At 39.9% G+C, this 576,716-nt stretch overlaps 5 protein-coding genes, 4 long non-coding RNA genes, 4 other non-coding genes and 1 pseudogene across 22 annotated transcripts; 7 read left to right on the top strand and 7 right to left on the bottom strand.

The window, feature by feature from the left end:
- Positions 1–973: 973 nt before the first annotated feature.
- Positions 974–4,725, bottom strand: LOC102082218 (uncharacterized). The gene is made up of 7 exons (XR_002057852.2): positions 4,300–4,725; positions 3,711–3,754; positions 3,519–3,565; positions 3,162–3,206; positions 1,783–1,851; positions 1,504–1,575; positions 974–1,108 (listed from the first exon to the last, which is right to left on the bottom strand). It is a non-coding gene; the product is annotated as an uncharacterized LOC102082218 (long non-coding RNA).
- Positions 4,726–11,604: 6,879 nt separating this feature from the next.
- Positions 11,605–13,147, bottom strand: LOC112843592 (uncharacterized). The gene is made up of 2 exons (XR_003216025.1): positions 13,095–13,147; positions 11,605–12,991 (listed from the first exon to the last, which is right to left on the bottom strand). It is a non-coding gene; the product is annotated as an uncharacterized LOC112843592 (long non-coding RNA).
- Positions 13,148–31,148: 18,001 nt separating this feature from the next.
- Positions 31,149–40,862, top strand: ctps1a (CTP synthase 1a). 2 transcript variants are annotated; one of them, XM_005450694.4, is made up of 18 exons: positions 31,149–31,340; positions 33,484–33,666; positions 33,745–33,915; positions 34,007–34,107; positions 35,986–36,102; positions 36,261–36,344; positions 37,326–37,406; positions 37,490–37,641; positions 37,741–37,873; positions 38,220–38,308; positions 38,412–38,506; positions 38,619–38,681; positions 39,707–39,750; positions 39,836–39,932; positions 40,012–40,067; positions 40,295–40,391; positions 40,492–40,636; positions 40,715–40,862. In XM_005450694.4, exons 2-18 carry the CDS (start codon positions 33,498–33,500, stop codon positions 40,797–40,799), a joined length of 1,779 nt encoding a protein of 592 aa, XP_005450751.1. In that variant the 5' UTR covers positions 31,149–31,340; positions 33,484–33,497; the 3' UTR covers positions 40,800–40,862. The 2 variants fall into 2 exon arrangements, with proteins under 2 accessions (XP_005450751.1, XP_005450752.1); XM_005450695.4 differs by lacking the exon at positions 31,149–31,340 and adding an exon at positions 33,247–33,398.
- Positions 40,863–41,500: 638 nt separating this feature from the next.
- LOC102078821 (uncharacterized) lies at positions 41,501–43,680 on the bottom strand. Of its 2 annotated transcripts, XR_266012.4 has the most exons (6): positions 43,536–43,671; positions 42,757–42,807; positions 42,451–42,509; positions 42,232–42,278; positions 41,899–41,969; positions 41,501–41,729 (listed from the first exon to the last, which is right to left on the bottom strand). It is a non-coding gene; the product is annotated as an uncharacterized LOC102078821 (long non-coding RNA). The 2 variants fall into 2 exon arrangements; XR_003215880.1 differs by lacking the exons at positions 41,501–41,729; positions 41,899–41,969 and having other exon boundaries at positions 42,231–42,278; positions 43,536–43,680.
- LOC112843664 (small nucleolar RNA SNORD99) lies at positions 41,792–41,861 on the bottom strand. The gene has a single exon (XR_003216132.1). It is a non-coding gene; the product is annotated as a small nucleolar RNA SNORD99 (small nucleolar RNA).
- On the bottom strand, positions 42,037–42,167 carry LOC112843656 (small nucleolar RNA SNORA44). Its single transcript, XR_003216124.1, has one exon. It is a non-coding gene; the product is annotated as a small nucleolar RNA SNORA44 (small nucleolar RNA).
- LOC112843649 (small nucleolar RNA SNORA16B/SNORA16A family) lies at positions 42,582–42,719 on the bottom strand. Its single transcript, XR_003216117.1, has one exon. It is a non-coding gene; the product is annotated as a small nucleolar RNA SNORA16B/SNORA16A family (small nucleolar RNA).
- A 356-nt stretch (positions 43,681–44,036) lies between the features above and the next one.
- Positions 44,037–50,365, top strand: rab42a (RAB42, member RAS oncogene family a). Its single transcript, XM_003443746.4, has 2 exons — positions 44,037–44,537; positions 46,324–50,365. The coding sequence occupies exons 1-2, from the start codon at positions 44,179–44,181 to the stop codon at positions 46,763–46,765; spliced, it is 801 nt and encodes a 266-aa protein (XP_003443794.2). The 5' UTR covers positions 44,037–44,178; the 3' UTR covers positions 46,766–50,365.
- Positions 50,366–52,505: 2,140 nt separating this feature from the next.
- On the top strand, positions 52,506–52,638 carry LOC112843662 (U11 spliceosomal RNA). The gene has a single exon (XR_003216130.1). It is a non-coding gene; the product is annotated as a U11 spliceosomal RNA (small nuclear RNA).
- A 255-nt stretch (positions 52,639–52,893) lies between these two features.
- Positions 52,894–68,563, top strand: gmeb1 (glucocorticoid modulatory element binding protein 1). Of its 2 annotated transcripts, none has more exons than XM_003443784.5 (10): positions 52,894–53,032; positions 55,291–55,490; positions 55,630–55,682; positions 55,798–55,913; positions 56,652–56,755; positions 59,553–59,701; positions 60,798–60,923; positions 61,029–61,166; positions 61,429–61,551; positions 66,044–68,563. In XM_003443784.5, the coding sequence occupies exons 2-10, from the start codon at positions 55,351–55,353 to the stop codon at positions 66,898–66,900; spliced, it is 1,806 nt and encodes a 601-aa protein (XP_003443832.2). In that variant the 5' UTR covers positions 52,894–53,032; positions 55,291–55,350; the 3' UTR covers positions 66,901–68,563. The 2 variants fall into 2 exon arrangements, with proteins under 2 accessions (XP_003443832.2, XP_005450753.1); XM_005450696.4 differs by having other exon boundaries at positions 61,414–61,551.
- A 44,651-nt stretch (positions 68,564–113,214) lies between these two features.
- LOC100696522 (receptor-type tyrosine-protein phosphatase U) lies at positions 113,215–378,150 on the top strand. 7 transcript variants are annotated; one of them, XM_025902283.1, is made up of 31 exons: positions 113,215–113,520; positions 191,728–191,856; positions 246,798–247,069; positions 262,937–263,018; positions 268,511–268,626; positions 273,889–274,060; positions 277,596–277,889; positions 290,578–290,898; positions 295,208–295,317; positions 299,773–299,974; positions 304,134–304,236; positions 307,651–307,930; positions 312,483–312,519; positions 320,299–320,437; positions 322,622–322,651; positions 323,109–323,266; positions 323,601–323,788; positions 328,376–328,448; positions 330,208–330,284; positions 332,805–332,822; positions 335,928–335,964; positions 356,198–356,295; positions 358,641–358,757; positions 358,919–359,073; positions 362,095–362,230; positions 364,262–364,411; positions 365,611–365,925; positions 368,926–369,051; positions 374,557–374,714; positions 375,924–376,065; positions 377,067–378,150. In XM_025902283.1, the coding sequence occupies exons 1-31, from the start codon at positions 113,451–113,453 to the stop codon at positions 377,127–377,129; spliced, it is 4,368 nt and encodes a 1,455-aa protein (XP_025758068.1). In that variant the 5' UTR covers positions 113,215–113,450; the 3' UTR covers positions 377,130–378,150. The 7 variants fall into 7 exon arrangements, with proteins under 7 accessions (XP_025758068.1, XP_025758070.1, XP_025758069.1 ...); XM_025902282.1 differs by having other exon boundaries at positions 113,216–113,520; positions 323,106–323,266; XM_005450698.4 differs by having other exon boundaries at positions 113,218–113,520; positions 323,106–323,266; positions 375,930–376,065; positions 377,067–378,149.
- Positions 378,151–419,216: 41,066 nt separating this feature from the next.
- LOC112843477 (uncharacterized protein K02A2.6-like) lies at positions 419,217–422,150 on the top strand. Its single transcript, XM_025902181.1, has 2 exons — positions 419,217–421,223; positions 421,284–422,150. Exons 1-2 carry the CDS (start codon positions 419,217–419,219, stop codon positions 421,728–421,730), a joined length of 2,454 nt encoding a protein of 817 aa, XP_025757966.1. The 3' UTR covers positions 421,731–422,150.
- A 43,853-nt stretch (positions 422,151–466,003) lies between these two features.
- LOC112843472 (uncharacterized) lies at positions 466,004–467,264 on the top strand. The gene is made up of 3 exons (XR_003215830.1): positions 466,004–466,125; positions 466,216–466,336; positions 466,696–467,264. It is a non-coding gene; the product is annotated as an uncharacterized LOC112843472 (long non-coding RNA).
- A 66,106-nt stretch (positions 467,265–533,370) lies between these two features.
- Positions 533,371–541,831, bottom strand: LOC102076825 (piggyBac transposable element-derived protein 4-like; annotated as a pseudogene).
- Positions 541,832–576,716: the final 34,885 nt, after the last annotated feature.

The raw sequence follows: 576,716 nt of genomic DNA, 5'->3' as shown, positions 1-576,716 counted from the left end.
CACTTCACAGGCCAGGTAGCCAGGTGGAAGAAGGCTTCCACTTCAGGGAAAATGTGGAGTGCCTACTCCGGGTCAGGCACGAGTTGACGAAGTTTATATATCTTGAAGTCTGTACATGAGTGAGGAGAGAAGGAAGGAGCTGCATCAGTCCATTGTGGTAAAAGGAGAGCTGAGCATTAAAGCAAAGCTTTCAATTTACTGGTTGATCTATGTTCCTACCCTGACCTATGGTCACAAGATCTGGAATAACCTTGTGTTTTTAACTGATGTGAAGTTACAGTCGGTTGTATAATGGTAAGATTTGATATGTTATAATCAGTATCATTATTCTATTCATCTTGCTGTGGATAAACAAGTACAATATTTCAATTAATATTAGCATTTTGCTATTTTTATATCATTTCCACATTCCCATACGGTAAAAAAAATATATTTTAAAATACATTTTGAAATATATTTCAAAATATACAAAAAATGGCCAAAAAATATATGTGCTAAAATACATTTTAAAATATATTTATATATTTTGAAATATATTTTAGCACATATATTTTTTGGCCATTTTTTGTATATTTTAAAATATATTTAAAAAATATATTTATAATATATTTTGAAATGTGTTTAACACATATATTTTTTGGCTGTTTTTTATATTTTGAAATATATTTATAAAATATATTTCAAAATACAATTTAAACTTATTTAAAATCATACAAAAATATATAAATTTAACCCTTCATATATTTCTAAGAAAACACATTCACATGTAACAGCTGAAAGAAATCTTTATTTGATGTTTAAAACATACATATAGCATATCAATCAAGCAAGAAATATTCATTTTATAATTTTATTCTCATTACATACTTAAACATTCTAAAAGAAACACACACACACATACACATATATGTGTGTGTGTGTATATATATATATATATACATATACATATGTGTGTGTATGTGTATATGTGTGTGTGATTGTATGAACATAAGTCAACATACTTAAAATGTAATTTCTTTTCCTTTTCCAGCAGTCTCAGTTCCCCCAACTTTCACTGCAATCCTCAAAGCCCCTCTGGACACATTGGGAAACCTCTTCCTTACCGCCACTTTAACAAACAAAAGTCACAGTTCTGTTACTTTTATCAGAGTTAAAATAAAAATATGATTTATGTTAGCTGGCTTCATTTAGCAAACAGATATTTCTGTTTATATAGATACAGATATTAATACAGATATATTTTACGCATAATTTTACCCCTTTTTTTTCCTAGATGGAAAGTCTATCCAGTTCACATTATAGTAATGCTAACACCCCTTTTGGTCGTCTCTCCTTACCCTCCAGCATTCATAAATCTGTTGACCTTCTTTGTCTGAGACCAACCACTACAATGCATCATCACCTATTTGTATTGGTAACTTACTTTGCAACCTATTTTAATGGTTGCAAAGTAAGTTACTTGTGCTGTATGCAATTTTAGATACACAGAAAGTCTTCACTTACTATATATGGCTGTCATAGTGTCCTTATGAAGGGCAGTTCTTCACTCTGCGCCGATGTCCGTTTTGCTCTGTCCTATAAAAAGAATGAACATTTGAGTGTTTGACTAGTTTTAGATTTCCTAAAATCTGATATTTGTACAACTAAACATTTGAACTACAATGATATGCTATTGAGAGATACTTTTATGGGTACTTTTTGGTAAAGAAACTGGTGACAGAGTTGTAGGCTTTTTAGAATACTATTAGCTAACCATTTGAACTGACTTTCAAAGCTGTTTACCTTTTAAATTGCTGTGGATCAAAACCTCCAGTGGGAAGGCGGCCATTAGAAGAACACGCACCATTGAACCTGAAAATAACAAAATCAAACAAAAAACAGAACATATATCAATATATAAGAGTCAGGTAGGGTAATAAATCTCTTCTGAAGCAATATAGTTCATTTTGGGTGAAAAACAAAACATTCCTCTAAAATATATATACTGACATCAGCAATCAACATCATGATTGTAATTATTTCCTTTTTAGTACATCTACTGCTCTGTGCATGTGTCAAGCACTACGACTGTATCTATGCATATAAATTCACCATATATATCCTGCAAAAATGTTTTTGTTATAGTCAAAAAAGGCAAACAAACAAAGGCATTCAATCAGAGGTGAGAAATTAATTGGGAATATCAATTATAGGTGAACTATTCTTTACCTACTAGCAATCATATTTGAATGTAAAATAAAATAAATAAATAATAATAAAAATAACATGATGTAATTAAAATGCACAACTTGCATTAAGGAAATCTGCATTTGTATCCACAGGCTAAAAGTAAAACAGTAAATGTGTTAGTAATAGTACAGGTATTTGTAAAAAAAAAAAAAAAGAGGCAGTAACTGTGACTCTTCTAGTCGGATGCTAAATGCAGAGATTTATATTTACAGTATAATACTGCATGTACAGGTAGCTGTGTTGTGAACTGTAACTGAATATTAGAGAATCTCAGAGAAATTAAATGTATTTATTTTTTGAATTTATCAATCATAAAACCGTCTGTTTTGAAGGCCTGTTACGATAACAACTTTTTGTTGGTCGGTATATTGCCCCATAAACAATTGCGACAAGTTATCTCATTGTCATTTTAAGACCATTTTATGTCTTTGAATGTATAATCATAATATAACACCATAATAATGCAAGATCTACACACTTTCAATTGACAAACCAACATCTAATTCTTAAAATATTTAGATCATGGAAATTAGGTATCAAAATATTAGATACCATAAAAACTTGAATAAATAGTAAATTTTATAACAAATAGAAAACAATGTTATTTAATGTTATTGTGTTGTTATTATTATATTTTATTTTTGTAAATATAATGGCAGATAAATTGCATCATCAACAATTATTGACGTCATGTACATGTATTGTGTGTTAAGTCGATATATCGATTATTGTGATAGGCCTACTGTTTTGGTATCATAACAAGCTTGTCAAACATGCATGACCACTAAGCAATGTCTAAGCAGTAGTATTGGTCTGAATGACAACAAACATAACTAGTGTTTTGGAAAATCTGTTAGAAAACAGTTATTTCAATAATTATGATTAGCATGTGACACAGACACTGCATAAAAACTACAACAACAAATACTTACTTTAGGAGGATGGGGGAGGGCAGCATGAGGTTGAGACTTCGACATCTGTAAGAAACAAATTCATGTATTACAAACAAGTCACTTAAAAATACATTAATGTGGCAGACTGTTCCCTGTTCAGATGCAGTGTATAAGGACAATCAGGGCTGTCACAACAATGGGGTGGGGCCAAGTGGCGGCAACCCTAGGTACAATGTGCAGGTATATATAATTACATATAATATATGTGAATAAAGCAAGAATCAGTTTAGGTTAGTCACTGTGCTGACTGATGCTTGCTAGGTTTATATGATTGCAAACTGCACAAAAACAACAACAGCAACAACATTAATGACAATGACAAACAAAATTACTTACATTTATGTAAATCTCACATCAGGAAGATCTGCATTCGATTTCATGGGCTGAAATAAATAGGCAGAAACATTACTGCTAAAAAAACAAAAAACAAAAACTCTAAAAAGCCTAAAAATGACTTAAAAAGCAAGGAAATGTGGAACATTGTAATTAGCGAACATTAATAAAGCATAACTGTGCTTTGTTTCTAACCTTGGTAAGTAAGTGCTCTGTAGCCAGAAGGACAGGTGGGATTTCTGTGAAAGCCAAATTAAATGTGAATAGGTTTTGATAGTTATTGTATATAACAAGTGTAAACAGTTTTATTTGTATTTTTTTCCCTTTCTGAGAAGGCAGAATAATAAGAAAAGGCAAAAGTACGTCACAATATAATTAATTAAGTTACATATTTTGATTACCAAATTATGGAAGCGTGGAGCTGCCACCCAGGCAAAAGAAAAATAGAGCTATATCACGTTATAACATGAAATGTTTATTGTTCTAACATTATGCCTTTCATGTTTGTATAATATAATATCACGTTATTACAATATACATAATTATCACGTTCGCACAATATTGTACGGACGTGATAATTATGTACATTGTTCGTACAATGTTGTTCAAACATGTTGTTCAAACATGAAAAGTATATTGTATAAACATGATAGTATATTGTTAGAACGATAAAGTTTTCACATTATAACGTGATATACTTATATTTCTCTTTTGCCTGGGTGGCAGCTCTACGCTTCCGTGCCAAATAAGCGAGAATAAAGTAATATTATATGAGAAAAGGCACCTGCTAGCTTGATGATGGAGGCTTCATAGACCGGCCACCCGCCTTTTGGCTTCTTGTCGCCACTCCACCAAATAAAGGTCCGTTTCCTCCATGCCGGCTAATTATTCATCCTCATCTCGTATATGTTCAGTTGGCAGAATTGAGAATTTTACATCTTCCAAACACTTAATTAACGCGAACATAATCGGCTTGTTTCTTCCCGTCTCCTGTATCCGGCCGTTCCTCTCACTGTCGGAATTCGCGCCTCAGAGACGTCGTTATTTTTCAAAAAAAAGAAAGAAAGAAAGAAAGAAAGAAAGAAACAGCAACGACTAATAAAGAGAGTTTTTGCACGTTCATTGCATATTTGTGGGAATGTTTAAATATTTAATTTTTATTAATTACTTTTCATTATATCTTTATTTTTTCAACCACCATGGCAATGCGCATGCGCATACTCTCCTGCACGCAAAGGGCTTTGGAGTTGACGTAATGCCGCAATGCATTGTGGGAGCGCAGTACCATCTTGGCAGGCCACGAATCAAAACAAGATTGCTACGAACCATTCTGAAACTAGCTCAAAAGAAAAATGACGGTATAGAGACAGATTGTGTCCAGATGCAAAGAGACGGTACTTGATTGTTGAAATGTGAACCCGTATGAAATATAGCCGTGGAGTAGAAACCCTGAAGACCAAACCGCTATTGACTTAGCATGATCTACTCTCATACCTTGTCTGTGGAGTCAGCGCATACACAGCGCACCAATTTCGCAGTTATAAATCTCTGGAGGCGCACATCCAATTCACCAAGGACTGGGTACAAGATTTGGCTATTTTTAAGCCTCCACGTTGTGAGTACGCCGTCATTCAAGCAAAGGTAAGTCAGCTCGAGTACTGCGAGTAAAATGCGTTTGATTCCCCCCGAACATTCAAATTAGTGCAAGCATAAATTCATTCATGAGGGGGAAATTACAGTGAGAACATGTAGAGGCTCTGTTAGAGGGATAACATAGTGAGTTCAGTGCATTGATGTGACATTGTCCTGAAGGATTTAGTTGTTCTTTATGGTTAAAGAAATTGCCCTAATTAATTCATATTTATTATAAATAATCCTAATTACACATCTTGCTTCCTTGTTTGTGTCCTGTGTCCTAAAAATACATTCTGTTTTAGTTTTATACATTGATTAATGACCTGCAGAATCTCCTTATCATATTAGGTGTCCATAATTGTCACTTAAAGTCGAACATTATGTTTTCTCCCTCTTGAAAGTGATTACATCCTTGCATTACATACTTTAGGTTCATTTTTTGCTGATAGGTTTCTAAAAAGAAACAGGCAGATTTAGAATATAACATGCAGCGTTCTATACATGGATACATAAAAACACTTTATTTGTTACATTTATGATAAATGGATTTGAAAGTAGATAAAACACATTTGTGTCGGCCTTGGCTTATTAAAGTTCTTGTCTTTGAATGAACTTTGTCTGTGTGTGTTTCAGGTTATGCACTCTTAAAGACTGAATTGCAGCATTGCAGCCACAGGTCATTGTGAGCATCACAGGGAAGGTTGAAGCCGCCCACTGCACGGCTGGAGTCCTGCAGCCATGTCGCTGCTCTTCTGTTTAATGTAGAAGCAACAGTGCGGATCTGTGGCACAAGGACTGTTACAGATGAACCTGCATACTGGGTTTTGCCTGGTAATATGACCAAGATGGTAAATGGACTGATTCTTATATAGCGCTTTTCTCCCGGAGTACTCAAAGCGCTCTATACAACATGCCTCATTCACCCATTCACACCCACTCATAAACTCAAGTGTAATTTACATTCACACACATTCATACTCCGATGAATGCATCGGAGGGCAACTTGGGGTTATTATCTTGCCCAAGGATATTTGGCATGCAGACTGGGGAAGCCAAGGATTGAACCACCAACCTTCCGATCAGTAAATGATCTGCTCTACCACCTGAGCCACAGCCACCGCCATTTGGTCAGATACAGCCAGAGGTTGGCCATAAGATAGACTTCTCCTCTTCAGCTGCCCAAAAAAAGGTTCTTGATCAAAACATAAACAGACCATTCGTTGTGACAGGTAAAAGAAGCCATCCTCAAAAAAGAAAAGTTCCACCTGCTACTGTGGAGGAGTTGGATCAACTGATGGGACAATATTTTTCCAAGCATAGTTCTGTTCTGAATAACCCATAATGTTTTAATTTAGGGGGCCATGTAAATACTTTGCATTTACTGAATATGTACTTACTAAGTACCACTGTTCAAAAGTTGAATAAAGAAACAAAGAAATGTTTGCCTATTTTTAATTAAAAGCACTTTGTAGAACATCAAATCAGTTACAATGTAGAATCAATGTCATGTATAGTTTACAAATGACAAAATGTTTACATAAAATCATGACAGCATTTAAATAATATCACCCACTACTAGCATTCTGTAATTTAATGTCTCTTTTGAAAACTTATCACTACATAAACAGCACAAGACTTAAGAGTATTTAACAAGAGCATTTTTCCCTGGTTTTACTACCACACTGGGGCACATGTTCACCAAAACGCAGCAAACCTTTGCCATCTTATCCAGGAGGGTCACCTTTTTACCCACACATGGAAGAAGTAATCTGATTGGCATGGTGGTGTGTAGCATGTAGTTTGAAGCAGGGATTTCGTAGTGCCCCATGTGTAGTGTTGGAACCCAGTCAGGATTTGTTTCATTCATTTCATAGGCTGGTTTGCTGCAATAATGCCAAATAATTAGCAACTCTATAAATAGAAGGTAGTTCTGCATGTTTGTTCTAAGTTTGTGGTATGATCTCAGAACGCATTGAAAATAAAACTAACAGGCTATAAAGAATAATATGAACTTATTTAGAACTTACCTGAATGAAAATACTGGAGCACACCAACAGATATCTGGGGATGGTAGAGAACTGAATATCAGCTCATCTCGCAGCTGCTATCCAGGCTAGACGCCTTGTTTTGGTAACATCCAACACATAAGCTCCCTCATGATGCTTCCAGGTGAGGAAACAATGAAAAGAGAGCCTGTTTTCAAGCTTATTCCTTTGCCGGTAGTGCAATCTAACATTACAACCGGCCACACAGCAAGCATTTGTTTGGCCTGCTAATATGGCGCCTCGACCAAAAATCTTGGCTACGCCCCATCCCGTAAGATCACGCTCCAGAGCCCTATTATCGTACGGATCTAGAAAGAAGACACTGCATTTTTAACTCTGAGGGAGAATGAGCCTATTTCCAAAAAAGTGGAGTGTGTTCCTTTAAGTACTATATTGTATATATTGTCAAAAACTAAAGTGTACATAGCAGTTGTTGTATCTTGTTTACTGTATCACTGACAGATAATTTCAAAGTCAATGAACGCTACATTATATTGAGATATTGTGTAATGTGAAATACTGTAAGCAAATGAATAAACAACCTAATTCGTGATAGGCCTTTGACTCTGTTTTGTTTGAATCCAACTGTTTTTTGCAGATGTGCATAAAACATGTTACTTTTAGTATTATTATCATCATCATTATTGCACTAAATACATTTTAAATAAAGGATACTTTGATATACATTCTACTGTAAGGTTGGAAATGTATTTTCTTCACCCTAAAATATGTTTTGAAATGTATTTTGGTTTGAAAGAAATATATTTTCAATTTCAAAAATATATTTTTTTGGAGCATCACAAATACAAAATATATTTGCCATATATTTGAAATATATTTTGGCCAGGAAAAATGTATTTTTTTACCGTATGGGTTGTTTCAATATTAACCAAGGGTTAACAAATAATTAAGAATCAATGTCAGGGTTTATCACTGATTCATTGATGTTCTACAAACAGTTGAAAGTATAAGTAAAATCCTGTTGATCATCACTTGCACTTGGTGTAAAAGTGACTAAAATGAGTGTCATAATTCAATGTTTTAACATTCATTAATCCACTGTCTTCTGCTTATCACAGGTCAAGAGGCAGGATACATACAGGACACCAATATCTTAAAGGCTAACACATGGAGTCAGATAATCTCTAATTCAGCTATCCATTCACATTGACAGCTAGATTTTATTTCAGTTTTGAGCATAAACGCTGTTTATTTTGCAATATGTATGAATCTCACAAAAGAACAACAACACTAATAACATATGATCTTAGAGAATATAATTGTAGATTAAACATAATATATAGTATTTTAAATGAGCTCAACCTTAAACACCTACAGCAGTAATAATCCTTTTAACAATGGCAGAGAACATTTTTTTCATAATAATTACTTTTCATTTTATTGATTTATGTAAAATTAGTGGGGTCTTTTCAAAATGACTTACTGGCACTTTTCCTAAAGCATTATTTTAAAAAATCCTCTACTACTCATCATAGTCAGGAAGGAGTAGGGATGGGTACCGGTGTCCGGTGTCATGATGGCACCGGTTCTGACATAAACGGTAGTAACCAGACCGAAAAGCAGCGCACATTTCGGTGCTTTAGTTCGGTGCTTTTTTTTTCCTGAGCCAATTCTAGCCAATCATTTTACGTTTCCGAGGATAGTAGGCGGGGCCAGGTACGTACGTTCTTTTAGAGCAGAGCTACAGATTAAAAATGCTCAAGGCGAAGCGGTCAAAAGTCTGGCTGTACTTCACAGCAAAAGATGCAAACTCAGCAGCCTGCAACAAGTGCTTTAAGCTGATACTGTGATACTGTCAAAGGAGGTAACACCTCAAATCTGATGAGACACCTGGCGACGCATAGCGTTTTTTTTTTAAAGCCGAGAAATGCGCCGTGTTTGATAGCTTGCTGCGAGACCTCACACCGTGCACATCTACTGCGAGTGTGGTGCCTGTTATCGGACCCGGAGTTAGCAACATCCCCCAAAAACCCGAAGAGGAGAGTCCTGGCCCCTAGCCCTGTCAGCGTAGCAGAAATGATGACGGATGATGATGGCAGCAGCAGCCGTTCTTCTCTGCGTGAGTAGCTTCATGTTGTTCGTGTGTAATTAACGTTGAGTAGGCTAACCACATTATTACATTAATGCATGTAAGGTGAACTAGCAAACACCGTCGTAGTTACATGCGGCTGTCTTCTTGTTTGATGGCAGATACTCCCTTCACCCTGGCCAAAAAGGCTAAAATGACCAAAGAAAAAGTGGAAAACAGTTAAACATGAGAGGTTTTTGGACAAAGTTTGTGTTTTTTCCATTGATTAAGCACTGCTTCCAGCCAAGAGTGATACCATATATGCCCTATAGCTGCAGAAAAGGCTAACATTGTTATCTTTTTACAAAAAAAACAGCTGAACATGAGAGGTTTTTGGACCAATTTTGTGTTCTCCATTCTTTAAGCACCGGTTTGAGCACCGTTTAAGCACCGGCACCGTTTCAAAAGTACTGGTTTGGCACCGGTATCGGATAAAACCTAAACGATACCCATCCCTAGGAAGGAGTTTAGAAAGGTGTAGAAGATATATATAAAAGACTAACACACAAGCAGCACAAAATGGTATGTTTTAATCTGGTCCAAACTGTCTTGAACACATCTAAGATTATTTTTAGGATGGCTTTAGATTGGAACAGGTAGTTTTGCATTTATCAGCCCTGATTCCTGTTATTACACTGGAACCACAACTTGTGTTTCCAGATAATCATCACATTACTTGAAGTTTGCTGTAATAGGTTATTAGCATCGAGCATGACTTTGATGTAGTTTTCACTTGTATATTTCTAAAGTAATATGGTCTCAAATTATATATATTTTAATCAATTTCTTAGCCACCCCCAAAACCCCATAACTCAGAGTATGAGTGTAAAATTTTGCATGACTTTGCATGTCTTCATTAACTATGCTAAACTCTGTTCATTCTTAGCAGACAGTAAACATATCATCAGTAAGTCAAAGACAATACAGTATATTAGCAAGACACATATCCATATTAAATGTTGCTGCATTGGCGGCTTATTTTTAAGCATAGTGAGAAGTTCAGCAACATTATCCATTTCTTTTCAGTCTCAGCTTAACTGAGCTCCTCTCCTTTATTCTAATGGCTATGTGCTTCCTGCTGCTCATCCACAACAGAGCCGAACATTCCATGTGATTTTCCCCTCTGCTTCCCTGCTGCGATCTCTCAAACCACCAAGCTATGTGACCACAGGGCTATTTCTTCCAGGGAAAATATCACAAATATGCACTTAGGTGGTCTGCAGCAGCAGGAAGAACAACTCAGTGTGCTAAATAAGGGCCCGATTATACCTGCAGCATTGGTCACTTGTGATGTCAGCAGGAACCTGCTGCACTTTTCTCCTGAATGATAGGAGTTGGCACCCAGACAAAACCTCCACATCAGCCGTGGTGCAGGAGGAAAAGAAGAAGTCCAGAAGCAAAGAATTTTATTCAACAAAGTCTTTGTAAACTGTTGTAACGTCTCTCTGTCTGTATGATCTGTGAATTTCTGAGCTTCTGTATTGATACACAGCGATCAGACATTTATAACCACTTAGAGGTGATGTGAATGATTATGTCTTCATCATGGCACCTGTTAGTGGGTGCAGTATATTAGAGAGCAAGTAAACATTTTTTTCTCAAAGTTGATGTGTTAGAAGCAGGAAAAATGGGTGCGTGTGCATCACTTACCTGGAGAACACACTGTTAAAAAAAACATCCTAAAAAAACAGTAATATTCCGGCAGCTGGGGCGCCAAAATAATACCGTAAAATAACAGAAAATAACTTTCCCATAAAAATACGGTTATTTTCAGTAATGAAAATACAGTTTGTTGCCCTAATGGATTTTGCCTTTTGCAAATGCTTTTAAACATTAACATTTTAATGCAATTTAGCAATATGAATAATAACACTTAAATTTACAGAAATATACAGTTAGTTATTTACACCAACTGTTATTTGATGTAAAAAAGTTGTTTATCCAATTATATTTGATGTAATACTACAGTATACAGCAATAAATAATTTGATTTCTCTTTCAAAACGTGTCAATAACTTGCCAAAAACTAGATATTGGATTTAAAATTACAATTTACTGTTGATTCTAGAAAATATCACATATAAATTTAGTTTCTAAGTGTAATCTAACATAGATTTCGTGAATATGTACTGGACTTCCAATTTGAATTAAGTGTGCTCCCTGTAAGATTGTTGGTTTTATCTGTAACAAAACATCCAAAGAACCCCTATTAAACAAAACCCCTGATTATAATTACATCAAGATTATGTTAATTCTTGATTATATGTTGTGTATGAACAGTTTTTACATGTTTATTTTACTTATAAGACATAAGACATGGTTTCAATCATTAACATGGATTTTATTGACAAAAAGATAACCCTTCCTGGAACAATCCAAGAACAACTAACACTTATGCATGAACAAAGGCACATAGAAAAAAAAAATCCAATTCAAACGCACATTTGAGCACAAAAGAAGGGGACACTGCCACCTCAAATGTTCATCTGCCTCACCACATCTGGAACAACGAAAAGGGGAATATTTGAGGCACATAACCTGCAGGTTTAGAAGTAGCTCTAGCTTTCTGAAAGTCTCACATTTAGGGCTGCTGCTGGCCATTTGCGTTCCCTTGGAGAAATTTGCAATGTAATTATATGCAAAGAACAACTAGAGTAAAACAAAAGCCTCATTGTTATGCTGATTATACTTAACTGACAAGTTAAGTCAGTCTATTACAATGAACTGAGATGAAGATAATACTTAAGACAATGCTACACCTATCGCAGGACAGAGTGACAGAGAAGCCTGTCAGCAGACAGTAACATACTAACTGGCTAGCACTAACGCTAGCTAAATGTGAATAGGATTTGCAGCCTATATTTCACTTTTCCCATATCAAGTGGGCCACCAGTGCTACTGAACAGCAGATTATGTTATCCTCTGGATAAAAATAAGAACTTTTTATGCTCTCCACTCGTAGTCTGCAATTTTGGTGATCAGTGTCAGAACCTTTGGATTGACTGCAAGGTTTTTCTTAGATGTGTTCCGCTCCACTTTGGGTTTATCTTAAGGCATCTGTCGAATGAAAAACAACAACTTCATTAAGAAACTGAGGACTGGACTGTATGTTTTTTTTACATTTGCAATGAATCTAAGTGTAGATTGAGCTTGCTTTTGAGTGCATGTTTGGACATACAGGTCATTGTGGAACAGAGAGGTGATGCAAAGATGTTTGGTTAACCTGTGAGTCTTGCAAATACTGTTTCAGGGTAGTGAAACATCTGTGAACACCTACTTCTCAAAGGTCTCTTTCTATAACTTGACATGAGCATGAATCAAGGATATTTCAGAGACAGCCATCTGAAACTCAAATATTAATTATTTGTTGATTTATCAATCTACAAATCATCTCAACACTCAAGCATTGCTCAGTCTTATGCGTTTTAGCTGCAAATGAAAGGAGATCTGATGATTTGATTTGGATTGCATTACTTTAGATTTCACTGTCTCATCATTCTTATGTTTCAATGCATAAAATTGACTGGTGCCACCTTACCGTTGCAAGAATTCCAAAGTTGCTGCTTGGGTTACTGGATAAGAAATGTTCATGCAGTAGTAAGAGCCAAACATCAGGATAAGTGCGTTGTTGAAGATAGTGATATGGCCATTCACAATGGCCTGATCCACAGATAACATGAAGTGCTCGGCTGTCAAAGTAGAGTTTCCTGTTGTGTACATGAACAAGAGACAAGGGGACAAAAAAACAAGTCCACACATGACTCAAACAACTAACTGCAATGTTACAACTGATGTATATCAGTTACATACACTGGCATGCAGTTTGGGCCCCCCGGTCAACTGCAAGGTGTCCAAACTTTTGCTGTGGGCCCTTTCCTTTTCTGTTTAAAAAAAATTTAAAAATATGAAAATGATTTTGTTTAAAATTAAATGTCATCTGTAACTTTATGCCCTTTGGAAATTATTTCATCTTCCACTTGCTTAACTGTTCATATGAACTAAAATCTTGACCATGGGTGCCCAAACATTTACATTAAAGCACCACAACTGCGATAGCCGTAATCTTTTGACATCCTTAAATGCAGCACAATACTCACCTTTACAGCTTACTGAATAAATTTAAGAACTCACGCCACTAATCTGCAGAGGAAGAAAAAAAACCTTATAAATCATGAAACCTGCCAAAATCCAAATACATGTCTGCAATGTACGTTTATATGTAGTCAAATAATTCGCCTCAGCTGCTTTAGTCTACTTCCACTCCACAAAATAAAATACTTGGCTTAGCCTTTATATGTCCGTTACATTTTACAGGGCAAAGCTAGCACAGTGGGCTACTTCCATTTCCCTCACTTCATCACGCAGCACATCTTGGTGCACACGAACACAGATCGCCTATTAGCAGGGGCGGATCTAGAGAAATTTTCTTAGGGTGGCATGAGGGTGGCAAAGAAATCAAATGGGGTGGCAAAATCAAAGCCTTTTTTTTTTCAAACACATATGCAGGTGGTTACATATAGTTATAATGATTCAAATGCAGTAAGTATACACGTTTTTCATATGAATATAGTCTATAACTTAATTATCGTCTGTAGCCCACATAATTACACACTTTAGCTACATAAAACATGTGAGTTTTGATGTTATGTACTGTATAGCCTGTATAATAAATAAATATGTAGCCCAATAAGTATAAAATCCAGAAAGCTACACAACATGGGGCGGTACATTTACAAACACAAGTCTAATTTAAGTTTCACACTGTTTTTTGTTAGAAAACAATCACGTTGTTACAGCTTAAATTACACAAAATGTCAGAAATCTGCACTGTCATGAACAAAAATTTAAACCTAATTTTTCATAATTTGTTGGATTAACCCACTGAGGTCCAAAATACAACCGGCCATTTTTGACTCCTTTTGAGTTTACGTTTGTATTTCACCCTCAAATTGTTTCATTTTATCTTTTTTCCACCTTGCCTTGTTTGGTGTCATTCTTTTCAGCTCAACTGAATTTAGTTGTTTTTTTCACTGACATACTGCATTAGTATTACTGATCTGAAGTCACACAAAGAACTTAAAATCCTAGTAGTATTTTTTTACTGTAAAAAAAACCACAGACATGTTGAGTAAATTTTTATAACTTGAAATGCAAATATAAAATGTACATTTTGTAAACATATACAACTATTTATCTAAAAATGCAGCCAATACACCTGCCATTTTTTTTTCATTTTGTACAACCATTTAAAAATATTACTAAAACTAAAATGAGAGAACAATCAGGTGTTGCAATAAGATGCCCCACAAATGATGTGTGGCAGTAAAAAAAAAAGTTTGTCCACCAAAAGACAGAGGAGAACAGCACAGGGATAAACCTGCAGGCCTGACAACAGGAGGTGTATCACTCCGCTGGTTTTCTACTTAGTGACAGTGTTTACGTTGCAAATGTGCTTTTGTGACATTCATTAGTCACAAAAGCACAACACACACAAAACAAAACGACTACACAACAGAACAACTACACAAGACAACACAACACACTAAGTATACACTCCACACTAAACGTCACAAATCTCCCACATCTAAAAACTCTCTCTCTCTCTCCCTCTGTCACTCACTCACTCGCTCTGTCTTGCTGCCATTACCGTCGCTCCCAAAACTTTCCCTCTTCCTAAACAACCAAATCCCACGTGTTGACTTTTTTTTTTTAAATTGGTCGACATGGTACATTTTTCCACCAATAGGAAAGAGGTGGCTTTCTTTCCTTTCTTTACTGTTTTCGCGCTTTCCTTAGAAAACGCTTAAAACACACACACACAAAAACGTGACGACAGTATTTAGAAAAAAGCATGGCTTATATATATTATCATAACTCTGGATTTACTGGCCTGTAATTAAAATCTAAAAACTTTTAAGTCCGAACTTTCAATGTGGGCTGAAATAGAGACTCAGCGTGGCTGCAGCTTGTTGCTATGTCAGCTTACATCAGTCATGTGATTTGGAGGTGCAGCGTGTCCGTGGACCACAGAGGGTTAGTAACACTCACCTTCCTTCCATTTCCAGAGTGTAACATCCAACCACCTGTGTAAAATCCGAAATTCCCATGGTGTTGTTCAAAATGTGCTCTGGCACAATCATAGGCATTGCTTGTTACTGAAAACAAGAAAAAAGCCCTATGGGCTGAACCATTTGTTAATGGTGGAGGGGGGAAACACTATGCAGCATTTATATTCAGTGTTCACTGTAGCTGGTCTCAAAGTGTTAATGCTATCTTATTTTAATAAACAACACTGTCATATGCAAAACTAGGGTGGCAAGGGATCATTTTAGGGTGGCACTTGCCACCCCATGCCACCCTTCTAGATCTGCCCCTGCCTATTAGCTCTTAAGTTGCATACTTAATTTCACATTAAGACAAATGCATCAGTGGCTGCTGTCGTCGCGGGCCCCCTAACGGGTATTAGCAGTGTAGAAACTATCCGCGTTGCAACTGCTGTGTTTACACGGTCACAGAAAGCTGGCAGCTAACAAATTAGCAAACAACAACTCTGCTAGCCAGCGAGCTAGCGGCTGGTCTAACTACACCTTATACTGACAGAGGACGTGCTTTGCCTGCATAGCTAGGGATTCCATGCCTTTTACCTTCTCAGTAAACTACAAGCCATAGTGGTCAAGCAATGCCAAGTTAATTCTACTAAGCTGAGTTTGATATACTTGCCTTGCACTAGTGCATGGATGATCTTTCACCAACCTCTCTCTTCCACCGCGCTTTCCACAGCCACACGCGCGACCTTGTGGTTGTTAGTTCAAATTCCTCATGTCGTTATGTGTCCCAACATCCAATGGCATGTCACATTGTTTTCATGACCGCGCCCTCACCCCAGGTGCAGAGGCCTATTTCTGTTCAGGAATGTTGTGAATACTTTGAGATTTATATTAATTGCAATTCCTACCTCTACATTTATTTTTTTAAATATATAATTAGCACAGCGTGGCCGACATTTGACATTTTCAGCAAAATTAATTAATTAATTAATTATTAATTGTTCTCATTAATTTTTAGATCATTTTATATATTTTTCCATAGTTTTACATTTGAATTTAACAGTTCAATCTTTCAAATAACGGACAAATATTTGTGAAAGTATGATACATTTGTGAATGTATTTTCTAAATATCTATCATTTAAATATGCATATGTACAGAAAAATATATTTAAAAAACAAGAATTTTTATTCTTTTTATTCTTTATTTGATTTTATGTTATTTTACATTTGACATGTAAAATCACATTCTATTTATGTAAATTTAATGATATTGTAGAAAAACATGTAAAATACACAGTAAAATACTTTGATATTACAATTTTTTTTACAGTGCACCTGTACCTGACACCTGGATCACTTTATAGACTCCGGGCTTACTCATGTGCAAGTTTATGCTCTGAAGTGTAAATATTTTCTCAACATCCAGAGTCCCAAGTGAAGTTTGACTTTGCCAAGAAGAAAGTGTTTCCTTTAAAACAATACAGTTTATTCTGAACCAGTAAAAAAACTCAACACCTTCTCCAACTTGCCTTTTTATTACATGGAAGACCTGTGTGTGCTGTGTTACGGGTTCGAAATTGAGGATGAGAGTAAAACAATGATAGTCCAGAAAAGGTCGTTCAAACAATTGATTTTAATGCACGCAGCGTGGAGAGGTGCAAACTGCAAAACAGTTGTACATCTCTACCCAAAATACACTCTAGATTGCTTTTATAACATCAGGGTATTGTAACGCCCCTTCTTGCGTTTACAAGCACATAATTTGCATGTACAGAACATTCATGTATTTTAAGAATTAAATGCAAACACAGAAGTTCCTCCTTGTGGCATACTCTTAAGAATATGGTGATGATCTAAGGCCTTTGAGGTCACCGTGGACTGGACATCCTTCCGTCACCTGTAACTAAGCAAACTCAAATACCACAAGAAGCTGAATACATTCAGGCCTTTGCTCAGCTACTATTTTACTGTAACCATGTACTCAGCCTATGAGTTATGATACATATATTTAACTCAATCATTTTAAAGTAGTTATAACTGCACCTGTAATAAACATGTTAATATTTGATTATGATAACCCCTATAATATAAATTATAACATAATGCCAGCAGCTTCAATAAACACTTTGATGAAATGATAATTACTGCAATGATAAGATGATGGTTATGTAAAATAATCCCTGTAATTCCACAGCTGCTACATACATGAAAGCTCTGTTTTTCCGTAAATGACTTGGGTTGCGTTAATAAACAGTGGTTTATGGAATATGGCTTCATAATTTCTGGCTGTTGCTTTTTAATGGTCAATAATGCTGACACTGAACACTACACTGAGTATCTTCCCGTTGCTTTCTCAGCACGCTATGATGCTAACAAGTGGGAACATAGCTCAACAGCTCAAATGGTAATGATCGTATTCTCATTGGCATGCCATGGTCATCCTCATTCCTGTCCTCATAACTATAATACTTGAGGACAAAATTCCTAAACTTTCCTTTTGTCGGTTATGTATAAGCCATGTGTACGAGTGTGTACATGCTCAATTCATGCACTGGCCACTAAAAAAGTCATAAGGGTAGTTCATAGAATAAAGACTCTGCTGGTTTTCTGGCCAAGCATTGTGTAGAAAGATATAAATGGCACGATTTATACCACAAAACTTTATTGTAATTGATGAACAGGACTGATCCAATTTTGTGAGACAAATGAATAAGTCCGCATTCATAAGTAAATAACTGTTCTTGTCAGGTGTTGTCAGGGCTGGACTAGGACAAACAATCCACCAAACAGACAAGCAAACAGGTTTTAATCAGGTTGGTAGTTGCTGTTGGGTTAATCCTTAGTTGCACTGTAGCATGTGACAAATATTAAAAGCTAAACTTTTGCTATTAGCACTGGCTCATAGTCAAAGCAGCGATTCATTTAACCTGAATCCTTGAATTTCTGCCTTCCTGATTACTTCCCCCTATCTATTTTCTTACCAAGTGAATTTCCCCTTCCTAGTTTCTTCCTCTCTTCTCCGGAGCTGGTGCCAGCAGCAACAGCCTCCTGTGACTGGGAGGCCCAAAATGAAGTTGATTAATAGACACTAACCCTTCTCTAAGCCAAGTTCAAAAAAGTAATAACAGAATCAAGAACAGCATGTATGATATTTTAATTCTTCTCCCAGTTTCTTTGATGTCCTAAAATATAAGAAAAGATAACAAGAGAAGTGCTCACTCTTCCCTTCCCTGGATCTAAGTTGATGGCAGCAGGAGAGGTTTTGATTTATAATTCCTAGGATTGGTACTCTAGGAACAACCCCAGCTGTTTCGTTGACACAGCTGAGGCCAGGAGAGAGATGAGTAATGTAATTAACAAGTGAATGAACGGAGGAAGATGGAGAAAGATCAGTCTGCGTGAGAGGGGGGTATCGCTGCCCACTGATGTTCCCACACGACAGAGCTATATCTCAGTGTGTACTAATGTCCCACTCTGATGTCATCCTCTCAGCATAATTAAATGAGATAAATGTGAAAGAGGAGCAATAAGCCTTAAAGGGCAACAACTACATTAGTGTGGTGCTGCTCTGCCTGGGCTTGTGTTTCGTGGTACAAATATATTCTGTTACATCTCTGCTAGAGCAGCTCCACAGATTATGCGTATACTAAAGACAGGGATGGAGGAAGAAGAACATCTATATCTCCTTTTACCATGACTCTGGGTCACCATTTCATTCACAGTACTTTTATAAATTAAAGCTGACACAAACATGAAGGTGCTAGCTATAAACATTTGAGATGGACACTGCAAGCCCACGTGTAGCTACACCAGAAAATATCATAAATAAATCTAGTGGAATGACTGAATTTTATTCTCATACTCAGTATAGAATTATTGTGTCTTTAAAGCTCGACATGTCTAGGTTTAATTTTCACACTAGTTTAGATATAACAGTGGATTGTCTTCCAATTTGAAATAACCAGAATGAATAAACTCTGAGAACTTTAACAGCTGATAAATGTAATCACAACTGTTTCTTTACATAGCAATGAAACACTGATTTGCGAATTTATATATATATGTATATATATATATATATATATATATATATATATATATATATATACATATATATATATATATGTATTTATTTATTTATTTTTTTCAATTCAGTTTAGTTTCATTTCCAGAGTGGGTTTCATCAGAGTGTTTAGCTCTTTCAGTCTACGTATGACAGCTACTGAACAAACAAAAACGTACTGAGCATGTGAGAAAGACTGAGCCTTTAAGCCTCAGCTCAAGGTAAATGAACCCTTGACTTACAGACAAATCTCCCCACACAAGTACAAATCACTGCATGAATCTGGTGAGAGAGAAATGCAGGAAAAGTCACATGTTTAAAAAACAACAACAACAAAAACAGCCAAATGAAAATCTGGGTGACTTGTAACTGATGAAATGGGTGTGTCAACTTAAGGAAAACAGTGGTTGTTGAGCTTCTTGCCTTTGAAATTTTTACCTTAAAGACTTGGACCAGGTCTACAACCACTTGCACTAAGTTGCCTTCGAAGTAACTTTGGTATGCCAGGATGGTGATGAATTGGCAATAAAACGGACTCGGTCACTTCTATCAGTTTGTGATTGAACAGGAGCAAGTATCAATTCCATGCAGTTGTGATAATAATCACCATATTACAGGTATCTCACAAAAATGAATACACCCCTAACGTTTTTGTATCATGTTGGAATACTGCCTTGCAGCCCAGTTTCCAAAGGGAGGGGATCATGCTCTGCTACAGTATGTCACAGTGCATGTTGCCATTCATGGTTCCCTCCATGAACTGTAGTTCCCCAGTTGGTCCCCATGACACTCCCACCACCATGCTTGATTGTAGGCAAGACACATCTGTCTTTGTACTCCTCACCTGGTTGCCAACACACAGGCTTGACACCATCTGAACCAAATAAGTTTATCTTGGTCTCATCAGACCACAGGATGTGGTTCCAGTAATCCATGTCCTTAGTCTGCTTGTGTTAAGCAAACTGTTTGCAGACTTTCTTGTGCACCATCTTTAGAAGAGCCTTTCTTCTGGAATGAAAGCGATAAAGACCAAGTTCATGCAATGTGTGGTCTGAGCACTGACAGGCTGACCCCTCAACCCTTCAACTTCTGCAGCAATGCTGGCACTCACATGTCTTTTTTTCAGAAAACAACCTCTGGACATGACACTGAGCACTTGCACTCAACGTCTTTGGTCCACCATGGCGAGGTTTGTTCTGAGTGGAACCTGTCCTGTTAAACTGCTGCTGTCTTGGCCATGCTGCAGCTCAGTTTCAGGGTGTTGGAAATCTTCTTATAGCCTAGGCCATCTTTATGTTAGACCAACAATTCTTTTTTCAGATTTCTTTGCCACGAGGTGCCGTGTTGAACTTTTAGCGACCATTATGAGAGTGTGAGAGCAATAACACTAAATTTAACACACCTGCTCCCCATTGACACCTGAGACCATGTAAAACAAATGGGTCACATGACAACGGGGAGGAAAAATGGCTAATTGGGCACAATTTGGACATTTTCCCTTAGGGGTGTACTCACTTTTGTTGCCAACGGTTCAGACATTAATGGCTGTCTATTGAATTATTTTGAGGGGACATCAAATTTACACCGTTATAGCTTATAGCCACGGATTACTTTACATTGTACCAGAGTGTCATAGCTTCAGTGTTGTCCCTTGAAAATATATAACAAAATATTTACAAAAATGTGAGGGGTGTACTAATTTTTGTGAGATACTGTATCAGATTGATTGTACATATATAAATTAGAAATCAGTTATGTGCAAACCCTAATAATCGAAGAGAAAAGTGTAGGACCAACAAGGAAAATTATTGATAGTATGTTAAAATCTACACAATGAGTATTAAAAAATATGCAGACAAAATGTTTTACATCAAAGTCTTTGTTAAATTGACTTACAGTAACTGGGTAATAGCTAAATATCATGAATTAACTGGTCTGAAATTACAAGCTGTAAATGCAACCAAGACAGAACAACCACAGAAAACTGCTTAACCACTGCAAATAGCAGAATAGAAAGGTTGGTCTCCATAGATAATTCAGAGACACTCTACAATATAACAAAGTACAACACACAAAAACATGTGATCAGTATTTTAAATTGGCTGTAAATATCTGATTAAATGTTATTGATTTTAGTATGAAAAAAATGTTATGTTATTTGTGCCTCAGTGGACAATGCCTGGGAAACAAGTCAGCAATCAATATACAGTTTAAAATTCAGTGTATTCTAATTGGCAACATGTCTTTGCAACCAATTCAAAACAGTACAATGCAACATCGATCTCTGCAGTGTACACAAACTGGCTTGAAAACAGCTTCCACAGCAAGTCTCTGCTGCACATAAAGCAGTAAATTATTTCGATAATTAATGTTTACTCAATGTGATGCTGACAAATCGCATTAAATAAGTAAAGACTGCAAATTTACTAACAGTCTTGTTAACCTTAATAAATCACTTTTTAAGTATACACTCACTTCATGGGCACACGTTGCTAGTGCTGCATTGGCCCCTATTTTGCCTTGAGAACTCACTTAATTCCTCATGGCATAGTTTTGACAAGGTGCTGGAAAGATTCCTCAGAGACGCAGGTCCATATTGATATCATAGCAAATTGCTGTAGTTATGTTGGCTGCAAATGATGTGACTCTACTGTTCCACCATAAACTCAAAGGTGTTCTGATGGATTGAGAACTGGTGATTTCAGAGGCCATTTAAATGCAATGAAGTTATTTTTGTTATGTTCAAGAAGCCAGTTTAAGATGACTGGAACTTTGTGACAAGGTACATTATTACCCTGGAAGCACCCATCAGAAGATGTGTACGCTGTAATCACAAAGGGATGGACATGGTCAGCAACAATACTGAGGTAGGTTGTGGTATTTAAAAGATGCTTAAAGCCTCGATTATACTAAAGCTTTGATTATACTCCACTGCAGACATAGAAAGCTGGACTTACCTGATGACCAAATAATCATTCCTGTTAGACTGCCATCTGGAATGAATGCTTAGTTAGTACACTGCAATGTAAATTCTTGGTGGACAAGTCTGGTCTGTGCAGTCAAAAAATAAATGGCCAGGTACATGGACATCCGCACAGATTGTCACACTCACTGTCTGACGACAAAATTTAAGCCACTCGAACATGAGCATATCCAAGCAGAGTTATGGATGCTGAAAGTATAGTTGAGTCTTAAGAGGTTCAAAATGTCCCAAGAAAATATTTCCCACACCATTACACCATCACTACCAGCTTGAACCATTGATACAAGGCGGGATCAATCCATGTTTTCATGTTACCAAATTCTAACCCAACCATCCGAATGTTGCAGCAGAAATTTATCAGGACTGGCAACATTTTACAATTTCCTGTTATCTAATTTGATGAGGATGTGTGAATTATGGCCAATGTTTCCTGTTTTAGATGACTGTTGCTGTAGCCCATATGGTTTAATGTTCAATGTGTTTTGCATCATTAAATACTTTTCTACATACTTTGTAACAAGTAGTTATTGGAGTTATTGTTGTCATTCTATCAGGTTGAAGTAGTTTGACCATTCTCCTCTGACTGCTGACATCAACAATGTATTTTTTCCCAATTAACTGCTGTTCACTGGATATTTTCACTTTTTTGAACCACTCTCTGTAAACCCTAAAGATGGTTGTGCAGGAAAAACCCAATAGATCAGCAGTTTCTCAAATATTCAATCCAGTCCATCTGACATCACAAAACAAGTCACTTAAATAACCATTTTCCATCATTCTGAGGCTTGGTTTGAACTTCAGCAGCTCATCTTGACCATGTCTATATGTCTAAATGCTTGGAGTTGCTGCCATGTGACTGGCTGATCAGATATTTGCATTAACACGCAAATGATCTGGTGTACCCAATAAAGTGACCTGTAATTGGATATATTTGAGGTAATAATCTATTACACACAAGTGTTTTTTATCTGTTATATCAGATTTTTTCCCCATTGTTAAACTAGTCTTAGAATGTTTTTTTAATTAGCATTTTAACTAATGATTCTTCTTTACTGAAGCAAAACTGGTTGGAAGGCTCTTAAGATGCTCATGAGTTTCTTAAGCAAAGCAGAGCAGCAGGAAGATATGAAGTAGGAGAAATATTCTTGTGTGCCGAAAAGCAGTAAGTTAATAAAACATGACAGATTTTGAAAGGATAATGATTACAGCTGACCTTATTTGAGACACCCGGTAATATTGCTATATGGAAGAAATGAAAGTGGACATGGAAAAATTCAGCAGTGCAGCAAAAATGAAGGTGTGTCAACCTTCTATGAAACAAAGTAGTAGAGATCTTTATTTTTTTTTCACCACAGACCCTAGTTTACAGCAGATTCAGTATGACTGAATACTTTTGGTGAAGAAATTTTGTCTAATATTCCCACACTCAAACTTACTCAAACACACAGCTGAAGTAATACCCCTCTGAGGTATAAATACACAGTTCTAGGAATCACAACTTTAAAATTAAAGGTCATACATAGCCACATAGTTTTGATTAGACATCTGTTTAGGTTACACATGAAAGTTAAGCAAAGAAAACACACGGTAATTAGTGATCTTCAGTGTGATATACATTTTCACTTTGCACAGAGCAAGGTTGCTTGCCCCTTCTTCTACTCTTTATGTTATGTAATTACTGCTTGCATAACATAAAAATATATATCGCTCCAAGAACGGATGGAAGTCACAAAAATAGCAAACTAAACCTTGATATCCACCATCACAGAATAAGTGTGACTATATACATGGAGCACTAAAGAGAGTACAGAGTTGGAGTTTGCGTTGAGGCTAGCCTAGAGAAATGTGAACAGCTAGTCTGACTATGTTGGACTACAAAATACAACTGAAAACACATTTTAAATGCGATGCTTTTAGCTATGTTTTAAAACCCTCTGGACATTTGAAATGCAGAATTGCTAAATAAGCTAACTGGTTGGTTGAAGACATGTTAATAAAATAAATAAGAGATTGATGAGATATAAAATCAATAATTCCAATAAATAATAAATTTAAACAATAAAAACAATAAATTTACAATGTTTTCACTTTGGGCAAATCAGAGTAGCTGTTAGACATTAAGAATGTGATACAAGAAGACACAGGTCAGCTCTCTTTCAGTAGAAATATGACCTCCTGGTCTTGGAGAAAAAAATCTAAATGGTTTTAAAATCTATGTATCTGTTCTTCTCTATTATGGTACTGGTTGTATTTACTTTATTTCAACCACATTTAATTGTACCTGAGAGCAATAACATGACAATGAAGCTAATTCTGGTTAAGCTAACCTGGGCTAACCTGGGCAATATATTGACTGAAGTTCAGTGATACGTGTGGGGGGAACTAAATATTACAGCACTGTGCAAAACTCTTTGGCTATCTCTCATTTTGAGGTCTGGAGTCTTGAGGAGGCCAGTACATGACTGATAGTCTCCCATTGTGTGTTATGCTAGCTAGGTGTGGTTTTACTACATTTTTTTTCTCTTTATTGGACAAATATATCATGTATAGCAAATATGGCAATCTTAACAAAGATTTTTTTTCCCAACTTGAAATAGTACCAGAACAGGCTGGATTTCAACATATAGAAGATAGATAATGAACAGGAAGTACAAACAACAAAACAAAAAAAAAAAACGACAAAAAATAAATAAATAAATATAAGTAAAACAAAGAAACCCAAAACAAAAGCAAAAAAAACCCAAACAAACAAAAAACCAAAAGATAATTAAGAGACAAAAAAAAGTTATACCTTAGGGGGGTTTTTTTTTAACAGATTTAGTTCATTAATCATATGATACAGATCCACAGCCTGTTTTTTGTCCATAAAGTTTATAGATGAGAAGCAGAGGCATAGTTCTTTGTGAAGAGTGAAAAAGGACGGCTTTGTTTTCAGAAAACGACATTTGTGAATGAAGAATTTACCCATAATAATTATTACATTTAAAACATTTTCAAGCTTCTTTTCTTTTCTTAGAGAAGAAAATCTCTAAGAAGAAAATATTTTCTAATTTTCTAAAAATGAAGAAAGTATCATTTTTAGAAAATCTGAAAAGTTTGGAATCTTTGGGAAAAGCCAGTAGTGCACATCGTTCCAGAGGGCTTTACAGAATATACAATCATAAAATAAATGTTCTGTCGATTCAATATGCCCATCACAAAAAGAGCAAGAATTATTATCAATAGCAAAGCGACGTCTGAGAAATTCTTTGGGAAGGGTAAACACCAGAGAGGATTTTGTACTGGACCTCCTTAGCTTTGGGAGGAATGGGAAGTTTTAGGCAATTTTTTCTGATCTCTTTCTTTTGATCACCGGAGAACAGATGTGAGATGGAGTTTGGATTGGATCTATATGGGAAAAAAGCATTAGTAAATAATTCCCTAATTTGGGAGGTTTTTTAGACTGTTAGCTGTAATGTAGTGCCCATTTACTAAGAGTTCAGGGAGGTCAGGGGATCTATAGTCAGGGTTTTGAAAAAGATTATATGCTGTACATAAAATGTTTTGAGGGATAGCCTTAGTTTATATTAGATTATAATAGATTATAATCGGCAGTGAAATCATCAAATAAAATTTTACCTCTATCATTTAACAAATGCATCACTGACCAGATGCCCTTTTCGTACCAGTTTTGCATAAAGATTGATTTGTTTCTAACTTTTATGTAACGACAGTTCCATAGGGGAGTATTGTGTGGGCTATGATTATGTTTGTATATTAATTTCCAGTATAATAAAACTTGCTGGTGAAAGGAAGAGAGCTTCATGGGGAGTTTTTTATGTCAAAATCACATCTAAGAAAAAGATTAATTCCGCCTAGAACTGAGAATATTTTGCTTGGAATGTGAAACCAAAGGCTATTTTGATTTCTTAAAAATGAGCTAAGCCAATTTATTTTTAGGGTGTCATTTAAGCTGTCAAATTCAATAGCTTGCAAACCTCCATCTTCAAATTGTTTGACTAAATTACCTTGCCTAATATAGTGGGTTTTACGCTTCCATATAAAATCAAAGTTTAGCTGGTTAATAGATTTGATTGCTGATTTAGGTACTCCTACCGTATATGCAGGGTATACTAGCCTGGAAATACTTTCCATTTTGGAGAGAAATATTCTACCCAGAATCGGTAAGTCTCTCTGTGCCCAATTATTTAAATGAGCTCTACAGTTTTGGATTTTCTCCCAAATATTAAGGTTATCTAAATCAGTCTTATTTTTGGTCATATACTTGACATTGGATAATTGACATTGGTAATTGACACAAATAATTGACATTGGATTTTACAGGAATATTAAAGGTGTTAGAAACAGTACAATCTTTTAAGGGTAAGATCTCACATTGGTTTAAATTCAGATTTAACCCCGAAGCTTTTGAGAAATTTTCAATAATCTTTAGAATTTGGGGGATTTCATTCAGGTCATTTAGGAAAATGGTTGTGTCATCGGCTAATTGGCTGATAGAGAGCTCTTTACCCACAACAGATAACTTACCAAAGTCAGCATTTTTAATCAATATGGAAAGCATTTCTGTTGCTGCGATAAACAGCAATGGCGAGATTGGACATTGTTTTATTCCTTTGCAGATCCCAAATCTTTGTGAGGTGCCATGTGGAAGACACACTGAACTGTTTGTATCTCTATACAGTAATTTGATTACATTAATGAAGTTTTTTCCAAAACCGAACAGATCTAGGGCTTGGAACATAAATTCATCCTCTATCATGTCGAAAGCTTTGTAAAAATCTAAAAATAGTACAAAACCTTTGTTTTCAATTAGGTAGTTGTAGTCAATCAAGTCCAAAATAAGGCGGATATTATTATGGATTGAGCGGCCTTTTATAAAACCAGACTGAGTGTCAGAAATAATCTGAGTTATGCCTGATTTTAACCTGTTTGCAAAAATATGTGTTAGAAGTTTATAATCATTATTTAAGAGTGCTATTGGTCTTAAATTATCAAGAAGAGTCGGATCTTTCCCAGTTTTTGGTATGAGTGTAATTACCATGTTTCATAGTGTGTGTGAGAGAACCATTTTCTAATATTTCTGTGAGCATTCCAAACACAAGGGTTCTAATATGAACCCCCCAAAATTTGTAAAAGTTACTTGTCAGACCATCACAACCTGGGGATTTATCTTTGGGTAGAGCACCTAATGCTTTATCTAACTCTTCAATGGTAATTTTGGCCTCACAAGTCTTCTTAAAATGTCCATCAATTTTAGGAATCAGGTGTTTAATAGATTGAAAAAATGCCTCAGCCAATGGTCTAGAGTATGAAGAGTACAGATTACTGTAAAAGGTAAAGATTTCTTTAGATATTGAGGGTCAGTGCATAGCCGATTATCAATTTGTAGACTATTTATGGCATTTCTCTCTTGTCTTATCTTTTCTAATCTACAGAAATATGCTGTACTTTTTTCACCATCCTCAGATTCAGGTGCGCGACAGCTTTCAGTCAGTTGTGATTAGTGCACGACAGCTTAAAAGAGGTTGCCTGTCTGGACAGCCATCTTGCCGGCCCCTCCGGATCCCCCCCTTTTATTACATTTCCAGTGAGTTTTGGATCATTTTCATGCTGACAACTTAAGTTGTTGCCCATCACATTCTTTCCAGATGGTTTTGCGTGGTGAATCAAACTCTGATGGTACTTCTCTGTGCTCATAATTCCATCAGTTTTGGAAAGATGTTTGGAAAGGCACAACTGACTGAAATACACCTCCAAACCATGCTAAGACATGCCAGGTTTTCGGCTAATAGTGTCACGGCCGGCGGGCCAAGCCGTTTGTAAATTATTAAAGCACCCAAATGCAAGCACTGCTTCTGATGAGACTGAGCTTTATTGAAGAGGATGACAAACAACGAAAAAAGGCGAGGGTGGCGAGAACAGAACTGACAAACCTAAACTGGGAAAACTAACAAAACTAACCTGAAACCAGAACAGAGATGCGGGGAGACGCCACAGACCAGAGAACAAAACACCATATAACGCAGACAAACTGTTACGTTCCCCCCGAAGGTCTAGGCATGCGAGTGAGGGGGACCAGTAACAAATGAGTCCGGAAACAGAATGAAAAGGAAAACAGACAGAGTTGTTCTGTATTAATATAGTTTTATTACAAATGATATAGGTTTATTACAAACGACATTAACTTAAAGAGCCGGCAACACCGTTTTACCTTTAATGCCAAAGAAACAAAGGAAACACTCGCAGCAACAAAAGACAAGAAAACTACTAAACAATAAAGGGAGGAACTTCCCACACTTCCTACTTTACTCCTCACCACGGGGAGACAGTCTCAGGGCCCACAAGCCCGTCTACTCACTAGTCAGAAGGAGGCTGTCTGTCCAAGACCTAGCACAAAACCATGTCGAGCCACAGAGGGAAAAACCACCCTGCTCACAGCTCATCCCCAGCTTAAATAGCCTCAGAAGTGATTGCTGACAGGAGTCAGGTGGCAAACGAGGCTAATCAAGAGCAGCTGTGTCCTGGGGAGAGAGGAGAGTGAGAGAGACAGAGGGGGTAGGAGTGGCAAGAGAGGAGGAGGCGGGGAGAACGGGCAAACACCCCACCCACAGCTGGGAGACATGATGGGACAGGGGAAACAAAAACTGAACACACTGACATCAGACACGGATCTTCAAAGTAAAACAGGAAACACACACACGCAAAGACACAGACTCAGAGACGCGGGCTTAACACAGAGACCTGACTACACTAGAAGGGATATACCGGCAGGGATGACACAAAACAGAGCGAGCACAGAATAAACACTGGGAAACCAAAACACAAACAGTCATAATTCATAATAAAATCAAAAGTAAAAGTTCAAAACCAAAAACACTGGGTCACCGACCCAGAACTGTGACAAATAGCTCTTTGACAGTAACCTTGTTGGTACAAAAATATTATTTTATGCCTGTAAAAGAGTATAATGCTTGGCATTTTTGTGATTTGAAATAAAAATTTAAAGGCATATTGAGAAAATAGTAAAAGCTCAAAAAAGAGGGAAAAAATTAAAATATTTCATCTTTAAAAATTACAAGATTAAAGATTAAAAGACCTTTAGAAAGCCCAGAGAACTATTGCTATTGCCAAACATAAAGACATGAGAGGTGGTTTTAGACTTTTGGACAGTACTGTAGTACAGTGTTTTTAGCTAATATTTGTGATGAAAACATTGGTCATTTCTTTTCCCGCATAATGAAAAGGTTCTTTAAAGACGTACAACAGAACACCATGCAGCTGCATCAACACATTAGTAGACCACAAGGTGCAGCTAGCAGCCGACACGTAAACCCTGTTATATGTTTCCATAAAACATCACCCCCCAAAAAATACAGTCATATCAGACTGACCTGCCTCCCTGCCTGCTGCTTCTGTTACATCTCTAATAGGAGGAAATGGCTTGTGGTGAGGAGAGGATCCAGCCCTTCTGTGGGAGTTTAATTCAATCACAGTGCTGGTCAAAAATGAATTAAAACTCTCATTAAGCCCCCCTCCTGTGTTCCAGAGACTAAGCTGGCTGCTAAGGCTCACAAGTATGATTTGGGTGTTACACAGAAGCATCAGTCAGCTCTGGAGCTATCTGTCTGTGAGTCAGCCATCAGTCACTAAATCCATCATTTTTGTTATTTTAATTTGCAGCACTCACCCACACAGTGCACCCAATGAACCTAGTTGTGGATGATCCAAACAAGCTGTGGACATCTGTTGTTCAACCTGAGTGAGTCACAGTGTGGCAAAATTGAGACTTCATATCTCACTGAGCACAATGAAGATTATACACCACGATTCACACCACAAGATCGTTGACCTTTCCGCAACACACTGTAACTAACCACTTTGCACTCTGGTCATTTACTGTATAAAGTCTCGTTGTGCTCGTGTGCTGTAACCTCAACTCTGCCTCGAGCCATTTATGTGTTTCTGCTCCAGGACCAATTGAGCTTTTTTCTGTGAAACATCCATTATCACTGGATTCACACTGATACACTGTTACATCTATTGTCAGGACACTATAGCTTATTCTATTATTGAACAATGATTGTGCTGTACTTATTCTGGTGCAGTGTGCACTTAAAAAAATTAATGCGGTGTGAACAAATTTGTTTTCACATAAATTGTGCAAGACATTGAGATTCTCAGCCACTTAAAATATGCACAATGCAAGGGGGCTCCAAGCAAGATGATATAAGGCAGATAGATGCCTGGTGTGTGTGAGGGGGGTGGGGGGTGCCATCTTTTCCCTCTCCGCCCATTAACCATGAAACATGAGCTCCCCCTGCTGATCCAAAAATACAAACGGTGTTGCCTTCAAGGGCCAATGATTTAAAACAACAACAGAAAGAACAAAAAGGTCTTTGTAAATCTGAGGAATTGGACTTAATAAACATAAATACATTTTTTTAAACGCACAAAAAAGTGGTTCTAGAGACAAAGTGATTAAAAATTATTCTGACTGGCCTCTCAGAAATAAAGTCTCCATTTTATTAATTAATTTGCATCAGGTAGGTTTTTTTTTGCTTATTTTTCTTTTTTATTTAAGTATCAGCATTTTTCTATGATAATACGTGTTTGTCTTTTGTCAGCTACTCAGATTCCTCTGTGCTAAACTGCATACAGGGATGCATACAGGCTTTTACTTGGTCAACCTCGTGGAAACCAAACATTCCCCCGAAGGCCGCAGTAGTTTCCGAGGCGTACCTGAAGGTAACATATCATTGTCGTAAGTGTGTTGAATGACGTAGAACAGCCCTCAGTCGTGCTTCATACACGTGTGGGGCTAGTTTGTGGATAGATGGGATTTTAGGGAATCACAGTACCAAAAAGAGTCAATATTTGGATCGAAATTTCGAAAGGTCCTGCTAACTGTTTGCGTCGTTGACGTTCCTTTTAAAGAGGAGTCTTTGGTTGCGGAACATTTCGGTGAGTTGAAATCTGATAGAGATACAGAGGTTGTTGTTGGCTAGGTAGAAAATTATGTCAAGGTAAACGAATACGTCTCGCTTCCGGTAAGAATAAAACAAAATAAAATTCTACTCGGAATATCTTCTTAATATTATTGTAGAAATGATTTGTTATATTACGGCTCACATACTCTCGCTCACATTTAGACTTGGATGGCAACGTTTAGAAATTTGAGTGTATAAACTGTTATGTGCGCGATTTTAAATACCCAACTTCGCTTTTATTTTGAAAGCCGTGTTGGGGATCGTAACAATTTGGCAGGCTTGATAGAAATGGAACATTAGCCACCCTTTGTAGTTAAAGAAACTAATGAAATTGGTACCTTGTTTAGCAAATCTTAAGCATCCCCTTTGTGTGTTGTAGATACTAATGACCGCCTTGGTCTGGTGTAGCTGAAAATAACTCCCGTAACGATGTTGACCATTAGCTAAAAGCTAGCTGTGCCGGCTGGTTTTGTTCACTTTGCAACTGTGGCGCGCGGTCTACTCGTGCTTCCCGAGAGCCATGCTTCATGTATAAAAAACCCCCCAAGTTTTTCAGGGTCGTAATACGACACAGTATGTTTTTAGACGTACTTTGAAACACATTTAGTTGTCGACCTTCGAGCCTATGTAACGTTACTTTTATTTTTATTTAAGTTCTATTTACCTGAAAACAACAAAATTAATGTGGGGGTCCATTGTTTTTGTACAAGGAGGAGGACATACGTGGTCTGGTCTGTTAACTTTACTGAGTCTTTCTTTGCTGAATACTTATCTGTTCATATTTAGCTTTCCTGTTAAACATCTGAACATCATATGTATATTGCAATGTAACCCAGCTCAATAGGCAGCATGATAATGTACTTAATCATCATAAGGAGGGGGGGCAAAACTTTCTAACGCGAGGTTCACCAAATTCCAAAGCTTTTAACTACTTCATTCTTTAGCAAGTTGGTCTTTTCTTCATTCCAGTATTATTTTAATACACGATCAAGTTGAGTCTGCTATGAAAATGAAGAAAATGTTTTAAAAAAAGTTCTTATTTTTAGTAATGTATCTTGTTTTGACCAGCCACATGTCCCACGTGGTTAAAGTTGACCTAAAAAGACAAAAGCTTTTTTTCCACTCAATTATTAGAACACAGACACACAACTGGTCTTTTACATCAAAAACATTAAAATGGTGCCATTAGACTATTCACTGTCATATATCCCACTGTATTAAGACTCAAGTTGAGGCCGTTAACTTGCAATATGGAAGTAACATCAGTTATTTCCATCCATTTTGCTCTGCATGTGGTATGTAATGTAACAAGTGCTCCAGCGACTCCCAGTGGAGTCATTTGTTTACAATGGGGTTACAATTATAATACACCAGCTACTAGCATCCCAGACTTTGCTGCCTGGTTGCACTCTGTGTGTGATTGATGATTTTGCTATACCAATAATTTTTCAATACAACATTGTTATATAGCATAAAAATTTGTACTGGTGTCATCGCCGACAATATGATACAACACAGCCCTAGGATGACGGTAGCAATTTGCTTCACTTTATTTGATGTGCTGAAGTTATTCTACAAAGAAGCCACACAGACATGCGCGCACACAAGTGAAGACACTCAGTGATTATTTTTTGTTGTTTTTGGTCATAGACTGAACAAAGTGGAGTTTGGCCTGGTCACATGATAACTGTTTGAGGGAAACAAGATTGTAGTCACTCATGCTCAAAAGTAATGGCTAACCACAACTAGAGGTTGAAGCCAATATATGCTAATACACTACATTGTTATAATCATATCTTATCTTTGTTTTTGTCCGGCAATTCTGGTATTTCATCTTATCGCATGATATTATAATAGCCTATCTAGGAACCTTTACTTTGATAAGGTCTTAAGAGGAAAAATGGTCAGTGAATGCATCAGTAAGACCAAAGTGCCTGGAGAAAATTGAACAGCAACAACAACTGAACAAAGATGTTATCACAAACAAAGAATTATTAATTCACATGTAATGTGGGCCAATAAGTTACTGCGGGTAAGCTTCTGAAAATGACTATTTTAAATGTCTAACTAGTTATTAGTGGTGTACTGTTGCTTTCTAATCACTCATTTACCTCCAGGTACCAGAGCAACAATGATGAAGTACATCCTAGTAACTGGAGGAGTCATCTCAGGTATCGGCAAGGGCATCATTGCAAGCAGTGTGGGCACGATCCTCAAGTCATGTGGCCTGCATGTGACTGCAATCAAGATTGACCCTTACATCAACATAGATGCGGGCACTTTTTCGCCCTACGAGCACGGTACGTCAGCGGAGATATTCAGTATAAATGAACATGTGCAGGCATGTCATCTAATTGTTTACCCCTCACTCTGTCCAGGTGAAGTATTTGTGCTGGATGATGGGGGTGAGGTTGATTTGGATCTGGGGAACTATGAACGCTTCCTCGACATCCGGCTGACAAGAGACAACAACCTAACCACGGGCAAGATCTACCAGTCAGTCATCAACAAGGAGAGGAGGGGAGACTACTTGGGCAAGACTGTGCAGGGTATGCAACGGTCGGGTCATTTAGAGAAGGATGGTAATGTCAAAGATGAGTCATTAACCGAACACGCATTTTATGCTTTGCTCTTTTCCAGTGGTGCCACACATCACAGATGCAATCCAGGAATGGGTTATGAAACAGGCACAAGTGCCAGTTGATGATGACGATATAGAACCTCAAGTGTGTGTGATTGAGGTAGGCTGGCTGCTTGAATGAAGTAAGATTACATGAAAAAAGCATTTTTTTTATGCTGATTTGATTTCTCAATCCTAAAAACTGGTTTCTTTTCAATAACATGTATTATTACATTTGCATAATTACACATTAGATTGGCGTGGTGGGTAATGCTAGCTAGCCAGGTAAGATAACCCATGAAATATGCACAATCTGATATCTCCATGTTACAACGGGGCGATCGTGGCTCAAGAGTTGGGAGTTCGCCTTGTAATCGGAAGGTTGCCGGTTCGAGCCCCGGCTTGGACAGTCTCAGTCGTTGTGTCCTTGGGCAAGACACTTCACCCGTTGCCTACTGGTGGTGGTCAGAGGGCCCGGTGGCGCCAGTGTTCGGCAGCCTCGCCTCTGTCAGTGCGCCCCAGGGTGGCTGTGGCTACTATGTAGCTTGCCATCACCAGTGTGTGAATGGGTGGATGTCTGGATGTGTAAAGCGCTTTGGGGTCCTTAGGGACTAGAAAGCGCTATATAAATACAGGCCATTTACCATTTACCATTTTACAAGAAGTTACCTGATATTGCTATTATAAAAATCACAATCAGACCAACATGAGTAACCTAAATTTGGCTAGCAGCAAATCTGACGTCTTAATATATTTGTTATATTGCATAAATTTGTTCTAGAAGAGTTTTATATAAACAAAGGCTTTTTTCCCCACCACATTCCAAAGGTATGACCTCACTGCAACATGATTGGTCAGTTGCAGTGTTGTTCCTGGACCAACATCATTGTCATAATGCAGGAACAACACCTAAATGAGGGTATCAGATACACCCTGAAATACACTGGCTGTATTTCTGCAACATCATGTCTCCAGCACAGTTGCGTTCTTTCCTCGGTCTGGCTTTAAAATGACTCCCAAGAATCTTTCAGAAGAAGCTCTGTCTTACTCTGCACGTGGTCTTTTATTTTAAAAATGACTGGATTTTCTGTACTGTTGTGCCTGACTTCCTGCCCTATTTACTTGCTCCGTGCAGCTTGAGGTGGCATCTGTTTAAAAAGACAAAACAAGAAAACCTATTTTAAATTATGCTGAGTGGTAAGCCTCTTCTGGGACGCCGCTGTAGATCTGGTGGAGTCACAACCGCTGTTTTGAGTGTGTGCGCAATCATTTCTGGACCACTTCTGAGTAGAAAACCACCACAACAACATCCAGTGTATTTTAGGGTTAACAGTTGGGAAGACCTCGTCTGCTACAGAACGTCCAAGAAGAGAAAATGGTAGCCGTGACGCATCAATCAGACTTTATGGTGCTTCATGTTTGTTTACATAACTGTTTGGCTACACAGAGGGATGGATTGTGGGAATAGGACTTGCTCGGATGGTTGGGGGTTTTTCCACAAAGTTTTTCAAATAGTTACGCAATCTCCCTCTGTATATCTCTGAGCTTCTGTGCTGGAATGTCATTAAAATAGCAGTAAAAACCGACATGATAATACATCCGTGTCTTCAGCCCAGCTACGACAGCTCCAGCCAAATGTGCCAGGTGGTGGAGGTGCATGACATGTGCGTCAGGGGGCACTCTGTGAACATAAAAAAACACCCTTACTATTCAGTATTGAAAGCCAATTATAGTCAACACCATCGGTCTGCAGGAGGGAAAACTCATAGTTGAACCTGTGGTAGGATAATCTGCTCTGTTATAGTGACTCACTTGGTACATTTTCAGCAGTGTGGTATGCCATAAAGTGTAATATCAATAGGCTGTTAAGGGCTGGAAAACTGTCATAGATTACCAAAGATTCCCTGTATTTTGATCAAATGTCATTAGGATCTACCTTTAATATTGTGTAAAACCCCCCCTGCCTTGATGGTCACTGCCAGTGTTTGTGTGTTTGTAGCTGGGAGGGACTGTCGGAGACATAGAGAGCATGCCATTCATCGAGGCCTTCAGGCAGTTCCAGTTTAAAGTGAAGAGGGAGAATTTCTGTAACATTCATGTCAGTTTGATACCACAGGTAAGACAGCCATAATTAAAAAGTTGTGCCCAGATTTTTGTTCTGCTTTAATGAGGTGTTGCTTAGATACCTCTAGGAAATGAAACTAGCTTCTAGAAGGTGATTGTTGTAGACTGTCTCATTATGTACCGGTTTGTTGTTTGCATGGTTGTGTCCAGCCCAGCGCAACAGGAGAGCAAAAGACCAAACCAACACAGAACAGTGTGAGAGAGCTGAGAGGCCTGGGCTTGTCTCCTGATCTGGTGAGTGAGTTGCTATTACATAAACATGTTTGATGCCTCATTTGCATTTAAATTACATTTCTGAATTAAAATGTATTTTTGAGTGGCACATTTTACATGTTGAAACCCAGATGTTTTATGTGCAAAACATTCTTTGATTCTTAATCCATAATTTCACTGTAGGCAACCAGGGATTGCAGTGCCATGAAAGTACTTGCCCTCTTTCCTGATTAAATATTTGTTTTGTTTTGTTTTTTGCATATTTGACACACTTAAACGTTTAAGATCATGGATATATCCTATAACCCCATTAATCATTTTCTGTATGCATATATGTTGTCACACGAGGTGCCTGAACTGTAAATGCTGCTCCATTCTGCTTCTTCAAATGAAAAACGGATTAACCATTTGTTACCGCTGTATGGAAAAATTGTGCAAACTCTTTGTACAGTCACCATCAACCAACCACGGACCCTTAACTGTGATTAGTAATTAGTGTGCTAACATTCTGATAATATTGCAAGCAGTTTTGTATTCATACATGATGTAATTGTACTAAAGCATGACCCCTTTAAATTTTAAAGCAAGACTTTATTAGATCACTGGTATAGTGGGGTGATGCGTTCATGCTGATGCTCTGCATTGTTGATATGATGGTTTTAACCTTCTGGGAAGCTTTTCTAAAACTGAATGGACATGATCCTGCTGAAAAATTAAATCAAGGAAAAATTAAAGCCTCCTCGTCACAGTACAAAAAAAAGAGAAATTTAGTCAGAATGGAGTTGGAGGCCTTTGCCAGTTTGCACATAATCAGGACTGTAAGATGAAGAAAGGTGCTCACACAGATTTCTATAAAGTTAAAAAGACAAGTCATGCAAGAGGACACACATTTTCTTACTTGAACCCAGCCTCATGTGTGCGACATGTGGCAAAGTTCAACTTTGGACAAACTTGGAATCTGATCTTTAAAGGTTTTTCTGTTTGTTTGTTTTTCACTGGCAGATCATGTGCCGCTGTACAACTGCTCTGGAGAACTCTGTCAAGGAAAAGATCTCAATGTTCTGCCACGTGGAGCCTCAGCAGGTAGGTGAAGCACCTGACAGGCTTGATGAAGCCATAACGCTCTCTCCGTACACATCTAAAATGGATGACCTGTCTTCTTCCAGGTCATCTGTGTGCACGATGTGTCATCTATCTACAGAGTGCCATTACTGCTGGAAGATCAGGGTGTGGTGAGCTACTTGAGCAGGAGATTGAATATGCCAATAGAGACCAGACCAAGGAAGATGCTGACTAAATGGAAGGAGATGTCTGACAGGTGAGTGAGCACCTTTGTGGGTTGAACCTTTCCCATGAGAAGTCATTGTCCTCCAGAGAAGACAGAGTAATAAATGGATGCCCATATTTTTCCTCACAGGTCGGACAGACTGCTAGAACACTGCTCTATCGCACTGGTGGGGAAGTACACAAAGTTCTCAGACTCCTATGCTTCTGTTATAAAGGCTCTCGAACACTCTGCACTTGCCATCAGCCACAAGTTGGAGGTTAAGGTATGTACACAGAGTCATAGTCTTAGCTCAAATGATCTAGACATGGTTCAAAGTGAAGCCAGCTCCTCCTAGATTTGGTGCTTCCTTATTGTATTACATGGATTAAATATGACAGTCTTTACAGTACCCTGAAGTTTAAAGGTATTACTGCTCTAGGGTAGGGGAAAGTGTTGATAGTTATATTTTTAGTTATGATTAGTGGTTAAATAGTTGATTTTAGTTTGGGGGTTTTTTTGTTTTTTGTTTTTGTCTGTTTGTTTGTTTTGGGAGGGGGACTTTTGTTTTAAACAACTTGACTTGTGCCTCTAGACCAACCATGTAAACTGTGTACATCTCTTCATCTCAGTATATAGACTCTGCTAATTTGGAGCCAAGCACTCTGCAGGAGGACCCAGTGAAATACCATGAGGCATGGCAAAAACTCTGCAGCTCTGAGTGAGTGCCCTGTAGGAGCACAGTGTCTTGTCTCACTAGATAATCCAGCCTGAATATTAAAATGGAACTTTTATCAACATGACAATGTTTCCACTGTCCTCAGTGGCATCCTGGTTCCTGGAGGTTTTGGTGTGAGGGGAACTGAAGGAAAGATTCATGCCATCAACTGGGCCAGGAAACAGAAAAAACCCTTCCTCGGTACAAGAGTTTCTGTGGATCACATTACATGTTTTATTATCTTACTCCATATTTAATGTCAGTAAGTAGCAGCATCAGAAACACTACTTGACTGGTGTTCGTATTTCTGCAGGTGTGTGTCTTGGAATGCAGCTGGCTGTATGTGAGTTTGCCAGGAACGTGCTCGGCTGGACAGGTAATGTTTTTGATATTATTTTTACAGTAAAGAAGAAACAAAGCAGGAAGACATTGCATTGTACTAAATGTTATTCACATTACTTTAAAATTTTGATGTTGAGTGATGTAGATAATTAATAAATGATTGAAATTTCATAGATGAAAAGTGTATATTGTTCCATGTATACAATAATTTGGGATGGATAGGTAATGAACATAGGATCTATATCTATGTCAAGTTTAATCATTGAGAATGTTTGTGGGTACATAAAGGTAGATCCAAAGAGGACCATCATAATCTGATTGTGTGTCCTTGTGTGTAGAGGAATAAAAAAAAAGAACCACATTGCCTACTTCGTATTTCAGTCAAAAGTCCATATTTTCCCACAATATCCTCGATCTCAATTGTTAAGGTTCGACTGGAGAGGAGCAAATTTTTTTCTTATGGCATACTATTTTTGTGGGAAATTGCAGCGTCAGTTGTGACTGAAAATGTATTTGGGGGGGGACAAGTACTTGTTTCTTTAGCAACTTAACTAGCAAAGGTTCAGATGTCTGTTCCTGCTGTGCATCAGTCAAGTTCTTGTACTTTTCTGCGTGTTTAGTTTTGTAAAGGCGGTTCCTATAATACTTAAACGTAGCCTTCTGATCTTCAAAAACTTAGAAATTTTTAAAAGTTTTTTTTTTTTTTTTTTAACTTCAATAAATTAATACTGGCTTTATTTTTCTTTTTTGGGTCAGCCGATGTCTTTCAGAGCTAGCAAACTCAGGCCAAAAACACTGGTTCCAGCCAGTGTCTGCCCTCTTGTCAACTTGGCAGCTGCCGTAATGCTAACATTGAACCCTGAAACTACAGAAGATAGTCCGTCAAAATAACGTGTTTGTTACAGCACAGTTATTTGAGAGAGGTGTGGGAATGGGAGCTTTCTTCAAAGAATAGTCAGTTTTCAGCTTGAAATGCTTCTCCTACTTACAAAAGGTGGGCACTGGTGGCTGACTGTTGATTGAAATAACTAATGGCATGTTGTTCTGTTTCATTCTTAGATGCCAACTCAACTGAATTCGATCCAGAAACGAAGCATCCTGTGGTAAGTTTTATGCATTGCACAAACAACCTGACTCCTGCATGCACTGTAACTGTATATTAAAATCCTTTCATTTTAATCTTTGCAGGTGATTGATATGCCAGAACACAACCCCGGACAGATGGGTGGCACCATGCGGCTTGGGAAGAGACGGACCATTTTCAAAACCACCAACAGCACACTGCGTAAGAAAAGCTTTTAGTTTAACCTAGACCAGCCGGTGAAGCACTGTTGCTCTGTGCTTATAGCTCTTCTGTGTTCCAGGAAAGCTCTATGGAGATGCAGAATATGTGGATGAAAGGCACAGACATCGATTTGAGGTAATGCTGAACTCATAGTTCATCATCATTAAAAAAAGAAAAAAGCTGCAGACAGCTTTTTTTAAGTTATTTTTGTCTTTATTAAAAAGTGCAGTGAAGAAACAGGAAAGCAGGAGAGAGAGTGAGTGGGGGACAGACGTATAAGCATCCGGGGTCGAACCCAAGGAGCTGCAAATGGTCAACTGCTCAACTTGTGATCCAAATGTATACCTTGTTTTTGTGAACAGGTCAACCCTGAGCTTAAGAGCCACTTTGATGAGAAGGGTTTCCGCTTCGTAGGTCAGGATGTGGAAGGAGAGAGGATGGAGGTCATTGAGCTTGACGGTACAGAAAAGCAAACAGAATTATTTTCAGTTTTAATATATCAACCTTTTCTGTCAAACCTTCAACAGACTCTGTTTAAAATTGTTTTCTCCACTTCCAGATCACCCATATTTTGTTGGTGTGCAGTATCATCCCGAGTTCACTTCACGCCCCATCAAGCCGTCACCCCCCTACCTTGGTTTGTTGCTCGCTGCTGCTGGGAAGCTGCAGAGTTACTTACAGAAAGGCTGTCGTCTATCTCCACGGTAAATAGATTGCATGTCTCAGTTTACTCATGTTCTAAAGGTATGCATACTAATTGAGACTGCTTCTGTGCCACACAGGGACACATACAGCGATCGGAGCGGCAGCAGCACACCAGACTCTGAGATATCAGAACTGAAACTTCCTTCACTCTCCAATGAATGACCCATCTGTGGAAGATATTTTAACACATTTCTTAATTAAGTGTCCTACCATCAGTTGTCTCAAGTGTTGGAAAAAACTGTACTGTTCACACAGATAGGGCTGGGATTTCCTACAGTACAGAAGTGACTACAGGCAGCTGCAGATTAAGTTATGGGACTTTCAGCTCTAGAGTAAACTATGCTCATGAAACTTAAACACCAGTTTTTAAATAAAATTTAAACTGTTAATATTCCTTTTTTCCTCTTCCTATAAATGTTACAGAACACACTGAAAACTAAATTGGAGTGTTAACTTCAGTTGTCACTCATTTCTACAACAGCACTTTAGAAACAGGTTAAGCATGGGAGTTATGGGTTTCCAGATTACCCATCTTGTAAGTTTAATTCATCATATTTGAAGTTTAACTTAACCTCTTGATATATATTGCAACAAGTAGGCAATACAATTGTGACTAGATATTCAAGTCTTGAGCTCTAGGTCATCTACTGCAGGCATACAACATGGTGTGTGATTAGTTTTCCACTCCCCTACCTTCCTCTGACTTCCACAGGGTTCATTTCACCCATGTCATACTGTTGTAAAGAAACTGTTACTTTTGTTTCTGATGCCAATCTACCACTACAGTACTGTTGTGGCCTTAATGTAAATAAATGTGCTACAAACTTCAATGTCTCCATTCTTTAGATCATGTTACAGACAAGTTTCCAGAGGTAGTCAAGTCAGTTTTATTACAATCTGCAATTGTCACACATACAAGGTTAATTTTCTTAGGTTCAGCCTTCTTAAAAGAGCCAGGTCAACAGGTGTATGCATTTCACAGCTGCAAGAAAGCTCCGTTCCAAGTTTCTCTTCAGTAGTGTCTGTACCTGGCCGGAAAGTCAGCAGCAATTCTCATGGAATTGTCACGTCACTCCCAACGTAGCACCATACCTGAAAAATAAACACCTCAGTTTAACCAAATTCAGAAGCTTTTTGTAAACATATTCGTTATGCACTGATCTCAGTCCCATATCCGCAAGCTTCATCCAGAAGTCAACAATGTATTAAGGTCATCATAGATCTTTAATAGCCATTGTGACCAATTTCAGCATCAATATACCTGTAAATTACAGATGTGAATGCACTTCGTTACACCTCTGCAACACCAGGAGGTCACAAGCGGATAGATGCCTAAAATAAATAAGGAAGAAGTGAGATCACAAGTTGCATGTTAGCTTTGTCTATTTTTCAAGCAGATGTCTGTAGGACAGCTGAGTGGCTGCTGATGGCACAGAGTGGCCACAGCAGTCAAAGACCACCCTGTTTTCTTGCATGCACTTGGAGAGCCAGGAGCTACAAACAAGCACCGACCCTTAGGATAGCATGCCGGAACAGGGACACAAGTGGTCTTTTTGAAAAAAAGAAAAAAAAAAAAATTAAGTCAATTCCTTACCTGAATGAGCAGCAGTTTTCATTCACAAATGACAGGTCTCCATTCACCTAACAAGAAAATTTGGTTAGCCGTTTTGCCCCAACAAACATTGATTAAAGTCAGTCAATACTATCAATTTGTAATAAATGTGGCTCAGGTAGAATAAGTCTCAATCAAGACTAGATCAGTGAGGGCAAGTTTGTCATCACAGCCAGGATTGTCTGAAATATTTTGAGTTACCTGCATGTTTTCTTCTCATTTGATGGTTTTGGCCTTGCACCTTTGGTGTCACCCAGTACCTGTTGGAAGACAAGGCAAATCACTTACATTTCTTTGAAAGTGTGCATTTAATCCTGGGATAAGTCACTGATCAATGTCCTTCCCCTAAATGTTGCTGTAACAGTTATTTTCAAAACTGAACAGCGACCGTCGGTGAAAGTCTTCATGTTGGCTTCCTTTTGACCGTTCACTGCTACATGGGAGCATGAACGGCTTCGATAGGAGCCTTTTCATGATGGGACAACTAATTTTAGTTTAAAGACTCACCTGCATTCTGCATGGTGGGAAGCAAGGTTGAACTGCCATTTCAAATAGACCCTAGAGTCAAAATAAAGAAGATTAAAGATTAGTTATGTTGAAAAAATGTTGCCTGTGCCACCATCTTTAATAACAAACTGCATCTAGTCTAATTTTGATTCTAAAGGTAGTTGTTACAATGACATCAATGCTATTAACGTCAGAGGCCTTAATGTTTATTAAAATGAGCTAGCATTCACATGTTGAGCCAAGCTACAATTATTAAACAAATCCCTAAAACAATATACTGCATAATGACATATATAATACATATTTAAGTATGTAACAACTGCATGTGTTTAAAGAAATGGCTTTGATTTTACCACCTAATCTGATTTCCATGCCACTCTAAGAAAATTTCTCCAGATCCGCCCCTGGCCACGTGGTACAAACCCATTAGCATCCAAGCTAAGCTATCACCAAGCTAAGCTATAGCTAACCCTTAGCATGGTCACTAAAGCCTAGGTATATCTACTGTCGAGTTGCCAGGTCTATGACAAGTCAGCAAGAAGTGTTGATTATAAAAACAGCACTATACTACATATCCCAAAGTGTTAACTAGTCAAGCATTATGGCTGTAGACACAAGCTAACGTAAAGTCGTTCACTCACTTACGCTAAAAGCGGTACATTAATGTTATAACTAAATGAGTTCAGTGTCGAGATGGGCTGATTTAAAAGTTACGCACAATTAATGTAAATACCTGGAGACATGACCTTACTAATCGACAACACCAGCATAAAACTTACCATAGATCTTTCTTGGGGACTTGCGCTCGCACGGAAGACTACACGAGGAAGAGAGCAAGTAGCAGGGCCCGCTGTTCTTATATACTCACGCTGATGTCCAGCGGCTGTGCGCTGATTGGCGCGCATTACTCACGCGGACTGGTTGAATAGTGGGATATGTAGTATCACACTCCTTTTTTTTTCTTTCTTTCTTTCTTTCTTTTTTTGTAAGCAACGCCTGCTGTATTTTTTGAAGTTTACTGACACTCAGGCAACAGAGTTTTACACTTAACTAGCCACGCGTTTTTCACAGAGTACGGCGGCACAGATAAGAATAAACTGTGTGCAATTAGAGAAATATCCTGTTAATTCCAGACCATCGTCGGAATTGAATATAGGCTACTTCAGAACCACGGACAGCAACACACTGTGTGTTTTAGGTTTTGTGATCTCAATAGTGCACGATATATTAAATAAATGGGGGTGATTAAGGAAACTAGGTGCAAAACATACCCAAGACAGACCTCATATACATATATTGTTCTGTTTTTGCTGCTTTTAACCCCCCCTGTAAGATTCTTTTACAACACACACAGGCCAGATGAGGTTGTAACGGGTTTATTGGAGTGATATTCGACTAGTAGAGCATAGGTAAATCTATCACATGATTGCTGCGGCCGCTCTGTGCTCCGTGTCTCTTCCTGAACAGAAGGCAGTAGCAGCAGCTGGGGCTCCATGTAAACACGCCGCGCGCAGGGCTTTGTTTCACACACACTCACTCCGCAGGTATCTTCCCTCTAGTCATGCCATGGATATTTTGTGGCAATACCAGTTCCGAATCATTCTACTCGGGGATTCCACAGTGGGCAAGTCCTCGCTGTTGAAGCGTTTCACGGATGGAATTTACAGCGATGTGGCGGACCCGACGGTCGGGGTTGATTTTTATGCCCGCTCGCTTGACATCGAACCCGGGGTGAAAATAAAGCTCCAGCTCTGGGACACGGCTGGCCAGGAACGATTCAGGTATAGTGAGGTGAAATGTATCTTAAATAGAATATATCTGAGCTGAATATGTATACAGCCATCGTCCTTCAAAGAGATTTTTAAATAAATAATTGTGAGGCCTCGGTTTAATGTCGTCTTTGGCTACTATTCTCAGACCCTTTAAATTGAATATGGGCCATTTTCCGGTCTCGTTAGCATGTAATGAAATGAGTTTAGACAGCGGAGAAAGGAGGCCAATAGAAGATATTACGATGTCCTGACCTGTATAACAACAGGACACGGCGACTTACATCATGCTTTCATGGATGATGGGCAGCCTCCTCATATTTAGGCCCCAGTATGATTCCCTCATATACAATTTCCAGGCCATCGCGGGGATGTCCCGAAGTCCCGATCCAAATCTAGTTGTTGTTTTCATTCATCTATCCTGTTGCTTGCTCTGCTTTTCATGCCCACTGTCATGGATCATTTCCTTTAAAGAACTCCTGTGTCTGGAGAAGCTCTTAGATCTGCTTTCCCTTTTGAAGCCTCTGAGGGTGTTTTCCTCCAGGCTTCACTTCACTTGTCTTTCACTTCTGCCTATCTGGCTGTAGAATCTGTGGTTTTTAAAGCATCAAATGCAGAGATCAGAGTCTGTATGTGCATATATTTTCATAAATAGGATAGTATCATGCACCTGCTGTTATGACCCAAAGGATCCTTTGTGTTTTTGTTTTTTATTTCACTTGTTTAGTTTCCATTTAATTAGGCACTTTAATGTATGAAACTTAAAAAAAACATTCACATTGCAAGTTTTGACTTCATAAAATTACAGAAATTGTTTTAAGAGGCCAAGAGAGACAAACCTTCCATAGCAATATGACTTGGGTATATTTATTAGACCTCTACGTTTCACGGACTTGACCACAAAAAAGTCCCAAATGTTGGGTGAGGTCCAAATTTATTGTCAAATTATGTATTATGCCATTCAGTGCCATTCACATTATTTATTAAGTATGTTTCAGTTTTAACATATTTAACTCCCCTCATATTGTGCCCACTGTCTCAATAAGTAGTTTCATCTGAATGGCAAGGCCAGTTAAATCACACATTTAACTCCAGGAGTCTTACTAATGTAAAACACTAGTAACACAGCTTTGAAAGGAAATTCTTGTGTCATTTAAGTGGTTAGCTTGCAAATAAGTTGAAATACTTAAAAGACAGCATGCAAACACATTCCTTGACTGACTTGGAAAACAGTGTGTGAGAACTGATTTGGGATTGTATCGAATGGGACTTGATCTTATCTTAGTTTCCGCTGTCCTGACATTTGAGCTCCACTTTGGCCAGAATATTTAAGTTTGTTTTCTATAAACTGAGTAACTGGTACTATGACTCCTTTTCTATTGTAACTGAGCACTCAAAGTGCTTTTTTCTACATGTCTGATTCACCTACACACACTGAAAAACGCATCAGGCAAGTTGGGTACAGTATCTTGCTCATCGATACTTTGACATGGAGACTGGAAGACCTGCTCTACCTCCTGAGCCACAGCCACCCCTTTTCTTCAAAGACTTGATTTGACTCAGGATTTGACTTGACTTGCTTTGGCGATTCTTAAGAGAGGACTTGGACTTACCTCAAGTGATATGAATTTTCCACCACAAAAATTAAACTCATATTATGATGTTACACACAGCAGTATAAGGGTAGTAAACTGGTAGGAACCATCAGAGTTCATAGAGCTGTCCAAGACATTTAGAAGTTATAAGTCTAGAGATGTTTGTCTTATTTTCTAACACCAGTAATGTGTCTTTCCACCAGGTCTATCACAACATCATATTACCGCAACTCTGTAGGTGGCCTGCTTGTCTTTGATCTCACCAATCGTAAAACCTTCGACCATGTGAGGGAATGGCACAAGGAGGTGAGTGAGCACATCCTGCCTCACCACATGGTCTACATCCTCATCGGCCATAAGAGTGACCTCAACAAGGACCGGAAGGTGAGCAGGGATGAGGCAGAGCAGCTGGCCGCTGAGCTGGGCATTCGCTATGTGGAGACATCGGCCAAATGCAACAGCAATGTGGACCGGGCCTTTGAGCTGCTGACCAGGGACATCTACGAGCTGATGAAGATGGGGGAGATCGTCACCCGTGATGGGTGGGATGGCGTGAAGAGTGGCCTCACTGCCAAGGTTCTCTACTCTGCAGAGGATGAAGAGGAGCTGGCCCCTCCATCAGCTGAAAAAAGCTGCCACTGCTGACTGAGAAGTCTTTGTGTTCCAACACTATCCTGTCACACAGCCGATCATCAAAACCAAATCACTGAGGCTTAGCACCCTGTGATATCACCATTCATCACTTCCTCACCTTGTGCTTTGTGCCCTCTCTGTGTTGATTTTTCGGACCACTGGGATTATTTTCAATCAGGATGCTAGAGTAAATACCGATGTGTACCTGTTGGGAAAGTATTGTATTGTTAATTTGATATGATGTAGCATGAGTCGAGCTGTTTTGAGCCTCATCTTGCTCAAGAAAAAAAAACAAAACAGAAAGCATGCCAATGTGATCAGGTCTTGTTGCTTAAAGTGTAGCCAGTACTCCTTTTTTATAACAATGGAGCTAAATGACTACTGAGCATAAGAAAGTACATGTGGACTATTATGGTCTGGTATCATCCACATTTCATACGGTACTATTATGGGTTTCTACTTGTCAAAAGTTTGTGCAATGCTTTGCCTGCAGTCTTAAGTGGCTGTAACATTGTAAATAATAGTTAAATCTATAAAGATGAGAGCTAAAGGTGACTGAAAGCTATTTAATTCATAGTGTGAACAGACACAGTGCACTCTGCAATAAGTGTCACTATATTAAATCAATGTGCTCCTCCTGCTACTGTAAGCTGTGTGTGCACTTATGCCAAATTGACCTTTGACCATTCTGTGAATAGATTAATAATGTTTTTTTTGTAAAAAGGTAGAGATTATTTGTAGTAAAAGTGTATACATAAACATAGATTATTGTAATTAGACTAAGTGTAATATACGACATCCACAATAGCAGTAAGTGGCAATGCGAGAAAAGGGAGTTTAAGGTCTAAATATGCCCCATTGATATAGACATAGACGATATACACAGCAAAAGCTAATGAGCTTTGATATGTTTATTGCAGGCCTCTTAACTGGCTTTAATTCAGCTTATCTAGGCCATCAGCTCAGCAAATGTCATATCATGAAACCATGACATAGGATTTAACTGTCATTTTGCGTCTTTTTTTTTTTCATTTTCTTTTTGCTGTACAAATGAACCTGATAAAATTCTTTGTAGGGCCTTAAAAGTGCGTAGAGAATTAGAGAAAAGCTCTAGCCTAGCTTAGCATAAAGAATTGAGAGTAATAACATGTTTAAGCAAATTAATTTTATGTTTAAATTCATGGTTGCCAAAGTGTGGCCTGTGGGACAGTGGTGGCCGCTGGTAACGTTCTGTGGCTGGGTCAAAACAGAATGAAACAAAGCGACCATTTGTTGTTGATTTTTGTTCTGGACAGCTATATAAAACAAAGTTACAGTTGTTGTCAAGACATGTAACAGCCACAATTTCAATTACCATCTTATAACTCCTCCCTCTGAACACCAACTTAAAGGGTTTGTGTGCATTTTTCCTGTACCTGTATCACTTGTCTGCTGGTTCCCTAAATTGGCACTTTCTTGTTTAAACCATGTCTGAAAAGCCACTAAAACCTGTAGTTACCAAGTTTATCTATTACTCTTCAACAGCTGGAGGCACTCAACCAGTTAAGTTGTTAATACACAACTGTTTTCCAAACACTTTCCGAATATAAGTGTTTTGTTTTTATTGTTTTTATGATGTTTTTAGACCTGTTATGTAAATGTGACAAAGGAATTTTTCATTATCAATTTTCAAAAGATAATTTTAGGCACATAAATATAATTCTAAACAACAGTTCAGAGCTGCACTACACCTACACCCAAAGTCATTGAAATTCCTTGTTAGCTAACAAATGTCATCAAATTTTTGTTGTGACTTTAGTTTCTCTTTGCTGGCTGGAAACACTCAACAACTCCCTCCAGAATCACTGCTGAATTATTAATAAGAAAAATGAGTTAGATTTTTTTAAAGCACAAATTTAACAAGGAAGATAAGCTGTGCACTTTAGAGGTGCTAGTATTGCTAGCTATTGCAATAGCTGTCACTCCTGCTTCCAGTCTTCATGCTGAGTTTGCCTAGTTTGCCTCTTTGGTCTCCACATATCAGAATCCATCTTTTCAGGAAAATCCTAAAAGAAAGTTAAATGTATTTTTTTAAAGGGCTACAGTAGTAGGCTATTTTATTTTAGACCTGTTATGTGAGTATAACAAAGGAAATCCCTTTTATCAATGTTCAAAAGCAGAATTTTTACCAAACTAAATATAATTAAAAAGTGCAACGCTATGCCCTGCAGTTAATCTTTTGCAGTTAAGCTCACATTCTTTGTTAACTAACTAATGTATTGTAGATTTTATTCAGCTGTATTGGAGAGTGAGTGGGTGTCTGCACACATGACTTCCAAAACCTGCAGTGAATACCTTTAACAAAGAGGATCACAAATTCCTTTAAGGCTCTAGAGGCTAATAATTTGCTGCTTGCAAGCCTGGACCTTGTTGCCAGTTACAGTTTGCTTTCCCTGGGACTTCTACAACACACACTACACTGTAAATGGCAAGAAAATATGCATTCTAATGTTTTTACTTAGCATTCATGTGACCAGTCTGACACTTCTTTTTCATTTGTCTGAACCAGTTAATAAAGTGTACATCACGTGGTTGCAGCTTAGTATTTGACAAGGAATGTATTCTAAAGCATTTCTACTCCCTTTTCATTTTTTATTTATTGTTTTGCACTAATTCAAACTGCATTTTTTTTCTTGGTGAAAGTCTGCGTTTGTTTGACAATCAAATGTTATCATTTTGAGTTCTTGGTATAAGTGAGGAATACAGTGTTGGGGTGGCAAGCCTTAAAATCGTGCTGAATGAAAACCAACCAGTCTGTACAACTACCTGTCTCACTTTTGCCTCTAATCTAAACAGGGTTACATTGCATTGTATAATACTGTGTGTTAGCACTGTGGTGTAAGCATTACTGATGACTGCAGGCTCATGTAGGCGGGAGGAAAACACTGGAAAGACAGGAAGAAGTATTATTTTGAAAGATTGAATCTATGGGACAAAAAGACCAATTGAAAACTATATACCCAACAGCACAAAAAAATATGAAACATTTCCATCTTATTTGTAATCTTATAAGCTATACCAATACATCTGCAGTGACTGTAAGTTGTAATATTACTACAATGAAGGTGAATAACTAACTTTCAGTCCAACTCTAGCTTCTCTCTGTGTTCTTTGAAGACAATTTGTGGAAACATTCTTATTTGTTTTCTTTCCAATCTCTTTTTTCCAGTGAGATGACAAGACTGATACAACACTATCTTCTAGTGTTCTAAGCTATGCTAACGGCAGTTAGCATAATGGCTGTCTGCATCTGACTTATTTCAACAAATGAACTGCAAAAACACCAAGCAGCGAACACTTCTGAGCAAACAGTGCTCATAGTTTGAAGGCTTTTAGGTGAATCGTGTAACAGACACGCACTTAGTTTACAAAATCTTAATTTTTGTCACTAACTTTTTCCAAACCCCCCAAAAATGATTTAAATATTGGACTTTTGGTGCCAACCTAACGTGTTGCAGGGGATACACATAGAGACAAATAATTTTTACTTATTCTATCTTCAAATAGATATATTTCATTCTGCCATTTTAGTTGAAAGTATGATTTAGATGTAGCTTTGCTATAAAAAAAAAATACTTCCTATCATTCTTTAAGCATCACTAGTTTATTGGTTTAGTATCACATTTTACTATATTACACTTGGATTCAGCTTCAGCATAATTTGTATGGTATAATAAACTAATAAACCAAAGCTATTCTAGCATCTTTTTTAATGCAAAAAGGAAAACGGCAGCTCCATTCAGTTTATCAAAGCCTGTGTTACTAGTTTGTCTTGCTTTACAAACTGTGTAATACCCTTGGCTGTGCTGTTTAACTCTTGATTACTTTTCACAAGTTATGTTTATGTTTTAAACATATCACCAAAATTCTATTTAATTTTTCTAGATAGGAACATAAATAGTAAAAGATCAGATTGATTTTTTTTTCAATCCTGGCCCAACAATTTGACTTCATAAAGTTCACCAATATGTAAATGTTTCACTTTGTATATGTAGGTGGAGTTATCATTTTTTGCTCAATTAAGCCAAAACCTAGCATTTTTATATTTTAGTTTGTGAGCAGTTATATGGAATAAAATATACAGAGTAACTTTTTGAGCTAACAGCATGGCGGTTCTATCTCTGTACTGACCACAGAGGATGTGTATATCTGTGCTTTAGACTTTAACACCTGTAGAAAGAAAAGGAGAAAGAAAATAAATGTTTTTTTTCCTCCAGTACACATTTTTCTTCTAACTGAACTTAGAATCAGTAACCAACTATTTATGTGGAACATATTAAACAAACATCTATTGCCAGGAGGAGCCAGAGGTAACTAACAGCGTGAAATGCTCCAAATATTCTATTTGACCAATCAGAAATGTCCTGCTCTAAAAGCCTCACCCCCTAGTAGCCCACTGAAACTTTGAAAAGTACCACCAAAGCTTTTTACATACCTCTGTAAATGGACTTTTTGGTGGGTAAAACAATTCTTCCCTTTTCCTTACTTTGACAACATAGTGAGTCCATCCAAAGGTCATAGTCACTGTTGTTCCTATTGTGGAAAAGCAGCTATTGATACCAATCACCTCTTGTCAGTCTTAGAAAGAAAACAGATAAGAACGTTTAAAAAAAGAAAAGAAAAGAAACAAGAAACAAATCACCCATGTAATTAATAGTGTCATATCCAGTGAACTGATCAAAATAATCACAGCTAGGGTTTCTCTACCATGTAACATCAACAGTACAGCTTCTGATCCCCCGATGGTCATGTTCCACAGTATTACTGAATAAATGTTATTTATTTTTATGTTGTGTATAAGGGATATTGGTTATTAAATGAATAAATAGATGTCCGTTGAATAATGTTTGGACTGGATGGTCTTCTTAACAAAGATTTGGCGCCCTCTTCTGACAGATTTAAGAACCATCATCATTGTCTGGATTGGTTATTTTGCTCATTTATGGTAGTTAGGGTAGAAATTTGGACAAATGTTGTTAGTGAGGTCGATCCAAACCAAGTATTAGAATATTACCGATCCCTCAGCAGATGTATTTTCTTCAGCTATGAGAACATCATAAAAGATCATTGCAATACTTAAATGTGTATAATCGTATAAGCTACTATTCAGATAACTTAATGTCCTCAATGTTGTGCCTGGGAATCTAGGCAACAGAGAACACGAACACCGCACACACACACACACCACATAATTAGGATCTTTCTATTCCCGTGTAATTCACTTTTAATTCAGTGTAAACGGTATAATAAAATTATATATATATATAAAAAAAGTGTTATTTTTCAATTAAATTCGATAATGTATGTAAGGCTCAGGGAGAGGTGGAAAAACTGTCGAGATTTTGTAATCGATTTTGAAAGAATCTCACATATTACGATTGTAATCATGCGATCGACTTTCCCACATTGCCTGTATGCAACATTAATTCCAGTGCATGTAGCGCCCAATGGCAGCATTCAATGTTAAATTGCCCCGCCCTCTTTACCCATCATGCTTTTCGGTGTCCAAAACTAAATAGCTAAATACGGTCAAGTTTTGATTCCCGTCGGCTATATAAATATATAAATGAAAGATAAAGGGCTGATTTTCCGTGTTTTTCTATACAAAGTATTGTGAAATCTTTCTGCGCCGACTTGAGGTTTATACATCATGAACCCTGAATGAGGAACAGGTTACCTGTGGTCAGGTCGCAGGATGCCCTACGTGGTTGTTAAAAAGGGCTTCTGCTATGTTTGGCACAGGAGAGGTGGGGTGTCTATCTCTCTTGCGGAATCGCCATCAAGAGATTTCGGAAGCATAATTTTTACCTTTGGGGCTGCCGATGATCACATATCTTGGCGCCCCTATGTTTATTGTTAACGAAAAATTCAATGTTTACGTTCCATTGCTAGCTGCACATGACATAACTCCCGTGTTGCAGAAATAAGCACTTGACTTCTAAAATTTAATGCAAATGTTAAGTATGATCTATGTAGAGAACACTATTATAAATGAACATACAAGTCTTTGAGCTATGACCAGATAAAACCTATCAAGGTATTACCCACTTATTCTCGCCTGCATATATAGATTCGCTAATAATGAGTCACAGTGGTGGTAAAAACCCGCGGTTTACACAGGGTTTACAAGAGAGTGAAAACAGGGCGAGCGCTGTTCAGCAGGAAGTCGAACTATATCTACTGTGTGCGCATGCTCCACAGCTCTCCTCTATCTAGGGATGCGTTTGTCTTCTTAAAACGGTAAGAACGAGCTATTTTTTTACTGTGTGTTTTTAAATATATATGACTGTAAAATAGCGATCGCTCTCACCACACAAGCTGTAGTTTTAGCGGGGTGGTTTGGGTACATTGCGGAGGGGGTTCAGTGAGCCAGGCTCGTACTGAATGGAGGGGCAACGCCGTCGCCGTGCCGTTGTTTGCTGTACGTGCCGCCGCACAGGGAGACGTCATTTTGAGGGGGAGCGGAGAGTTAAAATGCAGAGTTACGAAGGGACGTACGGTTCATAGACAAGCGGCACGTAACCGTCACACTGTAAATGCAAAGCTTTACCCGTCTCGGACAGTGGAGTTGACGCTATTGTTTGGATTCCCACACATCAAGTTACGCCCTTGTGTTAGCAGTAATGGCTACCGCCGAGCCCTAGTCTGAGGAGCTCCGACAGCGAAAAGTAGTCAGCTGGCTACGGCGGTAGCGATAACCAAGCCAACTTAATAAAAGTAATTTATTTGCAGCAAAAGAGTGTAGTTTTAACTGAGCTGTGAATGGTTTAGTAACCACTTGTTGGTTAGTAGCCCCCAAAACACGTAAAACTGTGGTTTCTAATGCCCAATGCGCGTGGGAAAAACCCACACTTGCTGTATTCTACTAAGAAAATGTGTCAGTTTAAAAAAGTAGCTTGCTTTTCTGGCTATCGTGGTTTCACATTTCGACAAAACACAGCTTCTGAAAATTTCATAGCCTATTACAATATCGCGTGTAAACCTTACGTGCACACTAGCAAACCGTTACGTAAAAATGTATTATATTAATCCAGTTAATATTAGTCTCAAACAAGTGGACCAGTCAGGCCATTTACAAAACTCTGCATGCTTTGGTTTGAATTAGCTAAGTTCACCTTACTTGGAAACAGAAGGTCAACATTTCAATCCACGTTAAAGTAACATGAGTTTAACTAATGTCAATAGCAGCGTTTCCCAAAGTGTGGGCCATGAAGCGAGGAGCTTTATTTCAGCGAGTGGTCTCTAAGAAGTCACTAATTATAAAGTAAAAGGAAACTAGTAGTTTTGTGTAAATTAGTTTTTAAATTGCACCAAATATTTACATTTAAACAAAGAATTAGTAATAGTAATAATAACAGGATTTGAAAATTTCACATTCTTCATCTTATGAGTTATTATTGGGGCACAATTGTTAGGTTTTGAAGCAGGCTACAACTGTCTGAATAATATATACAGGGTGAAATAATTAGTGTTAGGTTGTTTTTGTTGTTGTTGTTGTTGTTTTTAAATCAGCTTGTATATAGCTGCATAAATATTTGAAACTTACCAGGATTTCTTTTATCTAAGCCACTATAATACACAAACACAGATGAAAGTGATGACTCACAAAAGTTTATTAGGATCTGGCCTTGTACAGTAGTCAGTAAAGAAGTCGATTGTACTAACTAAGAAAAATTCTTTTAGTAGGGTCAAACTTCATCAGGCACTTTCTCTTCTCCAAGCACAGTGGTAACATTTTATGGAAAGAACAATGAAGGCCCCACAGTTCCTGTCAAAATAAATAAAGGTAGACCAAATGAACATTTCTCTTGAGGTCCAACTTCTGCTGTTTTAGCCAATACAGCTGACTAAATCTGAGCAAATACAGCTGATGCCGATAAATGTCACATAACTAGTCTTTATTTGTAGGCATGTGCGCACTTACGTTCTCACCTTAGCATTAATGCCTCAATGAATTGAAGACAAAGGAGGAGCCTGAATATTTAGTGAGCCTCTGCACTAATTACAGTGCAGAGGGTCACTAAATATTCAGGCTCCTCCTTTGTCCTTTGAGGATTAAGTTCACTAACTCATCAGTCATCTTGGCATTCCTGGAGATGCTTCAAGATGGGTCATCAAAGCTTTCTGACTTTAGTTCAAAAAGGCTTTAAAAATATTTTCTCCCCCTGAGGTTATTCTGCTCCCACCCTCTTTGAGCTTGTTTGGAATTCTGCTATAAATTACATCTTAGTATTTTTGGAGTGTCATGTCTCTTTCTTATAATGTTATACAAGTCAGTTAGCCGACCCGATGTTAGCTAGCAGAAGTTAACTAACAATACCTATGGTGGGCTTTTAAAGATGAGTTAAGGGCTTGGATATTCAGCTTTTTGTAGGTAGGTAGGTGAAGCATCTTTTTCTTAATTTCAGTTTTGAACTGAAATGCAAAAAATCAGAAAAATGTACAGCCTTTTATTACCATCATCTGCTTTTCTTTTTAATATATTTATGGCTTTTCAGATGAACAAACCCCTAGGTAGCTGTTGCACAGAAGTGGTCCCCTCCCTCTAGTCTACTCCAATGAGTGTGATGGCGACCACTGATGAGGTCACTGTATCTATGGGGGAAGTGGTGATGGTAAAGGATGACAGTGGTGAAGGTGACCCCGATGACCCCAGTAAGACTCAGGTCATCCTCCAGCTCCAGCCAATCACCGCTGGGTATGTACTGAGATACTACAATTCACTTCAAAATTGTATAACACCACAATCAGAGATACTGGGATTCCAGATGGTCAGTCATTTTCCATGTTTACTCTGTGGTACCAAGAAAAAATGTACCAACTATCTATCTTTTCAGAGACGAATCTGCAGAAACAGATGCGGCTGTCATGGCTGTTGAATCTCATCCAGGTAAGAGGTTGTCACAATGATTCAGACAACTTGAGGGATGTAATGATCCATGAGTTTTGCAGATTCCATTACATAAAGCTTGTTGGTAAATGTTGCATACATTTATTCCCTGTAGAGCAAACTGAGGGAGACGACGTTGAAATTGGCTGTCCTATAACGTGTGGTGACTGTAAAGCTGTGTTGCTAGTGAAAAAGTTTGTGTGCCCAGGAATCAATGTGAAATGTGTGAAGGTTAGTATCCTTTTTTTCTTTTGGCTCACATGGAGTACAATGACAAATCATTAAAACATCGCCAAATATAGCAACGTGACAACTAGGTCATTCAATAGTCTCTGAGCAGGAAATAAACATGTAGAGCTGACAAGTGTCCCACTATATCTACAGAGTCATCCAGTTCATTTCTTCTCACTGCAAGTAGCAGGTTTCAAATAACCATGCTCCATGCTCTAAATGTGAGCGAAGAAACTGCAGTGATAATGAAACAATGAGCAAGGCCAGAGGCTGGGGTTTGGGTGCCAATCTCACTGAGATCCCAGGCCTGGGAGAGCTCTCTGGTATATTTGAGAGAGGATGACAAACAGAAAAAAGGAAGCAAATGTGGGCCATGTTGCATTAATGTGATACATTGTTTAAGTAGGAAGTGTAGCACTGAAAAAACAGAATTCAGTACACCACAGTAATGTATTATTTAAAGTTGAGAAAACTTAAGCATATCTTATATTTTTTCCTCCTGATATAAAACAGTGAAAACATTATTTCGCTACTCCAGCTGCCACAATTGCTCATACTTTGCAGTGTCATAAGTCTACCATCATTCTAGAACCACAGCATATCTATTACATTTTCATATTAAAGGCCAAAATCAAAGAGAAGACGTCTGATATTGTAATGTGTTGCTTTTAGTTATTTCTGTTGTTTCATCATTGCACTTATTGAACATATTTACTAAAATGGCAATCTCTCCACTAGTATGAAGACCAGTTGATCAGTCCCAAGCAGTTTGTGCACATTTCTGGAAAAGCTACTCTGAAAGACTGGAAGAGAGCCATCAGGATGGGGGGAGTCATGCTGAGGTGAGGGGATTTATTTTTGAGACAGAACACTGACATACTATGGCCTTTAGATGAGCAAGTGCTGGTTAGTTGCACTGCACCACATGGTAATGAGTTGAGCTGTGACTCATCCATCTAGAATAAATATTCAAATGTTCTTCTGTGGCTTTGTGACAGGAAACTAACAAGCCACTATTGCCTCATTTCTGAGTGTGAGTGAGATGATAACGTTAACCCACGGGCCTTCCTGTCTCTTTGACTGTTCGAAATAGATTTTTCTATATCACGTTTAAGCTGCGCTAATCAGTGTTACAATGAAATAATTGTGTAAGATGTTGCCTGTAGTGGAAAACCTGACTGTGATTCTGCAGTTCCCCTCTACAGATTTGCCTCAATGATCTACGGCATTGTGTCTTGTAGATAAATTAATGGATAATTATTTAGTTTTAGGGTTACACTACTACCCTATAGTTTGGATGTGTAAAGTAGACTTATTTTATTAATTTAAAAACCCCTCTGTGTGTGCTGTGACTTAGCCGTATATTGCTTCAGTGATCACATAGCTTTTGGAAGACTGCACTGCAAGTAATACAGCTTACTTTATTATACAGTCTTTTCAGTTTCTTGGATTTCTTTGAGATCATTTGACAACAATAGTTGACTATGCTTTACATCTTGTGTAGAGATCAACTCAGTTTCACAGATATTGGATAGTTTTCATGCCTTTGAAATTTGTGTCTGGACTTCAAATAAAAATTAGGCTTTTGGTTTCTAGCAGTGAAATGATAAGCAAATAATTTTTTCTTTCACATAAAGTTTTCCATTTCAAATTGATGAATTGTGTCACAGTTATTATCAATCTCTGTTGCAGTCTAAAGGTTATTAGTCTGTCACCAACAAAGTGCAGGGTTAAGATCTTCTTTACTGTGTAGAACATTTGTATTTGCCCCTCTGATTAAAAGCACAGGAGAAGCAGAGGATTTTGACTATGAAAGAAACTGTACAGCTTTACATAGATGCAACAGTGTCTCCTTCTGACCAGTGACTCTTATATGGTTACTGACAACGGCACAGCATCTCCTGTCATGTGGAGCCATGCGCTGCAGGCAGCCAGAGCCAGAAGGTAGTAGCACAGGGTGATCCTGAGTCTCAAAAGCAAGAAAGCAGTGAGCAAACAAATTCTTTTTTTTCTAGCTTCAAAGTGTTTGAGAAGTAATATAGCTTCTATAATATAGTTAATAATAAATTGTTTACTAAAAATAATTACTCTTACTTAAAGCCCTGTACACATCTCAGGGGACCTGTTGTTTTCTGATCCAAATGAACTATTCGTCTCAACCTTGTTTCCAGAAATAGCAGATGTAGATGTTCGAAGCTAAAGCTCTACATTATCTGCTGTATGTGAGAAGGCTAACTCTGAAGAACGTCTTGAACATTTAGGAGTGAAGATATTTTTCCTCGTGTACGGGAGGAGAGCAGAAACAGATAAATGTTTCTACCTACATCACAACAACAGCTTAGGCTAAAGTAACACATGCCAGACGCTGAAGTGTATATGTACTTTATAAGGATTTTACATTTGACCTTTCACCTCTGCTTCAAGAGCAAAATATTAATCTGAAGGTCAAAGTGATAGTTACACTACATAGAGCTATTTAAAATCATTCTTACTGCCATTGTGTGTACTGACAAGATATATGTATATAGGAAATATAGATATATGATATATAAATCGCACATTATTTTATTATGAACATTACAGTAACAGGTTATATAACCATTGAAACATAGAAGACGTGTATAATATTCCTTATTGAGTATTGTTTTTTGGGAAAACCAAAATAAACTTGTGATCAAAAGCTTTTTTTATTTGGGTTTGGGTTTTGTTATTTACTAAACAATGAAATTAATGCTACACATTCAAAATAATGCTAAACAAGATTTCATTAGTAAATACTGGCCAGAGAGTGAGCTGCCTTGGTAGAGGGTTGTGCTCTCAGAGCACTTGGTGTTTTACAACTGTTTTGGCTGTAGATCAGTGGTATAATGCAGTCTAGCAAATTGGCAATAAGCAACACTAAAACACAGCATTAAATTAACATGTGGAATAGCCCTACAACAGTGTTAAAATAAGAAAGTGGAAATAAATGCAGGAATATGCGCACACTTAAACCAAGACCAACATTTTTCATGTTCTTATCTCATGTCAAGGACATGAGACAAAATAGTTGAGACAGATTTTATGAAGTGTCTTAAAGCAGTGGACATAGAACTGTTGTAGTTCAACCAGGAAATACTTTTGAGAGATACACAAAGACAGAGAGACTGTCCCACTAAAAATAGCAGCAGCTTTCAAACATGGACCTTCTAAAGCTTCGTATAAGCTTCACAGTAACTCTAGAGTACAGATTTGCACAGACCTCCAACTGTGGATTTTGTCCTGCCAGTATGGAAAGGACTGCTGCAAGCAAAACTTGATTTAAATGCATACAGATATTGCATGTATTGCAGATGCACCGCTTGAGTCTGTTGCACATTTTATGTAAACGTCTAATATTCTCTCCAGGATATCTGTGTGGGCAACTCTCAGACACCACTTAGTTGTTGCACTTTACACAGTTGCTCCTGTTGTTAATAGTTCCAAACAGAATAAGTGTACTGAAATATAGGCACTGAACTGTCAATCAGAAAATGCTGGTCTGTAATGGATCTTCACTTCTAAAAGATGCAAATGTTTTTGACAACACTGGCCACACATTTCTGGTCAAACAAACGTTTTTTCCCCTTTTTTATATATTTCCTAATTTCTACTCTCCAGAAAAATGATGGATTCCGGTCAGCTGGACTTCTACCAGCATAGTACTCTGTGCACTAACACATGTCGCAGCACCAAGTTTGACCTTTTAATAAACAACACACGCTTCCCTCCAGATGGCACCGGACTTACCACACCTACATCCTCTCAAGGTAAAAATCAGAATATAGAGTATTATTGTGCCTTACAATATAAAGCGCCTTGAGGCAACTGTTGTTGTGATTTCGTGCTGTATAAATAAAATTGAATTGAACTGAATAGAAGGTGCAATGAATCCAGATTTGCTCATTTAAACAGCAGTGATGTTATAATCCACAAGTGAGTATTTTGTTATTTTTGTTGTGTTTTTCAATCAAAAGATAGGGTTAACATAAGGGCCACTGACTGTTTCTACTAGGCACAGTTATGAATTTACTTCTAAACCCTTATTTAAAAGTCTTTTACGCGGTCAGTGTTTTTACAGAAAAGAAACATATGAGCCTGCTGAAAGAATGTGGAGGTTTGTTCGTGTCATGGAAAACACAGCAGATGGGTGATGCTGGTGGTGGAGCTCTCCACAATACAAGCGTTCCTCTAGTCTGAAAATAAATGTGTGCAAACTGCAAAATGTGTTTAGGTGCACTTGTGCGCATGGAAACTTATATGAGCCAACCCAAGCAGCTTCTGTTTTTCTAAACAAAAGTTTGATAACACAACAACAGTGACAGCAACGGGGCTCATTGCTGTTACCTTCATGGCTACAGAGCCAACAGGAGTATTATCAAACCACCTGTTCAACAAGCTTAGCGGCGAAGAAAAGCAATCTTTTCACCTGCTCTCATCCAACACTGATATGTTTTATAGTGACAGCGTAGCTGAATGAAGTAATAATCTAAAACAAAAGCTGTCTGTGTGCAGACAAATTGCTTGTTGATCTTTAAAGTTTTTGTAATTTCCTGCAAACTACTGTTGGGTGTGAACTCTGTGATCAGTTTTTAATACACTGCATATCATTTAATGCTTAAGTGATAATTATTTAGCCCAGATAGAGAAATTATACGATATAGAAAAATGCTAATTAAGTGTGAGATATGATGAAAGCTGCCCAGCAGGATATAAGGTAAAATTGACAACAACAACAAAAAGATCACTAAAGATAAAGAAGTGTGGTGGGGGAAAGTGACACTGAAGTTTGGCTCCCTCTTAAATCCAGAATTGCATTTAAAATCTTTCTCCTCAGTCATGTCTGTTGTCTTGTACAAATTACAGCTCAGGTGGTCCTGGGTAATGGTGGGGCAGCCGCAGAAGACCGAGCAAAGGTCCTGAGTGGGAAGTCGGACTGGAGTTCAAGTTCATTGGAGTCTGCAGACAAAAAGGGATCAGCTGAGATCTCAGGTAACACTGAGCACACATCCAAACACAGATCATTAAGAGTATAAAAGAGTATAAAAACAGCACACTAGTGAGTAAGATTGCTCTTTGTTGTCTGTTTGTCTCCAGAGGACACACTGAACTTTTGGAAGGGCATTGCAGATGTGGGTTTGTTGGGTGAAGTGGTGACCAACATCAACACGGAGCTTGTGGAGCTGTTAAACAGCGTGCAGCAGCGCATGGATCCGGCCAGCCTACAGGACACAGGTACAGAACGAGGCCAACATGCACTGGGAAACTGCACCTGACCTATGTGAATAAGAAATGCATTGAAAGAAAGAGTAAATTGAGCTGCTGTTGGAAACCGAAAATGACTGTCCAACAGCAGAAAGCTTTTTAGAATAGTTTATGTTAGAGTAATGCCAAACTGATTTACTGTGCAAACAGCTGAATCTGTTCCTCCTTTCTGACTGACCAAGTAATTTTTTTTGATTGATTGCCACACTGATCCCAGATTCCTGTCTGGTAGAGGTGGCCGTGCTCAGTAACCTCGCCCAGGTCTTCGATCTGCTTGACGTGGTCAAGAAGATTGTGGAGAGAAGGAAGCAGCAGACGGATCCTGGTCAGGAGCAGGTGCTCAGCATGCTTAACAGTGAGTACAGAACACAAACAAGGCTCTACTTTAGGAGCTGCCACACAGAGCCGCTAAATTCAGAAGATTTTTATTTAAAAACAATATTTCTTAAAAAGAATCATGGCTTTACGTAATAAAGTAAAGGTAAATTGAATTAAACTGCAATAATCAGGTGAGACTCAGTTACCAAGCACTTTTGCAAGAGTGGGGAGGAAGATTTCTCTTTTAATAGGAAAGGAGGGGCAACCTTCTGCTGATGGGGTTTGAGGAGATGAACAAGGCAAAAAAAAAAAAATAAAAATAAAAAGAGCACAGAGAGAGACCCTGAATAGGTTATAGAAGACATGCTTAGTGGATTCTAGGAAATCCCCTAGCAGCCTGAGCCCAAAGTAACATAACTAAGTGATGGTTAAGTGACAGTTGAGATTTGAGGGTAAATTCAAAACTATCAAAAGATTTGAATTGAATTTATCTCCTGAATCCAAACTGGGAGCTGGTTTCACAGGGAGGGGCTTAACAGCTGAAGGCTCTGCCTTTCTTTATACTTTTGGAAATTAGGAAGTGTAAGTGTGGTACTGGGATAAATTGGTACTGTGAGGTCTTCTGGATATTTAGGGACAATCTTTTTGGACTTTGCATGTGCCAATGAGAATGATCTTGAATTAATTTCTGGTAGGAAGACATGTGGTCATATGGTACACTGGCGCTGGTGTCCTGAGTGAATTGCAGCCTTTTCAGGGACCTTTTAGAACACCCTGATAATCAGTAGTTATAGTAGTCCAACTTCTATGTAACAACTGTATGAAGTAGCATCACTCTGAGTCAGGATGTTGTCATATTGCAGAGATAAGTGAAGGTAATCCTAGATGTCTGTTTAATGTGCGAGTTAAAGAAAAACCCAGTCAAAGATGACTCCAAGGCACCTGATAGTGCTATTGAAGGTCAAGATAATGCCACTCATACAGGGAGTGCAGAATTATTAGGCAAATGAGTATTTTGTCCACATCATCCTCTTCATGCATGTTGTCTTACTCCAAGCTGTATAGGCTCGAAAGCCTACTACCAATTAAGCATATTAGGTGATGTGCATCTCTGTAATGAGAAGGAGTGTGGTCTAATGACATCAACACCCTATATCAGGTGTGCATAATTATTAGGCAACTTCCGTTCTTTTGGCAAAATGGGTCAAAAGAAGGACTTGACAGGCTCAGAAAAGTCAAAAATAGTGAGATATCTTGCAGAGGGATGCAGCAGTCTTAAAATTGCAAAGCTTCTGAAGCGTGATCATCGAACAATCAAGCGTTTCATTCAAAATAGTCAACAGGGTTGCAAGAAGCGTGTGGAAAAACCAAGGCGCAAAATAACTGCCCATGAACTGAGAGAAGTCAAGCATGCAGCTGCCAAGATGCCACTTGCCACCAGTTTGGCCATATTTCAGAGCTGCAACATCACTGGAGCGCCCAAAAGCACAAGGTGTGCAATACTCAGAGACATGGCCAAGGTAAGAAAGGCTGAAAGACGACCACCACTGAACAAGACACACAAGCTGAAACGTCAAGACTGGGCCAAGAAATATCTCAAGACTGATTTTTCTAAGGTTTTATGGACTGATGAAATGAGAGTGAGTCTTGATGGGCCAGATGGATGGGCCCGTGGCTGGATTGGTAAAGGGCAGAGAGCTCCAGTCCGACTCAACGCCAGCAAGGTGGAGGTGGAGTACTGGTTTGGGCTGGTATCATCAAAGATGAGCTTGTGGGGCCTTTTCGGGTTGAGGATGGAGTCAAGCTCAACTCCCAGTCCTACTGCCAGTTTCTGGAAGACACCTTCTTCAAGCAGTGGTACAGGCAGAAGTCTGCGTCCTTGGTAAATGGTAAATGGCCTGTATTTGTATAGCGCTTTTACTAGCCCCACCTAAGGACCCCAAAGCGCTTTACATACCCAGTCATCCACCCATTCACACACTGGTGGAGGCAAGCTACAGTTGTAGCCACAGCTGCCCTGGGGCAGGCTGACAGAAGCGAGGCTGCCATATCGCGCCATTGGCCCTTCTGGCCAACACCAGTAGGCGGTAGGTGAAGTGTCTTGCCCAAGGACACAACGACCAAGACTGTCCGAGCCGGGGCTCGAACCGGCAACCTTCCGATTGCAAGGCGGACTCCAAACTCTTGAGCCACGATCGCCCCACCTTCAAGAAAAACATGATTTTCATGCAGGACAATGCTCCATCACACGCGTCCAAGTACTCCACAGCGTGGCTGGCAAGAAATGGTATAAAAGAAGAAAAACTAATGACATGGCCTCCTTGTTCACCTGATCTGAACCCCATTGAGAACCTGTGGTCCATCATCAAATGTGAGATTTACAAGGAGGGAAAACAGTACACCTCTCTGAACAGTGTCTGGGAGGCTGTGGTTGCTGCTGCACGCAATGTTGATGGTGAACAGATCAAAACACTGACAGAATCCATGGATGGCAGGCTTTTGAGTGTCCTTGCAAAGAAAGGTGGCTATATTGGTCGCTGATTTGTTTTTGTTTTGTTTTTGAATGTCAGAAATGTATATTTGTGAATGTGGAGATGTTATATTGGTTTCACTGGTAAAAATAAATAATTGAAATGGGTATATATTTGTTTTTTGTTAAGTTGCCTAATAATTATGCACAGTAATAGTCACCTGCACACACAGATATCCCCCTAAAATAGCTCAAACTAAAAACAAACTAAAAACTACTTCCAAAAACATTCAGCTTTGATATTAATGAGTTTTTTGGGTTCATTGAGAACATGGTTGTTGTTCAATAATAAAATTATTCCTCAAAAATACAACTTGCCTAATAATTCTGCACTCCCTGTAGTAAATAGTTGTTAGGCATCATGTTTCATGTTTCAAATTTAGCAGCTCAGGTTTGAGTCTGACCTGCAGCCCCTTGCTGCATGTCTTCTCGTGCTCACTCTCTCCATTTTTTCTGTCTACTCCTCAAAAAGGCAAAAAGCCCAAAGTCAATGGCTTTATTGTTACACATATGCGGGAAAAAAGTTATTTTTGTTTGTTATTAGTGAGAGACATGAGGTTTAAAAGAAAAAGGCTAAAATTGAGAAGCAAAATTTGGTTTCAGTCCATCTTGAGTTCCACTCTTTGATTAAGCAAAATTCTTTAGACAGTTGTTCTAATTTGCAATCAGTTCCTGATTGTGAGGCTGTTGCTCCCAAATGCACTACGCCATTACCCAGCAATAATTAAAAGGTCATGTGCTGCAGATCATTATCATCACTACATCATTTTAAAAAATAAAATGCAGCCACATTCACACTATAACTGTTCTCTTTATACATTTTTCTGATAAAATGAGCAGTGACACAGGTCAGTGGCAGCAGCTGTGCTGTGAGTCTGACTATATTGATAATGAAGAAGAGTGATGACTCCCACTGCTCCCATCCGAGGTAATAACAGTCAAGATCATTTTCCCAGATGGTGTACAGTCTTGCTTCCTCCATGACTGGATATCATTTTTGGGTTCTTATTTTTTATTTATTTACCTCTGTGTCCAACCTCCCTCCAAGTCATTTCTTATTTGTCATTTATGGACTAAGTTTAGGGAGAAATTAGGGGTATTTGTTTTAGTATGTTTTTTTACAAACAAGGTAGGATCATCGCTGTATAGAAATTAAATTAGATTTATCATTTGCCTGAACCAAGACAGCGATGGTCTCGGTTGGCCCTCCTTGAACCCAGAGGGAAGCAAATGGAAGCTTTGCTTTTATGCTGAACACTGATGGAGAGTTAACTGGCTACATAGCAAATAAGGAAAAAATAATTAAGTGAATGCAGAAAGACGCAGACGCAGTTTGCATAAAGGATCCAGAGAACACATAAGAAGTTTGGATATCTGGTTAACATGAGTCACTTTAGAATCACCAGTTAACCCAACCCCATGTGTTCTCTTTGGACTGCTTGAGGAAGCCAAAGTCCCAGGAGAGAGCCCAGCAGACACGGAGGGAACATGCACACAGAAACTCTGCGACTAGCTGGTGAATTAGAACCCAGTACCTTCATGCTGTGAGGCAACAGTGTTAACCACTACACCACTGTTCAGTTCACGTTCACACTAAATACTTTCTGTTCCCAGTCAAAGTTAACAAATAACAGCTCTGGTGGGTAACATCATGAATCAATTCAGAATCCTAACAGATAGTTCATGACTTTTGACTCCTAACAGAGTCAAAATTCCTGAATATATTTTTTTATCTCACTCACATCTGTCATGTTACTCAAAACTGTTTTTGAATACTTAAAATGAAGAATGACGTTTTTATTGAGTTAGGGTTTATGTTGTGAAATTAGATTTGACATTTGCTGGATTATACATGCCTAGCGTGTCTGATGAATATTGATATTAGAGATCAATATAAGAACGTGCACGTTGTAATCTTGTAAAAATCTGCCTGGCTGAAAATAAATGTATTCTTGTGGTTGACTCAGCCCTCACTGTCAGTCCTGTCATGTCTCTGCAGACCTGGAGGTGCAGCTGGAAGAACAGAAGAAGCAGCAGCAAGTACGAGCTCTTCTCACCTGCCCCCAGCCTGCCAAAAACAAAACTCCCACTAAACGCCCGACCAAGCGGCCTCGACTCCAGAGACCTGCCTCCACCACCACCCTCCTGACCACCCCTATAAACCAGCAAGCCACTCTGCAGCCTCAGCAGTTCACCGTTCTTTCACCCATCTCGCTGTCCTCAGTGGGGCAGCCATTCACCGTGGCAGGCCTGCCTATTGCCTCGCTGTCCCAGTCCTCCAACACAGTCACATTACTCCCTGCCGGCTCGCAGGTCTTCACCCGCTACATGGTGGCTGGAGATGGCAAGACAGAAACCATCACCCTGCATCCGTCCTCAGGTTTGACACTGGTTGGCACGACTGCTTTGCAGGACTCCAGCCAACTGGGCACAGTAATGAGCCCCATGGAACTGGTGCAGCTAAGCCAGCAGGCCAGCGGTGCAGAGGTGGTGCCCATAGAAGGCCAAGTGGTAGACGGCACCATGCTAGTGCAACAGGAGGTGATGCAGGGGGAGGTGGAGGGCAGCCAGGAACACACGGTCATTGAGATCAATCCAACTCCTGTGGAGCAGGCAGTGGGAGTGATGGAGCTCCAGCTGACCGGGGAGTCAGGCAGAGAAGGGGCCACCATGGTGGTCCAGAGTGGAGTGGAGATGACCATGTCAGCGGAGACAGAGGAGGAGACTCAGCACCAGCTGCAGGAGGCACACACTGAAAGGGTTCAGGAGGTGCAACTGGATGCTAGCGGGCAGCTGTCGCACGTACAGATAGTGGTGATAGGAGAAAACACTCAGGAAGAAAACAAGGTCAAATAAGACACAACCATCTTTATCCAGCACAGCAGGTATGAACTCATGGACTGAGTCATCACGGACTCGACAAACTGTAAATACACAGGATTTCCAAATCCACGAATTGCCTTGGCCTAAGACCAAGCTCTAGGGTAGCCATTTTTCCTTTTTGTGTCTTTGTACATGCGCCGCTCAGCTTGTTCATTTTTATTGAAGCAAAGAGGGATCTGCAATATATGAAATGCTTCTGTTTGTTTTCCAGTTGAAGGTTCGAACATATAATGACTTGGCTCTAAAATTTGTAGTTTTGGCCATTATTTCTGTTCTTTTTTTATTTCAACCCTGTACTCACCAAAGTAACTGCTACTGAAATCTGGGAACACTGGGACTGTGACTTCAAAGAAACTCGTACGCTTTAAAATCCACATATTTTTGATGTGATAATTATGAAGTTAAAGATAAATGTATTTAAAGGCTTAACACACAGTAAAACATGACGCCTGCATGTGTTAGACGATGTTGAAGTGAAGCAAATGCTGTGCCAAATTCCCGCTTTTACTTTGATTACAGTGTCTACATAGAGTTTGGGACAGCACATACTTTGATGTGAACTGGGCTGATGGTGTGGAACAGCTCATAAACAAAATATGTGCACCGTTTTAAGATCAAACTGTTTCACACAATTTCTTTATGTCTCTTTTTTCCCGATTAACCAGGCAGACACAGTCAAATATCCATCAAACATTGTTTTTCCTCAGTGAAAAAAAAAGTTAAATATTTCATATCCTGCCAGATAAGAGAATACTTGGATGTTTTACTTGAAAATGACCTGAATTATAAATATATTTATTCCATTTTCTGCTGATGGACTGGTGGTCCCTGGGGGTCTAATAATAAGGAAAATAATGGCCAAAAGTATAAAAATGGGATCATGTCTTTATGAACTATAATTTTACTTTAAGCCTCTATGAACAACCTGAGGTCAGGAGAAAGCACTGTAACAGTAAAGTCAGCATGCAGGGCTTTAGAAAAGGTGCTGATGATCAGTCAGACTGGGCAGCGGCAGGCTGCAAGTCCCTTCTGTTCATCAGACTCGTTACCAGTAACAGTGTTGGTGTTACCTGAGGCTAGGAGGAATTGCACTCTGTTTTGCGTGGTAGTTTTGCAAACTGTTTTTGTTTTTGCACTGTGTAACGTCCTCGTGGGACTATAGGAGGATGTTGGCAGTGATGCCTGCTCTCGCTCTCAACACTTCAGTGGAAACAGACTGAACTCCTTACCGGAGCAGTATCATTTATCCACATACTGTATTCTCACCAGTTTCATACTGCCTGATAAATCTTCTCCACTCTTCATTTATTGTGAACACCTGTTGCTTTTTCTCCGTATCTTGGATAGTGTGAGCTACTGGACTGATTGTTCAACTGAGGATATAAAGAACATAATATACTCAATGTCAGACTTGCCTGTATTTTACACTTGTCAAGTAGTATTTTATTTATTAGCTTTCAAAACTGAAGTTTAAGGAGCAGATATGGGTTCATTTGAGCTCTTGGTTAAAGCTCACATCAACAAAGACCTGTTCATGACTTGTGGTTTTTCCAGTAATTTAATTTAAAAAGGTGAGAGTGTTTGCATACTGACTTTGTAATGTGTTTTAATATCAGATTAAAACAAGCCAAAAAAAGATAAGTAGTATTTATTTTTTAATTTCACCACCAGAGAGCGCTGTTTGATCACCCCACTACGGGCTTTAGACGATCTGCATTAGTAGATGGTGGAAATGGTCTGCTGCTGTAATCTCCGACTGCTCCATGTGTCAGACTTATTGTGGAGCATGACTTAATCTGGGCTGCTGTGGACTGATGTGCAGGCCTTTCTGGAGGATGAGTCGTGCTGACAGGGCACAGGGCTTCACTGGTTATTACATTTCGCTGCTCTTGTAGCCCTTAACGCTCTCCGACAGGCTACATAAGGGGAAGGCGTGAGGGTTTTGGTTGAGTGGAAAGACAGACAAATACACAACCACAAGGCTGAGAAAGACATAGACGAACTTATTATATGTGGAGTACAAAAAGGGAAAAGGCATCAGGCATCAGTGGTTTAATTGTCGAGCAGCTGGGGGGCCCAGTTAATGCTAAAAGGCTGAGAAACTGAAACAGAATAAACACTGTGTGGTGTGGAAAAGGAATAATCATGAAGTGTTCAACAGACTGTGTCGCATGTTTTGCACAAGACAAAGAAATCAGGCTGAGCGCAGGCATCAGTTGCATGTCTGAAATGTCTTAAAGTCTCTGGAGGCGATAAAAGGTTGTTAAAAGAGAGGTTACCACGGCTGACATGTTGTCGGTATCACCTCGGCCTTAACAGCTTTAGGTGAGAATAAATCCTTGAACTTAACATCTGGTAGTCAGTGTGCCCTACAGGCAAGGTGGCTTCAAGCTATATCTATAACACCAGGGGAGGAAAAAAACTGCCAGAATTAACATATCGGACTTGGAATTTTTAAAAAATGTATTTATATGTGTTCTTAGTCATGAACAGGAATTTGTAACAAATATGTAACTGATGTATTTCTAGCAACATATTTCACACCATCAGCACATATTTTGACCAGAAAAGGGGAAAGATGTCTCTCTACACTTGAAATAAAAATACATTAATTGGTAAAGTATTGAAAAAGTGACTGAACTAAAGTGTGACATGTATGATTCAAAGCTGGGTCTCTGGGTTGAGTGGCAAATTGAATATCTCCACCACTAAACCGTCCTTCAGACCTCCAAATGTCAGCTTTCTTGCCCTGAAGAAAAATCTGAAGTACATGGACAAAAATCAGTACGCATGAGACCAGAGAGATGAAAAATCATGTTCCAGGATATGAATCAGTAGATCAGAGGTCATTACTGCCTTGTATGAAAATGAAAATGAGAATCAGTTATTCTGGAAAAGTACACTAAAGCCATAATAGCCCCTCAAAATCTGTAAGATTCTCACCAGAAAGCCTGTTTAAAAAAAGCATTTTAAATGATTTTTTAGGAGAGTCCACAGAGTCAACAAAGTGCTAGTACTGTTTTGTAAGAAGCTAAAGCCTGTCCATTTAGTGTTCCGTATGTTAATACAACAATTTTAAAACTAAAATCTATTGGGAAAAATTGTAAAAAGTATAGAATAGAAGTGATTTGAGCTCACTTGCTAGAATGTTTTAATTGTCTGGCTGCAGCGTTTTCTATAGCTTAGAGGCATGAAAGAGATGATTTGTCCAACACAGTAAATACAGCACTGCAATAATCTAGACAAAATGACACAAATGCATGAGTAATTTTTTTCCAGTTCAGTTGAGGAGACAATATGTCACAATTTAGAAATGTTCCTTTAATAAAAGTAACACAAGTGAGACCCAGAGAAATATCAAATATTACACCAAGTAACAATAGGTATTGCTAGAGAGCCAGTTGCTAACTTGGGTGAAAATGGTGGGTTAGGGCAGATAACCTATCCACCTGAGGCTTAAAAGACATATACAGCTGAATGTCATAGAGATGATAAAAAAAAAAATGCCATTCAAAGAATGAATGATGCCAACTAAAGGAAGCATATAGAAAGAAAATAATAATGAACCCAAGACGGAACCTTGTGGAAGCCCACAGGTTAAAGGGGTAACTTGCTTGTTCTAACAGATAAAATCCTACCAGATAAGTAAGAAGAAAGCCAATCTAATGTAGAGCCAGTGATACCAGCTAAAACCTTAAGACTGTTAAGCACAATGTTATGTTCAATGGTATCAAAGGCTCCACTGAGATCAAGTATTTACCTTTTTATTTACAGGTGTGAAACAAGTTTAATAGGCTGTAATTGTATCTAAACTTCTCTGTCTTCTAGATCTTTCTCCATTTCTGAGTGGACAGGACAGAAGGATAGCAGATTCTTTTCCAACGAGAGTTATTTTGTTCCACAAGCAAAACTTGACAAACTAGAAATTTAAAGCTTATAGGAAGTGTTTCCATTTCTCTTTCCACTGAATCTTTTCATAGTGTTGAAGTTATCTGGTCATTTTTGAAAAGCATCTATCCATCCATCCATTTTCTTCTGCTTATCTGGGGCCGGGTCACGGGGGCAGCCACCCAAGCAGAGAAGCTCAGACCTCCCTCTCCCCAGCCACCTCCTCCAGCTTATCCGGGGGAACACCAAGGCATTCCCAGGCCAGCTGAGAGAGATAATCTCTCCAGCATGTCCTGGGTCTGCCCCAGGCCTCCTCCCGGTGGCACATGCCCAGAAAACCTCGCCCAGGAGGCGCCCAGGGGGCATCCTTGTCAGATGCCCGAACCACCTCAACTGGCTCCTTTCGATGTGGAGGAGCAGTGGCTCTACTCTGAGCGCCTCCCGAATGGCCGAATTTCTCACCCTATCTCTAAGGGAGAGGCCAGCCACCCTTTAGAAGAAGCCCATTTCCACCACTTGTATTTGCGATCTCTTTCTTTCGGTCACTACCCACAGCTCGTGACCATAGGTGAGGGTAGGTACGTAGATCGACCGGTAAATTGAGAGCTTCTCTTTTACACACAGCTCTCTCTTCACCACAACAGACCGGTACAGCGTCAGCATCACTGCAGCCGCTGCACCAATCCGTCTGTCGATCTCCCGCTCCCTTCTCCCGTCACTCATGAACAAGACCCCGAGATACTTAAACTCCTCCACTTGGGGCAGGGTCTCGTCCGAGACCCGGAGTGGGCACTCCACCCTTTTCCGGCTGAGGACCATGGCCTCAGATTTGGAGGTGCTGATTCTCATTCCCACCGCTTCACACTTGGCTGCTAACCGTTCCAAGGAAAACTGGAGGCCATCACCTGATGAAGCCAACAGGACCACATCATCTGCAAAAAGCAGAGATGAGATCCTGAGACCACCGAAGTGAAAGCCTTCTGCCACTAGGCTACGCCTAGAAATTCTGTCCATAAAAATTATCAACAGAATTGGTGACAAAAGGAAGCCCTGGCAGAGCCCATCACCCACCAGGAACAAGTCCAACTTATTGCTGGCTATGCGGACCATTCGGACTCAATGTCCCCAGTCTCCCTTTTGAAAAGCAAATTTCTGTTATTCCAAGGTTATGTGGGATTACTGGACAGCAAGTGCAGGCTAAACTGTGTTGCTAGCAGTACTGTAGTAAAGTTCACAGCAATGGGGTCTGCTGTACTGGTGTAGGACAAGCTGCAGTGATAATGGTCTCTAGTCTCACTTGCTATATTTATCATTGTACTAGCTTACTAGCTACAGCAGGTTAACATACAGTAGAATGTAGTTGGCTAAACCCACAAAGAGAAGTCAACCTCAGAGCCAGCAACAGCAAATCTCAACAAAATATCTAACAGACAATCATTTGTCATTATTTCCAAAAGTATATTGTGACTTATTTCTATATTAGTAATTTTCCCACACTGCATTGCTAGACAGGATCTTAGAACCACCAAATTAGTAATTACCACTTTAACTATTGCTTACAAGTGACAAACATTTGTAGTCAATCCAGATCTGAACCAGAAATATTTGTTCATTACCTTAATGAGATATGTTATATCTTGATTAAAACAAAACACATCACATTGGAAAAAGAACAAATGGGAGGCACTTGCTTGAATAATCCAAATGCAAATATTGTTTTGCATTCAGGCACTAATTTCATGTCTGAAACCAATTTTCAGCATTTACAGAGGTATTCTGAGCCTTGTACTATCCCTGAGTGTCAAGATCCTCTGTTGGGTTGCTGTGATTTATATTTTATTGAATGCTATTTTATTTATCATACTTTATTGATTATTGTTTATTTAGACAAAGAAGAAATAAGAAGACATCACCTAGGTCTGTGCGAACTTTCTGTGGGTATTTTTGCAGTTTCCTAATGTTTTAAAGAAAAACATTTAAATGATTAATTGAAAACTAATCTTCAAACTGAGAATTTAACAAAAATAATTAGTTGCAGCTCTCATTTAAAGCCTACAAAATGAGCATTGTGGCTTGCTGCCTCGGCCTTCTTAAGCAGCACTTTAAAGCTTAACTAAGCAGGATTTAAACCTCCCTTATCAGCCTCAAGTGGCAATTATGCAGAGGAAGTGATGGCTGTTGCTGCTGCCAAAAGACTTGACAGAGCATCTTCACCCCTACTTTTGGTGCTTGTAGTATACAATTTAATAATGTCACATTAGCTCTATGTTTTCTGAGTGACATATTTAAAAAAAAAAATCCTCATGAGGATCGGCCTTTCGGGACAGCCAGGTACAGCTCTAGAGATAAGGTGAGGCGAGTGTCACAAGAATCTCAAGAGTTAAAAATTCATATCTGAACCCAGCTTTAGATGATGAAATGCTCTGTATTCTAAAATGAATCCTGATCAAGCATGCTGTACCCAAAATCTCCTTGCTATTGTCTTGGTTGATGCAAATTGCTGCAGTGTCTTGTAAATGCATTGCTTACACCAACCTGTTTTTGCAAACGCTCATCATTTACTTTTCAAGCTGTCATGAAACTTGAAAAATACGGTGCAAACCAGAAATGGACATTGACATGAACATTCACCATCAATGTAACAGTTGCACCTTACTGATGTGGCTGCAACCAACTCTTTTCAAAAGGTGCAACTTTTATTTGAAGGTAAACAGTCTCCATTTCCGGTTTGTGTCACACTTTTTGTAGTACTATTTAGCAAGTCGTCTATTTGCAAACAGATCTGTGTCTTCCAAGCCAGCCTAGTGATTCTGGCAACCTGCTACCGACCAAAGCAGCAAAAATCAAAGAGCATCAAAGTGTATGTCTTTGTAACCAATTTCATGGTAGCAACTACCAGCAAGCTCCAGCAACCAATTGCTAACTTGTCGCAGAATGCAATAAAAGATGATGTGTCTTTTATTGCTTAAGTCCACTGCTCTGCTAAAATTAGCCCATAGGCAACACAGCAGACTCCCTCTATCCATTTCCATTTGCTTATCCAATTCAGGGCAGTGGAGCCTATCCCAGCTGTCATAGGGCAAGAGACAGGCTGGACAGTCTGGTGTGAATCAGATTGGAGATGTAAATGTGAGTGAATGGTTGTCTGTGTGTATGTGCTGGCCCAGTGACCAGATTGGTAACCTGTCCAGGGTTTGAGTCTTGAATCTCCAGTCTAGTCCAGCAAATACAGCCAGACAACCATTCACACTCATGATCAAGTTATAATCACCAATTAACCTAACCCATGCACGTTTTTGAACTGTGGGAAGAAACCAGAGTACCCAGAGAGAACCCACATGTAGACACAGGAGGAACCCAGGCTATGTCCACACGTACACGGGTATTTTTGAAAACGGAGATTTTCCGTTTTCGTTTTAAAAAATAATCCCGTCCACACGTAAAGGCAGAAATGAAGGAAAACGCTGCTAGGAACATGCCAAAGCAGCAGGTGGCGCTATATTCCTAACCGTGTAGAAATGTTGGCCAATCAGAAGTCTAGAAGCCTCGGTGGGAAATAGTAAACAAAGCTGGGCCATAGAAGCAGAACCGAGTCGTATGTGTGGAGGGACAGTAACTGTGTGTGTATATGTAAGCATTTAAACACTGCAGAGAGGACAATTAACAGTAACAGTATTGTAGAAATTCATTTCATCGAAACAACAACGTGGCGCACACTGTGACGTCAAAAAAGGCGCACACCTTTGACGCTGCGTTTTCTCCGTTTTTCTCGTCCACACGTAAATGCAAAAACGGAGTTTTAGAAAATATCCACCCTGGCCAGAGTTTTTAGAAATCTCCGTTTTCACTGACCGAAAACGCCGTTTACGTGTGGACGAAAGGTGCAAACGCATAGAAAAATCTGCGTTTTCAAAAATACCCGGGTACGTGTGGACATAGCCCCAGACTAGATTCAAACCTAAAGCCTTCTTGTTTTGAGGCATGAGTGCCAACATTCATTAGAAACATTCCTGATGAATACTAATTAATATGCCTGACTGGATAAGCCCTATGCAATGATATCTAACGTATCATCAGTTAAACATGAAATTAAATAATGTTTGAAACTTTATTGGCTACTTTGCAGTAAGTGCTGTGGCAACTAACATAGATAAAATTAGCATCACAAGAATGTAACCTGCCTTAGGAGAAAACAAAAGTAGCTTAAAGGTACAGTCAGTCAGTTTTTGTTGTACTCACAAATGTACATTGATTAGTGTGTAATTATGTCGTCCAAGAAACTGATGCATTCTCATAAACTTAGATTAAATTTTTTAGAAATACATAGGAGTGGGTGCGGGTTTGTGAAACCTGCCATCATAAATATATTGTGGCCAAGATGGACATCATCGCTCCGCCGAATTGCGTTTTATGTATATGACCAGTGACCAGTCTAGCTAGTGTTTACATGCCATAGAGGCAAATTTAATCGAGTGTTCTAAAAATCTGATAAACAGTTTGATTAGTCTCACATCTTATGAAAGTTTATTTACTAAGCGTCCAAGTCCTCCACTTCAAAGAAAATTTCACTAACAGTGACTAACAGCAGCAAAAATAGCAGCACTTACTGAAGGTTTAAGGCATCCACAACCACCTAACCCCCCCCCAAAAAATATCCAAGTCCTGACTTAGGTCTTAAGCAGGTTTTTTACAGCTGGGATTTAAGTTTCAGCTGCGTTTCAGCTGTAGCTGCTCTGCCATGAATAAAATTGAAAAGTGTGAGAGGTTTTTTTTGTTGTTTTTTTTTAAATTGAGTAGGTTCTTTGCTCCCATTGTCACTCGACTGTCTTTGGCTACAGTGTTAACATCATCAGCGTTCTCTTGTGTTCTGGGGGCCTCTGGATGTCTGGAGTTTTGATCTCCTCCATACCTGCTTCATGCCCTGGAGGACGGGGCAGTGGCCCCCCACACCCTCTAGCAGAGCATTACATGAAGGAACCTTTTAAAAACAAGCGCGTTCATGCTCACAGGTGCACACACGGGTGATCACACACACAAACTACACCCTTTTTGGCTCCTACCTCAAAGCACACTGTGCGCTGTCGATCTCACGTGCTGCACAATAATGTTTAATATTTAGTATTTACTGTCATATTCCCATATATCATTGTGATGTTGTTTATTACTCTCGTTTTCTTCTGCTTGCTTTCTTTTTTTCTTTCTCAACAGGTGATCCAGGTGATCGATATATGTATTTTTTGTCTGCTTATTCTGTTGGTTTTTGGTTTTTGCCCTTCTCCCCCGTCCCTCTTCTCAGCTGTTTTTCTTTCCCTCTTTCTTTCTCCCCTTTCTTTCCACCAGTCAAGTCTGTCCCGTATTCAGCAAGTGAAAATAAAATAAACAATAAAAGGTGAATCAAATGGACCATTACGGCAAGGCTGGGATGGTCCATTTGGTAAAGTAAATCCGTTGGGCATCTTTCTTCGCCTTTAGACAATAATTCTGATGGCAAAAGAACCAAACGGGACAGGTTAAAAAAAGAAAAAAAAAAAAAAAAAAAAAAAAATAACATCATCAGCGTTGGATAACTGAAGATACTGAAATAGACATTTTTAGTGTATTACTTTGGAAGGTAAGTTGAAAATACTGTAATACCATGTATTCACAATATTGTAAAACATTGTTCATTCTTTTCATCTGATAAGACTTCAGACTCAGAATTCTCTTTATGTGTTACTGGAACATAAGAAACCTCGTCTGAATCTTTTTTTGGAGTCGGGGGAACTAATAAAACTGTGGCAGCCTGTTCTGCCACATCGTTTCACTCTGGTTGGCACACGCCTTGAGCACAGGGTGTGACTTCTCTTCTCTCGACGAGCAGACGGGTGAGACGGGAGGGCCCCGGTGAGCGATGATGGGTGCCCGGCTGATGGACAGAGGTGTTAACCCCGTGGTCAGGCAGGGAGAGATAGTGGCGTTCTTGTTTACACAAACTGAGGCCGGATTGTCACTTTGTCTGTCAGTGAAAGAGCCTATCTGCCTCTTCTTATCTCGCTGTGAGACAGCCAGCAACTCAGCTGCAGAGACCTGATGTAGCTTCATCACCATAAATTATTTCCCTTAGCCATACCATTGCTGTTTTTCCTGTTATTTTTCTGTCCAGTCCGCTCAGCTTCCTTCAACTCATGGGTTGTTTTCACATGTGGTTCACTACCACATGTTTTAGCCGACCATGACCCTTTGTTCCCGTGCGCCCATAAAAACTGCAATGTGAGATTACAAAAATAATCAACAGCAACGACATGAACGACAAAACTTGTGGGATCGCAGATATTTGTCTGATTCAAAAATTTTATGGAGAATTTATTTCAATGTTGAACAGCGCTAAACATCAGCAAAAGTGAAAGGACATTGACTGTATGCGTTTCTTGTCCAATTAACACATACAGCTATTTGTCAGATTCAACATGGCCACTCAGAGAGCGGGATATCAGCTGCAAGAAGTACGCTGGGCAGGTTAAAACGAATGACAAATAAAGCTCTACAGGAAGGAAGCACACAAGAGTAATGAAGCGCACACTACATGAGAAGAAATCAAAAAGCCTGAGGACATGAAGAGGCTGTGCGGATGTGCCGTTTTAGTGATGGACAGCTACTCTGGATATAAATTTCAAGGACTGAGGGGGCGAGAGCAGCAGAGAGAGGAGAGAAGAGTAGTCCCAGGAGGTGAACATTTTCATAAATTGATGACTGCTATTGTAGGAAGCAAAACGTAGAGGAGGAAAGTGATGAGTAGAGAAAGATGAGGATTTTGCAAAATTTCAGAGGATTTTCTCTCTTATTTTTCCATTAAAAGAAACACAAGAAAAAATGTTGTCAACCACAGAGTGGGACTTCCCATTTGAAATTGAAAAGCTGTGTGTGTGTTTGTGTGCACATAGTGTCAAAAAATAAGACAGCAACACAATGCAGAAAGCAGAGAACAAGAAGAGTGTGCATGAGAGCTTTTTGTTTGTTTGTTCAGTTTTGTTTGCATTTCACAGGTGCTGGTTAGTCACTATGAAACTACTCAAACAAACATCGCAGCACGCCTGTATATCACTAACAGCATACACCTGTTATTTCGCTGTCACTTAAAAAGAATTAAAAAAAACAGAAGCAAAGACTGAGTTAGATACATACCGTCGTATGTCTCGCCAAATGACTAAAACTCAGTAAAAAAAAAAAAAAAAAATCAATTTTATGTCTTTTTCAAACTATGAAGAGAAGCTGTATTGATTCTTGTTAGGAAAGCGGGACACGAAGAGCAAATCGTTCAGCATGCTGCATTCTGACAGATTCAGCAAAGCAGACAAATGTAATGTGCCAAACTCCAGGTGTTCAAACTCTAGAGACACCAACGCTTGCACCTCTGAGATTGTACATGTGGCTTGGATCTAATGCAAACAACAGCATGGTAAAACAAATTTGTTAAAAATGCTAACATGTGATTTCTGGAGCCACATTAATGTTCAGTTGTGTAGATCTTTGAGAGGGAAAATGTGGGAATTTAACCAATGCAGAGGTTATGGAGACATGTGCAGGCCTCAAAGGAGGGTAATAGAATTTTCTCTCGGTTTCATCTCAATGCAAAGAAATTCTTTGTTTATTATAACTCCCATCATATCCATGGATACGACGCTAAGCACAGACATATACAGTAGATAAAACCAAATACTGGTTTTTGACTCATTTTTGAACCCTCAATCCATATTTTGCCAGAGCTAATAATTTTTTGACCCAGAAGTTACAATATTTGGATGATAGGATAGAGTGACAGGCTAAAGCTAGCAAGCAATGAACTGGCTATTGGAGCAAAAGAGGCCAAAAAAGGAATTGCAGTTTTTGGCACTACAATTGTGTCATTTTACTGCCCCAGAGGTTCCTGCTTGGGGCTAAGCTAAAGGAGAGAGGAAAGAGAACAAAGCAGACAGACGGGACAAAAAGCGAACTGTGGAAGAGAGAGCCAGAGATGAGTCAAGAGGAAATCCTCAATGCATCATTTAGAAGTCACTAAGCCTATTTCGGTATGACTAGGGGATCATTCAGGGTCACCTGATCCGGGTCTACTATGGGTCAACTATGAGCTTTATCAGAAAGTAGAGAAAGTATCTATCTTCCAAATCCAAACTTGGAACTGGTTCCATAGTAGTGGGGCCTGATAGCTAAAGGCTATTCCTCCTATTTTACTTACAGAAACTCGAAGAACCAGAGTCTACAAGCTTTTAAGGAATATCTCAATTCTAAACTGAAACAATACAGTACAGGCAGTAGAGGCACGCAGTTTCAGATGTGAGGGTAAATGAGAAACAGTTACTAAAGAACAGTCTGTCACTGTTTCTACAAAAACTGAAATAGAAAGAAACAAATGTTTACATTAGCTATCATAGCAGCTAGTCAGCTGTTAAGAAGATAAAGCGTTTGTATGTCTAAGAAAGAAATGATGTGAGACGGTCACTTATGTATCAGTTTCTGACAAAACTGTTCTAATGAAATTCAGTATTGTCTAAGGCTTGTAAAAGGGACAGACATAGTTGTTTACCGCGTAATCAAAAAACAGTATTATGCTGTTTTGTGCATGAACTTATCTCCTTTCTTATAGCCGCTTAAAAAATTGTTAGAAAACATGTTATGTGAAAGACTGGTTGTTTGAAGTTTGTTAATTTGTCCACAGTGGCGGTCCTAGCCTGTTTGGTGCCCTGGGCGAACACTCCCTCTGGCTACATAATTTATTTCTACTGGACATGGATTTAGAGTCTGAGTCAACAAAAAAGATGTATGCCTTTACTACTTGTACTCATTTACTGATAGAGTTTTCATTTTGCCCTCCTACTAATATTTGGTGTTTCACAAACGACGCTGTAACAGGAATGGAACAAAAGGAAAGTTGATTTTGAGAAGGGAAACTGAGATTGTGAAGAACAATGGTCACACGGGTTGGATGCTTCTCTACCGCTCATCCATGTTTCCAAAAACTTCCACAGTGACTTTGAGCATGTCAGGTCTAAACCAGGTGCATCCATCAAAACCAACGTCAATGTCAGTCATTTGTCAGATACGTGAAATATAAAATGATGTGCTGTTTCAAGTGGAAAAGATATGATTTACTGCCTGACACCCTGATGTGCTGCCTGATGTTTGAGCACAATGAATGTAGTTGGGCCTGAAATAGAAAATCCCATCCACTTTCATTTAGTGAAACTTTGGTGTATGGTGATCAGTGGGAAACGCTGTCCTCACACAGAACATGACAGCATAAAACTTGAATGGAATTCCAGCTGTGGCTGACAATACACACTACGAACCAGCTTCCTACTGCTAAAGTAAAGAAGTCTACCTTCCCAAACAATTAAAGTCAAATAAAACAGTGCCACTAGCTTAGAGGTAGGTATAATGTTAAAAGTCTGCCCCCACCCCCCACAGATATAAACCTGTGCTGGTGGTAGTTTAAAATCTTCAAAGTGCAAGTGGATGTACCATAATTTCAGTATGGCATTTCAAAGCATGAATTGATCTAGCCTCAACTCAAGATTGAACTTTGACATGTAAAATATAAAAAACTGTTAATGTCTGGCTGACTTTAGAACAAGGATGTGACCTGTTGTTCAAGAACTATTGATTGTTGAGAATGTAGGGAAGTTACAGGGAGTTAACAATATGCTTGTATAGGAGAAGAAAAACGCTATAGTGGAGCTTACCAGGTACAGTATTGTCTGTATCAGCTTCTTTTCACAACTAGTAGAAGTAGAATTCACATTGCCAATTTCTCCCTAAAGGTGCTTTCAGTTACTATTACATTTGCCACCTGGTCAGTCAGTGTTCTCAATTTAAAATGGGTCTATAAAAATCCAGTCATGTGATCACGTTTTAAATGTGACATTTAGAATATTTTTGCTCAGAATGATACAAAATGCTATGTGGGAGTAAACAGCACAATAGACTGCAGACTACGCAAAATGTGATGGTGGTAAAAAGCTTGATTGGCCTCTAGTAGTCACTATAAATGCTGTAATTTGGCTCTTTTACAAACTAATTTACAAATACGTATAAAGTTGCTTTCGATGTTCCCAAGGCCCTCAGAATGTAGCAACTCTGCTTTTTAACTCTGCAGCCTGAGTCTTGCTACATAACTGAATACAGTAGGCCTATTATAGGAATTAGCTAATGGTTTAGCTAATTCAAATATTATGTAATTATATGGGCCAGATCATATAGATCCGAGTTTGTAAAGATGTGAAAAGTTTTGATCTGAAATATTGCGTGAGCAGAAAGTAACCTATCAAATAAGTAGGTATTACAGTTTGAGATGAATATAAATTATAGAAGTACAAGCTTAAACCTTACATTAGTTTGATAAAAAAAAAAAACAAGATAGGGATAATCAAAGTTATGAGAAATTAAATGGAAGGCATTCTAAATAAAAAATAGAATGTGTTAGAATAGTGTGTCATATTAGAAAGGAGTAAAGCATCATAGGTCTGAAACCAAACATAGGATTCAAATGCAAACCTCACTCAGTCAAGTGCTTTTATTTACAGTGCAAAACACTTCAAACAGAAGATCAACACTAGTGAAGGTCCTGGGATTTCTGCATGATAGGGTCATCCACAAATCCACACAGATCCAAAGGTTCACTCCCAAGAACACAAAACAACTCAGTGTTCTTTGGTCAGGGTCTCTTCAGCAGAATCTGCTCACAAGGAAACAACATGTAAGGCAAGAAGCACATACACAGAGATAAAAGAGCCACGCTTCACTGTTTTTAACCACAATGATCCAGGGAAGAATGAAGCTCTGCCTGTAGTTACCACAAACGAGAATATCAGGAACAGGTGTGTGATTACACAAAGTGCGTGGAAGCAGAAGATGGGAACCAGTGGAAGGCCCTGCTTCTGAACCAAAACCAACACACACACACAAACACACACACACATGGTAGAGGAGAGAGAGAGAGTGCTAAGAGGAGTGAAACAAACAGAAAATGGTGAGCCAGCATGCCGAGGACAGAGGGATGATGACAGGCTGCCTGAATGACTGGAGAACCAATTAGTTAGAAGAGAGGTTTTTGAGGGGAAACTAAAATGAGTGTTTTTGCACATTGTCTTCCAGAAAGTTTTTTTTGGTCCATGGCTATGTCAAAATAAACCTCTCTCCTCTTGACCACTGCCCTGTCTCTCTACAGCCTAGCTGTGAACAGTCCAACACTCCAAAACACACACAGATACTGTTTTTACCTGTGAGCCAATGTGCATCATATTTTAGCTGAGATGGCATTTACCCAGGTCCAGAGGGTACTCGTGTTCTTGTTGCATGCTTCATGCCATCTCCATCGCAAAACACAAATGGGAGTTCTTCCCTGCTGCACACCTGGACACAACACTGGCCAACAAATACTTTCTGTCTTCATCGACACTGCCTAACTTGCCCACTAGATGCCCAGTTAGACTCACCTTTTCCCAGCTGAGTGTTATAGTTTTAATATTCCTGGAATAATGAAGGATAGGCTTACAAATACAAATACCCGAAACTCTGAAAGAAATTTTCTGCATCAACTTCAGTTCTAAGCTGAATTAAGCTCAAAATGGCACTCTTCAGTGTGAGAGTGATCTTTAATAAGACTTTTATACTAAATAACTTATTGTGGATAAAATGTTTTGTTCTCAACCAAATCTTAAAATGGACCAGTGGTTGAGGTGGCTGTTTATACATATGCCTCAAATGCCACCTAGTATTTGATGTATTATAGCTCTTACTTTTAATCTTCACAGTCTCCATCCAGTCCTTTTTTTGTTATTGTTTATTGCCCACAAACTTCCTGGCAGTTTAATAGCAGCATTTTTATCTACTCTTCTTTAAAATTATGACAGAATTATACTTTGTGATTTTAGCATTCAAACTGTGATTTACCCTTTAAAAACACTGTCAAAGTCAGCCCAAAATGTCTCAAAATTCTATGCAATATATGACAGGAAATATCATATGTATCTGATTTTTATCAGATCATTTTATCATTTCAATAACCTGGCCAATTATTTCAACAAAGTCTGCTTTTCTGCACTGAATATTATTGCTCTGCCAACAGAAGGGAGCTCCAGATAACTCATGATATTATCCACCCATGCTATTTTAAAAGTCAATACATTACATCCCCATAAAATAGTTTTTGTTTGAATACAGCAATATGATAATTAATGCCAGATCACAGTATTTTTCTCCCATCTTATTTTATCTCAAAAGCATAACCTTACATTTTTATTTATGAATTATTTCTATCATCGATGCCTCAGTTAAAACTCTAAGTGTGACACATTTCAGTGTTTCTCATTCATTACTGGGTAGTGTGAAACAGTTTCACCTGGTTACATTGGTTACTTAGAAACTGTTTGACATAAGTCAGTTTCCTTTAGCCTCTTGATGTACTACCTATAGATTTTTAGTTATGAATTGGGCTCAGCCAACTTCATATCTTTAACGGTTATATGTTACGTCAGTGTGTTCTTGATTATTTCAGAAATTCCTATATGAGTCCACCTCCAAAAAACCTTCAGACTCTCCTGACAGACTTTTCAACATTGCTTTGTGATGATCACATTGTTACATATATGTATATTTATATATTGTAATTTCTAAATTTCCTTTTATATGAAACATTTTAGAACTTTTTTTCTGGCAAGATAACTACTGTGTGCGCTTGAAAGGATCAACATTTTTGAGAAATTCTAATCAGGGTTCTATAAGTTCTACAGCTCTGAGACTTGCAGAAAGTCACCAATGACCTTCTAATGGCTGTTGAAGATGGCACGTGCTCAGTCTTGGTGCTGTTTGGACCTTAGCGCTGCCTTTGGTTTAGTCAAGCAGAAGATATTCCAGATATTTCCACCAAGATTTTCAGGTGGAAATATCTGGTATAGCTTTATCATGGTTTCAGTAATATTTGGCAAATTTGATCTGACCCTGGTACGCTGAGTTCTTTATCAATTCAAGACTCTCCACTGTGGAAAGATGGTCTCTTACTCAGAGAACCAAGGTTACAAAGTAACCACATGTTTGTCCCTCTTTCATGACCAAATAGATTAGGTGATCAGCTAGTTGATAGTAATGTAAGGACCATATCACTAAAGTACCACAACTATATTTTTTATCATTAAAGATAGATCTATCTTAACATTTAAAGACACAGACTTTTTCACATGCTTTTGTTTCTTCACCATAGATTATTATAACAGGCTTTTTATTTGCTTAGGCAAAAAAACTGATTACACAGAACTCATCTGTGAGCTCGTTAGTTCAAATGGCCTGGTTTAGAACTAAAAGGGACAGAGCATTTGTTCTCAGGCCCCCAAGGCTCTGGATTGACTTGACAGAGGAGTCGTTGACTTCCTGTACATCACGCCATAAATCATGCTTTTAAGAGAAAGCGTTCTCTAATTGTATTTGAGATATTAATTTGATTTGAAATGTATTTTATTTCTTATATTTGCTTGTTATATGTTTTATTTTGTTGTGCTTATAGAGCACGTTGTAACACAGATTTTGAAAAATGCTGTGTGAATAAAAAGTTATCATCACAGTGCTGTGTACAGTCATTTTGGGGCAGCACAGTGATGCAGCAGTAAGCACTGTCACCTCACAGCAAGAAGGTTGTCTCTCTCCATGTGTTAGCTGTATTTCTTATCCTGTGACAGCTGGGATAGGCTCCAGCAACCCCCTACAATCCTGAATTGAGTAAGTGGAAAGAAGATGGATGGATGGATACACTCATTTTAGCTGGCATTACATGAAAGGATATAATTACAGCAGGTGCTGTAATTTAAGTTGATTTGAGATTTGTAGATTGCAGCTGTATAAGTTGCAAATGTGAAACTCTGAACCTGCTTAAACAAGATTTTTTACATACAGCATCTGTTACAAAGTGAACGTACACCACAAGATAAAAGAGAACATTTTTTATCAGTAAGGCACTTGATGCTCTTGAACTGAGATGTGTTTCCCACAGACTAAAAGTTAGCTCTTTGATTCAGAAAATGAATCCAAGCTGTTAGATGAAGAAATCGTACAGGGTATTAATTTGGTTGCCGCCTACCTTTTCAGGACTGCTTTCACTGTGTCATCGTGTGTACATTAGAAATATCTGCCAGTACCTTGAAACATTAACTCTGGGATTACACCAGACACAGAGCAGGAGATCTTTTGTATTGAAAATATCGGTGAATCGGTGTGTAACTTTGCCAAAACAACGTCGGACTCTGTAGTTTTCTCTGGTCCCCTCCCCAATCAGACCAGGAGTGACATGTTTAGCCGCATGTTCTCCTTAAATTGCTGGCTGTCTGAGTGGTGTCCCAGAAACGATGTGGGCTTCATAGATAATTGGCAAACCTTCTGGAGGAAACCTGGTCTTGTTAGGAGAGACGGCATCCATCCCACTTTGGATGGAGCAGCTCTCATTTCTAGAAATATGGACAAATTTATTAAACCCCCCAAAATATGACTATCCAGAGTTGGGACCAGGAAGCAGAGTTGCAGTCTTACACGCCTCTCTGCAGCTTCTCTCCTCCTGCTACCCCCCCAAAAACCCATCTCCATAGAGACTGTGTCAGCCCCCAAACAGACAAAAAACAAACCAAAAACCAGCAATAAACAACTTAAACATAAAAAATCACAAAGAAAGAACAATACAGTATCCACATCTGAACCAAAGAGTAAAACAGTGAAATGTGGATTATTAAACATTAGGTCTCTCTCCTCCAAGTCTCTGTTAGTACATGACTTAATAATTGATCAACAAATCGATTTACTCTGCCTTACAGAAACCTGGTTGCAGCCGGATGATTATGTTAGTTTAAATGAATCAACACCCCCGAGTCATTCTAACTACCAGAAATCTCGAAGCACAGGCCGAGGGGCGGTGTGGCAGCAATTTTTCACACCAGCCTATTAATTAATGAAAGACCAAGACAGACTTTTAATTCATTTGAAAGCCTGATGCTTAGCCTCGGCCACCCCAGCTGTAAAACTCAGAAACCAGTCTTACTTGTTATCATCTATCGTCCACCTGGGCCTTACACAGAGTTTCTCTCTGATTTCTCAGACTTTTTATCTGATTTAGTGCTCAGCTCAGATAAAATAATTATTGTGGGTGATTTTAACATCCATGTAGATGCTAAAAATGACAGCCTCAACATGGCATTTAATCTGTTATTAGACTCAATTGGCTACTCTCAAAATGTAAAAGAACCCACCCACCACTTTAACCACACTCTAGATCTTGTTTTAACATATGGCATAGAAACTGAACATTTAACAGTGTTTCCTGAAAACCCTCTGCTGTCTGATCATTTCCTGATAACATTTACATTTACAATAATTGATTACACAGCAGTGGAGAGTAGACTTTATCACAGTAGATGTCTTTCTGAAAGTGCTGTAACTAAGTTTAAGAATATAATCCACCCACTGTTATCATCTTCAATGCCCTGTACCAACATAGAGCAGAGCAGCTATCTGAACGCTACTCCAACAGAGGTCGATTATCTTGTTAATAATTTTACCTCCTCACTACGTACGACTCTGGATACTGTAGCTCCTGTGAAAACTAAGGTCTCAAATCCGAAGTACCTGACTCCGTGGTATAATTCTCAAACACGTAGCCTAAAACAGATGACTCGTAAGCTGGAGAGGAAATGGCGTGTCACAAATTTAGAGGATCATCATCTAGCCTGGAGAAATAGTTTGCAACCATCCCTTTAACATTAACTAGTAATGACTTCATGAACTTCTTCACAAATAAAATTCTTATCATTAGAGAAAAAATTACCAATAATCATCCCACAGATGTAACATCGTCTACAGCTACTCTTAGTACCATCGATGTTAAGTTAGACTCTTTTTCTCCAATTGATCTTTCTGAGTTAACTTCAATAATTACTTCCTCCAAACCATCAACGTGTCTTTTAGACCCCATTCCTACAAAACTGCTCAAAGAAGTCCTGCCATTAATTAATGCTTCAATCTTAAATATGATCAACCTATCTCTAATAATCGGCTATGTACCACAGGCCTTCAAGCTGGCTGTAGTTAAACCTTTACTCAAAAAGCCATCTCTAGACCCAGCAGTCTTAGCTAATTATAGGCCAATCTCCAACCTTCCTTTCATATCAAAAATCCTTGAAAGAGTAGTTGTCAAACAGCTAACAGATCATCTGCAGAGGAATGGCTTCTTTGAAGCGTTTCAGTCAGGTTTCAGAGCTCATCACAGCACAGAAACAGCTTTAGTGAAGGTTACAAATGATCTTCTTATGGCCTCTGACAGTGGACTCATCTCTGTGCTTGTCCTGCTAGACCTCAGCGCTGCGTTCGATACTGTTGACCATAATATCCTATTAGAGCGATTAGAACATGCTGTAGGTATTACAGGTACTGTACTGCAGTGGTTTGTATCATATCTATCTAATAGACTCCAATTTGTACATGTAAATGGAGAGTCCTCTTCACACACTAAGGTCAATTATGGTGTTCCACAGGGTTCAGTGCTAGGACCAGTTCTGTTTACATTATACGTGCTTCCCTTAGGCAGTTTCATTAGAAGACATAGCATAAATTTTCACTGCTATGCAGATGACACGCAGCTCTATCTATCCATAAAGCCAGGTAACACACACCAATTAGTTAAACTGCAGGAATGTCTTAAAGACATAAAGAGCTGGATGGCCGCTAACTTTCTGCTTCTTAATTCAGATAAAACTGAGGTTATTGTACTCGGCCCTGAAAATCTTAGAAATATGGTATCTAACCAGATTCTTACTCTGGATGGCATTACCTTGGCCTCCAGTAACACTGTGAGGAACCTTGGAGTCATTTTTGACCAGGACATGTCAACGCACATATTAAACAAATATGTAAGACTGCTTTCTTCCATTTGCGCAACATCTCTAAAGTTAGAAATATCTTGTCTCTTAGTGACACTGAAAAACTAGTTCATGCATTTATTACTTCCAGGCTGGACTACTGTAATTCATTATTATCAGGATGTTCTAAAAACTCGCTGAAAAGTCTTCAGCTAATCCAAAATGCTGCAGCAAGAGTACTGACAGGGACTAGAAAGAGAGAGGATATTTCTCCTGTTTTGGCTTCCCTTCATTGGCTTCCTGTTAAATCCAGAATTGAATTCAAAATCCTGCTCCTCACATACAAGGTCTTAAATAATCAGGCCCCATCTTATCTTAATAACCTTGTAGTACCATATCACCCTATTAGAGCACTTCGCTCTCGCTCTGCAGGCCTACTTGCTGTCTCTAGAGTATTTAAAAGTAGAATGGGAGGGAGAGCCTTCAGTTTTCAGGCCCCTCTTCTGTGGAACCAGCTTCCAGTTTGGATTCAGGAGACAGACACTATCTCTACTTTCAAGATTAGGCTTAAAACTTTCCTTTTTGCTAAAGCATATAGTTAGGGCTGGACCAGGTGACCCTGAATCCTCCCTTAGTTATGCTGCAATAGACGTAGGCTGCCGGGGATTCCCATGATGCATTGAGTTTTTCCTTTCCAGTCACCTTTCTCACTCAGTATGTGTTAATAGACCTCTCTGCATTGAATCATATGTGTTACTAACCTCTGTCTCTCTTCCACAGCATGTCTTTCATCCTGTCTTCCATCTCTCACCCCAACCAGTCGCAGCAGATGGCCCCGCCCCTCCCTGAGCCTGATTCTGCTGGAGGTTTCTTCCTGTTAAAAGGGAGTTTTTCCTTCCCACTGTCGCCAAAGTGCTTGCTCTCTGTACCTATGAAGCGCCTTGAGGCAACTTTTGTTGTGATTTGGCGCTATATAAATAAAACTGAATTGAATTGAAAATCGACCTGATTCTCAATAGTGCCCCTTTTCGTTTGCTCTATAAAATCTGGTGTGGCTTCCACAAAAATTTAACCCTGAGACATTTTAACAACATGAAATGCACAGACAATTCTGTGATGTATCTGTAAAAACCATGTGATGCATGCAGTTTTATGCCAGCTCCAGTTCTGCACTGGCATCTGAGGACAGCACAGCTATGTTTGGTGTATTCCTAAGAGAAGCATATTTAAGTCACATTATATGATTTGTGGGTATTGAAGTCCGTGACTGACACATGGACCACAAGCTGCAGCTTTAATAGTACTGCAGACTTAAAGGGTCTGCAGTAATTGTGATCTTGTTTTATATTTACCCGGAAAGTGTCAAACACTTAATCTTAACATGAAAAATTGACAGAGATTTAAGGTAGAGGTGAAATTAAACAAATCACTTCAACTCCACAATATAATCCACACCTGTGTATTATGAATGATTAATCGTGTACTATGTGAGAAAGACATACACTTGGTGTTCCCTCCACACATACACGTACACTGCCACAAGGAATTGATATTTTTAGTCATGCTATTCGATCAGCTTGGCTGGCCAGTATAATGAGGCGAGGGAGATGGAGACTGATTCCTTTCATAGGTCAGCAGACTGACAAAACCCAGTGTCCCGGTCTGGAACTGGGGAACTGTCTGCTTGCTGTGGCTTGTGTGGGCTGCCTCTGCCTGTCTGGAAGTTATCTGTATTCACCTCGACATTGCTGTGGCCGCTTCTGTTTAATATGGGCCTGCTGTAGTCTCCCCACCATCACCTGGCATTGTAGAGTTCATTCTCAGCGTGTGTTTTTATCAGCACCCCTAGGGGCACACGTAATTGCTCAGTGCTGATGAGAACAGCCCCCGCTCAGAGAACCATCTCATACCACAATTATGCCCATGGAAGTGCAGCTAAAAAAAACAAAAAACAGTGAATATAAAGAAACTACCAGTGCGACATGGTGGGAGAAAGACTATTGCCTTACCTCCTCCTGCTGAGCTGAGCCATGGCTGAAAGACGACAAAGTCAGCCATCTCCTTGGGGATAAAGAGTTTTTAAGCTGTTAATCCTCTGTCTGTGGATGACTGAGGTGAATATCTGACATTTGAAGCCTTTTATGTTAAAGTTACCAAAGCTTACAGTTGTATGTGCATGTGTTCTGTGGCAGTGTAGCATTACCAAGACAATAAAGGTAGCAAACTTTCAAAGTGGAACTTCCTGTGTCCCGTGTGTTTGTGTGAGAGCTTTACACACATAAGGAGAAATGTCAGTGGCGCTCTCGCCAGGACGGTGACAGCTTGCCGCTCCTCCGCTTATGAAAATAAATGCTGACGAGTGTTGAACTGGCTGAGGCACTGGGGTGTCGGGCAGGGAAGAGAGATAGCTCTCTGGGCTGACAGGCCGATGCGTCTGGTTTGCATTGAGATGCATGACACAGCCCTTTGTCTCAGCCCTCCTATTCAGCTTCAGTGTCCCCCCCCCAAAGTTGCTCCCTCCTGGGGGGAGGTGACTGGTTCTTGGATCAGAGCTGAGGCCAGGGCAGCCGAGGCTCAGAGCCAAGGCAACATGTCCCCAGTATTCCACTTTGACAACTGCTGATTTTCGCCCTCACAGTGGCTTTGCCTCCCTGTGAAGCTCCAGTCCATCTTTGTTTTGGTCAGTAATAGCACTTTCATCTGACATCTGTCGCTTTTGCTTTAAGGCTGTCTTTGCATGAGAGTGATGTTTCTTTCTATGTGACCTCAGCATTTGAATATTGTGGAATATTTTAAGTGGCACACTGTCTGCTAGCTTCCTTAACATTTCCTTGAAATTTTGTTGACCTATGGTAGTATTTATGTAAAACATAAAGTTATGCTACTAATTCATAATCAAATTCTGCTGTTAACCAGTGATACAGTAAATATCACATTTAAAAACAAGAATACATGCAGGACTGTTTAGCCTTTGTATCAGCAGAAACTGAACTATTTTAACAAAATGCATTCTCTTATGAAGTCAGATACAGAGAAGCACTATACTTTACTTTTGATTTGTATTTTGCTTGTATTTATTTATGGTTTATCAAGTTTGTTTCATCGAAAGTACGCTGACTTAGTTATTTGCAGTTTGTGTTAGTACATACACATGGGTGAATGAATATGTAGGTCAGTGGATTGCTTTAACAGTATCATTATGATTATTATGATTATTGATGATTATTTTTATTACTACTTGCCAATTAATTTCCGATCAAAAGACACAGTTTCATAGTTTGCTTTTTTTTAGACTTCTTTAAAGTAGATGTTTTATCACGATTGTGTTTATGTGGTTAATCATTCAAAGAGAGATCAAATTGACTTAGGTAGAGAAAATAGTGGGTTTAAAGTTACTGGTCACTACAAGATCCTTTTCTTTGACACCACTGCACTTCTGCCAGGACTCATGCTATCTTTGGATTGCTACCTGGTGCATTCCAGTATCTGTAATGAGTGCTGAATGTCAAAAAACTCCCAAACAAAATTTCCAGTATCTAAAATTGTGACGTAGGCATAACAAAAATGTATGTTTTATCATGTCTCATTATGAATCCTGGTTGGAAAATTTGCATTCTTCTTTGCAGTCTCTCCTGCTCATTGCTAATGCAGTTAAATTGGACTGCTGAAGGGTATTATGCTGATTTTACTGCATATTGTGCTTAAATGTATCCTGACAATTGTTGCCAATTCCTCACTGCAATATGGTAAAACTTTTATCATACTTTAGTGCATGTATGATTGTATCTTTTTCCAATACCCCTGGTTTAACCTTTGCTTTTCTGTTACTGGTTTTGTTGGTTTAGCATCTAGAAATATTTGTTCGGGGTTTAAATGTCATAATTACTAGAAGAAGAAGACTGAAAATCAGGAAAATAGAGCCTGGGATTTAGGTAAGTATAAGCTGTAAGGTTTTTCAGTAAAGACACTGAGCACTGGGGCACCAGAGGACTGGTTGGTGCAGTTTCACTTATGTACTTGGCCACATATAAGGCACCTAATTACCACCACGAGGGTGACAACAACCTGCCAAAGAATGGGGCTTTTAAATCCTGAGAGGTGTTGAGCTAATGGAAAACAGGTGAGCTGGCTGGACCAGGAGGCAAGAGCGACGCCACCTGTGGGCGGGCCAGAGAGCCAGAGTCCTGCCTAGACTCCATCTGACAGCAAAGGTAAATTAGAGAGACAGGGGAAGAAGACAAAGGAGACAATCACATTAAATGGTTTGTGCCAAACTACATGCTTCCAAGATATTAACCACATGCATCCCACGACAGTGAAAACATCAAACATCAATTTTTAATTGTGGTCTTGTGAAATATTTCAGATGTTGGACTCTGCCAGCTGTGCTCATTGAAAAATGGCCTCACATATGTTTGGACGTGGCAGTGAGTGTTTCTTTACAAATTTATGATTTTGTTTTTATCATTAAAATCTAACACTTTATTCATAGATTTGCTAAAGAAACTAGTTAACCCATCCTCCCTACTGTGGGAGTGTACAAATGCAGCCAACAGAAAACCATGTGGGAACAGGGAAAAGCTTCTTAGTGTGATGCAACAATGCACCACATTTTTCACCACTGATTCAGCAACATTTAGAAACCAGGATAGCGCACCCATGAGCTAACTGCAGAGATTAGGATAACAATTGTGCATGCAGTAAATATTTTATTCACTGGTTTTGTTTATTCTTTCAAAATGTGTCACTCAAATCACCCCTATACAGCCTGATATGTGCAACGTCTGCTGCCTGCTTTACTTAAGCACCAATAAGCATCAGTACTCTTCTCACAGTCACGGCCTTTAACGCGTCATACCCACCCACGTTTGTTTCCCTAGCACACCAGTTCCATTTTTTTTCTTGACACAGAATAAATTCCCCCTCAAATCTCTGTCAGGTTAATTGGAAAATTGATGTGTGGGAATAAAAACGTTGTCCACCAAATGCTGCATAATTACAGTGTTGGATCAATACAACAGAGTAATGAGAGGGGTTTTTTTTATTTCTCACTAACTGAACTACACTACAAAAGGTTGGAATTGTGCCACACTCAAAAAAACCTCTACTACTTACTTTTTAAATGTACTCTTGACTTGGCCGTGATCTGAACTGAAGGCTGAGGGAAAGGTCAGCTCAGAGATGTCAGTTGTGTTTGGAACTTTAAGAGCTTTGCTGGAGAAAAATCAAACTTTACATTTTCGGTGTAAAAGATCAAACTACAGCATGTATTCTGAGGGCTACAGTAGACTATGTTGAGTATGATAACACAGCTTTAGTGCAACAGCTTTTGAAAATACTCACTCTGCTACTATAAAAACATAAAAAACCAAAAATTATCTATATAACATATTTCAGATTCTAACCAATGGATGTGACTTTGACTTGTATAGAGTTTATGTAGGCCCGTTTACATCCGGACTCATGTGGTCATTTGCTATGACTTATATACACAATGAGGCTTGACAGTTCACCAGACTGTTTATCCATAGTGACTTTGTACTGTTTAAAGAGTTTTGAGTCACCACATCCATTTGTAATATGTAATTTGTGTATTTGTACTACCTGTATTCAAACATATAGTGAGTGCAATCACTGTCATACAGATTGACTAATGTTTGTAGGTAATTAGCATCTAATTTATAAATGCGGAGAGATTGCCAATACATTGCAATCGATGCCACTATGCGCAGATGATCCCAACTCATCAGCAGGGCCTCTGTTTGCCATCACTAATTGTGTAAGTAGTAACTGTAAGTAGTTGCAGACCTTGTCCTGCAAAGCAACCATTTCAGAGGCAATGAGACTGAGACTGCTACTTTTTTGCACATAGCTGCAATAATTTTGGTCTTGCCAAAATCTGCAACCATTGTTTTTCCGTAGTGTGACTGTTGCAAAGCTAGCAAGGCAAAAGAGTATGATAGCAAAGCGCAGAATTTTTTTCTTAAATCAATACTAACTTGGATTTATTCATCTGAATTATTTTATCAGCAAACAAGCCTTTGACAACAAAAGAAAACCAAAGAACAAGCTGACTACCTTTAAAATGTAGCAGGTAAATCACTTTAAGCATGTTATGTTTTACTGTATCATTAGGATGATAATAGCATATAGTATATAGATACATGTATCTATGACATGTATGAGACATTTTGCAATTGGGTTCCATGGAAAATTCAACACATAAGAAACACTTTCACTGTTGTCTTTTTCAGGCACTGCAGGCTGATGCTGATATAGCTGAAGGCCATGCTGCACAACATGACAAAGAAATAAGCTGTTTATATGCAGGAAATCATGTGGGTCTTTTGACTGGTGGCTGTTGTGCAGCTGGAGAAATGGAGGAACCAGGTGACGCAGTGGCCATGAAAATGGAAAAAAGATTATACTGTTTAATATCAAGCGCTAAACTCTATCACCCCTTATTATTTATTTTTGGGTAAGTGCTACATGCAAAATAAATAAGTGGACCACTGTATTTTAAGGTTTTTTTGTTTTGTTTTGTTTTTTTACTGCAGGGAATATTAGGATTTTAAAGGAATGTAAATTTGGCCTTGGAAACTGCTGCTTTTATTACAAAAGATAAATTGTGTCTGTCTGACACTAACTTGATGAAATTGTCAGAATGCTTGTAGTGATGAAAATGAATTCACTAGGACCAGTTTGTGGTTATTGACCTGCCTGAAGTGGGAAATTGTGAAACAGCTTTTGAAACTGTTTTGGCATTTTTATGTTTTGTTTTGTTTTTAATTCTTATTTTTATGTTTTACTTCTTTACCGTTGCCTTTTGATAGGCTCAACAATTATTGTCATTGTGTTTATAGGTTTGTCTGCTGCCTTCATGTGGCCAAAGCTAATACTGCAAAACTAAGACTACACCTTTGAGGTTTCCTTTTCTTTTCCTTAAGAAAAAAAGATTTTGGAAACTGTTTTCAAAACTCAGTTTTTAAACCACCTCAGTTTTTACAGCATGGAACTCTCTTCCCAACCTCTCTTTCTTTCTCTCCCCTGTCGGTTCTGACTGAAAAATAAAAAATAAAATTGGGGAAAATAATAATTGGGGAAACTAAATTGCCCATAAGTGTGAATGTGAGTGTGAATGGTTGTCTGTGTCTGTGTTAGCCCTGCGATACACTGGTGACCTGTCCAGCTATACTCTGCCTCTCGCCCTAAGACAGTGCCCCCCCCCCCCACACACACACACTCCCCACTCCCCCCACTCCCCACTCTCCTCTGCAGCCACTCACGCTTCCACACACTCGTTTGCGGGGTTTTCAGGTTTGCAGGGACAGATCAAGGAAAGATGCAAATTGCTCAACGATCCAGCAATGAGTAGCGTAGGACCGCTGTCTTAAGTAGGACTCAGGAGCACTGGGGATCAGGGGCAGGTGTAGTGACTGAACACAGGGGCTTGGGCCATGTAATGAGCACCGCCCCGGCAGAGGAGAAAGAGAGAGGGAGCAGAAAACAAAACATGTCGCCTAGCGTGGGGTCAGCCGGCGAGGCACAGGGACCATGACACTCTTTCTCTTTCTCTCTCTCTCTTTTTTTTATTGAGCACATTAACCAATGCGTAGAGAGTATTGCATACATGTTTTGTAACAGCTGCAGGTGTTGCTTACATTCCATTAGCAGAACAGCGGTTAAAATGTCACACCACTATAGACACTGTGATGTGACTGCAGTTAACGCTCCAAACTTTACTTCCCTGCATACGACCCCAGGTATTTGCATTGGTATTTCCCGCCCACCCACATTACTCGCTAAAAACAGGTGCATGCACAACTGTGCTGAATACCCAGTGCTTACATAACTGAGCCTATAATTTGTCACCATGCACTATAATAAGTGTAAAAAAAATAAGTGGTCAAACTTTTTAAATGCATGAAACTAAGTACTGTTTTTGTGGTGTGCTCTGTACCAATTCAGAATTGTCAAGCAGGCCCCTCTAAATAAAAAATCTGTTGGCTGTGGAGGAAAGCACAATCTGGTGTGAATATTTGACCACATGGCTGATTAAAAATAGGCCACCCTAACATTAAAAACAGGCTGTTTATACTAAAATGTTAGATGTGATTTATTCAAGGCTATTCATCAGTAACAAGGGGAAACACAGGCTATCTGCTCTGCTGCCCAGATAAATTATGAAACAGCCGAGACCTTATGTTGACCAGTGACTTATATCTACTGAGCTACTTGTATACAGAACATATTGTGAATAATAAGACCTCAACTAAAGGTCTGACTCAGGAAGCGTGTGATAAAAAGTGCTACCGCAGCAGCTTGGCATCCGCTTGCTCAAAAGCTTCCTCTGCAACCCTTCGTTTACCTTTCCACTCATATTAAATCACTTCAAATGTAACACAAACACCACAACAACAGCAGCAGTGCATTCCTGGTAGGCTGTCCTTAGCTTTGTGCACCCAAACTAGAACACCATACACCAGGAGTGCACTGGTCTCAATGTATGATAGGATTGAATCTGTGTAATATAGTCCAGTGTTTAAGTAAAATTGTAGGAAAATTGGCCAAGAATTCAGTATATACAGATGATCCTTGGTGTTTGTTTTGATTACTTATTATTTAGAACTAATTGATATAAAACAGGATTTTAAAAGAATATTTTGTTCTGGCATATGTAAGTGTTCTCCTGGCAGAATTTTCTATATCAACTTAAAAAAAATATTGCCATGATAACCAAAGTAGTAAATTCACATGCACACATGTTGCTTTGTGGTATTAAAGTCACCTTCCTTTTATCTCACAAATTCTTAGAGTAGTCACAAAACAACTGCATGATCATCTGCAGAGAAATGGCTTATCTGAAGAGTTTCTGACAGGTTTCAGAGCTCGTCACAGAACAAAAACAGCACTAATGAAGGTTAGAAATGATCTTCTTATGGCCCCTGACAGTAGACTTATCTCTGTGCTTGTCCGTCTTAATCTCAGTGCAGCCTTCAGTACTGTTGACCACCTGTGATCAGTGCATGTTGTAGGTGTTAGGTCTAATTGTTGAATGTTGCCATTGTGTTTCTTAAATTTGTACAGTCTTAGTTCAAGCAGTATTATCAAAGCCATTCCTTTGATCCTGAGCACCTCTAACCACTTTGTGTTGGGGGAGGTTTTATTGTAGATACATCCTATCTGAAAGATCTGTTTCTTGTGTTGTAAGCTTCCTGCTTTTACGACCCTTTGGTCAGCAGGAGGTCTCACACACACACACACACACACACACACACACACACACACACACACACACATTCCTACTTACATATAAAGGTTCACACACATATACATACAATGCCTTAGAACCATGTGGGCGTTGCTTTGCTGTGTTTTGTGTGAACTGTCTCTCAATAAAAGGCAGCGAGAGGAGGCCGGATTTGGGGTCATTTCCATGCTGGACATAGATGAGGCCTCCCTTGCGCAAGTAATCGATCGATCGCTGACTGTCTTGTTTTCTTTCATGATGAATAAGTCTCTAGAATTAGCGGGGTTTGTGGGAACAGACCCAACAGTAGGTATTAAAGGTACTGCGCTGCAGTGGTTTGGATCATATCTATCTGATAGACTCCAATTTGTTCATGTAAATGGAGAGTTCCACAGGGTTCCATGCCAGGACCAATTCTCTTTACATTATACATGCTTGCCTTAGTATCATTAGAAGGCATGGCATACATTTTCACTTCTTTACAGATGATACCCAACTTTATCTATCCATGAAGCCAGTTATCTTAGTTATGCTGCAATAGGCCTAGGCTTCTGGGGGCTTCTCATGACGGACTGAGTGTTTCTTCCTTATTCACCGTTTTTCACTCACTATTTGTTCATTCACCACTCTGCATTTAATCATTGGTTATTATTAATTTCTGGCTCTCTTCCACAGCAGGTCTTTGTCCTGTCACCCCCCCTCCTCCACAAGCCTGGTCCTGCCAGAGGTTTCCGTCCTGTTTAAAGAGAGTATTTCTTTCCCACTATTGCCACAGCGCTTGCTCATATTGGATCATCTGATTGTTAGGGTTTTCTCTGTATTACTGGTGGGTCTTTACCTAACAATATAAAGCACCTTGAGGTAACTGATGCTGTGATTTGGTGCAAGAGAAATAAAATTGTATTATTAAATACTTTATTTATTAAATAATGAAATTGTAAAATGTAATTGAATTGAAATTAAAGTTTCCCTTCACCAACTAACCCATTAAAGCTTGCACCTGTAAGAGTGTATATATACCTAAAAAGAAACTCCTGAAATGTGTAGCCTGAGCATGTCAGGTACAAACAGTGTTCCTAGCTGTCCCTAATGGCTCTCCATAAAAAATTAAAATGAATATCTTACGTGGACCAACCCATAGTTACATTGCATTAAGTGGTCTCTACTGGTCTTAGGAGACATCATCAGTTATTTCACAAATTGCCTCAAAAATATGTTTGCCTTCAAGAAGGTCAGGGTCAGTGGATAGGTCAATAAAATGTTGATGTAGAGGAAGAAAAATGTTCATGTTGATCATTAGTTTTATGTCTTAATTATGACTTATGATTATTAGTCCACCACCTCTGAAAATGTTCTTCTGTATTGAAAGCATCCCTCTGAGGTTTTCAAATGATCTAATGATGATTTAATGCCTTCTGATTCTGGTGTTCAGTCAGGTCTGCTTTTGGCACAGATGATCATCACAGTAAAATATTTAAATGTTATATAACAGATGCTTTCCATCTCTACTGAAGACATTCTCACTGTTTTGGTTCTGGAACCAAACCTTTATCCCTTTTATATTTGCCATGACAGCCAGCTATATTTTTCCTAATGAGGCCTATAGGCTAAGCTTGACTGCCTTAGTGCTATTAGAAGAATTTCTCATTGCCCATTGCGGGTAAAACAGTGGTTTTGATTGAAAAAAAAAAACAGAAAATGTCACCCCTTTGATCAGGAATATCTTTTGGCAATGTCTTCTTCTGCTTATATCAGCACGGTTCCTTTTTTATCCATCCTGATCTGCTGTTACTCAGCTGTGTTCCTCGGCTGATAACCATTTAACGTCCTCACTCAGGACACAGAACTTAAACTTTGTGTCTGTCCCACACTCCTGCCTGAAGACCTTTGGAGACTGAGGACTTGAAGCCACCTTTACTTTTGAAATGCTCCACCTACACCTGTGAGATGAGTCTATGACAAACCTCCACCCAATGACATGCAGCCCACAAGTAACTTCCATGTGTCCCTGCACATGGTCATGCCAAACAGAGTAAAATAAAGTTAAACAGATTTCACAAGCCTTCAGATTCCAACAGAATTTTCTACAGTATAGTGTAAACAGTGAACGGAACACTCCTGGTAGCTCAGCAATATTTAAGCCACAGTGTAGCATGTTGTTGTAAACAAAAAGTGACACAAGTAGTCTATGATGCAACAATATTACCTTATAAACCATAAAGTGTAAAACTGAAAGTGAAAACCGTCAGTTTGACACTGCCCAGACTCACTATGGCAAAGCTTTGCACTAACCGACCTGCTGACTTGTTTTGGACCAATGCCAACATACACCAGTTCTCAAACATCAAGAAAGTAGCTAAAGCAAGCACAGGCCCACCGCTGGAACGAGACAATTTAACTACACCGCAAAAGCACTGAACACCAAAGTTCGGTGGGCTACTCATGCATGAGGGAAGCCTGCCCAGAGCCAAGTGCCGTTCCACCCACTTGACCTCCGTCAGACTCTCAGCCAGGTTCCCCATAGCACTCCTTTTATTGTGGTTACATAAATATGCATAGGTTCATTAACATATGACATATACATACACACAAAGAGTACCTTGCCTGTGCTTTTGTAACTATGTGTGTGTGTGTGTGTGTGTGTGTGTGTGTGTGTGTGAGAATGTGAACCTGTGAAGACTCCTCAAAGCTGGTGCCAGGAGTCTAGCGGTCCATCTAAACAAAAGGCTCTTATACTTAACCAGATACAGAGTGGGTGTCCTCCCATACCATAAATCAGTAAGAGCAAGATATAACCTCTCCTGACCTTAAGTTGTGTGTGCATGCCAGAGCACTCTGGAATGCACACAAAGTTTGCAGACTATTAAGGATCAAACCTCTACAACTAATTATAAAACTCTAAGCATATATACGTAGATATTTCTAAGCATAAATGACAATCACAAATCCAACAGTTCTCTTTTGATTTACGCTTTAGTTGACTTGAAAACTGCAAAAATAATATCAAAAGCACAAAATATTCCCCTTCCAAACTCTATTCAGAGGTTTAGTAAAAAACAGTAATAAACTAAACCAAAGTGTAGGTAAGGACTGGAAACATATTATGTACTTTGTTGGGTCTGTTCCCACAAACCCCGCTAATTCTAGAGACTTATTCATCATGAATGACAACAAGACAGTCAGCGATCGATCGATTACTTGCGCAAGGGAGGCCTCGTCTATGTCCAGCATGGAAGTGACCCCGATGAGGGCCTCCTCTCGCTGGCTTTTATTGACAAACTTCAAACAATAGTTTACAAAACACCTCCCCTCGCAACCCCCTTTGGTTACAAAGACAAGGCACTGTATGTATATGCATGCAGGTGTGTGTGTGTGTGTGTGTCCTCCTGCTGACCAAAGGGTCGTAAACGCAGGAAGCTTACATCAAAGGAAGTAGATCTTCCAGATAGGATGTATCTGCTATAAAACCTCCCCCAACACAAAGTGGTTAGAGGTGCTCAGGATCAAAGGAATAGCTTTGATAATACTGCTTGAACTAAGACTGTACAAATTTAAGAAACACAATGGCAACATTCAACAATTAGACCTAACATTTCCCCCCTTTTTGTCATTGTATATACTTAAATTTCAACTTATGCACCCTTTGTTTGGACAGTGACAGTGTAGATTTCATTCATACACAACTCCTCTTCATTCACCTTCTATCGATGCAAAAGTTCACAGTTAATACATGTAAGCAGTTAACCTGCTTCTCATTGATCTCATACACAGTAAACTACATCCTATACGTAAGCAAATCAGTATCAACAGTCCAAAAACAGGAATTAATATTTTCAAAAGAAGATGCCACCAAGGACCAGACATTCACCAAGTTATCCAGCCTTGTGGTGCATCTACTCCTGTCGTGCAATTCATTATGTATTCCTGCAAGTAAACAACTGAATGTAACAGTCAAACAAGAAGAATCAACATTCTCAAAAATCATATGTCACTACAATACAACTGTATACAGACATAGACATTCAAACACATCAGTTGACTTTATTGTTTGTCCATGTGGCTCTCAGCTAACTTCAAAGCTGTAGCCTGGTCAACACCCTTCTTTATGACTCCTATCAACCCCCAAATCTTCTCACTGTAGGCATCCTGTGGGGGTTAGAGTCAACTGGTAAATTATCCGCATTTACAACTTCTCCTGTCATGTTGTCACCACAGGAAAACCTTTGTAAAGGAAATTGGATCAAGGTGTTTTGATCTTCTTGGCTCAAAACCTCAGCCAGCTTGATGTAGATGTAGATGATGTAGATGTAGACAAAGGGCTTCTCTGTTTGCATCCTTCTTGCAGAGGACACAAGAATAGGTGACGTTGCTCAGATTTCATGGTAAATCTCCAACTTGGACTAATCCATTGCCCTTCATACACATAGGCAACTGGCCTGTTTCCAGTTCATTTAGCTGTTCAATGTCCTGCAGCAAGTCAGATAGTTGGAGTCGGACTAGCAGGTCTGTCTTACCAGAGCAGTTCACCTTCCCAGCTACTGGTGAATCAACCGTCAGGTTCAGAAGTTGAAAAGTTGGCAGTGTTCCAAGTATGTTTACTCCTGGATGTGTTGCTACGGCAACCAAACAAACTGTCTCGCTCTCAGTGATGCTATATGGCCACAGTCCAGAAGAATGTGTAGACAGTGGCTTCACAAGCATAACCATTGGTCTCGTTCTTTATGTGAGCGGTTGTGTTCACAAACTGCCACCAATAGTTGGTTGAAAACCCCATGCAGGCACTGGGTGTGGTTTGCTCTGTCCCAGTGCGCTCCTGTCATCCCACTCTGGGTCCACAGGCAAAAGAAGGCGCACAGCACATTCCCAGCCATCTGATGAGTACCTGTGGCTCAGTTGGTTTCTTCACCGGATTGAGACGAGGGGCCCTGGAGGCTTTCCCCCCCCTTTGTACCCGGTCTTCCTGCCACTTACTCCGAGCTGGCCTGGATGTGTGTCACCTTCTTGCAGTGCGCTTGATGTATCCAAGTGTCCTTTCAGCAATCTTCACTGCTGTGGTCGTCGTCAGCAGCACCCGATATGGACCTTCCCACCGTGGACTGGACCAGCACTTCCTCTCCATGGCCTTGTCCACATCCAATCTCCAGACTTCAGACTCTGCTCCTGTGGAGAACAGAATCATCTGGCAGATCATTTGTTCTCAAGACTTTTTTACTTTTAAACACTTTAAGCATCTAACCTGCTAATATGCTCTCTCTTCTGCTCTCCTATCATCACTACAGAAGACTAGAACTCTAAATGCTCTAACATATATAATCTCAAAGAATCAGACCATTCTCTGTTGGAGTAATCCTCATGTACATTCATATACATCTTAACTAATTCTACACAGTCTAACCATGTCCTGCGTGTCTCTTCCAAAGTCTTCCTAAGTTTTAACTTTACTGTTCCATTAGGTCTCTCTACCAACCCTGCACTTTGTGGGTGATATAAACAATTATGTTGTTAATGTTATCCCTAGATGTTGTGCCATTAATCTAATCACTTTATTTACAAATTGTGGACCATTATCACTATAAATGGTCTCGGGAATCCCATGTTCCAAATATTTGCAGCATATCATACATGACCTGCAAAATTTTTTTTTAAGGGTATTTAATCTTAAAGTATAAACTACTCATTATCTCCCTCCTGTTGCGACATGGCAAAGCCCATGGCGCAAAATAGCAACAGTTTTATACCAATTCTAAGGCAGTATTGGTTTATCACACAGATAACAAACACCATCCTGCAAGCTCGCTCCTACTGTAAGTCACAACTGTTTCCCTGCAGTAGATGAGTGGCCCTGCATGTCTGCCAGTGCATCCCGCATAATAGCCAACGTCTGCTGGCGGTGCACTGCTAAAACGTTAACACCATGTTCTCCTAAAGTTGCCTCTTTCGCGATCTTATCTGCAAAAGCATTCTCTAATGCATCTGGATCTTTCCCTCACATGTGTGCTACACATTTACAAACGGCAATTCTACTGGGTAATAACACTGCCTCCAGCAGATTTTGCAAGAGTTTGGCATGTTCTACAGGTTCCCTGTAGAGGCTGTCACACCTCAGCTCACCCACTGTACCACGAAGAAATGTAATGTAGCAAATGCATACTGGCTATCAGTGTATATCGTCACATCTTATTTCTCTGCAGAATTAGACACTTCCGTTAAAGCTAGCATCTCTGCTACTCAAGCAAATATAAAACATGCTAGTTGTCCTGCATAAATAACTTTCTCACTATCTACTACAGTAAACCCGTTTTAGTTTGTCCCTCTACTGTTGTAGAACTCAACCACCAACAAACCAAACCTTTCCCTCACCAAGTGGCACATCTGTTAAGTCATCCCTCGGCTTATACTCCTCTCTACGCGCTGTCTACACTCATGAGAAGTGCCCTCTTCTTTCGTTGGCAAAAGGTTTGATGGATTCAGAATTGTGCATCACTTTATGGTTATATGTGGTTGTGAGAGTAACAGTAACATTAAAGACAAGTGTCTTGTAGGTGACAGAAATGTAATTTTAGTCTGCAGTAGTAGACATCTACCTCGTGTGAAACTAACAATGTCAAAAGGTGAAATAAACTATTTCCTGAAACATTGTACAGCTTAGGCTGCTGCACATACTGATCTCACGCATGGAGGTAAAGCACAAGCAACTAGAGCTAATCTTTTAGGATAGTAAGTTACTGGCTTCACTTGTGGAAAAAAAAAGTGCTGTTAGTTATTTCACAGTCACCTGGCATTTATGCTGTTCACAGAACCACAAGTCCATCGCTGGACCTCCTCTGCGCTGTCACTTATGGAGCCTGGCACGCTCCCTCAAATCCTCATGATTCAACGTTGCTGAAGATTTTAAAGGCAGAGCACGTCGTACACCTTAGTTGTCTTCCTCAACGTCAACGTCGAAACTCTTTCATTTTATTTTAAGATTTTGCTGTGCAGAGTCTCCTCATGACGATCTCCTGGAAGCTCAGTAGCACAGCTCTCTGTGCTGAAGGCGATCTCTGATCCTCCTGAAGACTCTCTCCAGGCCTCAGCTCCCATCTTGTGGACGATCCTCTCAGTCACTTCTCTCGTCATGGCATCTCACGACATCTGCAAATTAAAATGACACTCCTCTTGCCACATGGCTTCCGCCATGTGTCAACTCCCCAATGAGACATGTACAAGAATGTTGCACATTCTCCCTAAAACAATCTCCAGGGTTTGTCCCTTGGAGCAGCTTCACTCCAACCTGTAACCCTGTGTAAAACATTAGTCAGCAATTAAATGTTTAGCTTGTCTAACTCTCAGCTCCACCTGGAGCCTGTATCCTGGAAGACAAATCCGTTAAATCAAACTTCACATTTTCAACCGACTATAGATCAAAGGAATAATAAAGTATTCAGCATAAAAGACAAATATCATGTGTAGGTTTTCCCCAATCATTAAATCACTATTATTATCACAATTTGTCCCAAATCATGAATCATCCCAATTTATTCCACAATTTAATCGGTGACTTTCCTTAAGCAATGTCACTCCACTCATTTTATCACTATGAGCTCAGTAGTGGCCAGCTAATGAGCCCCATATTCAACTATTCTGTAACCACTGCACATTTGTTCAATTGTCACTTCTCTGTCTGTGCTGAATCCTTTACAAGCACTCTTAAAGAAAAACAAACATTAGCCAAACACAGTTCATCCTGGTTATCAGGTGTCGGCCATTCAGATTCCAGAGAAGCTGTGAGATGTCATAAAGTTAACACTCGCTGTAGAAAAAGTAACAATAGTTTCATCACAGTATGTCTCAAACTGTATTCACTTCTCCCCTGTAACATTCATATTTTCTCCACAACACAGTGTAATTTCATCATCAACACACAGCCTGTAACCACAGTTTTCTTCACACAAAATCTCAGTAATCCTGTGGTAGAAAAAACACATTAAGTTGTGTCCTGCTATAAATCACATGATCAAATCACATGATTAACCATCTGCTGTAAAAAGAAATGTTAATGTTAGCGCTGCGCAGGTGTATACACTCTTTCTCACAGTGATCTCTGTGAGCAACACAAAGTAGTTAATAACACACCCATGGTGAATTCACAGACACAGAAAATTTTAAACCAAAAGGTTAAATTTGCAGAGTTCACATAGTCATGTGACCCAAGTTTCCTCCTGTGGTCTCCTTCTGTTCCTGCAACAGAGACACACACAGAGATACATCCACACCTTTGTCAGGTGGGGGTTAACTTCACACAATGGTGTTAAGTCAGTCAGTCTTGTCAGCTTTTGTCAGTCAGTTAGTTAGTTCCCCATTTATTTTAAAATTCTCACTCATTCACACAGTCATCCATTCTTTCTTTTTGCTGATTGTGGAATTTTATCGTCGCATTTTCATTTTCACCCACAGCAAAATAACGTCATTTCAAAAGGAAAAAGAAAAACTCCAAATTGGATTCCCTCTCTGAATCCTTTTTGACAGGGACTTGTTTTCTGATTGTCCCAAATAAGTGGCTTTCTCCTGAGCTCGTTTTAATTTTTTGGAGAAACTCACTTTTGCAACAGTTTTCTCGACGATGAGTCGTATAGCTCTTTTATTCTAATCGTGGATATCTGCTCAAACAGAGATCATCAACCGAAACCTTCAGTGCACCATGAAAGTAACAAAATAAAAAAGAAAGGAAAGCAAAGGAAAGAAAGGCCTTGTTTAAGTCATGACACGTGTTCTTCATGCCAGGGGGATAAATCGTAACAACCCATTTGGCAGGCTCAACTTGGTAACAAAAGACAAATCAACAGCCAGTTTAACCTCAAACATTCATCCAATCAGTCACACACACAACATACAGCATAACCCTGTTGTCTCATCACATAATAAGTTTCTTCTCATGTAACCAAAAAAATGTTTGCCGTGGTAAAACTTCTTCATACACCAGAAACTCACAATCAGCTCACTCAGTTAAAACCCCTCATCAGCATTCTGTTTTCCTCTATGATGCAGTCATCTCTCCTCCTATAATATTCAGTCCACTAGTCTATGTATCACTTTCATCTTACTAGTGACTTGGACAAGATGACAAACAGAATCTCATGCTTAAGATGCTGTCTGGTCTTCATGAGTATCATTTATTGTGTATATGCATGTAGGGTTAGTATGGTTGATGTATTTTCTGTATGTTTTTGTGTTCCTCTCATCACATTTCATTAATCTCATCACTGCTTAAAACCACACACATCTCTCTCTCTCTCTCTCTCTCTTTTAAACTATCCTTCTCTCATAAACAGAAAGTAGCATTATAGCTGTTTCAGGCTGAGAAACACCAAACACTCTTCGTGCTATCATTCACCACACAAATTATGTTATTTCTTTGTCCGCTGGGCAGGTGACCTGCAGAATCACGTCTGCCCCAGCTGGATGCCTTTTCACACACACCGTGACGTCAGACACACTCACACTCGCTTCTGCTTAGAGCACAATTTCACTTCATTCATCAACGATCCACACACCACGTGCTGCCCAATAAAACTTTGCAGTGTATTTCATCCTCTTTCAAGGCAGACTTAAACACCATATGGTTTTTTTTCTGTTGTATCAGGGATGGATATGTGGTTGCAACGTTTATGTTCACTTTCTTTCCTTTCTGTCTCCTCTCCTGCCTAGTCTGTTTTGGACTCAACGCTGCTCCTAATGCCTCTCCATACTCAGCCTTTAGTCTCTCCTCCACCTCTGCCTCTTACGCTCTTCTCTGGCTCTTTTTTTTCTGCTAACATTCTTGCTCTTTCTAATGCTTTTCCACGGTGTTGTTCCACAACTTAGCGACTGCTAACTGCAATTCCTTCCTCTGCTTAGCTGTCCCTGTTTTACCTGCTGCACTTAGAGTTATTCTTTCTACAAGCATTTTACACTGAACTTCCACTAATATCCCTTCAAATACACCAACAACCTACATACTGCATGCTGCCCGGTGAATATTTCTCCATAAATTTTACATCCCCTTCTAAGGCAGACTTACACATTTTATTCTCACACAAGACAACAATCAGCCACACTCACGCAGACCACGTCTGGCCCGCACACACACAACATAGGCCTATCGCTTGCGTCTACACGCACAGCTAGCGCGCTCTGTTGAAAACTCTCAAACGCCCCATATGGCGGAGAATTCAACCGTCGGACACTCTCCAAACGCCCCAAATGGCGGAGATTCCAACCTTCGGACACTCTCCAAACGCCCCAAATGGCGGAGATTCCGAACACTCCTCACGGCGGAGCTACCGAACCTAGGTTATCTCCACGCCCCACACGGCGGAGAAGCCTGCGTCTCTCTCACGCGGCTAGCGCGCTCCCGTACCTGCGATCAACGCAGGGTCACGTAGCCGCTCTCTAAGGCCTTCTGTACTTACTGTTCGTGTTGTTTCCGTTCATGGGAAGAGTCTCTGTATCCCGTCAATCGCCATCCATCCCGAGGGGAGTTCAGACGCAAACTTCCCGGCCTGGTGACAAGCATCAAGGCACCAGGGCTTTCCGTCAATCATCCCAGACGTTGCGGTGGCGTCCTCTCCCTCTCCTCGCGATGGAGGCAATGTGTTGGGCTCCGGCTCGAAGGACCAAATAAATGTTGGGTCTGTTCCCACAAACCCCGCTAATTCTAGAGACTTATTCATCATGAATGAAAACAAGACAGTCAGCGATCGATCGATTACTTGCGCAAGGGAGGCCTCGTCTATGTCCAGCATGGAAGTGACCCCGATGAGGGCCTCCTCTCGCTGGCTTTTATTGACAAACTTCAAACAATAGTTTACAAAACACCTCCCCTCGCAACCCCTTTGGTTACAAAGACAAGGCACTGTATGTATATGCATGCAGGTGTGTGTGTGTGTGTGTGTCCTCCTGCTGACCAAAGGGTCGTAAACGCAGGAAGCTTACATCAAAGGAAGTAGATCTTCCAGATAGGATGTATCTGCTATAAAACCTCCCCCAACACAAAGTGGTTAGAGGTGCTCAGGATCAAAGGAATAGCTTTGATAATACTGCTTGAACTAAGACTGTACAAATTTAAGAAACACAATGGCAACATTCAACAATTAGACCTAACATACTTATATGTAAAACCTTAGAATTAAGAGAAGGTGTAGTCAAGCACCAACTCAAGGTGTTCATGCATATTCAAAGATGTCTTGATGCATTCTCAATCATCCAGGAAAGTAAATCTCCAAAAGTTGAATCTGTTCATCTGGACGTAGCGTTTTGTGGGAGAAACGTTTCGTCAGTGATTGCAGCCATTCCCCTCTCTGTGAATGGTACTCATGGCCATTGATCAGTGTTCTTTGATCAGTGGGTTTTGGTCAGTGATTGTTGATCAATGGTCATGGGAATTTGCATAATTATGATTAAGGAACTGACCTCACAGCCCATTGTTCCTTCAGTGGGCTAGTTTCAGTCATTATGCAAATGTACTGTTTACAAGGTTTGGGGAAAACCTGCAGTCAGCTGAGACTGAAGAAGTCACTTGGATGAGTGACGAAACGTTTCTCCCACAAAACGCTACGTCCAGATGAACAGATTCAACTTTTGGAGATATTCAAAGATGGTTTTACCCACTCTTTGAAAATCAAATATCATGCACAAAAATGCTGCAGAGTCACAGAAACTGTTTTCAAAAATCGGCCCTTAGAATCCATCTACTTTACTGAGTTGAATAGTTTGTCTAAAAACAATACCCAAGTCCAGCGAGTACCGTAGGAAGACAAACAATTAGCTAGTCAACACCATGTTTGGGACCAACAGTGTCATCAAGTTGTTTACAAGCTTTAGTCACTGGTTAGGGGAAATCACATACTCTTCCCCACAGAAATTAAGGCAGAGACAATGTCTGGGAATGACTGGGAATACTCTGTAATAAGTAGACAATTTTCTCTGATAGAAGAAAAGTTCAAATTAAAATCAATTCATGTTTAATCCCGACATGAGACTGCAACAGGCCGGAAGAAAGAAACTGATGTAAATCCTAAAAATAGGTACTTTGGGCCATGTAAGAAGAATAACTCTGTGCTTCTCTGCAGATGTAACAGATTGCTATTTCTGCTGGTGGGTGTTTGCCTAATCATGATCACCAGCTGGGGCTCTGAGCTTACCGCCTTTATAGTTTCCAAGCTACAATACAGGTGACACAGCTGACATGAAATATAGCAGAATTACTGTGAGCAAATTAACTGGTTATATAACATGTAATATAAGCACTTTATTGGCGAGCTGTTAACATGAACATGGAGGAAGTTATTAGACTTGAAGGGCATGTGGACCACTATATCACTCACACCAATATATCAATCTCTCCCAATAGTATAAAAAATTGCATTGAATTATTACAGCCTAGCAAATGAAGCAGCTCCCCCGTCCTCCCTTCTCCTACTCTCGTCTTAAAATAAATATCTCCCAGACACAAGTTAAAAGCCTTGAGGCCACAAAATCAATTTTTCATAGGCAGGGGGTAATAAAAAGTCTTGATCCTGCTTTTCCTGTCTTTGGAGCAGCCAGTAGTCCAGCAGTGAGCAGCAACATGGCTCGCTACCATCTGAAGCTACAGCCAAGTGGATATGGGCCAGTGCACAAATCTAACAGGTATAGGGAAGAGTTGGCTGCACTTCGCCCTGCAGTTGGTTGATAATTTTTCAAAATAAAAGGCTGAGTGACCATCACAGAGTGTACATGGCTATTTATCCACCGACTCCCAAACTATAGCCCTGTCACTTTGGAATGGTCCTGCAGAGAATCAAAGACCAGAGGATAAAAGTACCTTTCACAGTCTGGGTCATTGCATTACTACTCAGCCTTTCTAGCTGCAAGGGCTTAGGACTAATTTACCTGAGCTCAAATCAATAACAGGACCAACAGTCCATTCCACTTTCAGACCAAAAGATGTGAAGACAAGCAGGTACTATCTTGTATGCTGTATATATTGGGATCATTTTCTTGATGTTGCTACAAGGGTGGTACAACACCAGGTAATGCGAGTGTTTTTTCTAACTCATTTGTGTGGTTCTACTTAACACTGTTGGTAAATCTCCATGCTGGCTTTATTGGCAATCCACAATGCTCCTGTGAGCAGGTTTTCAGAGTTTGTCTCAGAGACTTATGGACTGTGATGTGCTGAATTAAAATAGCAAGTTGTGGTTTCCAAGCTATTATATTATTCACATTTTACACCTATGTATACACTTTAGATTTTTTAATCATAGTTTGTGTTCTATTTTTTAAACAATTTATAAAGCAGAAAAGTTCTATATAGAAAAACTTAATATTAAACATTATTTTGGAAATCATAGTGGGATTATGCACAATAACATAACTGTAGTGAACTGATTTTGAGAGCAGCCTTCAGAGCCATGTGTCTGTTTTTAGCTTTGTGGCCTCTAAATGCTAGCTTCAGCTTGTAGACCTCTAGGGCTGCAAGAAAGTTCTACAAACGCTTCCAGTACACCTGTTGGTCTTTCCTCCTGAACTACAGTGAAAAAAGGGAGAAGTTTTCATGTACAGTACTTGGTAACTAAATGACAGGATTATGGTCTGACACACTTCAGGAACTGAATCCTCCGTGTACATCAAAAAAGAAAAGGAAAAAAAACCCCAAACAACCTATAGGCTAAAACAGCATGTCAGCTATCACCATTGGGTCTTAAGGCAGCATTTTTTTTTCCAGGTGCATCTAAAGCTCCATCTCACAGAGTGACCCTGCCTCAAAATCTGATTTTAATCTGGGTATTATTTCAGCTGATATTACGTCTACTTCAGTAGTTTTCACCTGTTTTGTTCTGTTGGTTTACAGAGCATAAAAGCCTGTCTGATTTTTTCCCCACCCAATGGAAAGGATCACAGGCAGTTCAGCAGTTAGATAAATTACTTATCTTGACGTGAATTCCTGTTTTAAATCTGATTGTACAAATCGTATATCAAGCTTTTGCATGTTGCTTGCTGAAAGCTATATGCACTAAATATTGGAATGAGTGTCCCCTCTCTGCCACTGGATACTTGTAAAAACATGAATTCTTGAACTTGGAAAACTAAAATCAATAAAAATACAGAGAAAATCTCATCAGTTTTAGCCTTTGTTAGTTTTGTTAAATTTATATCACAACTTGCATGATGGACATGTTCGCTGAGACTTTTGATGTCTATAAAGTTTTGAGTCACTGCTTTCAATAAAGTTCTTCAGTGCATTTTCATTGCCATACCTCTACTTCTTCTTCTTTTTCTGACAGGCCCCTTTAAGTATCGCCACAGCTGATCATCCATCTACCTAGCATCCTCCTCTGTCACATCAAGCCCCTACACGTCCTCATTCACTACATCCATTCACCTTCTAAGTGGTCTTCCTCTTTTCCTCCCTCCTGGCAGCTTCATAGTCACCATTTTTTCACCTCTGCACACAAATCATCTCAACTTTTCCTGAAAACTGCTCAACCTGAGCTGCCCACCTGATATACTTGTTTCTAATCCTGGTCATTCCGAGTGAAAATCATACCTTCTTTAAATCTGTACCTCCAGCTCTTCCTATCTTAAAAGTCATAATGTAGATGAATGACAGTTTCAAGAAAAAAGGTGTCAGAACATTTTCAGTACACATCTTTCTACAAGACTCTAAAATGCTGCTGAAGGCGATAATCATTTGCTCTCCAAAAGACAATCCCTCATTTAGTGTTTTGCTGATGGCAGTGGTTTAAATCTCACTTGTCAACACTGTCAAGATCTGATTACTGTGAGAGCACTATCATCCTCCAATGGTTCATTCCAAACTGGGTAGAAATGTTGCTTTATAGGACAAACCTCATAACTCCTGGCCTAATTTCCAGTGACCCTTGCCATCAAATGGCACAAGTGGACCAAAACCATACCACAAAAATGCTTCTCAAAAACAGAGGAACAATTTGGTGAAACTCTTAGAGTTAAGAGTTGTTGTTTCTGACTTAAACTGACTTAAATCTGAAAAGTGAGATTGGATCAAATCATCAAGACCAAAAACACAAGAAACAGAATGCATTCATAAAGAATGATCATTTATTTGTATGTAATATTTCAAAAAATATTTCAAACAAGAAGCCGGTGATATCTGCTAAGCACACATTAATTAAAACAAACCCAAGAGGCAAAGTCAGAGATCACCTGCAGAATGGCACTGCTGGAGCTGGAAAATGAGAATCAGCAGCTGACTTTGCCACCGGCTTTTCATCTGTGGCTTGAACCCAAGCTGTCCAGGTACAACACACTCTCACTTCATCACATCGCCACCCTGCTGCCACAAAGCAGCATGCTAGATATTGACAGAGAGAGCAGCTACTTCCACATCATATTAATACACAATATATACAACCGCAGAGAGCGGACAGTGCTCGGGCAGCCTTTGGCAAGGTGTTAGTGCTTAAATATCTCACCACAAGTGAGTCAGAATTTAATCTGTCGCTTTTTAGCATAATAATGGAGAGCAAGGGCCAAGCTGGAATAAAGCTGCTTGGAAGCCAAAAATGCACTTAAAGGGAAGACCGAGGAAAAATATCCCCCTGAAATGTATGTTTAATATTGTGCTGATACAGCTCGCCCCGCAAACTTTGGAGGCTATGCTTTAAAAAAAAGAAAAGAAAGTCATATTCAAAACTGCAGTAGGAGCTGGAATTATGAGAATTATTATTTAATATTTTGTATAATATAAAACTGTTTTTATATTTTTAAACTTGGACACCTGGACCTGGACCTGGACCAACCCTGACTCATACTGAGCTATCCCTTGACCAGCTGTTCTCTCCTGTTTGACTAAATGGCCATTATAGCTTCAGATTTCATTTCACTTTTTAATCTCAAATAACAGTTTTCACTTACCTGAATATGTTTCTTACTCAGAATTCAGATTTAATCGAAAATTGAAGTTTATTTTCATTTACACTAGCTCATGACTTTGACTTTTAAATCTGGTATTTCTAATATTTATCTTATAATTTCATCAGCTGGAATTCCTAAAAGTGAATTCTGCCTTTTATAATAAATATATATGTAAACATTATGACTTTATTTTGTTTGTTTTCTTCATGGCTTATCTCCTCATTTTTGCATCCTTTTATTGGGTTAAACGTGTTTCTTGAAGAAACTGGCTCCGCGCAATTAAAACCAAGCGCTTGGCTTCGTGTGGCTCTCCGACCGTGAGCTCCCCTTCCTCGCCACATGGAGGCGCCGCAGACCCGCATTCCTGCGTCCCGCTTGCTCACAGTGCACACAGAAAAAAAAGAAAAAGTAGCGGAGCCGTTACAGGAAAGGGGGGCTCTTTTGAACGCTTTAGCTTGAAATCAGATGCTCCCTGTGCGGGATGTGGAGGGATCAGTGCAGGCGGCGATGAATGGAGCTGAGCGCGCAACTTCTCTCCAGTCCTGCCGCTGTTGTTGCTCCTGCTGCTGGAGTTTCCTCTAGGATTTGCTTCTTGTGACGAGCTGGACTTTACTTCTTCTGCCAACATGTATTCAGCATCATTGCTACTGATGCTGGCCATCAGGATCTACGCAGATAGCATGGAGGGACCAACAGGTAAAAGAAGAGAAAAGAGAAATACTTAGTTTGGGTATGGAGAGGCATAGTCCAAAAGCAAGAGTTACAGTCTTAAAGTTGACTGTGAGGGGTTAAAACCGCCATGTCCCTGCAATTTACAGATTTATGCTGAAGTCAAATTGTCTTCTGCTCCGATTGTGGTTCCCTAACTTGAAAAAAAGTTGCCTCTGAGTGCGCGTTCAACTGTTTAAATGCGCTCCTGGCTCGCTTTCGGTGCTGTGAACTTTCTCCTTTGTGCAAACAGTGGCACGTTAATATTTCACTGGACATTAAACGTGACATTGCCTGCATCATTTTATGACAGTGCTCAGTGGTGTGTGTAGCCTATGTGTGTTTGTGTCGGGGGGGGTGTTTCAGAGGATGTTCCCGGTTTTCAATATCAGATATAAAAAGTCAAAAAGCTCGAAAACGAAAGAGGATTCAGCATTGTCTGCCTGCGTTCACTCCTCTCAGCATCTTTTTTTCTAAACCAATATGTCATCTCACAGAAAGTAAATCTCCTCTCAGTAATAAGTCATCCCTCATTGGATCTTCTATTGCAGATGTATAACTTGCTTGTGTGTTAATAGCTCTGATGGAACATCTTGCATGATTATGTTGCGGATGCATCGGATGATTTGTTCACTTTGTAACACAGTCAGCCCTCAGAGCTGTTTTGGAGTGTGTTGCCTGCTGCTACAAAGCAGCAACCATGGAGATGAATTAGTAATGTCAGTGTTTGTGCTCGGAATAACCGCACTGACAGCTGGTCCAGATATTCTCTGTGTGGATCAGTCAAACTCTTGATAGACAGTTTTGAAGTGTTCTCAGAGAGGAAAACTGATTTTGAAGCTATATTACCTGAAAACCACAGAGCCTGTCTGAGCTGGGAGTTCAAATCCTTTTCATTTTGCCTGTGGCTAGTTTAACATTTAAATGGCTGAAGTAGTGTGTGAAGACTCCGAAAGGCCGTGGGACGTTATCTTCTAAAGAATTTTGTGGAATACGATTAGAAAGAGGAAAAAAAAAAAACAGCCCCCAGTCACACCCTTATCAAGTTTGTCTCATGAGAAAGTGCAAGTTGACTTTTCTCAAATGCTTTTCAGCTTGTGTGAATGTTGGCAGTGCGATATAAATACTTTGGTACGTAGGTATCAGTTACACGATCACCAGAGCCAGTTGCTGAACAGCCGTGCACCGAGCCACTCCCTGCTCTCTAGGATCAAGTGGATTCTGTGGGAAAGATTTATTGTAACAAGCCACCTGTCTTCTGATCTCGCATGAAATAACAGACAAAATGTTTCAACACCACTGAATCACATTCTTTTTTATTTATATCACCAAGAATAGACGAACTGAAGGCTGTTGTCACACAGTAGGAGTGAAAAAGTATGTAAAGTCACATTTAAATCATATTCTGCTAAGTGCATTTTCACCTGCTGCGCCTCTTTTAAGTATATCCGTCAAAGAACACTGTCATTGCAAAACTGCAATGCAGTATAGATGAATTTGTGAATTTTTATGGTGTGACTTCGTCATAAAATTGCAAAAAATGTCCAACGTGATTTTCTAAAGCTCAAGACATTTTCTTCAAATGTCAGTTCAGTTCCAAACCCCAAAGATAATTGGACCCATATATCGAACAATATCAGTTATTTGCCGATCTATCGGCTTTAATAACAGTTGATAAATGAAAAATGTAAGTGATACGTTATGAGTAGTGGTTTGTCCACCAGAGGGCACTGTGCCGATTCTCTGTCGACAACGTTCGTATTTTGAATGCTATCACCAAATGTCAATAAATCTTTTAAAAAAAATCCAACGTTTTGTATATCTATATATGGATATATATCAGAAAGAGTACCTACTTCTTGCTGCTGTGCAGATTGTTTGCAAATCCTTGATGTCCCTGTTTCAGTCATTCTCATGCACTCTTCTTCTGATTGGGTGCTGGAATTTTAAATCTTATCATTATTTGCCAACATCTTTTTCCATGTATTTATAACCTCGTTAAAGCATTTTTACATCATCGTAGTCAAAGCATTTTGCACTAATGCATCATAACTTGAGATACTGCTCATGTTGTTTCACGCTGTGGTTTCACTGCTAAAGACAACTCAGCACCCATGATAGTCACCGATTAGTTATCTTTGGATCAGATAATCAAATGATTGTTGCAAATTTTGCTGTTTTTTTCTATTGATACAAAAATCACGGTAGCAGTAACCATAGCATGTTGAATAGCATCAGAAATAAAGACCTCTACATGTTGTTTAAAGTTGTCAGCAATATTATTAGAAAACACTGCATACATTTTCATTGCAGTGCAGATGAGACACAACTTTATGTATCCATGAAGCCAGATAACTGCACCAATTAGTTAAACTGCAGAAAAGTAATAAAGACATAAAGACCTGGATGACCTCTACTTTTCCAATTCTAGATTCACACTAAACTAAGGTTACTCTACTGCTGGCCTCCAGTAACACTGTGAAGAATTCAGAAGTCATTTTTGTCCAGGATATGTCCTTCAATGTGCTCATTAAACAAATATGTTGGACTGTTTTCATTCATTCGTGCAATAACTCAAAAATTAGCAACATCCCGTGTCAGAGTGATGCTGAAAAGTTAGACTGGGACTGGCTTGAGAGACCATTTTTTTTCCCATATTAGCTTCTTCTCCTCATTGGCTTTAAAATCTTTATCCTTAAGTAGAAAATCTTGAATAATCAGGCTCTGTCATAACTTAACGACTTCATAGTATCTAATCATCCTGAAAGAGGGCTTCAGTCAGACTGCAGGCTTATTTTTGGTTCCTAGAATTTTCAAAAGTAGAACAGGTGTCAGGGCCCTCTACTCTGGAAACAGCTCCAAGTTTGTATTCAGGAGACAGACTCTGTCTCTGCTTTCAAGATGGGGCTTAAAACTTTCCTTTTGATAAAGCGTATAGTTAGGGCTGGATCAGGTGACCCTGACCTTAGTTATGCTGCAATAGGCTTAGGGTGTAGGGGGACTTGCCATGATACACTGAGCATTCATTTTTTCCCTGATCTCTTTTTACTCTCTGTGTGTTTATACACCACTACTGCATTTAATCATTAGGAATTCTTAAATGCAGACTCTCTCTTCCACAGTTTGCCTTTTGTCCCGTCTTTCTTTGCTCTCTTCTCTTTCCCTTCATTCCCAACTAGTCGTGGCAGATTTCTTCCTGTTAAAAGGGAGTTGTTCCTCCAACTGTCACCGAGTGATTGCTCATAGTGGGTCATGTTATTGTTGAATTTTCTTTCTAATATTGTAAAGTATATTGAGGTAGAAAGCTGAATTGAACTGAATGAAATGCAAGCAGAAGTGAAGTGAACTTGGTAACATGCCTTTTCATTTTGAAATGTATTTTGGAGTATTTTATGCTTAAGACTTGAGGGGAGTGAAAGACTGTGAATTAATTCCCCAGCTGGATTCAAGTTAAGAGCCGTTATAGTTTGGGGTCAGCAACTTAATCTCTCAGTGACAACAGTGACCTAAAGATTAGGTGTCTACGCGACAGGCTGCCTATGTGTTGCTAAGACACTAATGCTTTAACGTTTGGAAATAGGACTGTAATACATCATCACGGTTACCACTTGTGGGTACACATTGAGATTTACATATAAATCAGATCGTTTCTATTTATGCCCCCTTGATATTCACAACTAGGCTTTGCAATCTACAGTAGATTCACATGAGGAAAAATGATTCGAGAAAATCCTTTAAGGTGGAAGGAAAATGATTCGAGTTGTGTTTTACAGAGTTCGTTTGTTATTCATCTGACCAAGCTGTCACTGCAGACTTTTGGCAATTGTAGTTATGTGATGCTAAGAACACTTTTGGTTGGTACTTAAGGTTCCCCACACAGCTCTTGGAATAAATCATCAAAGACCGAGCCTGGCAGTTTGTTGTCGGATTTGCAGGTACTGAAGTTTTAACATATCCCTTTTGCTGCCTTTTGAGGCTGCCAAGAAGTTGTGTCATGCAGCTTTAATGTTGATCGGAGCAAAAACACAAGAAGGTGCAGTGGCAGCCCCACTTTATAATTCTGCCGAGTGTGGCTGTGTTTGCGCCTCAGCTCCAAAGTCTGGCCTAGAAAACATGTGATCGCTGAGGTGACACCTGGCGTGTTGTTTAAAGGTGCCCGGCCCCCTGTTAGCGGGGGCTCTGAGGAGTAAAAGCAAGAATGTAATTTAATCTTGAAACGAAACCACGTGAGTGAGCTCCGACACTAAGCAGCGTTGACATGCGGCTCCAAGGATTCTGATATTGGAGGAAGTAAGCTGGAAAAGATCGCAACGGAAATGAGCGCTGACACAAGAAGGTGCGCTTTCATGGTCTGTTGGAAGGATGTAAAGAGGGGAGTTCTTGGTGTGTAGTGGCATGGATCCAGCTCAGTGCTAAAATAGTCCAACACACACACAGCTCTCTTGGGGCAAACCTGTAAATGGAGAAAATGGCGTGTGTGTTCACACAAAAAGCAATAATGAGATGTATTTTTTTTCTGGGGGAAATAACAAAAGATTTTTTAATATAAAAATTGTGAATTGCATAATAGCTGCATGTTTTTAAAGAAAATGAGTACAGCATAATTGCAGCTCGCAATAATGAGATGACAAAAGAGCAAGTGCTGTTTCAAACTGAAGAAGAAAAACCCAATGAATGTAGGGTATAGATTTAGTATAACCCATCCGCATATTCTACTAGACATTTAGAAGCCCTGAAAGAGCAAAAATTTCAGTTATGGCCATTAGATAGTTTGGCTTTAATTATGTGTTTGGCTGAATAAAATGGATACAATGGCAAAAGAGATCAATTTGAAATGATAAAGCACAGCCGATGTTTCACTCTTAACCTTTCTGATGAGCACTATAGCATTAAGTGGGATAAATATTACAGAACACACAAGGGCTTCTTTTCCATTCAAATGGATAGGTCAAGCATCAAATGCGTAGACATATTCAGACAGTCAGTAGCAGGCTGACAGACAAATGAGTGCTAGCTAAGGAGCCCTGAATGAGGTGGAAGTCAGTGCAATCCTCCACTTTGATGGCTTTTGAGAAATTTTAATTGCCTTGGCTGTTAGTTGTCACTCATTCTGTTCATCTCTCAGACTTTCATTGGCAGCGTGGCGAAAGCAAACTTGTAAAGGTGTTTCACCAAATTAAAATTTTACTTTTAATCATTACAGTGTGAAGACTTCATGGGCTTTTTGGAAGTTCTCAGACCTGCGAATGGCAGACAGAGTTCGCAAACTTCAGTGGTTTTTATACATATATAACTGCAGCATGATTACTTCAGTTTATCTCAAAATGATTTCCTCTTATCATGAAGGGGGAAGTCAGGCCTGCCGCTGTGGTACTGAAGGCAATTTTCTCTATGGAATTGGAGTTGATGAAATGCAGTTTCGCCGTCAACAGACTTCATTGTGCCCGTCTCGGTTGAACTCCGGGTTCTTGTGCTCCATCTATCTCTCAGTATGATGTATCTTCAGTAGTCATCAGTTGTATACAGTATTTTAGTCTTTTGCCACTTTGCTTTCTGTTTTAACACCGGACTACTCTTGGTGAATGTTTGAACTGTAAAGACATGAACTAAGTTGGATAAAGTGTTCACATCACCCTCCAAGTTGAAACTCCATTAAAATTGCTATTAGTTGGCAGAATTGCTGCAGACTCACTATGCAGATGAATCTAAATCCAATGTTGATTCCTATGCAATGAATTTAGCATTATTAAAACAAATTTCATATTTCTCAGCCCAGTTGTTTAGCAATTTTTTAAATAATGAGTTTTTTCTACTGTCCTAAATTTTGTATTTTTAAAAGTTTTTTTTTATAAATGTTTTCACTCTCTAGCAGAAATGCATGAAAAATGGATGTACTTTTCAAGTTTGGAAAAATTATTCTGGAATTATTCTGGAATTAAACTTTCCTGCTGTACTTTTGGTTTAAATTGCTGCTTTCTGGTCACGCAAAGTTCCTTTTGGAAATGATGGTCATCATTAGACTCAGAGAAAAGGATTATCCAGGGTTAGTGCACTGGGTTTGTAGCTATCAATCACAAGTCAAGCTTGACAATCAGTGTGGAGTGTCCATACTGTGTGGTAGTCAGTCACCTGTGCTCATCATGTCCACTTTTAGGACACCCAGATTGCAGTGGTGAAAATGCTAGTTTAAGCTTTCATAATAGAACTTCACAATTATGTGACATCATGCTGGCAATAGTTGCCTTTTTATACTGTCTGTGGTTTGAACACAGAACACCATCTTTTTTATTTTAATTAGTTTTGGTGCTTAAACCAAACCAAAGAGTTAAAAACAAAACACAATGACTGAATACAAAGTGTAAAAAATAATGTGTAATCACAGGGTCATGTAACACTTTTCATAAACATGATTGACGTAAGTATGTAACTGCCCACAGTTCAAGATGACTTATTTTACAAAGAAATAATTATTTATAAAACAAAAGAGAAATTAAAAAAGACGAAAGTAAAGCCAACTAAAATATAAATGTTAGAGAATCAAGGTTAAATCAATGATGTCAACAGTGGAAAAAGTTTGTAACTCATGTTAATGAGTGCAAACTCATGGTAAATAAATACGCAATACAAACAGTTATCTGGCAGCAGCATGTTTGAATTTTTGTGGATGTTGTTTGGGTCAGGTTTCATTTACCTTCATGTTAGGTTAGCACAGCTGTGACTCCATGAAGCAGTGAGTTGACAGATAGATGATCTCCACTTACACATACCTTACTTTACAGTGATCATCTCACACATACCTTATTTTACATTACATATAAATAGCCTCAAAATTAGATTAAAATATTTCAAGAAATTTGAAATAATTGTATTTATGACAATATGACAATATTGAAAAATAAGGGGATGCCATTTTATCAATGATTGCACCTTGCAGGCAGCAGTATGTATTTATTAGTGCAAGCAAAATGAAGTGTCTTTTCATTTCTTCTTTTCCAATGAACTACTGTCAGTGATGACAGACTACCTAATTCAAAGTGTGAATCTATTGCATCAAAGTGCCAGCAGCAGCAGCATTATAGTGCAATAGTAGTGACTCCGCAATATATCCAGTGACACCCCATAAATCAAATGTAAGCACCAAGGTATCCTAGAAATCTTAAGTAAAAGTAAAATAGAATTCCCTAAAAGTTTAAAAATAACAACAACAACAACAACAATAATGATAATAATAATAATAATAATAATAATTATAGTCTGGGCTTGTCTTGTTGTTGTGTGCGCTAAGTCCTAGTGTAAGTCCTATATCTGTGTTGTGGACATGTGATGTGGCTGAGCTGTAATTTACATTTAATTTACTAAAACAGAAATCTGTGAATCTTGATTGTGATCTGTTGATCTCTGTCACCAATAATGTGGATCTTTACAGTTTTCTCATGCAAGTCAAAGGTAATCTAAAGCCATCTAATTTGTGAGATCAGTAATTGTGCATACATCTAATGACCAGCATTTGGATTTCACTTAATGGAATGCTAAAAACGTTAACCCTATAAAACCCAACCCTTAAAAATAATAGCCAGAAAATTCTGATTTTTTTGGAACTGAGATGTTTATTAACCCTTATAACAAAATCCACACTTTTTTGCTATATCATGTTGTGTATGATATATTTTTTATTATATATTTATTAAATATTTTTTGTATCACATTTGATACATTTGGAACTTTTTGTTAACAACAGTGTCAATTTTAGACAAAAAAAGAGTTTTGTCCATGACATTTTGCCATTATGGCAAATATTGATCATGTTGATGAGATAAAGGTCTCAGAAACTCATGTATCAAATATGATACAAAGGGCATTACAGGGTTAAGTAGGCTTGAGTTTTTACTGAAGATACACACTTGAAATTCTTAATGTAAATCTCCAAAAAATGAGCAGAAAAATGCTAGAATTATGTTTGCCTTTATTTATTACAGAGGACTACCAGTGCGGTCTCATACCAAAAATGAACCCTAGCTTTTTTAAAAAATGTAATCAAGCAGGGTTGTTTTATGTCAATGTAATGGGCAATTGCTTTTGCTAGTAACTAATCTGTACAGTAACCTGGTAGATTTTCAAACACACTTTTAAGTACATTTCACAACACAGGGTATCGTTTTTGTTAAATATGGTTCATTGGTGGTTGTGGTATGTAGACCATGGAAATATTATTGGCTTTTGCAGAAACCTCAAGACAACAACCTACAATAAGCTGGCTCATGCCGGTAACTCCAGCACATTATTATTGAAGCTGATACTGCTACCAACCGCCCTTGGACTGGACCTGTGAGGCTTCATTGCGGAGAGATACGAGGCCAACTTCGACTCTCCAGGTGTTACAATTGTGTTGAGTTTTTTCCCCATCTACAACAAATCATTATTGAGCAGATGGAGGAATGCCAGCAGGCACCATGCTGTCTGTCAAGTTGATCTCTAAACATGTTTAGACGCTAAAGTTAATTTGCTTACTTTTCTACATCAGTAATGAATGCCTGCATTGGTGTTCACTTTAGACGACTTCAAAGGAAGCTGCTGGGTTTCTGATTGCTGTTGCTCAGTCTTTCCTCAGTGACTCATTTTACTGCATACACAGTTCTGCCTTTTATTTCGACATCTATATAATGATGCGCTAGATGAAATGTTTCATGAAATCAGTAAAACGTTGAGGATAAGAAATCCGCATAGCATGAAAACCTCAGCTGTGGGTGGAATTTGGATATTAGAGGCTGTTGTGTGTCGCAGGTATCTAAAGTGATGTTAATTGTACAATTATGGAGTCTCAGGTGACTGAACTGTTGCCTGGGGCAACAAAAGCAAAGAAGCATAAAGCATCCTGACTTTCTTACCTTCAGATGATAGTCGTCAGTTTGTTTCTTTGCCAAATTTTTGAAAAGTTCCAAGCACTGAGGATAATTTCTCTGCACTCCTCCAACCCCTTTTTTCTCCTGAGAGGCTGAGAGCTCGTCGTTTGCCACAGATCATGTCTCAAATTGTCCACTGAGCATTGAGAGTGTGGCACTGATGGTTTGAAAGCAGTTGCAGAGGCAGCTTACCAGATCACGGTGCAGGAATTGAACTGACAACAATATCTTTCTCTGAAAACTTGACTACATTTTATGTCAGCAAAAGTGTCTCGTAATTCCTCAAACAGCCTTCAGAAAGGAAATATCATCACGCCAGGCAGCAACACTTACCTCGTCAAAACTGACGGAGTGAGCCTCGAACACTTGAAACCTTTTAAACACTGTTAGGTATCCCTTGATGGTGAGTCTTTTTTATATTATTGCTTTTTTGATACGAATTGGGATTGGGCCATGCAAGTTAACTATAATCAAAAAGTCTGCATAGACACTGCTCGAAATTGAATGATTATATATACTGAACTGTGGTCCCACAGTTTATTCTTTGTGAAGTTCATGCTCATCACTGGGCTGGCTGTGGCTCAGGAGGAACTGTGGGTAATAGCATTGTCTGCATTGTTTTGATCACCAGCTACTCTTGTTTGTATGTTAAAAATGTCCTTGGGCAAATATTTCCAGGATGGTTAAAAAATGCAGAGAAAAAGGTATAGAATGTGGGCTGTACCATAACAAGTGTTTAAAGTGTTCAGTGAAGAGTAGCGAAGTGCATAAGTGGTGTATAAGCACCAGAAGATTTACCAATGAATGACAACTTGGTTTGAACCTCAGCAGTGAAAGGACCAAAGCAGTTGTGAGGAAAATTATAGAGATAAGTGAAAAAGAGAAAAGGTTTGATATCAGGTCATCTGATGAATTTATTAGTGGTGTAAGTAACTGACATTTAAAAATATATGTTTTGTTATATGAATCTGCAGTACCTGCTTTTATTTGTTAAGTTGAAATATGTCAAATAAAGGTGGGTTGCCATTTTAAGGTTATTATTTTGACATCTTTCCAGTACTAGAGCACTTTTTTGGTTATGTAAAAGAAGATACTGTAACTCACTGTAGTAAGAAATTGTAATGTTTAATAATTTATTTTATTCTGAAAATGAAATTTAGCACTGAAGAAAAGTTCAGTTTTGTTTTTATACGCTGTCAGAAAAGAAAATTGGAATTAGAAAACATCTGTATCGTCAGGTCACACTTAATAATTGTAAATTGGAATCACCCAAGAGTCGTGCAATTGGTGGATCTCTAAAAAAAAAATCTAAATTATAAAAGCTACAGATGATAATTGACTCAATAAAAACACAAAGTGAGAAGTAACCATAACCGTATATTTTCAGGGAAAAAATATTTTAAATAGCTCTACAATTATTTTTTTTATTGGTCAGTTATAATATTTCTGGTCTGTTGAGTGTCAATACTTGAGAAGAACATTCTTAAAAGTCAAAAGTTTATATATTATGATATTATAGAAGGTGAGCGTAGGTTTTAAAGCATCTCAATCTACTCAGCAGACCTGGATGAAAATTATAAACCGGAGTATAATTGTTTTTTTTTTTTCATTTCAGCTGAATGGGTTGGTTTTTTTTTAACTTTGATATTCGTCCCAGAATTCCAAGCAATACTTAGCCCTACAAAGAGGAAGTAGATAAAACAGTTTGAGGGAACGTGGGTATAGTAGAAAAGTAAATTAGAGCACTTCATCAAAATTTAAACCCTAGAATGCTCTCACCATCACAGATTGATGGTGATAACATTGTGGAGTATTTGAGGGAGGATTTTTTTTCCTTTCAAGGCTAATTTACCCCCTGGTTCTGGAAGCATTTGCTCTCAGCACACAGACGTGGCCAACTTGTTAGGAATGGCAGTTGAGACTGATGGTGCAGAATCCCGTCGGTTGTCGCTACGACTGGGCACATGTATTAGGGATGAGGTGCACACAGAGAAGAGATATGCAGGAGAATGACTGTTCTGCAGTGATGGCTGCCTGTCCATTTAGTCCAGTCCTGCTCTCCGTCAGATTTGGCTGCTGCTGCCATTACCTCCCAGATTTGTCAGCGCTGCTGACAGCCAGCCATGAATAATCTTTATGAATATTCCTCTGTCGCTTGTTCTGCCTAGCTGACAGTGTGTTTACTCTCTGTGGCTGAACCAATTGTCCAAGCTATTCCCCGGCCATGAAACCTCTGGTTGGAACTGTCAAGTCTGATGACAGGTCGATGCCAGCGGTGGCGCTGGCAGCAGAGTGGAAACTGTCGCTCGGTTATCGCTGCAGCGCGAGATGACCGGACAGCAGATTCAGCAGACGGGGTCAGAGTTCGGCTGCAGAATGATTTTGTATTGGTGCTGTCAGCAAATGTCACTTTAGATTGAAATGACATCTGAGGGCAAACTGCAGGAATGGCATTCCTCATGCTTCCTTTCCTTTCTGAAGCTTCTGGAGAAAAATAACCGCATGATGCCAAAAGCTATTTCTTTTCAGCTCGGCTACCTTCTCCTCCAGCTCCTTATCTCCCAGAGTTTTCCCTCTCGGGCTCACATGTTTAGTCCTCCGTGTCGTTAATGTAGTAAACCACAGTGTTGATAAACTCAAGTTAGATTAACTGCCAAACCACAAACTCACTTCTTCTTATATCTTACCCCTCACTTTTTGTAAGATAGCAAAAAAAGAAAAAAAGAAAATCACTGATATGGAGCAAGGTCCCAAGGTAGCTGTAGATATTACACTTTAAAAAGTAGGCATTTAAAGTTATCAAACTGGTGGGCCTCCCAGTGTCCCTGTGGCACATGAGAGATATTAAAAGTTGAAAGGAAACGTGTAAGGAAAAAAAAAAGTCAAATTATTAAATAAATAATATGACATGCCCCTCACTGAAGCGAACAAGGGCATTGTGGCAATGCCTGCTCACCCCTGTCAGGGTTCCTGTGCACAGCATGGGAGGTTATGCAGTATGAGCAGCAACACCTGTGCACCTGCTATCACTGCGGGACATCTTGGTCACCAGCTTCTTATTCCGTCCTCTCTCAGTAAAGCTTTAGCGTTGCCACTTTGTGTCTCAGTGTTGCTGTTTTCCATACATCTTTCCTCCTGTTGCACATGAAGCGTGAGACCCTCAAAGTGCAGGTCAAGGTAATACTTTACCCTTCAACTCCAGGTACGCCTCACATGCTTCATAAAACCAAACTTTTCTGCACAGCTGCTATATGGATGCTAGTTTGTATGTCATCTTATGAGACCAGAGTCTCAAAGTGTCTAAATCCCTACGTGGGAAGCATTCATGGCTGCAATATGAATTTCAAGCCACCTGCTCCGTGTGCGGTCAAGTAATATATGACTTGCAGTGTGCGTGGCAGAGAAAACAGTGAGTTTATCATGTTTTTGAAATGAAATTGTGGATCATGAACTGGCCAAGAAGCTTGATGCATATTACTGAGGTCAGTTTCAGATTGGATTAGGTTATTGCACCAGAAATCAAAAGTAGTAGTTCAGTCTGAAAGCATGCATATATTATATTTTAACACTTTGGTTGCTGTTTTAGAGAGTTCATATCAGGCATTTCATTGTGAAGCAGCTCCCACTGTGATTTGCTGGAACCGCGTAGGAACTGAGTTTTCAGCGTGATGTGTGACAAAGCTGAATTTTCCTGGATAAACAAGTTTCAAAGAGAAAGGAATAAACACTTCCAGTGTAGGCGTCCCCACTGATAATCAGCCCTGTGAACCTGGCAGTATTAATGCATCTTGGCCTTCTCGTCTCCCAACCCATCTGTCCTACTCCTAACTCCATGATAAACAACTTGGCATGCATATTTCTTTAAAAAGTCTGGTTCTTTTGTTTCTATTGTCCCTTTGACACTTTGGGACACCTTGGCAATGATTCAGGCAACAGCCGTAGTTTGGCAGTTATAAGAAGTAATAACACCTGGGCCAGCATCTGCTGCTTGTGCCTTTCAAATGGCGTATGCATCAGTAGCGAATACAGTGGGCTGCAGCCCCCCGTGGCCTCTGAACTCAGAGCGATAAACGTAAAGGATTACATTCATGCTCTGCATGGAAATGAGCAAGCTAAAGCATCTTTACATTCACAGAAGAACATGTTAGTAAAGCCAAGGATGATTGGAGGCATATACCTCTAAAATCCTCATTCTGTTTTATGAGGATGTTTCGCTGCCAGCACACAGAGTGCAGTGTTGTGGGTTTTATAAGCTTGCCATTCCAGGAGGCCCTGAATCATCGATTCAGTAAGCAAGGCCGTCAAGTGTTGGTACTGCATCTCAGGTGGAGGTGGTGGAAAATGAGCCAGACAGTGAAGTGAAGGAAGTGGGAGAAGAGAGGAGCGTGTGGAGTACAGGAAGGGGGTATTGATTACACTGGTAGAAGCTGTATGGGGGAAAACAGCACGGAAATCAGCTGGTGGTTGGATTTCTGTCTGTGTCAAAACTTTGCGTATTAGCTTTCATCTTCCTACCACCTGATCTAACAGAGCAGCGCCTAGAGGAGGCATCTCAGCAACTAAACATGTGTGTCCCCTTACCCTCCTCTGGCCTACACCCCTAATCTGAGCATCAGTAGACTCTGAGCAGATGGCTCCGTAGCTGGGGTCACCAAGCCCATACACAATAATAATGGGGCATTTGAGGATGATAGCGCTGGCCCAGACACTAGAGGGATGATTCAGGGATGACCCGAGTAGACATTAAAAACAGATCTACTTTGTTTGCCCTTGCATAAGGCAGCAGTTGACATATGTTGTTTGTGAGTTGGTTTAAACACAGCCTCCTGTATGCTGACCTAGAAAAGTGATGAGAGTAGCAGAAAGCTTGCCTTCAAAAAGCTTCACTGGGTGATTTTTTTCTGTTTCATGTGGAGGTTCTGTGCTAGTGTTAATATATTATGAAACTAAAGAAGAATCTCTGCCAAGGGTGGAGCACTGGCTCTGTGTAGGAAATAGATTACTCGTAAAGTTTAACTGATATGGGTTGTTTGAAGATGACTCCCTCATTTAGGACAGATTGTTACTGGTCCATTCAGCTACAATTCCAAATCCTAAGTTCAGCCTTGAGTAATTCCCTTTAAGGTAAATAAATTTTTTCTTAATTTAGAGACCAAAGAAAAGGTTAACCACAGTTAATTCTTTAAGGTGGGATGCTAATATGTTGCTAAAACTGATGATTTATGTCAAAAGTATTCACATACTATTAGGGTCCTTTTTCCAAAATGAAACTCACTGATATAGAAACTGGCCATGTTTTTTCTTAAAAGTTGTACAGTAAGTTACCCTAAGTTACGTTCTGTGTAGTTCAAGATAGTAATGTTTTTGCAGTCACAGAGCTAGTAAATAAAGCTTGGTGCTTTACTGTTGATCAAATGGGTTAAGTATCAAGCTGTGGAACGCAAAAGCTTTGCTTTAACCGTGAAGCAGGAGATTAGTAGATTGTTCAGATACAGCTACCAGAAAAAATTATCTTTTCAATTAAAAAAAATGTTTTTACAATTCTTTACATACCGTATACTGTGGTGTCTATAATTTTAACTTGTTACTGAAGTGCAGGGAAGAGCTACAGAGACCCCAGTGTGGTTAGCTGAGTGGAGGAACACTTATGTAGAACAATGTGTGACATGTTCATTGTTCATTGTCATTCCTAAGAGATGATTTGGACATAATTTGCTCCTGCTTGAGTCTGTACCACGCCCACTGGGTTCTACAGCAAGCCCCAGACATCTCTAATTATATGCACACAAAAGTAGGCTATGCATTGTTTTCATATTTTCACCCCCCCTCCCCAAACTCTGTCACCCACTTTCAGCGAGGACACTAGACTCGTTGTTAATTAAAGCTGCCAATCATAGTGACAGAAGGTGAGAACTGTAGAGGAAGAGGAAATGGAGAGTCCCTCACTTTTCCTGAGATTGTTTTATACCGCTGACTACTTTTAGAGGTCGTGGTCAAGGATGGTAACAGTTGACTTAAAAAGTGATTGGGTATGAAGGCATGAGTGTGTTTTGGGAGGGTGGAGCAATTAAAAGAGGGTGCAGATCAGGACTCCTGTCAGAAGTGACGTCTCATTTTTAGCCCGTTTAAAGAGAAAGGCATACATTTTGGCTGATGAGCTCTGTTTACTTTGACACAGGTACAAGCCTCCTTTTGCCTCTATGTCCTTGCCTGGCAGCTGTCTTTGACCCACATGTGTTGTCTGTGTTTAATTAAAAATCAGCCGGAGAGGGATTACAGTACAAGGCAGGGTGAATCTGTGAAGGCGAAGAAATGAGAGCCTTAAGTCGATTCACTAATAGAAGGTTTAGTATGGCTGGTTGGCTGGGCACAGAATTGATGGTGTTGGGTTTGGTTTGGGTTAGTATTGCAGACATCCTTTCCTGTGTGACTGAAGCCTAACAAGTTTGTGCTTTACGTGGGTAGACCAGCATGCAAGTAAATCCTTACTGAAGTCCCTGGTCTAATTATGTTGATTTGTTTGTATTCAACTAGGTTAGAGGCATGCTTGAATAGCTCACCTACTGGACTGCTTAATGTAGCACAGATGTGAGAATGGCCTGCAACAATACTTCCCTCTCAGGAACAAATGGGGATAGACATGCTTAAAATGTGTCCTTTTGACATGTCACACAATAAAAATTTTTTTCTCACTTTTCACTTTTTAGGCATTGGCCTAAATGCAAAATCTATTACTACTCCTGCTACATACGTGCACTGTGAGTATTACTACTATTGACAAGCAGAAGGAATAAGTGCTTTTAGTAATAGTTATTGTAATGCTGCTGCTGCTGCTAATGGCTTAATTGCACTTATTTGCTTTATTACTGCTGACACAAAGCATTAACACTATTGCTACTGCTCCAACAAATATATGTTACCTAATGCTACTACTGCTCAGCATTAAAGCTACTTTCAATGCTGCTAAATAGTCTAGGAACTCAGCTTTAACTAATGTTTCAGCTATTGCTTACAACTAATCTGTCAAGGGATGTAATGGATCAGTGTAAAAAGAGGAAGAAATTCCCATCACAGCTTTGCTGAACCAAAGCAGGCATCAACTAAACGTGCACAATCCAGCATTTCAGTTTATACAACATTTAGTTTTTAGTTTTATATGAAAGCCATAAACAGCAGCCAATTGTCTTAGTTTTGCTTTCTTGTTTTTGTGAGATTGGGCAGTGCTCTGTCTTTGTTGACGTGCAGTCTAAAAGGGACTGTGCTGTCTCCATTCCTGCTCACCTGGTACACCTGAGAATTTCAGTATAGCCCATGATCCTGACACCTACATAAACAATTCTGCTGTGTTTGGGTAGAAGGAGGGGAAAAGAGCACTAAAGTGTGATTTTGTTGAGTGGTCTGGGGAAAATATTCTGTTTCTGAATGTAAGTAAGACTAAAGGGATGGTCATGGACTTCAGAATAACATGGCCCGTGTCTATCTTGGAATAGTAGCCGGGTCCCCACATTGACAGGAGGCTGAACAGGAAGACCAACACACAGGCTGTATCTAAGAAAGGGATAAGCAGGCTTTGTTTTCTTTGTGTGCAAAAATCTTGGAGATTTTCTACAGTCTGTTGGGGCAAATGCAGTGTGCTTTGCGGTGGTCTGCTCGGTGTGCAGCATTGGGGTCAGCTCCTCAACTTGTAATGGACAGTCAGGTGAGCCCCTTCTCTAACAGACTGATTCTGCTCTGTTCCCTTAAAGACAAATCCAGAAAATCTTCCCTACCACTTCCACTACCTCTTTATGACACTTTTATCATTATTTCGGCTTCAGAAATTATTTCATTGGCAAGCAATTTCTTCCGCACTGAAACTGAAAGTAATTCAAAAGAAGAATCAAAAAATAGTGTTTACAATTTCTTATTTATGAAAAAGTAAAAAAAAAGGTTCAGGTTGGTATAACTATGCTTAGGCTGCAGCTGATAATGCTGCTGACAGTGCTACTCATGTTTACTATCAGTAATCAGTCAATGACAGGGGGACTTTTGTGTTATTAAGTCTTCAGTTAATTTAAAACACTGTTTCATTTTTTTGCCATAAACAGAGTAAGATGGAAAATTTTGGGTGCCTGTGATTGAAATTCCTGTTAGTGAAGTGATCAGAATAAAAGAAGGGAAAGAAAAGCTCTGACACCAGGTTTCATTGTGGCAAATAAGGACCAGAGCCTCCATTTTAATCCAGTGGACCGAGGAATATGAGCATGTCTCACTGCTGAACATGATATTTAATGTAGAAAAAAAGGAGCGGGGGAAGATGAGTCGTTTTAATTAGCTGGGCCACCCTGCCATCATCACAGGCTGAACACATTTTGATAGAAAATATATAATTGTTTTTAATAATGTCTATGTGAGCAGGAACAAACAGGGAACTGATCGAGGAATTCCAAAATGCTAGAAATGACCAGGAAGTGGATTAACAGGTAATCTGGGAGCAGGATATGGTTTTCATATCTAAGTATTCGGCTGTAACCTGAAAGGAACAAAAATGTAGGCAACACGAGCTGAAGATGAAATTGTAGAGACATTAGACACAGTTTACCGATGGACCCGTGATATCAGTCACCCAGACAGCAATAAACCCGGGGCAGATCTGCCCTCAAGAGAGTTTTTTATTAAATAAAATGTGTTTTTGCTACAGTTTATGATCATTTCATTGCTTGAATAATTATTCACTTAAAATGTAATCTAATGATGTGGAATGTAACAATCTTATTTTTTATAGAGGTTATTACTCCCATTACTGAATAAAAATCCTTAATGACATTTACAGAAAAACTCTGCTTTAATATTTCACTTTAACCATTTTAATCTGATTAATCTCAGCCTTTACTGATACATGATTGCTCTCTTACAGCCATAGCAGGGATGTTTTACTCGGCTTCACTCAAACATCTGCAAAATGTCAGCTGTGACAGACATTCTTTCATCTTTGTGATCGATTACAGAACGACAACTGACTGGTCACTGTGTTCTGTGTCTAAAGCTCCACACAGATCATTTTTATTTAAATAGTAATTAAAATAATTTTTGTCTTTATTTAAACTGTGATATCTAGTAAATGTTTGCAGTGTAGCTTTCAGCTGACAGGCTGACAGATGCATCACTGTCCACAGAATCACAGAGTTAGAAAGATGATGGAGAATATAGGTTTTATTCTGAGCTCATTTTAAGTCTGTTACATAATCTCCATCTTTCCCATGTAAAGTACACAAAATAGGAAACCAATATTTAACTGGCATTTCAGTGTTTGTAAAAATGTAACTGAATGAATGAGGAAACTAGTGGCAGGAGAGGAGGAGTCATAGAGAAACTGTTGCCAGTCTAGTTCACTGAGTCGGTTACCCTGGTTACTGCTGAGAAAAGAAGTTAACTCTCTTTTGGGAACAGAAAATCCAGGGTTAACAAACTCAGAGATGTTAGCTAAACCTGGCAACCTACCGAGGTCCTTCCGGAATAGGTCCTTTGTAGACAACCTATTCAACATCAACACTCATGGTTCAACATGGTTGAAGGGTGTTTCTTCCATCTCTGCTTTACTTGCTTATTTTTATTTTCATTTGTTGGATGATAAATGAAAATTATTTGCCGATACTGATGTATCTAATATTGGCTGATAATATTGGTCGGGCTCTAGCTGCTACAAGCAATACGGGAATCATTTCACTGATTGAGCCAAGAATTAGCTTAATTACAGCATCTGTAAAAATGCTGTAAAGAGGATGACTTCACCTCAAAATCCACAGGAGGTGTAGGCTTTCGTAGTCCCAAAATATACATATCTTTGAAAATATGAAACCTCAAACGAAAGAGTGCCTAAAATATTGCAGAACTAAAGGAACGGGCAAAAAACCTTTAAGGACTGAAACGTACCAAAGGGTGTTACTGCCTAACCTGACATTGCAGTGAGCCTAATGTTAAATCTGTAAGAAATGGAACAATTGCAAAGAAGCGTGGTCCTTTCTGAAAATCAGGCCATATTTGTAGTAGCAGAAATTTTGAACAAAAAACCCCAAACTTTTGCATGCCACTATACCTTTCTAACCATAGTTTGAGGCCACAACTTTATATAAAAGTGTGTGCTGCTGTGTTAACACCCCTGTGGCTTCCCTCAGCTTTGACCCAAGCTATAAAGTCCTGTCAACTCGGTGGAGTTGACAGGGGTACTGAACACCTGAGTCAGGCCTGACCTCTAAGTTTTGCTGGCACAACACAAGACTGCTGGGCTCAGGGGGATTTTGGCGATTGGGTTTGCCTAGGGCACCGCGGCTGTACACCCTGCCCAAAACCTCGTATCTCCTGCTGAAAAGAAAAGGGAATCTGCGAACGTGTGGGTGTATGTGCGTGTGTGAGTTCTGACCTAGCCAGGGGCGTGAATAAAATTGTCCAGTAATTGCCTGATTCTGTCACCGAGATCATTACCACAGGTGTTTGAGCCCTTGCAGGTGGAGGCGGGGATGTAAGCCTGTAGAGCTTTGACAGAAAAAAAAACAACCTTTTTCTCCAGATTTTTTTTTAAAAGACTTGGCATAAGGTTGTAATGATTGGGTAGGTAGAGGCCCTTTCACTGTCACTGACTTTGACAGTTGGTCTTAATGATGTTGACATTTCAAATATGCTTGGGAGAAAATGTTGTTCAGAGCAATCGCCCTCTCCTTTCATGTAATGAAAAACAAAATCACTGGCATGTGAAATTTGCGTGGTAAAGGAGGAAGGGAGGGGAAGACGGGGGAAGTGGGTGTAGCAGGAACTGGGAAGAGGGCACAAGTTTTTTTCTAGTTGATTAGGCAGCTGAAATCATCCTTTGTGAAAGCATGGTAGGGAAGTGAGGGAGGGAAGCTAAACCTCCCAAAGGAAGGCCTTTTGGGTTCATTGCTGTCGGATTGATGCGGGTAGATGTTTTGTTCTGGGCTCGGTTTCAGGGGTGTGGACCCATTCAGAGGCGAGACTGGAGGCTCCTGGATTTATTCCGGCCCAGTGGGCAGCTGCAGCAGCGCTGGCGGGCTCTGCCGGAGGATTTAAACCACTATTGCGATGGCATAGCAGCATGCAACTCACAGAGAAAATGAGAGCAGGGAAGCAAAACCATACACTCATTATCAGAGTCTACAGGAAACTGCAACATTGGGGATGCATGAAGAGAAAAGGCTCCGGAATAAAAACTGAAAGAACAAGGAGTCGAAATGATAGAAAAAGACTGAGAGCAGAATGTCAGGAAAGAGTAAAACAGGTTAAGAAAGGAGGAATGTGAGAGGGCTACATAGTGTCAGTGGAAAGGATAGAGAGCCTGTTGTCCACTGTTTGAACACAGCAGAGCCCCTGTTTGCAGCTGCATGGGCCCTGTGGTGGAGCTCCATTTCTAGGACGCTGTGTATCCAAACAAACAAGCTCACACACACAAGCACACACACACACACACACACAGAAAGAGGTTTCTCATTAATGTGCACAATGGCACGAGGCTCATTTTGGAGACCATTACGTCCTGCTAAGAACTGCTCGTTTATCAAGATAGTGCAGGGATTACGCCTTATTCGTCTTCTCTGTTGCGCTACACTTGATGCAAAGTCAGTCCACTGATAGTTTAAAACTGGGACTGGGACAATTTCCCTTGTGGAAAATAGTCACACTGAGTGCATTTACATAGACACACAGAACATAGAACTTGGTATATTTGTTCTCCTGGCCTTCTTTCAAAAGTGCGAAAAACCCAAGGGAGAATCTTCATTTTTGTAAAGCAGGTGTAAGAGACAGGGAGCAGTTCATGTGGTGTAACAGACTCTATCTGTAGCTAAAAATGCAGTTAACAACACTCCTACTTGGGGATGAGCTCAGCAGCTTTCTGGGGCATCTTCACTAAAGTATTGTCCTTCAAATAGCAGTGTGTCAAAAGTCAGTTTTAACTAGTTTTAACTGTGGAAATGATGCAACTGTTGGTCTGTTTCATGGGGCTGTCTGCCTGCCTGTTCCAGGGTTGGAGATGATGAATGTACAAACTCGAGGAGTGTGTCCTCAAGTGGAGAATTTACCAGGACTGTACATCCTGACCTTGGGTCGAACGTGAAGAAGCTACCTAACTCCAGACTGATTGATGGTCTGTGGATGTGATCTCTTGCTTCCACTCTCACTAGATGCAATGAAGGGTGACATGAAGCAACTATTAGGGTGATGAATTGGCTCGCTTATACATACCTGTTATTAAAAGTGTATTAGAGAGCTAGTGTCAAATGTCTTTTAGGTCAGCATCCTTTCAAAGTCCCTTTTTAACCTAATTTATTTCATAACAAGGTGTATCTTAAATTCTGCTGTTGTTTGTTTTGAAGAGAAAAGCCATACTTAAAGAATTTTACAGTACTAACAAAATAGTTGTACTGTAGTTTCACTGTAGTTTGTTTAAATCTCATTTTTTGTGAGATACTTTATTATATTTCCATCTTAGTAGCTTGACTTGAACCTTCTCATGAAAGAAATAAGTGTGGTCAGGTAGCTGTGGTGAGCTCATTGAGCTTAGTTAGCCAATTAAACCACAGTCTAGTCACAGCTATAGATTGGTCTTTTTATCTAACTCTTAAACTCCCCTTAGACTTACTACCCAGTAGTGTTTTTAATTTGTTTAGCCATTGTAATTAACAGATTGCACTTATAACAACAGATATAATCAGATCTAGTAGCAGCTGCTCTAGTCAGTGGTTAATAGATGGTGACATTGTGAAATGATGAACAGCAGTGAATAGATGCAGAGTTGTTTCAGGGTTTGAATACTCTGATAATTTAGCGGAAGTGGAAACCCATGCCATACCAGTGATGTAGCTACCATTCCATACCACTCAATGACTGCTTCCATTGTGTCTTTGATGCCAGTCAGTGTGCACATGGAATAAATGTGAACTGTCACAACTGACAGCCTCATGCATTATATATGAGCAGGAGGCTGAAAATATATCAGACAGGTTTATGTTGCATACGTGTCAGATTGGATTTACCGTAAATATAGACAAAAAGGTTGCTGGCATTTCCATGGCAACGTCTGCTACACAAATGCTTCTAAATCAGAGCGCTGATGTCTCAGGTTCCCATTTTTTTGAATCAACCAAACCTTCTATAGTTTTGTTCATTTTCACAGGTTTTGCTGTGTTTCATTTGGCCAGCACAGGACTTTTTTTTCAGTAGATTTTCCATCATACCTGCTGCTGTGTCACTAACCAGACTCTGCTGATCACAGTGCAATAGGCTTGATTGCTGAAGCCAGTTACCACAAGCAGCGCTGATTGCAAAGACCCTCGGCCATGAAGAAGAGTTATTACTGAAAACTTGTAAAACTGCATTTGTTGGAGAACACCAGACTATATAATGCTTGGCTGTGATGTTTCATGTCCTGTGATGCTGATTGCCAAGTTTCTAGATTCGTGTTGAAATGGATCATAATGCTGATAACGCTTTGATGGAATATAGACTTTGCTTTATTGAGTGGAGAGTACAAAATAAGAAAATTGATGGTGTTTTGTTCCTAACAGCAGATTTTATTCCCCTAAAAACCATCAAATTTGCACTAGCAATCATTGATGCCTCATTAACAAACCAATGATCAAGGCTTCTGTCAGAAGAGGTTACAGGAAAAGTTAGCATATCATCTGTCTTACAAATAAATTACCCACTTTCCTGATGACTCATATACAATAGACTATGATTACAATCATTCTCAAGGGTTCAGAGGAATGTGTTATATGGCTAAGTGGGTTGGCTTTGCTGAGAAATGTCCTAAGACTCTTCATCAGTGAATATTGCCTGTTGCTCTAGGGGCACTATGCATTATTCGGTTTATTCGGTTTATTCTAGCCAGTACTTTAAAGTAAAGACAGGTTTATGTGGGGGGGGGTTACTGCCCCACCCCAACCGTTTCCATTCCCTCTGATCTTCAAGTAAATTCAGCTGAATATCTTTAGAGCAGCTCCTCCTCTGAGGAACGCGCTCCTCCACAGGGAGACTGGTGTATTTGTAGAAGCAATCTGTCTACTTGAAGAATGTGTCTCCAGAGTGTCTTAACTCTCATTTCTTCTTACTGCCAACGTGAAAGAAGACACACAGCACTGTCTGCCCATTATCCTCAGGGTTTAGACTCTCCTGTCTTTTTAGATGAGACTTAGGATGTGAGCGTACACGTCTGTATCTTTTTGTCTGTAAGCAGCGCATGTTCCTGGCACTGAGATGGCATTCACACTCCTTGGATATCTCAAAAAATCCCATTTCAAAACATTAATAAATAAAATAAAAGAAGATTCATCCCTTTGGTGGAAATACCATGATATTGGATGATATAAGTTAGAACCTGATGGGTACACTGACCTGCCCACTAGGTCAGCTTCATCACAGATATATTGGTATATAACAAGGAATTAAAATATGTTGGTTTATTCTGTAATTTTTTTTTTAATCTGTGAAAATCTTGTTAACTACTAATTAACAAGCAATATGAAACAAATTTTGAAACATGAAGAATGTGGAAAGAATGAAACTAATGCTGTAAAATATTACTTCCTGTTTATTATAAATGTAAATGGGCCATTTAAAAAATAATCAAGCATCTATTTTCCATCTATAGATGAAAAGCCATTCATCGGGGAGCTGTCACAGCTGTCGTAGGTTGAGAGGCGGGTAACACTCTGAAGAGGTCAAGACAGAGACAGATTACAGTTCATCCTCACAATCACGGCCATTGTAGAATCACCAGTTAACGTAATACACGGCTTCGAGCTGTGGGATGACGCTGGAGTAACTGAAGAGAAGACACGTGCACTCAAGGAAAACATGTGGACAGATGAAGTTCAAACCAGAGAGCAAGGAATGTTTGGAAATAATACAAACAAAAATAATCAAACAATCAAATAGTAAATGAAACAGGTTGCTTCAGGAGATACATTTACTTAAAAATTTAAGTGATCTATAGTTTCATGAAAAAGGAAAGAAATTCAAACTGACAACTGTTTTTCTGCCTGTGAATAAAAGTCGTTGAGCATGAGATACATGAGATTAAAAAGGATGACTCTCCAGTGGATATACCACTGACACTGAGTGACATATCCGTCATACAGTGCAAGCTGCTGCTATGATACATCATATTTCATTTTATAAACTGTTTAATACTTGTCAGGTAAGGATCATAGTGTAACATTTAGCTACATTTTAAATGTGCTGTTTACAAAATATATATCCTTGACGTGTCTTAACCTCATTGTAAAGGTCTGCAAAATGTTATTGAATGTGATACGCAAAAAACCCCACCAAAAACATACATGCTGTCAGGGCTAGCAAAGCAGACTCAGGCGCAGACCACAAGTTCCTTCAAACCAAAAGTGAATTTATTTACAGTGTCCTCCACAGTGAAATATATATACACAACGGTGTCTGGGGAAAAGGGGTCGGGGTTCCAGGGTCCGAGAGTGAAAGGGGCAGGAGTCCAGGGAGGGAAGATTTCCACACAGCTCTCGCGAACACAAACAACTCCTCTTCTTCCCACTACCACTCTTGCTCACGCTTAGTCACAGTGCACAGGGAACGGGTCCGGAGGAAGTCTATACACAGACAGAGAAACAGTTAGTCTCCAGGTGCAGGCGTACTCACGAACACAACTTGCAGAGAGCAGGACGACTGACGCTGATGGCTCAACGATCCAGCGACGAGTAGAGCAGATCCACCATCTTAAGTAGGACTCGTAATTAGCGGCTGGTGTGCTGATTATCCCCAGGTGCGTGGGCCAGGGGCGGGAGCCCATACTGAGCTCCGCCCCGGCAGGAGAAAGAGAGAGTGGGAGAGGACGAGAGAGAAAGAGAGAGCAGAGGCGAGAGAGGAGAATAAACAAAACAAAACATAGTGCCTGACATGATGTCAGCTGGCGAGGTGCGGGGACCATGACACATGCATTGAATCCAACCCCAGGAGCCTGGAAGTCCCAGGTTTGATTTGTGTCACATGGTCTGCACAGGTATCGATTGCTTTGTTGGAAATTTGTACCACAGAAGGAAAATCCTAACCATGTCTGGTCCTACATTTCCACTTGTAAATGGTCTCAGTGTCAAAATCTAACCTTCTTTTAGGTCATTTATTGTAAAGTTTGTATTACTATATTGTGTTTCTGTGTTTCAAGTGATTCAAAGGTAAACTTCATGTTGTCATATTGTGTCGAACAAATATTTTCTCTGTTGCCAATTTAGAATTCCGTGTGCTAGTTGGGTTCAAGTGTTTAGGGAAATGATAAAAGTAATAAAAATGGTAAAATTCAGGGGCCCAGCAATAGTAGTTGAGTTTAGTAGCAGTAGTATTTTATTCTGAACTGAGCTTTGATTTACTCCTTTTTGGCAAACAAAGAAAAATCCACGGATAATTGCATTAGTTTCTGCTCAACATTTAATTATAATAACAATGTTATAGGAAAATATAAATGAAATAACGTAAAAGGTTTACATAGTCTCTAGCCTCATAGTTCACAAGTGAGAAAGGGGGCATGCTTATATCCAAATTAGCTACAGTAAGGTGTATAAGATAACACATACAAGCCAAAAAAACCCTCAACATTTTTCAGCTCTATTGTACATAGTTGAATTTGTATATATTTGTAAAAGCTAGATGAAGACACAAGTGCTCTGGTTTAGGGTCTCTGGGTTACCTGACCTGCCTGGTTACACACTGCAAGAGGAAACTGCAACACCCACAATGGCTCGAGAGCTTCAGTTCAACTGACTGAAAATAATACTGTTAACAACTGAAGTGGCACAGTAAAGTATTAAAGTACAAAATGTCTGCACAAAGTTTTAAGTAAGTTTTCTTGATTCCTGATTATTTTACTCAAACAGGATTACGGTGCCACAAACTCTCTTACTACTAATAACAGTGACTTATTTTGAACATGTAAGCAGTATTCATAAACTCATTTAGGCGCGATTAAAAAAAAGATGAAAAAATATATAACATGAAGTATACTACAATATTCCTGCACATTTGTTGATGTAGTTTCCATACCTGAAAAGGAGTGGGAAGAAGCACTTATTTTTTCTCACCCTTTCTCCATAAGTCATAAACTCCATATCTTTACATCCACTCATCAAAGACAAGTGCCTCCAATTGTAGAATGTGGGTTGCAGAATCTTAATATACATAAAATAACAAATAAAGAGAGAAATTCATCAAAATTTAGTATCTTCCTTTCTTCTTTATCCATCTTTTTGAATTGCTTTACGTTTGTACTTCAGCCCCACTCTTAAACTATTCCACAATTTCACTCACACCACACACTAAACCTGTTCTTCTGAATATGCACATTATTAACAGTTTTGAAGTTGCAAAAATCCATTAAATTATAATTTCCCCTCTTACAAAGAACATGCTTTGAATATGTCCCATAGTTTATTCGTGCTGTTTGGAAATTCCCTGGATGTCTAAATTTCTATATTTCAAGATTTAGGCATAGTCAGTATGTACTGTATGATCCCTGTAACCCTCACTGTAAATTAACCAAGCTGATTTTTTGTTAAGAATTAACAATGTAGCACTGACAATGTCCAGGATACTTTTCTGCTGTAGCATGATAGCAGAAATTTCTTCTGCTGGGAATTCCAGTGACTTTTCAGTGCCTTCAACTTCCTCAGCCATTGGAATCCTCTTTGGCTCCATGCATGTCATTTGTTTTCACTGGTAAGCAAATTCAGTCAGCTGTTAACTGGTCAGCTGTCTTTTCTGCCAACTGTTAACTGCTTTTTGGCTAGTGGGCAGGGAGCTCCACTACTGTTTTTAGTCCAGTGTCCGATGTCAGAGTCGTAATCCAGGCGGGATCGTATCAAAGGTTTTCAGCAATTAATCCAATGCCTTTTTTTTTTAATAATTTCAGAAAAAGCAGGAAAAAAAAAAACAAAGTAGCCAAGCTTAACTCTTCACTGCTCCTCCAGCATTGATTGTGTTATGTGTGAGATTCAGCCATGAAGGTTAAATTCCTTGTTCTTAAGCTCAGAATTGTATCACAGTATTTATCCCAGTATTTTCAATATATACTCTTAAATGAGATGATTTCTTTTTATTAAATCTCAGCCAAAACTAGTTAGGGAGCATATTGTTACATTGTTACTGGACTAATAGTGCGTAGAGACATACTTTCGATCAGTATGACCTCAGGCTTGACTTGGCTTGACTCCTCAGAGCAGCTATAAAACCTAATGTATAAGTGCTTTATAAGTTTTGAAAAGTGCAATATATTCTTTTTCACACATACAAATCCGGCAACTATGAAGTGCTAGTGCCCTTTCTGTATGAAAAACACATGAACTCAGTGCTGGCTGTGCTGTATCCCACACGCAGCCCTCTGCTGCCAGTTTCCTCAAGGTTCAGCTGCTCATTAGAAGTGTGTTACTGCTAATTGTTCAGGGGCCTGGATGACCATGTCTCCCTGAAACCATATCCGTGTTTTGTTTTTTGTTTTTTTGGAAATCTGGCTGAAGCTGCAACATGATTCAAATCTCATGAAGTCTCAGAACTATGAGCCACAGAAGCAGACAAACAGGAATAGCTAAAGGCATCTCTTTCTTCCTCCCTTACATGCACAATCGCTGTGCTTCTACAAAGACTCTGCTTTTTTCTTTCCTCTCTATGCTTTCTAATGCACACATTGACAAATACGTGGGATTTTTTTCCTGCTCAGCTTTGCTTCTTACCCACTCACCAGCCCACACCTCTTACCTGTTTTGGCCATCAGTCAGCCTTCCCGCCGTGCTGCCGATGTGACAGAGGAGCCGTCACAGCATCTCAGTCAGAGGCTCTGATGCTGAATCAGAGTGACAGAGCGACAGGGAGAAATGCGCCAAACAAACAGCAAGTAAGATTGCCCTGTCCTTTCACTTGCAGCGCTGTCATACGAGAGTGCTGACAGAGTGGGAAAAAGTACAAATACCCTTAAACATACAGACACCCAAGCAATATGTACCCTCCCACACACACGTATACATATAAGAGCAGCAAACACACAAATGTTTGCATTATAAATGGATCATTTCAAAACGCTCTCTCACTGATGCATATTGAGTGACTTTCAATAGCTTTTTTCTGCAAAGCCTAACACAAGGATTCATGAATGCCAAAACTGTATCCCCCTCACTCAGTATGTGACTTTGCCGTTGTAGCCCCCCTCTGAGCCGAGCTGAGTTATTTACACAGCTTCGGGTAAGGATTATGTCCACGGGCCCTGATTGATTCCCATGCATGACTGGCATTAATGCGTCTGGGTAGCTAAACAGGATGGGCGATGCACAGAGACACGACTGGCTCTTACCTCAATCAGGGCCTGGATGATCCGGGATTACGGAGATCGCATCCATTCATTCCCTATGGACTGCGGTTTGGTGTGTCTCCAAGTTGCCCGCCTAGTGCTACATGCTAATCACTGCTGAGACACAGCATCTGCAAAAGACTGTGTCTAGAGATTGTAGTAAAGCTTACAAATGTACAGTATTCTCACAGCGCTGTGTAAAAGCCTTGAGCCACCCCTCATTTCTTTATATTTTGCAAGGAAAATATTTTGTAGCGATTAATTAAAACATGCCCTAAAAACAAATAAAAATATAATATATGAGGCTAAATTCTAACATCCTTGAAGGTCAATATTTGGTAAGATCACCATTGTTCTTCAACACAGTCTTAACCTCTTAGGCAAGCTGTCTGTTAATTTCTTGAAGCAGTCTCCGGGCTTCTTGGAGAATATTCCAAAGGTTGTCATTGGAATTTTCTTCCCTTTTTTTCCATTTTCTTTCAATAATCCCACACTGCTACAAAAATGTCCAATAACGGTCTGGGCTCTGGGGATGCCAATCCACAACTGATTGTGTTCCATTGTTACACAATCAAGTGTGTGTAGCATCATTGTCATACTTAAAAATGAAGCCATGCCAATTAGATGCTTTCTAGATGGAACAGCAGGGACGATCAGAGGTTGATACTCTTTCCTACGTTTAAAATTCCATCAATTTTGATAAGATCCCCAACACTGCTGGCTGAAATGCAGCCTCCACTGTTCATACTGACAGTGATTTTAACATGAAAATTTACATTAGGATTCATCACCCCATGAAAGCCGTTGCTGCAGATGTATCTCAGCCTTTTCTTCCAGTTTCTCTGCCTTAAGAACTGATTTTTGACAGCCACCCTTCCACTGAAACCATTTTTGATGAGGCTTCAGTGAACAGTAGATGGATCAACCACAGGGCCAAATACATCTCTCAGGTCTTTTGTTGGATTTTTTCCTATTTCTTCAGAAAGTTATTTTCAGATACTTTTCATCTGCTGTAGGTAGTTTTTTCTCTCGGCCTTCCATTTTTCTTTTGTCCTCCACTTCTCCAGTTACCTCAACTTCTTTTTTAAGGACACGCTGGACAGATGTGCCAAGATTTCCTCTAATAGCTCTTTGGGAATCACATTGTTGGTGCAAAAATACTATTTTATGCCTGTCAGACTCTGTTATCTTTGGTATTTTTCACAGATTCAGCTAAAGAAATGGAAACAAATTGTGTGATTTTTGTGACAGGCTGCTTGTGCCTAAAGATACAATGTAAAAATGAGTCTTTGCTAAGTTGTCTATTATGTGTAAACACAAACTGGTTCATACCTGAAGTTGGCTGCCTTTTTTTTGCTTAAATGATTCATAGGTCAGTGTTAAGTGGCTTCACAAAAAAATTCCTCTGAAAATCATCAGGTACAAGAATTAGACTGGAAGTGAGGGAAAATGAAGCCAGTATCTAAAGAAATACACCTGGAGACATATTGCTGAAGAACACTTTAAAAAAGTCTGGCTCTTTGGAAGCAAAAATACAAGCCTATGAGGGGTGGCTCAAAACTTTTGCACACTATTGTGTATCGGCAATAAAAGTTTAAAAAAGGATTCAATTCGGTGCTTTTACATTCCCTCCTGATTTTACCACAGAATGAATCTAAAAGCTTTGGTCATGTTTTCTAAATGGTAGATTAAATGACAGATCTGCCCACTTACATTCAAACGTACCCTTTAATAAGCATATACTGCAGGATATGTGAGAACATTTTATCCTGTGTCCTCTTTGCCAGCTTTGACACTGGTTCATTTTTCTATCATTTAGGGCCCAAAATAATCAAACCATGGAGTGCCATTATTGTATTTAATGTGGAAAATCAGTCCCTTTTCTCTCTGAAATAGTCATTGTCTCTTGGCTGAGTTCAGTGGAACAGTGACAAAAGAGATTAAGAGGCCCTAATTCTCCCTACTAGAGAATCTAGCCTGAGGGCTGCAGAAGGCTTTATAGCCCCTATCACCAGACTGGGCTCTTCTTAGCTTTATGTGTCCCTGGTCTTACTTTTGTTCAGCAATGACAGACGCACCTGACAGTGTTCACCTGTGGCAAATAAGTGGCATTACCTCCTGGATTCTTAAGACCTTTTGACCTTCAGTTGGACCCAGTGGGTTCTCGCTCATGAACAACACTTTTTTAAATTTATATATATGTATAAGTGTGTGGTGTAACTGGACCACATTCTTCTCGGCCCATTGTGGGGTGACCTTTAACCTGCACACCCAAGCAGATCGGGCAGCCAAAAGTTCAGCTAATAAACTCTGACGACACACTCCCAACCCGTCTTTGAAGAATTGTGCTTGTGTAAGTGAAAGTGTGCCTAATGCTAATGTCTTGCTCTCCAGAAAGTGACTCCCATGTTCATTGAGTTAGAAATGAATTATTCTCCACTTAGCCTGGACAGAAAAGATGCTGCCCGTCTTCAAATGGGATGCATGGCTTGTGTCAACAGCGTTGGGGAGTGTCATAAATCACCTCTCAGATTTAGCTGCAAGTATGAATCATGCATGTGGGGGCTCACATAATGCACAGCTCCTTGGATCTTGCTGCTCTTTGGGGCTTTTGGCCAGATGGAGCAGTTAACAGGTAGTTAATTTAGTCTGTGGCTACAGACCCTTGCTTGAGGTGAAGCAGCTGCTGGACATCCTGCAGCTAAAGTCATCTCCTTTTATTTCCTCCTCATCCTTGAACCTATGGATTTCAACACTGTGACCAATCTTTTCAGAGCCGTGGTTGGTCAAGATGTACTTATGTGTTCCACCTCTCTGAGAATGAATGATTCATTTTGTTGTGTCAGTGCTCTCTGCCTGAATAAAGCATTAGCTGGCAGGTTAGCCTAATTCAGTGCTCCCTTCTGGAACTTCACTCTGTGATAGCCTAAGGGTGCAAACATAAGTGGATTAGAAAACTCACACATACAGAATCGACTGTCTGTTTTACAAAAACTGCACGTCCCTGCTTCTCTTTCCTTTCCTTAACGCACACCAAACATGAGCTGTGAGTACATGCATAAGCATGAAGGGACCCACATGCTGGAACATTATTCTGCAGTATTGCATCGATGATGGCTTTGCCCAGCTCGGCCTCTTGTTTAAATGTTGCTGTGATGGTAACGCGAGGTGAAGTGTGGCTTGCCCTCTGCAGGGTGGTGCAGCACCAACTGTGCAAACATGGACAGTGGGCGCAACCTCGAGCAAGGCACCAGGAGAGAGCACAATCCAGAGACAGGATGAGCGTTGTGTGTTGCCTCCATTTTTTAAATATATAATTATTATTTTTTTCTTTGCCATAGTTATGCTGCCTGCCTTGTGGCCTTTTGTACAGGCTGACCATTAGTGGGATGTGATGCTGTCCAAAGCATTCCTCAAGTCACAAACATGACTAAATTCTACTTTGTGTTGTATTTCCATTTGAAGAAAGGACTTTGTATTGATATGTCGCTACATTGCTGAAATGTGTGAGTGAAATGTCCTCTGTTTGTCCTTGGCTGAGTTTCCACTGAGCTCCCAAGGGTCTATGTGATGTGTGAATTAGTTAAGAGCTGTAGTATACCTTCCATACACAAGGAAAGGAATATTCATTACTTAATAATTGCCAATGTGTACCATAAAACATGCAAAATATTTTAAAAGGTAGGCTGTCTTATTTTTGTTAAAGCATGGGCTGAGCTGAAGATATTTAGACGGCATTAGAAAATGTAAGAACAACATGGGCTTCCTTTAATTCAGTGACCTCGTGTCTTGAGCTTGTTTATTTGTGTTTTTCCGGCTGTTTATAAGGCCACTTTAACAATGGCGGGGTGGTAGTATCGCACTGCATCTCGTGCTAATGTCTCTCAGAGGGTGGACGTGCCTGCTTTGAGGCTCAGGGAGATGAAGAGAAGAAAAAATGTTGGGTTATTAAATTATTTCAAACATTATTTCAGCTCTCCTTTTCATCCTTGGCAGAGAAGAGACAGTAAAGCAGCAGAGTAATAGACTTTTAAACTAATTCTGTGAATGGCTGATGTAATGCCTGTATTTCAGAAGGCTAAATCAATACTTTGCTCCACCTTCAGGCTCAGCACTGCAGCCTGCTATAGGATATCCATAAATTGAGTGGATGATGGCAACCACAGCAAAGCCACCTACACCCATTAAACTCCATCATGAGGTGGGACAGGTATAGGTCACATTGTCCAAGGACTGACAGAGATTAATTGAGGTCGTGTGACTTTGTGCACTCGCGGAGCCTCGATGGGGGGCCTCTGCCTCCACCCTCAAATAACCTGGCAATGCCCAGCCACCTTCCCAATAGTAACAGGTTAATATTTTATGAACCGCAGGAATTTAAGAGAAACTGCTGCGGTTCTGCTGTATGGTCTGAAATGTGGTATAGGGCAAGGATTGGTGTTTACCTTCACTCAAGTTGATTTGAAGATTTGACAGTCTTTTCCGCAGACGGGGGCAGCCTTTATTGCACGGGCACTGTCATGTTTTTTTCCTGGGCGCTTTTCATTTTTGTTTTTAAAGCAAAGGCCAAAACTGCGTTAGGACATCTAGACGACACTTTGCAAGGAAGCGTTGAATTTAAGAATGGAACAGATGGCTATGCTGGAAGGAGAAGTAACGACACATTGCATTGAAGACTCTAGCTGTCATTTGTTTTTCAAATCTTCAGCTGCTTTCGACTGTCCCCATCTGCTAATGTTAACCTCTCTGGCTGGTACAAATGCATGATTTAAACCACTTTTCATATATTGGGACTGTTTTGTTGTTTGTGGGCACAAAGCATGCAGGACACTCATGACTGGACCAGTGATTTTCAGTCACTAGCTCATTTCTGAATACCTTCTTTCCCCTGTGCACACACTGTGTGGTTTTAGTCTTGAAGATTCACAGTACTCCTCTTACAGCAATAATGCTCAAGATTTTTTCTTCTTCTTCTTTTTTTTCGATTTACATTATTTTTGACTGCAGTTCCCTGAGATCAGTGTTCAGTTGTGTAATCGTTTTTTTACTCTTCCTTTGATTTTCTCTTGTAGGTGGTTTTATATTTAGTGCAACTTAGGTTTTGACTTGTGCCTTATGCATTGCCAAAGCAAAAATGAAGAAAGAGAATCAGTCTGAATTTTGCCAATGTGATGCAGAAATGGAAAAGAAAAAACTATCTTTATTAGTGGTAAAGATTTCTTCAAATGTCTTACTTAATACCACCACACAATTTCAGGTTGCAAACATGGGACTACTAAAATTAAGTTAATGATTATTTGCATTCTGTATTTACTTCCAAGAAAATTCCTTCAAGAAAATTCCTTCCATGTTCTCACATCCTTCCTAACACATCCTTCTCAGACCTCTCAAACTTGTGGGCAGGTTTAGTCACACTAAAGTAAAAATAGGCCAGCAACCTCCTGGTGATTAGGAAAACTTGATTGTAGTGATTTTTTTTATCAGGTAGTTGTGGAGACCAACTAGTTGCCCTGTGGTTTAGCATGCAAAACCCTCAATTTCACGAGGAGCAATAACTGTCTCAAAGCAATCACCTGCAATTGTTCCATGTGCAATCACCAATTTCACAGATAAATCACTGATAATCAGAGATTTTTCAGTTAAGCACTCTGATTTATAAAAATTGCTTCAACCCATTGCAGACTAACTGCAAACACTCTTGGAGAAAGTTAGCAAATAATTGCCTTTTATTGTAGCACACTGACAGCAGGTTGATTTTAGCATTTTGCCATTTTTACGTCTCGATGGACTAAAGTTGCTTTGAAGTTGGCAGCTGACTGCTAGTGGCCGCATACCCGGTCGTTGTCTTACGAGCAGCTATTTCAAAGACAATGACATTCTAAGTCTCCAGCCACTCTTCCCTAGTGTGACTGTGGCATAAGGCAGAACAGGCTCTGCACTGGCACCACCACCAACATCTGTGGAAAAAAAGGTACTAGAGATCTTGCCACAGCCTGTGTCATTTCCCTTTTCATGTAATGCCAGGCTGAATTAAGGCTGTGTGGGGACCAGAGCCTCTGTTGTCGGGGTCCTAGATGTTTTCTTGATCTTATTACATGTCTGATGAAAAACTAAACCTTCTGCACTTCTGTAGCTTTAATTACTAGTTAAATATGTTTAGCAAGTTGGACAGAAATGCATAAATGTTTGGTATGCCACACAAACAATGCTCCAAAGTGTAACAATAATACTGTCCACTGCAGTAATGTCACTTAACTTGGTCATGTGTTCAGGATTTAAAGCACAACACATTTGTATTGTAGACCCTGCAGATCTGGATGTTAGCCTTTACTATTGCCTTGTCCTGGGACTTGATGATTTGATGACCTTGATGCTTGGGAATTGCTTATTTGTATTCTACGCTCTGTGGTTTCGCACAATAGCTCACATTATCATTCCCGATTAACATCTACAGCTAAACTGAACAAACACGCACACATGTAGCTGCAGCTGTAGCAAAAGCCAAGTCAGCATACTGCATGTGATAGTAATCAGTAATCATGTAACAGTAAAGGTGATTAAATAGGCGTAGTACATGTTTCAAGTGGAACACATGCTATATATTAGGCACAAAGCAGCAAATGCAAGAATTTACTGCATAGTGGGAAAGCTCATAATGTTTTTGTAATGTAGTCGTATTTGTGTTCCCAAAACAAAACAAAACAAAACAAAAAACCCTTTACATTATGTCCTGTAAGGTCATCTCTGATCCCATCTCCATCTGAGCCTTAATTAATGCTTGAATATTAAAGTGACAGTCTCAACTTTGTGTTGAGGATTGCGCTTTTGTGTTGTCTAAACTTGATGAGCAACTGAGAAGACATATGATGATGACTTGCAAATTGCAAGAGAGCAATGCTGTAAATCATGCCCTGCTTTACTGTCTGTTTTACTGTAAATATGCCCATAACTTACAAAATGAACATAATGCTATAATCAGTGAGAAGTGAAACTACTACTGAGACAATAAACTCATCAGAAAAGTGATTACTGAGGAACAGGGTCATTTTTTTGTCACCGGAGTGCTGCCTCTTTAGAAAAATGGCTACATCTGTCTATTATATGGATGATATGTATTCAAATCACAACCCAGATTTTGATATATTTTGCATGAAACTTAATAAAATTAGGAGAGCCACGTGAGTATCTGCTGGAGTGCACAAAGAAAACTATGTCACGTGTTCCAATTATCCCCAAACTGTTATGTGCATTGTGCTGTGAAAATGAGATGTGAGTAAATGTAAGTTTTAAATCTGGTAACATCCTAGATGTCATTAGCAGGTAGTGATAAATTAGGCATGAGTTGGCTAACTCACTGGGTACCGCATATCATGTCCAAGAACTGGGATTGGCACAACAATGACTTCCTCCTATCTCTGGATAAGAACACGAGCAGAATTATAAATGGAGCAGAATCCTCCTTAAATCTCTGTGCCCAGGGTATTTACGGAGATCTATTTATTTTAAACATGAACTAAAATATACCACTTCCTTTGGAACAGAGAATTTTCCCAGGAAAAAGCAGCCAGAAGCCAAGTTTTTCTTTTTGTTTTTTACAGAGCAGCATTGTTACCTTAATGAACCCGCTGTGAGCAATCTAAACCCGCCTTGATGTGGCTCACGCAGGTTTTTATTGAGCTCCATTAATGTTTGGACAGAGACTGCTCTTTTAGTTTGTTTTTTTTCCCTCCGTGCTTTCTGGAAATGACATGACACAGTAACTACAGCTATGGATTGTTTGCTTCATTTGGAAGCCTTTTCAAAGTATCATCAGATCAATAGTTGCACAGTTTGAACATCCTCTTGCCATCTGAGGCTGCCAGACACAGTTGTATAATTTTGTCTGTTACTGCGACACAGTTATGCACACATAAAATACTGTGGATTACTGCTTGTATTTATGTGTCAGTGCGCATATTAGCTGCCGAGTATTTTCAGTCTCTCCATGAAGGTGTATGAACACTCTTGCCTAGGTGATGATGTGCACATATGTGCCAATAAACAGCGCGTGCTCTCACATTTTTGCTGTGCAGAAGTGTTGCTGTGTGATTCCATCTGTCTCTGCGTTTGAATAAATGCATGCTTTTTCAAATTGCTCTCCATAAACGTCAAAGCAGAGTACATCAAAAGCCCCATTGCCTCCCCTCGCGGCCCTACCTGCTGAAATTGCGTACCCTCCAAATCTCAGCGCCCGCTGCTCCATTCAGGCTAAATTGCCTTTTGTACACAAAGATGCGGCGCGCCATTGCATGAAAAACATCTCAGGTTTCATCACCCTTTCCGACATCTCTGGTGCTCATCCTCACTCCTATCTTTTCCTGTTTTTTTTTTTTTTAATCTTCCCTTGTTCTGCTGAGATGCAGGGTGACGAAATCCGGAAGAAGAAAGTGGGTGGCTGGGTGTTGTCTAGATGTGCTGTTTTACAGTTGGGATGGGAGATGGCGGGGTTTGGATAATTCCTCCACTGTGGGGGGTACAAGGGAAAGGAAGCCTCTGCTAGGCCTACAGGGATTTGTGGGGGGTAAATGGAGATAATTAGAGACTTTTGGAGGCGCAGAGGGGGTGCTGAATCATCAGAGGCTGCTCCTCCCCTTCATCCTTCCATTCCCTCACACATGTGATGAAATGTGGTGTTCGCCACCGAGAATTGTAACTTAAATGATAGCAATGCAAATGCAAATAAGCCTGTGAAGCAAACACCTGCATCCTTGTGGGGCTGCTTTTTCCACTTATCGTATGACTAATTACCACTCGTGACTTAGACGAATGCTGCAGTGACGATAAGGAGTAAGTAAGGACGCGTCTCCTCCAGCAGGGGCAGTGCGAACTCCTGCGAGAGCAAAAAAACAGGGAAGAACAGAAAACCTCAGAAGAACGAATGATGCTGTGTTTAGAGGACGCAGGAAATGGCAGCTTCTAAAACATAAGCATAGTGTTTTGTTGAGGCAAATTACTAATACTCTTTAATTTTCTGCTCGATGTCACCAAAAGGAAGTGTGTCGAGCTAGTTTCTAATTAAAAGAATTGCCAGCTTAGCAATGAGTGCAGTTTGTCTTTCCAATCCAATGCATAAATATAACTTACCCCAAAAGTAGGCCTGCAGCTGATGTGTATCAATTTATCTGCTGAAGAAAAGCAAACTATTACAGTCGTCCAGATCCCAAAGTGATGCCTCCAGATTTCCTGCTTTTTCCCCAACCAACAGTCCAATATCCTGACAAATAATTCAATTTTCAGTCAGGCAGGAAACAGAAAAGCTTCATGTTCTTCAGTATTTATGTTCATGTTTTTTTACCAGGATAAAAATTTATAATATTCAGAGTTAATAAATTGTAAATTGAGAAATAATTAGTTAGTATTTAGTTAGTGAATTGAAATTTTACTGATGTTTACAAGTCATTAGAATTTATTTATATTTTTAAGTTCTGTAATAGATTACTAGTTTGTGATGGTGTTATGGGAAACACATCATTACTTAATGTCTGATTACATGTTTGACACATGATAACAATTGTTACTCTGATTTTTACTAATTGATGAGAACATTCTCATTCCGATGGGCTCAAATAACATTGTTCATTTCCAAAAGTTGAATCTGCTCATCTGGACGTAGCGTTTTGTGGGAGAAACGTTTCGTCACTCATCCAAGTGACTTCTTCAGTCTCAGCTGACTGCAGGTTTCCCCAAACCTTATAAACAGTACATTTGCATAATGACTGAAACCAGCCCACTGAAGGAACAATGGGCTGTGAGGTCAGTTCCTTAATCATAATTATGCAAATTCCCATGACCGTTGATCAACAATCACTGACCAAAACCCACTGATCAAAGAACACTGATCAATGGCCATGAGTACCATTCACAGAGAGTTGGGGAATGGCTGCAATCACAGCATTGTAAGATGGTGAAAGATGTACCCTTAGGCCCCCTCCTCGATTCAGAGATGGTCTTTCCCTTTTCACGTAAATGGCCTCCTTGACTCTGCACTTTGTTGAACATTGTTCATTAAAAGCAAATTAAGTTAAACTAAACATTTGTTAGTGATTCTACCACACCACCTCCCTTATGTGAATCTAATGAGAATTTATTATCCAGATTAATCCAAATGTGTTAAAAATATATCAAAAATATCAGTTTTCATGAGTTGCAGCTCACACAAATATGGTAGAAATATAATAGGTTGCTATATTAGTCAAACTCAGACATAATGTAATATAATATACAATATAAACAGATTGTTTCACCGATCTGATCAGTTGCTGCTTCTTCACTCCTCATGGTGGCTCTTGTTGAATGAAGGTGAAAGAGAAGACACTTACAAAGGGTAAAAGGCACTAAACATATTATTTAAATCACATTAAGCACTGTTAATACAGCAGCACATCAACACCTCAGTTTATGTTCCTGCAGTTTTCATGCTGGTATGTTTTGACTTTGCATGCATATTGTGATATATTGTGCAGAACTGTCTTGCAGTGAATCACAGTTTTTTTTTATTGTCATACCATTGTTCTATATGTTATATATAAAATTTCTGGAGTGAGAAATCTTGAGCATATTTGGTGGAAAATTACCCCAACACCTAATCAGTACTGATTTGTATCTCTGTATTTTTAAACCAGGATGTTTCACCCATTCCCTGTTATTAAACTGAACTGACTAATTATTGTAGTTTCACCTATTTGACAATCTGTAATTTTTTAATAGCCTTCAAATAAGCTTTGAATCTCAGCATCTGCAGAGCTATAAAAACTGCTGGGAACAAAGGATAAAAGAGAAAAATGAGAGAAATGTGACCACCAGGTGTTTTCTTTTTTTTTTTTTTTGCTGAGAGAGTTTTACTTTATAGCATCTAAAAAACCACCAGGTGTTTTCACTTTTCCTGCTGAACGAGGTGTTTAAATGTGCATAAGCACCGTGGTGCATTATATTGCCACCTACTCTGCTCACAGAGTGTTGTGTTTTATGTGACAGAGCTGCTCTAAAAGCTGAACTAGAACTTGCATGTGCCACTTCAGAAGTGAAATGTTAAAAAACTGGGCAAGCGAGCTCTAGAGAACCCTTCACTCGGTGGCTTTGGAGCACTACAAACACACTTAAACACTTTTGTGGTGTTGTTTTTAACAATCAGGCCTTTCCAACAGAGATTCCCACATGAATGCAGCTTAGCTATGTTTCTTTCTTCACTTCCCCTCTTCTCCCCCTGTCTCATTTCTCACTTCAGACATTCTCGCCTCTTAAGCTCACTCGAGCCTTCCTGTCGCAGCTCTCTTGAGCACCTATCTAGCCTGTCATACATTTGCACTCCCCTCTCCCTGTGTGTGAGTGTGTATGCATGTATGATGGTGTGAGAGTGTTTTTATCATCTGCACAAATAATAAATCCAGTCGTCCTTCAAGGTGTTTTAAATCATACGTCATCATATATTGACAGACCTGCATCTTGTTTATTTCCTACATGAGCGAATCTGTCTTGGGTTTGGCTCACAGAAACAGTTTCTTCTTCTTATGTACAAATTCTCCTGTACATGATATCAGCGTGCTCTCAAGTGATTGACTGAAGTAGCATTTTGACCGATCAGACTACATATGTTGGAGTAAGTTGAAGTCTGACTGTGGTCTGAACACCTTTCTGTACGGTTCAGATTGATCGTACAGACTTTATGCCACTATATTGCCAAATATTTCTGCAGATAAGTGGGATGATTTGCCTTGTTATACAGCAAAAAATTTACAGGACTGGCCCAAAGAATAGGATGATGATTTCAGGGAAATGACAAAACCTCCATATTCCCTGGATCTCGTGTTTTGCATCAGGAGAAGCCCAATCCACACAACACATGTCCAATGTGAATGTTGTGATGGATGAGAAATTTTTTACTGCAAAAGCTATGGCTGATTAACCAATAGAAATATAATAAGTATATAATAATTACATATATCTGACTACATTTACTATATAATCATGGATTATAGCCTTTCCTTAGTAACACTTTAATATTCAGGTGTCTATCTGTTTAGTAAGTGACTGCATGTATGCAACATGCATACTGGAAGACAAAATGTCATTTGGGCATAAAAAGGAGATCTTCTCAGGGAGGAAGAACACTGTGCACTGTGTGTACATGTATATGGCATTACCTCTGCACTACAGCCACTACAGTATTTTTAATAATCTGTATCAATTTATTCCACACTTTTTCATAAATATATACTTTGCTTATTTTATTTTCAAAGTAATACTTATGTGCATTTTTCTTTCTTTTACATGCGATATTTAGGGGAGCTCAGAGCCTAAGAATGTCATTGCTGGGAGTGATGTGCCATTGTTACCTGTATATGACAGTTTTAAAAACTTGAAAGTGATATACAATAGCACAGCTGGCTCGATCAGAAAAATACATATAACAGGAATATAGGATCATTTAAATACACTATCCACTCTGAAAACCATACAGAAATACATTCCTTTCTATGCCAGCAGTGTCACCAGAAGTGATACTTACTATACCTTTCAATACTACAATTCTGAATTCATGACAGTGCAGGTTTTACCCAGAGGACCTCTGTACGTCCAGACAGATGCTGAGTCATTGCAGTCTCTGCAGATGTATGCTACAGCAATGAGGTCTCACTGTTGAGTGAGTCTTGTAAGTGACCTTACCTAAAGATCTATTCATGGACTCTGGTGATATATACAATTTTATTATGTCTTATAGCCCAAACAGTCAGTTAAAATAATGGGCAGATTTAAGGGCCTAATGCTTAATGGAATGGGGACGACATGTCCATTTACCTCAACCATAATTATTCAGGTAAGAAGCAAGTAGCTGATAAAATATAGCATCCTTTTAGTGATTCCTGCACTGATAGCAATTATGTAATTTGAACAATTTTCTTGACCTGTGTTTCACCTTTCAGACTACAGGGTGGTTACTTTGCTGTTTGTTTTTATCTGCACAGTGTCAAACAGCTGGACGTCGTATTAGAAGTTAAAAATTAAAAGAAACGCTGAATGTACAATTATAGTCAATTTTTGTGTGGAAAAACAGTTAAATTGAACTTTAAAAAATACAATCGTAAAGGATAAAGCTTTCCTTGTGCTTTTAATGAGCGACAACAATTAAGCAGAGTATCTTAGAATATCTTCGTTAAAGAAAAACTAATAGGATTTTAATTATTGTTAGTATTTTAATTACAGTGCTTCGATTGTAGCATTTGCACTGTTTATAACACTGTTTGCATATGAAACACCATCTGATAGTTTCAGTTTTTCTCGGCACAGCTCCTGATGTGATGCCATACACTTCATCATAACGTAACACAGCCAGACTGTTGGCTCCAGGATGATTAAATCTTCCCTGTTTACCCCATGCTCAACCATACATCAATTCCCCATCATTCTTTTCTGTTTTTTGTTTCATTCCTTTGGTATTTTGTTACTGCAACAATTCAGTTTCCTCAGGGCAATAATGAATGTTTCATTTGATCTCATCCTCCTTTCTTTATTTTCCCCCAAAGTGTCTGCTGCATTCTTTTACTCTCCAAAGAGCTGCGCCGCATTATAGTGCTGCTGCTACAGAGTCAGCACCTGCTGTGTTCTTAGATCATTGCACGGGTTGCTGCCTGGCAGAGCAAGGCTTTGGCCTGGTAGACCCTAATGATTGTCTGGGGAAAATACTTCTAGTCCTGTGCAGTTGTATAGAGCAAACTAAAACACGTAGCATTGCATCATATAAGACTAAAGCAATGATTGGAAAAACATTGTGACAAAATGTTTAAATAGGAGACCTTAATAAGACAGAGACTACATATACATATATACACACACACACATATATATATACATATATATATATATATATATATGTATGTATGTATATGTAGTCTCTGTCTTATTATATATGTTTATATATATATGTGTGTGTGTATATATATATATATATATATATATATATATATATATATATATATATATATATATATATATATATCCTCTCTTGAGGACATATCCTGAGCATAATCATGTATAATATCCACAAAACTTAAAGAGGTTATACACACACAATACGGTAATATTATGTCGAAGCACAGTACGTATCACTCAGCGAGGCTCCTGCCTTACTTTTTCTCCTATTGTAAATCAAGTTATTAAACAAAATACTATAGATATAAGGAAGAGCGAATGAAATCACTGTATAAACTGGTAAAAGATTCATTTCTTACTTATATACCATATTGTTAAATAAACTGTGTGCAACAGAAGAACTCCAGTACTCTGTTGACTAAATAATGAGGCCGTAATGCTCCGACAATCCATCAAGCGGTGCGGATTCGTAGCTTAGCAAAGTCGTACTAACACATTTGACAGATTTTCGAGCGCTGTGTACCACATAAAATTGTCTCGAGGTCAGTAAACACAACCAGAATTCACACACACAGGATCATAAGGGACACTGTCGATTTTTAGAAAAATCAAAGGACTGATTTTAAGTGTGCCGTATTTTCCAAAAAACACGGTAATAATGACGGCCCGCTAGCATGCTCTACCAAAAATAGTGCTTTGTTGTGTATCTGTGTAAGCTAAACCAGTTCCACACCACTGAAGTTGCAGCATTTTTACAAACCAATTCTGGTTCATCTGTTTCATTCAACGATCCGCTTTCGCCCTTCGCATTCTCCATCGCCAGCACGCTTTTTCCGCCATGTGCGTATGAGAACAAAGGCACTGCGCATGCGCGTTTTACCCATATTCTATCGCGATATTTCATTTTCTTATCGTTGCCCAACATTATACCGGTATTACCGTGAACGGTATAATATGGCCCAGCCCTAATACATGTGTATATATATGTATATATATATATCTATCTGTATATATGTATTTAAACAGGAGAGCTTAAGGTGAACATGAAACATCACCTGTATTAAGCCTAATTTACACTATGGAGCCTGGGTTCTCTGGATTTATTTTTTTCCATAACATCTATTTTAATATGATATAATACAGAATATGACATGACCAGATTGGTTGGTTGATGCTAACCGTCCTACACTGGTTTATGGTATTAAAAGAAGTCCATTATTTCATTTATCAAAATATGTAATGAGCAGAAAATTTTAGAAAGATTTGGAAATAAAAAAAAAACCCTCTTCACTCTACTAAACTCTGTGCTGTAATGAAAACACCGAGTTTATGTTATCCCCAAGACTAAATCTTTGATCTTTCTCTATTAAGAAGTGTTGAAATTAAGAGACTAATCTACTTCGATACCAGTATGTCGGTCGGCGTGAATTATCCACAGGGGACGACAGGTTCTATATCAATTACATGACTGGTAGAAAAGTAAATGGCAATTCCCCCTACACTTCCCAGTCAAAACATTTCATTTTGTCTTTGGAGAGCAGAGAGCTTCGCTCTGTAAATCTCATCACAGGACATTTTATCCTGAAATGAGAAATGCCTTTAAAAGAGCCTGCTCATGCAAAATGGCTGTGATCAGACAGGAGTGCATTATGATTTTAAAATCACAAGTATTTTGTCTTTAATGGGATCAAGTGACAGACATATGTACTGAGACCATCACCAATATGATGTGGAGAAATCGAGTTAAATGAATTATTCCAAAGTATTGCTCTTTTGCTCTTGAGCTAGACGAAAGTTTCTGTACTTTTTGGAATACCACTGCATGTTTACCAGCTGAAATGCATTTATTTCTGTTTATATTTGCAGCAAGTATCCTACTTCAATTCTTTCTGTCTCTCCTGTACTCATTAAATTTGCCATTTAATGTCATTTAATAGCAGCCCAGAGAGGGGAAAAAAAGCAGTTAATGATTGTTTTCACAATTTACAGAAGACAGATTTTGCTGATATGAGGAAAAAATATAAAGAACAGCCTGGAGGCTCATGTTTATCTCACTCCATCCATTATGTTACTGCATCATTTTCCACAAAAATGGAAGTTCAAAGTATTTTCACTTGCACAGAGTCAGATGTGAGAGGTGCAAAGAAAGCCTGATAAAGTAAACACTTCCTTGTTCTCTTTTCATGCCTATTTGTACAGAAACTCGCTTTTACAAAACGGCTCTTTTTTCCATCCCATTTGCTTTTGAATGAAGCCAAGAACACGGTCAGTGGCTTCAGTAGAACCACTGTTGGGAGGGTTGGTGGGCTGATTAGCCTTTGTGCTAATGCGCTTTTTCATTACTCTCCAAGATTATCAAAAGCAGCTCTTCTCCAAGCACACGTGTTTCTTGTCCCATGTGTCACCCGTTCATTTGCAAATACAATAGAGGCCTCTCTTCACACTGTGGACACACTCACTTATGCCATATTTGACTGCCATGACTTTATGCCTCACTCACTGAGAGATTAGCAAGACACCAAGGCAGAACAAGAGCTTTTGTGGATAATGAAGATGAAATTCATGGAAGAAAGAAGGAAACAAGGGAATCTGCTGTTGAAGGAAAGGCTAAACATCACCAATGGTGATTATGGGGGGGGGTTGGAGTAGTGGAAAGACTTGGGAGTTATTTTTCGTAGAACCCAGGATCAAACCAATGTTGAAAGCTTCCCAGTTCCTTTTCACCCTAGCTTACTCCTTCAGTGGTTCAGCGTGTCTGGCTGCTTGTCCTCTCCCCATGATATGCTCTTGAAGCCACACTCTACTACACAGAGAGCTGATGGTCATTATCGCCCATGAGTGCTCCGCAGGGTTTCGTGAGTCCTTTCTAACCATCTCCATGCATCGGTGTTTCAGTAATGCTTGGTTCTCATAGCTTCTCTGACTCTGAAGTTCCCTGGAGCTTCTCTGATGATGCACAGCTCTTTCTGAAAAAACAAAACAAAACAAAAACCCATACACATGGATGTGTTTTCATAGTAAGGACAATAACATGTAATGGCTTGAGTTATTGATGTTAACTGATGCTGTTAATGCAAGCGGATAATAGTGTTATCATTTTTCTCAGCTATATTATTTTTGATGGGCAGTACTGTAATCTGATTACTTTTTTCAAGTAATGAGTAATGTAAGGGATTACTATTGCAAAAATGGTAATTAGATTACCGTTACTTTCACGTAGGAACGCTGCGTTACTAAAACCGTGATTTTTTGCGAGAATGTCTCATGACAGTGACGTAAGCGAGTGCAACGTTCGTGACAACAACTGTCTGCAGATCAACAATGGATAATATATCGAGTGCGGGAGAGAGTATGAGCATGCAGCGTTTAAAGCGTGGAAGTACTGACCTTACTTTGAGTTTGATTCCATGAAAAGTGACAAAAACATTAGCGTCCACTGTTCACTGCGTGGGAAGAAAACTTCTTTTTAAACCCCTAAACTTCCAAGCAAGCACCGAGTGCGCTACAACTTAATGTGAAATTCACAGAGAAACTCGCGGATTCTTCCACTGACCGCTGCGGCACACCTGCACCAGGGTAAACCTCCGCCTAACCCACTCCTGCTTTATAGGTGAAAATACAGCAACAGGACCGCTAGTCTTTGATTTTATTTATTTTCTGCTGTGTTTTACTTGCATCTATTTGAAAGAGTGAGTGTAAACACAAAAAATATTTTATTTTATGTGCTGGAATGTGCAGAAAATAGGTTTAAATGTTAAACAAATTTCTTCCAGTCAGAGAATGTTGCATATAATTTAATTTTTGCTTGATGTTTTGCTTGAAAGTTAAAAGCCACAGTGGCACGGTGGTTAGCACTGTTGCCGCACAGCAAGAAGGTCCTGAGTTCAATTCCACCATCAGGCCGGGGTCTTTCTGTGTGGAGTTTGCATGTTCTCCCCGTGTTTGCGTGGGTTCCCTCCGGGTACTCCGGCTTCCTCCCACCGTCCAAAGACATGCAACTTGTGGGGATAGGTTAATTGGATAATCCAAATTGCCACTAGGTGTGAATGTGCGAGTGAGTGTGAATGGTTGTCTGTCCCTGTGTGTTGGCCCTGCGACAGACTGGCGACCTGTCCAGGGTGTACCCCGCCTCTTGCCCTATGACAGCTGGGATAGGCTCCAGCACCCCCCGCGTTTTAAAAAGAGACTTTTCCATTTGATTACATTTTGTATGGTGGTTTATGCAGAAAAAGTAGAATTGGGCTGAAAGATCTATCGCTTTATTACCTATTCAGGTTGTAAATCGTGTTTTTAAAAAGTAACTAAGTAACTAAGTAATTAATTACTTTTGAAAATAAGTAAGTCAGTAAAGTAACGGGATTACTTTTTGGGGGAAGTAATCAGTAATTAGTTACTGATTACTTTTTTCAAGTAACTTGCCAACACTGTCTACTATACAAAGCTATAGTAGGATAGGAAAATTTGGTTAATGAGTTTCATGAATCAGATTATGTTTTGGACATACCCTGAATTTAGCTTAGTGCGCAATCAAACTTGTTGTCAATTAGGTTCACTGATAAAGGCAACAGATTTTGTTTGACCTTTTTTCATATATGATTAGATTTTTATAATCACAGATACTAACGCTAAACATGGACAAACTTTCAAACGATAATTTAACTTAACAAAAGTCAAACATCAAATTTGAAAACTTAAAAACATTTCTCCCAAAACAAAAAAAAATTAAGTATGGCTACATTCGAAAGCTGAAGTACATTTCTTTAGTTCAACAGTAATTTCTTGGCCTCCATCAATAGCATACTGCACTGTCAATATTCAAGAAATATTAAAATAAATCATTTTAAAAAGAATATCAAATGTCTGGTGTGATTTGTACTTTTGAATATCTCAATAGCAGATTTGATTAATTACACTGTAAACTTTTAAACTCTAAATTTCTTAAATGTACATATACCACTGTCCTGGTTCTGTTATTTGCTTGGTATTCTTAACATTTATATTGAAAACAATAATCAGAAATAATAGATAATCAAAAATTCCTTTCAGTCCAGTTATTGCAACCAAAAAAATCAATAAAACAACAACAAAAAACAAAACAAGATACTGTGCTTTTATACAGTGATCCAGACTCCCGATTCTACCAGCATCCAGACTACGGTACTGTGAATGAATACAGTGTTATTCAGTCCCTTGGTATTAACTGCAGTGGTACATGTAGCGCATAGATCACTCAAACATTACCAAAATGCGCATCAGCAGTTTTTGGGAGACCTCCACAGAGCCTATTAAATGAGTTTCACAGGCTGGTAATGAACTGGGTCGTTTTCATGGATTACTATAACCAGAGCTGCTGCATCATCTCAGATCTGGTTAAACAGACTTTTCCTGAATGAATGAGACAAAGTGATCACAAACTAATCCACTAACTCACAAGATGATTTTATGACAAATCATCTCTCCATCTCATCATCATTATTGACAGGGGATTTCTTTAAATCACCCTGCCGTTCTTTGTTCAGCTGAGACACCTGAGTTAGAAAACGCACAACACTGCAGTTCTTTCACTCGCGAGGACGGTCACAGAGCACTCGCACAGGAGACACTCATGGACTCACGCTTTGTCACCGTCTGCGTTCTTTATTTATACAAGATTGTTCTGTGTGTGTGTGTGTGTGTGTGTGTGTATTACAAAGATAACAACGTCACTTAGAGCGGCGGGTTTTTCCCTTTCTACATCTGTATGTTCTTTTAAAAGAGCTGAGGTTTCACTTCTCTACATCTAAATGTTCTCTGAAGACAGGAAGCGGTTAGTAGCTGCACACAAGTTACTAGGTGAAAAGTCACTTAGACATGTGCTTAATAATGAATTAAGGAATACATTTCATGGAGCTGATCACATATATGTTCAATAATCTTTTAACAATTATCTTCAACAGAAAGGTGGTTTATACTAGTTGTGGTTTTGGAAATCGTCACATAATACTTTTATGTCTTTAACCGTCACCCAACAATTTTTGATGTGTAGGAATTATGTTTGTTATGTTTGAAAGCTTGCATTATTTTAGTTACAACTCTGTATTTTTGTAGCTCTTCTGAGTGCAAACTACATATGGGTAGATATACAGGGAGTGCAGAATTATTAGGCAAATGAGTATTTTGTCCACATCATCCACTTCATGCATGTTGTCTTACTCCAAGCTGTATAGGATCGAAAGCCTACTACCAATTAAGCATATTAGGTGATGTGCATCTCTGTAATGAGAAGGGGTGTGGTCTAATGACATCAACACCCTATATCAGGTGTGCATAATTATTAGGCAACTTCCTTTCCTTTGGCAAAATGGGTCAAAAGAAGGACTTGACAGGCTCAGAAAAGTCAAAAATAGTGAGATATCTTGCAGAGGGATGCAGCAGTCTTAAAATTGCAAAGCTTCTGAAGCGTGATCATCGAACAATCAAGCGTTTCATTCAAAATAGTCAACAGGGTCGCAAGAAGCGTGTGGAAAAACCAAGGCGCAAAATAACTGCCCATGAACTGAGAGAAGTCAAGCGTGCAGCTGCCAAGATGCCACTTGCCACCAGTTTGGCCATATTTCAGAGCTGCAATATCACTGGAGTGCCCAAAAGCACAAGGTGTGCAATACTCAGAGACATGGCCGAGGTAAGAAAGGCTGAAAGACGACCACCACTGAACAAGACACACAAGCTGAAACGTCAAGACTGGGCCAAGAAATATCTCAAGACTGATTTTTCTAAGGTTTTATGGACTGATGAAATGAGAGTGAGTCTTGATGGGCCAGATGGATGGGCCCGTGGCTGGACTGGCAGAGAGCTCCAGTCCGACTCAGACGCCAGCAAGGTGGAGGTGGAGTACTGGTTTGGGCTGGTATCATCAAAGATGAGCTTGTGGGGCCTTTTCGGGTTGAGGATGGAGTCAAGTCCTACTGCCAGTTTCTGGAAGACACCTTCTTCAAGCAGTGGTACAGGAAGAAGTCTGCATCCTTCAAGAAAAACATGATTTTCATGCAGGACAATGCTCCATCACACGCGTCCAAGTACTCCACAGTGTGGCTGGCAAGAAAGGGTATAAAAGAAGAAAAACTAATGACATGGCCTCCTTGTTCACCTGATCTGAACCCCATTGAGAACCTGTGGTCCATCATCAAATGTGAGATTTACAAGGAGGGAAAACAGTACACCTCTCTGAACAGTGTCTGGGAGGCTGTGGTTGCTGCTGCACGCAATGTTGATGGTGAACAGATCAAAACACTGACAGAATCCATGGATGGCAGGCTTTTGAGTGTCCTTGCAAAGAAAGGTGGCTATATTGGTCGCTGATTTGTTTTTGTTTTGTTTTTGAATGTCAGAAATGTATATTTGTGAATGTGGAGATGTTATATTGGTTTCACTGGTAAAAATAAATAATTGAAATGGGTATATATTTGTTTTTTGTTAAGTTGCCTAATAATTATGCACAGTAATAGTCACCTGCACACACAGATATCCCCCTAAAATAGCTCAAACTAAAAACTACTTCCAAAAACATTCAGCTTTGATATTAATGAGTTTTTTGGGTTCATTGAGAACATGGTTGTTGTTCAATAATAAAATTATTCCTCAAAAATACAACTTGCCTAATAATTCTGCACTCCCTGTAGGTAGGTATAAACTGATAATATGTGTTCTAGACAATAACTGGTTCTGAGGCCACTGAACCCAAGTGACCAATAGAGAGATGGTTATGTGCAGAGGAGGGATAGTGGATATAGTGGACAAAGGATGCTTAAGATTGAGCTGAACGGCAGGAGAAAAGAAGGAGGAAAGCAATAATTTTAAACCAAGTGGGCTAATTCTAGAATTGAAAATCTCAGTGTGACATTCATGTTGAATCACTTTCCATTTCCAAGTTTTACATTTGAGCCAAAACCTTTGCTGTCTTATCTGTATTGGGAGCCTTGTATTTAAAAAAAGTAATCAGTTGAATAAGACAGCTGTCAAATTCGGTGTAGAATGTGCTCGGCGTACTCTGTTGGAGGTTGAAACTCTGAGTACTCCTACATTTGGGAGGGACAAATAAAGAGTTCAATACAGCAAAACTGCTCATGGTCAGTTCTCATTTAATTGAAGTATGATGAAGTGATAATTATGGCTCTTCTTCATACACTGACATTTGCTCCTCCATGTAAGTGTACAGGATGCGCCAAGTTTTGACCTGCCAGCATCTTTATTATGGTGACAACAAAATGAGCTTGCACATTTGTTTCGGGTAATATTAGATGTTGTATTCTGACTTTCAAAAGGCCGACGTACAGCAACATATTCATCTCAAAAGGTTCAACCATTTTTCTACATGATCTTATCACACATGGTCTTCACTTTTACCAGCTCATGTCACTTACCCAACAATTACTCCTGTCCTTTTTCATCAGTTCTGAAATCTTCATTAACTTCATCCCTTTTAAATGAGAAAGACTTTGTCATATTGTCTCTATAAAAAAAAGGAAAAAAATCTAATACCTCAGAATAACACACTGTCTGTAGTTTAAGAACATAGCAGTCTGTCTCAGGTACCGCGGTGAACGCCGCTTATTAGCAGCTTATAAACTGTTAGCTAACAGTACCACTGATGGAGAATTGCTTTGCTGACATTTCACTAAAATGACTTGAAAAATGGGAAATCTAAAGAAAATTAGAATACTTACTGTGATATAGGCAATGCTGGTAACGGTCTACAGTGATGAATGAAGAACCACCTTACACCCGGTGTTTCTGGCTTTTCAATGACTCTTCAATCCCGCTCACATTTTAAAACCAAACAACTCCAGAGAAGTGGGCAGACGCCCATATTTGTCAGGAAATGACCTCAATAATGAAGTCTTTATTAGAAGAAAAAAAACAAATAAAATCTAGATAAAAAGGTCAGTTGACTGTCATTAAAACTTACAGCTGATACTGATTTTTTAAATGAACAATAATATTTTTTATTTTCAGGAATCAAAACCTAAAGATGTCTGCCACATAATTTAAATAAATGAGTAAAATTAAATGAGTAAAATCAATTTAATTAGCACGTACTTAATATCCAAAATAGTTGAAGTTGATCGAAAATAAAAAGTTGAACTTACTCAAATGGAAGAAAATGTCTGATAAAAAACAGTTCTGTTATCTCAAATAGATAAGTACTTTGAGCGTTTGTGTTTACAGTGCAGTAATCTCGATGAGCCAGAAGCTCAGGCTATAGACTCCTCTAAAAGATCAGTTCCCAAATTTTTTTTGTAGTCTTTATGATGATGACCTCAAACACGCAGCTCTGGCTGTGAACACAGCAGCCCCATGTTGTAAGGTGCAGCAAAAGAAAACAAAGTTGGCTTAAAGAGGCATGGCCTTATTGGGGGAAGAGCTAAAACAGCGTGTTACACACAGTGGACAAAGGCTCAGAATAAGATAAATATGGATTATTTTTTAACTGGAATTTGACATTGAGTATAATGGACCCTTTAGGCCGTCATTGGACTAATTGCTTTTTCAGTTAAGAGAACGCTGCTTTGTGTCACAAAGCCAGATGAAAAAGGCAACGAGGGGAGTGGACTAATTTAAAAATTTGGACCCAGGCAAACAAACCATGCATCAACTGAGACTTGGCAGAACATGGTTTGGGAGACAAAACTGATTTCAGCTTGTGTCACAGGGATTGAAACAATCAGGGAAAGCAGTGATATCTATAAAACTGACATGTAATATGTTTTACATGCCGCACCTCATTCAGTCAACTAGATAAAATGAGTTGCTACCTGCAACAGAGGCCAAAGCAATGGTCAGTGAACCCAAATCCCCAAAACATTTTTCTACATTTTTACCCCTGGTCCCACACAATTACTCAGACAATGGCATTATCAGCAAATGTATCTATCCATCTTCACACCGCAGTTGTAATTACCACTATAAAGCTAATGTTTTCTCAGTCGTTAGCTTGATACAATGTTAATACTCTGTATGGAGTGTGAGTTATTTCGAATGAGGGGCCACTCTCTGTATTGTGCCTGCTGACATAGCTGGCCTGATCAGTGGAAGACATATGGATTTTTCAGTCCATGACATTTTTCTTATACTGCCTGCTGAGGGAGTTTGCTGGCAGCACGCCCACTACCTCACCTTGAAAGGACACAGTGTCTTCAAATGCGCACCAGTATCAGCTGATGTATCATGATCCAATTTTTTATCAGTTGTGACAAACTTGAAATTATAACTCTATAAAATCATTACAGTTTGATGACAGTAAACAGCCACTGGCAGCAAGCGACGTCCTCTGGAAGCCTGAACCACGCAATAACCTCACTTTCAAACAAATTATTGCAGTCTCTTGACCCCAGGACTAAAGGTTATGTGGTGTGAACATGCTGTGATTGAAGATTAGCTTAAGCTTACACGGTTTTTCCTTCTGTTTTAAACTGTTTTCTCACTTTGTTATGTGAAAGTATCTTGTGTTGAAAAGGTCAGATGCCAAATTGTACATCTTAAAGAGCAAAACGAAATGTCTTCTTGGCCACCCTGCCTGGATGCAATGTAAAATACTGACAGCTGTTTGAGAGCAATGTTAAATGAATAATGGATCTGGGCTGTCAGGGGGTCTCAGTGGTCCAGACCGGGTGATGGACAGAGAGCTTTAAAATATTATCTGAACAGCGACTTAATGTCATAATGGCCATTAACACATCACAAGATTGCATTCCTTGCTTAATGTTCCAAAGACGTTAGGCATAGGCTTATGCGCATGGTTGCCAATGTGTACTATATGCCCATCCACATAAAGGTACACACACACACACACACACACACACACACACACACACACACACACACACACGGGTTCTAGTTAACCTCCACCAAGTCCCAGTTGCTTTCTATAACTCAGCCCAGATGGCCATGTGGGCTATGGGCACTGGTTTCTATAATGTCCACTATTAATATGCAACACTAATTCCCATCCCTTGTAATACTTTACCCTTGCTCTACACTCATTTAACTCTTCCCCAGTGACCTGACAGGCCTATATATCAGATCTGCACTTTTGCATGAGTTAAGCACCTAATTATCAGCTTATACTGCCCCCTGATGGAGGCTATTATCCGCCATAGGGGAGGGTGGTGCAGCGCGCCAGAAAAGGGGCAGTGCTGACATTGTCGTTTTGCTGTTGTGGTTTCTGAGGGCCCTTGTGAAGGTGTCAAGGCCAGCCCACTGAACACAAGAGAGCAAGTCGAGCTGGCCCCTGGCTGTGGTAATTACAGGCCCTGCTACAGAAGCTATATCTGAGACATAGTTTTCTTGTATTTTGTTCCATTTGTGTGTGTCTGTAGCCTGGCTGCAATCAGTGTAGTGCTAAAAAGGGGTTATGATGCTGCCGGGAAGGGAACATGAGAGTTAAAAATATTGAGTAATTTAGCGCAAATGTTTGTAATATTTGGATGTTTCAGGCTTTAGGTAACATGCGAGCTAATTTTGAACATTTACACCAGAATATGGGGAGGCTGTGGTTTTGATCCATGGCTCCTTAAGCACTATATGAATGGGTCAATATGGTAAAAAGTACTTTAGTTAAAGTAGAAAGATGCAATAATAGTATCAACAATGAAACCACTGTGCAGCACTACCTCGTACTGGCAACCATGCCACACCCAGAAGATGCTCAGCTTGAACTGATCAGAGAATTTTGGAAACTGGTTCAGTGCCTTGGTGTTCTTTGAGCTTTGCATTATAAAGAGATGACCAATATTTTAGATATTGTTACCGATCAGTGTATTTCTTTTGTGGCTCTTGAGCAATGAGATGCTTAAAATGACTGCTTCCCGAGGTCATTAAACTACACACTGCTACACACTTTCTCAAGATACCAGAGGGTTCAGAATGCCTTTTTATTTATTTATTTTATTTCAAAATGTCATCCTAAAAATGTTAGCATCTCAAGTTTTGTACAACGTGAAGGATTTATTGTGACCGTGTGGAGTTGTATGGGTAATGGATGTTTTTTTTTCTTGACCAAGCATCAATTGAAAAAAAATATTTCCAAGGTAAACGCAAACCAGCAGACTGGAGTCTGTTTTCTACTGATTTGATGGTCCATTTAAAGTGAAATTAACTACCTCTTCTTTGTTGGTGTGTTATAGATTTACCATTGTGTTGAACTATCATCATCAGTCCTAGATGAGGCTCTTTATAGAATATCTTTGTGTACAATAGTTTAATGTGAACTGTTGTGTTTTTCGAAAGGTGCAATAAAGCTAACTTGTATTAGCTAGTGTGCTTTGTGTAATCGTTTTACAGTTTTTACATAGTGTTGGATAAAAATGCTCAAACAGAAGCTTTTAGACTGAGCTGCACACGCGCCGTATAAAAGCATCCAGTTCTGATGAAATTCTGTGTTATCGGGCAGTTATTAGTTTACTTGCTACAATCGTGTTAGAGCGGATTTCATATTTTCCAGTTTTAGAAATTACATTAGGCCTTTGAACCATCATTCCAGGTACAGGACCATGATTTGATCCTTCTCACGTCAGTCCTGTCTGGACTGTCATTGTGGGAAAGTTTGAAACTTGAAAAAATATCTGGGGACTGTAATTTTACACACCTTCTCCTTTCTTTATTGAACTCGTGGCCAATACATAATGGCTGCTTTGCACAATACCACAGATATTCTGCCCATCCTGACCTTCCCTGCTCAATATAATCTTGTAGTCTCAACCTTCGAACCTCTCCTGTTTTCCCCATGTCTTTAGAGCGGTTATGTGATGCTACCTTTGTGCGAGCCACCTCTTTGTGTTGAAGAGAACATTTTCACCTCGGTGAAATCTGTATTTTTCCTCCAGTGTCAAACCCAAATAATGCAACTTCTGAAAGAAGAAGAAGCTCTGCTTGCAACTGAAAAGAAATCCAATAAATAACACCGTTGCTCAGCTCAGTTTGACGGCCATATTGGTCTGATTTGACCTAGGGCTGGGCGATATGACCCAAAATTCATATCTCGATATTTTTTTAGCTGGATGGCGATATAAGATATATATCTCGATATTTTTTTTTTAAAGCCATAAAGTAAGAACAAACAGAGAGTTCTTAGTCAAAGCTATGTCCCAGATGTCACACAGGCACTTTTATTAACATACAACATAGATGTACATGAAAAAATTACTCAAAAATAAATTATGAGCATTTATTAAATAATAATGCTACATAAATAAAAGAAAACTGTTTTTGTGCATAACAAAGAGCTCACAATTGTGCAGTCAAAATGTAAACTAAAAGATGCTGAGCATAATAACAAAGACAGATTTCACAGCTGCTCTGTTCCCAACTTCTACTGCGTGACTGACAGCCTGGAGTTTGAAATCCGCTTCGTAACCATGTCTCTGAACAGGTGCCATTTATGGTCCTTATACACACACAATACGGTAATATTACGTTGAAGCACAGTACGTATTACTCTGCGAGGCTCCTCGGTAGCTGTAATGCTCCGACAGTCCATCAAGCGGTGCAGCTCCGTAGCTTACCAAAGTTGTACTAAAACATTTTTTGACGTATTGCTGAGCGCTGTGTATCACATAAAATCGGTTCGCGGTCATCAGGCACAACCAGAATTCTTACATAAGGCGCACTGTCAACTTTTGAGAAAATGAAAGGATTTTAGGCCGTGCAGCCCCTCTGGGCTTCATGGCATTAGCATGGTTAGCTTGTTAGCGTGGTTAGCTCGTTAACACGTTGACGCCGTCCAGCCCCACGCACGGGGTGATGCACGGTAACTCGTTAACGGAGATTTGCCGTGTCCATCTTGTCGCTGCCTGCAGGTGAAGCAATGGGGGAGGAGGGGGAGTTGTGTTCAGTGAAGGAGAGGCGAGGCCGAGTAACGTTGCGTAGAGACAAAAGTGGACGAAAGAGAGGCAAACTTGCGGCTCCACAAGTATAATTATAACGTAACATATACTATATCGATATAAAGGATATTGTCACATCTTATATCTCGTATAAAAATATATCGATATTTTTAAAAATCTCGATATATCGCCCAGCCCTAATTTGACCTAAAGCTTATGATGAGTATATGAAAAATATTGCTGTGTGAGGCATTTAATTGACTTGTGCTGCTGGTGATTTTGTAATGATTCCATAGTTACTTGTCAACACAGCTGTCTATGTTAAAATACTCCAAGTGAAAGGTTTTCAGAGCAAAAGACATGAAACTAGTGTTTAATGATATTTAATTTATATATAGCTTAGATATACTGGCTGGGACAAGTTGTGAGTATTCTGCATCCCTTTGCTTCATGGTTAGGTTTGTCAGTGGCAAAAATGCTCAGCAGAAGACTTCAAAGATTACATTTTCTAGCCAGTGATTGATATCATGGTGAGTATGTCCATATGCAGTCTGTGGCTGAGTAACAGGCTCTTGTTGAATAATGTGCAGCATCTGGATGCTTTTTCATGAGAAGGAACAGTTTCTACTTCTACCTTATGCACAGAATTCAAAGTTACTCTAACAAACTGCAGGCATTTTTTTGCTTTTGGTGGATGCAACTAGCTGACAGAGCTGATAAAATACTTCTAAAAACTGAAGAGCAGCTATTTGTACATTTTGGACATTTGGGTTGGATTTTGCTATCATAATAAAGGACAGCATTCTCATGGCTAAGCCTCTTATTACAAGTGCTCATTTAAATGTATGTGTGCTAAAGGAAGCGCTCCTTATAATGTTATGTAAAGCTTCTTGTTACTCCATAACATTTTCTGAGTTAGAGTTCTTACATCTGCAGCTGAATGGCATAACCTTTTGCCGCTACAAGAAAGATGCTTGATACATCCTCGGTAAAGTGTGAAAAAAAAAAAAAGTAGAACGTGAGCGCAAAGACAAAACTGCTTAGAAAAGTGACTAAATGATGCTACCGGAAGGAAAGGATCAAGTGTTCCACAGGGCATCAGAATCAAAGCCCTCTTTTCTCTCCTCTGCATAGTGAGAGGGGAGGTGTGAGCTGTAATTAAGTCGAAGCAAAAGACAGTGCGACTATCTCTGAGGAGCACTGATCTCTTTCATAAAGAGGCTCTCATCGCTGTGGTTACAGTGCCCTATTATGCCAGTTTAGCATATTGTTTGTGTGTGCAAATGAGTGTATGTGTGGATTTTTTTCAAGTGCTATTGTTACAACAGCTTTTTTGGGGGGCTTGTATATTTTCCTTAACTATTTGACAGTTGGTTTTTTAGGACAGCAGCATTTCCGCATATTTGTGATCATTTAAACCTGACAATGGTGCCAGGTGTTTTTTCATCTCTAATCAAGGCTGAATTATTTGGCGTAGATGCAACAGAGTCCTGGAAGTGCCCTACACAAATCCTCCTATTCATGATTCCTTCTGGCATTAGTAACACATACATATTGCACAAAAGGGATAGGCCTGGTAATTGTTTGAAATTATTTCCAATACAATGGACATTAACTTGTTAGAAATATGTATTTGATTGGCCAGTAAAAACACAATGCGAAACACAGATGTATAAGTAATGGGTGCATTTCCATCCAGCTTGTAGCTGGTTCGTGTTAGCATTTAAGTTAGCATTATGTAACCCTGGCAATAAAAAGGCAACTTGGTGTTGAGTTTCATCATGACAAACCAAATCTCCTTCCAGTTCTCTCCAAAAGTCAAATGGCTTGCTGATGTTGTAGTTGTTATAACTTTGGGCATGTTCAGCTTTGTCGAGAAAGGTTTCACTTGTGTAGCTGTGTGTAGTGTTCTAAATGATTTCTTTGGGCTAATATTAGCCAACTTTACCACAGCTCCAAAAACAGATGATCTGCTAGCTTCCCCATTTAGCTACATTGTCACTAGAATGGGAAGAGTTTTTAGATTTTATGTAGAGTTGTGTGTTGTCTCCCATATGGAAAAGAAATAGTAAAAACTTATAAAAGACTTGCATAAGATGTGGCCTACTTCATATAGTGAATCATATAAGGCTTATATGATTTACTCATGAAAGTGGCCACTTTCATATATTGTTTTGGTAAGTATCCAAAACATACAAGTTTCATTTATATAATTTTTCAAGGGATCTTATATCTGTTTTCCCTCTTGTATGCTTTTCATACAAGTTTCACACAAGACAGATACAAACTTTATAAGATTTATATATATCTTTTCCATATGGGCTGTGTTGTGCTGGGAGGCTGTTTGAAACAAATATAATATTTTTGTAGTTTTTCCTCTGTACACCACCACAATGGATTGTAAATCAAGCAATCAATTTGAGATTCAAGTACAGGCTTTCAGCTTTGTTTCAAAGAACTTTAAGGCAATTTTGCATGAACTGTTTAAAAATTACAGCCATTTTTATACATGTCAGTGATTAGTGGGCTTCTCTGATTAATGTGAAGTGGTGTTGCGCTCTTTTGACGCTACAAGGGTGGCGGAGAATTGAGGATCAGGAGGGAGCATATCCTATCACACCCTCTGAATGTCCATGGAAATTATAAACAGGACAAAAAAACAGACACAGCTTACAGGTCAGAAAAATTGAGCCAGTGCAGAAGTGCCTTAAACCTGATTTCTAATTGAAGGCCACCAGGCAATAGCGGTGGTTGCAAAAAGACTTTCGGTGTTATCGAAGTCCATTTAAAAAGACATTTCTGACTTGATCTCTTTAAACCCTTCCCAGCTGAATTTATGAGCTCTGTCACTCTTGTGTCACATTGAATAAAAAAAATCTGCTTTTTTTGTCACAAAGTACTTACACACAATAATGTCATAATATTTATTGTTGTACAATCACATTTGAGGACTTTTTGCTAACACTTTTACTAGTGTGGGCCGCACAGTAAATATTGCTTATACTCAAGAAAAGGGTTTGCATTCTTAATATTTCCTCCTCCACTGATCACCTTAATGAACTGTAAAAGTGATCTGTGAAAATGCTGGTGCAGTAGTTTTTTTAAGGTTTTCAAATTTAAGGAGCGTCAACACTCTTTGGACCTGATATGCGAAATTACTTGTGGGAGCACACTGTTTGTATAAATGGAAAGAGGTGTGCTTAGGTGTATTGTCTAGCCATGTGCCTATTGGGACAGAGATGGCAGAGAGCCTGTGCAGTGCGGGCCCTGTCTTAGTAATTGGGGTCAGGGCCCTGCAGCTGCTTGTAGAGCCCATGGGACGATCTGCAGCAGTGGCATTGGGGCCTGTGGATCTCTGAAGAGAGAGAGGAGGAGGAGGGAGGAGTTGTCATCTAAATCCCTGCATAAATAGTAAAAAAAAAAAAAAATCCCGCTATTGTGGCCAACCACCCGCTGTGATTAGCAGGCCTGGGCGCATAACATATTCTGCAGCCAGTATTAAAAAAAGCAACCTGCCAAAAAATAATCTTCCAAATCAGTGCTGGTGCAGTAGAAATCTTTGTTCATTTGTTGTTTCACATGACTGAGTTCAGCCTCCTCAGAACCGGCGCGAGTGTTTATTTTTATCATTTGATTGTATGGAAATCGACATCGGAGCCGTCGGGCGGTTGGCTGTTGTAACATCCTGCACCATGCATCTTGTGTAAATAAATCTATGCATGTGATTACACAAGTGCAAACAACATTCAGTGGATAGATGTAGGCTATGTTTGAAGCCACTGCGGTTCAAGTCTTAAGGATTAGATGTGTTTGATTCTCAAGTGGAGCCACGCCACATTATTACATTCTTACCATTGATTAAAATGCACCTTCTAATTGGCGTGGAAGAATCCACGCACAAACGGCAGGAACACATCACTAATACACAGATATGTAAAGCGTTCAACTAGGGCTGGGCGATATGACCCAAAATTCATATCTCGATATTTTTTAGCTGGATGGCGATATAAGATATATATCTCGATATTTTTTTTTAAAGCCATAAAGTAAGAACAAACAGAGAGTTCTTAGTCAAAGCTGTGTCCCAGATGTCATACAGGCACTTTTATTAACATACAGCGTAGATGTACATGAAAAAATTACTCAAATTATGAGCATTTATTAAATAATAATGCTCCATAAATAAAATAAAACAATGTTGTTTTGTGCATAACAAAGAGCTCACAATTGTGCAGTCAAAATGTAAACTAAAAGATGCTGAGCATAATAACATAGACAGATTTCGCAGCTGCTCTATTCTCAACTTCTACTGCGTGACTGACAGCCTGGAGTTTGAAATCCGCTTCGTAACCATGTCTCTTAACAGGTGCCATTTATGGTCCTTATACACACACAATACGGTAATATTACGTTGAAGCACAGTACATATTACTCCGCGAGGCTCCTCGGTAGCCGTAATGCTCCGACAGTCCATCAAGCGGTGCAGCTCCGTAGCTTACCAAAGTTGTACTAAAACATTTTTTGACGTATTGCTGAGCGCCGTGTACCACATAAAATCGGTTCGCGGTCATCAAGCACAACCAGAATTCATACATAAGGCGCACTGTCAACTTTTGAGAAAATGAAAGGATTTTAGGCCGTGCAGCCCCTCTGGGCTGCATAGCGTTAGCGTGGTTAGCGTGGTTAGCTCGTTAGCGCGATTAGCTCATTGACACGTTGACGGCGTCCAGCCCCACGCACGGGGCGATGCCCAGTAACTCGTTAACGGAGATTTGCCGTGTCCATCTTGTCGCTGCCTGCAGGTGAAGCAATGGGGGAGGAGGGGGAGTTGTGTTCAGTGAAGGAGAGGTGAGGCCGAGTAACGTTGCGTAGAGACAAAAGTGGACGAAAGAGAGGCAAACTTGCGGCTCCACAAGTATAATTATAACGTAACATATACTATATCGATATAAAGGATATTGTCACATCTTATATCTCGTATAAAAATATATCGATATTTTTTAAAAACTCGATATATCGCCCAGCCCTACGTTCAACAAATGCATTTAGGTCACTCTTTAAATTAATATTCTTGTTGCGGGGCACGAAAAAGATTTGACATTATCACTTAAAGCAGCTTTTCACTCGAAGGGGAAACAGTGTCTCCTCCAGCGCTCCAGATTAAATTTTCATATGTAACAGTAGATGAGAGTATGTGTCATTTTCCTCCCTTTCTCCATCAGTTTAAACGAGCCAGCGCTATAATGCAGGTGCTGAAGTATAAGCCCTCCGTCTTCTTAATTAGCGCGATTTGAGCCTCATCGGACAAGGTCTGTTTTTATTCATCAACCTCTATTCATGCAACCCTCTCCTCATGTCATGTCTAACAATGGCATTAACAGGCTAAGCAGTTCCGATAGGTTTTAGGGCGCAGCTTCAGATTGCAGGAGATGGAGTTCTGTAACTGATGTCTCTGTGGAGGGTGTGGAGGAGAAGGACAGATTAAATGAGAAATGAAAGGAGAGTGCCCGGCCTAATGAAAAGTATCTGCTTTGTCCACAGTCTGTGCTTTGTGACTCTCTTCTTCTACCTAAATAAACTGTTGGCAGAGAATTTATACAGCTTCTCCATGCTGACAAAGGATGAAGTATATCTCCCAGCCACAACCTTTTCTCCCTCTCTCTCAGTCGGTATCTATCTATTTTTCTAGTCGGTTGTTGGTGCATCATGGGGCCATTTCTTTAATCTCACAGTGCACGGGCCGTTTCGTCTGTGCTGCAGTGTCAGTTCAGGTTAGAGTGATTCTTCAGGAACAAAACGGTGGAAACATTATTCTTCTTTTTCTGCCCAGGAATTTAGCCAAATTTAAAGCACATTAGGTAAGCAATGTCCTTTATCAACCTTTAACAGGAGCTGCAGTTCTTTTGTGCAAATCATTGAGCTGTGTGTATCAACAGCTCCTTCAGTCCTTGCAGCCAGACTATTCTTACTTTGTGCTATGGGGTTTCAAAAAAATACCCATTACCTTCTCAAAGATATTGGAAGATCTAAGAAAGTGCTGGCCCTGGACAGCCTTGGCTTCTCTGTGTTGCAGTTAGTGACCGGACCCATCATGGACCAGCAATGAAACAATTTCACACAACAGCATATGCCCTGCAGTGCCAATCTTGCCATCCGCTCCCAACCCAAGCGGGAAAAGTGTAGCACTCAGTTAGAGGGAAATTAGATTTTTGCCATTCATTGCTTTGCTCATCGTGACTTCAGTCCAGTGCAGTGAGTCACAATATGTTAGGTTGGAGGAAGAAGTTTAGCAAAATATGGATGATGAAGTACTTAAGAAATGTGGACGCGGGATCGAAGAGACATAGGTGGTCCTCATTTAATGGAGACTTCTGGCCTGGTTTGTCTCAGGCTGGGCAGCCATATCACCATTACCAGATAATTTGCTCTAAATTTTTAGTGTCTTGTAAAGGTCACAAGAGCGCAGTGGTTTAGCTCATCAGTCATAACGTGATTGGATGCCTCTAGTCAATGCCTCCATCATAATAAATGATGATAAATGCACCTGTAGCTTCCTCAAGTATATTTTGATTGATCTCTTTTCTCATATGCAGCTTTATACAGCTTTGTGCTCTAAAGAAGTCACCCACTTGATTCTGCCACATGTATGCTTTTATTTAATATACATTGACACACCCCTTAATGACTTATTTGCATGTCAATACAGCTACACAAGTCTTTAGATCAGTTAGGGGGTGGAAAGGCAAAGAAAAAGGATTTCACTGTGTTGTATTTGTGTAATGTGCCTTTTAATTCTTTATTAGATTACTTGGAAACCATAATTGTGAGTGATAAGTCAGTCATCATCAACTTCGTCATCGTAATATTCATGATAATGGGCCCTGTACACTGCTCAAAGAATTAAGGGAATACTTTTTTGACGGTTTTTTTTACCCTGCATTTGGTCAGGGTCAGTGTCACTACAGCCTACAAAGACTGTACAAATTGTCCTACTCCTCCAGGATGGCTCATCAATATGTGCCATTGCCAGAAGCAGGACTGGTATCTGCTCCTTTGTGCAAGGAGGAACATGCTGAGCACTGCCAGAGCCCTACAAATGTACCTCCAGCAGGCACTAGTGTGAATGCTTGACTCCAATGAGCCCTGGACCAGTGCAACATATTTACCACAGAATTAGCAGGTCCACCACTGGTGCCCTGTGCTTTTCACATATGTGAGTATGTTCACCCTGAGCACATGCGACAGACACGAAAGTGTCTGGAGAAGTTGTGGAGAATGTTAAGCTGCCTTTAACATTTTTCAGCATGACCGGTTTGGCTGTAGGTCAGTGGTGGTATTCATGGAGGGACACACAGATATTTATAGGATGACTGTCATTGGGTATTAGAGTAAAATCCTTGGACCCCTTGTCAGACCCTACACTGGTACAGTGGGTTCTCGGCTCCTGCTCGTGCTCAGGTATACATGCAGTTCCTGAAGGATGAAGGAATTGATAACATTGACTGGCCCCCATGCTGTTTAGGTCTCTGTGATGCTGCCAGGTTGCAGCTCAGACTGGCCAGGACCTCAGTGATGCCATGGTCCAGATCATCGCCCATGATGTCACTGCTTTCTTAAGGTTTTGAAAAAGGAGTGATGAGCTTAAACTCAATCTGTTTGAGAAACTAACATAGATTACAAGTAATAAATGCATTATTATACTTTTTGACTTTAACAGGGACCTTGATTGCAAAATGAATAAAATGTTGCATTCAGTAACACTTACAACAAGTGATTGAGACATTAAACACATCAGGAAAGTGTCTGCTGAGATCATAAATCAGTGGAGCCAGAGGGTTTGTTTTCTTATAGAAAATCTCACTTGTTGCAACCAGAATAGGCACTGCTGGCTGTAGGTGCTTTAATACACTAATGCATTGGCTTGACTTTTGTGGCCTGAAGGCTGCATCCATCATAATAAGTTAATGCTTATCCATATAATCTCTGTTCCATATTTATTATACGTAGGTACCACAGTCAGGAAGTGTGGAAAAGTAGCTATGTGATTACATTTTTTTCACTCCATATTCTTTCATCAAACTCAGTTCTCATTTGTCCTCGGTATTAGTTTCCTGAGGACAAATGTGCTACATCAATGGGCTTGCAAGATTGATCCATTATTTTTGTCAGTAGGAGGAACAGATGTCTTTGAAAAATGTACGGTGTTTTTAGAACTTTGGACTTGTCCAATTAAATGGAGACTGATGGGTCTAACCACAGACATTATAATATGTATGTAGAAGGACTTTATGCCAGTGGTCATACAGTATTTGTATTTTGTTCAGACAAATTGCCAAAAAAGTAAAGTGTAAATTTTCCAATCAATAGTTTAACAGCTCAACAATCAACATGAAATAAAATCTTAAAAACAAAACGCTAACTCATCTGAATCCTAGCACTTGGCGCCCTGAATGCATTCAACATTCAACACAACACACAGCAATCAACTCACAAACCTGTAAATGACACCAACCCATTGTCATTGAATTAAAGATTTTCTTAATATCAGGGCTGTAATGTGCAACTTTTCATCTAGACACAGGAGAATAAGGTGGGACCGATAGGTGGATTTCATATAATTTATGCTTGAGAAAACATGCTGGGACAAGTTGATCTGAAGATATACAAGACACCAAATGCATACTTCTGCGTGGTTATATAACTGTCGTAATTAATATTCAATGGTTCAAACTAGAGCAGGGCGATATGGCCAAAAATATTTATCACGATATATATTTGAAAATTTGCGATAACGATATAACTGACGATATAATTTCTGCGAGACAAAATACAACTCCACAACTTTACTAGCGCAAAAAAACCCCATCCATTTATTTTCACTTAAACAAGCAGCTGTTTTTTATGTGCATTAAAGCTATATAAAAATTTAACAGTGCAAATGCAAATTCCTTGCTGAAAGTTTAACCAAAAGGCATTTCCAGTAGAAATGGGCTGACATATCCTGAGCATAACCATGTATAATATCCACTGAAGTTAAAAAGAGGTGCTTTGCAACATTAAACTGCAGTGTGCCAAATAAAAAAGTCAAATATGTATTTTTCCGACCATAAGGTGCACGGGATTATAAGTCACATTAAGCGAAACAAAGCAGTCAGATAAATCAAACTTTATTCAACTCATTCTTCTTGCTTCCTCCACTTCTGTACCATTGATTCATTAATGCTGTATTCTATCACAGCTGGCCATGTTGTTGCAATATATTAATGACTAACCTCATATTGTGGATGGATTTTCTCAGTTGTTCTCCTGACTGAAGTTTGGTCTGTTTACAGCATCCTGCCATGCGATTGCATTTGTCTCTAACCATCAGGAACCTTCACGTTTCCACTTTTATCGAGTGGAAAAGTGTTAACGTTCATCCTCCAGCTTCACTGTTTATGTTATGCTAACATAGCTGTGTCGCTAGCGATCACGTAGCACATCATTATATACCAGCTAGCCCAACTTCGCTAACCCTACAAACGTCTCTGCTGTTTATTTTCCTTCATTTATGTTGGAAGTGATAGCAGAGCTGTACGTTTGAATTTTTTCAGAAATCTCTCAGTCAGAACATGCTATATCATGCTTAGGTAACTAGCGAAACTAGCGAGCTAACTTCCGCTAACTTCTAACTCTGTTAAATGTAATAAATTCGGTTTTCATGGATGCCTGGACTTCATAGTTAAACTTCATAGTTACACCTGGTAAAGCAGCAATGCTGATCGTTTTATTAAAGATGAAAGAATTTAGACAGTTTTTAACTCTTAGTGATGCTGCAGTGTTCGTTTGACTTTGGGACCTGAAGTGGACGGAGTTTAGGACCCAGGTTACTCCCAGATTTACGAGCACCTTAGTCCGACAAATATGGCAATAACGACAGCCCGCTTGCATGTTCTACAAAAAAGTGCTTTGTTGTTTATCTGACGGACAAACACCAAACCAGTTCCACATCACTGAAGTGGCACCATTTTTACAAACCAGTTCTGGTTCATCTGTTTCACTCAACAATCCACTTTCCCCCTTCTCATTCTCCGTTGCCGCCATGCCTTTTCGGCCATGTATGTATGAAAACAAAGGCACTGCGCTTGCGCGTTTAACCCATATTCTATCGCGATATTTCATTTTCTTATCGTTGCCTAACATTGTACCGGTATTACCGTGAACGGTATAATATGGCCCAGCCCTAGTTCAAACACAAGTTTGTCAGGTTTATAGTTTTTTTTAATATTGCTCTACTTGTGGCTTTCTGAGATGCAATGTCTTCAAGCTCCGCTGTCAGACTTTTGAACTTCGACACTCAAAAGTATTTGTCTGCTATGTCAGACAGTTCACTTTCAAGGTCTCCTTTAAATACAGGCATACAGTGACATCTTTAACAGGGATGGGTCATCATCCAGAGGCATGTCAGAGAAACACATGCAGTTTAAATTCCAATGGCGGCACTTTGAAAATAATTAAAACTTTGATTGTGTTCTCTTTGAGCTCTTTCGGGGAGGGGAAGTGCAAGAGCTTGCCTCTCTGTACATCTTTTGTGAACACTGTCAACTTGTGCTCAAACACTAAAACATTTTCCAGCATCTGCAGAGCTATTTTTCCTTTTCTCCTGAGACTTTTGTTCTGTATGTTCAGTGTGTTTAGATAACTCCTCATGTCCACTGTGAAGCGTGTTGTTTTTAGACAAGTGGGATCCTTCAGTTGTTGGTTGTTGATGCATGTAGGTCAGTGCTTTGCTATGCATAAAAGTTTTGAGATGTCTAGACAGCTACTGGACTTGATGTGCAGCAGCAGATCTGAATACACATTGTTGGCTCATCTAGCAATGGGCACAACTGATTGTGGTGTAAACCATTATTTTATTCACACTCTGGATGATGAGGCTCATCACCTCCACACTCTGGACGGGATGTTTGCACACACAGGGCTTCTTGGTGTAAGATGCAATGAAACGTGGGCAGTTTTTGAGCCAGTGACTTCTGCAATAAAGTCACAAAACCCTTCTGTGTTCCTTTATAGTGGGTGCCCCATCTGCAGCTATTGACACCATGTGGCTGGTGTTTATTCCTTTGGCTTTTAAACAGCCTCACAAATGTCCTCTCCCCATACATCCGCTGCACATCATAGTTCACATCTTTGCACAGCAGTGCTGTCTGTTCAGTATCATTCAGGTCCATTGACTCATCACAGGTAATTGAGTATGCTGGAGATGCATTGATTTGCTGACTGGTGATTTCTGTTTCCAGTTTTATAGGCCTGTCATCGATGTTGTTTGTGGAGAGAGGCATATCTTTAATTTTTTTTATTATTTCAGTTTTATTTTTCAAGTCCGATAGTTTAACAAATGACTCTTTCATGTATTCACCATTGTGGATGGCTTTCTACATCTAAGCTGCTACAAAACTAGCAACAGTAGAGATTGGAGATTTGATCCAGTTCTTAAAACTGCTTTTGCTCTGCTCTGCTTTCCGCAGTAGCTCCAAATTGCTGTCTTTCATCACCAGACAAATGCTTTTCAGCAAATGCAGTGTGCTTGTTCTGGAAATTTCTCACCACCACTCCAGCTAGCAGCATTGTTTTCCACTGCCATATTTTTTTTTCTTGGATTTGAAATCCATAGCTGGACAGCTATTTAGCCTATGTTTACGGCTATAATACACAATTTAGTTGACCATTATGTTACACATTTTTACAACTGCAGAAAAAAAATAATTTCTAAAAAATCCTGTCCGTATTGATATTCTTATAATTTTATTTGTCAAAGTCACAGGAAGTCATGAGAGATAAGCCAAAGAGCTGCGTATTCACGACCCCTGGTTTGAGACATAAGACATTTTTTAAGTGGGATCACTTGTTAATTTAATTCTGTTTTCAAAAAGGTTGAATGTGAACGTGGGCGGGCGTGTGCTCAGGCTGTTGTGCACTGAAGCTATTGTCGTCATTTAAGTATAAAAAACCTTGGTTAAAGTGAATTTATATGCTGCTCATGCTAGATTTTTATTTATTTAAGCTGGTAAATCTTCCTGGTAAAGTGTACTGAGTGTACAAACGTCCCAGAAACTGCTGAATTTACAAATACAGATTTGATCATTACTGTTCTGGACATAAAATGAAACCATTTTGTTCTGTGAGCCATTTGTCATAATTAGATTATTCACTCTTGAATTCTGGCGAAAAACAGGTCGCAGTGACCTTAATCTTTGACCATCCTTGAGCGCAAGAGGACAATTGCGCCAAATGTAATTATATCCGTTCCAAGCATTGCCTGATAAATCATATTTACAAAAAGTAGGATGGAAAGGGCTGACACACAGGTACAAAAACACTCAAAGGCAACAAAGCAAAGAGGAAAAAAAGAAGAAAAAGCACAAAAAATATCTTTATTGTTAATGTGTTTTATTCCCCCTAGCTTTTTAGTGTTTTAAAACTGGCACAAAGGTTGTTCTTTTTCCCAGGTAATATTGAATGTCATGGGCTGATTGTGTAAACAGCCAACACACTTCGATTTTAAAACAATGATTTCTTTCTGGATTATGTCTCTCACACACTTCATTTCCCCTTTACTACAGTAACACCAGTTTATTGGAGAATACAATGTGTATATGTGAAATATTCTAGTTAAAGGTATCATGCAGTGTTTCTGGTTACCAGTTTTATTATCAGATGTTTTGTTTTGTTTGGCTCATGCACAAGAATGGACATTACAGCATGCAGGTAGCATTAATAAAAATCTGGCATTGCTAGTGTGTAAAAAGACATCACGTTATAGAAAAGTAAAAAAAAAAAAAGCAGCTCCAACAATTCATGATATTTAACATTTAATAAGAAAAACAAAGTTCTATGAAAAGGGATAACAGATTTACACGTATCGGGTGCCATGTTCTTTGGCATTGTTGTCAGAAACCTATGTCGATCAAACAGTTGACAAAGGTGATTATGTGTCTGTCATACTGTGTGCTTTAGTTTTCTTTGGCCCTGTCTTGCACTGCCTCCAATCTTCCTCGTTGAGGCCTGTGAGCATGCAGTGGCATTGCTTGTAAGAGTCTCCTGCTGGATGAGTACTGATGAGCTGTATTGGCCCTGTCCCCCCATAACTAAACTTGTCAGGTCTGATGCATTGCCTGCAAATGCTTAAATGGAAATAGCAGAGCAGTGGCATAGCTTTATCTGATAGATTTGAATGATCAGAATGATAGTTTTGGTCAGGCTGAACTAGTCCAGATGACAAGAATAGCGGTTCCATGTTAGAAGGAGAAAAAAAAAAATCGATGCAGGAGTTTTATTTCAGAACTTAAACTCAAGTAGAGAGCTTTTTTTCAGTTTCAGTTTCTTGAAACTGAAAAAAAGAGCAGCAATTCAGTTAATCTGGAAAGACGGAGGCAACAGTGTTGTTTTAATGGAGGTTTCAGTTCTATTTAAAGTTAATGTTCTTCAAATGAGCAGTGAAGGGCAATCTCACAGTTTGGCAGCCATCCATACTAGCTGGGATTTATGTTGGTGAGAAAAAGTCGCCACTCTGCCCTGTGCTGTGTAATCACTGTTATCCATGTAAGAGTAATTGCAAATGAATGTCCTTGTTAAATCTGTATATAGATGATTTAAGTCTGAGAACTGCACAGCTTGGAACAGTGTGATCAATCGAAAACCTTCCACATTTCAGATTTCTTTGATTACCTCTTGGCGTTTTACACCGTACGGCATCTGAGATGGAGAAAAGTCTTGTTTTCCATGAAGCCTCTTGTTCTACATGCTGTGCAGCACATCTGATTTGTTCTCATTATCCTCACCCCTCTTTGGCTTTGCTCTTTCCCTCTCCTCTTCAGTATGAGGGCTCTTCATCCAGCTCACGTTTTCTGTCTCGCCCCTCTAATTTATTTCTCCCTCTCCAGGATAAATACTGTGTAAGAGGCTTGTGTTTTCCTCCTGCTCCATCACAACGTATTTATGATGGGCCTGCTGTGTTGGCTATTAGTCAGGGTCGTGTGTTCACTGTAGAAGTGTGCTAAGTTGGACAGTCATACCCGGGGTCCTTAACAGCCACTCCGGTTTGCACCTTCCCCCATTAATCTCTCTCCACTGCCTCTCCTAGCTGTCTCACTGCAACTCAGAGCTCAACTCAGAGTTATGTGCCTCCTGTTACTTCCTGAGATTAACCCTACACATGCACTGCTAATTCAGTTAACACTTTCTGTGGATGCTAAAAGCATAGTAAATCCAAAACACATTATTCGTCTTTTAGGGTAGCCATTGCCCCAAAAGAGTGTCCTATTTGCTACCTTCTTGTACTGATTAAAAAGTTTCTCATTCACCTCCATTGAGATGCTGGCAGAACCTTCAAGTACTGAAAGAAAAGATGCAAATAAAACAGAAAAAGAAGGTGTGATTTTGACCCCCTTATCTGCAACAATGGCCAGAATGACAAAGTCATTCAGTTATCAGTCATGCTGATAATTTTACCCTAATTTTTTCTAAGAACTAGATTTGACAAACCAAAATTTTACATCAAGTTTTATGGGTGCATCAGTTTTCAAATGATTTAGATTATTTCTTGCAAAGGAAAAATATCTGTCACTCCTACCTTACACCTCCCCACTGTCTCACGGTCCTCATTCCAACCTGTGTCTTGCTGCTGGGGTTTTTCCCATGATGCATTGAGTGTTTCTTCTTCAGTCATATTTCTCACTCACTATGTGTTAATAGACCTCTCTGCATTGAATCATACTTGTTATTAATCTCTGGCTCTCTTCATTTCTTTTGTCCTGTCTTCCTTCTCTCACCCCAACCGGTCACGGCACATGGCCGCCCCTCCCTGAGCCTGGTCCTGCTGGAGGTTTCTTCCTGTTAAAAGGGAGTTTTTCCTTCCCACTGTTGCCAAAGTGCTTGCTCATAGGGGGTCATATGATTGTTGTGTTTTTCTCTGTATGTGTTATTGTAGGCTCTACCTTACAATATAAAGGCGACTGTTGTTGTGATTTGGTGCTGTATAAATAAAATTGAATTGAATTGAATAGAAGTCCTGCCCCAGCCTCACATACGGCATGAGAAAGTCATGGCACCCATTCACGTACCTTCTCCAGAGCCACAAAGACACAGTGAACCTCCTTCTGACCTTCTCTATACTTCCCCAACCCTCTCAAATCAATCTGTAGTACTCCCTTGGCATGAAGCCACATGCTGCTCATTGATCGTCATCTCTTTTCTCAGCCTAGCTTCAACAACCCTTTAGCATATCTTCATGGTATGGCTCATCAGCTTTATCCCCCTGTAGTTACTACAGCTCTGCACATTGCCCTTTCTCTTTAAAACTGGTGCCAATACACTTCTTCTGCATTCCTCTCCAAGACTGTGTTAAACAGTCTGGTCAGAAACTTCACTGCTCACTCTCCTGTACGTCTCTATACCTTCAGAGATTTGTCATCTGAGTCGACTGTCATTCCACCCGAACTTGCTACACATCCTGTCCAGCTCTCTACCTAGCAAATCAAAACAAGACCTATTTTTCTGTCCTTAGTGCCCAGTGCAAAAGTGACAAAAAACCTCAAGGTATGCAGTATGACAGACATACAACCATCTTTGTCAGCTGTTTAATCAACATGATGACAATACCAAAAAACACGGCACCCAGTATCTACAAGTCTATTTTCAGGACAGAAAAAAGTCTGAATTTCATTCTTTCATTTACCATAAGCCTTTCCCTTTGTCACTTCTTTGCCTCCACGATGCTGCCTATCTTCATTCTTCACTGACACCACTTTGCAGTCTCCTATCTAAGACGAGTTAAGGTTTCGCCACTATATGTTCTTCTCTTCTTAAAGTATGTGTTCATTATATCAACTTCCATTGTTTTTTTTGCAAATTACACTACCATCTGTCCGTATGTATTTCTCTTCTTAAAACCTCCTTAAAACCATGCCTTCTTTTCACCTGTGTTCCCTTCACCTACATGCCCATTAAAGTCTGCTCGAATCACCAATCACATTCCCCCTGGGGACACCCAGAGGTTCCCCTACTTCAGCTTACTCCAGAACTCCCTCTTTCTTCTGATTGCCAACCTGTGGTATGACACATTGGACATCACCCCTTCAATTTTCACCTTCAAAGTCATGATGTTGACACTCCTCACCTCCACAACACAATTTACATATTCTTCCTTCAGGTTACAAGTTTCTTTCTCACCATCATATCAGCCAGCTCTCTGCCTTTACTGGCCATAGTCCCAACAGCCATACAGTTAATGCAGGTTATTACCTGTATTGTACAACCTCAATTCTAATAATGTTGGGACGGCATGTAAAATATAAATAAAAACTGAATAAATGATTTGCAAATCCTTTTCAACCTATGTTCCACTCAATACACTACAAAGACAAGATGTTCAAACTGATAAATGTTATTGTTGTTTTGCAAATCTTCACTCATTTTGAATTTGATGCCTGTAGCACATTCCAAAAAAGCTGGGACAGGGGCATATTTATCACTATGTTATATCACTTTTCCTTCTAACAACACTCAATAAGCGTTTGGGAACTAAGGACACTAATTGTTGAAGCTGTGTAGGTGGAATTCTTTCCCATTCTTGCTTGATCTACAACTTCAGTTGCTCAACAGTCCAGGGTCTCCATTGTCGTATTTTGCACTTCATAATGCGCCACACATTTTCAATGGGTGATAGGTCTGGACTCCAGGCAGGCCATTTTAGTACCCACAATCTTTTACTATGAAGCCACGCTGTCGTAACACATGCAGAATATGGCTTCGCATTGTACTGCTGAGGGGACAAGCAGGGACGTCCCTGAAAAAGACGTTGCTTGGATGGCAGCACATGTTGCTCCAAAACCTGTATGTACCTTTCAGTATGCATGCATCTTCACAGATGTGCAAGTTACCCATGCCATGGGCACTAACACACCCCCATACCATCACAGATGCTGGCTTTTAAACTTCGCAGTAATAACAATCTGCATGGTTCTTTTCCTCTTTGGTCTGGAGGACACGAAGTCCATGATTTCCAAAAACAATTTGAAATGTGGACTCGTGAGACCACAGCACACTTTTCCACTTTGAGTCAGTCCATCTCAGATGAGCTCCGGCCCCATCCTTGCTTGTGAACGACGGGACCATTTGGGGATGTATCTTTTATACCCAATCCTGACAAACTGTTTCCAATTAAACAGTTCACCAGTGGAATGTTGAAACCAGGTGTTTTTTGAACATTCCTCAACTTTCTCAGTCTTGTGCTGCCCTGTCCCAGCTTTTTTGGAACGTGTTGCAGGCATCAAATTCAAAATGAGAGAGATCTTTTCTTTATAGTGTATTTAATTGAATATAGGTTAAAAAGGATTTGCAAATCATTGTATTCTGTTTTTATTTACGTTTTAAACAACGTCCCAACTTCATTAGAATTGGGGTTGTAGAAGAACAACATGATGCAAAAGTAAAATATGAATTTTCGATAACGTGTCAGTAAAAAAGGTATAAAAAGAGAACCTAACTCTGAAACAGATTGAAGATGTCATCACATACTTTTTACAAATGACTTCACAATTGACAAAAAAAATGAAACACACTTTAATAAATCATTTAAAAATAGAATAGTGACAATCCATCACATCTGGCCCCTTTTCACTGACTAGCCAAGGGAATCAAATTTACACAGATCACACACGAGACAAGAGACTAGCAAAATAAAACAGGAAACTAAACATGGGAGTATCTAACGCAGAAAGGCAGACTTCACAGAGAACACACAAGGACAAGAAACCGAAGCTCAGGTAATAAACTTTAAACAATAACTATAATTACAAATTACGATAGCAAACAGTCAAAAATGAGAATACAATCATGGAAAACATATCAGGAAATGAAGCTAGAATAAATGACAAAAACAAAGAATAAACTAAGCAGATCATAAGTGATTTTAATTTATTTTACCACCTCTTTGGTGGTTCTGGCATAAATAAATAAACACCCCAAAATTCACTGTTTTATGAATAAAATCTTTATTTTTTAAATTTATTCTAGTATTAAAACCCAGTGAACTGAATACTAATCATCTTGTTACAATTCATTGTTTTACTACTAACATTTGGGACCTGGTATTCATTGTTGCTGAGCAGCCTCCTCCCTCAGGACAATGCATCTCAACAAAACGCCTCAGGAACAACTTATCTCACTTCTGCTGCCAGGTTAAGAGCACAAGCCCTTTAGATCGGGGGAGTTTGGAGGCCAGGTTAACAGGATCCACTGTAACAAGTCAAATCCGGGGAGGCCCCACTCGCAACGCAAAGGATCTGCTGCCAATTAAACTGGTGCTAGACCGGTGTCCACAGGTCAGAGCTTTTTTGGGCAGCACAAGGTGAACCTTTACTAGCTGCTTGTTGTGAATATTCAACGTGATGGCATTGTGATTACTATGTCCTGTTTCTGAAGCAATGCTAAATCATATGAAACCAAAGGTGAATTACATATTTTATTTTACTGACATTCTGTACATATTAGTTTGCTTTACACACATGTAATGGCTTACTGTATTGCGTTCAGCCAATGTAAAATAATGACAATGTTTGAAAATCCTTACATTAAATATGTTTTAAATTTTTAAAACAGGTGATACTTTATACTCCTGCTATTGTAAGCAAATCTGATGGTAAGACGAAAAAAAAACCTTACGGATTTCTTGTGCATTCTTCTGTCCCATAAAGCTACAAAAGCAGCAGCGTATTAATCCACTACTGAAAACAGTCCCTAGACAAAGTGTACCATTGCCAATATTTGGTAAAAACTACAACACACGACTGCTTTTCTAAACCGCCACCTAAACAGAAAGAAGCCTGAACACGATATTTATTAACATATTTAAAAACACATAAGGATTACTTTTATTGAAATTCAGGCAAAATCACACAATACAACACTAGGAGGATTTCTCTGGGCATCAGTCTCATACAAAATTAGTAAGAAAAAACATTTCATGGCTTGCCAATGTGGGATCTGATGAAACACTGCAATCTATTTCAGCCTGGAGCAAAGGAGCGACTTCAAAATGAACCTCCAGCTTTGGATAATGGATGACTTGATAATTTAAATGTCTGCTTTAATAGGGTTATAACAGTCCATAGTTACAAGTTGGGTGTCCCTGAATACTTTTTCTAAGGCAACCCAGACATATAACATATTCACTGTTTTGTATCTTTGAACAAGCTCAGGTCGTGTTTACCTCTCCTACCTTTTAAAAAGGGAACTGCCTTATTCTTGCATATTTTATTCATTTTTTCTTTTTATTGTTTTCCCCTTGAGGAGCTTGTCAGATGTGGCAATTCTTCACAAAGTTACCTCAGGGCCCACATCTCTGGGTGTTATTGGTGCTCCGCAAGGTCCTACATTGCTCTGGGACTGTGCCTAAAAGAGCTGGGCTCACCTCTGATAAGCAATTAGCATTCTAAAAGCTGCTTTTTCTCTCACATTCAAGTTATTATTTGTAAAAAGCAGCAATCATGCACTCACGTTGGCCATATTCACCGTTGCTGTGATGAACACAAATAATTCCCATTGATGTAACAGCTTCAGCCTGTGAGACATTGACAGATTCATTATAATTTTATTCATTTTTAAGTAAACATCAAAACAGCCAACGCACCCAGCTAATGCGTGTGTCTGACGTGTGCGGTCCACACACAGACACATCACTATGAATTCAACAGAATGCATGTGGCTTTTCTAATTACATGGGCTCGCCCTCCTGCTGCCAGAGAAGCTCATTTGGGCATTGAGGGGAACGCGTGTGCTAAAAAGTAAAGGAGACTTGGAAGGATGAGCCTTAATGAGGGGAGTCAGTGAAACGTGTCTGATGGTGACGTTTCTTCCTGGAGCTGGAGGGCTCTCAATGAAAAGCAGGCCTCCACCGCAGACCCCGCTCCACCGCCCAGCCCTCTCATCCTCAGATAACCGGGCACGACGCAGCACAACAAGCAGCCCGTACTCAGGAGGCAATTAAGGCTCTGATATGCTTACACACCCGGAAACACTCGCTTGGCTCCAGGCAGAGGGGAAGAAGGCCGGGGCAGTGGGGAAGTTCACTGGTGGTGTGGTGGTGATATTTGTTTGTCAGCAGGAACAGAGAAAGCAGCGGTCCAAAATTAGCAGCCTTGCTAGTTTAATGCAACATCCAACACTTCCTCTGACTTCAAAACATATACATTACTACAGAAAACAGATGGAGCTTCTACGCACAAGACAAAAGCAGTATTGAGGGAGCAAGTCAAACAGGATGCTATTAAGCTGAAGCTGGCACAGAGTCAGAGTAGCTCTTTAACACCAGCAGCACGGCTGCCAAGCCTTAATACGATCTGTTAGTGAAGAGGGTCCTGGGACTGCAGTGAGCTCAGGGTGTTTGTAGTTAGACAGAAGAGCGTTAGGCCCGTCTTTAAGCCAGGGCCAGACTGAGAAATGGCTATTTCAGAGGATTGGTGACAGGCTGGTGCTGCACCGTATGTCTTATAAATGAGCATCTCTCCTGCATCCCACACCATTATTTCTAAGCTACCCTCTGGCAGCAGGTCCCATGCTACTACTCTCTGGGCAGGTGGAGCTGCACAGATCACACTTTGTTTTTAACCTGAGGAGACTCATTTGAGTCTGTAGAAGCACTGGTTAGATTCATTCCTGCTTTTTCCATTTGTGCTGAATTTGACTGCTCGGGCTGCAGAAACAAGGACCTTGTTGACAAAGTCACCTTAGGAAAGCTGTGGATTATTCCAAGTTAGGTTTTTTGTTATTGCTCCATTTATATGCCCTATTGATTACGATGCCATAATAAATAACGTGGAATTGAAAATGTCAAAATATAATGACATTGCCTGGGCAACTGGGCACAAGCAAACGGCTCTAGGTAGGTCATGAAAAATCAAATTTAGCCCAATTAGCGTTCGCTTTTTTGAAGGCAAAAGCAAAGGTCATTGCTAGTACCAGTTACTTGTAGCACAAGGAAAATGGAAGCGTGCACATCTAAAATCTTTTTTTATCCTAACGCTATCTGTTTTATTCTGCTTTCTTGTTTATGTGAATCTTCATACCTGTGCAGCACTCGAGAATTCTTGTTTCTTCATCATTCCCCTACCCCCAAGGAGCCACAGTTAATGATGAAGATCTGAGCAATTACTCAAACATTGTTTCCATATTGGAGAGAACCAATGGCTACATAATGAAACGAAATGAAACCCATGCTTTTCTGCAAGTGATTCATCCATGAGTCGACCCACAGAAACAATTCTGATAATTAAGTCATTACATTGGCAGCAAACATTTTCCGGCTTCTCTGGTGTGAGTTTTCTGCCATTTTGAAACTATCTCGCTATTTAGACTGCTTTTTGGATACCACAAGCAATCTCACAGAGTCTCTGGGAAATTGTGATTCCGTTTACTGAATAAAGAATTGATAGAATAATCTAGACAGAAATGAAAAAGATAATTGTTAGTTGTGACTCTTTATGGAAGCATATGGCTAACACGCATGTATGATCGCAAATTGGTCCTCCCAAGTCCAGAGTATCCATTTTTACATTTTCTCATGTGCACCTGTGTTTTCTGACCAGTTAAACTAGAACATGTCATTTTTTTGACCCCTCGTTTAACAGCCCGGCTGGTGCCTCTAAAAGCCTGTGGTTTGTGTGATAATGGCACAATAGTAAATGTGACCATTAGATGGCAGCTAGGGTTAGGTCACCTTCACAGGCTGAGAGCTGGACTGTTGTCCTCCATCAGCTGAAGAATCCCCTCGGCTGCTGTGGCACTGTTGCCCATTATTTGTGGGTTTGGGTGACCTGTGGCTACTGTGTCATTTTCACACCACAGGGCTAATTGCACCAAATGGTGATAGATTTTGAGGGAAAAGATGAGATAGGCATTTCATGCTGACCGCCTGGTGCCAAGCATTAGCTGCAATTTAGTATACTGCTGCAGAGCTTCTACAGGAGCTGATGCATTTAGACATTTACAATGGGCCTGTGGTGATGTAACTAATAATGGAGACTGTAATGCATTCCTTCACCAGTTTTCTTCTGGTAGCAAGTTGCAAAGGCACATTGCTGATGGCTACAAGTTCCATACTTTTTATTTCCTGTGAAACAGTTTGCTTTTTTTCTGCCCCTTGCTGTAGCTGGCTGCACCTTTGATGAGGACTCGGACCCTGGACTGTGTGAATATCGACAGGGCCAAGAAGATGACTTTGACTGGCAGCTGATCAGGACCTACAACTGGCCACACCCAACTCCGGATCTTTTGCGAGGTAGGCTTCTGCAGGTGTCAGAGTTAAAGTCATTGACAGCGACACAGTTTCCACAAATCTGTTCACTCATTCAGACGGTGATATAAAATCATGAACATACTCGTCTTCCCTCACACAGTTCCTACTTTGTTCATAACTAGGCCAACAAACACTCTAAAAACAAAAGAAACATCTTTTTATGGAGTACTTCTCCCAACATGACCAGGCACAGAAGGGAAAGAAACCTTTCGTGTACCTTTGGACAATGTAAAAATTCAGGACTAGCAATCGCTGGTGTGTACAGGTAGATTGTTGCAGCAAGCCAAACCTGTTGCAGACTTCTTACTGACACATGGTGTGTGTTTTAAGAGAATTGTAAAACTGTGAATCTAACATTTACCGCAGTACAGTGGCATAAATCCAGCTTTAGACTGACCCCCAAAACTGCATTGACGGGCAGGAATGTAGTTGTGTTAGTGTCTCTGTGTCACTGATCACAATTTTATTGCACACCTGCCGCAGTGGAGCAGCTCACTCCAGACCAGTTATAGTGTGTGCTCACACTGGGTAGCTCTCATGTGTGAAAAGCAGCAGCTGGAAAAGAACATCTGCTCTACACCGAGTACTTTGAGGTCTTCTAAAAAAGTATTGTATTATTTCTGCTGCAAATATACAGCATACCAATTTTTAAGTGAGCAGTGGGCAGAGGAAAGCAGCAGGATGTTTTTGTATACAGGGTTTGTGGTTGGTAGAATTCATTTAGACATCATTGGCTTGGCTTTTTACTACTTAAGGGAAGTGTATTTGTCTGTAGATACTCTCTAAAGCAATAAGCAATTCAAAGTGGTTCAGCAGAGACAGAAAATTCTGAAAAATGTGTAAAAGAAAAAAAAAGAAAAAGTGTAACTGACTATAATTAATGGACTAACAATAATATAACAGATAAGAACACAAGTTTACAGTTCAACCCAGTATATAACAGCTGAGTGAGATAGGACACAGTAGGCAGATCTGTCCAAGACCATTGGAGATGCTTCTTAATGCACTTCAGAAGTGTATTTAGGCCCTAAACAGCTTCATAAACCAACAGAAGTATTCTTAAAATTAACAAGCCTAACCCACTGGAGGTTCCTTTCAGTCATTTTAATGGCAGATGTCTCCGAAGCCTGGAAGTGCTGACAGTCCATTGCTGGCTTTACTTACTGCCTTACAACCACAGCGAGCCATGCAGCTTAATAATGCTTTAAACATTTTTTTTTTGTTTTTTGCTTCAGTTTTGCTTTCCAGTTAAACCCTACCTTACTGCAACTTGTTGGTGCAGAAGACCTGCTGACCACAGTGTTTCATTGAGCGAGGTGGCTTTTTGACACTTAAATTACTAATAGCTCAGTGTTACAGTTATGAAAAAAGGGCTGCTTGGCTGCTTTTTCACTCATTTTCAGTTAATCTTAAATTCTTGTAACTGACAATTTTTTGAAGAAAAACTACAAAGCAGCCACAGGTGGAAAGACACAGATGAGACTAGGAATAACAAAAGCCAGACTAGAAATAACTCCGATGCAGTAGAGTGAAAAGCTAAACTACACAGAACTCACACTTAAGTCATCTATTAAGTACTGCAATAAGAGTCCACAACAAACTTAAACTGCTGACTCAGAGACCAACTATTCCTCCAGACCACTTAAAAAAAAAAAAAAATCAGAAAAAAATTGGGGTTCTTTGGAGGAAAGGGTATATAAGGGTTGTAATGCAGTGTGGTGTCACATAATAGATCTAATGTGATTGGGTAAAATGGTTAAACAATGTGTTTTAGCCACATTCTACATAGTATGTTATCAAAAATAAAGTCTCATACATTTTTTAGATTAAATCTTTTTTCTGTTAGAAGCTTTTTCATTTGGGTGTTCTGAATATGTGAAAAATCTATGACAAACCCAAACTCTGCCCCTAAACCCGACCCCAGAGGGGCACCTCTGATGTTAAGAGGTAAAATTATTGCTTATCAGTAGGAATGATAATCTGCAGTTCCTTGCGACACTCTGTTAAATATCCCAAAGGCTGCTGAGGTAATTAATGAATATTTGGACCAAGTGGGTGAAAAGCTGCGGGTGATTCCTGCAGGTTTCCACTGCCAGTCTCTTATTCACCATTAGCTTAGTCGCTGAAAGATTTCTGGCTTCAGCATGGACGGGTTATCCTCTGGCCTCTCATTAGTCTTATTTTTGGCACACCTCTTCGCCATAAGCCTTGAGAAAAATGTTTTTTTGTGCTGTACACAACCACAAAATATGTGAAACCATCAAAGTAAAGTGAATCATGGTTGGAAGAATACAGTATATACTAATGAAAAAGGAAATGTTATGAAGGAAATGGCTATAAGTACAGTACTCACATTTAAAACTCCAATCTCATGGAAAGGCATCAATCAACCTACTTAGATTTGCAGTCTGGTTCTTGATACTTGAGTTATTTATTTTGCAAAACCCAATGTGAGCCCCACAAGTGGTGGAGACATTTACCATCTAGCCCAGATACCAAGTTATAAACAGTGCTGTTGTTGTGCAAAAACACACAATGCAGAATAACCCACCATTCAGCTATAAAGCTGGCTTGCCACTGCTTTTATGTGCTGTGTTATTTTCCAGATGGTTTATTATACTCCGTGGATGTTCACACTAAAATAATGACATATTTAATGAAAACAAATTTCCCGTGATTTAATTTGAGGCATTCTGTCAACTGCTGGAGGGGAACTTCAGGTCCAAAACTCAAATCTTAATCCATTTCAGAGCAATCCTGACAGGATAACTCAATGGTTTCTCAACTGGGGAGGGTGTGAAGAAAAGGGAGCTACATTGATGTTGCTGCTAGTGTTATGACAGTTATTTTCAAATGTTTTGCCCAAAACAACCACAAGATTTTGTGGTTGTTGTAGTAGTCCTATAAACATAAAAAAATTGTGCTGTGTATTTGTCTACAATATTTATTACTTCAAAGTTATGTTATGTGGCAAATATTGCCAAATATTTTGTACTTCCAGACTTTTCAAGTTGTCAGTTTGTGAAACATTTGGTATAAAACAGGTTGCAAAGCTGAAATCTCCAGCTGCCAGATATTTGGCAGTCAGTTAGGAAGGTGTAACCCAACTTACAATTTATTATCAAGAATGACCAAATTCCCACTAGCCAGTATCAGATAATCTAGGATCGGCAGGAGCCCAAGGTATAAACATTAATAAGGAGGGACCACACCAGAGTAGACTGTTCACAAATTTGTTATATTTGACACACAGCAGCTGCAAACAAATGTAATGAAAGCAATAAAATAAAATACTAAATATTTCCCCCCAAAATAACAAACTAAATAAAAGTGCGCGCATACAGCTTTCTCTGAGTCAAATGTACGAGTGAATAATGTCTGGTAACTGATGGATCGTTGGGGCCCGTTCAGTTTGTTTAACGTTTGTCCTACCACACTCCGATGAAGAAGAAAGTTGGTAGTCCTGCAGGTATCTGAAGCTTCAATGGGAACGAAGCTTTGGCTTCAATAAAACCTCAGCAAATCCTATTCACTTTTGGGTTGGCTCGCCATCCAGTTAACTGGAACTGTGGAATCGCTGCTCCTCGATGGAGGCTTGCTTCAGACTGGGTTCATCTGTCGAGTCATCCTTTTACCAGATAACGAAAAAAACCTGACCTATTGTTACGCCCCACTTAAAAACGAAGTGTTGTATGGTGTGGGGGGTAACACAAAGTGAAAAAGAAAAACTACTGAAAAATAGGTGTCATTAAACATAATTAATTGCAAACAGGTCACAGGTCCATATAGTCACATACACCGTTGTGAAACAGCCACTTAGAACATTCAGAATGAGCAAAAAGTAGCAGTGTAACTTTTATCTTAATCCACTAGCTCTGTTGTACAACGAAATAAATCACTGCAGCATTATATCATCTTATGTGAGCTATAACTTTATCAACCTGAAGGGTTGAAAAAGTTCACAAAAAAACAGCTTCTAGAGTTAACACTGTAGCTGCATTCGGCAACACATAGTAGCTCAGACTTGCACATTATAAACAACTCAAAGAACGCAATTGAAAATACAACAATCGGCTTACAATTGAATTGTTACACACCTGACAAACTTAGTAGAAGTAACATTCAATACATAAAAAAATTGATTAGGAACATTTATTTTGTTTTAGTTTCTTTCCATTTTTTTCTTAAATGTAAAACGATCGCAGTCGCTAGCCATTTGTCTCTCTCTCTCTCTCTCACACTCTCACACACACACACACACACAATTCTGCTAGCGTGAGCTCTAGCTGTTAGCTTAGCGGCTAGCGGAGTTTCCGTCCTGTTACGTCTGACATTTTCTCCTTAACAAGTTAGGTTTTTCCCACTTTTCTTACTCACCGATGAACAGGGTGAAATTCTGAACGACCAAAAAACTGCAGCAGACTCGCTGGCAACTCCTAGCAATTCGGCTTCGGTAACATTAGTTTGTCGGGCACATGGCATTGTGTGAACAGGAACGAAATGGCAACTATGGAAAGTCATGTGATCAAGGTCAACAGCAAGGGTCGCTGGGAGCTCATTGCTGATTGGCCAAGTTACACAACAACAAATAATCTTATTTGTCCACATCTTCCTTTAAACAAAAAAAAGAAAAAAAAAAAAAAGAATGACTAAACTGTTTACATCATACACCCAAAAATTACTTTCCACTGCTCTTTTTTTCTAGCAACGCTACAAAAGCATTTGATTTTACTGTATGCCATTCAAATGTGCTGTGAGGAATTGGGACCCAATGAATTCTTGTATTCTCGCTTCTTTCACACCTTTATTGAAAGCTATTCAGTTTTGAATGAAATACCCAAAATGCCCCTTGGTGTGAAGAATAAAGGTTCTTAGATATGCTGCAGAACATTGAAAGAGCATTTCTGACTGTGGCTCTAAATTCAAACTGATTTTCACAGGGTTTTTGACATTTAGATTGAATGCAGAAAAAGTATATAGCTTTTTAAAGCTGCAGTAATGAATATTTTTATTAAACAATAGGACAAATGGCAGTTTGTAATGTGAGCAAGGTTGCGCTCACACAGAAAATTATCGCCCCCTTCTTCTTTACTTGGTTTAGGTGAAATAATTTCAACTTATTAAGCTTACTGTTTTGGTAAATGTACAGTTTGGTTCAGTCTCGTAGGTCTTATTCACCCTGTTTTCAGTAGCAGGCAGGTCTTTCCAAACAAAAACACTAGAAGGAGTTAGAATTTCTTCATGTATGTACCAGGCCTAATTTATAAGCCTTGCACATATTGACATGCATATACACACACACCTAAAATGCACTAAAAAGGTAAGTAAAATATTTACTTACTTTTAATCCATCCATCCATTCATCCATTCATTCATTTCCGCTTATCCTTTTCAGGGTCGCGGGGGGCACTGGAGCCTATCCCAGCCGTCTTAGGGCAAGAGGCAGGGTACTGCCGCAGGGCTACTTACATTTAATATTAAAGGTAATTTTTTAAAGGTGATTTAATAGAAAAAAAGGACACTCATAATGTACTCATAAACATACATAGCATAGTGTGTAATTACGTCTTCCAACAAATTAATGCTTTCTCGTGAACTTAGAATTAATTCATGAAAAATATATAGGAGTGGGCACCAGTTTATTGAACCCCCTGTTGCCCTGCCAAATTTTATTGCAGTGACTAGGAAGAATGTCTCACCTCCAACTAATCATGTTTCACGTATGTGGCTGGTCTTTAGCAACAAACGTCTTCAGACTGCTGGCTAGAGATGACTAAACAAGAACTGCTGCTGCTTTAAAGTTATGTCGGGTGATGTTAGGCTTGAGTCCTGAACCTAACATTAAAATCACGCTTTCCCTGTGATAAAGATTCCAACAATTTTGATCCACTTCAATGATGGATCAGTCACTCTGGCTAACAGCAGCTAACAAAAAAGAAAATGGCAACCCTGAACCTTACTAATGAAAGGTTCAGGATATCCTCAACGACTCACTTTACTGAGGTAAACAGTGGACTGACAGTCTACCTAGAGAGTGACAAACTGCAGGGCAAATCCAGTCCAGAATAACTTTGCTGTCTGAGTACAACTACTAAAGATGAATTTGAGTTTTTGAAGTGACTCAAGGGAAAAACAAAAAAACCCAAAAACCCACAAGATATTGAATTGAGACATATGTGTTTGTTGTTCCTGATTCGTTGCTTGTGTTGATATTATTTAAATGTTTTAAAATATAGAGGATATAAAAAAAATATTTTCAGATCAAACAAATTAAAAACAGTTGAATGTTTTTGCTCTTTCTTGCCTGACTAAAACTTCAGCTGACTGCAATCTGCATTGATATTTTAAACACTGAATATTTAGTAACAAAATTTTGGAAAAATCTTTTCTTAGAATACCTTAGATTAGAAGATTGGGCACGACCAAAATTTTCCAGATAATCAACCAAGGTGTACATTAAAATTTATATTAGATATTACGATACTTTTTTAACGGATTTGTGAAGCCCTTATGGGCTGCCTTTGTATCCAGAACAGACAATTTACTAAGTGTTTTTGGACTCTTGAATGGACCACATAAATCAACTTCTTAAATTGATTTTCAGAGCAATTTCCTCCCACACCATTTTATGCTTTTTGTTTTCCCTTTTTTTTGATAATATTTTGCTATCTATAGACAAATTTTGCGAGACAACAACAGTCCAGACAATACTTACTACAAGCAGGTGGAAGCCAGCAAATAGTTTCCATGGAAACTGTAGAATATTACCATTAATGCTGCTCTATATACAATACTATAAAAAGTATTTGTCCAGTTTTTATATTTTTTTCATATTTGTCACACTTAAATGTTTCAGGTCATCAAACAAATTTTAACATTAGTCAAAGACAGCATTTATTAAGGGTAAACAGCTATCCAAAAAATTCAAAATTTCACTGGCACCAAGAGAAAAAGTAACCGTCCCCTTGATAAATCATGAAATTATTGTGGTTAACCACACGTTTTGGAAAGCTGAGTACAGATTCACTAGCCATACTGAGGCCTGATTACTGCCTCAGACCTGTTGAATCAAGAAATAACTTGAATAGAACCTAAGGACAAAGTGAAGTGAGCTAAAATATCTTAAAAAGTAAAACATGCCACAATCTAGAGAGACTCCAGAACAGATGAAAATCAAAGTCATTCACTTCTAAAAGGTTACAAAGCCATTTCTAAGGCTTTGGAACTCTAGCAAACCACAGTGAGAGTCATTATCCACCGAACAATTTATGTACCTTCCCAGGAGTGGCCGTACTACCAAAATTACACCAAGAGCACATCAATGACTCATCCAGGAGTTCACAAAAACCCCAGAGAAACGTCTAAAGAACTGCAGGCTTGACTTGCCAGTGTTCATGATTTAACAATTAGAAAGGGCCTGGGCAAAAATGGCATCCATGGGAGAGCTCTAAGGTGAAATCTACCAATGACCCAAAAGAACAAAAGGCTCGCCTCACATTTGCCAACAAAGAACTTGTTGGGGTTTTATTTATTATTAGTTTTTGGGCATTTTTGGCTTCATTACATTGTGGAGCGGTGAACATAGGCAGGATGTAGAGGGCTGCAGGTCACTGAGCTAAAGTATCACCTAGAGTTTGTTGATCTCCAAGACTTTAAATGAAATAGTTTGCTGACAGGTGGATAAGGAAAAGAGAGCAAAGATACACCAAAATATCCTTTAACCGAAATTTATTGGAACTTTTTCTAATTGTGGTTGGTTTTTCCCCAGCGCTCTCTTCATTCTATAGCTGGTGGAGCTCAGTTAACGTCATCCATACACAGCTACAGGGAACCAAATGAAACTAAGGAATGTGTTACATAAAGCTAACAGTTATTTTTCCGGAAGCCACCGGTGTTTAACAACAGTCACCAACCAGTCTCTAGGCCTGTGCTACAGGGCCCTAAGGAAAAAAACTTACAGTGTTTTGGGAAACAACAATTTAAAAAAAAATTATTATGCCTCCTAAATATTTATATATAATTCTTTTATTGCTATTTTCTTGAATAGTTATTTTTGTTATTACCGCTATTTTTGTGCATTTAAAAAACAAAGACACTAAAAATAGCCACCAAATCATTCATTCTATCTTTCTACAGTGACAAATAAATAATCTTAATCTTACTCTGAGATTTTTCCCCCTTAAAATAAAAAGGAAATACATAGAGATACCCTTTTGTCTCATTTTTATTTATATTGCACCAAATCACAGCAGTCACCTCAACTATTTTATGTTTAGTTAAAAGACTAATGAAAAAAATACTTAAAGCAAGATCACCCTAGGAAAAATAAAGAAGAAGCTGAGTTATTGCGCAGTGATCACCTTGCAGAAAAACTAATCATTCTCGCCAGTATTGAGACAGGTCTGAAGAAATGCTTGGACTGACAGACAAGGCCAGTTGATTGCTCGCTAGGTTTCCTCAGTGATTTATGCAAAGCAATCTTATTACCCCGCTGCAATCATCAACCTACTGACAGTTTGTTTCCCCACATTTAGTCTCTTGTTGCTTCTATTGCTCAAGTTTGTCACATGTCAGCCCAGGTGGCCGGGGCTCTTATCTCTCTTCACATATATGTTCATTTAAGGTGGACTTATTTTTTGGAACTCGTAGTACAAGCACACATCTAAGAGGAAAACTTGTGGTGCCTGTTATAGGCTGCTGACTTAAAGTGGTTGGTTGTTGGCGATTTGTGAAAAGAGCTGGCAGACGTCCGGGATTTCATAATTCATTTGCTGTTGTCAAGTGCTTGTTCCGCTGTTCCGGGCATACCTCCCCTGGGCCAGAATGGGTATGTTAACGAACTCCCTGGGATTGGAGGAGTGTAGCATGGGTCATTGCTGATTACACTTCCTGGTGTTCCTCAGGGGGCAGCAGTGTCACAAAACTCGCTTTTCATCTTCCTTTGACCCATTAGAGAAGGTTGATTTCAGACGGGATGAGGACATGCTCGAATGAGTTGAATGTTCCTCTTCGATCCTGCTAGATAAGAGATGAAGAGTTGATATAAAGCTGTGTGAGATCCTGTCATTAGAGGAACCTGTTGTGAGCCCACTTCTGGAGGTCATGCATAAAAAATGCACTGCGTTAAGGACTGTTGCCTTACAATGTAGAATAGCAGTAACCAAGCAAATACTGTTATATTTCAGAGTGTAGCAGACAAAGCCAACAGCCTACAACTCTACAGCAACCCTATGATGCTGTCACGTCAATATAGTTCAAAATATCTGAGGAATGGTATTGAAACAGTTAAGGCAAAAGGGCATCCAACACAAACCTAGCGAGTATGCCCAAAAAAGTGGCTGTTGAGTTCATATATTTAATATAAACTCTTTTTCTTGCGTTCCAGCCTTGCCTCGGTTCAGTCACTTGTGTGTTATCTGGTAGAAAGTGGTACAGTGAGTTAATGTATTCCTGGAACAAAAGTTCAGTGTGAATTATATTTCAAAGGAACACTTCATTTTTAAATGCTGCATACTAATCAAAAATAGCCTTTCCAGCACAAGCCCTTGTAATCACAACCAGAGTAAGTGGTGCAGTGTAAGTACATTTACTCACAACCTCTGTACACTATACTGTACTGTTCCAGGTCTCACTTGTCATACTGGTACTTGGTCATAGCAGAAGAAAGCAAAGTTAAATATCATACTTTTGTAAGTTCTGTTCTTAACTTTACTGTCAATTCAGGATTTAACATATAATCTTGTTAAAGCTCCTGCGGCAGGTTGGTGACCTGTCTGGGCTGTACCCTGCCCCTCGTCCTATGACAGCTGGGATTGGATAAACTTAATTGAATGAGCAGAAGAAAACGGACAGCTAAAAATTGTCTTTACTTTACTTACTACATGATTTCTTTGGAAATTAATGAATTACAGCATAATGCATCTAATAATGGTTCTTTTGATACTTAAAGGCAACCTAATATGCTAATTTCCACTAGAATAGCTTTGCATGATATACTGTTATCCACATTTATGTTATTAACCTATATATATTACTAGCCCATTCTGCAGGCCCTGTGTTCATCCTCTTAGCTCTTCCAGGCATCCCTCCCTGAAAGCCCACATTCTTCTGACTGGTTGCCCCTTTCCTGTTTACCACCGACACAAACTGGTGCTGGTCAGAATCACCTCTTTCTCTTGCAGTTACTTCACTGCACCCCTTTCTACTTTGATAAATCATGCATTAGTTAAACAAACAAAAAAAACTGCTAAGTTGGTTTTATGAAGCCTCATTGGGCTACAATTAAATTTAATCACTCTTACACACATAGAAACAGATTGTAAGAGTGTGTAAACTTCTGAAGAAACAGCCTAGCTACATTATATATGTAGATTATCTTGAGTAAAACTGTACTCACAAGCCATTTGGTGTGATTTTCAACACTAAACAAACATTTCAGTGGTGCTTGTGGTTCTGACTCCTTAACAATGCCTTTTATAGATGCAGCAGTACCTTTTTAGCGTACCTTGTTGGCCAAAAATTGAACTCCCACACTTGTCTTGTGTTTTCTTGTTTAGGAAAACCAAATAAATGTAACTTTCCTTTACAATCATCCCCCGTAATGTGCACAGCAAACAGAGAAGAGCAATGGAAATACTGTTTGAGTGTTCAAAACAGTCTGAGCCCTGAGCTTTAGGATCACTCTGCATGCTCATTATTTGAAACTGGCCTTGTTGAATATGAACATACACCAGTCCAAGTACATGTATGACAGAAAGTGAGGGAGCATTTACTTTAACATTTTAATAGCAATAACCGCTTTTATTTGACACACCTTATTAATGCAAAACCTTTTATTAATGTAATTATACCACTGCAACATCGGCATCACCAGCACTAGGAGCCATTAAAACCACCAATCAAAACACCATTCCAAAGAGAAACATTTCTAAGGAAAGTTTCCCATACAATATCTCATAAAAATTCAATCATTTAATTAAGCTCAATGAAAATAAAAGTTAGAATACATATAAATTGGGAGCTACATTCCTGCATTAGCCTTCATCAGCCTTTTTTTTTTTTTTTTTTAAACAAAGCATCATTATGTAACACAGGAAGTGGAAATGATTTGCTGTCAAGCTGGCTGTCAGGCAGTCTGTTAAAGTAAAAATATGTTTGTCTTGGTTGTGTTGTGAGTTTTGCCTGTTGTTTTGATGCATCAGTAGAAAACCATCTGCCTGTCAAACCCTCCGGTCCATTCTGAAGCCCAGGGTAATTATGCACAGTTATAGTATTTGTCAAGACACCTTGTGTGATAACCCTGCAGATAGACATTTTACCTTGAATTTTTCCAAGGGCTTTAAATTCTCTCAGAGATGTTAAAGAGACTGCAATTGAGACAACAACTTAGTTTATTGGGCACCAGCAGCTCAATAGTATTGATTTGTGCCCACCAGCCAGTAGAATACCAATGACATGAAACATTGCAGCTAAAAAGGAACACGTTACGCCCTTTAGCTTTGCAGTTTTTTTCAGGATGGTGTTTCTTCTGAACCTTCCAGCATCAATATAATGCAGCAGGTGAGATGCCAAGACTCAGTGTTGGAGCTATGTAGAAAAGGGGACATGATTGGTGTGTATGAGAGTGTTTCTGCTGTTGTTTATATAATAAGGTGACATCTGCAGTTTAAATTTAGTTTAACTCCTATAGAAGATGCTTAAATGTTCTTTATGTTGTCAAAATAAGTTTGAGTTGCTGCGTGCCTCCTTTGAGACGTGGTAACCCCCCCAAAATCTTTTCTAGATCAGAGGTTTGCAAGAGATGCGAGAGTTAAAAATGCTGTATGAGGTGTAAATGCCAGTTGTTCTACAGGTAACTGGAAGATATTTCTTGGTCAAGAGTAAAGTGGACTCCTTTTTGAGCCATAAACCAGGGTAATCCACACATGTGGATGTGAGACCTTTGTTACCTACCTTTTCCTTTTTCATTGTTCTAATGTGCTTTGTGATAAATATTCATAAATCTTACTAGAAATCAAAAAAGACACTTCCTTTATTTCAGGTTGGCAGTAGAGAAATTGTCCATCTATAGTAACTGGTACAACTATGGGTGCTGACCCCATTAGTGATTACTTGATTTTTGTGCTTCATCTGTATCGTGCAGCATCTTGAGTCTGTTTTCAAAATGACAAGGTTTTGTCAGGTAATTTAATTACAGTTTAATGAACCACACCAAGTTGGCAGCTAGTCTGTTTTTCATAACAGTACACTTAATAACCTCATCTCATTGGGACAATCTTCTTGTGCTTGAAGAAGTGCAGCCACACCTGTAAATCAAAGTCAGACACGCCCCACTGTGCCACATAATTTTTGTAACAGAGACCAGTCTGAAAAATGAGGGTAATCACCTAGACTTCAAGAACACATTAATTGAGTGTTGGCAGTTTGACAGATACTGTCGTTCAGTAGTAAGAGCTTTCAAAATAAATGTGAAAGAGGACATGTTTATATATTTTTTATTTGCATCAACTTTGAAATGTTTCTGGAAACACATAAGTGTTGAGCAGAGTAAACCTTGTCACGGTTAATGGGGGCCGTAAAAGCACAGGCGTCTATTCTGAGAATGCATCTGATTTTAGGTTCCTTAAAACCCCAGCCTTTTTAGGCAGATGTAAAACAGTCGCTCAGTTAAAAGGAACCTCGGCGCAGGTTATATCATGTTTGAGAATATGAATGCCTTTGCAAAACATAGTCCATCATGAAGACAACTTGGAAAAAATCAAGTAAAACTATGCAGACTTATGTGGCTCTTCTGATTTGAAACCCTCCTCTTAGGGCTTTTCCTCCCTCTGCCCTCTTCCCTATCTCCGCTCTGCCGGGTTTTCTTCTGGCTCTGCTTGCTTTGATGATCCAGTGTGCAAAGTAGTAACACTAACTAGGGGAGGCAGAATGACTCTTTGCATTTAAATGGAGCATTAACAGAAAGCAGTTTCTCTTGATCCTGTTACTTATTTGAATTTATCTGCATTTGTCAGAGTCTGACAAATGATGCTGTGGAGGTACAGTAATGGTTCTACCAATCAGATATAAGTTAATCAGACATTAGCAACTGAAAAACTGTTATTACTGGCTTCTGTTGCCACACTGTAAAATCTAATTAGTTCCCAGAACTAAGTAGAGCTTAATAAAGATGGCTAAGTTAGGACAGCTTATTCATTTTGAGTATGAATTCTTTCTGAAGTGGAACTGAATCAAATTAATTATCTTTGTTATCTTATTAATATGGAAAGCTACACTGTTGGTTAAGATAATCTGCAAGATTCTTGGTTTCTGGAGTTTCTTTGGGACTTGGCCATAATTGGTCGTTGATATTTGTGTCATAACGTCCGTGAAGTTTTTGTACTAGTGATTGTCAAAACCCATTTCATGCTTCTTTGGAAGATAATTTCATCAAAGAATATTTTAAGCTCTGCTTCTAAAAACATGTGGTGGTTACATCAGATTTAGCCTCTTATGAATTAGTGTCACGCTCTGCTGCATATTCTGAGGAACACATTTCTGATTATTCAGCATAGAGCTCTTGACCTTTTTAGCCTCCTTTGAATAGTTACACTTTGCACTTGTTGCTCGCTCTGAGGTTCTAAATCCGCTTCTTTTTATCAAACTCAACCTTGCGTGTCTCTATCATTGATGAGAGCGACTGAGACCCCTAAATATGACAAACAAACCATAGACAGAGTTGAGAAATGAAAGTAGGAGGAAAAAGGGTGATGGGTGGTGGGGTTGATAGACTGAGTCAAGAAACAGGGTAAGATTTTTCCATGTGGAACTTTTTACCGGATGACTCGGTCTTATCCTCTTGTGGTACATCAAATGATAAAGGCTCAGGACAAACAGTGAAATTGCACTTTGCGATAGAAGAACACTGAAGATAACAAAGCCATCTAAAAGCCTTGTCGTCTTTCCCTAAGCCACCGGTCCTGTGCACTACATCATGTCATCAAGTGGTAAAGGAATTTTTAGACTTGTGAATCAGTGGCATGATTCAAGAAATTATGTTGACGGCGCTTGTTGATTGTCTTATTATGTGCCTAGACAGAGATGTGATTAGGCTGCTTCCATCTGATTCAACATTGTTTATTTAAAGCTGACCACCATAATCGGCTGATTCTGACCCAGGTTTTTCCAGTGGCACATGCCGTAACACAACTATCCTTTGAAGTGATTAATATGTGTGACAAAAATGTAATGATAATTTGCAGTTGAATCATTCTTTCCAAAAGTGCCCCACTTTGGTAAATTCATATACCAAATGAGCATACTATAAGGTTCATTCTACTAAATTCCACAGAGTCACACTGCAGCTGTATATGCTAGATAGTTTGGTCTTGACAATGACAGCTACTGACTGTGTGCTGAGCAAATTATTTCTTTTTTTTGTCCTCCCTCCATAGAACACCATGCCGTGTTCAATCTCAGGCATGGGTTAGCATTTTAAATTAAGGTGTCTATTTTGTCCTCACATCTACAGGAGATTACTTTATCTCAGCAGCAGGTACGATAATAACTCTGTTGCTCTGTAATTATCATGACTGTAGTGATAGGCCTGTAAATAGACGCCAGTGTGAAACTGGTCATGACATTAGAACATCCCTTTTTGCTCCAATGGCTTGGCCATTATTTTCTTAGTGTGAAGACAATTTGTAGTGGGATGTCAGCTCTCACTCATTTGTCTCTGTGTTCAGATGGACCCCAGAGTCATGTTTATATCCTCTGTGTTGTTGGCATGCACTAAGGTGTTGGATTAGAGCAGGTATGTTATTTCAGAAAGCTGTTGTAGTTCAACTTTGTGACATACATAGCCATTGTACAGGAAATGGCTTTTAGGAATAAATATATACATTGATAGAATTAATTTAACCAAAAACAGATTTTCTCATTTGATTTTCCAGAAAATCATGTGACTCACTTGCAATATTAAGATCCATCTATCCAGTCATTTCTTTTTCATCCATCTGATCCATCGGTTGCAAGGGCTTAGAGCCTATCCCAGCTGTCACAGGACAAATATTAAGACAGTGATTCGTATTCTAATAAACAGTAACACTATATGCAGTTTGGAGCTCTCAAGCTTCAGGTGTGTGACACATGCATTTACCTTCGTTAGTTTAATATTGTCTTTACACCAAACACAACACAAAATTTTGTCTTGCATACAGTAGCTTTAGACACCCATGAATACTTGCTAATTACTGCCACTTTGACAAGGAGGAGGACTACAGCTGCTGGATTTACATTACAAATATTCTTAGTACTTCCACCACCATCCTGTCTTTAAGTGATGACGTGATAAACCCTGCTTCCGGGTCCAAACTACACTGCGTTTAATAAGGCTGTTGTGTTTTTAACATGTTTTAATGCATTGTATCTTGTTCTATTTAATCTGAACAAGCCCCTAAAAAAGGCAGTGATCATTGTCGACCTCTCTCGGTTTTTATTACCACTATTCATTTTAAAGCTCAGTTTTAAAACCTTACAATGTAACTACAGCTCAGCTCATGCAGCAATAAACGGATAACTAACCTCGTATTGTGGATGGATTATCTCCCCTTACTGAAGTTTGGTCCGTTTAAAGCATCCTGCCATGCAATTGCATTTGTCCCTAACCATCGGGAACCCTTACGTTAACTTTTATTGAGTGGAAAAACGTTAGCGTTCATCCTCCAGGTTCACTATGCTAATGTGTTTAGATTATGCTAACCATAGCTGTGTAGCTAGCCACCACGTAGCACATCATTATATACCAGCTAGTCCAACTTCAATAATCCTACAATCAGTGTTGGTCAAGTTACTTGAAAAAAGTAATCAGTTACTAATTACTGATTACTTCCCCCCAAAAGTAATCCCGTTACTTTACTAATTACTTATTTTCAAAAGTAATTAATTACTTAGTTACTTTTTAAAAACACGATTTACAACCTGAATAGATAAAGCAATAGATCTTTCAGCCCAATTCTACTTTTTCTGCATAATCCATCATACAAAATGTAATCAAATGGAAACATCTCTTTTTAAAACTTTAAACTTTAAATCTTTTAACTTTATGCATCAAGCAAAAACTTAATTATATGCAACATTCTCTGACTGGAAGAAATTTGTTTAACATTTAAACCTATTTTCTGCACATTCCAGCACATAAAATAAAATATTTTTTGTGTTTACACTCACTCTTTCAAATAGATGCAAGTAAAACACAGCAGAAAATAAATAAAATCAAAGACTAGCGGTCCTGTTGCTCTATTTTCACCTGTAAAGCAGGACTGGGGTAGGCGGAGGTTTACCCTGGTGCAGGTGTGCCGCAGCGGTCAGTTGAAGAATCCGCGAGTTTCTCTGTGAATTTCACATTACGTCGCGCACTCGGCACTTGCTTGGAAGTTTAGGGGGGGGGGTTTCGCTGTAAAAAGAAGTTTTCTTCCCACGCACAGGACACTAATGTTTTTGTCACTTTTTATGGAATCAAACTCAAAACAAGGTCAGTACTTCCACGCTTTAAACGCTGCACGCTCATACTCTCTCCCGCACTGTCCATTGTTGATCTGCATATAGCTGTTGTCATGAATGTCGCACTCGCTTACGTCACTGCCATGAGACATTCTCGCAAAAAATCACGGTTTTAGTAACGCAGTAACGCAGCGTTCCTACGTGAAAGTAACGGTAATCTAATTACCGTTTTTGCAATAGTAATCCCTTACATTACTCGTTACTTGAAAAAAGTAATCAGATTACAGTAACGCGTAACGCGTTACTGCCCATCTCTGCCTACAATTGTCATTACTGTTTAGTTTTCCTGTCTTATGTCAGAAGTGATAGCAGAGATGTGTGTTTTGATTTTTTTCAGAAATTCCTCAGTCAGAACATGGTATATTATGTTTAGGTGGAAACTAGCAAGCTAACTCCCTGCTAACTTCTAACTGCCTGCATGTTAAACTTAATTGTTACATCTGGTCAAGCAGCCACACTGATCATTTTATTAAAGATGAAATTTAGACAGCTTGTAACTCTCAGTGATGCCGCAGTGTTTCTTTGACTTTGGGACTTGAAGCGGAGTTTGGACACAGAAACGGCTAATGATGCCAGACTTAAAGAGCAGATAGGGTTCCGTAAAGTGTACCCAAAATGATATTAGTGTACTCCACATAACAGTGGCAGCTTCATTAATTATTCATTATCTATCATTTATTTCATACACATAAACAAGTTTTGCCAGGACAATAAAGTACAAACATACTTCTATCAACCTTAAACAGAGGAGCTGTCATGCACATTCATGTCATGTCACATTAAATGTTTTGTCACACGATAGCCATCCTCGAGTTGTTTTATTTTGGTTTGCTAGCCTACTACCCTGATGAAATATGGCATAATTTCATACTTCTTAAACATAAACAAGCAAAGGTTTTAATTTAATATTTTTCCTGAAATTGTTGTCTTTTTTATGTTTTGCCAATGATTAGGTCTGTTAAACATAACAAGTTTACATTGCAGCACAGTAAGCAAGCTAATATGGAGAGAGTTAGCAATTGTATAACTTAAGAAGTACAAAAAGAATTTTTTAGGCATGCTGTTGATGACTAAGTAAAATAGTCTCTTGACACTTAGATAATGCCTATAATCACAGAAAGTTTTCCATGACCAAAAGACCTCCAAAATTGCAATCAGTGTCCTTGTGTCCTTAGCAAAATAATTTTTTGTTTTATTATTCTTTTGCTTCACTTTTCATGCCTTCAAATATGGCTCTTGAGTCCTATATGCTAACAAGGAGGTCATTGGCTGTGCCCTGTCTGAGCTCTCTGCAGTTTATGAAAGGCATTTAAAGTGGATTTGCATTATTTATTAGCCTGTGCCTATGCCCTTCAATGTTTGCTTGAGCTTTTAATACCTGGTATTAACAGCACGTTGCAGTGCAAGCGACTCTTCCTACAAACAGGTCCCACTTCTTCAAATCAGCCTCTTTTCTCTATTACTACCACTGGTTATTATAAGGCTGCTCATACTCCCTGCTGTCGTCTTTCTCTGACTGCTTTATCTCTGTTCTTGCACTCCCGTTCACACACTGCCACATACACCCACAGATGCATGTAAGCTACCACTGAGTGTTTGTAGTTGCTGTCATTATTTAACTAATGTAAACAGCCAAGAGAGTCACACATGAAAGATCCTGAAAACAGCAGCTGAAGAAAATTTGAAGGTAGATATGTATGTCAATCCAAATATACAAACTACGTAGGCTTGTTGTTGAACTAAATTCATAACATGAACAGGAATCCAGGTGGAGGAGGTTGATGCTCAGCAGATATTTTTCCACATCCTGCATCATTCTAGGTTTATTTATGGCAACAATGTTCTGAAGCTAAGAGTACAGTATACATACAAATGGATCGCTATGTGGCATAAATCAGGAGCTTTGAGTACTCAGGCTTTTGCACAGCGTTGTGTCTTATGGTTCATATTCTTTCTCAGGTTAAGCTGCTAATTTGCAAACATTTTTATATCCTGACCACCCGTATCCCTGTATACCTGAACTAATACATTAATTCATATTTCACCTTTGATATAGTATTTACACAGGCTATTAAAAAAAAGACATTATAGCATGTTGTGTTCACTGGGATTAGGGTAGTTCTGAAAGAAAGAATGGGCCATTTGGATAATTTGACTTTAACTGTTTGACATTTTGCCATTCATGATTACATTTTACTTTTATTCTCTGTGGAAAATCATAGAAATGAAACAATGTATTACACATTTTCATTTTGTACAGTTATAATTATAGTAATTATCCCATTTAAATTGCAAGACTTGTTGTTGTACCATATATTAATATTTGTGTGTATGTAGTTTAACAGTTTTTTTCTTACAATGCAATGAGAATGGCTCTATTATTATTATTTTTCATAATTTTGAAATGATGCTGCTACAGGTCATAAGTATTGATAATTCTGATATATTTATTTATGTAAGACAGTTCACAAAGCAAGTGCAACTTAATCTGCTTTACAGTAAAAGAGAAAATATCAAGAAAACAGTACTAACATTAGAAAAAAAAGAAAGATAAAACACTAATATATTCATTTTAATAATTTCTTCCCTTATCCCAGCTTTTATCATCTCTTTTGGGCCTTTTGGTGTTGCTGAATTGTCCAAGTCATGACGTTTTTATGAGAATCTACCCGATTATTAATTTGGCAATTTGTGAAGTTTTTTTTCTCTCTTTCTGGTTGCTTTATTTTGTTTATTTTGTTTTTTTTTCCAGATTACTGATGGCCTCCTCCTCATATTGAGAGTTTTTATAAAAAGTCTGGAAATCTGAACTTCTGTCAGATATTTGATTAAAAAGCCACCGTTGTGGTGGACACAGGCAAAATCACGAAACGTATTATTATCCAAACATTTCTGGACTTAACTGCGTCTTATTTGCAAAGCTCTGATTTTTCAACATTTCCTTTTTTCCTCCCACCCCCCTTTTAGCCCTCCCTTTCCTCTCATCCTTCAGGTGCTGGCAGGCTATCTTTAGGAAATATTTCCATATCCCCTCACTGCTAACGTCTTGCCATCAGTGTAATTGATGTATTATATATTATACGTTCCACAGTTAGCATGAGTCATTTACATATAATGGGTTGATAACTGATGTAATAATGAAAGCCCAGAGCCGTGTGCAGGAAAGATGAGGCTCCCAGGACTAATGACCATTTAAATAATGCACAATAAGTGATATTTTCCAGCCAGATCAAAACCTCAGGAGCTCTGTAGCTTGCAAAAAGAAAACACACAGGAAATGCACAGCTCCACTGAACTCCAGAACAAAGTCAAAATCTTTCAGAGAACTTTGCCAACTCTGTAACTCCTGTAACTAGCGCCTGCTGAGACCACAGGGTCTGGCCTATGGTCCAAAGGACCTGACACATTTAAAACTAGCAAAACTTTTGAGGAACTTTTTTTGAGTAAATTTTTAAGTCTCTAATGGAAGTTAACTGCATCGTAAACTCAATCAACCAACATTTTACTTGTAGAAAGTACAAGTAAAATTTGTAATTGGATGACTGATGTAACCCCTCGAATGTGATTATGGTATTTGTGGCCCACATCAGCTGTCACATGTATTTTGTACTCTGCCAGTTTATATTTTAGGCTACAACAACAATGAGCTCTAAAATGATTATGTTTTTTCCCATAGCAGGTTTTCGAATTCAATAAGGTTGCCAGCTTCTTCCAAAGCTGCAACATCTCATGCTCAGTCGCCCACTGTTCATCTCACACTGTGTGTTTTTCTCTAACAGAAATTAAATCAGACAAAACAAATACTTTTGCCAAAGCACTATGGCATTTAATGTACTGTAAAGTCATGTTTTAGCACCAATAGCATGATTTTAATTGCATTGCACTTGGGCTCGGACTACATGTCTGCAGGGTGGGAGTGTGTGTGATTTAATGTTGACACTGTCTGGTAATTAAACAGATAACCTTCTTTATTTTGAGTTTTGTTAACTCTGATTCAGTCAGCTCAGCTATTCCCACGGCTACCGCTAGCCTATCAGCTATTACGCAGCATGGCTTTATTCACCTAAGCCTCTAATTTCCTCTGACACTCACTTAGGGTATTCTGTGTTCCTACCATGTCACTGACTAAGATTCCATGAGTGCGATCTCATTTAGATGATTTGTGTGACACTGTGGGAGCGTCTCCCCCCTCTTTGCATTCTCCTGATCCTCAAACTCTGATATTCATATCTGCCTGTGCTGCCTCCACAGAAATTCAGACCTATCCAATAAATGGGTGTTTTGTGTGTTTCCATCTCTTCTGGCTTGGTTCACAGTGGGGCCTGTTCCACAAAAGACAGTTTGAGTCATACAGTCTTTGTGGGAATGCACTGTGTATGAGAGGACCAGCTCATTTCAGGTGTGGCGATCATAGCAGATCAGCGTGAGCACTTTACACATTAGCTTTTGTTCAGATTCAAAATAGGTATCTAGCAGAATAATGCAAGGAGCCACACTTGTCAGAACGGTGAACTTCTGACCCCCACTAACTTTGGCATTCCGTTTCTAAAAAGTTTTGAAAAAGTCATTTCATTTATATGGAATGTGAATGTGTTTCCTATTTTCTGTATGTGATTCTTTCACTCAGGAGTTGTCACTAAGAACGGATTGTTATGAGAGCAGATGCTGCTGCAAAAGTGTGATCCATCCCCGTTTTTTGGGGGCCTTTCAGGGACCAGTAACAGCGTCAATACTGCTAACTACAAGATCTGGAAATCTGTGCAGCCCAGTATTGGTATTAAGAAAATTCCACATATACCAGACAAGCAATGATTTGTCATTCGTTAGTTGCATTAGAGCAACATGGAGTTAGTATCTTACCAAAGGATACTTGGCATGCAAACTGGAGCAGACTGAGATCGAACCACCAACCTTCCAGTTAGTAAGTGACCTGCTCTACCACCTGACCTACAATGCTTGGATGTTGAATGGATGTTCTACCAGCTACTGCCAGCTACTATCAATTGAGGTACTTTAACACAGCCATTATACCGCAGTGCAAAAAAAAAGATACTGGGTATGTGAATTAGATCAAATGGATACAGTTTGGTGATGTTATTATCTATTATATTGTACAATGTACTATTCTACAAGGTATAATGCACTTTGAGTACTCAAATATAGTATAAAGGTGCTATATAACTATGAGTTCATTTACTGTTTAGCATTTTGACACATTAGATCAGCTTAAAGCTACAAAGGTACACTCGATTTTTTTGTGTTCATTTCAGTGTGGATTTCATGACATCAGTCAATGCCGAGCTTGTCTAAATGGCATTACACTGTACTGTGGCAAGCTAAAATTTTTATTCTTTTATACCAAAACCTTCTGGAGTGCCACCTTCCCAACAGATGTTACATCTACTGTAGAGCCATTACACCATGCCACCAAAATGCTGGAATGATTTATGGAGCTAAATAATTAACTCATCAGGGGTTTAATTACTCTGGAGTTGTTCACATTGTTGAACTAAAAATATTCTCTTTTCTCTTTTGTGTGTTTTACTTTGAAACAGCAATGAGATAAAAGTTTGTAATTGATTTGTACACTTTAATCTAGTAAAAAAGAATAAAAAAAATATTGTGGTATTTACAGGGCTGCATGTTTTCTTCAGTGTTGGTCTCTTAGTTGAAGCTCAAAATTTTTGGTTTGGCTGCCATGGCACGAGAAATGTTATCCTGTTAAGACAAGTATATTCAGCAAATGTTTGCATTTCATTTCAGAAATAATAACTCAGAAAGATATAACCTTGCTGATTGACAAACAACAAAGTCATTGTAGTGGTAAAGGTCAGATTCTTAATGCCTGTAACATTTGTTCCCTGCAGTCCTGCTTCCTCAATGCAAATTGTGTGTGATTAATCTCACACACATCTGGTTAGTATTTCCCACTACTCCATGTCCTTTAAGCTCATGTGTTGCATATTGGTTACCCTGTGGTTGCCTGACTCTCTTATTTCTTGTCTCTGTCTGATGCTCTCAGCTCTCTTTTGCCGCAGGTTGTTGTTGCCTTTGCTGTGACTGTATTTTCCCTCCAAGCCCAAAGTGCTAGATAGAATATAGCTTGACACAGAGTGATGATACAGGGGGGTTATCGGACACAGGCAGAACAGGCAGCCCATGCGCATCAGTTCCCCACGATCGGCTTCCCCACAAGGGTAATTGGCTTCTTCTTTTGCTCAACGTTGTTGTCATCTTCTTGCCTTCTGCTGACTGATGAGCACTCCCTCTCAAGCAAACGTACATTAAATCGGCTCAAATAAAAAACTACCCACAGCTGGACACAGTTAGGTTGACAAAGTTATCTCCTAATTCAAATCAAACTAATGGCTCAGTCACATGAGTAAAAATAGGACATCAACCTCCTTGCATCCACAAAAACTAAATTAAAAATAAAAAGATGAATGATGGCTGCCTGGTGATTGTATAGATTTTTTTCACATTCTACAAATGAAACTGAATGGTTGCCCAGAGCTTGAGGGTGTTGCACATTCATGACCACTTTTGATCACGCAGATTACAGGATAGGAGGCATTGTCGAAGGTTTGCAAATAATTGCTGTTTAATTTATAAATGCAGCAAGATTGCCAATATTTTCTTCTTTTTTTTCCAGTTTTATTTATACAGCGCCAAATCACAACAATAGTCGCCTCAAGGCGCTTTATATTGTAAGGTAGACGCTACAATAATACATACAGAGAAAAACCCAACAATCATATGACCTCCTATGTGCAAGCACTTTTGGTGACAGTGGGAAGGAAAAACTCCCTTTTAACAAGAAAAAACCTTCAGCAGAACCAGGCTCAGGGAGGGGCGGGGCCATCTGCTGCGACGGGTTGGGTCCTCTGGTAACCTGTAAAAACAGTGTTCACAATGTGTTCGTAACCTCAACCAAGCTGTCTGGTGACTAAACCAAACAAAAAAGAGAGAAAGAAAACATTGAGTGAAAAAAAGACTTCAAACCCAGTTTAATCAGCAAGGGTATATGTACCAACATCATACCACCGTGTAGATCCTGTAGCCCTTGAAACTGTAGAACATTCCAATATGTCATGCCAGAAACACTCAGATGGACAGTAGCATTTGAAGAACTTTTGCTTGTAATCATTTTAAAGTTAAGGTTAACACTGTGTTGCTACAGTGGTAATTAAGTGGATTCTTTGGAGAATTTTTTTATGCTTCTTTGCTGTTTTTCTATAGAAATAAAGAAAAATTTGATTTATTATTATGGTCATTGATATTTAAAATTATTTAAGATTTTGTGCTTGGAGTGGTGAGAGTAGATACATTTAAAATAAGGAAAGCAAAGGTACAGTAGTTTAACAACAACTGAAGATATGCAGGCAGCTACTGGAACTAATGTTTGAATTGTACTTGGCAGCCCTAATTCAGACTCAGGGATTCACTATGGCAGACTGCTTGCTTTAACTGGGGGCTCCAGCTCTCACGGAGAAGCATGGAAGACTTTGATTTGACTGCCCACACTAGTGCAATTTTTTGGCAAGACCTGGGGGTTTAGCTGTATTATAGTTGTTGGTGTGCAGTTTTTGCTGCGAGCTAGAGTGAAACAAGGAATAGAAGGTTGTGACCTTGAAAATTGCCTTCGGCTTAGATAAGCACCGAGTTTTGTTTTCTGCACTCTCTGTGCTCTGTGAGGAGAACAAAGGCCTCAAAGAGTTGTTGCTGCAAAAAGAAAAACCCCAAAATCTCAAACAGAAAAAAAACAAGTACACCACTTCATTAAACTGTAGAGATGGTCAAGAAAAATCTCTAAAATTCCTCACGAAACCAATTAGGCCTGTGTTATCACTTTTTAACAATAGCTTAGACGAATCCAAGCTTGGTAATTTATTCTGTACAGTTTTAATTGGATGTGGAACAATCCCTTCTGATTAGACTGTGTTGGAGTTGGTGGAGGTCTTTTCATCTGCTCTCCAATATTCTCCAGAGCTGGATTTGAAACTCTCCAGCCGTCAGAAAAAGGTGAATAGTTCCACAGCGAGGGCATAGGGAGATAAGAAGGGTTTATTCCCCAAACAGGTGGATAATTAATTGGACAAGAGAGGGTTGTGTAATCCAGTTTTCCGCAATCCAAAACAACCCTATTCCTGGGGCCAAAAAGTTCTAGTAGAGAGTAGAGAATAGTCCACAACTCCAAAATAGATCACCTTGACCCATTCGCTTTTCCTCCTTTGCTTTCTTGCTCTTGGTCTATCTCCTTTTCCTTTCTGTGGTTCACACTGACATACTGTAAAGATAGAAGAAATGAGAGCGATAAAGTAATTAAAATTCAAGAAAGTTTCTCTTGGCGCTGCACATTGAATTAGTTTTTTGAGTAATTTCTGCCTGCGAGTGGTCTTTGAATGCCACATTAGCCGTATCTGTAAAGGAATTATAATGAATTAGTATTTAATTTGTGCAGGTTCTCATTTTCCTTGCCACCTCTCATTTAATTGGGGCAAGGGCCAGAAAGATCAGGAAACTACTAAATACTTAGTGTAAGGTAAGGAAGCTCCGTTGTAGCAAAAACCATCCAGAAGTGATGAAATACGCCTTGTTTAAAGGCTGTAAAATGTTTCTTTTTTTCCCTCCAAATTCTCCATCTGCTGCTTCAGATTTACTTCAGATTGACTGCTTCAAACTCACTTCACCTGCAACTCTCTTCCAGAATGTTGGGTTTTTTTCCACAATCAGATATTGTTTCTCATTTAGCCAACTGTATAGAGAAGAGACGGTGACCTTAAATTATTAAAACTAACATTACACTGCTCCTTATTGCGACCATTGCAAGATGAGCTCACACACTGTTAAACCATATATAAATACTTTATTTTAAGATTATCAGTCACCTTGAAAGCATATATAGTTTTACGTGAGCCTGTATTAGACTGGCTTCTTTTAACAATGTTCTAATATGGTCACGTGAAACCATTCAAGCATTTGTGAAATTAAACTATAAATTACTGAGCAATTACCTCTCTCATATAATTTGAATAGTTTGCTGTCAATTAAATATCCTGTACCATTATCATTGTTTGACTGAAGCATATAAAAAAAATCATAATGGATTTGCCATCAATTTGTTGAAATTATAGCTTGTAGATTTTTATGTTGGATACAAATTTGGAAATGAATATAACTACTTTTTTGTAATATTTACATATAAATGTAAAAGATGTATGTAGAAGTTGTAAAATGCCCACTTAATCCATAGAAGCCTACATTAATTCACCCTTTCTCAAAATCTTTAGTGTCTCAATAACTGGGATCATCCTTTTTTTGTTTTCCCATCTTAGCTCAGCCAGGCCAGCCCCTTTTTCATCTCAGCATTTGCCAATGTTCAGAGTGCAAAACATGGTGAGGATTACTAGTCTGTAATTCTGCATGGGTGTGTATGACAGTCCTTCAGTAGACACTGTAATGAATAAAACGAAACTGACGATACATGTGACCAGCAAGTGCATTAAGAGATTTTATCATGAAGACAAATCAAATGGGATGTCGCTTGACTGAACCAAACCATTGTAAATGTCAAACTGAAACAATGAAATCAATCAACATGTAAAAATCCTCCAGTTGAAGATTGATGTATTTTTCCAATGATGCATGTTTCCTAGATTGCCATATGATTGTCTTGCCAACAAGAAAACTGTTCTTAAACACAAAATAATAATTGAAATACATGTCAGAGGTATAAAAGCTAGACAAAGAGTCAAGTCAAACACACCCTTGCAACACACAAAAAAGTAATGTTATAGTGACTGGGGCTATACCCCTATTTAGCCCTTACCGCACCAAATTGGCATGCCAGTTATTGAACGGTAAATCACTTTGGGAAGGGGAATGTCAGTCTTTTGGGAACGTCCTCTGGAAAATATAAAGGTTACACAGAAATATAATCAGAAGTTGCCAACTCAGCATACATGCTCCTTGATCCTAGTGCATTTTAAGTTCCTATTTTGAAATAAATTTGCACTTATTCAAATTACCTTAAAATTTGGGGCCTTAGGGCCTGCTGAGTCTGATTTCCTGGGTTATTATAGGTTTAGTATGTTTGTAAATGTAATCTTTGTCATGGCTGGAAAGAAGTGCAAAAATACAAATAAATCACAAATATGTGCTGTTTTTACCTCTCACTAGCTTCTTAGATGGTTAAACTTTTACCAATTTTCAGCCCAAGTTCACCTTCAAATAACAAGTATGCAAGAGTTTTTAGATACACTCGCTACTGTGCCTGTGTCTGACAGTAGCTCTGTAACTGCGTTAAATCCTCCTGTTCTCCTCCCACTCATTCTGTTATTGAGGAGTTGTGCTTGTTTTTAGACCTCGTCGTGTATCAACTAAACTTGAGTGGGATGTCATGAGAAAGCGTTCTCTTGCCAACCGGATCTCATTATTTTCAAGGTGCCCTGGTTCCACAGTAGCAGGAAGAGCAGCATTTTCTGCTTAGCTGGGGACAAAGAAAAATGCCACAGTAAGAATATTCTCAGAAACCACCTAAAGTGCATTCTATTTATTTTTTTATTGCAGATTTAAATGTTTAGTGTAATGTTTAGGTAAAATATATGACTTTATTTTAACTAATTTTTGATGCAGACTGAGAAAACTGTCTCCATTTTTCACATTTACCCATACCTACCAAGCTATATTTTCTAACCATTCTAAAATATATGTATATAGAATAGAATAGAATAGAATAGGATAGAATAGCCTTTATTGTCATTGTACAGGGTACAACGAAATTGGAGTGCCACTCCCTTGGTGCAAAATGCAATAATAAATATAAATGTAAAATATAAAAGGTACAATAAAACAAACGTAAGTACTCAACAAAAGTAAGTATGATATTTACAGGATAGCAGCATAATATAATGACAGTGACAGTATGGTATGGCTAAGCAGGTTCAATTGTTTTTGTGCTTATTTACAACGGTGATAGCTCTGGGAAAGAAGCTATCCCTGAATCTGTTTGTCCTGGTTTTATGTGACCTGTATCGTCGGCCTGACGGTAATAGTTCAAACAGTTGATTGCTAAGTAAATTAAAAAAAAAGACAAATTGAAACTCAAGCTAGCCTCTAAAACCCAAAAAATATAGTTAAGTCAGGGGGAACCTAACAGACAAAGGTTAAAAGAAGAGAAAAGGAGAAAAGGGGGGACAAAGCAAGATGAGATCATGCGACAGTTTATTATGCAGATGAGGAAAGCCAGTGACTCCTAAACTGTCTGAGCGTTTCCTAATTCATCACTGTCACTTTTAGGGGTTTTGTGTGTGTGTGTGTGTGTGTGTGTGTGTGTGTGTGTGTGTGTGTTAGTTACAGTGTAACACAGCATCTGTGTGGCGACCACTAGCTCTGATTGATCACCCTTCTGCAGACTACAGGAGCACATTCCTGGTGCCTTCTGCTGCACCCGTAGATGCCTCAGAGTTTTGATTAAGGCAGAGACGACACCAGAAATGAGTGTCACTAGAGGCTACACCCTCTCAAAAATTGTTCTCTCTCTTTCATTGTCTCACTCCACATGTCCTTCCGCTCCTTAGATTAATCTATCCGCCCTCCTGTTCACCCATTTGGTTTCTTTCTTTTCCACTCCCCACCTCTCAAGCAAGCCATATTGGCATATCATCTTATTCAGCTTTCTGTCTTTTACTCACCTCCTGCTTTCTTCATTTTGTCAGGCTTTAATGTACTTATTTTTTATTTTGTCCTGTTTATTCTTTCACTTTGTTCATGTATGTTTATAAAGTTAAAACCTTCAAAATTTGTATTGATTTTTGCCCGACTCATTCCTGAGTTTGCTGCAAATGTTTTGTATATTATACAGTCGAAGAAAGTTAAATGTATTCCAGAGACCAGAGCAGGTGACACTAAGGCAAATTTAAAACTGCATGCTAAGGATAAGCATTGATTCTGCAAGATTGATTTGGTAATATTGTAACCCACATCGACAGTAATGACACCCAGTTGCTCCGGTGGTCACTTTTCTGGTCCCTTCGCCGGTCTGAGTAGTGATGACATGTATGGCCACATATTGTCCTTAAACCGCTGACGGTCTAGGTCGTGTCTAGAAGATGATGTGGGCTTTATAGAAAATTGGGGAACTTTCTGGGGAAAACCTGGTCTTGTTAAGACTGATGGCATCCATCCCAATTTAGCTGGTGTAGCTCTCATTTCTAGAACTCAGAGCTTCTAGAAATTTTGATGAAATTATTAAAACCCCCAAAACACAACTACACAGAGTTGAGACTAGGAAGCAGCATTACAGTCTTACACACCTCTTTGCAACTTCCCTTACACTGTCATTCCCCCAAGACCTCACCTTCATAGACACAATGTCTGCTCCCAGACAACCAAAAGACAAAAAATGTTTAAGTGTAAGAATTGACAAAGAAAGCACAATATATTACCTTCAATGGTACCAAAGAGTAAATCAATTAGATGTGGACTATTAAACATGATGTCTGTTCCTCTTAGTAAATGTTTTAATAATTGATCAGCAGATTGGTTTATTCTGCCTCAGAGAAAAATTATTATAGGGGGCTAAATCTTAGCTTAAAGGAATCAACACCCATGAATAATACTAACTGTCAAAATCCTGGAAGCACAGGCTGAGGAAGAGGAATTGCAGCCATCTTTCATTCAGTCAGCTAAAAAACTAGACAGAGTTTTAATTAATTTGAAAGACTCACCCTTAGCAACATTAGATTGATTTTTTCGAGTCAATTGGCTTCTCTTAAAATGTACGTGGTCTTCATTTTAATCACACTCTCGATATTGTCTTGACATATGGCATACAAACTGAACTGAACAGTATGTCCTTAAAACCCTGTTTTGTCTTAACGTCATTTGATAATATTCAGTTTGACAATAATGGACTGCATAGCCCTACAAAAAAATTTCATTACAGTAGATGTCTTTCTGAAAGTGCTGTAACAAAGTTTAAAGAAGTGATTCCTCAGATGTTATCTTATTCAATACGATGTGCCAATATGATGCAGAGCGGCTATCTAAACTGTATTCTCACAGATGTTGCTGGATATTCTGGCTGTACCGAAAAAGGAAGCAACAAACCTAATGTGCTTGACTGCATGGTATTATTCACAATGTATGGATTAAAGCAGACAATTTATAAGTCATCTAAGGAGTTTGGAAAGAAAAGCGTCTGGACTTCTTTAAGTTTCCTTCAAGACGTTTCACCTCTCATCCGAGAAGCTTCTTCAGTTCTAAGTGCAGTTGGTGGAGCGTCCCAGATTTTAAGCCCTGTGGGAGTGTCCCCAAGAGGGTCATGGACCCCCTATTGATCCTCTACCTAATCACACGAGCCAAGGTGTGAAAACGGGTGTGGGTCACAATCAGCCAAGGTTTCAGGTGAACCCACTGTGAAACCTAGCCCCACCCTATCATGAGATTTACTGAGGTCAAATGGAAGAGTCCGAGAAGAACTGAAGAAGCTTCTCGGATGAGAGGTGAAACGTCTTCAAGAAAACTTAAAGAAGTCCAGACACTTTTCTTTCCAAGCTCCTTTGTAAGTCATGTTTCGTTAATTTAGAAGACTCTTGTCTGATCTGGAAAAATAGTTTTTTGTTCCACAAAAAAGCTCTCATCACTGATAGATGAAAACAGCAACAACCCCAGGTTTCTTTTCTGCACTGAGCATTTGATCTCAGCATTCTCGCTCGTTCCATATTTATACACCACTACAGCATTTAATAATGAGTGATTATTAAATTCTGGCACTCTCTCCCATTGTTTGCTCCTCGGGGTGAGAGAGAAGAGAGCAGAGAGAAACTGGACAAAAGGCAAAGGGTCATGATGAATGGCTGCCCTTCCCTGAGCCTGGTTCTCTCAGAGGTTTCATCCTGGTAAAAGGTAGCTTTTCCCTTCCCACTGTTGCCACTCATGGGGGAGTCTGATTATTGGGGTTCCTTCCTAATATTGTAGGGTCTTTACCCTTCAATATAAAGCACTGTGAGGTGCCTGTTTTTGTGAATTGGTGCTACATAAATCAAATTACTTGAACTGAATTGAATGGAATTATTCCATTCTGGAAACAAAGGTATATGATAATTTGCCATTCTCAAACAACTATGATCATTTATATATTCATACCTTCTAGTACCATTAGTAAAAGTTTCAAATGACATTGAAAAGCTTTATAAGACAACTCATTGCACAACCAATCCATCTTAACCAACAAGGGTAAGGTCAAAATGTAAAAGCTACTGAATTAGGACATAGCATAAGTCATTCAGTATGCTCTATGCTTCTCTGAGCACAGATTGCTGGTAAATAGATTGAAGGAACTATTTATCTTTCTTTAAAATACCCTTCATGGTGGTCTGAACAAGAGGGGCAAGCCTAGATTTTGGCCATAAAGATTACCATATTATCCCTGGTATAAATAGGGTCTCCAGCAATGTGATAGAACAGATAATGGTGCTTTCTGGTCAATAACATGCAGTCTTAGAGCGTCTGGTGACAAATGTCACAAGGCACCATTTGTGCATCTCTCGATTTTTGTAACCTGAGATGTTTTGCAACTTTTATTGCTATTTTTCTATCAGCACAGAAGCTTAGAGATTTACAGATTATACAGAGGAAGATGTTGCAACAGTTATACAGGATAACAGGATAACTTAAGCAAACCAGTGTAGACATAAAATTTAAATATGCAGTAGATAATAGTGATACTCGTTTGTATACAATTGGACAAACAATTTAGAGCTCACACAAAATTTAGGGTGCACCTCCACAGAGGGGGTGTGGTATCAAAGAAGATATGTTAGGTAAACACTGAACAATAGTTATAAAACAGCATATCAAGTTTGTTGAATGGTAATCTGACCAGGGTCTTTAAACTATTTTAGCATTACCTACTGATAATGATATTGCTCCTCATGGTTTAGTTTAGGTTGTCATTTATGTCATCCGTAACAAAGTATTTGAGAGTCAATGAGTGACACAAGACTCCAAGATGATTGACTGATAGACTGACTGTCACCGGGGAGTGGCGGGGACACATTTCTTTGTGACAGCTGACAAAATAATTCCAGTGAACGGGTCACCAGCATCATCGTGTTTCTGGTCATAGGCTTTAAGGTTAAATCTATACTGAATCCCCAAAAGCTACACATTTCATTTTACATGGAGAGCTGGGCTGACTACAAACATAGCATAATTTCCAGCATTCAGTGCAGATCTACTCTTTCAATGCTAAACTATCTGTTAAATGTTGATGTGTGCCTTTCGATCTCTTTCTTCTCCTTCTTCTTTTTTCCTTTTCTGTTCTCCTTCATTTTTGTCTCTGTGGGCTACTGACTCTGGAAGCAGCAGCTGACGGGTGTGAATTTGTCTTCCATTAGAATTCAACATTCCCCAGGAGTGCCACTGGCTTGAATCATACAGCTGCTATTACATTCCACAGACATTACATTATTTATCTTCCCAGCTGACACCTATCACCCATAGTGACTGCTCCGCAGTCCTGCTGACATCCCTGCTGTCACCCAACTGCTGTAACCCATTCTACCCACATTAACATGTCTAGATCCCCCTGGGGACCCAAACATGCACTTTTGCCTAACGGTTTCACCCAGTGTGAAGAGCCTCAAAAGTTCCGCAGCCATGGCCTCCCAACGCTTTGGGGGTGGGATTTGTGTAAATCTTTGGAAGGATTAGAAAAGACCGTTAGAAAATGTGGCTGGGGTAGGAGAAATAACGATCTCTGCAACTCAGTCAGTCAGCTAAACAAAACACTGAAAGTCAGAGCTGCTTTTTTATGAACAGTTTGGGGTAGAATGGAAAATACCAACAGTTCTAGTACATTATCTCCAGTTCTACTGTAGCCCTTCAGTTCTACATAACACAGTCTGTCCTTGATCAAACACACACACACACACACAGACACACACACACACACACATACACACAGGTCAAGGGGCAGTGGTGTATTGTTTCCTATCTCTTGTGGCTTTCCTCCACCATCTATCTGGGTGTCTTCCAAACCATCTCTCCTGTCATGGATTAATTGGATTTTTGACCCAGTTCCAGTTTGCTTTCCTCCTTCTCGTCGTATTCCACTTGGGGACTGTCATGAGATTGTGTATAATATATATTTATATATATATATATATGTGTGTGTGTGTGTGTGTGTGCAAGGGAGAGAGAGAGAGACAGAGAGAGAGTGTCGTCAAATGTGGGTAGAGGATTTAATGTGTCAGTAGCTACCTCATTTCCAATCTGTTAGGAACCTTTGTCTCCTTGCCACCCCCCTTTCGTCACTCTTCCCATAGGAGGGCAACAGCCGGCAAACAAAGCCGGAGTCCCTGCTGAACTCTAATACACAAACACACACACACACACACACACACACACACACGGACACACACAGACACACACACACACAATGCAGTTGCCACCACAGCTATTGTTCTGTGGCATTTTGGGACCACACTGGAGGGCTGTTGGTGTTAAGTTCATCTGTAGTGTGCAACAGACGAAGAGACAAGGAATTACCCAGACTGTAAGGCTGAAAACACATCTCCCCTCTGTCACCAAAGTCTGGTTCCCCGTAATAAAAGTGATAAGAGAACCGTCTTGGCAATGCTTTTTGTATAGCTGATCATGCTAAAATATTCTCTGTTCATCCTCAGCCATTCCCTTTGGAGCCCATTGACTTGCACCCAACACCCTGTGATCTCAGGGCAAAATGATGAATTTAAAGGTATTTATATGTCAATAGATTGCAGATTGCAGTCAACTGAATTCTGTTTTTCTAGAGTGCATTCCGAATTAAGTCAGAATTTCTGAATTGCCAGTTGGAATTTCCAACTCGGATTTCCACCAGCCCAGAGTTAATGATCCAAGATGGTGTCAGTGAACTGACCACTGATGGGGCTTTACCCAACATGCTGCAGTGATGTTCTTGAGCACAAAAAAAAAAAAAAAAATTGTGCTAGTGATGCATTAATGACTCTACTTTCACAGAGTCAGCTGATGATAGGTGAACCTTCCTTTGAAGAGTTCCTAACATTATTGAAGATTTAGTGAATTAACTCTCATTCAATGTGAAAATGTAATCAAACTATTTATCAAAGTGTTGGCTCGCACATCCAATCTGCTGACAGTAAGTGTGACAATATCGGGACAAACAGGGATGTTTGGGCACTTCTTCATGCTTTAGGGGCGATCGTGACTTCAGGTCAGGAGATGGGGGTTAAGGAAGAAAAGGATGGGGATGAGAATGAGGGATGAGAAAGCAGCAGTGAAGGAGAAAGATTAAGAGGAGAAAGAGAAAGACATAATGAGAAACAGATGATGAAAATATACAAGTACAAATGTTAAATGTTAAAGAGCTACTTGTGAACTTTGAATTAAAACCAAATTATCAGACGTACTATAATTGTGTCCAGTCTCTAGACACAATTAGGTGGAATGCCGATGTCTATCTTGGCCACTGTCTTTATGGTGGTGAAACAGTGGTTTCCATAAACCAGCACTCCCTCCTATGTATTTTTAATGGATTAATTACGTTTATGGGCTTGTTGGGAGAAGTAAAAACACACTAATCAATGTATATTTATGAGTACCACATTTTTTTCTGTTAAATAACCCCCCAAAATTACTTGCGAGACTTTTAATGTAACTTTGTGTGGATATTTTCATCCTGTGAACTTTCATCAGAGGATTTCATTTCTGTGTTTGCTTCTAATTACAGACCTGAGGCTATTGCTGATGCAGGGTCAGGTTGTGCATCCCCTTTTATGGACGTCAATGGCCACGATTTGTAGTCTGTTGGACGGCTCTGCTCCGACAGTTAGTGGATTTGAGGATTAAGAGTTCCCCTCATAAATGTCAAATGATAAATTTAAGAACAGTATGCGTTTTCCCTCCAACTTCAGCTGAGGTGCTTATTATGCTGATTTATTACTATTGATTTAAATTTCCATCCCCTTTTTTGCTGGAAGCTGTACCATTAAAACTGCAGCTTCGCAGGATATGAATTAAGATCCTGGGGATTACAAATGCCTTTCAATTGTGTCTGGCAGAGCAGTGACTTTTGAATGAACAACAGTGAGTGGTGTGCTCATCTGTGAGAACAAATGAACTGAAAGTGCTGACTGCTTTTTGTTTGGCTCATTTGAATCCCACAGCGGGTCTATTGGCTGGTTTTGTGTCTTCTTGCAGCCAATTGGGTTGAAGTGTGGGAGATTTTGAATAACTCACAGGCACACCATTGTGTGGGGTATGCTAAACCGTTAGTCCGTTGCTTCAGTCCCAAAAGGGATTTGAAAGGGTTCCTGACAGTTAACGGTCTGCCTTTCACTGACACATTTAAAATTTAAAACACCCCACTTTTGGTTTTGTTTTTTTCCAAGTCAACAGGCTTCCATTTCTTTTGGCTCGAGATTAGGGACACATGCACTCATTGTTGTTTTTAGAGCCTCAAGTAAATGTTGGATGCCAGCATTAGTGTGCCCCCTACTGCCAGAGTGTAATGTTTTCTTTTATGATGTAATGCAGTAAATGGCGGTTTATTGAATTTTTGCGTATGTTCAGTGTGAATAGTGGTTTAATAGTAATTATAGTGCTGTATATTGCACAGCCTTTAAATAGCACTCACTGTACACACCATGCATCTAAATGTTAGCCCTTCAAGATCTAGAATAAAAGAAATAATTATAATAATAAAAATCACTGCAAACTTCTTATCTCAAAGTGTAGAATATTTTAGATACTTTTAGATATTTGCTCGATTCTGTGTTAAAATAATGTCATCATTATTATTTGGTTATAAATTATAGTTTATCATTCATATAACATTTCATTTCATACAGCTTTTTTATTTCATTCTTTGGATCTATGTATCAATGAATGAAGAAAATTCTTGTTGAAATATTTCATACATTTGGGATTTTTGTGAAGTCAAAGAGTTTTTGTGTGTGACACTCACAGCTGTCAACAGTTTCAGTCAAAAAACATTTGTATCTGTGCTTGACTTCAAAACCTTGTGTTGTGCAAAACTGCTTCTTTCAATTTCCTTGGCTTTGCTGCTGCTGTCCCACATTCAGTATTTCAGCACTTTCCTGCCCACGCTAACCCTGGCTGACAGTATGTTGCTGGGGTCAGGGCTTTGTGGCTGGGCTATGGAAGGGGACAGGTGCAGAGAAAGACGTGATTGGTCCTTGCAGCTTGAAGGTGATTTGGACCAGATGGTAGCCTCTCTCCTCCAGATGCACTTTACCTTGCCATATCTACTGCTGGCACACTGTAGGACTGTAACTGATAGGGTCTTATCACAGCAGCTCTGAGTGTGGAGGTGGGTAGCAGGGGTAGGTGGGCAGTGGGACTTGCAGTGGGCTTTGATCCAACCTGGCAGATAACCCCTCCATCTCCTCCTCTTCTACACAGATGCTGCAGCTCTGCAGTACACCAACTGATGAAAATCAGATTTCAGGCTTAAAGTTCCCTCCCACTTCTCACCGTCCCTATCAGTGAAGGGCAAATACAGCCAAGGAAAAGGCTTATCTTGAGAGGATAGGTTCGGGGAACAGAAAGCCTTGTTTGTCTTTGCCAAGCATCAAGAAATGCTGAGAACTTCAGACAGATCCGGCACAGAACCCAGTTTTATCGATTGGCTTCTTCCTTCTCTTTACCTCAGGTTACTCTACCTGAGAACTCACTCTCATGTTGCATTGTGTAATGTACCTTGCACTTAGAGGATGTTGTAAGTCTCCTCTTTCCTTCCTTGATGTTTGAGAGATTTCAGCTTCTGGCCTGAGATGGAGCCTCTCATGTCGTAGCCTCTTAGACCTGTGTCTATTTTCTGTACCTCTACAAACCCTATTATACTCATCAAGAAAGTGATAATATGGCTGTCTGAAGCATATGCTTTCTTTCTAAAGGGTACACTTTTCTCACCCTGAAGGGCCACAGCCTTAGTCGTATCCATTAGTTTTATAAAGAAAGTAATTATGTAGCATGTCAAGGCAGACATATAAAAGACATGCATAGACTCAGACAGTGTGTTTTCCCCATTTTCCCCTTTAAGCCTTTTCTCTTATTTATTTTCATTTTCAGTGGCAGACAGTTAGTATTTTAACTACAACGTTAAAGTGTGTCTATCAGGGTTGGTGAATTCTAGGTTAAACACAATCCATATATCACATGGTTCATAAAAAGTTGTGTTAACTCATTTCAGGAAGTGGTGTTTAATGATATAATATAACAGATGGCTATAACATGTTAGGATTTCATAAAATTGACATGTAATACATGTTTCATAGTTTGAATACAACATACTGACATTTTTTTGACATCCAAAAGGATGAATGGACATCCAACATCCGGTGTAAAAATCAAAACAGAATCAAATACAAGCATCTGTCTGCATTTTTTATAAACACTAGTAAAGTACAAACAACAACATTTATAATGTATTATTATTATTACACATGTATCATTTGATGCCTAGCACCCACATTAATTTTATTGCACTATTGTTAGTCATAGGTGCTACTTAAATGATAACTTAAAGCCTGTCTTATGCGGGCATCAATCAATTGCTAGTAGTTAAACACGTAACTTTAGCATGTGCAGGGTTTACATTTATGATAACTGTTTAATACTTAAGTGCTGTTGGGACAGGAGCTTTAGTGTCCTGACAATATCTTGCATAGTGTTGTCAGTGTCAACTACCGGTTATGTCAAAGCAGTGCTTGGTGAAGCTGTGTCAATGGGCGACGTAAAGCGAACTATTTGTATTGTATATAATCCAAAAGTAATTGCTGATATTGTTAATATTTGAATAACAGTTTCTTTTTTTTTTTTTACAACTCTGCAAGGGAGCAGCCTTCATATACTTGTTATTTCTTTTAAATCCAAAATAAAAGTGGTGAGTACATTTTTTGATACAAAAAGAACAATTAAACACTTATTGCTACATTTGTTAATACTTTCAATATGAGTCATATTGAGGATCAAACACAGATATGAGAAAGTAAAGGATGATTTCAAAGTGAGCTTTCATTTGCTGATACAAAAAATGCTGTACAAAACAAAGTCCAAAGTCAAAGGAAACTGAAATTTAAAATCCAAAAATCCAAAAGGAAAGGATTGGACACACATAAAAGTACAGAGATATCATGAGGACAAGAAAACGACTGTAAATATACTGAGACCTGAATGGGAATGACAAACAGATGAGAAATGAAAGGCAGGTGAAAGTAATCAGGAAACCAGGGAAGGACAGACAGGAAGCAAAACTAGCACAAAACATGGAAAATAACCAATAGAGACTAACACAACATGAATACTTAATAATAATAATAATGGATTGGATTTATATAGCGCTTTTCAAGGCACCCAAAGCGCTTTACAATGCCTTAACAAGAAGTACCAGACAAGGAAACACAAAAGAACCAAGGGAAGGTGTGAAGACAAGATATCAAAAAACTGAACTATTCACTAGAAAGCATAAGTAAAAACAGCATATATTAACATATATTATAAGTTCCTACAACTACACATAAAAGGAAGATATGTACTGAATGTGCTGGATTTTTCCACATGAAACTGTACCCATATCACTCCCAATGTAAAGCAATATTGTTCCTGTGTATCACTTCAACAGTTTAGCTGTTTAGGAAGTATTGTTTTAAAGCTAGAAAGGACGGCTCTTTGCACAGAAAGCACCACATATTGCATAGACCGTAACATGATTGAGTGCAGCCTTGCTTTGCAAGATGTGCACTGATGTGTCTGTGCCTGTTTTTAGGTAAGTATACAGAAAACAGCTCCCCTGTGTCGAAGTGGGTATACATCGTATATCTGTGTATACGCACCACTACACTGCTGCTCTCGAGTATTTCACAGGAAAAAAGGAGAAAGAAAAGAGGAACATTTTGTATTAGAATCATTGTGATCTCTTATAATCCCCCAAATAAATGTATATATATTTTGTATGTTCATTGAAACCACAGTTCTTTTAGTCTCGCCATAAGATTTGTCCTATGTCACCTTTGCCTTTTGTGCTATCATATACATCTGCGATAGAGGTTGGGGATGGTGATGACTGTGAGAGAAAAGACATGATTCCACATATTACATTGGCTGCAGCTTTGTCAAACTCCATGTATGGTGATGAATGTTCTCAGCAAGTATACATCATTCTTCGCCCCATGGGAGAGCTCCCTGCTGCTGAATCTGTTAGTCCACCATTTCCCTGCTCTGAGCCCTGATCCTGTAGAACAAGTGAGAGACTGAGCCTGGGAAATGACACGCTCTGCTTAGTAAATGGCCAGAGAAACCTAGAAGAAATAGGGCAGAGAGAGTGAGGAATACTGGCATGGAGAGCAGAGCAGAACAGCAGCAGCTCCCCCAAAGGCCTTCAGTATGCCGAGATGAAACAAACAGTAGATCACAGGAGTTAGATGAAGACGCTGAGGGCGGGTGGGATATATCAAGATGCAGCAGAGGGGTGGAGAGCTGGTAGTTGTATATGAGAAAGGATAGTCAGCCCACACGTTGTTGCTGGGCGGCTGCTAATGCACTATTGATTTCTGCCACTGAGAAGATTCCCCTGCATCGCAAGTCCACTTCCATTAACTCATGTCATTGTCAGATGTCCTGAACTCTGGCTGACTTAGGACCGATGTTTAGGGTTGAGTTTAGGATCAGGATTTATTCTTGGAGGAAACAATAAATCCACGCTCCCAGTGACTGCAAGAAGTCCATCTCTTATAACTAAGCACCTCTTCTAGGGAGAATACACTGACATGTGGGTGACCCATGAGCTTTTATGTTTGAAAAGTTGGGACAAGCTTAATTTTTTTTTGAGTGGTCATTGGCGTCAGGCTTCCTTGATCTGCTGCTGAAACAGTGCTGCGATTACGTTTTCTGAATACTAGTTGAGCCATGCAAGGATGAAATAAACAAAATCTTGATTGCAGCTTTTCATATTTAAATTTTGAGAACACGTTTTCTTTTGAGGCTGCAGATATAATTGCCTCAAAAACAGTGCCTGCAAAATGATGTATGATTTGTTCTTTCTTTACTTGATGCCACTGTTGAATTCCATGCTAAATTTCCTCCAACAGAGGTTATTCAGTGTCATTTTTTAGATTCCATATCACTACCCTCATCCCACGCTGTTGGAACATCTTTATAAGCTATTCTACACTCATACTTTGTATTGGCATTAATAAAGACTGCTCATATAGAACTGGGGCCATATGTCATGCATGTATTAAAAAGAACTGGGTACTAGAACAGCAGAATTCCTACATTTAATGAATTACATGTTGCATGGGCTGCTGAACAAAATACATTGGTGTTGGATAGTTAGAAAACCTTCAGAAGACCTTGTTTGCTGATAGAAATGTCCTCCTAAGAAATACTCTGGGATGAAAATGGTTCTTGAGCTGCTGTGGAGTTTTAATTGTAGCAAAAACTGAGTGGCGTCACCATATCAATCATCCATGATATACTGGTTTTATTAAGGCTGTTTGCACAAAGAAAATGTCAGGGGAATCCTGCAGATGCATTCTCACTACTGGCAAAACTCTGTCTTGTTTAGGCAAATTCAGCTCAGTGCAGTTTTCTTTACAGAGTGCCAAATCACAGCTCGGAGCCTTTATATCGTAAGGTATAGACCTACAATAGTAATACAAATGTGCCTAAAGAGAAGATGACCATTCACGTGCTGTGAATTCACCACCAGCAAATCACAAAAGCTATGTATGAAAACGCAGGCAGGTTCAAGACCTTTTAATGTTTGACATGCATTGGCAAATGTATACTTTTCAGGTAATGTAATAGCTCTATTGCATGTTTGAAAATGGGTTTGTAATGCCTCCTGATGATGTCAAATTGGGGAAGTTCTAAATAGCTGGTTTGAGTGGAATTCATATTCAGTTGAAGAAAATTGTTTAGTTTTTTTTTTACTGTTTACGGTTTAACCCAGAGTTTTCACCTCTCACATAATTGAATCTTGTTTAACTGCAGTTTATTGCAGTCTTTGTTTTCATAGCTCAAGCAGTCTGTTCTGCTGTGTTGTACTAGCCAGATTATTTACTGCCATCACAAAATATGTGCAATACTTTTTGAAAAATGTCCAACATCACAATCAAAAAACGTGTCCAGACAGTCACATAGAAGTAACAATTCAGGGTTCGGAACTTAGTCAGTACTCTGTGATGGACATATACAACAGACACTAAGACAATAAGTTGGCTATGCATTTCTCTGTTGTCTCATTGGACTTATTTCTAAGTGATGTTGAGTTTGAGCTGGGTATAAAATCATGACAAGTATACCAAGAATGTCAGAAAAGTTTACATCACCAGTGTTTTCTTTATTTTTCAAATCCAAGTTTGGACAGCTTGGGTAAATCTTATTTACCCTTCTATTGTTACAGTGCAACCTTAATACAGACACTTGATAAATATATTGTTGTACTTACATCTTATGCATTCAACTTGTCCCAGGTCACGGGTTCCTTTCACAAATGGCTTTGTAAAAAGCGCTGGCGGCAACAAAAACATTACAATCCAGAAACACTCTTTGCTGGTATGATCAACTGTTCATTGCACTTCCTACGTTAGAATAAAAATCATCACGTTGTTAGTGTTAACTATCGCATTACCTGCGAAAACTGGAAGTGATGTCATTTTTTGTGGGAAATGTAGTTTTGTTTTCCCTACAGGGCCTTTCAAAGGTTCGCTGATGTTGTATTGATGTATAGCAACTTGAAATGCTCAAAAAAATGTAAAAATGTAAACATAAGCTCTGGCAGACTTGGTGGGCTTAAAAGGGTTATTGAAGAAAGTGTGCATCCCTGCCTCAATTTCATGAAAAGTCTCTCTACCACAAAGATCCTAAATAGTACATCGCTACATGTTTTAATAATTATTTTGATACTAAAATGACACTAGTATGAAATGGGTGTCTCATAGTGGAGTACCTATAGAGACTATCAGAGCATCTGGAGCTTTCCTAAGCATTACGAGGCTTTGTGGGTGGTTTTTGTTTGTCTATTTGTTTGTCTGCTTAGCTTTCTGACTCCCAATTTCACTGTTCTGCTTCACTCTTTCCACTCTCATAGCGCCATTTTCTGCCACAGCAGGCATCTGTTTTCTAACAAAAAAATCTCTTATATCTCTCTATGCACTACCTGCTGAGCAGCAAAATGCCAGATAGACACACTTAGCGATTAGTCAGTAAACATTCAGCAGCTAAAAAGGCCAGATATTGTTTTCGAGGCACTAAAAAAAAAGTAAAATTAGCTGACTTAATTATTTGTTAATCAACTGCATTGGAGAAGCAACCAAACACTAATGAATTTGACTTGTGCATCTTTTTAATGTGCTAGTAGATCAGGTGATGCAGCTACATGTGATGTGATGCAGCATTTGCATAGTCTAATGAAAGCACGCATTGTTGGCACATTTCACTCAGTATGTGGTGCTAATCAGTGCATCTTGGAAGTGTCAGCGTAGAAACACGGTAATGACTGTGTTGTTGTCAGCGGTCTCCAGGTTGTCTGCCTGGCTCTCGACTCTCACCTGTAGAATTCATTAGCTGGAGCCGTCAGCTGCACTCAGAGTTGTATTATTTGCAGGGCGTTTAGGCTCTGCCAGTGTCGCATTCATGACCAGCTGCTGTTGGTTTGCAGATTTCCCATTTGTACGCAGCAAGCACTGTGTCACTTTGTAAGTGGTAAAATCTGCATTGTCTTTTGGCTCCAGTAAACAAGCCCCAGCTCCTCTGTCCCCGCCAGCCGAGCAGTTCACACACCACGTCCAGAAATACAAAGAGCAGCAAACAGCAAGACCAATCTGTGCCCTCCTAATCATCTACGCTGGCCGCACTTCACTCCTCTTGGGTGTGCAATATCATCTGAGGTCACAGTAGCTCCAAGTTGCAATATCAGAAAAAAGAATAAAAGGCAGAAAGCAAATGGAGATCTGAAATACCAAATTCAGAGTCCAAATTGAAAATCTTGATTGACCTTCTGCAGGTGTCCTGGAGGAGGGAGGGTCAATGAAGATCCTCCTCGGGCTTGCTCTCATCAATCACACAGTCAAAATGACAAGAAAGCAGGCTATAAACTGGTATTCACAGCGAGTCTACGTGGAGGCACAAGGAGGCAGAAAATGTTAGATAAGAATTTGATTAAAATGCATCACGTTTTGCTTGGCCTTTTTCAAGAAATGATGGTGTTGTCATTGTGTGGAATAGGCCTGCCTGAGTTGTACAAAGAGTTATTGATGGCAGCAGAGGGATGCTAACCAAAAATGACAGAGACAAACATAAAGATAAAAGCACCCCGCTATCGCTCCTTCTTTTCTTGCTCGTCCTTTCCACTTTCAGCTCCTCTCGTGTTTTTCTTGGTGTAAGTGTGATAAAAGCGGCCAGACCTATGACTCAGGTTTCCACCCCACATTCTGATATGAATTCAGGGAACCGAGGCCGTCCCCTAATCTCTTAATGCATGTTCCCTTGCCCTTGGCAGGGTCAGGGGAGAAATAGATGGAGCCTTATCAGCTTCTATGGATTTATGGAGAATTTCTCTGCATTGGGTGTTTTTTTTTTTTGTTGTTTTTTTTTACAGCAGCTTGTCTGTGCTTATACACTGTGTCTCTATGGATGTCTGTATCCTCAAGGATGTTGAGTAAGGTTATCTGATATTGTAATATCTTCATGAGTTTTATCAAATTTCTAATTACTGCATCAATCATGTTGACCTACTCCATCAACCTAAATTGAAAAGAGGTGTGATGAATGCTTTTGAGAAATTTGTGCTAGTGTGCTAACAGGGGCGATTCTAGGATCAGAGCTTTGGGGGTGCTGAGCACCCAGAGAGCTGCCCAGCCAGGCAAGATAAACTTTACACGTCACGATGAGACTTCTTCCCTGTCTCTGTCAGTCCCTGCATCCTTAAATGTCTCCAGTTGTCCCGAGTTCTCTCTGACTGTCTCCTTGGTGCATTTAAACCCCTGTTCCTCCCTGTCCTCGTCGTCTGTTGTCTTCGTCTCCGTTATCAGTCATCATAATTTACCATCTCTGTGCAAGTCTGCAAATTTCTTTCTTAAATCATAAGATTCTTAAATTCAACAAGTCTCTCTGTGCCTGGGTCCTCGTCACAAAACATGACATCACTGTTTTGTACATTTTAACACAATTTAATCCCACATTTGAGAAAGAAAGGCAAAACACTTTTTTTGAAAAGTCTGTAACAAAACCATCAAATCTGATCAAGGTTATTTAAATGCTGCAAAAGAAGAATGGATTGGGATAAAAAAAAATACATATCCTAACCTTAATTACTGGGGGAGAATAATGAATGATGCTCATAGTGAGTAAGAAGTAAACTGAGTGCATTTGGACAGAGATTCACTTTTAATGTGTGTGTATAATATAATACAGATACATAAAAAACACTCCCAAAACAGAATAAATTATTACAAATAAAAATCTTTACTGCAGATACTAATTTTACTAATTTAATAATACTAATTTTGTGTTGTAAGATTTATGAGTTTCATGCTTTCATAGTGGTGCTTGGGAGAGCTTGACATTTTTCTCAGGTGGTACACACTGTAAAAAGTTTGAGAAACACTGATAAGTGTATGTGTGCTTTTGGAAAACATTTAAAGCTGCTGTACAGAATCTTTGAAACAAGCTTAAAACACTTTTAGAATATAAACAGAGCACTCTGCTTCTCTTTACAGCTCCTCACTCCACCAGGGCTGTTTGGCACTTTCTGATACTGTACTGCGACAGTCATACAGACAACTGGACAGTCCAAAAGTTGGCCCACCTATTACTGGCTGAGGTTTTAGTAGAGTTGTGGCTGAACCACATAAAAATATATCATTAATTTTAATCTCCCCAATCAATGATAATGTTGGAATGTTGTTAAAGAGGGTCAAAAATGTTTCAACCCAGTTTGTTTTGCAGCTTCTGTATAGCAGCTTTAATATAGGGAGGACACAACTTCCTGATTGTGTGAGTAAAATCAGGTTTTTTCTCTTTGTCAGTTTAATAGTTTCTGTTTTGCCTGTCACTGTTCCCTGTCTGTTTTCTTACCTGCTTCTTCCTGACCATGTACTTTCTCCTGACGTTCCCTCTTTCCTCTCTCCCTCTTTGGACTGACAATCATACACAAATAGATTGGATTCAATTAGATGAAAAATTACATTAATATGAAAAAATACTATTAAGATCACTAACAAAAAGTCCTCTCTCAGTGTACTTTCAACCAAAAGGCAAATAACCAAACCACATGAACATCTAATAAAAGATATAAATATTGAAACACTGATCCAACATTATCCTTTATTGATGGATCATTTGATTTTACACTTTTACCTGAATGTTGCTCCTTTTTTTGAAAAAACTTCCTTATATCCCTTATGAACCTGGCTGTCTCTCTGTACACAAACACACACACACACACACAACCGTAGTTTTAAGGTTAATGGGCATCCAGTCAGTTAGCTAGTTAGTATCCATTTCAAACAGGACAGTGGTAACAACAGTAGGCTACGGACAATTTTTAGTTTTAGATTTTAAATATGCTATATAAATTTCAATGGGAGCAACAGGACGGTCAAATGTCGCTGATTTTACTACAGAGTAGGACGGATTGTAGGGCAGCAAACATTGTCGGAAAACATGTTTTCAACACTGCAGGTTACCTGGTGTAATGTTTTTCAGCTAAAAAGAAACATGGCCTGACTGCTACCTAACTATATAAAGAGTAACTGAAGGTTAAATGCAGCTAATATGTCCTGTTTTAAGCCAGGCACTTACACCTCCGCTCCGCTGCGTCTGCTGCCGCTCTGGCAGCAACAGAGCTAGAGCCAGAGTAAGGGAGAGCCGAGCTGGAACAAACCATTTTGGGAGGGGGGGTGTTATCTATACTTTTGTTGTTAAAATGTTATGTTTCAACCAAGTACTGTATGGTTTTTATATTTTTAGCAGTGTGTCACACAGACAGCAAATATTGTCCAAAAAAAGTAAGAAATCTTTGGGGGTGCTTTGATTCATTTTGGGGGTGCTGAAGCACCCCCAAAAATGGGCTAAAATCGCCCCTGTGTGCTAACCTTCAGGAGCTTGCTTCTTTTACTGCTGATATTTTATTAGGTCTTTAAATACGTTACTTATTAGATTGCTATTTATAAATTGAAGCTGCACTGTCATACTCAAGTTAACCTTTGACCTTCTGGACAGTGAACTGTGCTTGTCCTGCATGACCTCAGTGCAGCGTTTAATGCTATTTTATTACACTGATTAGAGCATGCTGTAGGTATTAAAGTTACTGCGCTGCAGTGGTTTGAATCACATCTATCTAAAATACTCCAATTTGGTCATGTAAATGGAGAGTCCTCCTCACACACTAAGGTTAATTATGGACTTCCACAGGGTTCCATGCTAGGACTACTTCTGTTTACAATATACATGCTTCCCTTAGGCAGTATCATCAGAAGGCATAGCATAGATTTTAACTACTATGCAAATGACAAATGCAAATGATTTCTATTCTATTGAAGCCATCTAACGACTTAAAGACCTGGATGGCCTCAAATTTTCTGCTTCTAAATTCAGATTTACGCTGAGTGTTTCTTCTTCAGTCCCCTGTTTTTCCCTCACTATGTGTTTATACACCGTTCTGCTTTTGATTATTAGTTACTATTACTCTCTGGCTCTCTTCCACGGCATATCTTTGTCCCGTTTTCCTCCCCTCACTCCAACCGGTCGTGGTTGATGGCCGCCCCTCCCTGAGCGTGGTTATGCTGGAGGTTTCTTCCTGTTAAAAGGGAGTTTTTCCTTCGCACTGTCACCAAAGTGCTTGCTAATGGGTGGTCATATGATTGTTGGGGTTTTCTCTGTTTTCTTTATATTATTGTAGGGTCTTTACCTTACACTAAAAAGTGCCTTAAGGCCACTTAGGTTTTGATTTTATTGCTATATAAATAAACTGAATTGAACTGAACTGAACTGAATTTAAAATCTCTTTGGAACTCATATTGAGAGAACACTGAAGAGCTATGAAATGCAAATTCAATGCAGCAGATATACTATATTTCCATAAGTAATTGTTTGTCTGCTTTCAGACACCTATGAACTTGAGTGACATCAGATCCAAGGTGTTTCATATTTTTAATATATGTAAGTTCAGTCTTTGGAGCTACAACAGCTTACACTTCTCTGGGAAGGCTCACGACTGGACTTGCTGCGCTGGTAGCATCCAATCACAGTATCATAATTGAATTCACCAGCTCCTGAGTGACTTTTTCTTTCACAAATGTTTGTAGAAGTAGTCTGCATGCCTAGGTGCTTAAACCTGTGTGCGTGGAGGTGATTGAAACACCCATTTAGATGGGTGAGTGAATAATTTTGCAATATAGTGTATTTTATCTGCTTAATTTGTCATGAAATAACAAGGCAACAGGTCTTACCTAACCGTGAAAATATTTCTCAGATAACTGTCCAAATATCTGAAAGTGCTGAATTGTGTATAAATATGGTCATAATTCTCTAACAATGGATGCAATACCGTTGTCAACCCACTTAAATTAAAGTCTTCACTTAAATCATACCTTTATTGTCTGATTTAAAATACACTGTGGTGGAGCACAAAGGCAAAATTAAAAAAATATATTTCTTTGTCCAAAAACTAAGACCTAACCTAGTTTATTCAGGTTGAAGGACTTATTGTGTCCTTCACTCTTTTAACCACCAGATGGCTTCAGTACAATCAAATGGTGGCTGGAGCTTCAGTAACAAAGGAGACAAGTTGCTTAAAGATATTTCCGTAAAATGAGAGACAGAGCGTTACTTGTAGCTGCTTCCTGTGTAATTTTCCAGCGCCCACACTTCCCAGTGCAATCCCGTCATAAGGACAGTTGGAGACTTGCCCTCCAACAATGACAGGCTCCAGCTCTCATAGCTGAAGAAAAAGCAATTTAGCCAAAGAGCCCCGCCTGGAGAACTCGCACATCAAAGCAGCAGCAGCGGCGGGGGCTTAGCCAGAGCCTGCCCGGCCTTCGCCTGCAAGCAGGTGAAGCAGAGAAAAATTTCAGTGTCGTCCAAGAATACCGCAAGTTCTCAAACGAGAGCAGCTGCTTGTTATCACAGGATATTTCTGGCAGTTTGACGTCTTATCCGTGCTCTGGGGGCAGAGAAGATGGAGCCAAGGGAGGGAATGTACATCGGTCGACAATGCTTTGTGACATGCATGTTAAATCTCAAAGATATCCAGGTTGTCCGTGCATCTGTCTCACCCTTTGACCTGTTTCATTTTTATATTTCTCGAAAGAAAGCAGCTGATAAATGGAATTAAAAGCCCCTGATTGAGCAGGCTGAGCACACTCAAGGCTACGCATTACATCAGACTCCTGGTAATATGATTTTGAATTCCAAATGATGCCACTGTATCATGGGTGAGACATGGAAAATTACTTGATAATACAAACTACACTTAGTGTAATTGAGTTCATTTCACATTTGCCTTTGCCTAAATAAATAACTGCACTCAGTCGAAGATTTCTTCATTCAGAGGACATTAAAGTGCAAAAAGATTGTCTCTACTTTATCAGCACACTGCATTCTAAAGTCTGAAATAATACCTACTGCATTCTGGAAAGTGTCTCCTTTTTTAATGAAATGGAGTCTATTCATGACATGCTAATGATGTGATTTTGGTTTTTTTTACCGTAAAACAGATGGTGAATGTTATGTGAATATATGAACCAACTTGTCACTTGTTCTTGTTTAAGACCGCATGTATTTGGGGAAATTAAAATATAGATCTGGCATAAAATATAAAAGAATAAGAATGTAAGCTGGCAAAAGAAAGTAGAAGAACTGCTGGGAAAGTTAAAAGAAGAAGCCACTTTTCTCAAGGGAAGGTCAGTGTGATTAGGCCCCAGGTCTGCTTCTGATGCTGTAAACTATGTGTGTTTCAGCGAGGAGTGTGTGTGCTGATATGTGTCCTACACGTCAGCTTGCAAATATTACAGCCATCTCTTTGGTTTAAGCATTCCCTCGGTTGCCATTATGGCCTAATAACTATGTCAGTATGATTAATGGCAGGAGGCAGGCCTCTGATTGCACTCTCCCTAAACTACAGTACTTAAGCAACTACACTACCCATGTGCTTGTCTTCCCTGGCCATGTCAAGTAGCATCACCCGCCACAAGGTGCCATATGTGAAGGTTATTCGTTCAATTAGCATGCTTTCACCCTCCTGTGGGCGACATCAAAGAGTCCATCTGATGTTGATGATGACTGAAAGATTAGAAATTAAAAAGGAAACTATTTGATCTTTAAAGCCACTTTTAGCACTCCAAGGTAACAATTCTTACTTTCTGCATAGTCTGTATGTGTCTTTTTTGTCTTTATCTTCCTATCTTTTCAACATTTCTTTAATAAAACATCATTTTGAAAGTCGATATAGTCATTAATAGTTTAAAAAACTTATAAATTAGGGCTAATTTATCTATATATATAAAAAAGATTCAAAAGTTAGTATGTCTGTGAAGGTTCTCAGTCATCCAGGTCATCGTAGTCTAAGCAGCTTGGGAAGAAAAGCGTCTGGACTTCTTTGAGTTGCTTGAAGACGTTTCACCTCTCATCCGAGAAGCTTCTTCAGTTCTAAGGGTCAGTGGTGGAGAGTCCCAGATTTAAACCCAGTGGGAGTTTCCCCCCAAAGAGGGACAAAGGACCACCTGATGATCCTCTACCTAATCACATGAGCCAAGGTGTGAAAGTGGGTGTGGGTCCCAATGAGCCAGGGTTTCGGGTGAGCTCATTGTGAAACCTGGCTCCACCCTATCATGTGATTTCCTGAGGTCAGATGGCCCAGGATGTGCGTGGGCGTTAAGGCGTCTGGGAAGGGATCTCAAAACTGGATTATAGATGGCAGACAGTTGGTGTCGTAAACCCCCGCCTCTGTTCAAAGATGGTCGCTCACAGTGGACATAAATGGCTTCTTTCACTCCTCTTTCATGCCTCTTGTAACCTCACATTACAAGAAAAGAAGGCCGTCGCTGCCCTGAGCAAAGTCCACAACATCACTATATTACCAGCTGATAAGGGAAGGTGCACCGTGGTCCTAAACACAACGGATTACCACACAAAGATCACTACTCTCCTCAGTGACAACAATATCTACGAGGCCTTAAAGTGAGACCCCACAAGCAGCTACAAAAAGAAAGTTATAGCTTGCCTTCAAGACCTTGAAAGGGACAAAATCATTGACCGCCTTACATATCACCGCCTTTACCCAGGGGATGCCATACCCTGCATTTACGGACTTTGTAAGATCCACAAGGAAGGTGTCCCACTCAGACCCATTGTCAGTAGCATAAACTCAGCCACCTACAACATCTCGAAACACCTTGCTACCATCCTTGCACCTCTCGTGGGGAACACCCCACACCACATCAAGAACTCCACCGACTTCACCGACAAGGTCCAGAAACTTACCCTGGATCCAGATGAAACCTTGGTGTCCTTTGATGTAGTCTCTCTCTTCACTTGCATACTCACCACGGAAGCATTGGAGACTGTCAGAAAACGACTACAAGAAAACAGCTCCTTGGAAGACAGGACCAACTTCACACCCGATCAGATTTGCACACTGTTAGACCTCTGCCTTACCACAACATACTTCAAATACAACGAAGGCTTCTACAGACAAAAACATGGCTGCACCATGGGCTCCCCGTGTCACCTATTGTAGCCAACCTTTACATGGAAGAAGTGGAAAGAAAGGCTCTTGGCTCTTTTAAAGGGAGAACACCCAGCCACTGGTACAGATATGTAGACGACACCTGGGTCAAAATCAAAACACAAGAAGTGGAATCCTTCACTGCGCACATTAACGCTGTGGATAAAAACATCAAGTTCACCAGGGAAGACACAAAGGACAACTGCTTGCCTTTCCTGGACTGCGCTGTGCACATTGAAGAGAACGGCAACCTCAACATTGAAGTTTACCGGAAGCCCACACACACGGACCAGTACCTCCTCTTTGACTCCCATCACCCTCTGGAACACAAACTTGGAGTAATTAGGACCCTACACCACCGGCCAGAACATGTTCCCTCTAAGCCTGAAGGGAAAAAGAAGGAACACACACATGTAAAGAAGCACTTAAAACATGTGGCTATCCTAATTGGGCGTTTATAAAGTCAGCAAAGATGCACAGAAAAGAAGATCAGACACCAGCGAGGGAGGATAAGAAAGACAGACGCAACAACATTGTCATCCCCTATGTAGCCGGTGTATCAGAGAAACTCAGGAGAGTTTTCTCCAAATACAACATCCCAGTGTACTTCAGACCCAGCAACACACTCAGACAGAAACTGGTTCACCCGAAAGAAAAAACTCCTAAACACAAACTTAACAATGTGGTGTATGCTGTACAGTGCAGCGAGGAATGCCCAGAGGGTCCTTTGTCCCTCTTTGGGGGGGAAACTCCCACTAGGTTTAAATCTGGGACTCTCCACCATTGACCCTTAGAACTGAAGAAGCTTCTCGAATGAGAGGTGAAACGTCTTCAAGCAACTCAAAGAAGTCCAGACGCTTTTCTTTCCAAGCTCCTTAGAATTCAAAAGTTAGGACTATCTAATCTTGATTTAGTGGTGTTCGGCTACTTTTCTTTGAAGATCACTTCAAGTTCCTCATCTAAGCCAGCATGTTTAAGAATGTCCACACAAGGGCTTTTTTTGAAGAATGTCTGATTTGAATCCTTTCATCAGAAACATCAGAACCTGCTGATAGTTTGTGGAATCTGCTCTTTTCTATCATTTTTTCCCCACTGATTGCCACACCTCATCTCCTAAGCTGTACATTTCCATTTAGATTATTTGATCCCCTGCTGAATTTATAAGTCTGCTCATTTTCAAAAAAACAAACATAAAGATATAATTTTATGTTAGTTTCATTTTAATGGAAATAGAAAAAATATCAACCAAAGATCTGGAAAAGGAAAAAACAAGTTAGATAAAAGTTAGAAAATGATTGGCACGCCAGTGAGCGGAATAAGTATTTTATGTGTGTAAAGTACACCTGTCCACAGAATCAATGTCTTCCAGCATCTCCACCGCCATTGGCAAGACCAAAGAGCTGTCAAATGATGTCAGGGACAGGATGATAGATAGATGTAAAGCTGAAAAGGGTTACAAAGCCATTCTTGATCTGGAGCATGAGAAAGGTGGTGGATCAGCCTGAAACTACATGAGAAAAGCTTGTTAATGATCTGAAGGAAGTTGGGGGGACAGTCAGTAAGAATACCATTGGTAACATGCTATGCCATAATGGTTTTAAATCTTGCAAGGTCCCTCTGCTTAAGAAGGCACATGTAGAGGCCCATCTTAAGTTTTTCCCTCTAAATGATTCTGAGGAGGATTGGTAGAAAGTTCTGTGGTCAGATTAAAAATTAAGCTCTCTGGCATCAACTTGGCCTGCCATGTTTGGTAAAAGAGAAATGCTGAGTATGACCCAATGAACATCGTCCCCACAATCAAGTATGAAAGTGGAAACATGCTTTGGGTTTGCGTTTCTGGTAAAGGTACAGATTAACCGCCACAAAAAATAGAGACTGCTCATTTCTTTGTAAGCTGCTGAACTTGGAAATTCAGCTGAGGATCAAATAATTATATCCCCCACTGTACTGTACATGGCTAACAGCTGACATTCTTTTCTTCAGATGCTAGGTTTTGTCACAATACGGCTGTGTGCAGGCAAGAGTAGGACCCAAACACAAACTCACAGAGACAAAAAGTAAACTCAAAAAACACAGCTTTATTGCTGGCGTGGAAGGGAAACAAAGAATAAAACTAAACTGGGAAAACTAATACTAAATCATACATGGAAACACAGGGAGAATCACACAGCTAAGTTGGAGGACGCAACACTGACAAAGAGAAACATGGGGCTTAAATACACTGTGGGATAACGAGGGGGAATGAGCCACAGGAGGAGAGCACAGCTGGGAGTAATTAGGCAGGATGAGACAAGGGAAGCAAAACTAGAAACATTAACATAGGACACAGACTGTGAAAGTAAAACAGGAAACACACTGACTGAAGTCAAGAAATGTAGACTTAACAGACTGGGGAGACAGAACATAGGGACCTGAAACATGGGACAGAAAGGCACAGTAGACACAACATGAACATAACAACGCCATAGGGGAAGAGTAAAACAAAATACAGGAACACAGGACCTCTTTCAAAATAAAATGGGAAATATAATGAAGCGCAAACATGACAACATAAGAAACACAGACATGAAACACATGAAGGACAAGGGAGACTTAACAGGAGTTGGATACACAAGGGGAATCTAATAAACAAATGAACTTAGATAATCTAATGAACTTAAAAATAGACCATAAACATAAAAATAAACTCAAACTTAAAACGCTGGGTCAAAAGACCCAGGATCATGACAGGTTTCTCTGTATCTCCATCAATTTTCCACCAGTGAAAGAGCTTGGTATTGTTTTTCATGGTGATAATATAATAATGAGTCATTAATGAAATAAGAGTCTTACTGAGATATTCTAAAGTGCACTGACCTTGGGACCTATAATTTCAACTGATTTAAAAATATGATATTACCATATCAAAACAAACTAATTTATCTAACATTAGTTATTAAGTATCTGTTTATGTGTTTATGCTCAGCCTGACACTGCTTGGAGCTTCTAGCATTCCAAAGTGTACTGGCAAATGGGAAGTTGCAGAATGACCTTTACTATGTAACGTCAACACTCATATCATGGGTAAATTGTGTTTCTGGTGTTACTTATTGGATGTTAGAAATGCAGATACTGATACATATATCAGCCCAATAATAAACTGGCAAGGTTCTAGAAGTAATACAAAAAAACGTTAAGCTTAAAACAATTCTGATAAAAGAAGAGCTTTAGAAATTGACATCTAAAAGTAACATTGCAAACTGCCTATAACTGGGTTTTTTTTTCTGTAATTTGAACATTCATTGAGCCCAAATGCCACTGCCTGTTCATCTTATAATCAGGTCTTACAGGATGAACAGCTTTTTATAGGGTCTCAAACTACCGCTGCAGCTCAAACATGAAATAGGTTTAACGCATACCAAGAGTGACCAAATATTTCAATATTTCAATTCCATGGTTACCTGTTTACAGAACTTGTTTGTAAAACCACTCTTGCCACATAAGCTAGACCTTCCTGTATCTATATACTCCACTTCCACACTTATCCCTAAATGTCCTTTTAATTACTTTCTTTCAATTGAAATTTCAAACTCAAAGCTATTTGTCCTCCATATAATATTTCATCATCATTCATTCTAAAGTGAGCTTTTGACTATTTTTGTTTTGGTATATAGTGCTGGACTTGTTAAAAAATGTTGGCCGTAGAAGTATCATTATTAAGATGTCATGTTGAAATGTTGCTGTTTTTTAATGTTAAATAGGCATCTGCTTGTGGCAGAATACACGGGTAAAAAAAAATAAATAAAGATTGTATTTTCCATTCCATTTTCTCCCACTTTAAACTGACTTTATACTGTTTTGAAGGCCACAGTCAAAGGCAAGCCTCCCCCTTTATTTTCCCCACTGTATAATGTGATGCTCTTCTCATGGCCAGGGAATCTCTGGTGTGCTGCCGGGATGAGAGAGCCAGCAGTGACTCTGTGAACCTCAGTCCAAAATGAAAGTCCAATCTGACATCCAGTCTGTCCTTTTGAACACACCAGATCTGAGGCAGTGCTGCAAAACTGATGGCCCTGTGAAAGCAGGTAGCAGAGACAGACCAAATACAGACAAATAGCCAGAGAGGATTTCACAGATATTCCGAGTAACAACCTTGAACCTGTCAACTTTGGCTCTCAGGCTCTTTTTTGGCAGTTTAAAAATAATAAGAAGGCAGACATTTTTCAGCGGCTCAAAACTAACATATCTATGGTTGACATATCTATCCACGGCTGAGGTGTTACAGGTGAAGCCCAAAGACTTGGATCTTGTTATTTTTTTATATTTCAGGTCAGTTAGCTCTATATGGCAGGTGAAAACATGAAATGGCTGCTGTTTGTAAAGTGGGTGTAGGTGTAGCTGCCGCTTGTTTAGAAGATGAATCTGCTTGGCAAGGTCGTTTAGTTTTATTAGCGCTAAACTTTCAAACTTCTCTTTCTCTGTCCAAGTGCTCTCTGTAAGCTGCCTGTGAGACTCTGCCGATAGTAAATGAACACTATGAGCGCAGTCTTTTGTGATAGTGAGAACTAAAGTTAAAAGAAAATAGGCTATTCTCTAATCAGTGTTAATTTTCTTTTTTTCATACCAGGGTCCTTCATGATGGTGAATTCCTCGCAGCATTATGGTGGCCAAAGGGCTCAGCTCCTTCTGCTCCCACTCAGTGAAAACGACACTCATTGCATCCAGTTCAGCTACTTCCTATACAGCCGTGATGGCCACAGCCCCGGGGACCTGCAAGTCTATGTCCGGGTAAACTCGGGTCCCAAAGGCAGTGCAGTTTGGAATATCTCAGGCTCCCAGGGTCGCCAGTGGCACCAGGTGGAGCTTGCTGTGAGCACTTTCTGGCCCAGTGAATACCAGGTAAGAGCCTTTAGACAAACACATGAAGTTTCAGTACTTGTGTTGTTAAATACAACAATGAGCCAAACAGTACTGTCAGCTGTCAGCTGAGGTGAATTATGTTTGGATATCTTGTAAATTTATAGAAGATGGTAGCCAACTGGAAATTTCTAGTATTTAATGTGTAGGATGAGGGAAAATAGGCAGGTGTAAAAAATAGTGGTGATCCTACCCACTAATTTCTTAATTAGTGAAATGGGAGAAGAAAAAAAAAAAGAGATTCGGTGACTACTTTAAATTGCGAAAGCATTCAGAAAGCTTGGCCACAGTTTTTTTTTGCTGTGGTTAAACATGTTTATATGTTGTTGCTGATGTCCGTCTGGGTATCGCCTGGATGGTTTGTTGCTGCTTTCCCTTCTGTTCTATCTAAAAAGCCGGTGTGCTCTGGCTTTCTTATGTTTTCCAAGTATGTGCATGGAAGGGCAGTGAAGTCCCAGAACAAAGTACTTTTCTAGTTAAAAAAACTTATGAACCGAGCTGGTTTGAGGTGCAGTCTTCTGTTCTGTCTTGCTTGTTTACAACTTCCCATCAAAGAGAGAGGAGAGCTGTTGCTTTTTTTCTTTTTCTTTTTCATTTTCTAGTATTTCTGGTAGTGTTTAATTGTCAGGTTGACTAAACATGAACAACCCCACCTGTGAACGTCAGCTTTGATAACAAAGGCCATTTTTCATGGTCAGAAAACTGAATATGAGCAAAACTGCAGGGCTTGTGGTATGATGTGGTGAGTGCCGACCACTAGTGGTGATGATTACAGTTATTACGATGACGCTTATGATGATGATGATGATGAGATATTGTTTTACATTTTTTGTTTCATCAGAGCCAAGCTGGGCCAGAGAAGACTGGGCACAAGAAACAAAGCTATTTAAGCACAACTAAATAATAAATATGTAACGTACAGTACATACCATACATTTAACATACCATTACAGCAATAAAATAATACAATATAAAATCATATTAATTTACATTTTATTTGGGATTTATTTTATGAACTACAGCTACACAAGACTCCTTCAGTCTATCATATTCATCGTATCCTGTTGAACAGCTACACTTTGTATTCCCTGTTCTAGATGGAACAAGGAAATTCATACGTCCGCATATGTCATATGCAACCACAGTCAGCCATATGCAACCATGGAAGGCTGATTAATGCAGTTTGTCAAGGGGCTGCTCAGCAACAGTCTTGGTGAGATGTTTAATGGTAGAACAGTTCTGACATTAATACCTCAGTCGCAAAAGAGTAAAAATAGAACACTTTTTTGTGACTAGAAAATATCAGTGGTTGCCCAGTCATTGCAATAGTCGCAATCACCAACTTCAATAACACGCAATACTGAAATCCCCCTCCCACTCATGCTATTTAGCCAGCTGTGCCATATAACCTCAGTATTTACAGTTTTTTTTCAATCGCTAACAAGCGCCTACCCATACTTCAGATACTTTTTCTAAACTCTTAACACAGACTCACACCTACAAAACACAATTGGCCAAATGGATAATTTTCTTCTCAAAAATACATTTTGTTAAATATATACTAACTCTTCATTTCAAAATAGAACACATCTTTCTCTGCACACACTAACTGTACAAAAACACTATAAATCTGACTCAAAATGAAATTAGTCTGTCAAAGAATAACACTTGTTTTCACTTCACAAGGTACATGCAGTCAATCAAAGTACACCAGGTTTCAAAATACTGGCTATTATTGACATTACAAAAACTGCATAGACTTTTATGTTTCAGTTTTACAGGTATTTGCATGCGAAACATGCAATCCACCATTTTGACACCAGAAATGTCTTGGTTGGTAACTGTATGTCCACATGTACAGTAATGTTCACATTCAAAAGCATTCCAGTAAAAAGCAAACAAGTTTTTGTTTCTTTACTGTTTACTACAGGAGGTACAGTAGAAACACGGTATGATAGGACAGAGAAAGTTTTACAGTATTGCTTACAGTGAACAAAATATCCATGAAACACACAAGAGCATTCTGAACAAAAAAACAACAGCAAAAAGCCAAGATAAAAAGGGGGGGAGGGGGAGGGGGGCTAAAAAAAGGCAAAAAATTTGCATCTAATCTCTGCGATCTTCAGGGTTAGGCCACATGTTTTCATCAACATCACATCTGATGTTATCCAAGTCGATGCACCTGGGATAAAACCGCCTGGTATGTCGGATCCACCCTTGGCAATCGTCAACTGTGATGTCCCTGGAGCCAGCATCCATGGCTTCAAGGAGGGACATCTGGTCATGTGGCTGATGGTCATAAACCTTCCACCTCCATGCAGAAAAGAACTCCTCTATGGGGTTGAGGAAAGGTGAATAGGGTGGAAGGAAGAGACTTACCAGTCTTGGGTGAACTTCAAACCATGTTGTTATTGCTTGCGAGTGATGGAAAGCCACATTGTCCCAGGTAATTACAAAGGTCCTCATGTTTTCACCCTCCTGACCCTGCTCTGGAACCAGGTGCTGGTGGAGATCATTGAGAAAGGCAAGCAAGCGCTCTGTATTATAGGGTCCAACCTGACATCTGTGAAGGAGTTCAATTCAATTCAATTCAATTTTATTTATATAGCGCCAAATCACAACAAAAGTCGTCTCAAGGCACTTTATATTGTACAGTAGATAGCACAATAATAAATACAGAGAAAAACCCAACAATCATATGACCCCCTATGAGCAAGCACTTTGGCGACAGTGGGAAGGAAAAACTCCCTTTTAACAGGAAGAAACCTCCGGCAGAACCAGGCTCAGGGAGGGGCGGCCATCTGCTGCGACCGGTTGGGGTGAAAGAAGGAAAACAGGATGAAAGACATGCTGTGGAAGAGAGACAGAGATTAATAACAGATATGATTCGATGCAGAGAGGTCTATTAGCACATAGTGAGTGAGAAAGGTGACGGAAGGGAAAAACTCAATGCATCATGGGAATCCCTGGCAGCCTACGTCTATTGCAGCATAACTAAGGGAGGATTCAGGGTCACCTGGTCCAGCCCTAACTATATGCTTTAGCAAAAAGGAAAGTTTTAAGCCTAATCTTGAAAGTAGAGATAGTGTCTGTCTCCCGAATCCAAACTGGAAGTTGGTTCCACAGAAGAGGGGCCTGAAAACTAAAGGCTCTGCCTCCCATTCTACTTTTAAATACTCTAGGAACAACAAGTAGGCCTGCAGTGCAAGAGCGAAGTGCTCTAATAGGGTGATATGGTACTACAAGGTCATTAAGATAAGATGGGGCCTGATTATTTAAGACCTTGTATGTGAGGAGCAGGATCCTGCATTTGCAATTGCTGCACACATGGTAATGTTTGCCCCTCTCTGTCCTGGCACATCAACTGTGGCCCTTTTTCCAATTACATTTCGTCCACGTCGACGCCTTTTGGCCAGATTGAATCCTGCCTCATCGATGTATATGAATTCATGAGGGGCCTGGTTGGCCTCCAATTCCATAACTCTCTGAAACAAAGTTTATGTAAGTCATGTTATTACTGTATACCATACTGTACTGTAACCTAGTATTGTGTAGGTTACCTACTTGCAAAGTGCAAAGCTTATAGAACTGGACATTGGATTGAATATACACTATACCTGGACATATTGTCGTCGTAGCTCCTTGACCCTCTCACTGTTCCTCTCAAAGGGAACAGTGTAGAGCTGCTTCATCCGCACTCTGTGTTTGGACAATGTCCGCGTAATGGTTGTGAGGCTGATTCTATCGATATTGTCAAATATCTCATGGTCCGCCACAATTCTAGTTTGAATTTCACGCAGTTTTATTGCATTATTTGCAGCAACCATTTCTACAATGGCAAGCTCCTGATCATTACTGAGGAGCTTTCCTCTTCCCCCAGAGGGTGGAAGACGTTGCATTCTCTAGAAAGACAAAAAATTCAACATATGCATTACTGTATGACCATATTGACATGTCAAGTGAGAATAGAAACAATCCATGTAAAATGCAATACTTACCTGTTGGTTTGTTGAAAGATGCGTATAATGGAGGCAACCGTTGACCGCCTCAAATTGGGCTGCACTCTTTCACCAGCCTCTCTTAGTGAAAGACCATGGTTGATTACATGGTCAATGATAGTGGCACGAATTTCATCACTGACTACTGTTCTTGCAGCCCTTGGAATGCCACCACCACGCATTCTTACACCTCTACCTTGCCCTCTCCTTGGGCCTGCTCTTCTCCCTGGGCCCCTTGCTCTTACTCTTCCTCGACCAGACATTACAGTGTTTGTCTTTTTTTTGTTTCCAAAAACATCACTCCTCAAGGTCTTGCCTTATAAACCCCACTGAGTCTAAGCCAGAATGGAATAAGCTGTGGTTGGCCCAATTTACCCAACATAAATCAGCTGTGTGTCAATTATTCAATTGTTTGTTTATTATCAGCTGAGATATATTTTTGATATTGATATTGTTTTTGTACTGATATCATTGCAGAAGCAGAGGTTTTTATACTGTATCTAAGGTTTGGAATATTGTTTTTGCTATTGTGGGATGTTGTGTGTTAACATTCGTAAATACTACAAAAACAGTCCATAATTTTGTTGGGAGGTATAGCTTGTCTGTTAAGAAAATGTAAGCATTGTGGAAATGTGTTCACTGACTGCATATTGGGTGAACACGACATGAAATGTGTGAATGGTATGGCCACAACAGACCGATGCTGTGCTAATTGTGTTTAGAGTTTTGCAAATGTGACAACTGTTTGGACAAACGCTTGTTAGCGACTGAAAAAAACTGTAATATGAAGTAAGTATGTCAATTATAATAGAAAACATCAAATAAATATTCTACTATAGCAGATTCCTACATGACAAACTTAGAAAACAGTCTGCTTTCGTGCCAGACTGTGCATCACCCACGTCTGCAGATCTTTGTAGAAGGGGAGAGGAGTCCCTCTTCATTTGCTGCGATCAGCAGCATACAGTTGAGTTTGAAAGTTGATATGTGAAAATGACCCAGGTCTGTTAAATGTTCTACTGCAGGTTCTAACTTGTAGGCAAATTTCATCCAGTTCATTTCTACTTCACTTCTATATGAACTTTTTGGCTTAATGAAAAGTTGGAATGGAATAAATTGTGCTCATGCAGAAAACAGAATAAAACCCTAATCTATAGTTTTTACCAATTCATTCCAAACATGGTAGATATTATGTTTAAAATCACCATTTGGATGAATTTCAGCACACCCTGTATCTTTATCTTCTCAGTGGCTCCATTGCTTCCCCTTGTACTTTTAAAGTCCCCCATTCTGTTAAACCAACAGTCCTTTCACATTTGATTTTTGGGAAGTACACAAAACTGCAGGGAGCTGAATCTACCAAGCGGTCCAAGTGGTGTAAAAAAAGATTATGTTTGTGTGTCCAGATATCTCTTGTGTTTCAATGCATTTAGAGTCAGCACAAGATGGCACTAGCACACACTTCAAATTGTTTTCCCCAAGTGACACAGGAAAAACCTTAATTTTGAAAGTTACAACCAGGGTCGAAAAATGTACACGCCACAACTGATACATGTTGGGAAAAAAACACAAAGGCAAACATGGCCTTTGCCTGACTCCTCCATTGATGTTGTGCCTTCCCTAAAACTGCTGAAGATTGCTTAGCAGTGGACAGAGCCCCAGCTCTCATTAGCAGTGGCTATCTTCCATACTAAATTTGAGTTGGTTTAAAAGAGAAGTTCATGTTTTCTTTCTGATTTGAGGTTAAATGACAGTGAACAGTGTAAGTGGTCAGAATGGGACTTCCATCTAAAATTAGCTTCTCCATCAACTCATCGTCAGTAGCTACAATGAAAAAGTTTAGCTTGTTTTACAGATGTGAATTCCTTTATTTGTGATTCTACTTACTTACCTGCAACAATCAGAATTCATTCATCTCTTGAATTAAATACGATGACGGCGTCTCTTTTCCCAGTATGCCAGGCTGCTCTCAATCACAAATCTCTTATCACAAAGCAGAAGCAGGTGAACATAATACCTTACAAAATAAATTAATTTAAACATAAAGTCATATTTGCAGGAGCGATAATTCATTTGATCTTAGTAATATATAACCATGATTTGCATTCCTGCAGTATTCTGCTTGGAAAAAGAACAAAAAATTAGCAAGTTGGAGCCTAACAATGGATATGTCCGCTCTTAACATCCACATTTTTACAGGAGTCAAAAACTGTTAGTGTAAAAAAACTGCCAAGAGCCCCGACTGTTTTTTGATGCATTTTAATACATGGAAGGGGAGCAACATTTGAGCTTGAAGCTGGTTCAATCTAGCAATGTTGTGCTTCTAGGTAATCCATGTAAATAAATGTAAATTTGACATAAACACAGGAGCCCCTCACAGAGCTGTGACTCACTTTTTGTTAAAGCGTTGCAGATCTGATTTTACCATGAAGCTTAGTTTGCTCTTCAAGGCTGCTGCAGTTTTCTTCTGTGGTATCCTGTTACTCTGACTTTATGGATGTACAAAATAGAACCCCTGTATTCCTGTGAGTGACACTGATGTTACACTGTATGTAAAATTATAACTAACAAAAAAAGTGATTATAATAAATAATCTGTTAGTTATTTTAGACATTTAGCAAATATCACACGTACTAATATAATAAAAACAGTTTCAGGGATAGATACATGCAGTTTGTTTTTCATGCCCCATTTTGCATTTATTTTTTTTAGTGGCAGTTGCATCAATATTTTTTAACACTGATGTCATATAAACGCTGTAATTTCCAGTGCAGATTAGTTTTAGAATATTTATTTAGTCATAAGGTTTCCTTTCATTCCTTGAGATGTCAGTGGAAACAAGGTGAGGTTTTTTTCAGCCTTTGGCATTATCAGCTAGTCTTCAGCTTTAGTCTTTTAAGCTAATTTCTCATCCATCCATCCATCCATTGTGGAGGTGTTGGAGCCTGTCTTAGCTGTCATAGGGCAAGGGGTACTCCCTGGACTCCCTGGTCGATCACAGGGCTAACACAGAGAAACTGACAACCATTCACGCTCACATTCACACCTGTGGTATAGCTATTAAAACATGGCTGCTGTTAGCTGTAACAGCATTATTATCATACTCCCAATTACTCAAACCATATGCAACAAATAGCAAATTGCCTCTGTCATATATCACAGTGGCTCAATAGGTGTATAATTACAGTGGGTGTGTTTTTGGGTTGTATCTTTATTTATAGGTCAATTTACCTGTGTGCTGCAGTGTAATCAATAGCTCTATTTGATGCCTGTATTGTCAGTGCTGCATTATTAGCACTGTTGTGTAGCTTGTAAGATTCTGATGACTGGATCCAGTCCTGCCTCACCTCATTAGGGCTGATAATTTATCCCCTAATGCTCTCTTTCTTCCCACTAAGCCTGTCGCCTCCAACACCATTCACCTCGCCCCACCCCCAAATTGCCGTTAATGAGAAGGCAATAGCTGGTGTAAGGGATTGTGGGAGCGTGGGTGCAGCGAATAGTCAATTGACCTCAATTCCATGCGACCCTCAGCGCGGGGGAGCAGTCCGGGTGTTTGCTTCCATAACCTTGATGCACTCTGAGCCCCATCTCAATAAATCAAGAGCCAGTTAATGAGATTAGAGGGTTGCACAGATCAATGAGGACAGCCTGAGCTTTACCATCCTCAGCTCTCCTGTCCTGAGCGACTCTCACAACAGCCAAAATGATTTAAAGTAATGATTTTCTTCCTTTCTCTATGGATGTTAGAAGTTTGCATGCCACGGACTGTAGCAAAGGGGAAGGTGGAGGCAGGAGGGGGGAGCTAACGAGAACAATCAGACAAGTGAGACCAGATGGGGAGTTTGCTTAGCACTGCAGTGTTTACCATTCATGCAGGCTTGCATAAGCAATGCAATCTACTACCTCGGTGATGTATGTCCAAGATGTGTGAGTGATGAGAAAGCACTGCTCTCTAAAGTCCTCCCACCAGGCATGTAGACACAGGACAGATTGCTTTATTTGTCCTATAAACCTGGATGATTGGCACCAGGTAATGAAGCAGGTAAATGTGTGCAGATGAGTGAAGAGGCTTAAACAAAGGACCCAAGTGTGTCTATCTGTTGCGTGAAGGGCTGAGCCTAGAGAGAGGCTCTGTGCCTCTTTTTAGTATTCTCCAGAGGCCCCACAGGGGTCCACACATCCAACTGCTCAGTGCTATTGATAAAGATCACTGTCCAGCACTGCCAGCCAACAGATTAGCCGCAGCAGGCCACAGAGCAGCAGCTCCAGACAGGGGTAGGACCACCATATCAGAGGACTCGGGGGAGAAAGTGCGTCCCTAAGCAGCTGCTGGTGGTACTGGTGGTAGAGATTAAATAGATTAAATTCAAAATATACCCAATAAACATTGGGTGTCAATACCTCCTGAGGGAAGACAGGCTGCTTCAGAGATATGTTGGATCGTGATCTGAGGTGCTCTTGGCCTTCAGCATTTAGGCTTTTACTGATATAAGATTTTAAATTTCATTGCCAGTAGTTCTGGATTCTACATGTCAATTGTTAATATAATGTTAACATATTTTGTCCTTGAAAATAGGATATTTTCTGATGTATCCAACTTTTTGGCAGGAAGTCCTCTTAGAAGATGATACGCATCTATTTAGAGACAGTACAACTTATCTAAACTATTAGCTGTCCAACTGTGTGGGCTAAAGTAACTGTAGTAGAGAAAATCTAGGAAACCATATGATAATCTTTTGTGCTCCATACCAACAGTTTCTTATATAAAAATCAAGGTTAAAGTTAGCATGGCTTTATTTTATTATCTTGGATCGGGACACAGCCACATTAAAAAAGACTGTATCAAAAATGACAATAAAAAAGACATATAAACTTAAAGTTCCAGTTTTAATTCAAACTGTGAAAGTATGTTTAATCAAACGTTGTAATTAAGGAGTCTAGGAGACAAGTACTTAGAGTCCTGGAGAGCCTAAAGATATTCTTCTGCATCATGAGCACACATACATTTTGGAAGTACTTTGTTTTCTGATATTAAGAAGTGATTCTTCAACCACTCATCCAGAAGCAGAAAACAGACTAGTCCAGTAATGCATGAAACAATAATAATTGCTGTGTGTGCTTTTATGTCTTTTTTATATCTATTTTTATTTCTATTGTATCCTTTCATTTGCAATAGAATGAATCACCAGCTTATCTTGTGGAGGGATTGGTGTACCCTAGTGATCCTAGAAGCAGTGTTGTCGTTGGCCCTGGTAGAGTCTCCCAAGGTAAATATGTTCTAGGTGAAGGGCCAGGCTAAATGTGCTTTACAAACATTTCATGGACAAAAAAACCCTATAAGGGCTATTGCTACCTTGCAGTAAGGTTACTGCAACTCTGGCAGTAGCCAAAGCAAGGAGGGGTGATGGGACTCTGCTGACCTCTGCTGAACACAGGGACAAATCACTCGGGGTGAGGTCACTGAGGTAAATAATCAGTTCCTTAGTGGCAGATCTTCTTGGGTGGGTGAGATTCTCTCTGAGTTTATCAGGGCTCTAGTTATTGTGATGCTGTTGTGGCTGACACAACTCTACAACACTGTGTGTTAGTCGGTGACAGGGCCTCTGGATTAGCAGACTGTGGTAGTACTTCCCTTTTTCATGAAAGGGGGGCTGGCGAGTGTGTTCAAACTTCAGGGGGCTCATGTTTCTCAGCTTTACTGGGTAAGTCCATGCCAGGAGGAGGTGAGTGTGTCTGTTAGTTGAAACCTCAGATTCTGAAGGAATAATGTAGTTTTTGTCCTGGTCATGGAACACTGGAGTAGCTCTTTATTCCCTCAAGGATATTTGAAGGTGTATCAGGGTATGCCCAACCAGTCTACATGTGTTGAGCGAGTTGAAGAAGTTATTGAGCCTCATCCCTCATGGTGTCCTATGGAAGCTCCTTCTGGAGTATCCGGCTTGTTGCTGTGAGGTATCTGGTCCCTGTACAACCGTTGCCAGAGCTTGGTCGTCATTGCTGAGAATAAATCTGACTTTTGCCCTTTGTCACTAATTCTGTGTATATTTTGTTTAATTCAGACTTTGTATATAGGTTTTTTTTTAACACTCAGGTGTCCTAAACATGCGTCCTTATCAGTCCATTAATAACCATTAATAACAGGTCTTCCTCTTGCAGCTTAAAAGATGAAGACTATAGCCGTGTTTCAGAAGAGTTCATTGCACCTGTAATGGAAGATAAACCTGCACTGCTGAGTCTCTGATTAAATCATTGTGTGTCATTTGACTGAGTTCATGACCCTCTGCCTGACTCTGCTTGACTCTGGTGAAGAGACTTGCTGTTTGAGAGCGGACTTTGAGGGACAGAAGAGAAATGAGTTCAGACAGGGTCACTCATTCTCTGTCATCTTGGTTTCTGGAAGAAAGAAAATGTGCTCTTTGAAAAAATAAACAGTTTTTTCTCTGTAAGCCTCTTTAAAAAAACAAACAAACAACTTTTTTCACCCTTTATTTTTTTTAGTCTTTGTCCTCTTGATCACATTGTCTTAATCCCGAATGTATCTCATTATTACACCCTTACCATACCCCTATTAATTTCCTTCTCTCTTTCTTTACTTACTTCTCTTACTTAGTAGCTGCAAAAGGTCATCCCCTCAATTGTTGTTGTTTTGTTTTACACACTTTTAAAACAAAATTTGTAAAAGTTGGACTCCTGGAATCATGTTTATATTAAAAATGTCTTGATATTCTAAAGCCATTTTATAGAAGAGCTTACGTAAATTGGATTTTAAAAAAAAAGAAAAGAAAACAGACCAGACAAGAATTGTCTTTCCAACATTTCTTTATTTCTGCAATAGTCATTCAATGTATTTGCATTAAGCTATTACCTCTCATAGTTGTTTTTATTGGTAGTGGCAAGGTCTGCCATCACATTGCTTACCTAAGCACGAGGGATTCACTCCAAATCTAGCCCAGCACAATTTTATCTCACTGATAACAGCTCCACATTCCCCAGTGTATCAAAGCTGTATTCATTTAATGCTGACTGAAACAGAGCACCATATTGCTTCTTTTTCATATTATAAGCATCCTCCTGAAACTTGTATTATTGCAAAGGATTGATACAACTGCAACTGCAGTTAGCATTAACAGCAACAGACATTGTTGACTTGACTGTATTAATTCATATCTGACATATAAGAGGTTAAGTAAGAATTTTAAGAACTTCTCTTCTAGTTATCTGTAGAATTACATTCCATTTAATTACAAAATTATTCAGCTCACATAAGTTTTATTCATATAGTGCCATTTTACAACAGTTCACTCTGAAGGTGCATGTTAATGATGTTAAAATGACCAATTTTTATGCATTTATGCACCTACAATGCCTTATGAAAGGATCCTATTGTTTTAATAATCATATCTTATTTATGCGCTCAAACGTTGAGCTATACATGATATATGAATACACAGTCTTGTCGCCTAGTAACCATCTAGCAAAGGGCTCAAATATTTTTTTTACAGTTTTTGCAGCCCCTTTTTTGGTATTTTTGGACCTACAATACTTTTTAAAAGCACTGTAATTTTCATTTCATTTCTCAGCCAACAAGAAAAACAGACCGAACTATATTTTAGCATGAGTATGTACTGGTAGTGAATAATGACCCAGAATATGCCACAAAAGCAGTTCTAGGACTTCTAGATGGATAGAGCCTAAGTAGATGTGCATTCCATTTAGTCAAGACAAAACTGAAGGTAGAATGATCTACAAACAATCAGCCACAAGAAGCAACTGTCTGGGTCTCAAAAAGTATCTCAGGGTGAGACAGAGCAGTTGGTGATTCCCATTGTGACAATAATCTTACTGTCCAAATTATTATGCACCAAACTGTGTGGAACATTTTCTGTTTTTATCTGTTTGTTCTGAAAACTTGAATGATTAGATTTTTGAAGACTAAATATTTGGAAAATGTAGCACACGCGCAGTTCAATTTTAACCTTACTTTAACATTAAACTAAGTTTTCCCTTTAAAGTTTCATGATTTATATCGTGGGTTCTTTCTTTGTGTCGAGGCAAGTCCCTTCAATGTGACTGCATAAACACATTTAAGTACACACACAGAAGGAAAGAAAGCCTTCAGCATATGCTGTCTGGTCCTTTTTATCACACTGCAGTGGAGCCACTGTACTCATCCTCAGCCTGTTAAAGGAAAGTGGCAGGGCCACTTGCTTCTCATATATTTATGTTTTAATGCGACAAAGCCAATATAGATCAATAGTGTTAGTTTAATTTTACTTGAAGAAGTCAATCAACAGGACATCCTTCTCATTATTATTCAACACAGTCATCAAAAATTCTAATAACTGGTAAAATTAAATGAATTCCTCATAAAGAATGTTAGTGTCTGTGTCAAATGATAGCTTCTTTATTAGCGTGCACACAAAAATGTTTCCTGCAATTCTGCAATAAAAACTAAAAGCTAAAAATATTAATTACTGTGCAAATCTTGTTTTTATTGCAATCTAGTTTACAGCTTCCAGTCTTCATTTTATGTATTCATGGCGAAGGCCTCCTGGGACGCTGTATGGATTTTGTTAGTCTACTATCAATGTGTTATTTGTTAGTCTACTATCAATTCGCTAGCATTGAATTTTATGAGCCAAACACGATGCCACAGGAGGTGCATATTAAAATTCTTGCATGCTTTTTTACCTCAAATGTAACTGCCCTTGTGCAGCCCTCTTCTTAACTGTCTCCACTGGCTTGTTACAGAACTTGCTTTCTGATTTGGATGTGCTTCTCATGTCATTTCCTTTGGTTGCTGACAATGACACAGGATTCCTTCCTGAGAGATGGCACCTTGCTGCTTGCAGTAAACCAAACCTTTATTCACACATCACAGGTAGTGCCTTTGCAGTGTTAGTTTTTGGTTGGTTTTTTTTTTTGGTGTTGCCATTGCCCATTTTTGTCATAACAAAAAGCAGACAGAAACGAAGCTGAGAGAAGGCTGGAGAATGACCGTGAATTTGAGATTTTTAGTTGGACAAATCCATCTTTTATACTGCTTGTAGAAATAGATTTTGCTTTGTGCATACTTATATGAGTATTGAAAAAGGCTGAAAATTTGCTATCAGGTGTTCACAATGCTATCTGCCATAATAAACAGAATCTGTTTGACTTAAGCTTCAACCCTTCTCTTTTTATCCACCCTTTTCCATTGAGATTTCCTCCAGTGTTTTCTCTCTATGCATTGTTTCTTTCTTTTAATACAGCTTATACACATACAGTAGCTTATACATAATTTTTGCAATGGTATATAAAACCCAATGCAATGCATCACAGGTCTAAATTGACCAAAATAAATAATATATCTTCAGCAACTCATATATCCATATACAAGAAAGAGAGGCAAATATTAATACATAATACAAAATGCTACAAGCAAGTTTCACCACTTTGAATGCATCTCCACAAGATGGATAGATAGATGTTTCTCTGTCAGTCCTTATCATCGGTGCCTGTATTTGCACTACATGCAGTGCTTTTATATCTGTGTTATCAACTGACAAAGATATAGTTTTTACAAATTTTCTTGATTATTTTCACCTGTGTCCAATTTGAAGTGGGTTGAGCTATGCTGGTTTCTCCAACTCAGACCATTCTCTGCTGTTTCCTGCACAGCGCAATTTTTCTCATTTGCAATGCCCTGTTATTATTTGTAAATACTGCAAAGGAATTCTACTATAACGTTTATATAATGGCTTGTGTGTGAATATGCATAGCTACTGTATGCCAACATTATTCCTCAGCGTCTGACACAGTCGTAGCGAAACAGACTCGTCTATAAGTGAGGGCAGATGTGGAGGGGCTTAATGATGGCTCAAAGCATGTAGCTGAGTGAATCGATGGTGGTGGGTGTGTTGACGCGTGATGAATTGAAGAGTTAATCGGTCAGACGTCTCTAATGGCCTGACATAGGAATGAAAAATAAAAATAAATTAGTGGAAAGAAAGCCTTAGTCTGTATCCATCTGCCACAGCCTTTTGTGCTATTGATTTGCCTCAGGCACTTAAAGCCTGATGTATTGTCAACATTGCATTCTATTGCCTGTCTAAGTACACGGTCACAGTCTGACTTCCACCGGACTTTAGCATAGACAACTAGCAGTATTAAGTGTGGGTGAAATGTCTGATGCAGAGCACAGCTACATCTTTCATCTTACCAGGTGTTAATGCACTCAATCCCCAAGTTCAGAGTTTGTCATACTGTAGTACGAAGTGAAGAGTTGCTTGCGGCGGGAATGATTTGTGATCTGTTGACTGTAATTACTACTCGGAAACCTAGAATGACTTTGTTGCATGCTGAGAGGCCTACACGTTCACTCCGAGTCGCTGCGTGTGGCTGGCTCATTTAGATGACTGACTGAATATTTAGGCTGTGTTTAAGGACTCCTGCAGATGCCGTATGGATTTAATAAACGGGCCAACGGGGAAAGGAAAGAGAGCTTTATTCATATAAGGATTCATAGGGGTTTTGTCTACATTTATAACATATCAGATTATACATCATCTGAACCTTGAACGTTTGGGCTTAGTAGGTCACAAATTGCTGTGTCGTCTTAACAGTAATCAAGTAAATGTGCCTGCTCACCAGTATGAGACAACAGAGGTGACATGGTGATGCATTTTGCTGAACAAGTGTTTTGACCTCTGTCATTTAGATTTTAAGGCAGCAAGATTGCGTTAACTTTGCATTTATAGTAGAATGTTTGTAGGTACATGTACTTGAGCAGTTCCTAGTTCTGGCATTACTATTATTCAGAATGACAGCTATTAGTGGCTAATTCCCCACCTCCACCTGTTCTGTAGTGCTGGCTACCTTTTATTTGTGACAGAGAAATCCTAACTCAGGGATCCACTTGTTGTTTTTCAGGATTTTCAACGTCATTTACCTTTTACCTTTTTAAAAAAAAAAACAATCTGGAGGCACGTGCTTTGGCAGTTTCCAACAACAGGAGCTTGTTCCAAAGCTCTGTCCAAGACAGCAGATTAATAAAATGGGCACCGGAGATGCAGCATTTGTGTTTATTGTAAATCATTAAATTCCCATGACTTCACCACCACCTGGTGCCAGAGCCACTCTGCTGGACAAGCTACTATATGATGACACCATGCAACATGTTATATAAAGATAGTAGCATACATTATAAATGACAACATGTATGTTTATATTTAAAAAATCAAGTGGCTGCCAGTGGCCGTCCTCTGCATTGTACATTAGGCATACATACGTTTAATTCAATTTAATTCAATTTTATTTATACAGCGCCAAATCACAACAACAGTCGCCTCAAGGTGCTTCATATTGTAAGGCAGACCTTACATAATACATTTAGGCATAGATATTGTATCTCTGCAAAAAGCTGTTTTGTAGCTGCCTTACATTCAGACGTGTTTAGGTCTGAAATGGGTATCTTTGCCGCTTGTTTGACCTTTTAATACAAAAAGAGGCTCTAGAGGGCTCTGGTGTCTTTATTCTGAAGGGCTTACACTAAAGCCTGACATTTCCCTGTTGGTGTTTTAAAGAGATGAAAAGGTTCTCCTAATAACTAATGCTAATTTAGTTGTGATTAAATTGCTGCTTTTGAAAAATACCACACAACGGAAATTAAACATTCTTGATTATGGTGTAATGCCAGGGTAAAACTTTACAATTAAGATTCCCCTTTAAATTTATAGAAAGTAAAACAAAACATGTGAATTTTCTGTTCTTGCCAGGCGTTTGAATCATAATTTCACCCTTTGTCAATCTATTTGCCATTCAGCATGCAGCGGGGTGTAGTCATTTAATTTACCCTTTGTCTTCACAGGTCATCTTTGAAGCGACTGTTTCTGAGGAGCGGCAGGGCTATATTGCCTTGGACGACATAGTGCTGCTCAATTACCCCTGTTGTAAGTACCCACTTCTGTACAACTCATAACAATGGTGGTCCAGGCCACAGAACTCAACAGCATCTGAAAAGTGATTGAAGACTATGAAGCCATTCTGGTGACAGGGGGGCAACCGAGGCACTCATACCTGGCACATGTCCAAGTGTCAGAGCCACAATAACACAGCGGGAGGTGTCCTGGGAGAACAGCTGACCTTTTCTACTGATCGCTATGCTCCCAGCCAGGTGCTTTTAGAGCTAATGTGATGTTACAGGCAGGAAAAGGACAGCTAGTGTTTGTACTTTGATCCTCTCTGGGAGATTTTTTTTTCTTTGGCATCACTGGGATATCGGGAGGCTGGCGGTTTACGGGTGTTATTGAAAATTCTGTTATGTTCTGTTAAATTACTATTACACTCCCTGACTGTGTTTTAGTGTGTACAGTAGTTGATGTTGGATCCATCATATGAGACCTTTTTCTTCATAGCTGTGCCATTATCAAGATGATTAGCTCTATTGGGCATCATAGACAAAAGCTTAATGTGAACTGATTGGTCTGCCTGGAAGCAGAGGTCATTGCAAAAGCTTCAGTAATGCATGCTGACTTCCAGAACAGATAACGTGGAGCCAAAACAGCAAGTACTGAGAATCAACTGATAATGGGCTCGGTGTTAGCGTTTTATTAAATAATAGGTTTAGTCATTTAAATGCTGTAATTTTGACCAATTATTATTGCCCAGTTGTCATATGATCCAGAGTGTTAGATTACATAATTACTCTGTAATAAGCCATTTCTGCACTGGGTGTTGGTATACCTTTAAACTAAATCAAGCATATATAAATATTATATGACTAGTTGTTGGCAGTTTAAGGCACTTATTCTTCAACTTATTCAGTTACAGTAGCTTTTCAGTGAATGAAAATATAAAACTAGTGCTAAACTTTAAAGCATTGTTTTTTTAAGAAAGCATAATCGTTTTGTATTTCGCTAATATCTCCTGTACTGCCATCAAACTCAAGTTTTTGATGAGACTGTAGTTGGCTACTTGTCTACCAGTAACCCTGTTCAGACAAGCAAAAAGACAAAGCCCTTAATTATATTACCAGATGCGCTATAATGTGTTGTATTCTAGATTGTTTCACTGCCCCCTTGTGGTCAAAAATCTATTCATGCAGCTTTAAATAGAACAGTAAAGTCATGCTTGAATGACCCAGAAACACTGACATTCATACTGTTCAGAAACCAAGTACTTCTGTATTCCAATCTTTATAACTAACATCCAGTCTGGCTTTCAGTAAGAAGGGAGCGAAAATGGAAATATTGTTTTTAGCTGCTTAAATGTGGGAAAATGCTAATGAATGATAATGTGGAGTATTTATGAGCTCATGAAATTCAGATCTCATTTTCTAGGGCTACTGGCACTGCTAAAAATCAGGGAGGCCACATTATATAATTCATTGAATCCACACTGGGAAACAGACAGGGGAGCTAAAACCCTTTCTTAAACCAGCATGCAGATTCTTTTTTTTTTTTCCATTCGAAGCTCAGCTCAGACTTTAGCACTTGCCCTCTGTGACCCTGTCCTCAGAGGAGTAGGATACTTGTCCATGGTGGTTAGTGATGGAGTGGTGGTAGGTGCCTTTGCCAAGGCCCCTCAATATGTGAGAAAGGCTGAGTTTAGCCTTCGTGCAGATGGTGGCGTTTGGATCCTCAACATGCCTCTAAGCTCACATTAGGGGACAATGTCCCTGCAAGGCGCTGCAACATATTATATGTGCAGCATAAACACATGAATCAGGAAGCACATGATTCATGTGTTTCATCTGTGCTCAACCAAGCATTTCCACACACAAACAAAAATTTAGAACAGAAAAACGCATACATAAGCACAGAGTTTTGCACGTGGTGTATAGCTGCAACAGCAAATGCACACACACACATACACACTCATACAAAGATGTAAGTAAACATTAGTAAGGCAGTGCAAATTTCCCTGCAGGCAACAAGAATAATAGTATGCCCCTTTAGGAAAGCTTCAGCTCAAAAGCAACCGCTACTCAGTTTACATTCCCACTCATTTGACATTTGTCTTGTTTTCCCCTGGAGTCCGTGCCTTTATTCTAAACACGCGTTTCAGTCAAACCAATCGCTCCTGCATCATGGAGGCAGAGGCAGCATCACTAATTTAAAAAGCCAGCATTTCAGACAGACAGAATACATTTGAGACTCAATTTACCTTGGCTCTTTTTATGTTTAACGCTATTAATTAAGGCTCACCAAGTCACATATCCAACCTACTAGGCTTTTAGATTTAAATTAAATTTTCTCTGTCACTATTAATGCAACTGCCTCATCCTCAAATGACTCCTTCTATAATTGGCCCTGAGACTGTTAGTCTTTTAGAGAAGACTTTAAAGTTGGCTTGTTTTCTCCATACAAAATACGCAGTGTGGCACTACAACGAAAGTCCATTGGGTATGCATTCTGTTAATTTTTCATTCTTTTAATGCCACATTAGCCATCTTCCAAATTTATCACTTATAAATGTCAAATGAGCTAGGTGTGGTTTGAGATATGCACCTGAAATCAGTTACTGTTACTATGCTGATTGAATGGACAGAGCATCAAAAGGCCCAGAAAGAGAAACATGAGCAAAAAGGTAAGATTTTTGATGCAGTTTCTATCATCCCATTCTCTGCAGATGTTGCTGTTAGTTACCGTGGAAACCAAGCATGAAAGTGTCTGAATTAAATTTTGCCCATCACATTGGTTAGCCAGTACACAGTACATATCCTGCTAACATCACAGAAGGAATTGCTCAGTATGCTCTGTGTCTTATATAATGTAGGTTATTATTTTCTCATTATATTCAGAATGTTGCTCATTAGTGTTGTTTTAAGGCGTAGCTATGTTACCCATTCTCATTGTTTAAAGAGTGTTTGGAAGCGTGAAAACCTAAATGAATGCTTGCTCAGGCCAAAATTAGTCTAGAAATGTTTCCAGCACTCTATTCTAACAGCCTGCAGAAACAAGCAAAGAGAAATTAGATTGGCTGTTGGGTGGGTCTGTGATATATTGCGTATTTTTAATAGTATTTTTAAGATACTACATTGTATTTCATGTAATGGTAACACACCAATATATGCAAATGTTGAAATATGCCACTGTCCGGCATCATTGCGGCTAAGATCAACTCATGTATGGCTTAGTACATGAGTGGGGTGCAGAAAGAAAGCAGGAATACCAGAGGAGCGAAACACCAGCGAGTAGACAGAGCAGTCGCCCCAGACTGCAAGAACAGACTGACTAGCCTGTGCACCGCCTGGATTGGCTACAAGAAGGCCTATGACTCGATGCCCCACACGTGGATCCTCTAATGCCTAGAACTGTACGAGATCAACAGGACCCTTAGAACCTTCATCTGGAACTTGAAGGAGATATGGCTATAACACTAGAGGCCAACTTCAAGCCAATAGCACATGTCATTATCAAGTGCTGGATTTACCAAGGAGATGTTCTGTCCCCACTGCTGTTCTGCATAGGCCTGAATCTCCTCAGGGAGATCACTGACAGACTGGCTACGGATGCCGACTACAGGATGGACCAATCATCAACCACCTCCTCTGTATAGATGACATCAAGCTGTATGCCAAGAGTGAATGGGACATTGATGCACTGATCCACACCACCAGGGTATACAGCAAGGACATAGGAATGTGATTTGGACTGAAGAAGTGTGGTCGGCTGGTAACAAAGAGAGGGAAAGTAGTCAGAACTGAGGGGATCGAACCAGAAGGCAACATTACAGACATTGAGGACCGCTACAAGTAGCTGGGGAATCCCATAGGCAAATGGGAACCATGAAGAGACCGGGAACCATTGGAACCACGAACAGTTTTTGTAGTTATATTAAATTCAGTTAACAAGAGGCTCTTTTAATCCATTAATGATCATTTAAACACTTTTACTTCATAATTACGCTCAGCTTTGGTCCAAAATTATCAACATACTACATCAAATGAGGTCCATCATAATACTGATGGACCTCACTATTCACCTTTATGAAGTCAAATTGGTCTAAAAAAAATCACTTGTGTAACACACAGCATTTCAAACTTGAGCCTTCAGAATGATCCAGGAGTAGCAGACGTCTTGTGTTAAATAGTGTTAGTTAAGTTAGGTTTATCTAATACACTATAACTCACGTGGACCTGTTGCATTAATGTAATGTGTAGAGCATATTAGAAAGTCAGCAAAAGAAAATGTTACATCAGTGCCTGTTTCCTTTCTCTACCACTACTAAGCTACTACAGAAAGAGTTTAAAGTCAGTTTTAAAAATTAGCAAATATATTTCCTGAAATAAAAAACATCAAATGTTTAAACTGACACATTTTTAATAAAATGCCTATTTTGATTGTGCATCAATATTTTTTCTTTTCTTTATTTATTCATCAGAATTTGAACTTGCATTTATCAACAAAGTGTCAACAGATGAAAATATTGATAAAAACAATTCAGTTATGATTTTTGTATTAATTTTTATGAGGAAGATTGCGGGAAACCTCTGTTACAGAAACACTGTATGCATTTTCTTTCATTAATATAAAAGGTAGCTTAAAGAAAGGACTTGAAAATGTGGTTCAAAGTAGAAGAAGGCAGTATAAATATATTAACAATATGCAGATGCAGTGTTCCATACATTACAGTGAACGAACATACTTGTGTTTTTGTATACTGGCAGAGAGTACTGTGACTAACAGCACAATGCAGACGCTTTTCAAACTGCCTCTTATGAATTCCTGTAACCATGCAAATAGCAGCAGGTAGGAGAGAAGCCTTGTTTTTGAAATTTGGCTTTTCTGTTTTGCATTTTACTTTATTCCACTGAATATTATTAAAGTTATTACTACCATTATTCTTAATTTGGCATTAAAAAGAGCAGTTGAAGTTCAGAAAGTAGCAAAAATATTTGATCTTGCAGAAATACAGCTTTCAAAAAATGGTTTGCCTTCAGCCTTAGCTGCATACTGTATGCTCTCAAATGCTGACATGGTGACAATGGCAGTCCATAAAACTAAAGCCCATCATTTTATCTTTTTCTAAAACCCAATGGTACAAAAAACATTTTTCAGAATTTTCCAGGGACATGTGGATAGTTTTCACCTATTTCTTGTTTTTGCCACATAACTGCCGTGACACAGCTATGATGTCCATTTCAACCTGATCAACTGAGCTTAAGATTTTGTTTTTGTGGTTAAATATTTTTGAAAAGTGCTTTGGAAAATGGTCATGCGACCCATTTATAGTTGTTTAGAAAAGTGAACATAAGCAAGCAGTGATGTTTGTGAGCCTCTATCTATATTTAGGTGTATATTTAATGTACAGGCTCTAAATAAATTACACTTCGCTTCTGTGTGTTCAATATATTTAGACAGCAAAGCCCAGCTCTAGATGTGGCACTTTCATCACTGTGTATCTCTGTATGTGTGTTTTGTGCATCCTCCTACCACAGACAAGGTGCCTCATTTCTCTCGGCTGGGTGACGTGGAGGTGAATGCCGGGCAGAATGCCTCGTTCCAGTGTGTCGCCACGGGAAAAGTTTCTGAGGCTGAGCCCTTCCTACTGGAGGTGAGACCGAGGGATTGTGCACATTAGCGTGTTTGTGTTTTCTTTGTATTAATTATCTTCGCTCACACAGTCAAGGCCACAGCTAAGCTTCTACATAACAGAGCAGGGATCCAAGACTATAGAAGAAAGAACAGAAAAGATAGAGACAGAATGCATTATTAGTTAAAAACAGATGGAGGGGCTAGCAAAATGTCCTTGTTAATCTAAGACGTCATTCTATGCTCTGCTAGTTAAGAGGAACTGAGATACCAGGAACATCAGTTTCCTTGTAAACTTTCTTTTTCTTAGAATTTGTGGAAGAACAGCAATCAGAGACAAAGGGTCCGACTGATAACCAACATTTAAATCTACACTTATTATTGAATAAATGTTTTTCTTTAACAAAAACTAGAGAGTAACTAGATTTAAGATATATGATATAAATAGGGTTGTCTTTTTAAATGATTTGTGATGATGTATGAAAATTTCACAAATGTTGTTGGTAAATTTAATGTAAACCTATGTGTTACCGAAAAGTCTTGAGACTCGATGTCCTAGCTGCAAGCAGGGACAAAACAGTGGCATTTGTGATTATCCTTCATTATTCCAGCTGTGCATTGGCATTTATATTAGTTCAGTCCACCAGAGCACAAAACCTTGAAAGAAGTGAATGAGATTTTTTCCGATTGGGTTGATGTGGAGTTTTGAAACGCACCATTAAACATTTGCCCACAGTGAATTTAAGGATACTGAGGACTGCAGTGCCAAGTTTAGACTGCATCATTGTTCCTTTTCAATCTGGTGATTGTTTGAGATTTAGAGATTTGTTTGTGATTTGGCTTTCAAACACAGCAGAATACAAATTAGAGCCTAAAAAAATGTCCATTAATTCTCCCAAATGCAGCAATTTTTCTCCTTCCAGATCTTCTTCTTGTGCATCTCCTGGTTTCTTAATGCTGCTGCTGCTTTTAGATTGCTCCATGAAAGTCATGCTCTGACCTTGCACTGTGCACGGTGCAGTGGACTTCAAACTTGCTTGAAGCACAGAAATCAGCGTCTCTTTCAAACCGCTCCAATTGCCAGATTGTCAATCTGAATTTCATTGTGTGATCGTGTGCCAGCATACAACACACTGAAAACACACCAGCACAAACTGTGGGACTTCCAATGAGAAATCTAATAATAGAACCTGCAAACAAACAGTTGTAAGGATGCACAAGGAGATGACTTTAAAGGAGAAATTAGTCTAGGTCAGGGATAGTTTTTGACTTTTAAGGGAAAATTCTTTTTATTTACATCTCTTACATTTCAGGTGGACAGGGGCTTTGTATCATAAGATCGTCAGATTGTGTATTCAGTCAGCACTTATTGTGTTCTAATGGCGGGGCCATTTTCAGATTGACACAGCACAGCTTAACAAACGCAGCAACATTTTCACCCTTAGCTGAAGAACATCAAAAATCATTTATGATCAGAAGTAATAGCAACCCTGGATTACCACTGCTCAATTAAAGTCTGGATATGGTAGAGGGGTGTTGAACTTGAATGACCTAAGTGTCCACAAGGTTTTAAACATTTAAAACCTGTTGTGTTGCATAACAGCAGGTGACTAAGATGAACTGTGTCCAACTTTCTCTAATGACATGAAAATGTAACTTATAAAGTTAGCACGGTGTGTTGGTTCTCACCAGGTACTCTGGCCTCCTCCCACAGTCCTAAGACATCCAGTTAGTGGGGATAGGTTAATTGGAAACTCTGAATTGTCCAATGGTGTGAATGGTTGTCTGTGTCTATGTGTTCTGCCCTGAAATGCCCTGTGACAGACTGGGAACCTGTCCATGGTGTACCCTGCCTCTCGCCCTAAGATAGCTGGGATAGGCTCCAGCCTCCCTGCGACCCTGAAAAAGGATAAGCCAATGGATGGAAGTTAAATAAACTTAAACCTCTTAGCATGCATACCATTTTGACTATCATTGAGCCCCAAAGTACAGATATACAATCTTGTGTTTTTAGTACTGATACAGCTCAATACTGCTCAAGTAGATCGGAGAGATCATCCTCATCGGGCTTGCCTTTAGTGCTGCAATATTTGAATCCTATGTTTGCAAATTATTTAATGGTGCTTAAAATAAATTTGGAGTGTTTACTGATAATGAATAAATAATAGACTTTTGGCCCCTTTACATGCTATTAGTTTAGCATTTTTTTAATATAAGATATTGATATCTGTATTAATATTTGATGACTGTGGCCACAGATGTTACTTACATTGCACATTTTGGATAGATAGTTCTGAACCACCAGTCTTTCACTGATTAGTGTTGTGATTTTTACCAGAAGAAAGAACAATGACTTGATTGTGAGCGAGCAACACACTGTATTTAGCCGTTTTAATGTCTAATATGAAACAATGGTAATGGATGGGTGGTTATGAAACTGGAATTGGGTATTTTGTAGGGTACAGTACAAGTATGTATTTCTTTTCTGAAGATACTGCAGAAAAGAAATGCTGTATTTATTTATTTATTTCCTTTTTTAACCATATCACATCTGTTCACACAGCCAGTTTTCTTCATCATATCTGTTTACTTCAAACTACAGAAGGGTCTCAAGAGTCTTAACCATCAAACACCACATGCTTGGAAGTCTGTTAAAATCATCACCCTTCAGAGGCTTGATTATTAAGTTTAGTGAACTCCCAACAGTATATTCAGTATATGAATTCAGCTCATCACTTCAGAAGACTTCAAACCAGAACCGCTTTAAATTTTAGATTGATTTTTCAAACTTGATTGATCTGCCACAACATTAAAAATACCCCTGCAAAATATGTGGTTAGTCATTTGCATCCTACCAAAACTTCTCTGGCCTGGCGTTGCACGGACTCTGCAAGACTTCTGAAGGTGCCCTTAGTATCTGGCATCAAGATGTTAGCAGCAGATTTTATAAGAGATGGTGAAGCAAGCGGCCTAGCACCCTGTTGCTAGTTTTTGATTTGTCCACGTTTCACTGTCAGCATGTACTTACCACTGCTGACTGGACGCACCTCACAGGAGCAGACGTGCTCTGACCGAGGCGTCTAGCCATAAGCACGTGGCTCTTGTCAAACTTTACACAGAATCCTCCCGTGTCCAAAACTCATTGGTGTTTGAAGTTCTCTTATGCAGTATCCCGTGCTTTGGAGCTCTAAGAAAAAAAAATTCTAACAAATTTTTTGGTTTAAAATTTCAAGTCCTCTAACTTCATGGAAGGTCAATACGGTTGTCTCTTAATAGTCAATCACAGAATTACCTGGTGGCAAAGACGTGAAGCCACCTCTTCTGACCTCGCAATTAACTGTGCAGTAGTCATTAAAGAAAATGGGAGCCATTATCTTTTATGTCAGCATAATATCAGCAATAGTACTGCGATTTAGCATTCTTACATAATTCAGAAAGTTTGTGATTCAGAGTTTTTGCCTTTTAATGGTTGTGTTGTGTGCAGAGCCGTTTGAGAGTTTGGATGATTATTAAGTTTGTGCCTCTGCTTTTCTAGCTTTTTGATTGGGATGGCATTTAGTTTACAAAAGCCCCTAAAGTCATTTCTCTCATGCAACTGAAAATAGTTTTCATAGTTTGAATATGAGCTAATATTAGTCTTCATAAATCCATCCTTGAATGCCTCCACTCCTTCTTTTGGCCTTGAAGCCTGCACATCTAAGTGCTTTTGAAATGATAGCAGCAGGGAGAAGACACTTTGCAAATGAGATCTCTGTATACTTGGTGATCCATCCCCTGTGTTTCCACTCAATTTTATTTCACCCCCACCCTCTCTCCTCTGTATCGAAGCCTTTGAAGATCATCGGTGTGTGAAAGACCCATTTTTTTAAATCATTTTCAGACTTTGCAAATTTGTTGACTGAGCTATACACACATGTGAAAATGCAAAGAAACAATAGAAGGCTTGTCTTCTGTAATTTGACAAAGTGCTGTAACTTCTCAGCCCATGTCAGCACGTGTTACACTCCTCCCTGATCCTCTCATTTAGGGGAAAAAAACCAAAAACTGGTAACAGCAGAGAATGGAGATATATCATAAGCCATTACCACCTTCTGTTCCTCCATTTGTTGTTTAGGGCCTGTTTGATCGTCAGCACAGAGACTGCTAATTGCTGCTTTCTCTTTGATCTCCCTGCCAATGCAAAGGTCCTCTCTGGACCAATCTGGAGCTGCTCTCCTCCACTCTTTCTTCTGTTTAGCTAGTCCAAACAAATTGTTAGCATAATGTTTCTTAATCCATTTACATCATATTTCCTCTGCTGTCCTTGAGCCCAAAAATCGCAGACGGCTCTCTCAGATGCTATTTATTTAATATCAACATGTGCTGAGTCCAAACCTGAATTAGTCATTATACAAACTCTTAATTGCATTATGATGCAGGGCTTGCTGCCAGAGAGGAAGAATGGCAGCACACTTGGCAAACAGAAGCATTTTTGCTTTAAAAGCCTGCAGGTGGGATTTAAAGTTTACGTAAAAAGCAAACAAAGAAACAACAACAACAAAATAAACTGTATGTATGCTCTACATTAAAAAGTCATGTTAAACTGATGAAAAAAAGTGGGTTTTTTTAAACCAAAAAAGTAGGAAACAAATTTAAACAGAGATTACATAAAAGAAGATTGCAGATTTTATTGATACCAAGGCTAAAGTTAAATTGAAGTATAATCTGTAGCCGTAGGCAATACTCTGGCACTATATATCTAATTTCATATTTTCTAACAGCAGTGTATTTTTTCCTCCATCCTCCTAAACCAATTCAAACATGCGGATGTCAAACCCACTTACTGGTGAAAACCGTAAGCAGGCAACAGCTTACATAATAATCTACTTATACTGTGCGAGAGGCTGTATATATTGTATCTCGCACCTGGAACAGCTCATTCCGAGTGCTGGCCTCTGATTTCCTGTTCCACCGCTTAAGCCAATTGCCAGTGTGCCTGGAGCACTGACACATTAGCATGGTAGGAGATGTCAGCTCGAGCCCCGGTGCTGGAAACAACAGCAACCCGGGAGGCCTGTGTTACTGGTCTTGAAAGTGAACAAACTATTGTGACCAGTGACATTTATCGCATTTATTATCTTGCCCTCCCATGTGGTTAATTCCAGCCCTGTTTTGTCTTCCTGTCTGCTTCTCAGACGCTTACCTATTTTTAATGACTTGGACAGATGCAGGTAAACACATATGGTTGGGTTGGTGCACTCAATGCTCTCTCTCTCTCCCTCTGTGGACCTTTTCTGGCTGTCAGCGGAGAAACGGCGTGCTGCTGGACACATCCATGCTATCTCGGTTGAGTCACAAGCGGCTGATGGCGACTTTCCAGGTGGAGGCACAGCGTGGAGAGCAGGACCTCTACCGCTGCATCACCCTGTCCCCCAGAGGTGCCGCCGTCTCCAACTTTGGAGAACTCATCGTCAGAGGTAAAATGTAAACATTTTCATGCACAATAATACAGGGAAAACCACAACAATCAGATGACCCCCTATGAACAAGCACTTGACGACAATAGGAAGTGAAAACTTCCTTTAAACAGGAACAAACCTCTGGCAGAATCAGAATTCAAACACGTTTGATATCCTGTGGCTATGGTCATCTTTTATGTACAGTATATGAGATTTGCTCAAAATAAGTTTTTAATTAGCTTTTTAGTTTTACTTTTGCCTTCATCTTTGCTGTTAGGAAGAGGGCCGTATGTCTTCCTTGTGTATCTGGTAAGAGCAATTTATGTGCTGGATGTCTCGCCATAAGCTCTGCAGCAATAACACATGCTAAATGGAAAGACATCCACAACCTAACATGGATAACCTAACACACTTGGATTAGGTCAGTGAGAACTGTAGGGTATTTACCTTGTAATATAAAGTGGCTTAAGACGACTGTATTTTTTTATTGTATGGCGCTATGTATATAAAATTGAAATAAAAGAAAGTTGTCTGCAACAGAGAGCCATACAGACAGCAAAAATTCCCATTCGCCTCTCTTTTTTGTTCACAATCAGCCAGAAAAATGTTGAAAATAAGCTACAGGTAGATTATACTCTTTTCTCCAGCAAATCCTTATTTGTGCAATCCAAACAGCCGCAATAGCCACAATAATGGGAAATATCCGAGGATGAAATACAATTCTTTAAGTGGAAAACAGCAAAATCTTTGTGATTTTTAAGAGAAATAAACAATGAGTTTGGTTCGGTTGGGGGTCCTCGGCTGTTCTGCAGAGGTTGTGTTACTTTCACTGTGCATTATGTGTTTAGCTGTTTCATATATTTCTGATATCATAGTTTTGTCTCTTTGCAAAAACAGCTGTTCTGCTAGAACTGAGTGTGTTACTTATTTCTTTCATTTATTCAACACATTTGCCTGTCCAGATGGGCATAAATCATTAGATTTGTTCTCTGTGCTCTTAAGAAAGCTAGGAGGAAACTAAAAGGAAACTTTGGTATTTTTCTTCCACCTTGTGGGGTCTAAATTATTAACGGGGAAGGAAATCTTTGTCAGTCCAATACTGTGTGAGGACACTATTACCGGCAGCTGCAAAACAACTCGAGTGTAATCCAGCTAGGCAATTGAATATGTCAAAGTAAAAGTGTTTTGTGTGTATTTCTACCGAGAAGCTGTAGATTGTTGTATAACTGAATGTAAAGAAGCTGCCTGGCACAGATCTCAAGGATACCTGCTGGCTGACCCAATCGCTGACATGTTCTTTTGCTTATGTTGCTTTGTTGACCGTGGGTAGCCCTCTGTTCAGCTTGTCTTTTTATTGGAGAAGTAGCAGCACACCAGATGAAATAGTTTGTGTTTGCAAGTCCCCCCCTGCATGAATAAGATGACAACATGCAGCGTTACCATATTTAGAGCAACGGCCGTGAGTCTGGGGGGCCTTGGTCTTTTCTTCTGGTTGATTTTGTGCTGGTGAAACACCATCTCCAGGAGGGCAATTTTTATTCAAGCCATAGATTCTTGGAGTTGCACAGCAGGGATTTCTCTCATCAGTTGACAGATGGAAATTTTTCATACCTGGTATCTACAGGTCCCACTCTTTGCAGAGAGAATTTTCTTTCTCGCTGAGCAGCAGAGAAATGAATGCGGAAGCACTTCCAGCTTCCTGAGAAATGGTCTTTCTTTCTATTCCTTCACCCACTGAGTCCCAGCTTCTCTTTCATTTAGCTCCTTATCTGTGCACTCAAATAAATAGCAGTGATCATCAAGCTGAAAAGACTGACAGCATCCTTGTTATGGTCCACAGGGTCATCTGCCATTACATGTAACTACTGATTTGTTGAAAGTCCGTCTGTAGACAAACTGAACTGCGGAGATGGGTGTGATATTATAAATATGTCATTTATTATGTCAATTGTATGATTTCAGCTACCAAGTACCCCAAATGGAGAGATGTGCCAGGTGCTTGATATCAGTTTTTTGTCCTAAGTCACAGAACTATTGAGCCTGTCAGTGGAAAAATCTCTCTTACTCTGGAAATAGTGCAGTATTGAATCTGAATGCTGTAACTGGCACCCACAAAGTGTGGCATTGCCATATAGCAGCTGTGGAGCATTTTTGTCCCTATTAATAAGCTAGACCAAAGTCATACCTTAAAAAAAGCTGTGATTTTGGATTGCCTTGGATTCTGATTACCTAGATGAGAAGAGGTGTGCCCCACCCAGCACTATACATCCACGGATATTGTTGATGTGGGTAAATCTGTCTGGCCAGTCAGAGCTCAGTTGTAGCCTTTGAAGATGTCAGATCTAAATCTGGTTCAGAAGTGAAAGGTTAAAACTCATCTTTAGAGGATTTGGGGAAAATACCCTAAAATGGTTTGATCTAATTTTATCTGTTTACTGACACTGAATTTTGTTGTTAAATGGTTGTGATCAGACTGTCACGCAGTGTCCACTCTGACCCACAGACTGGTCTTTCTGGGTGGCAGTTATTTAAAGTGGTAAGCAATGCTGCCATCCAAGAAACAAGAAGAGCCTAGCTTCAGGTCTGCTGGTCTCTGTAGAGTTTGCAGAGGTTTTGTGCTTTTGTTTCCTTTTTGACAAAATTGAAACGCATGTATTTATCGTTTTCTAGCCTTCTTACCTTTTACAATTTTCAGTGTTCAACATCTGAGATGGTCACCTTTTCAACAAGCTTTTTCACTGTTGGGTGAATTCAGCTGCACAGATCTACATGTGATGGAGTAAAATAACAACAAGTCTTTCCAAAATAACACTTATTTTACACTTTCATTGTCACTGACATTTGCTAATGAGTGAGCAGAACAGAAACATCATTGACACTGTCACCCAAAATAAAATAGGTGTGTTTTGAAAGGTGCGGCATTGTTTGTTGAAACACCATCTCTTTCTTTACGTTCCAATATGTCATGTCATAAAACATCTTCAGGCAGGTGTTATAACCTTGCGATATATCAGTCAGAATCACTGCACACCCAGTTCCTCACCCACACCATCGTGTGATGAATTAATTTGATGTTCGCCTGGTTGATGAGGGTCATATTATCCATCAAGGCTGTAGGTTTTTATGCACATAGAGTACTGAATTAGTTATGCAATTATTCATGCAAATAAGCTCTTATTCAGCATCATTAGAGTGAAAATTAAGATTTTTCAGCATTCAAGAGCCTCTCACACTCTTGCTCTATCTATCTTTCTCCTAGTACTGATGTGATTAAAAGATTTTTATGACTAAATGCTCCAGTAGAGCAGAAATAATGTTATTGAAACTGTAAAACAAAAAGAGAAAATCCATGTCAGAGATCCTTCACTTCTCCTTTCCTATTTTTCGACTTTTCCTTCCTGATGAAAAAATAAAACCTGTTTTCCATCAGACGCACTCGCATTTTTTAATTGAGTTTTTTCTGTTTTGCTTCCAAAACCTGATTCTAATATGAATTTAAAATAATAAGTACTTTAAAAATGTAGAGGAAATTATTTTGGTTTCTGCCTTTCAGTGCCACCAACACCGATTGCACCCCCCCAGCTTTTGCGGGCAGGTCCCACCTATCTGATCATCCAGCTCAACACTAACTCCATCGTGGGGGATGGACCGGTCATTCGGCGGGAAATCCAGTACCGGGCTAGCCAGTCCACTTGGACAGAGACTCATGGTGTGGGTTCGCTTACATACAAGGTTTGGCACCTGGAGCCAGACACAGAGTATCACATCAGTGTCCTGCTAACCCGGCCTGGGGAAGGAGGCACCGGAGCACCCGGGCCCCCACTGATCAGCAGGACAAAGTGTGCAGGTGAGTCACTTTAAAAGTCACAGTGTCCTCAAAAAAGAGTACACAACATCAGAGCTAACTTGGCTTCAGTTACAGACAGAAAGAAAGCTGCTCTGGCATCAAGAGAATATCTCATTAGTTAGAATAAACCTCAGTGGGTAGGACAATATATATTAAGACCCTTACATTTTAGAACGTGTGGTTGATGGAAATAATGGACATTAAATTTAGAATTAATTTTGATCATGGGAAATGCTCAAAATATGACCTTGAATCAAAAGACTCTGTGCTTCTTTTTGTCTGTCAGGTAAAACCTAGCACTTATTGGTGCAGCATTACTTCCTCTTACATAATTTCCATTTATTGAATATCTAAGGTCACAGTGCAACGAGGAAATGCTAAAAGCTAATGTGGCATGAGTTGAGATTTGCTAGAATATAAAGGAACATAGGTGTTAGGGTTGCAAAGGGGCGGAAAATTTCCGGTAAATTTCCAAAAAATTTCCGGTAAATTTCCATGGTAAGTTAAGCTTGGGAATTTTGGAAATATTCCATATTGGAAACTTTCCATGGAAATAATGGGAATTATGGAAATTAATGGGAATTTAGGAGAACTAACTGGGAAAATATTATTTCCAAGCATAAATATAAACAGAAATCATAAGAAAACCTCCATGCAAAATGTTTTCAACAGATATTTCAACAGATTTATTTGTAAGTACAGTAGAATAGAACACGTTTCAATAACTTGTTTCATGGATGAATAAAAACAGAAATGTTGATTTCAATATTACCATCCCCTAACCCCGCTCATTCAAAAATGCCCCCTGTCCAAAAATCTCCAAAAAGTCCCATTCAAAAGGTTAAATGAAAAATGCCACTTATCCTCCAAAACGTCCCATTAAACATGCAAATCTTCCTTCAAGCAATCCTCTTTTCTCATTTTTGCTCAGTCAATAGACTCTTCCTGGACCTCATCATCATCCAACAACATGTCCACTTCCTCAGCATCCAACTCTGAGTCTTCCTCTTCAGTGTCACTTTCCAGCCTTGTTGAGGATGGCTCTGTGTCAGGCTCAAAGAGCCGTAGGTTTGCCCGAATGCCGACCAGCTTTTCCCCTCTCACATTTGTGAGCCTGTTGCGAACTTTTGTGTGGGTGTTCCCAAACAGTGACCAGTTGCGCTCGGAGGCGGCTGATGATGGTGGGATTTGGAGGAGGATGGAGGCTACAGGTGCAAGGGCCTCAGATTCACATAGTCCCTTCCACCAGGTGGCTGCAGATATGTGCTGGCATGACTGCCATATTCCATCCCCTTTCCAAAGGCCTTGCTTTGTTCGATACTTTGCCAAACTGCCTAGAACTTTGCCTTCATCGAGACCCAGGTGGTCAGACATGGCTGTAATGACCGCATAGGCACCATTGATCTCTTCCCCAGAAAGTATGCCCTTGTCATATTTGGGGTCCAGCATGTATGCTGCTGCATGCACTGGCTTCATGCAGAACTCCCTCCGCTGTTCCAATGACTTGACCACAGCCGTTTCCTCTGCTTTCAGTAGTAGGGAAGTGGGCAGAATTGTCTGGATTTCTTCTTTGAGTTCTGCAAAAAGGCACTGGACATCTGACAAGATGGCACCATCCCCCTCTATCTTCGCTATTGCTGCTGCAATAGGTTTGAGGATTTTCTGACTGCTAGATACTCTTTCCCAGAACACATCATCCAAGATGACCTTCTTGATGTCACTGTCGATGCCTACAGACTGGGATATGGCCATCTCTTGCAGAGACTCCTTTCCCTCCAGAAGGCTGTCAAACATGATAACAACACCACCCCATCGCGTTATGCTGGGAAGCTTCAGTGTAGTACTCTTGTTCTTTTCCTTTTGCTTTGACAGAAATGTAGCGGAAGTTACTTGTTTGCCTTTAACATATTTCAGAACTTGCTTCGCTCTCTTATTCAGAGTGTCCATTGTTTTTAGTGCCATTATGTCTTTTAGGAGAAGATTTAGTGTATGGGCAGCACAGCCAATAGTAGTTATATGAGGGTAGGTCTCCTCCACATGTGCCCAGGCAACCTTCATGTTGGCTGCGTTGTCAGTGACCAGTGCAAAAACCTTATCTGGTCCAAGGTCATTGATGATCACTTTTAGCTCATCTGCAATGTATTGGCCTGTGTGTCTGTTTTCCTTTGTGTCTACACTCTTGTAGAACACAGGCTGAGGAGTGGTGATTATGTAGTTAATAATTCCTTGTCCCCTGATATTGGACCATCCATCAGAGATGACTGAAATACAGTCAGCTTTGTCAATGGTCTGTTTCACCTTTGCTTGAACTCGACTGAACTCTTCATCTAGTAGATGAGTAGACAATGCATGTCTGGTTGGGGGAATGTAAGCTGGTCGGAGAACATTCAAAAATCTCTTCCAGTACACATTGGATGTCAGCATCAGGGGTGAGCCAGTTGCATAGATTGCACGAGCGAAACACTCATCTGCGTTTTTCTGGCTAGTGTCATCCATAAAATCAAAGAATCCTCTAATGCCAGAGGGACCAGGAGCTGATGAGTGGGTATCTGACTCTGATACAGCTGAAACAGATTCATTTTCCCCTTGAGTGGAACTCCTGGCTGGCTGCTGCATGTGTTGGGCCTTGAGGAATTTTTTTGCACTTTGCAATGTGCTGCTGCATTTTCGTGGCATTCTTCACGTACGTCTTATCACAATACTTACACATATATACAGATTTCCCTTGTACATTAGCTGGTGTAAAATGTCTCCACACATCAGATAGCGCACGTGGCATTTTTCTGTAAAATAAAACAAGAGCTTGTAAAAATGCTAATGCAATTCAAGAGATCGTAATAATACAATTGCAATATGATAATAAACAGATATAAATAGTAAGGCTAGCTAAACAACTGGAATGATCTTCAAAACAAAACAGCCAAATGAGGAAGCTAGCATCTTCTTTATGTTATACTAGCTATGGCTTACTTAGCATCTAACAGATGCTAGCATTTTATTTAGCATCTTATCAGATTGCTATCTACCAGATTAATACATTTTATGTGATATTCACAATTTAATCATTTAATGAATAGGGGAGACCGGGGATAGTTGTAACGTGGGTCAGTTGTAACACTTCCAATTTCTCCAATCAGGGCTAAGTTTCAAATGATGTGATTCATCCTGTACATGCCCAATTCAGTTCTGCTATCACATGTGAAAAATCAACACATTTTGTCAAACACAGACAATTTAACATGAAAAAAAGTAATTTGTATGCCAAAAAGTAAGTTTTTCTACTTTATTTCAATTTCTAATAGCATTATCTGCTATTATTATTTGTATGTCTATGGAGATATATTCTGTGTAGGTCTTTAGTGCAAATGTTTTAGCCGTTGGCTGTAATGTTAGCTAGTTCATGGCTATAGGAGTCTGGGTCAGTTGTAACAGCAACAGTCTGGGTTAGTTGTAACAATAATGCAGATGTTACAACTTACCACACTATTACTTTAACTTATATTAAACAAGTTGGGCCAATGACATCAGCAGAGAGAGGTTCACTGGTCGCCTTTGTATATGCGGTTAATGCCGTTGGCAACACAATTCCTCCACTGTTTGTGTTCCCACACATACATTATGCAGACCACTGTGTCAGAGATGGACCAGTAGGAAGTATTGGTAGTGGAAATAAATCAGGATGGGTGCAAGAAACTGATATTTCCTCATCTTTCTGAAGCACTTTGCAAACCACACCAAGGTAAGTCATGATAAAAAAGTAATGGAATTGCAATGCTGGTGCACAACTACATTTTTTCAGCTTCATTGTTATGTTCAAAATTGGTGCAAGAGTTGTAGGTTATAATGCCCACTGAGCCAATGAGGCCAAACTCAAGGAAGACCAACCAAAATTAATGAAATATTCAGTTGAAGAAAATTCCATAATTTGTCTTTTTGGGGGGTTGGAATATGTTCAAAAGCTAGATTTCTGCATTCTGTCACACACACACAGCTACATTAATTTGTGTTTGAGACCATACCATGCAATGGGTAATTGTGCTGCAGAGAAAATAGCTGCACTATTTAATAGCAGAGACATGTAAATACTTTGCACTACATTTTGAATCCACTAACTTAAAAGAGCTCCAATTTACAGACAGAAATGTCAAAAATGTTACAACTATCCCCGGTCTCCCCTATATTTTCCCATAATATCATCAAAACTTACCTCACTTGTTAAGTCCACAGGCTGAAATGTGTGCCTTCAATACTCTTTGTCCTTCAGGCTCAAAAGTGTGGTCCATGTGTACATGTGATGGAGGCATGCACAGTGCCAGTAGGTGGTCTCAATAGCCATGCAGCAAGCATGTGCTCTGTACATGTGATTAAGGAATGGCATGGATATTCAAGTGTATTTGAATTGCATTTGTTTGTTTTTGTCAATATTATGCTAAAATATACTTTGCTTAACTATATTTAAGTTCCCTAAGAAGAGCCAACCTTCAATTTGGAAAATTCCCAGTTTATTCCCATAAATTCCCGTTAATTCCCGTTTATTCCCATGGAAGGTTTCCATCTTTGAAAATTCCGGGAATTTTGCAACCCTAATAGGTGTACAGACACCCACTCAATTCTGCACTTTTTTGGCAAGCATTTTTGGGATGTTAGCGTCATCGTGGCATTTTTCTGGTGGAAGATAAATTTTTACTTACATGGAAACTACATGGAAACAATGCACAGCCACACTAACCTAGTCATTAAAAAGAAAAATTACCCAATGTAAAGATGTGTTAAGGGGCAAACTATTCATATAGACCAAAACTTTTTCTCAAGCCCTAAATATGTTTTTAATGCCATTTTAATATAAGACTCTATGGCAGGGATGGGCAACTCCAGGCCTTGAGGGCCAGTGTCCCGCAGGTTTTAGAGCTCACCCTGGGACAACACACCTGAATCAAATGATTAGTTTGTTACCAGGCATCTGGAGAACTTCAAGACATGTTGAGTAGGTCATTTAGCCATTTTAATCAGCTGTGATTATCTAAAACCTGTGGGACACCGGCCCTCAAGGCCTGGAGTTGCCCACCCCTGCTCTATGGGGATTGACCTGTTCGAGCCCCCCTCCAGTGGCCGTTGGAGGAACTGCCGATTCTGCACTTCTGTTGACTTAACTTTTGAACCCTAGATGTCGCTGGTTGGGCCCGACAAAGAAGATCAATATTTTTATCTATTATACCTACTGTATATTGGTATATAATTCATTACAAGTCAATTCATTCAATTCCCGGAGTACATGTCCCGATATCTTTGGTTTTTCCCTGTGTCTTCACCTGGGCCCACTGTGAGTTTGACTTGTGCTTTTTAACGAAATGCCTCCATTATAGATGGCCATCAAGTGTGTTGTGACATTTATGTTACACTCAGAATAAATTAGATCTAATCACTGTCTTGTTTTTTTTCAGTATTTTCCTTTTTTTTTTATCATAGTACCTGCAGAAATAACCCACATCATCTTGAACTTTGTGTTTAGCTATGATTAGCTAATGTTAGCGCACTGAAATGCTGATCATGGTAACTATTACACATGCTCAGGGTTAGCTTGTTAGCATTGTGACTATGTGTCATATCTAATAAAATGCTAGAGGCTGAGGAACTGTAACTACACATCTGACGGCTGATGAGTTGCTATGACACATACAGAAACAAAAGACTTTCTTGTGCTGATGCGCATCTAGATTCACAAGCTTCTGTGGTGATATGACATATCACTTAACTTGTACTTCGCCTGCAGCCACAAAAGAACTAAAGGTGTTTCTGTTGTTATTTCACCATAGAAGGTGTCAGATGCTTTCTACTTAACTGTGGCTCATAATGAAAACACAAATTTAAATGAGGATCTAGCCATGCTTTCATCAGTACTCATTTACATGCACGATTAGAGTTCAGTGAGAAGGGGATGATGTGTACAGAAATCAGGCTGAAGCACCGTACTCTTTAGTTTAGGACTGGTCTTAGCCCAGCCTTCAACTACAGTGTAGCTGAAGTGGTTGTGTAGTATAAAGGTTCTCCATTTTTTTCATGTTACGCCATGCAAAGCAGAGGGCAGAGACTTTTCTCTCCCTCTCATCTGTGTTTTAGCTGCAGTGCTGCTCATCTTGGTGAAAAAGACACCCCGCTGCTCTGTCAAGTAGATGGCATGACGTCCCTGTCACCTGCCACACTCTTTGATCCGCTCTTGTCACTGTCTTTCACTCGCCCACCTCCTGTCGGCTCCCATTGCTCACATCTGAAGCTTTATCCCCAGGGAGAAAGCGGCAGACAGCAGAGGCCCCGTGACACCAAACTCTGGATGAATTTTTCTTCTTAATGTGTCTCCGGGAGTCATTTCTTTTTAGCAGATAACATTTCATTTTAGACACTTGTCAATTGTCACATTCCATCCTTGCTGGTGCAGGGTATTAAAATCCCATGGTGCTATTGTTCAGAATTGCTGACCACACAGACCTCCAGCTCAAATGCTAAGCGAATGATGTGCCCATCTGCTTTAGCTTCAGGTCTAAATGTGTCCTGTATGGCTGCAGAAGGGAGATCTTGGCATGAACGCAGATGTGCCATGTACTCCAGTATTAATATCTTCTTTCCTTTTCTTGTATAAGGCAGCATATGTTCAAGTTTTATCTTTGGGAGAAAGAAATTAACCTATTGATAATTGATGGAGTACATTGCTTCTAGCTGATACATCTCAAATGCCTAAAATAAAGTGTTTGTCAGATTACCCAAAGCTTTCTAATCCAACTTGGAATTCTGGGGTCTATATCTACAAAATGTCTAGCAGTGCAGACACCTGGTTATACCCGTGTATGCAAAAAGAGATGCAACACGTCCCTACAAGGAATTTTCTGAAATAGTGTGCTATTTATGCAATTCATCAAAAGCATATAAAATGTACACAGAACAATCAGAGTCACCATCAGAGTGTGTGGGCTTCTGGAAAAGGGTTTACTTTATGTTATCAATAATCTTTAGCCCCTTCTTACACAAATGTATGTTATTTGGAGTCTAGTGTTATCATAACTAATAAATATGATGGCCAAAGCTATTATCATACAACTGTTCAAATAAGTGTGTAGCAAATGGGTTCCAATGGTAAATTTTATTCACATCTTTTAAATTTTTAGCTGTTTGATGGCTTTTCAAATACAGTGGCTTGCAAAAGTATTCGGCCCCCTTGAACTTTTCCACATTTTGTCACATTACAGCCACAAACATGAATCAGTTTTATTGGAATTCCACATGAAAGACCAATACAAAGTGGTGTACACGTGAGAAGTGGAACGAAAATCATACATGATTCCAAACATTTTTTACAAATAAATAACTGAAAAGTGGGGTGTGCGTAATTATTCAGCCCCCTGTGTCAATACTTTGTAGAACCACCTTTTGCTGCAATTACAGCTGCCAGTCTTTTAGGGTATGTCACTACCAGCGTTGCACATCTAGAGACTGAAATCCTTGCCCATTCTTCTTTGCAAAACAGCTCCAGCTCAGTCAGATTAGATGGACAGCGTTTGTGAACAGCAGTTTTCAGATCTTGCCACAGATTCTCGATTGGATTTAGATCTGGACTCTGACTGGGCCATTCTAACACATGGATATGTTTTGTTTGAAACCATTCCATTGTTGCCCTGGCTTAATGTTTAGGGTCGTTGTCCTGCTGGAAGGTGAACCTCCGCCCCAGTCTCAAGTCTTTTGCAGACTCCAAGAGGTTTTCTTCCAAGATTGCCCTGTATTTGGCTCCATCCATCTTCCCATCAACTCTGACCAGCTTCCCTGTCCCTGCTGAAGAGAAGCACCCCCAGAGCATGATGCTGCCACCACCATATTTGACAGTGGGGATGGTGTGTTCAGAGTGATGTGCAGTGTTAGTTTTCCGCCACACATAGCGTTTTGCATTCTGGCCAAAAAGTTCCATTTTGGTCTCATCTGACCAGAGCACCTTCTTCCACATGTTTGCTGTGTCCCCCCCATGGCTTTTGGCAAACTGCAAACGGGACTTCTTATGGTTTTCTGTTAACAATGGCTTTCTTCTTGCCACTCTTCCATAAAGGCCAACTTTGTGCAGTGCACGACTAATAGTTGTCCTATGGACAGATTCCCCCACCTGAGCTGTAGATCTCTGCAGCTCATCCAGAGTCACCATGGGCCTCTTGGCTGCATTTCTGATCAGCGCTCTCCTTGTTCGGCCTGTGAGTTTAGGTGGACGGCCTTGTCTTGGTAGGTTTACAGTTGTGCCATACTCCTTCCATTTCTGGATGATCACTTGAACAGTGCTCCGTGGGATGTTCAAGGCTTGGGAAATCTTTTTGTAGCCTAAGCCTGCTTTAAATTTCTCAGTAACTTTATCCCTGACCTGTCTGCTGTGTTCTTTGGACTTCATGGTGTTGTTGCTCCCAATATTCTCTTAGACAACCTCTGAGGCCGTCACAGAGCAGCTGTATTTGTACTGACATTAGATTACACACAGGTGCACTCTATTTAGTCATTAGCACTCATCAGGCAATGTCTATGGGCAACTGACTGCACTCAGACCAAAGGGGGCTGAATAATTACGCACACCCCACTTTTCAGTTATTTATTTGTAAAAAATGTTTGGAATCATGTATGATTTTCGTTCCACTTCTCACGTGTACACCACTTTGTATTGGTCTTTCACGTGGAATTCCAATAAAATTGATTCATGATTGTGGCTGTAATGTGACAAAATGTGGAAAAGTTCAAGGGGGCCGAATACTTTTGCAAGCCACTGTAAGTCATTTTAGCAGTAATGGTAGTATTTTTATGACCTACACTCCATTACCCACAGTTTTTATACATTGTTTTGCAAAACATCAACAAGCTGTCATGAAGCTATAGAACATCAATGCACTTTAAATATGTTAGATTTCTAGATGCCAACGTCTATAGAAACCATTCAAAGATGTCAGCAGTCTAAAGCTCATGTGGTTTCACTGTTAAGTACGAGGGTGTTAACTGACAGTCCATCATAATTTTAACATAGCTGCCGGCAAGAGGGACAGACCTCAGTGGCAGCTCACAGAGGCAGCTGTTAAAGATGAGGACAATGGCATGAAATGTGCAGATCCACTGGGACTCTCCCCCATTCATCATTTCCTCTTCCAGTGCTCATCTCTTGTCCAGCCCCTCAATCCCTCCATCACTCCTTCTGCCTCTGGCTAATCCCTCTGATTAGGCTAATCAAGCAGAATGTCGATTTGGGGCAGGATTGGCTGAGGACAGGCGGGTGGAGAGGACAGGACAGTGACTGCTGTGGTGCTGCTCTAATGATGAGTAATGGTGTCTGGAGCAGAAGGTGAACATTCAGTCAGTGAGCTGCTGGTGGCAGACGTGGTTTAACAGGATTGGGCTGCTACACGGGGCTGATATTGTTAAAAAAAATCCATCAATCCAGTAATACTTAGCCACCCTTGATATGACAGGCCTGATAGATATTTTTGGAATTAAATTTCTTTGTTATGATTGATTGTTGCTATTCTATGGGGAAGTTTTAGTCTATATCAGCTGTCAGAGAACAAAGCAATCTAACTCGGTACATTTTGCCCTTTTGGGAAGAACATCTTTTAAATTGCAAGGTCTCTCAGGACTTTTCCTTCTCTGTCTTGTTTCTGTCCCCTCAAAGCTGATGTCTCCTCCGTGACATTGGTTATTCTTTTACGTCTCAGCTTCTGATCTATGTTTAGTGAAGCAGCAGCAGCAGGGCTATAGCTGTTACTTCCCCTGTCTGCAGCTCTGTACTGCCTTGCCACTATGTGCTGAGGGCATTGCCCTCATCTTGGTTTATCTAACGTCTCAGCAGTACACTTGGAGATTCGGGCCAACCTTGGAGACAGAAATAACCTCTTTGTGCTTGAAACTGGACGTTCTGCGTCACAGGGACGAGAAGAACTGCAATCACAGTGTTCACACATGACAGCAGTAATTAGGCTTTATCGTTCTTATGTGATTCTCTGCAAGGGCTGAACCTCATTTGTGTTACAAGCGATGAGGAGTTGTTTTGCAATCTTCTTCTTAAGGCAGTTCCATTTTCCTTCCATTGTTTCACTTTTCTCTAACCTTATAGTGTAAGTTTGAAAAGTCAGCAGCAAATGTTGCTGTCTCCATTTAACAAACACTGTTCTTCTTATGTGAATTCTTCTTGGAGTGATTCTAAATGATCCAAATGATCATTTTGCGTGGCTGCTTCTAGGCTCAGGCCATCTTTCACCTTTCTTCCCTATGGTGTGCGTCAGGGTTCTGTTTTGGGGCTTTTATTGTTTCTTTTATATTTTTTCCCTCGTCAGAACTTTTAAAGACATTTTTATCACTGCATTGCAGATGAAATTCAATTGTATATCTCTTTTAAGCCCCAAGATTCTTTTAAGCTACACATACTACATACATGCTTAGACTCTGGTAAAAGTTGGATGACTGACAATTTTCTCCATCTTAATGAAGAGAAAGCAGAAGTCCTTGTTTTTGCCCCTGACTGAGTTGTACCTTAGAAAATTCTAGGTCCCATTTCCACATTTGCTAAATCGTCTTCTGTCAGGAACCTTGAGGTGACTTCTGATGCTCACTTCTCACTTTAAATACTCATGTTTAATCTTTGGTTTGCTCTTTCTTTTATCACTTAAAAATATTCTCAAGTTGAGTGCCATCGTGTCACACTCTAAATCGAAATTATTATTCATGCATTTATTTCATCACGTCTGGATTATTATAATTCGTTTTTCACCTGTCCTTATAAAACATCCCTGTAGCATCTCCAGGTTGTTCAGAATGCTGCTGTGAGGCTTCTGAATAAGTCTCCTAAGTTTATTCATTTCACACTGTTGCTTATTCAGTTACACTGGCTCCCCATCAACTTTAGAGTTCACCTTAAGTCTGGTTCTGACTTTTTCCCACTGTGTGGAAAAGCACCAGCGTACATCAGAGAACTTTACATCCATATGTCCCCATCACATCCCTGAGGCTATGTGAGTCTTGTGGATACAAGGCTGAAAATTAAAGGAGATGTATTTAATCTTTGGTAACCAGCTTTCAGTAGCAAAGCAACCAATTCCACCTCCCCAGCAAATGTGTCAGTGGGGACTGCAAAGTTATTTTAACTATATAATTCTAACTATAAACACTGATAGGTCACTTTTAACATGAAACGGCACTGAATGGAAAGAAGAATGGTTTGCCTCTATATTCCTTGAACATGTGGGAATATCCTCCTTTTTCTATGTTAAAAAATACTAGTTTTGACTGACTTATACCTGTGAACTTCCTTGGGTCAAAAGTGATGACTGAAGGAGAAGATTGGTGTGCAAATTGATGGGCAAATCACCTTCAGCAGAGCAGTTTAATACACTGGATACAACCAGCATATTGATGTTCTGCTCCATCTTTCTTGACTTTACCCTCTTACACTTAGAGGGTAACACTACACTTCATATCAGACAACAAGTCTTTGACTCACCAAAAAAACATTAAGACATTTAAATCTAAGAACTTGTGAGGTTTATTTAGCCAGTATTCGTGATTATATAGTCCATGTCCCAAAAGGAATATCACATTTATATATATATATCTATATATATCCATATATATATATATATATATATATATATATATATATATATATATATATATATATATATATATATATATATATATGATATATAAGTTTACACTAGAGAGTGACTGAATACAATCATAAGACTAAAAAAAGACACAATGGGCCTAATTTATTTAGATAATTATTCACGTGTTCACAATGCTTTTTAATTTAATTGTCTGCTATATAGCCAGACTTCTATTCAAGGCCACTCTGCCAATGAGGGAGTTGTTGGGGTTTAATTAGGTCATCAAGCTCAGAAGAAAGGGCGAGATAGTAATCATAAAATACTAAATTTGAACAACTTGCCCTGAGAGACAGTATCAGTCAAAAAAAGTGTATTTTTAGCTTTAGTACATTAGGAGTCAATAAAGAAAGAAAGTACTACACAGACAGAGCAGGTGGACATGTATTTCTGCTCAGTGGAAGGAAAGTTCAGCTGTGTCACACACATTACATCATTCCTCGTTTGGTGAATGATTTAAGCAAAATTTCACAAATTCTTTTTATTCATGATTATAAATAAAATGTTATTATTTTTTTCATCAGTTTTATTTGCAAAATGATTGTGAGGAGTGATGAGCTCTCAGATGGAACACCAAACCTACTCTATTGTCCTTCTGTAATACATCGATTTTTTGAGTTTTTGACAGCATGCCATGGTTCTCAGTACCAAATGAAAAATATATAGCGGGCTATAATTCTTATGTTAAAGGAGTGTATTGTAAGTAAACTGGGAGGAACAGGTGGAGCTAATGAACACAACTGAAAGCAACAGGGCTGGGGCAGGCAATTATAAAAAAAGGAAAAGGATGGGAAGTAAAGCAACTAACAGAAAAGAAGATGATTTATACACAATGAAACACGTTGTTTACCAAGGGGAAGCTATGAGCATAGCACACTGATCAGTTAGAGTAGAAATGTGAAATATAAGATCTAGCCCAGCTGGTTCTATCACTTAAAAAATGCTTCATTGTGCTTTTGGGTTTTAAACTGGTAAATGTGACCACAGTGTTGCCTTTTTAACTTTCTTCTCCTTACCACTTTCAGAGCCCATGCGTGCCTTGCGTGGTCTGACAGCCACAGAGATCCAGCCCCGGCAGCTGACCCTCCAGTGGGAGCCACTGGGATACAACCTCACCCGCTGTCACACCTACACCTTGTCACTGTGCTACCGCTACTCAATGCCAACAGGGGGCAGTGGAGGAAACAACGCGACCGTCAGGGAATGCCTGTCTGTGGATCGCAACACTTCTCACTTTACCCTGAGAGACCTGCCACCCTTTCGTGCGGTACACGTTCGGCTGGCGCTCGCCAACCCAGAGGGCAAGAAGGAGAGCAGAGAGGTCACCTTTCAGACTGAGGAAGACAGTGAGTGGGCAGCTTCATTTTTGCCCTGTGGATGCTCGTACTCACATATGCAGGGCTTTGCTGAAATGGCTTGCATTTGTTAACTGCACCATCATTATGGGAGACAGCGATGCTTTTTTATGCATGCACTGGAGCTCTTTATTGTCATAGTTACTTAGCTCTGGCTTCAGAACTTCTTGAATGTGCAGTTGCTCCTTCATGCTCAGATAATTATTGTGCACTTCTTAGACAAATGTATGCCTTTAGTCATTCAGTAACAACAAACAACAGAAAAACACACACAAATACTGACTCACAGAATAGGCTGGATCAGCATAACTAAATGGAGGATCAGCCTTTTAAATGGAGACCAGTGGAACATTAATCAGCTTGAGCCATGGCCGGTAGCAAAATGGTAAAATGATTTTGCTTATCTTTGTATTAATATTTTCCTGTGTACATCAGCAGATTAAGTATATTCTAATGCAAATTGCTGGTAGAAGTACAGAAGGTCAAATGTGTATTGTTATTGAGTGAAAGCAAGATTTTCAGTGTAATAGAAAGCCACTCAGGGATAGCTTTGACCCAGTGGAGAGAGTAAGAGGGGATGATGAGCAACTAGCAGGATTTTCTTAATGCATCTTAAAAATGCATTTAAGCAGCCTCTAAAATGTACTATTGATTTCCATTACTTTATTATATCAGCACCTAAAAACACAAAGAGTTTGAGGAGATATGAAGCAAACAGACAGCGCTCCTAATTACCGACTCCTACACGTTGCTGTCTCGAAGGCAAGAGGAAATGCATTTACATAAATGAAGAAAAAACGTACAGACAGGAGCATGGTGTTGTGATTTTGTTTGTGGGATTTGACTGGTTTCGAAGTGACAAGTTAAAACACGCGTGTCAGAAAAAACAAGCTGTGATTGTTTTGGAGGGTTTTTTTTTCTTCCTACTTTACTTGATATTTTGAATGCCAGCACCAATGGAAAGTTTTGCTTTTAAGCCACTGAATGGCAGACTGACAGTGTGACAGTCCCCAATCCCCCTGTCACAAGGCGAGCTGCCATCACCCTCCACAACTACAGTAATTGAGCCACAGCTGGTGACAGTTCCTCCTGCCTGTTTCCTGTTGGGCTCGACAATCAAACGCTGGCGTAGCGCTTTTCTCGCACTGCGTCTCTGCCGCTCGGAGGAAGGAGATTTTCCTGTCAGAGATACAGCAGGAATTTCATGTATGGTGCTTCGCCTTCCTCAGCTTCAGCTTTTTCTCTCAGGGAAACAGACAGCTCGAAGAAGTTTGATATTGCCGCAGAATCGCTTTCGGTAATTCAGTCATAGCTGATGCACAAACGGAAGAAAGCATCTCTGAGAACCTTTTATCAAATCGCATTAAATCGCATTTACCTTTGTAGCACTTTTTCGGATCAACACAAATACAGATAAGCAAGGGATAACAGGATAAAAAGGCCTGAGATTAAATGATAAAATAAAATAACTATCTAATGCTCAAATGTCAAGACCATGAAGGGCAAAGAAAGGTCAATGAAAGAATATACATCTCTCTTTTTTTCTCTGAAGTGCCAGAAGAGGCCGAACATGTTATTGTGAGAGGGCTTTTAGAGGCACAGCTGCTAAACCACAGTATTCCTTACCCTCTAACCTCGATCGTGAAACAGTTAAAGCAGTTGTTCTGAGGATCTAAGAGTCCCAGCGGTGCAGTTGGAGCATAGAAGCTCTGATATGTTCCCAGGTGCCAACCCAGGCATGGCTTTATAGACAAATAACAAAGACATTCAAATCCATCCTGTATTTGTCTGGAAGCCATTGCAGGGAAGTTTGCACAGGTATAACAATTTTTCTCTTTCTCGTACTAGTTAGGAGTAGTGCCGCATCATTTTAAATACAGAATAATCTGTAGTTCATGTTAAAATCCTTAGAAGTTCCACACCCGTGAAGTCTAAGTCATGAAGTCCGGTGATGATCCCAACGCTAACCTCGAACCCTATGCACCCTTCTACCTTCCTGATTTTGCTAGAGCTCATTTAAAGTACATTTGAACATCTGAACTTGAGTCTTCCTCAAGTTCAGACATTCACACTGATGTCAACCAGAATGGGTCTTTTGGCTTAAAGCGTGGAAGCACCCTCAACTTCACCCCACAATAACGAAGTAGTGCCTGGAGATTTGATACTGTGTAGACCAACGCATAGGACAGAAATCTCATACCTTCTAAAGCAACAATAAAATGATTTTACTTTATAAAGGTGTGGGTGTCACCTGGGGCCAGACAACAGATTGTCTTAGCACCATAATCAGCTTCTCTCTCTGCCTACATTATTATTTTTTTTAACATAAAATAAACTCAGTCATTATTCTGACAGTTTTGCAGGAGTACACAATTAAATTGGTGGAGTGCTTGTTCTGTGATACTTGCCATAACTTTGGACAATGAGCAATTGTTTTGGTCTCTCAGGGGCACACCTGAGAGGTCTAAACAATCAATGACTATATTGAGCCTTCAATATAAAATGGATTAGATAATTGTTTATTTTGTGATAGCTTATTTTCCTCTGTTGACTTTGCTTGTGCATTTTTGGAGGGGAAAATGTATTTTCATCATAACTGATAGAAACAGAACTTATACTTTATTGTTATTGAAAGTAATCTGAGGTTTTTCATTGAAAAATAACTGTGTGAAGTTTTGAGTTCTGTAAAATGATCGTAATGGTGTTCAAGTTGTTGTCAAGTGGGTCTTTCATATGTCATTACCAAAAACACAAGATTTTTAAACAATAGTAAAAATGTACTTAGCTTATATTTATACTTATTAAAAGACTTAATAGGTTCTTTACTGTTAATCTATCACATCACTCCAGGGTGAAGCATGTAATACTGTGCTCAGTCACTGGGTAACAACAATGGTACTCATGGCAGCCGTACGAGAGGAAAGCGCTTCTCTCTGAAGAGAACACTGCTGACCATCTGCACTTCACTAAACCTCTGATGGAGAATTCAGATAATTGTTGGAGTAATGTTTTTGTTTTTTTGTTTTTTAATGAGACCAAACACACATTTTTGGATAAAGCATTGGAACTTGATACCATCTGAGAAACACGACGGTGATAGTTTCATACTTTGGTCAAGTTTTACTGCATCTGAAATGAGATGGCCTGCTGCCATAGATGGACCAATGAATTTAAAATTATACGAGCAAGTCCTCAAGCCTTCTGACAGCTGACTGAATCTGAAGAGAGAATAAGGCATGCACCAAGAAAATAACCCTTAGCGTAAAAGTCATTCTACAAAATAACTTTAAAAAGAAACAAGAAGCACTCTGAGAGAGCAGACCCCCGCCAAGACAGCTCACTCTGGGCAGCATTTACTTTAAAGGGAACAGTATTTTGTGCACATTCATTCTGTTTTTTGTTCCTTTTTAAATGTACTTTAAAAAGTTTTAGTGCAGTAAAAATAAAGCATTTGGGGTCAATTTGAAAGAAAGGTAGATGGGAAATTTAAACGTCAGCTCAGAGGTCAAATCTGATATGGTCTTTGGATTCAAACTATAATGTGATCTTTTCAATCCCCATATAACAGTATCATTTCCTAAATGTTGCCAATACAAACAAGGGCATAGCTTTAGCATTTAGCAAAAGCTAACCTCACAGAGGAAATAGGTGCAGAGAGGTTATTTTTTTAACTGTCTATTATCACCTATTTCAACGTCACTGACCGCAGAACCAAAAAGCACAGTGCTGGATTTTTTTTTTTCACTTCTAGACATGACTTTACTCTTTCAGCACCCTTTTAGTGGCTGTCAACGCCAAAGGGTTTCTTTGGACATTCATTTATTCTCAGAACCTAAACTGGCCAGCTCAACACCTGCCTAAAAAAATATCTATATAACACAAAAAATAAATAAAAAAGATACATATAGATGTAGATGCATCTCATTAAACCACAACATGCAGAGGGATACTCAGGCAGTTGGATTACTTTACTGTTTCTCTGTCGGTACGGTGCTAAAGAAGAAAAATCTGCTGTCATCCTCTGAGACACGGTGCTCTGTTATCAGACAGTATTAGCCAGAATCTCAATTCATCCCGAGGGCTGGGAGCAAGCTGCTTCAGAGTTTTCTTTTCATCACCCCCTTCTGCTCTGTCTCTGTGTTCCCTTCTCTGTCCTCCTCCTCCATCCCTCCTTGGCCCTGTGCCTTTTCACTCTGTCAAAGGTGTTTTTACCCCCCGGCATGCCTGCCCAAGAGTCTATTAACTCGAGACCCGAGTGGACTGTTTGTTTCAGAGAAGGTTGTTTTCTCTCCTGCCGTAGTTCCTGGCGGCATCGCTCCAGAGTCCCTGACCTTCACCCCGCTCGACGACATGATATTCCTCAAGTGGGAGGAACCCGTAGAGCCAAACGGTCTCATCACACAGTATGAGGTAAGCTACCTCGTTACTAACGCAAAAAATCCACAGTCCACAACAATGACAACAACTGAATTCACATAACACGCACTTATCCTCACTGAGGGTAAGATGTTATTTTCGCCTTGTATATATCTAGTTTTATTCATCCTCCTTCAGCAAAATGACTCAGATCAATGAGAAGTCTCTTCTGTGGGCTTTAAGGACTCCACTGCTCCCCCTCTTTGATTTCCTCCAGGCCTGTTTTTGTGTGTCTTGCCTAAACCCCAATAGCACACATGAGGCTGAGCTTCTGGAGTAGGTAGGACTCACTTTTCACAGTTCATAGGATTTACTGTACGTGTTCATATGGTAATGAAGCTGCAGCCCAGACTTCAGGCTGTAATTACATGGGGGACAACCATTCTAATTACTTATTTGCCTAAGAGATGCCTCCACAAGGGGGCAACTTTAAATGTTTCTAATTAATTATTGATGGCCCCATATCAACTACAGACCTTTGTAGCACAGGCTTTGGAGCTTTTTTTGTGTAAGTACATGTGAAGACCCACTGTGGCTTAACACATGGTCACTGGGCAGGGAGAGAAAATGAGTTTCTTTTCACAAGCAGAGGCCTGAAAAGTGAGGAGCCAGGCATAGAATCGAGTGCTGCGATAACCTTGGTGTGCATACAGATCACACGCCTTCGCCCCAAACCTCCAAACTGCTAGTGCAGTGAATTTACACTTCTGGATTTTTGAGACTGAAACCAAAATGTGAAGACAATGTGTTTGTTTGCTACCGGGTGACACAGCTACTTAGAAGTTGCTTATTTTGTAATAAGAAAGATCCTAATGAGAACCACAAATGCCTGCCTTTACTGTTGCTTCTTGTTGCCAATAATGTTCTGAATTTCACATCGTATTCAGTGAATCCACAGAAGCCCAGCCCTCTAAAAATCCATAAAAACCTCTGCGGTTTGCTCAGAAGTAACCGTCAGCAATATTTGTTTTTGTATTTTTTGACAAAGGAACATTGAATATCCAGAACTGTAAAATGAATTTTTGTGAAAATTTGACCACTGGAATGTTTTTCAGTCCCTGTGAATTTTCCCCAAACAGCCAGTGCACCATCTGTGCAGCCATTCAAACGAAGCACAGCTGTTATTTCCACCCAGTCACTCTTATTATTTCTCTTATCTGTGTATCTTTGAAGCACTATCATAAAGCAACAGAATAAGCAGAAATTCCTCTAAAAATTTCCATTTATACCATCCGGTGAAGTAAAAGTCATTGGTTATATTCAGTGACTTTGTATGGAACTGCCTCAAGCCTGTAATTTGCTTTTGCATCAATGCAAGTTGGACTTTTTTTTTTTCTTTTATCAATAAAAAGATTTTTTGTTTTGTTTTTAATTTTAACTTTGCCTTCTCTCATTCTTTCTTTATGCACACAGATGTTAACTGTTTTTGAGGTTACTTGAGAGGCATTTAGTTCAATTCAGTTTTATTTATACAGCGCCAAATCACAACAACAGTCACCTCAAGGCGCTTTATATTGTAAGGTAGAACCTACAATAACACCCAACAATCATATGACCCCCTATCACCAAGCACTTTGGCAACAGTGGGAAGGAAAAACTCCCAGGAAGAAACCTCTGGCAGAACCAGGCTCAGGGAGGGGCGGCCATCAAGGAAGACAGGATAAAAGACAGGCTGTGGAAGAGAGCCAGAGATTAATAACAAGTATGATTCAATGCAGAGAGGTCCACAGTAGTTGATTTATTTCTCCCAAGAGAAAATATGTATCTTTTTTCTAGCTCCGACTGCTTATATATCCACAAAGTCTTGGTTGCACTAAAATTCCTATAACCATGTAAGCATGGCTTCCACAAAAACATGTAATTAAGAAAAACATGTTTCGTTCAATAAGATGTTTCCTATTATGAGGGCACTATTGTTAATTTTCTAATTTTAACCTCAATTCAGAACCACAGATACTATTTGTACAGACAGCATTAAAAGAGACTATAATACTCATTGAAGTTTTTTTTTTATATATTTATGATAATAACCACCCATTTGTTAGAACAATCTTTTTATTTAGTAAAACAGGTTTCATGTAATACAGGCATCACAAAAAAGAGCTGGGCTCATCAGCTAAAATCTGTTTAAGAGGGTGAAAACAATAGAGCCTGAGTGAGGCTACTGAAATAACACAGTGTGTTTTCTCACCTTCAACTGTCCTATTGTTCTCTAATATTACATTATTTAGGTGCAATCACAATAAAAAATAAATAATAACAATAATAGACCTGATATTTGGTTAAATGCATAAATGAATGGATGGAGTGGGTGATAGAAAATGGTCCCAGCATGAACTGCTTAAAGGCCGAAACACACCTCGGGAAACAAACATGGTTAAATAACCTAAACTCCTTTGGACACCAATGAGGCCTGAGAGACAAACCAGCCAACTCTGAGCTTTGGGTTGCACTGCCAACTGCCCTGAGGTAAAGTGTTAACATTTCAGTGTCAAGATACTGTCGGGTAGAAGGAAGAGGCTCTTTTACAGCCAGCCTGCCTGATTTCCTCAGTTTTATGTCTCTCGATTTACAGACTTGCACACATTCATCAAACAGCAACAAGGAAACAACCTCATACTGCTTTTAATTCATACTTGTCATCTTTAGTATGTGTTATTTTTCTCTGGTTTTTACTTTATCACCTAATCCTGAATGCTGTGTAAAATCAGCCTGTGAGTGCTATAGAACGTAGATATGACACTAAGTCTACCTGATTATCTGTGGCTAACTGTAGCACAAGATTTATTAGACCTCCACTGTCAGTCGACATCTTTTTGCAGTAGCCTTAAGATTAATTGAGAGGCATTTCTGTGAGAAGGTTTTCAAATAAAATGCCATCTAAATTTAATCTTTTACCCGGTGTGAGTAACAAGCTATGGATTCTGTAAAGCATATCACACAAGCTGTATGAGCTTATACAGTCTGGTCTGACCTACGAATGCTATCAGTGCTATACCGTGTTTCCCTTATGTGAACACGTGCTTAACAGCAGCTAAAAATCCATGTTATGTAAAAATGTTATGTAATTGTCATAACTGCAAAGCTGTTATGTGTCACATTGATTTTTAATTTTGCATCCAGCAGTGTGTGGGTCTAGAAATCTTTCCTGTGTTCCAGACATTAGATATTCATGCTCCCTAGAGGCTTAAAACTAACGTTAACCAGCTAACTTATAACGTTTCTTATTTCCTCTCTGGCACATCAGAGTTTTCAAATATCATGGGAATTACAGTACTTAATAGTTAATTCTTCTGCCACCTCACATTTCCTTGCATGTATCTAAGAAAAAGGGGCAATAGGTGGAGCAGTTATCGAAACATGTGCAAACATACATGGAAACACAATAAAAGGCAAAAACATACGGTGTACAATTCTGCTGAGCTTGAAAATCTGTGTTTTGTATAATCACGCACAGCCTGACAGCGAACAGATACGTGCATCGGGTCCTGTGTCGGGTCTTTGCTGTTTTGTTCCTTCTTCTTAAGGTCATGGCTTTCATGTTTGCCTGCTGTACGTACAGCCCCTTCTTCTTTTGTCCTCCACTTGTTCAGTTTCCTCAGCACACTAGAGTTTGGCTAACAGCTCTTTGGGAATCATCTTATTGGGACAAAAATACTATTGTATGCCTGTCACACTGTGTTATCTTTGGCATTTTTCATAGATGTCTCTAAAGAAATTGGAACAAATTATGTGTTTTTGTGGTAAATGATTTGTAACAAAATGTGTCTAAATTTAAAACTGGTTCTTTTCTACGTTGTCTGTATTGACTATACCGGTTCATCCCTTGAATTAGGTGCATTTTTAAAGCTTGAATGATTTGTAGGTCGATATTAAGAGGCTGAACAAATAAAAAGAAAAAAGGAACATTCCTCTGAAGTCTTTCCTCTGAGAAAGACTTTCTAAAGGCCTGGAGAAAAGTTTCTCAAGACCACTTGAAAAAAATGAAAAAGTCTCATATAACAAAATGAGGGGTGCCTCAAGACTTTTGCACAGTAGTGTATCTTAACAAGTTTCATAGTTTGTGATTCACAGATGATGGAAACCACAAAATGATAAGATGTAGTGGGTTTTGCGATCAACTAAGCTTTATTTGTCATCACTTCTATTTTTAGGTGAAATTACTTGATACCATTTTCCCCCAGGCTTACATGCTCCCTCTTAACTGCTATGAGTTGTCATAGTGGTATATTAATATGCTTACATTATTATCCCTTCTCTTAATCACTTATCCAGTTCAGGGTCACAAGGGGGCTAAAGCATGACAAGATCATCATATCCTGTTAAAAAGATCAAAAAGAGACTGAACCTTTCTGGTAGAAAAGCAAGAACAGACGTGCACAGGTCTGGATTAGATTAGATAAGGTTTGGACCGTTTTAATCCAGTATCATCATTTTCTCTATTTTCAGATCAGTTACCAGAGTATTGAGTCATCAGATCCAGGTATTAATGTGCCAGGTCCTCGCCGTACAGTGTCCAAGCTGAGAAATGAGACCTACCACATGTTCTCAGGCCTCCATCCTGGAACCACTTACCTGGTGTCTGTCCGGGCCAGAACTGCCAAGGGCTTTGGCCAGACTGCACTCACTGAGATCACCACCAACATTTCTGGTTAGTCTTTGCACTGACTGCTGTCTGTGTGTGTACATGTTGATGTCTGTGTGTGTACATGTGCGTAAGAGATTTTCTCTTGACTGGTATTTAATGATGAATTCAGATTTTCAATGGCTGTGACAGGACAAGTCTAAAGAAAAAAAAACATGTTTTTTTTACGATAGGAGACTATGTCATGATATGCAATTCCCTCCCTTTGAAGAGCTTTGGTTAAATTACACATTTACTTTTAAACTGTACAAATTATTTTCATTCTTGTACACCTTTCAGATGCACACTGGCTTAGTTTGATAGAATAACAGCAGAGCAAATTATAGCCAAATACAAATGTTCAGCTTGAATGGTTTGGGTGAAAACAGCTTTGTTCACATCATCGCGGCCTGCGTTTTCCATTCAAAGGACACGCAGCCGTTCAGAAATTAGAGAAGCGGTGTTTGTTAGGGAAGAGGTTACTGCTATGGATCTCAAGATTCTGTTCTGTCTGTGGGGATTGTGAAACACTCTCCCCCTGATTGGGTGTCTGCAGGTCATTTTCACTAATGGTGTTTACTTTGATGAAACATCACTTGCTATTGTTGTGTCTCCCTCATACAGCACGTGGGGGGTAAATGGAGTGTGTGGATGATTTGGATTCATTCAGGAATCCACACACAAAAGCAGTTAAAGAAAATAAAGCTTCCTAAAAAGGTCTGCAGTTATTGCTTGTTCCTTCTTTCTCGAGATGAATCTGTATAAAATCTCTTGATGCTGAAGATCGCAGGCTTTAATAATGTTTCAGGCTTCTTCTTGTTAAAATGATCTGATTATGTTAATCCGAACAGCAAAACAAAAAGTCATTTTCTTCTGTCAAATTACATATTGAGCTCCTAAAAACAATTAACTGTGTGCCAAATCTAGAACTAAACAAGACTGTTTAGCTAATGATGTTGACTTTTTGTGTGACAGCGGTGTATTTCAAGGTCTAGGTAGCAAGTCAGATAATTAGGTAGTATTTCTGAAACAGCTCGAGGGCTGCAGCGGTCAGCGATGGGACCTCACGACAGATCATGGTCCAACAACAGGATGGTTAGAAATGTTCCAGAACAAACTGATCTATGCAGGATCTTTGTCCAGAGATGGAACACCCTCGCAGGTTCTGTCAGCACACAAAGTCTGAACTGGTCATATTGTTTAGGTTATTAGAAAGTGCTTTAACTTCTATTTTTTTGTCACTCTTATTTGTGCCACATTTTTCCATCTCTGCCAAGGAGAATATGTTTTTGGCAGTTTTTGCACGTGTGTCATTCAAAGTTTTTGAAAGAATTCTGATAAAACTTTGTAGGGGTGTAGAGTGGGGTCATGTTAACAATTCATTAAAATTTGGCTTGCATGCACCGAGGTCTTCAAGGTCAACTTAATGATTTATTGGTCGAAAACTCATAAAAACCTCATAACTTAGTAACTATGATTCTTACAAGTGTGGTGTATAGTCAAAAAAAAATACTGTATACAGATTTAAAATATGTCTCATTTAACCTCTGACCTTTCCTTCAAGATCAAATAAGGTCAACATTTTATTAAATGTCTTTTATCTTTAAAACTGCTTAAAATTGTCAACATTTAGGAAATGATAACAGTATAGGAGGATTCTAAATATCACATTATAGTTTGTCACATTTGACCTCTGATGTCAATTTAATATTTCACATCTGCCTTCCTTTCAAGTTGACCCCAAAATACGTTATATCTTAAAGAAAGTATTGTCAAACAAAGAGAATGATGTGCCTCGTTAGCTGCCCGCTATGTAAAAGACAGCGAGCTGTCTTGGTAGAGGTTTGCACTCTGAGTGCTTCTTAAATTTGTTTCTGCACTTTTTATTAGATTTTTGTTTCATAACTTATTTCAAACAAATAAATGTAAGTTACAAAAGATTAATTTCATTGACTGTGTCTTAAATTTGACCAAAAACAGAGCAAAGCACAAGAGTTTGGATTGTTCAGCGAAGGAGAATAGCAACGAATTTTATGAAAGAGTCTTTGCAAAAAGTGGAGACTGTGACATTTGCTGTTGTACTGAATTTACCTGCACGCTATAGTTCATTGCAGTCTTTTTCCAGTTTGTTGGACTTACATTATGTGCATACTAAATCCTACCCAAATGTGTCCTGCTTGATAAATAGTAAACCGACACAAGAAAATGATAAATGATAGCGAGATGTGCCATTATATTTACTGCACCTCTCTTAGTTTGCATCCAAATATGAAATATAAATGTAACATTTCACTTTTACATGACTTTGTTGCAAGCTGACCCAAAAATATGTCATATCTTTAAAAAAACAGTACTGTCAAGCGAAAGCGAATGAATCCATATACACTCAAAATTATGTTAAAATAGCTTTCAGCAGTGCAAATAACAAAGCCTGCTTTTTGTACTTTTTACTCCACTACAAACTCCTTAAAGTATTTTCCAAAAAAGAACAAAGAAAATAAAATGAAAATATACAAAATACAACACTATTCCTTTAAAGTCACTACTGCCCAGAGAGTGAGTTGCCTTGTGGAGGGTTGCACTCTCTGAGCGCTTCTTGTTAACTTCAGAATTTGGGAAAGTCAAACATGTTTATGGTTGTTCTGAACAGCCGCGCTCTAATGCAGAGTCGAAAACCTGCTTTTGAGGAGATACATTACTGTTTAATTATGGGGATAAAGGCGCACATTTTCAGGAAGACTGAATGACGTTTGGATTGTCTAGTGTAGTATAGGTGTCCCGTATTTGTGAAAAAGTCTCTCTAGATCCAACCTTGAGCTATTGCAGTGCACTTTCAAATTTTGAATGTAACTTCTTTATATTCATACATTAAATACATTAAATATTATACATTAAAGTAATAGAATCAGTGCATTCAAGTAAAATAGAAAAAAATGCTCATTGTTAAAGTTTTATTAATTAGTTTCTTTTATGGCAGTTTAATGGCTTACAGCAGTTTCTCTTTTTAAAGTTGTTTCTTTTCCTTTTCATTTCTCCTCTGATTCAAGTGTGCTTGTTTCATGTCTACTTATTATTACTGTCTCCTAAAGCAGACAATGACGTAACTTTATCCCTAGGCATGCAGAATATATTGAACATTTTGATTTTAGTCTGGTGTTTTCTGATGCCAAACAAGGAGATTGGTGGATTGTAAACGTTATTGTCTTAATAAAAATACCTTTTGGTTCTGCTGGATCTTGGAGCTTTTTATATTCCAGGAGAATTCTTTTCCCCACACTGTATGTAATACAGCATCCATCTCTATTATCTGTACCTGTTCCATTCGGTTTAGAAAGTGGCTTATGTGGGCTTGCAGATGTCAGAGTATACAATTAAATCTATAGTATCACATGCTCCCACCTGGCTGCGCTGTCAGGAGCTCTGGGCAGCCAGCTCCTGTTCCAGTTTAGTACCACACATGCAAGTGTAATGCTGTACTCGTTAGTTTTTTCATTATTCATTGGCTTTAACCACCTAACACACACTGGCTCAAACACTCCTGAGCATGTCTGCATATAATGCAGACCTCAGATGTTTGTGTGCAAGCATGAGTGTGTGTTTTTTCGGATGACAGGTTACACAAGCAGGTTTTTACGACGGGCATTAATGCCTTGCCTCAGCAGAAACATTTTCCACTTCCATTACGCAACCTTTTTGTTTCGGCTTATCTGTTGTACCAGGATAGCCATTTGCTTCACTACGTACTCCAATTAATTCACTCCCTGTAGTAAACAGAGATGGGAACACTCAACCCCGTTGTCCCCAGAGCTTTGCTGAGGTTGTGCAGCATTGAGATCTGTCCTAATTATGTTATAAGAGCCTCTTGTTTTCTCTGTAGTTGGCTGCTGTTACTAGTCATCATCAGTCAATGGCACTGTGTGGGAGGCCTGCACACACTAGTACGCTGGGGACAAGTGCGGGTAATGAACAAAGATGGTACACTCTTATCTTTTAATGTAGGGGAGAAAACATTACTAAAATATCCAGCAGTGGAGCCACGTGTCTGTTGAAGCTCCCAAATCTAAACAAAGTATATTTCAACTTTGCTGGCAAAAAGAGTGCGGAAAGTCATCCTGTTCTTTTTCTACATATGTTAGGCCTTTTTTGACACTCAGATTTTTTTTCCCACTTTTCTTTCTGCCCTCAGCTCCGGTGTTTGACTATGAAGATATCCCTTCTCCACTGAGTGAGTCGGAGAGCACCATCACCGTGCTGCTGCGCCCAGCCCTGGGGAGAGGGGCTCCTGTCAGGTACAATGCAGGCTTCACTCCTACACCGACATTCATTCGGTGCTGTTCCAGGCTCTGATATTTATAGCTGCAGTCAAAGCGAGCTCTGTGAAGCACTAGAAAATTGTTCTTTAGTCTTGAAGCATAGCAGACACCAAGTCCCAGAAAGTGGGTCTTCACAGAAACATGATGATTTTGCAAAGTTCACAAAGCGTTCAAAATTAAATGCAAGCCATTAATATTAGGTTCCTCAGTAATGTTTGGCCATTGGTCAAGGACACTGGAACGTTATGATGTGTTGGCACAATAGCAACAGGATAAAAGGAATAAAAAAATGGGCCGTTATTCGTTATTCCGTCCTGAAGCCTAACTCACCATTTCACACAGCTTTAGAATGACGCTCCATGTCAACCTATCGTATGCTGACTGTTAGACATTGTGTCACCATAATGGGCCCCCGCCCCCGCTCCAATTTCAGTAAAACCTCAGGTTTTGAGAAAAAATTGAAGCACCAGGCTTTCAACTAGAAAAGAGCATCCAATCCTTCATGGAGTGCATTTCTCTGGGAGAGATATAACAGTGCAATAGAAAAATATTCATCACATGGTGAGTTTCTGTTAAAGCCAAAAGAGACAATTTCGTGACAATATTGCTGTTTTATTGTGGTCTTGAGTTGTAAAAAACATTTTTTTTTTATAAATGAAATTATCAATCAAACAAATACATTTTGGTAAATGGTGGCTGCTGATATACAGTTTGGGACATATTGGAGACTCATTTTTATAGCATGCACAGTACTGTGCAAAAAGTCTCTTAGTTCCTTAAATTTTGATTTAAGGAGCTAATTGAAAGTACACATACAAATAGATTATATAAGGGGAAAAAAACTTTTTGATATCCATCCTTGCACTGAGATTATTTCGGATGAGGCTTAGGAACAGTAGATGAATCAACTGAAGGGACAGGATCTGCAGATTATCAGGTCCTATATCATTTTTGCAGAATTTTTCCCCAGTGTGTTAGGGGCTTTCAGATGCTGTTCATCTGCTATAGTGAACCTATTTGGGTTTCTTTAGGCCTGTCACTTCTTGTCCTCCACTTGTTTCCACAGATTTTTTTAAGTATATGCTGCTAACCACAACACCTTTTTCTGCTAATTGATCTTTTGGAATCTAGTTGTTGGTGCAAAAATGCTGTTGGCTTGGAAATGGCAGCAAATTATATGCTGGTGCGAGAGGCTGCAAGTTACAAAACGCCTAATGAACAATTTAAAATTGGTTGTTTTCTAAGTTGTTATGTGTACAGACAACATTTGTTCACGCCTTGAGTTAGAGTGCAAAAAAACAAAGATCTCTGAAAAGTGTCAGGTGCAAGTACAGGACTAAAAATGAATGAAAAAAGCATCAGTGAAAGAATTTGAAAGACTTACTAGAGAACTACTTATCAAGACCACTTAAAAAAAACAAAGAAAAGAAAGTGGGGCTTCTTTGAAGCAAAATATAAAGAAATGGGTTGTGGCTCAAGAGTATTGCCCAGTACTGTGTTGAGTTCAGTCAGTTGGATTCTATGCATTTTCATATCAAAATCCAATTTTTTCCCCAGTAGTTTGTATTGTGTATGCTAGTTCAATTTCATTCATTTTCCTGTCTGGTGTATTTCCAAATTTTATACATTTGTAACATATTTCCAATTATTTATTGTTTAAAAAAAAATGTCAAATATGTTCATTTTGTTATGATTCATACATAGCTAAGGCAACAGCAGCTAAAGTAATCTTTTTACTCTAAATAAACACTATACACAAGAATAACATCTTGTGTTTGGAGCCTTACAAAGCTGTATATAATACCTACTTATCATGCAAACCTTTTAAAGCTTAGCACGAGTTCTCTGGATGACTAATCTAGCATGATTACATATGGCAAGGATAGCTCAGTAGGCAGAGTGGTGGCCCCCTGACTGGAAGGTCGGGGCAAGGTAGCATCCCTACACACTGCTCCCCAGGCACCCAATGGCTACCCACTGCTTCACTGAGTGAATGGGTTAAATGTAGAGAGGAATTTCCCCAAGGGGATCAAAAAAGTATAGATCACATCATCATTAATTACTGCTTGTTTGTCTTTACTTTCAGCTGATTTGGAGAGAGTTAACTGGCAGAACTTGGATGCAGTTGCTGAGCATGGTTATGTGAAACTCTGAAAATCATAAAAAACATTGATGAAAATTGTTAAAACATAACATGACATGATAAAAAGTGGTGTTATTCAGTAAATATCCAATAAAAATCAATTACTGTCAATCAATTAGAGGACAAAAATTTTTTGGTGAATCCAAAACCTAAAGTCACAGGATGACTCACAGAGGAACACAGCAGAAGACAGCATGATACGCAGAGCTAATGCAGATAGACCAGTCACAAGCAAGGGAAAACACACACTATATAAGCACAGAGGGAAACCAGTAAACTGCACACAGGAGGGAGACACGGCTGGACCTAATTAACAAGACGAGGACACAAAGCTGAATGCACTGATATAAGACACGGACCTTCACAATAAAACAGGAAACTCAACAAGTCAGAGACATGGGCTTCACACAGAGACCTGACAGAACTGGAACAGAGGGAACAGAACCTAAGAACTAGGTTTTGACCTAAGAACCTAAGAACACAGAAAATGCCAAAGAACTAAGGAGCTAGGAATACTTGAGACAGAAACCAAAACCAAGAGATTAGCAAAGACACATCATGAAATCAAGGATTAATAATACAAAACAAAAAACACTGGCAATTACAATAAAATATAGCTGAAATTCAATAATAGTGAGTGTAGTTTTTCTTGTATTTTGATATAATTCATGAATTTGGGCTTCAGTTGGGTGCAGTCTTCAGTGTTTAATTTAAAAAAGTAAATCATGAACACACATATTCAAATATGTGTGTGTATAAAGTTCAACACTGATGAGTTAAAAGCAACAAGTAATTGGAGATAAATTACAAAAAGTAAAAAATGCTAATGAAATAATTAACAAAGAAACCAGAAGCAATAAACAAGAAAACTGAAAAACAATGGCCACACAATGCAGGATTTCAAAACGCAACATAACATGAAGTAATATCAGGTAAAAGCTAATCTATAAAAACTTGTTTTAAGAAGGAATTTAAAGGTCACTGGCTCTGTGGACCTGAATCTCCTCAGCCAGATCATTCCAAAGTTAATCCATTATATGTATCGCAAACTCTGGAGTAATATTACTTTTACAACTGGAAATATGATGATGATGCTACAATTTAAGGGAAAGGGCAACAAACACAGTGTGATCTGAGCGGTATGGTCCTGGCATTATGACTATTGACAGCGATATTATATACTATTAGAACTGATCTTTTAAATGATAGGTTTTTGGGGCACTAAGGTCCACATTGTCCTGTCTCAGTGCCTACCAGGTAGTGGTGGTGGAAGAGGATGGGTCCCGTCATGTGAAGAGGAGGGAGCTGGGCACCGTGGACTGTTTCCCTACTCCAAATTCCCACAATGAGGCTCAGGCCAAAGGGGCTCCACATTACTACACAGCTGAGCTGGCTCCCAGCAGTCTGCCAGAGGCCACGCCTTTCACAGTGGGTGATAATCACACCTACAATGGCTACTGGAACAGTCCTTTAGACCCAACCAAGAACTACCTCATCTACTTCCAGGCCACCAGCAACTTCAGAGGGGTAAGAACCATTACAATGTTTTTTTTCTCTGCTACTCGGACACTGTTTTGCAAAACATATTCACTCGCCTATCCAAATCATTGAATTCAGGTGTTTGAATCACTTCCATGGCCACATGCAGACTCAATCTACCAATATTTGTGAAAGAATGGGTTGCTTTCAGGAGCTCAGTGAATTCCAGCATGGTACAGTGGTAGCCACCTGTGCAATAAGTTGTGATATTTCCTCGCTACCAAATATTCCATAGTCAACTGGTATTGGTAACATAACAGAGTGCAAGTGATTAGGAACAACATCAACTCAGAACAGGGTCAGAGGATGCTGAGGCACATATGGTTGCCAACGTTCTGCAGAGTCGGTCGCTATAGACTTCCAAACCTCACGTAGCCTTCAGATTAGCATAAGAACAGTGCGTAGAGAGCTGCATCCAAGCCTTACATCACCTAGTGTAATGTAAATCACTGGTGTAAAGCACACCAAAACTGGACTCGTGAGCAGTGGAGACGTTCTCTTCTATGCATCTCTATCTGGCAATCTGATGGATGAGTCTGGGTTTGGCTGTTGTCAGGAGAACAATACTTGTCTCACAGCATTGTGCCAAGTCTAAGGTTTTCTGGAAAGGGGGCTTATGGTGTGCGGTTGCTTTTTGGGGAGTTGGCCTCTGCCTTAATTTAAATTAAAAGAACTCTTGATAATTCTGCATACCAAGATATTTTAGACAATTTTAAGCTCCTGACTTAGTGGGAGAAGTTTGGGAATGGCCGCTTCCTCCTGCAACATGACTGTGGACCAGTCCACAAAGCAAGGTCCATAAAGACATGGACTCCAGTGTGGAAGAACTTGACTGGCCTGCACAGAGTCCTGACCTCAACCTGACAGAACACATTTGGGATGAATTAGAGCAGAGACTGCAAGCCAGGCCTTCTTGTTCAATATCATAAATGTTTCTCTGGAAGATTGGTCAAAAATTTCAATAATCATACTCTTAAACCTTGTGGAAAGCCTTTCCAGAAGAGTTGAAGCTGATATAGCTGCAAAAGGTGGGCCATGATCACATTAAATCCTATGGTTTAAGAATTGAATGCACTCAAGTTTATATGCGTGTGCAGGCAGACGAACAAATACTTTTGGAAATATAGTGCATGAAGCAATGATTGGACTAAAACTGAATGAAAAGCAGCAGTGTTGAAATGAAAAATTTGGAAGATATTCAGAAAGACTAGAAAACTATTGCTCAAAACCACTTTAAAAATGTAAATAAAGTTTGGAAGCAGGGGTGACTCTGTTTGGCACATTACTGTATGATCTGCTTTTTAGAAAGCCTCAATTAGCCCCTATTTTTAGACTTGTTAATCTTACATTATTTCTCATTGAAAATGGAAAGGCAAACCTTTTTCTCCCTAAAACACTTAAAGACATTACATGAGCAAAGTGGCTGAATTTTTTACAAGATAATTACTTGTGGAATAGAGTTTGTACCTTTTCTTTTCATTAGTAATCTTTCAGTTGCCAGATTGCCTCATATTTAAGCTCTTTAAAAGTCAATTTTCTGTGGGGAAAAAAATCAAACACTCTCCCCCAGACTTAAAGTGATCGGAAAAGAAACTCCTGAAGCTATTGAAAAAATGACTGAAGCATGAACAAGGAAAGTGCTGGACAGCAGCCACAGAAACACTGAAAGCAAATGCCCTTTAAATCATTAGGCACATATAGCTGTTATGCATGCCTGCCTGTCTCCACCATCTCAGTCCTCACAGGATGCAACCAGTGTTTGTCTCGTGCTGCTGGGTGGACCTCAAGAACTTAAAAGAATAAATGAATACAGTCAGTGTCTGGTCCTGGTGAAAAACAAGATGTTGCATGTCCGATTGAAATCTCTGATGTCAGCAGTTAGCTTCTCTCATTGTGACCTGGCATTTAAGATGATTCTGTCTCTAAAACCAATCGAAAACTTCTTTTGCCACAGCAGCTTTTAGAAATCTGGCATCTTGGCACTTTTCTTTTTTGTCCTGCAAAATATCTCAAGTCTGTTTTCTAAATTGTAGTTGTGTTTCATGAGCGATGGGCAGCTCTGAGAGAAAGGGGGAAAAAACCTAATTATTTTGACAATTACTCTGCATAAATTAGATGTACGGGGGCATACTGTGGACCATGAGCTGCCATTGAATTGAAACCGTAATTGCTTTGGCAGATATGCTGTCAGTGAGGCTTGAAAGATGCATGACTGGTGTTGCCAGTTTATTGCGAAACACATAAGCAGGAAACAAACACACACTTTTCCAAAGGAGCCACTTTAGAAAAATCTTGATTACTGCCAAAATATCTGGGACTTGAAACATGAAAACATCAGCATGCTGAGATCTCAGAATAGAATAGAATAGAGTAGAATAGAATAGCCGTTTATGGTCATGTACAACAAAATCTCCCCCTGTTCAATGTGTTTACACATCATCTGGGGTTACGTGTCACTTATACTGATATTTATATGGACGGATGTAGCCTTCTGGCTAAATCTGGCATATTTACAAGGATATATGTTAATTAATATGTCCCTTTTAAATAAATACATTCAGAAAATTTACAAAAATAGCTAGTGTTGCTAAGCTAAAGGATTTATTCCTTTTTACATTTTTATTAGCAAATATTATTGCACAAAAGAAAAGTTGGGAGCCTTTCTTTTCTAGACAGTGCTGACTTCAGTTTTTTGGTTAAATGTCAACTATAGGTGTCTCCAGTTTATGCATTAACTTTCACTCTATATTTATCTTGTCTGCTAACCAGTCTTTTCTAAACGTCTGGCACTGTCAAGGAATCTCCGTGACGCCACTCTTTGACTGCCATCGGTTTGTTATTGCAGTTTTAGTACTATTAATTATACTGTTAAAACTGAAACAATCCATTATTTTATTGTTGATTTTAACACATTATTAAGCACTACTAATAAGTCATATGAGAGTTATTATCCACAGTAAACAACCTGTGGGAGCTTGTAACTAATATAACTTTCTTTCAACCGTTAAAGCCTTTAGCACCTTTATGCTTATTTTGGGGGGTTTTAGGGTCAACATTCAAAAATTAAAATTAATGCATTAATAAATAAATGAAGCAGTGTGCCAAGATAGAATGTTATTGAAAACAAAAATGGGCGACCATGGTCCAGGGGGGTTGGGAAGCTCATCTTGTAACTGGAAGGTTGCCGGTTCGATCCCCTGCTCTGTCTGTCTTGGTCGTTGTGTCCTTGGGCAAGACACTTCACTTACCGCCTACTGGTGATGGCCAGAGGGGCCGATGGCGCGATAGGACAGCCTCGTTTCTGTCAGTCTGCCCCAAGGCAGCTGTGGCTGCAACTGTAGCTTGCCTCCACCAGTGTGTGAATGGATAGTGGAATTGCAAAGCGCTTTGAGTGTCTAGAAGAGTGCTATATAAATGCAATCCAATCTATTAAAGGTAGCAACTATCCTTTGAACACAGGGAAGCATATAATGGCTAAAGAAACAAATCGAGAACTAAATGGAGAGTAGATATTAAGATATATCAGGCTAAAGCTGGATGGATTTATTTGCTTTTAATCTTAGAGTGGGTTAAGATTGGACTTAACCTATGCAGATTAAGATATGCAGGAGGCCAACACCAGCATCAGTGTTTATACAGATGCTGTGTAGCATCTGTATAAATGCATATACAAAATCTGCATTGCTCTCTCATTACACCACAAGACCACCAGCTGACACTGGGTTTAGTATGCTGCAGAGTTTTATTTGTGCACTTCTATATGTTAATGATATGTTATTAATATGATGTGTACTTCAATGGCTAACTTGGCAGAATACTTGCTACTATCTTGCAAGCCAGATATATATTTTTTTGTCCACTGAGTATGAAGACTTGAAAGAACAAGTTTTAAAAAGTGTTAGGGTCAGGGTCATCGCACATGATGACTTAGAGCTCATAGCAATCAATTACTTTGCTTGCATGTTGTTTGCATTTCTGTTTCAGAAGACCTACATCCCATCTTGACAGAGGATAGGCTAACTCATGACATACTACCTTTCGCTGCTTTAATAACCCCTGGGAGGAAGTAAATATAACTTATCTGTCACTATAAAAGATGGAAGAAGATGAGAATCCACTTGAAACAAATTTCCAATTATAAAAGGCAATTTGGCAAACGTTTTAGGTGAAAGGGTCAGAATCCAATCTTAGAGCACAGATTAGCATAATTGCCCATAAAGGCTAATTTAGCTTCCTTAAATCTTAATTTGGAAACTTGCCCCTCTGTCTCTGGGACAGAGATGGCTGTTTTGGGAAGGAGTGGCTTCACATTGTGAAGGGGAGCAGAGGTTGCTCACATCACAGGGAGCTGTCATGCACTTGGAAATTTCAATTATTTTCTCAACACAGCAGAGGTTTGGGCTGCATGTGTTTTACATTTTACACAAGGTGGTTGTTTTTAACAGAATGACTCATAATTAAGAAGCAATGTGATGTGTGTGAGTGTGTGTCTTTATATTAGCAAGCCAAGTGATTTACTCAGCTTTTTCTTTATCCACAGGAGACCAGAATAAACTGCATTCGGATTGCTCGCAAAGGTAAAACTTACATTTTCACATCAAATAAGCCATATTATCACGCATTAGTTATCACTTCAGGATTCCTTAAATAAAGAAATAACTATTTACAGCCAGAAATGCTGTTTGATGTATTCCATGACATACATGATCCCAGTGGTTGACCTCTAATGACTTTGGTGAGCCTCTGGCTCTTTCTATGACAGACATCTATGGTTCCTAGAAATAGATAATAAGTGCATGTAGCCACTTTAAGGGCACCCATATGTTACACAGCAGTGGCTATATACTCACTTGCCATTTCACCAGCACATCATATTTATCAGCTGCACATCAATGATTTTAATCTCCTGTTCTGCCACATCCCAAAGGTGCTCTATTCAATTGAGATCTGGTGTTTGTGGAGGCCACTAGAGTACAGATAAGCACAACTAATTGTCATGTCACCCCAACCGGTCGCGGCAGATGGCCGCCCCTCCCTGAGAATGGTTCTGCCGGAGGTTTCTTCCTGTTAAAAGGGAGTTTTTCCTTCCCACTGTCACCAAAGTGCTTGCTTATAGAGGGTCATATGATTGTTGAGTTTTTCTCTGTCTGTATTATTGTAGAGTCTACCTTAGAATATAAAGCACTTTGAGGTGACTGTTGTTGTGATATGGCGCTATATAAATAAAATTATATTGAATGTTCAAGAAACCAGTATGAGATGATTAAAGCTTTGTGACATACCATGTCATGCTGTTGGAAGCAGCCATTAGAAGATGGGTACACTGTGGTGATAAAGTGATGGATATCACTTTCAGTTCAATTTCAGGTTATTTACAAATCAATTAAAATGTAATTTCAAGCTGTCCAATAATTCCAAAAATCAGATAAAACACTTAAAAATACAAATTTAGCATTTTAAACATCATTATAATACTGTAAGTTCTCAAAAATGTCCTAAAATTAGTTTAAAGATTTTACAGTAAATTAATACTAATCAAGACATTGACACATGGAAATCGTATTGTAAATAAATTAGAAAGTATACTTTAAATGTGACACTATAGTAGATTTTGAAATTGCCAGCCATGCAGAGTTCTGTTCAGCTGTTCTTGAAGACAGAGAAATTTTTTTTAATGTGCTCATTCTAGACGTGGAGCTCTACAGGTCACAATAAAACTTGTACATATCTGTTTGTTTCTTTCCCTCAAGACATGTTTTCCCTCTTATTTATGTGTGAAATGAATTAACGAATACATTAGGATAAGATCTCAAAATTTGTCATTGGGTACTAAGTTATACATTACACAGGAATTGTCACTGACCACCCCCTAAAATTTGCTTTCCCCCCCCCCTCACTGAATCAATCAATCAATTATTGATTTCAAAATCTTTTTTGGTTTTCATATGTTCCTGTTTTCAGTGATATCAATTTTAATATCAGGAAATTAACTAGTCATATCATTCTTTTCTTTCTCTCTTTGTGCTATATTTTTCAAGTAATCTATATTTAACAGCAAAATAGCAAAACAGTAAGATAAAATGGGAAATTATGTTTTTGGTCTGCCACCCCAATATTTTTAGTGGCCCCCATATGAAACAGTTCTCAAAGCACCCGTGCAGACATCAAGAGTCATCAGATTAGGCAACGTTTTTGCAATCTTTTCTTGCCCAAAGTTCGTGAGCCAAATTGCAGCAACACCCAGTGCAGTCTGCTGCTGTACTGATCAGCTTCAGGGTTTGGCGTGCTGTGCAATCAGAGCTGCTTTGGTCATAATGAGTGGTTAGTTGAGTTACTGTTGCTTTCCTATCTGTGCAAAGCTGTATGGCCATTTTCCTTGTCTCCTCCTAAAGAATTGCTGCTCACTGGATACTTTCTCTTAAAATGGATGTGTGGCAAAAATTCCAGTAGATCAGTAATATCTAGTGGGATTGCTGATCTACTGGTCTAATTGACAGAGTAGTCCACAACATTCAGGCCACTCTGTCTGGTACCAGCACCCATGCTGCATACATTCAAATTCACTTAAATCGACTTTCTTCCCCACCATGATCTTGACCATGTATACATGCCTGAACATATTGATTTTCTGTTTTATAATTGGCTGATATTTGTGTCAACGAGCAGTTGTACCTATTTCTATTGAGGAATTCAGCAAATCATCTGAAAACCTTTTTTTCTACTTCAGTGTGTCAGCTTTTGTACAAGTTTATATCAAGTTAAAGCCAAACCATGTAAACTAAATTCTAAATTTACAGTTGTCAACTTATTAATAATTGCAGATACATTTTTTATGTATTTATGTTATACTTTATTTGCTCACACATGCACACTTATTTGTGGAATCCATCATTATGACTATAAGCAGTTAAAGTTAAAGCGGAAAATTATATAAGAAGCAGTTTATATAAAACATTAGCAGCACCACTGAGGGGACTCAGAAGATGCCAGTCATCTTTTTCTTGTCACCATAATGTTGAATAAGTCAAATTAAATCTCTAGGTAAACGTAACCACTTCCACTACATCCTTTGTGCTTCAGTGGTGCAGGGTGCATGTCAGGGACTTTGTCAGTAGTTCTGGATCAGGCTTAGGATATTTGACACGGCCTTAGTGCTGCTTTGGGTGTTGCAGGGAGGAAGCTCTCTTGCCAATCTGCCCGCAGCCCCGAGACAGTGGAGGAAAGGTGAAAGCAAACATGCATCACTGTTCTCACTCAGTACCTCTTGAATCACTGACACTGACATTTTGGCAACCCCCCTCTCCTTGGGCTTTGATGGCTTTGAAATCCACAGTGCAACAAGGTTCCCTCCCCCCACCCGCCCCTTGTGCCTGAGAGAGGAAGCGACCAGGAGTGTTTGCTTGACAGACAGACACTGATAGAAGCCTTTCAGTTCAAACAATCAGGGGATGGGAGAGATACAGCAGGTGAAATTAACTTTTTCCAGCCTTCTTCCCTGCTGAATTATGCTTCAAGTTAGTAATGCTCTAGAGAAAGGTGGCAGTTAAATTGCATTCTCTTCCCTGTGAACTCTTTTATATGAGAAGTGACATCAAGACATCAAAGAATTCTGCCATACTATTGTCTGCCAGCTTGCCACTTAAGCAGAAGAGGTGGGTTGGAGGCATATTTTGTACTGTATTTGTGCATATATGACTGTGGTAGAGAACTTTCTGATATTACTAAACTTCTCTCGGAGGTGGGACAGAGGTCCCCATAAGACCATTTCTGCAGGTTCTTATGTCCTCCCACATGCCAGCTGTGTGTTTGGCCAAGACACCAATTATAGGGTGTTTTTTTTGTCTATGACCTCCTGGTGTTTTGGTGCTTTTCTTTTTTTTTTTGTCCCCAGAAATATACCATTGGCCAGCTGTACAGAACAATAACATTTTAGAATAGAATAGAATAGAATAGAATGCCTTTATTGTCACTATACAGTTGTACAATGAGATACAGAGCATCTCCTACTCAGTGTGAACATGCTGGGGGGGGTACAGTTCTGCAGCGCTATATACATATGGACAGTATTAACATATGGAAGAAGATGTGTATATATATATATATATAAAATGTACAATTTACAAGCCGTAAGTAATATGTAATAAATAGTGTTATGTATGTACAGTTGAGTTATTGCACATAGAATTGGTATAAATAGTGGTGATTGAACAACTTGATTTTTTTCATTAAAAATCAAGTTGTCTCAAGAAGACACCTTATTCTGTGACAAGAGGAGGTGTTTATTCACGTCAGCTCAGCCACAAGAAAGGCATGAATCTCACATTTAGCTTTTGGGATTTCTGCTTAAAATCGGTTTGACAGCTGAATGGAATCACATCATACCATAAATTCTTAAATAGCTTTTTTTTTTAAATTTACCGCAGGTATCGAGAGACGCAGATCTTTCTTTAAAAACAGCTTCTTTTTTTTTTTTAATCTGGCAGCTTCAAGTAATATGTGATCAGGAAAGTGTGTATTTTGTCACATGAGGGTCTCTGATCTGCTCCCTTTTTAAGCTGCTGCTGATGTTGTTTTGCTGTTAATGCAGAGTCAACACTTCCTACATCTCCTGATGAAATCTGCTTTAGCATTCAGTCTAACAACATAATTATGCCGTGCTTGTCATTCTTCTGCTCTGACTTCTTATTGGCTAACTTATTCCAATTTGTTCTATGCTGAATTTTCTTCCAGTCTGTGTTGACCTACTATTACGGCAATGCAGTGTGTTGACACTATGCACAAGTGCTTTTCGTTCCCTCTCTGAGTTTATCTCCTGGAGAGAAAAGTTCTTACTAACTGGTTGCGGTTCATTTTGCAATTATGTTTTTTTCAACTAATCAGAAGATTGGTACTGTTGTACTGTTGTGATGTTTTCTAGTTACCGCCACCAAGGGTCATGTTTTAGGTAGTGTCAGACAGTGTCATTCTGTCTGTCTTCACAAAGTTTTAGTTGAATTCTGATAAAGAAAATTTGTAGAGGCTGTAGAGTGGAGTCATGTTAACAATCCATTTAAATTTGCCTTACATTCTTACAAGTGTGGTGGTTATTGTCAACATATAGAAAGTGCAGTATAAAGATTTTAAACATCATGTCACATCTGACCTTTGACCTCTCCTTTAAGGTCAACAGATTGATCTTAAGATATGCTATATAAAGCTATTTTTCCTTACTGCCATTGTTTGTATTGGCAACATATGGAGAATGGTATATGGCGAGTTTAAATATCAAGTTACTTTGGACCTCTGACATCCTCTTTAGGGTCAAATGAGGTCAAAATTTCATAAACTGTCTCTTATCTTTAACACAACGCTTAAAGTTCTACTGCCTGTCTTTGTATTGGCAGCATTTAGGACATGATAATGGTATATGAGGATTCTAAATATCACATTATAGTTTGTCACATTTGAACTCTAAACTCAATTTCCTATTTCACATCTGCCTTCCTTTCAAGTTGACCCCAAAATACGTTATATCTTAAAGAAAGTATTGTCAAACAAAGAGAATGATGTGCCTCGTTAGCTGCCCACTATGTAAAAGACAGCGAGCTGCCTTGGCAGAGGTTTGCACTCTGAGTGCTTCTTCTTAAATTTGTTTCTGCACTTTTTGTTACATTTGTGTTTCATAACCTGTTTCAGACAAATAAATGTAAGTTACAAAAGAAGAATTTCCTTGACTGTGTCTTAACATTGACTGAAAACAGAGCAAAGCACAAGAGTTTGGATTGTTCAGCGAAGGAGAATAGCAACGAATTTTATGAAAGAGTCTTTGCAAAAAGTGGAGACTGTGACATTTGCTGTTGTACTGAATTTACCTGCACGCTATAGTTCATTGCAGTCTTTTTCCAGTTTGTTGGATTTACATTATGTGTATACTAAATCCTACCAAATCCTACCCAAATGTGTCCTGCCTGATTAATAGTAAACCCACACAAGGAAATGAGAAATGATAGCGAGACGTGCCATTATATTTACTGCACCCATGGTTTTCTGTTGATGACCACTGCCATGAATTCAACCATGCTAGCCATTTTCTAAATATGCCTCTAAAGACAGAATGACTCAACCAGTGTGATTTGCGTGATTATGGCAAGTCTGTCAGGCTGCTGTATTCTCTGCCAGGAGCTATAGTCACCACCAATCCACAGCTTATCAAGCCAAACTCAGCATCCTGCCTCAGTGCAAACACCCCCACCGCACTCCACACACGCATACACGCACGTCTTTTCGGTAGAAGGGACTAACTTCCATTTGAAACATCTTTGCTTTGTTGAGCCTTTATCCTGCTCTGCCAAGCACGTTGAGACAGGCCCAGGACCCCGTGATGATTACATTTCTCTGTATTTTCTCTCATTCCCAACTCTATTTGTTTTCTCATCAGCAAGAGGTGGCTTGTTAATAAAGAGCCTGCTGTCACGAGTGCAATAATACTTCTTCGATTCATTGATAGTTAATAACAATATTTCACCTTTTGATAAAACACCACAGGGAGCCCTGCTGATTCACAGAGAGAGAAGAATTCCACTCTGTTGTCTAGCTCAGATGGCAGCACAGACAGACATGCGAATGTGACATATGGGTTGGAAGGAAATAGCAGCCTGACTGAGAGCTTGCATCAGCTCAGTGAGATAACCGACCCCGCATCCTTTCTCCTTTCGCAAGCCAAGCATATTTAGCTTCTCTTTGTAGAGAAGCTGAATATTCACAACACTAATGTCAGCGCATGAGAACGCTGTTCAAACCTTTCCTGATATCTTCTAGTTAGGGCTTTATTTTTGGGCAGCCTCTCTGGATTAAGTACAACAAATCATTTGAATGGTGAGACACCGGCCTGCTTGTTTACAACCATGCACGTTAGCCCGAAACAGTCTTGCATAAGTTTGAACTTCCCTCAATACTCAGCTTTGCTTATATCAGCCTGGTGAATAGGTTTTTTTAATCTTTCTAGCATGGCCATAATGTATGAATACATAACTGAACATATTATATGAATTAGTTCATATTGGGCCATCTTTGAAGCATTTAATGCAGATTCTTTAAAGCTGTTCTCAGCAGGCCGCTCAACCCAAATTAATCTGAAATGCATACAATTAGGATAGGATGCCATATCAGGTAAATCTTGATATGCATTTCCTTCTAGCAATCCTCCATAATTAGATGATTTTTTTTTATGTGAAACACTACCCCAGTCATTAATCTAGATTCAATAAAGAGTGACATCTTTGTTTACTCAAATGTACTCTTCCACCTATATAAGACGTACTGTTGAATTTTAAATCAAAAAATGGCACAAAAAATGTGTCAACTCAAGTTAATTGCAGGGGAGAGAATATTGTCTGTATGTGATGTTTTTCTGAAGCTGTCGAGTGAGAAAGACCCTAAGGAATCCATCTTTCTGGTTACCTGTCATTTGAATTTTCTGAGTGTCATATTTGATAGCATGACATTTTCAAGAACAGCTCCATCACCCTAACTAATACACAGAAAAGAGAGCTTTTATAAAGATATGGAGCAAAAAGATTAACAGAAACATTAAGTGCACGATCGCTTCTTATGTCAGCACACCAGGACGCAGATGAGTCATATTTATCAGGAGGTGCAGCGCATGCACTCAAAAAATATTACCTGTTTTGTCACAATGTCAAAATACAAATAAATGGACCTCTGCAGTATGTCCTCGTTTTCCACCTCTGACCCATTAATTTAATCTTGTAAAATGTTATCTTGTAAAAATCCAAGAAAAAAATGTAAAAGTTAAAAATACAATATTTCCATCTCATGAACAGAAATCTGCTACTCTGCGACTTTAGCTATACAACGTCATATACCACACACCTTCATTTCCCATCCCTCCCTCACTCTGTGCTGTTACAACCCCTCCACCACCCCAACATCTACGTGTAGGCTCTGGGAGATACTTTACTTATCACTTCCAGATTTGCAGCATATTTGAGCTCAGGGCCAGAACAGTCCACTCCATCCTTCTGCTGTTATAAATCAGTCATTTCAAACCTGAGTTGTCTGAGTAAATTATGTTTTCTTGGTCATCGCGGTGAGTCAACATTTACGTTCTGTTTGTGATAATAATCCTGTGGTGTGCCAAAAATCAATACAGGATTCCAGCAGATTGAGAATGACTGCCAATTGTGTTTACAGTTTTGTTTGTTTATGGTAATGATTCCAAAATCGATCATTTATTGACACTGAATCACTAACTGTTGCGCCTAGAGTTTGCATTTAGAAATGAATAACCATTGACAGTGGAGGCTGCCTTTGTAACTTTCTCGCTTCCTCACCTGTCCATCATGACTAATTTGCAGCTGCTTGTAAAGATTCGAAGAGGGCTCTGGAGGTATCCCAGCATGCCGAGGACATGGGCCTAATCCTGGGAGCCTGCGCCGGCGGCCTCGTGGTTCTCATTCTACTGCTGGGGGCCATCGTCATTATCGTCAAGAAGGGGTGAGTGGCTGCGAAAATGTTTGTCTGCTGGCCAGCCGACATGAGAAGTGTTAGAGCTTTTCACGGTTAAACATTTATGGTTTGAAGTTTTATTGTTCCTGCATAGGCCATCCAGAGGAGTAAATTTATCTCTATCCCACTCGGCAGCTAGGGTCTATTGAGGAAAGCATTTGGCAGTGAGAGTGAATTACAACCAGAGTTAGTGGAATGGTAGAGCATTAATCCTAAACTCTCCCACTGCTGCCTCAGCCGAGCTTTTGTGTTTCTCATCTCATCTTTTAATTTCAAGGTCTGCGTGTTGGCTGAACACATTCAAATGCAGCCTGTTCGCACTGGAATCGCTGGCTGCTTTCCACCTGCAAATTACCTCTGTCGTCGATCGCACCTGCAGTGTATTCTTCCTTTGCTCGCTGGGCAATGGTGGAACACTCATCTGAGTGTGAAATATTTCATCAAGGGGCATGTTATTCCATTGCCCACTCAATTACATGAGGCAAGCAGCTGTGAGGTGCCAGTGGATGGGCTAGTAATTGGTTAGGAAGGTTGTTTTTTTGCTTTTTTTGTTGAGGCAGTGGGTAGGGGTGGGCTCCTCAGCCCTGAGGAATTTTTTCGCTGTGAATAGAGGGAGAATGAATGGGGATGTCTGGAGGAAGGCGGTGACTGATAAGATTCACTGGGCCAATCTAGCCACCACAATAGAAACTAGACAACCGCATGGGTGCAATGGGAGCAGACCTGTTTATATTTAGGCACATGATATTATCTCTCTGGATGTACAAAGAGAGACTGTATACATTAATGTTTTCAGCTATCATTTGGAATATCAGAGATCCCTGCATAGTGGCATATTCAGGAGGGTGCTGGTTAAATGCAGGCAGGAATCAGAAACAAAGGATGTGCTTGCTCCATGCCAAATTTCAGCTTTAAACCAACTTTAAACTTTGTGATATTTATGGAAATACTTACGAAGTGAAAGTGGAGGAGTCAACAGCTTATTATGTTTCATCAGGCTCACTCAAAGCTAATGAACGTAAGAGCAAAATAAACAAGTGTAAAAAAATGAATCCATCATTTAAGGATGAAATCAACTTGAATATTAAGCTAAAATATATGAAAAATAGAAAAACGTACATCTTGAGAGATTTAGATGCCACAGATTTAGATGTTTTTCACAGTGCAACTTAACTGTTAGGTAAATTTCACATGAACTAAAACAAATCAATCAAATCAACAATCTAACACACGGGACAGGGGGAAGCAAAACTGATCTTGGTGGACACCAGACAGGAGAGTATCAAAGTAAAACAGGAAGTACGGGGAACACACACTGAGACGCAGACTGACGGAACCCAGGGTTCAGAGGGAGGAAAGACAGAGTGAGGGAAAAAAGGGACAAATGACGAGAAAGGGCGAGAGAAAGCAGACACACCCACACAGACATGACTAGATGATCATGAAGACCTAACTGGGGGAATGCTGAGGGAAGAACACGGAGACATGAGAGGAACCAAATAACAACCAAGACAACCTGAACTAGAAACACTGAATAAAGTCAAGGGTGTAAGCAAACTAAACTAGGAAATATAAAATACACAGAGAACATAACGAATAAATAAGACTCCAAAAACACAAAGTAAACACAAAGCACTGGGTCAACAACCCAGGAACCCTAACACAGTCTGCTTATAAACACAACACAGACCCGCAAAGGGAATCCTGTGATTAACAAAGCAGTGATGGAATACAGATTTTTTTTAAAGCTAGCTTTGTTGATTTTTAAAATGTCATATGATTAATCTTTCCTTTCGAAAAAAACCCCTCTTAGTTCCCTAAAATGTTCCCAAACACTAGAAGCAAACCTTACGTTTGCCTTCAATGTATTTAATAAGATTAATGCAAATGAAAGATGCACACACACCTCTATACTATAAGTTTTATTTATGATGTTCATGTTCTTAGACCTCCATTAGTTGACATTTTTAAAAATCTTTTGTTGGTCCCAATTTGAGTTGTGTTATGAGGTGAGCCTGTCTTCTGCCTCACGATGGCCAGCCAGGAACATTCCAACACACTGAGCATCTTCATTTATCTTTCTGATGTCCACCTTGATAAACCATAGTCACCTCTCTTTTTTTTCTCCTCACTCTCTGTCTCTCTCCTTTCCTCCTCCTTCATGCTAATCAGAAGGGACTTCTATTCTTACCCTTACTACCCGTAAGTTACTCCTTTCTCCATCTTCCACCCTGATGCCATCTTCCCCTTGCTTGCCCTTTTGTAGACCCAGGATTACTAGAGTGGAAATAAGCATTGCTATCTCCACCACATTCTCAAATCGACCCCCCACACCACCACCAAACACACACACACACAAACACATACACAAACAAGCACACGTATATACACACACACCACTTCAGCAGAACCTTACTGCCACCCATGACACACTTGCTATCACCAGATCTCACTTTTCCCCTCGTCCAGTTTCAATCTTGTGGCCCTTATATTTCCCTTTCACTCCAATTTCTCATCTCCTCACCCACCCTCCTTTCCTTTATTCCTTATCTCTTTGCCTGTCTTTCTCTCACTTCTCACCTTCTCTGCCATCCTCTGTCTGTATTTGCTCCCTGCCTTTCTCTATCCTCCCACCTCTCTGCCTGCCTCTCTACAGTAGGAAGAAGGTGGCCATAAACAAGGCAGCCATGTCCTACAGGCAGGAGAAGAGTCGGAAGCTGAGCTCTCTGGATTGCAGCATGACAGAACAGAGCACTCTCCAGCAAGACGAGAGGATGGCCCACTCCTTCATGGATGCCCATGGCTGCAATGCTCGAAGTAAGGCAGCAAGGAACACATGAGTACTTTTGAGAAAGTGTCTAGAGAGAATGCAGCTTCCTGCTTTCTGACCTTCAGCCATGTTTGCAAACATGTATCCAATCTGTCCCGTCAAAACGTAAGATGCTTTGGACAGAGAAATCTCCTGAAAGGCTCTTGTCTGTTTGAATATTCTGCAGCACCAGTCAGCACTCACATCTCTGCAGAAATGCTGACTTTTTCCTTTAAGCTGCCCCCTAGACTTTTTTTACATTAATAAAAAAGAACAGAGCATGTGCCACAGAATCCTCAGTGTCAGCTGGATGCCTTGAACTGTATGTGTTTGTGTTCCCAGATGAGCAGCGTAGCTCCGTCAATGAGTCTAGCAGTTTACTGGGAGGCTCACCCCAACGTCACTGTCGGAGGAAAAGCTCGCCATATCACACGGGTCAGCTCCATCCTGCTGTAAGGGTGGCTGACCTCCTCCAGCACATCAACCAGATGAAGACAGCTGAGGGATATGGTTTCAAACAAGAGTATGAGGTAAGGCATGTATGAAAAACACAGTTTCATTTGTGCTGGTTTTTTTTCCATTAAGTTTAGCTAAGAATTTAGTTTTTTGTTATGTTGCAATTTTAAGTGTCTATCTGTAAATGTATGTAGCTATTTAAATTGTTAATCCACTTTGTTAGCTTAATGGTATCCACATAGTCTAATCCCTGTTTTGAGTATGTACACCCACACTAACAAATATGACTACACAATATAAGCCATGAGTATGTCAGTTTTGCAGTATTTAACAGTCAAAGACATATAGTGTGCAACACTGTATACTTCTCTCTCTAAGCATACAGTTTTATGCAAAGGTTTGAAACCACCCCTCATTTATTTATATTTTCCTTCCAAAAAGCCAGACCTTCTCATTAAATTTTCAAGTGGTCTTGAGCAGTGGTTCTCCCGGGTTTCTCAAGGTCTTTCAAAGTTTTTCTTTGGACTTTGGCTTTTTTTTAACTTATATTCAGTCCAGTTAGATTGGCACATTACACAAGAACTTGACTGAAAATCAGTGGCAACAATTCGATGATGAATCCAAAAGTGAAATTTTGGAATAAAATTGTTGTCAGTATATATAGAAATGTCAGGAAAAAGGTGCAACAGTGAGTATCAACAACCGTCTGTAAAACATGGTGGCGACGCTGTCATGTTTTTTGGCTGCATTTGAGCCGAGGTGTTGGGGACCTTGTCAGAATCATTGGAAGTAAAATTGCCAAAAAATACTGTCAGATTTTGATCTACCATGGTATACCATCTGGAAAGCATTTGATTAGCTTCGTCTTTCAGTATGATATTCATCCCAATGGAGTAAAAGTCACTGGATAAAAAAAACAAACATTGGAACTCTATCATTTATGGATTGGCCTTCTAGAGCCCATATCTCTGCACTATTGAAGCTTATCTTGACAAAGAACAACACAAAAGGAAGTAAACAATCAAAGAAGAGGGTTGCCCTTCAAAAAGTAATGTAAGAATGAGGGGTAGCACAAGACTTTTTTACAGTATTGTAGCTAGAGGGGAAGTCCTACCACAAAATTTGTAAATTAAATGTTAATGCAAAATTCTGTGACTATTAGCCAACTAGCCTAAAGTTAGAGATTTTTTTTTTTTGGCAATGACATTGCCTGTGTTTGTCGTAGTCTGATATTCATGTCTGTTTTGCAGTCATCTTTACCTAGAAGACTTTAGTATTATGTTTGGTCAAGGACTTGACAAGTTCACAAAATGGGCCTACTGGCAAGACATGTAAAATGTTGTAGTTCACTTTTGAAGTAAGTAAAATGTTGATCATTTCTGAGAGGTATTTTAAGAGTTTATCTTATATTCTAGAAAATTATCTAACAAATTCAATGGTTTATTCAGACGTTAGAAATTACTTATATAGTTTTAATTATTTATTCTACTAGCTAGAAATTTCTACTGCTAGCTAGCCCAATCATTAGTTTGCTCTTGCATCTAATTATTACTTAATTTATCTATTAAATCAGTTCCAAACTACTCAGTTCTTTATTCAAGTTTTTGTTTTTTTGTTTGTTTTAATTAGTTGAGCTATTTTTGCCAGATGCTCTCTAGCTACCGTTTGCTGTAACCTGTCGCTAGTCCTGGTGCTAGCTGCCTAGCCATACATACCTTTGGTCTTGGCTGTTTAGATTTGACAAAGTTACAGTCTTTCAAAGTGTTGAATCCTATTATGCTTCCGTATTTGTTTTATTGGTTTGCTGTCAACTTCTAGTATACAAAGCCAGTTCCATGACAAATTGATTTTGTTAGCTTGAAGTTGAAGAACCTGCACAGAGCAAAAGTCACTGGTCAACACACCTCTTTAAAGAACATTACACCTAAGGGCCTCATACCTGTGAAATTTCATTTACTTCTTTGTAGCTGAGAAAAATAAGTGAATCATTTGTCAGATAGCATCATGTCAAAATTCCCGATATGTTACAGTGTACAGAGCCCCATCTGTATAAGATTCCAGACCTGTTTTGAAGCATTTTAAATGGGGTCTTGAATATTCATGAGCATGAGCAGTAAAATATTTTTTACTTCATTTGCATTACAGAGTTAATGCATATATACTGAACATTCTTCTTATAAGAGCACTAATTACTATTTCCAAAGTTACGCCACTCAGAGTTCTGGTTAATATAATATAAAATTCTCAACATCATCCAGTTGTGATAGGGAATTTTTTTTCTCTGCACCTACAGCTGCAGGAAGCCAGATGCACTTTTTCGATTCATTAAGCTATCACCTGAGGGGCCAACAAATCCCCCCCCTCCTCCAAAATCAATATATGGGTCGCTTTTTCACTCCTCAGTCTGGCTCCTCATCGCCTGGAGAAATAAACAAGATGAAGGGGATCAGCCTGCACTCTGCTGTCAGACTTCATAACCCTTATTTCCCACAGGGTCACACTGCTGCTGCCATTGATCAGACATGTTGCAAGGCATTGTGGGGGGGGGGGTTATGAATGAGTCAGGCCCTGGGGGTAGGTAGGGTACAGTATGTGTTGTGAAAGTCAACATCTGGAGCAAGAGTCAGTGAATACACTGGAGGATAGAACCTGTGCCCCTTCACCAGGATGTGGCTACTTAAAAGTGATGTTGTGTCATTTTGTTATCTCTTGGAAGACTAGTGAACCTTAAGAGAACTGTATATATTAAATGAAGGCCTGCAAACCTCAGCGACCTCTGCTCACAATGTGAGAGACTGATAAAGTCATACAAAAACAGTTACTTCAAGTTATTGATGCTAAAGGTGGCACTACAAGCTATTGCATCTTTGGGTGAACTTAGTTGTTTAGACTGAGAGTCCTGTAAAAACTTTCACGGCTGTAGTTCCATTTCAAGGAAATTCAAAGTGTCAGAATTACAGGTAAATAAATAAATAGAATAACTCCATAGATGGAACAAAGAGTGTGTGTCCTATGTACAGATAAGTAAAAAAAAACCTAAAGATACTGTGGGAATAATTCTGTTTGACAGTTCATTGTTTTATCCCCCATCTAATATTTAAAAACTATTTATGATGAATCTAAAATGACACAATCGTACTTAGTTGTTCAATCTTAAGCAATAAGTATGGATTAATCTCGTGTACTTGTGTGTCATATATACGCTCTGTGCTAAAGGTTGTTTGCAGAGCCCTGGGTTTGAGTTCATCATTTACATCAAGTCATCCACCCACTCTCTCCCTTCACTTTCCTGTCATCATATATACCCAAATAAATGTACATTAAATATTGCCAAAAGTTTTGACAGGAACTTCTAACTACTGGAGATAAAGTAAACTCATATGAGAATCAGAAGATGAAAGAAATACTGCAGCAGGATGTCTTGCTCATCTTTCACTACTGGAGGTTTATTGGTTTTTAACGTGGAAACTCAAAATATTTCCATTTTGAAGGAATTTTTCAGTTTATTTCCAGAACTCATATAGTCAAGGGCAACTACTTTCAAGTAAGAATGGCTCCCATTTCCCACATATTTGCCATACAGTGTCATGAGATTATGGGATAGTAACAGGAGGTTTAATCCCAAGTCTGTCCTTAGATGTCTTTTTCAGGAAGTTTTCAAAATATATATTTTAGTGAAAATTACATGGAAGATTGGAGTCATTTGCACTTGTTGCGCTGGCAGAGTCAGTGAAACCTGATATAATGGCATTCAAACACTCCTATTATTTCCGTGCATTATCCTTTTTTTTCCTTTAGTCCTGAATACTTAATGTCCCAAACAAATACTTTCAGAAATGAATAAATCTCCACGAAGGTCGACTCAACAGAATGTTGTTTCCAAAATCTACAAGGAGTTTTAGACAAATTCAGGATTGTTAAAGCAGGATTAAACCAGTCATTACCAGCGCTGATGTCAGTGGCTGATATAATCCTCTGATTATCTTTCCTTCTCCTGCTCGCTTTGGATCTCAGGTGGTACCAATTCAACACCCGTTGCCCGGGAGAGATCGGTCTGCTGTAGACGAGAGGCAGCGTGCCTCAGTATGAGAGCCTGGATGTGCCCGCCGATACAGCAGAGAGATCAGGCTGGTTTTTAAAATGCAAAACAATATGACACCACTCACGTCAGGCCCATGCTTTATTTATTTATTTATTTATTTTTCATCTTGCTCGCTTATAGTATTGATTCAGATTCAATGACTCATCTCACTGCACCAACAGATTTAGTCGATGGGTGTCATTAACAGCTGTCACAAGTTTGGCAGTTTAACACCGAGGTATTATATAGCAACTGCTTCTGCAAGCAGCGAGTCCCACACTGTGTTCAGAATGAGAATGACTGAGGGCCACCTTCTCCTTTCCAAGGCCGCAGCCATCTCTCAGCGCCGTCTGCATGTCGTCTCTCAGCCTCAGTCGCTCCCCGCTATGTTGTGGCAGATGTCTCTTGATGACTTGGCAAGATGCTATAACACTGAAGCTACTAAGACGACCTTAGGGTAACACTTTGGAGTGCATTAGCAAAGTTGTTCCCATTCTGAGTGTCAAGAAGCACAAAAGACGCATCGTCCCTGCCTGTTGTTTCTGTTTCTGAAAACTTTTTGTTTCTCTTTAATCTGCAGAGTTTTTTTGACGGCTGGGATGTCACAAAAAAGAAGGACAAGACCAAAGGGAGGCACGATAGCCTGCTAAGCCGTGAGTATTTGTGTACTGAGCCATGTGTTGAGTTATTTGTGCCGTGGCTTGGGTGTGTTCCACTTTTTTTCCTTACTGTAGGTTACAGCATACCTTACCATTTCTTTTTATATGCACACTGTAAAGTAGATCACCATTTTACAATTCCACTGCCTGTATCCTGTGAGTCAGCCAGAGGTGCCCAGTAATAGCTTTTACTCCCAATGGAATGGCTGTTGATTCTTGTTAAATATGTGATTAAGGTATGATTAATTAAAATTGATTGTTTAACCGTGTGTTTAATGATGTTTTTGAAATGTTTGCCTCTATAGGAGGAATACTAAATGCCTTACTTATTGTATTTTTCAGAGCCCTTATACAAAAGTGTCAGAAATTACTTTTATGTCATAAAGCTTCTTAATGGAGGAAACTGCAATCTGCAGGAGTCACGACTGCTTTTGCTTTTCCTCCTATTCCTTCTCTGTTATTTTTCCATCGTTTTCAGAATCTGCCTGATCCAGGTAAAGCATTGCTTTAGTGGTAGAGTTTAGTTCTATTAAACCAATAGTTTAGGTAAAGGAGGCATACTGGATATTGCTCATTCCTCCTTTTGAAAGAAAGAGTACACAGCGACTGGCTGTGAGCACAGCAGCAGCAGCATCTCTATCTCACTATGGCAGATGAGTCAAAATATATTACCAGGCAATGCAAATGTAATCATGGGGAATGGGAAAGTAGTCCAGAAAAATATATGCAGAGCATTTGATCATCAATCGGTCCTAAAACAGTAATTGCCACTGTTGTTGGTGAAGCAGTTATTAATCTTTAACTGTTTAATATTTGTCCAAATGTCTGTGCCCTACATGGCCATAGTCCTGCGTATATATAGCAGAGCTATTGAGAGCTTATAATTGTAGGTGGCCTCTCCAGCTTCTCTTCGACTCAGGCTCAGTTGGCTGTTGACTGCTGACGCCCTATATCTATAGTTTGGCTTCTCTTAATCTTTCACGCATTATTTGTTGGTCTTTTTGTCTTCTAATATGTGTGTAGAGGTGTGTGTGCAGGAATGAATTAGGCCATGTGTTTGGATGTATGAATATGCTCGCTTGACTGTAACTGTGTGTTTTAAAAATGCTATAGAAATAAAGTTATTAATAGCTTTATTATTAGCTAACCAATACCCAACACCAGTGGCTTGTTTGACCCAGCAAAGGTAGATCTGAACCCTGACAGTTTATTAATTGTATAAATCATTGTTCAAACTAAAAAGGATGAATGTACTATGAATAACAAGCACTGGGAATGCTCAAATTTAGAACATGATGATGTCAGCTTGCTATGGTGTGACTGTGACATCATAGGGGATCATACTGAAAAAAAGTTTGTTCTACAGCTCTCTCCGTGCCCTTTGATATGGCATATTACCGGATATAGTTTCTTGACATTTTTTTGAAGGTCAGCTTTGACCTTGAGTGCTAACAATGAAGGCTAAGGTCAAATGCCTACCCAGCCTACAAACTCATGCCTCCCAAGGCCTGGTATATTGCTGTGAAGTTTGAAGGTGATCCATAAAAAAATGTGGGTAATATAAAGTTTTTACTGATTTTCACATTTGGTGTGATCTCGACCACACCAAATGATCACACAAACTTTGGAAATGACAAAAAATGGACAGACTGAGATAATAATCAAACACTAAAATACTTATATATATATATATATACATATACTGGATGCAAATACCTCTACATACTGATGAGTGATGTTTTATGCATTATAGATGACCGTCATCGAGTCAAGCTCCACTCCCTTCTTGCCGATCCCAGCTCCGATTATGTCAATGCCAACTACATAGACGTAAGTTACCTTTACTTTTATTTTTCCTTCTGCGTCACCTCATACTCCCACATCTCTGGCCTTGCTGATCCTACAGCTCTGCCTTAAGAGCTCATATTAGTTGTCTTTTATTGTTTTTGTTAACCTGGCGCTTGACCAGCAGTCACCTCCCCATGCTGTCAGCTAAATCCGAACTATCATTTAATGACTACACCCACAGCGTACCATAATATCTATGTATGTTAGTACATGTAGGCTTTGAAATGAGATTTTATCTCTATATCTCTAAAATTCCAGCAAGAGCCTATAAGCTCTGAGCAGCAGGCCTCGCCCAAGTGCTTTTGTAAGGCAATATTGAGCATTGAAATTGGACCCAATATAACTCAGGTGATCCTTTCATATACTTTCAGATATTGTGATCTCACCTACAGTTCAGCTCGAGTGAGTGTCTCAGGGAGCCTCTCCAGTCCCAGCAGCAGTTTGCTCTCCCTTGAGATGCAATCTCTGCAGCTTTGCATTAGATGGAGCGACAGTGTCTGAAGGACTTTTCCTTCAGCGCAGGTCAGGCTGTGAGCTCTGCTGCTCACTCATAAATAGAAGGGTCACTTCAAGGGGACTCTGAAAAAGCTCTCCACAGTCTTCCCTTTATGTAGTCTGCTGAAGTATTAATCTCAGGTTTAATATGAGCCCGTATAATAGGCTGATTGCTCTGTTGCACCCTTTGTTTCAGCAATTGTTTTGTGAACAAAAGAAAACGTAAGAGGCAGATTTGTGGTTGTGGTCGCCTGACTCAGCATACGCGAGTCCCATCGGTTAGAACTGTGTGTGGCCACTTCATCCCCTTTAGTGCTCCATGATGGCTCCATTAGAACGAGTGCTCCAAGGACCTTTGTGCCATTAACTGTGCAGGCTACAGCACCACTTGCATGTCATGCCAAGACCCTTGGCTCAAAATACTGCAGTGAAATGATTCCAAATGATTCATGGAGGAGGCCAAGGCTGGAATAATGGAACATTGCTTTTTTTAAAGGTTAAACTGAAAAGTTTAGTAGTCTTCTCACTCATTCACGTGCACATTTGCATGTCTTTCATTTTGCAGGGGTAGCAAAAAACGACATTATTATGTAAAATCTTTAGATGAACCTTGTTTTTGCCATCAAGGCTGACAGATGTAACTCCAAAAGATGCAATTAAATTTCAGGGGACTTTGATATTCTGTTAGGCACTCGGGAAGTGATGCCCGTTACAGTTGGTTGCTTTCGATTAAATGGAAGTTTGAGAATGACTGAGCAAACCAATCAAAAAGCTCGAGATAAAATTCTGGTTTAGCAAAAAGCTCAATATACCATATTTATCATTGTCTCGCTTATCATTGTGCGTCACCTGGGGAAGGCAATCTGACCAAGATTATTTTGCATGGTACTCAAAGCACCATTAAAGAACAATTCCGGTTTCATCAGCTTAGTTTATTCAACTTTCAGCCGCATCATTTAGAATGTAATTTAGTTTTTGGCTTTCTCAATTTGCAATAACGCTGCAAATAGTAACACAGTACATGCAGTGTTTAGCAAATGTATTAAAACCACCATCCAATGTACGGTTTATGGAACAGCTGCCCAAAATTAATATTATTGGTAATTACTATTATTTAATATTTCTGCAATGGTTACCAGTATGCACAAGCCATTTAATCAAACTGATATTTTTAATCTGTAAAGATTATTTTGGCCGAATGCTTAGTTTTATTATAAACTGTGACTTTCAGACTAGTTTTGTTGCTGTATCAAACTTTTTTTGCATTTCTCTGTGTTCCCAGATCTCAGCTTAGTTCACCATAAAATTAACACAGATCTTCTGTCTAAAAAAGAAAACTGGTATCTTTGTGACGTTAGACGGTCAAAAAGTCAACACAATTTTTTTTTAATTTAAGGCAAAACTGTGGTTATGGCGTATATACCACTCCACCCTCTTCATTTTTTTTCTCACACAAATTTTAACTAAGAATTATCCAGACTGGACATAACTTCTATGGAATCTCTGAAACAACTGCAATTTTATGAACAGTTCATAGCATGTATTGAGTAACATTTTGTAGTTCCTGAGGCACCATGTCCCCTCCTTCTCTACAGAACTTATTAAAGTGTCATTGATGTTATTAAGAGCATGGATAACGCTGGGTTTTTACTGCTCTCAGATGATGACCTGCTGCTGCACTCTTTTATCTTTTTTGCCCGTTTTCAACAATCTAAGTAAAGACGTATGATTGAACTACCCATTCTCTTCCTGCAAGACAAATGATTAAAAGACTGCGGTTGCTATATTACAAGAGTTGGCCTTTATTGCAAAAACATGGAAATTAAAGATTTCTGGACATTATTCTCTCCACAGGTTTCCAGTGCAAACTGCTTTCTAACCATTTCATAACCCTTTTCTTCTGGTCTTTAATCACATTAACTAGCTCTTATTTCCTCCCCTACTTTCCTTCTGTATCTCTCTCTGTTCCCCACCCTCCCTTGTTTTCAACCTTTTGGCATCTCTTAGATTCGGATAAACAGGGAAGTAAGTATCTTGCTTCTCTTCTGCTTTCCATCTTCTTCTTTTCATGCTGCCCCCTCTGGCTCTCCCTGCCAGCCCTCCACGGCTTTTCTTCTTCTTTTCTGGCAGATCCTCCTTCGCTTTTTCTCTCTGAGCTGCTGAGCCTTTCCACTTTTAGCCCTCACTGTTCCTCTGAGTTTTAACTTTTTTCTCCCAAACTGACCGTAGCAGTCTCATCCATAGTCAAATGCTCACCTGAAGTTTTTGCTTAATATCAGTCTGTTTTTTTGTATAAAATGGCTGATAGAATACTACAGAGGAGAAAAGACGAGGTCAAAGCTCATGTTTATACACACACAGTATGACAGGAGGCATTGTAAATATATACAGTGACAGTGAACAGTGAAGAAAACCCTGCTTTTCCAGTAGTATGAGAGCCCATATTTATCAGGCATCTCAGAGTAAGATAGTAGGTGCAAGATCACACTAGAAAACAAAAAAACCCCAATTATCTTCACAAAATAGATGTCATCGTCGGCTTGACTAAAAGCTAACCTGGTACTAAGCCACGAAAGCACACCAAAATAGCAAGCTTTCTAACTGCCTGTCATAGATATGCACATGTTGATGAAACAGCTGAGCTTGATGCATCTCTGCTGTCGCAGCCTTGCGGGCTGTCTGGCTCTGGGCTCTGACCCGTTTCTATATAAAATCTCAGACTTTTGTTAATTTACAATATCTGACTGCTGCGACCTTGTTTCATATCACAGCAAGTCATCTTTGGGTTAATTAATCACACACCGACTTATGTCAGGAGAAGAAAAAAGATGAATATTGTAATTAAAGATGTGAAAATGTTATTTGACAGTTGCGTGTGTTGTGTCAAGTAGTCTTAAATCATCCATATTAGCTAAATGTCAAATCTATTTCATAGCAATAAGCAAACTGTTAACTTCCTGAAAGTATAGCTACAAAAGCATCTGAAGCTGCACAACTTCTTCAGAAATCAAAACACTAAATAACACGTCTGTCAAATCAAATGCTGACAGAACAATGAGTTTGCTTAAGTGGTGGCGAGAACTTATCCGAATTACATTTTGCTGGCAGTTTTTACCTGAAAATGCCAGAGAACTGCCTTTTTAAAGTATTTATTTAGAGAATTTATTTACTCTGCAGTGGAGAAGATACTTCAGTGGAGTCAGGACAGATAGAATAGATGGACAACATTATAGTTTGATCCAATTTTAGAATCCTCACCCCGAAATTCAGTCATATATCATCAATGTTATGATAGTCTGCAGTTAATAAGGGCAGTTCTGTCCAAATTTTCAACCATGTGTGAAAGCTCTGCATGAATTGATGGGCAGATGCAGTTTTGCTGTTCAAAGTACTACTGAGAGCAGGACACACATGCAACAGTAGGAGATGACTTCTAACTGCCAACAAAGTGATTCACATCTTGCTGCTGCCCACATGATTCGAGTAAAGAGAAATACATTTTCTAGGAAAGGCTTTCTATTTACCAATACCAGCATGAGGAAAATGATGTTAACGGGAGTGTACATATTAGGAGCTGTTTCTTTTTTTTTAAGATAATAATAAGATTGGTACAAACATCTTGTAGCAGCTTTTGAGTGGGATGTACTGTAATTGCTCCATTTACACAAAGAACTCCACAGGATGTTTCTTTGTGGTTTTCTTTCAAACAGGAATAATTTGTGTCCCCTAGAATCTAAAATACAATAGCAAAGTATTGAATATAATATGAGTAAGATTTGCTAAAATATATACTTAGCCTTTTTTCATGCTTAAGTAGCTCATCGTACACCCGCTGTTATTTTGTTTCTCATGCAACTGCTTTACAAATGCAGGCCGTGGGTCTCGGCTGAATTGCTTATTCTCACAGTTTTAAAAGGAGGACACAAAACTCTCTCTGACAGCCTCGACTGCTATCAGCGAGGATGATTAAAGTTCCTACAGGATTCTGATATGCAATTCTGAGATGCATGATGGATATGAGTTCATTTCACGAAGGCCTGGTTTTCCTTGTCACAGGTTGTAGTTGGAACGAGCCAAATTTGTCAAAGCAAAACAAACTGAGAATCGTTTTTTCCGTCTTATTGTGATGGAATTGATAAGCATTCCACGTCTGCATGTCTTTACTTTTTCTTTTCAATCCATTGTGAATTCACATCGCTTCGTGTTTTTCTGCTTGCCTGCTGTTGGAAACTGTGGTTGCCAAGGTGACAGACAGGAAACCGGTCAGCTCAGGGGAAACTCGGCAACGGCGGCTCATGGGAATGGGTTCGCTGCAGTCTTTCGTAGCGATGACCATCCATCTCAGCATTGCTCTCCGGCATGACAGTTATGGAATGTAATTTGTGTTCCTGCTTGCTCAGTAGTGCATACATGTATATGAGCTCGAGGGGCTGCAGGGACTGCGCTCTGTGTGTGTCTGTACAGTATTTTTACAAATGTTTACTGAATACAGCGGCTGCAATCACTTTACCTGTGATTCATGAGAGAGCGCACTAATCTTAATTCTGGGGATCTATCATGCTCGACTACTTTGCATTCAGCACACAGGTCTTTGCCTGGTGGAGGGCCAGAATGCCACTAATAGCCTTCCAGGCCGTGCACACTGTATCATAACTGCACTAATGCCAAGCAGAGCAGAAAGGAGACAGCCAGATCAGTCAGTGTCACTCAGGTAGAATTACTCCCAGAGCTGAAGATCGCTCACTTGTCAATCTACCTTTGATCAGCAGCCCAGGCTGCATGCAAAGCAGCACACACTAGGCTGCCTTTGAAATGCAGCTCCCTTGCTCTGGAATGAATGACCTGGCTCGGAGACAGGCAGAGAGAAACTTGAATTAATGCCATTTCTTCCTGCATTATAATTCAAGTGAGATTCTTCACCCAGAGCTAGGGCCCAAAAACAGTCCAAAGAATTTTTGGCTGGTCAAACACACACACATAGTTCTCAGAAAGATCTTCAGTCAAAGGTGGAGCAGACCGCCTCCCGCCAAGGCCCGAGCTGGTCCCAGAGTTCACGTTATCATGTATCCCTGTAATTATTAACCCTCTGTCTGATTTCTTTTTTTCTTATCTCCACTCTCTGTCCCACAGGGCTACCAGCGATCAAACCACTTCATTGCCACTCAAGGTGAGTGTACGGCACGAAACCCAGCAGCAGTGTGTCACCGCTGGTATTTCTGATTGTTTGCAGCGCACTTTGCACAGCAGCAGCCCAGCTGACAATATTAAAATGAGTTAGCTGAATTAATAATGTGTAAACAACAAGGAGCCCGTGTTGCATCACGTTCACATCTGGATTTCCACCACAAACAAGCCTTTTCCTCCATCTGTGAGAAACGACAGCCGACTGTACCCGTCAGTCAGCCGACACTGTAAACTGCTGAGTGTCGCTGTGTCTGAAGTTCTGCTTCCGTCTCTCTCCTCCCTGCCATCTGCATGTGTGGCACAACATCTCTCTGATGTAGTTTTGATACACTATATAGGCTGCATTTCCCAAGCGGCACACTCACGCACACCCTCACCCAGAGCGAGACAGAATGAAAGAGAGACATGCACTGAGAGAGAGAGAGAGCAAGACATTTTCTCTGTTCTCTGCCGACTCTGATCCTGTTTATTCACTGAATGTGTTTTTCACTCTGTAATCCCCCTCTGATTTCTTCCCATCTTTCACTTTGCTCTCAGTTCTGCCGCTTCTCAAAAGTAACCTCTGAAAATTTCTCTCCTTCTCTTTCTTTAACGTTTTGCTCTTCGTGCATACACGGGCGCAGGCAGGAGGTGGAAGGGGTGCCAGTGTGACTTTCAAGTAGAAGTAAAAATTTACTTTGGGTTAAGATGTGGTTGAAAAATCAGTCCACAAAATGAGAATGAGAATGAATTGAAGAATGAGACAGAGGAGTTCCTTTATTTTGGAAATGAATGCTCCATGCTCATTTCCTGTGTGTCAATTCGCCCGCTCACCCTCCGTTCATGTCTGCTCTACTATTAAAAGCTAAATGCCCCAAAATAAATCTTTTAAAACAACTATGAGCTTATTAAAACAGCTGGGCAGACCAATAAGCACCTTTACTTTAACACTTTCACTTTCACAATACGCAGAGTTTTCCACTGTAATTCCCCTCACAGGGGCATCATGTCACAAGAAAATCCCAGAAATTGCCAAATATAATCATAACAAAAATTTCTGGCACAACTTCACCTACTTCCAAGGTGCATGGAGAGGATGAAAGAATTCACAAAGCAGGAACTCCAGCAACACTTGAGGGAAGATGAACAACTTTAATAATTGACCGATGAGCCTTCATCAGGGTCATCAAATGATGACCCTGATGAATGTTGGCCAGAAAATGAGATTGGTCATGACTGCTGAAAAATGTGGTGCTACACATTGTATCAGTCTTAGAAAGAACTTTTTGTTCCAATGTAGAATTTTTGAAGACACTATAGAATAATAGTAATAATCCTGATAATTGTATCCACCCTAAAATTGGGCAATCCTATAGTGTTATAAGTGTCTATAAGGCAGTAAATACACGGCTGTCTTTACGTAGCATTTTGGGAGTGATTTTGGACTCAGAAATATGTTCTGCTTTGAGTTTTCTGTTCAGTAGAAGGATGGCTCTGTCAGGACTGTTATAATCCTGACATGTTAACAAAAGGACATTTTCCACCAACTCCTGTTGATCCAGAGAATAGAGAGTAGTGATGTAATGAGGCAACTGTTGTTGTGATTTGGAGCTGTATAAATAAAACTGAATTGAAATTTAATTAAATGTACTTTGGTACAGGATATTATCAAAACTCTGTCCCGCATAGATAAGGTTGTGTAGCCCTCTGTCTCATATACAGATCAGGATCCTCACTCTTACCTGTAACTGTTTCTGTGTCTTCACCTTGACTTGACTTACACTGCAGCTCTGAAAGTAGTGAGCCACAACAGATAACACTAGTTTGTCGGAGCATCTTTGCAACACTGGTTTAACACATAAGTGTTCTATAGTGCGGAAAAAAGCAGTAAAAAGAATAATCTTGCCATTTTTTCAAAAATACTATTTAGCTCAATTGAATCCATTAAACTATGATCAGCTCTTATTTGTTTCCCTGCTCTAACATACATTAATTTGACTTTCCAGTCTCGCACAAATATGATACACATTTAAAATTCTTTTTTTTCTGTTGTCATTGATGGAGAAATAAAAAAAATAGCTCCAAGCTCTGTAGTTGATGCTCAAATTAAATTAATTAATTTAAAATGGAAAATAACTGATTATACTCTGATATTCAGCCTTAGGTCTGACGAGCTTAGACTTTATCTTTACCTCAGACTTTATCAGCACTTTACATTGTAAGTTGTTAAATGCAACTTACAGCACAAAGCAAGCCATATTTTTGGTGAGAAAATTACTTTTAGAATATATTAAATATAAGTTTAATGAAAACTAGCAGCTATAATCGCCTGTATCACTATTAACTTAATGGAACTAAGTTTAATCATGCATAACTTCAAGCCATAATTCAATCTAAATGGTTGTTATATAAAAATACAATTTCTTATTGTTTTTCTCTTCTCCTATAGAGTTGTGATGAAGGCATAAAGAAAGAAATTAGCGATAGACATCAAACTTTTTTTTTTTTAGCAGGTCTTAAAGTTTTATTTCCTGGACACTTTCAGCGTCACTAAGTGGGGACTCAGTTCTGAAATACATTTGTTCTTTAATGATCAGAAGGTTGCTGCTTTATTTGCTGTTTGCTGAAAGTCTAATTAGATCTCCTTTGTCGATTGTAGTCTAATATATTCATGACTTTGGGTTCCTCAGTTACCATATGTTTCATTTTTTTTTTTTTTTTGTTTGTTTGTTTTCTTTTCCGCCTGTCCCGTTTGGTTCTTTTGCCATCAGAATTATTGTCTAAAGGTGAAGAAAGATGCCCAACGGATTTACTTTACCAAATGGACCATCCCAGCCTTGCCGTAATGGTCTATTTGATTCACCTTTTATTGTTTATTTTATTTTCACTTGCTGAATATGGGACAGACTTGACTGGGGGAAAGAAAGGGGAGAAAGAAAGAGGGAAAGAAAAACAGCTGAGAAGAGGGACGGGGAAAAAGGGCAAAAAACAAAAACCAACAGAATAAGCAGACAAAAAAAATACATATCGATCACCTGGATCACCTGTTGAGAAAGAAAAAAGAAAACAAGCAGAAGAAAACGAGAGTAATAGAATAAACAACATCACGATGATATATGGGAATATGACAGTAAATACTAAATATTAAACATTATTGTGCAGCATGTAAGATCGACAGCGCACAGTGTGCTTTGAGGTAGGAGCCAAAAAGGGTGTAGTTTGTGTGTGTGATCACCCGTGTGTACACCTGTGAGCATGGACGCGCTTGTTTTTAAAAGCTTCCTTCATGTAATGATCTGCTAGAGGGTGTGGGGGGGCCACTGCCCCGTCCTCCAGGGCATGAAGCAGGTATGGAGGAGATCAAAACTCCAGACATCCAGAGGCCCCAGAACACAAGAGACCAAGGAAGACCAACAGAGGGGCAGCCACGCCACTATCCAGAAAGAGCTGAGGAGAGTCCCAGATGAGGAGTCACTCAGCAGCCGCAGAGCAGAAGCCGGGGGGGTGTTGCAGTGACGTGCCCGTGAGCTCCGCCGGCAGCCAGCTGTGCCTGAGTGACCGAGCCCCAGGCCGAGAGGCCGAGGGCACCCCACCCCGAAGTGGCCCGAGTGAGCCCCAGGCTCCAGGCCCCAGCATGCAGCCACCAAGGAGTGAGCTGGTGTGTACCTGGACGCCCATCCCCGGACACAAAGAACCACCAACGCACCGATGTCTGAGGGCGTCCGCCACCGGCAGGGGAAGTGGTGGGGGGAGATAGGCCTCCAAACCTTGGAGGGCCTGAGATGTCCCCAGAGAGGTGGCGTCTGATACCAAACCTGACATATAGACACAGGCATACAGGCACACACGGATACAAACATCCATTCCCACCCTCATGCTCTCATAAGCAATTACTCCACACTCAACCAACGTGGAGACAGACATAACGAGACACTGTACACACAATCACACTCCCCAAGCGTACTCTAAGAACCGGGTCTAGGTACCCTTGCCCCTGGAGGGGGAAACTGCACCCAGACCCAGGTGGTGTTACCCTTTTCCCTGCGGTGGGGAGAAGCAGACCGCCCCGACTCCGCAGCAGCAGGGAGGCCCCACATTCCAGACCCCAGTCGGACAGCCAACTCCTCCTCCTAGCCCCCCTGCTCCAGCAGGCTGCAGAGAACGGGGGTGTGAGAAGACTCCAAACCTCCCTCCACCCGCTCATATGTAGTGTTGATGTATGTGTGTTCTAAGGTGCATTTAAAACCCAGGAGGGCATGGAGCTACCTGCCAGAGAGCAGCAGGTAAGCGCATAGCCCCTCCTGCTAGCCCTCAATGTCTACGTGTATTTAAAATTGAGAGGTGGGCAACGACCCCAGGGGTGAGGTGTACACCCTGATGGTAATTTGGAGTCTGTGTTGCGTGCCCACCCCCAAGATCCTATATGTATGTGTAATGAGTGTGAGTAATGTGAATGTCTAAGTTGTGAGATAAAATTGAGGCAGAGGCAGCCAGAAGGGGACAGAGGGGGGGGGATGCCTCCTCTGCACCCTAGTGACACACCCTTACCCCAAGGCCCTGCATGTGTGGGTGATTGTGGTGGAGCGGGAAAGGGAGGCAGCTGGAGATGGGGAGGGAAGGAAGGGAGGGGCAAGTGACCCCTCCCTGGGGCCAGCTCCCCGCTGACCCCAGTAGGCACCCCCATACTCTGCAACCCGCCAGAGAAAGGGGGCCCAGGCCCATCTGGGCCGGGGCCCAGTGCAGCAGCGCCGCCCGGCCCACAGAGCCCGGGACAGCCCACCCGACCCACCACAGAGAAAACTGCACCCACCCCATCATCCACTCATCTTCCAGACTACACAAGGCAATAGACGCCCAGGCTGAGATCTTCCTCCACCTCTCCTGTATCTCCCCCTCCTGCAGAGTGAGTTCCTGAAGAGAGGAAAGCTCCTGCAAGATGTGACAACCTCCCCCACCAGCTGAAGAGCCCCCCAGGTGGCTCGATGCACTGGCGGCACCCCCATACACCCACCCGCCCACAACCCCGGCAACACACCAACCAGGACCCAAGCCCCCGAGGCCCGGCCATGGCCCAGCCTAGAGACGGAGCGCCCCCAGAACCTCACGCCCGTCCCGGACCCAACCAGGGGCAGTCAGGCTACCAGGTCAGTAACCCACGTCCGTCAGCAGAGACCCTCCCCTAGCCCCGCTGCACGCAGCCACGAGGAAACCGTCACCTAAGAGCCAACAGAGCCCTTAATTGGCCATGACCGCTACCCCGGGTTGAGCCCCCCAAGGAAGATGCTCCCAGGGAACCCCCCGACACCCTAAGCCTGTCCCTACCCCCACCCCCACACCAATCACAACAGTGAAGGTGGGACCAAACTATGACCCCCCCACCCCCACTAGGTGATGGAGCTGATCAAACATGCCCAGAGCAATTGATCTGATGTGGTGGCAGAGGCTGTATCAAGACTAATGTAATCTAATAGATAATTTCTATATTGGTTAGAATTAAGATTATTTTTATTTTTCCAGTTCATGAGGACTGTTTTCTTGGCTATGCATAGGGCAGTGAAAACCATATGGGCTATATTCTTTTCTGAAGTGACATTATCTAAGCTGCCCAACAAACACACTAAAGGGGAAGTTGGAATGTTACATTTCAGACACTTTGATAAGTCTTCACATATCTCACGCCAAAACTTCTGAACTGGTGGACAGAACCAAAGAGCGTGGATATACAGTGGCTTGCAAAAGTATTCGGCCCCCTTGAACTTTTCCACATTTTGTCACATTACAGCCACAAACATAAATCAATTTTACTGGAATTCCATGTGAAAGACCAACACAAAGTGGTGTACACGTGAGAAGTGGAACGAAAATCATACATGATTCCAAACATTTTTTACAAATAAATAACTGAAAAGTGGGGTGTGCGTAATTATTCACCCCCTGTGTCAATACTTTGTAGAACCAGCTTTTGCTGCAATTACAGCTGCCAGTCTTTTAGGGTATGTCACTACCAGCGTTGCACATCTAGAGACTGAAATCCTTGCCCATTCTTCTTTGCAAAACAGCTCCAGCTCAGTCAGCTCAGCTCAGATGGACAGATAAGATAAGATAAGATGGCCTTTATTAGTCCCACAGGTGGGAAATTTGTTTTGTTACAGCAAAAGTGCAAAGTTATGTAGCAGAAATTAGAAAACACTGGAATGCAATAAAATACAATAAAATAAAATAAAATACTATATACAATAGAATAAAATAGAATAGAATAATATATACAATAGAATAAAATAGAAATACAAGTACTATATACAACTGAGTAGGAAAATACAAAAACACAACTTCGTCAGAAGAAGAATTGCACGTATAGCAGTCTTATTGCACATGTGTGGGTTTGTGTGTTTGATCAGCTGCAAAGGTCTTTATTGTAGAGTCTGACAGCAGTGGGGAGGAAAGACCTGCGAAATCTCTCCGTCCCACACCGTGGGTGCCGCAGTCTCCCACTGAAGGAGCTGCTCAGTGCTGTCACAGTCTCATGCATGGGGTGGGAGATGTTGTCCAACAGGGATGACAGCTTAGCCACCATTCTCCTGTCACTCACCACCTCCACTGGGTCCAGAGGGCATCCTAGAACAGAGCTGGCCCTTCGAATCAGCGTTTGTGAACAGCAGTTTTCAGATCTTGCCACAGATTCTCGATTGGATTTAGATCTGGACTCTGACTGGGCCATTCTAACACATGGATATGTTTTGTTTGAAACCATTCCATTGTTGCCCTGGCTTAATGTTTAGGGTCGTTGTCCTGCTGGAAGGTGAACCTCCGCCCCAGTCTCAAGTCTTTTGCAGACTCCAAGAGGTTTTCTTCCAAGATTGCCCTGTATTTGGCTCCATCCATCTTCCCATCAACTCTGACCAGCTTCCCTGTCCCTGCTGAAGAGAAGCACCCCCAGAGCATGATGCTGCCACCACCATATTTGATAGTGGGGATGGTGTGTTCAGAGTGATGTGCAGTGTTAGTTTTCCGCCACACATAGCGTTTTGCATTTTGGCCAAAAGGTTCCATTTTGGTCTCATCTGACCAGAGCACCTCCTTCCACATGTTTGCTGTGTCCCCCCCATGGCTTGTGGCAAACTGCAAACGGGACTTCTTATGGTTTTCTGTTAACAATGGCTTTCTTCTTGCCACTCTTCCATAAAGGCCAACTTTGTGCAGTGCATGACTAATAGTTGTCCTATGGACAGATTCCCCCACCTGAGCTGTAGATCTCTGCAGCTCATCCAGAGTCACCATGGGCCTCTTGGCTGCATTTCTGATCAGCGCTCTCCTTGTTCGGCCTGTGAGTTTAGGTGGACGGCCTTGTCTTGGTAGGTTTACAGTTGTGCCATACTCCTTCCATTTCTGAATGATCGCTTAAACAGTGCTCCGTGGGATGTGCAAGGCTTGGGAAATCTTTTTGTAGCCTAAGCCTGCTTTAAATTTCTCAGTAACTTTATCCCTGACCTGTCTGCTGTGTTCTTTGGACTTCATGGTGTTGTTGCTCCCAATATTCTCTTAGACAACCTCTGAGGCTGTCACAGAGCAGCTGTATTTGTACTGACATTAGATTACACACAGGTGCACTCTATTTAGTCATTAGCACTCATCAGGCAATGTCTATGGGCAACTGACTGCACTCAGACCAAAGGGGGCTGAATAATTACACACACCCCACTTTTCAGTTATTTATTTCTAAAAAATGTTTGGAATCATGTATGATTTTCGTTCCACTTCTCATGTGTACACCACTTTGTATTGGTCTTTCACGTGGAATTCCAATAAAATTGATTCATGTTTGTGGCTGTAATGTGACAAAATGTGGAAAAGTTCAAGGGGGCCGAATACTTTTGCAAGCCACTGTAATTGTCCGGTGAATTGGTTTAGCAGTGTGAGCAGTTGTTGGTAGACGTAAAGCCCATCTTGAACATCCGATGACCTGTATAGTGCACTCTATGTAGTATTTTGTATTGAATTAATTGAAGACTGGGATTTCTAATTAGATGAAAGGTTTTTAAGCAAATCTGAGACCAGAAGTTTTGGTCTAAGTTAACTGATAAATCTGCTTTCCATTTTGCAATAGGAAGTGATATTGATTCATCTGCTTTAGAAAGCATTCTGTAAATTTTGGAAAGTAATTTGGGGGTTTTAAGAGTAAGAAATTGAACCACACTTGGTGGTGTTTGTAGTTCAACTTGACCCGGTTTAAATTTCTTTTTTACTATGGATTTAATTTGTTGATATTCTAAAAATCTTTTCTTCTTGATCCCATATTGTGTAACTAGTGTTACGACCCGGCTCGTAATGACCGTAACCAGCGCAGGATGTCACGCGACTTCCCACGCCCAAACAGACACAGACACAGCCACAGCGTTAGATTTTTAACAATAATTTATTTACACTAATGGCACAATGGGGGAGTATATACTTCGGGGTGAGCCAAGGCCAAAACAATAAACAAAACTCAACCTATGCTTCGGTTCCCCTCTAACCTGTCCACGGAAAAGAAAACAAAGAAATAACACAGACTGACCTCCCTGGTCTAAAAACACAGGAGAAAAGAAGGCATCTCAAAATAATCGGCAGCTCACCCCTACTTACTCCGCACCTCACACACATGCCCGACTTTGTGCTAAAAGACTGTAGCTGCGGCCGCGCCGTCTGGACCAGAGGCAGGTGCATGGGAAGTCTGCCACACATCCCAACCAGTGCAGCTCTTCAGTCGCCCTTTTGTAGCTCACGGCCACCGCAGGAACCAGTCACATCAGGCCGGTCATTAGGTCCACCAATCACAGCCGAGCCCCTGCACAGGTGAATTTACATACATACGTCACACAACAGATAAACCAACAGCACACGTAACACCCCCCACCATAAGAATTAAATAATTCCTTGCTTATTTAATTCCCATCCGCTTACACTGCTCTAGATAAGGCATCAGCGAAGACATTATCAAGGCCCTTTTTATGACTGATCTGCAGGTTGAAGTCTTGCAACAGAAGGGACCAGCGCATGAGTCGCTGATTGGAATTTTGCATCCGCAAAAGAAACACAAGTGGGTTGTGATCTGTGAAAACCTGAATGGGCACGGAGCTAGACCCCAGGTAGACCTCAAAGTGTTGCAGGGCTAGCAACAATGCAAGCGCTTCCTTCTCGATGGTGCTGTAGTTTATTTGGTGTTGATTGAATTTCTTCGAAAAATAGCAGATCGGACGGTCCACTCCGTGTTGATCTGCCTGCAGCAGAATCGCACCCGCTGCGGTTGCGCTGGCATCCACCTCCAACTTAAACGGAGAGTCAAAGTTAGGGGCTGCTAAAACTGGAGCACTGCACAGTAAAGCTTTCACAGACTCAAAAGCAGTTTGGCACGCCGCAGTCCAAGTGAAGGATTTGGTTGGGCTGACTAGGTCAGTCAGGGGGGCGACCACGGAGGCAAAGTTTTTACAGAATCCGCGGTAGTAACCACACATCCCCAGGAAGCGGCGTAACGCCCTCCTTGTTTGTGGGACCGGATACTCGATAATAGCTTCCACCTTTGCGGTTACGGGGCACACTCGCCCGTGACCCACCTGCTTTCCGAGGTAGGTGATGGTGGCTTTTCCAAACTCACATTTAGTCAGGTTTACAGTGAGCGATGCTTCCTCGAAACGCCTGAAGACAGTGGAGAGAGTTTGGAGATGACTGCTCCAGGAAGCAGAATAAATGACCACATCATCTAAGTAGGCGTCACAGTTTGGGACCCCGGCCAAAACCTTAGCCATCAGGCGCTGAAAAGTCGCCGGCGCATTACGCAAGCCAAAAGGCATCACGGTATACTGAAGGAAGTGATCGGGGGTAACGAATGCAGAGATCTCAGACGCTCTTGCAGTTAAAGGGAGCTGCCAATATCCCTTCAATAAATCCAATTTGGTCACATAAGTAGCGGACCCCACCCGATCAACACAATCATCCATCCTAGGTAATGGGAAAGAGTCGGCTTTAGTGGCTGCATTCACCTTTCGATAATCTGTGCAGAATTGAGGAGTATTGTCTGATTTGGGCACTAACACGCATGGTGAGCTCCACGCACTAGCACTAGGAACGGCCAAGCCATGCTCTAGGAGATAATTAACTTCTCTCTGCATTATCTCCCTTTTTAGTGGGTTCACCCGGTACGCATGTTGTTTAATTGGCTTATGCCCCTCCACATCAATGTCATGACATAAGACAGTCGTTTGGCGCGGGTGATCAGAGAAAAGCGACAAGTTGTCCTTTATCAGAGTAATGATGTCAGTTTGAGCAGCTTCAGGTAATTCGGCAACAAATGATTCAAGATCATTTAAAATCACTGAGTTCTTCAGCCCACTACCTAAGACATCTTCCTTCCCAGATAACCCGTCATCCGACGGTTTGTAAGCGGAGAGGGTAGCAACAGCACACACCGAGTGCGCTGTTGTATTTTGCTTGCGAGGATGGAACAGTTTCAAGGTGTTCACGTGGCAAACCCTGGTTTTTCGCCGCCGATTCGGAGTGCGTATCACATAATGGCTGTTGTCGAGTTTACGTTCAACACTGTAAGGACCAGCGAACTGCGTAGATAAACTGGACCCCACTACAGGCAATAACAACAGCACCTTCTCCCCTGGTTGAAAACTTCTGTCTACAGCTTTCTTGTCGAAACGAGCTTTCATTTTGGTTTGCACTTGCTTTAGGTTTTCCCCGGCTATTTTCCACGCCAGGCGAAGCCTGTCTCGAAGCTGGCTTACGTAGTCATGTACACTACACGGCTCCTCCGGAGCCTCCGACAACCATTTTTCCCTCAAAAGTCGGTGAGGGCCTCGGACCACATGTCCGAAAACCAACTCCGCGGGGCTAAAACCCAGCGACTCCTGTCTAGCCTCTCTAATGGCAAATAACAGTAGGGGCAACCCCTCATCCCATTCTTTACCAGACTCCAAACAAAACTTACGTAACATAACTTTAAGGGTTTGGTGGAACCTTTCCAAAGCACCTTGACTTTCGGGGTGATATGGACTGGACGTAACGTGCTTAGCATGTAGTTCATCAACAACCTGCGCAAAAACTCTGGACATGAAGTTGGTGCCTTGGTCCGTTTGAATGATTTTCGGCAACCCAAACACAGAAAAGAATCTGATCAAAGCTTTAATGACCGCTTTGGCTTTCACAGTACGCAGCGGAATGGCTTCCGGAAATCTCGTTGCTGAGCACATTATAGTAAGAATGTACTGATTACCGGCTTTTCTTCTCGGCAACGGTCCCACACAATCCAGTATTACCTTTTCAAAAGGTTCACTCATCACTGGGATAGGTGATAACGGCGCAGGTGGAATGGGTTTGTTAGGTTTGCCCACCAACTGGCAGGTGGCACAAGACCGACAGTAAGCAGCCACATGTTTCTTTAAGCCAGGCCAAAAGAAATTACGCAGCACTCGGTAATAAGTTTTATTTACTCCGAGATGCCCAGCCATGCCGGCATCATGTGCTAAACTTAGCACCTGATCACGATGTTGAGATGGTACCACCACCTGTGTAACACTTGATGTGCCACTCTGATCAGAGGACCACCGCCTCATTAACACGCCATCCTGCAGAAAAAAACGGGGAAGGATGCTTTCCCCAGCCATGGCAACGGCTGCAAAACAGGGACTCAAAGACCTGTCATTTTCCTGAGCGCTTATCAAAGCTTCTTTATTCACATCCCCGCTCAACGCCGGTGTTAAATTTAGCACACTGCATTTATCCCCCACACTGTCTTTCACCCCAACACAAGGTTTTTGCTCCCCAGCCACAAACGTATCTGCGATACTAATGACATCCGCAAATTTGCGCGGTTGCGCCCGTGTAACAGCGCAAACGGGAAAAACTGTCGCTTTTTGCTCGGTAACATCTGAGGCAGCCACAGGGGTATCCGTCACCTCAGGCGGTGGAAACACTTTTTCCCCGGCCAGATCGTTGCCCAAAATAAATGACACACCTTTAAACGGTAACTGTCGTCTTATGGCAACCTTCACAGGCCCGGTTGTGATGGGTGAGTGTAAATATACTCGGTGGAGGGGCGCCCAAAGAACATTCATCTCAATCCCCCACACTAACACATCCGTGTGGCAGGCAGTTTTATCCGACAGTGGCAACACATCGTCTAACATAAAAGATTGATGCGCCCCGGTGTCTCGGAGAATAGTAATGGGAACCCTGTCCTCTTTTCCTGCCACCGAAGCGAAGCCTTGGGAAAGAAAAGGTTTAAAACGTGACTCTTCCTCCACTTCTGGGTCACACCGCTGCATCTGTTCAGGACAGGTAGGTGGGGAGACTACTTTAATGAACCCCACGGGTCCCTTAGACCCTCTGCGCTGCTCTTTCTTCCGCAGCGCAGGACAACTGGCGATCAGGTGACCAGACTCACGGCAATAAAAACATTCCCGCCTGACAGTTTCCTCCTGCCTCGCCCTTTGGGTCTGTTTAGGGAAGTTCTGTCTCTTTTCCTGTACCCCCCCCACACTTCTCGTGCCGCCCCGGGTGAAAAAACAACTTTATGTGTCAGGATGAACTCATCCGCTAAAACCGCTGCTTTTGCTAGGGACGTCACCTTCTGCTCATTTAAATACACTACCAACTGACCCAGGAGACTTACACTGGAGTAGCAGTGCCCAAAACTCCTTAGGCCAACTCAATGCAGCTGCTATACGCTCAAAAGCGCTAAAATAGGAATCAACCTCAGCCTCCCGAAACGGAGGCACTAGTCTAACGTGTTTGGTGATGTCAAAACTTGGTGGAGAAACTGTGGATGTGTCAGGGTGACCTGAGACGGGCGTGGAGGCAGCGGCCACAGGTGTTAAGACAACGGCGGGCTTGCGCTCCAGCTCCAAAGCTCTAACACGGAGGTGCATAGCCTGCACTTCAAGCTCCTTAGCACGCACCTCCGCCTCCCTAATACGGAGGGTCAAACGGAGGTCCGCCGCAGCAGACCCCACTGCCTGAGGCTCCACCTCAGCTACATCAGACTCCACCTCAGCCGCGTCCGACTCCACCTCAGCCGCGTCCGACTCCACCTCAGCCGGGGCACATTACCAGGCCGTTTGGCATCCGGCTCCAGTCCAGGCACCGGAGCCACCTCCACGCCGCCCCCGCCAGGCTGCCTTACAGCTGCCTTCAGGGGAGGGAGAATACCCCGCTCCACCAAACCTGCACACAAGGCAGCCCTCACCTCCGCTTTACGGGCATTATAGGACACTTTAATATCAAAAAACTCACCACAATAAGCAAGTCCGCCTTTCGACACACCTCTATCTTATCCCAGGAAGGGGAGGTGACAAAATCATCTAATGAGAACTCCATCCTCCCATACACACACACACACACACCCACACACAAAAGAAAAGCCGGCCGAACAAACCGCAGACCACAAAACGGGACAAAACAGACGAGCCCCCAAAATTGTTACGACCCGGCTCGTAATGACCGTAACCAGCGCAGGATGTCACGCGACTTCCCACGCCCAAACAGACACAGCCACAGTGTTAGATTTTTAACAATAATTTATTTACACTAATGGCACAATGGGGGAGTATATACTTCGGGGTGAGCCAAGGCCAAAACAATAAACAAAACTCAACCTATGCTTCGGTTCCCCTCTAACCTGTCCACGGAAAAGAAAACAAAGAAATAACACAGACTGACCTCCCTGGTCTAAAAACACAGGAGAAAAGAAGGCATCTCAAAATAATCGGCAGCTCACCCCTACTTACTCCGCACCTCACACACATGCCCGACTTTGTGCTAAAAGACTGTAGCTGCGGCCGCGCCGTCTGGACCAGAGGCAGGTGCATGGGAAGTCTGCCACACATCCCAACCAGTGCAGCTCTTCAGTCGCCCTTTTGTAGCTCACGGCCACCGCAGGAACCAGTCACATCAGGCCGGTCATTAGGTCCACCAATCACAGCCGAGCCCCTGCACAGGTGAATTTACATACATACGTCACACAACAGATAAACCAACAGCACACGTAACACTAGTCTGTCAAATGGAATAAATTCTGTTCCTTCTAGTATATGTTCTAAATATTTGATTCCTTTACCACTCCAATCTGAAAAGTTTATCATATTATTGTTTTGTAATGTCAGGGTTGTTTGCATGGGATTAATGAAGACTCTGTCAACTTCAGAAACTCCCACCATGCTGTCAGAGAAGAGCTAATGTTGACGCTTTTGAAGCATTCATGTCGTTGGATGTTTGAGCTGATAAATGGTAGATCTGAAATCTCTAGATTATTGCAAAGTGCTTGTTCTACATCTAGCCAAGGTTCATCTAAGAGGGTATGTTTTAGCCATCCTGAGATAAACTGAAGACTGTTGGCTAAGAAGTAGTACTGAAAGTTAGGTAGTTCTAATCCTCCTTTATCCTTGGTCTTTTGTTGTGTTTTTAAGCTTATACGTGGGGGCTTATTTTTCCAAAGGAATTTGGACATATATGAATCTAGAGATCTGAACCAATCTTGTGGCGGTTTAGTTGGGATCATTGAGAATAAATAATTTATTTTTGGTAATACCATCATTTTTATAGCAGCAACCCTTCCCATGAGTGATATGGGTAGACATTTCCACTTAGCCAGATCACCTTCTACTTTCTTTAAAAGTGGGATATGGTTTAATTTAGTTAGATCTGCAAGCTTGGGAGAAACATTAATACCTAAATATTTTATATTTCCCGATTGCAGTGGTGTAGAAGAAAAATTATGGAAGGAGCAATTAATCGGAAGGACTGTAGATTTTGACCAGTTAATTGAGTAATCTGATATTCTTGCAATGTTGCACGTTCTTGCATTTTATGCCCTTAATTACTGAATTCTGTCTAATTGCTGCTGCTAGTGGTTCAATAAAAATTGCAAACAGTGAAGGGGAGAGTGGGCATCCCTGCCTGGTGCCCCTCAGGAGACAGAAGCTGGAGGATGTCTGGTCATTTGTTCTGACACAAGCTGTTGGGGAATTATATAATATTTTTAACCAGTTGATGAAAGAAGATCCAAAACCAAATTTGTGTAAAGTTGCAAATAGAAATTTCCAGTTAACTCTGTCAAATGCCTTTTCTGCATCTAAAGAAAATATTGTAGTTTCAAGGTTTTTACTGTATGAGTAGTCTATCAAATTAAGTAATCTACGTGTATTTGTTGATGAGTGCCTAACTTTTATGAAACCAGTTTGGTCAGGATGAATTAAGAGGGGGGTTATTTTCTCTAGTCTCTTCGAGAGAGCTTTGCAGATTATTTTAAGGTCTACATTTATAAGGGATATTGGACGATAGCTTGAGGGATATACAGGGTCTTTGCCTGGTTTTAGCAGGAGATTAATGTTTGCAGAATTCATATTTGATGGAAGTCTGCCATTTTCTTTGATTTCCAACAACGTTCTGTAAAAAACTGGTGCTAGAATCGTCCAGAATTCTTTGTAGAATTCTGCAGGAAAGCCATCTGGACCTGGAGCCTTATTATTGGGCATACTTATCAGGGCTTCCTGCAGTTCACCTGATGTCAGCGGCGAATCCAGTGCCATTGCTTGAGAGTCTAATAATTTTGGGAGAGTTATGTTGTCTAAAAACTGATCAATTTCCTTTTTAGATGGGTTTATTTGTGGTGAATACAACGTTTTATAGAAATATTTTACCTCTCATCACAGCTTTCCCTGCTTCCCATAGAACAGAAGCTGATGTTCCGGGAGTGTCATTATAGTCTAAATATGAAGTCCACTCTTTTTTAAAATATTTAATAAAGTCTTCATCTTTAAGCAGTGATGTATTAAATCTCCAGTTTTTACTTGGCGTAGTATTATTCTTGTGCATTAGTGCTAAAGATACAGGAGCATGATCGCTGACAGCTATAGGGTGAATCTCAGTGTCTGAAATGTCCCTCAGCAGTGAGCTGCTGACCAAAAAATAATCCAGACGAGAGTAGGAGCGATGAACATGTGAGAAAAAAGTATATTCCTTACTGGTGGGGTGAAGGGAGCGCCATGCATCGCAAAGACCAAAGTCGCTCATATACTGTTTGATTATATTTATGGACTGCCAATTACGCTGAGTTCCTGCTGTATTGTATGTTTCATTTTTTGGAGATCTGAATCTATCTGAATTTCAGGAGCGGGACCAAGCCTACAAACACGCCCCTTACGGTTCTTATCTATATATGACCCCCCTAATTCTACAAGCTGTTTGCTCTTGTTTTTGGGCCCTACCCTTCCTCCCCTTTATCAATTCATTCACTTCTCATTAGTACATGGGGAACTGCCACCAGTCCCCTCCGAGGCCTTCCCCAAACCGCAGCTCAATTCATGTTTAAGCCATTTGCCTTTTTCTACAAAAAAAATGCCATCAACCTAAATCAACCTTCGGCCCAGGTAGTGAATTGTTTCCTTGAAACAAAATCAATTCATAAAAATGTAAAATGTAAAAGTAGCTGAAATTATAAATAACACTATGGAAATAAGTTATAGTTGAGGAGGTATTACTTTAGTTGTGAGACTCATGTACTGTAGAGTGCACATACAGTGACTCATTATTAAAGCTGCAATTTGCCCCTCATACTCTGCACACTCCTAGCATAATGCTGTGCATACGTGTGCCATAAACCCTGGGTGGTCAGCTGTGGCTATGTGTTGGGTTTGATTTGTTGTATCTTAGATGAGTCGTAAGACAGCTGAGCTCTTGCAGCAGGTGCTTTGGGCTAGCTCTCTATTATGTCCAGGGGAGCGGGTGGAGACGGGTGATAGGAGAGGCAGACAGGGAGGAGAAATGCTAAGTGTACTCCACAAACTCCGGTCCTCAGTGGCAGCAAGTTGTGCTGTGCATACAGATTCACCCAGCTGCTGGGATCAAACATGATCCATCTCTTGCCTGACTGCCCCCTCCCTCTGGTGATGTATTAGTGCGCTTCTCCTACTGCTGAAAAATTATCATCTCGCATATCTAATACACATAAAATAAGACTGCAGCGATTGCTAACAGGGGGGCGAGCCATGAATAACCTGTAAGGAGGAGGAAAAACAGTGGTTAAAGTAGCTGCCCACGTGCGCACATTAAAACGTACTCAGGCTGGAGCTGACTCACCTTGGGTTGACTGGAATCAATACAGACCAGTACACGGCTGTTACGAAAGCCAGAGCTCTTGTCATGCTCTGATTTTAACAGGCAAGTAACGTTGTTCCTCCTCCTGTTGTCTTTGCATGTTTGCCCTGGGGCATGTAGTCAAAGGCATGCTTTTTGATTCCACAACTGTGCAAATAAAAGCTGTGAAAACAAGCACTGCTTTATATCTCTTTCTATTTATTTATCTGTTGAAACACAAAGCCTCAGAAACCCTGTATTGGCTTTCTCATTTAATTTTTACACAAATTAGAGTTATTTAAAAAAAAAAAAACACCTGAAGCTCTCTGCCCTCTTTCTCTCCTTTAGTCATTAGCATGAAGGACTTTTGAATAGGGATGGGTACCGGTATCCAGTTCTGACATAAACGGTAGTAACCAGACCGAAAAGCAGCGCACATTTCGGTGCTTTATTTCGGTGCTTTTTTTTTTCATGAGATGTCATACACTTTGGATTCTAGCCAATCATTTTACCTTTCCAAGGATAGTAGGCGGGCCCAGGTACGTACGTTCTTTTAGAGCAGAGCTACAGATTAAAAATGCCCAAGGCGAAGCGGTCAAAAGTCTTGCTGTACTTCACAGCAAAAGATGCAAACTCAGCAGCCTGCAACAAGTGCTTTAAGCCCCACGCCCCCGGTACCGCGAGCAAAAAGGAGGAGATCATGTTTAATCATTTATAACATGGGGTGAGAAATATAAGTCCAGACATGTGTGGTATCCACAGAAACCTCTGAATCTCAGCTAAAATGTCATATAAACCATTTCTACAACCAGCAAATTCGACAAAAACAAGCCATGATTAAACGAGCAGTTATTTAAAAGCGCACAAGTCGGCTATACAAACAAGGCGAACCAGAAATTCTCCAGACTTCATGTAACCGGCTAAAGAAAGGCTGGTTATCTTCCAGAGCTATCACCAATTCCAAACACCAAGTTTCACCACACTCTGACCAAAATTCACTGAATGAGCCGCAAAAGAAGACCACAAAAAAACACAGCGGCGCAAATGCGCTAAGACAGAAATTGGCTTACCCTCCAGATTTCCTCCGTTATTTTCCCCGGTAGCCGGTAGCCACGTGATTATCAGCAGTTACCACGCCTACCTAGCCGCATCAGAGTCGTTTTCCGTCAACAACCTCCATTTTAGACCCACCTATAGACACGTGACTGGACAGACGTCACATGCAGTAAATTTGGGCCCACGTGGGTTTTGGCCTTGGAACGTCTGATTGGTTGAAGTAACGTGAACGTGGCATCGTTACTGTGACTCTATTGGCTCAAACAATTAAAAAGAGGTGTCAATCATGTAAATTGACCAAAAGAAGCCAAAGTTACAGCCCCTCAGAGTTTAAAGGGCCAGAGGCCAATTAAGTGCTCCATGGCAGAAAAGGCCCATTACCATGTAAATGTACATGGTTAATTCTTCAAAAATGTATTTTTAAAAAAAGCATTTTTAGGCATGTTAATAAAATTAATTAATTTCTGCTCTTAAATACCTAAAAAATTCAACTGGCATGGTGTCCAATTGTGTGCCAAAATTGGACATTTTTGTACAACTTCCGGATATTCATGTATTGACAGTGCTGTAATTTTTCACTGTTTCACTTTAAAAACATAAATCTTTGCACAGATGATGTTTATATGTTGGTACGGTTCTTATCATTTTGCAGAAAAAAAGAAACCGCTAAAAATAAAAACATAAGAGGTTTTTGGACAAAGTTTGTGTTCTCCATTCTTTAAGCACCGGTTCGAGCACCGTTTAGGCACCGGCACCGTTTCAAAAGTACCGATTTGGATAAAACCTAAACGATACCCATCCCTACTTTTGAAGTGCCTTTTTGGTAGCCAGTGTGTACAAGCATTCATTGTTTCAGCTCTTTCAGATATATACTTTAATGGCCACTGGACTTCTTTAAGTTTGCGGAAAAAATTTCACTGTGTTCCTTGAACTCTACCTCAGCAGTTTTTCCACTATGTTGGGGCACATTGCTCTGCTGGGAGGGTTCTGCTGCCGACAAGTCATTGATCCTGGAGGTGGAGCTCGAGTGGGAGGGTTGTATGGAATTATGCTTGCAGGAATGCCAGGACCCAAGGTTTCCAACCAGAACATTGCATTCTAAGCAAGAAATTAAGTGATCAATGTTTTTTCACATCACACACTGTTGTTTCTCACACAGTTGACTTTAAACAGTCAGGCTGCTCTTTTTAATCTCAGTGTCAGGACATGAAACTACCTGACATATCAACGTTTGGAGATCACAGTCAAAGGGGAATATTTGAATTCGTTTGCAGGACTTTAAGCCTCCAAATCCTTTTAATAATCAATATGACCATTACAGAAAGTTAATTTCTGACCACCCACACGTATAGTGCATCTATATTTTCTATTTTCCAGTAGTAGCTTAGTAGTAGTGACTCTTCATTGTTTAGTATAGAAAATGTCAAATATCATCAGCCTGATGATTTAAGTATCTGTGAGGTTCAGTTGTGATCTTGGGCCCAGATTTACACAGGAAAAATTACTATGTGAATGTTTTTGCATACAAAGACATTTAGAGCAGTTACATGAAAGAAGATGATATTTCTGTTAGACAAACTGTGTGGGCTGAAATGAATCGCCATCTCGTTCGCTGAAATACATGTAGTGTGTTTGGCAGAGGAGTCAGTATGAAGGAGGACCTTGTGATATTATTAACACAACAGTGTAATGAAATCAATGAAAGTGTCATCTTCTCCTGGAAGCTGTGATTTGTGTCAGCCACTGGTGCCTGGGAAAGGCAACACAGGAGCTTATTTGCACAATGGCGGAGGATTTGTGGGTGTATTGAAATGACATTTCTCCATAGTATTAGAACAGAGAGCGGGCAATAGTTCATGAATGACACATTGTTACTCTATTCCCTGGCATGGATTACACACTGCCTGTACATTGATGGTTATTGCTGCTATTTTCTCTGACTTATTGCTCATCTGTCTTCCTTCCATATCCTCCTCTCTCCTTCTGTAACTTTTTCTTCTTGATTTTTTTTTTCCTCCCTGTTTCCACTCTTCCACCTGTTACTCAGTTGTGTATCTCCTCCTCCACAGGCCCCAAGCAAGAGATGATCTACGATTTCTGGCGGATGGTTTGGCAGGAGAACTGCTTCAGCATTGTCATGATCACCAAGCTGGTGGAGGTGGGCAGGGTAGGTTTCCCTCGCCTTTGTCCTGTGACCTCTTTAGCCGCCTGTGAAGATGAATGGAGAGATGGATTCTGAAGTTCCCTTTATCAAGGGCTATATATTAGAAGAGCTGCTCCGCTCTGTTTTTGTGGGAGGAAATGACAGCAGCTGTCTGATCATGAGTGATCACCTTTTACTTTGGTGGCTGTGGTCCAAGGTCAGGGCTTTGATGTTGATGAAGGCCTATGGTGAAATACTGGAATACAGTAGACTCTTGTACTGACTATTCCTATCTGCTGAATACAGAAAGCTACAGTTTGTACTCAAAATGTATACAAAAGCAACTGTACAATTTCTAAAATATCATAACTAGGAAAGATACCTCAGTTAGGAAAACATTATTAGTAGTGAACAGAAAAGGGCATACTGTTGGGATACCACAAACTGTTATACTACAGTCACACCAGGAAAAACAGCCCACAACACAACCCAACTTACTGCAAACTGTTTGCAGTGATCTCTTTGCCTTTGAAACGGTTCCTCAGGCACATGATCTACATCTTCAGAGCAGCTTTGGTGCATGAGGACATGTCGGTTTGCAGTTGAATGAGAACAAATTGCTGATTACATGCAGTTTGGTTGGTTGTAATACAACAGTTAACTGTAATAATTTGGCATCTGTTGCAAACATGCTGCAATCTACACAGAAATTCACATTAACTGTACACATTCAGAACCTCATAGAGTTGAGAGAGAACTTCAGAAACTCTTCCACAAAAAATGACGCACTTTCTGCAGGACAACTGCAAAATGGCATAGGTGCAGACAACTTTGCCTTTATATAGGAATGCGACCAGAATACAAACAGCTGGCAACCAGCTAAGCTGAGTCCCCAATTTTAAAGAGAGTTGCAGTCATCAACAGAGACTGGCTCAGAATGATTTGTCTGATTTTATAAATTAGATGGCAGTCCAAGTGGCACTGCAAGTAGCACTGTCACTCACCTTGCGATCGAAAGTGGTTACCCAGAAGTTGAGGGTGCCGCATGCTCAGGCTTTGGGCAACCGTTTGGTCACAGAAATTACTTGCAGTTGTTCGCTGAATGTGAAAAAATTCAATGCAATTTCTGGGCAGCAATTTGTCCCTAATTGCACGAAGGTTGCCATCCCATTTTTTCTCTCATGTGGCTGAGCTATTAGGTAGTTTTCTAAGTAGTTTTCTTGGGTTGCTCTATTGAAACCTAAGAAATATCTTAACTAGTAAAGTAATTGACTGTTTGCAGTGGTTAAATATTTTGTGGGTAACTGGCCTATCTTATATTAATATGTATTTCACCCTGAAAATGATTGAGTCTGTAGCAAATCTTACTATGCTTAGTTAAAAAAAAAAAAACATTTAGATTGACATTGCTTTAGTGTAATGTTTTACTTCAGTACATAGTAAACAAAAATCTTGTGTCAGCTCAGGTTACTGATCATATTTAAGTTTTCATTTTTTCTTAACTTTACAGTCTCTGGATCCTAAATTAGCTAGCAAGTTGTGTTAGTTAAATTAGCTGTGTTTAATATTGTGTACATTTCAATAGACTGTTGACATGACAGATTACTGGAAAGAATGCTTTGAATCATGAAAATAAATGAAAGGCCAGTACCTCACAATCTTCTCCACAGATTGCTTCTCACTAATTTCAAACTGCAATAAATTTCAAGCTTTTAGAAAAGAAGTTACAGTTTAGCAGTTGTTTCCCTTCCAGAAGCATAAATTAAACATAAAGCATACAAATGGAATAGCATCTCTTTTTGTGAAATTCAAATAACTTTCCAATCACACATTGAAGCAAGTGTCGGCCAGGGTCACATATTTACAGGGACAAAAAATATAAAAGCCTGAACTGTGAAATAATTAATCAAATTTAAATAAATTTTATTAAACCTTCTGTCAAATAAAAAAATTAAGAAATATAAATGTGATTTTTATTTTAATAACTTCTTCTGCGTCCAGCATTTTTGTACAATTCAAAATATATTGTGCTATTTATTTAGTATTTTTTAAGAAATAAAATCACATTGATGATGTAGAGGCCATCACCCCCATCGGTCACAGCAGATGGCCGCCCCTCTCTTTGCTGATTCTGCTGGAGGTTTCTTCCTGTTAGAAGGGAGGTTTTCCTTCCCACTTTCGCAAAGTGTTCATTCATAGAGGAGGTCATCTGATTATTAAGATTTTCACTGTCACTGTAGCTTCCTTACCTTATGATATAAAGCACTTTGAGGTGATTATAACTGAACTGAACTGAATTAATACCTGGTTATATTAATTCAGCCATAAATTAACTATATTTAACCTGGATCTGAACTTTCTTTGTTCAGATGAAGTGCTGTAAGTATTGGCCCGATGACACAGAGCTCTACGGTGACATCAAGATAACACTGCTGAAGACTGAAACACTTGCAGAGTACACTGTGCGCACCTTTGCCATGGAGAGGGTGAGTCATACTCTTGCATTATTTTTATATCAAACCTGTGAGTGTGGCCAGTGTGCGTCATTTGTACCCAGCAGCTCAGCTCTCATTTCTTTTTTTATTTCAGCCATTTCACTTCTTATAATCATCAAATCACATTACACCTGACTCATTATTTGTTTTAGAGAGGTTACCCTGCCAAACACGAAGTGTGCCAGTTCCACTTCACCTCTTGGCCCGAGCACGGCGTGCCATACCACGCTACGGGCCTGTTGGCTTTCCTGCGCCGGGTCAAGGCCTCGACTCCTCCTGATGCTGGACCTGTGGTGGTCCACTGCAGGTAACATCCCTTATGTCCTGATAACAAGCAAATTGCCTAACAGATATGGTGGCTGTAAATCTCCCTCCTGTAAATACGCCATGTTCAACATGTTCCAGTGCACTTAGTTTGCACTGTTTATTTTAGCTTCAGTCTGTGTTTTTATGCATTTCTCAAAATAACTGTCAGCTTCTCTGTGTTTGTGTTGTGGAGAGCACAAAAGTGCTGATAAAATAAAATGCTTCACACATACCCAGAAAACATTCACAAAGACGCAGGTGGTAGGATTTTTCACAACGGACAAGGACAGCGTCTGGCTTTTCAGGGAAGAATTTTTTTTAAGCTTTGTGTCGACTAATAATTGTTATTAGACCTGCAGCAGAAGCTTTTGCTCACAGATTTCTTTTTGATCCATTTGGGCATTTTTTTTTTTAACATAGAAAATATAGAAAGAAATATAGAACAAGTTGTCATGCTACAATCACGATTAACTTACTTCTACTGTAGAGAAATTGCTAATGTAACACTGCCAACAGTTTGTTAGGGCTGCTGTGAAAGCTGTGAATTGAACTCTGGTGCATCTTATAATAAACCGTCTGTATAAGTGACATAGCTTCTGTTCGTGCAAATCATTTAGTAACTATGGTAACACCCTGTCAGCTTATTAAGTCCATTAGAGAACTTGACAACAGCAAACCTGTGCCAATACTTCACAGCAAAACCAAGTTCAGAAATGCCTTTATTTCATTCTGTCTCTACTTCTTTGTCATAACATGCGATGACGTGCAGGATAACTGTTCCTACAGCCTTCACTTTAAAGTGGAGCATGACTCGTTCTGTGCCAATGAAATTTATTTTATTTTAACACCTGGGATCCCTAAAGTGCTTAAGATGCCGGATGAAAGTAAAAAAAAATGTCATATGAATTAATTAAATGCCAGTTTGAGTAACAAACAGCTTTACAACAAACAAGTCTGAATGCAAAAATCCAGTGTGTATACACAAGTATACTGAATGTAATCACTCACAACAGAAAAACATATGAGAAACACGAATGACATGAATTAATGTTTTGAAGCCTAATTTTTAGTGTTTTGGTCATTACATCTTACTTTAACCTCAAGTGACCATATTTGGGTGATAAGGTGGTTTTAAATATTATTAAAAATTCACTTCATAAAAATTCACACTATATTTTGCACCTTCAGGAACTCAGAGAAATGTCGATGCAATAGGGTCAGTCACAAAAGTCTCTGAGTTTCCACTGCACACAAACTTTTCATTGCACTCTTTTTGTAAATACAGACAGGACTTCATTTATACCAAAACCCAGTTTGCACTAGCCCCATGCAACAGCTTCCTGTTTTGCCACCCACTTGATGTGAAAGCAGCCACACCTTTAATCATGGACTGAGTTTAAAAAAATGGAGAAGACCAAAACCATGAGAATAAAATTCTCTTTGTTGCTAACCATTATTAATGGCCCCAAAGGTTGCTGCAGAATAAGCACAGATATTTTAAATGTCAACTGATAGTTGGGTAACCTGTGTCTCAGTTCATTAAAATACATTTTTACTTTTTAGTTATTGTTCACAATTACTTGTGTGAGCGGTATTGTAGTTAAACACTTTGTGATGTAATGCTTTAGAAAATAATAATCCAACAGGGCTAGAGAATGGATTTATTACAAGTTTATTATTATTTGTTCAGTCCTGAGGAAAACATACAGCCATACACACAGACAAGTAAGTCACTCCTGGAAAATTCCACTGTCAGGATTTACATTTTAATGAAACTTATGTCAATTTTTTTGTTAGTTTCTGGTTATTAAATAAACTGGTTCTTATATAGCTCTTTTCTACTCTACTTGAGGAGTCAAAGTGTTTCACACAACTTGCCTGATTCACTCATCCACACCCATTCATACAAGCACTTTAAGTGATTTTTATATATATATACACACATATGGATGCATCGGAGAGCAAATTGGGATTAGTATCTTTCCCAAGGATATTTGGCATGCAGACTGGGAGGAGCAAGGTGTCAAACCACCAACATTCCTTTTAGTAGATGAACTACTCTACCTTGTGAGCTACAGCCACTCCAGGACATAAGTCATGATTTTTGCAATATTTTTTTGTATTACTGGACTGCAAGTCAGGTACTTTTCTGAGAGAACAAAGCAAGAACTGGGAATGCCATTTGTGTGTTTGTGTGTGTGTGTGTGTGTGTGTGTGTGTGAGAGAGAGAGAGAGAGAGAGAGAGAGAGAGAGTTTGTGATTAGGTCAATCATATGAAAAAACAGCTAGTTTTATTTTTGTGCTGTCTGCCTTTTATAACCTGATGGTACTGTGTATTATATGGCACCAAGTCAGTCCAAAAAACTCAGTTGTCAAAACAACAACACTCTATAGTAGGTCAACCGTGAGAAATATAAGCACTGAGTCACTTTGGATTTGTAATAATCACCAACATGCTGAGATGTGTTCTAGGTGTTTGTTTTTATTTTAGCCCGGTCTGCCAGTGTACACCCTCTCTTGGATTTCAGGTTCTGATTCTGATTAAGCTGCGATGCTTTTCCGTTTTATCATAAGTGATGCTTTTTTAACAACACTGGCGCACTGCTGAGAGTGTTTTTCCTTTCAGTGGAAGAGCAATGGCTATATGAAGACAAATATTTCTTTGGGTATAAGATATCCCAATGCAGGCACAGTTTTAAAGTAACTAAGCCTTACCTAGAAAGAGCTGAAGCATTCACAGACATCTGAACATCTTTACAGCAGTGTTAAAGCAAAGCATAGGCCAGAACAGAGTGGCCTATGTTTAAATGTTTTAGCACTCTGCAGCTAACTGAAACTTCAAGCTATGATAGAAGATAGAAGGTTAGTGTATACACTGTCTTTATTTGCAGGACAAAAGCTCCTTTTGTACACGAGTTAAAGAATCTCATTTATTAATAAAAGGATCCCTATTGAGTTTTTTTTTTTCTTTTCAGTGGTATATTCAGGCTTTTCAATCCATCTCCCCTCTCCTCTGTGACAGCATGGGAGCAGGCAGGACCGGCTGCTACATCGTTCTAGATGTCATGTTGGATATGGCTGAGTGTGAAGGAGTGGTGGACATCTACAACTGTGTTAAGACCCTCTGCTCACGTCGCATCAACATGATCCAGACTGAAGTGAGTGGGAGAGCGGAAATGTGGTTAGAGATGCCATGCTGATGGCTTTAACAGAAGCTCACAGGTTTAGCCTTAACAGCAGGAAGCTGCTGGTGACCCACATTTTCCATCTATTGTATTTTTTCCTTCCACACATTTACATCAAGACTGTATTCTTTTCAATAAACGTAAGACTCTGAGACAGCATTCAGGTGAAGGTAGAGGTCTTCACACACAGTCTTTGATGTAACAGTTGAGATATAAATCCCAAAAGGTTAATTCTGTTCATCTGGACGTGGTGTTTTCAGTGGGATTTGCATGTTAATGATCAGACCTTACAGCCCATTGTTCCTTCAGTGGGCTGGTTTCAGTCATTGTGCAAATGTACTGTTTATAAGGCTGGGGAAACCTGCATTCAGCTGAGACTGAAGAAGTCACTTGGATGAGTGACGAAATGTTTCTCCCACTGAAAACGCTACGTCCAGACAAACAGAATCAACCTTTTGGGATTACATTTTCTAATGTTTGGTGGTAGCATGTCATATATTAAGACTGCAAACTGAGTTGAAAAATCCAATTTTATTAGTTAGAAGTCATCTTAAAAGGTGATGATTATGAATACCGCTTATAAGTAGTAAATATTTACCACAAGTAGTTCATAAACATAAATCATTTTTGTTTCAACTGTAATATTAGTTACTGATAGAAGATTGTAAAGCTGCCTAACTTTACAAATTACAAATTGTTTTTTCATTTCATTTTCAATTTTTCTTTTAGCTTTAGCCGAGCTACAATAGTGCTGATTGAGGCCAAACTGACAAAAAAAAGTAGCATGGATAAAGGTGATGAGTCGTAGGTCTTAATCTTTGAATTCAGGTGTTTTCAGTCATTGCAACAGGTCAAATTAAGTGATTAACCGTGCTGCCTGACTTTTATAAAAATATGGGGAAGAATTAGTTTTTTAAAAAAGAAAGAAAAAATGTAAATGTTTGTTAATATGAAGAAGTAAAGTAAGTAAAAAGCCACCTTCAAGGCATTGCTATATATATATTATAGCTCTGATTTATTTCTATAAAATAGTGTCCATCCAACTTTTGAGACAACGGAGCCAAACGTAGGGAAATAGTGTATACACAGATACATTTATTTAATTATGTAAATGTACAACTTATTGTCTTTAACTAATTATATTATCTGTAACTGTTTCATGCAAAAATGATTCTACACTGAATATATATTTAAAAATGTAATTATTTTGAATTAGCAAAGAAGCAGCTACATTAGTGTAGAAGACCAGTGTCAGACTTCTTTTATTAAAGACAAATATCATTAATTCATTTCCTAAAATCCTTGCTTTAATTGTATAAATAAACTCACAACTCACAGTTCTTCTGTTCAAAGCATACTTAGAGTGAACTCACAATCTTCAAATAAATAAGCTGGAGAAAGACATTAATTACCGCAATAAATAAAACTATTAAAAGTTGGAACGTCGTTCTCTTCTTAATAAGTCGGGAATAGGAGACGGCACAGTAAATACACAAACAATAGTATTTATTTCCCTTTAATTTCATCTCTTCTCCTCTTAGCTGCAGCTTGTCTACCAGTTAAATATGAGTACAATTATAGAGCATATTAAAAATGATAAATAAATTGGAAGAGGGACAGTTTTATGTCTGTAATTCTGAATGTATCCTCAGCTCTTTGATCTGTTGTTTTGTTGAACATCAAAACAGATTTCCTAGTTTCCTCGTTAATTGCACAGCTCGTGACTTTTTTAAATGGTGTGTGTGGGCAGTGTTTAGCTCCCCTGATGGACTTTTTTACCCCATTTTATGGACACTTTTTTCTGCTTAGAAACAATGCCCGAGTGTTGGCATGGTAATGTGAAGAGTATTGAACAGCTCTGACTGTTAGTCAACAACATTAATTAAATTCAGCATTGTTTTTGATGAGTGGGCAATTAACAGTGAGGGCGCTCTTCGGTGAGACGGGGAGGTTTTATGTGACTTGGGAAAAGTGGAAATGCATTGCCCTCTGTGTGTGTTTCAGGAACAGTATGTTTTCATCCATGATGCCATCCTGGAGGCTTGTCTGTGTGGAGAGACTGCCATCCCTGTGACTGAGTTTGCGCTCACTTACAAAGAAATGCTAAAGGTCGACTCACAGAGCAACACTTCGCAGCTGAAGGAGGAGTTTCAGGTAATACTGAGGGACGATGACGGTTTAGGTTGGTGATTATTCTTGTCATTTTTCCTTTCAAAACTGAGGTAGAGTTAAAATGTCACATGTTATGCATGTTGTGAAATCAGCTGAATCACAGCAAAACAGCACTTTCTTACTTTTTTGTTGTCTACAGAGACACATATTTGTTGAATCTGTGTTCTGGATCCTTTTCTCACCTAAATCAGTTCAACAAATGAATATTCAAAAGGCAAAAAAAAAAACCACCCATAAAGATTAAAACCCACTTAGAAGTTGGAAAAAAAGACACTTCTGAACTTGCCTGAGAATGTTCACACTTTAAATTACTTATTAAAAGTTAAAAGTATCACAGACTCCAATGGAAGTTGTCTGAACACTCACTACCACATTCCAAAACAGAAAACACTTGATTTTTGTATCAGTCGAACAAACAGCTCGTATGCATCCTTGGTCGTCCAAGTAAGGAAATCCCAGAAAGTCAGTTCTGTTCATCTGGACGTCATGTTGATGTGGGAAAAATCACTCAGTCATCACTAGAAGCTTTAAGTTGGAGATTGAAACCCACATTGTGTATTTGTTCTTTATGTAGTTGCTTTGCTTTATACATGTGTTATTGATCGGTGACCTTTATGTAGGGGTGGGATAATTAGAATCTCTCGCCTAGAACCCGGCTCCCTGCTCTCAGTGCTCATAACTGCAACTTGTTTCCTAAATGCAATATTATGGTTACAAGTTCTGTTCATTTTATCTAAACCAATGGGGCATCATTCACAATACTATCTGGCAGCTTAGATAATCGTTCCCTTTCAATTTCCAATTCCTCTATAATATGCTTTTCGTAGTGTATTAGATTGCAATAAATGTGTTTTTATCTATTAAACTCTGTGGGGGTTTAAACTGATAACGAATGTGTTTTAAAGTTTTCTAAGATAGGTATGCTTGTCAGGTATTGACAGTGAGGCTGCTTGAGCAGAGAACATTTTCATTGCCTCTGTCAATCCCTCTTTGATCCCATTTCTCATTCGCTGCGTTTATCTCCTCTTATCACAATCTTTATTCTTAGTGTTTCACTTTATCTCCCAATCTAGAATGTGGAAACATTCTCAAACATGCGTGCCGGTCTTTCTAATTATCTTCTCTGCATTGTATTCTCCTTTACTTTCCCCGGTCCTCTTCCTTCTCTTCCTCCTCCCCAGACTCTGAACTCTGTGACTCCTCACCTGGATGTGGAGGAGTGCAGCATCTCCCTGATGCCCCGGAACCGTGAGAAGAACCGCAGCATGGATGTGCTGCCACCGGACCGCTCGCTGGCCTTTCTCGTCACCACAGAGGGAGAGAGCAGCAACTACATCAACGCAGCGCTCGCAGACAGCTTCCTCCGGCCTGCTGCCTTTGTGGTGACGCCACACCCACTGCCCGGCACAACCACCGACTTCTGGAGGCTCGTGTACGACTACGGCTGCACCTCTGTGGTGATGCTCAATCAGCTCAACCAGTCCAACTCAGCCTGGGTAAGAGACTGTGACTAAACCGTTCACACATATGGAAGGGGAAGTAATTTTATTATTAATCTCATTAGTTTAGGTTCTAATATCTAACTCATCAGTTTTCAACTTATAATTCAGCCATAGGCGATTAAATCTCACTTTCTAAGAACATCTGCAACAGTTAATGTTAATCCTTTTTCTTTTTACCTGAATTCAAAAAACAGCTTTTATGTCCAAAAACAGAGACGTTTGTCTATATTTTGTATCTATATAATTTATCTTATGTTTTCTGTTATTCAGCACAGTCAGGTTTAACTGCTGCCACCAGTGCAGCTTTTCCCCTGTGAAATGTATTTATTATCTAAAGAAGATGCAGGGTCAGAAAAATGCCAGGACCAATTTTCTACCACTTCCAAGCACTGCAAGGCAAGCACTAAGTTGAAGAGCAGAGAAAAAGAACAGAAAAAAGCGACGTAAACTAAAGCGCTGTCAAGCTCCCTTTTAAGTCTGCTTGCAAGCAGCATTTCCTCCAACCTCAGAAATCAAGCAGCAGAGATGAGTATGAGGAGCACTTTTACTTTTATATATAAGAGAGATACATTTCTATTTCAGATACTGCAATTCGAGGACCTTGGTGACCTTGTTTTCCAAATGAAATTTTTAAAAGATGCATCAAAATATAAAACATTTACATCATTCAGGAAAAAATCAATGGATGATTATTTAATGTGAACTTAATTTGGGTTGTGAAAAGCATTTTTGCTTTGATAAATAATTCTAACAGACACTCTTGTCAAAATTCAAGCATATCAGCGTCCAGCCAGTGCATGCAAACTGTCATTCCCAATTTTAATGGATTGGGCTTTTTAGTGAGCCAAGGCTGCCGTAAAATTTTTTAAACTCTTTCATGTCACTGTAATGTCATCAATTGTATTTAAAGCTGATCACACCATGAATAAAAAGCTACGTGTAGAGCTAAAACATTCTCACAGCAACAACCCGAGGTGTCCTGAAGATTGCAGCAGCACATCCAGTTTCTTTCCGCTGGGAGCTTTTGAAGAGATCGTTTTACCCTACAAAGAAATTAGTGCTTGTGGGGTTTAGAAACTTTTAGGGTGGCCTTTGAAGTAGTATGCCAGAATTTTCTGCTCTGTGCTGTGCCTATATTAGGGAAAGCAAGTTCACCATATGACAACAAGGATAGGCTCCCCCCCTGTGACCCTGAATTAGATAAGAAAGTGGATGAATTGATCAAAGTTCTTCAAAAGGTTTCCAGTCTTACGAGCAGGTTCCCCCAATGCAATATAAGACAAGCTGTTATTTAAGTCGTGTCTACTCGTGCACTAGTTGCTGGTCTGTCTGCGTATCTACTGTGTGTTTTCCCTGCTGTCAGCCATCATGTACCTTTGTCTACCTACCTTCATGTTGAGGTTTGCTATTCTGTAGTTTAGTTTATCTCAGTATAGTTTAGTTTTGTTCCGTGTTGCGATTTCCACCTTGTGCTCTGTTCTACAATAAACCACCTTTGCATCTCAGTGCCTGCACTTGGATCCTCATTTAATTCCTCACACGGCTCATCCCATTCGCCGTGACAAGTAGTATTCAGATAAATACAATAAACAGCAATGCTGCAATCAGCTCTATTAATTCCATTTGGAAATGACTTCACAAACTAAAACTCGATGATTGCTTATATCGATATACAAATATAATGATTTTTTTTTACTGTTTAAAAATGAGCACTGCTAAAACTGAAATCACAGAAATAGAGTATGTGTCATTTGCCATGCTGGCACTCCTTGTATTGTCAGCTAATAAATAAAAGGAAAATGTTTTCAGAAAACAGACTCCAGCACTACTTGTAATCACCAATGGGAAGCCTGTATTTAAAAATCTTAGTAAAACAAAGATTAGTGTTTACAAGGCTTTCTTTTTAATATAGCGCATGGACACTAGCAGCGTCAACATGTAATTCTTGTCCTCTTTTCCTTTAAAATAAGATATGAATGTGAGTCACACACAGTTTGGAGAGGTCATCTCACGCCTGGCCTATAACTTGTTCTCTACACAAAGCTTCAATCCTCTGTTCAGGCCATCCAATTCATTTACACAGGCCGTCACTGCATTAACACGTTCTTATCATTTGGGCCCATGTTTGCTCAAGCGTGGGTTTGTTCTGCTGTCTCGCTATCGCTCCTCTATCACCGTGTCATGTCTTATTCCTCCTCACCATTTCCACTATGCCTGTCAGCTGCAACCTGTCCTTTTTTCTCTGTCACTCTCTTCTTCTTCTTCGTCTTCCTCCTTGTCTCACTACCAGTGGATTAACAGTTTGACCCTCCAACACACACTCACTCAATTTGTCCTCTTAACTTGGAGCTGCCTGTCTCCTGTCTGGATGTATAAATATTTATCGCCCCTCCTGCCCAATGTCACCGGTTAATACCCTTCTGTCAGTGTGAAATGCCGTTATCACTTCCTACTCTAAGGATCTGCTCAACCCCAAAGTCACTGCAGAATACGTCTATATGTCAGCGCTTGCTCCCCTGTGCCCCCCCCCCCCCCCCCCCACACACACACACACACACTCCCACACTCCCACTTGGCCAGGGGATGCGCTTTTGAAGTGGCAGTGATAGGAGACCTTGTCTTTTGTGAGCGTCCAACCTCTCAGCTAACTTCCTGTTTATCTCTCCTGGGCACAGCCAAGGTCTCTTACTCCATTAATTTATAATGTACTAATGGTAATGATTGGGACTCATGAATAATTCAAGCTAGGTGACCGCTGCTTATGTGAAGGATTGTTCCTGGTGACGAGTGGTTTGTTTTTTTGCTCATTTAATTCACAGTTGCCATTTGTAGATAATCATTGTCATTTAGGCTAATTGTCTCTCCTGTCAATACTCAGGTGTCTTGTTACTGGCTTCACCATCACTGGGTGCTGACATAATTATTTGCACTGCCTCAAGCAACTGTGGGGTAATGACCTGCTCCCTTCTCTTCTTCCCTCCTCTCTCATCTCAGCCTTGTCTGCAGTACTGGCCTGAACCTGGCCTGCAGCAATTTGGACCCATGACCGTGGAGCTTCTGTCTAGGACAGCTGACGATGATGTTATAATCCGTCTCTTCCGGGTTCAGAATATAACTCGGGTAGGTGGAACCACCATAACAAAAGAAATCACAGTGATGTCCAGGCCTACTCAGTGATATTTGAATGAGTATGGTGAATCAGGAGACAGATTATACTAAGAAAAATAAGTCTTGCTAAAAAAAATCAATAACGTGGAAACAGCAAACTGTGCTTGCAACAGTTTTGCAACTCAGCTTGGGAAAAAAAGAATCTTAACATTTTAGAGCAATTTCAGCTTCTTACCTGGGAAACTGCTATAAAGTCAGTATATTAATATTTAGTTTGAGTTGCACATTTCTGCTCTTCTAACAATTATAGGAGTTCTAGTATTGTTCCTGCTGTACATGAGCAAACATGACACAGTAATGCACGACGATGGGAGCCACGTTCTATAAGTCGATGTTAGGACTTGCATTACATGCACTATTGGGAGGACCATGTTGAAGCTTTCAAGAATCTCTTACAACCACCTTTGTGTCGAGAGCCATTACTGATGACAAGAGTCCAGCATACCAGTGTATACTGGACTCTTTTGAAACAATTTTATTGTTTTATATGCTTTAGTATTTGATCTTAAAAGTGGTCAGGTACATTGTAATTGTGCACGCTATATATTAAAATTGTGTGTAAGCTAATTTTATATCTGAGTTATGTTACCTCGGATACCACAGATACCTTGTATGAGAGGTGCAGATAAGAATATGATTCATTTTCAGTAATGCTGTTTCAGTGCTATCAGTGGAATGAATGTTGTTTTCCTGAACCAGCTAAAGAAGCTGATGAGCCTCAACTTTCACAAAAAGTGTTTTTTGAAAAACATGGCAGTTTGGAAATGGGCCTGTAAATCTGTAAGTCAGTGGGGTCTATGAAGGGGTTTTTTTTAAGCAGAGGGGAGATACTGGCAGGGTTAAAGTAGTCTGGATTGCAGCCAGATAAAAGGGAATTGTTTATAATAGAGAGAAGTCAAGCGGAGATGACAGGTAAAACCTCTTTAATGAATTTAGGAGGGATAATGTCAGTTGGGCAGGAAGAAGTGTGCATGTGTGTGACTATATCAATGAGATCTGTTGTGAAAATCAGATAAAACCTGAAAAACAGAAGTAGGTGAAACTGTTGGGCAGGTTGCAAGAACACAGAATTAAACTGTGACTTGCTACAGTTAATCTTGGCAACAAAAACGTTTAGAATTTTTTTTTCGTAGACAGAAAATATAGCAGAGATGTGTTATTGTGTTGAACAAGAACCTTGGATTGTGCATATTATTGTTAATGAATCTAGCAAAATGTTCTGGGAAGACAAGACTGACTGTAAAAGTGTCAGAAATTATACATTTGTGATCAGACACTGGTTCAGACACATTCAGGGAGTTCATTGATATGATGAGAGTAAAGACCAGATCCAGTGTACAGCCATCATTATGTGCTTATAAGTCATTTAACTGATGTGCTAAGTTAAATGACTTTGAAATATTGAGACAGTGCAGTTTGAGGGATCATCAATGTGTAAATTAATCACACCTAACAAAATGTTTTTCTCAAAATTAACAGCATAAGATGAAAGCAGATTAGAGAATTCATTCAGAAATATTACCAGATTTAAGAGATTGGTAGATAACAATACGGCAAAGTGGATATTCACACTGAATTTTGAAAAGCAGTGACTCGGAAAGTGTGAAATGAATCATGAGTAAAATTAAATACAGTTTAAATTATCCTTGTAAACGAATGCTTTTAGTTTACAAGAGCATTAGTTTGCCTGACAGTCTCAGAATCAAGAATTCAAGAATTTGTAGTTGGGTGACTAAAATTCCATAAAACCAGCAGTGCCCTGGTTTAAACCAACTGAAACAGATACTGCAGGTCATAAACCCATTATAAACAAATGATTTATTAATTAAAATATCTATTGTTATAAAAACCAATAACTGCAGGAGAGACAAGCTTCAGTGGCTGACACTTACATAGTACAGTAAGATTATTAAACCTGGCTGTACAAATATGGTCAATGTGGGTTTTTATATCTGTACCTTATAATCACAGGAATTGGTGAAATTGAAGTGGCTGACCTTGAGACCTAAAAACTTGGTGTTGTAGTGGTAGAACAGCGCATGTGCAATTTATCTGGTGAAAATCTATCTAATATTAATGGTAAGAAAATAACTGTACCTGTCATGGAGCAGGGGTTAGCAGGATCTTTCCACCATCATGCTGTAGAAGTCACGAGTGAAGGCTTAGATCAATATTTGTGGTCAAAATACTTGAATCCCCGTCATTTGGGTGAAGATCATTTTGCTTTAAAAGGTTCACGTAGGTTGAGGAATGATGTGAAGTTGTCTACAAAGGGGATGTCTTTATTCCTGCAGAAGCCCTTAAGCCAGATGTGAAACTTACACAGAAAGCTGAACTTCACAACACTAATAGGGGGGTGTCAGCAAACAGATGATACGCTGCTTTCAAGTGGCCATAGTAGGCCCACGAGTCTTTTTTAAAGATCTCTGACTGATGATATTTTAAGTCATGAGTGTGGATATGGACAACTGTTGTGGAGGCTTTGTGGTAGGTTTTCCACAGCTGTAGAGCTTTTAGAGTGATGTCATTCACACAGTCTGGGCTAGCTAAGCTATGCACAGGGGGAACGCTGGGTTAACTTAGTGAGCTGGTAACCAGCTTTGTATGACCACTTATCCTAAACACCAATGTTATGTTAAGTGAATCCAGATAAAGAAACATACCCTGGACATGTTGAAATCACTAGTACAGGGTTCAGAGCATGTAGTCCACTAAGTTTAACTCTCTTTCAGAAACACAAAATTCAAATTCTCCTCATTTCGGGTCACCAAGCTTGAAGCTGTTAGTTTAACCTGCTTCATGGAATAGGGCCCTGAGTAAGGAATATACAACAGATGAGTTGACAAAGTGGAACACAGGACTAGAGTATATATACAATGGGAGTGACAAACAGAGTGAGAATGAGATGCAGGTGGAGGTAACAGAGAAACACAGGGAAAAGCTACAGATATATACCAGATATTGCAAAACAGCAACCGTCCTCCTAAAAGTCCACAATGAAAGTAAGGCTTGTAGGGAACCAGTCTAAATGCCAGTGGTTTTCTTCAGTCACTACATTATAGAATCAACACTTATAGATATATTAGGTTAGATTAGGTATATGTGTTGATCATTAGATCATTGCATGTTTAATTAAATCCCTATTAAAAAATGAATGAATGTTCCTCCTCCACTTTAAACAAAGAAAATAACAGAGTGGCAGGTGAGGTGCATTTTATTATCTAAGGGCTTGAAAAAGACTTCTTAGAATTTCCACTGAGGCAGCCCACCTTTATTGGAAGCCCTGTATTTCTACGTGCACACAACTGAGTGACATCAGCCAGGCCTTACATAAATCTCTAAAGGTTTTTGGGTTTGAGATTTCAACTGTGTTTCTGTTATTTTGTATGTCATGAATTACCATGAGGAGGCAGCAACAGAATGGAGAGACACTGCTGGTTTCTACAATTCCAAACTATTTAACTTCTCCCCAGTGTCCAAACTATTTTCTCTGACTTGACTTAATGAACAGGTTTAATTGCTTTCCCTCCGTTTTCTTTCCTGTAAAGAATACGAAACATTAAGATCCAAGTGTAAACCCTGCATGTCTCTCGGTTGCCTTGATATGTCAGTTTGACAGACTTAATTTCTAAAATTGCTGTTTAAACATCTAATTTTCTTATCAAATGACATGTTTTTACTTTAACATTGAATATGGACAAAAACACTTGATCAAGCCCTACCTCAGCAGACAACTTTTTTTCAGCTGTAGTTCCTGGCACCCAATCAATTCATTTATTTTCAAGAGGATAAATGAAGCCTGACATGCGTATAATAGTTCTGAACGGTGACCTAGGTCCCAGCTTGATTTTATTCTTCTCAGCGGTCGGAGTAATTTGCAGGGTAATAACCCTACTTTCAAAAAGCAACTGTATGAACAACATGATAACATAGCCGCATGTAGTCCCAAGACCTATTTAATAAGCAGTTATTGTTTTATTTGAGCAATTATACAATACTAAAAGTGATTTTAACAATCAAATATTACTTTAAAAAAGTTGTTTTTTTCGTTTTGACCATATCCAACATTTGAGTATGACTGAAATATTTGTGTTACCAGTAGTGAGTCTTTGTCTTTGCTCACGTCTGGGTCTTGTCTGAGTAGCTTAGCATGAGCTGTAGCGGCAGTTGCACCTCCTATCCTTTGACCTCAGTAGATCCTCAACAATATTCTGTAGGTGCTTTCAGAAGCAGATGTGCCTCTTGTCTTCACCTAACAGTAGTGTTAACCTCCCCTGTTACTTCAGTATCCCACTCTTCCCCTCAATTATCTTGACATCATGTCAGAAACTTTGCCCACATGTCCTCTTCACAGGATCTGGAGAAGACAGAAACACCAGAGCAAGACACCATTAAACTCTGTCCTAAGAAGGTATTCTATTGTCCAGTAGATAGCACAGGTCCTACGTGTTACCAAACGTTATCTTATCTGTGATGCGCTTCTACCTCACAACAGAGGCATTGTTACTTCTTGTATTCCTTAAAATTAAAGGTACCTTTTGGAGTCCTTCTTCACTAAAGACACTATAAAGCAATGTTTTAGTATACTCTACATTTTCTTTAATTTTTTAAAAATGATTGTGTACAATTTCAGTTAAACACACCTTGGACCCTGAAAGTTGAAACTGTATTTTCGGACAATTTTATAGCCTGGGCTTTGGTGAGGTCAAACTTTCAAGTAGCCATCAAATACGCTAATGAAATATGCTTTTAAAGCTGCACCAATCAATATTTTTATATTAATGGATCAAGCGACCGTGTGTGATTTTACTTACAGCCTCAGAGATAATTAAAACCAATCTCTAAAGGAGATTGTTCCATCTTTCTCTGTTTTTTAAGAGCCGAAACTGTTGTGTTTTCATTTCACTCTCTGCTCTGATGCACCTGGTTTACAGCTAATGACGTTAGTGAACTATTTAGCAGCTAAAATTCCTTTTACCAGGAATTGCTGAAGGTAAAACTACAGCTGAGAGGATAGCTATTAGATTTAAAGTCATCAAGTATCTGTAAACATGTAAACATGACTACGTGAAGATGGATAATGCTGCTCTCCATGTCCCAGAATGTTTTAAATCAGCAACAGTTAGCTAAAAGTATAAAAAACTTTTGCATATTTTATTTAGGTGCAAATGTAGAAAACTGTCACTTTAAATTCAAAAGATTTGGTTATTTCTGCTTGGTAGGAATGCTTTGAAGATATGAAATCTGATGGCTTCTAAACTATGTTTACATTTTTGTTGATAACTGAGTTTGATGTGTTTTTAACAACGTCCTAATAGAAAAGTACAGAAGCAGAACAGGTCTGAATGCTGACAGAATCGCCTCTGGCTGATAATCACATATGTTTCTGAATGGATTTGTGGTGTGTGAAGCATGCATGATGAAGCTTTTTCCTTTTTCTGCTTCTCTCCTGTGCAGCTTCAGGAAGGCCAGCTTGTTGTGCGTCATTTCCAGTTCCTGCGTTGGTCTCCGTACCGTGATGTGCCCGACTCCAAGAAAGCCTTCCTGAGCCTTTTGGCTCAGGTTCACAACTGGCAGAGGGAGTGTGGGGAAGGACGCACCGTTGTTCATTGCTTGTGAGTCTGCTTACATACACCTGCACCATCCATTCTGTTTCTTTAATTTAGCTGTCATTGCTACAATAACCACTTGGGGTTGTTTGCTTTGTACCAGCACTGGGTAGAAAGATAGTGAAGGTTGCATCACAGCACCACAGTTCCTGGTTAAAACGCCTGCTGTGTGAAGTTTGTATGTTCACCATGCAGGTGCTGTAGCTTCCTCCCACAATCCAAAGATACACATGTTAGGTTAACTCATTTTAAATTGGCCATGGATGTAGAGTACACAGTGTGCTTGAATATATGTACAATGACTAGAAAAGTGCTAAATAAAGGCACCATGTGAGTACCTGCTTCAGGACCTGGATCACTTGCAATCTGAAAGACTCATTGTCAGAAACGGGAAGTAATTCTTTTTTTCACATAGGGCCAGATAGATTTGAATTTTTTTTTTCCTTTAATTAATGAAATAATTTAAAATTTATCTAATATTACATTTGTTTTATTAGAAAAAATGCAAAGAAATGAAATTAAATAAATTAGGGAGAGGGTGAATACTTTTTCACAGTGCTGTGCATGTAATTTGCATCATGCAAAAGGAATTTTTACTTCATTTATTTGTCTATGTACTTTTAAAATCTTTACTGAATTCAAGCATTAGCATTATGAGTACAGCAGGTCTAAGTTTTCATGTCTAAAAGGCTGAGGTTCTCAGTCTCTTTCAGGCTCTGTTGAAGGCTGAATTTCTGAATGTTTGACCTCAAGTAGTCCGTACTGCAAGTAATGACAGCTTACATTCACATTGTTCACCTTGCTACTTTTTCTTTAAATGGTTACAGAAAGTTCTTTTCTTAACAGTTAAATTTCAGTTTTGCTGAAGAAATATTATCCAATAAATATGGCATCAGCACCGGATAATTACTGTCCCCTATCCCTCATGTCAGGGCCTTTGTTCTCTGGAGATCAGGCTATGTGTAAGACATTTAATATCTGATTAAATCCCAGCTCCTGTATTTTAATGAGAACTTTACTCAGATATTCATCTTGCATGACTGCCGGCTGGCCTTTTTCTGGCAGCATGCTTGATCTGCGGTCAGTCAAACTGTGACATTTCACTCTGTAGCTCCCCCTCTGAGAGGCTGTGTGAGCTGCTCTACCACATCTTTATTAGGTCACTCATGTCTTTATGCTTCTATTTTCTGTGTGTGTCTTTGTTCATTCCTTCTGGAGTAGGAATGGCGGCGGCCGAAGCGGTACTTTCTGTGCTTGCACCATGATCCTGGAAATGATTCGACACCACAGCATGGTGGATGTGTTCTTTGCTGCCAAAACGCTGCGCAACTCTAAGCCAAACATGGTGGAGACAATGGTAAGCAACAAGGAGGAGACTTTGGGACTATTCTAGGAAGGTTTAGCTAATGACTCTGATTTTGTTAACCCTGACATGAGTTTCACTTAAACTCTCTCTGTTACCGGGGTAACAGACTCTATAAAGAAAACCTGCTGATAGGCATGGGTGGGGGGTTGGGGCTAAAAACATTTTCAACCAGTTAGGGAAGAAATAATGACATTTCGTATTCGAAAAGAAGGAAAAAAAATTAGGTTACTACATCACCATCAGTACATTAGATTTCTACTGAAGAATTATAAAGAAAAAACATAAATACGTTTAATTTAAAAACGTCTTTGTGGCAGGTCCACTCTGGTAACTAAAACCACAGATCTATAAATAAACTTTGTCTGATCTGTTTCTCCTGATTTTTATCTTCCGTTTCTGTTGCCTGCATTTTGTTCCTATTGGATTATAGCTTTCAAATCAAAATTCAAGTTGGGTAAATGATAACTAAAAACAGTATAAAAAATGTATATTTTATATCAAAATTTTATTTTCTCTTTAATAATGACAGAGTGGGCCAAACTGATTAAAATCTCTCCTGTTTTTCATGACGAATATCACGCTCAGCACCGACATATAATATAATCCACTGGATTATATTGGCGAGTCTGATCTTTATTTACATGTTACTGTGGTAAATCATAGTGTCATTGATGATGAATTACTTTGTCTACTCATGCACGTGCTTATCTCAAGTTGAACATAGTCTGAGTTGATTGGAAATGCATACATTCCCAGATTGTTCCAGCTTGTTTGTTTGTAAAATAACTTTTCAAACAGTATGTTTGACTCAAACATACAGAGAAATATGATAAGATATAACACGTTATCGAGTTATCACATTCCTGTATGTTTGACATGGCCACTGTTTATCTCATTCAGTACAAGAAAATAGTCTGGATGTAACCACTTTAATTACATAAGAATATTTAATAATCATGATATGAAAAAATAAGTCTCTGTTTTGTTTCCAGGAACAGTACCGGTTCTGCTATGACCTGGCCCAGGAGTACCTGGACTGTCTGGAAGTCAGATAGCATCTATCCCTTTCATCTCGTCAATCCTCAAGTAGACGGTCCAGATCCTGGACTCTGCATCTTGGATCTTTGCTCCTGCCTCCTTAGTCCGTGTAAGCAGCTCTGTTTTTTTCGTTTGCAACGCCTGGATGAAACATCGGCCATAAAGGCTGATAGAGAAAGTTCCCTGGAAAATTTGTAATATACTACTGACACTCTTTTTGGCTTTTTCTCTGCGCTCTGATCCAACCCGTACTCTTTTTTTTTTTGTTTTTTGTTTTTTGGCCACTCTACATCTGCCAAAATGTGGAACACTACAGGAGTGGAGTTTATTTTATAAAACCACTGTCAACGCAAGCCGGACTACCTGTTGTACAACTCACTGACTGGATACAAAGATCTCTGCTGTATCCTGCCTTACTATGAACGCTGAACACTGATAGGCCAGGCACTGGATGATATTTTGTGTTTGTTTGTAACATTGTAAATGGTGCAATCTGCTGTTGGTGAACATCCCATGTTGTACTATATTATATTTGAATTTATCGTGGGTGGGGCTGATGGTTAAAGGGTTAAGTGAGGCTGAGTTGGAAAGGGGTCGGTCACATCCAATGGACATATCTGTACAGTGAAGTTGTCTTGGACCTAATTTCTCCTTATTTATTTTTTGTGTATATAGATATTTCTTTCCCTTCCCTCGGGTGTTTTTAGATGTTCTTAACGTCTCTCAGTGTGCCAATCCATTCTCTCTGTGTCTGTAAAAGGGGTAGGGTTCAACATCTGCATGCCCAGTCTTAAGTGTTCCATTGCAGTGTGTGGCCCAAGTCTGCTTTAGGGTGGGTTCTGCAAAAACGAATCCCTCTGCTAGTCCTGAGAGCTCCATAAAAGTAACCATGTGTTGCTGTGAGAATACAGTGAAAATCTGTTGCTTTCTAAATTTGTATTTATTCAGTGTGTTTTCTTTTCTAAATAGTGTATAAAACAGGAAAAGAAATAAAATATGCTGTTGCCGCATAGCCACACTTTTTGAAGAGGTTTTTATTACAACAACAACTCGGGTTGAATCTTGGCATCCTCTATGACCTACACTTCCAGAACGAAAAAACAGATTCACATGTTAGCATCACGGATATGTTACCGAATGTGTAAGCTACACCCATAAACTGGACACATCCATGCTCTGCAGATGCAAAGTGATAACATCGTGACTACAAAGAAACACAAAAAACTACAGAAGCCACAGACTATAAACAACCACAATAAGATGCAAACTGACAACAACATGACTATAAAGACGCATAAAACACCTGCAAACAGAATTAAAATGGGGGGTGTCCTTTGCATATGTGGCTGTGTACAGAACCCAGTGGCTGTTAATGTGTCCAGGACTGGAGGCTATTTTGGAATTTCTCATTAATATTGTATCACCATATTCCTTTATTTTTACATCTTGAATTAATAATAATGCAGATTTTTTTACTGCAAAGAAGAAAACTTGAGCTTTAACACATTTTTACACACCCGCCTTCCCATTTCATGCCCCAGTTCCCCTCCCCCACAGAGTCCTACATGCATGTGTGGCAGACACTGAACTCCAAAAAGGCATTTTTTAAACACTTTTGCATTTGCAGATTGTCGCCTCCCCCAACCACCAGCACCGGGAGAAAAATCCCTCACTAGCCCCGCCTCATACATCCAAGAGATATTGGTGCTAAAAAAAAAAAAGCACCAGACAGTTCACTCTCTTGACCCATGTTTTAATTTACGCTTATCATTTAATTAGCAACTTTAATGGACTTTTTTTTTTATCACTACCACCAAACAGACCCTCTAGTATTAAACCACCTCTTTAATTGGAGAGTCCTGATGATCCATTGATCGAGGGCCCAGCACACTTAATCTGCATGTGGCGCTCCACATGTGATGTCACATCTAGTGTTTTTTTCTTTTTTTTTCTCCTTTTTTTTAATGAGTGGATAATAAGCTCCACTGATTCACTGTTTGACCCTCTACTACCCTCCAAGCTCCATTTTTTTATCAATATACTGTACTCCCACTGCGCCTTGACAGAAGAGAAAGGACACTGACAGGATTTCTAACACAGCAGGTGCATGAACTCCAGAAACAGTCAAAGAATGTGAACACAGGTCAGAGGTCACACTGGGCTGTCTGGGTGGCCTGTCCTTTTTGTCTTCCTTGTTCAATTGCATTTGCTTCTTGTGTTTTCAAAGGAATCTATCTGCTTTTCCTGCATTTTAAAATAATGAAAAGCTGCATAATGCATGTTGGATGAAAAACACAGTTGCCATTGTGTGCAGCACACAAAAGGATGGGGATGACATGCTCCTCAAAGCATCTGTTTATGTCAGATTACAGTTCACAAACCTGGAAATGTGTGTGGGGTTTTTTTTCCTCATTTACCTCCACTGCTATTGCCTTTTTTTCTTTTTAAAGCTGATCTGATTCAGAGAACAGTGCGAGACTCATTGTTGCAGCAGTGTTTACTGTAATTACTATAGGAGCCATTGTTTCACACTGAAAGGCTGTGTTCAAGTGGTGGAACTCAGACTTTTCTAGATGACTGATTGAAATTAAAAAGGAGGCTCTGTAGCTATCTGGAACTGCTTTTCTTGAGGTTTTGAGTCATCTTGGGGCTTTTTTTTACATATATAGTTACAGGGAACTGTTCTCAGGCAGATTATCAGCTTGTTATGAGTGGACTAATCTTTAAACTTGAATTACCTGCAGTAATGACTAAAGCTAGCCACATTAATAACATAGTTTAGTATTTCTTCTTTTCTTTTGCTTTTTTCATCATCACACCCTCATACTAACAGCGATGACAACAGGCTCACACAAGCCTTCTGATTGTTCAGATTCTCATTCATAAGTTATTTATATCCACATTAAAGTGCAGACACATTGAGCCGTTGTTGCATGCTCTAAGCCAATAACAAATAATGCCGGGCTGGTTTCCATGACTGATCTGATGGCAGTGGCTTACATCTCATCTTTGGACGAGTTCATCAGGATTTGTAGGGCTGGCTTTTTTCCTTATCTCACGCTGTGTTAGGTCCATAGCTTTTACATTTCTGTAATCAAATGGTATTTTGTTTCCCAAGAGCCAAATGAGCCGGCAGGAGGGGCTGTTTGGAGGGTAGCACACCCTGGCATCACGACTCTGCAGAAGGCAAGCTGTGCAAACACAAACACAAAAGATCCATCTCATCCCCCCTGCTGGCTTCCTGTTAAGGTTAAAGCCATGCGATGTGAAGCCACATGAATGAATTAATATTGTTTTTAGTTTTTTGGCAGATTGATCACAGAGAGAGAGGGTGACTGGAGATGTATGCATGTGCTCTGCTTTCTACTGGGAGACTGCATCTGAGTTTTCTTTATCTCCAAATCCATAAAATGGATTCATCTTATGCCGGACACAACATTACATTACAGTATATTAAATTAGATTAGACAAGGACATGGACCCAAAGTGCTGTCTATAAATTAGAAAAAAGGTCTGTGCAACAAACTTCAAGATGCTAGGTTTGCCAATGCTAAAACGCTGGTGTGTGTGTGTGTTTGTGTGTGTGTGTGTTTTAAAATATCTTATTCAGTGTGGTAATCATTGATTATGTCAGGTGAGGATAACAGAATGTCTATGAAGGTCGCACTTAATGGCAAATATGTCATTTAGTAAGAAGGCATTACATCAGTCAGGGTAGCCTGTGGCAGTGCAGGACAAAACTGATGAGACTGTTCCCCCATCCTCAGAGGGGGAGGGAAGATGTGAAGCGATGGCCGAGGGCGAGTCAATAATGAACCTGCTTTATCCCAGTGGCTCACAGTGCATAGGACGTGCATCTTCATCCTCAGCTCTCTGTGGAACAATAAGCTCCCAGAGAGGCTGGTGCTGTCAGAGGTCGTGTGACCTGGGCACACGAGACTCATATGAGTAATTCTGCACACACTGACCTGCACATAGACCTCAGTTCTGATAAAGCCACAACTGTCACAGTTCCATGCCCTGCACAGTAAAGCACTATGCAGGGAAATGTTTACATACCATTAAAGATAACCTTATTTTGTAACTCGACTTCAGAATTGTAAACACGAGTTCTTATGACATCAATTCTTCTTCTTCTTTGGGGTCATCACAGTGGATCATCTGTCTTTATCTCACCCTAACACTGACGTCCTCCTCTATTACACCAGCCCTCTGCATGGAATCTTTCATTACATCCATGAATCGTCTCTGTGGTTTTGCTCTTTTCCTCCTGCCTGGTAGCTCCACCTTCAACATAATGTGTTTACTATAACCACCATCCCTCCTCGGGACATGTCTAACCATCTTTATCTTTGTCCCCCAACCACTCAATCTGAGCTATCCCACTAACATGCTCATTTCTAATCATGTTCACTCTTCAACTCTGCTACCTCCACCTCCTGTCTTTTTGTTAACAGGTCTATGGTCAAGACTTGCATCTTGTAAACCTTGCCATTCTTGCTGTTATTCTTCTGTCGCAAATCCTCCCTGACTCCAACTACTACTACACAACTACCTCTCCTCATCCAGTACCATAGTCCCTTTCTTGGCACATGTCACAAAGACACATGCATCCCCTTCTGACCTTTTCTGTACTTTTCCATCAACACTTTTAAAGCAAACATTGCATCTGTAGCGCTCTGTGTTGGCATGAAGCCATACTGCTGCTCACTGATCGTCACCTCTCTTTTTAAACTAGCTTCAAGTACTGTCACATATCTTCGTGGCATGGCTCATAAACCTCATCCCTCTGTAGTTACTACAGTTCTGCACAGTACCCTTGTTCTTGACAATCATTACCAACACACTTCTCCATTCCTCAGGCATCCTCTCTGTTTAACAGTCTAGTCAAAAAGTCCTCTGCTCTCTCTTTCATAGATGTCTTCATACCTCAACAGGAGTCCCATCTGGGATTTATGGACATTCCACTCTTCTTAGCTGTTCCCACTTTCTCCTTTCTAGAGGTGGGAAATGCTAAAGCACAAATACTTTGCTACTTTACTTCAGTAACAAGTTCTTTTTTTGTTTTCTGAACACTTTTTGCTTTTATGTTTTAACAGAAATGTCTGTACTTTCTACTCCTTACATTTTCAAAACAAGCTGGTTAACTTCATGTTACTGACCCTTCAAACATCAACTGAATTTGAGCACAAGTGGAGGGAACAGTAACGCAGAAAGGACAATCTTATTGGTGTGTCCATCACCAAGACTTATTTGCATACTAAGAGAGGAAAAAAACAACAACATAACTTTACAAAATCTTTTATTGTACTATACTGAGGGGTTAAAGTGAGCCAGAACCATTTGGAACAGTGTTTTCTGTGCAGATGCCCATAAACTGTGGTCAGTGTACTTCAGCATAACACTTTAATGTGGAAGGCCATTTTAAATTAAACATTTCCATCAGCTCAACAAATATCATCAAACACACAACAGTTTGTCACACACTGTGTCTGCTAGCTACAGCTGCTGTATTTCCCAGGATTAGATCCTGGGTCCACCCAGTCTACATATCACAGTGACCCTGGGCAAGACACTGAAAACCAAATTGAAATGAAACCAGTAGAATGTGAATGCGTACATGACAGATTAAAAAGCACTTAAAGCACAAAGAATAAAGTGCTGTATGAATGTTGAACATAGCTTGTTGTAAAAAAAACATTTTCACTGCTCAGTAAGAATAGAACTGCATTATATAAATACAAGGCCATTTTTAAACTCTGGTTTAACATGACAGCATAACATGAACTGGTATAGAAAAACAGGGGTTTTGGTACACTTATATCAACCACTCTTTCATACCATCACAGTATAAAAGATGGACACAGCTTCCGGATCTGAAAAATAAAGCCGACATGGACATGCCTTCAGCCTACATTGTTTTTAATTGTCAGCAGCTGGATATTCATATGGCTTCAAAAATACTCCCATTTGTATAGAAGACCTCGTTAAATGCTATTCATAACTCAATCACTAGTTTAAGATCGAATTCAAAGGGATATTTTGGTCAATTTAAAAGTGAGAAAGAAGGATTATCAATGATTCATGATGACGTGCCTCTTGGCTTCATAACAGATGGTTACTAACTAATGGGTGGTTACATCCATCTTTTATACTGGCTACGCCTGGGACAACTTTCTGAATGTCTCAGAATGTGTGCAGAAACGCTCCTACCTTTAAATATGCGCAGATGCAAAATTACCATTGGGTTCACGAAAAGTGCGCACTAGCTGATTTTGTTATTACCATTGTTTAAATGTTAGTGAATCTGAGTAATTTTAAATTAACAAGGCTGTGCAGTCAGCATATTATCCCCTCTGTCTTTCTACAAGGACACATGTTATGTTATCACATATCTTGTGGTGAAGCAGAGAAAATACTGAATGCTGTAAGAGAGAAGCCTGCACCACCAAGGCAACAAAGCAGAGAAAGTCCGACTGAATACACTGAAACAATAGTGTTAAAAAAGCCATAATGGGTGCACATTTCCAAAGTGTTTCCATGGGAGTGTTGATAGTTGAATGAATAAATAAATAATTAAGATAAAAGTATTATTGTTATTTTGTGTTTAGATGTAATTCTGAGCACTTTGCATCTTTTGGTGTTTTGGAAAAAACTAAAAAAAAATGACCAAAACATATTAATATGAAAACATATTAACTTAAAAATAATAATCATCATCATCATCATCAGTATCAGTTCAAACAATATAGTACCTAAATTATAGTTATTTCAATGTGTGAGCAGAGTCTAGAAGAAGATCTTGAGACCCAATAAATTTACACAGTGTGAACACTCGTTTCCTGCTTTCGCTGTCTATAGAACCATTAGATACATGGTTTCCTGGTAGACATGTTTTGATGCTTACATCAACAAGATCAGTCATCACTTGTATGCAGGTGTTCAATGTAGTTTTTTAACTTTGCGTGCTTAATTAGTGCAAACAGCACATTCTTTTAGCAGTCAGCAGGTGAAAAAGTAAAGTGATAATTTCTTTTTATGATCTTGTGAAAGAACATAATAGAACACACATCACATGGAAGGCATTAATCACATATAGAAAGAATTCAGAGAAGATTAAATTTATAAAAGCTGTACAATCAACTGAAATGGGAAACCAGAGTTTCACACTCAATGCCAGTTTACAAATAGTAAATGTTTATTAATGTGAGATCTGGTGACTAGAGGCCATTTGAGTACAGTTAACTCATGTTCATCTTAAAAAAGAAAAGACAATCTGAGGTGATCAACAATGGCACATCCTGACACAAGCGGATCAGAAGATGGACATATGAAGGGATGGACAAAGTTGGCAACAATACTTAGGTAGACTGTGGCATTTAAATGATGCTCAGGTGGTACTCCAAAGAAAACATTTCGCATACCATTATACCACCACTATCAAGCAGAACTGTTAATACAAGACAGAATGTATCCAAGTTTTCATGTTTTATTAGAGCCAAAATCTGACCCCACCATGCAGAAATTGCAACAGAAATTGAGTCTTGTCAGACCAGCAAATGTTTTTTCCAGTATTCTGTTGTTCAATTTTGGTGGTTCAATATGAAGAGTTGCCTCAGTTTCTTGTTCTTAGCTGACAGGATTCAGAGCTGGTGTGGTCATATGCTCCTCCTCTGTGCAGGCTGTGTATTCAAAGATGCTTTTCTGCATATTTCAGTTATAATGAGTGGTTATTTAGAGTAGTTGTTTCTTTCTTATCAGCTCAAAGCTCTCTGCCCATTCTCCTCTGACCCCTGGCATCAACAAGGTATTTTCAGCAGAGCACTGCCACTCCCTGGATGTTTTCTGTGTTCTGACCATTCTCTGTAAACCCTAGAGATGATGGTGGCCGAGTCTGAGTAAGAAACTGCCGGTCCACTGTTTTTTTTTGCATACACAAACAATCAGGCCACTGTGAATTAGCTTTCTTTCTCAGACAAAAAGATCTTCCTCCAATATTTAACAATTTAATATGATAAATTGGATCAGATTGAAACATTTGTGCTGTCTATCTGCACTCTACATGGACTTTCTGTATATACAAATATTGTAATATTGTAAAATATTATTACTTCTATAGTTAAATAAATATCTACTATATTACCATAAAGTATTTATTATTAGTGGGTTATGACAACTGGTGGAGGAAATTTTCAAACTATTCCTTCAGGAGAAGAAGCAATAAAACAGAAAGAAGACACCTCACTACTCATAAAACTGTATTACTGGAAAATTGTGCATAAAATATCAAAAGTAAAAATGACTATTCTGCAGAAAAATGTTCCCCATCAGCGTTAAACGGATTAATATTACTGCTGCATATGTTTAGCTGCATATGTTGAGCTTATTTAAAATACGTGATATTGTGTTTAATGTTCAGCATCATAATCTATAAGCCAAACATTTGTAGTGTCTGACCTGTGGGAAAAAAAACCTAAAAACAGTTGTTCATGGGCTAAGAAACACAAGATTCCATATTCGAAAGAAAAAGCATATTAAATTGTATTAATAACAAAAAACTCAACTGAAAGGCTTATGCGGTGTGTGACATCGTTAACTGTCAATAGGTGGACTGTTTTCAACTCATTACATTCAGTCAAACATCTAAAGCTCCGGCAGGGACTGCACCTTAATAACTGGGTGTTTTATTAGACCAGACATGGTCAGAATTACAGTCCCCTCAGCATTATTGTCCAAGGTTTGCTTGCTAATGCACTAAAGGGGTTGTTAACATCTTTTACATATTCCATCTTCTTTATATCACACATGTTGGCCAAGGTCATGAGCAAAAGGAAAGTAGCAAAAGGTTATGAAGATAAATCACTGAAGCTTGTTAATTGCTAATGATAACTGTGTTTCCACACAAAGTACAGATTGTAACTGTTCTGAGAGCAATGGAACAGAGCCAGCGGCAGCCTGAATTGAATTGAATTGAATTTTATTTTTGTAGCACAATGACCCTACAAATATACCAAGAAAGCAGAGAAAATGCCAACAATCACATGCCCCCTTATGACCAAATGCTTTGGTGACAGTGGGCAGGAAAAGCTCCCTTTTAACAGGAAGAAACCTCCAGCAGAACCAGGCTCAGTGAGGGACCTCCACCTGACGTGAGTGGATGGAGACAGGACAGAGACATGCTGTAAAAGAGAGCCAGAGATTAATAGTAATTAAATGGAGAGAGGTGACTGAAGAAGAAACACTCATGCATCATAGGAATACCCCATAAAGATACACCTATTGCAGCATACGGACGTAAGGACTCAGGGTCTTCTGATCCAACCTTAATAAATACTCTATCGAAAAGGAAAGTTTTAAGCCTAATCTTAATAGTAGAGTTGGTGTCTGTCTCACAGTTCCAAACTGGAAGTTGATTCCACAGAAGAGGGGCCTGAAAGCTGCAAGTTCTGCCTCCCATTCTACTTTTAAATACCCTAGAAACTACAAGCAAGCCCGCAGTCTGAGAGTGATATGGAGTGATACAGGTCTAAAAGGTCATAAAGATAAGATGGGGCCTGATTATTTAAGACCTTGTATGTGAGGAGCAGGATTTGAAATTTGATTATGGATTTAACAGAGAGCCAATGAAAAGAAATATTCCCTTTCTTTTTAGTCCCTGTCAGTACTTTTGTTGCAACATTTTGGATCAACTCAAGACTTTTCAGGGAGTTTTTAGGACATCCTGATAAAAATTAAGTACAGTAGTCCAGCCTAGAAGTAATAAATGCATGAACTAGTTTTTCAGCCTCACTCTAAAGCAGGATGTTTCTAATTTTAGAAATATTGTGCAAATGGAAGAAAGCAGTTCTGCATATTTGTTTAATATGTGCTTTGAAGGACACTTGTTTTTGACCATGGTCAAAAACAAGTCCAAGATTCCTCACAGTGTTCCTGGTGGCCAAGGTAATGCCACCCAGAATAAGTGTCTGGATAAGATACTGCATATCTGAGATTTTTAGGGGAGAGTTAAAAACCTCAGTTTTATCTGAATTTAGAAGCAGAAAATTTGAGGACATCCTGTTATTTATGCCTTTAAGATATTCCTGCAGTTTATTAATTGAAGTGTGTTTTATTTGACTTCATGGATAGATAAAGTTAGGTGTCATCTACATAGCAGTGAAAGTGTTTGCATTCTAACAATACTGCTTAAGCATGTATATTGCAAGTATAATGTAAACAGAATTGGTCCTAGCACGGAACCCTGTGGAATGCCATAATTTAGCTTAGTGTGTAAAGAGGACTCTCCATTTAGATGAACAAATTGGAGTGGACTGCACTGAGATCTAAAGTTATTATTTCCTTCAATTAGTGATAAATAGTAAGATATTCTAGTTTTAAGAAGGGCTTTTTTTTTTATAGAGCAGCAAACTGGCTTTCTGGGAGAATAAGAAAGTGGATGAATTATATCCTTAAATGGTTACAGCACCTTCAGAAATAAATTTTGCCAGATTTCTAGAAATGAGAGCTGCTCCATCCAAAGTGGGATGGATGCCATCTCTCCTAACAAGACCAGGTTTCCTCCAGAAGCCTATGTTGCTTTCCTTGCACACTAGTCCCCTATTAGTTTACCATGAAAGTCCAGAGGTTTATCCATAACATGCATGCACAAACAATCAGAAAAAAGCTGCTAGCATCTCTGGTTGTCCAACTCATATCATTGTTAATGGGAGACGGACACACCTGTAAAACAAAGACAGCTAAAGTTTCCTGTCAAAACAAAACAAGCTGAGTTTTCAGCAACAATAGGCAAACAGGCACAAACAGGTTAGCAAACCAAGTAGTTTCATGGTCAGGTGAGGGCTGTTCCCTTGTTACTCCATTACAAATGGAGCAAATAAATGATCTGAAATTGATTCAAGTTGCTAAACCTGTATTTGGTAGCTGTTCCCTGAAATCTTACAGGAATTAATTAGGCTGAAAAACAGAACAAAAAACAAATAAACCTATCAGAGACAGCAAAAGCTTTTGGAGCAACTAAATCAACAACGACACACAAACAATCTTCAACTTAAGGTTGCTACTGAAAACACCTAGCAAAGCGTCTCAAATAAAGAAACCATTTGATTTTGTTTTTTTGTTTTTTGTTTTTTTTAATGGAACACATCTGTTGTGATTACTGGAATTAGAGATGTGGCCACTTAGTGCCATTAGCTCTCTGCTACGGCTCACCTCTGCTAATTTGATTAACTTAACTGTGTGATCTCTCCACCTTGTTTGTTCTGTTGGTGCCTTTTGGAAAATTTAAATGGAATTATTTGATCAGTAAAAATGTCTTTCTGTGGTTCATAAGAAATTTGTGTTCCAGTCTTTTAGGTTGTTAATCAACCTTGCTTAGGTTACTTAGCCCTAAGCCCTCGCTTTCAAATGAACCTTTTGCCATTGAGAAAAACAAAAATCAAACACAAACCTTTCAAAGTATTAAAATGTCCCACACCAGTGGTTGACTGTGGGAGCATCAGGGGTCCAGTGAATTTGTTCTAGCTGAACACAATCACAGAATTTAGAAAAATGATTTTCTAAACAACTTTAAATACACAAAGTGGTTTAAAAGTAACAACTTGCAAGATATATTCAGGTGATGTGCATCTTTGCTTGGAGCTGGCCTGTGGTAAACAAGGATTGATTGGTGCAATGTATAAAATTACCAGTGTAAGGGCAGATCCTAGCTTATCTTAATGGATCAGTATGGTCTAAAATTAAGATGATTAAAATCTGATTCTTTCTCTGTTGTAATTTCATTCATGTTAGGCTGCTGGTGTTGAAACACTATTCTTTACCCCTGCTGAGCTTTATGCTGCAAGCATTTCACTAGCTGTAATTGAAGTTTGATTATGGAAATTTTGGGGGGATGCATAGGTGAGTTTTGATCTTCAGGCTTGCAAATATAATCTAAACAGTGCTGCTACTTATCATTATCAAAGATCAGTGTATGGAACATTGACAGCAGCTTACCACATTCATCTGTCTCTAATCGTCCCTTTCACTGATTAAAATGCCAAATGCTACCAGTGGTGGCTCATATCAGCTGTTACTAATTAATGCTCATTCTGTGGGTAACTTGATAACAGGCTAGCATTAATCTTGTCTGTTGTCTTGTTAAAGTTCTCTCTGCATGCCGGTGTCTGCACGAGGAATGAGGGAGCGGCACTTTCTATCAATGCTGAAGTGTTTCAGGAGTTTCAACAACACCAGAGTAACTTACTTACTAACTTACTTATTTCAGGAGTCATTTTCTCTTGATTTAAGTTTAGTTATCATTTTTCTACTTATTTCAGTTGAACCTTAAAATCAGCAGTTTTATTACAAGTCAATATCAATTAAGTTGCTGGTGACAAATATTCTTATTTGATTAAGTTCCATTAATTTTACCAAATATAAATTAACTGGCAATGTAATGTATTCTGTATTTGTTGCACTACCTGGTTGTGCCAACAGGTGAAGTGTCCTGCAGTTTAATCAAATTGATATTTAGATGTGTATGTTGACCATCTCTACAGTACTTACAAAAAATTGTTCATTTTGAGAAGGAAGTTGAAATCTTGACATTAAACTTGAAATACTGCTTCAAGTCAAAATGTGGAGAAAGCTATCATTTTGAGTCAAACAACTGCCACAACTTGTGTAAATGACTTAGTGAAATTGTACTCCAGAATCTGTTTCATTAACAAGGAAATAATTTCTCTTTTAGCACAGATATACATGTATATAAGTATAATATTCTCAAAATAGTATTTCGAGTTTAATCTCAAAAGAACTTTTAAATTTGGTATTACTTTTGAGTGCTGTATTTGTGGCTCGTTGTGTAAGCATTTGGCTATACAAAGATAAGTTCAATTCACTTTTATTTATATTTATAGTGCATATATTTATTTATTTATTTATTTATTTGAGGCTGTATAGGAAGAATGCTGACTGGCTGAAAAGTGAGCTTGAAAGCGTACAAAAACAAAAGGGATGACTGCAGTGCAGAGCACTCACTTCATTACACCGACATCCCTATATGAATATAATGGCTTCTTCTTTGGCCCTAAACTAAAGGACCAACAGCAGAACAAAAATAGCCATAGATCAGTTACTCCACACTTCTTTCAACACTGTGCCACATCAACACTACTTGTGTTGGTCAAATGCTGATTGGCACAGCCTCTTCAATGTGTCCAGCACAACTTTGGTTGTTTTTGGTCTTCTTCTTCCACCAAATCCTGGAAGTTGTGTATGTCTATACATTTTTGTGAGATGAATTGTTAAAAACTACTTTTAAATAACTTCAACTATATCTTTTGATTTTTATTTATATAAGTAGCTAAAGTCTTTTGTGGTAAAATGGTTATATTAAGAAAACAATCCACTATTTTATTCATCTATCCAGTCCATTCATCATTAAACTTTTGGTTAGGAAATTCGTATAAGAAATTTGGTAGTGTTTTGAAGAATTGTTCTACCAGGTCTTCTCAATCGGGAAAAAAGAAAATGTGATAAATATCTAAAATAATTTTTTTTTTAAAGTAAGTTTTGGATTTGTATAAAATATAGCATTAGAATATGCCCTTTAATGCAATCAGTGCTTTCTTGCGTTTGCCCATTATCTCTAAAATTAGAAACATCCTGTCTCAGAGTGACGCTAAAAATCTTGTTCATGCATTTATTACTTCTAGACTGGATTATTGTAATTCATCATTAGCAGGTGGTCCTGAAAGCTCCTTAAAAAGCCTTCAGTTGATCCTGAATACTGCAGTGACTACTGACAGAGACTGGAATGAGAGAGGCCATATTTATCCCATATTGGCTTCTCTTCATTGGGTCTCTGTTGAATCCAGAGTCAAATTTAAACTAATTCCCCACATCTTCAGTAATGAAGCCCAATCTTAAAGACCGCATTGTACCATATCACCGTATTAGAGCACTTAGACTGCAGGCTTACTTCCTTACTTGCAAGACTCTGTTACTTTTTAAAGAGCTGGAGTAACCTCAGATTTATTTTTTTAACTGTTTTTACAAAGGGTTAAAAAGGGAATGTTCACAATTTAGACCTTAACTGCAGGTTATTTTATTAAACAGTAGAATCAAATAATAATAATAATTATAAAATTAATATAAAATATTCAAATCACCTGAACTATGCTTATCTCATTAACCTACTGTGAGAAAATCCAAATCCTCTTGATTCTATAATCTAACATGACACAAATAAGCAGAAAAAAGCAGAAAACTACAAAACCAATTTGCAGGTTCACAGTTTGAGCAGTAGTTGATTCTTCTGCTGCCTCTGCTGTGATTCTGACCTGCTCATCTTGCAGAAGGTGGGAAGGGAAGGGAAGAAGGGAAGAACCGCTTTTATACCTGATCATCCTTTCTCCCTTATTTCTTACTGGACGTCACATCACCTGTTACCATTGGTGAGGCCAGATGTCATCTCATCCAATCATGTGTTAACATCTAATCACCTGATGTCTAGCCACATCTTATCATCTTCTCTCTATCTATCTGACGTTTCAACATACAATTTAAAAGTTTAAACATTAAACTTCAAAAGCACTTCATTACATGTTATTCTTAACAATAATCTCCTTTTAATCCAGTTGCATAAGAGTACTTTCTTTAAACTACTTCTCTTTAAAACTCTGGTTTTGCTGATCACACTCAGTACAATTTCTTTTATTAAATCATACATTTAAAAAGTCTGACATTCTCTTAGATTAGTGGCTCCTTGGTGTCACTCACTCACACCACAATATTCAGACACTGAAAAACATTTTCATTACTCATCTAATTTCTCATTTAACGTATTATTCAGGCCTATATTTTGCTTTATGTCGCTGATTAAGAATAAAGATAATTTACTATTAGCAATAGCACATATAGATAAGCTCTGTTATAGCACTCTGTATTATTTTAAACATAAAAGGCTGGACATGAACACCTTTTACCCTGTCTCAGATGTCTGAGAAGTATGCTCGGCAGTCATCAGTCTCTCTCTCTCAATCCCACCTTACTCGATAAGGAGTATAGGTTTTCTATAATTTACACATTATTAAAGCAGTAGGCAAACATTTCAGCTTATAAGTGTAAGGTGACCCCTTGAAAACGGCTCAGTTTTAGAAAACAGTAATTCTAGAGGGTATGTGACTTAAACTCCAACTCTGAACTCAGCTTGATGTCATCACCCTCTGAAGACCCTCCATTTTTTTGTGCAAACAGAGCGTGGCATATGACTAGAGTCAGAAAGCAAACCAGACACCATAGAAGATTTTGGCTAGTGTGCACAGCAAAAAAGATAATCTAGAGAAGAAGCAGTGACTTGGTTCCTCTAACTCTCTGCCCTGTTCTTTCACTTGCTTTTGCTCGGTGGCAGATGAAAGGCCTCTGTGCCTCTCCGGTGCTCTTTTGATTTCTCTGTGTCATTCAAATGGAGAGGGAAGAGAGCCTACAAAGAAGCCAGTTTGTCTGCACACGGTGAATACTAATGCTGCATCACTATTCATTAAACACACTGAACTCCAGTCTTACCTTGCTTCAGTATCTGTAGTGCTCCTGAATAGCTGAGGTAGAGAGTACACAGTATCAGTGTGTAGCCTATGTAACATTAATGCTGGACAGCCATTTTATTGAGTAATACTGGAGAAAGTCTTGCAGTCAATACCTCTATAGTAATGTACTACATATCATTACACCTCTGAAATGATTATTGAACTATTGAGCTATTGCATCGATTTCACACACTGATGCAGTGTTGTGTTTAAACATGACAGCCCATGAAGTGTAGTTAATAAGTGCTTTTACACTATTGACCCTGACTCACTATTAGACAAAACCCAAGGACCCGTGGTCTACACAGATGGAACATAAATGATCTCTCCGAACAAGGACAAGAATTGGTGCACATGTATAGTTAACTTAGAGCATAAATGCTTAAACTATGATCAAAAGTATCAGTTATTTGCTGGAAAGATGTCTTTATTACTATCTTCATTGAACTTTTAATATGTGTGTCTGTGTGTGTGTGTTTGTGCGTGTGTACGATTTCAAGAAATTTCAGTGCCCGTGAGATGGACCTGAGGGAACGACAGTGAATAATGGCACACAGTAGTATGATCAATGGTTTCTTTTACTTTTATGCCAGATGTATGAAAGCACTCTGCATCTTGGTGCTGTAGGCTTCACTTTGAAACTGTGGACGTGGGTTAGCACTGAGATAAAAGCAGAGAAGAAATAGCAAAGGCTGGGTTTTTACTATTGTTACTCTTGCTCAGTGTATCACACACTCCACTAGTCTGAGTGTAACATGGTCATTTCACCTGCTACACAGGTACCATCTGTTCAGGAAAACACAGAAAACACTTAAAAAGGAGATGTGTTGTTGCTACACCATATTGCCAAAAGTATTCACTTGTATGCCTTCACACACATATGAACTTAAGTGACATCCCATTCTTAATCCATAGTTTTTATCATGATCTCAGCCAACCATTTGCAGCTAGAAATGTTTCAACTCTTCAGGGAAGGCTTTCCACAAGGTTTACGAATGTGTTTATGGAAATTTTTGATCATTCTTCCAGAAGCACATTTGTGAGATTGACACTGATGTCGGATGAGAAGGCCTGGGTTGCAGTCTGTGCTCCAATTCATCCTAAAGCTCTTCTGTTGGGTTGAGATCAAGACAGTGCAGGCCAGTCAAGTTCTTTCACATCAAATTTGCTCATCCATGTCTTTATTATCCTTGCTTTGCACATATTCAAGTTAAAGCAGGTCGGGGTGTGGTGCGGGTGTGGTCTCTGGCCCACTGCAGGGGAGGGGTGGCACGGTGAGCTCCCGGGGCGGTGCGGAGGCGGGGCTGCACAGGTGTTTGGGACGAGTGACTGATTGTGACTCTTCTTATGTTTCAGTGACAGTCGAGGAAGACAGCGGAGTGACCACTGAGCGGGAGGGTCTGTGTCCTGTGCGTTTAAGCTGAAACCACAGCTATGATAAAATAAGTGTGTGTCACCATACCCACGGTGTGTGTGTGCATGTGTTGGGTTTGCAAGTGTGAGAAATGCAAAATAACAAGAAATCAGCCACGGAACAAGCGCTCCCTTGTTGGCAGTTTTTTTTGTAGTCATCAAGCATTCCCCAGTGACTCTGGCTTCATCTGTGGGACAGGGCAGTTACTGGTATTTTTAAAATATGTTCCTGGCATATTTATTTCTGTTAATTTTGTTGAATTAATTATTTGTTGTTAGGGTAGTGTTTTTTTTTTAAATTAAACTATGCCATGCATTCTTCTTTATTTACATTTTTTACTGTCTTTATCTGATTAAAGCACAGCTTCATTTTTAATCCCCAACCTGCATTGGCTGATGTAATGAGCTCAGATGCTTTCTCCTCCCTGCAGAGGAAGAGATAGATAGAAAAGGCAGATAGAAACCAAGAAGGAGCAAGATGGAGATTAAGAGGCTTTATCTGGGGGTTTGTGAATCTTCACCTCAAACATTGTCTAAACTAGATCACCAGTGGTGTCCCAGTATCTCAGGTTCAGTGTTCCCAGCAACCTCCTCCGATCCTGCTGATATGAGGGGTTTAATTTGCTTAGCTGAGGTTTCAGCAGTACTTGAAAGTGTCTTCAAGGTGCTCTGGGAGGGAATCAGTCAGCTATCTTTTTACAGAGATCTGCAAGACTAACATTACACTCCGTAATTAAAGTAGATTTGGGAGGAAAATCAATGCCAGCATGTTCATTTCCAACTAATTGCCAGTAAATCTTCGTTTTCTTTTTAGAACTGAACCACTCATTGCCTAGCAACCTCACTGCCAAATCTACTCAAATAAAATGTGCATGTAAGCTGAGTAAAGACATCATGTATGTGTTTTCGTATAATGATAGCAAAGTACACAGATCATACAACTGCTGGGACATAAACCAGCACTAACGTCAGCATATTAGCATAAAATCTAGCTGTTTTTTCTATCTTTTTTTTTTTTTTTTGCTTCAAATCATTTGTAAACTTTATCATTATTTGTTACCCTCAGCTGTTGATTTATTTGATAAGGAAGTGGGCATTAAAGCTTGTCATTAAACTAACCTGGAGCATGAGTTTTCTCGCTCTACTCACTTTGAAAAATACAGGTTCTCTAAAAATGTATGCATAGCATCAGAAAGTGCTTACCAACTCCCCGATCACTTCAGAACCCAACTCGTCAGACTATAAAGCACACTAGTGTGCCAGGGCAGAGGGTCTTTGTCCTGCACTCCTAATCATGCACTACACTAGTTCATTAAAACTAAACTTAATGAGTCATACGCTATGGACTTGCCCTCGACAACACCAATTAGTTTCTGTTTTGGCTAGATACTGTCCTCCTGAAGGGTCTGGGGCTCTTAGCAAAGATGAGAGTTTTACTCACACAACTGAGCAGTAAACAGTAGGAACAGCTGTAACGCCTATTTTGCTTGCTATGCAGCTGCTATTATATATGCTCTACAATAAAAAGGATCAGGTTCAAGGATCAGATATTTATACCCTCCTCAATCCCTAAATTTGCAAAATTACTTGGAAACTTTGTTTGTATAGTCATTATTTCTCATTCTGATCTAAAAAAATAAATGTAAGCAAATTAAAGCATTGTGATGATTAAAAGATTGATTTTAAAAGCAACTGATTATGTTAATATGCATTTAATTATGAAATATCTGGAAGACAGTGGATGTGCAGCATCATACTCATGCATGATCCATTGTTTTTGACATTAACTGGGATCTGAAGTATCATCCATGAAGGTTGGATGGAATAAAGAGGATCTAAATGGAGGAAGGAAATAGTTTAAACAAAAAGCAAGGCTTTGTTTAGCTGATGCAAACAGTCTACAAAACAGAGTTCAGGGTCTAGATTGAAATGCTAAGTGATGTCCAAAGCAGACATGAAGAGCAAGCATTTAACCACAAACAACGAAGCACCACAAGGAACATAAACAGGTGATTTGGCATACACAGGGGACTAATCACATAATGAGAGAACACTGTGGAGACCAGAATAAGGATGAAATCCAAATGTGTACTAAATTCATCATCAAAATCAGGACAGCCTTCCTTTCAGTAACTGTATTTTAATCACACATTACTTACCAACATGCAAGCTAACCATCCCCTTTTATAGATGAATAAATATAACCTTTAAAGTTAATGCTAACGTCAAAATACTTCCTCCAATTTGAAATTTAATTTATTAAAATGAAATAACCTTTGTTTGAGCATCCCAACACCAATATTTGAGATTCAAAAAAGCAACAAGACATCTTGTAGGTCGATTTGGCACTTTAAGTAAAAGACTGCTTAATTTTTTCCAACCTTTTTGAAATTTTACTTGGTTGCAGCAAATGTATTCTGTGTTCATGCAACACTGTGCCACCTTGAGCTATAGTGGCAAATGTGTGTAGCATGGCATCACGCTCAGAAGCAGCTTCATTGTCTATGGAATACATAAACAGCTTCCAGAAATTATGCCAATACATATTAGGTTTTCTCAACATGAATACAGTATCCTCTTGGCTTCCCTCTGAATGTTGTTTCAGTGGCATGCCAATGGATAGATGGGGCTGGGAGGGTGGGTAGGTGTTTTTTTTTAGTTATATGCAGAATAATTGTTTCTTCCTAAATTATAAAAAGTTGTTTACCTCGACCAAGCCAGAGCAAGGATGCCAAAGGTTCCAGCAAAATATATTTCCAATTATTATTCTGTTCATGTAAGAATCCACTTATGGATTACAGGGACTGTTGTTTTTATACATATTTTTAAATTAGTACCTGAATGTTGTGCTTGTTTTACCAAATGAGGATGCACAGAAATAACACAAATGTTTAAAAATACTTAAAAAAAATCATAGGATACCTCCGCAAGGGCTGAAAAAGGTTATTAAATGACACGCTGCATAAATGAATGGTCATCTCCTTGCCTGGCATTCACTTTTTCATGCAAGAACATTCTGAAATTGTCAAAACCCTTCTTGAAATATTTTCCCAAAGCGCCTGAGGGAAACTTCCAGTGAATGAAAAATATAGGTTAACCAACTGGAAAATTTAACTTGAAAGATTCATTTATACACAGTAGCTCATGAAGCAAACTTAGCTGCATGGAATAGATAAACCAATTTTTTTTCTTCTTCTTTTTTGATTGAGTTATCCTGCACCATTCTACACTAGATGAGACTATTCTAAAGCCAAAATAGTCGTGAAAGCATTTCTTTTTTGTCTTATCTGTATTTTTTTTTTATTTGTGTCCTAGTCATGGATGGTTCTCTTTAATTTAGACAATGACTGAACACTTTTTTAAGTCCAGTATACGACCATTGTACTTTATGCTATAGTCACACTAGGGGAAAGTGTGGTTGAGACCACAGCACCAAAATCACTGTGACTATATGCAGTGAAGCTTTGATCTAGTGGCCTTGAAGATGCTGAAAAGGTCTGCAACCACTTGCAATCTGTTGTCATCTTCACAGGGACTTTAGTATGTTAAGACTGATAAAATGGCAAAGTCAATCTATTTGTCTGCTTCAGTTTGCAATTAAAAGGGGTCAGGTTGCCAATTGCATGCAGTCTGTTTGTGACAATATAGTAATTAACTGTAATAAATTTGTAACCATTTCAAATCTGTTCCTTTCTGCATGCAGAAAAATTCACATTATCTATTTGCATCAACAGTCTAGACCTCACAGTTTTGAACGGGAAATTCAGAAATTCCTCCTCAAATAACTGCCAAATGACATAGGTGCTCCACAACCTTGTTTCTTTGTAGAAACAGAGTATAACAAGAATACAACCATTTTTCAACAAACTGAGTTGAGCCCCATATTGCAAAGACATATGTCACAGATTTGTTGTGCTCATTAGTTGAGACTGATTCATATTGATTGCAGTGTGTTGGCAATTTGTCTGCGTTTAGAAATGAGATTAAACTTTTGCCAGTCTGAGAATGACTAGAGTCAGTGATTGCTTGGAGACGGGTTGCCTCCGACCAGGTGATTTGTGCATCGCCTTGTGATCGAAGCTAGTCACCCAAGGATTGAGATTGTTGTATGGTCAAAATCTGGAAGGCCAGTTGGTCAACTACTCCAACTACTTGCAGGTGTGGTTGCTGTAAATATAATTCAGTGGTGTCACTGGAAAGCTAGTTTGTTAACTTTTCAGCAGTGTATTTCAGAATAGTCTGCAATTTACAGTAAAGACAACACTTGACACAACTGTCTGCTCGGCTGTGATGCTGCTCTGACTCCTGTCCTGAGAGTTTGGAAAAATGATTCATAGTGATTCTGCTAGACAGATCATGTGATCACCATTCCCTCTGTAGGGCTATCCCAAACATTCGATTCTACTGTGAAACCTATCAGACAACATATGCACCAATACTGATGTGTTTTGCAGCCGGTAAATCTTACCAGGCTGTACAGTAAGTTTTTTAAAGCTTATTAATGTGTTATTTGTAAAATTTTGAACAAATGATACTTTGCAGTACTTATGTTCTTAAGTTAATTGGCAGCTCTGCTGAGGTTTTGGGGCCATTCATTTCACACAAACAGCTGTTCTCAGAATCCTGAGTCAGCAGCAATTTCTGTAGGTGAACCAAATTGCTTGTATGTTATTTACCGACACTATATCCAAAATTTTTATGTGACAAACTACACAAACAGCTGTGTGTGGTGATCCTGCTTGAGTAAGTACCAACTAAGATGGAAAAAATAGAAAGAGAACATAAAAAAACATGTAGGGGGTTCATATACATTTGATAAAGAAATTAAAGCGTGAGACAAGTGAGTGATAGAAGACCCTTATAAAAATGTCTTTATGTTGATTAGTCTGTAGTTATTGGAAGCCCTCTGGACTGCCTCTGTCTGTCAGACTTGGGAGATCATTTTGGGCTCTGTGAATTACTCATGCAACTCCAAAAAGTGGGGAGCCTCTTTTTGCCTTGGGATGTTTTGCGAATATCGTCTCAGATCCTGAGGGCTTGAAAAGCTATGTGGAATTTCAAATGTAATTTAGTGTAAATGTGATGAAGAAGTTGCACTGTATGACATAACATAAGATATGACATAAGATTTGGACTTTTCTGAAGTTGTTGTAAGCTGTTAAATGTAAATGTTGTGTGAATAAAGTTACTTGTTACATTTCCTTTGGTCATATGGATATGATAGCATTACACAGTTGGTGTACTTAAAACCTAAGAAACCTTAAAGGGGTTGTAACACTTATCCTGGTTATGAAGTCCAGCACACGCAGACTGACACAACTGATGCGTTTAAGTGCCTTTATTTACAAAGTGGAACTTGTTTACACAGTTTCCCTGCGGGCTGCTGTGTGGCTCCAGCTGTCCTGCCCAGTGTCAGCTCTCGGACCACTCTCTTCCCTCAGGTTCTGGCGTGCTACTAAAATACAGGAGGCAGCATCGCTTTAAGCTGTGTCCGCCCACCTCCCCTGGCACCACCCCTGAACCCACTGCACCACCCCTTCCCTGCAGCTGAGCAGGACAATCTATAGGAGATTCTTTTATAAATATATTTTGTTTGTCTAAATAGTTTGTTATAGCTCCTTAAATACCCAAAAGGACTGCACATGGTCAATGATCAGTGCTGATAATCAAATGTGGTTACCAGCATTGCTGACTGCTGCTTTACCCTCTTAATTCTTATGGAAGCATTAAGGATATACTCTTTTCTCCCTCATAACTGTATATCAAGGCAACATAAAATACTGGAATCGTCTGAAGAGACAAAGTGCATCTAGTGTACTAATTTTCTCCCTAAGTTGGCAACTTCGGGAAAAAAGCTCTGCTTTAAGAGTAATTTTGTTTTCCAGGCAAAAACATTTGGTTTTAAAACTGTTTTTCGCTACTAATATATAGTATCACAATAAATCTTAAATGCACCTTGTTAATCAGCTGAGCTATCCAGACCTAATGTTAGCTTGTCAAGTGCTGGCTCTGCACTCCCATTTCTAGCTTCGAAAAAAACAACAAAAAAAACCCAGTGGTGATTGCCAATGATGAGGCTTCAAAACTGAATTCCACAGACAAACAGCACCGTCATGTTGGTTACTACTATCATTTATATGATGTTTATGGTCAAAAGAAATGTCAACAATGCAATGGTTTCAATCTTCCAGGAGTACATTGAACAGTTTTAGACTCCTGGCTGGAGAAAACATGCCTGTACACTTTTTTTTTTTTTTTTTTTTAGCTTTGACAGTAATCAGCTTATTAATCAAAGCTGAAAATAATGTTTTGCAGCCTGAGTTATGTAGTATAGTAATTGGAGATAGTACTGCTGAGCAAATTGTCAGATTCAGTGAAAAACACTTTCAGCAGTTAGGGATCATTTTACTCTTAACTTCTTTTTGTTTAGCTGCTCAAACACATCCCATTTCCTAATGGGAGGCTGTAGATTCTGTGGCAAAGGTTAAAACCTTGTTACAAATAGACTAGAGATTATAGAAATGTTGCATTTACCATGGGTAGTCTTGGTAGTTTACCAAGCTTAGAGGAATTTACCCTCGGCTGCATTATTTCCATCGTAAATCTTGTGTTCATCACCTGTTTCTTCAGTGGATTTTAGGTTTTGAGTACAGCAGATCTCACATGATAACTCTTAATAATTGTAAGGCTCAGAGTTGAGACAAACACCTAACTAGTTTAAAAAAAATCCTAATTGGGAACATTTAGCAGTTCTCCGATTCTATGATCTACCCATTTGACCTCAGCATGTGAGCCATATATTATTATTTATTTATCTATTTTTTAGTGAGGGTGTTTGAGGCACACAGTAAGGAAGTCCAGGAAAATAAGTGTCCAGCCTTTTGGTGAGTGTCAAATGAAAATCTCCCCCTACACAGCCTTTTGACATCTCTCAGTAGCACTATAGGCAGGTTTTTAGCCACATTCTGTCAGTGTTTGCCAATTGGTAGCCCTATAATGTTGGAATCAAGTGAGTTTTCCCCCCACTTAAATATTAACAGTTTATCTCATTATTGCTGAGCTATGAAATTATACAGAGTGAGAGAGACACAAGCCACAAAGAGGATAAAAAAAGTATGTGTTTCTGTGGAAACCGGCAGTGAGGGAGAAATGTGCAAGATTGCCAGACTATTACAGATCAGTCTCTGATTTTTCATCTCTGGCCAGGTGGAATGAGCCGATGAACATCCAACCCAAACAAACTTACTTTAGAACTAGCCATCACTGTTGAGCGGTGAACTGTGCTGAACTTTTAACTTCAATATTTATCACATTGCTAAACCCATATCTCAGACATCCCACAGGTCTGGATTGCTTTATCAAAGCACTGGCTCTTGCTTGGAGTAGCCAGTAGTCATCTGGCATGACTGAGTTTAAGTTAGTACATGAAAGCTCGCCCCGAGGCACAATTCTGGACTCTTCTGTTGTACTGACTCTGCTGGGCACATGTTTGTCTGAGTTTGTAGTGATGCTAAGGAACCTCTGTGGAGACGCTGGGATGTAGTACTCTGACAGCAAGCCAGTGGTGCACTTGCCTTTTGAGTCCTTAGACTGAAGTTGAGGGCTACAGTCAATTTATCCAAGGGATGGCATAAATTGCTCCAAAACATTAGGATTCAGAGTGACCAAAAAAGTGAATTTAGACCATGATGAATCATTTTATGCCACCCACTCATCTGTCCCTTATCGTTTCATTCTGCTGACTGTGTAATGTTTTTCTGAAGAGTTAAAACAAAAAAATACTCCCCGGGGCCTTTCAGGATGGATTTCATGTCCTTCCATCAGAACTCTTTAACTAGTAGGCTCAATGTGAATGGACTTGATAATGTTATATTGAAACTAAATTAGACAAAATATGAAAGCAAACTCAGACTACGCTTTGAAAAAAAGTTGCTTCTGTGCATATCTACATGTTTTGCAAGTCAGGTAAGAATACAATATGCGGCACAATATCTCCTCTCTGAATATTATGGATAGTGTATGAGTGCAAGGACTGACAGATTTTATTTGATTTTTTTTAACAAATAAAAGCTATTCAAAGTTTAATATCTTTTCACTTCAAAATATACAGTCTGTGATGGTGTCTGACTTTTTAAAGTACTTTGCACTCAGCACTTCTTTAGTCAAGGGACCTGAGGGTAACAGTGGTCATCAAAATTATTATTATTATTATTATTTTTATTTTTTTTTTGCTGTCCCATTTGGATCTTTAGCCATCAGAATTGTTGTCTGAAGGCCAAGAAAGATGCCATGCGGCTTTACTTTACCAATTGGATCATCATGGCCTTGCCATATTGGTCTATTTGATTGACCTTTATTATAATTATGTATTTATTTGATTTGATTTTTGGTTGTTACAGACAGGACAGACATGACTGGGGGATAGGACAGGGAGAAGGAACGAAAGAAAGAGAGGGAGAGAAAGAAAAATAGAGGGGAGAAGAGATGGTGAGAAAGGGTGGAAGAAAAAAAAAGAAAAACAAACAAAACACCTGGATCACCTGTATGGAGATAAGAAAAACAGAAGAGAAAACAAACAAGAAAGAGCAACATAATAAATACAACACCATCACAATAAACTAGCTAACAGTAGATAACAGTAGATACTAAATATTACATGTTATTGTGCAGTACGCAAGATCGACAGCGCACAATGTGCTTTGAGGCAGCCAAGAAAGGTGTAGTTTGTGTCTGTGAACACCCGTGTGTACACCTGTGTGCACACCTTATATTCAAAAGGTTTCTCCATGTAACGATCTGCTAGGGAGTGTGAGGAGCCATAGCCTTGTCCCCCAGGGGATGAAGCAGGTATGGAGGAAATCCAGGCATCAGACATCCAGAGGCCCCAGAATACGAGGACCCAAGGAGGACCACCAGGGGGGCAACCGTGCCACCCTCCTGGGAAGAGCTGAGGAGATCCCCAAACGAGAGGTCACCCAGCAGCCATGGAGCAGAGGCCAGAGGGGGTTGCAGTGACGTGACTGCGGGCCAGCTGTGCCAGAGGTGACCGGGCCTCAGGCCCAGAGGCCAGAGGCCTGAAGGCACCCCACCCCCCGGAAGGGGCCCAGCCGGGCCACAGGTATGGGCTCAAATTGTGGTCATAAATATTTTGTACTTGTAAATCAGTATTTGTATGTGTAAAAAGAATTTGTGTGTGCGTAAAAAAGATTTGTATGTGTAGCCAAAAAATATGTGAGAAACTCTGCACTCAAGTTTCAAGTTACAAGTATGAATTTTGACCCTATTTTTCTTCATTTCATCATCTTTCTTCGTTATGAATTAGCATACATGTTTTTATTGAACATTTGAAGAACCAGCAAAAAAACCCATAAACTGTTGTAGAGGACATAAAGTCAGAGATAGAAACGACAAGGAGCAGGTGTATCTAGTACAGGTAGAGCTGCTGCAAAAACCCACAGAGCTCAGCAACCAGCGCAACAAATTCTGGATCCTTGGCTTTTAGTTAGCAGTTAGCATTAGCAGTACATGCTGCATCCGATGTGAAAGGACCTTTATGCTGCGCACCACTGTGACTCACAGCAATGCTCCCGGGTCAGCCCTGACTTTGTGTTAAACTAATCCTAAAGTAATAATGGTATTTCTAACCACTGATATACCACAACTTTATCCTTTCAACAGCTACTGAAAGTTAGGGGACCTAGCATCTATCGGATATTTATATAGAGATCCTCCAGCTTCAAACTGTATCACCCTTCAAGGACCTGCAGTTCAAAAAAGCGCCCCTCTGACAGCCAAACCCATCTGTTCACTGATTGGATAGTTAAATTTGTGATTGACATGACATTGACCAATCGGATGAAAGGAAGAAAAATAGGGTCAAAATTCATACTTGTAACTTGAAACTTGAGTGCAGAGTCCACACACAAATCTTTTTTACGCACACACAAATTCTTTTTACACATACAAATCTTTTTTACACACACACAAATTCTTTTTACTCATACAAATCTTTTTTACACACACAAATTCTTTTTACACATACAAATCATGATTTACAAGTACAAAATATTGTAACGTTCTCAAGAACCAGACGTTTTGGTCTCAGTTTGTCCGTTTATTCGGTGACAGGCAAACAGGCCGTTAACTCCGGGAGAGTGCTCTCATACAACACCTCACTTCAGCCCCGCACAGTCACACACAACCACACAGACCCCCCTCCCCTTCCTGCAGCACAACCAAACATGTATCTTAAAGAAATAACAACAGTGTGCAGAGATAACCAACATGTCACTGTAAAATAACATTTAACCATCGTTACACTGCCCCCCCAGCAATAAGTTCCTCGTCCCCGAGGGAACAACACAGTCTCTGAGGCTGGGTGGTAGCCTACGTTCCCTCCTTGACCTCCTGAGCCCCTGGGGTGTACACGGAGCTTCGGGGCTTTGAGGTGGAGAGTCCGAGGGAGGGGAACGCAGCTCCGGCCGGGGGTCCCTCTGTGCAGGGTCATGGGAACTCTGTACACGTCCCTCAGGGAAGGAGGGGAGGGACTGCCCTCTATAGGGGGCCATCCGGTCTCTGTGCAGCGCCACTTTCCTCCCTCTAGGAGGCAACTGCACCCTGTAAACAACTTCCCCCACTCGCTCCAGGACACTGCAGGGCCCCACCCAGCTGCTATCCAGTTTAGGACACCGTCCTTTCTTTCTCTTTGGGCTGTAGACCCACACCAGCTCCCCAGCACGGAAGTGCCTCCCCTTAGTGGTGATGTCATAATTCCTCTTTTGGCGCAGGCCTGCCTTCGCCAGCTGCTCCCGGGCGTAGGAATGTGCAGAATCCAGCCGGTCCTGCAGCCTCCTTGCGTAGTCCCGGCCTGGTGGTGCCTCTGGCGCGTCCGGGGGCTTCCCAAAAGCCAACTCTGCGGGAGTTCTCAGCTCTCTCCCTAACATGAGCAGGGCAGGTGTACATTGGGTGGAGTCTTGCACTGCCGACCTGTAGGCCATGAGGATAAGGGGAAGATGGTAGTCCCAGTCCTGTTGGTGTTCTGAGGTAAGGATGGCTAGCTGCTGGGCCAGCGTCCTGTTAAACCTTTCCACCAGTCCATCGCTTTGGGGGTGAAGTGGGGTGGTGCGGGTCTTCTTAATCCCCAGGCGTTCGCACATGGCAGCAAATACCTTGGACTCAAAGTTACGCCCCTGGTCACTGTGGAGGGTCTCTGCTGTTCCAAAGCGGCTGAACATCCCCTCCACTAATACATCAGCGACAGTCTCAGCCTCCTGATCTGGGATGGCATATGCTTCCGGCCACTTGGTAAAATAGTCCATGGCCACAAGGACATAGCGGTTTCCTCTGTCTGTACGAGGAAATGGGCCCATGACGTCCACAGCTACTCGCTCCATTGGAGCTCCAGCTGGTTGCTGCTGAAGCTGAGCCCGGGACTGGTCCTGTGGCCCTTTGTGCGAGGAACATGCATCACAGCTGCGGCAAAAGTCTTCCACATCCCTCCGCTGCTGACCCCAGTAGTAGCCCTGGCGGAGGCGGCGGAGGGTCTTGGACACCCCAAAGTGGCCGGAGCCAGTGCTCCCATGGCAGGCTTCCAGCACAGCTGACCTCAGCGACCTTGGCACCACAACCTGCCACCTCTCCTCCCCTGTGGCAGGATCCTTCCAGGCACGCTCCAACACCCCCTCCTTCAGCCTGAGAGCTGTAAACTTGGCCCACAGCCCCCTGGTACAGATGGAAAACCCAGTGACCTCATCCCAAAGGGGTCGCTCCTCCCTCTCCAGCCACTGCAGGACTGGCAGCAGGTCAGTGTCTTGTTCCTGCCGTCCCCTCCACTCCGCTGCATCCACCACCAGAAGAGCCCTGCAGGTGAGCTGTGTTGCTCCATCCATTGTTGTGAGTTCCCGCTCTGTCTCCTCTCGCTTCTCACAGTAACGGCAGCCAGCTGCAGCACATGGGCGGCGAGAGAGGGCGTCTGCGTTAGAATGGTGCGTCCCTGCTCTGTGCTCCACAGTGAAATTGAAGGCTTGGAGCTCTTCCAGCCAGCGAGCTACCTGTCCCTCTGGCTCCCTGAAAGACATTAGCCACTGGAGGGCGGCATGATCAGTTCTGATAACAAATGACGTGCCACACAGGTAGTACTTAAAGTGTCTCACCCCTGCCACCACGGCCAGCAGCTCTCGTCGTGTGACACAGTAGCGCCGCTCACTCCTGTTCAGGACCCGGCTGAAGTACGCCACCACCTTCTCACCTTCCGGCCCAACCTGCAACAGCCCCACATTGCTTGCGTCAGTGTCCAGGACAAAAGGCAGGGTGGGGTCAGGGGGGGCGAGGACTGGGGACTCTGTCAGCGATCTGCGGAGGGTGTTGAATGCCTGCTGACAGTCCTGGGTCCAGATGAAGTCACGGTCCTTCTGCAGCAGGCGGAAGAGTGGTGCAGCTATAGAGGAAAAGCCCTTCACAAACCTCCTGTAATAAGACGCCAGTCCTAGGAAGCTTTTGAGCTGTTTCTGGTCCGCTGGTGTGGGCCACTCAGTAATGGTGTGAATTTTCTCCTCCAAAGTGCCGATGCCCTCCTGACCCAGCTTGTGGCCCAGAAACTCCACCTCCCTCCTCATGAAGTGGCACTTGTCGGGGTGCAGCTTCAGGCCTGCAGCTGCCACCCTCCCCAACACTTGTCTCAGGGCATCCAGGGCAGCATCAAAGGAGCTCCCGTGTACTAGAAGGTCATCCAGGTAGACCAGACACCGTTGGCATGGGACACCAGCCAGCACGCTGTCCATCAGCCTCTCAAAGGTAGCAGGAGCGTTACAAAGACCAAAGCTCAGGACTTTGAACTGCCATAGTCCCCTGTTGGTGCAGAAGGCTGTCTTCGGTCTGGACTCAGGGGACAGTGGCACCTGCCAGTAGCCACTCCGCAGGTCAAGGGTGGAGAACCAGGAGGATCCGGCTACTAAATCGAGAGACTCGTCAATCCTGGGAAGGGGATAAGAGTCCTTTTTTGTCACTTTGTTGAGTGGTCTGTAGTCCACACAGAAACGCATCCTTGGGCTGTTTTTCTTAGGCACCATCACTACAGCGGAGGCCCATGGGCTATCAGATGGCTCTATGATGCCCGCCTTCATCATTTCACACAACTCTCTGTCAGCAGCCTCCTGATGAGCCAGGGGCAGGCGGCGGGGGCGCACTTTAATAGGCTGGGCATCCCCGGTCTCAATGACGTGCTCTACCAAGTGTGTCAAGCCAACATCACTTTCTTTCAGGGCAAAAATGTCACTAAACTCTCTTAGTACCTGCCATAGACTCTCTTGCTGCTGTGGAGTCAGCCCCTCACAGTTCTTTGACCAGATGCTCCTCACTGCTGAGAGCCTCTCCTCCTCCCCCGCTTGCTGTTCTGCTGGCGGGTCTGCAGGGGTCTCTGAGGTGGAGGTGGATGCTGCGGCAGATGCTGGGCAGACCGGGGGAGGAATAAGCTGCACCTTCTTCCCATCAGGGAGTATGAGGAAGCCTTTGCCCAAGTCCAGTACACCACCAATGGCTCGCAAAAAATCCAGCCCAAGGATGCAGGCGTCCTGCACGTCAGCCACCCAGGCAGCATAAGGCACACCGAGGTCCCCCACCTTAAACTGGAACACTCCCCTCCCTCTAATTGGGGCCAGATCCCCGGTCACAGTCTTAAGTCGCACATTAGTCGGTTGCACAGCAGCTCCGGTTGGGACGACATCGGGTCGGACCAGCGTTGCATTGGACCCCGTGTCCAGAAGGGCCGTACAGGAAACCCCCGCAATCATCACTGGAACATGGCAAAAGTCGCCAACCTGGGTCCAGCCCACAGCGATGACCGCACTGGGTGGAAATGGCGGTGGTGTGGGGATGTCGTTCTCCCTGGCCCGTGTACTCCCACCTACACGGGCCCGTAGGCGTTTCCCTGAACCGCTGCAAGCTTGGGGCACTGCCCGATGAGGTGCCCGACTTGTCCACATCCCCAGCAGCTCCGTGGTCGGCGGCGTGGGCCAGCCCGAGGGGAAGGCGACTGCAGAGAAGCTGTCTGAACCAAACTGCACGGGCCCGCCGGCATCTCCAGCTGCTCCGCAGGTGCTGACATAGCCCTCACCACATGCGTGTCATCAGCGCCCCCAGAGGATCCTGCAAGCATCTCCCTCTCCAACGCTAGCTCCAGGGCCACACTGAGCGTGGCCGGTCGAGCAAGCTGAGTCTGCATACGGAGCTCTTTAGGGCTCAGGGCCTGCAGGAACTGGTCCCGAGCTAACTCCGCCTGCACTGATGGTGGCATGCTGTCATACGCCCTCCGGCAAAGACACTCGACTTCATGGGCCAAAATGCGAAGGGGCTCTCCTGGCAATCTGCGTCTGTTGTGGAACTCCGACCTCAGCAGCACCGGTTGGTTATACTGCCCGAAACGCCTCTGAAGTGCCCCAACCAGAGCATTATAATCCCCCCTTTGCTCCTCGGTCAGCAGCAGCAGGCATGCAGCTGCATCCTCACACAGGCACAAAGCCAATTGGAGAGCTTTATGTTCCTCAGACCAGCCAGCTGCAACAGCTAACAGCTCAAACTGTGCAATAAACACTTCCCATGGCGTCTTGCCGCTGAACTTAGGCGTTTTTATGTTCGCAGCAGCTTGCTGGGCGCCGCCATGTTTGTTTACATCACGTGACGGCGCGCCAAGCGAGGTCGACTCCCCCCCACCGGAATCGCGGCCACGGTGCGAAAATGTCCCGAGCCTAGTCAAACCTGGGGAAAATCCAGCCTCAGCAGACAGCCACAGCGCCGTCTCCCTCACTCTATGGGCAGGCGAGCGCGGACGAACCTCCCTCTCCTCCGTCTCCCTCTTAATCTTGTCCGGCAACATCCTCGTGTCTCATGACGGTCAGCGTCGCCAGCAACAGGGTGTCGGGCGTTTTAGGTGGTCGTTCGTCACTTCTGACACCAGTGTAACGTTCTCAAGAACCAGACGTTTTGGTCTCAGTTTGTCCGTTTATTCGGTGACAGGCAAACAGGCCGTTAACTCCGGGAGAGTGCTCTCATACAACACCTCACTTCAGCCCCGCACAGTCACACACAACCACACAGACCCCCCTCCCCTTCCTGCAGCACAACCAAACATGTATCTTAAAGAAATAACAACAGTGTGCAGAGATAACCAACATGTCACTGTAAAATAACATTTAACCATCGTTACAATATTTATGACCACAATTTGAGCCCATACACAGGCGCCAGGCCCCGCCAATCGGCCACCAGGAGTGAGTGGGTATATACATGAGCGCCCAGCCCCAGACACCCAGAACCACCAACACACCAACGTCTGAGGGCATCAGCCACTGGCAGGGAGTGTGGTGAGGGGAGATAGGTCTCCATACCTCGGAGAGCCTGAGATGTTCCCAGAGAGGTGGAGTCTAAGACCCAAGCTGACATATAGACACAGACGAACAGGCGCACGCAGACACAAATGTGCATTCCCAGGTCATATACACAAACAAATACTTGGCACTCACCTGACGTGGAGACAGACACAAATAGACACTGTACACACATTCACACTCCCCAAACATACTCTATATCCCAGGTCCAGGTACCCCTGCCCCCAGGGGGGCAAACCGTACCTGGACCCAGGAGACGTAACCCTTGTCTCTGGGGTGGAGGAAAGCAGACCGCCTCCTTATCTGCAGTAGCATCAAAATTAATTAAGAGACAATTTGGATAATAGTCAGATGAAAAAAAAACTACTGATTGACTGCCAGATTGAGTTACAATAGTTTATCTTTGCCTTCTTGTGAACAAAATACAGATCCACTACAACAGATATGTACTGCTGTGCAGGGTCATGTCAGTTTGTGTTTCAGTTTCTGTGTGTGACACACTGCATTTCCCTATCATTTACTTCTTGTGCTTCTCGATCCATAAATAGAAGAAGATAGACACAATATTGGCTGTGGTTACCGAGGTGTTATGAAAGGATGCTGGAATGAAACTCGAAGCTTTCTGAAGTGTGACAATTGGCTTCTGACACTGCTCAGTGACAAGGAAGAGTGACTAGTTAGACGTGGTGGTAGCCAACAAGTAAAAGTCAGATTTCTTGAAATGGAAAGTGGCCTGTTGTGTTCTTTTGGAAGTTGGATATGCGAAGGAAGAGAATGAGTTAGTTGAAAGGGGATCATTTAGCAGCACTGACCTCATGTAATAGAAGCTGCTCCAATTTAATACCTCATGACGGCGCAGTAGACAAATGGGACGGAAAGCTGTTGGATGCTAATCTTGTGAAAAACTGCTCATTGTAAAACAGAAGGGAACTTTGTGCTTAGGATCTAAGAGCAAATGTTAAAAGGAACAATTACATTTCTTTAATAAAACATCTCTGCAGTGGCCTATCAAGTCATGGTTGTCTCCCTTTTGTCCTGTCATAACTGTTATCCTCCTTCCTCTTCAGATCATTAACCAGCGATTTGTTTTCTCAGCAGGATCGTCTGAACAATCTAATATAATATCTTATATCTCTCGGGCGGGATTGAAAAGATTAACAAACAGTGCAAGGAAGCAGACTGCCAGCACATCAAGCTCTTTCTTTCAAGTGACCCCCACCCCCGTGCCTTGACTGACATGCATTATCAGTCGAATAACCAAGCTTTTACTACACACCAGAGGGCATTTCATTAAGAAATGTAGCCCTAAGAAGTCCACATGTTCCAACTGGCCTACCTATTACATTCAGATTGCAGAATGTGCTCTGTATTGTGAGAAGGGAGGCAATATTTAAAGTAATTTACATACAATTTCCTTCATGAGTCAAGAAGTGCCACCAGTACCCTTTGTTGTTGATCTCTGCTGCTGATGGGGTGAATTAAAGGTCCAGAAAACTACAGTAAAAATGAAATCATAAATAAAGAGATAACTACATAATTTGCAGGGCAGACAAGGACTTCTAGGCTGAAATGTCCCACAAATCCTTAGGGATTAACAAGAATGTCTTTCATGAAATTTGTTTTACTCATGCAACTTTTAGAAAGGTGAAATAGTTTTATATTCCTGGTCTATGGACAATGCTGTTGATTCACTGAGTTTAAACACATAATATTCTGCCATTAGGCAGCGCTTCTGCCCACAGAGGAGATTATTCATGAGAATTTAAAATGGCAAAAACAGATGCATTTTAAATCTCAGAAATACCATTCCTATATTATGGCCATAAGAGGGCATATGAAAGCAGTGGCAGACATAACTACTTGTACATGTTTAATTAAACAACATTGTTAAGATTCTTTGAGTGCAAACTGCTTTATCTTTAACCTCTTAACATCATTCCTACATAATTGTTATTGGATTTTTCTATTATTATTATTATTATTATTATTGTTGGATTTTACTTATTTTTCCTAATTCATTGCAAACCCAGTGGCATACTAGTCTAAGAGATGGGGGAATTTTGCATTTGTATTTAATTATTTTTTTTATAGACATAGACTAATGTTACCTAATTTGAAATATTTCAACTCCCTCTCGGACCATGACAACTAGTATAGGCTCCAGCCCCCTGTGTGACTTTAAATTGGATAAGCAGAAGAAAACAGATGGATGAATAGGTGGGTGTTTTCTGTTATGTGTTGCGAACCATTAAAAGGTAATTCACTTACTGCCATCTTTTGGGTAATTCCACAGGGCTGGGTCTAATGGGCCGACTTACAAAATATAATTGCTCTTGCCTCTCTGTTCGCTAAGCTTCATATTATACATGAAAGACAAAGCCACCTGTCTTTACGCAAATTATTCATGAATTGATGTTGTTACTGAAACTAGAAAAAATGAAATATAATGTACTTGGGATGGGCATAAATTTAATAATATCTGTTAGCCATTAATTGAATGTTTATATAGGCATGTTGATTCGTGTTCATAAGCCTGAATGTGAATATTGTTGAGGATTGCAGTGTTAAAATATACAAGTATGACTGTAGCTAATGCAGTGCATTTGGCTGTATATAAAATGTATATAAAAATGTAAAATTTCTGTATATAAAATTTCCAACAACTGTCACTCAAGTTGCTTCAAATTGTAGGCCAAATATCCTATAATATTCAAGATACAAAGAAAACAAAACAAATAAGCAAATTATTACAAAGTTGGGGGGAAACTGTGTTACAGCAGCTAAAAAAACTTAAATTTATGCAAAATAAAATAACTTGGGAAGATAGAACATTACACCAAAGGAAGAGCTCAAATAAAAACAATTACAACAAGCTTAACTCTAAAGAGAATGCTGGCATTCTGGTATGAGGGTGTAAAGATTTTTTTTAATTGTCTGTGCTTATAGAAGTGGAACTAAAAAATATGTTTGAGAAAGTGTTTGCCTGCAAGACCAGGAAGGGGTGCAGCAGGTAGTCAGGCTCCACTAATAATAGCCAGTCACCACAGCTACAGTCACTTGGATGACCTCTGCACAAGCTGATGGAGGATTCCAAACAGTGTGTTGATCCAAACTGGACTCAAACAGCAAGACAAGTTATATGGCCACATTCCAGCGGCTAGCACTTCAATCTTTAGGTCACAGAAACATCTTCTGTCGACATGTCCAGGATTACACTTCTTTTCACCCACAAATACGAAAATGCCTTCACATTTCTTCTTACATCTCAGATGAAGGTCTCTGCACACCCACAAGGTCAGAAAGCTAAGTACGGTCACACTGTGGTCTGAGAAGTGTGAATGTGGTAACGTCTTCTTGCAGAGTTTTATGAAGCACATCAAACTACACTCACAGTGCTCCCTGTGTTTTAAGTTTATTATTGTTCAAACACCTGACTATTTCTTTTGTATTTCTTCTTAGATTTGTAACACCTGGCATTTCAAGGATTGTGAAACGAGAAGTAGCCCTTTCATGTTGGCATTAAAGACAATGAAAAAGAAAAATGAGCGTTGTGAACCAAAAGAACAGCAATTGCAACAGGCTGCCTTCACAAAATATTTGGTTTATATTTGGCATCATTTGTATGTTAAATAATCCTAGGGCTTTGGGCCATAATAATAGGTAGGTTAAGCCCATTCTGTTGTAATTTTCTTGAACGAGTGGCTTGTCCTCTTCTTAGAAAGTTAGAAATATGCATGAGATTATTGCAAAAATGGAAGAAAATGTATTTGTCTTTCAAAAAAACAAAAAAACAACAGCAGTTAATCTGGTCAGGGTTGTAAACAAATGTTCACAAGTCTTTTTCACAAACGCAGACTACTGTTACCAAAGTAAAAAAAACAATCAATAATTTAAAGCTATTTCTTGTGTAGTAAATAGTAAATGGCCTGTATTTGTATAGTGCTTTACTTAGTCCCTAAGGACCCCAAGGTGCTTTACACTACATTCAGTCATTCACCCATTCACACACACTGGTGATGGCAAGCTACATTGTAGCCACAGCTGCCCTGGGGCGCACTGACAGAGGCAAGGCTGCCGGACACTAGCGCCACCGGGCCCCTCTGACCACCACCAGTAGGCAACGGGTGAAGTGTCTTGCCCAAGGACACAACGACCGAGACTGTCCGAGCTGGGGGTCGAACCGGCAACCTTCCGATTACAAGACGAACTGCCAACTCTGGAGCCACGATCGCCCCATGTACGTCTTTAATCAATTTCATTGTTTGCATGGTGAACTTAATGCATCGGACTCTGTCTGCAAGCATCTCAAGATCAGGAACGCTGTCACTCAAATCTGAAGTAATCTGTGTGAGATTGTGAGCTTGAGTCACTCCTGAGGTGCGTTTTCTTTCTCTTCTTAGTCTAATCGTTAAATAGACAGGAGAAAGCTATTGTTGAACACAAACTTTGTATTGCTGGAATGTCAGTGACATCCAGTTGACATTTAAGAAGTGCCTTGAACTGACGTCGAAGCAAGATCTGTGATGTTGGTTCAACTTTCATTTTGGAACTATTTTTTAGCCACAAGAAAAGAATACCAGCTGACAGTCATTCAGTGTTGAAACGTTTGCTGGATTAGGAGACACAGATGTTTGTGATGTTACACATGTTACAGCAGGTAACATATGTGCACATTTTACATGTGCTTATTACCCATTAAGCTTATCTCATTAGTGACGCTACACAAATTAGATTTGTGTTTTTGTGTGATATTACTTAAACACATTTCAAAACTAGCTCAAGCCAGTACCTCGGCAAAGAAACCTGAACTTTTTTCATTCATTTCACAATAATCTTAATATTCACATGACCAGAAATAATAATTGAGTCTTTATGCTTTCCATAATTCTCATGCAGCCACTTACATCCCTAAAATTGTAAATGGTTTGCAGTGATAGGTCTTTTTGACCTTTTTTTGTCCACCCTGAGGAAAATTCATCATATGCAACTAAGCCTGAACTTAGTGGACAGTCTTTCCCACTTAACTCAAACTGCATATCACTTGCAAAATATTCTTGTGCATGTGCACCCTTTAAACCTTAAAAACTGTTCCTGTATTTGCAGCAGCAAGTTTCCTATTGTTGTTGCATCCTCCAGATTCTAAGCAATCAGCAACCCATCTTGAGAAGCTGGTCAAAAATAGTAATCACGTCAGAGAAGTGAAATAATTTCAGTCATCAGGGAATGGCATTGAAAGTAGCTCTGTGGGAACATTTGACGGCTCCTACGATGAAGAAACGCAAGTGAATGGCAAAAGGATCAAGCAACAACTCTGAACAGGCACGTTCAGCATTTTCTCTCTCTTGCTCTTTTTTTTTTTTTAGATCTCTGCAGACTGTGGCTGAAAATGGGACATTATGCAGGCTTAAGTGGGATTGATCTGGCAAGAAAATTAATAGCACATTGCAGCACTTGAGTGGTAGGTATGTTATTGTCTGCCATCACAGCCTATTCAGAAAAGATGACAGACTATTTCACTGATAATTTAGGACTGTGTCAAAAGCCTTTGTACTCGGTGATTTCAGAGCAGAAACCCTAGCTATGCTGCATTGTTAGGAAGGCAAGGGGCATTTTTAAAAGTAGGTCTTAAAACTTGATGATACTACAGAGTGACCGCAAAGACACAAGGCAAAACCTTTGAGGCATAGAATAATGTAGTCAAAACCTTGAAATAATAGAGTTTATCAGAGAGCTGCAGAACCAGAGCATTTCATGCACTTGATGATGTGTGATGCTGCCTGTGAGGGCCTCTGAGATTTCTTTTGGCTCTGTTGAGCTGTGATGGGGAGTGTGATGTGGCACCGCGCTATCTCTATTGACACCACATTTATCACACTTTGTCTCTGATAGCATTCATTTGCATGGGCCCATCTCCAGCCATGTTGCTGGAGGTTGGTGTGACATTATGTTCAGTTTTGTCCTAAAGCTGCAAATATACAAACATTTTTAAGGTGCCAAACAGGAAGGCTGAGTGCTATTATACACAGCTGAAAAAGCCTTTATTGCTTATTCGCATGATTTATTCTTGGCAAATGTTTACTATGCATTGTCACCTCAGCTTCATATCATGGTTCACAGCACATGGCACGACAGCACTTCATGGCTTTGATTATGATGATAGATTTGCATAAAACAACCATTTAAAAAACTTGCAAAAAAATTAAACATGCTAACAAAATATGAAAAAATAGCAAATACAAGTAAAGGAAAAATGTAAAAAGTGAAAATCTAAGCATTGCAAAGGGAAACAGTTATTAATATTTATAAAGCTAAAAATGGAAAAATAGGGAAATGGGTGCAATGGTTAAGAAACATCTGCAAACACACACACAGAAATACAGTATAAGTATCAGAATTTCTACAGTTTTTAAATAATAATTTAATTTTTTTTTAAAGGATTCTTCTGGAATAGACTTTTCAAAGGACATTCAAAGCTCTTTTTTGGATGAATTCTCTGGATTCTTTGTCAATATGATCCCACACACCATATTGTAATGTTGAGATCCATGTCTGATAGTATTCCAATGTGTGTGTGTCTGTCAGGCTGTTAATAACAAAATATCTAAAGAAAAATTACTCTGAAAATGAGTGAGAAAGCAGTCCAAAGAGAACTACAAAAACATAGACTACTTTTAAAATTCCAACAAAGGCTGGCTCATTGGAATCTAAATATTAAAAGACCCCCAATCAAATTCATTCATAATTTGAAACAGTTATAGTACCTGTCATCCCAGTAAAAGTGTCTATTTCAGTCTTCACATTAAATGGTATTCACATTAAACTCAGTCGTGCTGAATTATAATCACTTATTAAAAGGAGATTCTGTCTTCTTGCCAAAGACTTCCTTGCTACCTTCTCAGAAAGACCCAACTGGTCAACCAAAAAAATACCTTTGAAAACAGTTTGGCTAAGCTTCTTGACACAATCTGTACTTTTAATTCACTGAGGTACTGGGACTTTAAATATCACAATTATTTTCATATCTATTTGAAATACTGCTTATCTACATGTCTATTTAAATCTCATATTAAGTAAAATGTGTAAAAGTACATGCTGAAACAATTTCTATTTGATCTTATAGAAATAAATATGAATCATTTCTCTGTGCTTCCATTAATGTGAAACACTCAATTCCATTCATACATTTAATGGTTTTATATTCATAAAACGTCATAATCGAACTCTATGAAAGAAACTAATTCAAAGGACAAGTCTACCCTACTCGGGTTACTGGGACCCCACACTGGAGCCAAACCCGGTGAGGGAAATCAAGGGAGAACATCTTGTGGATGGGGCTTAGCCAATACAGCCCAGCCAGGCACAACCTGAAGAGACAATATGGGCCTGCCTTCCTGTATGCCCGCCGTCTGCAGGAGGCGCCGTAATGTTTTGGGTGCAATGGATGTCAGGTAGTGCTCAGGGATGGAAGCCCTTGCGGTTAGATCCCCAGCTATCGAGGCTGGCTATTGGGACCACCTCCCGAGTGGGAAGGAACTTAAGCTAGTGCATGAGGTTGACAGATACTGGCTCGATATAGCCGGACTGACATTAACAGAATGAACGCCAGGCCTCTGGAACCAGTCTCCTAGAGAGGGACTGGACATTGACATGAAATCACTCTTGGTGAGAGGTGTTTTCATCCTGGCTGCGGAATTTAATTCAATTCAATTTTATTTATATAGCGCCAAATCACAACAACAGTCGCCTCAAGGCGCTTTATATTGTACAGTAGATTCTACAGTAATAGATACAGAGAAAAACCCAACAATCATATGACCCCCTATGAGCAAGCACTTTAGCGACAGTGGGAAAGAAAAGCTCCCTTTTAACAGGAAGAAACCTCCAGCAGAACCAGTCTCAGGGAGAGGCGGGGCCATCTGCTGCGACCGGTTGGGGTGAGAGAAGGAAGACAGGATACGACATGCTGTGGAAGAGAGACAGAGATTAATAACAGATATGATTCAATGCAGAGAGGTCTATTAACACATAGTGAGTGAGAAAGGTGGCTGGAAAGGTAAAACTCAATGCATCATGGGAATCCCCCAGCAGCCTATGCCTATTGCAGCATAACTAAGGGAGGATTCAGGGTCACCTGGTCCAGCCCTAACTATATGCTTTAGCAAAAAGGAAAGTTTTAAGCCTAAACTTAAAAGTAGAGATAGTGTCTGTCTCCCGAATCCAAACGGGAAGCTGGTTCCATAGAAGAGGGGCCTGAAAACTGAAGGCTCTCCCTCCCATTCTACTTTTAAATACTCTAGGAACAACAAGTAAGCCTGCAGTGCGAGAGCAAAGTACTTTAATAGGGTTATATGGTACTACAAGGTCATTAAGATAAGATGGGGCCTGATTATTTAAGACAATGTATGTGAGGAGCAGGATTTTGAATTCAATTCTGCATTTAACAGGGAGCCAATGGAGGGAAGCCAATACAGGAGAAATATGCTCTCTCTTTCTAGTCCCTGTCAGTACTCTTGCTGCAGCATTTTGGATTAATTGAAGGCTTTTCAGGGAGTTTTTAGGACTTCCTGATAATAATGAATTACAGTAGTCCAGCCTGGAAGTAATAAATGCATGAACTAGTTTTTCAGCATTACTCTGAGAGAGGATATTTCTAACTTTAGAGATGTTGCGCAAATGGAAGAAAGCAGTTTACAAATTTGTTTGATATGTGCGTTGAAGGACATGTCTTGGTCAAAAATGACTCCAAGGTTCCTCACAGTGTTACTGGAGGCCAAGGTAATGCCATCCAGAGTAAGAATCTGGTTAGATACCATATTTCTAAGATTTTCAGGGCCGAGTACAATGACCTCAGTTTTATCTGAATTAAGAAGCAGAAAGTTAGCTGCCATCCAGGTGTTTATGTCATAAAGACATTCCTGCAGTTTAACTAATTGGTGTGTGTTATCTGGCTTCATGGACAGATAGAGTTGGGTGTCATCTGCATAGAAGTGAAAATGTGTACTATGTCTTCTAATGATGCTGCCTAGGGGAAGCATGTATAATGTAAACAGAATTGGTCCTAGCACTGAACCCTGTGGAACACCATAGTTGACCTTAGTGTGTGAAGAGGACTCTCCATTTACATGCACAAATTGGAGTCTATTAGATAGATATGATACAAACCACTGCAGCGCAGTACCTCTAGTACCTACAGCATGCTCTAATCGCGCTAATAGGATATTATGGTCAACAGTATCAAACGCTGCACTGAGGTCTAGCAGGACAAGCACAGAGATGAGTCCACTGTCAGAGGCCATAAGAAGATCATTTGTAACCTTCACTAAAGCTGTTTCTGTGCTGTGATGAGCTCTGAAACCTGACTGAAACTCTTCAAATAAGCCATTCCTCTGCAGATGATCTGTTAGCTGTTTGACAACTACTCTTTCAAGGATTTTTGATATGAAAGGTGTAGCGGTAGACTACTGTTCCCATAAGGCTGTGTGGGGGGGAACTTCCGGGTTACGAGCAAAGTTGGTAAACATCACCCGAACGCGCTGCGTCCAGTGTCATCATTTATACGTGGTGTCAGAAGTGCGAACGGTGGTCTCCTCAGTATTTTTGAGTACAGTACGGTGCAGTTTATTGCGAGAGAAGTTTTTGCATCGGTAACCTGAACAAGACCGGCATGCAGGTGAAGCGCGGCCGAGGCTGTTACCGGCGCTAGCAACAAGGCGCGTGTGCGTGCTCGGTTGAGCACGAGCCTCACATGTCGGAGGGAGGAGACGGGGTCGGCACACCGGAAAGCTTGGATTCTGAATGCGAGGAAGCCAGGGATCCACACGTCACGATGGCGACCACGGTACAAATAACAACCCCAGAAACATTTGACTTCTCTCATCCTGCTGAATGGCCAAAGTGGATCAGAAGGTTCGAAAGATTTCGCATTGCAACCGCTCTTGATAACAAATCAGACGAGTATCAGGTTAACTCACTCCTGTACGCTATGGGAGATGCTGCTGCTGATGTTTTGGCAGTTTTACCACTGTGCGATGCAGATAAAAAGAAATATGCAACTGTCAAAGAGGCATTTGACAAACATTACGTAGGAAAACACAACGTAATTTTTGAAAGAGCACAGTTTAACTCCAGACGGCAACAGGATGGGGAAGGTACAGAGTCGTTCATCACTGCTGTGCACAAACTTGCAGAAAATTGTGCATTTGGAGCACTCAAAGACGAACTCATTAGGGACAGAATTGTGGTTGGCATTAAAGACAAAAGACTGTCCGAGCAGCTGCAAATGGACTCAGAGTTGACTCTTGCTAAAGCCATTGAGAAAGTTAGGCAGAGCGAAATGGTAAAGAAACAACAATCAATACTTCACAGCAGTGCGGCAGTGGAGAAAACACTGAACATGGACACAACACGGACAAATACAACATGTGGGAAAACGCAGACGTGGCAGAAGAAAGAACAAAAGCCAATCAAGCAAAGTGAAAAGGAATGTGGCCGCTGTGGTCGCAAGAAAAAACTCTCATGGAAAGAATGTCCAGCCAAAGAGGTACAGTGTCGAAAATGTCAGAAAAAAGGACACTTTGCTGTGGTCTGTCGCAGTAGTGAAGCTGCAGCGCTACGCGAAGTGACAGAAAAACAAAAAGATACAGACAGCGAGGATTGTGTGTTCTTGGGAGAAATAGAGACTGAGAGGTCACAGCCCTGGGTGCAAAAGGTCAAGTTAAATGGGGAAAATGTATATTTTAAACTCGACACAGGGGCGGATGTTACGTCTATTCCAGAGGGTTTGTACAGTCCAGACAGAGATGGTAAGCTGCAGAGACACAGAAAGAAGTTACTAGGGCCAGGCAGTAGCCCACTCAATGTTAAAGGCTGCTTCGAGGCACAGCTAGCAGTGAAAGGGCCCAGTGTTTCTCAAGACGTCTACCTTGTGTCAGGTCTAGTTCAGCCACTATTAAGCAGGCCAGCGTGTGAGGCTCTGGGTCTTGTGTACAGAGTAAGCACAATAACGGAATCGGTGACAGATTTCAGGGCAGCATACCCACATGTTTTTAAAGGTTTAGGCATGCTGAAGGAGCCTTACCACATTGAGCTAGAGCAAGGAGCTGTACCAATAGCCCTATCTGCCCCAAGGCGCATTCCTCTTCCCCTCAAAGATGCAGCGAGAAACGAGCTGCACAGAATGGAAGAAATGGGAGTTATCTCCAAAGTCACTGAGCCTACAGAGTGGTGTTCAGGCATGGTAGTGATCCCCAGACCAGCAGGAAAGCCCCCCAGAATATGTGTGGACCTCACACCCCTGAACACAGTAGTCAAAAGAGAAAGGCACATCCTCCCAGCAGTAGATCAAATACTAGCGATGATGAAAGATGCTAAAGTGTTCACAAAGCTCGATGCCCGGTCTGGATTCTGGCAAATTCCGCTCACGCCAGAGTCAAGGCCACTCACTACCTTCATCACGCCTTTTGGAAGGTTTCAGTTCAACCGCCTTCCTTTTGGCATTGCATCGGCGCCGGAACATTTTCAAAGGCGTATGTCACAGATGCTGGAAGATTTTGAAGGGGTGATTTGTCATGCCGATGATGTGCTTGTATATGGCAGAGACAGGCAAGAGCACGACCAGAGGTTGCACTGTGTGCTCCAAAAGTTTCAGAAGGAGGGTCTCACTCTGAATGAGAAGTGTGAGTTTGCTAAAAGTCAAATAATCTTTGTGGGACACAAAGTGTCAGCAAAAGGCATTGAGGCTGATCCCAACAAGGTAACAGCAATCCAGCAGCTGCCGCAGCCTCAGAGTGTGGAGGATGTGCGCCGTCTCATGGGCATGGCCAACTATCTTGCCAAGTTCATGCCACAACTAGCCACAATCACCACACCATTAAAAGAACTGCTAAAAGACAGAAACGAGTGGATGTGGGCGGAGCCACAGGAAACAGCATTTCAGAGACTAAAAGGCATATTAAGCTCTCCAGAAGTGCTCGCTCAGTACTCTAACTCAGCAGATACACGAGTCGCTGCAGATGCATCGCCATACGGTATCGGGGCTGTTCTCACTCAGAAACAGTCTGACAACTCCTGGCGACCAGTCACATATATCTCAAGAGGTCTCACAGACACAGAGAAACGCTACGCACAGATAGAAAAGGAGGCTCTCGCTGTAACGTGGGCGTGTGAACGACTGTCATCTTACCTCATGGGCCTACAGTTCACTCTAATCACAGATCACAAAACCCCTGGTCCCTCTTCTGAGCACAAGAGGCCTGGATGACCTGCCTCCACGCATCCTGAGATTCCGCCTCAGGCTGCTGCGCTTTACTTTCACCATTGTCCATGTTCCAGGGAAGAACCTCGTCACCACTGATGCCCTCTCACGAGCAACGCTGGCGGGGCCTCCTTCTGCTGGGGATCTTCAGCTGGAAAAAGAGGTGGAGGTTTTCGTGGACTGTGTGGTTTCCCATCTCCCAGCCACAGATAAAAGGCTGGAGGAGATTAAGTTGGCGCAGGAAATGGATGACCTGTGTAGAAAGGTGGTGTATCAATGTGTTACAGGCTGGCCAGAAAAAGGTAAACTAGATCCCGAGTTAAAGGGGTACTGGCAATACAGAATGGACTTCAGTGTAGTTCATGGTCTTCTTATGAAAGGGGAGAGACTTGTGATACCACCTCAAATGAGAGCAGAGGTTTTGTCACGTTTGTATGAAGGCCACCAGGGCGTTTCAAAATGCAGGGCCAGAGCAAAAGAGTCGGTGTGGTGGCTGGGCATCTCAACTCAAATACGTCAGATGGTAGACAGGTGCGAAATATGTCAAAAACAGGTTACAGTGCCGTGAACCAATGCTGGCAGCTCCTGTTCCCGACCGCCCATGGCAAAAAGTCGGCATGGATCTGTTCGAGTGGTCAAAGAAACACTTCCTGCTGATTATTGATTTTTTCTCAAGGTACATTGAGATAGCTGAACTGAGACACACAACTGCAGAGGTCACTATTAATGCTATAAAAGAGGCCTTTGCAAGACATGGAGTTGCCGAGACTGTGGTGTCAGATAACGGGCCGCAATTTTCATCAGAACAGTTCAAGCACTTTGCCAAAGAGTACCAGTTCACACATGAAACGAGCAGCCCTAGGTACCCCCAAGCCAATGGAGAGGCAGAACGCGCTGTTCGTACCATTAAAGACTTGTGGAAAAAAGACTGTGACTACAACAGAGCACTACTAGCGTACAGGGCCACCCCACTGGAACATGGGCTCTCGCCGGCGCAGTTGCTCATGGGGAGACACCTGCGTACCTCGCTGCCACAAGCTGTGGCAAAGCTGGTGCCAAAGTGGCCTGACCTACAGGCTTTTCGCAAAAAAGATGAGGAGGGGAGGCGTGAGCAGGCAAAACACTACAACCGCAGACATAGAGTCAGACCGCTTCCGGAACTATCATCAGGACAGAAAGTGTGGATTACCACTGAAGGAACTACTGGAGCAGTAATTGGACCTGCCAATGCTCCCAGATCTTATGTGGTAGAGACAGACAGGGGTTTTCTGAGGAGAAATAGGAGCCACCTCTGACCAACAGGGACTATTACCAGATCTGGTCGAGTGGTGAGACCTCCTGAAAGACTGGATGTGTAATTCTCTGAAGTTATCCATTCGTGCCCTATTCAAAGAAGGGTTAGGCTGTTAGAGATGTTTACAATAATGTGTTTTGTTTAAATGTAAGTGAACAAATGAGGGACGTGTATAATTTTCACGTTTGATGATGCTCCGCATTTCTGTTCTTGTGAGCTGTTTGAGTCGTTATGAAGTATGTCTTTAGCTAAAAGGAGGAGGTGTAGCGGTAGACTACTGTTCCCATAAGGCTGTGTGGGGGGGAACTTCCGGGTTACGAGTAAAGTTGGTAAACATCACCCGAACGCGCTGCGCCCAGTGTCATCATTTATACGAAAGGAAGGTTGGAGATTGGCCTATGATTAGCTAAGACTGCTGGGTCTAGAGATGGCTTTTTAAGTAAAGGTTTAACTACTGCCAGTGGTACATAGCCAATTATTAGAGATAGGTTGATCATATTTAAGATTGAAGCATTAATTAATGGCAGGACTTCTTTGAGCAGTCTTGTAGGAATGGGGTCTAAAAGACACGTTGATGGTTTGGAGGAATTAATTATTGAAGTTAACTCAGAAAGATCAATTGGAGAAAAAGAGTCTAAATGAATATCAATGGTACTAAGAGTAGCTGTAGATAATATTACATCTGTGAGATGATTATTGGTAATTTTTTCTCTAATGATTAAAATTTTATTTGTGAAGAAGTTCATGAAGTCATTACTAGTTAACGTTAAAGGGATGGTTGGCTCAACAGTGCTCTGACTTTTTGTCAGACATGCTACAGTGCTGAAGAGAAACCTGGGGTTGTTCTTATTTTCTTCAATCAGTGATGAATAGTAAGATGTTTTGGCTTTGCGGAGGGCTTTCTTATAAAGCAACAAACTATTTCTCCAGGCTAAATGATGATTTAGCGATCGTGGCTTGGGGGCGATCGTGGCTCAAGAGTTGGGAGTTCGCCTTGTAATCGGAAGGTTACCGGTTCGAGCCCCGGCTCGGACAGTCTCGGTCGTTGTGTCCTTGGGCAAGACGCTTCACCCGTTGCCTACTGGTGGTGGTTAGAGGGCCCGGTGGCGCCAGTGTCCGGCAGCCTCGCCTCTGTCAGTGCGCCCAGGGTGGCTGTGGCTACAACGTAGCTTGCCATCACCAGTGTGTGAATGGGTGAATGACTGGATATGTAAAGCGCTTTGGTGTCCTTAGGGACTAGAAAAGCGCTGTATAAATACAGGCCATTTACCATTTTTACCATTTTCTAAATTTGTGACACACCATTTCCTCTCCAGCTTACGAGTTATCTGCTTTAAGCTACGTGTTTGAGAATTTTACCACGGAGTCAAGTACTTCTGATTTGAAGCCTTAGTTTCACAGGAGCTACAGTATCAAGAGTCATATGTAGTGAGGAGGTAAAATTATTAACTCTCTGGTTTTTGGTCCTTAACACAGCTGTTCCCAAACCAGGATGTGATGTTCTGTGTGAGGATGCTCTCCACAGCGAATGTATAGAGAATCCTGAGGATCTCTGGAGAGACTCTGAACTTCCTCAGTTGTTGTAGGTGGTACAGGCGCTGCCTAGCCTTTTTGTTCTGGGCCTGAATGTGGGCAGACCATGTCAGGTCTGAGAAGATGTGGACACCGAGATACTTGAAGGACTGCACCCTCTCCACTGGAGCTCCATTGATGATAATGGGCTTGTAGTCTCTGTGCTGACTCCTTCTGAAGTCCACCACCAGCTCTTTGGTCTTGCCAACGTTCAGCTGGAGATGGTTGCACTGGCACCATGGTAAATGGACTGATTCTTATATAGCGCTCTTCTACTCTCACGGAGTACTCAAAGCGCTCTATACAACATGCCTATTCACCCAATCACACCCATTCTCACAAGCACTTTATCTACACTTAGTGCTTTCTAACGATATTCATACACATTCATACTCCGATGGATGCATCGGAGAGCAAGTTGGGGTTAGTATCTTGCCCAAGGATACTTGACATGCAGACTGGAGGAGGGATCGAACCACCGACCTTCCGATCAGTAGGTGACCTGCTCTACCTCCTCTACCGCTTCATCCAGCTACTTGCTGGATGAACTGTAATATGTTCTTCATAGACTTCAGCTAGTTGATATGCAGTGAATATGAAAGTATAAATGCAATCCATTTAGCCTTTTTCAAACCTTCAGTGCTGTCTATCACGCCCTATCCCAAATGCTGAGGCTCGACTGAGATGTGGTGAAGACTGGAGCACAGCACATTCATGCTTTAACAAGAAGGATCCCAATATCAGTGTGGTAAAATGAGTTATTGGAGTCCTAAGAACACAATCATGGTATTTTTTATTAAAAACCCATAAGTTAAGCAATACAGTTCAGCCAGAGGAGAGTTTCAAACATGAACAAAGCTGAACATTAGTTAGATATGCAATCAACTACAAGTGTGACCAATCACCAACCAGTCATTGCACAATAAGACTGAATGATTAGACACCACGTAAAATTGTCCCTATGAATTAATCATGCTAGCATAAATAAGTTGGTCAAAAACACATTAGCTTTGATTGAATATCCACTACTTATCAGTGTTTTCATTAAAACTGTGAATGTCCTATTAAGAACTGCTTACTTACTAACTTTTTAATCACATTCACCTTTACCCATGGTATAAAGCTTTTTGCTTTACTTTGCATGAAGTAAAGCAGTAAAGTACTTGATTTTAGTAACAAGTACCGTGAAAGAATAATTAATGACCAATATAAAAGTTTACTGGAACAAAATCAGTGTTTACTGTGTGGAATTGGAGTTTTAATAGAGCCCATTTGTGATGTGGTGGAACAGCAGCCTGGCACCATGGATGTGCAGTTGCTAAATCTGCAGCAATTACATAATGCTATCTTTAATTATGGACAAACATCTCTGATGAATGTTTCCAGCACCTTGGTGAATTTGTACCATCAAGAATTAATGTGGTTCAAAGGGAAAAAATAGATTTAACATGGTAGTAGCCAGGTTTTTTCATAAGCTTGTCCTTAAAATCACCTGTCTTAACAGATCCGTTTAAGTTGAGATTCTATGCGTTTTTTTGTTTCTTTGTTTGTTTTTTCTTTGTTGTTGTTGGTTTATTTTTTTTATTTATCATGCCTTTAGTTTTATTACTGATTTCTTCAGGAAATAACTTTTCACAATACTTGTAAAATATGAATTAACCAAATGTTTAAGAATTGGTTAATTCATGTTATACTCATTGCAAAATGGTTAACATATTCAACATCCTTTCCCACTTTTATCTGGATTTCACTCCCAGATAACAGTTTCACCAGAGAATCCCTTCCCTCTACCCTATCCCTCTCTTCAGCAAACTCCTCCAGCTCATCCAAGACAACACATTCCAGCCAGCCAAGAGATATAATCTCATCTTTGGCACCTCTTCCCAGTAGGACATTCCCAGATGTCTGAAGCACCTCATCGCTCTCCTTTCAGTGCGGACAAGTAACAATTCTATGCCAAGTCCTTCTTGAATAAAAGAAGCTCAATCTGCTGTTTGTTTCCATGATCTCATTTTTTCACTAACAAATGCTAATGGACATAAAGTGAGGGTAGGAACATAGATCCACTGATAAATCAACAGCTTCATTTTCACAGTCAGTCTTTCTTCACCACAACAGATGGATATAACATTTACATAAGCACACATGTGGCATCAATCCAACAATCTTTCACTCCATTTCCACCTCGCTTATGAACAAGACCCTGAGATACTAAAATTCCTGCACTTGGGGCCGCAACTTGTCCCTCCAACTGAACTGGGAAAATACAAGTATACCCACTCCTGCATGTCACCTCACACAGAAGGTAGCTCCAGATTTGAACAGAGCTTCATCCCTCTCCAGAAGATTGCCTATCCACTAAGATGAACACAACTCTATTTCCATAAGAAGAGATAACTTGGAAGAATTGAACACGAGCATTTATTAAGACAGAGAAATTAATGTATTTGATTGGACTTCATGACAAAATCCCATTGGCCGTAGGATTTACAGCAGGATCTCCCATAGTCTAGATACTGGTGGCGGTGAAGATGAAGACTGAGGTTTAGATGGAGCTCTGACTGAGGTGTCTGTGTGGTGGAGATGGGGAGGAGGCGAGCTGCACGAATGAGAGTCTGAAAATGAGAGTGTCAGAGAGCATAGATTTAAACCACGCAAAGTGGAGGCTCATTGGTTCAAAGAAGGTGTGCAAGAAAATGACTGGACTAGAGTAAAAATGCAAGTATTGATGTTAACAGCATGGAGAAGTGGCAATGATACGAAGAACAGAAAAGCACCCTAGCACCTAGGAAAGCTGACAGATGATGACTATAGATATTTTTTTATATCGTAAATAAAGACCCTACAATAATACAAAAGAAACAGAGACAACCCCAACAACCATATGACCCCATTTGAGCAAGTGCTTTGACAACAGTGGGAAGGAAAAAGTTCATTTTAACTTGAAGAAACCTTTAGCAAAACCAGGCTCAGGGAGGGTTGGCCAGCTGTTGCAACTGGCTGAAGACACGCTAATAGGTTAATTATCAGAAGAAGCCTAGAACCAGAAAACTGTGAAGTTTTTCACACAGTTGTAATGCTTGAAGTTTTTCTGCTGAAGAGATATATCTCTTCTATAGCACAAATGATCTTGTAACTCCTATAAAAAACAAAACAAAACATGTTTATAGGTACTGAAGGCATTCAGGACCTTCAGAACTACAATACAGTTTTACCAGTGTAACTCGACCTCTCTCTGAATATCACTGTCATAAAGAAGAAATTCATGCTGAATTGGCCAACATTGTCTTTCATTAACAAAAATGCTTGTAGAAGACAATGTTTCACTTGAAATACAGGGTGGGCCATTTATATGGATACACCGTAATAACATGGGAATGGTTGGTGATATTAAAGTCCTGTTTGTGGCACATTAGTATATGTGAGGGGGCAAACTCCTCAAGATGGTTGGTGACCATGGTGGCCATTTAGAAGTTGGCCATCTTGGATACAACTTTTGTTTTTTCAATAGGAAGAGGGCCATGTGACACATCAAACTTATTGGTAATGTCACAAGAAAAACAATGGTGTGCTTGGTTTCAACGAAACTTTATTCTTTCATGAATTATTTAGTTTCTCTTTGTTCACAGCCATTGACATGTCGAAGAGGTTAACACGTGAGGAGCGGATCGAAATTGTGTTGATATCTGGTGAACGCAGTAACCGGGTCATTGCAGCAGATTTCAATGCAAGACACCCTACGAGACCACCCATCTAACAAGCTACAGTGAGCAAACTGCTTGCTAAGTTTCGTGAAACTGGTTCAGTGTTGGATTTGCCAAAATGTGGACCCAAGAAAACTGTCACTAATGAAGAAACATCAGTGGCTGTCCTAGCTTCATTCAGCAAGAGCCCACAGTGTAGCACTCGCCGCATGTCACTGGAGAGTGGCATTAGTCGAACATCCCTTCGGCGGATATTAGCTACTCACAAGTGGCACCCTTACAAACTCCAGCTACTGCAGCATCTCAACGAGGATGACCCAGATCGGCACACAGAATTTGCAGAATGGGCAAAACAAAATTTGGAACAGGACCCTCAGTTCACGCAGAAGATTTTGTTCAGTGATGAGGCAAACTATTATTTGAATGGTGAAGTTAACAAACAAAACCACCGCTATTGGTCTGACACTAACCCACACTGGATGGATCCCTCCAAGACTGTTGGAACAAGAAAACTGATGGTTTGGTGTGGTATGTGGGGTACAACGATAGTGGGTCCATTCTTCATCAATGGAAACCACAAGGCCACTGGATATTTGAAATTGCTACATGATGATGTGTTTCCCTCTTTGTGCACATGAAGCTGGCACGTTCCCTGAGTTTTTCCAGCAAGATGGTGCACCACCACATTATGGGTGCCAGGTCCGAGCATTCCTAGATGAACAGTTTCCTGGAAAGTGGATTGGTCATCGTGGGCCAGTTGAATGGCCCCCAAGGTCTCCCGATCTGACCCCCTTAGACTTTTATCTTTGGGGTCATCTGAAGGCAATTGTCTATGGTGTGAAGATACGAGATGTGCAGCACCTGAAACTACGGATACTGGATGCCTGTGCTGGCATTTCTCCTGTGGTGTTGCTATCAGTCTGTGAAGAGTGGGAGAAGAGGGTTGAATTGACAATCCAACACAATGGGCAGCACATTGAACACATTTTATAAGTGGTCAGAAACTTGTAAATAACTCATGAAAGAATAAAGTTACGTCGAAACCAAGCACACCATTGTTTTTCTTGTGACATTACCAATAAGTTTGATGTGTCACATGGCCCTCTTCCTATTGAAAAAACAAAAGTTGTATCCAAGATGGCCAACTTCTAAATGGCCACCATGGTCACCACCACCATCTTGAGGAGTTTGCCCCCTCACATATACTAATGTGCCACAAACAGGACTTTAATATCACCAACCATTCCCATTTTATTATGGTGTATCCATATAAATATCCCACCCTGTAGAATCTTTGTTAAAATAAAGATTTTAATATAAAGGGTGGGACTTGGGAATCCCTTAGTCATTAGAAGAACCAAGAACATGCATTGGTCCTTCTAGTAGTGGCAGTGAAGCTGAGCAAAGAAACCAAACTGATCAACTAGTTTGGATCCAGGTAAACAAACCACAAAGCTGTTTGTGCTTTTTGCTACAGGAAAGCTTTAATGAAGGTAGTTACCACGCTAAGGTATTTAGGGTGACATATGACCAAAGATTCTGCACCACCTCAGTAATCTCAATTATCCCACAATAGCTCTAGTCAAAGAACAATAATATCCTCATTTTGCTTACCTTGTTGATTAGAACTACTAAACCTGGACAGCCTTTATAATTATTTCAGTTACTGTACCATTTCTGTCAGCTGTCAAACATTAATGATCAACATCTTTATCAGAAGTCCAAATTCAAATCTCACCAGCAGTAGAATCAAATCCGGTCCATCAAGAACATAAAAACCAAGGGTGCAGTGGACACAAACTCAGCAAAATTGAACAGTGGACTAAAGAAGACGGTCTAATGAAAATAAATCTACTTTATATTATACACAAGAGCCATCCTGTTGCCATCTGGTTTGAAAGATGATGTGATGCAGTTACATTAACATGAAGCAGAACTTGAAAAACATTTTTTCAGTATCCTGTGGAATCCATGACACCAAGGACTAAAGCTGTTTTGAGAGCAAAAGAAATCCAACCTCTGCTATTAGTATGGTATTCCTAATAAAACTGCTATATGAATGTAAACAGTCTTTTCATCTCTGATGTTGAAAATACTCTTACACTTTGCTGATTACTGCTGCAAGATTACCCTGTCGTTGTGGATGCCACAACGACAGGGTAATCTTTGCCTTTGGAATTTATAGATGCCACCCACTGTGACCATACCGCTTGAAGCCACAACATTACATTCCTATCTTTTTTAATCACATCTGGAAGGTATGTGGGAAAATTATATTTACATGCAGCAATCAGTGCCACATAATTTGTTAGCCCAATGGACAGGATTATTTTGTGTGCTGTTTGCATGTGTACATGCACAATTCTCGGACTGATAAGGACAACATGCTCTGGACAAATGAGTAAAAGGTTGGGGACCAACAGTGCGCAGAAAATGAGATTTTAAATTGTCTGTATGCAAGGTCCATAGATTCATGTGGGACAAATGCTTCAAGTACCACTAATTGATTTCAAGTTGATTGGAACTGTCCCTGCCGTGATGAATGATGTTGGGTAATGAATTGATCACAATCAAACTGTATGCAGCCATGGGTGTAGGGAACAATTTAGGATTTTGGTGGTCCTACTGTAATCCCTTATCGCCTGTGCATCCATCTGATGAAGTGTAAGGTGATTGGTTGGCCTGTGGCCACTGTCTAATCAATCATGGCTGGGTCAAGTGTTTGAGGCTGCAGAGTGTAAGCCTGAAAGGGTCTCCAGGGGTGTTAATGTGAACCACGAAAGGCTCTGATGGAATCTGGGCACAGTGTGCACAGTGAGAGCCTCTACTGTCACTGCAGGTGTACCGTGAACTGTCTTTATTCGACCTCACAGCCTGAGCTAACAACCGTGTTTGTTTCTGAACTCTTACTATTATGTTTTTTTTCTCACAGATGCCCAAAAAATAAAAGAAAAAGAAAGAGATATATAGAGAAAAACCCATGTGCGGGGAGCCATTTGTGAAGCTTTGTACAGAAGAGGAATAAACAGCAGGTCATCTGAACTACTAGTGTGATGAGGAAAATAAGTTTTCTGCTTAGTTCAGCCATGACAAATTGAGACTCTCTGCTCTGTGACCTGAGTTTGACACATCAGCTCTCTTCATGTTTATATACCTATTCAGTAGTGGCCAGATGTGACCTGCTGTAACCTCTTAAACCTTAGCTTAAAAAAAAGCTCTAGTTTATGAAACACGTTTACATTTTTTCAGCAACCATGCTACGTTCCTTGATGTTTACTTATCCATAAGTTATTGCACTTATACCAAAGCAAACCATTGCTTCATACAGTGCTCATGATTATGTGATAAGCACTGAACCTTGTGTAGTCATTGTGTTTACATGCATGCGTATGTAAACACAATGGCTGATGAGCATGCATCTGTTCTATGTGAGTGGTCTGGGTCCCATTTGTGGGAAATATTTTTGCTAATGACCATACAGCATATGGTGAAGATGCAGGAATGCTAATAACCAAAGATTATTTTTGCATTCCAGCATTATAAATAATCACAATTCACATTTGCATACTATGCATGCATACTATAGTAACCCATAAAAGCAGATGGTGTCACTATGGGTTCCCTATAGTTTGCAATTTACTTTTAACATTTTTAAAAAGTAGGGATAAAATACATCCATGGCCTTAATAAATTAGTTAATAAACAAAATCATTCAAATACTGCATTTTATATTTACTATGTTTTTTTTTTTAATTTGTTGGTTTGTTTTTTGTCTAGCATTAAAATTAAAAACTTTTTGGTGATATGAAACATATCATTGTGACAAATATGCAAACAAATAAGAGATCAGAAAAGGGGGAGATACTTTTTCACAGGATTGTAAGTAACCATTTATTTCATCATTTAAACACAAAAAATCTGAAACAGAAAAAGTCATAATTAAAATACGCAGATCAATGTTCAGAGCCCTGGGAAAGGTTAGAAAAGGCCCAGACTACAAGCAGGCATAAAGTGCATTGTTGAATGTACAGTAAGCATGAGGGCAACAGAAAAAGGGACTCCAAAACCTCGTGTGGAGCCCCCATTTCTCACCTCACAGCTTTGTGTGGAAATACTGGTGATCAGGAGGGAGACACAGATGGATGAAACGTGGTGGGGCTTTTATGTGTTTTGTTTGTTTGATTTTTGTTAAACAGGATATATATTCAGCCCTAGACCTTGATAACTTGGTAAAGGACTTTCCATTAATCAAAGGAGCTTGTAAAGAAAAGCGTCTGGACTTCTTTAAGTTGCTTGAAGACGTTTCACCTCTCATCCGAGAAGCTTCTTCAGTTCTAAGGTCAAATGGCAGAGAGTCCCAGATTTAAACCCAGTGGGGGTATCCCCCCCAAAGAGGGACAAAAGGACTTTCCATTAAGTTACCACCACTCAAAGCAGCACACTTTTCCCCTCCTGAACAAACACACTATACTCTATCCTCATACTAAATACAGGATTTATGGTTAAAACCTTTACTATAAGCAACCTCAACCAACCAACACTTCATAATCTAAAGATTAAAAGTTTATTGATTTGTAATTGATTCAGTTGTGATAATCAGATTTTCATAAATATTATGAAATGTTTAGATATAACTTTGATACATTAACTTTGACAAAGTGATTTATTTAAGGTACTCCAGAGTTATCTTGATTAAATTATGTGCCAGTTTTTATGAGACTGATCTGTATTGCATGCGCACCAGGAGAGCACGAGAAACTGTGCGCAGCCAAGTTATTCTCTAAAAAGTTTGACATTTTGCTGACATCACTTCTAATAAAGTTAATATGCATACAATTAGAAATGTTCAACTTTGATGTCCCCTGGTGATAACATCAAGGAATACATATTTGATGCTTTCAGGTTCCATTTGCACTAAGGCATTTTGACATCAGCTACCAACACCCTGGGAGACTAAAACACAAACAAACTAGTTTGTCTGTGTCTGTCTTCTGTTACAGAGCTGGAGATCTGTGGGTGTGTTTAACTGAGCATATAATTTACATATAAGATGATAGCCTTTGTTTTCTTTTTGAAATAATTAAATGACTGTAATTACAGACATGCGTCTCTCTATGAATATGATGAAACCATCACATATAATATTCTGGATAACTGATGAAACTAAAGTTTGTCTATGTCCAACAGCCCACCTACACAAGCCTAGCAGGCTGTATGCTAAATCACTTCAGTGCCTTTTCGTTGTGTGTGTGTGTGTGTGTGTGTGTGTGTGTGTGTGTGTGTGTGTGTGTGTGTGTGTGTGTGGGCATGTGTCCACTGAGGTGGAATAACACTGTCATACTTTCTAATATCTCTCATATATGAATACTTTTTTTCTGATTTTTAAATTGGTACATAAAAAAAGAGATGAAGTGACCTCAAACACAATAGAAAATATTAGCTAATGTCTTCTCTTTAAAATCTCTCTCAATGTCTATGTTTGTGTGTCATACACACATAGTGAAATAGGCTAAAAGGTCTCAAAAAACAACACATCATGCCACGATCCTAGATGAGAAACAAAATTACTGAGCTCTATCAGGGTTACAAAGCCATTTCCTGACTGATAGAGGCTACGGGACTCCTGCAAACCACAATGAGAGCCATTAAACACAATGGGGGAAACTTGGAACAGTAGTGAACCTTCCCAAGAGTGCCCAGACTACCAAAATTACTCCAAGAACACATCAAAGACTCATCCAAGACATCACAAAATAACTCTGAATAACCCTGAAAGAACTAAAGGCCTCACTTGTCTTAGTTAAGATTAGTGTTCATGATTCAACAATAAGAAAAACGACTGGGCAAAAAGTGCATCCGTGTGGATGGAAAACCACTGCTGACCAAAAAGAACACATTTGACAAAAAAGCATTGTGATGTTCGCCAAGATATTTGGGAAAATATTCTGCATACTGATGAGAAGAAGGTTGAACTGAGAAGGTTTTGGGTCCTGTTACATAAAAAAACAACAACATTTCATAAAAAGAATATCATACCAACAGTGAAAAGTGGTGATAGTTTAATAGTTTGGGGGTGATTTCCTGCCAGTTATCGCAAACACGTGTATGCAGTTCATATTGCTCGGTACAATCAGTTATTAGTTTTGCTTGGCAATTACTTTTTCACATAAACTCAGGTAGGTTTGAGTAGCTTTTTTTTTCCCTTAAAAAATTAAATTATAATTTGAAAAACAGCATTTTGTATTTACATAGGTCATCTTTTTCTGATCTTAAAATCTGCTTGACAATCTGAAACGTGTGACAAATATGCAAAAATCTGAGACCTTACAGCACTGTAGCTGTCCTCGTTTTGAAACAGTAATGTGTATTTTAGTACAGCACTCACTTTGAATGTTGTTGGTTATTATCAACACACACACAGCTGCAAGCCACAGTAAGTGCCTGTCTGCTTGTTTGGTGTGAAGGCATCCAGATTAGTGACTGTTTTCTTAAAGCTTGGGGTTAAGTTAGATCCAAGACCCATCAGAGCAGACAGAGCTCATTAAAAACTCACATACAACTTTTAAAATCTGCTTTCATGTTGCTGTCTGTTCTTTGACTTAGCTGTAGTGTTATACACTGAAACAGCACTGTAGTAGTTTCGATGCCTCTCATCTTTTTTCCAGTTTTTTACATGAAGGCGCATCATTATAGAAATGTCTACCTCGGGGCTAAAGCAGGGCTTCCCGAAACTTTTCAGGTTTGTTTTTAGCTCACATGTTTATAGTTGTTAAATTGGATGCACTAATTACTAGCCTTCTGTTAGGAAAGTGTTGGATAATGCCAATGTATGCAAGCACAATTCCAAATGGTGTTTGTAAAGCACCATATCAAAATATTCTCCATCCTCCTCATGATGGATCATTTAAATTGAAACTGGAAATACGTTTTGATTAAATTATAAAACATAACCTTGTCTCAATAGTGACTATGGAGAAACTGGAAACAATTTTTAATTTATAATATATATTTTTAATACTTGAATAAAAATCATTAGCAATCACATGCTTTAAGTCTAAAAATTGTGAGCATACATATTGAGAGCACATACAAGACACATACTCAAACAATCAGCACCTGGAGCTACAAACGCATTAATATAATGAATAAAAGGAAATCAATACTCTGAAAAACCATTAACTCCACTACAAAAAGCAACTGCTAAAATGTACAACAGATAAATAATAACGAAAAGCACAAAGATGAAAAAAATATAAACAACAAACATACAAGAAAAGAAATTAATCATATTTAATAATAAGTTTAACAAGGTGTGAATGTGAGTGTGAATGGTGGTCTGTCTCTCTGTGTTACTCCTACTTTAGATTGGTGACCTGTCTGGGGTGTTCCCTGCTTCTCACCCTATGTTAGCTGGGATAGGCTCCAGCACCCCTGCGACCCTGATAAGGGAAGAGAATGGATAGATAAATAGATAAGTCTGACAACTCACAAACTGTCATGGACCGGGTGAGTGCCAGTGTTTTTCCCCAATGTTATGCCTCCTCCCCGCAGAGCTGGATGCGTCTTTCTCGGGAGCCGCACCTGGTGACGATTTACGCTGCAGTATTTTTAGTCCAGCAGTGACAACAACTCTCAGCAAGGACGTCGTCTAACCAGCGTTAGCGTCGGCCAATTCATGTGTCTTGTTAGATCTTACGCTATTCCTTACCTTGTCTCCTCTTGTGCCTAATTCTGTCCACGGAACACTCATTCCACCCTTTGCAGTTTCTCTCCACCCGGTCGCTGGACTTCACTGCAGCCTTCATCACCTTCCCTCCGGTATGGCCTCATTCTCTCTTCTCGCCTGCCTACCTCCCTGCTTTCATAGTAAGACTCTCTCAGATTGTACAACTTCAACTCACCCAGATCTCCTCTGAACTTACCTCCTCCTCCCATGTGCCTCTACCTAAAGCCATAAAATCAGTTTCACTGGATAGTTCCCTGCAACCCATTGATACTCCACACTGATATACCTCTCCTCTATTGCAGTCTCTCTGACCACTGCTCACGGCCTGCTCAATTATCCCAGCCTGCATTCACTCTCTCCTTTGGACATCATTACTTCAAGGTGTTTCACTTTACCATTGTATATAGTCACTGTTTCACGTGTACAGGGATTTTATTCACCCACGTTTTCTATTGAAACTTATTTCATGTCATTCTAGTGTCTGTGTTGATGGGTCATTCAGTGGGTTGTTCAGTAGGTCGTAAAAGTGGGCCTTTCATTTGGTCATTCAATAGGCCTTCAGGGGGTCAGAGGCCAAAGGTGGGGGTGGGGGTAGATTCCCATTCATTTCCTATGGCGGTCACAAAGTTGATTAAAACACTCACAATTCAACGACAGAGGTTCTCTTCACTTTTATATGTTCAAGCGCATAGTGTGGAGGATTTCATAAGGCCTCAAGGCAATCGGATGTAAAACACAATATTTATGAGTTTTTTAATTTGTAAATCAGATCTGACCTGAACACGACAGGAAAATTAAGTTTCTGTTTTAGACACAATATTAACCTAAAACATGAGATAAATGATTAGACAGGGAGATGTGACTTAGAGCCAGAACCCAAAAGTGGTAAATGGTCTATATTTGTATAGTGCTTTACTTAGTCCCTAAGAACCCCAAAGCGCTTTACACTACATTCAGTCATCCACCCATTCACACACTGGTGATGGCAAGCTACATTGTAGCCACAGCTGCCCTGGGGTGCACTGACAGAGGCAAGACTGCCGGACACTGGCGCCACCGGGCCCCTCTGACCACCACCAGTAGGCAACGGGTGAAGTGTCTTGCCCAAGGACACAACAACCGAGACTGTCGGAGCTGGGGCTCGAACCGGCAACCGTCCGATTACAAGATGAACTGCCAACTCTTGAGCCACGATCGCCCCAATACCCAATGAGGTTCTTTCCACATCTCCTCACTTTACAGCGATTGAAGCCGGCGTCGTCAACATAAATGAAGACATGATGTGCCCCCTCAGCTTCAAGCTCCATTATTCTCTAAGTAAAGAAGGGCAAAATTACAATGAAAAGTGTCTCCAGTTGATTCTAATTGTAAGATATGACAAAGCATTACAGTATACTATAAGTTTTCACATATTGGCATCTGCCCTCCTTCACAACATGAGAGTTCCTTCCAGAAATGGAACTCTGCAAAGCTGCTTCATGGCCATATGGTTATTTTTTAGGACGTGGTCAATGGTGGTCAGGCTCACTGTTGATGTTCCTAAAAATTCCCAGATTTGACGCAGTCTTATGATATTGTTTCCAACAACCATGTTCACAGCAGCTGCCTCCTGCTCAGCACTGAAAATCTTCCCTCTACCCCAGATAATGGCAGCCTTTGGATTCTATAAAAAACACATGTAATGGGAAGGAGGAAATAATTACATAAAGTCCACCACTGAAGATATTTCTGTATATACTCCTGTGGAAAAAATCTGACAATGGATCCAACTGTGTTTCTGTCTAGAACAGGTTGTACTCTTTGTCCAGCCTCTCTAAGTAAAAGGCCATATTTGATAACGTGGTCAAAAACAGTTGCCGGAATTTCTTCTGAACCTTGAGTCTTTCCAACTACACCTCCAACTCGCACATGGATTCCTCTTCCTCCAACTCATCTTCCTCTCATCTGCCTTAGACTCCCTCCATTCGTGTTGGTAAAGAACAACACAGATGCGGCACCTTTTACGGCCCGCAGACTGATTGCCAACTGAAGATTATTGTGAAGGAGTGTCAAACAGGTGCTTCAGTGATTTCACAGTGACCTAAGTAGTTTCTAATAGTCAGGAAAAGATGATTTCAGTTTGATTACCATAGCTAAAAAACAGTGGGCTTTGGACTGCTTGAATGACATCCATGTTAGTGGTTTTGCAAAAGGGTGGGGAAAATGTGTCAATCCAAGGAGAAAGGGTTGACGCGTTTGCAAGAGGTGTCTTCTGCTCTGCAATCAGAAAAATCGCAAAGCGTGCGCTTCGTCAGGACAAGCCATGGTTGCATACTGCCACCTATTGGTACAAAGATGTTAGCTACGGTCTTCTGGTTTAGAAACCAGTTAATTTGGGGCATTTTTAAATGTCAATAACTTCTATATTTGTAGTAAAACAACAAAAGTATACATTAAGTATACATTAATTGACAAAAATATGAACACACATTTGTAGGTATCATCTATCTAAATATATTATTATTACTTTTGCTGAAGAGCAGTACCAAAATGAGTAGGATTTTTATGAAAATCCTGTGGAGGAAAAATTATCTTAGATTTAGGACGATGATAATGATGAATACGAACGAGTTTGCCCACCTTTTCACCTATCACATCATGACTGGTTGCATGCCTTGGAAACATTTTCCTGAGCTCACCTTCAGATCCTTCTCATTACCTGGTTTAATGCGAGTCATACAGGAGAAACTCTCTGCACATTCCCTGCCTCTGCTTATTTGAATTCAGAGCTGAATGCTGAAAATGTACTCCACCACTCAGTGCCTGAAATAATTACCCCTTGCCAGATCTCTTTTCTTTTGTGAATCATTTCATCATTTTCAGTTTCATACCTATTTCTTCTTACTCATATGCTCAGTTAAAAAGGCAATGATGCACATTTTCAGAGAACATAAAGGCCACATGGAAGTCCCATAAAACTGCTTTTTTTAATTTTTCTTTTTACTCTTTTTGTCTTTATACTGGTACTGAAGCCACACTTTTTGAACACTTTTGCAAGCATGAAAAAGTGTCATATTACTTGATAGCTTGAATAACTACCATCAACTTTTAATTAAAGAGATGAGGGAAACTATGATGTATATTTTAGACCTAATTAGCACACTAACTCAGGGGAGTGAAGTGATTAGATGAGTAAAGACTCCCTGTGGATGCCGCAGACAAGCACATATACACATGCCTACACACGTACACACACTTGTATTCTGAAGGCGTTTGCACTTGGACTCCCATCCTAGCAGCACTTTGAGCAATATTTCAATTTGGTGTGACATTTTCATTTTCCACCATGCAGTACTAGTTTTACAATCACGCCACAGTTTCCAGCTTTTTCCAGCTTTCTTTCTTTCATCAGCTGGAGTCAAGCAAAATTATCTATTGAAAGAAGAAGACAGAAAACATACACTGGATACAACAATCAATAACAATAACATCAGAGAGCTGTTATGTGTTTAGAACAGTAGCTTTCAGAGCCATTAGTGAAGTGACTGCACAGTGAACAAAAGAACAGGAAATGGAGTTTAGCCATTAGCAAAGCTTTAGAATGAAACATTAAAGACAACAGGAAATAAAAGTAGTTCTTCTTTTTTGTTGCTGATGTCCTGCATTCAGTAGTGAGATGATACAGGGGCATACCTTTTACGGAAATAGCCATATTGAAGTTAAATTGCTATAATCGTGTTTGAGATGACGGTTGTGCAACACATCATGAATAATGGAGCAACACTGCTGTCTGTATAATTAGCTGAACAAAGAAAAGTCAGAATTAAAGATCAATTAGTTCACTGGGTAGACACTCACATCAGGAAATCATCCAACAGGTGTTAATGTTCTCCTGCTTGCTACTAACCAAAAGGCAACAAGTGCTACTAGGAAAGACAAGTACATTAATGACATCTTTGTCATGTGATTGTTGCTGGGTAACCAAAAGGTTCTGCAGGTGTTCAGCCCACTGATCACACCAACATGGGGGCTTCACATCACACTATATTTACAACACAAATGCCACACAGCTCGTTTAATAATGGCCCATGAGACAGAGATGTCACTAGTAAAAATAAATACAACACTTGTATATTCCCTCTGCCTTACTGAGAGAGCTGAAAAGGATGGTCATCCCACAGAGAAATAACTTGTATATATTTATACTTGCTTGGGAGGTGACTACACAAAGAACCATAACTGGTAAGCATAAAGTTAGGACAATGATGCATTTTCCTGATATTTCTGGCCTTTGATAATGTGTTGATTGTCTTTTCTCTATGTTTATTGAAGTTTCATGGGGTTACAAGATCTGTATGACCATCTCCAAAGTGACAGATGAGCAGAGGGAGAGTAAGACGAATGACCCACATTGGGCAACATCCACAGAAGACCACACCAAGTACCACTAGGCTAACAACAAAACTGAGGCAACAATTCCCATGGATTTACCAAAATTACACAAAAGATGATTGAAAAAATACTGCCTGCTCTGATGAGTCTTAATTCCTGCTGTGACACTGAGATGACAGCATCAGGTTGCAGCAGATGGCTGCCCCTGAGCCTGTTTTCTTCCTGTAAAAAGGGAGTTTTTCCTTCCGGCACCTTTGGTGGAACAGGACATTCACATCACTGATGTGTAGGATCTGTGTAAACCACTAATAATGTAGTGATTTGAGATTCATCCTATCCATCTCCATCTTTGAGTCACCAGCTAGCAGTGATATGCAGCCTTATCCAACAAGAAAGTGGAACAGCACTGCACAACTTTATGCCCCGCGTCACCCTACAACCCCACACATTATTTTACATATTTTTTTTTCCTGTTTAGTGCTTAGTGAAAACTCATCAATATAAACTACTGTTTAAAATAGAGAAAATATATTGCTGTGAGCAGTGTTGGGCAAGTTACTTTCAAATAGTAATTCAATTATAGTTACTAGTTACTTCTTCAAAAAAGTAACTGAGTTAGTAACTGAGTTACAATATTCTAAAAGTAATTAATTACTTGGAAAAGTAACTATTGCGTTACTTAAAAAAAAAAAACAAAGAACGTTTAACCCTCTGGCGTCCAGGGTATAATTGGCCATTTTTTTACTACTCTTGATTTTCTCTCCACATTTTACCTTTAAAAACTATTTGCTTTGCCTTGTTTGGTATCATTCTTTTTAGCACAACCTCGCGTGCCTGAATTTACAGTTATGTTCTCATTTTGTCATACTGTATAACCAGAATTGATCTAAAATCAGACAAAAAACATAAAATCAGAGTAGAAAAAGTTATATTTTTACTGTAACAACCATAAACATGTTTAATGAATCATATTTTATAACTTCAAATGCAAATATTAATTGTCAATTTTAAAATCCTATGCACAAGTTTTGCAAACAACAAAGTTATTTGCATCCATTTACCTTTTACCCTTTTTTTAAATAACCATTTCAAACTATTTACAGAACAATCAGCTGTTCTTCAATAAGATGCCACAAATTATTTGTGCCACTCCAAAAAAATCATTTCTGTCCACTATAAAGGAGAACATCACAGCCTGATACCTGCAGGTCTGACAGCAGCAGGTGTATCACTGCTGTTTCTACCTGGAGACAGCAGTCGCCTCATTGTTCTGACACACAACACAAAACTATCCACAACACTACACACTAACTACACAAGACAACACATTAACTACACACTCCAAACATGCTAAACGTCACAAATCTCACATCTCAAAACTCGCTCTCTCTTTCTCTCTCTCTCTTTTCCTGCTCTCTCTCCCTCTCTCTTTCTCTCTCCCTCTTTCTCTCTCTCCCTCTCTCTTTCTCTCTCCGTCACTCCTAAAACTTCCCCTGTTTTGTTTTGTTTTTTTGCTCATAAGCAGAGAGTGCTTGCTAGCGCTAACGTGGCGAAACTATTGAGGAAAAAACGCCGCGTATATATCGTTTATCATGACTCTGGTTTTACGTGGCCTATCGACACAATTTATAAACTAGCACCTTGTTGCTTTGTCTTTAAGTGGTCATGTGATCGGCTTACCACGACTACTTTATTCTTCCTCAGTCAAACAGCAGCACTCATGCGATTGTTTTGCCTCCTTAGCTCCAGGTGTTGTGCTAGACAGTGATCGTGATTACCGTCTGTGCGGGAGCGCGCAGCTGCTTAAAGCTGTAGCGCCCAGATTACTTACAGCTACTTCCTGCAGCTGATATAAGATGCGGTGAACTGAACACAGCTTCAACTGTTTGTTGAAAAATAGTAACGGACCGCGTTACCTTGTTAGTAACTGTAACGGCGTTGTAACGATAGGAATAGTAATTAGTTAGATTACTCGTTACTGAAAAAAGTAACGCCGTTAGTAACGCCGTTACTTGTAACGCCGTTATTCCCATCACTGGCTGTGAGCCATGAGAAGGCAATCTATAGCTTCTCTGTGATGTTGACAGTCAGATATTTGATAACTAAAATCAAGCACTTTATTTGCATACGTCTATTTTTTCATGTGAGTTTCTAGGAACAGTTAGTAAACATAAATATTGTCATTAAGTATAGTAAATGTTAGCCTCACAGATTTGTAACTTTGTTCAGGAAAATGCTGATATACGTTCATAGGATATACATCAGTGCTGTTATAATGACAAGGAAGATCTCCTGGTGAGACATCATGGTTTTTGACTTGACAGATAGACTTTTCAATCTTACATACTTTAAGGAGAAAAAGTTAAGTCTGCTCAAAGACTCCCTCTAAAGAGAAATGTTACTATTTCCATATTATTTGTCAGTTTTATTTCATATGCTGAAAGACATATATAGAATTTCCTCTTAGAAACTAATGGTACAGTTCAACATAACAAAACCAAGGAACCAGTTCAACTTGAATGGTATGGCTAACTTGTCAGAGATTTTGGGAACAAGGATTACTCAACATAAGCAACAAATAATGACATACCACTTAAATGCGTATTAATAAACCTTATTTAACCTTAAGGTGGGTTAAATAAACCCACCTTATGGGGTGGCTGTAGCTCAGGGGGTAGAGCAGGTCATCTATTGATTAGAAGGTTAGTGGTTTGATCTCAGGCTGCTCCATGTTGGATAAAGCAAGAGAGTAGAAAGACACTATATAAGAATCAGTCCATTCACCATTTACCATAAATGTAGGCGTAAAGATAATTTTTCTAAAACTCTAAATGAACAGTTTTGATGAACAGAGGGAGATCTTTTTTCTTTGTCAATTTGATCTATTACAACTGATAAATTAACCATAACCAATTAACCATCTTTCTGTTAGTTCCCCTTAACTATTTCTTCATTTGTGCAGCCCATAAAATCAATTAGTTTAGGCTGTTTTGATGATGGCCTTTCCTGCAAACAACTGCAAAACTGAAGTGGCTATATGTATTAACATTGGCATCAAGGTTTGGTAGCTTTCTGTGCACTCCTTTAAACTTGCCTTCTTATTTTTAGTATCCAGCTCTTCAGTATACATACATGTAGAAATGTTCAAACCCAAATGCAATACCATCGGTGAATTGCTAGTACTACTCAGCTCCATAAACCATCAATAGCCCGTTTTATACGGTCATTTCATGATAATGGTGTTCAGAGTACCCTTTCATTTGATGTCTTTGCTTTAGGGATATACTCACTGTGAAACTCATGGTTGATGCTTCAATTTAAAGTAAAATTTTGGGACATAACTGATTCCGGTACTGATTTTTACTTATTTATTTATTTATTTATTTATTGTCCTATATTTCTTCCCCTTTTTGTCACAGAAAAAACATAAAATTTATTATTGAAGAAAAATAAATAAGCTGATTTAATGACAATGCTATATTTAATGGTCAGCTGTTCAATCATACAAATTTATGACATCCTATCAACATCCCATCCAAATGGTCATCACACATAAGACAGCAGCATAATTGAATTTATACTTAGTGGGAGATATGCTGGGAGCAATTAACCTATTTGACACACATCTGATAAATCTGTACCTGTTATATCTGTACTGTTTGTGTGAACTGAACCAAGCTGGTGAAATACTGTCCTTTGTGTGATTTTACATAGCATGCCAGTTTTATGAAATCAGAGACTTAAATCCATGTATCAGCTCTGTGTTTTAAACAGACATCACTTCAGCTCTGCTGCTACCTCCACCAGAAAACAAAAATCCAATATTTCCACCTTGTCCTGCGTAGAAGGACACAGGAAAATAAATATTATTGTAGCCACTGCTTGCAGCAAAACAGCATTGCAGTAAGAATTCATGTCAGTCACTCAATATGAGCTCCAATATCAGCACATCTTTTAATTTTGGTGTGCAATTTACAGATCTCTGAATTAACAACCTGGCTTTTATTTCACAGGCATCATTTAATTCACCTGGGCTGTAAAGTTTTGCTGTATCTTTTATAACCACCTTTTACATAGCTAGTGGGCTCAAGTCTTTTGTGCTCGGTATAGCGGTATTGTGGGAACCTGATTAAACTGTTCATGCATTTCTTAAAGACTTTTACAGCCTTAAAGACCCAAAGTAATGAAATTCCAGTGTAATAATATCAAACATATGCTGCTTTCATACCTGCTGCATGCAGTGGATTTTTAGAGCTCTGTGTTTTTAGCAAATGTCTCATAAAGCACAAATGCAAGCGGTGCACTGATTGTGAACAAAAGCTCTAGGCATGTGAGACATTTTCAAACATTGTTTCTGGCGTTTGGACCTGTTTTATAAGTGGCAGTGGAGAAGTGAATCAGGAGTGCCTGCTTGCATCTGCTCAACTCCTGCAGTGCAGTGTGACTTTGCTGTGTGCAAAATAGAGCTTTAAATTCTTTCCCAGAGGACTGTTATGTTTGCTGGAGAGAGCCTAATGTCTTATGTGAGTAAAACTGTTCAACTCCACCAGACCTAGACTAGGCCAATCAATATGCTCAAATAACATCAATTTATGTAGCATGGACAACTGACAGCTGAGAACTTTATTTGGAATTCTTGTCAAAATCTTTAGGTTTACTGGGGCAAATCTATTACAAACTAGTAATAAATATATTCTAAATGTGTTATTTTGACATAATAGTCTCATAAGCCTTCATTAGAAAACTTTCATATCTTTACAAAAGTCAAGCAAACAGCCAAAGCCCTACTGTTAAGTGAAAAACTTTTGGCACATTATGAAGAATGACATGAAGAGATTGGAGTGCTAGAGTTGGCCAAAAACTTTTGATGAGTCACTCTGATGAGTCACATTGCAAAATGGAAACATTAATGAAATCTAAAAGCTACAGCAAAATGTTCAAAACATTAAGTCAGGTCGTTATAGCACTCAATGGCTGTTAAGTGTTTGGAACTACACACTCCTTTTTACCATTTACCACAAATTTATGCTTTATCAAAAGTAATAACTTTCTCTTTTTGCTTATATTACCATGTGTAGAAGAGGCTGTCTCCTCTATTGAATGCAGCATTTTGTGTTATTTGGTATTGTTTTCTTATGTATATATTGTCTTTAATTCATGTGCTATTCTTAAGTTAAGGGTTTACTTGAGTTATTTTGTATTTTGGGATTATTTATGAGATAATGTTAAGTCTTAGTATTATTATTAATTGCCTTGGGTTGTAGTCTGGTTTAGGCCCTTTCATGTCTCCTTAGTTATGAGCCTCTTCATGTCCCCTGGTGTAAGTCTGTTCTGGTCTTCTGTGTCATGCCATGTATTTCCTGTCTGTGTGGTTTCATGTTGTCAAGCCTATGTCATGTCTAGGTCTCTCCTTGTTTCCTGTTTTGTAGATGTCTTGTGTTCTATGTTCATTGTTTTAGTTTCACGTTCCCTGTGGTTTCATGACATTCATTTGTGTCAGCTGTGTCCCCGTGTGTTTCCACTTCCCCTAATACCTCCTGTGTGTATTTAGTCTATGTGTGGTCATTCAGTCTTTGTCAGGATGTCTGTTCTTCTCATCTAGTCATGTACCTCGTCATAGGTCTCATAGTTTCATAGTTATCATCATAGCTTCATAGGTATCCAACACGTTCCTAAATGACGAGATCGGAAATATGAGGAAACATGAGAACCGTTTGGAATCAATCCACACATGTTTGTTTTTTTTCCTCAAATCGCTTTGGAAAACACTATTTCACTTCATTAAAGTGCTGGTTAACGTTAGGAATAAGGTTCTGGTTAGGGCTGGAATACATGGCTGGAACGTCTTTCACCACAGGACCATAATTCTACTGTATTTCACCCATAACCCGGCGTGTACTTTAAGAACTCCGAAGGTCACCTTTCACGTTCCTCAGGAACGGCGCGGGATGTGACAAATCGTCAGGATGTTAGGCCTCGGGAGTGAGAACGGTCTGAGGTATCATAGCGTTCATAGTTGTTTCCCAGTTTCAGTCTCGTCACAGCTTGTTTTTCCCATAGTTTTTCCCAGTTTATGTTTAGTTTTAGTTTTGCCACACGTTGATCTTGCCTTGTATTTATGTTTCTCTTGTATCAGCCCAAAAAGCTCCCCTTTTGTTCAAGGTCAAGTTCTGTTCTCCTGTGTCCACATTTGGGTCCTCCACTCACGCTCCATACGGCCCGTGCCGCAGACCGTGACATCACTAAGAACTGTTAGAGTTGTGATGCCTCACCTGTGTCTGTTTTATTTTGTTTTTCATTCTGATTACACAGCTAAGGCATTTTTAGTGGTCAGACTACAATAAAACAACATTTTGAGATTTAAAGGTAACAGTATGTTAAATTGTGTTGTACTTGGTGACATGCTAAGAGTAAGTAATGAGCTAACATAGAATTTTTTTTTCATTCAGTTTTACATGATGGAAAAAGTTTTCATATTTATATATAGTCATGCAAAAAATACACTATCTTTCATTTTTAAGGTTTTGCACATTAGGATGTAAAATATCCTTTGGCTTGTTACTGGGTTCTAAAATGTACGGAAAGTCCTCTTCCGTAAAAATGACTTAAAACAATCTGCTTGACACAATTTTATACACTGTTTTATCCTCTATGTTTAGTATTTTTTAGCCCACTGATTTGTGTTCAATTAATTATTTTTTGTAAATTAAAAACATATAAAACATATACCTCAAACATGCTCTATAAAAAATGAACCTTGAACCTTTTTGTGTTGATTGCCATGTCTGTTTTATGTATGCACTATATCTCTCATAAGCCATGACAGACTGCTCTCCCCTACAGACCCTGCATTTATAAGTTAAAAGTATTGGCAATACTGGCCCTGTTTTTACTTGGCAGCAAATACAGTAAATGCAGTATCGAACAGTACTAGCATCCAGGTTCTGCAGCTGCAAAACAAGCCTAAATCAGCACCCCTCCACCTCTGTGCTTGAAGGTTGGCATGACATGTTGGTGCTTCTATACTGTTTGTTGCCAAAAGTGGCGCTGTGCAACATGGCTTTATGCAGTTTTTCTAAGCATCACACAGTCAGATTTGGAATGAATTTACTGGAGCGTCCACTCCTGGGAAGACTGGAAACTCTCTTGAATGTTTTCTACTTTTGAATAATCTTCCTCAGTGTAGACTGATGGATTTGAAATTGTCTGGAAAAGGCTTTATAAATGTTACTAGATGAATGGGCAATAGCAATTTCTTCTCTAAGATCACTGCTGATGTCTTTTCTCCTTGGCATTAAGCTACTCATGCCTGAATGCTCCAGATCAGCAAACTGCAAAAACTTATTCTATTAAAGAGTTAAGAGTCTAATTGCTGATTAATCAGTTTTTAAGTGCATTTGATTTTCAGTATCTGGTGAAACCCTTTTAATTGCCATGGAAGAAGTAAGGATGTACATCTTCACACACACTGTATTTGCATTCTCAGTAAATGACAACATTTTTTGTATTAGGTTGTTTTCATCAAATTTTAGAACTTGGTAATGACAAGATATTTTTTATATACATAAAATACATAAAATCTCTGTGAGTGTGCACTTCCTTTTTCACATGACTGTAGATTCTGAAGTTTATTTTACTTCTTCAAAAGGCTAACAATCATTTTTTTCCCCCTGTTTTTTCTGCCTTATGAAGCCAACTATGTTGTCTACATTGTATTTTTTAAGGATGTTCTTTGTGCCTTTGTGTGCATTCATTACTCTAGTGCAGCTATACGTAAAGAGAAAAGACAGATTGGAATGTTTAGAGATTGCGTGCTCTGGTTTTGGTTTTATAATGAAAAAAAAACAAAAACATATTCAAGAACTTCATTTCACCAGGTACAAAGAGATAGCAATACTTTAATCATTTTGCACTTACATCTCTCCCCCTTTTTATGTCATCTTCTCTCTGTGAATCTAAATAACCCTTTCAATTCACTATGAGACGTTTCTTCAGTAGTCCAGAGTCAGAACATTACTGAGTTTGTTCTGTCTTTGTAAATCATCGTTTTTGGAAATGCAAACATGAGCATTTACAAACATGTAAAAGCTCATGTTTGGGCAAAAAATAAATAAATACAAATAAATCACAAGTGTAAGCTCTATTTCACAGTGTTAAGGTTTTTGGCAGTGTTGTAGCTGACTGCCACACAAACAAAGTTTCAAAGGCATTATAGAGTTTTTGACCCCTAATTATCTTCTGGCATACTGCTATTAAAAAGGATCTCAATAGCATTTGTATATTTTACACTGCAACTCCACATTTCTTTTGCACTGTTACGCAGTGAGTGATTCACTGAGTGTTATGGTCCCTGTGCCTACCCGGTCGGCGTGACAAGGCTACATGTGTTTTTGTTTTGTTCTCGTTCTCTCTCTCTCTCTCTCTCTCTCTCACTTGCCCTTGGCCCATGCACGTGCGACTAATCCTTGATCCTTGATCCTTCTTATCCTTGAGAGGATAAGGAGCTGGTCCAGTGTTCGCTCTCTCTGCGGTAGAGTATCACTTCCTGTTCCTGCTCAACACACAGTGGTGTTTTTGAGTAGCTTATCTGCTTAGCAATTTAATTAAAAACTTTTAGATACCTTCTTTTTTCATAGTATAATCCTTACGTGCTTCATCCGAAGCACACTCTCTGTGTACTAACTACCTAATTTATAGCCAAAGTACTCACTCATTGTGTCTTTACTGTTCCGCTAGCTTAGCTTAGCTTGTAGCCAACTCGCTAGCAGCATGGCCTCTTCACCTGTCCCTCCTGCACTTTCCTGCTCATCGTGTCAGATGTTTTGTTACTCCTCGGCCTCCTTTAGCAGTAATGATACTTGTAACAAATGTAGGATATTTGCAGCTCTGGAGGCCAGGATTACTGAATTGGAGACTCAGCTTTGCACTCTTGAGTCACCCGTAGCTAGCCATGCCCCTGTAGCTGGTGCAGCCGAAGATAGCGTAGGCCCCGCTAGCTGTTCTCCGGCAGACCCCAAGCAGCTGGGGAAACAGGGTGGCTGGTGACAGTGAGGAGGAAGCATAGTCTTAAACAGAAGCCCACCCCCCCCCCCCCCGATGTGGGCTTCATGGATAATTGACAAACCTTCTGGAGGAAACCTGGTCTTGTTAGGAGAGACGGCATCCATCCCACTTTGGATGGAGCAGCTCTCATTTCAAGAAATATGGACAAATTTATTAAGCCCCCAAAATATGACTATCCAGAGTTGGGACCAGGAAGCAGAGTTGCAGTCTTACATGCCTCTCTGCAGCTTCTCTCCTCCTGCTACCCCCCCCCAAAACCCATCTCCATAGAGACTGTGTCAGCCCCCAAACAGACAAAAAACAAACTAAAAACCAGCAATATACAACTTAAACATAAAAAATCACAAAGAAAGAACAATACAGTATCCACATCTGAACCAAAGAGTAAAACAGTGAAATGTGGATTATTAAACATTAGGTCTCTCTCCTCCAAGTCTCTGTTAGTACATGACTTAATAATTGATCAACAAATCGATTTACTCTGCCTTACAGAAACCTGGTTGCAGCAGGATGATTATGTTAATTATGTTTGTTTAAATGAATCAACACCCCCGTGTCATTCTAACTACCAGAAACCTCGAAGCACAGGCCAAGGGGGTGGTATGGCAGCAATTTTTCACACCAGCCTATTAATCAACCAAAAACCAAGACAGACTTGTAATTCATTTGAAAGCCTGATGCTTAGCCTTGTCCACCCTAGCTGTAAAACTCAGAAACCAGTCTTATTCGTTATCCTCTATCGTCCACCTGGGCCTTACACAGAGTTTCTGTCTGATTTCTCAGACTTTTTATCTGATTTAGTGCTCCGCTCAGATAAAATAATTATTGTGGGTGATTTTAACATTCATGTAGATGCTAAAAATAGCAGCCTCAACATGGCATTTGATCTGTTATTAGACTCAATTGGCTTCTCTCAAAATGTAAAAGAACCCACCCACCCACGCTGCAGTGAATGTCAGGACCGCCATCTACAATGCAGGTCTCACCACTGGCGATATGAGCGCGTACAAAGCGGCCTCATACGGCGTGCGGCGCGCGGTGAGAGATGCCAAACGCCGGTACCGGGAGCGCGTTGAGTCTCACTTCCACCAGGGCGACACACGGAGTATGTGGCACGGACTACGCACCATTACAGACTACAAAGCCAGGGACACTGCGCCGATCAACGCCGACTCTGCGTTCACCAACGAGCTGAACCAGTTCTACGCCCGTTTCGAGGTTAGCCAGGCGGCTAAAGCTAACTACCGCCTGACTGCCGAGGACAGTGACGTCATCAGCGAGAGACCGGTGATCAGCATTGGGGAGCACGACGTCCGAGCGGCATTGAGGAGAGTGAACACAAGGAAAGAGGCGGGGCCAGACGGCATCACCGGCCGTCTGCTGCGCTGCTGTGCTGACCAGCTAGCAGGTGTGTTCACTTACATCTTCAACGAGTCCCTGGCGAAGTCTGTGGTCCCCACATGCTTCAAAAGATCCACCGTCATCCCTGTGCCCAAGAACAGCAAACCCTTATCCCTGAATGATTACCGGCCAGTTGCACTGACCTCGGTAGTAATGAAGGTGGACACGTGGACAAGAAACAGGGTAACTATGTGAGAATGCTGTTTGCTGATTACAGTTCAGCGTTTAACACAATAGTGCCCAGCAGACTGTTCACAAAGCTCAGGGATCTGGGACTCAACAGCCATCTGTGTGCATGGGTGTTGGACTTCCTCACTGGCAGAACTCAGGTGGTGAGGGTGGGTAGATGCATCTCTAACAGCATCACCATCAACACAGGAGCACCACAGGGATGTGTCCTCTCGCCACTGCTCTACTCCCTCTACACTTCAGACTGTGTGGCCACCCACAGCTCCAACACCATTGTAAAGTTTGCTGACGACACAGTGGCGTTGGGCGCCATCTCCAACAACGATGAGGCGGCCTACATGGATGAAGTGAAGAATCTGGCATCTGGCATACTTTTCACATTGGGCCACAATCGACTAAAACCCTTGTTTTTAACCCTATTTAAACTCTACTGTGAAAACCATGGTTGGTTGGATTCCTCCTTCTCTAAACTTGGTCCTTATTGTGGGTGTTGACATCAAACAGTCCCGTGCAACAAAATTATTGTGAAACAATGGTTCCTCAAAAAGCCACAGGCCAGGTCTAGGGTCAGGATCACGTAAAATCTTCAACATTTTCCAAGCATCCAACACTGAAAGATAAAACGGTGTTAAACCTGTCAAATCGGTGTATTAAGCAAAAACAGATGCTTGTCCAGTCCAAGACGTCCAGCTTTCTGGAGAAGCAGCCGAGCTAAAGGCAGCCAACAGTAACTACATCCATAAAGCAGCTTCTGAGCGGTGTGTGTGAATGCAGAGGTCTTGGCCATGATATCTATAAGTCCTTGTCCCCCCTCTGACACAAGAAAAAAGAGTACAGATGCCTTTAGCCAGTGCTGACCAGACCAGAAAAAATTCACAATGAGACACTGAACATCTTTAACCAGCCCAGCAGGTGGAACCAACACTACAAGCTTGTGGCACAGAGATGAGGCAACCAGATTATTGAAAATTAGAGCTCTACCCCTATAGGACAGCTTCGGGTAGCAACCATTTTCATTTAGACAACTTGGACTCAACTTTTTCCCCATATACCTTCCCAGTTCTTTTTCTGAAATTGGTCATTACCTTTAAATAATCCCAATGTCTTAATACCAATGTCCTCCAATGTCAAGTCTGTGTTTAAAGTCTCCTGATCCTCTGAAGTGAGTTGAGGAAGCCCTTGAAGAAGTTCTGCTACCACTGCTTCATCATGTGTAGCTTTTGAAAACAGATTTGTATAAAACTCCATTGCAAGCTATCTGATCTCTGGTGGATTTGTTGTAACTTGGTTGTTTGGTTGCTGTGTGGCAGGCAGGAGGAGGGACCCAAATGCAGGACTCTTAGACGGGAAGTTGAACATTCTTTATAAACACTACAGAGTAAGTCTGTGGTCATTTTTAATAGTTTTTGGAAATTCCGTACAATTCAAACTGGACCGTATAAAGCCAATTAATAAAATGACACTGAAAACACTTTTTACATCAGGAATCATGACAGTATATGAAGGTTTACATGAAAGTAAAATGTATCTGAGCCAAGCATGCTGAGCTCTTCACCTTCTTTTTGATTTACAGAGAACAGAGGATATAAAATGGTGGTTTTATGACTAGTTTTACTGCAAAAAGATTAAGCCAATATTTACAATAGCAATAATCATATTTTACTTCATATTCAGTTCTACAAGTCTGCTGAAGTGCTCATGAATTAAACTTACTTTTTTGAAACCAGACTTGTAATGTTCTGTGTAGGCTGAAAGCTAATACAGATGAACTTTGATATCCTCCACTAAGGATATAATGTGGGGTTCAGGCACATCTGTAACGGTCCTGGGTTGGTGACCCAGTGTTAACGTTTGTATTATTATTGGTCTTTGTTTTCATCATGGTTTTGTATTTTTGGTTCTTAGGTTTTGGTTCCTGTGCTCCTCATGTCACTCTTGTCCCTATCCTCTGTGTCCCCTCTGTATAGTATCAAGTCCGTGCCCCAGTGCCGGTTGTATTTCCTGTTTTACTTTAAAGGTCCAGGTCTCATGTCAATGTAGTCTCGCCTGGTCTTGCCTATTTAATTAGTGTCAACTGTGTTTTCCTCCTGGCCCTTATTCCCTCATTTACCTCTTGTATTTATTGTCTATGTTTTTCACCGTTCAGTGTGGTGTCATACCATCATACCTGCCTGTGTGTTTTGTTCATAGTGGTGTTCCTAGGTTGTCCAGTTCAGTTTTGTATTTACTCGTGTCAGCAATAAAGCTGAGGGTTTTTTTTAGTTTACTTTGGCTTCCTGCAATTGGGTCTATCATCCTGCCTGACTGGACACAGCCATGACAACATCATGTTGGCTTCTAGTTAGATTTCCACTTAATCGTATACAGTGAGCTTTTTAGCTAACTGCTTCAGCTAGCTCCTTTCTGTCACTTGATCTCCACTTTGACATTGGATGTAAGAGCTTTCTGAGTAACTTTGAATGAAACAGTCACAGCTGTTGCTACTTGAGGAGAACATTTTGTTTTTTTACCAAGCTCCAATACTTATGGCAACTACTGAAAAAATATAAACATGTAGCATGGCATGTGGTAAATTCATTCATCTATCTGAATCTGCCTTACTTTGGCAAAACCACCAGTACTGCCAGTCAGTAACATGCCACCTGATGCTACATACCGAGCAAGAGACAGCTTGAGTCTGCGAGCCTGAGCTCAGAGTTAATGAACCTTTGACTTACAGAAACTCTCCACACATTTGTGGATTTGCCAATGCAGAAATGTCCCAAAAGTCTTGTGTAAACAGACAGCCAAACGAAAAGCTGAGTAAGTTGTAACTGATGACTTGTCTGTATATTCAGGGCTTCAATCAAAACTGTAAGATTTTGCACCCATTCATTTCTATGCATGTTACAGATTTGTTTATACATTTACAAATCTGATTACACACACACTGTGAATGCACATTTGCAGATTCCTGTATATGTTCACAAATCTCCTTACAGATTAACACATTTATCTTTATATTTACAAATCTAATTATACACCCAGATTTAGATACAAAGGACAAATGGCTTTGCTACAATAACAGCCTCATACTCAGAAGGTGCATTTAAAGCAGACACTATTTTAATTGTTGATGCTGACATGTATGTAATTGTATACATTTTAACTTGATAACCTTATTTTGTAGTTAACGGTTGAAGCTGTACAGTATGTGTTTGCATGTGCATATGGAGCTGTGTGTATATGTGTAAATGCATATAAACATCTAATATGCATAACATAAAAGAAGCAACTGAAAAAAATAAACATAATAAAGAAAATAATAGTCATACCACTGGAAGAAAAATCCTGACAAAAAGAGAGGGTTGTTACTTGTCCTGCAGCACAAACAGAGCCCTAGCAGATGCAGGTCAATGGCAGAAAGAGATGCCACCACCATCCCCATCGGGCACAGTGGACTGAGGCCAGGGTACCAACGGCACACCATGTTTGCTATATTCTCATGTGATTTTTTCACTTGTTTTCTTCATTTATCACCCTTTTGTGCAGTATGTGCTTATATGTTAATGTGTTAGTTTTGTGCTAGTGCCTTAAAAAAGGCAAAATGTCATGAGAGCATGCCTATCCCTTTCCTGTGTTTATTTATGTATTTATTTTTTGCATTTATTCTCATTTCTTTATTTCCCAGCCTTTTGTTGGCTGTGTGTTTACATCAATTATGTCTCAATGTTATGCATTAAAACAGACATGTATTGCTTAAGTTTTGGTTCATAGCACAGGTTTAACCGGTTCAAGGTGAGGTTTCATAGAATAAGACTTTCTTTTACACCAGAATATTTTTCTCTGAAAAGCAGTACAAAGTAAACATAATTAGGCAGCAAATAAGGATGGTTTCTGTATCTGTTTTTTATGCTTTGCATAAGCACTAGTGAAATGTTTTTGTTAGTGTTGGTTCTCAGTCATCCAGGTCATGGTAGTTTTTGAGCCTGAAAATAAGGCAACTCAACTTCTTTAGGATTTTTAAAGAACTGGTAGAGAGTTCCAAGTAAAAAAAACCTTTGTTGGGACTGTCACCTTTGGAGGTGGTCTGATTCATTGGGTTGTTCAACCACTATTCTTCACATGAGCCAGGTCTGAAAATAAGTGTGAGCTTTAATTCATGTCCTGTTGAGGTGGTTCTCCTTTGCTGTGCATTGCATTTATGGAATAGCTTTTTATATAGGGGTACATGGAGTATGGTCCAAAAGAGTGATCTTATTCTCCTGGAAGAAGTCCCTTGTACGCCCCTGCACCTCCTGAAGCTCCATTGTTCCACTGAAGAAAAAAGCACCCCAGATCATTATGGCACCCTCTCCACTATGGCGCGTAGAAAACATCCCAGGTGGTATCTGCTTGTCATGCCAGCAACACTGGAAACCATCAGGACCATCAAGATTCAAATTTTTCTCATCAGAGAATAAAACCTTCTTCCACCTTTCAGTGTCCCATGTTTGGTGCTCTCCTGCAAAGTCCAAAGTCCAGATGACGTCTGATGATTATAGGGCTGCAGTCAGCAACAGTAACTGCCTTAATTTGAGTCGGTGAACGTCCGGTGCCAATTGGATGCTCCGGCTCAGTGCTGGTGAAATTATTTTGCGGGCTCCACTTGACTTTTTTGTTCCATAACCCTCGGGATCATTTAAGAAATTCCAAATCACTGTTTTTCTGTGTCCCACCTTGGCGCTGCTTATGCAGTTCAACAATCTGACTACGTTCAAAAAGGGAACCTTTTTTTGCCTTTGCCATCAGAACGCCATGACAGTGTGTCTACCTGAAAGAAAATTACAACGAATGCACATTTTTGCACAGATTCGGCCTTTTAAAGGCATGCGGTCCTAAACTTTTGATCAGCTGCAAAACAGCCTGTTTCAGTTTAAGTGTTGTTTTCAATAAATTTCATGCTCAAAAATGTTTTGTCTCACTCCCATTTCTTCTTGTTGCATGTTGAAGCTTTACTTGGAACCTTGTTAAGATCCAACCATGCAAAATATGATTGTTTGCCATTTTTCAAGTGGTCTTAAACTTTTGATCAGGACTGTATCAGTAGATGACCTGCTGTACCTGGTTAACTACATCCACCTGTCTGAGGATGTCCTACTACATGCACTAACCATCGTGAACCAGAGGTGTTGGCTTATGTCACCAGCTATCAGCCACATACAATGCAGTCTTGGATCCCTTCCCAAACATTTTAACCCTCACTCACACCTTGCATAATGTGACTGCAATCAGGGGGGGTCCTAGCCTGTTTGGTGCCCCAGGGGCATTTTGTACTACTATGTCCCACAATGTCTCATAAGTTTCATCTCTATGAGACATTGCGGGACATAGTAACCATGTAAAAACTGGTATTCAACAAATATCGGTTACAAATATTGCCCATTCAGGATTGTTTTAATGGGTCAGATGGAAGTCGGATGAAAATCTCCATGTGGAGTAACATTTCTTAGGGGCAGCCCAATCAGTGTTCACAACCTGTGGCCACAGTCTGGAAATGGTGTAAATACATAAAAACCGCAGCAGGCGATATGAAATGTTGTATATATTTATATACTAAAATCATGTTAGCCTACTGATCTATTTGCTTTTTTGAAATTTGATATGCATAACATCTTCACTACAAAATTCAATTCAATTTTATTTATATAGCGCCAAATCACAACAACAGTCGCCTCAAGGCGCTTTATATTGTACAGTAGATCCTATAATAATAGATACAGAGAAAAATCCAACAATCATATGACCCCTAATGAGCAAGCACTTTGGCGACAGTGGGAAGGAAAAACTCCCTTTTACAGGAAGAAACCTCTGGCAGAACCAGGCTCAGGGAGGGGCGGCCATCTGCTGCGACCGGTTGGGGTGAGAGAAGGAAAACAGGATAAAGACATGCTGTGGAAGAGAGCCAGAGATTAATAGCAGGTACGAGTCAATGCAGAGAGGTCTATTAACACATAGTGAGTGAGAAAGGTGACTGGAAAGGAAAAACTCAGTGCATCATGGGAATCCCCCGGCAGCCTACGTCTATCGCAGCATAACTAAGGGAGGATTCAGGGTCACCTGGTCCAGCCCTAACTATATGCTTTAGCAAAAAGGAAAGTTTTAAGCCTAATCTTAAAAGTAGAGATAGTGTCTGTCTCCCGAATCCAAACTGGAAGCTGGTTCCATAGAAGAGGGGCCTGAAAACTGAAGGCTCTCCCTCCCATTCTACTTTTAAATACTCTAGGAACAACAAGTAAGCCTGCAGTGTGAGAGCAAAGTGCTCTAATAGGGTGATATGGTACTACAAGGTCATTAAGATAAGATGGGGCCTGATTATTTAAGACCTTGTATGTGAGGAGCACATCAAAAGACTTATGAACTTGACATGATCAATAAGCCTGTGGTTAAATGAAATGAGACATTTCACAGGTTTCATTTGTGTGAATTTGATGTTGAAGTAATTTTTGATTGAATGCATAACTGTTTCCCACTCTGTCATAAATATTTTATTTTGTAAAGTCATAGCTGTTTTAACCATTAACAACAGATGAGAGGTGAAACATCTTCAAGAAGTTTCAACAAACAAGAAAGAAATCTAGTTGCTTTCTTTCCAAGGTCCTTGCACCACCATGACCTGGATTACTGAGAGCCTACACAGACATTTGCCAAGGTTGAAAACTATGTTTTCTGTAGCAGGAGCTTCAAGAGACATTATCCTCTGTGAGAATAATTTTTTTCCTCCACACTGTAGAATTCATACGAGCAAAATGCTCACAGAAAGCTAAATTGCTTATGTAGCTTTATATGGTATCGCATGTGCATGAGACTTAATTATCTACTGGTTAGTATAAAACGCACAGGAAGCACAGTGCTTGATTCATGGTAATAATATGATAAGGAGCAGGAAACTAAAACAGAGTGAGAAGGAAATACCCCGCAAAATATGTGGCAGGTCAAAATGAAGCGGCTTTACCAAGAGGCTTCCTCTGGCTGCTAACCTCCCTGGTAGCATACCATATGAAAAAGAAGGTTTTTACAGCGTTCAGTGCAGTCCTACTAACAGCAAAGTGAACCCTTATTGCTTCTGTAAGAAGAGGGAAAATAGAAACCAGATGTTACAATCTTCCCAAGGTGAAGATCACAACGAATTCACCTCAAGGTCAGACCATTCAGTGCCACGTGTGTCAAACTGAAGCTGTCAACGCTGCAAAGTGTTTTAAGGTTATGGTGAGGGTTAAGTGAAGGCCCAAAGATTTATGTCTGTGAGTAATTTTAAAAGACAAAGCTCATTAATTTCTCAAAATGCACTTTTTTAGCATGTGACTGAAACAAAACAACACTTGTGATTTGGTGAATGTTAAGAGTTTCAGTGCAACTGATAACAATGCTCTGTTGTGGCTAACCACATTACGATAATACAAACACCTTCACACCTTTTCATGTTTTGAATGACTTTTATCTGTCCTACTGAGCCCCATCTTAACCTCTAGAATATCACCTGTAACCAAACAGAAGTGCATTGAGCCATAAAACCTTTTCACTTCATTAGCACCTTTTGGAACTTCTTTATTATCCTTTCTCGTGGTCCATTTACACAAGAACAATTTTCATCTTTGAGAATAAAGAGTTAATGAAATCACTCATTACTATACTATATTATAGAAGAGTAGGCTAAAAATCCTTCATTTTCTCTGCAATGGGAAAAATCCATTTTCTGTTACAAACGCCAAAAGTCTGTGATAACACCTGTAATGTGCAAGCTTTCACTGACCCCAAGTCCATCCAGTACTTGATCAAATAAACAATATAATTTCACACTGTATGAATTTCTCTGACTGCACTGCACCACCATCTTAAAGGTTATTTAATGATAATCCTATTCTCAACTCTTAATAACAGTCACATATCAGACAGTCTGTTGTTACTCCAATACTCACACTAAAAGTGTGTCACTGTGTTCACTGAAGCTCTATCACTCTTTGTAATCGTTTATTGTTGCTCTGTTTATCTGCCCATCACTTTCTAATTCAGTGTATTAACTTTATTGACGGTGTCCTACATGACAACGTTGAACACGTGGAGGAGATGGGTGATGTTTGCAGACTGATGTTGTTTTACAGATCGGACAGCAGATACAGATCATTCTGTCATCTTAGATTCTTCATTGTTTTTTTTGTTTTTTTTTTAAAAACTATTATAAGAAAAGTTGGATTTTATTTCAGGACAATTTTCAGGGTTGTGCATTTATGATTTTCTCAGGTCTGCCTGATGTCTGCATTTTTGTGCAAGAAACAAAAGAATGTTCCTGGAGAGAAAGAAACAAAAATTGCCTGGGAAAAAAGAGAGATTTGTGCAACAAAACACTGTCTGAGTGAAACAGAGCTCTCAAAATGTCAGAACAAAGTCATTTCCTTGACATTTATTCAAACAGCAAATCCACTTGCTTTCATGGGATTTCAGCAGGACAGCTTTGAGTGCCCTCACTTGGTTTTTGATACTGAATTCTAATATTTGTTTATACCACCTTTAACTACCACAGACTTTTCTGACATTGAGCTCTTAAATGATATACATTAAGTAAAAATCACACCATGTCAGCAATACAAAAGAAAAAAAAGAAAACTATAAACAAAGCAGAAAAAAATTCTCTGAGCTTTTTTCATGGCATGAAGTTATTTTCCACATGTACACCAAGCTTATACTCACACGCATACACACACAGCACAGACACATAGATCTCAAAAAATAAGCAGAGATAACAATGCAGCCCCACATTTCCTGAGAGCTGTAGAAAATATATCAATTTTCCACTTGGCTTTCCTTCTTTTGGCGAATTAATCTCACTCTTTGCATTAACACCATAGTACACATTAAATATAATCTACATAGGCCTTGTTTGATCATACTGTCTACCTGCAAAGCATGTTTGTGGATTTGCAGTGTGCCTGTATTAATGTTATTAATTGCAGCTTTTCAATAAAATCTGGCAGCGCTGTAGCAGCAGCTCGGAAAGACTGCATTTGATAGATGTCTCCCCTATTAATTTGCATGTTGGAATTTAGCGTGTCGGTGGCTCTGGCCCCGAGGATCCATGGGTCAAAAGTTGAACTTCATTTAAAGCCAGGAAACCCAATAGCTCTCACAAACAATCTGTGGACTTTTTATACATGCCCACATGTTAATTAAATTGGATGCTGGCACCAGTGCACCTCACCTCCTTTAAAACACCTCTTCAAAAGAGTGAATGTAAGTCTCATGGATGATGGCTGCAGAGATGGAGAATCAATGTCAGAGGTGGATCGGTCAGGCTCTAGCTGTAGCTCGGGATGAATCTAGTGGCTGTTATTGCTCAGTGATGTGCTTGTCATTCTTACGTTACAGAGACCTGCAGTACCAAGTGCATGCTTAATATTCATTCTTTCCTTTGTTGTACAGATTTTGTGTGTAGTAGGCATATCTGTATTTCATGGTTACACGCTCTGTGACCACAGCTCAGATATATGAGCTTCATAAATATTTATCATTCTCTTGAGCAAGGGACAAAAGGGGAATATTTACTTATATATTAAATCAGAAAATGTAAGAAAAGAAAAAAATCTTTGCTGTAACCCCTTGGCTGTAAATTCCATCATACAGATAAAGAACACAAAGGTGTATAACAATCTGTAGCTCTATAGGTGTCTTAAATACCAAGAGCATTTCCTTCCTGTCAACAAAAGACAAATAAATACCCAAATATTGTAACAACTATTACTTGCATATGAACTTGTATTTTATTGCTCTGTGTTACAGTGCTCAAAAATAACCTGCCAAAACATATTAACACCACAGCACCAAATATGTGTGGGCAGTGCTTTGCTTACTGTGTTTTCGCTGTTGGTCACGTTTTCTTATCTTGGTACAGTTAATCAATATTAATGTGAATGAATGACTGCACTGCTGTCATCTCTGACACTGATAATTTGATGCAGTATCAATAATGTATTTATTTCCGCCAACAAATCAAATTAGGTAAGAAACATTCTTCGCCTTTTTTCGCACCGAAAACCTTTTCTTGAAAGAAGATGCATTCACAGAAAATATCTGATAGTATAGTTTGTGTTGCTATGGGTTGTCACTGGGAGGCAGCATCTTCTGAGGTTCTGACATTGTACCCATATGTGGTACTTGTTTGTGACCTTGCAATTTGTGCCTTACAGGGAACATGTGTGTGAAGGTTCTCAGTCATCCAAGTCATCGTAGCCTAAGGAGCTTGGAAAGAAAAGCGTCTGGACTTCTTAAAGTTTCCTTGAAGATGTTTCACCTTTCATCCAAGAAGCTTCTTCAGTTCTAAGAGCAACTGGTGGAGAGTTCCAGATTTTAAGCCCTATGGGAGTGTCCCCAAGAGGTTCATGGACCCCCTATAGATCCTCTACCTAATCACATGAGCCAAGGTGTGAAAACGGGTGTGGGTCACAATTAGCCAAGGCTTTGGGTGAACCCATCGTGAAACCTAGCCCCACCCAAGCATGTGATTTACTGAGGTCAAATGGCCAGGTAGCCACCGCCTCTGTTTAAAGATGGTCGTTCACAGTGGACATAGATGCTTCTTTCACTCCTCTTTCAAACCATCAGTCTTCTCTGTCCAAAATGTGAACATTGGCGTCCTTGAAAGAGTGACCTTTGTCCTTTAGATGAACAGCCGAGTCTTGTCCTGTCGAGGTGGCTCTTCTATGTTGTGCCATGCGTTTATGAAGTCGCTGTTTAGTCTCTCCAATGTAGAGGTCTGAGCATTCCTCGCTAAACTACATTGTTAAGTTTGTGTTTGCGAGTTTTGTCTTTGGGATTGACCAGCTTTTGTCAGAGAACAGTTTTGAACCTCTGATAATTATTCTGTATCTTTGTAATAATTTTGTAAGACTTTCAAAAAAGAAGCGTTTTAAAATTTAAAAGAAAATTTTAAATTTTTTAAATAACTTTATCTTCATTATAAGAATTAGAATTGTCAGAATGTATTAATTGTCTTTCATTGAACTAAAAGAACTTGAAAATCTTAGAGGAAAATTAAAATTTCTTCTAGTTTCTGTTTGCATTGACCAAGAGACAGGCTCCTGATACTGGACCTCAAAATCCACAAGAAACAGTACAAATATGTAACTTTTACTTTTACTATATTCAGTACAATCTGTCCAGGAGTGCAGGAGTGGATGTCAAGGCAAATTAAACCCAAGGTCAGATTCTGCAATTCACAGAGAAACTGAAAAAAAACCCAAGATCTACATCTCTGACTTTAAGATGCTAACTGAGGCTTGTAAATATTAAAGTTCACGACAGTACATTAGAAAAAGGATTGCAGTATTGCTGAACTCAGTGTCCTCAATGAATGCTGTAAAGAAGAGATTGCCAAAATTCCTCCACAATGATGTGAGAGATTGATAATGTCCTATAGAAAATGTTTACTTCAAGTTAACATTGCTAACAGTGGTGGTAGGGTTGGGGCGTGTGGGGCACCCAAAGTCCAGATAATCAATATGCAGAGCTACACAGATCTGGCTCATCAAGTTCAGTAGCAGAGGGTTACTTTTGTTCAAATTAATATGAGAAACATGCACTCAATACCAAGCTTAAAACTTCCCCAAAAGTACCAAAAATGTTGTTCTTATTATTTTTTAACATGATATAATTAATTTTATTAATGATATTTGGTAAATGAATGTATACAACATTGAAATACTGACTGCCCCCTCAGCCCTTTCATCATTTTGATCCCCATAATGCTAAGTTCAACAACTTGAAGGATTTTTATTAATTTTTTATGTTTTTGTTTTATTTTATTTTTATAACTGTATTTGTCTTTTTAATATATATATTAATCGAATTTACAGTGCAATCGGGAAAAAATATTAAAGTCTCATCAAAAAGTAACATTGGTGTGTATTTTTTGACAAAATATGAAGCCCAAAGTAAAATAAAGATGGCCTCCTTTGTCAGTAAAATGTTTAACAGAATTTAATAAAAACCGAATGTTTATTCAGGCAAATGTCAAGCAGCTAGTGTTAATGCAAAGTAGAAACATTTAAAAAGCAAAGTAATGTAACATTAACATCAGCACAAAAACTTGGAGCTTCATGGCATTGGTTTCCATGACCAAGAAGCTCTTGTAGGTATAATGAATAGGTGGCTCAGTGTAGCCCAACCCAATCGTAGATAACAAAAGCCAGGATATTTTTGCCTCAGCTGGCCTGACAAAACCTAAATCACCAATTGGACATAATGGGCATCACATGGCTAAAGACAGAAATGAATATGTTTAAACTGAATGGAAACTGAATGGAACTTGGAATGTATCAAATGGTTCTATCAGATTGTATCAAATGGAGAAATGTATCAAATTCTTAGTCCATTCATCCATTTTTTTCCACTTAAAAAAGACTGGACCAACCGCCGGGTCGTGGGGGCAGCAGCCCAAGCAGAGAAGCCCAGACCTCCCTCTCCCCAGCCACCTCCTCCAGCTTGTCCGGGGAACACCAAGGAGTTCCCAGGCCAACCGAGAGATAGATTCTCTCCAGCATGTTTCTTAGTAATAAATAATAGTTGAGTAATAGTGATCTAACCTGAAAGACCAGTGGTGCAAATCAGTCCCAGGGTAAGAAGGATATTCATACATTTTCAGCAAGATCACAACATGTAACATTCCAAAGCTTCTATTATGCCTGCAGAGTTTACTGCAGAGCTTTGTTCATTTCTATTATTAAAGTACAGTTCAGCAGCTTTGCATAAAAAAGTATTACCTCAGCAGAACATGTATACTGCTCTTAGAACATATCATCAGGAAAAGAAATGTATCCCTTGATTTTGAAGCCAAAACATAACCTACTTGTGAAAAGGTTAGGGATAAAGAATAGGTTAAAAGAAATCTGCCTTGACAGTGAAAACTTGAACATATCATACCAATATTCAATCGTTTTTACTTTATTTTTTATCCACACAAAACCACTCTTTGTATTATGTAGCCTTTGTCCACTCATCATGTCTTCTTCCTTTTAATCCAAAAGAAGGCAAACAAACACCAATAAAAACATGTCTTTAACAAGACTATCTTTTATATTATCTTTTGATAAGACATAAATGTTAATACTTTCTCTTTTGCTCAAGGCCTTAACATTAGTGGCTTGCTTTAGTGAAAGATTCTAATTTCCTTGGCTGGAGCAGTATCTCACAAGTGCAGATTGGCTCAACATAACTTCTTTGTGCAACTGACAGCTGATAACAGATAATTAAAGTTGCCATTGTTTTTGGATTTGGTCAGATTTGGTCAGACTTTCAAAAAAAAATAAATACATGTCCATAAATTTCTTTGACTAACATTTGATGATTACGTTATTTGTTAAAATGCAAAACTAATTCATATGCAGAGATAAGATTTCTCCCTTTGTCTCTCAGTACAACCGTTAATATGGAAGTGTGGTTGTGAAGTGACAAAACTTTGTTATTTTTACTTAGAGCGAGTGACAAAGAGATAAATGGATTTCTTATCAAATATAAACAGGTTAATGTCTGTGCCAAAGTCTGTTATGTATTTAGTAAGTTTTGCCTGCAGACAAACAAAAACAATAACAGTGGTTTAGAATTCACAGGGCTGTTATTGTTAAACTTGAATCTGAAAGCTTGAAGTAATGTACCATTTGTTCTCACATTTGTTCACGTTGAATATTTAATTTGGAAGCACTTTTGGGACAGAGGTTGGATGAAAAAGCATTGCAAAGCTGATATCACAGGTGGCAGTATATTTCAGAGTGCACACAGACGTCCTAATTTGCATTCAAATCACCACAGCAACTCATGAGAAATGTGTTTGCTTTGCAGCAGGTTTGTAATCCTTCTGTGCACCACAATTCCCCAACTTCCTTGTCAAAGCCAAGAAAGAACAGGGGGAAAAAGCAGATGCACTGGCTCTCTTCTAAAAGCAGTCACCAACCTCTGTTTCCCTCATTTGCCGTTCCTAACTGAGCATACACTAGATAATATACGTTCACTTATACACAATCGTTGACCTAGATCATTCATATAGTTCTTGTCCCCTTCATAGTTTGGTGCTGGCTTGGGGTTCTTTTCTGTTGCTCCTCTTCCCACCTACACACATGTACAGCTTGGCCCAGCAGGGGAGACACACAACATGTCATGTCCATAAATTTCTTCGACTATCATCACGATTTGCCTTTCTAGAGAAAAAGGGAAAAAAATTGGCTTGACCAAATAACTGAAAAAAATTAGTATCCTCTCCCACTAATTAGTCTGCCTTTGAACCTCTGTCTTTGTCCAATTGTTTTTACCAAATTTAGTCATACTTTGAGTATCTAGTCATGCTATTTGGGCGTGCCAATGCCCCACAGTTTTCCAGGCCTTGGTAAACAATGTGTTTCTTGTTGTTTTGCAATATTTTTTTGTTTATCTTGACAACATTTTGATCTTTTCAAAAATTCTAGAAGAATAACATCATCCTGCCATGTAATTACATTTGTTCCTAACAATCAGGAACCCTGTCGTTAACTTCTATTGAGTGGAAAAAAGTTAGTGTTCATCCTCCAGCTGTTTATATTATGCTAACATAGCTGTGTTGCTAGCGATCACATCATTATATACCAGCTAGCCCAACTTCAGTAACCCTACAAACATCACTGTTGCTTAGTTTTCTGTCTTTATTTATGTCAGAAGTGATAGCAGAGCTGTACGTTTTAATTTTTTCAGAAATCCCTCATTAAGAATAAGGTATATTATGTTTAGGTGGAAACTAGAGAGCTAAATCCCTGCTAACTTCTAATTCCGTTAAATTTCATAAATTCTGTTTTCATGGATGCCTGGTTGTTAAATCCAGCCACACTGATCATTTTATTAAAGATGAATGAATTTAGACAGTTTGTAACTCTCAGTGATTCCACAGTGTTCATTTGATTTTGGGACTTGAAGCAGAGTTTTGGCCCGGAAACAGCTAATGACGACATTGGTTGGAGAGGCCTGAACAACTGTTTACTGTTTCGGTAGATCACACGAGCTTGTGATGTTTTCTGTCTGATAGAAAAAAGTGAACTATCGGCAAGCTAGGTGGCATTTTTTGTGTGTGTAAGATTTAACTTTACCATTAGTTACCATCCTGATTCCAGTAATCTCAAACCTGTTGATATCTCCGGCCAGTATGCTCCCAAAGAAGACAACTGAAACCCAGAAACCCTTCCTGCATTGAAGATTGAGGAGCAACCCTCCTGAGGAGAGCCTGACCCTGGTGACGGCCCCACCAACTGAAGTGAGTAGAATGGTATCCTTTTTAAAGAGATTTTTCTAGTGGCTTTCTCTTTCAATATGTCAGAGAGTATATAGCAGCTTGCTCAGTTTGTGCCAAAAACAAAAGCAGTTCAAGGTCTCACACTGGTCTGTGTCACCCTTTAACTGTTCCTCGCAGGCTGTAGTCACACATAGCTATAGACTTTGTCACTGAGCTTCCCTTCATAAATGGGAAAAAAGTAATTCTCACTGTAATTGATTAAAAACTGCAAATTTTCTAGTTCAAGTTTAACCTAGTTTGGGGTTTTCACTCTCAAACCAGTGGTCAGACAGAGAAAATGAACCATGAATTACAAGCCTTTCTTTGTTATATCCTCAAACTTGGCCATTTAGAGTTCTCAGTTGCCTTGGGTATATTTGGCCCAAGGCTCACAACAAGACTTCCACTGCCACAGGACTGTCTTCCTTTGAGGCTTCTTTAGGCTATGAACCTCCACTGATTCCAGTCCTGTTCCTACAAAACATCACCTCAGGTGATGTTGACAAATTTGAAGACAGGCAAAGGCTCGCTCTGCACCATGGACCAGAACCACGTGCCCAGTCAAGGCCACCGGACCAAGCGTTATTAAATCCCAGTGATATCCCTAGTCACAAGTCCTTGCTGTTTTTTGAACCTTGTGTAAATAATAAATGTACTGAACTGCATTTAGTAAGTTGTTTGGTTGTGTATTCAAAATCCAAATCTTTTTACCTAAATTCAGGTCGTAACACTCCCTGTAAACTAGCCGTACATTGGCCCCTTACTAGCTTTCCAAGATTGTATAAATAAGTGGCGATGGTTTCCATTATGAGTCAGTTAACATGCCCCCATGCAGGTTGTGTCTGGAAATTCTCTCTTGATTGTTTGTTTCAACTCTCTTCAGGTTGTTTGTCATTTAAGAAGAGTAATTCATTGAAGTACAACAAAGAAATAAGGAAAGAATGCAAGGTTACTGAGAATGCAAACCTTGGCAAACTATACTAGAGAATAAATCATTTAAAGCTAAATATGCATAATCTTGAGGTTGTAGTCTTAACTGAGATGTGAATTGTTTTAAAAAAAAAAATTGCAGTAAGATTGTACTAAAAGCTCAGTGTATATATTGTTCATATGCATTAATCATTAGGATAAATACAAGTATGCTAAATTGTGAAAACACGTTTTTAGTTGACTCTTCTTTATATACAGTATGAAGAAATTAAGCAGCACATACATGTTTGAACAACACAAACTATATATATATGTGTATAAATGTTGATGTGCTGCTGTCAAGTAAAGTAGCATTTAGTGAAGTACCTAGATACGTATGCTGTATCTGTAGGGTGTTGTTATCACTATGTCTTAAGTAATCTTTAGGGCTGCACTATTTTCCATATCCGCTATAATAAAAATACATAGGCTATACATTGATACAAAGTACTTACAGAATACTGGCCTGATGTCAGTATTAAAATATAGAAAATATACCGAGGGTTTAAACTAAGATAACTGCCATTTAAGAAAAGAATTAGCTCTTAAATTGATGACAGCAACAGGTCTCAAAAAAGTTGGGACAAGGCCATGTTTATCGATTTTTTATAGCATCTGCTTTTGTCTATTATGTTGTATCTTTTTTTTCATGATGCACCAGACATTTTTAACTGGTGAAAAGGCTACCAGCCTCTGCTGTGTCCAGTCTAGAAGGACAGATCGCTGCATACTCCGTCCAAGATCACTTTAGGAGATGTCAGAGAATTTTGAGACAAAGAAGAATCTGTCGACCTCAGATAAGAAGAAATTGGTTACGATGTTCAGGAACAACATAGGTTCAGGTTCAGGTTAAAGGCATGTGTAATGTCCCTCAGAATTACCTGTGCAGCTTTGCATACTGTCTCCTGATTCACTTACTCCTAATTTCTAATGTGATAAAAATCGCTGACTCATACTACCAGAAAAAAGCTATCATAGTTCTAATCTAGGGGATCTCCAGGGGATAAAATATCAGATTCTGACTCCAGCTTGTCGGTCTGGGTGAACCACCCACCAACTTAAACAGGCTGTCCTCCACACAGTCCTTTTTCATAAATTGATTTACAAACCAGTTAAAAAGACAGTGTTACATCTATGTCAGTTTTTGAGAACAGGGTCCCTTAATGTAAATTAATTCAGTTCAATTCAATTCAATTCAGTTTTATTTATATAGCTCCAAAACACAACAACAGTCACCTCAAGGAGCTTTATATTGTAAGGTAGACCCTACAATAATACATTCAGAGAAAAACCCAACAATCATATGACCCCCTATGAGCAAGCAATTTGGCAACAGTGGGAAGGAAAATCTCCCTTTTAACAGGAAAAAACCTCTGGCAGAACCAGTCTCAGGGAGGGGTGGCCATCTTCTGTGACTGGTTGGAGTGGTCAGTCATCAGTGCCCCGTAAGTTCAGATTACGACGGGGACCACTGTTGCCTGAAAACTGAAGGCTCTCCCTCCCATTCTCTTTTTAAATACTCTAGGAACAACAAGTAAGCCTGCAGTGCGAGAGTGAAGTGCTCTAGTGGGGTGATATGGTACGATAAGGTCATTGAGATAAGAAAATACATATATATATGTATATATGTGTGTGTGTGTGTGTGTGTGTGTGTGTGTGTGTGTGTCTGTGTCTGTGTGTGCTATATGTTGTTTCCTGGACAATCAAACCATCAACAAAAATAGGCTTGGAGTGGTTCTGAGAGAGAAAGACAGAAAGTCAAACAGACAGAGGGAGCATCTCAGCATTCAGTGCTTGCTGTCACCACCATTAGAGTGAGACCAAACTTGCCTTCCCTGCAGTGCGGCACTGAAGGTTGCAGTCACCGACATGCTCTCGAAAGTTGCTCCCACCCACACACCCGCAAAAAACTCCCACAGGCCATATCCTAATACTATGTTGTGCCTTTTATCTTCACCCCCCACCAACTATTTTCCCATTCCCATTCTGTTGACTGCGACCTCCTCCCTCTTCCGCCTGCTTTTTACTGTGAAATGGAGCCCTTCTCAATCATACAGCGCTGTTGGCCTGCTCTTTATTTCACTCGTTTTTTTTGTTCCCTCTCTTTCTCGCTGGCTGGAAGCTTATCTGAGAGGCTCAGCTGCTGGTCGACTGTCCACAGAGAACTCCGAACCACAACAGCAAGAACAACAAAATAAATAAATAAATAAAATACAGCAAATATAGCTACTCTTTGGCATGGCTTTATGGTAAATACTGAGACACTTCAATTATTTACCATAAGCTGAATTTGAAATGTGAGACATAAGAAGTCCCCACTTTTTCCTCACAATTTCAATCAAATTGAGTCAAGGAGAGAGTTGAATGCTATATTTTGTTTTGTTTTTTATGGTGGGGAATAAAAGATTGTATCTGTGCTGTTCAATAAAAACAAACACTTCATTTTTTTTTAGCCACTGACAATTTATTGTTATAGCACTTTATAACATTTTCAATTGTATTATAGTTAGAACTGATTCAATTCATATTTAAACATTTAAACCTAAAAACATATCACATTTGTGACAGGCATGGGTTATGAATAATGGAAAAACTGCAAAACAAAAAAAGAAAAAAGAAATAACCTGGATTTTTGACTGGATTCAAGTTTTGACTGGCTGTACATACAAAAAATATTTTTAAAAATCTAGATATTATTTTATTCAAAAAAGTTTGTGCATGCTCCAAGACCACTGAATGGTCTTATGGACCTTGCTTTGTGCACTGGTGTCATGTTTGACCTGTGATCAAAAAAGGAGGTTGTATCATTCCCTGCCCCACTCCTTGTACTATTCACTAAAGTCAGGTGATAATAATGGAATAAAATAAGAGCATGTAAGACTTTGCCTGAAGCTCAAAAAACATCTGTAAAACTGCTTTTGGGATATTTCTTCTATAACTCTGCCAAACGTTTTCTTATGACATTACACCATAGCAGTTAGCACTGTTGCCTTACAGTAAGAAAGTCCTGAGTTCAATTCCACCATCAGGCCAGGGTGTTTCTGTGTGGAGTTTGCACGTTTTCCCCATGTTTGCCTGGGTTATCTCAGGGTACTCTGGGTCCTTCCCACAGTCCAAAGACATGCAGTTATTGGGGATATATTAATTGGAAAATTGCCCATAGGTATGAGTCTGTGAGTGAATGTGAGTGTGAATGGTTGTCTGTGCTGTGCCTACTCATTAGCCCTGCGACAGACTGGTGACCTGTGCAAGGTGTGCCCTGCCTCTTGCCCTAAGACAGCTGGGATAGGCTCCAGACCCCCTGCAATCCTGAAAAAGGAGAAGCGGAAGCAAACGGATGGATAGGTTACACCATAGCCTCACTCCTACAGTCAGGAAGTCATGGTTCCATCTCTTGAATGTTTCTACTCCCTCACAGTTTGCTATAAAAAGAGTATATTAGACTACATCTACAAATTGTGAGCATAAATTCAGCATAAAGTTGTGAAATCTGTGATTTGTAAAATGGAATGAGACAAAGCAGAAAACTGTTCTATGATCAGATGAATCACTGTTTAAAATTCCATGTTTAAGACAATGGCCTCCACGTCCAATGAAGAGAAGACGATTTGACTTGTTTTTCAGCGCTGACAACTTCAAGAAAATATTGCATGAAAACTGTAATATATCCACTCACTTCTTACATATTTTCCACCCCTCCACACCCAGAGAAGTCTGGATGAGGAAATTGTTAAGACCACAACTAGATTACAGCTTATTTCAGTGACTGCAACATACAAAGAGTTTGCCACACCTGAGATTCAGTGTACCAAACTGGAACCTGTCCAAAAGAAAAAAAAAAAGTTTAAGGAGTCTGAGCTAATCATGCAATGAGCCTAGGTACCTCCTCCACATTCAAAAATGACAATAAAATTAAACTTAATTGAAGCCAAGAAGAAAAAGGCTACCAAGGTTTCAATTCTGAAAGAAAACCCCACAAAGAATCTTCATTCTTTCATTTAAGCTTTACACTCACAATTATACTCTGTCACATTTAGGTGAGATAGTGTAGTATTTTTTTTCAGCCATCAAACATCTTGATGATGAAGCATTTTTTTTTAAATCACTAAGCAGTTAGTAGTTGCGTTTGTGACCTCACAAACACATTATTGTAACTCTTGTCATCCCTGTCAGTCAGAAAGCTGTTTTTTCTACAAATTGCGTAAAATACTACAGTTAAAAAAGGCACAAAACACAAGAAGTCAATTGCAGAGTTTAGGACCCAAATGCAGACATGTGGAGACATGCTGTCTTAACCAAAAGTGAGCCTTTATTTTTGCTGTTGAAAAGCTAAACCATCAAATTCAAACAGGAAATGAGAGTCGATGACCTAGAGTTGGCACTAAGTAAAAAAAAAACATTCAGAGGCCTAGCCAGAATGCTGAGCAGGACATACACACCTTTTCAGTGTTCAACAACAAAGCAGTGAAGACCCTCTGGTGACTTGGGCTTAGGGGGCTTATTCATACGCTCCTTAGGTGACTATTGTAGCTTGGGCTCAGGATTTTAGGGGCATTCAAGGTTAGACAGCTTCACATACAGAGTCCTCAAGCTGAGGCTGCACAAGGCACACATCTTCTTGAGCTGGGGCTATGCAGATTGCTCAGAAGATTTAGGGTCCAAGGCTCAGGACACTTGACCTTGACTGGCTTGACAGGCAAAACAGCCTCTTGACGGGTCCTAGTCCTGTGTACAGGGCTAGCAGTTGTCTTTCCTTGGATCTTGCCCCAACTCACTGAGGTGGAAAAAAAGTCAGCTTGGGATCAGCTGATCTGGGTGAAGTAGTAGGCACGGGTTTGGGATCGGCTGACCCAGGTGGAGGAACAGAGGTGGATCTGGCAGCCCTTATACTTAGCGTGGGGTCAGGCATAGTCCCAGCATTGATTGTTTTCAGAGCAGGCTGGGGTCTTTTGTCAAACAATCCAGCCATGACCAATGGTGTGAGCTGGGCATTGGTTGCTCTCAGAGCAGAGTGGGTGACCAGGCATCAACTGACCCAGGTATAAGAGATGGCATGGGCCTGGCGTCAGTGACCCTTGGAGCAGAACAGGGCCTGGTGTTGACCAAACCACGTGCAAAGACTGGTGTGAGCCTAACACCCCAGTCCTCACCAAAGGGACTGGGGTGTTTTTGAAGTAAGGACAGAGAAAAAAATTATAAAAACTTTAAGTTAAAGCTGTGGAATGATTGATAAATGGAAATCTAAATAGACTTGAGTGTCTCAGACAATGCTATTCAAGCTGATGAGACAGGTATATTGATTAAATTTTATTGCAGACATATTCTTTTATACCTTGAAGAGTCTGACCTAGTTTATAACTTGTGTAAAAGGCTGAGGATAAACTCATAGTAGTCCATTTATTGATGTAGATGCAGACTAAAAAAATTAATAAATAAAAACACCAGCTTACTGCCTCTGTATTTTTTGACCCTGTAATTTCCTTCTCTGCGTCTCCTTTTCTGTTAGTCAATGTTATTGATGGTCCATTCGATGCCCACAAAGGCACCGGGGAGGCTTTTTCATTACCATGCATTCAATATGTCAGCTGGACAAAGACTTTTCTGAGAGATGATCCAGCCAGCACATCCACAGCTGTTTGGTATCTCTGAGGTGGTAGGTAGATCACCCTGCTTCAAATCAAAATCAAATCAAATCACTTTTATTGTCACGTCACATGTGCAGGTACACTGGTACAGTACATGTGAGTGAAATTCTTGTGTGCGAGCTTCACAAGCAACGGAGTTGTGCAAAAATACAATAATGTAAAACAAGCAAAATATAAGAATGGCTAAATCTGAGTGTAATAAATATATGTACAATATAAGAGTGTAGACATTACTGGATGTGTATACTAAATATGTTTTTGTTTTTTTACGTGTGTGTGTGTGTGTGTGTGTGTGTGTGTGTATACATATTTTACAAATTAAATAGCTTAAACAATAAAATAAAATATATAAAATATACAGAGGTTGGTAGTTGAGACATGTGCAAAACAAGTGGCATTTATATACAGTGTGGAGTGCATAATGTTGTTGAATGTGGGTGAGGTGTCTATGAAGTGTTCAGCAGTCTGATGGCCTGATGGAAAAAGCTGTCTCTCAGTCTGCTGGTCCGGGACCGGATGCTGCAGAACCTCCTTCCTGATGGAAGTAGTCTGAAGAGTTTATGACTGGGGTGACTGGAGTCCTTGATGATCCTCCCCGCTTTCCTCAGGCACCGCTTCCTGTAGATGTCCTGGAGGGAGGGAAGCTCACCTCCAATTATTCTTTCAGCACACCGCACCACTCTCTGGAGAGCTTTGTGGTTGTAAGCGGTGCTGTTGCCGTACCAGGTGGTGATGCATCCAGTGAGGATGCTCTCAATGGCACAGCAATAGAAGGTCCTGAGGATGCGGATGCTTGTGCCATTTATTATAGTATATTTCACAGATATCATTATGAAAAATATGCAAGGTTTGCAGCAAATTGCAATTTAAGAATCATCTTTGGCATTTTTATTAGATTCAACTAAAGTAATGCTTTTGTGACAGGTTTCTTGTAAGAAAATTCTTAAAATTTAACATTGACTGTTTGATAAGGTGTTTCTTATTTGTAGATACAGTACTTGTACTGTAAAATAATTACAGTTGTAGTCAAAAGTTTACTCATTGTGTCATGAATGCCACAGTTTGAGTGATTTCTTTGAACGTTTTGATTGTCAGGGTGGAATCACTGAACAGCATACATCTTTAATGACTTACAAAAACATACAAAAAAACCACAGGCTTTCAAACCAAAGGACACTCCCACGTGTCAAGCACATTGGGGATGTTTTGCTGTCGGTGGAAATTACAAAATGCATAAACTGTCTTTTCAAACACTTTGTTTCTACTTTTAGCCATGAATAAATGAAATGATGGTATCCCTTCATATTTGTCTAATGTGATCACTGAAGGACATCATAACAAAAAACAACTCCAAGACCCTCCAGAGTGTTAATGGAAGCCACGGCAATGGTATCTAAAATAAAAACCTGGTTAGAGATCTTGTTGCTAAAATGTTTAGAACCAAGTGCAATAACCTCAGTTTTATCTGAATTTAATATTAGAAAATTAGAGGTAACCAAGGCCTTTTTAAAAAAAAAAATGCTTGCAGTTTGAGAAGTTGATTTATATAATCTGGCTTCATTAAAATATAAAGTTTGTTTTCATCTGCATAGCATCTGTATGTGTGTTTAATTGCCCAAATTGGAATCCAGTTATGATCACAGTTAGAATATACACTATATTGCCAAACTGGTAGGCAACATAAAATCACACAGTGGGGTCAGCAGATGCTGAGGTGCATAGTGTGCAGAGATTGCCAAATTTCTGCAAGATCCGCAGCTATAGACCTCCTAACTTCATGTGGCCTTCAGAATAGCGCAAGAACAGTACACAGCTTCACGGCAGGATGCCATTAGAGCAGTCGAGATAAGTTCTCTTGAGTGACGAAGCATGCTTCAATATCTGGCAATCGGCTGGACAAATCTGGGTTTGGCAGTTGCCAGGAGAAAGGTATTTCTCTGACAGCACTGTGCCAAGTGTAAAATTTGGTGGACGGGGGATTACTGGGTGGGGTTGTTTTTCAGGTGTTGGCCTCGGTTCCAGTGAAAGAAACTCTTAATGCTTCAGCATACCAAGACATTTTGGTCAATTTCAACTTTGTGGGAACAATTTGGGGATAGCCCCTTCCTGTTCTAACATGACTAACATGACACGAGTGCAGTTGTCCAATTTTTGGTGAGTTTGTACGCAATCTAGACTCAGTTTCCTGTTTTTAGCTGACAGGAGTGAGATCTACTGCTGCTGTATCAAGGTGCAATGTGTTGTCACATTTTTGTCCCCATTCCGATGCTTGGTTTAAACTTTAGCAGGCTGTCTTGACCATGTCAACATGTCTGAATGCTAAACAAATAAATGGTGATAGGCTGATTAGATATGTGCACTAAACACATAGCTGAACAAGAGAACCTAATAAAGTGGCTGCTGAATGTATGCAGTGTGCTTTTACTTGATTTTACAGTAACTGGTCATATATTCTCAGGTTATATATATTTTCTTTGTTTTCTCATGTATATAGTTTCACATGTATCATCTTTTCACTTTTCCTTTTTGTGTATGAATAATTTCTCCTTTACATTAGGTCAAAATTTTTGCATTACTCTTAGCAAAGTCAGTAAGGTTTTAAGAAAAACCTAAGTCTTAAAATTGCAGCAAAAAGTTTTTATTTGGTGGTCAAAGAATTGAAGTGACTGATTTTGCATATTCATATTCATATGCGAAAGAAGTGTTGATTGCTTTAGTGTCTTTTGTACACATGAGTCTTTGTTATGAAAAAATGCTTTAATTGCTTTCAAAACTGAATTAAAGGTGGTGAAAATAACAGTCGTGACGAACAGCATCAGAGCAATTAAGAAAAACTGTATAGCATATGGATCACCTAAACAAGCTTATACCTGTGCTCAGTAAGGATAATGTGCTATTTTAAATGGGTGTGTGTGGATATACTCTTCTGATGCACTGTGCCTCTCTGTTATTAGTATGCTGTTTGACAGCCTCTACAGCAGCATCCTCTTTCTTTTTCTCACATTTATCACTACTTAAGACATCTAGGTGCTAAATGAGATTGATATGCGCAGCCTGAATTAAATCTTTATGTAAAATGCACTGGGGCTCATTTTCAAATGTTGAATTTTTCTTGCTTTTATGTATTAATTTGGCCAGGGTCAGTGTCACTACTGGTAGCATGAGGTGTTGCCTGGACCCCACAGAGGTTGCATACATAGTAACACTTCCAGTACGGCACATCAATATGTGCTTTTGCTAGGGAGACAGCACAGTCTCATCAAGCGGATGAAGGAGATTTCAGGAGACTTCAGGAGACTCTAAGAGAGCTGGACAGGGTCTTAGGAGGTTCTTAACCCATCAGCAGGACCAGTGTCTGCTTCTTTGTGCAAAAATAGGATGCACACTGCCAGAGCCCTACAAAATGTCCCACCAGCAGGCCACTGGTGTGAATGTCTGTGACCAAATAATCAGAAAGACACTTCATAAGCGTGGCCTGATAGCCCAACATTCTGTAGTGAGCCCTATATTCACTGCCCAGAACCGTGGGCGCAACAATGGGCAAGTCCGCCACTGGTACCCTGTGCTTTTCACAGATGAGAGTGGGTTCACCCTGAGCACATGTGAGCCTGTAATATTGTTCAGCATGACCTGTTTGGTGGTGGGTCAGTAGTGGTATTCGTGAAGGGACACACAGACCTTTAATGGTTAGGCAACAGCACTGTGAGTGCTATTAGGTATCAGGATGAAATCCTTGCACACATTGTCAGGAATTGATACAATGCACTGGCCCCATGCTCGCCTGACCTACATTCAATAAAACACCTTTGGGACATTATGTTTTGGTTCATTTAACATTTTCAGGTTGCACCTCAGACTGTCCAGGAGCTCAGTGAAAAATCAACTAGTCTGCAAGACAATTTTAATGTTCAGGGTATCTTTGAATTCAGCCCTCTGTAGGTTAAATTTTTATTTCTATCAAATGATGTGCTAGCTCTAGGTTCTTAACACATTACCTTGTCCATATCATTACTAGCATGAGTTCTTGTTTCCCGATTGAGATCTAAAATGTTTTTAAAGTGTTCCTTTAATTCTTTTGTGCAATATATTATTATTATATGAGTTTTCAATTGATACTGACTTGGGTTTTAAAGGGGAATTAAATTGCTTGTCCTTACTTTTTGTCATATGTGGACTACAGAAGTATTCACTTGTCTGCCTTCACACAAGTAACTTTAGTGACATCCCATTCTTAATCCATTGGGATTAACATGATGTCAGCCACACTTTGCAGCTATGAGAGCCTCAACTCTTGTGGGAAGGCCTTCCACAAGAAAGCCTCTGTATCTGCGTTTCCTGTTTTACTTTGACAGTCTTGTGTCCCATGTTCAGTGTTTAAGATTTACTTCCCCCTGGGTCATTATGTCTATTAGTCCCAGTTGTGTTTCCTGCCTGCGTCTACTTCCGTCATTACTCCTCTGTGTATTTAAGCCCTGTGTTTTCCTCTCCCTGTTGTCGCGTCGCCATATGTGCTGTGTGTGTTTCTCCGTGCTCTTCGTTTCCTAGGTTACTTCAGAGTCTGTTCCTAGTTCCTTAGATATCTAGTTTTTCTGTTCATAGTTTTCTTGTTTTGTTTCCTACATCCTGTATGTTAGTTTTCTACACCAAAATAAAGCTGCCCTGCTAAATTTCTCCCTTTGTGTTTTGTGAGTTCTGCGTTTTGGTCCAATCCTGACTGCCACACCACGCTACACCTGCTTTACCTTTAGGTTGTTTTGCTTCATTATGAGTTCACATTTTCATATCTTTACAATTTACTTCAGTTCATAATGGTATTGGCTCATTTTCCTTTTGCCTTACATTAAGGCTTTTTGTGACTTTGAGGTTATATATATTTTGTGGTCATTTTGTGTATCACATTGATAGATTTGTGGCTTAAACCTACTCGCTGGAACGTTGAAGACAATTTAATTACACAGCAAAGCAAGACACGAGCAGGCAAAGTTCTTTATGTTTCTCGTGCACGGGAGAGAACTGGACAAGCGCCGTTCCTTCGCTTGACCCCAGTTGCTCTCGTCCGCTCCCCCGTAACACTGCTCTTTTATTGAAGTTATATGAATATGCATAGGTTCATTAACATACGACGTATACATACACACAAAGAGTACCTTGCCTGTGCGTTGTGTAAGTATGTGTGTGTGTGTGTGTGTGTGTGTGTGTGTGTGTGTGTGTGTGTGGGTGTGTGGGGTCAGAGTATGAACCTGTGAAGACTCCCCAAAGCTGGTGCCAGGAGTCTAGCGGTCCATCTGAACAAAAGGCTCTTATACTTAACCAGATACAGAGTAGGTGTTCTCCTATACCATAAATCAGTAAGAGCAGATATAACCTCTCCTGACCTTAAGTTGTGTGTGCATGCCAGAGTGCTCTGGAAGGCACACAGAATCTCCACAGGCTACTAAGGATCAAAACTCTACCAACATGACATTGATTATAAAACTCGAAGCATATATGAGTAGATATTTCTAAGCATAAATGACAATCAACTATACAAATCTAACACACATGTCATGTGTTGTTTTTTGCAGGTTGTTGTATATAAGCTAGATGTAGTTTTGTGTGAGTTTCCAAATGATATATTACAATATATTGGTCTCTGCTGTTGCATCCCCTACCCTTTTAGATATGTACATTTATTGCCATTAAATGAGACTGATATAAGAAGTCAAACAGTATCAACTATTTGTGCAAATTTTTCTCAATACTGGGCAATATCAAGGCATTCTCATACATACAACAATAGATATTTCCTCTCAACTTAAACATTAACCTCTCGTGCCATAAGCTTGCATTTATTTATGTGTTCTGTAAGATTCTTTTTGTACCTGTTTTTTTACCTAGACTAATCATAATAGTTTTTCTGGGACAGTAAATCTAAAGCAGAGTCAAACCAAACCATATTATTTATTTTCAATAGTCTTAACACTTCTTGCAATGTATTTTCTTTCAGTATTTCAGGATAGCTTGATTTACAGCTTTGAATTTAAAATATATTTGAAAAGATGTTGTTCATCTAGAAATCCAGTGAGATCAATCTAGGTGTAAAAAAAAAATTAGTCCTCCTGATTGATTTAACTTTACTCTTTGTTTGTTTTTGTCAGGTCTTTTATTGTAGGGAGTAATGCATAATTTGAGTGCATTACTGTTGGTGAACCAACAACATTTGGCAAAAATAAAGCTTGTCCTGACTAGAGAACGCCCACCGCAGAATTTACAGATACACAATAAAAGTAGATTTACATTATCATCAATTTTTAATCTATTCAATTCAATTCAATTTTATTTATACAGCGCCAAATCACTACAACAGTTGCATCAAGGCACTTTATATTGTAAGGTAGATGCTAAAATAGTACATAGAGAGAAAAACCAGACAATCATATGACGCCCTATGAGCAAGCACTTTGTCGACAGTGGGAAGGAAAAACTCCCTTTTAACAGGAAGAAACCTCCGGCAGAACCAGGCTCAGGGAGGGGCGGGGCCATCTGCTGCGACCGGTTGGGGTGAAAGAAGGAAAACAGGATGAAAGACATGCTGTGGAAGAGAAACAGAGATTAATAACAGATATGATTCAATGCAGAGAGGTCTATTAACATATAGTGAGAAAGGTGACTTAAGAAGAAATACTCAGTGCATGATGGGAATCCCCCCAGCAACAGACACCTAACTAAGGGAGATTTCAGGGTCACCTGATCCAGCCCTAACTATATGCTTTATCAAAAAGTAACATTTTAAGCCTTATCTTAAAAGTAGAGATAGTGAAGGTGTTCTTGTAAAAACAAGAACTACAAGAGATCACTTTATGAAATCCATTTCAGATGCTGACCTCCTTGGCATTCAGTAGGCAGCTCCAATTGAAGAAAAATGAAAATATTTAAGAACCAAAGCTTCCTTTTGCTGTTGGTAGAATGGACTATAATTGAATGGAGAAAATTACGTTCAGCAGAAGATGCAGTTGTTTATTGTACATCCAATTTGATTAAAATAAAGGTCATTCGGGGATAATAGAGTCCTCCTTCTTGCTATCGAATAGTCTCAACTTTAACTTCAAAATCTTCCCTTTTAATAAAAGTTTCTTGGCAGCTAATCTAGAAAAACAACCCAAACTGCTAGATAGAAAGAACCAAATAAAGTATAAGGCATGCGTTTGTTGTATTTCCCTAAGACATGGACCACTAGATGAAAGGCAGGACGTATTGACTGTTGTGCCTGTAGCTGGATACAAAAGGCTTTTTGGAAGCTTAATGATTTCTTTTGAAGAATTCTCAAATGCAAACACATTTGTGTTTGTGCTACATTTTATTGTCTGTATAGTGCAAGATGAACAACAAACAGCTACAGCCTGATATCATTTAATCCTTAGGATCACCAGATGATGTGCTGGTAAATGAGACTAATTCCGAGGCAAGCACAGAGAGGAAAGAGATGAGCTACAAGGCCTAATACCAATCTAAAGGAATGTTACAAGCAGATGTTGCAACAAAGTTGGACTAGAATAAAAGTAAACTAAATGGGCATGTGTGGTGAGAGAGACACACTCTTGTGGTAATGAATAAAGCCCAAGCAATAAGTTTTAAATAGGAAGACTTAGTGCAGTCATGGGAATCGTTTTGTCTTGCTATTTACTTTTATGCTTTCAGAAGTGCCTCATCTAAGCTCCGCTCACATCCATCTCTTCCAATTAGTCTTAGTCCTGCTGAAATATGGCTTTCTGCAACCTTCTCTCAGTTATCGTGGTTGATGTTGGGATTTGGTTTAAGCAGGGAGATTTTAATGTGCTAGTTTGTCATCAAATTAGCAGGCTAAAATGCAGCCATCCATGTTAATTACTAGTCACTGCATGACTGGAATCTGGCAGCTGGTGTCCACTGCTTGAAAGAGAAAGCTTACATGATAGCTTTGTGAATGTTTTAAGCTCTAGTTCTCTGGCATTTTCATCTTACTTTAGCAGTTCAGATCAATGTTATACTTATTTTGTCTTTCAGCTCATAACCAACAATAAATCAAATGGATTTTGTCAACACACCAATGATGATGATGTGTTCACTTTGACAAAATCAATTGAAAAAATGAGACAGCAAAAAAGAAGCATTTCATATTAGAAAAAAGCCCCCCCAAAATTATAATATTATCCTGAATACTGTGGTATACCATCAAATGTATCAATAATGGTGGTATTCATCCCCTGTCCCTAACCTATTTGTAATAAAAATGTCAACTTTAAAAATAGTTCTCAAATACAGTTTTTTTAAATAAAATATTTTCATTTTGTTAAAAATCTGATCATTGAAGTTGCACACAAATACTTCTCAAACAAAAAGATACGAGGAAAAAGGTTTGACTGAGACTCTTTTTCAGTGGGGTTACTAGTTGAGCCTGAACCAGTTCAACTAGCTATCAAACTTAGCTGTTGTAGTGATAATTATTATTATTATATTAATTATTATTATCAATAATATTGCTGCATTATTAAAAAATATAATGTGATTACAGTAACAGGTTACTTTGTAATGCAATTAAATCCCAACCTACGCCAGCTTACTTGGGCATTCCGTCTTTAATGCGCTACGCCTAAAACTGTTGGCCACACTCACAAGAGATATGTTTGGAGGAGTCAACGTGAAACTTTTAAACCTAAGACAACTGCCAACAGTCAAACTTACCGGCGGTAGCATCATGCTTTGGGGTGGTTTGCTGCTAGTGGTACTAGTATCACTAAAATGGATGATCAAGAAAGTCAAGAAAAAAGAAACTCCAAATGTTTCACCTCACATTAATAACAAGACAGTGGACACAATCTGATGATCCATCAGGATAATGATCCCAAATACACATCAAAACTGTTTTTTAGAAGCAAGCTAATACTAAGTTTTTAACCAAAACCCCAACCACATTAAAAAAAATATGTGGATTATAGTTAAACCCACCAATTGTACCAGATGTTTGGTGATGGCTACCAAATTCATCTGGTTAAGGTGTAACTTCCTGAGGGACATTTAACCAAATAATACTGAAAATGTAAGTATTTATTTAATCCTATATATATATATATACACATATATATATATATATATATATATATATATATATATATATATATATATATATATACATACATATATATACTACTGACCCTGTCTGGATTAGAGAAAATAAATCCAATAAGTGTGTTGACTTTTACAGAAAGTCAGCACAGTACCTGGATATTGGTATTGAGTTTGAAATTCCAGTATAGTCACAATCCTATATGTACAATTGCACAAAAGTGGTTTGATTAGGTTAAGTTACAAGATAAACCTTACATCAGTGAGATTTTCAGTGGAAGCTGCCCGCAGAAAATAATGAATATGTCAGATTATGTGTAAATTTCCTCCAACAGCAGTTGCAGTCAGCCATTAAACAGCAGTCTGTCAAACACCCCCTGGGAATAAATGCATCTGGGAAGATGTCTTTAAAGAAAAAAAAAACAATAAGGAACAAGAATCATATGAGTCATCTGTGCTCTGGAGCATTTCAGAGAAGATAAGCCTCAGAGAGGGAGTGAGGTTATTAACACAGACATTAGACTGTTGCCCCAAATGAAGGAAATAAGAAGTCATTCAACTGCTTCGAAGGAAAAGATGCCAAATTTAAAAATATGTGAGATGGTTATGCGAAGACTCCAGTCAGGTGGAAATGTGCAGTTCTGTCTCAAAGATAGAAAAGGAGTCACAGGAGCATAGCCTGTGCTGTGTCACAACCTGCAGCTGCTCACTGTATGATGTCATAATAAATATTAAACTTGTTTTTAGTGTAATGTCTTATATCTTCAATATAATATTGCATCAGTTTTCATAGTAATTACACACTTTGTCAGATAATGGATCTCATTACAATTTGGATGGCAGAACTGTTTTTTCATGCAGTAGGAGGTCTTAACACCTCAGCTTGCCATGGACCAGAGAACTGTTATTTCACTTCAGGAGGCCAGGAAATGTAATTTTCTCCAGCATAATTTCTTGTAGAAGTTCATGCCCATGGGCCCATGGTGCTGTTGTTGCAGTAATTTGTTATTTTCCTTTTCCAACTTTTTTTGAATGGAACATGAAATTTGATGAAATAGAAAAATAAAATAAAAGAAAGGGGGAAAAAAGCAGTATGGCCCCAATGCACCTGAGAGTGGTCCCAGAAGTAAAAGTCAAACATTTGAAACTTCAAAAGACAGTTATTCCCACAACACAAAGGTAATTATCAGGTAAGCATCTTACTGCTGTCTTTTGGATTATCAAGGCCCTTAATACTGTCTTATAAGAACTGTCAGCCAACTAGTTCTTATAATGTACTGAGGAGCTTTATTTAACTTAAAAAATCAATCAATAAATGAGTAAAAACAAACAAAACAAAACAACAAAAACTCCCCAGTTTTCTTTTTCCAACTTAAAGTATAATCTTTATGGCTGTGAATGAATGAATAATGTTAAGGTTGGCTTAACCATGGATGAGTAAAAACCCAAGTGCAGTAACATAAATATAAGACAGCTACTACTGAAGATGGAGATCAGCACAATAGGAACAGTATGAGTAGGTTGATAATGTTAAATGGTAATTCTGAGATGTTTCAGCTTTTTTACAGAGTAACATGAAAGTAATGCAATGAGTAATATAATGACTTACTTTCTCCTTGGAATAATTAAGTAACGTACTGCATTACTTTAAAGAAAAGTTGACCGTGTATAATAGTGATGGGAATTCTGGCTCTTTTTATTTTAATTCTCAACAAATTTCCCATGTGTGGGACTAATAAAGGTTATCTTTTTAGAGAACTGGTTATTTCTGCTCGGCTCACTAAAAAGAGCCGGCTCTTTCAGCTCCCAACTGGCTCTTCAGGTTGTTTTGTTGCTTTAATTAATTTATTATCAACAACAATATAAAATTATGCACAAAAAAAATTACTAATGTAAAAAAACATGGTTTTATTTATATATGTTTATATATAAATATATACGGTGGCCCTAGAGACAAAGCACGTACAAACTCCAAAGCACATTTCTAGCGTTAACTGAACTTCCAAAGCAGACCTACCTAGATCACTTAAATTACACAATTGAAGGCATGTGTATTGTTTGTGTATTTATACACAAAGACTCATATATATTCAAATAATTTTAAAAAAAATGGTCATTTACCTGTTACTACCACACACCAAATCCAATCGTTGGTACTTCCTGGCTTGTGTAGCCACTGGGTAACAAAAGCTCAACACTGCCCCTACCATCCTGGAGCACTTCCGTTGTGTTTTGGAGTTTGTATGTGTTTTGGAGGTTTGACGTGCTTTGGAATTTGTCCGTGTTTTGGAATTTGCATGTGTTTTGGAGTTTGTACATACTTCGGAGTTATGCTTCTGAGTTTGTACGTGTTTTGGAATTTGCATGTGTTTTGGAGTTTGTACATACTTCAGAGTTTGTAGTGTTTTGGAGTTTTTACGTGCTTTGTCTCTAGGGTCCACCGTAAATATACTTTTTATTCACTCCACATAAAATGGAATAAATAAATTATATAATACAAAAACCAAATATTTACATTTCAACTTTTAAATATTTAAAATTTTCAGCTTTTTCCTTTTAAACAAATTTAAAGTGAAACAACACAAAACACTGCAAACCACAACACAGTAAAATATTAATTGAAATATGCAAAACACAAAGAAGATGCACATTCTCTGTTATATGGGCCTGCATGAATAAACTTACTGAATCCTTTATCATCTGCAACTGAAAATAGTTGTGAATGATTACTATACCTTTCTAATGTGAAGTTGTTGTCCCTGGCTCTCTTTCTCTCTGTGTAACTACCACCCCTCCCCCCTCTGCTCAGCGCAAGCACAAGGCTCACGTGCGGAGTGAAGCGGAAAAAAACGTGCGAGAGAGAGGGTGAGAGAAAGAAAAAAAAAAACACGGCTCCCAATAAGAAGCTGACTCGCGTCGTTCACTTCAAAGATCCGGCTCTAAGAGCCATTTCGTTCGCGACCGACACATCACTAGTGTATAATGTGCAATAATCACCTCTTATGAGTAATGACCCCAACACTGATCACAACAAAGAGGGAAATAACTCCAACATGCACAGACATTTGACCCACAGCATGCAACTATTTTGCATGAATGTGATGGGTTTTTTTATGTGCTGCTTTGCAATGGTGATCATTCTTAAAATGGAGACAACGAGAATCCAATGAGAATCGATAAGGAGGCGTTCCATAAGTGATAAGGGAATCGCAAAATTCTTATCAATTCCCAAACTCTAATGTCCGTGCACAAGAAAGGTGAAGACCAGCATAAAGTCAGGGTGGTGTGGGAACGTTTACAAGCTGGTAGTGAGACCTGCTATGTTGTATGTTTTGGAAAAAGTGGTAAAAACAAAAGAGCAAGAGGTGGAGATGGAGCTTGAGGTGGCCGAAGATTTTCATTGGAATGAGTAGGATTAGAAGTGAGTGAATCAGAGGGACAGCTCAGGTTGAGTGGCTTGGAGACAAAATTAGAGGGCAAGACTAAGACTAAGAGGGGGTGAACATGTGCAGAGGATGGACAGTGGAAATACTGGACAAAGAGGAGGACCAAGATTTTCAGATAAATTATTTGGTGAAGAGGGAGCTGAGTGTAAAAGCGAAGCTCTCAATTTACCGGTCGATCTACGTCCCTACCCTCACCTATGGCCACGAGTTGTGGGTAGTGACCGAAAGAACGAGATCGCAGATACAAGTGGCAGAAATTAGCTTCCTCCGAAGGGTGGCTGGCCTCTCCCTTAGAGATAGGGTGAGAAGTTCGGCCATCCGGGAGGGGCTCAGAGTAGAGCCGCTGCTCCTCCACATTGAAAGGAGCCAGCTGAGGTGGTTCGGGCATCTGACAAGGATGCCTCCTGGGCGCCTCCTTGGTGAGGTGTTCCGGGCATGTCCCACCGGGAGGAGGCCCCGGGGCAGACCCAGGACACGCTGGAGAGATTATATCTCTCGGCTGGCCTGGGAACGCCTTGGTGTTCCCCCGGATAAGCTGGAGGAGGTCGCTGGGGAGAGGGAGGTCTGGGCTTCTCTGCTTAGGCTGCTGCCCCCGCGACCCGGCCTCGGATAAAACGGATGAAGATGGATGGATTGATGGATATTTCCAAGTACATTTTTTTTCTCATTTCACAGAATTCTGTCTTATTAACAAAACTAAAATGATAGAAAAGTCCAACTTGTATATTCATTTTTGTCAAATTTTTTATCCATGTCAAACTCAAATACCATAAAGGGCTTGAAAACCAAATCAAGGATGTAATTGTCATACATACCTTAAAGGACATGATTGGGGAGTCTTTACAGTCTTCCCAATGTGTTATTTAAATTGAAATTATTTAAGTAATATACTGTTTGTGGCTGATCATCCACACTTAGTCCTATAACATATCACACATAAATCTACTTTTAATTTGTTATTCACTGAGGATGTTGTCTCCTTTTAAAGATAATGCTCTTATTGCAGTAATATTTCAGGTTCAGTAAATATGATCAGTGAGTGTATGTTATTTATAGGGGTACAAATGTGACCTTGTGAAAATACTCACAACACATCTTCCTTTACGGTCCATTCAAACACCAGACTGCGAAGTTTGCTTTAGAAAAAAAAAGTGACAGAGGAAATAACATTCATTTTGCCTTAGAAGATGGGAAAATAAGAAAAAGCTATCCTAATTTGCACTGAAACATTAACCACATTCCTGGCTATCCAAGTGCAGAAAAATCAGTGAATAAAAATCATAGAATTCGTAAACCATGCTATGATGACCAAGCTCCTTTTCAGCAGTGAACATGTTTCAGTTTCAGTTTTATTTGTCATATGCAAGTTAGCACAGGGTCAACATTGCAATGAAATGTGTTTGACGAGCAGCAGTCACTCAGCAGCATGGTACAGTAGAAGAAAATATAATAAAATAAAATAAAATAATAAAAAAATAAATAGAAAAATAGTAAAGAGCAAAATATTAGAGAGACGTGGTAAAAAGAGAAAAGATGACTAAATATATATGTATCTATAAATATATGTACACTAGTGATTAAATAAGAAAGTCTGAGAAGAAATATGACGGGGGGGGGGGGGCAGATGGGATATTGCACAGGAATGAGCAGCAGAAAATTACAATATTGCACTTTTTAAATATAAATATGTGTAATATGTGTATTTGTTCCCCATTTTGCATTTCAAGTGATCCTCACAATATGTGTAATGAGTAGCCATTATAACACAGCTACAAACTGCATATCTGTTCATTTGTTCTGGTAGGATGTCGATTGCAGCAGGGCCACCTCCAGTCCAAATCACCTCCACTGTCATTTGAGGACCTCTAATCAGTGAGGGCAGACCAGTGTTACCATTGAGCGTGTCCAGGAAAGGACATTTCAAAACCCTGTCTTCAGGGAATAGTAAAATATGTGTCATTGAGGCACATCACACTGGTTACACTTAATTCTAACCAGAATTGCAATTATAAGCTTTTGTTCTGTCTGCTTGACTGAGGTGTCCCATTCAGAATGCCAAATCATAGCACACTCAGAAAAGTTTTACACCTTTTGTTATGTTTTACACTACACTCATCTTAAAATGAGATTTGATTCCACTTGTCTCTCATCAATAAATACACAATACTCCAAAATGATAGACCAAAAAATGTTTTACTCTGTTTATATGACTGAAATATAAATACCCAATTTTCATAAATACTCAGACCCTACATGTTGCACTTCATTATAGCACCTATGACTGGTTCAGATTAATTCTACAAGCTGTTTCAACTTTCCTTTGATAGTGTGTTTCAAATAGCGGTTTGGCTACTCAAAGACTTCCACAGAGTTCTTTCAAAGCCAATCCCTTGTTTTCATTGTGGTATGCTTCAGGTCATTGTCTTATATAATTTTTTGCCCAAACCTGAGATCAGTGCTGGTGGAATAATAATAATAGTCATTTCAACTATGTTAATGCAAAAATTAGTAACAGAAAGAAAGTTATAAGTTATTATCAATCCATGGCTCTCTTTCAGTGTGTTTTCCATCCTGTCTCCTTTTCCTCATCCCCAACAGGTCACATCAGATGGTTGCTCCTCCCTGAGCCTGGATCTCCTGGAGGTTTCTTCCTGTTAAAAGGGAGATTTTCCTTCTCACTGTCTCCAAGTGCTTGCTCATAGGGTTTGTGTGATTATTGGGGTTTTGAACTGTTGTGAACTGGCAGTATATAAATAAAATTGAATTATTAGCTCCAATTCAGAACAATCATCATAGATAAAGATCTTACAATGTTGAAAACAGAACCTCAAACCATTTGAAGATCTCCTGTTAACAAGAAGAAGAACTGCCTTATAAGACACCTATGTCAGAGTTGATGGGGCAGACAGTCATCTACAATGATTAGTGGAGAGGTGAAAGGAAAGAAAAAAGAGAAAAGAAGTACAAGAGAAAGTAAATGGCAAGCAGTTGCTGTATAGCAATGCATAGGCTATAAAAGAAGGGGAATGGAGGAAAGGTGTTCACTTTATCATTAAATATCCTCCAGCAAGCTGAGGCAGCAAAAAGACTAAGGAAATACTAAAGACATCTTGGCAAAAAAAGTCTTAAGTAAGACTTGTTTTAACTGCAAGCCTTTTTTAAGGGAAAAAAAAGTTACCAAAGAAGTAGTTTAAAAAAGAGTTAAATCTAACAACAAACTTTCTAAGTTGGGACAATGAGAAGGAGTCAGACGAACAATCTTTGATAATACATATTTTACATTTAACTTTTAAAAATCACCAAATTGAGAATGAAATAATACATTTAAATAGTAACTAAACAGATATTTAGCTGTTTTGTTGTGACAGTGCAAACTTGTTCGTAGAAACTTCACATTACCATGCACCAACTGTGGATAATAGTATAATAAAAGTATAAATAATAAAATAGTACTAGAAAAGTACAAAAAAACCTGGCTGTTGAGGACTTACACTGATGCAGAGGTTTTCTTTTTCCTGTGTTGCTTGTCTACAAACAGTTTTCTAAACCTCATGGCAATTTTTCTTTCTGATATCCTTCATCTGCTGGGATATCCTTTTTAACATTTTCTTCAAAACCAACTTTATTCTGACCTGATGAAATGGAGGCAGGAGATAATTTAATTCATTTAAAATTAACAATGAGAAAAATTACAAGGAAATGAACCCACACACAGTTTAAGCTACAACATAAGTAGGAGATGCAAAAGAGAGTAAGCGTTTTATTTTTCTATTTTCAGTGTTAAGAGGTCAGTTATTACTGCAGAAAGATGTTGGGCTATAAGTCCTCTGGGGTCTTAAAATCAAATATGTTTTTCCAAAGTGGTTTCTACAAATAAATCATAAAATTTTGCTGGAAAAAAAGTCGGCCTATAATGGCCTATATTGTAACCAAATACATGGCTGTAGAGCTGAATCTACACCTGTTTGGTAAAAGTCACAGCAGAAAATAGATACAAACTCAATTCCATGAATGTTGCTGTAAAAAAATTTTTTTTTCCTGCAATTTCTTTTTTTCATTTTTCTTTTTTTTTTAACCTGTCCCGTTTGGTTCTTTTGCCATCAGAATTATTGTCTAAAGGCGAAGAAAGATGCCCAACGGATTTACTTTACCAAATGGACCATCCCAGCCTTGCCGTAATGGTCCATCTGATTCACCTTTTATTGTTTATTTTATTTTCACTTGCTGAATACGGGACAGACTTGACTGGTGGAAAGAAAGGGGAGAAAGAAAGAGGGAAAGAAAAAAAAAAAAACCTGAGAAGAGGGACGGGGAAAAAGGGCAAAAAACAAAAACCAACAGAATAAGCAGACAAAAAAAATACATATCGATCACCTGGATCACCTGTTGAGAAAGAAAAAAGAAAGCAAGCAGAAGAAGACAAGAGTAATAAACAAGATCACAATGATATATGGGAATATGACAGTAAATACTAAATATTAAACATTATGGTGCAGCACGTGAGATCGACAGCGCACAGTGTGCTTTGAGGTAGGAGCCCAAAAGGGTGTAGTTTGTGTGTGTGATCACCCGTGTGTACACCTGTGAGCATGAACGCGCTTGTTTTTAAAAGGTTCCTTCATGTAATGATCTGCTAGAGGGTGTGGGGGGCCACTGCCCCGACCTCCAGGGCATGAAGCAGGTATGGAGGAGATCAAAACTCCAGACATCCAGAGGCCCCCAGAACACAAGAGACCAAGGAAGACCAACAGAGGGCAGCCGCGCCACTATCCCAGAAAGAGCTGAGGAGAGTCCCAGATGAGGGGTCACTCAGCAGCCGCGGAGCAGAAGCCAGGGGGGTTGCAGTGACGTGCCCGTGAGCTCCGCCGGCAGCCAGCTGTGCCTGAGTGACCGAGCCCCGGGCCGAGAGGCCGAGGGCACCCCATCCCCGAAGTGGCCCGAGCGAGCCCCAGGCTCCATGCCCTGATAAGCAGACGCCAAGGAGTGAGCCGGTGGGTACCTGGGCGCCCACCCCGGACACAAAGAACCACCAACGCACCGATGTCTGAGGGCGTCTGCCACCGGCAGGGGAAGTGGTGGGGGAGATGGGAAGAGGGAAGAGGGAGGCAGCTGGAGATGGGGAGGGAAGGAAGGGAGGGGCAAGTGACCCCTCCCTGGGGTCAGCTCCCCCGCTGACCCCAGTAGGCACCCCCATACTCTGCAACCCGCCAGGGAAAGGGGGCCCAGGCCCATCCAGACCGGGGCCCAGTGGAGCAGCGCCTCCCGGCCCCACAGAGCCCGGGACAGTCCACCTGACCCCACCACAGAGAAAACTGCACCCACCCCATCATCCACTCATCTTCCAGACTACACAAGACAATAGACGCCCAGGCTGAGATCTTCCTCCACCTCTCCTGTATCTCCCCCTCCTGCAGAGAGAGTTCCTGAAGAGAGGAAGGCTCCTGCAGGATGTGACAACCTCCCCCACCAGTTGAAGAGCCCCCCAGGTGGTTCGATGCACAGGCGGCACCCCGCGCCAGGACTGGGCCCCATACACCCACCCGCCCACAACCCCGGCAACACACCAACCAGGACCCAAGCCCCTGAGGCTTGGCCAGGGCCCCAGCCCAGAGACGGAGTGCCCCCAGAACCTCACGCCCATCCCGGACCCACCCAGGGGCAGCCAGGCTACCAGGTCAGTAATCCACGTCCGTTCCTGCAATTTCTGTAAAAGTGTATTTCATTCACAGTAGAAAATGAAACATTTAAAAAATATACTTGAACTGAGAAAATATACCACCTTAAGAAATTAGATTAGTTTTAATTTGGCAGCAACATATCTCAGACAAAATAGGAAGAATATTCCTGTCTCAAAAGTTCCATCTCCCAGACCAAACAGATCAAACCTCTGGCTCAGGGTTAGCTGTCACACTTCCATCTCCCCATACTCACATTCCTGACACTGTTCCAAAACCTGAAGAAACAGGTGAGTCTTTTTTTTTTTTTTGTCAAAAAATGTTTCTTGCAGGAGGACCCTCATATTTTAGACATATTTTAGTTGGCTATACCTTGTTTGAAAATTTATATAGAAAGGATTGTTTAAGCTATTTCCCGATACTTTACCAATGTAAAAAAAACAAAAACAAAAACAAAAAAACCCTAATCTAATCTAATAATATCATTAGAAAAAGTCTAATTAGCTTGTACTTAACTCATCAATCTTGCACAATCCAGCAGCCATTCTCACAGCTATTGCATCCATTCCTCTGAATTCCTCTCTCTACTCCATCCAGCTATACCGTGACTCTGGCCACTCGCAAGCTCTGTAAAATTATAACCTCAGAACCTCCATTAGAGGAAGATCAACCACCAGCAGAAGTTCCTGGCGCAGCTCCACTCCCATTCGCTTCAAAACTGGTCTCCAGCCCAGCGGAGTGTCTGAAAATCCGACTCATCGCAGCGTTGCACCAAGAGTAAGGTCTCCCGAAGATATTTTCCCATTAAGGAAATGAGTTATAAAAGAGAGAGGCAAAGCTATTCCCACAGGGCAGGGCAATAATGCCAAAAATATTTATCACGATATATATTTGAAAATTTGCAATAAAGATATAACTGACGATATAATTGATGCGAGACAAAATACTTAACAACTCCAGAACTTTAGTGCAAGAAAAATCCCATCAATTAATTTTCACTTAAACAAGCAGCTGTTTTTATGTGCATTAAAGCTATATAAAAGATTTGCAGTGCAAATGTAAATTCCTTGCTGACAGTTTAACCAAAAGGCATTTCCAGTGGAAATGGGCTGACATATCCTGAGCATGACCATGTATAATATCCACCAAACTTAAAAAGAGTTGCTTTGCAACATAAAACTTCAGTTTGCCAAATAAATAAGTTTTCAGGGAAAAAACTTGTTTCTAAGCACTTGTTTTGTAGCTTCCAGTCTTTGTCCACGTAGTGTATTGTGAGGCTCATGTAGGGGTCTGATGTTCGGCTTGACCACATGTCCGTGGTGGACGCAAAAAACTCCCCCGAAGATAACACATCTGACACCTCAGTATGGACCTCTTCATATAAAGCAGGCAAGGTGACTTTAGAGAAGTATTTCTTGGTGGCTAGCTTGTAGCATGGATCAAAGGTTTTAAGCATCTTTGTGAAACTTTCTCTTTCCACACTCTGAATGGGCATCATATTCCTGGCTAAACAATCCGTCACTGCATTAGTTAGTTCCCCCCGCCGTTTGCTACTTTTGTCATAAGACGTGTGATAGGTTTGTAGCTTGAACCTATTCGCTGGAACGTTGAAGGCAATGTAATTACACAGCAAGCAAGACACGAGTAGGCAACATTCTTTATGTTTCACGTGCACGGGAGAGAACTGGACAGGCGCCGTTCCTTCGCTTGACCCCAGTTGCTCTCGTCCGCTCCCCCGTAACACTGCTCTTTTATTGTGGTTACATGAATATGCATAGGGTCATTAACATATGACCTCTTACATGGGTGTACATGTGGACAAAGAATACCTTGTGTGTGCGTGTGTGTGTGTGTGTGTGTATCTGTGTGTGGGGGTCAAACTGTGACCCCAGGAAGACTCCCCAGAGCCGTCCATCTAAACAAAAGGCACTTAGACTCAAACAGATATACGTGTGTTTGTTATACCATATATCAGCAAGAGAAGATACGACCTCTCCTAGGAGGTGTGTGATCTATGCCAGAACACTCTGAAGAGGAGTGAACACACTCCCCTCTTCATGCTACACAGAGTTGTTACAGACTATTAAGGATCAAACCTCCTATCACTACACAATCGATTATATACTTCTAAGCATATATGAGTAAATATTTCTAAGCATAAATGGCAATAAACAATACAAATCTAACAATGTGCATCTATTTAAAGCAATGCCGATTGTTTGTTGAGTCAGCTTCTTTGGTCTCACCACCACGTTAGTTGTTCTTCACGTGCTTTAACAGCTTTGTTGTACTCCAACAAGTGCTTCTGCTTCAAATGATGAAGTAGGTTTGTGGTGTTTCCTAACTTCACCAAGACGGCCCGTTTGCATGTTCTACAAAAAATTGTGTTTTGGTGGGTATCTGACGGACGAAAACCAAAACAGTTCCACACCACTGAAGTTGCACCATTTTTACAAACCAATTCTGGTTCATCATTCAACGATCCGTGTTTGCCCTTCTCATTCTCCGTCGCCGACATGCTTCTTCCACCATGTGGGTATGAGCGTATGAAAACAAAGGCACTGCACATGCGCGTTTTACCCATATTCTACCGCGATAATTCATTTTCTTATCATTGCCTAACATTGTACCGGTATTACCATGAAAGGTATAATATGGCCCAGCCCTAATTCCAACTCTTCTTAAACTCTCAATGCTTCCACTTCAACAGCAAACAAAAATAATCCTTTTCCCTGCAGAAATGAAGACCCTGCCCGCAATAGCACCAAACAGCAACCGGCAGCAGGGACAACCTCAAGCATCAGAAGAAGAAGCCCTTGTTCCTTCGGGCCATCAGCCTCTCAAAACTTCAGCTCCTCTTCTACATAATACTTAACCTAACATTCTTGCAACTGGGTATCCAGCTATACATCCATCTAATTTAGAATCTTTTCCTTCTCCCATCAGCACAACTTCAAGCTGCACATGGCCAAGTTTTATAGCTTAGGCCCCTTCTTTCTAATCAAAAACTGCTCAGTTTTTGCTGGTTACACCAATTCCTCATTCCAACCCAACGGATAAAAACCTCCCCCAGTATGCACTCATCTTTGTTAATAAATCATTGCTGATAAACGCATTGAGCTCATTCTTCCACCACTTAACCAGCCCACACCACTCAGAGTGATTGACAGCCATGTGGGTCTTATCATATTCCATGGTTCGGTTTCATGTCAGGCTAAAGAGCTCACTTTTCTCAAGTTCAGTTAGGCATTTTACTGTATAGAGATGTCTTCTGCACTGCTTTCCCTTCCTAAAGACATGAACTTGACAACTACATGACTATCATATTGGATCTTCTTTAATGATTCGGTGGGAATGGCTTTTACCAGTACCACATCCAGTTGACTTGTGAAGCTGAAGCCTGTGTTAGATTCTCTCCGACAACAATAAGGTACCATATTTAGTCCATCTTCTTGATGATTACCTGGTCATATCTGCTCCTGTGTCACCTCCGGCTCATGGGTTATCCAACCTTAAGTCAATGTTCTCTCGGGTTAACCTTCGACACCATGAGGCCTTGGATGGTTGGATGTACAAATATAGGAGCTGATAACAGCAGAGTTCAAGACAGACAAGCAGCTGCTGACCAACCAACTAGACGCAGTGGTGGCTGACAAGGAGCAGACGACTGCAGTTGTGATAAGTCTGGCAATTGCAACACACAGCAACATCAGAAAAAAGAAGCAGGAGAAAATACAGATGCAGTTCTTACCAGGAAATGGTGGAACAACTGGAGTTGATGTATAAGATCTTCAACGTAGTCTCAAAGGTAATAGGAACATTAAGAGCTGTAAGCATCCGATTGGGAATGTCTTAATATTTCAACATAACCTCCTAAAAATCCTAAAAAAAAAACACTGATCATAAATGATCACTGATCACTAATCATATCAATAACTGGGATATAGAAAGATATGGGTTTAGCTCAGTACTCTCACTATGGCTTTGTAAGTTACAGATTGCAGGCATTGCATGTTCCTGTATATCTATCTGCCATCAGCTGGAGTAGCCAAGTTTGTTTTCTACAAATCACATTTGTTCAGTCACTAACTCCTAGCAAATAAAGGGACTTTAAAGTTCAGCTGTAAAATTTCACATTCTAGATGCACTTTCTGTAAGAGCAGAAAAAATAATATGTGAGCATATATTTTCTGAGAACAGTTGTCTGATTTTTTTTAATACTATAAATGTGGAAATTGTGTAACATAGTAGGCAAGCTTGGAAAACAAATTTGCAATTATCTGCGGAAAGTTTGATGTTGGTGGATTTTTTCCCCTCTAAGGGGGCAGCACATGAAAGATCTGACCCCCAGTGGATCGAATTAGACCTGCAGCTTAGTGTCCCAGCTCAGCTTTTTTTCCTTTTAAGCTGGTCGTTTGTAATGCACATAGAGAACTCAAAAGAAATTTCATTTTAGCAAAAGAATACTTGCTCAGACATATTTCGGCCTGTTCTTGCTTGGTAGGATTTATGAGCATGTGAAAAAACACGCATTCAAGTGCCTTGAACATCCAAAAGAAGGACTTAATGTTGAGAAGTTACATCGGTGCTATAATTTTAGGTGTGCCATCACAATGTTGGCAAGACACGGTAAATGTGCTTTTTTTTTTACCACTCTTCTGTGGCCGGGTTGCTGGACAGCAGCCTTAGCAGAGAAGCCTGGGTTTCCTTTTCCCCAGCCACCTACTCCAGCACACGTAGAGCACAGGACCAGGCAATAATCTCTCCAGCAACATCCTAGTCAAATGCCTAACCATGTCAATTGCCTACTTTTAATGTGAAGAAGTAGTGGCTCTACTCTGAGATCCACCCAAATAACTGAAATCATGAAGCTTGTATCCATGATCTTATTCTTTTAGTCATTATCAAGAGCTCATGACCATAGATGAGGGTAGGGACCTATATCAATTATAAACTGACAGCTTGACTTTTATGCTCAGTTCACTCTTCACCACAAAACACCGATAAAGTGTCAGCATCACTGCAGATATGATCCCAATCTAGCTTCAGTCTCCCACTCCACTGTCCCTTCACTCATGAACAAGATTCCAAGATGCTTAAACGTCTCCACTTGGGGCAACAATTCATCCCTGGCCCTGTGGGCAATTCTTCCTTTTCCTCCTGAGAACCATGGCCTCAGACTTGGAGGTGACTCATCAATTCATCCCAACCCCTTTACACACAGCTGCAAACCACTTCGTTGCAAGCTGGAGGGCATTGCTTGATGAAGGCAACAGAACCACATCATTCACAAAAGACAGGGATGAGATCCTAAGGATTCCAGCATGTTTATTTTTTCTAATTGAACCATATCTAGCCAATATTTCTCAGCTTCACACACTGGATCAGGCTTCTTCCTTGACAGTATACAACTCTACATAGATTCAACACTGCATAGATAAAAATTTTATTCACAAATAAATATGTCACTCAAAATGAAAGGACTTTTAAAATAGAAACTATGAAGAAACGCATTAGTTTTCATTAATGAATAAAAAAATAGTGTGGACCACATTTTACAGCAACAGCCTCTCTAAACGTTGAAGTGTTGTCTTGATTCTGAGCTTGAAAAAGTTTTCCATGAGGTGTTTTGGTTATTTACAGAGAGAAAAGTTGACTGAAACAGCTTGACTTGATGAATGATTTGATGCAAGTTTTAATGCATTTTTCTTTATTTTTTTTTACCAATTGGTAAAAAACACATTGTCATTACACTGAGATAATTTTTTGTTGTAAAGATTAATGTGTGGTCAACAGACTGCTAAGGCTTTTCAGAGTGCTTTTATTGTTTGATATTGTGAAGGATATGGAATTGGTATTACTCTGGGTATGACTAGTGGAGGTCTACAAACACAAAACAGTGGTTTTACTTGAAGAATACAAGGAGAGGAAAACTTTGACAAGAGAGTAACAATTTATCTCTTTTAAAATAAAAGGCCACTGGCATCTCACAAAAAAAATAATAATTGATCAATTGAAGGTCCAGATGCATATCTCAGCTCCTGCATTAGGTCTTTTCTTGCTTTTTTTCTTATTATTTAAGGACATGACTTTTCATGTGCAGTTGATAGGCTTCTTCTTTTATCCTTCACTTGTCCAATTACCTCATTTATTTAGGGACTCCCTTCACACCATGTCAAGATCTGCCAAATTTTTATTTAATAGTTCTTCGGGACTCACCTTGTTAGCACAGAAATATTATTTTACTCCTGTCACACAGTGCCATCTTTGGCTTTTCTTCAAAGTTTCTATGAAAGACACAGGAATAAAATGTATTCACTTTTCTTTAAATGTGTTTTTGTGACAGCAATGCATTATTTTTAAGGTGTAGCTTCAGATGCTTTGTTCCTAACAGCAGTTTTCTGTCCGGTGTAGACACAACAGTGGTTCATTCTTTGAGTTTGGCACCTTTTTAATGCTTGAATATTTCATAGCTCACGGTTATGTGGCTTGACCCCAGACTGATAGCAGACAGACTCTGTGGTTGCAAACCTGGTTCCTGACTTCAAAGCAATTGTTTCAAAGGCAAGGAGATTGCAAGCTCATTGCACATGGTTGCAATAATTTTGGTCATGCCACATTCTGCAACCACTCCTTTCCCTTGTGTCAAAGGCATGTTATCTCAACCTGTGATAGAGTGTCATTTAGGTTTAGAAATGTATTTTTCCCTCTGCTATGTTTTTCATATATGAACAAAAGAAGTATAAATTTTTTGTTTCATCTTTATTCTAGGAAGATCTGGTAACTATTCATCCTACAACCAACTCTTATACAGATATTATTATCTAATCCTAATTTACTAACCAGAACCCTAGCCTCACATACATTCCTTTCCAATAACGCACACTGCAGTAGCAAAGGTTTACCTGATGATTTCAGGTATTCAAGCATTCTTCTTTTTTTCTCCTCAAATAAAAATTTACATAAAACATTGGTGTCTATCCCAGACACTTCCTTTTCAGGAAAATAAATGCAATAATGTTGGTCACAGCCAACAATGTACTGGATATATTCTGAATATGATCATTTTTAAAAATCACATGTTGATTGAGTTTATTTATACAGCAAAATCATCCACTGACCAATTAAACCAGAGAGATTTCTGAAAATACAGAAACTACATACAACAGTTTATCTCATCATGCTGATTTATGTCTGATATTCTGATACAAGTAATTTTAGTTATATCCTTTCGCTAACACATTGAATTATGATTTTGGCAGCATATTTTTGCACAAGCATGTGTTTTGCAAAGTGTCACATTCTTTCCTTTACCAATCTTAAGTGAGTGGGTAAAGCGTGTAACTTATTTTTTCTATCCACCCTGTAACAGTCACAATGGTGTGGTGTCTCTTTAAAGGGAACCCCGGCTATTAACACATGTTTGCACTAAAATATGCACTGTGCTTTCAATAACATATATGTGGTATTAAAATACGCCAAATGTTTTCCTTTTAAGCACATTTTATATAAAACCGATTTACCAGTAGCCCGCCATTGTTATTTACTTCTCAATGCACTCTGGGTAGTGACGTCACACGGTTGCACCGCATCGAGTTCACAGTTAACAGCGCACTGGAAATGGGTTCTGTTCAATCTTTCCAGTTTGAACCACAGCAATCCGAGAGAGAGAATGAAAATAGTCAACCAGTACTTAGTTTAGATGAAGATGAAAACAATCCGTCACACGAGGACGCGAGAGTGAGGGAAAACTACTGGTATCTATGTGGCTACTGCTTGCCAAACCTTGCTCGATCTGGTTCCTCGCCAGTGACGGGTGTTCCATCCCACTAAGCCATTCTGTTATGTCTCTTCGCAGGTCCCAGGGGCTACAGACACCACACCCAGCTCACTGGGGGGTCGACCAGATGTCAGACAGGATTGTTGGAAGTGCCGGGAATTCAGTCTATTACTGGAACAGTGTGTCGTGGTGACTGGTAGGGACATGCGGGGTCTTTTCTGTGCTCAACAGTGACACTGGGTTATCTGCTGCTGATTCTGGGAGGGAATGGAAGGACCTTCACTGGAGGTGCCGTCGGTCATGGTAACTCGCTCCACGGAAGATTTTCCACTAGAAAGGTCTTGTGATGACACCCTACGCTCAGTCTTTGTTCAGTCCAAGTAATGAAAACTGATGGCCCTGAAGCAGCACAGACATTTCCACAATTTGTATTGCACTGCACTTTGTATTAGGGACAGAGTGAGCCTCAATACTCACACACATGGAGAACACACACAGTTCAATTCAATTCAATTCAATTCAGTTTTATTTATATAGCGCCAAATCACAACAACAGTCGCCTCAAGGCACTTTATATTGTACAGTAGATCGTACAATAATAGATACAGAGAAAAACCCAACAATCATATGACCCCCTATGAGCAAGCACTTTGGCGACAGTGGGAAGGAAAAACTCCCTTTTAACAGGAAGAAACCTCCAGCAGAACCAGGCTCAGGGAGGGGCGGGGCCATCTGCTGCGACTGGTTGGGGTGAGAGAAGGAAGACAGGATAAGACATGCTGTGGAAGAGAGACAGAGATTAATAGCAGGTACAATTCAATGCAGAGAGGTCTATTAACACACAGTGAGTGAGAAAAGTGACTGGAAAGGAAAAACTCAATGCATCATGGGAATTCCCCGGCAGCCTACGTCTATTGCAGCACAACTAAGGGAGGATTCAGGGTCACCTGGTCCAGCCCTAACTATATGCTTTAGCAAAAAGGAAAGTTTTAAGCCTAATCTTAAGAGTAGAGATAGTGTCTGTCTCCTGAATCCAAACTGGAAGCTGGTTCCACAGAAGAGGGGCCTGAAAACTGAAGGCTCTCCCTCCCATTCTACTTTTAAATACTCTAGAAACAACAAGTAAGCCTGCAGTGCGAAAGCGAAGTGCTCTAATAGGGTGATATGGTACTACAAGGTCATTAAGATAAGATGGGGCCTGATTATTTAAGACCTTGTATGTGAGAAGCAGGATTTTGAATTCAATTCTGGATTTAACAGGAAGCCAATGAAGGGAAGCCAAAACAGGAGAAATATGCTCTCTCTTTCTAGTCCCTGTCAGTACTCTTGCTGCAGCATTTTGGATTAACTAAAGGCTTTTCAGGGAGGTTTTAGGACATCCTGATAATAATGAATTACAGTAGTCCAGCCTAGAAGTAATAAATCAGGGGTGTCCAAACTTTTTTCACTGAGGGCCACATACATAAAAATATAGGAGGGGCTGGGCCACTTACTAGAAATTAGGTAACCTTAACTGTAGCGTATTAAAGTTAGAAAAATCATTTAAAAGTGGTCAAATATGTTATATTGTTGAATATAATTAAAGACAAAACTGCTTTCATCACAGCTTTCCATAAATGGATCTTTATCGATTTATTCAGAAAAAGCTTTGGTAGCTCATTCTCAGAACAGCAGCAGATTTCTTCTTAGACAGAAGATTTACAGCACAGAGGAAAAACAATAAAGGGGAAAATGGGACGGGTACATTTCAAGCTTGTTATTTAAGTTATTAGGCTTAGCAACAAACCGTTATCAACATTAACAGACTGAACTGGACTTAATAACAGGAGTCCATATAATTTTAGTAAATTATTCTGGTGAGTATCAGCTGCGCTGGGTATGTAAATCGGGCCATCCAGCCGCGGTGCTGGTCGTACGCCACTCGTGCCAAAAATCCAGACAAATGTCACTTGATCAAGGAGCAGATCTGCATCAGATGAGATCAGCTGACTTTGCGTGTGCGTGCGCTGTGCACAGCGGTGTGTACTCTGTGTGTTAACAAGAAAAACGCATATAAGAAAGTGGTGCGCAAAAGCAGGGTAGTGACAGAATTGATGCGCATTATTGATATTTGAAGCATGTGTACCTGCACATGCATGCTTATTAACACACGGGTACTGTGGAATATATTTTTTACTCACCTAAAGCGCTCGTGCTCTCGTCCACTCCCCGCAAAAAAAATTAGCAGCTGTGCGGTGTCTGTGGCATCGGTGCTCAGATCGCATGCGATGGAGTAAAAATCAAAAGCACAGCTTTATCAGACAGTTGCAGTTTAATGTTGGCTGACGAGTCTTCGATGCATCGCACAACTGTATTTCTGGACATGCTGACGTTGTTGAAGTCCTGCACTTTTTCCGGGCACATTATTTCAGTGACTTTAACGAGGCCATGTTTTATGAGGTCTCCATCTGAAAAAGGCTTGCCATGTCTTGCGATGAGTTGGGCGACCTCATAGCTGCTATTGAAGCCTTTTCCTGGACAATTTGAGCACGAAAAAAATACTGTTGCTGACCCCGCAGGATAGCTACCCTTTGCTTTAATTTCTGCTCTCGCTCAGCACCAGTGTAGGATGCATAGGCCTGATGTTTGGTTTCATAATGACGTCGTACATTATACTCTTTCATAACTGCCACAGTTTCAGTGCAGATCAAACAGACACACTTGAATTCTTTGAAGAAATATTCACTCTCCCACCATGTCTGAAATTTTCTGCACTCACTTTCTACCTTTCGCTTCTTTGGTTCTGCCATGTTTGGTAACTTGGGGGTAAATTTCTTCTGTGATTGTCCTTTTTGGTAGAGCAACTGCCTTGATCAACAGTAGCTCCCCCTGGTGTTAAAACTAAGAAGTGCAATACACTCAAGCAAAAGTTGAAGTGCGGGCCATATTCTATTCTATTTATAAAATTACTTGAGGGCCAATTAAAAATGGACCCGCGGGCCGGACTTTGGACTCCCCTGTAATAAATGCATGAACTGGTTTTTCAGCATCATTCTGAAGCAGGTTGTTTCTAATTTTAGAGATGTTGCGCAAATGGAAGAAAGCAGTCTTACATATTTGTTTAATATGTGCATAGAAGGACATGTCTTGGTCAAAAATGACTCCAAGGTTCCTCACAGTGTTACTGGAGGCCAAGGTAATGCCATCCAGAGTAAAAATCTGGTTAGATACCATATTTCTAAGATGTTCAGGTCCGAGTATAATTACCTCAGTTTTATCTGAATTAAGAAGCAGAAAGTTAGCGGCCAACAATGTTTTTATGTCTTTAAGACATTCCTGCAGTTTAACTAATTGGTGTGTGTTATCTGGCTTCATGGATAGATAGAGCTGGGTGTCATCTGCAAAATGTATACTGTGTCTACTAATGATACTGCCTAAGGGAAGCATGTATAATGTAAACAGAATTGGTCCTAGCACTGAACCCTGTGGAACACCGTAGTTGACCTTAGTGTGTGAAGAGGACTCTCCATTTACATGTACAAATTGGATTCTATTAGATAGATATGATACAAACCACTGCAGCGCAGTAATTGTAATACCTACAGCGTGCTCTAATCGCGCTAATAGAATATTATGGTCAACAGTATCGAACGCTGCACTGAGGTCTAGCAGGACAAGCACAGAGATGAGTCCACTGTCAGAGGCCATAAGAAGATCATTTGTAACCTTCACTAAAGCTGTTTCTGTGCTGTGATGAGCTCTGAAACCTGACTGAAACTCTTCAAATAAGCCATTCCTCTGCAGATGATCTGTTAGCTGTTTGACAACTAGTCTTTCAAGGATTTTTGATATGAAAGGAAGGTTGGAGATTGGCCTATAATCAGCTAAGACTGCTGGGTCTAGGGATGCTTTTTAAGGAAAGGTTTAACTACTGCCAGCTTGAAGGCCTGTGGTACATAGCCGATTATTAGAGATAGGTTGATCATATTTAAGATTGAAGCATTAATTAATGGCAGGACTTCTTTGAGCAGTTTTGTAGGAATGGGGTCTAAAAGACACGTTGATGGTTTGGAGGAAGTAATTATTGAAGTTAACTCAGAAAGATCAATTGGAGAAAAAGAGTCTAACTTAACATCGATGGTACTAAGAGTAGCTGTAGACGATGTTACATCTGTGGGATGATTATTGGTAATTTTTTCTCTAATGATTAAAATTTTATTTGTGAAGAAGTTCATGAAGTCATTACTAGTTAACGTTAAAGGGATGGTTGGCTCAACAGTGCTCTGGCTTTTTGTCAGCCATGCTACAGTGCTGAGGAGAAACCTGGGGTTGTTCTTATTTTCTTCAATCAGTGACGAATAGTAAGATGTTTTGGCTTTGCGGAGGGCTTTCTTATAAAGCAACAAACTATTTCTCCAGGCTAAATGATGATTTTCTAAATTTGTGACACACCATTTCCTCTCCAGCTTACGAGTTATCTGCTTTAGGCTACGTGTTTGAGAATTATACCACGGAGTCAAGTACTTCTGATTTGAGGCCTTAGTTTTCACCGGAGCTACAGTATCAAGAGTCGTACATAGTGAGGAGGTAAAATTATTAACAAGACCTCTGTTGGAGTAGCGTTCAGGTAGCTGCTCTGCTCTATGTTGTTACAGGGCATTGAAGATGATAATAGTGGGTGGATTATATTCTTAAACTTAGTTACAGTGCTTTCAGAAAGACATCTACTGTGATAAAGTCTACTCCCCACTGCTGTGTAATCAATTATTGTAAATGTAAATTTTATCAGGAAATGATCAGACAGCAGAGGGTTTTCAGGAAATACTGTTAAATGTTCAGTTTCTATGCCTTTTGTTAAAACAAGATCTAGAGTGTGATTAAAGTGGTGGATGGGTTCTTTTACATTTTGAGAGAAGCCAATTGAGTCTAATAACAGATTAAATGCCATGTTGAGGCTCTCATTTTTAGCATCTACATGAATGTTAAAATCACCCACAATAATTATTTTATCTGAACTGAGCACTAAATCAGATAAAAAGTCTGAGAAATCAGACAGAAACTCTGTGTAAGGCCCAGGTGGACGATTGATGATAACAAGTAAGACTGGTTTCTGAGTTTTACAGCTGGGGTGGACAAGGCTAAGCATCAGGCTTTCAAATGAATTACAAGTCTGTCTTGGTCTTTGGTTGATTCATCGGCTGGTGTGAAAAATTGCTGCCACACCTCCCCCTCAGCCTGTGCTTCGTGATTTCTGGTAGTTAGAATGACTCGGGGGTGTTGATTCATTTAAACTAACATAATCATCCTCCTGCAACCAGGTTTGTGTAAGGCAGAGTAAATCGATTTGTTGATCAATTATTAAGTCATGTACTAACAGAGACTTGGAGGAGAGAGACCTAATATTTAAGGTTCAAGGTTCAAGGTTCTTGAACAAAAATGCAAAAATAGGGGGGGGGACAATGTGCAGTAGTAGCATGTATACATAACGTGAATTAAATAGGAATAGACAATCTGAGTATTTTACAGAATAGACAATATAAACATATTTAAAATTAAAGGAATTTGAAACGTACGGGGTAGGGTTGGTTTAGGGCCCGGATGGCTTGGGGATAGAAGCTCCTCTTGAGTCTCTCTGTCCTTGCCCGGATGATGTTGTTACGCCCCAGTCTAGGGGTACAGGGACGCAACATAAGTTTGAAAAGATGGCCCCGCCCTGGTCCCCAAAACCATACACAGAGAAAACCAATTTCTTAATGAATGGTGGTTTATTTTTGCTACACTGGAATAAAGAAGCTCAGGGGTGAACAAAGGCCAAAATAACAAACAAAACAAGCTAAGTCAGGAGGAGGTGCTGTCTAAACCCTATGTGAAACCAAAAACCAAACAAAAGACAAGCGCTACACCTTACTCCCTGACCGTGATAAACAGGAGAAAACAGTGCAAGGAAAAACAATAGGCAGCTCACCCCTTCTGTTCCAGTGCTATTTACAAAGTGCTATTTACAATGAAAACTAATGTACACACTATATACAAAACTGAGAAAACCGCAAAAAGTCACAGGCACAAATGTCATGGGTTTTGGAGGCCAGGGTCAGGTCTGCTGCTGCTGTCAGTGGCTGCCCCGGGACAACTGCTGGTGATGGATTTTGAATGTGGCCACATGATCCGCGGACCAATCAGCAGCCGTCAGCTCATCCAATCAGGGCCTGCAAAGATTTAAAGACAGACAACGAAACGCAGCCACCAAAACAGATTATGGCCAGGGCCGTAACACCCCCCTTCCCAAGACCAAACATCTCCCCTATAGATGTTTGGCACTTAGGAGTTCAGAAAACCACGCGACAGAGCATCTGCCATTACATTTTCGGTTCCTTTTTTGTGATGGATCTCCAAATTAAAGTCCTGCACTAAGAGGGACCATCTCATGAGCCTCTGGTTAGAATTTTGCATCCTAGTCAAAAACACGAGGGGGTTGTGATCAGTGTAAACAATGACTGGTGATGAACTAGAGCCGACATAGACTTCGAAATGCTGTAGAGCAAGCAACAGAGAAAGAGCTTCTTTCTCGATAGTACTGTATTTTTGCTGGTGAATGTTGAACTTCTTCGAAAAATAACCAAGTGGGTGATCGACCCCCTGCTTGTCCTCCTGCAACAACACCACACCTGCACCGTTGGCGCTGGCATCCACCTCGAGTTTAAAAGGAAGTGTGAAATCAGGAGCAGCAAGTACCGGAGTGCTGCAGAGGAGAGTTTTGGCAGACTCAAAAGCATTCTGGCATATGGGTGACCATACGAATGGTTTTGACACACTTGTGAGACTGGTGAGAGGCGCAACTACATCTGCAAAATTCCTACAGAAGCCACGATAATAGCCAGCCATCCCAAGGAACCGACGAAGTTCACGTCTAGTGCGAGGCACAGGAAAATCTAGGATAGCCTGGATTTTGGCCAGAAGGGGGCGCACCTGTCCCTGACCCACCTGCTTCCCTAGATAAGTCACAGTGGCCTTACCGAAGTCACATTTGGCAAGATTTAGGGTAAGGGATGCCTCTTTTAATCTTTCAAAAATCTCAGTGAGTGTTCCAAGGTGTTCTGACCAAGTCTCTGAATAAGCTACAATGTCGTCAAAGTACACTTCACAGTTTGTGACACCACCTAAGACAATGTGCATAAGGCGTTGGAATGTGGCAGGGGCATTTCGAAGGCCAAAAGGCATGACGGTGTATTGGAGGAAGTGATCAGGAGTGACAAAAGCGGAGATTTCAGATGCACGTGGAGTGAGGGGAACTTGCCAATAACCCTTTAATAGATCCAGCTTGGTGACAAACTTTGCGGAGCCAACCCTATCAACACAGTCTTCCATGCGGGGGAGAGGATAGGAGTCGGGTTTGGTCACACTGTTCACTTTTCGAAAATCAGTACAAAAACGTGGGGTTTTGTCTTCCTTCGGCACAAGAAGGCATGGGGAACTCCATGAACTAGAACTAGGGACAGCTAGACCATTTTCCAGCAAGTAGGAAACTTCTTGCTGAAAAAGTGCACGTTTGGTAGGGTTAACACGATAAGCGTGTTGTTTGATCGGAGGGTGGTCACCCACATCTATGTCATGTTCGAGGACAGTAGTGCAAGACGGAGTGTCAGCAAACAGAGATGGGTAAGTATTAATCAGAGAACACACATCGTTCTGGGCAGCGTCGTCTAAATGTTTTAGGTGGGATTTTAAATTATCCAATATTTCAGAGTTTCTGAGTCGGGAGCAACCCTCAGCACAAACAAAACCTAAGCCATCACTTTCTGGGCTATATTGCGACGGGGATGCTGGCACAACTACCGGCACGGCAGATGGCGCAGCGGGGGATGAAGAGGAGTTTACACCTGCATCACGAACAAAATAAGGCTTCATCAGATTAACATGACACACATGACGTTTTCTCCTACGGTCTGGGGTACCTATAACATAATCTGTGTCACTCAGTTTCTCTTGAACAGTATAGGGCCCACAGAACTTTGCCTGGAGAGAGGAACGGGTAGGAGAGTCAACACTTTGTCACCCACTTCAAATTTTCTCTGCACGGACTTTTTATCAAATTTTCTTTTCATTTTTTCCTGAGACGCGGAAAGAGCCTCGCGTGCAATTTCGCATGCTTTATGCAGACGCTCCCTAAAACAACTTACGTAATCTAATACGCTCTGCTCGGAGATAGCTGTGTCGGACAGATATTTCTCTTTAAGCAGCCGCAGGGGACCACGCACTGTGTGTCCAAACACCAGCTCGGCGGGACTGAAACCCGTGGACTCTTGCACACTCTCTCTCACCGCTAGAAGGAGAAGTGGCAGACCCTCGTCCCACTCTCTTCCTGACTCAAGGCAGAACTGCCTCATCATGGCTTTTAAAGTTTGGTGGAAACGCTCAAGCGCACCCTGTGATTCGGGATGATACGCACTGGATTTTTGATGCTTGATGGACAGCGATTTTAATACCTGAGCGAAAATCTTGGACATGAAGTTAGACCCTTGGTCCGTTTGAACTGATTTTGGCAAACCGAAAGTGGAGAAAAAGTGTACTAATGCTCTGACGATGGCTTTGACTTTGATAGTGCGTAACGGAATAGCCTCGGGGAAGCGTGTGGCGGCGCACATCAAAGTCAAGATGTACTGATGTCCTGACTTTGTTTTCGGAAGCGGACCTACACAATCAATGATTATTTGCTCAAATGGTTCCCCTAGAGCCGGGATTGGATGCAATGGAGCGGGAGGAATAACCTGGTTGGGTTTTCCACTGACCTGGCAAACATGGCAAGAACGGCAATACTTGGTCATATCAGACTTCAAACCTGGCCAGAAAAAGTGACGCAGAATACGGTGGTAAGTTTTCCTAATTCCTAAATGTCCAGAGAAACTGTCATGTGCGAGGCTGAGTACTTGGGGTCGGAATTTTTGTGGTACAACTACCTGTTGAAATACGTTCCAGCCTAGATCACTAGATGAGGGAGGATGCCATTTGCGCATTAACACGTCATTTTCAATGCTGTAGACACGGGGATTCTGATCGCTGGAATTTGCGGCGAGTAAACAATTGGCCAAAGTCGGGTCATTCTGTTGCGCATGAATAAAATCTGTTTTGTTTACCTCAAAAGACAGGTCAGGTGCAGCAGGTAATATTTTCTCAGACACACATTTTTCAGCTTTTTCCACAGGCAGTTCAGCTTTCTCAGGAACAGCTTCAGAACATAGAAAAGAGTCAGACAAGTCAACATCACCGTATTTGCGCTTGTGGGCGCGTGTGACAACACAGGCAGGAAAAACAGAGGGCAGACTGTCAGCAGCAGGTTCAGAAACAAAAACAAAATCGTCGACGGGGTTTTCAATTACTTCAGGGATTGGGAAAACCTTTCCGTTGGCTAGATCATTCCCCAGAATCATAGTAACCCCCTGCACGGGCAAGCGAGCGCGCACCCCGACTGTTACCGGGCCCGAAACGAGAGGTGACTGTAGGAAGACTGTTCAGCGGAGCTCGTAACACACTCATTTTCACTCCCCACATGAGAGCATCAGCACCACAAAACGAACTACTTGAAAAAGGCAATGCACTTTCCAAAATGAGAGACTGGGCAGCCCCAGTGTCACGCAGAATTACAATCGGCACGCGATCCTCCCCTTTCCCAGTCAGTGAGGCGAACCCATGTGAAATGAAAGGTCAGTAACTGCTGTCAAAACTGTCATTTCCTGGTTCATCACTGACAGGGTTAGGAGTAGAGACTGACCGAACGAAACCAACACTTTTTGGCTTTTTCAATGTGTGACTTTGCTCTTTGCGATGAAGTGACGGGCAATTAGCAATGAGATGGCCAGTATCATGGCAATAAAAGCATTCTCGGACAGACATGGGAACCTGATCAGGGCGCGTTTGACGCTTAGGAGAAACCCTCAAACTCCTCGCAGGTTTAGACAATGGAGCACATTCACGGCGCACAGCTGAAAACGTAGCACAATGGGTTAACACAAACTCATCTGCGAGAACAGCAACTTTAGACAACGAATCCACCTTTTGCTCATTGAGATACACAACAACATTCTCTGGAAGACACGTTTTGAATTCTTCCAGCAGGACCAATTCTCTTAGCTGAGCAAAGTCCTTCACTTTACTTGCAGCTAACCACTTATCAAACAAGAGAGTCTTCTCCCTGGCAAACTCTACATGTGTTTGGTTGGCAGATTTTTCACATGACCGAAACTTTTGGCGATATGCCTCAGGGACTAGCTCATAAGCCCTTAAAATAGTGGATTTCACAATTTCATAATCCAGACTGTCATCAATGGATGAGCTCGCAGACACTTCCTGTGCTTTCCCCACCAATTTACATTGCAGCAACAAGCTCCACACATCCTTGGGCCATTTCAAGGTGGTTGCGATGCGTTCAAAGGCATTAAAGTAAGAGTCAACCTCACTTTCTCTGAAAGGTGACACTAAAGCAATTTGTTTGCTTGCATTAAATTGGTCAGAGGAGAATGGATCTATCGCTGCACCATCGAGAGCATCCTGACCAACTGTATAACAGTCTGGTACGGGAACTGCTCTGCCTCGGACCGGAAGGCGTTGCAGAGGGTCGTGAAAACTGCCCAGCGCATCGCCGGAGCACCACTTCCTGCCATAAAGGACATCTACAGGAAGTGGTGTCTGAAAAGGGCTGGGAAAATCATCAGAGACCCCAGTCACCCATCACATGGACTCTTCACCCTCCTGCCCTCTGGGAGGCGCTACAGGAGCCTCCGGACTAAGACCACCAGGTACCGGAACAGCTTCTTCCCCACAGCTGTCAGACTCCTGAACTCTGCCTCCTGACATCTGACAGCCTCTGTAGAAATTATCCACACCCTCACTTATCTTAACTGCACTACTGTATAGCTCTGTGTAAATAATCATTCTGTACATACAATAATTTTTAACCTTACAACTGTTTACAACTTGCATAGTTCCCATTTCTGTATAACTGTATATCTCATATTTCTGTAAAGTTATTTATTTCATACTCTGTATAGTTTTTCATATTTATATCCTGTTCATATCCTGTACATAGCTTGTACTCACTACAGCCTGTACACACCTATAGTTATAGAATATTCACAACATACTTCATACCATGTACATTATAACGTACCACAATAGACCCATTTCTATAATATACTTGCATATCTATATTATTGCTAATATATATTGTAATATATCTATATCACTAAAGCACTTCTGGTTGCCCTGTACCTGTGCATATGCAATGACAATAAAGTTGAATTCTATTCTATTCTATTCTAAGATCTACTCACAATTTGGCTCACTGGGGTAGAGGTAACATTGCGTTGTCGGGAAGGATCCAGCTCCATAGCCCTTATGCGGAGATGCATAAGCTCAACTTCTTTGGTTTTAGCCTCAAGCTCCACCTCTTTCAGGCGCAGGGCGAGCCTAAGATCCTCTGTAACCAATCCTGGTAAGTGTCTGGCTGGGCTAACGTTTGGGATCTGAATGGCAGCAGAAGCCTCCGCCCCTGGCGTCATCCGTCCACTGGCAGCTTGTGGGATGGTTGCAGCAGCTTCTGCTCCCGCATCCACCACCAAACCTCCAGTTGCCTCAACCGGCCGAGGTTTCGACTTCACAATTACCCCTTTATCCAACAGCTGTGCTGTCAGACACTGCTTAATTTCTGCCTTTTTGGCATTCAAAGGCACACTAACGTTAAACAAATTTGCCACCAACAACAAATCTGCCTTTGTGCATCGATCCAACTTGTCCATGGTGGGTTGTTGTGCAAAATCATCCACGTCAAAAGTCATTGCGACTAGATTACCCCCAACACTACAAGAAAACTGCCAACCAAAAACTGTAGACAACCCACAAAACACAACGAGCAAAAAGAACGGCAAAAGAAAAGAGCGGACGAGCCCCCACTTTATGTTACGCCCCAGTCTAGGGGTACAGGGACGCAACATAAGTTTGAAAAGATGGCCCCGCCCTGGTCCCCAAAACCATACACAGAGAAAACCAATTTCTTAATGAATGGTGGTTTATTTTTGCTACACTGGAATAAAGAAGCTCAGGGGTGAACAAAGGCCAAAATAACAAACAAAACAAGCTAAGTCAGGAGGAGGTGCTGTCTAAACCCTATGTGAAACCAAAAACCAAACAAAAGACAAGCGCTACACCTTACTCCCTGACCGTGATAAACAGGAGAAAACAGTGCAAGGAAAAACAATAGGCAGCTCACCCCTTCTGTTCCAGTGCTATTTACAAAGTGCTATTTACAATGAAAACTAATGTACACACTATATACAAAACTGAGAAAACCGCAAAAAGTCACAGGCACAAATGTCATGGGTTTTGGAGGCCAGGGTCAGGTCTGCTGCTGCTGTCAGTGGCTGCCCCGGGACAACTGCTGGTGATGGATTTTGAATGTGGCCACATGATCCGCGGACCAATCAGCAGCCGTCAGCTCATCCAATCAGGGCCTGCAAAGATTTAAAGACAGACAACGAAACACAGCCACCAAAACAGATTATGGCCAGGGCCGTAACAGATGTGGAACCTTCTGCCGGATTGCAGAAGTTGGAACAGTTTGTTGCCAGGATGGGATGGGTCTTTCAGTATCTGCGCTGCTCTAGTCCGGCATCTCCTGGTGTAGGTGTCCTGAAGCGGGGGGAGAGCAATCCTGCAGCAGCGTTCTGCTGTACGGATCACTCTGGAGAGCTTTTTGGTCCTAAACACAGCTGTTCCCAAACCATGATGTGATGTTCTGTGTGAGGATGCTCTCCACAGCGCCTGTATAGAAAATCCTGAGGATTTTTTGGAGAGACTAGGGATGGGTATCGTTTAGGTTTTATCCGATACCGGTGCCAAACCGGTACTTTTGAAACGGTGCCGGTGCTTAAACGGTGCTCAAACCGGTGCTTAAAGAATGGAGAACACAAAATTGGTCCAAAAACCTCTCATGTTCAGCTTTTTTTTTGTAAAAAGATAACAATGTTAGCCTTTTCTGCAGCTATAGGGCATATATGGCATCACTCTTGGCTGGAAGCAGTGCTTAAACAATGGAAAAAACACAAACTTTGTCCAAAAACCTCTCATGTTTAACTGTTTTCTACTTTTTCTTTGGTCATTTTAGCCTTTTTGGCCAGGGTGAAGGGAGTATCTGCCATCAAACAAGAAGACAGCCGCATGTAACTACGACGGTGTTTGCTAGTTCACCTTACATGCATTAATGTAATAATGTGGTTAGCGTACTCAACGTTAATTACACACGAACAACATGAAGCTACTCACGCAGAGAAGAACGGCTGCTGCTGCCATCATCATCCGTCATCATTTCTGCTACGCTGACAGGGCTAGGGGCCAGGACTCTCCTCTTTGGGTTTTTGGGGGATGTTGCTAACTCCGGGTCCAATAACAGGCACCACACCCGCAGTAGATGTGCACGGTGTGAGGTCTCGCTGCAAGCTATCAAACACGGCGCATTTCTCGGCTTTAAAAAAAACGCTATGCGTCGCCAGGTGTTTCATCAGATTTGAGGTGTTACCTCCTTTGACAGTATCACAGTATCAGCTTAAAGCACTTGTTGCAGGCTGCTGAGTTTGCATCTTTTGCTGTGAAGTACAGCCAGACTTTTGATCGCTTCGCCTTGGGCATTTTTAATCTGTAGCTCTGCTCTAAAAGAACGTACGTACCTGGCCCCGCCTACTATCCTCGGAAACGTAAAATGATTGGCTAGAATTGGCTCAGGAAAAAAAAAGCACCGAAATAAAGCACCGAAATGTGCGCTGCTTTTCGGTCTGATTACTACCGTTTATGTCAGAACCGGTGCCATCATGGCACCGGACACCGGTACCCATCCCTAGGAGAGACCCTGAACTTCCTCAGTTGTCGTAGGTGGTACAGGCGCTGCCTAGCCTTTTTGGTCTGGACCTGAATGTGGGCAGCCCATGTCAGGTCTGAGGAGATGTGGACACCAAGATACTTGAAGGACTGCACCCTCTCCACTGGAGCCCCATTGATGATAAAGGGCTTGTAGTCTCTGTGCTGACTCCTTCTGAAGTCCACCACCAGCTCCTTGGTCTTGCCAACGTTCAGCTGGAGATGGTTGTCCTGGCACCATGATGCCAGATTCTTCACTTCGTCCATGTAGGCCGCCTCATCGTTGTTGGAGATGGCACCCAACACCACTGTGTCGTCAGCAAACTTCACAATGGTGTTGGAGCCGTGGGTGGCCACACAGTCTGAAGTGTAGAGGGAGTAGAGCAGTGGCAAGAGGACACATCCTATGCTCACATGCTCCTGTGTTGATGGTGATGCTGTTAGAGACGCATCTACCCACCCTCACCACCTGAGCTCTGCCAGTGAGGAAGTCCAGCACCCATGCACACAGACGGCTGTTGAGTCCCAGATCCCTGAGCTTTGTGAACAGTCTGCTGGGCACTATTGTGTTAAATGCTGTACTGTAATCAACAAACAGCATTCTCACATAGTTACCCTGTTTCTTGTCCACATGGCTGAGGGTGGTGTGCAGGACGTGGGCGATGGCGTCCTCAGTGGATCTGTTGGGTCGGTAGGCGAACTGGAGCGGATCTGTGGTGTCTGGGATGGAAGAGGAGATTATGTTCTTCAGCAGCCTCTCAAACACCTTAATTACTACCGAGGTCAGCGCAACTGGCCGGTAATCATTCAGGGATGAGGGTTTGCTGTTCTTGGGCACAGGGATGATGGTGGATCTTTTGAAGCATGTGGAGACCACAGACTTCGCCAGGGACTCGTTGAAGATGGAAGTGAACACACCTGCTAGCTGGTCAGCACAGCAGTGCAGCAGACGGCCGGTGATGCCGTCTGGCCCCGTCGCTTTCCTTGTGTTCACTTTCCTCAATGCCGCTCGGACGTCATGCTCCGCGATGCTGGTCACCGGTCTCTCGGTGGATTAATAATCCACATTTCACTGTTTTACTCTTTGGTTCTCTTTGGTTCAGATGTGGACTGTATTGTTCTTTCTTTGTGATATTTTATGTTTAAGTTGTTTGTTGCTGGTTTTTAGTTTGTTTTTAAACACAGTTGTTGGTGCCTACAAGCTGCCGGGAAATGTTTTTCCAGGTGGCTCATTGCAAACCCTTGGCTGGTCACATGGGTTATGATAAAACTGTGGAAGGATGTCTAGCACAATAAAAAAACTGTATGAATTACTGGGCGTTAAATCTGTTCAGACCAGCATCTACCACCGTCAGACTGATGGGTGGGTGGAGCGGTTGAATAAGACTTTAAGTCATGAGGAGGAACCCAATTGGGATCACTGGTTAAACCCTCTGTTTGAAGTGCTGGAGGTGCCCCAGGCCTCCACTGGATTTTCTCCTTCTGAACCCCACGGCAGGAATCCATGGGGTTGTTCGACCTCGTTAAACAAAACTAGGATGAAGGTCCAAGCCCGGCAAACAATGAGATTTAGCACATTCTGGACGTCAGAGCAAAACTATACATGTTGGGGAGGTTATCATGAGAGAATTTGCTCCAGGCCTTGGAACCTCAGGAGCACCTGTACAACAAAGGGGCTAGACTCAGTCAGTTTTAACCGGGGGATAAAGTGCTTGTATTACTCCCTTCTTTTAGCTAGCCAAGTGGCAAGGACCCTTTGTGGTCACATGGCGAGTGGGAAACGTTGACTATGAAGGGGTTGGACAAGTGAGAAGCCGATAGATATATCACCTCAACCTCCACAAAGCATGGAGAGAGGCTGAAACCGCTTCTCTGGTGAGCCTGGTTAAGAAGATAGATGAGTTCGGGCCAGAGGTGCCAAATTCCACCATTCCGACCTCCCTCCTCTGTGATAACCATCTTACACAGGCCCAGAGAGTGGATGTTGCTGCACTGCAGCAGCATCCACTTTTGCAGATGTGTTCTCCCCATGCCTGGCTGTACCACTCATAGAGCACCATTTTGAAACACGCCCTGGTGTGACAGTGTATTCATGACCCTAGCGGTTACCTGAACATCACCTGAGACAAATTGTTCAGAGGGAATTGGCTGAAATGCTAAAGCTGGGAGTAATAGAAGAGACACACGGTGCGAGGTGTAGCCTTATGCTTCTTGTGGTGAAGAAAGATGGGTCTAAACAGTTCTGTGTTGACTACTGCAAGGTGAATAAAGTGTCACAGTTTAATGCTTATCCTATGCCCCAGGTCGACAAACTCCTCAACCGGTTAGGCACTGTTCATTTTTTCACAACACCAGATTTAAACAAGGGCTACTGGCAGATTCCATTGTCTGCCGAATCCAGAAAAAAATCCTTCTCCACTCTGTCCAGTTTGTACCGATTTGTCTCGGAGCCCCTGCCACCTTCCAGCGCCTCGTGGACTGGGTGCTGCATCTACAAACTGCATATACTCAGGGTCATCATCCACAGTGACACCTGGATGGAGGATGTGCAGCGAGTGGCTGCGGTCCTGGAGTCCCTAAGGCAGGCAAGAATAGTGCAGTTGGATGACTACCCCAGTTTGTGCCTGGCTTCACAGACCTGACCAGCTCCTTGACTGATCACACATGAAACAGTCCCCCCAGATCTTGTCCAGTGGACTGAGCAGTGCCAGGTAGGGATGGGTATCGAAACCCAGTTCTTGTTGAGAACCGGTTCCCACTGTTTCAATTCCTTGGAATCGTTTGCCATTTTTGCACACGATTCCCTTATCGATTCCAGTCGCCCCGAATGATGTCACCACGTTGCGGAGCGTCATTTACCTGGCAGGGCGCCTAAGCGGCTCAAACGCTCAAAAGTTTGGTTATACTTTACAAGAACGGATGACAATGGGGCAACTTGCAATACTTGCAAAGTAGATATTTCATTTAAAGGAGGAAACACTACGAATATGCAAAAGCATTTGCTCACAAAACACGCGATAACCTTAAATGAATGTCGTGTTTTTAATTCCGCTCCGGACTCGTGAATCTCGACCCAGCAGCAGCGGTAACGTTTGCACGTCCTCTCCCGTTAATGCGGCAGGTAAATAATCAACTAACAGTGCATATTATGTTAGCGCGATCTGCCTTATTACAAAACCTACCATTACTGTGCGCTGCATTTAGGTGACCATGATGAGAGAGACAAACAGAGTCTGGCTGGCAGTTCTCGCTGCAGTCTACCGGTAGCGTCTCCTTTCAGGCGAATGTCACCGAGCAGTGACTAAGTTTGTTGTGAAAGGCTTGCACCCATTTGCCACAGCAGATGCCCCCGATTTTCGGTAAGTGAATGTGTTTAATTGTAGGCAGGGACATTACTGGATATTCTTGTGTAATTGCTACAGAATAATTTATGTTATGTTAAGAATATTTATTTTATTATTTTACATTTACAATTTTTCCTGGGGACCCTGTGACACCCCATTGAAGAGCCGTAGGCTGTGGATCTCTTAAGATCTCACTGTTGGGTTTGTAAGGCCATGTTACTCCTAAATTTCTATCTTGTTCAAAGAGAAGATATAAAACAGTTCTAAGCTGATCGACCTTAGTGTTCTCCTTTTTAAAAAATAAGAATCGATAAGAGAATCGATACAGAATCGAATCGTTAAACAGAATCGAAAATGGAATCGGAATTGTGAAAATCTTATCAATACCCATCCCTAGTGCCAGGGGTGTTTGCGCAGGTGAAGAAGAATCTCTGTGGGGAACCCCTGCTTCACACTCCTATCTTCCCCTCCCCTTCTTTCTCCAGACCGACGTTTGAAACAGAGGGCTGGGGGCCATCTGGTCCCAGCTGATAATGGGGGTTAATTGCTCTGTTGAGTCCAGCCAGAAACTGTCAGAGCGAGAAGCCTGGTACAGCACTGTAGAAAAAGAGTGCTTGGCAATCCAGTGGGCAGTTGAATCTCTTCATTATTACCTCCTGGGCTGCCCTAGGAGTAGGCTTGGCTGGATGGCTCCCTGGTCTAAGTCGGGGGATGGGAATGGATGAAATTTATTCTCTGGACAGGTGTGCTTTATACACATAGACTAAGATCAAAAGTATCTGTAACTGACTGACTAACTGGTGCGTGTTATCTGGCTTCATGGATAGATAAAGTTGGGTATCATCAACAAAGCTGTGAAAGTGTATGCTAGGCCTTCCAGCGATGCTGCCGAAAATAAAGAACTGGTCCTTGCACAGAACCCTGGTCAATAGTATCAAACGCTGCACTGAGGTCTAGCAGGACAGTGATGAGTCCACTGTCAGAGGCCATAAGAAAATAATTTGTAACCTTCACTGAAACAGTTTCTGTCCTGTGATGGGCTCTGAATCCTGACTGAAACATGTCAAATGAGCCATTTCTCTGAAGATGATCTGTTAGCTGTTTTACAACTACTCTTTCAAGAATTTGAGATACAAGGAAGGTTGGCGATTAGCCTATGATTACCTAAGACCCCTGGGTCATGAGATAGCATTTAAGGTAATGGTTTAACTACTGCCAGCTTGAAGGCCTGTGGTACATAGCCGATTATTAGAGACAGGTTGATCATATTTAAGATTGAAGCATTAATTAATGCTTCTTTGACTTCTTTGAGCAGTCTTGTAGGAATGGGGTCCAAAAGACACGTTGATGGTTTGGCAGAAGTAATTACTGAAGTAAAATCAGAAAGATCAATTGGAGAAAAAGACTCTAAATAAATATCAATGGTACTGAAAGTAGCTGTACATAGTGTTACATCTGTGAGATGATAATGAGTATTTTTTTCTCAAATGGTTAACATTTTATTTGTGAGGTAATTCATGAAGTCATTACTAGTTAACATTAAAGGAATGGCTGACTCAACAGAGCTCTGACTTTTTGTCAGCCTAGCTACAGTGCTGAAGACAAACTTCTCACTATTCATCATTGATTAAAGAAAATAAGATGTTCTTCTTTACTAAAGACTTTTTTTTATAAAGCAGCAAGCTATTTTTCCAGGCTAAATGATGATCTTCTAAATTTTTGAGACGCCATTTCCTTGCCAGCTTATGAGTTATCTGCTTTCAGGTGCAAGAGTTATACCAGGGAGTCTTGTACTTCTTATCTGAGGCTTTTTTCACAGGAGCTACAACATCCAGAGTCCAGAGCTACTGCTCACCAGTCCAACACAGTGCATTACAGAAAATTAATCACAGTACACCAAGCTAACCTGGTAGTCCTGCTCTAAGCTGAGTATTTACATGCAACCTTTGAATAACACATTTTTTTAAACATTCTTCAAAGTACTATGTGATTCTAACAGATATGGACACTGCAACCTACCGGAATGACAGAAGCATACAACTGCAATGTGGTAATTCTAGCCAATTTATATAATTATTTTTACACTAAAAGAGCATGGGGATGACGCAACAGTTGCATTGTATAACTCGGCGACCCCAGTCAGCACTCTGATGAATCAATAACTGCAGAGTTTCGTGGCATTAACATCAGCACAAACACTGAGCTGAGTTTAATGAAAGCTTCTCTAGGAGTAATGTTTTTTTGACCTAGTACTTTTGTCCATATAGTGTGCATTAAGCTGAGACATTAAGATGTCAACACATTAATAAAAAGTAGTGCATGTCTGAAAGGGACTAAAAATACCTAAAACTTGTTTTATATGCAATGATATCATCACAGCCCTAGTATTTGTTTTATGTTTGTTGTCCATCATTGTCACTGGAGATATCATAAAATTGCTGGTGTACAATGTAATCTCATTATCACAATCAAACAAGCGTCAGTAAAATTTGAATTTGATTCCTTTTCATCTTGATACAAACTCATTTTCATTCTATAAACAAAAGAAATTGCAGTCGTTGGGAAATAAATTGACTTTCTGCCCTCGTATATAGATCAGGTAAAATGTGGGTGATAAGCCATAAGGTGATTCACAGATGAGACAAACTGCTTTTAACAGTCAATTATAGAGGAATGGCACGTGCTATTGAAAACAAGTACACAAAAAAGAAGGTAAACTTTTGTTGAGGAACTGATATATCCTCAAGAGAGTAATTTGATGCATACCCATACCTCCTTCACTTTGAGTTTTGCATAAGCTGTCCAGTCATTTTGTTCTAAGTGGAAGATGCACTGAGCAGTAAATTAATTACTCTGGTTTTGCTTTGAGCTAGGATTTAACTACATCAAGGTAATTATATTTTTCAGAATTATACAACTGAATAAAATGTTTGGTAACAAAAAGTTTTTTTTTCACTGTAAAATACATAAAATATTAGTATGGACACACATGGAACAGCTGAAGTAAAACATAATGTTCAGGGATGAATTAAGTAAACACCATGAATTTGTTGTTGATTGATAGGTGTGGGCCTAAATTTAAAATGTGTTACATTATCCTACGTGACTCCTTACCAAACCAAATATTTTTAGAGCTAAATAATTCTCTACTACAGATAGTCTTGAAAATAGTTGTTTGCCTAGCAACAACAAGGATACAAGCAAGGTGCAATGTGTAACAAAAGAAAAAAAGAAAAGAAAAAAGAGGGAGATGGTCTAAGAGGCTTGGAAAAAAGCAACTAGACTTCTTTAAGTTTCAGTCACTTTCTTTCTAAGCTGCTTAGACTGCTATGACCTGGATGACAACCTACACAGACAAAGAGGGAGAAGATTTGCTCAGTCTCCAGCCCTTGTGGTGCTGTTCTCATCTTGTTCACCTGCCAATGAAAGTACACCTTGGATGGTTCTGTGGAGAACAACTAGTTTATTCTCCTGCCTTCTCTTTCTCTGGTATACCTCTTCAAGCGGCTGGCCAAGGCTGTCAGTCTTTGCTTGGCAGTTTCCAAGGCCTCAGGTATGGACAGCTTGCTCTACTTCTTAGGCATCTTCTTCATTGCACTTTTCTGCAGCCCCAATAGTTGGCTAACCTCCCTCCGTGCTTCCTTGATCTTGGCATCTAGTCTCCTTCTCCATGGAGGTTACTGCTCCTTGTGGTTGTTCAGCTTGTAGCCAAGCATCTCACTGATAACTGGTATTGTATGTAGTGCTGCATTCACATCATCTAGTAGATCCTCAGAGGGTACGTCACTTAGTCTTGGTAACTGGCTGTGGAGGATCCAGTTTACAAGCTTTGCATGATCCTATGCATTTTTAACAGGGTTGCAATGTGAATAATAATCCAAAGAAACAAATACTCTCACTTGTCTCCCTCTCTTCTGTCAATTTGACAAAAAAAATCCAATCTCTGATTGTATCATTTTTATTTACCTTTAACTATTTGCAGTCAAACAACATAGAGAATCACACAATAAAACATAAAATAAAATATGTGAAACAAACTCACCTTTTTAATTTGTTGTCTTTGTACCGGCTGGTCTCTTTCTCTCTCTCACTTGTCTCCCTCTCTTCTGTTCCTGTGTTTGTGCTGGGTCTGTAACCTCGCTTCACTCCTTCCTGCTCTTTGCAGACTAATTTGGTGCAGGCACTAAGACATCAGTACATGTCATGTAGTTAACTTGAACAGAAAAAAATAGAGAGGAAAAAAAAATAAAAAGCATCTCCGGCTCCAAAGCAGGAACCAGATCTCATTGTTCACTTCAAAGAGCTGGCTCTAAGACTTGTCTCGTTCCCGACCGACATCATTAAACACAAGGCAAGCCATTTATGTAGGCTGATCAACCCATGATAACAAATGCTGAAAGCAGAGACAAAAAATGGTAACTAAAAACTAAGGTTAGCACTAGATGTAAAAAAAAAACAAAACAAAACAAAAAAAACACAGGCAGACAAACAGCCTAAAAAGAGGTTCAGGGTAACAAAGAATACAGGCAAACTAAGACTGCATGGAAACATCAGAGTAACAGCACATAGCTGAAGTGAATCTAGATTATGAGAAATGGGGAAATAGAACTAAATGCAAAACACAGGAGTTAACTAACAAAGTAAAACAGGACATGAATAACAATAACTGAAACAGAGAAACATGGTGACATGAAGGATAAAACACAGGAGGATGAAACAGAAGTAAACACTGAAGGAACTAAATAAACTCCATAAACAGACTAGGATTAAAATTCATCAACTAGTGTGCACAAAAATGGACCAGAGAATTCAAGATGTTTAGATGTTCAGCCAAATGGCAGATGGTATAATATGACACCTGACAGAAGCTTGTTTCAACTAATGATTCATTAAATCATTGTCAGTAATAACAGGTTATGATTAATTTTTATGGGTTATGCAATGCATTTGGAAAACTGTACAGTGTTTTCAGAAAAAAAAATCTAACCAACAACAAAAAACAAAAACTCAGTTGTCATAGATTGAAATTACACATTTGAGCAAACACAGCCTCTAGGTAATGATTTGAAACATTTTTCTTTTTCCCGTTGAGCCACAAATCTCCATCTTCGTCGACTTTCATCTATATAAATTGATTTCTGTCACATGGTATGAGCTATCCAGTGATTTGAAGGTCACAGACTTTCAGAAAGACTCTTGCATGTCTCTCTTCCCTCCTCTTTTTTCTCCCCCTCATGCTGTGGGCGATATTGATTTGTTCCAAGTCAGTTAATCATGACAAGAATGTTGTTCTCTGAAAAATGCATCTCTAAATGTGACCTCCCTGAAGAAAAGAGCTGAACTGTACAAAACACTGTATACAGAATAGCGTTAGAGGGGGATTATACCTCATGGTTTTTAACAAAAGGGAGAAAAGCTTTTTGAAATGCATTTTCTGGAAGCAAAATAGTGCATTTTAAAAATGACGTGATAGGTTTCAGACAACAGGCAGAGCAGAGACACTAAAAGGATAAAATTATAAATATTATAATAATGGTCTCACCAGGGTCATATCTACTTTGCATTTTTTGACACCAGACTCTTTCTTAGAAGTGAATCATTTAAACAAGAATATGTAGTAAAGAATACGTAGCAAATTTATAAGTAGTTTTTGACTGGTCATAATTCTCATTCATTCATTTAAAAACAATCTAAAAAATGGAATTACTATTCCATCACAGAATTAAACAGATGAGGTGAAATAGATTTGTGTGTGTGTGTGAGTGAGAGAGAGACCAGTCATCCATCATGCTTTTTATTTCTTTCTAGACAATTGTATTGGAAATGTATTATCCCCCCAAAAAAAGTTCTGTAATTTAGATATGTGGCTGTAGAACATCTTTTGAAGAAAACATGTTAGTGACAGATTCACTCATTAACTCTTCATTCACTCATACGTTTCCTCCTGTAATCATCTGAATCTGAAATGCTAATATGAAACACAGTCGTAAAGACCATATAATGTAAAAAAAAATAATGCCATCGTTGGTTATGTGTTTACTTTTTTGTTCTTGTTTTTTCCTTGGCTTATTTGTTCGGGGTTTTTTGTTTGGTTTTTTGGAATCATAGCCACTGTGACAGACCTGTCCTTTCAATCTTTTGAACTAATCTAAAGAGCCAGCTTAAGTGGTTTGTCATGTTCCTTGAGCTATTCTTTATGGAGAACCAATAGAGTTTCACTGAAATGAAATGTTTCCTGATTTGATAGTGAATTAAAGAAAAATATGTATATATGTGCAAGAAAACATCTTTTTTTAAATTATTTTATAATTTACCTTTTAATGTTATGTATTTATTTAATCATTTATAAAGGTAGATAAGAGGACTTATTAAAAAACATATTTCTAAATGAAATATGCCTAAGATTAAAAAAATTCAAAATCTCAATTAAACATTTAAAACATTTTTGAAATCTAAAAAAAATCTATATCTTTTGAAAATGCATTTTAAATCCTCTAATCCTACTGCTACTTTTTTGTAAACATGTCTGATTTTATAATTTGTTTATGCTATTTGTATATGTACAGCACTTTTTGAACCTTGGTTTTTTGTTAAAGTGCTTTATAAATAAAGGTGGTATGGTATGGTATTGTATGGTATGGTACTGTAAACTAAAACTCATGCATTTAAATATGGTAATTTTATAGTTCATATTCTTACTTATCAAGGATATAATCTGTGATGGTTTTAGCTTTATACTAGATTTACTTTAACTAAATTGTCTACGGTACAACGGATCGTTTTTGACTACAATTTTGCATGGAGATCAGGGGCAGTACCTCTGGATTTCTAGGCATAGCCCAGTAGCTTTCACTTGGGTGATCTCAGGATCTCATCTCTGCTTTTTTCAGATGATGTGGTTCTGCTGGCTTCATTGGGTGATGGCCTCCAGCTCGCACAGGAACTGTTCGCAGCCAAGTGTGAAACGGTGGAAGTGGAAATGAAAATCAGCACCTCCAAATCTATTCATGGTCCTCAGCTGGGAAAGGGTGGAGTGCCAAATCTGGTTCAGGGACAAGTTCCTACCCCAAGTGGAGGAGTTTAAGTATCTTGGGGTCTTGTTCACAAGTGATGGCAGAAGGGAGTGAGAGATTGACAGACAGATTGGTGCTGCGGCTGCAGTGATGCGGACTTTGTACTGGTCCATCGTGGTGAAGAGAGAGCTGAGTGTAAAAGCAAAGCTCTTGATTTACCAGTCAATCTACATCCCTACCCTCACCTATGGTCACGAGCTGTGGGTAGTGACTGAAAAAACGAGATCGTGAATACAAGAGGTGGAAATTTGCTTCTTCTGAAAGGTGGCCAGCCTCTCTCTTAGAGATAGGGTTCAGCCAGGGAGAGGAAGGTCTGGACTTCTCTATTTAGGCCATGTCCACACTGATGCATTTTGGTTTGAAAACGCATCTTTTTCTCTCCGTTTTGGCCTTTTGTCCACACTGAGACAGTGTTTTTGGTCAAGGAAAACTGAGCTTTCTGAAAACGCTCTCCAAAGTGGATAAATTTGAAAACGTGGTTTTCGCATTGTAGTGTGGACTGTGAAAACGATGACACATTTTAGTCATATGATGCAGTCATGTCAGCAATTCAATTAAGATGGCGGACGGCATTGTACAGCAGTTGTTTCGTTTGCTGTCAATTTTGAGAGCCCTATTAAAGATTAATATCAGTTTGTACATGCTCCAGATAAAACTCGGCACTTTTCCTTGACAATTTGCGCGACTTTTCAAAGAGCCGGAAAGTAAATAAATGACAGACGGAAATGACGCCGGTCAATCATCTTACATTTCACGCATGCACAGTACAGGAACGTAGTGTATTCAGTGTGGATGAAAACGATTGAACACAACAGTGTGGATGCGGAGCGTTTTTAGAGCATTTTTTCAAATTTATCCGGATTAGTGTAGTGCCTTAGGCTGCTGCCCCCGCGACCCAGCACTGGATAAGCGTCAGAAGATGGATGGATGGATGGATGAATGTTTTCCTTGCCTATTTTGGTACCATTCTTTTCAGCACAAGATCACATGTCTGATTTTACAGTTATTTCTTTTTTTTTTTTCATTTTGACATGGTGTACCTAAAAAAACACAACTGACATAAAATAAGATTAGGGAAAAGTACGATTTTTTTTAATTGTGAAAACTACAAACCTGTTTAAACAATCATTTTCATAACTTATAAATATAAATGGTAAAATTCAAAAACTTGTCTACAAACACTAAAGTTAAATACAACTATTTACATAAAAATGCAGCCAATGCTGCCATTTGCTGCTGGTTCATGATTGACTCTATTTTTTAAGGGATAATTTATTACAAGTAATTGAGGATTTTGGTTTTTTTATGCATAAATGTATGCTGCTTACTGGCTTTAAAGAAGTTTATGGAAAGCTGCTGTTATGCAATAATCTCAAAAGAAATGTTCCTAGAAGTAAAACACACTCAGGTTTGTTAATAATAATTTTTAAACTTAGAGCAATATGATCATTATTGGTATATAAAATACTGAAAATATGCACTTGACAAATATGACTGGATAGACATACTAAGATTCAAATACACTCACAATATATTAAAAATGGTACTACCTTGGCTGTATATTTATCTTCATATTATAATATCGCTTAAGATATGGCAATGTAAACATAAAACTATTAACCAATAGTTAGAATAGACTTTACTGTGTGAATTTTGTAGTTCTGTTTTGGTTTTTTTTTGGTTTTTTTGTTTTTTTTGTCTGTCCCATTTGGTTCTTTAGCCGTCAGAATTGTTGTCTGAAGACCAACAAGGATACCAAATGGATTTATTCTGCCAAATGGATCATCATGGCATTGCCGTATTGGTCCATTTGATCAAACTTTGTTGTTATTATTTACTTTATTTTCAGTTGTTACAGATGGGACAGACATGACTGGGGGATAGGAAAGGGAAAAAGAAAGAGAGGAAGGAAAAGAAAAACAGAAGGGAAAAGGGACAGTGAGAAAGGGCACTTTACAAAGACAAAGAGAAAAAAAAAATCTCCTGGATCACCTGTTGAGAGAAAAAGAAGAGAAGACAAGCAAAAAAAACCAAACAAAAACAAAGCAACATACTAAACACAACACCATCACGTTAATCTAGCTAAGTGTGAACAGCAGTAAATACTAAATATTGAAAGTTGTTGTGCAGCACGCAGGGCAGACAGCGCACAATGTGCTTTGAAGTAGCAGCTAAGAAAGGTGTAGTTTATGTCTACGAACAGTGAACACCCGTGTGCACACCTGTGTGGATCAGCGCGCTTGTATACAAAAGGTTTCCCCATGTAACGGTCTGCTAGAGGGTGTGGAGGCCCATAGCCCCGTCCCCCAGGGCATGAAGCAGGCATGGAGGAGATCCAGGCTCCAGACATCCAGACGCCCCAGAGTGCGAGAGCCCAAGGAGTACCACCGGAGGGGCATCCGTGCCACCCTCCTGGGAAGGGCTGAGGAGATCCCCAGACGAGGGGGTCACCCAGTAGCCACGGAGCAGAAGCCAGAGGGGGCTGCACTGGCGTGCCCGCCGGCTCTGCCGGCAGCCAGCTGTGCCAGAGTGAACCGAGTTGCAGGCCCCGAGGCCGGAGGCCCGAGGGCCCCCTTTGCCCCAGAAGAGGCCTGACCGAGCGACAGGCACCAGGCCCCGCCAAGTAGCCACCGGGAGTGAGCTGGTGCATACCTGAGCGCCCAGCCCCGGACACCAAGAATCACCAATGCACCAACCCCTGAGGGCATCAGTTACCAGCAGGGAGTGTGGTGAGGGGAGATAGGCCTCCACACTTGGAGGGCCTGGGAGTACCCAGGGAGGTGGAGTCTAAGACCCGACCTGACATATAGACACAGACAAACAGGCACACACAGACACAAACATGCTTTCCCACCCTCATGCACACATATACAAACACTCAGCACTCACCCAACGTAGGGACAGACATACGTAGACATGTACACACAATCATACTCCCCAAACATACTCTATGGCCCCGGGTCCAGGTACCCTCGCCCCCAGAGGGGGAAACGGCACCCAGACCCAAGAGATGTGACCCTGTTCTGTTTTGTAACAAAATTAATTAAGCTTATGTGTAAGTTCAATAAGGAACATCTATGGTCTCACATCTGTCCGCTCCCAGGTGCTACCGGTTAAATTTAATCTTTATCACTCCCGCTTTCCCACACTGTCAGGCTGTTTGTGTCATCACTGGTCTAGTACTAGTTCTAGTTTCACATTCTTCCGGCTTTCTCCAGGCCAATCAGTATTCATGCCGTGTACTTTAAATTTCACTGCACAGTGGTCATTCTCCTTTGCAGACGCCGTTGTGCAACCCACCTCCTCCCCATCTCCACCTCTCATCATTCAAGGTCCATTTTAGCCACCTTCATCTCCACCACCAGATGACGGAGAGTTGGTTAGCTACCTATCTATATTCTGTTCGTCAATAACAGAACAAGGACTCCTTTTTCAAGTGCACAGTTATGATGTCTTAGTCTCTCACAAGATATAATTAATTTAATCTCAAAAACAACAAGCTTGCTTGCATGCGTGATGTTTGAACCATACCCTAACTGTAATTATAATGTAAATGTTTTCAAACTTGAGACCACTACTCGTTACATTGAAATGTATTAGCAGAAATTAAGTCACAGCTGATTAGGTATGAGAGTCTTAATTTCAGAGGGTTTATGTAACATGTAAGTTCACACAGCACAGCAAGTTAACATATAAAAATCAGGCTTAGTACGATAGAGAGCAGAATTTAGAGATTTTTTCTTCAATCATAAACTTGACTGTGGCTTATTTATAAAACCACAGTTGATTATATGTCATCACACATAATGACATGCCGTTACAATAAAGCACACTTTTGCATTGTGAGTAAAGAAAAAGATTATAAACCCATGACTGAATGCCTCAAATATGAATACTTGAATGTCTAGAAATGCAAAAGATTAGCAGACCCTAAGAGCCACCATCAGCAATTTGATGGGGCCTTCAAGCAAACTGCACAAGTCACCATCAAGCACAGGATTTACCAAGGAAATGTTCCTTCCCTACTGCTGTTTTGCATGTGTCTGAACCCCCCAGACAAGATCGTTAACAAGACTGACTACAGATACTGACTACAGAACAGAGCAACCACCTCCTCCACTCAAGCTGTATGCTAGGAGTGAAACATACATCGATCCACATGAATAGGATCTTGAGCAATGACTTCAGAGTGTCATTCGGACAGGAAAAACAGAGGAAAGGTAGTCAGACCTGAGTATTTATCTTTCTATCTATCTTACAGACGCTGTTGTGTAGGTGCTTGTGTGAAAATGCTCTGGCAGCCTGTTTAAGCCACCTGAATAAAAAGATACATTGACAATGATACTTTCATAGTTACACTTCTAGCCAGCACACTTTCTTGTCTATCTCCTATTAGCTGCTATTGGACACCACAAGTTACCGGTGGTAATATAAAGTACCATGTCAGTGATTTAAGCTGTTTTCCAAGAAAAACGCCATATATTTTTTTTGTTCCTTCTTCATTTTGTGTACCTCCAGCTGATGGTGTGATAATTAGTAAAGTTGTTCTGTAAAGTGACCCTAGACATGTTATGTTATCTTCTAGTGCAAGTGTTTTTTGCACAATAGCTAGATGAAAGCACAGATTGTGCTTTTCTTTTCTCATCTAATCCTATACAACAGTTTACATGTTGCTTAGTGAATGAGAAGAACTTTGTGTAGAAGGTGCTATTTTGTAAAGCCATTCAAGGTAGAACTAAAGGGAAAAGATTTATTGAATTTTAGATAAGGACTTAGAATTGAATCAAACTGAGTTGCCTCAGTGTGTGGGTGTACAGAATGCATAGATGGGATCATTGCCATGACCAGTAAACAATGCTTTGATAAAGGTTATGCCACTTCTCAGAAACGCTTCCAGACTGTGTTGGGAGTCACTTGAGCAAGTTTGTGACAAATATAACCAACAACCTAAGGAACTTAGAAAAGAGATTTGTCCATGAGAAGCAAACAGCTGAGCAGCACAAATTAAAGATGTGTTGAATCTAAAAACACTTTGCAATGTGTCCCCATTTATAACCACTCACATCTGTGGCTGCAGAGCTGCCATAAGGACTTTGGCACCACAGTTATCAGAGAGACTGAATAACAAGGTAATTTTAAGTTTTAACACTGTACACCACCCAAATTGGTTTTACATCAAGCAATCAAGATTTGATTGTTTGATTTCAGCTTTAATTCAAGGTGTTTAACAAAACTACTGCATTAACTGTTTAGAAATTAAACAAATTTTTATACATAATATGAAATTCAGAGGCTAAAAAAGTATTTGTTAAACTAGCAGCATTTTAGATATGAGGATTATCTTTCATACAGTCAATATCTGCCTCAAGTCTAGAACCCGTGAACATGACCAAATGCTTTTTCCTTCTTTGAGGTGCTCTGCCAGTGTTTTACTACTTTCTGTGTGTCTTTCTACCTTCAGTCTTCAAAATTAAATGCATGCTCTGTCAGGTTGAAATCAGGACACTAACTACAAACAGTAAGTTTTTTAAATCCTCTGTGGTGGTAAAACAGGCAAATTTACAGAAATGGTTTGTTCTTTTATATCTTTTATGTTTTTTTCCTTCTTCTCACAGTAGAATTTTTAAGGGTATGGAAAACTGAGTTTTTTCCTTGAATCTCTACACCAGGGTGACGATGCCACGACTGAGATCATGCAGTGTGAAAAAGTTGCTTTCCCACTGTTTCTTGCCCAGACCTTTCCATGTACATGTACAAATTATTCATCAAAACATGGGTATCGTTCACCCACTTGTGGTGACAGGACCACCTTGGGTCTGGGTAATGAAAACTTTTTCATTAGACCATGAGTCTGAGGCTTGGCTCTAGTATCACAATAGACCAACTATTCATTTTTTTTACTTTAAGCAGACTTCAATCAAACTTTGAGTTGATTTTTTGTCACCTCTGTTTACTCACTCTGTGCTAATCTCTGAATCAGTTCTACAGTGTGTCTATTCTCTTCCCTTCCCTCACCCCAACTAGCCCCTCCTTGAGTCTGGTTCTGCCAGAGGTTTCTTCTTGTTAAAGGGAGTTTTTCCTTCACACTGTCGCCAAAATGTTTGCTCATAGGAGGTATTCTTCTTGTTGGAGTTCTCTCTGTATTATTCTAAGGTCTTTACCTTACAAAATAAAGCACCTGGAGGTTACTGTTGTTGTGATTTTGTGTTATATAATTAAACTTTAATTAAACTGAATTTCATTCAATTCAGTTTTAAAGAAGTATACCAGGAATCACAACTTTATTAAAGTGTCTTCAGCTGCTGATCTATGCATCTGTATCCCACATTGGGGGCAGTTGGAGAGAGCTGATTCAGCCCACTATTCATCAACCTACATTGTTATTTGTGTACAGGTGCTATAATGTGTGTACAATGATTCAGCTGAATAAATCCAGAATAAACAAATCTTGTACTGAGATGGACCACACTTTCTCCTCTCTGGTATTATCAAGATATCTTTTTTTCTTATATCATTTTAATGAAATATCTTCTATAACATTTAAATACAGTACCAGGAAAGACATTAGCACTATCCATCCATCCTTTTATCCAAATCAGGGCTGTAGGGGGCTGGAGTCTATCCCAGCTACCATAAGGTAGGAGGGGGTTAGACCCTGGACAAGTCACCAGTTTGTCGCAGGGCTAATACAAAGAGACAGACGACCATTCACAGTCACATTCACACCTATGGGTAATTTAAAGTTACCTAACCCTAGTAACTGCATGTCTTTGGACTGTGGGAGGAACCCAAGTAGCTAAAGAAAACCCACGCAAAAACAGGGCAAACATGCAAACTCCACACAGATTGAACAGAGGAGGACAGACCTTGGTGCCCTCATTAGCGATACTTCAGTGGATTTTTTTATATCCAATATACTACAATATCAAATTTTATTGCTCAGTTTTAGATGCAAATAGTGTTCCAATCAACAGAAAGGAGGCATTTATAGGGTGACTGATGAATCCTCCCTCAAGCCCAAACACCAAAAGGTCATTTTGGTGTTTGAAGATAAATGACAGACATAGAGAACAAGAGGAAATCCCTGCGAAGATTAAGTGCTATGATCACCTTTCCATTTGTCTGCATTACAAGAAAATAGGCCCCTCCATGAGCAGATGAGGGATTATGATCTACATAATAAAAAGGATGGTAGTCTGAGAGACCTTGAAGCTTGGATGCTATTTAAAGGTGATGAGTAATTTCAGAATTCTGAGCTGGCCACTCTTCATGTGTGTGATAACCATACCTTGTCTAAATTTTCTGAAGTGGAAAATACAACAGCATGCAACAACTGCTTTTAAGAATTGTCATTTCTGATGTTGTGCAACCTGCTATTGTGTTGTATCTTTTTGGAATAACCCCACCTGGGACTGCAGAGTTCATAAACAAACACAGTACAATTTCTTGACTAAATTATCTAGAGTCTCAGGAGATGAAAAGGATGGAGTGAATGCATTCAAATCATAACTCCAGTCTCAGTTTGAAGTTTGAATTGCTCTCATCTGATTTCATGTTGTGACTTGTGTCAGTTTAAAATGGAATATGAGCACAGCGAATAAAGGAATAACCTTGAAGACAACAAACAGGAGCACACTTCAGCACTTTTTCCAGCGATTTGCCATCCAAGGAGACATCATTTCTACGCATGGCTTATGGTAGAATATTGAATTTCTTAATTTCAATTCTTCTTTCAACCCTTAGATGATCCTTAAAAATACTGAGTCTTTTTACCCTAAGGACAAAGAAAATGCCACCCTCCCAAAACTTGGTGTAAAAATATTACTATAACATTTTAGTAATTAAATTACTCAGTTTTTTAAAACTACTTCATCTAATTTTTGGATTTTAACCTCCAGCTGAGGTTGAGCAGAGGGTGCAAATGGACACACCATGGTCTTCGCATGTAAGCCTCCCACATGGCGCTGCCAGCTCTTCTCTTTCTGTCTGTGCAAAAGTCACACTGCCCTTACATTTGCTAATGAGAGGAGCTTGCAGCAGCACCCGGCAGATTTGAATTGATAAATTTTTTGACCTGTAAACACCGTCGAAAAATCTCTACATAAGCCTGCAGTTCCTCTGTGTCCTCATAAGCCACTGAGTGTTTCACATGCAGGTTTGTCATGGCCACAATTTGCTGTAAAATTTCATCTATCAGCAGCAGTGCATAGCTGATAGATGGCGGCAGCTGGTGGCATGGTTTGTAGGTCCCAGGATCAAACCTCTGGCTGCTGTGACATAGCAGAACATTGCAGTGTTTGTGGGGGACCAAAATATGGGGATGACCAAAATATGGAGATGAAGAAGTCCATTCTGTCACTTCTTCAACCTCCTCCTTACCACGCTCACCTTCAGATGAGTAGGACTGCAGCTGGTCTGTTTCTACCCCTGAGGCTGACATGGAGGAGGCCTCAGAGTCCTCAGAGGAGGATGAGGCACCATCTTCACACTCACAGTGCATAACCATTTACAGAGCCTCCTGTGTGCTGTAAAGTCTTGCCATCTCCAAAATGACTGCTCCAGCACTACTGCTAATACTTTTAACCATGACTGCAGTGCAGCTGCATAAACTACGTGAGCAAGAACCAAAATAAAGTCCAATTTTGTTTTGGTTCTTGCTGCAAGATATTTTGAAAGCTCTGAAAGGTTATTATTGAAGATGGACACACACACACACACACACACACACCATTATCATACACCAGTAGCAGCACACACTTATCATTATCATTTCAGCAGCAAGGCACCCTTGCAAAAAATAGTGCAAAATTTTGCTGCAAGCTTTGAATGGTAAAAAGAAGCACCACCTGATGGACAAATATAAAAAAATTTAAATTAAAGGTAAGTCATCCAAAATAAAATCTTAACATAAAGAAATGCATTAGCTGATGTCAAGATAAATGTGGGATCAAAAATCTTATATTCAACAATTTTCAATGCGACACTTTTTGGCCTGAGGATAAAATGTGACGGGTTCTGTGTAGCTTAGCTATTTGGAGTTAATTTAAGGAACTGAGGCAAAAATTCTAAAATTTTAAAAAGTTAATATCCTGTGGCAAACGTGAGCTATATTCATTCAGCACAGCCAACATAGCATGAAAATAAAAAGCGGAACGACACAAAATGTCCCAAGGATGTGTTAAATAAAATTGCTGCTAACCATGGCAATGTCAAACAAAAAGACAAGTTAAAAATAAGCAAAATCCTAATTGATAAGTTTAGCTACTAAAATTTAAAAAAAAAGAAGAAGAAAAAAAGATCTGGCTGTTTGAAGCGTCATCTAATTCTATCCTGGGAAAAGGGCCCCCAAATATAAACACAATCATTTTAGCTGTTCTAACTGGTGGGGCTGTTTTGCTTAGCAGCTTGAAGGCTTTTTGACATCGGATGCAGCATGCAGTGCTGTACGCTGAAAACCCATTCAAGTCTATCGTTGCGCCATGCAATAATGGTTTCCCGCTGCTTAGCACGGAGTACTCGTGCATGCCGTGGTCACAGTTCGACTGTGGTGTACCTTGGTGCGACCAATAGAAATGAAGACTGCAGCTCCTCTGAGTTAAACCGCATGATTAAGGAAAAGGTTCTGTGCTTTTTTGTTCGGTGAACTTTTTGTCACAGGTTTATGTGCATGTATGGGGAGCTCCAGAGCCCTTTCAACAGCTCTGTAGACCTAGGGGGGGGAAGAGGTGTTGTGGAAATGACACACTCTTTACTAGTCAGGATAGTTAGAAAGCTTTCTTCTATTTGAATGAGTGATTCTGTTTTTTTAACATTTGAACATAATACAACACAAACTCTCACAGAGGATATAAAGTCAGAAAGATACATGTTTTGAAATGACAAGCAGCAGGTGCATCTAGTACATGTAGAGCAGCCACAAAAAAATTACTTACAAGCAGAGCACAGCGACCAGCGCAACACAAATTTTGGGTCCTTCACTCTAGTTAGCCATGAGTGCAATGAAAGGGCCTTAATTTGGAAAAACCTGAGCTAACCTGGATTTCTGTTGTTGTAAGCCCATGCTCCTGACTTGAGTTTTGAAAATAGGCTTGCCAAATTGTCTAAGGTTAAGCAGAGGTCTTTTTGCCCATAAAACGCTCATGCATTCAAGTTGACATTGTTACTCCTGTTACTTAGTATCCCTCCTGTTGTGTTCACCTCCCGCCCCTTACAGCGCTTCCTTTTCTGCCCATGCCCTTGTTGGGGGAGAGTCAGGGCAGTGGCTGGGGCTTGCACACTCTTAACCAGACTGGCAGAGGCTGGTGTGCAGGGAATGTACTGGCGCTGTTGAATAAGAGGAGTCACCAAAGCTTTCCCCAGCTTTGCTAGGAAAAGTCTCTTCTTGAAACTCCTCCCCTGATTCCAGGTTGGGTCGATGGCTGTCCGCACCACATATGCGTTGAAAGCAGACACATCAAGGATGTTGTGGAACAGTGCCACAGAACAGCGGGCTGTCATTCGCTTGCAGGTGTATGCAGGGCTGGACTGGGACAAAAAATCGGCCCAGGCATTTTGACTAGAGACCGGTGTAGAGATTAGAAAGATATTTTCCTGCTATGTTTTGCTGCTATTTTTATAATCATCATTACCATTCCATTAATAACAGTATTGATATTGCATTCAGATGTTCAAACATATTGGTATCATCTTAGTCTTTATTACAGGTCCAGTAAGAACCACTTTAAACTGTTGAGTTGAATTTATAATCTTAAAAGCTTTTGAATGTTTTTTATACTCTTACACTGAAGTCCAGACTTCAGTGTGTGAAAGACTGAGTTGCAGGCTGACAGGAAACTGCATGCTTTGTAGGAAGTGAAACCGAAAGCAGAGTCTGAGTGCAAGTTATTTTGAGCAGCTGTTTGGATGATGTTATTTGAATAACCAGGTTATTCTTTATTATCTTTTATTCATTTATATCTTTTGATTAAGCTTTTAGTAGAGGTTCTTGATTGAAACATTTGTTTAATACATCATATACATAAGTTAAGATTATTACATGAGGATGCCTCGGTCTGGTTCCACAAGCAGAGAGGTGAAAGACGGTGCAAGCGAGGTCAACACACGCATACACACACATACACACACATGCACACACATACAGTTAGTGGGTTCATTTATAGGTGAAAGTTTAATCATGTTTTGCTTGCAACTGCAAAATTGTGTCTGCACAAGTGACAGTGTGCCTTAAGACATGCTGCTGATGTTCTGAGATAAGCGGGCGTCCGGCAGCGACAGGAAGCACCTGCCGTGAAGACGATGTTCTTTTCAAACTGTGTTAAAAGTTGTCAACAGAACATTTGTGGTTTTGAAACTGCTGCATGTAATGACGTAGAGAGGGCGTCAGTAAACATATCTCGATGCTATAAAGCTATTGTTTTGTCGCTGTTGGGGCGAGATCTGATGCTGTCTGCGTACAGCGTTATATCTCCCACGCGTGTGTTCATTAAAAATCATCGTTTGACTCCACCTGGCCGGATCAGTGTGTTATTTGGATTTCCTCCTGTATCCCTCCCTTAATTTTGAACCTTAACACCGGCCCACCAGGTATTATAGGAAAAACCATAAAGCCTTTGAATGAAAAAAAACGCTGTTGTGACAGTGATGTACACTGTCGTGTTGGTACATATATATATATATATATGTATCAATCTAATAAACTTAAACCTACACTATTCTCCCTATTCTGGTATTGTAAACAGTACTTAGCCGAAACCCAAAGACTGCTTGGTCGAGTTAACCTCCTGAACTATCTGCAACAGATGGTGGAAACCTGACATTAAGACAGAGAAGACTAGAGGTGAGACATGATCATTACTGAATATTAAAAATAATAAATGACCGATTTAGTGATATTTTCATAAACTATTTATTTACCACATCAATAAATAGCATGGCAGGGCAAAATATTTTTTCTAACATGGCAACCTTTAAAAAGTGAAAGGAGACAGAAGGACAGGTGAGAAAGAATAAAACGTAATTGACTTTTTGATGGCATTTTACACAGTACTGGTACAGAATCTAGAAAATGTGGGAAAATACTGGTATCATATACAGTACTTACTTCTGAAGAAATTATGATGGGACCCTGAAAAAAAATTACTATGTACAATAATGGATTTCTATAGATTTTACATCAGATGAAAACACTGGTTGTAAGATTCAGATAATTATTATTAAAAGCGAGACATTTTAAATGAGAATAAGAAAGAAAAGTATTTCTTTGTGCCCTCCTTTCCCTGTTAATGCCCTACCTGGCCCCCTGGCAAAACTTTGCTAGACCCGCCCCTGCACAGTTACCAGCTGTCAGCTACTTAGAAAAGGATCCTGGTGTTATTTGTCTCTCAGAAACAGTTCATAACTTCCCTTCAACTCATTCATGTCACCTAAAAGATAAACCTGTTTCTCCATCACCTGTTCAGCTCTGATGATTCAGTAAGGACATCTCCTGGTTTCATCTTCAGGTTTCCCTCTAACAACTTATCCAAACCGATATCATGACCAGCAGCTTTTACAGCTGTGGCTCCAGCAAACATCAGCTGATACTAGTGCTGGGCGATATGGAAAAAATATTTATCACGATATGAATTATTTTATATCACGATAACGATATATATCACGATATACCACCTGACCTGTGGTCATCTGGAAAGTATGCAGTCTGTAAACAACGAGTGGAGAGGGTGCAGTCTTTGTTTTGAGTTACCGTAAAGCATGTCGCAAATCCGGGTGGACGTAAAGCAGCACCATGTGTCAAAAACACAAGACGGAGTTTCTTTGCAAAAAATATCATTTTTTTTATACTTTATTTTCTCTTGCATAAAGTTAAGTTAAGACCTATCATAGAACCAAGTCCGCGAGAGCTTATCTTTACATTTTACATGCTGTAGTGCCATTTGTGGGAGCATTTCTAGTTGCTATACATCAATACAACCATTATAGCCCAAATTTTAATAATATGTATGCATTAAGTCCACAGTAACTACATAAATTGCAAAAAAGTGCAATAAACTACAAAAAAATTGAAAATCGTTTTTGTTTTGTTTTTTACATATATTTCTAGTTAGAGAAATTTAAGAGGCTTATCCCTCAAAACTGTAAATACAAAAAAGTTGCACAAAATAGTTTCCAACCACGAGAAATTTATTTTGAGTGTCTTCATAGTTTTATTTTTGAGATACACTAATTTTTATATACTACAGGAAAAATGAAAATAAATAAATGCAAATTTGCAAAAACACAGCATGTGCATCAAAATAAACTATTTCCAACAGTGTAATTTGACTTCTAAGCATCCCAGAAACGATACAGAAAAGCATAAAGTCAAACATGACTTTTAAAAACACCAATATAGGCTTTGAAGCTAGAAAACTACAGTTTCCGCGAAAATGACGTCACTTCCGGTTTCGGACAGGTAATGGCAGACATGCGATAGTTTGCGCTGTGCATCGGGGCGGATCTAGAAGGGTGGCATGGGGTGGCAAGTGCCACCCTAAAATGATCCCTTGCCACCCCAAGTGCCACCCCAGTTTTGCATATGACAGTGTTGTTTATTAAAATAAGATAGCATTAACAGTTTGAGCGTAGTTACAGTCAACAGTGAATATAAATGCTAAAACTGAAGATATTGGATAGTGTTCCTCCCCTCCACCATTAACAAATGGTTCAGCCCATAGCAGGACCGGCTTTTTTCTTGTTTTCAGTAGCAAGTGATGCTTATGATTGTGCCAGAGCACATTTTGAACAACACCATGGGAATTTCGGATTTTACACAGGTGGTTGGATGTTACACTCTGGAAATGGAAGGAAGGTGAGTGTTATTAACCCTATGTGGTCCACAGACGCTGCACCTCCAAATCACATGACTATGTTAAGCTGACATAGCAAAAAAGCTGCAGCCACGCTGAGTCTCTATTTCAGCCCACATTGAAAGTTCGGACTTCAAAGTTTTTGAATTTTAATTACAGGCTAGTAAATCCAGAGTTATGATAATATATATAAGCCATGCTTTTTAGTAAATACTGTCGTCACGTTTTTGTGTGTGTGTGTGTGTATTAAGCGTTTTCTAAGGAAAGCGCGAAAACAGTAAAGAAAGGGAAAAAAAGCCACCTCTTTCCTATCGGTGGAAAAATGCACCATGTCGACCAATTTTTTAAAAAAAGTCAACATGTGGGATTTTGTTGTTTAGGAAGAGGGAAAAGTTTTGGGAGTGACGGTAACGGCAGCCAGACAGAGCGAGCGAGTGAGAGAGAGAGTTTTTAGATGTGGGAGATTTCTGACGTTTAGTGTGGAGTGTATACTTAGTGTATTGTGTTGTCTTGTGTAGCTGTTCTGTTGTGTAGTCGTTTTGTTTTGTGTGTCAGTGAGGGCACTAATGAATGTCACAAAGGCACATTTGCAACGTAAATACTGTCACTAAGTAGAAAACCAGCGGAGTGATACACCTCCTGTTGTCAGGCCTGCAGGTTTATCCCTGTGCTGTTCTCCTCTGTCTTTTGGTGGACAAACTTTTTGGTGGACTTTTTTGGTGGACTGCATTTTTAGAGAAATAGTTGTATATGTTTACAAAATGTACAATTTATATTTGCATTTCAAGTTATAAAAATTTACTCAACATGTCTGTGTTTTTTTTTTTTACAGTAAAAAATACTACTAGGGTTTAAAGTTCTTTGTGTGATTTCAGATCAGTAATAGTACTATTAATAGTAATAGTAGTACTAATGCAGTATGTCAGTGAAAAAAACAACTAAATTCAGTTGAGCTGAAAAGAATGATACCAAACAAGGCAAGGTGAAAAAAATAAAATGAAACAATTTGAGGGTGAAATACAAATGTAAACTCAAAAGGAGTCATAAATGGCCGGTTGTATTTCAGACCTCAGTGGGTTAATCCAACAAATCATGAAAAATTATGTTAAAATTTTTGTTCATGACAGTGCAGATTTCTGACATTTTGTGTAATTTAAGCTGTAACAATGTGATTGTTTTCTAACAAAAAACAGTGAAACTTAAGTTAGACTTGTGTTTGTAAACGAACCGCCCCATGTTGTGTAGCTTTCTGGATTTTATACTTATTGGGCTACATATTTATTTATTATACAGGCTATACAGTACATAACATCAAAACTCACATGTTTTATGTAACTAAAGTGTTTAATTATGTGGGCTACAGACAATAATTAAGTTATAGACTATATTTATATGAAAAACGTGTATACTTACTGCATTTGAATCATTTTAACCATATGTAACCACCTGCATATGTGTTTGAAAAAAAAAACCTTGATTTTGCCACCCCATTTGATTTCTTTGCCACCCTCTTGCCACCCTAAGAAAATTTCTCTAGATCCGCCCCTGGCGCTGAGTTATATTCCAACTAGGAAGTGTTATGAACAGCTGATCAGATCGGCAAAGCCTGTTTCTGGAATATTATGTTTTTGTTGCTGGAAATGCTTTTTATGCAATTTTTGCTAAGCTATATGTGGAAGGAAACCGTGACCTAGGGCAAGCTAATGGAATAAGATGTAAGTACAACTCCTACGGTTTCATATGCAAAAAAAAAATTATTGCTACCTTAAGTGGTTCCAGTTCTACAGGGATTTAAAAATAGTTAGGCAAAACGGAGCGTGCCTGCTCCGACCGGTTGTAAAGGGTTAATTATATATTTTATGTAATAATTTATAAAATTTGGGTTAGAAACGATAGAAACGATAGAAGACAAATGGCACAATAGACACTTTTCTATCGTCCACACGATATATATCGTCATATCGCCCAGCACTACTAGAAAGTAATATTAAATAAATTCTAACAACAGCTGATCAAGCTTAAATGTGCTGCTGTTGTTTAGAGCGACCTCCGCTGGTTTCTGGCGCAAAGTGGGCGATAAACAAACAAGAGAGACGGGACTTGCGACAGAAAAGCCGATCAGCTGATCATTGATCAGTTTCATGATTGAAGTAGCAACAGGAGAGGGAGGGGGAGAGAATGAGAGAAGAAGAGGCAGCTGAGAGCGTAAAGACACAGAATAACTCCAGCTTTGTGTCTTTTTCCATTCTAGCTGAAGTACGTGACAAACTGTGTTCCTTTTCAGCTCAATACGGAATGTGTAATATTTTCTCTGAATATGAGACGATTCCGTTTTTTACAGGACGGTTGGCAACTCTACCAACTAACCTTATGACCTCACTATCAGTAACATCATAGCACCCGCCTGGCAGTATAGAAACTCCGTCATTCTAGCTTGTACGCAGTACGAGTTATTGTAACTTACTGTAAAAAGTCAGCACAACGAAAATGAACTACACCTAAACTTGGTTTATATCTGACCCAGATAGACTGCAGCTCATAACTTCTTACCTGAAATTCAGTTCCCCTGATACTCGGACCAGCGGCCGCCTCGGGTCTCTCCTCCTCCTGCCTCCCCTTTCCCTCATCCTGCCTCCCCTTTCCCTCATCCACCTGCTGGCCTCCACCACTTGCTAATGTTACTGAATCTGTGGAAGCTCCGCCATAGCCACCACCAAACAACTGAGTTATTTTTACACATCTGCCAGCATCTGGTCAATCCACCACCTTTAATTGTTTATACCTTTATGAAAAAACAAACAAACAAACAAAAAAACACATCGGCCCATAAAATACGAAAAATCACCATTGGCATACCGGGCCCAGTATGCCCGATGGCCAGTCCAGCTATGGGTGTATGTACCAATTGTAGCTCCCGTCAGCCACCACGCGGACAAGTTCTTGTTTACAGATGATTTATTCAATGGTTGACGACAAGATCACTCAGCATCGTCATCATCATCATCATCATCGTGAGAACTACCCAAACAAAACAATTACAATCAGCAACATGTTTACAATAACACTCTTATCACAGTAAATCCAAACAAAGGTATAGACACATAAATGCCTTCTTATGGCACTTTCACTGCACTTTCATTGAAACTCAAATTAACAGAGGCACCCTGAACACACCTCATTGCCTGCTGTAGCCGATGCTTCTCTGCTCTTGTGTCACCACAAACTCGGTCCGTGCTGCATGTTACTTCCGCTACCACCAATTACAAAACAAAGTTCCACAATTAAAGGAAACTTACAAATATAAACACAAGGAAAAACATTGGAACACTTCACTGTTAGTTACACCAATAAGCTGCAATAAAAGGAACAATAAATATGACATTGGGAACAATATTGAATCTGTTGTATACAAAATGCTATGATTGACATAAATAAAAATAAGATAAAATGCATGATGGATGAAACTTTACATTACCTTATCAAGGCAGCCAACGCCTCCTTTGTTCTTGTTGAAGTCCTGGATCATAAGGGGCTTCCTGTCCTCTGTGGTGCTGACACCGACGTCTTTGTGTAGCGTGCTCATCAGGATGACATTTCTATTCTTCTTGGGAACATATGACACAAGAGTGTGTGTGTCAGTGAAAGCAAATTTTGATGAGAGTGCCTCTCTTCCTCCATACCAGTGCAAGGGGGAAGTTCAGGCTTGTTCTTCCTCAATGTCCCTACGATGGTGAGCTTTCTTGTCAGCAGCTTCTGACCAAGCGCATATGATGTGAAGAAGTTGTCACAAGTGATATTATGCCCTTGGAGACTGGTTGTCATGTCCAGGACACAACATGCATGGCCTGGTTTTCTTCTTCCCTTCCAGTACTGGGTTTCCCCGTGTAGACCTGCATATTCCAGGCATAGCTGCTTCTGGCATAACACGCTACCCAGATCTTTATACCACATTTCCCTGGTTTGCTTGGAATGTACACCCTGAAGGAACACCGACCTCTGAAAGGAACCAGGCGCTCATCAACTGTCACCTTAGGGCCTGGATTGTACATAAGTGGTAGGCGCCACACCCACCTGTCCCAAATGTTCCTGATGGCAGCCAGTTTTTCATTTCTCCAGCAGACGGGTCGTGTATCTCTGTCATCAAATCGAATAATTCTTGAAAGGACATGAAACTGTTGTAAGGACATAGTTGCCCGGAATATAGGCCTGCCAAACTCTGTATCCCAGAGACTTTTTAGAGCCTCATTGTTTGAGCGATATACTCCTGCTAAAATCAACAGACCTATGTAGGCTTGGAGGTCTACCAAGTCGATTTCTCTCCAGGTTTCCCCAAACACACGCTTCCCCTCCAGGTTTGTCATCTCCAGTATAATTCCCTCAATGGACTCTGGTAAAAAGAGTTGGAAGCTGGACTTGATGTCATCCACACGAGATATTGCATACCGTGTTGGCCCTGGCGTCATCTTGGTGTTTTCCACTCTCGCACTACTTCCTCTGCCCTGTGTGGAAAAAAACCAGAGCAAGTGTCCACTCTTGGACTGGAATGTCTCCTCAGGTGCCTGTTCATCACGTGCCTCTCCCTCTCCATCTGTTGACTGGTCAGAGTCCTCAAAGTCTGGATCAAAATCTGTGTTGTCTTCCAGTTCCGAGACATCCTCCTCTATCTCTGGTTCAATTTCAGTGCCCTCTTCATGTCCAGAATCCTGAACCAGAACCTCTTCAACAGCTATCCGCTTGGTCAGTCGCCTACTCATTGTGCTCAGAGTAAAAGGAGTGCAAGGCAAACATCAAGCTATCTAGTCTAAGGAGTTTGGAAAGAAAGCATCTGGACTTCTTTAAGTTGCTTGAAGACATTTCACCTCTCATCCGAGAAGCTTCTTCAGTTCTAAGGTCAAATGGTGAAGAGTCCTGATTTAAGCCCTGAAATTGTGATTCATTTCACCTCAAAACAGTTTTCTACCTTTCCTCAGTTCATTTTAAATGTTCTTTGGTACATTTAAGAGGAGGGTAACATTTCTGGCTCATGCCCATATATGACTTCTTCTTTGCATATGTGTGTGGCACAGCAAACTGTGTTCATGGATATGTGGAAGTAATTCTGAGCCCATGCACTGATTTCTATGATAGAAATCCTTTTTTGTTTTGAATGCAGTTCTGTTTGAGGAAAGATCATGGTATCTTTCAAAAAACTGAAAATGAAGTGTTTAACATGTTCTATTTTCTGCATTTAATGTGAACTTGGATAAATAAAACATATTTTGACGTTTTTGCTGAAAGCGTCACCTCCACATTTAGAACTTCACAATACCCATCAAGATGCTCCTGGGCACGAAAAAAAAAGACTCAGGTGCAGACTCACTTAAAATCAAAACAGTAAGTTTATGTGAAAAAAAACTGTATATACAGCATAGTATGCACAGTGGTGAAGGTCCCAGTTCCCAAGTCTAGGGATTCTCCATGCTCACTTCTCTTTATAAACACCCCCTTCAAACTCAACAGAAGGATTATCCTATTTCTGCACAGAGAAGACACAGGTAAGTTTTCCACAAAAGTTACACAACTGACTAGCAAGCATCAGAGCCAGGGGCTTCACTAACTGTGAGTAGTTCAACAATACAGCAATGACTGAAGTTCAGCTACTCCCTTAAGTAGTGGCTGAGGAATCAGGAGGAATCAGGAGCATGTGTGTGATGAACAGCAGGCGTGTGAATAGCAGAAGGAGTCCTGCCCAGACACAAAAACAGGCACACACACACACACACACACACAGGGGAGAGAGGAGAAGCAATGTAGAGAACCAGGAGGGGGAAAACAGACAGAAATGGCAGGACAGCACAACAAGAACATAGGGACCAATACTGTATACTAATTGAACAAAGGGCTGCTTTCATGTATCCTTATATTACATACTGAAAAGTTATTTCTCCAAGTGTTGTACTGTCTAAATTTTGGCACACTTTAATCATGCTGCTATCCACACATTTCATGCTTTTCAGTTTTATATCTCCACATAATTCTCTTTGACCTAATTTCCCAAAGGGGATCGTTTAAATTTCATTATATCTATCGTTACATCTATGTCTTATCTTAATAGGTCTCAGCTTTTTGTGATTGGAGTGCCCTGAAATCTGTTCTGTATCAGACGTCTGGGCTGCATGTGCTGGAGCGTAACTGAGTTTCTCTCAGACAAGCAAATCATACTGAAGTTGACAAAGAGATTTATACACCTGATGTTGATCAAAGTCAAAGTCAAGTGTACAAATTACAAAAACATTATTGACACAAATGTAAAATGACAAGGCACCAAAGAAAAAGGGTAGATAGTCACTTTGTTTATTCATCTCTTTCTATACACACACACACACACACGCACACATTTTATGATCATATTAACGCTTATGAAACAATAAAACTACTGTAAAATTGTTGATTAGTCAGTAGATGATGATTTTATATCTACTGTCATCTGGAACTTATCTTAACCTGCTCCGAAACAGATTATGTTAACATAAGTTACCATGACGATTTACCTCAATAAGAAGTGAACGTCCAGCATACACAAGGCAAAGTTAACCTTGAAGTCATCTGGATAAGCCAACCTCCTATTTTGTAGTACAGGCCTCTGCTTTGCACTTTTTTAAATTGAAGGTTTGTGTCACATTTTGGAGTGTAAAAAGGTTGGATCAAAATGCAAGAAATTTGAAAGGTAAAGTGCAGGAACAAAATTGTAGATGCTTATTTAGGCTGTTAGAAAGTCCACAGTAATATCAAATAAAAGTGAAAGCAAAAGGGAGTCCTAAACTCTGAGATAACAAAATCCAAAAAGCCCAAAGAAAGACACAGGGAAGCAGACAGGTGGGTAACAGTACAAAGACTCACACAGAAATCAGTGGGGAGTGGAAACACAAAGGTAACACAAAACAGCTGAGACTAATCAGGAACAATGAGACTGGCTGAGTACTGGCTGAGACTGGCTGAGAACAATGAGATTGGCCGATCAAGGGACAGGAGACAGACAGATAACCAAAATAAACCAGGAAGTCACAGACTACACAGATGAGAAACAATCAAAACTGGTACAGAAAGACAAAAGAAAAATGGCTAATAACAGAGACAGCTACTGTGTACAACTGTAAATAACCCTCAACCAGAATACTAATATCAATTAACGGGAAATGAAACAAAGAACTAATGTTTAACACACACAAACAAAAATACACACATATAAAGAGGGTTCAGTATCTTGCCCAGGGACACTTTAAGGTATAAACTGAAGGAGATTGTACAACAAAATGTCAGAACCCATTCTACAAGAATTAAAGAAGCACTAAATAGCGTAACTCTTTCTCCACATTTTTTAACAGCATATAAACCTCTCCCCCTGTATTTTTTTTTTTGAAGAGCATCACTTTGGGAAGCTCTTTTATACTTAAGCTTGTTACAAATTGACAGTATTGAGAACCATAAAACTCTCTTTCTCTTTCTCCCACGTCTGCTGCAGCAGACAGCATGGAGTGAAGAGAGTGCACATTCAAATGCAGACAATGGAGTCGGGATGAAGTGAACAGAAAGTGAGTCATTTATTTCTGGCTAACAAGGGTTAGCAAAGAAGCACTAAGATGGAACTAACAAAACCTATACTGGGACAAGCTAAAACACAAAACACTAAGTACATGAAACCTGAAACAGAGAACTAGAAACCTAAGACCTAAAACCTGACACTTGGACTATGAAAGAAGAAAAGCAGATGGACTGAGGGAAAACAGGGGACTAAATACACAAGGATAATAAGGAGATGGGAAACAGGAAGGAAACACAGCTGGGAATAATCAGAGACAATGTGACAGGGAGGAAGCAAAACTGAACACACTAAACATCAGATTTGGGACTATCAAAATAAAACAGGAAACGTGAGAAACAAGCCAAGACACAGACTCGACACTGGGACTGGGGAAGAACACAGGGGAGGCACAGAAACAAAACTGAAGAACTAGAAACCACAAAATTGAATCAGAAAATAACTAAGGAAGCTAGAAATACAAATTACTAAACCATGAAAAACACTAGATCAAAGAATAGCCATAAATCAGAAAACACACACACTGGGTTTCCAGACTTGGGAACATGACAATTTCAGTCTTTTTAAAAATATATTGCTTTGAAAATGAACATACATTATTTAAAAAATCATGAAATAGCTCATTTCTTTTGAAATGTTGTACCTTTCTTGCATATGTTGTACCTGCATGGGGCAGTGTGTCTCTCCCTCATAACATGCAAGTCATCAAACAGATGTGACTGCTTTTTATACTATGTCCTTAACTACAATCAAGTTGAAATGCCATATTGCCTTGACAGATAAATGAGGCACCTTGCAAAAAATATACAAAAGAGAGTTGTTGCAGTTTTTTTTCTTTCGTTTTCCATTGTACTAAATTGCACCCCATAAGATACACTTCAGGCCTGCATTTATTCATTCTCACCCTTTAACTGACAAACTGAACTGCCTGCATGTCAGATGTGCCATGACGCAGATCAGTCAGATTAATTTTTATAGCTAGGCCCTCAATCAGTAGTTATCAGCAGGGGGAGCAGCTGTAACCCTTCATTCAATCCTAGCTTTGAATTTCATTTTAAAGACAAATTTAAGGGAGCCTTACAGCACTATCACAGCTCAGACTCTGATGATGACATTTGAAGAAATGACTGAGGTGCCTCAGAGCGATAACATCATGAATGTTTTGAACAGTTTGCTGGTATTTTTTCGCCTTATTGATTTACTTTTATCGTGCATGATGCCCCAAAGGAAATTGCTTGGCAGGAGAAGATATCTTTGCGAGAGTAGCGTGTATCTGTATATCCTGTACATGACACGGCATCCTTTCAAAGCCAATTAGTCGTGGCATTAACAAAACCTGTAGCCAGCATTGGCCATGGGCACATGGCGGTAGAGTATTGTCTTTGTGTGGGAAACCCAATGATAGCAGTAAATCCAGTGAAGAATCTCTGAGCATTGCAGTAATGACACCATCAAAAGGTTTCAAGATAATTTGTGGCTGTCCTCAGATTTAGAAATATTCCAAATGGGATTTGCAAATGAACAATATGTGAAAGCCTAAAGAGGAAGAGATACAAGAAAAATATATTCTTTGAACCATGTTTCCAAAATAATTATTCCCAGCCTGTGATGAAGGTAATTATGCAGGTTGGCTGGCATTATTCAAATGAAAAGCAGTTTAGCAAAACAGTTTTATCTGCTTTTGTGTGTCTGGTACTCTTCTAACAAGGGAGCAAAAAAAGCTATGTGTGAAATGAAGGCTCTTGAGAATTTTGTGCTTTAAATGAGTTTGATGAAAAAAGTCAGTTTCTTGGTGTGAGTTGAAAGCAGGTTATCCTAAAAACGTTGCAAATATTACCTGTAAGCACCAGACGTCTGCTTTATATTCTTATTTACGATTGAGTTCATGTTTGTTTTATAATTCATAGATTCATTACATAAGTCATCTTTTCAGGATTAATAAATGTGAAAATATATGTGCTTACATAAAGTAATTTTAAGTCACTGTTTGGGATTGGAACCTAAAAGGGGGTACCTCTCACTTTAAGTATGTAAGTGCAATATAGTAGCATGAAACCCTGTGTGAGAGGGAAGGGGAGGAGCATGGACAGAGCGGTTAGGAGTCTCACGGTTTTCTGACCATGTGCACAGGTAGTTCTGGATAACTGCTATTTTTTGGGGGAACTTTCATGCTTATTTAGGAAGGACTTCATTGTTACATCTTCAGTTTGTAATAAATAAACAGTCTTCAAATCATAATGCAACTGGAAGCATTTCTTTTGGAAACCAGGAACACGCGTCAGCCATAGACTCCCTTTTTGAACTTGGTTTATTGGAAATTACCCTACATTTTAGTCAGAAAACCCTCTTGCTCCTTTTTTGGGAAAAGGAATACTGAAAAGGATCACATTTAGCAACGAATGGCCGTGCACGGTGGATTGAAGGTAATAGCCTACTTGGAGGAAGAATCATGGTAAGCAGTGAAAACAAGTTTTGGTACTGTGGAAATGTGTCATAATGGATGAGGGCGATGAAGAACTAGTGTGTGGAAAAAGAGAATCAGAAAAGGCTGTCGAGGAAAAGCTGCACAGGTTGACCCAGTCTAGAAAGGCTAAGCTAGGCCACCTAACTAGCCAAGCTAATCAGCTCGAACGGCTAATGGAAGATGATGCTAATGTGAATGCTGTTAAGCAGAAATTGCGTTTAGACTACTAAGATTCATTTGGAGAACTGTGTAAGATAAATGATAGTTTGAGACTATTATTGCATGAAGAAGAATTTGAAAAGGACCAAAGTTCTTGGTATGAACCTAATGCTAGTCGTATTCGTGGATTTATGCAACATGTGGAAATGTGGGTTAAAGCAGCTGAGGAGCGCACAGAACAAGCTAGACAGTGTGATGCAGACATCCAGCCTTCCGACAGTGTTTCTGTGATGTCCGCTGCATTAAGTAGTAAAGGCAGGAGGCACAGGTCAGCCGTTGGGAGCCAAGTGTCCACTGTTTCCTCAGTACGCCTCAAAGCTGAAATGGAGAGAGCCACATTGCTCGCACAAGCAACAGCTCTCAAACAAAAACGAGAGCTTGAACGACAGGAAGCTGAGTTGAAAGCAAAAAGAGAGCAGCTAGATCTGCAAACTGCTATTGCCACCTCTGATGCTAAATTAAAGGTATTAGAGAATTTTGAAAATGAGCGCTCGTCACATGTGAGTCCTGCATACCCAACAACTATTGATTCTGGATTCATACCATTACCTGTAAGTCAAACTCCAGTCACCAACACAGAAAATGGACATGGGTAATTCATGCCTTTACAAAGTCACCCTATTGGTACGCAGCAGTCTAGAGTGGATTTTGCAGCAGATGAGCACATTAACGGTGGGCACATCATAGACCTGTGTGGTAAGTTTAAATGCAAGCCACATAACAAAAAGTTGGAATTTTTGAAAGGCAACGGACTGTGTTTTAGCTGTTTGAGGCAAGGTCACATGAGCAAACTTTGTAAGAAAAAGGTGAGCTGTGAGGTATGTTCTCTTGCTCATCATACATTGTTGCATATCAAGAAAAGGGACACAGATGCTGACACAGAGAAGGAAACTAAGAACAGTGAAAGTCAAACGATCTTAAGAGCCTTTGTCTGTGCAGAGTCTGAGGATTGTGGGCCAACTGGGGCCGGGGAAGATGACTGCACACTAGCAATAGTTCCTGTACAGGTCAAAGTCAAAAAGGGAAGTGTAGTAGTGCAGACTTACGCCTTCTTGGACCCAGGAAGCTCTGCCACATTCTGTACAGAGGCATTAATGGACAAATTGAAGATCACTGGAAGGAAAACTGACATACTACTGAAAACTATGAATGAAGAGAAACCTGTCTGTACTCATGTAGTGTCAGGCTTGGAGGTCAGTAGTTTATCTGGTGACGACTTTATTGATCTGCCAGATGTCTTCACACAAAGGACAATACCTGTAGGAAAAGAAAACATACCCCTACAGAAGGATCTCGAAAAGTGGCCTTACCTTAAAGAAGTAAAACTGCCTCGAATTGAGACTGACATTGGATTGCTTATCGGAGCAAATGTACCTAAAGCAATGGAGCCATGGGAGGTTGTAAGCAGTGTAGGTAATGGACCGTATGCTGTAAGAACCAGGCTAGGTTGGACCTGTTTCGCTTAATGGACCTTTAAGAGAAACAGGTCGAACCAAGCTAGGCTGGACCTGTTTCGCTTAATGGACCTTTAAGAGAAACAGGCTGTCATGCAGACAAGAGAAACCCAACCAAGGCTATTGCAAACCGCATATCAGTGAGCTGTTTAGAGAACCTGTGGCTTCAACAGTTCATGGTATATTTTCCAGAGGGAGGAAAACATGATGAAGTGGAAATGTCAAGAGAGGACTATCAGTTTATGGACATGGTCATGGAATCTGCAAAACTGATGGATGGCCACTATACAATATGTCTACCTCTGAGGAACAGATTGGTCAAGATGCCAAATAATCGCTCAGTCGCTGAGCAACGAGCACGTAACTTGAGGCTTAAATTTCTGAGGAATGACTGCTTCCGACAAGAGTACACAGACTTCATGGAAGACCTTCTTAAAAAGGGCTATGCAGTACAACTGTCAAATGATGAACTGGCACACAAAGAAGGAAAAGTGTGGTATATACTAGAGATGGACCGATCCGATATTACGTATCGGTATCGGTCCGATACTGACCTAAATTACTGGATCGGATATCGGCGAAAAATAAAAAATGTAATCCGATCCATTAAATATCAAAAAAACACCTCACAAAACTTGTGACACGGCGTAACTCGCCTCATAACCGTAGCACGTCGGAGCAGTGTGCGTCATGTGATAGAGCGGCTGTGTGTATTTGTAGCATCGCTAGCAATCCAGCATTTCATCTCCGAGAAAGTTATCCCAGAGAGAAGTAAAGCAAGTGTGTAAGTTCATCTCTGAATGTTTGTAAAGCATTCCCGTTAAGCTTAACAACCGATATATGGAGCGACTGCCTCTCTCTCTCCCTCACCTTCCTGTGGCTATTTCAATCGTGAAACTTAATCAGCTGATCGGCTTTTCTGTCACGAGTCCGTCTCACTTCTTTGTTTTTGGCCCACTTTGCACCAGAAAGAGGAAACCAGCGGCGGAACAACAGCAGCACGTTTAAGCTTGATAAGCTGTTGTTAGAATGTATTTAATATTACTTTCTACACCAGGATCCTTTTCTACGTAGCTGACGGCTGGTAACTGTGCAGGGGCGGAGCTAGCAAAGTTTAGCCAGGGGGGCCGATAGGGCATGAACAGGGAAAAGGGGGCACAGAGACATGCTTTTCTTTCTTATTCTCATTTAAAATGTCTCGCTTTTAATAAATAATTATCTGAATCTTACACCCAAAGTTTTAATCTGATGTAAAATGTATAAAAGTCCATTACTGTATATAGTAACTGTTAAGTCTAATATACCCTAGTAAGCTATAGAACTTTTTCCTTTGGGAAGATACCATCTGTGCAGTCTGCAATTCTGTTGAAGAAAGATGTTGAATCTATTTAATTATTCTTGAAAAATAATTTATTTCTGTGCATTTTTTTTCACCCTGCATCAAATTTAAGTTGATTATGTCGATTAAGCATCATGAGGTGGAGGGTGGGGGGTGGTTCCCCATTTTTTTTTGCTGGGAGTTTGCAAGCCTATTAGTTAGGTTGCTTAATATTTCTGCTAAGTACTCTTTAAAATACCAGAATAGGGAGGATGGAGTAGGTTTAAGTTTATTAGATTGATCAGTGTTGCTGAACTATGAAATATTTTGGGTGCAGCAGAGGTGTGGACTCGAGTCACATGACTTGGACTCGAGTCAGACTCGAGTCATTAATTTTATGACTTTAGACTTGACTTGAAAAAAGGTTGTAAGACTTGTGACTTGACTTGGACTTTTACACCAGTGACTTGGGACTTGAATTGGACTTGAACCTGTTTACTTGAAAAGACTTGATATTTTACCCAAATCTAAAATTTAACATACACATTATATAAAAAGTGCGGACCATTAATTCACTTTATTCATTCATTCATTCTTACCACACTCCGTATGTATGTGAGCGTGGGCTGTAGCACAGCCAATCAAATTAACCAGATTTGAAAAAAACAAGAACAAAAACGCTCGAGCCAAAAATGCTTCCAAGAGTAATTTCTTTCGGGTACATAAACTACGAAGTAGTCAACAAAAAACGAAATGCAATATGCAAAACATGCAAGAAGAGAATCACAGACGGAGATGGAACAACTTCCAACTTTGTCCGACATTTGAAGTTGCATAAAGAACGGTAGGTGGTGCTTCTTTTTTATTTATTTTTTTGCTACGATGAGACAGCTGACTTAGCTAACTTCATCTTATTAGCAAATGTTCTTCGGGCTACGTTGATGATACTGTTTGGCTTTAACAGGTATGATATGTTTGTCATGCTATTTTAAATCCGGTCCTGCAAGCGCATCCAAGAATAACATGCAACTTGTTAGCTCAGAATTGTTGGTGAATGGTGAGCAGGGTCCGTTTCAGAAAGTGGGTTCTGTAGCTGTACTCAGTCTCTCTCCGTCTCCTCCCCATCATTAACCCCGTAGATTTAACCCAGTTTAGACTGACAAATATTTATTTTACCATCACATCACAATTCAAAATCACTGTGTTTAATTTGCAATTAGTGTATGGTCGTGTTTAACTTTTGCATGTCTGAGCCTGGGAAATTTTTTTTTGGTTAGAAAATCTGGCCCACCTTAGTGTGTAATTGAGTAGTCCTGCTATACATGGCCTTTTTCTTCTGTCATTTATGTCAATACATCAAATAAAATACTTTGATCTTATATTATTAGCTGTTGTTTATTTGCAAAGGTTATTCTCAACAGGGATGCTAGACAAAAACGGCGTTTTCTACAGACAGCCTAGCATACGCTCTCCACTTGCGAGTGAAAAAAGAAAAAACACCCCTTCCCTATTGGTGTTAGAGTTTACCATGTCAGCCAATCAAAAAAACGATAAGGCAACATGTGACATTTGGTTGTTTAGGGAGAAGGGGAAGTTTTTAGGAGTGACACCCGCGACGGAAAGCGGGCGAGCGAAAGAAAGAGAGAGAGAGAGAGTTTTCATATGTGAGACATTAGTGACGTTTAGCGTGTTTGGAGGCTGTACTTAGTTTGTTGTGTAGTTATTGTTTTGTATTGTGTGTCGGTTAGACTGCTGAATTTCATATTTGATCTAAAAAAGCTGTCAAAGGCAGATTCCAGTGTAAACGCTGTCTCCACATAGAAAACTGGACTGTTGCACCTCCAGTTGTCAGACCTGCAGGGTTTAGGCCTGTGGTGTTCTCCTCTGTCTTATACTGAACACAAACTACATTTTTTGGACTGGCACAAATAATTTGTGTGCCTTCTTATTTGATGCCGCACACCTGATTGTTCTGTAAATAGATTTAAATGGTTATATAAAAAACGCCTGAGGCCTTGGCTGCATTTTTAGGTAAATAGTACCATATAACTTTGTTGTTTGCAAAACTTGTGCATAATTTTTAGAAATGTACAATTTCTATTTGCATTTCAAGTTATGAAAATGATTCGTTAAACATGTAAAAAAATAAAACTTTTTTCTACTCGGATTTTGAATTTTTTGTCTGAATTTAGATCAACTGTGCTAATATAGTATACCAAAATGAAAAAAATAACTCAAATTTCAGATATTTGAGGTTGTGCTGTAAATAATGATACCAAACAAGGCAAGAAAAACATATTTTAAAAGTGAAATATAGAAGTAAAATCAAAAGTAGTCAAGAACGGCCAATTATACCCGGGACCCCAGAGGGTTAAAAAAAAAGACTTGAAAGGACTTGAAATTCAAAGTTTCGGACTTGGGACTTGACTTGAAAGTTGTCTGTCTTGACTTGCGACTTGACTCTGACTTGCTTGACTTTACTTGAGACTTGACTTGTGACTTGAGGATAAAGACTTGGGACTTACTTGAGACTTGCAAAACAATGACTTGGTCCCACCTCTGGGGTGCAGTGTATTTTTTACATGCAGGTATAACAGAATAGCTTTAGTGTTGTTGTTTATTTAAACTTGAGTATGAACTTATACAAAATGCAGCAAGATATTAAAAAGTTTTATTGATTAAAAAACACACTATATCGGATTCATATCGGTATCGGCAGATATCCAAATTTATGATATCGGTATCGGTATCGGACATAAAAAAGTGGTATCGTGCCATCTCTAGTATATACCCCATCACGCTGTGTACCACCCTGTGAAGCAGAAATTAAGAGTTGTGTTCGACTGTGCAGCTTCCTATCAGGGCACATCCCTGAATGATCAACTTCTTCAGGGTCCAGATTTGACCAGCAGTCTCATTGGTGTTGTCATACGATTTAGACAGGAACCTGTTGCAATTATGGCAGACGTTGAAGCAATGTTTCACCAGGTGAAGGTGCCCGACGGTGACTCTGACTTACTCAGGTTCCTCTGGTGGACAGGTGGTGACTGCAATCAAGCTTTGACTGAGCACAAGATGACTGTGCATTTGTTTGGGGCCACATCCTCACCCAGTTGCGCCAATTTCGCTTTGAGGAAGTGTGCTGAAGACCAGAGTAGGCAGTTCAGAGCTGAAGTTGTTCAAACAGTCTTGCAGAACTTTTACGTTGATGACTGTCTCAAGTCTGTCGCTACGGAGGAGGTAGCTATATCAATGTGTCAAGATCTAATGAAAATCTGTGCCAACAGAGGCTTCCGTCTCAACAAATGGGTGAGCAACCGAAGGAAGGTGCTTGACTCCATCCCAAAGTCTGAACTGGCAGCAGAAATGAAAACCCTGGACCTGGATCATGGCAAACTTCCACTTGAGAGGGCCCTTGGTCTCAATTGGTGTGTTGAGTCAGACACATTCAGATTTAAGATCAACATCAAAGATCGCCCATTCACAAGAAGAGGACTTCTTTCTGTCATTGGATCAGTGTATGACCCATTAGGCATTTTGGCACCAGTGGTCTTGCCAGCAAAGATTATCCTGCAGGAATTGTGCAGATTGAAGATCGGGTGGGATGATGATTTACCTGAGCACATAAAGAGGCGGTGGACTGACTGGTTAACCAGCCTTCCTGCTTTGGAACACTTCTCAGTTGCAAGATGTTTCAAGCCCAAAGATTTTGGAAACTATGTATTTGCACAACTACATCACTTTGGAGACGCAAGTGAGGATGCATATGGCTCAGTCAGCTACCTACTCATGCGTAACACGAGCAATGAGACACAATGTGCATTTATGATGGGCAAGTCCAGAGTGGCGCCTCTCAGGCCTCCTACCATACCCCGTCTGGAATTGACTGCTGCTACAGTAGCCATTAGGATGGATAGTGTCCTGAGAAGAGAGCTACAACTGAACCTTGCAGAATCAGTTTTTTGGACAGACAGTACGGTGGTGCTCTAGTATCTCCGGAATGAGACCATGCATTTTCGTACGTTTGTGGCAAACAGAGTTGCAGCTATCCTGAAAGGATCTGATGTGGAACAGTGGAAACACATCAGCACAGACAAGAATCCTGCTGACTGCGCCTCAAGAGGGCAAAGAGTAGATGAATTTATGAAGAACAGAACGTGGGTGTCTGGGCCAGATTTTCTTCGCAGTCCAGTGGAGTTTTGGCCTAACACTCCACTGAATTGTTCGGAAATCACTTCTGGTGATCCGGAGATCAAGAGAGCCACAGTAAACAAGATAGAGGTGGAAGAAAATGTTGCTCCATTCAAGAGACTGATAAATTACTTCTCATCATGGACAAAGTTGAAAAGAGCAGTGGTGTGGTTCCTGAAACTTAAAGCCTTACTCTGGAGTCTCTGTCAAAAACGTACACTGTAAAATATAACTTGTTGTTTCAACTTAAAAATATGAGGTAAAGGGCTGCCTTAAAATTTTAAGTTAAGTCAAGAAATAGAGTTTGTTCTTGTAACACAACCAAATGTTATGTTGATGAAAAATCACATGTTGTCTAAACTTTCGTCTTAGTTTAGTTGACTGAGATTTGTTAGTCAGTTCAACTCCTTTGTCATTTTTACTTGGGAAAACCCTTTCAGCTAAATTAAAATAATCTATTGTTTAAACTCTTGTCCTAGTTCAGTTGACTTGGGTTTTTTAGCTAATTCAAATACTTTAGTAGTTCTTTTAACTTAGGAATCTATTTTAGCTTAACTAACATAATCTGTTAGCGAAGTTGATTTAAGTTTATTAATTAACTGAGCTCCTTAAGGTAGCTGAGTGAACTTGTAAATCAGTTTCATTTTAATTATCAGAGTTGATTGACTGAGTTGATTATCAGAGTTGATTGACTGGATGGCACAAACATCCTCCACTGCAACCACTGAACATCCAAGGTATGGACATTGAGGCTGTGGACAGCTACAGGTACCTTGGTGTTCATCTGAACAGCAAACTGGACTGGACTCATAATTCAGACGCCCTCTACAGGAAAGGGCAGAGCAGGCTGTACCTGCTGCGGAGACTCAGGTCGTTTGGAGTGGAGGGCCCACTCCTGAAGACCTTCTATGACTCTGTGGTGGCCTCAGCCATCTTTTACGGTGTGGTCTGCTGGGGCGGCAACATCTCTGCGGGGACAGGAAGAGACTGAACAGGCTGATCCGCAGGGCCAGCTCTGTTCTAGGATGCCCTCTGGACCCAGTGGAGGTGGTGAGTGACAGGAGAATGGCGGCTAAGCTGTCATCCCTGTTGGACAACATCTCCCACCCCATGCAGGAGACTCTGACAGCACTGAGCAGCTCCTTCAATGGGAGACTGCGGCACCCACGGTGTGGGACGGAGAGATTTCGCAGGTCTTTCCTCCCCACTGCTGTCAGACTCCACAATAAAGACTTTAACTGATCAAACACACACATCCACACATGTGCAATAACACTAATGTGCAATAATCTTTTCTGGCATCGTTGTATTTTTACTCAGTTGTATATAGCATTTGTATTCTATTTTTATCTCATTGTATATTTTATTCTATTTTATTCTACTGTATATAGTATTTTATTTTATTCTATTCTGTACAGTTGTGTACTGTATTTATTCTTATTTTATTTTATTCTAATTTTTGCTTCATAACTTTTGCACTGTCCACTTCCTGCTGTGACAAAACAAATTTCCCACGTGTGGGACTAATAAAGGTTATCTTATCTTATCTTATCTTATGTAAAGAAAAATGTGTATTGAATATCTTGAAGTTTTTTTTTTGTTTGTTTTTTAGCTTTCTAACATCCATTTCAGCAAAACTACCTGTTAGGTTTATCTTAGATCTTAGGTTTAAATATCTACATTCCTTTAAATTAATTTTCTGTTGTTTACAGAAAAAAAATAAAAACCCACAGATTCCATTAAAATGTATCTGATCATTTCGTACAGAAAGTTTGTTTTAAGAACATGACAAGACAATTACTCATGAGCACCCAACATTCACCATTTATTGTGCCATCTTAGTCATCTAAGAAACAGAAAAATCAGTGACGTAGCTCATCAGGCTCACAATCCATCAAAACTCAAAGGTTGCTCCCTAAACAATAAATTTGAACTTGGTCTTGAGTCCAGTTTGGGTGAAGATTAAATTCTGACCAATACTCTAGGAGCAGTAGGGATTCTTGTGAAGTAACAACATAATGTCTGCATTAATGTAATGTATCAACGGGACACTTGCTATTTTAGAAAAGTTATTCTTTACATTTGCAAAATTTTTAAACTTCATTGTGCTCAGTCACACCTGTTAGCATAAAACTTGAAATATTAAAATAGTACAAAACCTTTGATAAGTGACAGTAAAGATCAGTTTATAACAACTAAGACATCAAATTCTTGTGTTTGTCTTCGTTTACAATTGCAACAAATTCCACAGAACCAATATCTCTGAAAATGCTTCTGAAACATTTGATAATATCAATATTTCAGAAACATTAGTTTGAGTCTGCTCAATTGCAAAACAAAGGAAAAACTACTGACTTGCATGAGATAAGCATCTGCAGAGTCCACCATTATATTGCTGTTCACATAAGTTTCTTAAACCATGAACAAATGAGCAATTGTCTAATCTGGAATGTAAAGTGTAGTCATTTAGTGACATACAAAAGTGAGAATGAGAACTTGCAAGTATAAAAAAAACAAACAGTAAAACAAAAACTATCCTTAACACTAAGGCAATTTTATGCTGTGAGCATACAATTACAGTTCTGCATGGCTTTCTGCAAGAGTCTGTTTCTTAGACCATGCACTAGTGAGACACACTGCCTTCCACCAATGTTCATTAGGACGTTTCTGAATGACTTCAAAGATGCCCTTAAGTTCCTTTGGCATCTATTGTTTCATAGATGCCACATGTTTAATTTAAAATCCACTGTGGTGCAGAAACAATGCTAACCTTCACAGTCTTGAAAGTGTGTGAGGGATCTTCCTTTAGAAAATGAGGTCCTCTGTCCTCTTCCTTTATGTAGGGCTCTGGTCAAAGAAGTCAAAAAGAAAACAAAAACACTTTTTAAACAGTGTTTATGAAGGATGTAGACAGCTCCAAATTCACAGCTTTATGATACATAATTCCATCAATATATGATTATCATTGGAGATTTTGAATCAGGCTTATCAGGACATTCAAGTAGAATATGATATCCAACCTACCACCAATATGCACAGATTCTGTAAAAGTTACCACACTAAATGTCCAGTTGTGAAATATGATGACAGACTTTACTTATCAGCTTTCTTTCAATGAGTTCATCAGTTGAACTGGATAACCTAAAACTTAAACAAAGGATTAGATTTCCCAGTTGTACACTTACATCATCACTGAAGCATTTTATGAGCCTAGTTAGCCCTCCCATTAGAGAAAACACAAACACACAAAAGCAAACAAACAAAAAGATGCACTTTACCTGCCGTTCAGCGAACAAGGAAGTTCAGAGAACAATAAGCTCTGTCTTGAAATCTTTTAAAGTGGAATGATTGTGAAAATGACTTATGTGATGTAAAACTTTAGTAAACGTGCGATTAAAAGAACACTGAGTAAAAGGACAAGTAACAATTTCCTTATTCCTCAGATGTTTACCTTGATGAGCAATACTGTTTTAGTCCAACTGCCTCATTAAAGTTACACAACAGGCTTTTTACATTAAAGCCAGCAAGTCCATTACATACTCCCTTTTTAGATCTGAAATACTGTGCACATTCTGTGTATATGTAGTGGACAGCAATTTACCCAAAAGAGTGCAAAGTTTGCAAGTCCACCTCATTTAAATGACAAAGTCAGATGTGATCATCTAGACCTGTGAAAATAAATTAATGACAAACCTGCAGTTATGGATGTTATTACAACCACAATAACCTAAACAGTCTGCTCCATTGCTTTTGTTAATGAATCATTTGTTGGTAGCACATCTGAATATTTAGTTCATGCCACCTGCATGTGATCATCAGTAGTGCAATATTACTTCTTAAGAAGTACCCTGACACTACAATCTTTATATCATTTGTCCTACAGAGCTATTAAGTTACAATATAATCTGTGGTGTTTCTAGTATGACAAAATGCACAAATTGTAACTTACCACTTGACTCCACTGATAAAAATAAATCCCCAGCATCAAGTTTGGCTTTACAGACCTAAAATAAGTAAAATAAAAAATATATGTTATAATTATATTGTTTTTGCCATTTATTCGTGTTTGCTAATTTTCTGACATATAAACAATGTTAGTTTTGTTACAATAAAGGGAATGCAGTTTAATTAAAAGGTAAATTATGAAAAAAAAAACTTCTGCAGTATACCATGCCAAAAATCAGTGTCTCTTATGCCAATTATTTTATCACTACAGCTCTTTTAGTATGGAAACTCACACAATCTAGTCATACTTATCACAAGAGTTCAAGAATAAGTTAAAATAGTGAGCTGTTGTTAATCATAAAGCATTTCAGGGTAACAAATAACTGCACAATATAATATGAGAGATGATGAGATGAGATAGCCTTTATTTGTCAGTTGCAGGTCTTTTGCCCGCAACCGAGATGACAGACCTTGCCGACCGTACATACAATACACAAACATCACATTGGGGAGACAGGTCAGGCTAGGTAGGGAGGAAAAAAACATCGAAATGTGTAACACAAAAGGATCAAAGGAATTTGCAAAGAAAAGCGTCTGGACTTCTTTAAGTTGCTTGAAGACGTTTCACCTCTCATCCGAGAAGCTTCTTCAGTTCTAAGGTCAAATGGCCGAGAGTCCCAGATTTAAACCCAGTGGGAGTATCCCCCCAAAGAGGGACAAAGGACCCCCTGGTGATCCTCTAATCACATGAACCAAGGTGTGAAAGTGGGTGTGGGACCTAATCAGCCAGGGTTTCGGGTGAGCTCATTGTGAAACCTGGCCCCACCTTGTCATGTGAATTCCTGAGGTCAGATGGCCCAGGATGTGAGTGGGCGTTAAGGCATCTGGGGAGGGAACCGGCTGGCTGATTTGGTCCCACACCCGCTTTCACACCTTGGTTCATGTGATTAGAGGATCACCAGGGGGTCCTTTGTCCCTCTTTGGGGGGATACTCCCACTGGGTTTAAATCTGGGACTCTCGGCCATTTGACCTTAGAACTGAAGAAGCTTCTCGGATGAGAGGTGAAACATCTTCAAGCAACTTAAAGAAGTCCAGACGCTTTTCTTTGCAAATTCCTTTGACTACGATGACCTGGATGACTGAGAACCTTCACAGACAACACAAAAGGATAATACAGGAATGCACAGATATCAACACACCATAGCACAATAAACACAGACAAGCAACATGGGAAAGAGTTCCAGTGTGTACATCTGATCTGGGACCGCTGCAATCTTAGACTGCGCCTCCAACTGACCCGATGTCCACATCAGAGGGGAGGTAAGCGTTGGAGGTGGCGTTGGATCCGGGGTAGGGAGGGTGATGCGTCGGTGAGTGCTTATCAGTATCAGTATATGTATGTGTGTGCGTGTCCAGAGTTCAGCTGAGACAGTGTCCTTCGCCCTGCCAGGCTACGTAAACAGTCTTCTAGCCAACCCAGGTGGCCTTGCATAGAATGGGAAGAACAGTCTAAACACAGTCGTTATCAGGGTGTTGTTGTTCAGCTCCAGCCTTGAGACCGCAGCTGGCGCCGAAGGGGTCTCCGCATGAAGTGATGGTGGTTTTTACTGGTTTTTACTTTAGTGCAAACAACTCATATGAATTTCAAAGCTGTTCTAACAGTCCAACACTGGTCTCTCAATCTCCCGTTGCAGAGCCGTGAGTTTTCTATGATGTTATCAAAACTTACGCTCCGTGATGTTGTCATTCTTGTGCTCAAAGAGCAGGTTCTGAGAACTCACGACCGCAGTGCACTTCCCAAGATGTGCTCCAATTTGCGCTCAGAGGTGTTATTCCGAGCGAGCCCCTCCAGATGTAATCCAGTTTGCACTCAGAGGTCTTGTTCTGAGTATTCACGGCAGCCGTGCGGTTCTCCAAGATCTTATCCGTGCTGCACTCAATGAGCCCATTTTGAAAACTCACGCCTCGTCCCATCATTTCAATCCCAGTGGGCAGCCTTGTGGGGGTTTGAACAGCTGGTTCTGCTTCCTTAATTCTTCGATAGGCCAGGGCCAAGCCAGCTCCGATCAGCAAGAACCCTGTTATCATGGTTCCGAATAGGTAGATATCTTCAGCACTCAGGCTCACCCGAGCCCAGACTTCTCGTTGAGAAGGGGTGTCAATTGCATTCAGAGACCAGTTGATCAAATCCATTAAATCCACTATGATAACAACTAAAAGGAAAGGTGGGGTTTAAATACAAGCCAAGGAATTAAAACTAAAAGGTGCATTAGACCAATCACTATCAAAATGAAAAAAGGAGAAAGTAAACACTGGAACCAAAAACAAAAAAACAATCACAGAGCAGGAGAGTAGAGAAAAGTAGTAATAATAGTTTAAGACATCGAGCCAGCCACAGGCCAGAGCCAAGAAAAAACTCTGGGAGTCAGTGTAGGGGCCAAGAATAGTAGAATACTAATTCAGAGGGTTGACTTGAATGCAAGACAGAGCAGAAGTTTAGTTTAGTGAGTGAACCTGAAAGTGGAACAGGACAAAGAGATTGTTCTAGAGGACTCCTTTCTGGCCAAATCCTCACTGGAAGGCAAGCAGGAAGCCAAGAGTGGAGGCAAGGTTGTTACGTGGTTAGGTAAGGGGGCAAGAGGACCCATCAGGAGGGTTGGGAAGAGGCTGGTCACGAGAAGGCAAGGTAGAAGGCAATGCAGACGGCAGATTCCTTCAGATGACTTGGCTGGATGCTGGTGATGTAGACTGTGTCCCTCTGGAGGCTGGTGATGGGGAGGACTTTACACCTCCTGAGACTTGGATGGAGGCCAATGGCCTGCTCAACATTACTGACTGATTACATCCCACTTCCCTGCTCTGGAGCCTTCTTATCGGAAGGATAAGTACTAGGTACGGAAGGTACCTAGTGTGGTAATGAATGATCCCCTTAAAGGCCTCACCTGCTGAGTAGGCCGTATTGCCCTCTTATGTCCAATTTAACATGTCCTCCCATACCTTTTTTTCAGTCATATACATTGTCCATTATCCCAATTACTAAGCTGAGATCACAATTTTTTTATAGTCATGGTCATATGAGTGCAGAAAAGCTGAACAGACACGTGGAACTTGGTGAAATTAGATTTACATGACCATTGCAGCTGCATAGATGTCTGACAGAGGAGGCACCCCTCCACAAAGTCCATGAGGTGGCCACCCTTTGGGTTGAGTGGGCCCACACTCTTGAAGGAGGGGGGACACCTGAGTAGTCCTACACCTGTTGAATTGCCTACGAATTGCCCCCTCTTTGGCTCTTGATGAAGGCGGTCACACTTTTCTCCTCTCCCTTTCCCTTATCTTCCCTGCTTAGCTTAGGTTCTTGTGTCCTTGTCTAGTCCCGTCTATTTTCTACTCCCTGGAACACTCTGTCACAGTCTGTTCTCTAAAACATAAAAGAGGAATTATGGATTTGATCAACTGGTCCCTGAATGCAATTGACACCCTCTTCTCAACAAGAAGCCTGGGCTCGGGTGAGCCTGAGTGTCCTGGAGGAATGTTCCCTGCCGGATACACAATGGACGGGTGGCATAACTGGAGGGTCGTGTGCCTGGCGGGACTGTCGATTGAGGACATTGAAGGTATCTACCTTTTCGGAACCATGATAACAGGGTTCTTGCTGATCGGAGCTGGCTTGGCCCTGGCTTATCGAAGATTAAAGAAAGCGGAATCGGCTGTTCAAAACCCCACAAGGCTGCCCGTTGTGATTGAAGCGATGGGACGGGTCGTGACTTCTCAAAATGGGCTCATTGAACGCAGCACGGATAAGATCTTGGAGAAGCTTAAGGCTGCCGTGAACACTCAGACTAAGACCTCTGAGCGAAAATTGGATAACATCTTGGAGAAGCTCACGGCAGTCGTGAGTTCTCAGAATTTGCTATTTGAGCGCAAGATTGATAACATCTCGGAGAAGCTCACAGCTCTCCAACAGGAGATTGAGAGACCAGTGTCGAACTGCTAGAACGGCTTTGAAATTCACAAGAGTTGTTCGCACTAAAGGAAAAACCACCATCATTTCATGCGGCTACCATTTCGGCGCCAGCTGTGGTCTCAAGGCGGGAGCTGAACAAAACAAATTCACCCTTTTAACAGACCGTGTTTAGACTGTTCCTTCCTATCCTACGCAAGGCCACCTGGGTTGGCTGGAAGACTGTTTACTAAGCCTGGCAGGGCGAAGTACACTCTATCAGCTAACTCAGGACACACACATGCATACACATACACTGATACACACTCATCCCCCCTCCCTCTCCAAACGCCTTCAATGCTTGTTCCCTCTCAGGGCAGATGGCGGGTTGACTGGACCAGCGCAGACATGCTGCAGGATGGGATGCGCTGTCTACACCGGCTCTCTCTTACCCTTACCCACCCCTGTTGCTTGTCTTGTGTTTCTATGGTGTATTGACAGTCATGTGCCTTTTGTGCTGGGGTGTTTTTTCTGTTCTCAAACTGTTCTCCGATTAGGAGCTCAGTCTGAGTGGAGTTTTTTTCTCCTCCTCTCACCTCATGTTATGTATTTTTGTTGCTTTTTCCTATCAGCCTACCTCTCTGACATGTCTTCCCAATGTGATGTTTGTGTAAAGTTTGGTCAGAAGGTTCCTTTTGCTTGTGTACCTTACCTGCATATGTTGTACCTGCATGGTACATGGTACCTGCATGCGCCATTAGCGTGCTGCCTGCTGTAACCTATAATTTCCTTTGGGATTAACCCTTTAAGACCTACCATAGAATCAAGTCCGCCAGAGCTTGTATTATATTTTTACATGTTGTAGTGCCATTTTTGGGAGCATTTCAAGTTGATATACATCAATACCACCATTATAACCCAAATTTTAATAATATGTATGCATTAAGTGCATAGTAAGTACATAAATTGCAAAAAAGTGCAATAAACTACATAAAAATTGAAAATCGTTTTTGTTTTTTTAACATATATTTCTAGTTAGAGAAATTTAAGAGGCTTATCCCTCAAAACTGTAAATACAAAAAAGTTAGACAAACTAGTTTCCCACCACAGGAAATTTATTTTAAGTGTCTTCATAGTTTTACTTTTGAAATACACCAATTTTCATATACTGCAGGAAAAATGAAAATAAATATTATAATGCAAATTTGCAAAAAAAACCAGCATATGCATCAAAATAAACTATTTCCAGCAGTGCAATATGAGTCCTAAGCATCCCAGAAACGACACAGAAAGTCATAAAGTCAAACATAACTTTTATAAACACAAGTATAGGCTCATAAGCCCCTGATGGTAAAAAAACTACATTTCCGCAAAATGACGTCACTTCCGGTTCCGGGCATGTCACGGCGGACATGCGATAGTTCACGCTGATGGACGTAGGAAGTGTTACAAACAGCTGATCGGATCGGCAAAGCGTGTTTCTGGAATATTGTTTTTGTTGCTGGAAGTGCTTTTTATGCAGTTTTTGCAAAGCTATATGTGGAAGGAAACCGTGACCTAGGACAAGCTGATGGCATAAAGTGTAAGTACAACTCCTCCGGTTTCATATGCAAAAAAAATTATTGCGCTAGCTTACGTGGTTGCAGTGCTACCGGGGTTTAAAAATAGTTACGCACAACGGAGCGTGCCCGCTCCGACCGGTTTTAAAGGGTTAATAAAGTATTCTGATTCTGATTCTGATTCTGATTCTGAAAAAACCCAATGGGACAGCATTTAAACCGGAGTCCCACTGGTCCAGGCCCCCAGTGGGAGCTGATCATAGCTCAATGACTGGGACAGGTCGAATTCAAACAGGGCCTATTCAGAATGCAGGCTTGGGCCACAGGATCATCCCTTTTCTGTACGGCAACCATCTGCAGCATCTACAGCATTTGTGCAATGATAGCTAATCCTCTTAGCAGATATTATGGCCTCCAAAAAGGCCTTTTTGAGGGACAGCCATTTTAAATTAGCATCCTTGAGTGGCTCAGCAGTCTGAGAGCCAGAGAAATGCCAAAGGGAAGGATTCAGAACCTAAATACCTTCCCCTTGAACACGAACCTCAGCAGCCGCCAGTGACCCTGCCAGAAATAGACATAGGTATGCCTGAGGTCGATATTGGCAAAACAGTCCCTGGCGTTGATGGCCTGTCTCACTCCCAGGATGCATCTCACAGGCAGAAGATAGTGGTTGAGAAACTTGAGGTCCAAAATGGGGCGAAGTCCCCCATCCCGCTGGGGAACTGAAAAATAGCTGGAGAAGGACCAAGCTTGGAAATTCCCAGCATGCACCTCCCACTTTGCACCATTCTCCAGGAGGGCAGAGAGTTCTTCCAGCAGTATCTGTGCATGCTGGAGGTTGCTTACTGAGGTAAAGTTGTAGGTGGTCGTCACAGGGGTCTGCGAAGGAACTTTGGGTCATGGTGGATAATACCCATGGATACCACCCATGGATCCACCCCCAGAGCCAACTAAGCTACCATGCACTGGGCAGGCAGTGAACGGGACCACCCTGGCGAGAGGAAAGGTCAGAAGGAGGGTGGTGACCGGAGGACACCTGAAGCTTTTCTGTGGGTGTTCCCATTTCCTCTGTGGCTGGTTGCTATGCCTACAAAAGGGCAAACTGGGATCCCAGGAGCCACCTGATGCACTGAAGCCCTGAGCCTCGTAGCACTTGCAAAGTGCCTGGACAGGCCGCTCTATACCTGAACACAGCAATGACTGTCTCCGAGTGGGCTAAAGGCTGGAGAGATAGTTATAGAGATAGACAGTTGAGCTGTCAGCAGCTTGTAGTGGAAAAGGATGCTGGATTTCTCAGAACCTGACTGCACCTGGTGAGATACGTAACGCATACAGGGACATGATGCCCCCTGTATTAGCCAGATAGACCTGGGTGGACATGGCCCTGTGTAGCCTGGCCAGCAGGGAGTTGATGATCCTGGAATTTTTGCTAGGGCACATGACCTTGCAAAGAAAGGAGCTAGAAGGAGAGACCACTGAGGTGACTGTGCACATGTGATTTGTTCCCGACCTGTGCAGAGCAGCGGGAGAGTCAAACTGTCAGCTCATCGGGTCCCTAGAGTCAAGCAGCAGTGGCATTTGCATTTCTGAAGGCTGTGGCTACCCAATGTCCCCTTGCCACAGGGTTCTCAGGGAGGGCAATATCCAGAGCAGTGGACGTCCTGGCGTTACTCTGGTCCAACCCTGTCCCTGAGGATCTAGCTGGAGGCTGTCCACAGGACAGGTTATATTAATCAGAGGAGAGAATGGTCTCTATGTCGACATCTTCCTCCTGATAGCTGCCCTCCACTGGCTCCCTCCTGGGGTTGGAGCCACAGGGGGCTGCTGAAGGGTGGGGCTTTAACTGCAACAGGGGCAGCCAGAGATACCTGGCAGCGGCCTGGGCACTCCCCCTTGGCCTTGGGCATATTGGGAAGTGAAGATCCTGCATGCTTGAAGCCAGAATAATGAGCATGGGCTTCTCTGGTACATGCAAGCAATATAAAACAGTCAATAGAGGACTAGAGGCTGGCGAGCACTTTTCCTGGCCAGCATGGAATGTTGGTGATCCTCCATGGGCATAGAGATGCCATATCCCACACAGGTATGACACACTTGGTTTGCCATACTCGCTTGAAGGTGGAGACAGCCTTAACCCAGAAACAGGAAGACAAACAGTGATTTTTTTTCTGAGCAAAGCTAAGCAGCTCCTCTTTCTCTTTGTGTTACCCCTTCTGACTGCCTTTCACACAATCTGCTTTATGCTTATATTTGTGAAGGATGCTTTGAGATAGATTATACTAAGCCCGATGCAGAGAACACCATAGAGTGAAGCTCACAAGACTGTGAGAAACAGCCAGGGCCCTCCTAGGAGGCCAGAGAGGATGTCTTGCTCACTTAGCTAACAGAAATCAGCCACAGCAAGGTCCCATTGGATGTGTAAGGTTTTTTTTTTAAAGCTAACAATAATCCTGGGAGGCTGCCAACAGACAGGTGACCCACCACAAAGGTAACAGACACACACTGTACCACACACTCTTTCAAAGCACACACACACTGCACCTGACAGTAAACGATCCTCCAACCTCAGCCTCCCGGTAGCTTGGACTACAGGTACGCGCCACCGCCTCCCCCGCTGCCGGCTCCTTGCGTGTCGCCTCCGCTTCCAGCGACGACTTGGCGGGTCCCTCCCGTGCTCTCCGCACGTTGACCTCCGGCTTGGGTTGAGCAGGTGGGTGAGCTGATGGTAGTTGCTCTGTAGCCCTCCTCTGGGGAGCAGGAACAGGCACAGGCCCCGGCCGGGTACAAGCCGCCCCCACCAGAGGAGTGGGGATGGGTGCGGTGGCAGGCTGCGTGCTGGCTGGTCGAGACCTGGGAGCCGGCACGGGTGCCTGCACAGACTGGATCTCCTCCACACCAGTGCCATTGGGGAGCGCCGGAGGAGGTGGCGGCGGTGTCGGGCACGACCGGATCAGCGCCGCCAGATACTCCATCCTCTGCAGGTGGCGTTCAGTCTGGTCCTGCAGCTCTTCCCGCCTGCGGCGCCACACCGACAAATGGAGGCCATTCCCCGTACATATGGAAGATGTATCAAAGTGGAGACATAGTCTTGTTGTGATAGAGAACAACCATTACCAAAATAAAACAGAAGACACCTAATCAGGGAACAAGAATTTGATACAGGGGAGGGTGGAATGACTAGACAATTCAATTCAATTCAATTTTATTTATAATAATAATAATAATAATAATAATACATTTTATTTGAAAGCGCCTTTCAGAACACTCAAGGACACTGTACATGGTAGAAGAATAATAATAATAAACCACCAAATCACAACAACAGTTGCCTCTAGACAGCGGAGTGGTGACAGTGGAACATAGACACACAAAAGACAAATGCAGATGACAGTAGCACGCAGACTAACACAAAAAGTGAACTAACTCACAGCAAGAGGCAACCTCAACAGTAACTAAAAGTAACAATAACTGAAGACTCGACAAACAATGGAATATACATAAGATCAGACTTCACTAATGAGGCTAGAAAAACAAACCATAAAAATCTATACATAATACAAAAAAAACTTGTTAATGCAAGGGAGAATAAAACAACTCAATAACCATAGAAACTGGATAACCAAGGAATATAGAAATTCAATCCCAAGGATAACAAAAAATGAATGATTTTAAACAATAAGCAAAACACAACTAGGCCACTGGAAAAGGTGATGATAAATAAAGAAGTTGACAACCCTATTCACCCACGAGACAAGGAACAAAACTTAAACATAAAACAGTCTCACAATCTAACAAGAAATATGAACTCAAAAACTCAAAACCCAGGGTCCACAACTGGTTTAGGCACCTCTGGACTCATGGACTGTAATAGCACCATTAAACTCAGTGAGGAGATCCACTGACAGTGAACATGGTCTCTAAGTTATCTGGCTCAGGAGGAAATAACAGTTTCTTGGAATCCCTTGGATTGACAGCTAGAGAAAGGTCTGGTATTAGAAGCCATGGGCAGAGCGACAAACAGAAGAGGGTTTATGTTGTCCTTTCTGCAGAGGTTGGCGTGAACCTAGCACCTAGCCAACTTTGTTCTTAACACTTGGACTGGAGGGGAGCTGGCCCATATTCCAGCCAGCAAGATTCCTGTTGAGCCAGCCCACTGCATTTTTAAATTGAAATTAATTTAATACATTTCTACAACTGGTAACCTTCCAACCTAATCATGTGGACTGTAGGTCTCTAAAGCACCACTTCTATCTTGTATGGCCAAGAAAACCATCTTACCTTTCTATACAAGGTGTGCGTGTGTGTTGTTCCCTGGTGAGAATTTAATCTTGAAATGAAGTTTGTTGTGTGTCTGATAAAAGCAGTCTAGATATTATCTCTAGGAAACTTTGATCAACATTTCACCACCCAAAAGATTGACAGAGAAAATGATCAAAGCATCTATTGTCTATTCCTTATCAATGAATGTAATGAACAAAATAATTAGTTGAATCTCTTATTAGAATAAAAATTGTAGAAGCTACCATTACATCCATGTGTTAAAACAGCAACATGATAAAACAGTGCATCTGAAAGTCATTCTCTCTCAAGTAATTTATGTTGGGTTCTGACTGAGAGAAACTGACACTGAATGAGCAGAAATGAATTATTTTCATTTAGTTAATAAGAACTATGAATTCCTGTCCTATGTGAAGGTGAAAATGCAAAGGAGCACTGAGAGACTAAAGGTTGAAATAAACCCATATAGCACATCTATACACGAACACTTTAGGCAAACGTGGAAATACAGTTGCAAAGTGAGAAGTAGCAAGATGAGCTCAAACTATTATCTATAATTGTGGGTTGATCAAGAAAAATACTTTCTGCTCAATACATTTATGTGAAAAATATACATGATATATACATGAATTTCACTGGTCCTGAGAGAGTTCATTAAAAAAGGTTGGGATGATGTGTTTAAAAAAAGAAAGAAGTGTGGTCTAAGAATAATTTACAACTTTAATTAATGTGAAATCCTGTAATCACATAATCTTGCCTTTTATATCTGTCTTATAATTTTTAATTAGTTTGTTGCTCATTCCACTTTAGTAGATGAATACATTAAAAGCTCAGGTTGGTGGGGCAAAATAATTTCAGAGAAATAATAGCTGTGCTACGGTTCCTGAATTCTCTTTTTTCCAGTTAGACCCGACGTCATAGAATGCATTGCAGCAGTGTTAGCACCTTTAATCAGTCCTTTGTATAAATTAAATTTACACAAAAAACCCACAAATTCTTCTAGGTAGTTTTACCTAGTTCTTTAAGCTACATGGAAGGCAGGGTGATCCTGAGCATCACAGACTGCTTTCCACAGTTTTCCTCCTGGATTGATGTTGCGACATGATGTTAGGATCAGGAATATGTGGAAGCAAGACAATTGTAGGTTGCTTCTTGTTGTCCTTGTGGCTGAAGGTAGTTTGTAATGATTTTTGCTGGATGTTTTGGCTCATTGTCATTATGATATGATGGCATGATCCCTTTGGGGACTGTGTGACAGTACTGTAAATTAGCTTGACACTGCTGGATAGATAACACACATAAAGACACATTTTCTGAAAGAAAAAAAACATTAGATAAAAAATCAATGTATCTGCAAGAAAATGTGATTGATAAGCACAAATCAGAGGATGATTTGTGGATTTTAAAAAATTACTCAGACATTTAAAGTTCACTTACATATGACAGGCTGTTCTCAGAAACAGGACTTGCAAAACATGATGCACTTTGACCGGCTCTATGAAGAATATAAATGTGATAAAAATTCTGATGTACAGAGCTGATAAAGACATGTTCTCCCCAAATGAAGGCTGAAATCAGAAGAACGTAACTGAAGTTTCTCTTGTTCACCATTTTCCAATAGCCATAAAAATATACTTTGATGTAAGACATGGAAAAATATGAGCAGTTCCACAGATGGAGGTGGTGGTGGTGGCTGGGGAGGATTCAGGTTGAAGAGATACTCAAAATCCTTAAAACTATTTTCATGTTTTTTGTTTGTTTGAAGCCGTCACCATTTGAATAGTTTGAAAATGGTGACAGCTTCAAAAAGAAGTAAAATAAGTTGGAATTAGTCTAATATAACTGCTATTGCCTCTTGCATAAAATGATGACAGCTCTGCTTTAAGCTTACTTAGCACCATAGTGTGGCTATAGTGCAACCTGCCAGTCTTTTCTGATATTTCGCGACTGACGGAACAGATGGGATGTCACACAGCTTAGCTAATTTAAAGTGCATTCATCTGAAAATGACAAATACGATTATAATTAATAATATTATTGCATTATTGAAAGGAGGCCCAAATCCTGAAGTGGCCTCTTGTAAAGTCAACAAGATGTACAGCTTTGCAATAGACAAAATCAAGGACATGAAAAAGGTGAGGTGTTTTTGATCAAGTTTGCATGAGCTATGTTATTTTTACAGGGCAAATGGTGTAAACAGTTGATTGCAAGGTGATGCACTGTAGCAGCGAGTAGTGTACATGCATATTGGAGCACAATAATTCATATCATACAGATGTTATGTTTTAGAGCTTACTTGCAGGGTAGTAGTTCAGTTTTTTTGTATTTGCAGTTTAATGTGTAAATATAAGTTGAAAAAATGCTTTGGTTAAGGTGCACCTGTACTGATATGTTAATAAAGCTCATTCAGGAGTGTGAATTGGGAATACTTTACAATTTTGTCACTGTATTTATCGCCCTGTTGAATGTTATAATAACAAATGAGTCTAATTTAATGTGACAACGAAGTGAGTTAATCATTTTAACTACACACTAATGCATCTGTAGTATATTACAGCTGTGATGTCCTAGAACTACTTGAAGACTGCTTGAATTTGACTTTGCTACTTAGCTAGCCTGGATGTGTGTTAGCAACTACGCCTCTGTACTAAACTGCACACTGTATGTATAACTAAGAGTCACTTGCGTTATGGCCTCGGTTTGGGTAGACCAAAGACTCAGTTAACAAGTACTTAATTTGTCTATTAGAATTACAGTGAACTGCTGCTGTGCAAATAACTTGGGTGATAGTTTGGGATGAGCAATTTAAATAACTCATTGATTTGACGTCTCTAGAATCCTTTTGCTCTTTATTTCTAATTTAATGAAGTAAGGGTGCTGGATAAAGATCATACCTCTTCTTTGTGCTTTGATGAATCTGTGCAATATTTTTACAACTTGCTTGACTGTATTGGATGAAAGTTGGTCAGGTTGCTATTGGTATATCATAGGCATATGTGTTCAAGTGTCAGGAAAGGAAAAAGAGTGATGGGAAAGTGGAGAGAGAGAGAGAGAGGAAGACATGCAGCAAAGGGTCAGATTTGAACTCAGGCCGGCCACTCTCAGCCATACGTGCAGTGAAGCATTGATTTAATCCAGTTTTTTGATATTTGTTTCCTTAATAAATTTGGGTTAGGTTCAAGACAAGTAAAAATATTCTTAGAGGGAGGACATCCTCCAAAAAACATAAAACAATATTCAAATGCTGGTTCCAAAGAGCCAATCTTTGATTTGATTCTCTTTCACTGCATTAAACATACATTAGTCCAACTGGGACTAATTGCAAAGTACTTTTTACCAAATTACAAAAGAACCAACATCATGAATGTCTCTTTTCAATAAAATTTCCTTTTTTTAAATGAGTCAGATTTGCGAGCAGGCAGCTGTTTGCTGTGCTCCTTACCTCCTTTCACCAGAGACTGGATTATTGGGTACTGTGTTAAAATTTTACTCATTAGACCTCCCAAGATCCCCAAACAGAAATCCTATACTTCTCTTTTGCTCTTGAAAGACCATATTCTGAAAGACGAAGGAGGATGCCTACAGAAGCAGTGACAGGGCCCTGGTACAAGCAAGCCTGGAACACACTGACCAGGGAGATCAAAGCGGCTAAAAGGAACTTATGCCAGGATCCTGTTTGTGGACTTTAGTTTGCTTTTAATACTATTGTGTCTGAACTTCTCTCCTCCAAACTCTTCTAGCTCAATGTGTCACCAGTTATCTGTCAGTGGATCACCAGCTTCCTGACAGATACGAAGCAGCAAGTGAGGCTGGGGGAGATCACCTCTGAAACTCTGTCCCTCAAGGATGTGTCCTCTCACCACTATTGTTCTCCCTCTACACCAACGACTGGATCTCCAAGAACTCGGCTGTTAAATTCCTGAAGTTTGCAGATGACACCACCATCATTGGTCTCATTTAGGATGGTGATGAGTCTGCATATCAAGAGGAAGTTGAGCGGCTGGTACTCTGGTGCAGTCAGCATAGCTGAGCTGAACATGCTTAAGAACTGTAGAGATGGCAGTGGACTTCAGGAGACATCCCTCAACACTGCTCCCTCTCACCATATCAGACAGCTTGGTGTCTACTTTGAAGATCTTCAAGTTCCTGGGTATCACCATCTCCCAGGACCTGAAGTGGGAGACTAACATTTCCTCCATCCTCAAAAAGACCCTTTTTGACCTGCTGCCTCCTGGCAGATGATATAGAAGCCTGCAGATGAGGACCACCCGACACAGGAACAGTTTCTTTCCCCTCGCCATCTCCCTCCTAAATAGTTGAACTGTCACATTGCTTCACACTGCCAGACTGCAACTGGACTTTATGTACACTCTGTGGTATTCATTTTTGTAATCCTGTATTTTTGGTTTATAAGGATTTAGATTGTCTTTATATTGTGGTTTATGTATATTGTTACATTGTGTTGCTCATATGCTTGTTACATTGTTGTGCTTGAGAGACACCATCGATGGGAGCCAAATTCCACCAATAAATGTGATTCTGATTTTGATACTGATATTCAGTAAGTTCTTAGAGCTGCTGCAAATATAATCTCTCAAGATGTAAAGTGAATGCAACTGTCCCCTAGCATGAAGAACCTGTACAGTAGCCATTTTTGCTTTGTTTCATCAGTGGCCTTCTCTTTCTACAGTATGTAAGGGCTTTGCCATTTAAAATGCCCTGAGTTGACTGCGTTATATAAATTCAAATATTATTTAATAAAACCAGAAACTGTGAAAGAGTGACTGCTATGGCAACCCTTGTTGCACTGACAGGCTTCGAGTAACATATTAGCACACACATTTTTTTAATCCTGCCAAGAACTTTAAAAAACATATTGTAAGCCACTGTTTTGGTTTCATTACTATTTGTACACAAAGAGTCAACCAGTGTAAAATATAAAACAATTGTTTTCTTTTCAGTATAACTAAAAAGGCTCTCTTACCCTGTGGGGGCATGCTTTCTAAGATGTCTCAGGGCAGTTTGTCTCCTTAAAGCCAGTCTAATGAGTATCAAAATGATCAGGTTTATATGCTGTTGCTTTCATAGTCATAGGCTCTCACAACACAGCACATATCTTTTGGTAGTGTTATTCTGTCCGTCAAATACAGTTGCACAGTTTCCACTACAGAAGATTCAGTCTTTGTTTTCTTTACTCAATTAATGTGAGCTCATCTATGATTATGCAGAAAATATTTGAAGTGATTTTAAAGCAGCTTGGTTTCATCTTGCAGTTGCATATATTTTATTTGATATTATCTTTGTTCTTACAATGCTAATGTTAAATGAGGGAAACCTAATGAAGACTTTTGTTTTCTTTGAGCCATATCTGATGGCCATATTATGATGTTGTCATATCAAGATGTTATCTAGTAGGTTAATCAAGATTAATTAATAAGTTAGTAGCCTCAGTTCCATTAAACATGTTCAATACTTTTTCCCTGTGTTATGTCTCCTTATTTCACATAATCTAATTTATGGACACACTGTGGTTCGATTCTTTTGATTCCTGGGTTGTTACATCTGGGGAGAATTTTGTGAAAATAGCATCTTTACAAATATATTTACTTAGAAAATTAATGACATATTTAATACTTTTTTTGAGGGAGAATGTTCTGAAAAACTACCATATGCACACTATACTTAAGGTTAAACAAAAGTCAGTTATCTTTCTTGCTGTAGTACATTGCACTGCTACATAAAGTCATGGTGACTTGGGATTTAGGAAATCTTCTGTGTCTAGCTCATTCATAACAGCATCGCCATGATGAACAATGACTGCTGCTAATGTCATGCTCGCGAAAGAAGCCAGCCATCCACAGGATAATAACCTGCTTGTTATTGTGAGAGTAATTCCACCAAATACATTCCTCAGTCATGGTTTTTTCCACTACATCTATAAATCCAGTGCTTTGTATTCCACATTCAATCAGTGGTTTATTCCCTGTCTTTGCCAAGGCATGCTCTTTGCTATTAAAAGCCATTCCCATTAAAAGTCATTCAGGGTGTAATTTTATGAAATTATGTCAAAGTAATTGAGTGAAATTTTGAAAATGACAAAAATTCTTCCCAGCAACTGTAACGCTATCTCCTGTGTAGAAGCAAGCCTAGATTTCTATTTAATTTACTCTCTGTACTTTTAGTGGAGCACAGATTTAGCAAGGAAGGCTTAAATTCTCCAGTATAAGTTACTCTAAAGAACGTAGTGGAGGTGATCTGCCAGAACTACTGTGGTTGTGCGCAACTGTAAAAGTATAAATGTTATGGTTAAAACAAATCATATCAAAATCAATAAAATGGCATTTCAGATGAGACCTAAATTGATACTTAAATTCAAAAATTAAAACTTTATCACTGAATAATTTGTCAAAACAAATGAAAGGGGTATACAAGCCCTACATTAACACCTTATACTTGCAAAGACAGTTATGCATTAAAGTGCAATACATAACATTATAGTTTTAAAATATAATTTCATATTTATTTATGCAGTCAACAGAAGGATCTGTCTGCTGGTGATGTTTTAGTCTCCTACTTTAAAGATTCATATAGTGGCCCACACTTACACAGTCAACGAACAACCTGTAGAAAAAAATAACACACATTAAAATTGCTTATCATATTTCTTTACCACCGATCATCAAATTTGTTAGAAAGATTTTTGAACTAAAAACTATATCATTGTTTTATGGTGCACTAGACTTCTCTGAGAAGTCAGAAATTAATGAAGCATAACAAAGCCTGAAACACTGCTTAAGAATACACCAATCATGTGTAGAGGAGAAGGCATCTGCCTTGCAGAGAGAGACAGAGAGGAGTGGCCCTTTGGGTGAACTAAGCTCATCCTTGTCCATAGCTGGCACCATGCTGTCATTGTATTTTTTAATTGTGCCCTTTTAATTGTGCTCTCTACTCAGATTTGTCCCAACATTACGCTTGCCTCCCTTGTGTATAAAGCCTCTGTGCTTCCTGTGTCACTTTGTCTTGTCTGTTTTAGTCCTCCTCTTATTGGTTTTATTTCTGTAGGGTGCATTATAAAGCCAGTTCAACATAGTCAGACTTTCTTTGTGTTCACTGGCTTATCAAAAAAATAGAAAAAAAGAAAATCAGAGTCAGCGATTGCATGTATCACAACAGTGACTATCAGCTTTATTTTCAGTCCAGGCTTCCTACATCAGGATCTCCTGATGCTTCTTCCACACAAAATGAACACATCAAGTGCCTCCTACTTCAGTCAAGTGGAACAACTCAACTCAGCTATGAGGAAGTTAAACAAATTGTTACACTACTGATGCAAATAAGGTGAGAGAGGAATCCTGTCAGATATTGCTAATCTCATAAATTTTGAAATGCAAATTTATTTTACCACTCAATCCACTCCCAATGCTGCTATTCATTTCTAACATGACGGTTGCACAGTAGAATTCTTAAACTTTAAACTCGGTCCATTTAGACGTAATTGCTTTCTATCTGATATTGTCTCATAATGAAGGCGATGTGGAAATCACTTTAGTGTTTGTCTAATTCAAATTCAGTCATTTCAGTAACTGAATATTCAATTACTGAAATTACTTGCAAGACTGACAAGACTTCCTGGGGTTTTTTGTATAAATGCAAACAGCTGTACCCTTCAGGTGGTCACCAGCAAGTCTCTAGGCCCGTGTGACTGAGACCAAGATCTAAAAGCACAAAATTAGACAGTGTGAGATATAAGCTGAAGGTGCCAGTCCACCAACACCTTTGGCATTAATATCTGAAGGGTACCAAAATAGTAGCAAAACGGCATCAACGTCAAAAGAGTGCCAATGCAAAAAAAAAAAAAAAAAGTGCTATTATAATCATTATTGAAGTATATCAGTGAAAACAAAGAAAAATAACTGGAACATGCTTGAATACATACATATTTGCATGTCCTTACATTTTGTTGTTAGTAAATTTAAAAAATGTAAATAAAAATAAATGTGACTACAGGAATAGAAAACTAAAAATCGACTAAAAGTCAGTTAATCATACAAGAAATAGTTTTCTACTGAACACAACTGCACAAGCATAACTGTACCAGCAGCAAGTTGTTGAAGCAGTGTGGGAAGAGCAACCACCTGCTGTCATTTAACCATCATCCACCCTGTATCCTTCTAATTGGTGTTTGTTGAGTTTCTGCTTGTTAGCGCTTTCACGGGTATCTGCTAATTGCCACCAAGTGGTTTGTTTGACAAGTTTGTTTTCTGTATGAAACAGACAGTTTCTTATAGCTCATGGGCAGTCTAATAGGTAGCATTTGTTGTAAATACATAAATCTACACATTTATGAAGACACCTGAGCACAGTATAGTTGCTCTCTAACCTTCTTCTCATTTATAAGTTGTCATGCTATATATAGGACGAATCTTTGATCTTCTGTGGTTTTATTCTTTTAATTTTTGGAAATGAACATGTTGTTAAGGCATTGCTTGTTCTTTACACTGACTTAAAGTTCTTGAATTGATTATGAAAGTACAAAAACAAATCAGATTCATGTTATCATTACTACCTATGGTTAAATGCATAAAATCATTGTGAGAAAGAAAATAAATCACGTAACACTTCTTGAACTAATCAATGGTCAAACTGCTAACAAGGCAAGCTCATTTTCTCCATCAAAACGTTATC

Source organism: Oreochromis niloticus, linkage group LG22, assembly GCF_001858045.2.
Source record: "Oreochromis niloticus isolate F11D_XX linkage group LG22, O_niloticus_UMD_NMBU, whole genome shotgun sequence".
NCBI lineage: Eukaryota > Metazoa > Chordata > Actinopteri > Cichliformes > Cichlidae > Oreochromis > Oreochromis niloticus.
The sequence above is the reverse complement of the archived record's forward strand: the minus strand, read 5'-3'. Positions and strand labels throughout refer to the sequence as shown.

Bases quoted from the DNA above. Each gene is read 5' to 3' on its own strand.
- gmeb1 (XM_005450696.4), top strand. From the start codon at position 55,351: ATGAGTGTGATGGCGACCACTGATGAGGTCACTGTATCTATGGGGGAA. The intron at 55,491-55,629 runs GTATGTACTGAG...CTATCTTTTCAG, and splicing joins CTCCAGCCAATCACCGCTGG to AGACGAATCTGCAGAAACAG. The intron at 59,702-60,797 runs GTAAAAATCAGA...TACAAATTACAG, and splicing joins CACACCTACATCCTCTCAAG to CTCAGGTGGTCCTGGGTAAT.
- rab42a (XM_003443746.4), top strand. From the start codon at position 44,179: ATGATTGCTGCGGCCGCTCTGTGCTCCGTGTCTCTTCCTGAACAGAAG. The intron at 44,538-46,323 runs GTATAGTGAGGT...TCTTTCCACCAG, and splicing joins GCTGGCCAGGAACGATTCAG to GTCTATCACAACATCATATT.
- ctps1a (XM_005450694.4), top strand. From the start codon at position 33,498: ATGATGAAGTACATCCTAGTAACTGGAGGAGTCATCTCAGGTATCGGC. The intron at 33,667-33,744 runs GTACGTCAGCGG...CACTCTGTCCAG, and splicing joins TTTTTCGCCCTACGAGCACG to GTGAAGTATTTGTGCTGGAT. The intron at 33,916-34,006 runs GTATGCAACGGT...GCTCTTTTCCAG, and splicing joins CTTGGGCAAGACTGTGCAGG to TGGTGCCACACATCACAGAT.
- LOC112843477 (XM_025902181.1), top strand. From the start codon at position 419,217: ATGTCGGAGGGAGGAGACGGGGTCGGCACACCGGAAAGCTTGGATTCT. The intron at 421,224-421,283 runs GTAACAGCAATC...CGCCGTCTCATG, and splicing joins TTGAGGCTGATCCCAACAAG to GGCATGGCCAACTATCTTGC.
- LOC100696522 (XM_025902282.1), top strand. From the start codon at position 113,451: ATGTATTCAGCATCATTGCTACTGATGCTGGCCATCAGGATCTACGCA. The intron at 312,520-320,298 runs GTAAAACTTACA...ACTAATTTGCAG, and splicing joins CATTCGGATTGCTCGCAAAG to CTGCTTGTAAAGATTCGAAG. The intron at 376,066-377,066 runs GTAAGCAACAAG...TTTTGTTTCCAG, and splicing joins CAAACATGGTGGAGACAATG to GAACAGTACCGGTTCTGCTA.